The sequence below is a fragment of the Paroedura picta genome, chromosome 1 (genome assembly GCF_049243985.1).
Source record: "Paroedura picta isolate Pp20150507F chromosome 1, Ppicta_v3.0, whole genome shotgun sequence".
NCBI lineage: Eukaryota > Metazoa > Chordata > Lepidosauria > Squamata > Gekkonidae > Paroedura > Paroedura picta.
Genome location: NC_135369.1, coordinates 128,423,930 through 129,000,645, shown reverse-complemented (window position 1 = coordinate 129,000,645; position 576,716 = coordinate 128,423,930). Strand labels below are relative to the sequence as shown.

General features: G+C 42.6%; 2 protein-coding genes and 1 long non-coding RNA gene across 4 annotated transcripts; 1 reads left to right on the top strand and 2 right to left on the bottom strand.

The window, feature by feature from the left end:
- Positions 1 to 149,233: 149,233 nt before the first annotated feature.
- On the bottom strand, positions 149,234 to 243,981 carry SIM1 (SIM bHLH transcription factor 1). Its single transcript, XM_077303457.1, has 12 exons — positions 243,751 to 243,981; positions 241,832 to 242,529; positions 215,282 to 215,364; positions 214,387 to 214,476; positions 213,345 to 213,453; positions 213,156 to 213,241; positions 210,534 to 210,733; positions 210,146 to 210,252; positions 206,094 to 206,241; positions 175,960 to 176,125; positions 159,370 to 159,775; positions 149,234 to 157,978 (listed from the first exon to the last, which is right to left on the bottom strand). The coding sequence occupies exons 2-12, from the start codon at positions 242,004 to 242,006 to the stop codon at positions 157,248 to 157,250; spliced, it is 2,301 nt and encodes a 766-aa protein (XP_077159572.1). The 5' UTR covers positions 242,007 to 242,529; positions 243,751 to 243,981; the 3' UTR covers positions 149,234 to 157,247.
- A 27,142-nt stretch (positions 243,982 to 271,123) lies between these two features.
- On the bottom strand, positions 271,124 to 574,159 carry ASCC3 (activating signal cointegrator 1 complex subunit 3). Of its 2 annotated transcripts, XM_077303437.1 has the most exons (42): positions 574,009 to 574,159; positions 561,143 to 561,294; positions 556,036 to 556,186; positions 553,867 to 554,447; positions 530,489 to 530,609; positions 528,049 to 528,256; positions 522,371 to 522,512; positions 520,896 to 521,021; positions 487,502 to 487,702; positions 486,908 to 487,048; positions 460,280 to 460,444; positions 447,560 to 447,736; positions 445,779 to 445,850; positions 422,270 to 422,404; positions 406,535 to 406,726; positions 405,981 to 406,205; positions 390,873 to 390,992; positions 387,766 to 387,930; positions 387,089 to 387,175; positions 384,813 to 384,989; positions 382,983 to 383,208; positions 380,001 to 380,155; positions 379,345 to 379,443; positions 377,690 to 377,858; positions 366,724 to 366,944; positions 365,071 to 365,156; positions 364,132 to 364,298; positions 363,878 to 364,023; positions 363,647 to 363,767; positions 361,975 to 362,117; positions 345,906 to 346,043; positions 345,682 to 345,802; positions 344,394 to 344,526; positions 341,848 to 341,973; positions 333,373 to 333,484; positions 332,904 to 333,038; positions 296,140 to 296,364; positions 285,686 to 285,837; positions 283,017 to 283,158; positions 273,344 to 273,553; positions 272,073 to 272,248; positions 271,124 to 271,987 (listed from the first exon to the last, which is right to left on the bottom strand). In XM_077303437.1, the coding sequence occupies exons 2-42, from the start codon at positions 561,230 to 561,232 to the stop codon at positions 271,840 to 271,842; spliced, it is 6,627 nt and encodes a 2,208-aa protein (XP_077159552.1). In that variant the 5' UTR covers positions 561,233 to 561,294; positions 574,009 to 574,159; the 3' UTR covers positions 271,124 to 271,839. The 2 variants fall into 2 exon arrangements, with proteins under 2 accessions (XP_077159552.1, XP_077159545.1); XM_077303430.1 differs by lacking the exons at positions 271,124 to 271,987; positions 272,073 to 272,248; positions 273,344 to 273,553; ... (10 more) ...; positions 363,647 to 363,767; positions 574,009 to 574,159 and adding an exon at positions 573,929 to 573,997 and having other exon boundaries at positions 363,782 to 364,023.
- LOC143820515 (uncharacterized) lies at positions 552,087 to 567,518 on the top strand. The gene is made up of 3 exons (XR_013225381.1): positions 552,087 to 552,202; positions 555,033 to 555,145; positions 567,409 to 567,518. It is a non-coding gene; the product is annotated as an uncharacterized LOC143820515 (long non-coding RNA).
- Positions 574,160 to 576,716: the final 2,557 nt, after the last annotated feature.

Below are 576,716 nucleotides of genomic sequence, written 5' to 3'. Positions count from 1 at the left end.
TTTCCCAATAGTGAACTATCACGTGACAGGCATATACAACAGTTAACAGGCATACAAATGACAAACTTACCTTTAAAAATGTAAGGAGGAATGTTGTCACTTATAGAGTTAAATATGCACCTGCTTCTGCCATTCATTTCCTAATCAAGGTATATAAATTAATTCACCATGAAGAACTTTATTCATGTTTCTGTGGTGTGGAAATTGAAACAAAAACACTTAAAATTAATTACCTTTTCCAAAAGAGTGATTTTGGTTTATCACTCTCACCAAGGGCCTTTATTCACACATTGTAAAGCTTCCATGAAGTGATCATGAAATATGAGTTAGGAAAAAGGGGTTCTTGGGATGTGGGAAGCAAATTAACTGTGCGCCGCTTCAATCAACACAATCTTATGCAACTGAAACAGAGACTATTCCTACTCAAAATAGCCTGGCACTCATAGAAAAAGTCTGGGAGCGGTGCAATCCTTCATCTCTTGTTCAGTTTTCAAGCAAAACCCAACATCCAGCTGCAATTTATAAAGCATAAAGGTGTATTTCGTTTGCAAGTATAGGACATGCTGCAAACAAACGATTAAATGGACCCTTTTACCTTCCCAAGCTCACCCTGCAATGCTTGTTCTGCCTATAATCACTTCCTGCTCAACCTAGGGTGATTCAATTACAGTTCTGCATCCCAAGCTCTCAAGTCTTCAGGCCTTCTCACCTGCATGCTTCTCCTGTTATGCCCCCTGCTCAGGGCCCAAGTGATATCATAACGGGAAGAATGGCCCAGAGGGAATAGAAATTTTTACAAAATATGAGGTCAAAGGAAACTGCTGTCCTTTATCTTTACATTCTTTATAAACTGCCCTGAGCCTCAAGGGAGGGTGGTATATAAATCTAGATAGATAGATAGACAGACAGATGGGATTTTGGGCTTTATTAAAAGAAGTATAATGTCCAGATCATGCAAGGTAATATTAATGCTTTACTCTGTTCTGGTAAGACCTCACTTCGAATATTGTGTTTGGTTTTGGGACCACAACTGAAGAAAGATGTAGAGAAACTGAAGCATGCCCAGAGGAGGGCTACAAAGATGGTGAGGGGTTTGGAGACCAAGTCGTATGAGGAAGGGTTGAGGGAGCTTGGTCTGTTTAGCCTGGAGAGAAGGTGACTAAGAGGTGTTATGTTAACCATCTTCAAATACTTGAAGGGCTGTCATACTGAAGATCGAGCAGAGTTGTTTTCTGTTGCCCCAGATAGTTGGAGCAGAACCAGTGGGTTGAAATTAATTCAAATGAATTTTTGGCTAAATTTCCAAAAGACGTTCCTGACCATTAGAGCAGTTCCTCAGTGGAACAAGCATACTTCAGAGGTGGTGAGTTCTTCTTTGGAAGTTTTTAAGCAGAGGCTAGACATTCATCTGACAGAAATGTTGATGTTATTAATTTAGGCAGATTATGAGAGGGTGAGCAGGAAGGGATGTGCCAGTGTTTGTCTCTTGTGGCCCTTCCTTGCATACTCAGGGAATATCTAAATGCCACTGTGGGATGGTAGGTGAATTTCCTCCAGGCCAGGCTGGATTCTGGATGTGAAATTGTGGTTACTGTGCATGGGCAGGTAGTTGTGAGTTCCTACATTTTGTAAGGGGTTGGACTAGATGACTTTGGAGTTCCCTTCCAACTCTATGATTCTATGATAGGTAGATATATTCTTGCAATGTGTTTATTCATTTACCGGACTCTGGGGAATGGTAGAGGACAGGAAGGCCGGGAGGACCATTGTCCATGGGGTCGTGATGGGTCCAACATGACTTCGCACCTAACAACAATATGTTGATTTACAATATTACATTCCAAAATTAATTCAATTTTTTTACTTGAAGCTGATGCTTAGCCCTGGAAACAAGCTGATCAGTATGTAAAAAACTATGTCCCCAAGTATGTTCTAATTTTTCTTATAAGGGTTTATTGTACATACCAACATATTCTATGGTAAGATGTGTCATGATCCAAGGCTACTCTCTCAATAAGTATAAGAAAAGAGCTCAAAGTTGTTTGTTTATTATATTTATATACTGGCCTCCCTTTGGGCTCAGGATGGTTTACATAGAACCAGGTAGAACATAGGGTACATAGAACATGGGACATAGGGGAGGGTTCAATACAATTCAGCAACATTGGATAGGACAGTGGCTTCAAAACTTTCAAAAAACTGGTAGTTGCAATTAACCTTTTAACTATGAATTCCAAAGGTTGGTCAGTTCAGTTTCTGGGCAGCGGTTTAGGAGGCCCAGTGGATGTTCTTGGAACAGTTGATCTCAACCTCAACCTCAACCAGATGTCTGGCAGAGGAGCTCCATTTTGTAGGCCCTGTGGAATTGTGCTAGCTTCAGCAGGACCCTGATCTCTTCAGGAAGCTCATTCCACCAGGTGGGGGCCAGGACAGAGAAAACTCTCGCCCTGGTTGAGATCAGATGTGCTTCTCTGGGATCAGGGATCACCAGCCAGTTGGAAGTGGCAGAGCATAGAGCTCTTTGGGGGGGGGGGTATAGGCAGAGAGACATTCCCTCAGATACACTGGGCCCAGACTGCATATGGTCTACCAAAGCCTTAAGTCTGATCCAGAATTTGACTGGCAGCCAGTGCAGTTATTAGAGATCAGGCCACATGTGGGTCCTCCATGGTGTTTCTGTGAGGACTCTGGCCGCTGCATTCTGGATCAGTTGAAAAGCAGTTGTTCCAATCTCTCCCCTCACCTCAAATTCCCACATAAGAAATAATGGCAGACCAATGGAAAGGATTGGGGATGGGGATAAAAAGGAAGTCACTTTCATTTTGTGAAAAGTATACCACAACAAGGATGACAAATGTAGGGGTTTCAATGGAAATGTTAGATATTTTTGATGTGGAACATCTACTGGCACAGTCCCTATAACAGAAATGATACTGGACTAGAAATCCTTGTCCCGCCTTAGGGAGCTCTGGTGCCAGCACCGCTGCCAGTCTTCCAAGGTCTCTCCCGCCCTCTGAGGAGCAGGAATAGCCTCGGCTGTGCCGCCAGAGCAACAAGCAGGCCTCAGTGCTGGGGCTCTGTGCTCTGGTGCCACAGCTGCAAGTCTTCTGAAGCTGCTCTCAGCCTCCAGAGAGGAGCAGCAGCCTCGAAAGACTGGCAGAGGTGGCAGCGGCAAGCAGGCCTCAGTGCAGGCCCCATCCGTGGAGGCCAGGCTGGTCGTGGCGCCCAGGAGACACAAAAGTAAGGAGGGGAAGGGAGTGAGGAGTGGGGGGGAGTCTGGGTCTCCAAGAAGAGGAAGTAGGCAGGGGACAAGGATTCTTGACCGTTATGTAGATGTTCCACATAAGTTGCGAGAATCCTTGCTGGTAGATTTCTTTATTGTCAGACATTGTAAGAGCAGGAAAACGCAGGGTAAATTTTTTAATGCCTTGATCAGCTGGAGCTCTCCGACTAGGTTGCACTTGACCACCATTCAATCAGATAATAACCTAATTTGCTGTTCAGGGACATCTATAAGATCACATCCCTTTGTTCACTTTGTTTCAAAATTAGCGGATCTATAAATTACAAGGAACAATGTGTTCTTTGTAAATTTCTACCATTCCTTTCACAAAGCTGCTACAAACTTTCATATACATTCCTCATTCAAAACAATGGTACTGAGTTCTGGAACCACATGTTTTTGAGTTTGGAACTGGTAATACCCTAGCCCCCCAAAAATGAATGACAAAAAAAATCCCTTCTGAAGCCTAGGTCTGAAATTATAACCACTTTTTTCTTGGCACACATCCATAGTTCCAGTTAATTCAAATACAACCTTAAAAAATAAGAGGGCTTCCTGAAGTTTGCACATTAGAACTGTCTCTGTAACAATAAATCAGATGTCAACAAGATGTTTAGAAAGAATCCTGGGTTCCCCAAACCATATATTTTTCTTAGCATTAATACCAGATTGTGGTCACTTGCAGGAAAGAAATTATAATCTGGAGAAGAATGCTCACTTCTGTTTACCCACAAAACTAGTCAGCAGTTTTTCTTGTTCTCCCCATCTTGGTTTGAAACTGGAAGTAATCAGAGAGGGGGATAGGCTGAATATATAGGTATGGGACGGTTGGCTACCTTACTGATCCTCTCCTGTAAATTCTTTCTTTTTTCATATTTCAATTATGGGTGGTTCCATATTAGTCAAATGTCATAGAGTTACCAACATTTGCACACACATAGTCATATGGATGGTTCCAGATGACATCTGCTGTTCTCCTGTTCTTTCCCTGTTATAGTCCTGTTTTTCCTGAGATCTATTTAATTGTTATTTCCCCCCATTTTGTGCAGAATAGAAGTGCAACCTTGATGTTGTGTGGAATGCCCTACAATTTGGCCATGTTTTTAGGATGAAGTGTTTGGGCATATCAGAAAACAAGTGTTCAGCCTTCAAACAGTTTGCTGTGGTCACTATTTTAAAAACATTTTTAGTATTGTAACTATTAAAGGAGTTCAGTTAATGGGTGCCCAGACCTGGATGGCCCAGGCTAGCCTGATCTTGCAGGTAACATCAACCCTGGCTAGTATTTTTATGGGAGATTGTCAGGGAAGCCCAGGGTCATGACACAGAAACAGGCAATGGCAGATATTTTAAACTGGCAGTGGTCTATGCTGGGTACACTGAGTTGTATGCTAAGTTGAGTGCTTAATGCTAGATTTAAGTTCCTTAATTGTTTTTATATTCTGTAAGTAGTTTCAAGCAGGTTCCTGGAGATCCAGCATGATTTTTTTCCTAAACAAACAAATATTACATTATTGCAGCTGCTCCCATTTCAGTCCATTGTTAGGAAATACTCTTGTGTGACATCTGGTCAGGAGGTACTGAGCAAGGTTATGCTGTTTTCAGTCTCCTTGAGGTCTCACAAAGAGGTTTTCAGTCTCCTTGATTTTTGAGTTTTGGGATTAGTGGCATACTGATACACTGTCAGGATATGATAGCACTAATCAGCTCAAACAGAATTTTTTTGGAAGGGATAGCTCTCCCAATATCAGTGAATAAAAAATTGGCCCGTTCATGATCCTAATTTAACACAGTCACACAACATGGATATGGGAGATGAGTGGTTTTAGTTGTGCAATGTCTATAATGCATGTATTCAGTTTTGTTAATGATGGACCAACAGCAAAATGACTGCATAGAATCACCTAGCACAGTGGTTCTCAACCTTCCTAATGCCGCGACCATTTAATACAGTCCCTCATGCTGTGGTGACCCCCAACCATAAAATTATGCAAGTGTTCTTTCACAGAAATTAAACCAAAACTGACCAATGGCATGTTCATGATTGTATATCAATTGGTTATAAGTTGTATATAAATTGGCGGCCGCCTTCTGGAGGAGCAGCAACAGTGGTGGTGCCCCCCTGGCCAAGCTGCTTGCCCTTCTGCGGTCCCTGGGAAAGGTTTGTTTGACCTCCAAAGGTGTCCTGACCCCCAGGTTGAGAACCACTGAGATAGCATGAGCCACTCTCTCTTAGAAAAACATGAGTTTGGGAAATTGCATTCATCAGGATAATAGTTTATATCTTATGAATTATGGTTATTTGCACATTCAGTACAACTGGTAGTGAACAACTGGTACATTCTGTACAACTGGTACACATTCACTGGCAGTCTTCAAGCAAAGGTTGGATACACACTTTTCTTGGATACTTTAGGATGCTTTGGGCTGATCCTGCATTGAGCAGGGGGTTGGACTTGATGGCCTGTATGGCCCTTTCCAATTCTATGATTCTTTGATTCTATGATTCTATGGTGCACAATTAGGTTTCTGTAAATAAATTCCTCCCTCTTAACATGTAGAAACATAACATTTCTCTAATGCACTATGATCCATATAACCCAACTTTTAACAGTTATTCTGTTCTAGTCATGATGTTTGGAAATATAGCACCAGGCTGTGGACTCTTAGTTGTGGTGTCTCTGCCCCTTTCCCTCTGCTAGGAAAAAGGAACTTAGTGTATGCCCCCTGAAGTGTTTAGAGTGCTAAAATGCTGCAATAGTAGGAACCATATTGGCCAAAAAAGAAATCAATATATGCATCACAGTCAGTGCTGGCTCTTTAATTTAATAAGATAATAAACATTATTATTAAACATCCTCCCTCTCCCTGAAAAATTGTCATTTGTATATTACCTTAGTTTCATCAGCTTTATCAGCAGCTGACCTGTAGAGGGCTACAGTACCTTGAATATGTCATAGACAAATTAAGCAAATCAACTTCTTCCTTTCTGCAGACTGAGCCATGGGAGAAGTCATGCTTGCAGTATACCTATGGCCTTATTCAAATATTTGCCTGTGTAAAGTGATCTGGTTCCACACTGGTAATTCTTATAATGTGAAATTACATTAATTGGCGAATAAGTGATTACAGTGTTTCCTATTATGAAAGTTATTATGAAGTGGTAACTGTCAGCCATATGGCACCGAAAGTATTACAAATGTAATAAAATGTTCCTATCACAGATGGCATTTGGACTGGTTGTAGTATTGCCATAGTTATCCTATCAAGGCCTGGACATGAGAATCATACTTTTAGCTATGTTACACAATAGAAAGTTGTTTTTTGGAAGGAAGGAAGGAAGGAAGGAAGGAAGGAAGGAAGGAAGGAAGGAAGGAAGGAAGGAAGGAAGGAACGAACGAACGAACGAACGAACGAACGAACGAATGAACGAACGGGATACAACAAATGTTTATGTCATCATAAGGCTTTAATTTTGTGTTGAGTCATAGGTATTTTGCTTAAGAAATGGCTCAAGAGCATGTTTAATTGTGGTCTACATGTTATCATATAAACACTTGTGTCATCTTATTTAATTTATTTTGATTGCAGAAGGAGAAGAAGCATCTATAATTTCTGAAAGATATAATTAAGAATTGCAAATAGGGACATATAATGGATGTGATGAGACTTCCATCATTACTACAGAATCTTTGGTCTTCACTGAAAGTCTCTGATGCAGGTGGCAATCGGGTTGGCCATTCATTGTTACCCCATTGTTCCTCCAAGAGGCTCATGGTGGCAAACATGGATGGGAGGAACCTAATTTTTTCCCTGTTGTAATCCTGTTCAGTAGGTTGGGGTAGAATGCCCTGAGCACAGAATCATACAGTGAGTTTCATAGTTTGAAACAGATTAGAAACAGTCTCCCCAGTCCAAGTCCAACAGTTTAGCCACTAGATCATTGTAAACTTTATGTCAAAGTTATAGAATAAGGCATGTGGCTTTAATAATACATTTTATGCAGGAACCCTGCAGTGTATAGGAGCTGCAGTGGTTCTGTGATTCTCTTTATTTCCTGGGGGAATGAGATGTTCTGTGAATTTTCCAGCACTGATAATAGGCCTATGTTGAAGTCATTGATTTACAAGATAAGGTGTGAAAGGTTGCCTAGTTTGTCAATATTATTCCTTTCCTTGAAAAAAGAAAAGCAATAAGAGCAGGAATGTTTAGTGCAATCACCTATGGTGTGAACAAGTAGTAACCAGTGGCACAATATGCACACAGTGGGAAAAACACTTAATTGTTGCAAGCTCCTATTCATTCTTTACATTCTGTCTAGGACAGCAGATATACAGAGGGTCACTGATAAACAGAGGGTCACTGACAGTCTTCAAGCAATGACTGGACAGATACTTATCCTGGATGCTTTAGGGGGTTGGACTAGATGGTCTGATTCCATGGTCGGGAAAGTGTACATTTGCTCAGCAGAAGAATGTTTGAAACAGATGACTTTCTGTGAATCAGATTTGTTGAAGATAATAGAGCAATCACCGTTTGCTTCTTGCAAGTTAGCTGTGTAAAAGTATCACAACAAAATCAGAGTCCAGTGGCACCTTTAAGACCAACAAAGATTTATTCCAGGCGTTGGTCTTAAAGGTGTCACTGGACTCTGATTTTGTTGTGCTGCTTCAAACAGACCAACATGGCTACCCACTTGAGTGTAAAAGTATGAAACATTTCTGAGGGTTCTTTTATTTATTCTTTATTTATTATTGATCTTTTCATGGAATCTACGGCGGTGTTTTCCAAGTCATGTCTGAGACCAAACTTGTGTTCTGCAAGCAGATAAGTTCACCAGAGTGCCCATCATGATAGTCTCTTGGCACTGGCTCCTTGTGGCATTATCACTGTTCACTCCACTGGGCACAAAAATGTGGTTCATGGGAAGCAACACTGCATGACGTTGCAACATGGCTTCTAGTTAGGGTTGGGCACTTCGGCACCTGAAGCGGACATTTGCTCCCTATGTAGCCAGCGCCGCGCTGTGTGTGCGCCTGCCAGCGCGCCAACACCTGCACCCCCCCCCCTCGTGGCACGGCGCTGGCTACATTGGGAGCGAACGGCCGCTTTGGGCACCCAAGTGCCCAACCCTACTTCTAGTTGTAGCCAGAAGTGATGGCACGATACTCTAGAAATTCTCCAAATCACTTTGATAACTACCATAGAGATCACAGAGTTGCTGCAGTATTGTGACAGCATTTCCAGTTAAAATAGAAAGCTATGTTACAACTGCCCAATGTTGCTTTGTCTCTCATTTTTGCTACCAGTGCAGTAAAGAGGCCTGTTGGCAGCTGTACAGTGTATCATGAAGTGGATCATAAGGAAGATTATGCTTCCTACATTAAGAAACACGGGTACTGATAGAGATATCCAAACGTTTGACCTAACATATTGGGGTAATGGTGTGGGAGAAGGCCACAAACAAACAAACATACACACACACTATCAAGACATTGTCTTGATTCAAATCCAGCTCCTACATATTTGGAAAGTGACTGCATTCATTCATTCATTCATTCATTCATTCATTCATTCATTCATTCATTCATTCGTGCATTCATTCATTCATGCATTCGTGCATTCGTGCATTCATGCATTCATGCATTCATGCATTCATTCATTCACATTTCTTAGTTTTTCTAAAAAGACTAAAAGTGGATTTTGGATTTATCAAGTGCTATCAAGTTACTTCCAACTTTTGGTGACTTAATGGCTTGTGTGTGTATGTGTAAAGTGCCATACAGCTGACTTATGGTGACCCCAACAAATGAGAAGCAGAAGTGGTTTGCCATTGCCTTCCTCTGCAGTTTTCCTTGGACGTCTCCCATCCAAGTCTTAACCAGGGAGGGCCCTGCTTAGCTTCTGAGATTTAACAACAGTGTTCCCCAACCACCGGGCCGTTGCCTGGGACTGGGCTGTGGAAGCCTCGGTACCGGGCCACGGTGGGGGGGAGGGAGGCACAGGCATGCCTTCCTCCCCCCCTGCAGCATGCACATTTGGTAATAACCTTTATGTCCCTGCTTTTACAGGCTTGGTTAAAGCTTATCATTGCTGAGTGACCCAGAGCAATTTCGTGTTTAATTTCCATTCTCTGATCCATTTGTGATCCAAGAAAAATGAATTATTGAATCCATTTGATCTCTTCACCATCTATTATTATTGTGACATGTTTGTTTTTTGCAGTAGCCATTATTTTTGTCTTTTTAATGTTTAAGAAAAAGACAGGTTTCTTGCTTTCTTCACTGATTTTTGTATACCCAGGCTTGCTGGTCCCAAGTACAGATAAATGAGGAGGGTTAAGGAAAGATCTGGCAATGTATGTTGTAAAAATTTTGACAAGAAATCATATTGAACAGCTTTCAAACTATTACAATTTTTATACCCCCCTTAAGTCTACCGAGAATGTGCATCATACAGTATTGTTTATTTATTTATTGTATTTATATACCACCCTCCCTTGCAGCTCAGGGTGGTTTACATGAAACGTTGGGGTAAGTACAATTCAACAACTTCAAACAATAGAATAGTAATGATAGTCTCAACAATGAATAACAACAACACCTCAGTTCAATGATTCCAACATCAGCGGTGACAATGTTGTCAACTGGTCCCATTGGTTGGTCTATGTTTGGGAGCAGTGTGTACGTGTTGAGAAATGCTCCCAAGGGCTGTCCACCAGAGGTAAGTTTTTAATTGACAATTTATTATAACATTATAATGCTGTAACACAGTGGTCCCCAACCCCCGGTCCGGGGACCGGTACCGGTCCGTAGATCAGTCAGTACCGGTCCGTAGATCAGTCAGTACCAGGCCGCGGCTCCTCCTTGTCCTCCTTCCTAGCTGCTGCCTCAGGGGCTGCCCTGCCACTCAGCCACCGGCTCACCTTTGGTGCTCTCCAGCGGCCGCCATGGCTGGGGCTCCCCCTCGGTGTGGCACTGTGCAGCTGCTGCTGGCAGCACCCCCAGCGGGTGGCGGGAAGTCAGGGGCACTGGCGGGAAAGCAAGTGGAGCAGGGGCTCAGGTGGCAGTGGCAACGTCCCTCGGCAAAAGACTACCCCCCCCGGGCCTCAGTATAATTGTCAAGCATTGACCGGTCCACGGTGATAAAAAGGTTGGGGACCACTGCTGTAACAATTTGTGAATAAACATTTTTTTTAAATCACGAATAGCCCTCTTGTGGCAGGGGGAGTAGCTGCCACAGATGAGTGTAGCAGGGAAAATGGTTCCAATGTAACAGGAGTGAAAAAGATCTGGACTTCCCTAATCCCACAGCAGCCACCCCAGCTTTGCGGCAATAAAAAAATGGTAAAGGAAGTTTTGGAAATATTGAAGAAAAGCTAGGGAAAAGTTAGAAGGTGCATGAAAACACCAAAATGTTGTTTGGAAGAAGGGGGAAAAACAATTCCCATTTGCATATAAGAACCAACTCTTCTTCTTCTTCTTCTTCTTCTTCTTCTTCTTCTTCTTCTTCTTCTTCTTCTTCTTCTTCTTCTTCTTCTTCTTCTTCTTCTTCTTCTTCTACCAATGCAGTAATACAATGGATTTCTCTTACTGCCTTCCTGCTCGCTTATGATGAAGGCATTTGCAATTTTAATGTCGACAGTATAAAAATTACATTTCTTTTTAAAAGCTCTTAAAAATGATCTAAAAGTTTAAAGTAATTTAAAGAAAATCATGACCTTGAACAAATAGTAAAAGGCAGTATGTTTAGCGGAAAAAAATGTACTGGCTTTGTTGTGATCGCCATGCCTTCTCCCCTGTCCCCCAATTACATTTATTGTTTCCTCAGACTACCCTTGTTGACACTGTGAAAATAATCATTGGTTTCAAGGGGGAAGAAATTATTTCAGCAGGCCTAAGCGTACACAGATTTAACACAGTCCATTAACATGTTCACATCCTACAAAAATGCTGGTGATCCATCATGACACATCATCAACTTCTCCAGCCAAAGGATCCCCCACTACATGTGAAGGTTATCTCCTGATCAAAGCTTTGGTCTGCATAATAAAACATGACATGCAAGGAGGGAGTGAAAGGGCAGGAGAGGGGGAGGTGGGAGGCAAAGACAGATGCTGATGGGTAGCTCTTACCATACACTCCGTCATCTTTTAATTCTAACCATTCTGTTTAAAATAGACAACAGAACTCATTGCTATGGTTTTACTGATTAACCATTCTCTCTTGTTTTTGCTCCCAAAAGGGATCCTGGCAAAGTCTGCTTAGCAAATATTGACACCTGTAAACCAAGCTGCCTGGTGCCTTTGGCTCTCCGGCTCTCTTCCCATCTGTTGCCTGAGAATTTTAAGTAAACTATTGCTCTCTTTTCATTGAACACTGTAAAAAAAATCTATCCCCAAGCTAATCCGAGAGACACATGGCTCTAGAGTCAGAGGCCTCTAGTGACTGAAGGGAGACTGTCACACATGTAAAATGCATAGCCCACCAGCTTCTTCTGCCTGCTCTTCTTTTAGATAACAGAATGCCAGTGTAATCTGCTTAGCTACCAAGTAGAGATTTCTCTCCCCTTCCCCCATGAGATCACCCTGGCCACGATCAAAGTCCAAACACATTCCCAACTAACTCTATTGTTCCCAAGAGTGGGATTAATGACTAATTATGTCAGGTCACTCATCCAGATGGCCTCTCAGATGTTCCTTTGTCATTGCCTGACCTTCCATATGCCCCTTTGACCTTGAGGTTTATTGCTATGGCAACGCGAAGCCTCAGTTTCCTTGCTGAGAGTGCCAAGAAGTGGCCAAAAGGGGGATGGGAGATAATCTAGCCACACTTTGTATTCTGCTTCCATCTCACGCCTTGTTAAATCCAATGAATAGATAAAAATGCTATCTGATCCCAGCTGAGTGATGACCGTGGTCATGAGTCTATGTTACATGCTATGTTTTTTAAATTAGCAGGCAGCTTTGTACATGGAAATGCGCATTTAATTTGAAGAACATCAATCGCCATAATGTGATCTTTTTATCTCATTAATGTTAAGCAAGGGTAATAGAATGGAATTACAAAATATCACTGTGAAAGGAATACAATTCAGAGAATTAAAGATATCCCCCATTAAAGCCCTGGAGATGTTTAGATAAGTCTACTCCTTCAGTTTCATAAATTAAAGATTCCTTGCTACCTTTATTTAGAAGTTTAAATTCTAGCCTAAGATGCTGCTCTTATGCTGAAGAAGGATTTTAAGGTGGTTAATGCAATGAAGAAATGTCCTAGGATAACCAAATAAGTAAATCAAAATATAGAGGGAAAGTGACTTGGGAACTCAACTGAATAAAGAGGTCGACTCTTTATTTGCATGAGATGAATTGTGTTTTCCTTTTCATTTTCAAAGGAAATGCAGAACAGGACCTGAGTCCTCTCTGTGAGTGGCTGGCCAGAAACAGCAAACCAATTACCCTGGAGATGGTTTTGTCCATAGGGTGCAAGGAAATGCTTATTCTGCCAGTTTATATGGGTCCTTTAAATTTTGCTAAATCAGTTGGATAAATATTTATTGAAACCCTTCCTGTATACCAAGGCCTTTTTTCTGCAGCAATCTTTGACTGCTGCCTCCATTAATGAAAACAGGGCATGTGAAGCAATGAAAGGGAGATTTCACTATATGTTTGAAGGACATTAGGAGAGACAAATGCTGTTAATTTATTTGACCACAGAAAAATTTAAAAGCCACCTTGGTGAGCCTTCTTCAGTCAAAGGGCAGGGGAAGACATGAAGCTCCTAAAACATGAATAAAATGGAACAGTCATGGATGTTCTATTTACTATCATTCCTAAATGTAATTGCCTGAAAACATGTACTCTAGCCCACGGCCACTTCCATATAGCTGTAGTAAGCATGTATGAATGCTGAAGCCTATGAGGATAGTTGTTAGTCATGCCAGCCTCCACGTGGGATGTGGAGATCCTATGAAATTGGAGCTAATATCCAGACTACAGAAATCAGTTCTCCTGGAGGAAATGACAGCTTTGAAGAATGGATTCTACGGCATCATACCAAACTGAGGTCCCTGGCTGCAGTCCCAAATCTCCAGGCATTTCCCTTGCACCATCATCTGCTGAATGGCTATTGCTCTGGCAACACCAATCACCTGTTGAGCTCAAAACCAAAAGGGACATGGGTGTGTGTGTGTGTGTGTGGGGGGCTTATTTTGATCTTATTTACTGCTTCAGTACTATGTGCTACATAGAGAAAAAAAGTTACATTGTGGCTAATGGTAAAAACAACAACAACAAAATTATTCATGGGCCATGTCAAGAAATGTTTTCACAGGTGATATGAAATGGTCAGTGATGGTTTGGAAACATATGAAATAAAGTAAATTGAGAATTGCTGTTCACTGGCTTTTTGATTCCTGACTACTTGGCTCTGAACTGTCATCCGAAGCACATATGGCAGGGGTAGTCAAACTGCGGCCCTCCAGATGTCCATGGACTACAATTCCCAGGAGCCCCTGCCAGCAAATGCTGGCAGGGGCTTCTGGGAATTGTAGTCCATGGACATCTGGAGGGCCGCAGTTTGACTACCCCAGCCATATGGTCTCAACTGTATAAGAGTGCAATTGCTTCACAGTTGCAGGGACATAGACTTCTCAATTTCCTAGGGAAGGGAGCATGGGGCTGAACCTGGACCAGTCATATACTTTGTAATCTATATTAAATTATTTCAATATGAAATTATTTTTATTTCCGAAACCCATATGCCAGCAACAATTTATGACAGTTTTAAAAATATGTTTTTCACTCATAATAGTCTGAATGTCTAAGAAAGAGAACTCTGTAAGAGGAGATGAAAGATGTCATGAGACAATTTGAATAAATATTTCATTCATGTATGAAAGGAAATATTCTTACTCCTCTTTCTTTTCCTCATAACTTAGCCTGACTGTGTGACTGGCTGAAAGATACACAGTGTGCTTCATGGTTAAGTGAGGATCTGAACTCTACTCTCCCCAATCTTAGGCCAACATTCAAACAACTATACCCCTCAGATACTGGATACTCTATATGAATTTCCAAATGCCTCTTAGAATCCACAGTAGATACTGGCTTCTCAGAAACTCTGACCTGAAAATATGAAGCATGGTTGAAGTATGATGCAGAATAGCTGAATCCCCTTACTTTCCATATCAGGGGAACCAGCTTTACCTCCCCTGCCATGTATACACAGAGATGGTTGGGGGTGGGGAGGCCAAAGAAAGAAATACCATTTCCCCCCCTCTAAACCTGCAAGTCCCTGGATACCGAAATCACAGTAACATGAATATGTTGTCTGTTTCAATGAACCACAGTTGAGAGTAGGGGTTTTAGGCTGAACTTCCAAAGTTCCCAGGGAAAAAATCAGGTCAGGCAGTTGAAGGGTGCTCCCATGTGACAAATAAATATCCCAAAGTCACGGAGAAAGAAAAGCAGAAATGGCAGCCTCTGGGCAAGTGGAGAGGATGAAACGGCACAATTTTGGTTACCGTTTTGGTTAACGGAGCAATGATAACTATGGAAGTTAACATAAAAGAGTTTCAAAGAAATAAATCCAGGGATTCAGGGTGAGTCCAGGATGAGAATCTATAGAATTCCTTATTTTGATGGAGTAAAGTTCTGGAGCGGTTTCCCAGAAAGGTGACAAAATCAGATCACATCCATACAGTTAGACATAAGGCCTGTCCGAATGTAGCCCCCCCCCCCCCCCATATCTGAGGCAGCCTGGTAACATAGGAGACATTCAGAGAAGGTCAGCTGTAATGAGCAGCACCTCGACAATCATGTTCAAAGTGCTGAAGTAACAGCAACAGTAAGTGAATGATTTAAAATCTGCAGTAGGCAGAGAGAGCCAGAGCAGTGACAGGCTGCTCTGAGTGCCCCGATGGGCCAGCAACAGCTGAGATGGAATTGATATAGGAGCTGTATGCTGATGAGAGATCATTTTTGGATTCTGGTTCAAAGAGCAGGTTGTGCCTTAGCTGACCATTTGCTCTAGGAGAAACTTTAGTTAGAGAACTAAGTTTACTGAAAGCTGATCTATACAGGGTCTAGAGCTGATATTTGACAATGGGAATTTAGGCAGTAAGGTCTCCCAATTCAGGCCATATTGCTGCTGCTGCTGCTGCTGCTGCTGCTGCTGCTGCTGCTGCTGCTGCTGCTGCTGCTGCTGCTGCTGCTGCTGCTGCTGCTGCTGCTGCTGCTGCTGCTACTACTACTACTACTACTACACTGCAGCCCCTCTCTGACAACAGTCTTGGGGCAGCTAACAAAAAATTAAAAGTACATACAAAAGATAAAACCATATATATTTAAAACAACCAATTTACAAACAAAAACGTGCACCATCAATTAAAATCTGGGAAAAGACGGAATGACCTTCAATCCAGCCCTATATGGAGAAAAGAGGTGTGTGTGTGTAATAGAATCATAGGATAATAGAATTGGAAGGGACCTCTTGGGTCATCTAGTCCAACCCACTGCACTATGCAAGACACTCGCATCACAGTTGCTCATCTACTGTAACCTGCCACCCCTTTGCCTTCACAGAATCAGCCTCTCTGTCAAATGGCTATCTAGCCTGTATTTAAAAAATTCCAAAGACGGAGAACCCACCAACTCCTGAGGAAGCCTGTTCCACTGAGAAAAAACTCTAATTGTCAGGAACTAAACCGGCTCAATGCCTCATAAAAACATGTTAATTTGCTACAAAGACAAACAGGACTGAATTAACTTGGGAATCTGAAACGCCACAAGCTAAGTTTAGCTATTGTATGACCTTATACTCTGTCAAGAGATGTTGGTCCTTAAAGATAAAAACTGGCCCTTGAAAAAGCTGTAGGCGAAATGCGTTGGGACTTGAGTGAAATAAGAATTAAAGAATAACTGAAACTGAAGAGAGATGACTCTATATAAGTCCAATTTGGATAGTTTTTATTGCCATATTGGTTTCCCAGTGCGTCTGTACTATTCTACATTTGTCTTTTCACTGGGACCCACCCCTCCCAGTTCATTATTTTTGCTTCATGATGCTACTAGGCAGCCTGGGGTGTGGGCAAGGGGTATGTGCACAAAGAATTGCTCCTGCTGGGAAGCCCCAGATGTCCTGAAAGTCCTGGGAGGGTAAGTGGGGCTCAAGGCCAACCACCCGGATTTTCTGACCTGGGCAATACCATTGCTACAGGGCAAAACCCCATGGTAACATAGCCAAAATTGCTGCCAGGGGTGGGTGGGTGGGTGGGAGGAATGTTGGCAGTTCAGCAGGCCCTTACTGGACTGTCAATGCACCTCGGGCTTGGGGTGACTGGCAGCTGCCCCACTATGCTCTGTGAAATTGCTGGTGAAGCAACCATCGCTCCTGTTGCCTTCCAGGATCAGAGTTCTGTGGATGCAGCAGTTGCTGTTGTAGATAATGTTTCACATTTGACTTCTGATGGCAGGAGACCTCTAGCCAATTGCAGCCATTGCTTGCCAATGCTCAGCAGATTAAGCAGGCTGAAACAGGGGCTAAAGAGAGGCATGCAATTGTCCTGGGGAGAAAAGACTTTGTGTACTTACAGGAAGTTCAGCCCAAAAGGTAGTCTTACCATAGATTTTCTGGTGATTGCTAGAACCATCCTAGTCACTTCTGGTTAACTGTATGAATTGCCAGAAATTCGACAGTTAGAACTTCTAGTAAGTGCTCAAGGCCTTATTTTTCTTTTTAGTTTTTCTGCCTCACACATTTTCAACCCTCCAACCAGTTGTCAGGCTTCCTAAAATCAATAAGAGTCCTTTGGATGGCTGCTTTATATACCTTGGGAGGAGGTCCCCCAGAAAATGGACTCACCATGAGGGCAACTTCTGACTCTGCCAGGAATCCACAGGTATGGCTACAGTGAGCACAGCTCCTGTGCCAGTATGGCAAATGTTTCTATTGGCACCTGGAAAGATAGTGATTCCACAGGGAGGAGAATCTGGAGGATTATTGGTATAGTTCCTGCTAGTTTGCTTAGTTACTGGTTCCAATCTTGCTCCTCTAGCATGCTGAAAAGGGCAGCTGTCTAGAAGATATGGCCACCCCATAAACAGGCATATTGTATTTGGACTCTGCATGAGTACAATGTTAGCTCTGAGGTTTTTGTCTGCTTGGGGATCAAACCAAGAACCTTTGCCATTCTGCACCAGAACATTCCCATAGAGTTGTGCTTGCCTTGGCAGTGTCCTCTGCTTGGCCCCATGTGGCTGGTGATGTCATGGCTGCAGTGGAATGCCTAATGTCTGATGCATGCCTTTTTGGCCTAATGGTTAAGCTAGCAGTCTTGTGAGTCTGAGCCTGGCCTATGTTTTTTCTCCCCTTCCCCCTTTTAGTTTGTTAGAGGAACTGTGTTTGTGTGTGTTTGAACAGAGATGGTTGACTTGCAGGAGGGCATTTTGGGCTGGAATAAGATACAATACACAGTTATTGCCTATAAACATGGCCACAGATATATTACCACCACACGCGAGGGTTGGGCCCAGCATGGGAGAGGGAGCCTGACCGAACAGTCAGAGGACTGCACCAAAACCCACGGCTTCCAGAGGCGCCCAGGGGATCCGCACCATTCCCCACCGGGAGAGCAGATTCCCTTGCCTACTGAAGTCTGCCCTAGAGGGTGATCTATGCGGGGTGAGCCACCAGGCGCCCACCTGCTTTGGGTGCCCCCCAGGCCACCTGGCAACAAGCCCCTGGTCTCCCAGCAGGGTAAGCCATGCTCGTATACATGCCACCTCGTATTGAGGCCCTGAACCCCAGGCGGTCCGATTACCCACCAACCTCCCTGCCAACAGCCTCCATCCCATGTGATCCCCACAGCTGTGATGAAATATCAACCATGAAACATCCACCACAGACGCAGCCTAGAGGATGTTTACACATCACATAGGGTGGGAGGGAGGGAAGCTGGTCCGCGGCGAGCTGGGTGAAGAGGAGTGCATGGAACCTTTATAGGCTTCGTGGGTCCTGCCTGCCTCTTTACGCTGTGCATACTGCATAAATGCAGCATGCACCCTGCACCGGCCGGACTCCGGTTGCATCTGCCTCCAGCCTGCCCTCCGTCGCATCAACCAGCAGCACAGTTCCTTGCCATGCATTGTATGAGGGCACACACTCTTCATGGCGGCAGGGTGTGTGTCCTGTTCACTGCATGGGTGCCCTTCCCTGGTGAACTGGGAGGAAATTCTGCAGCCCTGTGTTTTTCTTAGGGCTTTGCTGTTGCTAGGTCTTTCTTTCCTCTCTCCTGGGCAACCATGGGAGGAGGGAGTGCTGTCAGACCAGAGGAATGGCATCAGGCACCACTTCCTGGTTGATGGGTATTACCTGGGTAACTATGGACTCTGGCATACTCACTATGTTGTCTATGCCTTAAGGAGTGCTGTATGTTCTTATTTCCCCCTGTAGAATGTGCATAGGGAATGAACCAATGGTACCACTTATAAGAGCCACAGCTTACCGCTGGGCTCCATTGCTGCCACAGAAGAGTGAGCCCGGCAGCAAAGAAAAGATGCATCTTTCATGACGCGCCTCTCAGGGCAGGCCTCTTTAGAGCTCCGTGAGGCACGTTGTGACTCGTTGGGCGGGGGGGAGGAGTTCCGTATCTGTTTCCCTCTGTTTTTGGGGGTCTCAGTAAGAGATTGGTGTGTATGCGAGCAGAATGCCAACCCAGCTGGCTAGGCAGGCTTGCATTGTCAGGTGATTTGGGGAGACAGACAGAGGCTTACGCCCATTGGATCCCTGTTAAGCCACCTTCCAGGGGTGGGTTTCAGATGGCAAGGAGTCCCATGCTATAGGCTGATGCCTAGGCTGGTTCTCCAGGGCACCATCTGAGACCTTGGATTATCTACGATCTGCTGACTGGTTCTTGGTTGGATTCTTCCTCATGCCATGCCAACTCTCCTTGCTAGGAGGGTAATAAAGCTCTGGCCTTATTGTTCCAAACATTCTTGCGTGGTGGCTTCTTCCTGCGGGCTACACCTCTGCCCTCCTGCCAGCCAATACACTGGTAGCTGGCCACCACTGTCACAGTGGCCCTCAGGACAGGATTGCTTGAGTTTAATTCAGATTGATAGCAGCCACCAATCTGTTTGGATCAGCAGCTTTTTTATGCAAGCATAGCTCTGTTAAAACTTGATGCAAACCTGTTTGGCGGATATTCAAACTGCTGAGGACTCAGCTGAACAGATCCAGTGATCATATCTTTTTGACTGTTGAACATATTTGCTGCAAAATTCCCAGCATCCCTAGACAACTAGCTACTATGCCAGCTGTAGTTCTTGTGGTCTTATGAAAGGTCTGCCTTTGCATTTTGTGTGGGTTTTAAAAATATTGTTTCCTTAGTGCCACTGATGTGACAGGGAGCTGGTGTAGTTTTTTAAAAAAGAGAGAAACATGCTGTTGTTTACCTTAATCTTTGATGCATATTCTTTGTTATATATAAGCCCTAAAAATGTAGATGTCAGTCTGGTTTATTTAATTTATTTAATTGAAACATTTTTCCTGTCTTGTTGTGCACTGTAGTCGTGTATATTTACTTGTAAGGAAGCTACATTAAATGTGAACATCCTTGTATGTAATTTTGCATGTAGGATCCAGCTGTTTATTTCTAAATGGAAATGCTAGAACTTTATTGAAAATTAGATACATTTTGCTTTTGATTTCCCTTGTTCTCAGAACACTAACCTCCTAAGTCACTGGTATAGGAGTGGCTTGTACCAATTTGAAAAGCACCTGTGCTTTTTATTGTGGCATAAATCAAAGTGAAAAGAAAAACTAGAACAAACTGTATTTTATCTTTAAAATCTGCCTATGATTTGAAAGTTAACTATGCATTAGACTGACTGAAGCATTGTTACTCCAGACTGTCAGTGCATTAAGGCATGCTTCCAAACGATTTGATCAAAGGACTGTGAAGTTTTATGTCAGCTGTTTTGAAGTATATGGTGTACATAACCTCTATCTATGATTTTTTTATGCACTTAACAATACTGGAAATTTGTTTGGCATGTTCATATAAGCTCTAAAGATCTCTGGCTAACACAGTGCATGGTCTTTGATGTCTGACAATCTCTATGATTTTTATTTTTTTATGAAGTACTAATTGAGAGGAATGGTACCTTTAAGTAGTACTTGCTCTAACCATTTCCAAACAGGTAACTTAAAGGGAGTAATGTCTCATATCCTACAAAAATCCTTATCCAACCTTTCCCAGAAGAAATATACGTAATTGGTTATTTGCATATAATTGTTTTAACTATATCTTTGGAAACGCCAAAATACCTATTACAGAGGTAGATTTAATTGATGGAACAAACTCATAAACCCCATTATTTAAGGCAGTGGTCCCCAACTCCACAGCCCTTGCAAGACCTGATAATGGCTGCTAACGAACAGATATTTTGGAGAATGTTAATTCATAGGGCTGCCATTAGTTGGAAGCAACGTAAGGGCACTTAAAACACCCACAAGATTATCTTAAAATATCATATTATGTTATTAAACAGATAAACAGATAAAAGAGAACTTTTCCTTATTTACTTTTTAGCTGCTATTGTATAAATGTATGTTAGCCAAATACCTGTGCAAAAATATAACAACTCTTTCATATGGACACATGTGAAGTATTATGGATCCAATCTGACTGGAACAATGCCCTTTCTCTGGCTTTTTTTTTTTTTTTTACTAAATCTGATTTCAACTGGCATTTCAAATTGCCACTCTAGGGTAATGTTTGAGGGGAAGGGAGAGAGGAAGGGAGGGAGATCTCTTCCTTAGAGAAATGTGGTCATCAGGTGTCATGTGTACAAGCTATACATTGGCTTGTTGAAGTGATTTGGCAACTGGAAAATCATTTGACTTTGCTGCTTCATCAAAGCCTGTTTCATTGCCTGATCTTCGAATTAGTCATATACATTGCCCAACAGAATGTAACACTTAAAACAACATCTGTACAATAAGATATAGAATAGAAGCTGCCACTTTTAACCACTAAACAAAGCTGACTGGGGGGGGGGTGTCCTTTGCTTTCCCACGACATCATGGTTCTTCTTTGCACTTCAAGAATATTCATTCACCTGTCCCATTATTTTTTGATGTGATGTTTTGAGAAAGAGCTCAGTAAAGCGAGGATGGCATCATGGATTTTCCCATTTCCTTCCTGCATCTATACTGTTTTCACTTCCCTAGTCTCCCACAGTACTCTTTTCTCTTTTCCACTTGAGGGCTTTTTATTTATTGAAATTATTTAAATTAGTAATTGACTATCAGTATAGCATGATAATGTTATAATGGTCTGTCTGTCAGGTTCTCTGAATTCCCAGCTTTCACTGAAAAGTCTTCAGCTGCTTTCTTTGCAGAGATATGCCTCATAATATATTTTTGCAATTAAAAAGACTAGAGCTTCTTTTAAAACATGAATGGTGGGAACTCAGACAGCCCAAATACCAGATCACTATAAGATTTGTAATGTTATAACCATATTTAATTGCTGATTTAAAAAAGAAAAACTCTGAATAAGTAGAGATATTTTGAGGAACAAAAATGAATGCATTCTCCATGGAGAGAAACCCAAATTAGCATTATATGTTTATTTGAAAAAGGTAAAGGTATCCCCTGTCCAAGCACCGAGTCATGTCTGACCCTTGGGGTGACGCCCTCTAGTGTTCTCATGGCAGACTCAATACAGGGTGGCCTTGCCAGTGCCTCCCCCAGTCATTACCGTTTTACCCCCCAGAAAGCTGGGTACTCATTTTACCGACCTCGGAAGGATGGCTGAGTCAGCCTTGAGCCAGCTGCTGGGATCGAACTCCCAACCTCATGGACAGACAGCTTCAGACAGCATTTCTGCCGCTTACCACTCTGTGCCACAAGAGGCTCTAAACCGGTAATGATTGGGGTATTGAGTTTGCCATGAAAACACTGGAGAGCGTCACCCCAAAGGTCAGACATGACTCGGTGCTTGCACAGGGGATACCTTTACCTTTTATGTTTATTTACTTCATTTATATTTCATCTTTCTTCCTAATGGGGACCAGAAGTGGCTTACTCCTCCAATTTATCCTCACAACAACTCTGTGAGGTAGGTTAGCCTAGGAGTGTATGATTGGCCCAATGTCACCCAGCAAGTTTCCATGATAAAACAGGGATTCATACCTGGAGTATCCCAATACTTTGCCAGGCACTGAAACCACAACACCACATTGTCTCCCAGTAATACCCTATAGCACAGTATACTTAGTGTAAATATTGTTAAAACCTTTATCAATATCAGGAAAAAGGAGAAAGTCCCAGCTCAGGAGCTACTGGTGAGTGCTGCTTTCTTTCTTACAATGTGTGAGGGTATATAGGTTGCAGGAGAGTGGGGGTTGTTTGAGTTATTTTTTTCTGTTCCTTGCCTGGGTGGTGGGGGACTGCAGCTAATTGCATTAGCTGATTTGCATTAATTGGCAGTTTTGCTTGGGGCTGACTGCTAGCTTCACTCTCTCCTGGGTGAGCCATTGTGCTATAAAAGGCTCTTGCATACCAGAGGCACGTGCCAAAGGGTGGGAGCTAAAGGACTCTTGGTTTGTGGATCAAGCTGGGGGACGCTGTAAGTGTTCTAGAGTTATCAGAAGGGGTCTGATTCTTCCCACAATGGATCCAAGTGCTGGTGATGGACTTGTAACATGCCTTGTCTGTGGTATGTTTGTATTTTTACCTCAGGGTAACTTTAAATGCACATACACCAAGTCCAAGTTAGTAGTGCTCCTGAAGAAGAATGTACAGAAGCTAGAAGAATGCCTGTCCATACTTTACTCTAGAAAAGGAGGGTGAAGAGTACTTGGAAGAAACTCATGGAGCACATTTTTGGAGGGCAATTGGGGGAGGTGGGAAAGGTGTATCACCAATTAAAGGGGAACCCAATACAAGAAGACAATGGATGGAAGAATGTTTTGTTATCCTCTCTGATTCTCAGAAATTGTTTCCAGGATCTGCCTGTAGATAGTGACTTTGGACCTCAGAAACAAGGGCTATTCCCCCAACTCCCCCGAAGCTCAGAAGATTATCCACAGGCTCCTGCAGATGAGAGGACTAGCTCTTCTGCTCCCCAATGTATTAGGATTAGGAGACGTGTGCTAGTAATTGGAGATTCCCTATTGAGAGGAGTAGAAGCCAAAGTGTGTTGATCAGACTTGTTGTCCCAGGAAATATGCTGTCTACCTGGTGTTTGTCATGGAAAGGGTGGAAAGACTTGTAAAGCCCAAGGACAGATATCCCTTCCTACTCATTCATGTGGGAACAAATGATAGTAATTGGTGCAGTGTGGAGCATATGAAACAAGACCACATGGCCTTAGGGGGAAAAGTGAAGGACTTGGGAGCACAGGTTGTGTTTTCATCGATTCTTCCTGTTGATGGCCAAGGCTTAGGAAGGGATAATGCAGATTAATGACTGGCTACGTCATTGGTGTCATCAGGAAAAGTTTAGTTTTTCGGACCATGGATTGCGCTACTGTGATGAGGCTCTTCTATCTGGAGATGGTTTGCACCTCACAAGACAGAAGACAGAATCAGAATACAAGATGATCTTGACAGGCTAGAAAACTGGGCTCAAATTAATTTCAATAGTGATAAATGTGAAGTTCTTAATTTAGGTTGGAAAAATCATATGCATCACTATAGGGTGGGTGAGCCTTCTCTTGGCAGTAGTATGTGTGAAAATGGTCTGGGGGTCTTAGTAGGCCAGACACTGAACATGAGTCAGCAGTGTGACTCAGTAGCTAAATAGGCAAATGGGATTTTGAGCTGTGTTAAAAGATGTATAGTGTTCAGATAACACAAGGTAATATTACTGCTTTACTCTGGTCTGGTAAGACTTCACTTGGAGTATTGTGTTTGGTTTTGGGAACCACAACTGAAGACAGATGTAGAGAAACTGGAGCATGTCCAGAAGAGGGCTACAAATATGGTGAGGGGTTTGGAGACAAAGTCATATGAGGAAGGGTTGAGGGAGCTTGGTCTGTTTAGCCTGGCAAGAAGATGACTAAGAGGTTTAAGGCTTAAGGGGGTGGCCGGTTACAGTGGATGAGCGATAGGGTTGTGAGTGTCCAGCATAGTGCAGGGAGTTGGACTAGATGAACCATGAGGTCCCTTCCAAATCTATTATTCTATGATTCTAGGTGAAATATGATAACCATTTCCAAATACTTGAAGGTCTGTCATATAGAAGATGGAGCAGAGTTGTTTTCTTTTATGCCAGAGGGTTGGAGCAGAACCAGTGTTGAAATTAATTCAAAATAATTTTCAGCTAAACATCCAGAAGACGTTCCTGACAGTTAGAGTGGTTCCTCAGTGGAACAGGCTTCCTCTGGAGGTGGTGGGTTCTCCTTCTTTGGACGTTTTTAAGCAGAGACTAGACATTCATCTGACAGAAATGCTGATTTTATGAACTTAGATTGTGAGTGGGTGGACAGGAAGGGATATGCCAGTGTTTGTCTTTTGTGGTTCTTCCTTGCATAGCCAGGGGATTGTAGATTGTGGGATGATAGGTGAATTTCCTCCAGGCCATGCTGGATAGTGAAGATTTTTGCTGGAGGTGGGTGGGTGGATCACTTGGACACGAAATTGGGGTTACCATGGGTAGGCAGGTAGTTGTGAGTGCCCTGCATTATCCTGGAGGTCCCTTCCAACTCTATGATTCAAAGTAGAGCTATGACAGTATAAAGGAGCCAATTCACACATCAAGAACCTGCATCTGTGCCTTTAGTGACCATCCCTTTGGCACAAGGTGCTCAAGCATTCTTTTTATCTCAGGAAGAGACACACACAAACACACATGCATAACTTGTACCAATCTTCCAGTTTATTAGACTAACTTTGGAAACACTAGGGCTAAACTGACACGTCCCTTCATCTGAAAAGGTCAGCAATAACTGACAAGCATCAATCAGAAGTGGAGTTGCTAAAAACAAACCCCTGTGATTATGTTTCACACTGTACATGTCCAAGTATTGATTGACAGTACTCCTTTCCCCGTTCATCTGGATTCCCAATGCAGTGGCCATGCCGATTGTTTTGTCAGCTGCTGCTTTCCCCTCTGCCAGGTCGTCAGGCTGCTGCTTGACAGTCTGAGCAGAGACGCCAGGCTCTGCAGGGATCCCTGCACAGGCCTTTTGCCTCGCAGGCTGCTGACATAGAGGTAGGACTCTGCTACTCTGTAGAGCAACAAGCATTCAGGACCCATGAGATCCCCCCTCCCTTACTCCCTCTCTCCTCCCACCTCCTGCAAATAACATCTGAGAATTCAGTGTGATCATTTTAGCTTCTCGCAGGAACAGGCGATGGAGGGGGCACAGAGGGGAAAGAGGAAAATGCGCTGTGCTTCACAAACAGAACAGCCTCCTGTTTCATTCTTAGTGAATGTCATTTGAAATTGGTTGTTTAAATTTCTGTCAGTTGTGAAGGGAAATAAATCACTCATCCAGCACAAATTGATCTGTGTTCCACTTAGTTTAAAGACAGATACCATGATACCATGATATCTCAGCAACTAATGTGATTTGCATATGTCTACCTAGTGAACGGGGAGTTTGAACCAGAAGTCCCTGGAAAATGCTGCACTACAATGGCTCTTTTAAAATGACTTTAAACATGTTGTAATTAGGGATGAGCATGGACCAGGAGAATGTGGTTCATTTTGGTTTATGGAACACATCACCATGAACTTTTAGAAGCCAAACAGGCAAGTTCAGTTAAAGTCCATGGAGTGATAGAACACACACATACACATGCTAGAGACACCAAATTCAAAGGAGATCTTTGGCTGACTGTCTTTTATCTCTCAACCAAGTCTGGTGTGGACTGGATTTACAGGATCCTAGTTACAGCTCCCTACATAAGGTGCCCCCAGAAAGCACAGGCAGTCATTTTGACAGGTGTAGATCCAGGAGATTCAGGAGTGTATAGAATGGATCCTGTGGAAGCTAGAGACATCGACCAGTATTTATAGTTCTATGGTTCTCATAACGTCATCTGTAATGTGTTAGATCTTTGGATTTGGTTGATAGCATTTTCCTGCAGCTCAAGGTATCTTTTGCCACCACAAGAGTCTCTTCTCCATCAGAAGAAAGCTAATTGCATCAAAGAAAATTACTGTCATTAGCAGAATGGGTTAATTTTTAGGAATATTATATTGGATAATAGTAGAACATTTAAAGTTGGTAGGTGACAAGGAAAATGAAAATCTTAATAGACAAAACAAGTTAATGGAATAATAAAATTCACTCAAGCAAAAAAGATGCCACCTCGCAGCATAGAATTGTCCTGAAAATAACAACTTTAAGCAAAGAACTAACGATATTACATTCTTTTTTATTAACTAATTTGAGCTCCTGTTACTATGCTATTGTTCTGTTGCTAGAAGACCCCTGACTAAATAGAAAAATATCCATTCAAAACATGAATGCACACACGTGGGGGAAAAAAAAACATCCTGCATTGAAATGGGGGATGGACAGCTGGATTCACAATTCAGAGCTACACTAGCACAATAGGGGTTTATTTGTGCCCTGCATAAGTAACAACCCATTGCTCCTGCACAGTGGAGGCATCCGTTAATCTGCATGGAGACTGCACATGTAAATCTGTTGTTCTCCTCTTGGCATTCCAAGCGCTCCTCACATCTGCAATGCTGTAGCTTTTTGCTGTTTCTTTCCCCCCATTCTATAGGCCAACACTGTAAAACCTGACAGCGGCTAGGTCCAGAGTAGTCTTTCACAACAGCTTGCTGCAGAGGTGTGTGTTTTAATATCCCTCCACCTAACAGTGCCTTAAGGTCTTTGTTTAGTTTTGGACCAGATATTGCCACTTCAAAACTAAACGGAATTTGGGGCACTGTTTCATAACGGAAATACCTGAATGCACATTGGCACAAAGTCACCCTAACCCAGAAGCCCCATACAGACAGCCTGTCTCTGTGTTGATTGATCCTGTTTGGAGGGACATAAGGCACGAGGGTCCTGGCCACGTTCCCCACCTCCGCATGATCACTGAATCTTCTGCTCAGAGCAAGTATGTGAATCAAACGTGTGCATGCATGCTTCCTTTCTTGTAATCATTTGGGAAGCAGTTTTCCAGGTTTCCCTGAATATACACTAGATACAATATACACTAGAATATACACTAGATACAATTACATATACTCTTATTTCTTTTAAGAATTTAATGTCAATGAAATTTGCTCTAAGATTGTAACCTAATTGCTCTATCATAGCTATATAATTGGGGTTCTGAAAATAAGATGCTTTGGAACACTGAATTAATTTTAAATGAATTTTAAATAGTATATAATTAATTCTGATCTGTTTATACACTGAGGCTTTTTAAAACTTATAGAATCAAAGGTCTCTCCTATATTAAGGTTTAAAATTATTGAACGTTATTAGATAAAAATGTTTAAATATTGATTATAGAAAATGTTGGAACTATGTAAAAAAGAAATCTAACCTATATATATATATATATTTGTATATTATCAAGCCCAGATATTTTTTAAAAAATCATCTGAGAAGAGAAGGAGCTTGTCTGAGCTGTTGTAACATATAAGAAGACAAAAACAAAAGGTGCCACTTAAAGTTCCAAAAGATAGCAGAGATGAAAGCAGTGGTGATATTGCAGTGGTCTTAAGAGCAATAAGCAAACTAAGTAAAGATCTAAGTATAGAAGAGATGAACTAGTTAAAGAAAGAAGGAAAGAAGTTAATACATGCAAGAAAGTTATCTGCAGATATAGCTGATCTGAAAAAAGCATGATGGAGAATGCTAAATAGATTGATGAAATACAGAAACAACTTGAAGAAACAAGAACTGAAGTTGAAGAGGTTAAACAGAAACAGGAAGACGCAGATTAAAAAATGGAGTCAACCCAGCTACTTGAAGTTGCATGTAGGGACCACAACCTAAGATTTCATGGAATTGCTGAAAAATTTACAGAATGCCAAAGTCACGGCAAGATCTAAGCAACTCAGAGACATCTTAGCAAGATTTAATAATAAAAAGTTTTGAAATGCCATCCTACATAAAAATAGAGAAGCACCAGTAACTTTTGAAGATCAGTAGGTGAAAGTCTTTCAAGACCTACAAGCAGACCTACTTTGGAAAAGAAGCGAGTTCCATTTCTTATGCCAGATCCCAATATAGAAGGAGATCAGATATTTTTGGAAGATTCCCTTTGCATTAGAAATGGTATTACTATCAGGTAGACAGTTGAAGAGGCTAAAATACTAGCTGCTCAGCTTGAAAAAGACAAGTCGATAGAAGACAAAGATAAGGAGTAAAATAGAAAACCTGGCAATAATCTCTCTAAACGTTAATAAATTAAATGCTCCAATGAAAAGATCTAAAATTTTCATGCAACTAAAGAAAATGAAAGTAGATATTATCTGTCTGCGAGAAACTCATATTAAGAAGAGCCATGAGCACCTTCTGGCGAAGAAATTAGGAAATTTATATATGGCTTCAGCGCCCTCAAAACATGGCCTTTTATTTTAAAGCTGACTGTGCAAGTCCAGTTTATTGACCCTCAAGGAAGATATTTGATTCTGAAAATAAAAGGGTGACCTTGGGCTCGCCACAGCACTGATAAAATTCTTCCTCTTCCTCTTCCTCTTCCTCCTCCTCCTCCTGAAGCACACCAAGATATTCTGAAGCAAAGGATTACAATTCAAGAGGTTAACAATGCAATCAACTCACTGAAAAGGAACAAAGCGCCTGGACCAGACAGATTTACCTCTGAATATTATAAGAAACTTATTCATATACTTACAATCCCTCTGCAACAGATAATGAATGATATATTCACCTTTGGGGAGGGTGGTATATAAATACAATAACTAAATATATTATTGGATCAGACAAAATCAAGCTATCCAAATTCCTGGTGTCAGGCATATATATCACTGATACACAAGGAGGAATCTTATCCATCTTTCCCACAGTCATATAGGCCCATCTCTTTAAATTGTGGATTATAAAACTTTTGGAACAATATTAGCAAGAAGACTAAAAATGTGTATACTGAATGTGATACATGAGGATCAAACTGGATTTATCCCAAAGTGATATATGAAGGAGAATATAAGATTGGTCCTGAGCGCGATGGGCTTTGTAAAAAATTCAGCAAAAGAGGCAGCCTTTTGTTTTTTAGACACCAAAAAAGCTTTTGATAATGTTTGTTGGAACTTTCTCCACTGTGTTCTGCAACAGATGGAATTTGGAGATAAATTTTTTAGATGGATATCAAAAAATCCACTCTTCCCAAGAAGCTCAAGTCATAGTAAATGGTATGGTCTCCCAAGAAATTATAGTAATTGCTAAGGGAACAAGACAAGGTTGTCCTATTTCAATCTGGTCCTTGAAGCAATGGCTAATAAAATTAGAATGGATTCAAGCATTTCTGGCTTACAATTTGAGGACCAAGAATATAAAATATACAGATATGTTGATGATATAGTTTTGGTGATGACAAATCCGAATTATCCATGCCAAAACTTTTAAATTGTTTGAATGAGTTTGGAGTAGCTTCTGGATACAAAATAAACTGTAAGAAGACAAAAATGATAATGTATGGGCAAGATAAAGAAAGAGATGCAACTAAGCACAGGATGTGAAGTAAACCTGGCAAAAAATCAATATCTAGGAGTATGTTTAGATATATATTTAAATAAGTTACTAAAAATAACTATGAGAAAACCTGGCAAAAGATAAAGAGATATCTAACTGGCTGGGATAAATTGAATCTATCATAGTCAGCAAGGATTACAACACCTCAGGTGATTTTTAAATGTCAAACAATGCCAATAGGGCTTAGTAAGATGATTTTAACAGGCAAAGACATATTAATAAATTTATATGGAATAATAGACTTTGAATTGCTTTTAAAGTATTACAAGATGAAAAAAAGAGAGGTGGTCTGGGAATTCCTAATATCAAATTTATTAATATGCAGCAGTTTTAACGTGGATTATGGACTGGATAAAAACTATTGACTTGTCAGCTTGACATCTGTAGCTGGCAAGATTTTGGAACATATCAAACAGTCGGTCCTTGAGCAGCTGGAACAGAGTGCTGTAATTTCTAAGACTCAACACAGGTTTCACAAGAACAAGTCATGTCAGACCAACCTTATCTCTTTTTTCAAGAAAGTAACTACCTTGCTGGATCAGGGGAATGCCGTGGACATAGTTTATCTGGATTTCAGTAAAACTTTTGATAAGGTTCCACATGATATTCTCGATGACAAGCTGGTAAAATGTGGTATGGATCCTAATTCTGTCAGGTGGCTTGATAATTGGTTGACAGATTGTATCCAAAGGGTACTTGTTAATGGTTCAGCATCCTCTTGGAGAAGAGGGACAAGTAGAGTGCTCTAGGGTAGCGATCCCCAACCTGTGGGCCGCGGACCTTTTCTTGCGGAAAAGGTATGAGTGAGTGAGAGTGAGGTAGAAGGATTTCTTTTCAATATTGTAACATGTTCCTGAAAAGCATGGCTACATTTTGGCCTAGCCCTATGAAGTTTCCTTATGGAAGTGAATAAACTATCAGGGAACCTGGCAGCATTGCAATATAATAATGGTTATTTCACTAATCTGTGTGTCAATGTTTAACCCAACATAACATAAGTTTTTCTCAAGCACATATTCTGTGTGTCTATTTAATTCCAGTCTCTTTCACTGAAGCAATCTGAGAAACCTATTGAAGCTCTATGACATCCTATTCTTTCTCCTTACATAGGAACAAATAAAGCGCCTTTAAGGTTTGGACAATGTTTTAGGATGAAATATAGTACAAGTTCTATTTCACAGACTATAGGTACCTCTGACCTCTTGATCTTTTATGTCTCTATTTTTTGGGTCTGACAGGCCACATGCCAATGTACAGACCAGAATTCCTCACTCTTGTGATTGATTGTTTACAGCTGTTCTGGTGTTTCAGACATGGCAGCTGCTTTTCAGATAGCTTCAAATTAGAAAGTCTTCAGAAGTATTCATTTCAATGTGAACCTGACTGCTGGGGGGGGGGGAGAGGAAAAAAGGAAGGAGTTGATGGAAAAAATCATCTGAATTCAGGTCTAAAAGCTCTCCATTGATCCTAGCCTTCAGGGCAAAGGAAAATGTTTGGCTTATTTCATAAGCTAATTAGGTGTGAGAAAACCTATTTGGCATTTGCTATTGACTGGACCTGAGCAAAAAAAAGTGATCATGGGCAGTGTGCTCAATAATGGATCAATAGGAAGCGTGTGATTGGATTAGTCACTTGATCAATGCATTGTGCTAATATATTAACAAGCAAATTACCAAGCAGTCCAAGGACCAGTCTGCTGACTGTAATTGCATTACAAACGGCTGTGATTTAATGACCCTTGAAGTGCAAAGGGTTATTTATACAGTCCAAAGAACAGAGGGAAATTGGTGTACTAAGCTGCTTTCTTAGTTCAAAAAGCAAATCCTTTTGCAAATGGCTGCCCTTATTTGGCAAAATGTTTAAAACTCTTGCATTCTGGGTTTCCAAACTCTTTCAAAAGCCTGGCTATTAGAACACCACAAATATGTCAAGTGTCTGCCAGCTTGGTGTTCTCCTTTCACATGTTTATTTGAACTAGAAAAAAATACCTTGGAAATGTTTTCACCTGCTCAAAATTCAGCACTGAATGACTGGTACACAAGTGCTTATATATCACTGCTGAACACTAGATTACACAGTGTTTTTGTGATTGTTAGTTAAATGTGTGAACTGGTTAGTCTTAAAGGTTAATTTCTGCCTGACTTTATAAAACATGAGGTAATATGGGGTGACTTCAAGAGATTGTAGTTTTGGCTTTGATGGCTCATTCACCACCTGCAAGCCAGTTTATTGAGGTTATTGATGCCATCTTGAAATAGTTAACACAGAAAGCATCCAGTTTACATGAATCATCATCTGTTTGGTACATTCAGTGTATAACTGGAACCTTTCATAAGGTTCAGCCTTCAATTGTACTGGACTCCATTTTGGATGACAGGAGTGACTAGGGAAATATTAGCTTAGGCCATTTTTGAAGTACATTAGATTAAGGTTTGTTAGGTAAATTTAGATGCTGTTCCTACTGTCTCCAATGACATTCTGAATATTCAGAAATACTACTTTTTAAAAAAGGAACAATTGGAAACCACATTCCAGATTATGAATTAGAATTCTATATCTGGATTTTGGTGCTAGATTACCTCCCTATTCCAAAGTGATGTCCACAACCAAGAAGTCTCCCTTCTTTTTCTTATAGATAAAAGATCTACAACAGTAATGTCCATGTAACAGCTTACAGACAAGATATAGTACACGAGTTGTCTGGTCCTGAAGGTTTTACCAAATTTCAAATCAAGACATGGTACTAAACAAATAAAAAAAATCTAGGATACTATGAGACTTGATATGAACATGATCCCCCTTCAAGGATCGCTGCCTTGTTGTGGCAAGGGGGCTTGCGTAGCTCAGTGAAGCTATGAGCTATGCCGTGCAGGGCCACCCAAGACGGACAGGTCATAGCTGAGAGCTCTGACAAAAGGTGATCCACTGGAGAAGGAAATGGCAAACCACTCCAGTATCTTTGCCATGAAAACTCTATGGACAGTTCCAAAAGGCAAAACGATATGACGCCGGAAGATGAGCCCCTCAGGTCGGAAGGTGTCCAATATGCTACTGCGGATGAGCAGATGGCTAGTACGAGTAGCGCCAGAATGAATGAAGCGGCTGGGCCAAAGCCGAAAGGACGCTCAGTTGTGGAAGTAACTGGTGGCGAAAAGACAGTCCGATGCTGTAAAGATTTTTATTCCATAGGAACCTGGAACGTCAGATCCATGAATCAAGGCAAGCTGGACGTGGTTAAACAAGAAATGAGAAGACTGAACATCGACATTTTAGGAATCAGTGAACTAAAATGGACAGGAATGGGTGAATTTAATTCAGATGACCATCAGGTATACTACTGTGGACACGAATTTCGTAGAAGAAATGGAGTAGCCTTCATAATCAATAAGAGAGTAGGAAAAGCAGTCTTGGGATACAATCCCCAAAATGACAGAATGATCTCAGTTCGAATCCAAGGCAAACCATTCAACATCACAGTGATCCAGGTCTATGCCCCAACCACTGCTGCTGAAGAGGATGAAATTGATCAGTTCTATGAAGCCCTACAACACCTTATAGAAGCAACGCCAAAAAGATGATGTGCTTATCATCATGGGGGATTGGAATGCTAAAGTAGGAAGCCAAAAGATAACAGGGATAACAGGCAAGTTTGGCCTTGGAGTACAAAATGAAGCAGGGCACAGGCTGGTAGAATTTTGTCAAGAGAATACAATGGTCATAGCAAACACTCTTTTCCAACAACCCAAGAGACTACTTTACACATGGACATCACCAGATGGTCAACACAGAAATCAGATTGACTATGTGCTCTGCAGCCAAAGATGGAAAAGTTCTATACAGGCAATAAAAACAAGACCAGGAGCTGATTGTGGTTCAGATCATGAGCTTCTTGTTGCAAAATTTAGGCTTAAATTGAAGAAAGTAGGGAAAACCACTAGGCCACTCAGGTATGAACTAAATCATATCCCCGACGAATATACAGTACAGGTGACAAATAGATTTAAGGAATTAGATCTGATAGACAGAGTGCCTGAAGAACTATGGACGGAGGTATCGACATTGTACAAGAGGTAGCAACTAAAACCATCCCAAAGAAAAAGAAATGCAAGAAATCAAAATGGCTGTCTGAGGAAGCTTTACAAATAGCTAAGGAGAGAAGGGAAGTGAAAGGCAAGGGAGAAAGAGAAAGATACACCCAATTGAATGCAGAATTCCAGAGAAAAGCTAGAAGAGATAAGAATGCCTTCTTAAATGAACAGTGCAAACAAATAGAAGAAAACAATAGAATGGGGAGGACCAGAGATCTTTTCAAGAAAATTGGAGATATGAAGAGAACGTTTCATGCAAAGATAGGTATGATAAGGGACCAAAATGGTAGGGACCTCACAGAAGCAGAAGACATTAAGCAAAGGTGGCAAAATTATACAGAAGAACTATACAAGAGTGAGCTTAACATCCCTGATGACCACAATGGGGTAGTTACTGACCTGGAGCCAGACATCCTGGAATGTGAAGTCAAATGGGCCTTAGGAAGTCTGAGCAACAATAAAGCTAGTGGTGGTGACAGCATTCCAGTTGAACTATTCAAAATCTTAAAGGACGATGCAGTAAAAGTGCTACACTCAATATGCCAGCAAATTTGGAAAACTCAGCACTGGCCACAGGATTGGAAAAGGTCAGTTTACATTCCAATCCCAAAGAAGGGCAATGCCAAAGAATGTTCAAACTACCGCACCATTGCACTCATTTCTCATGCTAGCAAAGTTATGCTCAAAATCCTACAAGCTAGGCTCCAGCAATATGTGGACCGAGAACTTCCAGAAGTACAGGCAGGATTTCGAAGAGGCAGAGGAACTAGAGATCAAATTGCCAACATACGCTGGATCATGGAAAAAGCTAGGGAGTTCCAGAAGAACATCTACTTCTGCTTCATTGACTATGCTAAAGCCTTTGATTGTGTGGAGCACAACAAATTGTGGCAAGTTCTTAAAGAGATGGGAATACCAGAGCATCTTATTTGTCTCTTGAGAAATTTATATGCAGGTCAAGAAGCAACAGTGAGAACTGAACATGGAATCACGGATTGGTTCAAAATTGAGAAAGGAGTTCGGCAAGGCTGTATACTGTCGCCTTGCCTATTTAACTTGTATGCGGAGCACATCATGAGAAAGGCGGGATTAGAGGAGTCACAAATTGGGATCAATTTTGCAGGGAGAAATATCAACAACCTCAGATATGCAGATGATACCACTCTAATGGCAGAAAGTGAAGAGGAACTAAAGAGCCTGTTGATGCGGGTGAAGGAGGAGAGTGCAAAAGTTGGCTTGAAACTCAACATCAAGAAAACAAAGATCATGGCATCCGGCCCTCTCATTTCCTGGCAAATAGATGGGGAAGAAATGGAGATAGTGACAGATTTTATTTTCCTGGGCTCCAAGATCACTGCAGATGGGGACTGCAGCAAAGAAATTAAAAGACGCTTGCTTCTAGGGAGGAAAGCTATGGCAAATCTAGACAGCATCCTAAAAAGCAGAGACATCACCCTGCCAACAAAAGTGCGTTTAGTCAAGGCTATGGTATTCCCAGTTGCAATGTATGGCTGCGAAAGTTGGACCATAAGGAAGGCCGAGCGTCAAAGAATTGAGGCTTTTGAACTCTAGTGCTGGAGAAGACTCTTGCGAGTTCCTTGGACTGCAAGGCGAACAAACTGGTCAGTCCTAGAGCATATCAGCCCTGACTGCTCTTTAGAAGGCCAGATCCTGAAGATGAAACTCAAATACTTTGGCCACCTCATGAGAAGGAAGGACTCCCTGGAGAAGAGCCTAATGCTGGGAGCAATCGAGGGCAAAAGAAGAAGGGGACGACAGAGAATGAGTTGGATGGATGGAGTCACTGAAGCAGTAGGTGCAAACTTAAAAGGACTCCAGGGAATGGTAGAGGACAGGAAGGCCTGGAGGATCATTGTCCATGGGGTCGCGATGGGTCGGACACGACTTCGCACATAACAACAATAACAACATGAACATGATCCATTCCTCCCACCTGCCAGGCCAGGACTTACCTTGCTCTGAGTCCTTGTCTATATGAGAGCTGAGCTGTCCCAGTAGATCACATCAATTTTGTTGTTCAGTGTTCCATTTTAACATTATGCTAACTAGCTTTGCACCTGAGCAGCTTGTGCGCTGTAGTGATAACCATATTGTGCTTTGGCCAACAAGCAGCGTTTGAAGCTTTTTTCTTGAGGCCATTTAACAGTTCTGTAGTCAATGAATGAAACCTTCTCGATCACTAGAGGATGGGAATATATTTCCCATAGTCAAGGTTGGATCATTAAAGTGACCTATCGGTTGATCACAGAATCTTAGCACTTGCACAGGTGGATATATTCTTTAGAGGACTGGTTATTAGATACATGACTTGTTTTTTGTGTCTGCATAGTCAGTGGCATCTATCATGACCATAAGAACCGACTCGAAGATTCATCATCCAAGATCAAGCATAGAGCAAGCACCTTTTTCATGATTAGTACAGTAACCAGCCAACCAGTCTGTCCACAATGTGATAAGGCTTGTTTCATTTTTATCCAAGCAAGACAGTTCTGTTCCCTTCCCTTTTAGCCATCCAAGTGCCTAGTGTATGCCAGAAACATTGCATCAGAACTGTCCCCAAGACACATCCCTTTTGAACTATGTAAAAGTTTTTAAAACTTTGGGAGGACATGACAGAAATCTACAATTCTATTGATTCCATGCAAAAAATGCACATGCATAAATTGATCCAAATAAATTGGTCCTTGACATTTAATTACATTGTTATAAGGTACACAGCAATACCAAAATAGTAAGTGTAATTCAAAATATTAAACATTTTCCCCTTCTAACTACATGCCTTTAAACCTGGAGATAAATAAAATGTGGCCACATGATAGGTTGATTAAACAAAAAATGAGTCCATGCAATGTAAATAAGAGCATTTGAGAGCATTTGCCTATCTGCAGATTGGTGGATGCAATATAATTTTATTTCTCCAGATGCAGTTTGACGAAAACAATATTTACTAGAAATGTTTGAGGACTAAGACTTAAGGAGGATTCATTCCCTAGACAACATTTTCCTTAAATTAAAGCAGAAGCTGTTTGATTATATTAGTAAAAATTCTTATTTACATGTTTTTCCTGACACAAACTCATCTTTTTTGTAGGGGAGCAGCAACTATGATAAACTAGCATTTGGTTATAACACACTAAACCTGCCGCACACTCTCAGCATAACCTACTTCACAGGATTGTTGTAAATGTAAAATGGAGGAGAGAGAATGTTGTCCACCACTCTGGGTCTCCATTGGTGAGCAAGGAGAATATAAATATAATAAAATATAAAAACAAAAGAATAGTCATCTTTTCCCTCATGACTGTTCATATTGCATGCAGTGCTATGCTATGGCTTTGTAATCACAAGTCCCTTATTACCAAATGGCACCGGCTTCGTTGTATATAGCTTGATTGTTAATGGGGGGCTAGATAGTATGGCAAAATACAATTCCCACAGAAAGGTGACTTATAGGAAACATTGAAAGGGCAAGAAATTGTGAATTATATGAATAAGGGTTACCTTTAGCAAGTACTTTGGAGACACAGCACAGAAATGTTCTGAATTTTAAAAATGAAATGTTCTATTCTATTTTCTCTCTCCTCAGACATCTTAGTCTACCTAGAAAGTCCCCAGCCATAGGAAGAGGATTTCAATATTTAAAATGGCTCTTTGAGTGATTCCAGGCCAGTAACTAGAACTATGTGTACTTAAGCCCCCCCCCCTTTAAAGCTGCTATCCAATTAAATAGCTGTTCAAGAGGAGGTATAGAGGTACTACCTTTAGTCTTCCCTATTCCTTCTTACCCATTTAACTGTTGAAAAGTAGGATTGTGTTTTTTCAGGCTATGCAAGTGTAATCTTAGCTGTTATGCATAGTCTCTATTGGATCAGGTCCAAAATCTTTTAAGATCATGCAGAAACAATAAACAGGAGCACAGGTCTAAATAATCGCTGCAGTTTAATGTAGAATTCTGCATGGGTTTGTTATCTGTTTCCTTCTATCATTTTTAGAATTTAAAAAAACCAAGAAAAATTACAAATCCTCATGCAGCTTAGCTCCCTTGTGGGAAAGAAAGACATTAGGCAAACTATCAAAGATGTATTCCTTGAGAGCCTAACATCCCTGGAATGTCAAGGAGATTTGAGAAAAATGATAATGCCAAATGCAGGCTCTTCTTTTTTTTATATGCTCTGACTGAAGGCCTGAGGAGGAAGCTGTGGCCATTCTCTTTTAAATGTTTTCTTTAATGTAAGTTTCAAAATAAGACATGCATGAATTTTCTGCAAATAAAGCTATTCTGTTCAACAGCAATTCAACAATGTAGATAGATGTGCAAATCTTTAAAACATAGCAACCAGTCTACAGAAGTCCAAAATGAAAATATAGTTTCTAGAGTACAATTGCATGCACTTTTCTTGTGTCTGCTCTGATTAAAAGTACCAGTATGATTGTCAGGCCAAGATAATTTCCAACCCCTGTTACCTGAGATCCTTTGAGAAGAAATGCTACCATATTGAATGCCAAATCTGTGCTTTACCACTAAGTTATGTTTTTGATGTTATGACTTCATATGTAGTGGAAGATCCAGGTATGAATCCCCATTCTACAATGGGAGGCTGCTAGGTGACCTTGGGCCCTCAGTAGGAGCTATTTGCTCAATAGGAAGAGGGCAATTCCCCACTCAGGGCCAATTGTGGCTCTTCCCCTCCTCTGTCTCCTCTTCCTTCCTGCCGCCACTGGAAATACCAGAAAGTGGGAGGAGACTGGCCCCACTTGAGACTCTGCTCCACAGAAAAATGCCCATCTTGGTTTGAAGCCAGTTCTCTCACCCCAAATCAGCCCTGAGCCATTAATGGTAAGGTGGGAGGGTGGGAGGAGGGTTGGCCCCAGTTGGACTGTTCCCTGATGCACTTTCTGTTTGGTCCTCGTCACACTACTGAGCCAGTTCTCTCAGCCCAATGCCAGAGATACCAAAGACTGAGAAGAGGCTGACCCCATTCTGTGGTGAAATGGGGGAGGGGGAGATTTTTTTTTCTACTTGAAGAGCATATAAATGATTAAGCGCCAGCTCCTACGACAGCAAAAAAGGTCGTTCTGAGACAATGAATGAACAAATATTCGTTGCAACTGGTCTTTGTGGGTTAAAAAAAAACAGATTTTGAAGGGAAAGGGGCTTTTCGGGAACACGAACACAACAGTTCATTGGCTGTTCTGTTGGATTGACGGCCAGGGGCAGGAAGAAGTGTGGAAAAATATTGCTTCCTTTATTGTGATTCCAGCGAGACCGGAAACCTGTGGGGAATGAATACAACGCTACTGAGACTTCAATATTCCACTAAAATTAAAGGTATGCGGAATGACGAAATTCCACTATTTAATATAGCATTTCTGCATACTGAAAACATTCAGCAAAATTAGTCTTTGTGTGGAAAGCCCCCAGGAGTAGTGTGTTGGAGTCAATGGCCTATCAGATCTTTTTTGATTCTATCTTTCCATATTCCTCCAGGAAAATTCTGTGTTATGTCCAGTAAAGACAAACTCTATTCAAAGATGTGGCATCAGATCCACAAAATTAAATACTGTACTAACTTACAGTGAGATCTTTATATATGCATGCTGCTCATGCAGTTATGGTGACTTTTTTCTATATAAAGTGCCCACACAGGTTTTACAATACACACTGTGGGCAAGTATGATTTGTACTATTGGTGTCTGCACTATGTCATAATCATTACTGGAATTGCACAACATTCTTGGATGACATTCTACCAAGCAAAAAAAAGGAACAAAATGACCCAACCTGTGTACACAAGCTACCAAGGGAAACCCAAGTGGTTACAGCACAAATGAGTCCATGATGAACAAGAGGCCACATTAAGATCCCCATGTTTATTTATTTATAATTGAATTTCAAATATAATATACAGTGGATAACTGAAGCAATTTTGATTACATATAGAACAACCCCAAATATTTTCAAGAATAATGGCATTTATAAAACTAAATGGCAAACTTCACAGGGGACGGACGATGTATAACTACAAAAATAAATACATAAATAAAGATAAAGATAAGTTGGTATATACCAGACACTTAGAGAACAATTATGTTTAATTATTTCAAATGTACCTTTTGTAGGAATGTTTAGGCTGACATTCAAGAGGACCATGGTGAAGATCTATGTGTAAAGGTGCAGGAATCATGGTAAAACATCCTTCCATAAACCACTAACTCCCAGGCACCTCTTTGAACTGAAATACTGAAGGAAACTGTATATCAAACAAGATTATAGGACAATAAATCTAAGAGTTGAGGTTGATAGGCTACCACAATAGAGGCACCCCAAGATCTGCAGTGCCTGTCACAAAACCGTTATAATTGTTTTTCAACAGGAAAAAATATAAGCCAAAGTCTAAAGGAGTCTTTTATATGTACACAAGGAGACCTCATGCCTAGCAAGGGCTTTCTTTGTGCTGCATTGATGACTCCCATATGAACATACAAAGTTGCCTTATTTTGAGTCAGTCCATCTATCTCAGTATTCTCGGCTATCACCAGCAGCATTTTTGCAGGTTCTCATAAAACAAGGATGTTTTCCAGGAATTGCTCTCTAAGATTTTTAAACTGGAAATGTCAATGATAGTTAATAGTCTTGTTGTTGTTGTTGGGCCTGCATCCATGAAAAACAGTGGTCCAATTGGATGGGACTGGCTAATGTATCATATTTACGTGTTGCTACAAAGACCAGCTTGCAATCTGGAGATTCCCTCTGTATTTTTATTGCTGAATGAAATTCACAGCAGTGATAGTTTCTTTCACCACCCTGTATACAGCAGCCTGTATCAGGCTTATCCACCCCCTTTTAGACGGGAGGCTACACCAAACAGAAGCGGATTGGACCAAAGAGCTTCTCATGGGTGAAGAGCCTCAAGTCTCTCTACAAACAGCAACATTTTGTGCCTATGCAATTCAAGCACACTGGAAGGAAACCAAACACCTTTATTTATTTTTTTCAGTGACTAATTTTATTCTCTACATCCCCCAACATGTTTTAAAATCTTAATGTTTTACTATGTCTAATTTTTATATCCTGGTCTGTCTGTCTGTCTGTCTGCATAAATAAATAAATAAATAAATAAATAAATAAATAAATAAATAAAGTTTCTTTCGCCTATTTCTTTTTCTTCTGGTCTTTTTCTCCACCTCTTCTAGGTTTGTCAAATTCCAATTGGGTCTGCAGATCTCCTGGAATTATAGTACATCTCCAGAAGACAGAGATCAGCTCCTTTGGAGAAAATGGCTCATCTGGAGGATGGTCTCTATGGCATTGTAGCTTGTTTAAGTCTCTTCCCTCCACAAACTATGCCTGCTCCAGGTTACCCCCTCCAAATATTCAATCATTTCCCAATCCAGATTTAGGAACCCTAGTCCCTTCCCTGCTTGCTATAGTGAGCAGAACAGGAGAGCTGTACAACTGGCAGCAGAGGTGAAATGCTTACAAAGAAGCAGCGGGAGAGGTGAAGAGAAAAGCCATCTGTGTTGGAATGCACTTTTAAAAGTGTAAATGAATAAAGGACTGTGAAGGGTTAATTCTTCATGGAGCCAGGGAGTCTTGAGTGAAAGGCTGTTCAGAGGGATCTGATTGCGTAGCATCAGCTGAACAGATATAACTTCTGAATTGGATGCAGAGTAGAACTCAGTCTCATTTCTGTCCTAGTTGAGAACTGTTGTGAGCCAAGAACTGACAGATATTGAATTCAGCCCTGACTCAGAACAGTTAACACAAACAGAAGTTGGCGAGGAAGCTTGGGAAGTAGGAAAAGTCTCCCATGCAGGCCAAGGAAAGAGAACAGATCTTCTAGAGAGAGAAGAAAATTCCCTACACAATCAAACAGGGAGTTAGCTCTGAAGAATGCAGAGAGTCCTGGTCTGGTGCAACCTCAAGAGTCAATTAAAAACCCAAGATGAGTACTAGAGTTTCTAGAGAAGGGATTCAGGTACTAGAAAGAGTGTACCAGCCTACTGGAAACCAAAAGAGTTATAGAATACTCAAAGTGTATTGAAATGTTTGGGGAAAACACTGGAACAAACAAAACCTCTCAACATAAGGATTCAAGTCACAATGAAAAGCTTAAGCTACTCTCATTAGTCTGAAGCATCAGAACGAATGAATTTCAGTCCTGGGTTTGATCTGATCTTTCATCACTATGTTAAATAAAATATTTTGTTATTTTTGAATTTACCCCATCACTCTCTTTCTGGCTGCCATCACTCTTCCACTCTCCTAACTGCCTCCCCCCCCCACCAGTGGTGGTAACAGTGCTCCCAGCTGCCCACCTGTTTCCTCCCTCCACACAGCAGTAATAATGGAATCACAATTGATCTCCCAACTACAAAAGTCAATTCAGCTTAAAGTTGCCAGCTACAGATTGGGAAATTCCTAGAGATTTGGGAGTAGAGTCTTAGGACAGTGAGGCAGGGGAGGAAAGCAACCTTAGCAGGATGTAGCCATCCTCCCCACTAGTCAGCCATTTTCACCAAGGGAACTGATTGCTAACATCTGGAGACCAATTTTAATTCTGGGTGATCTCTAGCCCTCATGTGGAAGCTGGTAATGGCAGTTTTTGTGGAAGAAATGGCTAGTTTGAAGAGTGGAATCTGTGATATAATTTCTGTCTGATGTCCCTCCCCTCCTCAAACCCACCATCCTCACGATCCACCCCCGAAACCTCCAGGAATTTCTCAACCTGGAGTTAGTGATCCTGTCTCCTTCTCACCCAACAGCTAATCTGCCTTTATCCGCCCCTCTGTCTTCTTCTTTTACCTGTGCAATAACCCTATGAGGTAGTTTGGGCTGAATTATGTGACTGGTCAAGAATCAAACAGTTAACTTACACAGGAACAGCTGGCCTATTAAAGCAGAGCTGGTCAAGAGGAAACCAGAGTCAGTGAGAACTGAGTCAGGCAAGGGCAGTCCAAGAGTCAAAGTCCAACAGTTCTGGTATGAGGTCAGAAGTTCCAGGAGTCAAGCAAGCTAGACATCAGAAATGCAACAATCACCATGCCTAGTTGCATCCATGTCAATCTGCCATCAAGACTTAGATAGCTGTTCATGCATATACCAGTTCTCATCCTAAGAAGATTCATCAATCTCAGGTAGACAGCGTCAAGCCAATAAATGTGTGCTGTGCCTTTTAGTTTGCAATTCACTTCTTAGATGCTGCCTGCATTGTTCTGCTGCTGACTCTGGTGAGCTAACAGCCTGAGTTCTTTCAGCTGGTCCTAGGCTGGGAGCCCAGGGCAGGCTGCAAGGCTGAGGTGCTTCCACAGACATTTCCAGCGATACGTTTTGAGAAGGAACCTGTTTGGCAGGAACCTGGGGAGATTCAGTGTTTGGCAGGAACCTGGGGAGATTCAGTGTTTGGCAGGAACCTGGGGAGATTCAGTGTTTGGCAGGAACCTGGGGAGATTCATCAGGAGAGCTTTAAACTAAAGCCACTAGGGGAAGGAGACGATCAACATAGGGAGTGTATGGAAGGAAAACTATCGGAGGCAGCCCAACCGGCAAGGCCAGCTCATAGGGAACCAAAAGTAAAAGGATTCAGATGTCTTTATACTAACGCCCGAAGCATGGGCAATAAAAAGGAAGAGCTGGAACTTCTCATGCTGATGGAAAGGTATGATCTAGTAGGCATCACAGAAACTTGGTGGAATGATTCTCATGACTGGAATGTAATGGTGGATGGATATGAACTGTTCAGAAAAAACAGAATAGATCGAAGAGGTGGAGGAGTGGCACTGTATGTGAGAAAAGGGCTTACCTGTCAGGAAATTCTAGTGAAGGAGAGCATATCTACAGTGGAAAGCATCTGGGTGAAAATAAGCGAGGGGAAAACAAACAGTGTGGTGGTTGGTGTCTGCTACCGACCGCCTGACCAACGAGAGGATGTGGATGCTGCACTTTGTGAGCAGCTTGAGAAAATATCCAAACGGCAGGACCTTGTCATCATGGGTGACTTCAATTTCCCAGATGTGTGCTGGGAAACAAACTCTGCGAAGCGTCCTCAGTCATGCAAGTTTCTGACCTGCCTGGCTGACAATTTCATTTATCAAATGGTAGATGAACCCACAAGAGGTTCAGCCATACTGGACTTAATACTGACCAACAGGCAAGAGTTGGTGGATGAGGTGAAGGAGGTGGGGACCCTAGGGGGAAGTGACCATGTCCTCATAGAATTCCTTTTGAGATGGGGAGCCAAGGAAGCTTGTAGCCAGACGCGGATGTTGGATTTTCGTAGGGCAAACTTTAATAAACTCAGAGACATGATGAGTGTCATACCATGGACGAGAATGCTGGAAGGGAAGGGAGCATGTGAAGGGTGGGCGCTACTCAAACAAGAGCTATTGCATGCTCAATCAATGACTATTCCAGAAAGACGAAAACACTGCAGGAGCTCTAAGAAGCCTATTTGGATGAACAGAGAACTTCAAGAGGAACTAAGAAAGAAAAGGAAAATGTTCAGGAAATGGAGGGAAGGACAGAGCTCTAAAGAAGAGTACCTACAGGTTACTAGGCACTGTAGATCACTGTAGGCCATCAGAAAGGCCAAAGCTGAGAGTGAGCTAAGATTGGCCAGGGAAGCCCATTGTAACAAGAAAAGATTTTTCAGTTACGTGAGGAGCAAACGTAAAGTAAAGGAGGCAATAGGCCCGCTGTTGGGTGCGGATGGACAAACTCTAACGAAAGATGCAGAGAAAGCAGAAAGGCTTAGTGCCTATTTTACATCTGTTTTTTCCCACAGGTCTAAGTGTTTAGGCACATCTAGAGATGGCTGTAGCCAAAGGATAGTGTCTGGGTGGCAGGTTAACATGGATAGAGAGGTGGTCGAGAGGCATTTAGCTGCACTGGATGAGTTCAAATCCCCTGGTCCAGATGAAATGCACCCGAGAGTACTCAAAGAACTTTCCAGAGACCTTGCACAGCCCTTGTCCATCATCTTCGGAACCTCTTTAAGGACTGGAGATGTCCCGGAGGACTGGAAAAGAGCAAACGTTATTCCGATCTTCAAAAAAGGGAGGAAGGATGACCCGGGAAACTACAGACCAGTGAGTCTGACCTCTGTTGTGGGGAAGATAATGGAGCAGATATTAAAGGGAGCGATCTGCAAACATCTGGAGGACAATTTGGTGATCCAAGGAAGTCAGCATGGATTTGTCTCCAACAGGTCCTGCCAGACCAACCTAGTTTCCTTTTTTGACCAAGTAACAGGTTTGCTGGATCGGGGAAATTTGGTTGATGTCATTTACTTGGATTTTAGTAAAGCTTTTGACAAGGTTCCCCATGATGTTCTGATGGATAAGTTGAAGGACTGCAATCTGGATTTTCAGATCGTTAGGTGGATAGGGAATTGGTTAGAGAACCGCACTCAAAGAGTTGTTGTCAATGGTGTTTCATCAGACTGGAGAGAGGTGAGTAGCGGGGTACCTCAGGGTTCGGTGCTCGGCCCGGTACTTTTTAACATATTTATTAATGATCTAGATGAGGGGGTGGAGGGACTACTCATCAAGTTTGCAGATGACACCAAATTGGGAGGACTGGCAAATACTCTGGAAGATAGAGACAGAGTTCAACGAGATCTGAACACAATGGAAAAATGGGCAAATGAGAACAAGATGCAATTTAATAAAGATAAGTGTAAAGTTCTGCATCTGGGTCAGAAAAATGAAAAGCATGCCTACTGGATGGGGGATACGCTTCTAGGTAGCACTGTGTGTGAACGAGACCTTGGGGTACTTGTGGATTGTAAACTAAACATGAGCAGGCAGTGTGATGCAGCGGTAAAAAAGGCAAATGCCATTTTGGGCTGTATCAACAGAGGCATCACATCAAAATCACAAGATGTCATAGTCCCATTGTATACGGCACTGGTCAGACCACACCTGGAGTACTGTGTGCAGTTCTGGAGGCCTCACTTCAAGAAGGACATAGATAAAATTGAAAGGGTACAGAGGAGAGCGACGAAGATGATCTGGGGCCAAGGGACCAAGCCCTATGAAGATAGGTTGAGGGACTTGGGAATGTTCAGCCTGGAGAAAAGGAGGTTGAGAGGGGACATGATAGCCCTCTTTAAGTATTTGAAAGGTTGTCACTTGGAGGAGGGCAGGATGCTGTTTCTGCTGGCTGCAGAGGAAAGGACACGCAGTAATGGGTTTAAACTTCAAGTACAACGATATAGGCTAGATATCAGGAAAAAGTTTTTCTCAGTCAGAGTCGTTCAGCAGTGGAATAGGCTGCCTAAGGAGGTGGTGAGTGCCCCCTCACTGGAAGTCTTCAAGCAAAGGTTGGATACACACTTTTCTTGGATGCTTTAGGATGCTTAGGGCTAATCCTGCGTTGAGCAGGGGGTTGGACTAGATGCCCTGTATGGCCCCTTCCAACTCTATGATTCTATGATTCTATGATTCTATAAGCTTGTCCTTCTGCCTCATCCTGTTGGGATTCTGCCTTCTTCTAAGAAGTTCCCACTGGTTTGAAGCTGACCCACAACAATGTGGAACCTGGAGGTTACCCAGAATTACAGCTGAACTCCAGGCAATAGTGATCTATGCCCTTGGAAAAAATGGCTGTTTTGGAGGGTAGATTCTGTGACCTTAGATCTGGCTGAGGACTGACCCCTCCCCAAACCTTGCCTTCGCCTGTACCACAAAATCTCTAGGAATTCCCCAACCAGAATTTAGCAGCCTTTGTCTGGTCAGGCCACAAGGATTCCTCATCACTCAAAGGCCAAACTAGGCCTCAAAGGCCAAAATAGGCCATCACTCAAAGGCCTCTGCCTTGACAGAACCTAGCTTGGAATACTATGGTGTTAGTAGCAACAGCTACTAAGTGAACACATTTATTAAAGCTACAGGCACTCCTTCTACCATTTTTGGGTTTTTTAAACCCCCTAATTTTTTTTTTGTTTTCACATTTACAGCTCCATTAATTGGATTTAAGTATCCAAAAATTTGGTGACTTGGTTATTAGAAGATGGGAATATGAGCCCAGGTCTAACAAATCCCAAGCTGATGGTCTATCAGTTATAGAACCCTGACTTTCAGAGATGTTTCTCTTATAAGAGCAGAAGTGGCTCCTTTAGACAATACGTGTACTCTTAAATTCCATACACAGCTTACCCCTCTTAATGTAGAAAATATATAACAAATAATCTGAATGTAAAAGATGAAAACAAAATGATAATAACAGGACCAATGTGTCTCTATGAATCAAAAAATGCATAAATTTCTCCACACTGTTCTGGTTTACTACTCAAGAAAAATCCAATCATATGGCTGATGTATTACAGCTCATGTTTGCACCAATAAATTTTGCAGTAAGATAAACAAATTGGACAATCTCCTAAGGAAAGGATAAAAGAAAACTCTAGGCATTTATGTACCAAAAAGTCATTTATCAGTAAAATAGTAACTTAAATACATAAATAATATGAATCAAGAGTAAATGAAGGCAGTGACTGATTAAGGAAATAGCACTATGTAATGATCTATTACGAGCTATAGTGAAAAACAATCCTGCCAAACACTGATTAAAACTGGTATGTGTCCCATGCCCAGTATGGCTTTAAAGCACACCTACAGAACTACATAATATTTTTATTTCAGAATCTTGTGATGCTTTAGGCCACTTACAGCTTGATGAATAATTGCAGTTATACTTGAAAGCAATATGAAACTTCCATCTAAAGGAAGAAAGCTGGAATTCTTGTGTCCATAGCATTTCAAAATAGTCACGGGTATATTCAATTATGTGTATGTTTACCATAAGTTAGTACATCTATTAGGGACCACCAGCACCCAAAATGAAAAAGTGCAGTCCTCAGTAGAGTTGCACCATTGTAAGGTCATTGACTTCAATGGACTAAGAAGGGTGCAACTTCTCTTAGGATTGATTTACAGATTGTTCACGGTACATGGTACAGTGGATTGTGTGCTGCTAATTAAATAAACAGGGCACATACAGAGTCCTTTCTTGTAAAAAAACATTCTAGACAGGATAGTGTAGAGAGAGGATTCTAATCTAGTCAGTTAGAATGGATGAAGCTTCAGAAAGCATGTCCTGGCCTATTTTCACCACAGTTTGCCAACCCTTTTAAATCGTCCTTAAAAAAATACCTTAAAACATTCCCATTTATGCATGAGCTGTGATACTCCCCCCCCCCCATGGTCACTGATCAGAGATAGAGGTTTGTAGTCTCAGGAGCATTCGTGGAAGGCTGTAGAGGAAATCCATACCACAGGGTAATTTCTACTAATTAACAGGGCAAATTGCTTGTTCATGCAATTGCTGACAAAGGCAGAGTATCAGCAGCAGGTGCTTGAGCTCCCATTGGTAGATGAGGGACTGTGAGCAGAAAAGGGGAGGAGACCAAAAACACACTGACATTTATGCATCAAGAAAGACTGTTCCCAGTGCTGTAACACAAGAAAAGTCACCATAAAACTAGTTTCAGAAGCCTAACTGATAAAATGCTGCCGGAACTGTGGCCAGCGTTTGCAGTGCAAAAATGAAAATAAAACAATAGGTTTCACACTGTGAAAACAGTGCCATGTTAAGAATTTTAAAAACGATGTCATTTTTGACAGCTTGTAACAAGATGGAGACGAGAGAGGGGAACGAAGAATTTAACTTGAAGGAAGGAGTCTTCCCTGAGAGTATCAATTTACATACAAAGAGACAGCAGCAGAGCAGTAGAAAGGAAGGAAGCACGGGGTCCTGACCTATCTATCACTCCAACTCTCCTTCTGAAATCTGAGGCTAAAAAACAGTGCAAAGTCCTTCATGGCCAACAAGGATTGCACTGAAATTGTCATGGGGAATATGGTCAGTATTTCAAAACAAGAGACTAACAAAGGCCTGCTGCACCAGAGGAGAAAAACTTATAGCAAACCAACTAGGTACTGATCTCTCATGGAAGGACTTGCCACCTATCACAAGTGGCAGCTAAAAGGATGTGATTTTCTTTCTTACTTTTTAATGTAGTATTCAGAATATAGTCAGTTTTGTTTAAAGTAAATATAAATGATTCCAAAAGTATTTTCGAGATATTTATTTATTCTGGTTCATTCTACTCTGATTATTTGTATTATTAGGGCTAACAAACAAAGGTAAACATGGTAATACAACGAAAATCTTGCTAGTTTGGTGCTTAAAGAAACAACATGGAAGTGAAATATGCTTTGCATTACTCAGGCTCTTCTGAAATAGAAGAATCCCAAACTGACCCAAGAAAAGCATTACTGAACTGGAACAGGAACAAAAAACATGCCTCCTGCTATCTTTTGCAAGCACCCTCTTCTACTTTAATAACAGTGGAGGGAAAGCAGAGGACAGTGGGTGGTTTGGAAACATCTCAAACTAGAGACCATAATTCATAATACAGTACCTTTGCTTTCATAATCTGAAGGAACCTGACAATTTCAGTTACAATGAACCTCTGCTGAATATCTTCTGCTGGGGTTTTTAAAAGGTACTGTCATTCTGTATGAACAGTGCCAGACTAGATATTCTGACTCCAATTAAAGGTGCTCATTCCTATCATAGAATCATAGAGTTGGAAGGGTCCTCCTGGGTCATCTAGTCCAACGCCCTGCACTATGCAAGACACTCACAACCCTATCGCTCATCCACTGTAACCTGCCACCCCTGCCGCGCCTCTGTTTAAAAATTTCCAAAGATGGAGAATCCCCCACCTCCCGAGGAAGCCTGTTCCACTGAGACACTGCTCTGACTGTCAGGAACTTCTTCCACATGTTTAGATGGAATTTCTTTTGAATTAATTTCATCCCATTGGTTCTGGTCCGTCCCTCCAGGGCAAGAGAGAACAACTTTGCTCTATCCTCTACATGGCAGCCTTTTAAATACTTGAAGATGGTTATCAAATCCCCTTTCAGTCATCTCCACTCCAGGCTAAACAGATCAGGCTCCCCCAGCCTTTCCCCATACGTCTTGGTCTCCATAAGTGCCCTGCAGCATGCCACTATTTAACAGTGCCCTGCAGCATGCCACTATTCAGCAAAACTAGTTAGAGCATTCTTTGGGCCAACTCATGAGAACCACTGGTGATGGAAAGTGCCATTGTATTAGTCAACTTATGGTCACCCTGTAGGGTTTTTCATGGTAAGAGATGAATAGAGGTGGTTTGCCATCACCTGCCTTTGCAGAACAACCCTGGACTTCCTTGGTAGTCTTCCACTCACATACTAACCAGGGTGGCCATGCTTAGCTTCTGAGAACTGACAAGATCAGGCAAGCCTGTCCATCCAGGTCAGGGTAGAGCCACTACAATCAGTATTTCTCCAGCAATGCTGCTGGTCTCCCTAGGGAACCTGGGATTCCAACAGGAGAAGAACACACAATTTTGCTTTCTGGGAATGGACCTATAGGAATGAATGCCATGAACATTATGGGGTTACTGGAGCAATTGCATCCCTGGCTGCTATGGATCACCTCAGTTACTTTAAACTGGAGATGAAGTGGTATGCAGGAATAATTTCTGTAGGAATTCCAAGGAAGGAGAGTGACACTGGAATATCCACTAGTCAAACATTTTTAATGTTGGGCAGAGATTAGAATAACAGCTCAATGACATAATAGTTTTCCAGGTTTCACGTCTCCATAATAATAAGCAGAAATTTTTGAGTGGGGAGATATGACAAAAAGAAGTTCAACTAAGGGACAGAGTCACCACGGCACATTCACCATCCTGTGCACTTTCTTATCATCACTGCCCAGTGCTTTTGTCCAGAACAGCTAACATTCCTTCCCTGTTAAAGAAGCCCTGTTATGCTTGATCTGCATTCTGCATTTAAAAATGACTGGTGGAGCATGGAGGAAATCAAATCAATCATGAGTTGCTCAGGCTCCAGGGTGGGTGCAGAAGTAGGGCATGAGGGAGAACAGAAGAGGAGGTCATGATGATGGTAAAACCAAGACCCAGGAAATTGCTTTTACTGCTCCCCACAAAAATCTGCCACCCAAATCCATGACTTGCCTCATAGATCTAGTCCGGTATATAACCATTTAGCAAAAGTGCACATAACCACTGAGACAATTGCTCTACTAAATGATGGAGACACTTCTAGAATTCTGCTGGTACTTCAGATTTCCAACCAGGTATAGAGATATAATTAAATATGCCCTAGCACTTGGCATTCAGTCAAGACAACCAATTATGAAGTGGTTACGTGTACGATATGACTATCGGTCATTTGATAAATAGATGTCTGTGTTCTCAAAGAATCAGAATTTCTGATAGTGAGAAGGCTGCTAATGATCCTAATGTTTTGGCTTCCCGTACCAAGAAAAGACATCTCACTGAAGGGACTGGTTCATGTTTTAAGAAAGATATACATCATGCAGAGATTTTCCCTTCAGGTAAAAGAAGAAACCAGTTGCTTTGTTTCCATTAGTCTATTTCCAAAGTAATTAGTTGATATCTTGAATATCCTGATAAATGGGTCATTCTGGTAGGTAATGAAAAACACTGGACAAAGATAATGGAGGCTGGATTTGTCAGCATGAGGGATTTCACTGCAGGAGATCTTTCTGTGGCTTTCATTATTCCGACAGCCAATGGCTGTTGCTATAGAAACTATATTGTTAGCAAAAGGGAGATGATAAATAAAGATAAACCTTGACGAGAAAAAAGAGAGCAGAAATGTATGGCTGTCATCATACTTAATTGCTGATCAGTGCTTGATTCTCATTCCATGCTTCTCCTTTTAATATTGCATGGATAATGAATCAGTAAAGCTAAAATAAGAACATTATACATTCACAGTGTTATTTAAAGACCCAATGGGTGGATATAATTAAAATAAAAAGGCTGAATTCTTGTCTATCATAATTTAAAAGCACAAGCATGGGCCATGGGCAGTTGCCACATAAAGGGCCATGCATGGCAGCTGTTATATGTGACAAGCTGTTTTATGTTTACCAGCTCACCACAGGGATTGGTTCCCAATGCACAGTTTGTATCTACACCACTGACACAGACAGATGGAAGCATGGGCATATAACACAATGGGGATGGAGCAGTTGATGTGTCCCTATCTTGAGAAATGGGACTTCACAGTAGATAAAAACACAGTGTTTATGAAGAAACAACCAAGGTATTTGTGGTACATACCTACTCACGCTACCTCGGAGACCACTCTCTTGGAAATTGTTCTCCCCCAGTGGATGAAGTCAAAGGATAGAACTCAAATCAGTCCCCATAAAAGCCTTCATATCAAGGTAGTTATTAGTAGAGGAAAACAACTTCTCAACACTCTCAGTCTATGAGACAGTCACAAAAAAAACTACCCAGCTCTATACAGTTGAATTTTATCCCATTAAACACTTAGAAACATTACACAACTTTCTTGTGCTATGTATTGTATCTGAATTCTAGTGTCTTCCCTAGAGGAAGGTTAACTTCAGGAAATCCTGGTAACCTCAGGTTTGGTTGGTTGGTAGAGACTAGTGTGAAGGGTTTCTTGACTGCTGCTCCTTGCTTGTACATTTTGAGTTCTCCATATTTGGCCATTATATTTTCATAAACCCAAAATATTTAGTATTGCCCATTTCTCTGGATAGGGAAACAACGCAGTACTGCTCTTTTGCATGGTATTATATGTTTGACCCAATGAAACACATATTATTTCAAGCAAATACAAATTACTTAAGACTCAGTTGTTGTGAAAAAAAAGCACACAGGGACATCACACAGGACTGATCATAAGATTACCCAACTATTGCATATGTTCTGTAACTCAGATGCTTTTGGTTGAAATTTTTTATTCTTTGCATACTGCAGAAAGAATATTTGGAAAATACTAATGTTTCAGGTGAAGATTTTTATAATTACAATAAGGTACTTGTCAGTTCTAAACTGGCTTTCAGGATGAACATAAGAATAAACGCAGAGGACAATGAACTTCATAGCTATAAACACATAACGACATTCGTCATCATATTTTCTCTTTGCTTTCTAGAGCAGGGTGTTATTTTGTCTTTTGGGGCGATGGTTGGTCATCAATTAGCTGTCATCAATTTTCTCATAGCCTTCATTCTGCTGTGGTGCTACAATACCATCAGTATCTGAATCAGCATAATTGCACCCTAGTGCTGTGTTTTCACATGGAACCTAAGTCCCAACAGGATTTATATATCCAGCCCCACAGGATTTGTAGCTTAACTTTTTTTATTTTTAAAAAATATACACATCTTGTGATACTTTTGCTACTAATCTCCAGAGATTATTTTGGCATGTCCAAAATCTCACCTTTGTTTTGGGAGAATCTAAGTGAAGATATATCTGGTACCCTATAAACTGTTACTGACAAGCAGAAGCTGAAGTCAAAAAAGATACAGTAATGTCCGCAATAACAAATGTGGACCTTATATGTTCTTTGATATGGTTTTAACAACCAAGGGCTGTGTTTTGACCAAATTTTGAGCCCTAAAAATGATTTTCATTTATTTACTTTGTGACCTTGCAAAAGTCAGTATTTCCTAATTTAAGTTTCCTTTCTGAAGAATGATTCTTTGCTGGTCTTCGTTGGAACAGTGAATAGAATAAAACATGATGCTCATATTATGTGGGCGTTTTACCAAACTGCATTAGTGAACCATGTGCTGATGCTTTACAAACAGAAAGCATTGAGACAGATTCACTGATGGTATGTTTGAAAGAAGAAGCTAAAATTGCATATTTGCTTCTATGGGATTTGACTTGACGAATGGCTGACTATATGAGTAATTTGCAACTCACAAATGGGAAAAAGAGCCCCAAGTTTGCACAACTGTCTTTCTGCTATTTTAAAACATTCCAATCCAAATTAAATATTTTCCCCATGATAAATTATTTCCTGCTCTAACAGAGTAAGTACAGGTATACCTGTGTTGCTCACTGATTAATAACAGATTCCGGTGGGTAGCCATGTCAGTCTGAAACAGAAGAATCAAGTTTGAGTCCAGTGGTACTAATAAAGTTTTATATAAGTTATCAGGTTTTGTGCGTATGTACACTTCTTCAGATGCAATGAAATGGAAATTACTAGTGCATACCTATAGGTAGAGGATGAGTATTAAATTAGCATACAGCATAATGAAGGAGGTCCTTGAATCTCTTAAACATCTTAACTTTGCTGTATGCTAATTTACTGCTCACCCTCTACTTGTAGGTATGGACTAGTAATTTCATTGTGTCTGAAGAAGTGTGTATGCACACAAAAGCTTCTACTTTGTATAAAACTTTGTTGGTCTTGAAGATGCCGCTGGACTCAAACTTAGTTCTGATTACTAATGGCGACTGCTTTTTCACTTTCTAAATATCGAGGAGATTTATTTCTAGATTGACAGATGGCTGATTTTTTTTCTAGAAAAAAATATTTTGAAGAGTTGTTTTTCTATCCTCCCCCCCCCCCCCAAATCACGAAGAAGACCCCTCTCCACTGGCTTGGCGCATTGTGATTTCCGTGGTTCTTTTTCTTCTGAGCTGTTCAATTAGTTGGAAATCTTTCTCTGATGGACTGAAGCAGCTTGAGTGAACGCCTGAGCGCACAACCAATTAGGCTCATTTGAAGTTGCAGAATTGCCTTCTTTGGTGTTAAAACCCCATGTCAAACACTGGGTCTAAGATCATTTGTACTACAAAATGAGATTGACAGAGCAGCTGCAACAGGGGGCATGCCTGCTGGACGACTTAATTGTGGAGACTGAAGGGCCATCATGAACTGTCGTGTGGAGACTGCAGCGCCACTGCTGCATTACAAATGCTCTTTATTAACAGCGATCTGTAATCAATGAGCTCAGGCTTTTTGCCAGAGCTTCCAAATCAGACAGGCACAAGGAGTAGGAGGAGCCACAAGACCTGGCTGCTGTGCTCAAAAATGAAGCTGTTTGATGGGTCTATATGGTATCCATCCCCTTTGTTGAGACTGCAAAGAGACTGTTGAGACTCTGTGAGGGAAAAATGATCACTGGATGGGGTCTTGAGACCATTTGAATATGCATTAGGTCAGGTGCCCACGTGCCACAGTAGCTGCAGCCATTTGGACACAGGCTTGTATAAAACATGTGCATTGCAACAAAACAGGAGATCAGTTAAGTCTATTTTGTACACATCACACAGCTAGGTTGAGATCTTAAGAGGAAGACAAAGACCAGCCCTTTTAGTGTTTTTCCTCTTTGAACAGCAGATTTGAACCACGTCACACACTTCTTGATTTCTGCTTCATTTCAAAATTTACCATCCAATGTCTGGTAAAGGGAGGCTGTCATTTGGCACACCTCCAGACCATTTCCCATATTTTATCAGTAATGGTGTAGGGTTTTTTTTTTAATGCTCTGTAATTTCCAGTTAACCAGAATTCTACCATTCAATTCATCTTTGATATGGTTCTTCTAAAAGAAACCTTAGAGCCTGAATAATGTTCTTGAAGCCTTTCTCAACTAATCTTTTACTAAATTAAATGCTTTTTTGGGATTTCTTTCTCATGATATATATTTCCTTTGACACCAGCACTGCACATGGGAGAAATTATCATAGCCATCTTAAGCAGATACACCCTTCTAATATCTCTCAGAAAGTAGCTCAGAGAGTGTAGGATGAAGGTGTCTCGATGCATCTCTGTACCAGTAAAAAGGAGCAGCTGCTGTATTTACCACTTGCGGGTGAAAATTAATATTGGTCCCATCACCACAAGTTGGACAGTTTGGGGTGTAGGGTGTATTTATAGTCTCCCAGGAACTGGTTGGACTCATAGCAGGACAAGCTGAGAATTGTAGTGTTCTACTTTAAAATAATAAGTAATAATAATATTACAATGTGGAAGAAATGCTGGACCCAGGCCATGGTGAACTATTTCATAATCCTCAGCCCCATTACACTACTAATAGGATGATTAAATGCATATTGCCATCTGCTTAGATTTGTCTTTTACCTATGATCGGGACTTGAGCCATTTTATCTAAGAAAACAATCTGTGGATAAGAGCTCCTTTGGTTACATTGACATAAATCATCAGTTTTGGTAATATTGATAATTTATTGTTAGATGGTAAGGTTTTGGTAAGCTGCCTTGGGCAGGTAACTAAAGAGGTTTAATATATATTCCATAAATAAAGCAAATAAATATATCTGGTTGTAATTTGGACAACACCCCAAAATAAAATGTATTGAACATTGCCAGACTTGCCTCTATGTTAGCATGTTGGTTTGCAAAATGTGCAGTAGTCTTCTGCTTTTTCTTTTGAACACTCTGCATTTTCTGTGAAGCAATATCATGTTAAGGCATCTATATTATATATTTCTTCTAACATAAATAATCGTTCGATCTTCAGACAGTCCTACTTTAAACCTTCTATCCTTCTACAATTAGACAACCATGTTTTCCTTTAACTACTCTGTCGCTCTTGTTTATAATGAGGAGTTGCTTGAGTATTTGGTTAAATTTGCTATAGAGGACTATTTTATCATCTCTAAGAATTTGCTTGAGTCTTTGGATACATTCATGTAGTACCTTGATGATTTTCAGTCACTGTGATCCTCAAGTCCACATAAGCAGCTAACAAGCTTGATAAGTTGATAATTTAACTGTAATCAAGATATTCAGGAAACAAGTCTGATAAAGACCTCGATCCAATTGTAAGTAAATGGATCCTTATTCTATGGATTCATCACATGTGTTTGAAAATTCCACTCTTTATTTGCTAGAACTAGTATTGTTTACACAGGCATTAACCAATAAAAGCAAGAAGCACATTGATACAATTCCCTAAGCCAATAAGATGCCAAATCAATACATATGTGATTAAAGTTAAATGGATGTGTGTTTGCCCATACTAATGTATACTGAAGGTAGCTATTATTTCAACTGCTAGATAGTATTTTTGATAACTGATTTTTGACCTACCTATGAGGAAAAATGCCTTTCCCACTTTCCTCCTTACAAAGTGTGTTTTGGTGCTTAAAAATAAATCAGACCCAAATAAGTTTCTGTTTTGATTTGGTTATCTCTTTTATTGCTATCAGCAAAGATTAACCTATCTAGTATCTCATGTTCCATACTTGATATGTAACTCCTTAAATATGAAAACTAATAATGGCAAGAATAGGGATCACTGAATTCAGGGCTAAATTTGTGTGCTTAGCCAAGTTGACAGGTTCAGGCAAGAAGAGAAGAATAAGAAGAGCTGGCATTTTGTAGCCCTCTTTTCTCCCTTGATATGTCCTACATCCTAGTTAAAGTTGGAATAGTTGTCACGTGATAAGAGTAATAATGCTTTTGAGCAATGTGCCTTGAGTCCAAAGAAAGCTTGGACAGATACATACCAACCTGGCACTGCTAGATAGACAGTAAGAAATGAAACAGGATGTGACAGCTTTGGAGGGTTGAATCTGGAGGACTCTGGGACATCAAACCAGTGCCTTCTGGACTAATGGAAGTTTCCAAAGGGGAAGCCACATGGGGAGTGAATTACATTAATCAAGCCTGGTGTTGACAAGAGGAAAGATCATTGTGGCCAGATAAAATTTTTCAAGGAATGAAGCATTACAAGCCATAAAAGGCAAGTGTCAAAGAAAACAAATGGTAGACTGTACTCTCCAAACAGCTTATCAACACCCTGAAATTATACTAACTGAAAATAACCAACAAGACTTTACTAAGATAGATTCAAATGGATAGCCATGTTAGTCTGAAGTAGTACAACAAAACTTGAGTCCAATGGCACCTTTAAGACCAACAAGGATTTATTAAAGGTGTGAACTTCCACGTGCAAGCACACAAAAGCTCACGCCTTGAATAAATCTTTGTTGGTCTTAAAGGTGCCATTGGACTCAAGTTTTGTTGCAAGACTTTACTAAATTGCTCTTGAAGCCTCTTAAACTAAATTGTCACTACTCTGGAGCTTAGGGCACACCAGATGCACATAATTTTATTTGTGAAATGTCTCACAAACTTGTCTCAGTGTGCTTCTGAAGCTTCTAGATTAGTGGTTCTCAACCTTCCTAATGCCACAGCCCTTTAATACAGTTCCTCATGACCCCCAACCATACAATTATGCCAGTGTTCTTTCACAGAAATTAAACCAAAACTGACCAATAGTGTGAAGATCCATTGTTCATGATTGTATATAAATTTTCTCCCCCCCCCGGGGGTTCTCAGTTCAGTTCTGCCTCTTGTCCCACCATGCTGATGTTGCTCTTTTCTGCTGCTCCAGACAGATGAACGCTCTACCTTGATCTACCCCACAAGGCTGTTGGGTGGATGGTGCCCCCCCCCGGCCATGCTGCTTGCCTTACTGCAATCCCTTTAAAAGTGTAATTTGACCCCCAAAGGTGTCCCAACCCCCAGGTTGAATTTGAATATCCAACAGTGCTGTAGCAATGTGAAATGCTGGTTTTTGTTTGCGTATAATAGTGTCCAATTCTCAACGTTAATTCTTGTGACATCCCTATAAAGTAATTCACTAGTATATCTTTTTAATGCAGATTTTGAAAAATAACATTTATGTGTTTACAACATAATGAACAGTTTCTTCAGCACTCAAATTTAGCACCGTATTCAATTTCTGTCTCATGAGAAATACTAAGAGCTAGATTAGATATTTCTAGCTCATTTCTATTGCACTCTATGATATTCTGAGTTCTTGGTCAGCTTCCAACAGAAGATTTATTCTTAGCTTTCTGCAAGCAGCAAAGGTGATGTGAAGTGGCCTGCTGTATTTGGAAATACATAGGAGCTGGAATAGCTAGGATTTGAAGTAGCATGTACTTAAGGAAACCAGCGGTTAGGAGAGAATAATTGGCAATGCAAAGGCAGAAAAGCCAAAGGAATAAAATTGATTCAGTAGTGGCTTCACTTCCCTTTACTGTTCAATGCTGAAAACAATTACTGTTTCTAGCTATACATGCATTTTTATTTAGGATAGGGGTCATATCATTGCCCCATGGCTATGCAAAATATGTGTCAAATATTTGTTGTTCTAGAACTAGTAGAGATAGTGCTACTCTCATTTTTAGAATTATTGCATTAACCTGGACCAGTTTGCTTTATCAACAGCTAAAAATTGTGTATATTCAGTACTGTCATTATTTAATATATGAATACAAACTGGGGAGTGTGCATGTACAATCAGCCCTTAGGATGATCCTCCCTAGAGGACTGTCTAAGGATTCTGCAAGCTCTTAAGTGAATTAATTTGCCAGGCAAACATTCCATGCTCAGCAGCCACAACTGCTCATAAGCCATTCCTTTGATGTCCTAACTTTGCCCCAATCTATCTCAAGCAACTGCAGAACTTTCCCACCTGTGCAGTACTAATGATATTTTATTTTCATTTGCTTCTGCCTTGCAAATTGCCTTTGCACACCTAAATATTTAATATCTATATGTGTCCTCTTGCTCAGTTGGTCTGGAGTTACGGGCTGGGATGTCACCGGTATACGGATGTCACCCAGCTCTATCTCCTGATGGATGGATGGCCAGATATCCCCCCAGAAACATTTACCAGTTGTTTGGAAGCCATAACTGGGTGGATCAGAAAGAGTCATCTGAAACTCAACCCTCCAAAATGGAGGTCCTGAGGCTGGGTTGGAATGGACAGGAACATCTTCCCTGCCTGGATGGGGTGCAACTGACATCTGTACCCCAAGCCAGGAATCTGGGGGGTGATTTTTGATGCCTTCCATTCTATGGAGGCTCAGGTCACTAAGGTAGCTTGGATGGCATTTTCTTCATCTGTGCCAAGCCTGGCTACTAGCGCTATACTTGTCCCCAGAACACTTGGCCACTGTGATCCATGCAATGTCACTTCCAGGTTAGACTTCTGTAACTCTCTCTATGCAGTCCTACCTTTATCCCTGACATGGAAATTGCAGCTGGTACAGAATGCGGCTGCACAGGTCCTCACCAAGTCTTCTTGGAGAGCCCACATTCAGCCTTTACTGAAACAACTTCCTTGGTTACCAGTTTGCTTCCAGATCAGGTTTAACGTATTGGTTTTAACCTTTAAGGCTTTATGCAGCTTGAGCCCTAACCTACGGAACTGCCTACATCCTTATGGCCTCCGCAGCTCTGTGGGTATGAATCTGCAGATGGTCCCAAGCCCCCGGAGGTACGCCTGGCCTCAACCAGGGCCAGGGCCTTTTCGGTCCTGACCCCTACCAGGTGGAAAGAGCTCCTGGACGAGCTGCAGGCCCAGTTGGGACTCTCTGAGTTCTGCAGGGCCAGCAGAATGGAACTCTTCCACGAGGCATTTGGTTGAGGCCAGGCGGAGAATTTCAGGTGATAAGATCAGGTCCCCCCCTTGGCCCTCAGGCGCTAGTGCACAGTACTAGATAGTTCCACGAGCCATTGGAGGACAGGCCCTGTTATTATTTAACTTAATTTTATTTAAGTTAATTTTATTTAAGCAGAGGAGAGGACACGCAATAATGGGTTTAAACTTCAAGTACAACGATTTAGGCTAGATATCAGGAAAAAGTTTTTCACAGTCAGAGTAGTTCAGCAGTGGAATAGGCTGCCTAAGGAGGTGGTGAGCTCCCCCTCACTGGAAGTCTTCAAGCAAAGGTTGGATACACACTTTTCTTGGATGCTTTAGGATGCTTAGGGCTAATCCTGCGTTGAGCAGGGGGTTGGACTAGATGGCCTGTATGGCCCCTTCCAACTCTATGGCCCCTTCCAACCCCTTCTATGATTCTATGATTAATATCTATATTGTTCTTTTGACCTATTCCAACAGTTCATTTGTGGAGAGAGATTTTATGTACCACCATTTTATTTGTTGTTGGGTGGGGGATTGCTAACTTTTATTAATCAAATTGTATAATTTTATATTGTATATTGTTGTTATGACACCATTGTAAACCGCTGTGAGCCAGTTCGCTGGGAGCAGAGGTATAAAAATCCCATAAATAAATAAGTAAATAAATAAATAAATAAATAAATAAATAGTAGGGAAGTATTTTTCCTTTCCTTTTCCTTTCTTAAGATTGTTGGTTGATTTGCATATTCAAAATATTTTTATTGTATGAAGTTCAATTTCATTTCTCAAGAATAGCCATCTGAAACTCAACTTCTCCAAGATGGAGGTCCTGTGAATGGAGAATGGAGCTGGAAGTGTGCTTACCAACCTTGGATGGAGTGCAACTAGAGATCTCGCACTCTACCAGGAATTTGGGGGTAATTCTGGACCCCTCCCTGTCATTGGAAGCCTAGGTCGCTAAGGTAGCCCAGTTGGCATTTTTCCATCTGTGCCAAGCATCACTACTAGCACCCTGTCTGTCCCAACAGCACCTTGCACAAATGAGCCTCAGTATTTAAATTCTTTTACTTGCTCAATTTGAGCTCCATTGAGGTATATATTAGTTGGTGATCCATCTGTGGTTATGACTTTGGTTTTGTCCACATTTATTTGTAAGCCATAAGATTGGGCGATACAGGCAATGTCATACAGGATGTTAGTAGCCTCTGCATCTGTAACAGCAAATATTGCACTATCATCTGCAAACATTAGATCTGTCACAAAGTTGTTTTGGCCATATTGAACTCCGTACCTATTCTTTTTTTTTTTTAACAACTGGTTTTTACCAGCATTTATTAGTTTTTAAAGAAAAGCAAGAAAAAGAGAAAGAAATCATATAGTAAGATTATACAAATCAAAAGCATGGCTGCTCTGCTAGCTTTATAATACAAATATAGCTACCTAGCTAAATACTGTGTAAAATATCTACAAATTCCTCTGCCGGTCTGCCATTCACTAAGTTAGTAAGCTTCACCATTTTTGTCAGTTCTCCCAACTTTTCAAACCAGTCCATTATTTCTGGAATGTCTTAACTCCACACCTATTTTTGAATACTATTCTCATAATAGCATCAATTATGATGTTAAAAATTAGGGGAGATGCCACATCTCCTTGGCACACTCCAGTCTGGATGGTGAACTCCTCTGATAGCTCATTTCAGATTTGCATGGCTTGTTGAACTATTATATGCTGTTTGGAGGAGTCTGATTATTTTCTGGGGCACATTTTCAGTTTCTAGTACCTTCCATAGAGAAGGCCAGTGGACACAATCAAAAGCAGATTTGAAGTCAATAAAGGCAACGGCAGTGCTCTTTCTGCACCCAATTCTTTCCTCTGCTAGTTGACGGATGGTGAACATTTGATCAATACAGCCCAGATGTGGCATAAATCCTGCTTGCTGTTCTCTATTAGTCAGTTTGCAATGTTCCCCTAGCCTTGACTATATGATCTTCACGAACACTTTGATAATAACTGAAAAGAGGCTGATGCCATGGTAATTCTTACATTCTTCGTTGCCACCTTTCTTCAGGATTGGAACTCTGATGGCTTTCTTCCCTGTTAATGGAATACGTTCTGAGTGCCATATGAGTGTTAGGAGGGTGTGGAGCTGCTGTAGCAGAATGTCTCCCTGAGCTGTAATCATTTAAGCAGTAACTTGGCCTGCTCCAGGTGCCTTTCCATTCTTCAATTATTTTATTACACTTTTTAGTTCATTGATACTTGGCTCACTGCTGATGACTATATTTTCTGACAAGTCAATAAGTGGTGGTTATGGTGGTTGTCCCTGAGGTACATCATGGTCGTATAGCTGATTAAAGAACTATTTCCATTGCTACACACATTCGGTAGTAGATCTCACAAAAGTACCATCTTCTTTCTTAATATTATCATTTGTTGACTTACTTTTACCACTTAGTTGTTTGAGGATCTGATATAGGGTTCTGTATTGATGCCTGGATGCAGCTTCTTCCAGGTCTGCTGCAGTATTGTTCCAGTGGGCTTCTTGCTCCCCTTTCATCTTCTGTCTGACCTCTTTGTTTAGACTTCGGTACTGCTCAAGGTAAAACATGTTTGGCTCATTTACTCCATGCATGAAAATCTTGGAAGTCAGGGGTCTCAGTCTTATTCCATCAGCCTAGTCAAAACATTTGGAGGATATGTTGACAACCGTAGTCTATAATACACACACTCATTTGCAAAGGAAGCATAATTAGTGGAAAATGCCATTCGTTATTTACTCATTCTAAATTTGTAACAAATGACTAAATATCAGCAGGAGCTATATTGTTTCTCTAATAGTCTCTGCAATCAATAACAGGAATGACAATAGAGGCTCACAAATGTGGAGTGTTACAAGGCTACTTGGTTTCAATGTATTATAACCTCTTATGTTCTCACAAGGCTCAGAACCCACAGTTAAATGGTAGTCACAGTTCTCCATTAGCTAATATGTATGCCATGAGGCTCTCCATCCTACAGATTAGAAATTCATAAAGTAGTGGGAATTGGGCAGGGTGGGCAGAAAAGCTATTATAAGAGATCATAGTAATATGGTTTGGAGCCTGTCTAGTAGGCTGCCATCTTGATGGCAGATGCCATCTCGATGTGAACGATAAATTGCTGACCAATGACTGACAAATACCAGGGGAACAATTTGCACAATGCTGCCATCGAGATGGCAACCTACTAGACAGGCTCCAAACCATATTACTATGATATCTTATAAATTATTGCAAACAGTATGTGGGTTTCTAAGCTACTAGATTTCTAGCATATTCCTACACTCTTTGTTTTTGATTAGCACACAGACCGAACAGGAAAATATATTGATCAAACAGCCAAGTGTCCACCTAAGAACATGAACATTACCTTGTTTTCAGACATATTGAAACCATCTTTCCATTTCAATTTTCTGCCATGAAGTAAAGAAGTGCTGGTATCAGCAGAGAGACATGTCCTTTCAACGGGACAAAACCAGCCTAATTACAGCTCACCCAATTGCTGCTAAGGAGTCATGATATATTTAATATGTGCACTTCAGAATGCCTTTGCAAATTCAACCATTCTGTTGATTTATGTGCACAGGTGCCTATTCAGATGCAAGACTTAGAGGATAGCCACAACTGTGCAACATGAAACCTAGATGGCAAAGCAAGACATAGAAAGACTTAGCAGCCTTGATTATTATTTACACAACCTATGAAAGTAATCACTCTGATCCTCTGTTTACATGTGTGTTTGTTTGGACATGTACCTGGTTGTACATATCCTTTATGTCACTGTCATACATTATGTATACAGAATTACATTACAGGTCATGAATTATTACTTTTCAGCATTTTGTCCTGGTCTATACATATGTAAGTATGGAAGCTCATCCCCTCCCCCCCCACACACACACACCAAATAGATAATTCACAGGAAATAATCAAATGGTACCTGCATTGACTGTCCCTTAAAGAAGGGGCAGCTGGCAAATTCAACAAGCAGATCAGCAGGTGCACAGCTCAGGGCTGATGTGCATAAAAGTCTTGATGGAGATACCACAGCTGTGGGCTGAGGAAGGTTTGTAGCTTGAAGCAGTTGCTGCAAGGAGAGAGAAGGAATCTGCTTCCTCTGCAGATTGCCCCAGTTTTATGGGTATGTGAGTGTGTGTGTGTATGGGTTTTTGTAAGCTTGTATGGTTGGTCTCTCTGGATGAATGATGCAAATATACAGAAAGTTTGTTGCAAACTTCTAACACATACCCTATAAACACACAAACTCCACAGCCCCTCAGCCCATTCATACAATTTCAGGAGCCATGAAATTACTGTTACATATTATACAGTTTTAAAAAATGCCCACCTTGGCCTGTCTGGGCTCCAGCAAAATATATCTTTCCACCCATGGGGGGAAGGGAAGGAAGAGGCTTGTTCTCAGAGTGAGTCCAGTGAGCAAAAGCTGCTCTTGCCCCATTCAGAAATTCTGAAACTAGCTTTTCTCCCTCCTTCTTCTACACTGCCTCCTCCTTTCTTCCTTCAGATATTGAAAAAGGCAAATCATAAAATAACTGGAAAGGTTGCAAAGAGGAAACAGCCCTGTTCCAGGCCACTTTCCACAGGTAAAATTGCATCTTTCTTCATAACGTACAAAGAGCTTTGGCTTCCAGTGGTGACAATTTGTAGGTATCACAGCATGCATCAGGTGTATTCTGTTTTAGGTTCCTTGTATGTATGTATGTGAGTTCTGAAGGAGTTGGATATTAATAGCTTGATTTTCTGAACTCATAGGTAAATGTTTCTGATTTGTTTATATAAAATTACATTAATAACAAACTGAGACACAAGGCAGTAATAAAAGGTAACTTAATGAGTGACATTTTTAAAGTATGAAAGATATCAAATGAACTGTGGAGGATAGGATTGCCAACTTTGGTTCAGGAATGGAGATTTGGGGGATGGGACCCATGGATAACAGAGTTTTCAGAAGGGTAAAATGCCAAACAATTTACAGTGCAAAGCAGCCTTTTTTCCAGGGAGCTGAAATCTGTCATCTAGAGATCTTGGAGGTTGGCAACCCTAATGGGAAGTGTTAGCGAGTGAAGCATTTACGGTGGGTTGTCTTGGTGATATACTTTTTGTATATTCCCTCTGAACTCATGCTTTTAGCTTTTCATGCTGTTGGTGTATATGTGTTCAAAATATGCTTGTTAACAGGCTTCCTCATCAACTGATGGCCATGCAAAATTTACAACTACATTTTATGCACATATGATTTCCATGCTAGTTATTCAACAGCCATTGTGGTTGTATAGATTTTGAATCATTAATGATTTAGATTAGATATGTCCCGATCAATTATACTTAGATTACAGAAGACAGAATGTGACATCTTTTCATGTCTGATCAATTGAATTTTTTAAAAAAAATAACTTTGATAAGGAAGAAATGTAAGCTAGGCTTGTAGCAAAGCCTAATAAATACCTCACACCAGTGTTTCAATCTAAAAAAAAATTACTTGGATAACAGTCCTATTGGTTCATGTCGGTTAAATGTTTTTAGACCATAAAACAGATTTGGAAACCAAAATATGAAGAGAAAAAAGTGAGCATGCATTTCATATTTATCCTACAAATATTTCTTGGTATAAGCCAGGGAGCACAGGCAGGGGGTATTTCTCTTTTGCCCTCAAAACAGCTCTTTTGGCTGTGAGAAAAACCTGTAGCTCATGTTGGCTTCTTGTTCCTGGATTTCCTACAGAAATTTGAGAGATTGTTGGTGCCAATTTTGTTATGATGATGGGAGATCTGACAGCAGCTCCTTTCCCCTGGAAAATCCCTCAGCCAGCATGAAGTCTACTTAGTACAATAAACAACACCGTGTGAACTATTTTTGCAGGTGAATTGTCCTGCTGGTGGCCCACCCATAAATCAAGGGCACTGCTCTAACAGCAAGAGAAATAGCTAGGGCCAGAAGAGGACGGGGGGAGATGAAGTGTTGCACAGAACCCCCCACTGGTAGAAGGTCATAAACCTGTGGAGGTTGACTATGTATTATAATTTATTAGCACGGCATTTCTTCCTCAAACCAGCAGGAACATCAGAATCCAAGCATATCAGTTCTGGGGAAGTGTTTCTTATTTTGTTTTTTAAAGAAGCAGCACAGTGAATTAATGAAAGAGATGTGTGAAAAAGCAAGCCAGTTGGGCTGGCTTTCTTTAGAGCAAAGTAAAACTACAATAATGAATGAGGAACTATATTATACTACTAGATCACTGCAAAATAACTTAAAAATGTACAAGTCAAGACATGATGTATCAAGTTAAATAAGATATCTTCACCTGGGGGGGGGGGGATTCATTTGTTATTTCTTCATTCACCCCGCTCAGTGGCCTCAAGTAATTTAAAATGTGAGGTAAGAAGTTTAGGGGTTCAACAAGGAGGTTGACAGAGCATGCTAGCACCTGTCAACAGATTCCTTACTGTACAGTCCACAAGCACCAATAATACACTTTTTATTAGGACCAGTACAATGACACAGAAAAATGTGCAAACTTTCAAGCTCACAAGAACTCTTATTCAGGCCAGATGTTATTTTAAAAAATTAAAAATGAGAGAAAGGGAAAAGTAAAATTTTAAGGTTATGTTCTTAAGACCTGGTCATTCCAGTATTTGGAGCAAATACCTTATCAGCTTGTAATTTTAAATTGGTTTTAGATCCTTACACTAAACCTTTCATCTCTTAAAATGGTGGGATAAGGTAAAGGTAAAGGTATCCCCTGTGCAAGTACTGGGTCATGTCTGACCCTTGGGGTGATGCCCTCTAACGTTTTCCTGGCAGACTCAATATGGGGTGGTTTGCCAGTGCCTTCCCCAGTCATTACTGTTTACCCCCCAGCAAGCTGGGTACTCATTTTACCAACCTCAGAAGGATAGAAGGTTGAGTCAACCTTGAGCCGGCTGCTGGGATTGAACTCCCAGCCTCATGAGCAGAGCTTTCAGACTGCATGTCTGCTGCCTTACCAGTCTGTGCCACATATTGTGCCACTAATTTCAAAAAGATATGGATTTACCTCAAATATTTGAGGTACTTTGTATGTGTGTGTGTAAAAATGCTGCCAAGTCACAAGAAATTTATGGTGACCCCATAGGGTTTTCAAGGCAAGGGGTTAAACAGATGATTTGCCATTCTATGCCACTGCAAAGTTTTCCTTGGGGATCCCCATCTAAGCACCTGCTTCATTTCTGAGATCCAATGAAACTGGGCTGTACTTTACCATTCCACATCCCTTATGTGTTTTAAGAAGCATATCAAATTATCAGGGAATTGTTCAACTCTGAACATGTTTACTAGAACATCCATTGATTCATTGACATTTTTTCATTTCAAGTATGCTTTGCAGTTTCAGTCTAAGCCTATTATTTCAACTGTTTTATATATTTAACTAGCCTGAAAGCCCGTTGCATCCAGGAATGCAACAGGCTCTAGTGGAGGGGCCCAACAGAGGGAGCCACTGCTGTTCTACCTGGAGTCCTGGCTCACAGGTGGGGCAAGGCATCAGGACACGGGTTGTGTGGCCCGCGGCGGTACAGCCGTGTGTAATACAGATGGGGGAGAGAGCAAGGCTGCTGGATGTCATTGCAGGCAGCAGTCCAGTCTGTTGGCCTGCTGGTGGCTGGGGTGATGTCCACAGAGGTGGCGGAGCCATTACCCGCTGGCAGATGTGGCGGTAGGGCAGGAGAGGAGTGGCATCCTCACCAGCCAGTAAGTATATGGCTGTGAGGCTTGGTGCGCGGCTCGCAGCCGGCTCCAGATTGGCCCACACAGGCGGAAGCACAGTCCAGACACCAGATGTGTCCCTGCACAGCACTCCACCACAGGGGCTTTTAGTAAATATTAATTGTAACCATGGTAAGGATTTCCAAATAAAATAAAATCAGTGACAATTCAAGTTCAGAATTGTTTATATTCATCATCAATGAATTCTGCTAGACCAGGGCTATAAATATCTAATCACATTGTAATGGACAACTATAAACTTTGTGCAAAAGGGACCCTTCAACGTTCCGCAGGGCCTGCAAGACGGAGCTCTTCCGCCAGGTCTATGGTTGAGGCTGGGGCTGCCGGGGTACATCGACTGCTCTTCCCCGGGCTTCTTGAACATCGTTGACCTCCTTCTCCTCCACCCCCCGTTTTTTTAGGAATGGGGGTAGGAAGGGGATCTTATTATTGTGCTGCCATGTTGTGACATTTTAAAGTCTTTTAATGGGAGTTTTAATGGGTTTTTTAAGACATTGTAACCCGCCGCGAGCCATTTGGGAGTGGCGGGAAATAAATCGAAATAATAATAATAATAATAATAATAATAATAATAATAATAACAACAACAACAACATCTCAAACAAGCTGCTTATTTCAGCTAGATTTAGATTCCCTTTAGGTACTATAGCCATACTATGCCTGTTAATTTGGTATGTCCCATGCTGTTGTTGTCAGCTGTGTGTTTGAGCCATATATTTATTTGTCTGAACTACTTGGTTAATTATTTAACCCATTGGTATTATAGACTAACACACTGTGATAAACAAGGTAGAACAACCATTGAGAGCTGATGGAATGTGAGAGAGATGGTTAGAGAAAAGCAGTTAAGAACAGTTGGGACTTAGTAGCTGGGGAGCTGAGAAGGGCAAAGAGTTTGACTGAGTGAAATTGTGCAGAAGAGCTACTTAGAGTGAGTGGAAAACAGTCAGTTTGCCACCCAAGGATCCCAGTTACAGGGATAGGACCACAGTTCTAAAGTTCAGTGGAAGCAAAACTTTGTAACTTCTACCCTATTTTCTTCAGTGTTATGTTCATCCCAGAAATATAAATTAACTTATTGTTTTGTTTATCCATACACACGCACATGCATGTGCATACACACACAAACACACTCTCTGAGATATTGTGTATGTTTCTTTCCCTTAGACACATAGTCCACAGAGTTAAACAAAACAATATAAAATAGGATATGAATAAACAGTGGCAACATGTGGATAGAACAGTGTTTTTGTCACAATCCAATAATTCAGTGTGAATGGAGGCCTGTCTGCTGATGTGTCTGCCGGTGAGAAAGGAGACCTGCATTGTGAAATGATCATGACTCTCTCTAAATTTAAAAAGAGATAAGAAGAGTGGTGAATGTGAAGTCCTGACCTACTTGTAACTCAGAACCTTAGTAAAAGGGATTGTAGCAGGTGGCAGCACTATATATGAATGGAGAAGGATCATCACACATACAGCAGCTCTGTGGGATGATGCCATTGGGAAGCAGCCCCAGTATTGCTGGATGTGTCTGAAAGAGACCTTTAAAAAAAACAGAGCATCCCTTCATATTCCATATATGAGTACTGGTGGAGCATAACAATCTGATCACATGGATCAGCCATAACCCCCCCCCCCCCAAAAAAAAATAATGCCAATTCCCATCCTAGAAATGTGAAGAGATCAGATACCATAAGAAAGCTCTCAGTAGAACAGAAAAAATGAATTTCATATTCAAACTCTGGAATGGTATGGGAACAGTTCAAAATGGGGGAATAATTTTGGAGGCATTTTCTTTATACCACTTGGTTGTAAATAAGCTAGGAAAGAATGGAAGCAGCTGCCCCAAATTAGTTGCCAGGAGAAAAGCCATGTTTTAATTTTGTTTATTGTTAAGTGCACCTAAAGATGGGTCTGCAAGCCTCTGGCCCCATGATCACATAATGTGTGTTTTTTTTCCTGTTTAAGATAAGAATTGCTTAGTTAAGATCAAAAGCAATTTGTGGTTTTATCAGCTATTCCCAGAGGCTTTAATTCAGAATATCAGTTTGAAACCTTAGTGAATGTATTTCTGCCTGATGCTTTCATTATATTTTCAAAGGAGGCCTCTTCTTTTAAATAGACATTTGTTATTTCTACTAATTTTAATAGCAATTTAAAAAAAAGTCTATATAACTAATGCTTCATTTAAAATACTTCATTGTAGACACCTCTGGTCAGTTTGATGTCAGGAATATATGAAAAGTAACATAGCCAAGGACCTAATCATTGTTTGGATCACAGTTCTGAAAAATCAACAATAATCAACAATTACTTTTGTTGATGCTTAAAGCCTATTTTGTCTTGCACTGAAAGGGGAAAGATTTTAGATTTCCATAAGCACTGAAAAGTCAACCAATTAATGAATCAAACTTATAACAGATATAAAATCTGACTTCAAAATGTTTATATTTAACCTAATTTATTCTTTAATACCCTTAGAAGCTAGTCCAACACTTAAATAAAACTTATTTCCAAGTAAGTGTTCTTAGGAATGAAGCCAGGCACCTAAGCCCTTTTGATCCTTGACAGCTGAGGTATCCTAAGTAGTGACCATGGTAGCTAATCCCTGGCACCAAAAACAAAATCATCTGCCAGAGAATCTTTTCACAAATGGTTACTACACTGGGCATGGGTGCCATTTGCTCATTCCCTGTTTGCAATAGCAAGTATCCATGTACCAAGTCACTAGTAGCAAGAAGTTATCCAGACAGCAGCATCCTTTGACAAGTCAATGCCACTGCTGGTGCTATTTAAAATACATATCCTTGAGAATGCTTTGAAAGATTCAGCTCTTATATGACATTATATGCTTATTTACTGGGTGATGTCAATTGTCAACATATCATCTATTTTTTTTTAATCTACAGTGGTGACCAGTTTATTTCTGGGATTAATTCAAAGTGCTGGTATTGACCTATAACAGTTTGGACTAGATAATTTAAAGGGCTGCCTTCATGAAAGTTCCCTTACTGAGAAAATGAGATTATTATTCTAGGCCCTTCTCCACATGAGAGAGAGCCAGAGCCTTCTTTGTGCTTTCTCCCTTTCTCTGGAATGCTCTTGCTTTGGAAGAGTGAATGTTCTTCTCCCTAAACTACTTTTTGGCAGCAGCTAAAGAACACCTATTTGGACAAAGAGCTGAGTATTCTCATTTTCTTTAGATTTGCATTTACTTGCTGATGACTGCAGTTTTATTGATGACATTTTATGATGAGCTGCCTCAAGCATATTATGGAGAGCAAAGATATTTACACTGCAAATGGAGAAGTATATCATAAATCAAAAGACACACCCTTTGGCAATACCTTTTTAAATAGCAACAGTTAAAATCACAGTATAAAATTAGCAATTTAATTCATAGTATTGTAATAGATCATAATTAGCTAGTAGCCAAATCAGCATCTATGACAAATAAATGTTAATAACTAACCTAGCAAGAAAAAAACACAGACTATTTCTGCACAAGGAATTTGCCCCTGCCCAGCCTCTCATTGTTCACGGGTTTTAATGCTGCTTCCACTTGACGTTGGAAGCAACCCATAGCTCTCCAGTGGGTGACACGAGTTTTCATCCTCTTTGCCACGTGACGAGGGAAAGTGGTAGAACCCGCTTCCCCCTTTCTGGTTGTGGTACAAACGTGGGCAAGCCTGTCTGGAAGGAGAAACACATGACAATCTCTGCAGCATTTTGCCTGCCCTTGTACCCACCCTCCCCTCTCCATTTCCGAATTGAATTTTTTTTAATGGTTGCTTCATGTTGCCTCAAGACCACAAAGCAATGTGCCCTCAAATAAATTAAAATGTTCTCTTCAGTGTACACAGTAATATTGGGATCGGGCAGCAACAGAAACAAATTCCTGTTCTTGTTTTCTGGCAGTGAGGTATGAATGGGGAAAGATGGGAAGGGGCATGTGATGAAGCAGCCCTCTCCCTATTAGCTTACAATCCCTGCTCTTTATTTTAAATCTTTATTGTGAACACACAATCATTGGGGTCCAATTACCATAGCTAGCCTATCACAAATCTACCTGAACATAAAGAGAGACTATTATACAAAGAATCCTAAAAAGAGATCTAAGGAAATGTTTTATTGTTATGGCATGAGCCCGTAGCAACATGGAAGTGTAAATTTTCTTTTAAAAACTGTTTTACTGTTTACTGTAGCAACACAGAAATGTATTTTTAAAAAATGGGACTTGGCGGGGAAGGAAGTTTGAATTCCCAAAACCACTGCTGTGAAACGACAACAAACTCAATAAAAAGTTGTTTTGTTCAGGAAGTGATGAAGGAAAGATGTGGACACAGGGAAGGGAAAGGTGCATAGTAAGAAAGCATCAGTAACACTTAACTGTGGGCTGGAGTGGTTCAGTTTTTTCAGCTGCTGAGTGTCACCAGTTCTGTGTGCAGGGAGCTTCTGGGAGTGATGCTACAGAATAAACTGGGATTTATGACTTTGGACATAAGGGAAAACCATAAATAGTACATGTCAGTAAACTACAATTAGAAAACCTGGTTTAGCACTCACAATCAAGCTACAGTTTGGTGGTTCACAAACAGATGTTGCAGCTTTCTGAAGTTTAATTAAACCCTGGGTTCTAAACTGTGTTTTATTGTGATGCATGAGTTTAGCCTCAATGACCAGAAATGCTTCAATTTGGCAACTGAGCATGTGGTATTTATACTGCATACATTACAGAGGAACAGTCTCTTCTGTTGGTTTGGTTCCATAAGGAGAATCCCAGCTCCTTCTGCTTATTAGTTGTAGACTGCATGAACTGACTTGTCTGGAAACCAGTTGTTTCTATCCCTTATCTTCTTGCTCATACATGGATCTAATTTTGAACACCATCTCTGCTGTGCTAACCTAAAAGCAGGAACCCTATTGCTGATTTGCAAGCAAAAGGGAACATCACAGAGCCTGTGGAAAGTTTCTTATAGCAGGAAGTAATTGTGTGTATTTCAGGAGATTAGACGCATATCGGTTGCGTCCCCTGGCCCATTGGTGCAGTTCCAAATGGAGTGAGACTGTGTGGCTGAACTTATACACTATGACTTGAAATAAAATTCCACTGAATTGAATTGGTCTGGCTGAATTCTTTCACGATGTCATTGGTCCTAGCTTTTTGGTTCCAAGATACACACATTACTAGAGAGATGTGAGAAGAAGTCTCCCTGGTGTGTGACTTGAGTCATTTTCAGGTAAATGGGTTTAGGACTACAATGTGGATGGGCTTATATTTTGCAGCTTAACTGAACCACGCTTCTAAAAAAGATAGGCTCCTGCTATGAAATTCTATCTTTCTGCTGATGTAAGCCTGTAATTTCCAGGTGGCAAAGTAACATAGAGATGATTCTAGGGCACATACCATTTCGGTCCAAGCAATAAGACAATTCAACACTGATTGCTGGAAGAGCCGGTGCACTTTAGTGAATATCTCTGGGCCATTGTTTCTTTTTATGCACTTTGACTCTTGCTATTTTAGTAATTTGGATCCACAGCCAGTAATAGTGTGCACTTTGGCAGGAAAAATGCTGGCAAGGTTTAGGGTAGAAAAGCTCTACAAATTGTGAGCTCACCTCTGAGCCTTTAGCATGGATTACAGGATCAAAAGTCATTAAAATTGAATGGTTTGTTTGCCATTACATGGATTGGGACTATGTTTACTGTGTCAAAGATGTGGTGGTTGGATTTCATGATGTGAGTGTGACATTTGTGTTGTTGAGTTTGGACTGCTTTGGAAATGCTGTGCCTTGTTTTTGTTTGTTTATTTAGCCACAATACATCTATCTGTCTGCCTATTTGGGTTAGAAATTAGTATGATAAGAAATGGTTCAATTACTTAAATATGGGGATTTTGGAGTATAGGAAGGTACATATATTTGCAAGGTTATATTAGACTCGAAAACTGTCCTGTTTGCATAACAATTTAAAAATGAAAATACATCATACCTCTATCTGTATAATTTACTGAAATATAAAGATAAGTTCATACCAAATCAAGCTAATTTTTCCAGTGTTGACCAATCCAACAATGGTTTCAATCTGCAAATCTGAAACACTTAGCTTTGGGTAGATCCACTCATAAATAGAGTGGATCTTATGTGTCATGGCATGAGAACAGACATTTATCAGGTAGGATTATGCTGGGGTTTCCTATCCCCCAGTAAGGGTGGGGACCCCCTCTTAGCTCCATTTTCCATAGCTGCTCAGAATGACAGCAGCAGAAAATAAATCTAAAAATGCCAGTAATACCTATGTTGTGAGTATGACATCATTTCTGGGACTTTCACACTAACAAATCCTATCACATTGTGTTGGATATTTAGCAGTGTTAATGAAGCTTAGTGGAATACTGTAGCACAAAAATGGGCATGTTTAAGTGCTCAGCAAAATATACCTTAAAATTAGAGGAAAGATTACGTGGCGGGGGGGAAACAGTCTAACTCACAGGTCCTGAGAGGACGACCTGGAGCTCCGCACATGCGTGGCAGCCCAGCACAAATGCACATGCATGGACCTGCCACACATGTGCGTTTGCGCTCCTGGCAGGGGCGCAAACGTGCATGCACAGTGGCTCTCCGCACGCATGCATGCATGCATGCATGCACAAAACTGCCATGTCTGTGCGTTTGCACCCCCATCGGGTGCAAACGCGCATGTGCAGCAGGTCCACACATGCGTGTTTGCGCTGCCGGCATGCTTAGGCAGCCAATTTGCTCATGGCCTGGTGAGCTTCTCACTGCGGGGGCAGGGAGAGGAAGCTGTTGCCCGCTGCCAAAACTCTCGAGCCGCGGACCGGAGGTTGGGGACCACTGGTCTAACTGACTTATCTTTCTAGTTTTGATCTATTCCATCTCATTTCTTTGTTCCCTCTGACCATACAAAGAAATAGAATTTCCCCCCCAAGGTTCAGCCCTTGTGCACATGCAAAATAACAGGACTATCTTCAATATACTGACTAGCCAATAGTCAATTTTAAAATCACCTTTTTAAGAATAAAACCTCCCACTTTTTGTTGGGGAATGGTCTACTTTACTCATTATTGGTTAAACTTGCTATTTTTAGCTTACAGAAATTTCATATTAACACTTTCATGACTATAGGGATGCTGTTTGCTAAACCTAACACAAAGACTTGCTGGAAGCATTCCCACCCATGTTCCTTCCCTCATGTCTTCAAGTTTACGGGAAGAAAAACTCATGTTCTTTCAATATTGTGGTGGGACCTAGGTCTGGTGTTATTACACTGAGACTGCCTTAAGACCTAAACTGTTATGGATCCAAATTGGATTTATTTATTATTTATCTCCAGCCATCTCCTTGAGGTAGCTGAGTATTAAGAACAAAGCCATTAACAACAAACCCTACAATTAATCCAAATTGGAATTCAATGAGAGAGCTCATTTGACCACAAGCTTAACAGGGAGTGGTAGTTTAGAACTCTAATTGTATCATCATCTTTTAATGTTTAATGTTAAAGTATTAAGAGGGTTTTAGGGGTTGAACTGTATTTTATTGTTTCATTGTAAACCACCACGAGACTAATTGAGAGCGGCAGTATATAAATCTAAAAATACATACATATTTTTACATTTAAAATAATATTAAAACATTTATCGGTTTCATGGCCATTCTGAACAATGCCTCAAACTCTTACTCTTAGACATAACACTTTCACCAAACCTTACCACTATGCAACCCAAACCTGAGCGGCTAAAGGGGGCAGTGGTTCGCCCTCTCCTAAAAAAATCAACGCTGGACCCGCAGGATCCTGGCAACTACCGCCCAGTATCGCATCTGGCGTTCCTGGGCAAGGTCGTGGAGAGGGCTGTGGCTGACCAGCTCTCGGCATCCTTGGAGGAAACTTCGGCACTCGATCCATATCAGTCAGGCTTCCGTCCTGGCCACGGGGTGGAGACGGTGTTGGTCGCCCTTTTGGATGATCTCCGTCGCCAGCTGCACAGAGGTGGGTCGGCCGTGTTGGTCCTTTTGGACCTATCGGCGGCCTTTGACATCGTGGATCACGACCTTCTGATCCATCGCCTCGCCAGCACGGGGATACGAAGCACAGCCTTGCGCTGGATACGCTCCTTTCTCCAGAACCGGACCCAGAGGGTTGCAGTGGGGGAAGAGTTCTCGCGTCCCTACGGACTCCCTTGTGGGGTACTGCAGGGCGCAGTCCTCTCCCCCACATTATTCAACATCTTTATGTGCCCTCTGGCCCAACTGGTACGGAGTTTGGGGCTGGGTTGCCACCAGTACGCTGATGACACCCAGCTCTATCTCCTCATGGACGGCCACCCAGACTCCCCCCTGGAACCATTCACCAGATGTTTGGAAGCAGTGACTGAATGGTTTGAGCAGAGTCGCCTGAAACTCAACCCCTCCAAGACGGAGGTCCTGTGGCTGGGAGGCAGAGGGCAGGACCAGGCAGAGCTCTTACCCACCCTGGCAGGAGCGCAACTTACCATCGCGCCCCAGGCCAGGAATCTGGGGGTGACTATCGACACCTCCCTGACTATGGAGGCTCAGGTCAAGAGAGTAGCGGGTCAGGCATTTTTCTATCTTCGCCAGGCCCAACTACTAGCGCCCTACCTGTCCCCTGACCACTTGGCTACAGTGATCCATGCGACAGTCACCTCCAGAATAGATTTCTATAACTAGCTCTACGCCAGCCTACCCTTGTCTCTGATCCGGAAACTCCAGCTAGTGCAAAATGCAGCTGCTCGGGTCCTCACTGGTACACCGTGGAGGGCCCATATCCAGCCTGTGCTGAGGCAGCTGCATTGGTTGCCAATTGCTGCCCGGATCAGGTTCAAGGTTCTGTTTTTGACCTTTAAGGATATATGCGGGTTGGGACCCACATACCTGAGGGACCGCCTACCAACCTATATCCCCCGCAGGGCTTTATGCTCAGCGCAGGGGAATCTCCTGATCGTTCCTGCCCTTAGAGAAGCATGCCTGGCCTTGACCAGGGCCCGGGCCTTTTCGGTCCTGGCCCCTAACTGGTGGAATGAGCTCCCGGGTGAGCTGCGGGCCCTGCAGAATTTACCAGCTTTCCGCAGGGCCTGCAAGACGGAGCTCTTCCTCCAGGTTTTTGGTTGAGGCCAGGGTCAGCGAATGGGTGCCAGCATTCCCCCCCCCAGACCTAGTAAGTTAGATCTCCTCCCCACCCTCCCTGCCGCTCTGATAGCAGGGGATAGAAATAATGAGAGCTTCCGTCATGTTGGGATTTTTTTAAAAGTCTTTTAATGGGTATTTTAATGGTGATAAGACTATTGTGACCCGCCACGAGCCTACGGGGAGTGGCGGGAAATAAATCTAATAAATAATAATAATAATAATAATAATAATAATAATAATAATAATAATAATAATAACAACATAGTGGGCAAAAATATTAATTTCATAGCCTTTCCTCACCATGTCTCTAACTCTTCCCTACCCCTAACACTCTGTCTAAACCCGACCACTCCCCAACCCATGCCAAACTTTTGCTAACCCTAACCCTAATTCTAAAATTAATCACAATAGGAATCCAGAATTTTTAACATATTTTTACATGCAAAATAATGTTAAAAATACATTGATCTCATGGACTTTCCTAAATATGTCTTTAACTCTTTCTTAGACACAATGCTTTGAGTAAACCTTACCAACTTGAACCATACCTAAGCCAATCCTTACCCTGAAATTAAATTATTTGTTCGTAACAGAGTATGATGGCTGTGCTGCCAGATGATCTATCTGCTACTGAAAGGCAAGATTGGTTCAGGTAAATTTACAGGCAGCAGCTGTGCCTCTGCCTCAATTGGACCCTGGTAGGGTCTACCCACATAGGGTTGTCAGGCAATCCCAGGAGTATTTGAGGGTGGGTCATGGGGAGGGGAAGCATTGCACAGTGCTATGGGAATTTCCCCACTCCCTATGGTAAATACTATAAAAATCTGGAAATCCCTAGAATGTTACTGATGAGGCACCTGGAAGTAATAATGTCTTTTCAGTGATATCACCCTCCTTCATTTTCTCCCGTTGCAGAAAATCTGGCAAGCCTTGTCCATAATCAGATCAGGGGACTCTGGTGTGGCATTCCTACAGTGTGTTCCTTCCTGTGTATGCAAGTAGCTCTTAAAGCTCCATCATAAATTTCATTAATACATACATAATAATGCAGTTATATTATCGTCTAATTCTGACATTGGGCTTGTTACACTGCTGCCAGCATGATATAGAAGTCAGGGTATGCTGATCATTATCGTTATTATTATTTAAACATTTATTCTGCCGTCTCTCAGCAGACCCAGGGTGGATCCCAACACAATTAAAATCCCATAGAATTCTTAGACCCATTCCACACAAGGATCAATGTGGCAAATTGCTTACGGAAAGAAAAAACGGAATTTAAAATAGTGGAATTCGGCATAACACATACCTGCCTTTGTAGTGGAATCCAGTTGCATTTCAATCGTTTCCCACAGGTTTCCGGTCTCGCCAAAAATTGCTAGAAAGGAAGCAATTTTTCCCGTGCTTTGTCCCGCCCCTGGCCGTCAATCAAACGAGCAGCCAATGGGCAGTTGTTACCATGCTCCAGAAAAGTCCCTTTCCCTTTAAGAACAGTTAAAAAGAAAAAGAAAAACACACGTTGCAATGAATATGCTTTGATTCCTTGATTCCTTGCTTCCTCCTAATGTAGAGACCCATCTAGCTGGCAGCTGGCGTGTGAGCTGCCGATTCATCGTTGCCATGCTCCCCCGAGTGAAAAAAAATCCCCCCCCCCGTGCACGGGCACAATTTTTGGCTGAAAATAAAGGGAACTTGCAAACGGGACTGTGTTGTGCTTGGTGACTTGAGGGGAGCTTTAAAGCAGCTCTGTGGAGGGACTGCAGCCAGAGAAGCCTCACTGGGTGAATGAAGGCTCGCAAGCTCGTTGCTCTTCGCTCACTCTGAGAAAAAAAAATGGTGATCGCTTCGCCGGACGTTCAGAGGAGAGAGCCAGGGGGAGGGACTTTGCTGAAACCGCAACAATAGTAACGCACAGAACTTTTTCAAAACTGTTCCAGATTGTTTGCAAGAGTGTAGCGCTTTCCAGAGGGTGAATGCACTTTTTGGGATTTCCCTGGAAGCGCTACAACGAAGCGCTTTTAGCGGGACTGTTTCAGGAGTGTGGCAGATTGTGTACGTCATGCATAACTGCATATTAGTAGCGATTACAATTTGCAACCCTTCTGCTACATTAAGCTTGTGCGGAATGGACCTTAGATACAGCATAAAATCTAATTTGAATTAAAATTTCCAGGGAAATTAAACTCTGGTATTGCCTATAAAAATTCCTATCATGGGATTGGAGAAGCATGATATAGACCTCCCTACGAAGTATAGTTTGGCAGATGCAGGCAGAGAGGCCTGTGAGATCCGATGTTAGTTATTAGGCTTTAACTATAGGCCTGGCAGAACAACTCTGTCTTACAAGCTCTTCCGAACTTATAAGATGCCACAAGGCTCTGATCTCATTTGGTAGAGTGTTCTACCAGGCTGAGGGCAATTTTATTTATTTTCTTTGAGGGACTTGGGAATGTTCAGCCTGGAGAAAAAGGAGGTTGAGAGGGGACATGATAGCCCTCTTTAAGTATTTGAAAGGTTGTCACTTGGAGGAGGGCAGGATGCTGTTTCTGCTGGCTGCAGAGGAGAGGACACACAATAATGGGTTTAAACTTCAAGTACAACGATATAGGCTAGATATCAGGAAAAAGTTTTTCACAGTCAGAGTAGTTCAGCAGTGGAATAGGCTGCCTAAGGACGTGGTGAGCTCCCCCTCACTGGCAGTCTTCAAGCAAAGGTTGGATACACACTTTTCTTGGATGCTTTAGGATGCTTAGGGCTAATCCTGCGTTGAGCAGGGGGTTGGACTAGATGGCCTGTATGGCCCCTTCCAACTCTATGATTCTATGATTCTATGATTCTATGATTTGTACCCTGCCCCTCCTGGCATCACTTTGGGGCTAGGGATCCTAAGTAGGTTTTGGTCACTAGACCTTAGTTTAGTGTCTTTTGTGGGGCATAATGGAAGAGGCTGCCCTGAAGGTGTGAGGGTCCCAGACTGTTTTAGGTTTTGAAGTTGAGAACCAAAGCCTTGAATATCATTTGGTCCTCAATCTGGTCCTCAATCTGGTCTACAGCTACTAATGCAGCTGAACAAGCACAGTGTGAGTGTGTGCCAGGGGCTCCCTCTGTTGGACAGTTCCCCCTCTGCCAAGTCCGAAGGAAGAAGGCTGCAATGCAGGCCTGGAGGTGATTTTCAGAGGTTTTCCTTTTATGGCAGGTTCAGATGACACAGGTAATATTCCTGTAGGTTTAATGCTATCACTCAAACTCCCTGAAGATGAGGAAGAAGGAGACTCATCTGAATCTTCTTCCTCCCTGGCTAAGGCAGGCTGGCTACGGGGTGCCCCCTCCACTTTGGCCACGGAGTAGGACCTGCTGTAAATTCCCTTGCTCTGTATATACCATCCTCTTCTACCTTCCACACCACTACCAGTTCTACCAATTATCCAGCCAGCCTTTGTTCCCTGTTTCCGCCCCCTTTTTATCCTCTTCCCTTTCCTTGTTTCTACCCCCACATTTTCCAAACAGAGGTTTCTTAAAGCCCACCCCTCTTCTTGACTGGCTTTCTCCCTCTCTCAATAGGTCTGCCTCTAGGCAGCTCTCCACCTGCTGCTGGCTACCCCCATGGTGTCTCCACTTTGAAGGCTACACTCAGGTAAGTACTTTTGAGGTTCTAGGGGTCCTCATGGGTGGGTGGGGGCTTCCCTCAGTTCCCTTCCTCTTCCCTTATTTCTCATGCCTTAGTCAAGCCCACATCCTGCCTTCCCCTTCAACCCCTATCTTTCCCCCATCCAACCTGGCTCTCTCCTCCCCTTGGCTGACTCTGAGAGGCTCTCAGCCCCCTTTAAGCTCAGGGGTTAGGCCAGGAACCAGGAAGGTGGCCCGTTTCTTGGACTGGCCTCTTTTTGGTCCTTTTCCTCTCCAGCATCATCTCTCTGCCCATTGCCTGTGACTGCCATGGTGGCTGCAGCCTCAGGCAGGGAGGCAGCTTTGGTGATGACATTGGCAGCCGCAACAGGGCTGGGAGCCTGCTCAGCATCCTCGGGCCTGAGTGCGTTTGCTTCGGCGGTGGGAACAGCTGGGACATTGTTCTGGCTTTGGGTGTGGGGTGAGTCGAGGGTGTTCCCCAGGAGGGCTTGGAGTCCTGGGAGACCCAGGAGTCGGTGACTCACCAGGATGTCCTGACACACAGGATGTTATGTGGGCACTCCATACAGTCCCAGAAAGGACCTGTGCAGCCAGTTGGAGTTTCTGCATCAGCTTCAAGAGTAACCCAGCATAAAGCAAGTTACAGTAATCCAGTATGAAGTGTTGTGTGAATCACATTTTCTGTGTTGGGTGCCAACTGATAGAGTTCTGGGTGCTGTAACTGGCAAAGATGGTAAAAAGCCTGGTGGGCAGTATTTGTGACCTGGGCATCCATCAATGAAGTGAAGCATCTAGTGAAACACCCAGACTCGTGCTGGTTGCTGAAGTTGTTAATTGGACTCTAACAAGAGATGGGAGTTGTGATGGCCCATTTGGGACACAATGACCCAGCCAGAGGACATCTGTCTTGGCTGAACTGGTGTATCCAGATTTGATAATCACCAGACTTTTGAAATGGCATCAACCATGCTCTTCCCCATCATACATTCAGAATTCTTTACAATGTTATCAGAACATTACTGCACAAGAAAAAAAAATTCCCCAAATCCTTTTGTAAAAGGGGTGCTGCAAAGTTGGAGCATTCATTGTGCGTTCAACTTGCCAGGAAACAGTGGCAACACTGAAGTGTGGGAAAGGTCTGGTTAATTAGCGGGGGTTTTGTTAATCATCTTTCAACTATTTTTAAAACAAAACATTTGTTTTTAAAAAGCCTTTTAAATGATGTATTATCACATTTAAAAAAAACTTTAGACACTGTAACTGCTGTGGTTGAAAAGCAAGTTCAGTTAAAAATATTGGAGTTTTATTTTACTGGTAGCGTTTGGAGACCAAGTTGTATGAGGAAAGGTTGAGGGAGCTTGGCCTGTTTAGCCTGCAGGGAAGGCGACTAAGAAGTGATATGATAGCCATCTTCAAATACTTGAAGGGCTGCCATATAGAGGATGGAGCAGAGTTGTTTTCTGTTGCCCCAGAACCAATAGGTAGAATTAAAAAAAAAATTTGGATAAACATCCGGAAGAAGTTCCTGACAGTGAGAACGGTTCCTCAGTAGAACAGGCCTCCTTGGCAGGTGGTGAGAGCTCCTTTTTTGGGAGTTTTTAAGCAGAGGCTAGATAGTCATCTGACAGAAATGCTGGTTTGATTAACTTATGCAAATAGTGAGTGGGTGGGAAGGAAGGGATGTTCCAGTGTTTGTCTCTTGTGGCCCTTCCTTGCATACTCAGGGAATTGCAGATTGCTACTGTGGGATGGCCTCTTGTGGCGCAGAGTGGTAAGGCAGCTGTCTGAAAGCTTTGCCCATGAGGCTGGGAGTTCAATCCCAGCAGCCGGCTCAAGGTTGACTCAGCCTTCCATCCTTCCGAGGTCGGTAAAATGAGTACCCAGCTTGCTGGGGGGTAAACGGTAATGACTGGGGAAGGCACTGGCAAACCACCCCGTATTGAGTCTGCCATGAAAACGCTGGAGGGCGTCACCCCAAGGGTCAGACATGACCCAGTGCTTGCACAGGGGATACCTTTACCTTTACCTTTACTGTGGGATGGTCGAGCCTCTTGTGGCGCAGAGTGGTAAGGCAGCCGTCTGACAGCTTTGCCCATGAGGCTGGGAGTTCAATCCCAGCAGCCGGCTCAAGGTTGACTCAGCCTTCCATCCTTCTGAGGTCGGTAAAATGAGTACCCAGCTTGCTGGGGGGTAAACGGTAATGACTGGGGAAGGCACTGGCAAACCACCCCGTATTGAGTCTGCCAAGAAAACGCTAGAGGGCGTCACCCCAAGGGTCAGACATGACTCGGTGCTTGCACAGGGGATACCTTTACCTTACTGTGGGATGGTAGGTGAATTCCCTCCAGGCCAGGCTGAATTCTGGAGGGGTTTTTTTTGGGGTGGGTGGGAATCACTTAGGCATGAAATTGGGGTTACTGTGGGTAGGCAGGTAGTTGTGAGTTCCTGCATTGTGCAGGGGGTTGGACTAGACGACCCAGGAGGTCTCTTCCAACTCTATGATTCTATTCTATAAAGTTCTGAGCATTTACCTTCTTTAAAGAGACACTGGAGTAAACATAAACATATCCAAATATATTAAAGAAGTTCTGTTTACCCAAATATTGGGCTGGAATTATGAAGTGGCCATGGTTTGTACATTAACATCTGGCCTTTGTCTTCCCAAGATTGGCCTGGTTTTCATGTTGCGTGACCTGTTTCTGACCTGTATTACCTTAGACAGGAATTGGGGGCTTCTATAATCGAATACTGCTCCATATAAACATCTCTGCCATATGGAAAACTGGAATCACATCACAGTGTCAAGGCCTCTGGTATGGCATTCTCCTAGACATTCCAGTTTTCAGGGAATTCTTTAGTATGCAGGAACATTCAGTAGCATATCAGACTTACCCAAAATGGATACATCACAGCCACAGATTTTTCATTTCAGATAAAACTAGAAACTTCACACTGCGAAGAAACAATTAGCTAGCCAAATCCAGAAGGCAAAAACCTTTCTTTCTGAAGGCAGGGAACTTATTGCATGTATAGAAAGTCTTCAAAAGGTGGTATATGATGGCTACTTGCCAGCAATAGAAAATTGCTTCCATTTATTGTCAAATTTCACTTTTATCTGCCATATTCTTCATTCAGCTGCTGCATGAGGAGAAACCAAAATTGTCATTTCCAGTTGAAATAACAGGCATTGCATTATTGATGCTTAGAACACTGTTCCCAGCAGAGGTTTCTTACCACATTTTGCAAGATCACTTGTCTGGTAAAATTACTCTTTCATGTACAGTGTCTGTAACTCATACTCTGGCCCTAAAAGGGTAAAGTTAAAAAGTCATACAAGGCTGCCCTGTGTAAACAGTTGTGTTTGCATATGTGACTCATTCAGATCCTTATATACACACATCTGTCTACAAGGTGTGGGTTCCCTGAGCCCGTCAACTGAGCAAGCAGGAGAAGCCAAAAGATCTTAAAAATGCTGCCGGAAGGAAGGGTTAGTGATCAGAAACATTCATTTCTATTGTTGTTGTTTTTAAATAACATCGGCATACATATTGATTATACTGATTTCATTTTATTTCCACATTTCTTCAATACTTCCAGTGTACAGAATGATTTCTCATTCTTAGTATGACACTTGCACTGCAACAAAGACTTCATAAAATAAATATTCAGCAACATCTCTGCTTGTAGACTTACAAATAAATCACTGTATTGTTATCCAAAGGGGGGTACATTAGGAGGGCGGCCTTTAAAAAACAGAATATTTTATTCCCCCCCCCCCCCCGCCACTCTAGGAGAGCAAGCTTGGCTTCCTTCTGCCTTCGTATCATTTTTTACTGATGTTACTATCGGGTGATCTAACACTGATTTAGTCACAGGACACACTTTTCTCCATGATTCAGGCTGGTTGTATTTGTTTTTACTTTTTAAAAGCACTACTTGTTAGTTAGTTCAGTACTTGAATTAAAAAACCATGTGCACATGCACTCAGCTTTCAAGAGTTGTGAAACAACTCTCATGAAAGAATGAGGTTCATGATTTCAAAATTCCCTAGGTAATCGGTGCGGTGCAGTGCACAGCCAGTTTCTCTGCCCCAGACAAGAATCACTTTTCAAATGAGGTACATTTGGATGTTTTTTTAGACCAGTGGTTCTCAACCTGGGGGTTGGGACCCCTTTGGGAGTCGAATTACACTTTCACATGGGTCACGGCAGGGTGAGCAGCTTTGGCGGGGGGGGGAGCACTGCCACTGTTGCCACTCATTCTGCAGGAGCCCGCACTCAGCTGCCAGCTGCTCCAGCAGTGCCTCCAGCGCAACGCAGTCTCCCGCCAGGTGGCGGTACTCCAGGTGGCGGTGCAGCTTGGCAGGACAAGAGGCCAAACTGAACTGAGAAACCCTGGGGGGAAAAGCAATTTATATACAACCATGAAGAGTGGGTTTTCACGCCATTGGTCAGTTTCGGTTTAATTTCTGTGAAAGAACACTTGCATAATTTTATGGTTGGGGGGTCACCACAACATGAGGAACTGTATTAAAGGGTCACGGCATTAGGAAGGTTGAGACCACTGGCTTAGACATACTGGCTTGCTTTTGCCCCTCCTCCAGTAAACATCTTGTCTGCCCAATCTCCTATGCCCAAAGCCAGTACTATACCATCCCCAAGGAAAAATATTAAAGAATGTGACTAAAGGCACACAGTTATACTCTGGCTTTCTTCTTTTCCCCCATTAAAAGCATATGAAGTAGAATTAGCCTTAACAACATGCAACCAAAATTAAAACTATCTCTTTTGCCAGCTCACCTGTAATCTTTGACATGTGCACATAGTGAACACAAGCTCAATGCCATGTGAGATATCTGTAACTGAGCTTTTGGCATCTTTAATTTTATTTAAATGCAGCCACTGGTGAATCCTTCCATTTCACTTGGGATGGCAGTGCTTTGTTAGGAGGACGCAAACTGCCCCTTCAGTGCCTTTCCAGGTGAATATTACCCTCCCCATCTTTTTTTCCCTCAAATAATATCTCAAAAGGCTTTTGGAATCTGGTGCACATCATGTTGCCTATGGAACCACACTAAGGACAAAATTGGGCCACTGAGCTATAAAGGAAAGAGGATCCAATCACACTACTTTGATGGTGGTGCTTCATTCTGAACCAAATGAGGAAACACTTTCTCCTATAGGAGAAAAATGAGTTCCATATGGTAGTAAAAAAAAAAAAAAGTAAAAGTGATCTCTACACCACTCTGGAACAATAAATAAAAGAGTTTGCTGAGCATCATAAAACTTTAGGAGAGTACTTCAAAAGACTCTGTTTGGGCTTTCTGTTCCATTTTGGAATATTTTCACAAATATATATTTGGATTGGGAAAATATCAGGTCTATGATGGAGTCATTTTATAGGAACAATTCAATTGTAGAAACAAGTCCAAATTTTTAAGTTAGTAGTGCAATTGATGATATGACACTTTGGCATTGATGATTTACTTCAATGGACCAATTAATCTTTCCCTCTGCTGAAGCAGCAGCTTATAACTACGCAAGCCTTCCATGAAAATCCCATTGAAAAAAACAGTGAAAGTATGAGAACAGTATTTGGCAGATGGCATACTTGCTCGTTTTCACATGTTGAAGAACTAGGAATCATCAGGTACAAATACAGCAAAAGAATAAATTTGTTGTTCAAAATACTGTTTGAAAAATATAAAAGCTGAAGTTCATGATAGCTACTAGGAATAAGAGCCTCTTGTGGCGCAGAGTGGTAAGGCAGCCGTCTGAAAGCTCTGCCCATGAGGCTGGGAGTTCAATCCCAGCAGCTGGCTCAGGTTGACTCAGCCTTCCATCCTTCCGAGGTCGGTAAAATGAGTACCCAGCTTGCTGGGGGGTAAACGGTCATGACTGGGGAAGGCACTGGCAAACCACCCCGTATTGAGTCTGCCATGAAAACGCTAGAGGGCGTCACCCCAAGGGTCAGACATGACTCGGTGCTGGCACAGGGGATACCTTTACCTTTACCTTACTAGGAATAAGATCTTCTCTCTGCATCTAACTACACATTATGTTTTTTGTTTTTTTACAGGATCTCCCGGGTCTAAACATATCATTGTCCTAATCCAAAGGGGGCTCATGAGAACTACAAAACACATTTGGTTCTGCAGTCTTGAGGAGCAACTGGGTAACAATATAACATGTACTTTACTGCTGCGGGATTGGCTTATCTATGACATTCCCTTCCCTTTCTGGTTATCAACAGGCACCTACTCAGATGATTTTCAGCTGCCAGGGGATTTTTTAAAATGGAATTTGGATTTTGTTTGTGATTAATCAGCAATCTTTGCTGTTTTTAATCTGCTGAAATCTGTTTTGTTTTTGTGTTTTATGACTTTTCATCTCTTTACATATGTTGAGAATTAGTAGTTAAGAATTAGAGCTAATAGTTGGCATATAAATATATTTTAAATAAAAAACAAAATATATTAGTTTGCTCTATTGTCTCTGGTCTGTTGGCTTTAATGCATAACAGTAATTGGCAGAACTTGTTTCCTATATATACGATGGGTATATACACAGGCCACAAATAGCAATACTCTTTGATACTACTGTCAGTGCCCTGAAGAAACTATTTGCTGTCCCCAATTATTTCTTTTGTGCTACTTGCTGCTGACATTGCCCCCATCCCAACCCTCATACTTCCTCTGTTTCATAGGTAGGAAGTGGCACCATGGCTCAGCGGTGAAGGAAAATCTCATGAAAGGGCTAAAGAGGAAGCAAAAGTGAAGCTTTGCACAGCCATTTTGTAGGTGTAGCTTAGTTCTATCCACTCGCTGGATTAGTTGTGGACTGAGTGTTCGCATGCTCCACCCACAGCTATCCCATAATCCCTCCTTTGTGCCTGATCAAAGGAGGTTTTCAGTCCTTGATCCTCATGAGGTGTCCTCAGAATGACTGAAATGTGTGGATGCACCCCTCCCCAATAGTGGGGGCATTCTACTCACCATACAGGGGGAAATCATTACATGTAAATAGCCTTAGAAATGATTTTGACTACAAGAATAGAGTATGTGCAACATACTATCATATGAAATCTCTGGATAAAGGCTAGTAATTCTTTCTGCTAGCACCACAGCGCTTGGTGCTCTCCCCCACGATCTTCAACATCTTCATGTGCCTCTAGCCCAGCTGGTGAGGAGTTACGGTTTGGGTTGTCATCAATATGCGAATGACACCCAGCTGTATCTCCTGATGGACGGTCACCCCCCCCCCGGATCCATTTGCCAGATGTTTGGAAGCCGTGGCTGAGTGGCTCGAGAAGAGTTGCCTGAAACTCAACCCTTCCAAGATGGAGGTCCTGTGGTTTGGTGGCAGAGGAGCAGTTCAGGAAGCGTGCTTTCCCACCATGGCTGGGACACAACTGGTGATTGCGGCCCAAACCAGGAATCTGGGAATGACCTTGGATGCCTCCCAAACTTTGGAGGCTCAGGTCAAGAAGGTAGCGGGCCCGGCTTTTTTCATCTTCGCCAGGCTTGGCTACTAGCGCCCTTTCTGTCTCCTGACCACTTGGCCACAGTGATCCATGTGACACTCACCTCCAGAATAGATTTCTGTAACTCACTCTACGTGGGCCTACCCTTGCGTCTGATCTGGAAACTGCAGCTGGTGCAAAATGCAGCTGCTAGGATCCTCACTAGGACATCTTGGAGGACCCATATCCAGCCTGTGCTGAGGCAGCTGCATTGGCTACCGATTGCTGGCTGGATTAGATTCAAGGTTTTGGTTTTAACCTTCAAGGCCCTCCACGGTCTGGGACCCACATACTTGAGGGACCTCCTCATGCCCTATGCCCCCTGCAGAGCCTTGCGCTCTGTGGGTACAAATTTGTTGGTTGTTCCTGGCCCCTGGGAGGTGCGTCTGGCCTCGACCAGGGCCAGGGCCTTTTCGGTCCTGGCCCCTGCCTGATGGAATGAGCTCCCGGAAGAGCTGTGGGCCCTGTGGGATTTACCAGCTTTCCACAGGGCCTGCAAAATGGAGCTCTTCCACCAGGCTTTTAGTTGAGGCCGGCGCCTCCATAGTAAATCGGACCCCCCCTTCCCTTTTGGGGTTATGATTACGGTGATTCTTACTCCCTCCTTGGGTTATGAGCTGGGTGGTATAATGTCACAGATTCTTGGATTGGTTGGGTTAGGTTGGGTTGTTCAGCTTTTTAAGAAGATTTCACTGTATTAGGGGGTTTTAGGGCATTTTAGGGGGGTTATATTGTTGTGACCCGCCATGAGCCTTGTGGGAGTGGCGGGCTATAAGTCGAATAAATAAATAAATAAATAAACAAATAAATAAATAAATAAATAAATAAGGTTAAACTTTGTGAAGTAGGATCCACTTCTAAACTTGCTGTATCTTCTCAGGAACCATTTACGAAGTAACTTTTCCCTTCCCCAAATTAAAATAAAAACTTCACATCAGTTCATACTTGAGAATTTTGAAATTTTTCATATTTCTTATTTACAGATATCACTGAACTATATAATGGGCATTTTGCACCTTAGAAAGAGGTAAATTCAAATTGCTATCAAGCCTGCTCTCTCCATTCATCCTGTTCCTCCTCCTTCCTAGCCTCATCATCTGACTGCAAAAGAACCGCAACTCACTTCTGGGTCTCAGCCCACAGCTGGAGAACCACCACACTGAATTTATTGAAGACCTCCTTTAATAGTGATGGAGACGCTCTTTCTTATTGTATATACACTCCTTCCTATAGATGTCAGTCGTTTCAGACACTGTCCATTCTACTCAAGTGAAGCAGTTGAAAGCCAATAATCAGCATTTAGCATTATGCGATGAACTCAGTTCATCCTATAGATGGTTGCTTGTTGTTATGCGTTCACCTCTTTATGACTCTCAGCTATATTAGAGGAAAGAAAGAAAGAAAGAAAGAAAGAAAGAAAGAAAGAAAGAAAGAAAGAAAGAAAGAAAGAAAGAAAGAAAGAAAGAAAGAAAGAAAGAAAGAAAGAAAGAAAGAAAGAAAGAAAGATTTATGTGCAGGAAATGTTGTCAAGGAATAAGGAAAGGCAACTGCAGGCCAATGAAACAAAATAGATTAGAACTAAATTGCGTTCCAAACTGGACACAAACTCTAGGGGACAATTAAAAGGATATTGCTACTCCTGGTATTTCCAGCTTGAATTTCAATACAGTCTTGAAATATGGGAATGACTGGATACCAATAGCAGAGTTATCTCAGACCGTGAAAGAGTAACATAAACGACAATATTGGGAAAAGTCCAAATCCTAAGAGAAACATGCTATTCTTCTTGAAAAAGTATCAGAAAAGACATTGCAATTGTGTTTAGTCCACTGTTATTTCAAGCTGAGGTTTCTCTGTTATATTTCCCCATGTATATAAGTAATATAGCCTCAAACATATAACTTGGATAAAACAGATATTACATAAAGCCAGGAAGGCAGTGTTGCTTCCCACCCCAACCCCTCAACTATGCATTAGAATGACCGTTTACGCATTGGGAACTTCACTGTCCCATCTTCCATGCAGGAATACAAATCAGGGGCAGATGAGGTGCACCGGGCCAAGTGCTCCCCCATGCGGGCTCAGGAAGAGGTGGGGCAACCTGCCATGACTAAAACTCCAGCCTGCAGCCCGGCATGAAACCTCCAGTGCATAAATGGTCAATGACACTCAAATGGATGTCACCACTTTAATTGTCACCACTGACCTGCTGATAGTCCAGCATATATTTACAGCTATTCTCACAAGATTTGCCTTGGGGATGCCTAGGGAACACTAGGCACTTATGGCAATGTTTATATTCGAACCTATGCATTCATGTGGGAGCTGAATACACAACAGCTGTAACTTTTGCTATCTTAGAAAGAAGCACTTGGTGAGTGGGTACTGCATTGATATAAATGGCAACATTCCCCATATGGAAGCAACACCTCTCCAAATGTTACCTCCACAGCAATACTGCCCACAGTCAGTGGCACTATCATGGTGTCAGCTGGTGGATTGATAGAAGAATGTCTGTTCACAAACCTGTGAAAGATCCAACAGTGTACAGGAAGAAAAAAATGGCTTTTGGTAGTTTCTGTCCATAGATGTGGTATTAGAAATAGCTGAGATGCTGAGTCAGTCTGCGATGTTTGCTTAGTACAAATCCTCTGAAACAGGCTGTACAGCTGAACTTTCCAGTACAGCCACTGATGGTAGAAGAAGAGCAGTTTTTTATACTCTGCTTTTCACTGCCTGAAAGAGTCTCAAAGAGGCTTACAATCACCCTCCCTTCTTCTCCCCACAACAGTCACCCTGTGAGGTAGGTGATGCTGCGAGAGCTCTGACTGGGCTGCTCTGTAGAGTGGTAGGCTGGCTCTGGTAGAGTGTATGATGATACTTCATATACAGCAATGCAATATGGTACAATAACATTTACTGTATGTAGCCAAAGGCCATTACAAAACACAATTAAAACAGTAGAATACAAATGCAAATAAATATTTCTCCAGTATAAATAAACCGTAAACAAGGGCTGCTGAGTCACTGTAAGATTTAAAAAAATGTGTCAAGGTGGAGACTCCTGTACAAATGATTTGGCTCAAATCTTCCTGCCCCACTTGCTTCCTTTTTGATAGAATGGAACTGTGATTGTGGTCTCCCAGTCCTTAAGGATTTAACCTGTTGAATCTATGAAGGTAAAGTGGCTAGGACAGGGGTCCACCATTCCATATTATGTTTCAAGAACTTGGGGGGGGGGATCCCAACCCACCTGGGGGCTTTGTGATTTTTAAGTTGGTCAATAAGAGAGTTGATCTCACCATGATAGACTGAGGGTTACTCCAGCAGGGTCTCAATAGTTGGTGGAGTGGGGAATCAAAGGGGATTCTCAAGAGGTTTTGGAAATAGGATACCCATTTATAAAGGGGTATGTGTGAGTCCAAAAGGGATACAGCACTGTGGGCTCAACAAGAGATCAATTTCCAAAAAAGGGACGTGTTTGTATCTTTAACTGATTGGAATAGACTTCTCCAAAGTTCTCTAGTGTGCTATTTCTTTTTAGAAGCTACAAGATCTGCACAGCATTTCTTTAAACTTGCAAATAGGGAGAAAGTAGTCTGTCTTTGTTCTCTACCTACATGGATATATGAATTGTAGGCAGAGGTCATAGCTGTTTTTGCTTGGTAGCAGTCCCTATCAAACCATGGCTTACTAAAGTTGCCATAGATCGCTTTGATTCAGCCTCTCAGAAAAGGTTTTAGGCTCTGTACAAAGGTATCATACAACAGAAAGGGCTCCTGTACAGAGTCGGTCTCCTGGAAAGTCAAACAAAATCTCTGTGGGTTCTGCTGTGCCAAAAATCCCTTTATGACCAAGTTGAGCTGGGGCTTGGCAACCTACTTGGATAGTTGGAGTTGTCTGGGATGGATACCCTATACTGAGTTGACTCCACTTGGACAGAAAAGGGAGCTGGAGTAGGAGGGGGAAATGATCCTCCTCTAAAAAACATAAAATCTGAAAGTTTTTGACGTGATGTAATAAAAAAAACATATACCTGTATATAATTTATTATGCTGGCTCTCAATCCTGTCATAAATGTGTATTCTCCTGGATGGTCTCCTCTAACTGACCCATTTAAAATGAAAAAGCTTAACTTAAACACAAACTTGGCTAATTGGGCTCTGGCAAAATTAGAATATTGATCCTTAAAAATGTAAAAAAGGGGGCCAAGGCTCCCGTCCTCTTTAAGTGTCTAGATGGTAAGTTATATTTGCCAGAGGGTGAAGAGTCATCTGGTCCTAAACGAGCATTAAAATAATGCATTATTAAGACTTTAGCATCAGGAAAATCTAGGGTAAGAGACAAAATATAATGTCCAAGGGCTAACCAAATGGATAAAATATCCTTTTTCTTTCACTGTACTGGGATTTGTTGGATTTTATCCTGTCCCACAGAGGAATGTTTTGTCTTCCTTTTTATCCCGATTTTATCTGTTTCTATGCTTTGTGTTTTACTAATTACCACTGTTCTGATCTATGATCATTTAAGTAAAGAATGGAACTGAATGCTTTAGGAACTTGGATGCTTTCGGATGCTTTGGTCTGATCCTGCGTTGAGCAGGGGGTTGGACTAGATGGCCTGCATGGCCCCTTCCAACTCTATGGTTCTATGATTCTATGATTCTATGAATGAATGAACAAACCAACCAACCAACCGACAAATCCTTATCCATTGTTGTTCTATATATTTGTGAAACAGCCTAGGGGATGGGAATTGTCCAGCTGTCCAAGTTAGAACAGGGCCAATCAGGGTGCAGCCAGCTTTGCCCTGATTGGCCCTGCCCCTACAGCTCCCATCCTATGTCCCTGGACTCTAGCCTCTTTGCTGTCAGATGCCTCAGTGCTGGGAGCCAGCAGCAGGTAAGAGGAGAGGGCCCTGAGCAAAGGGTCGTGGTGGAGGGCTTGCTAAGGAGGGCCTCTTGGCCTGCTAGGCTGGCCTTGCTAATGAGGGCCTGCCGACTGCCTGCTAAGAAGCTCTGTCCGGCCCTGCTAACAAGCTGCCCAGCCCACCCTGCCCCACTTGATCCTGCTACAGACTGCGGTCCAAAGCCACCTTAAGCTGCCTGGCCAGGGGAGGGGACCCTTTCAAGGCCCGTTCTTAGGAATGGGCTTTGAAGCTAGTAAATATATAAAAATTGTGGAGGCTCACTCAAATTGTGGAGGCTGTTGAGAAACAAGAGGAGGGACTGGCACTCACTGCTCCAGGCCCAGGTGCATCATGGTGAAGTCTAAGTGGCCTCTGGGAAGATGAGCAGATTGTTGAAGCTGGAAGGGGGGTGATGCAAGAGACAAACAGATGACAGAGCAGCACAGTGAGGTATAGAATCCGATCAAGGTTTCTAGGTAATTTTGTACATTTGCGTTTGAATGAGGGGAAATAATTATGCTTAAAGTTCATGAACAAGCAGCCATAGTCTTAGATATTTAAAAGCTGTGTGGCTAATATGCTCACAGATCTTCTTCTATAGGATTATATCAAATGGCTCTGGGTTCAACTTGCAACTGCTAATAATGACCAGGACTAAGCTCTGGGGTGTCTCGAGAGAAATCGAGCCCAGTATAAATCACTAATCAGTGCAGAAGAACGAGGATATGTGGCCTCCTGCTGGGCTGCTGCAGCCTGCATCACAGCACGCACAATTTGGCTGTGCGCCAAATCTCCATGTGTGCAGTGCTCTAGGCAGGCGATGATTCCAGAGAGTCAGCTGAATTTGTCTGTGGTGGCAGAATCAACAAAGAGCCCAGCAGTGCCATATTCCAACAAAAGCTCTTGTGAGTCACTGCTCACTTCATCAGGAGCATGAACAGTGCTTCTGCTGGGTAGACTGAAAGCTGGCATTTAGGCTGAAAGCTGGAAACAACAGAAAAATGGAAATGCTAAAGAAGAGGATGAAGAGCCTGGCAGCTGACAGGGTTGGAAAGGGAGAAGTCTACGCATTCTAGTTCAGGGACATCTCACTGACCTAGTTGGTCTTCCTATGAACACAAGTATTTGTAGCCCAGGCATGCTCAGAGCTCTAAGGCATGGCCCTCTTCGCCTGAGTGTTGTAGCCCAGAGCAGGAAGGAAGAAATGCCAAGAGAAATTCCAAACCCTTGGCTGGATGGCAGCCATGCTGCTGTCTTCTATAGCTGATATCACCAATGCTCAATGACCTCAAGAACACCTGAAATGAGATCAGATGTGAACTGGCACTAATGTATCATAAGCCAAAGGACAGTATCTTAAACATGTTAGTATATATGTGAGCTCCAGGAACCAAATAATAGGGATGAAGTATGTATACAGAGGCAGAGGAAGAGTCTGTTATGGACCCATTATGCACGGGGGTTTTAGCGCACATTCGGGGTGGAATGGCGGCGACTAAAATCACGGATAACGCACGGAGCCGGCTGCAACCGGCTGCAGCTTCGGTGCATGCCGCCGAAAAAGCCGCGTCAGTGAAACGTGGAAGAAAGCGCAGCTTCCGGGTGAGCGGGGCGCAACCAGAAGCGGCGCCCGGATCGGCGCGTGCATAATCGGTTACTCTGGGTTTTGCCGCCGTCGCGCCCCGCCCCGTGTATAACCGGTCTTCCCCCTCCGCGTTTTCCATGTGACCCGAAATCGCCGTTTCGGCGGCCGTGCATAATGGGCCATAGAGAGCTAAATACAGTTCTGGGCTCTTATCACTTTGTATGGGGGCTGTATTTCTTATGTCAAAGATAAAAGCTTGTGGTGCCCTGTTTATGCCTTTAAACAAGAGGGCTGCATTGAATGACTCCAGCAGTTGGTGAAGAAGAAAAGTTGGACTTTACTCACAACAAACTGAATTCAAAGACATTATCTTCTGAAAGTTTCTGTTCTCTGTTAAACCTACAAGTTTAGTTATACAAATCTTGTTGCATTGTTATTGAATATTGGAGAGTTTTGAGTTTATTTTTTTAATTAACTTACACTGTCTTGCAAGTTCTGTCCCTAATTTAGCCCCAAAGAACCCACACAGGAATAGGTTATTGCATTTAAACAACGCAACAAAGCACAAAGAAGTACAAAAACGAATGATAAAAACCTCATCAGGATATCCTTTTTTGTGTGATCCTTTGCACAAGCATTGTTTTTGCTATCGGCTGATGTTTTGATGTTGCTTTTTCTACCACTTTTCTAGCCTTTTTCTTGGGGCAGTCACCCAAGTGATTCTGGACTTCAGAGATCATAAGAAGAAGAGTTGGTGCTTATACGCAGCTTTTCTCTATCTGAAGGAGGCCCAAAGCAGCATACAGTCGCCTTCCCATTCCTCTCCCCACAACAGACACCCTGTGAGGTGGGTGAGGCTGAGAGAGCCCTGATATTACTGCTCGGTCAGAACAGCTTTATCAGTGCCGTGGCGAGCCCAAGGTTACCCAGGTGGCTGTATGTGGGGGAGTGCAGAATTGAACCCGGCATGCCAGATTAGAAGTCTGCACTCCTAACCACTACACCAAACTGGCTCTCTTTTACGGCTGGGCTTTTTTAAACCTGTTTTTTTAATGATTTCTAATAATTTTAATATTTGATGATTTTTAATGATTTTATTAAGTTTTACTTTCTGAGCTGCCTTAAGCAAGTCTCTGAAGAGGCAGCACAGCGATTCTCTAAATAACCAGGGTGATATCATAATGCTACATAGCCATTGAGATTTGGGTTTGTACTGATAACATAAGGGCAGAGGAGCACAACGATGTCTAGTCCAACATTCTTATTCACACAGATGCAAACCATTAGTCCTGGATGGCCATATAGGTGCAGAATACAGGTTGGAGATCCCCCCACTACTGTCTCTCAGCATTATTATTCAGAGGTTTGCTGCCTCTGTGTATGGAGGTTTGCTTTACTCACTATAACTAGAAGACATTGACAGATCTCTCAGCTATTAATCTGTCTTAATCCCCGTCTAAATCCATGTATGCTCCACTGGCAATGAGCTCTACAAGTTAGTTCCTCATTGAATAAAGAAGTATTTCCTTTTGCTATTCTAAACCTATTTCCCTATAACTGCACTGGGTACTGTTACCCAAACTGGACCCAAAAAAGGGTACATTAGCTAAAATAGGTACAGAAAGGAATAACGTAGGACTTTGTACTTCTGTGTATACTAGTGTGGGCTTTGGTAGTGGTACTCCAAAATAAAATTATGAAGAAAGAGAGTGAAAACATGATTGTGAGCACAAATAACTTTATTGTATACAACATAAAATAAAAAGAATTAAAAGGTAAACAATCAACACTTGGCACCTGAGAACTAATTCCCTATACAAACACACACACCAATAAGATAGCATGCTTATAAAGGTTATGGAGGAGGAAGTTGGGAAGGTTTAGGGAAGAGATATATAACCTGAAATCTTGGGCTGGAGGTCTGGAGAGGTCTGGCCCAAGGAGCAGAGTGAGGAGTCAGCTAAGCAAGAAAAAATGCAGCAGGGGTTCTCAGCAGGAAACAAGAGACCTGATAAGCAGGGTTTTGGACCAGGGACCTGAAGAACCATTTTCTATGACATGTGGTCCTTGTTTTAAGGATCAAAGATCCCCAGAGAAGGTGGGGTTTGAGCCATGCTGGTTTGAATTGGGACAGGACAAAAAGTTTGAATCTCACTGGCTGCTGTCAGATTTGGGTGGGAAAAGGTATCGATTGTGAGTCAAATCTGCATGGGCACAAAAAGCCTAGGTGAGGCAACATGATTAACATATTTGAATTGGGCTGAAGTGAGCTAGATCGACATTGAAACAAAAGTATGTGAGAGTCAGGATAGCATGCCCTTCTTGATTGACTAAAAACGATGGAAAAGATGAACCAGACATCAGTTAATGAAACAGCAACTTCCTTGAGTTGGGCAGACACTTCTGTAGTATGCCAGGATACCATTACTCTGAGCTGTGGGAGATAGCATTTGATCAGTTTCTAATGCCAGCGCACCCTTCTTCTTCCCTGGGATTTTCCAGCATCATGGCTATACTCAGGGGCCTTTATGAGACTCCCCAAGTTTCATGTCCCTTGGAACTTAGGCTGTAAACAGGGTGACTATTAAAACAACTAAGTCTAAAATAAGAGCCTCTTGTGGCGCAGAGTGGTAAGGCAGATGTCTGAAAGCTTTGCCCATGAGGCTGGGAGTTCAATCCCAGCAGCCGGCTCAAGGTTGACTCAGCCTTCCATCCTTCCGAGGTCGGTCAAATGAGTACCCAGCATGCTGGGGGGTAAACGGTAATGACTGGGGAAGGCACTGGCAAACCACCCCGTATTGAGTCTGCCAAGAAAACGCTAGAGGGCGTCACCCCAAGGGTCAGACATGACTCGGTGCTTGCACAGGGGATACCTTTACCTTTTAAGTCTAAAATAAGAGGGGGATGCCATTAACCAAGGTGGTCTTGGCTGGAGGAGGGAGTGGTATCCACAAATTGTAATATTGTGTCTATATACTGAGTCAACAAACTGATGTTTTAAAACAATCATTACAAAAGTGTTTTAAAACCATCACATCTTTTTGCCTAAGAAGTGCTCTCTTTTTTGGCTTAGCCTTTATTTTAATATTTATCGAACTTTTCCTCTTCAACCACTGTGTTGTTCTGACTTGTATCCTATTTGGTGTGGGTTTTTTTGTTTTGTCACAAGTCCCCTTTCTTCTTAAATATTTTGTCTTTTCTCAGCATTAAAGAAAACGCTACACAATAGAAAGACAAGAAGTGCCAGCTACAGTATGTAAAACAAACTTCACAATAAAAAATAACAGAATTCCTAAAGAAAAATATGTCTTATTTTGGGTTTTCGAAAAAGAGAAATTCCAGCCTTCATACTCATTGTTTTCTAAATACTGAAAGGCAAAAGATCTGGATTAATGAGAAAAGAGCAGTATTGGAAATAAAAGTTCCATGGTGGAGAAAAGCCAAAAAAAGAAAGACAATGGAATGGGTGAGAGCGATTCTTTACCAGCAGGGCAGAATGAATCCAGAGCAAACAAAACCTCAGGTTAGTTGAGGTTATTGGAGCTGAAATGCCTAATCAAAAAAGCAAACTAAACAGCGAACATTTGCATTTCAAAATACTGTTAGGTACCAGGCATAGTGTGTGTTTTACCGAACCCATTCAGAAAGAAAAACTGCAAATGGCATACTTGAGAGTCCCACTAAATCAAAATTCTTTCGGTGTTTGACTAAGAATGCATTTGAAAGTCTGAACACATTCTTTCCACAGATGTTTGTTTTTCTCCTTTTTTTACATTGTTTTCCTGCTGTGCCACGCTCTGGAGCTCCTTTATACTCTATCTTTTGGTATTAATGAGAGAGAGAGAGAAAGAGAGAGAGAGAGAGAGAGAGAGTGCGTGATAGGACTGACACCCTTTATTTTGACAAAATTCTTACATTTTTAATAGACAAATGGCAGTCCAAAATTCAGGGGCTTTTTGCACGCCTTCAAAATCGCACAATGGTTGCTAATTGAAAACGCTATTGATTTGCCATAACGCACGACGTCGTCGACAATCTGCCACACACCTGAAACCAATCTGCAAAAAGCGCTTCCTTGTAGCGCTTTCAAGGAAATCCCCAAAAGTGGATTCACCCTCCGGAAAGCGATACACTCCTGCAACCAATCTGCAACACTAGCGAAAAAGACCTGTGCGTTAACATTGTTGCGGTTTCTACAAAGTCCCTCCCCCTGGCTCTCTTCTCTGATCTTCCGGCAAAGCGATCGCCATTTTTTTTCTCCGAGTGAGCGGGGATAAACGCACCAGCGATCCTCTTTCTGTTTAGAGGCTTCCCTGGCTTCAGTCCTTCCCCTTTAGTCACTAAGCACAAACCACAGAAAAGCCCGTTTGCTGATGTATTTTCCCATTAATTTTTACACATTCATTCAGCCGAAAATCGGGCCCGTGAGAGGGGGGGGGGATTTTTTTTTTCACTCGGAGGCAGCGTGGCAACGATCAAACGATCAAACGACAGCTCAAACACATTAGGCAGCTGGATGGGTCTCTCCGTTGCAACGAATCTACACAGATTCGTTACAATGGGTCTGTTTTTTTTTTTTAAACCTTTCTTAAAGGGAAAGGGGCTGTTTGGGAGCATGCTAACGGCTGCCCATTGGCTGCTTGACGGCCAGGGGCGGGATGAGCTTGGCAATAGCGCTTCCTTTCTAGCGATTTCTGCCGAGACCGGAAGCCTGTGGGAAACGCTACAAAACGCAACTGGATTCCACTACAAAGGCAGGTATGCATAACGACGAATTCCACTATTTTAAATGGCGATTTTTCATTCAGTGACCAATTTGCTACAAAGATCCCGATGCGTAAAGCCCCTCAACAGAAGAAACATTTTCCAGCAAGGCGCTTTAATGGATGAATTATGCCACTTGAACTGTTAGAAGCTGAGATTCAGATATTGTATCTGAGGAAGTGTGCGTGCACATGAAAGCTCATACGAATAAAACTTGGTTGGTCTTAAAGGTGCCGCTGGACTCTAAATTTGTTCTGTTAGAACCTAAGGTCCCTGATTTAAAAAATAAACAAATTGGGGCTTCTAACAAATTTTGTTGTTGTTGTTAGGTGCGACATTGTGTCCGACCCATCGCGACCCCATGGACAATGATCCTCCAGGCCTTCCTGTCCTCTACCCGGACCGTACGTTTATGTTTCACGATACATGGCATTTTGTCATATGCTATTGAGGCTACATTTGTTTACTCGCAGTCTGCTCCACAACCCACTTAAACAGAAGTACCCATATCTAAAGCAACTGGCACCCTGATTCTAAATATATCTCCTGGAAGCTTGAAATCAATCATACTTCTTCATATTGCACTGCAGACAACACTATTAGCATTATTGACTTCAGTTAGATTTAATTGGTTTAAACCTAAAGTGGCTTCTAGACGATGCACAGATTTTAAAAAAAACAACACTAATCCTAAACAGATTATTCACAGTCCAGAAGCCTGCAAATTTGAAACATGTTCATTATTGGCTGCTGGAATGAAATAAATATTTCATAGCCAATAATAAGAAAGGCAAAATTGAGGATCGCTAGATGATAATGCCTACATGGAAGAAAATGTTACTGATTTTGGAATCTTCTTGACATGTTTGGCTGTGATCCTAAGCAGACATGCTTGGAAATGTATTTGTCTGAAATAAACACAAGCCAGCAGAGAACTATAGCAATGGGCCCATTTATATTTGATCATGTATATTCCAATAAGGGACTGCCAGATGCTTGAAGAGAAATGTCTTATCCCTTTAATAGAGACTTGGAACTATGTTATTTACTTCTGTATCTTGAAAAGTGACAGCTGCCCATTTCCCCAAATCAGTCCTCTATTGGGGCGCCAAATGGGTGTCACCCATGCATTTTAACCTCTATATGCGCCCTCTAGCACAGCTGGTTGGGGGCTTTGGACTGGGTTGTCATTAATATGCGGATGACCCAGCTCTATCTCCTGATGGATGGCCAGCCAGATTCATCCCCCCTGGAAACATTTGCCAGATGTTTGAAAGCAGTATCTGGATGGATCAGGAAGAGTCGCCTGAAACTCAATGCCTACAAGATGGAGGTCCTGTGGCTGGGTAGAAGGGGACAGGACCAGGAAGTGCGCCTCCCCAGCCTGGATGGGGTGCAGCTTATGGCTGTGCCTGAGGCAAGGAATTTGAGGGTGATCTTCAATGCCTCTTTATCTTTGGAGGCTCAGGTGATGAGAGTAGCTCAAGTGGCATTCTTCCATCTGCACTAAGTGAGACTACTAGTGCCCTACCTGTCCTCAGACCACCTGGCCATGGTGATCCATGCAACAGTCATTTCCAGACTAGACTTTTGTAACTCACTCTATGCTGGCTTTCCCTTGTCTCTGACCCAGAAATTACAAAATGTGGCTACCAGAGTCCTCACAAAGTCATATTGGAGGGCTCATGTCCAGCCTATGCTGAGATAGCTGTATTGGTTGCCAGTCGGTTTCCGGATCAGATTTAAAGTTTTGGTTTTTACCTTTAAGGCTTTTCACGGCTTGGGTTCCATTTATTTGAGGTACCACTTATCTCCTCATCCCCCCATTAGGGCTGGTTGTCCCAGGCCCCCGAGACCAAGGCCTTGACCAAGACCAGGGCTTTTTCGGTCCTGGCCCCATCCTGGTGGAATGAGCTCCTGGAAGAGCTAAGTACCCTGATGGCCTTATCGATGTTCTGTGGGGCCTGTAAAATGAAGCTCTTCCTCCAAGCATTTGGTTGAGGCTGATCCAGGAAGATAGGCTCCCTCCCTACCCAGGTCTCCAGAAAAGCTGTTGGCCCAGATATTCTCGGAAGCTTCTGCCTGGAGGGCGGAATGTTTGTGCTTGAGTGGGGGTGGGGGGTGGGAATGAAGGAGAATCCTGTAGATAGTGTTTTTCTGCCATCTACATTTTTAAGACTTGGTTGGGTATTGTTTTATGTGGGATTTTAAATCTATGTAAATCGCCATGAGCCAGCTGTGCCAGGAGTGGTGGTCAAGAATACCAGGGTATATTCTTAACATTTTGAGATCGAATAGAGGTATTGAAGTACCAGTTTTCTCACAAGTGAGAGGAACAACCACTGAGAATATTTCCCTTTGAAAACAGGAGATATCTGGAACCCATTCTGGTTGGATGCTACAATAAAACTACATAATAAGAAGAGACTTTTTACTTTTCTTTATCCTGTATTAGTTTTGTTAATATTGTTATTAGCCTTGGGATAGGGTTTTTTTCTCTTTTTGTGTAGACACTACAAACTGTCCCTTTTGTCTGTATTTGTGTGTTAGAAGTCACAAATACAAAAGTACAGGCAGTAGTAGGAAGCCAAGAGGCTGCTGTTCTACATTTTTTATTTGTGAATTGTAAAGAAAGCTTTTAAAGGTGGTAGGGTGGGGCCCTTCGGCCATGCTAATTATGACAAATTAGGCACATGTGCTCTGGAATATGCCCCTGAATCCAGCCTCAGATTCCTGTGATTCGTTCTTTAGTCAATCAGGAAAGCTCTTTACAAAACAGTCACAAATCAAGTAACCACCTTTGACAATAAAGAATTGCTTTCACTGAAGTTCTATTTGCAGTTGATGATAATTAAAAACAAAGCACTATTCCATCCCTAGGATACAGCTTTCTGCTGCCTTTCTCACCTTTTATTCCGCTTCTGGAAATTCAGAACATGTCCACAGGAACAGTCCCTTCTTTTGTTAGCTGCTTTTAAATAAGCCCACATAACATTCCAGTCCTTCTCATGTTGCTGCTTAGATGAGAATTTTCTGTGTGCAGAATATACACTTTGCCTGAATTGATAGTCTGAGCTTTTTGTTCTCATAGTGGGCTTTGTGGAAGTTATACATGCATCTTCTGTTTCATAGATCTGAAGCTGATGACAGTTTAGGCATAGATTTGGTGATCCTCTTGGAACAACACACAATAAATAGCCTGACAGCAATCATAAAGTAGGACATTTGTTACTGCACTACATGTCCTTCATTTGGCCTAATTGTGTGTCCACCAATCCTTGCAAAACATAAACATAACACTATTGTAATACTCTAGTAAGATTGTATCAAATAAAAAATGGTATCTGTTTGACAAGGAAATATGACCCAGCGCAGTGACAGTAGAATTTAAATGGGAGGTTTTATAGAAGAGACTTGTATGGTTTATCTCAAGTTTCATATAAATATATATTCATTGGTATACTACATTGATTCTGTACACTGCCTCTCATCAATGCTGTTGCACAGAATTTCCATCCATTTCAGATGTCTTTGGCTTCTCTCTCTTTTTTTGCCCTTTTAATTTTGAATCTATAACAACACTTAATGAACTAAGGCTCATTTTCTGACAAAATGTGATGCTTTAAATGGAAAGAAGTCAAATAGTAAATGTTTGGTTCTGCATGTCACAAACCTGTCCCAGTTTGTGACTGTGTGTTTGTGCCTGTTCTTCAACTGCTACCAACCCAAATTGAAAACTATCTTTTATGTTTACTGGATTCACTAGTAAACCACTTGGATTCTGTCCACAAGTAGAAGGTAGTTTCTCAACTACCACTTATTTTTCCTGTGTGCACATGTTCTATAGCTAGGCGAGTGGGGAGTTCTTCAAACATAGTCTGCTTTCTTAAACAGCTTAACAAATGGGAGCTCTTTAAAACACAAAATGACTTGTCATTTATATATTTATGTATTCATTCATTCATTCTTTAGACTTCCACTTCACCCTGTCTCTATCAACACACAACATGCTACAATATACAATATGTTACAGCAGATCGAAGAAATGAGAAGGGGAAAATTACATCTCTAGTCTAACTTTAATATTACAGTTGATTATGCTTTGAATGCATCATGAAGCATTTTATTAACATTAATGGGTTGTTCAAACATTTTAAATTCTCCTACCCTAGCTGGCTGAAAATTCCTTACCCAATCCAGAGAAGGAGTCTTTTCCCTTTCTGGAACCATAGGCCCCTACCTTCAATCACCATAGAGCTCACAGCATACACATTTAATTGCCCCACTCATATTTTGGTAAGTGCCATCTATCTTGCCCTTCTTGGCAGTTTGACCAAATGGTTATCTCTTCAAAGAAATGCATCCTTGCTTTGCTGACACTTTGCACATTGTTTGGCCAGTTTCCCTGTGAAAGATTGCTGATCCAAGATCTTTCAGGATCTTCAGAGCTCCTTGCATCTCCTGTCCATGCTACTACAAAGGTGAGATGCAAAGCCACCTGGGATTTTTCTTTTCAGATATTACCTCCACCATGTGAAATCCCACTATTCTGTGCCTTTTCTGCACCTACCACATGATGATGGTAGTCTAGGAATGATAATGTTGCTGAGTTTCAGGACTGGAGGTATTAGAAACAATCTTCTCCCATTTTAAAAGAGTTTTTCTCTGATCTGAACCTAAACCTTTTTGCATTTCAGTTTAGCTCAAATAAACACAAGGTATTCTGAGCTGGGTCATTTCTTTCCCTTTACTCAAAGCTTAACTTGCAGCAACGCCAACAGGGAGGAGAAAGAACAGAATGAAGAGCAGGCCTTCAATGTGCATGAAAAGCATTAGTGGGATGCTTCCACTGCAAAAAAATCTAGGAAATGTAGCTTGGTAGGCCTTCCAAAGTCTTTAGTAAATTTGATAAATGGCAATAATTAATGGCCCAGATTCAGAAACTGAAGATGAAGAAAATGCCGGCCATGATAATGGGAGAGAAAGATTATTTTAATGGTATAAAAGCAATGTCCAGTCATGAAACTTGTGGTGTCAAACTTTCAGTGTGCAAATTGAACAACAACATACAATGGATTGGATCACATGCAATATCAGTGGAAGGTTACTTTGGGGCTAGAATATTCCCATCATTACCCAGCAGCCACCATTGAATATTAAAAGGCAGTGTCAGGGGTTTGGAAACACCTGTGGAGTAAAAGTCTTCTAGAATGAATGGCTTTCAGGACCAGTATCAGTAATAGAGCATCCAGAGCAGCTGCCATAGGACCTGCAATGGGGAACACATGGGAGGGGGTGACAGCTGCCTCCCATTGGTGCCCTAGTGGCTAGAGCAATTAGCTTAGTAGCAGGGGCATGGGGCCATGCTCTTCCATCCAGTTATTCTGTGTCCTCATCAACATATATTTGTCTGGGGCCCCAGAATCATTAAGACTACTCCAATGAAGAAGCAGACCAAAAATTATGCTTCCTACTGCTGGCATCAACAAACTCAGCACTGTTGGTAAAAGGCTTCTCACATCAGTAGAAGGGAAGCTCAGAATCCAACCTTGCTTTTTATGAATTATGCCAATAGCCCCTATTCAACTTACATTAGTTTCAGTTAAGTCCACTGAAATTATTCAGATTTGAGTCAGTTAATAACATATTTTACTGATTTCCATAGGATTTAAGTGCAATGAACTAGAATTGAATTGCATCCAGAATGTTTAGAACACTCAATGATTCCCCATGTTGGTAAACTGACATCCCCGTGAGAACAAATTTGCTGGCTTGATACATGCAAATCTATAGAATGTTAGGAATCAGAAGCTGAACGTTTGCCAAACAGAGCTTTAATTCAAAAAAACTAATGTTAGAAATACAAGATGGTGTTAACATATTTACACTGAACGTGCTTCAAAATAAAGTAAGAGAATACTTAAGAGCTAAAAGTTATTTCCCACATTTTTGCAAGTATCCACTAACTCCATTTGAGGAGGAGGAGGAGGAGGAGTTGGTTCTTATGTGCCGCTTTTCTCTACCAGAAGGAGGCTCAAAGCGGCTTACAATTGCCTACCCGGCTCGTCAGATTAGAAGTCCACTCTCCTAACCACTACACCAAACTGGCTCTCTACTAATAACACCACTTTCTGCCAGAATAGGAAGAGCTGTTCTGGAATATTAAACTTTCCTATAAAGAACTTCTTCAAAACATATTACATATGTTCACATATGGGCCCATTATGCACGGCCGCCGAAACGGCGATTTCGGGTCACATGGAAAACGCGGAGGGGGAAGACGCGACGCATACCGGTTATACACGGGGCGGGGCGCGACGGCGGCAAAACCCAGAGTAACCGATTATGCACGCGCCGATCCGGGCGCCGCTTCTGGTTGCGCCCCGCTCACCCGGAAGCTGCGCTTTCTTCCGCGTTTCACTGACGCGGCTTTTTCGGCGGCATACACCGAAGCTGCGGCCGGTTGCAGCCGGCTCCGTGTGTTATCCGTGATTTTAGTCGCCGCCATTCCACCCCGAATGTGCGCTAAAACCCCCGTGCATAATGGGTCTAAGTGTGAAACCAGCCTCCATATAAATAAATGTTAAAACTCTCTGCCCTCTCAGAAAGCAAAAATCTATACAACCCTCCAGAGACAAGTTAACATTAAAAAATCAATAGAAACAATGATGCCAAATCTCAGCACCTTTCACTTGCCATCAGTTTCCATTGGAGAGAATTCATCACACAATCCACTTCCTCACATGGAATTCAGTACGACATTAACATTCTAAAGTGGCTGGGATCATATCTTAAGTCTGCCAGACCAAGCAGAAATAGAGATGGATTGAAGGATGTGAAAATGAGAAACATAAAACAATAAATAGTAACTCTGCATACCTGAAGATCAGCATAACAGCAAGATAAGGCACAAGAAGCAGCTGCTCCCTGTGCTATATTTTGCCTTGGGCTGTGGCTAGGGCTAACTTTTAATAAATGTATAGTATTCTCCTGTCAGTTTTTGAAGCAGCCCCTTTTGACTCTCTTTTTTGGATAAAATTACTCCCATTTACATTCTCCTACTAATATGTAACTCACACAAGCTCAACATTTCAGTCGCCTCTGGTTTTGGCTTCATAAATAATAGTCATTCCACAACAATTTCCAAGTAATTCCATAGCAGCAATTCCCTCAGTACTTGTCATGGCTGAATTTTTCAATCCGTTTGTCACAGTATCACCTTATACTGCTCCACCGAGGCTCTTAATTGCTTACTATATTTAAAGGGCTTCTTGAGAATTTGCCCAGAGACAATGCACAAGCATATTTCTGACTTTCACATAAAAGAAAAATAAGATAATATATGGATATGTGTGCTATTTTGAAAAAGTGGAAGTTCTTTGACTGGATTCTTTAAAGCTGCGCCAAATGGCTCATTGCCATATTTTAATATATCTTTTTTTGCCAGCATGGAAAACTGACCTTTTCAAAATTCCCTTATTTCTTTATTTTCCCAGGACAGAATTCTGCCAATGGTTTTGTGGTCAAGCTTCCAGCTCAGGTAAACAGGAACATGTATGAATTTCCTCCTTAAGGGATGAATCAATTATAATCTACATACAAGACATTTCAAAATTTAAGACAAGAATTTCAAAGGAACAAATTCCATTTTAAAACTTTTATTCCTATGCCAAGTTGAAATAAGTGCAGTCTTTTAAAATATATTTACCACTGAAAGCTTTCTCTTTAACTTGCAATATTTCACTGAATGGGAACTGTGAAACTGAAATACTAGGCATGGCATCAGTTAAGTTCCACAAATTTTAATAAGACCAGATCATTTGAAATTCAGTGACACTGGTCTGACATGGGTGTAGGGAAGTCTCAGAAAAAATGTATCAGATATAAATATTTAAATGTGTCAGATATAAAAAAGTAAATAACAATAAAATAAAATAAATTGTGGGTATAGAAAATAAAGCTAGCTGCAGTACACTACTTCCAAGAGACACTATGCAATAGGTACTCATGAATCATGCAACAACAATCTATACAATACTCACAATCAGAATGAAATCACTAACTGAAAACAAAATGCAATTAAAGAACTGGGATAATGTAATTTCAGTACAGCACTGCCTTGAAGGAAAGGGTTGAATAACTAACAAGTGCACAATTATTGCATGGGTGAAAAAGAATACCTAGAATAGCACTGGTCTTTCTTGAATGGCACTGAAAGTCCTAGTAGGCTGTCATTTTTTTTTTTTGCCTGCCAATAGGTACTGGTTCCCCTGTGGTCACAAAATAGATACCACCATAGTTACCTAAGATATATATTTCATACTTCCTAAGTAAAATGACAACATATTCCATATAATATTCTTGTTGACAAGTTGATAAAATGCTGTATGATATGTAATTCTGTCAGGTGGATCAATAACTGGTTGACAGATCATACCCAAAGGGGGCTTGTTAATGGTTCAGCATCCTCTTTGGAAAAGAGTGACAAGTGGAGTACCCCAGAGATCTGACCTGGGGGGCTGTGTTGTTCAACATATTTATAAATGATTTGAATGAAGGAAAAGAGGATGTGCTTATTAAATTTGATACTAAACTGGGAGGGGTAGCAAACACAACAGAAGACAGAATCAGAATACAGAATGATCTTGATAGGCTCAAGAAGTGGGCTAAACTGAATAAAATGAAGTTCAATAGGGCCAAATGTAAAGTTCTGCATTTAGGTGGAAAAAACCATCTACACCAATATAGGATGAGAGAGACTTGTGTTGGCAGTAGTATATGTGAAAAGGATCTAGGAGTCTTAGTAGACCATACACTGAACATGAGTCGGTAGCTAAAAAGACAAATGGGATTTTGGGCTGTATCAAATGGAGTATTGTGTCCAGATCACGGGAGGTGATGCTACCACTTTACTCTGCTCTGGTTTGGCCTCACTTGGAGTACTGTGTTCATTTTTGGGCACCACAGTTGAAGAGGGATATAGACAAACTAGAGCATGTCCAGAGGAGGGCAACAAAGATGGTGAGTGGTTTGGAGACCAAGATGTATGAAGAAAGGTTGGAGGAGCCTGGAGAGGAGATAACTGAGAGGTGATCTGATAACCATCTTCAAGTATTTAAAAGGCAACCATACAGAGGATGGAGCAGAGTTGTTCTCTCTTGCCCCAGAGGGATGGACCAGAACCAATGGGATGAAATTAATTCAAAAGAAATTCTGTCTCAACATCCAGAAGTTCCTGACAGAGCAGTTTCTCAGTGGAACAGGCTTTATTGGGAGGTAGTGGGTTCTCCATCTTTGGAAATTTTTAAACAGAGGCTGGATAGCCATCTGATGGAGAGGATGATTCTGTGAAGGTTCAAGGGGGTGGCAGGTTACAGTGGATGAGCGATAGGGTTGTGAGTGTCCTGCATTTTGTGGGGTGTTGGACTAGATGACCCAGAAGGTCCCTTCCAACTTTTTTATTCTATGACTCTATGATTCTATGCAGGTCTGCTTATAGTATCCCAAGACACAGGTTTTAGACCACAAAAACTTATGCTAGTTCATAAAGTATAGTTCATCATTAAGGTGCCACAAAACTCCTGTTTTTTTCTTGCTGCAACAGACTAGCACTCATCTGGAATGCTTCATTAATTGGAGATTAGAAGATCATTTGGGTGTACCATATCTCTGTGAGTCTGACACTAAATCTGCATACAACTGACAAGCAGACAAAATGAGGGACCTGAATACAATACCAAAGGAAGTTTGTAAAACTTCAACCCAATACTTATCTCACTGGCCATCATCAGTGACCACTGAGATAGCAAAAAGGCTGGGAAGAGAGGAGGAGGAATAGACGAAGAAGAGTTTATTCTTGTACCTTGCTCAAAGCAGCTTACAACCACCTTTCCTTCCTCTCTTTGTCTCCCCACAACAGGCAACCTGTGAGGTAGGAGGGGCTGAGAGAGCTCTGACAGGAATGTTCTGTGAGGACACCTCTAACAGGACTGTGATTAGCCCAAAGTCACCCAACTGGTTGTCTGTAGAGAAGTGGGGAATCAAACCCAGCCCTCCAGATTAGAAACCGCTGCTCTTAACCACTACACCAAGCTGGCTCCAAGAAGTCTCTTCAGCTGAGTAATCGCTGAAGGAGGAGCCTCATACCTTTACTCAAGAAAGTTGTGAAGGGTTGTGAGAGATAAGGGGTTTTTGCAATTATCATCATTCATCAGTGCTGCTTCTGGACCCTCTTAGCCATTAAGCTGTTTTGTAGTTGCATATTGCAAACTCCAGCTACCCTTGCCTTTTTGTCACTTTGTGTCTTCTACCATTAAGAGCATGACTATCCATGATCTTGGGTTGCCATTCAACAGTGGCAGTTTCTTCCTACCCCTTCCTGTCTATTACACTAGCTGAGTTGACATGTTTGGTGGACATTATACTATTAGTTCTGTTGATTGGAATAATGGGGACCTTTGTGTTCTACAGAAGAAATCATATGTAGTGGCCACTTAGGGGAGAGCATGGCCAGTCTTTGGGCTAATGCTGTATCACAACTGGGGAAGGATTATGTATGCCTTCCTCTTCTTTTCTATTTTACAAGCCTTAAATGCATTTGTGAAACAGCTTGATTTGGACTCTTCATCATCCCACTGACACAGAAGCAAGCAGGATTATTTTAACTTCATGCTGAACAATTCTTTAAAGTATCGACGATTTCATCCTCAACAAACCTATGCATTGTCCTGGTAATCAACCTCATGTTTTTGAGATAAGAAAAAAGACTGAGCTGATAGATGTACTCAAATGTGTAAGTGGTAAACTAATGTAAAGCACCTACAGTAGCCAAATATTGACGTTAGCAGCCAATTCTGTACTCCTTGAAGATAAGAAACCCAGCACCTGCAGAAAGTGGCATGGGAGGGTGTCTAAGATTGTTTCAGAAATGTCAGCAGTATCACTATCACAGCTAGATAAATACCACATGAGAAATACACAGCCGGCTGGAAGCTCTGGCAGATCTCAGTTTACAAAGATCTGAGAGAGGAAAACACACACAAAAGCAGTTATCTGAACTCTAAAAATGCCGCTACTTCGCATCCAGAAAGGAAATCAATAGAAGGCTTAGAAGCAAAAGAAAGAAACAGATTTTTGTTCAGAGCTCATGATAAGCGTAACCGGGCCATTTCAGAAACAATCCACATAGTGTGGGTTATTATTAAGACAACAAGCGGTAGATTTAAGTTCTGGGCTGAGGTGACTTTCCATAGCTTCTTGCTGGAAGCCTCAAGGGCTAGAAATGGAGCACTGTCACTTTATTATAATGGCTAGTAACATGAGATTTGCTCCGATGATCAGTTCTCTTGGGCAGCCCCTTTCTCTAATAAGCGATAATAAAAACTGAAACTTTTGTTGTACTGTTCTGAATCCTCACTAAAATATTACTTTTACGTTGAAGTTTTAAAATGTAACTTCTTTGGCATTTAAAGTAATATTAGCACAAAAAACATTATGGGGGAAATAAGGATATGCTACTCTCTACTTTCACTTACATTTTAACTTTTGAACTCCACCCTATTCATAATTTTATAAACTTCTATCATATCTTCCCTGTGATCACTTTTTTCTAAGCTTAAAAGTCCTCCACTATTTAGCTCAAACTCCTTAATCTTTTGGTTGCCCTGTTCTGCACTTTCCCTTTATTTCCATCTCTGTGATAACCCACTGTATGTATGAGAGAGGATAAAAGCAGTGTGCCTTGCCTTACAAATCTGCAGTGGATCCAGAAAAATGAAAGGAGTGTCCTGTGAGGGGCCTTTTAAACAGGCAGCTCCATGTGAGGTAGTAAAGAGCCTGCAGGAGTATAGTTGCCATTCTAGTTTACGTTGATTTGCCCTTCATCTCCGGTCTGTAACTATGTGAAACCCCCTAAACTGTGTGAACAGCTTAATTTCCAAACAGTTCTGCCTTCCGCAGAAATGGAAGTATTCCAATACTCCAGTACTGAGTCTTGAGAAGAGAGATTAGATGCCTTTAAACAATTTGAACAAGTTGGGAGGTACATCTGAATGTTAGCTTTCAAAGTTTGATTTTTTTTAAATGTTGGCACCTATTTGGGGTCCTGAATGTGTTATCAGAAAGGTGGGATATACAAAAAACCAAAATAAAAAAATAAAAAAATAAGTAACATACATGATACTACATAACATTACTGTTATCACTGAATGTTCTAAAGACAAAGAGAACCAGTGTTCAGCACAAGCTCTGTGAATTGGATTACAAACTGGCTTGGTTTGCTAAAGGGATCAAGTTACACGTCCTCAGGGAACAAGGTAGCAAAAGACAGTTACAAAAACAACAAGCCCAGGAAATATTAGGAAACAGGTCACAGCAAAGAAATGTATAAGTTGCTAAATTTTAAGGTCTTCCAGTAAACCATGAATAAAATAATAGTTTAAAATAGAAATGAAAGAAATAGAAATTACTAAGTAGCATGAAACAGAAAAAATGGCTGATCTAATCCAATATTGTCTACTAGGATGGTTACTTTCTACCCATGATCCTTTTAATGTAGAGATGCTCAGAATTCAAAAGCATATATCTTATGTCTCCTCCACAAAAATATAAGAATCCGTCTTTATTTAAAGTACTAGGAGAAAAGCTCATTTTAAAAATGGGTCCTAGAAAGGCAGAGTGAGGGCTGAAGGCAGGCTACCCAGGTGGGCTGCTCAGGCCAGCATGGCGGAGTGAGGGCGGACACTCCCTTCCAGCTCTCCCAGCATCCAGGAGGCTTGAAAGTGAGACATGGCAGTGGCACCATGTGCAGACGGTCTTCCTTATCCTCCTGGCAGCCAGGAGGGCAGGGGTGGCCATGGTAGAACACGCCTGGATGGGTATTCCCAACTCCCCGACTTGCTTCCTGTAGACTTTAGTTGTAAAAAACCCAAACCATAGTTAACATATAGAGTAAGTCTTCAACTAAAAGAGAGCAAGCTGAGTCACACAGGGAGTGCATCTAATGGAAGAAACTGAAGTGGTGACTCCATATGTTTCTGCTCAGAGACATTCTCCAAGGCTGGGGTTCTATGGTGTGTACACAGGTGGCTACCAGCAGCAGCGTGGGGGTTTGCCAGAGCAAATGTGTAATCATATAGCTGCACATTCTGTGGAGCCAGAAAGAAAAAGTGCAACAATCGGCAGCTGGTTGATTTGCTAAAAATGGTGATGACTGCAAATGTGCAGATTCAGCTCAATATAGATGAGATTATTGTGTGTGCAAATGAAGCTTGCTCATGCGTTTCAAATGAACAATGGCACACACACCACACAATCACTATACATCTCATGCCATTTTTAAATGCCAGCATAACTTCCCATTATTACTATTTTTTCTTAATAATATCCCTAAAGCACCTGCATGAACCATCTTATGGTAAGAAAGTCACAGGCTCTGTCATAGGTTTACAATCTAAGGGTCATCCTATGCTCATTTCTGCAGAAGTACATCCCACTGAATCCAATGGAATTTATTTGCGAGTGAATGTCCTTGGAACTGTAGCTGTGCACTGTTCTTTTTTACAGTCTGCTTCTTTATTATTTATTTTTAATTAATTTATTCTATTTATATACCAGCCTCCTTGGTGGCTCAGGGTGGTTTACATTGAAACTTCCATAATGTAGTACATTGTAACATTTTGATTTGAATACATAACACTTTTTAACAGTAAGGTAAAGGTAAAGGTAAAGGTATCCCCTGTGCAAGCACCGAGTCATGTCTGACCCTTGGGGTGACGCCCTCTAGCGTTTTCATGGCAGACTCAATACGGGGTGGTTTGCCAGTGCCTTCCCCAGTCATGACCGTTTACCCCCCAGCAAGCTGGGTACTCATTTTACCGACCTCGGAAGGATGGAAGGCTGAGTCAACCTTGAGCCGGCTGCTGGGATTGAACTCCCAACCTTATGGGCAAAGCTTTCAGACGGCTGCCTTACCACTCTGCGCCACAAGAGGCTCCTTTTTTTTTTAACAGTAAGAACAATTAATAGTAAGTACTCATAACACAATGTAATATAGAACAAGGAGTGTGCTCCCCCGAAAGTGTGCTTAAGCATGTAGATATATAATGTGTTAATTCAGATATAGATCACACACGGCCTATTTCCCTTGGGCCAATAAAACAGTTCTAGCAGAGAAAATGGGCATTCAGACAGACTTACAAATGTGGAATGTTATATGACTGAATCATCCAGTTGTGCAGTCACTTATTAAATGCTGCACACACAACTTGTAGCAAGGCATAAGGCCAGCAGCTGTGCAGAATGGGGCAGCAAGATGGTTGTAAAACTCCAGCTGACGAGTCTCACCATCACTCAGTGGCTATGAGCTCAGCTAGGCAGTTTTACCCCCTGTAGTATTTCAGTAATGACTGAAGAAAGGCACTAGAGAAATGTATTTTCCTTGCCACTCTCCTCATTGCTTTTAAACCTCATTGTTTGTTTCAGTCACTATATAATAGTATGGGGATCCTGATGAAATCCCAGGAACAAGTTATTGGGCTGCATCTGATTTAATTTATTGTCAGAAAGTTTAGACAGAGAGGAGAAGAATATTCTGGACTGAGTTGTCAAGAGGGTTCCCTTTCTACCAGTGAGAAGCCTCCTTACACGATCCCTTCCTCATAGGATCTGGGTTTTAAAAAATTACTTACTTACCATTCCCCCCCCTCCCCACTTGCTTTGGCTGTAGAGGAGACAAATGGCAGGAAATAAACCCCTCTTCAGCCTTGTGCTCCTTCAGTGCCAGCTGGAGCTTCCCTCCCCCCTCTTAGCTTCCCCAATCAAGCGGGAAGGAGAGAGCAGCCAGACAATTACGTGCAGAATGCAACATCTGTTTCAATTTGGGGAAAACAAAGGAGGAAGATCCGGGTTCAGATTGATCTGAATACAGCAGGATCATTAACAGGGAAAAAAAGTGAATGTAGAATCAGCCCAGGCTAAGGAACCCTTAGCCCTGTTGTACTAGTAGTTTAGGACCAGATGCCAAATATGTGCACTTAACTGAAGCATTCGAGTTGACACATCCTAAGAATATCTGCTGAAAGATTAATGCTATTAAACTTTTAATTACAATCTAGGGTTTGATTTTTTAAAAATCTTCATTGAAGGTTATTTGGTCTAGATTATGGCAGCACTCCTGTGTCTTGAAATATATATCCCCATAGTCTCATTCAGTGGAGTTCCCTATCTTCATCTCTTTGGTTTATGGATAAAGAAGGCCTACGGGAACCTCACAGAAACAATCCAGGCTACTGAAACAGAGCTGGCTGCCATTCCCTAATGTGGGGGAAGGGAAGCCCTGATTGGGATGGGACAGAAGAGACAGGAAGAACATTTGGAAAGCATTAAACTGTTGGGTGGGAGAGGTTTTAAAACCAAAGTTGCTTGCCAAACACTTCATGTTTGGTTGTTTTTTAAAAACCTGTGTTTGTCATAGAGGTTAATGTTATGATGTTTTCAATTAGTTTAAAAGCTTTTTTAATGGCCCATTTTCATTCTAATTGTTTGGCTATTTTGTAACTCCTATTTGGAATAACTCTCTAAATGCATTAGATAATTTGTAAAATGTTCTGTGTTCTTTTTAGATGTTGGAAATAGCGCATGTGAGGTTTTTACAGGGACTAGCAATTAAGGGTTTTTCAATGAAAGAAACATTTTAATCTTGAAACATGGCTTAAAAATTAAGGACATTCAGCACTTAGGAAAATTTGGTTTATTGATTTGGAGTGAGTCTCATCTCACCTATTCAACAATAAATTCCTTAAGTGAAGTTGGATTGGTTTAATTTGACTGTGGTAAATTTCTACAGAGTATTCATGATTTAGCTGTGAGCATATTACTTTAAACTGGTATAAGCCCTAGGTACACAGGTACTGATCATAGAGGTACAGTTTAGGTACAGTTCAGCACACAGGCCCCCTCCTCCTAAATTTCAATGTCTTAAAAGGACTTAAATCTGGAAAGGCCTGTAGCCACAGCCACAGCCATTTCACGCAAACTGTCATGGAATCCTATAGTGCTGCCAATAAAAATCCTATAGTGCTGCCAATAACAACAAAATGGAAGTTGTGCTAGACCTTTGGACAAGTCTAGATGGTTTGAAGAGTCAAGAACAATAACGAGTGGATTCAGAATTCTGCCAGTGTTCTCACCAGTTTCCTGCCACTCCCCCCCCCCACCCTGTCTATGGTCAGCTGAGTGGGGGCAGGGAAATCCCCAGTGGTGGCAAGGGATCACTCCGCCCACCCCCTCATTGAAGGAACAGCACCTCTATGCTTGCTGTTGCGGAACAGACAGTAATCTGCAGCCTGGGTGACCATCTGACACTTGGCAGCAGTGCTCTCAAGGGCACGAGTGGAAGGTAGTGGCTGTCTGGTGCCCAGTAACAATGCCTTCAAAGCTGCTGCTTACTATAGTGATATGATTTCCCTCCTCCAAAGCCTAGGGGCACAACCATATTGCCACACCTTTGTATCTGGGAGTGACTGTTATTCTAGCCAATAGTGCAAGGCAACTTAGTGGATAAGTCACCACAGTCCCATCTCATTCAATCTTGAGGCATGTCCCTTCCTTGTTACAGCTCAAATCCTACATGGCTTTTGTTAATGTAGTTTCTCTAATTCCTAGCATGGCCTTTGTGATGCTCAAATAATACTCCACCTCCCTTTATAACAATAGAAAAACTTGTGGATCTCCACCTCCATTTACACCAATGGAAACACTGGTTGGATCTATGCCCTGTGTTAATCATCAGCTGGTGTTTTAGTAGAGTTGCCAGCCCTGGGTTGGGAAATATCTGGATAATTTAGGGGTGGAGCAAGGAGTGAGTGGGATTTGGAGCAAGGAGGGACCTCAATGTAGTATAATGCTATAGAGTCCACCCTCCAAAGCAGCTATTGTGTCCAGGAAAACTGATCTCTGTAGTCTGAAGACGAGCTGTGATTCTGGGGGATCCCCAGATCCCACCTGGAAGCTGGCATCTCGAGTGGCATGCTAAATATCTTTAATCCAGTTTGCTGTAGGGAAGTGTATTCTGTATGCTGAATTTACAGTTATTTCTTTCCATCTTCAAACAACACAGTAAATATCAGGTAGACTGATATATTTCTTAAACTGAAGTTCTCTATTTAATAATGTATGCTTCCTTCCCCTATGTGGAGGCCATGAAAAAATTGTCTCAGCAAAGCAAAAGCCCACATAGGAATCCGAATGTTTTACGTCTGCTCACCATAGGAATATTTCTAAGTGTATAGAGCCTCCCTGTGAGTTCTAATGGCTGTCAAGAATTTCAGACAGTTTGAATATGTCCTTAGGATAACCACCTCCTAAGAATTAGCTTCCACATGGGGAAGAAACATTTGAGCGAAATTAAGATGGCAGCACATCTCATAACATCTCATAAGCTGAAAATAACTATAGACCTGGAAATTCAGAAACCTAGAAAGCTTTGCTTGAGTAGTCATATGAAACAGATCAGTATTAAACAGACTGCAATCCTATACAGAGTTGTATACTTCTAAACCCATTGATGTAGAAAGGTGTAACTCTGCTTACAAGTACATTGTTTTTGTTGCTCATGGAAGAAAGGGAGGGATAGAATTCATCCCATTCCCCCTCTTTCCACTGTTGCCCCCAGGTTATTTTGCAGTTATTCCACATGGTCTCGTGACTCCAGCAATCAACTATCACAGGTTAGGAAATGGCTGCTGGGGAGAGTGGAAAACCATAAAGAATGGGATCTTTGCATAGCCTTACAGGGTTCTTGCACCGGATCCAATCCAAAGCATGTGAAATTTCAGTGCAATACTCAAAGATGAGTTCAAAGAGTGTTTGTTCAGAACAATAGTAATTGGTGAAAAAAATCTTCCTAGATAATTTAGAACTTTTAAAAAACAGGTTACCGTTATCTTGACTAACTCCTGACTGAATCAAATCAAATTGTTGATAAATTCTAGATCAGCAATTTCCTCTTAAAGTTTCCCTTTGCTGAGAAGTGCTGGCTTTTAGGCCAGTATCACAGTGAGAGAAAACATTCTCCTGATTTCTTCTATGCAGAACAGAATATTCTGTTCAGAACACTGAAAGCACTCTCCAAATGTGTTTAAGAAGTACACAATAACTGGGGATCTTGAAACAGAAGACAACACAAAGAGTGACTCCCACTCCCCCCTTCCATCTGCTGAATGTGCCCCCTCCTTCACCCTACACAGTGGCTCAGGGGGATGCACTGGCAGTAGTTCCTACTTTTCTCACCTGCCTGCTGCACTAGCTCTACAAATGTGGCCAGTAGTTGGCCTTTCCTCCCTCAAAACGGCTGCAAATATCTCACAAGCATAGCACAATCTCAGGTTTTCCACCCTTAATTTTTTTTTTAAAGAAATTGGTTGGTTGTGCAAACCTAGAAGCAAACAATTCCCTACTTTTTTCATGACCCTTTTATGTGACTTTAATGATCTGCACACTAAGGATCTGCTTCAGAATTAAGTATAGGATATAGAAAATATTTCTTGAAACATAGGCAATTTTCTGCTGTATTTTAATGATATTAATATTGTATTAATAGTATGTAAAGGAACATTATTAGCCTGAAGAAGAATTGTATATATGTTTATAATGGAGAAGAAAGCTGTGCAATGTGAAAAATGTTGGATTTGTGCATAAAACAATAGAATATGCTAGAATTTTTTTTGCAGAGACAATTGATTGATGCTACCCTTCTACTACTTCAATGTTTTTATTAACATTGAACTTTGAAATCCTTTTTTGAATCTATTTGACATGAAGCAGGAAAGAAAAAAAGGGATTTCCCCTACATAAGCCCTACTGAAATTAATGAGAGTTTCATAGGTATAAAACACCAAAGGATGCTATACTCTATCAAGAACAAACCAATGATACTAATTTAATTGGATTTTTTAAAGAATTCAATTTTCTCAGGTAAAATGCGTCAGTAGCACAGGGAATCAGAAGTAGGAAAAATGAGTATTTCGTATCACTGTTCCTGTTTAATTTTTTTCTGATTTTCTTCCACAGAATAGAAAAATCAGATCACAAAGCAAAAGTTCCCAGAGAGCAAAAGAGAGGAAGAGAGAGAGGCCATTACTGAGGGAAACCATGTGTCATTAATTCAGTTATAAATTATTAGCTGAAAGCAGCCTCTCAGCATTTGTATTTGATGAACAAAAATTGATTTCTTCAAGGGCATTTCAATCCGTTTGATGTTACCATCTTTTAGTTCACCATGAATCTGAATCCTTAACAAAATGATTATAGCATTATAGTAATCCTAAGAGCCAATACTAAAGGATTTGGAAGAGCAACAGAGATCAATAGTTTGAAAAAAGAATGTCTTTTTGAGTTGACAGAGCTGTCTGGTCTGATAGTGAACCAGGAAAAATAAGTGAGGAGTAAAGTACACAAGCAATCATGCAGCCGGAGCTCAGACGAGGTGATGTCTATGCCACAGAGCTTGGAATATTTCCATGGGATTTAAGCAGAACTCAGGGCAACCAAAAGATATTTTGCCAACAATTGCCTGAAAAAATCTTTTCAGAAATATGTTTGGAGTGTTTTTCAAAGCTTGATGGGTTATTCTGAAGGTTGGGTTTTCTTCAGCAAGGTCAACATTTGTGTTTTGGCATCGAGGTTGAGATTATTTGAACTGGGATTTAAGGTAACATGATTGTCTTTCCTTTTAGCTCCTTTGAAATCCATTATCTGGGCCGTATTCCAACACTGAATCATGTGTGTGATAAATATATATATCAATAGACTGGGGGAAGGGAGCTGAGCATTGCTCCACAGTGTTCCCAAGAGTCAAAGGGAGTGGTTAGACACAGTCAATCATAGCCGATGGCCATAAGATATCCTAACTGAATGCCGAGGAAAAATGAATGCCTCTTCAGCAGCTAAAGGATTAGCATAAAATTATGCTTTGGAGGAGAAAAACAACCCCACAGTAACAGTGGAGCATTGTTAAAGAACTATCTCTGGATTAGAGCACGGGGGGGGGGGAATCCCTCCCAAACTATTTAAACAGAAAATGGTTAGCTCCTGTAAAGTTTAGCAGATCTTTAACAATTCCTTTGGTGTGCTAAACAACAGATTAACTTGGTAGTGTGCCAGTAAAAATTCAGAGAACTTCATATGCAACATCTGGAGAGCATCCGATGGCAAATGGTGAACGACTAAGTAATCTCTTTCTATGGCAAGACATGAAGTGATAATTTATAGTTTGTAACAAGAGCCGTGAACTGGTCCTTAATCCTAATATGAAACCTTCTTAAAAATTATACACAAGATAAATACGTACCTCTAAGTATTTACACTTCTTAAGAGGGAGGCATGCCACAAGTATATCCTGTGATGGAGGGGGAGTCTCCATAAACATTTTAAAAAGAGGTTTTGAGGTTCTGTATGATCGTTGGTAATCGGACCAGGGGGAAACACATTGTGCTCCTCTTAAACTGCTGCAGATGATTTTTTTTATGGACCGTGGCAGGGTTTGGAGGGTCTTTTTGCTGGGGGGGTTTTAGACCTTGGCTTAAGTTTTCACATCTCTTCTATCAGAAAGAGTGGCTCAAATTAAATGCACATTAAAGGCACAATTTCTGAATGTTGTGTCAGAACAGATTTAACCCATTTATTCTGAGGCTGTGCATGATCACATGTGATCTTGAAGCTTAACCTTTATCTCAAGCGATTTAAAACATTTTGTAGTGCATCTTGACCATGTGAATAAAAAGGAGGATAAGCAGGGGCCAGCATGAATAATCGGTGCCATAAACAGGCAGAGAAATGGATAGTTCTACAAATGGTAGCCATCTGTACCCCTAATCAAATAGAAAGAGCAAATATTCCTCAAGAGCAAATGGCAATCCAATGGCAAAGAACACAAACACCAAGGTGAGACATTCATAATAGCATAAATGACAACTGAGAAGTACAGCTGTATAGCAAAACCTTTTACATGCATTCAGCATACTGTAGTTACCAGAATGCTACTGTAAACCAGTTTTTGGATCCCCAGTCAACCATCCGCAGATTTTCTCTCCTTTTCCTGTGCCTAAGCTGTGCCTGGTTCATACTAATCATTAAGCCTAGCTTGCAAAGTTCAAGACTCCAGAGCTACTACTACAGAACAACAAAGCACTGGAAGAGCAATATGGTGTGCTTTTCCTCGTTGTACAGCGTTAGGATAGCTTGGAAGCAATCTAGAGTCTCTGGGTTGGTTTCAGTTTGGTTGAATTATTTGTTCCTACTAGTCAGCTTTCAACATGAATAAATAAAGTTCACTTTTAACATTTTCATCCAAAGTGTGCAATACAAAGCATAAAAATAAAATGAAGACCATTGGCAGCAATAAGAATGTTGTTAATTGTACCAACAGCTTATACAGAGTCGAAAAATCAAAGATTAAAAACATAATCAAACAGCAAGTGGTGTAAATGAATCAGCAGGTACACAAACACACACAAATACCCTTCAACAAATCTAAACTTTATACTGTTCACTAGCCCCATAAGAGTAACTCAAATAAAATTACATCTGCCACTGAAAATCACGTGTGAAAGTTCAGAAATTCTTGGTGTTTTGATGCTTCACTTGCTGAATTTTTATTTAACCAGGGTAAGGCAATGGGGGCATTAAGGGGAGGAGATTGACAGCAGGAAAATGGCAAGTCCACTAGAATATGCAAGATCTGTAGTGTGCATGACTCAAAAGCATATGAAGCATATTCAATGGGGTGCGTCAGAGGAGATGTGCAGTTAGCATAGTTATGAACTTCCTGATAGTTCATAGTCTCTTCTAGTATCCTGATTGGCTCTTTGGAGACTTCCTGCTCCATTGAGCATACTTTGTCCCAGCTTGCCTCCAGAACAGGCTGAATGAAGACAACAATACAGTACAGTTAGGTAGGACTCTCTCTCTCTCTCCCCCCCTCCCCCCCTCTCCCTCCTCTTTCTGTACAAAGTTTGGTTCTCTTCTAAATAAAACTATTTTAATCTTTTAAGCATCCTGGTGCTACGCACTCTATCAACACCTACATCACTCTCCTGCTGGAAAATGAGCACTCGTTACTCATCTGTTTCCAAACAGAAACTGAAGCACTAGTTCTAACCATTAAAGATAAATAAATGAATCCATACAGACTCATGGATTCATTTGTTTATCTACTACATTCCATGTACTCCTTTATTGGCTGCATCTAACCTTTAGAGATCTAGATGTCTTGGGACCAGGGTACTTGAGCAACCTCCTGAACTGTCCAGGTGACCAGTGAAGGTCCTTCTCACAAATTCTGTTCTCTGTGCCCCCATCCACAAAGGTAGGTGGTGACCAAAAACAGAACTTTTTTCAGGGGCCATCACTTGTTGGTGGAATGACCTTCCCCTTGAGACTTGCTTATCTCCCACTAGTCTTATTTAGGCTCCAAGCCAAAATATTTCTCTTTACCCAGGCTTTTATTTAGGGAGTTGGTTTTATAAATTATTTTTGCAATTATTTTAGCCTGTTAAATGTTTTATAATTTTTAATGCTATGCTTAGGTTTCTAATGGCTGCTGTGAGATGCCTATGCTTACAATTTTATAATGTTCTCATCTGAAAGCTGCTTTGAACATGTTCTCTGGAAAGGCAGCATATAAGTAAATTCATTAAATACTTGATAAGGTGTAAACTGTATCCTATTGTATTGGTTAGCAAGCCTTTTGTAGGTGGTGAGGCTGTGGCTCAGTGTTCGGTCCTCAGTTTTAGTTGCAGAAGATCCCAGGTTTAATTTCCAGCCTTTCCAATCAAAGGATCAGCTAGCAGGCAATGTTAGAGGCCTCATCCAGGGGCTCTGATGAAACACTGCCAAGTAGAGTAGACACCACTGACCAAGTGGTCTGACACAGTCTAAGGCAACGTCTTGTGTTGCCAGAAGCAATTTATGAGGATTATGTCTTTGTACATATTGTAAAAGATCCAGGTAGAAGAAAGATTAAATACAAAAATATTAAATAAAGTATGTTTGTTTCTTTAATCTTGAGATGGGTAGAACCTTCTGTACACTAAAACTGTACTACATGAACCAAAGACAAACGGAATTAATATTTCCACTTTTATAGTTTAAGGTCCAATGTCTTGAACATGTTTTCCTTTCCCTTTCAAACCTTCAATCTGATTTTCTACAAATCTGCTGATGACAATGTTAAAATTAGCAAGAATAATTTGATCCATTAGAACCATATGTGGTTTGAGTTACAGGTCACCATCTCCTAGGTTTAGTATGCACTTGGGTTGCTGTCAAAGATTTTTTCAAATGTAATTGCTCAAATATGAATGCCAAAGCAAGTTTTTAAAAGTCATTGGCTGAAAGGAAACATTCTGAAGTCACCAGAATGATTTGGTTATGAAGGCATAGACATCCTTTTTAGCGAAGTCTTTGATTGAACATATTGTATATATACTTGAGTATAAGCTGATTTTACCACAGAAAACTGGGAAAATTTATTGACATGGGTATAAGCTGAGGGTGGGAAATGCAGCAGCTATAAATAAAATAAAATAAAATTACATTGAGGCATCAGTAGCTTAAATGTTTTTGCTCTGTAAGTGCAAAAGAGGGTCAACAAGAACAATATGGTATCAACAATAACTTAAAAAGTGCAAAAACCTTAGCTCAATCAGCAACCAAGCTTAAACACAAGAGTTAAAATCCTTCAAAACTGGATTCCTCATCATCATCTGTATGTCCAAACAGAGCTTCAGCTGTAGCTGGTTTGAGGTTATCAGCATACACTGAGTTTGCAGCCATCACCATCACTGCTGTCGTTCTCACACAAAGCACTGTCTTTCACTGCCATCTGTAACATCAGAAAGCAAGGGCGGAGTGTCACATGGACACCTTCCTCCTCCTCAGCAGGATTATCATGTGAAGCAGCTCAGTGGAGGAGCTCAGGGTGGCCTAATGATGCTCCATCATCACAGGCTCTCCCATCCAGCCTCCACCCCAACAAATACAGAAAAGTCAAGAGGATTAATAATTGCTGGTTTTTGTATCCCGCTTTTCACTAACCAAGGAGTCTCAAAGCATCTTGCCTTCCCTTACTCTCTTCATGCCAGATACCCTGAAAGAGCTCTGACAGAGCTGCTCTGTGAGAACAGCTCTGGCAGGATAACCAAACAGTGCCCCCCAAGCCAGGAAACCAGAGCAGAACAACAGTACCTGGAGTTGGCAACCAACTACAACAACAGCTACCAAACTGGGAGAATGGACTACCCTAACTACAATTACAGTGCCCCCCCAGAACAAAACACTGAAAGAAAGAACTATAAAACTGAACACTGAAAAGAAAGAACTGTAACTTTTAAAAGGAACACAACCCCAAGAAGAAAAACCAAACAATGCTGCCCCTCAGATAAAAGAAGAAAGAAACACTAGGAGAAAGAAACAGTGAATCCAAAAGCACCCCCAAAACCCAACCCACCCCACCCACAGAAACCAAAAGAATAGTTTGGAAGAAGTGATTAAAAAGGGGGAAAATGAAGGCAAGAGGAAAAAAAGATCAGAGTCCCTCAGTCAAACCATTGATGTCTTCTCCAGCGAAGATCCTATAATGTTCAGCGCAGCAGCCAGCAGCACACTCTCTGGGAGTCAGACTGTAAAGTCTACAGACAGAGCAGCACATGCCAGGAGGCCAGCAACAGAAGGCAGGTAAGAAGATCCCCAGCCTTATATACTTTCCTGGCCAAACACAGAAGATTTTCAAAAGGGAAAAACCTTCTATGCTTGGCCAGGAAATGCTTTTTTCCCCAAAACATGCTTTCCTGTCAGCTAACTTCCCCAGCTTCCCACCCCCCTTGTCTTCCTTGAAGCAAGCTGGCATAGCAAGCTCAGCATGGCAATATATTTGCAAATGCAAAACCATTGGTCTATCCCTCACTCATCCCTTCCCTTTCTTCCAGGGCATGGGAAGCCTAAACGAAGAGGGGCAAAGTTGAAGTGTGAAAGGAGCCAGGCCAGTCAAGGTAAGTGGCAGCCATGCCTCGGGGAGGGGGGGGGTTGTCCCAGCTGAGCAGCACATGCCTAGTGGGACCCTCACTTGAGTATAAGCCGAAGGGGGCTTTTTCAGTGTAAAACAATGTGCTGAAAAACTCGGCTTATACTTAAGTATATATGGTACTTTGATGTGTTGTCAGGGATCTACAAAAATGAACGAATGGACAACCTGGACCATGTTAAAAGAAGCACCATATGCCATTACATCCCAACAAGGCAAAAATCATTTTGCAGGAAATGGGCTGTTTCTGTGTAAACTACTCAGATTTTGGGACACAGTGGGACAGCAATCTAATTAACTAATTAATTAACAAATTGTGCAGTGACATGTTACTGTTAATGACAGCACCACCAGTAGAATACTTACAGGCCTTCTGACCCCCAATTTAGTCCTGTTGTATAGATTGGCTGCTGATTTGGTAGAAAAATCTGATGCTGAGCTGGCCATGTGGCTTCCTGCTCAAGGTGTGAATGTTGTAATATATCCTGAGGCTTGAATGTTGTAATATATCCTGTGTGGGTCTGCCTTTAAAGACAATGCAGAAATTCCAGTTGGGAGAACACAAGAAGAAGAAGAAGAAGAAGAAGAAGAAGAAGAAGAAGAAGAAGAAGAAGAAGAAGAAGAAGAAGAAGAAGAAGAAGAAGAAGAAGGAGAAGAAGAAGAAGAAGAAGAAGAAGAAGAAGAAGAAGAAGAAGAAGAAGAAGAAGAAGAATTGGTTCTTATATGCTGCTTTTCCTTACCCGAAGGAGGCTCAAAGTGGCTTACAGTCGCCTTCCCATTCCTCTCCCACAACAGACACCCTGTGGGGTGGGTGAGGCTGAGAGAGCCCTGATATCACTGCTCGGTCAGAACAGTTTTATCAGTGCCTTGGCGAGCCCAAGGTCACCCAGCTGGCTGCATGTGGGGGAGCACAGAATCGAACCTGGCATGCCAGATTAGAAGTCCACACTCCTAACCACTACACCAAACCACTACACTACTAGGGACTAGGCAGAATCTGCACATTTCTCCTTGTCTTCAGATGCTCCATTGTTACAAGGTTCAGTTCTAGCTATTACCTACAAAGTTCCATGAGAAAGGTTCCTTTATATCTCCTTGTGTACATGACTGCTTTTCATACATGCCGTACATTAACTTCTGTCCCAGCCTCAGAATAGTTTCAGTATTTTTGACCTCTTCTAATAATATGAGTGGAAATTTTTTATTTGTACATTCTGTTGAACTTCTTTTTCCAGCACTGTCAATGAACAAACTTTCTTTTACTTTAATGGAAATGAAGATAAACCAATCCTTAATGTTGATGATGGAGTCTCATCTCAAGGCTTGTCAGAACCATAAGGAACATCTTGGCCTCCTAGGCTTAATTCATCATTAGTTTAAAGCAATTTGTGCTACTTCCTTTTTATATCAAGTCACTGAGCTGGATACAGATAAATTCTCATTTCCTCTGGTGTACTGAGAACTCGGTAATTTATAGCTGTTACACAGCTGCTAAAGAATATGTATCCTCATTCTGTTACACATAACTTACACAGTCTGTGGAAAATAAAAAGATAAGTGCAATCCATATTGCAAAAGCATAACTCCATGATGAATCTGCAGCATTTCTTCCAGGATATGCATCATGTTGTGGAATTTATATTGTTGTTGCAATAACATCTAGTGTACACCATGAATATTTTTGTGCTAATTACATTTAGATTCCAGAGCTGGAACTGTTTATGAAGACAACTTTATAGCACCCTTGATTACAGCACTAAAATAAATACTTTAAGTACAGAATCTGGTGGATGATAGTAAAAAATAACCTAAAGTGTTAAAGTAAGACTAAAGCTCTTTGCATCAAAATACATGCATAAAACTTTCCCAATTTCCTTCCTACAACCTCTTACAAGCCACATATTTTGGATCCAGTGGCAATAAATGTTAAGAAAATCAATGGAACGAAAAGGCAAAGCTGCCATAAACTGGCACAAACCCAGGAAAAACAAATGGGAAAATAATACCCTCAGTGTAATCTATGGAAGGCAGGTGTGGCAGACTGCACTTTTTAGAAGTTGTGAAGGGCTGTACAAAGAACTATGAAGGTTTAATTATTCAAATAAACAGAGAGCCTTGAGTGACAAGCTGCTCCAAGGAATATGATTAGGTAGCATCAGCTGATTGGAAAAAAACTTCTGAACTTCATGCTAAGGAAACTTCAATCTGATTTTATCCCTAGTTGAGAAGAATTGAATACTGAAAATTTTGGAATTCAGGCCTGACCGAGAACAATTTAACACAGACAGGAGAACTAGGGGAAAGTTGGCAAGGATATCAGGGAAGTAGGGGAATATTCCCATTCAGGTCATAAAGTGGAATAGATCCTCTGCAGTGATTCTCAACCTGGGGGTCGCAACCCTTTGGGGGTTGATTGATCCTTTTACGAGGGGTTGCCAAGCCCACCACCGCTGCCACTTCCTCTCTTTGCAGAGCAATCACTTCCTCTCCTTCCTCCTCCTCCCAGGGCCTGGCGCTTTGGAAGCTGCCGGGGGGTTGGTGCTTGTTTTCCTCTCTGGTCATAGTGGCACCGGTTTCAATGCCCACCTCAGCGATGGGAGGGGTGCGAACAGAGACCCCTCCAGGCCTCCACTCCTTTTCCTGAGACAGAGAAGTGTGGGAAGATGCATGGTGGGAAGGGGCAGTGATGGTGGGGGCAGGAGGAAACGTCCAGGGCTGTGGCTGCTGGAGGGGGGTTGCAGTCAGGCCATGCAGCTAATGCTCTCCTGATTTTCGCTACAGCCTTAAAATGAGGCAAAAGGAGATATCAGCTAGTGCTTCCCCTGCCACGCTTTGTGGGGGTTCAGTCTACAAGACACGGGCTGGTGCTCAATCTTCAGAGGTCTGCTGAATTGCGGCACAAGCTGCTGTTGCACCAGCAGCGGCAGCCTCGGAGACCCAAAGGGGGGTCACAGCATTAGAAAAGTTGAGAACCAAGAGTCTGAACATACTCAAAGAAACTGTACTGGAATGTCTGAAAAAAGACTGGAACAAAAGCCTCTCAACATAAAGATTTTAAATTAATGTGAATAGCTTAAGAAACTCTTGTAATAGAAACAGAAATGGAGGGAGGGAAGTGTGGGGGGGGCATTACAGGAGGTAATATCTCAGCCCAGTTACTCTAGGCACACATTAAAGAGTATGCATGTCTAAAAGAAACATAATCCCCCCTTTAAATAGCAGCATTCAGCATTGCACACTACGTTTGAAATTCCCTCAAGTGGGAAAGCATGACTGCAACTCGGTTGAGGCCATTGGGTAGGTAAACTTGAATTAGTTTAATGGTTGTAGTGACATCGAATCCAGGAAATTTGACTTCTTTCAGGAATCAAAGTCTTGTAAGGAAAAGTGAATACTTAAACAGAAATTGTGACAAGCACTGGACCCATGAGGAATCACAGATCAGTTTAGAAACCCCAACCCAATGGGGGGGGAAATGCCCATCCCAGGCTTCTAAATTCCCAGGAATTTGAGCAGTCTGCTCATTTCTACCCTCCTTTTTCTTTAACTGATACTCACCTGTTCTAAACTATCCATCTCTTTTGGAGCTTATTTAATATTCAGAGTGATTTTTGGTTAATTTCAAGGTCATATTTTCATACAGTCCCCAGGTATGTAGAGACACCTGTCTCATGTGTGGGTCACTGGGTTTGATTTCTTTCATCATCTTTTCAGTGAGCAACCACTTTATGTAGTACATAGTGCAAGGTGGAAGACCAAAGGATTCATGGAATGGGGAGACTATATGGAATCCCATTCCGCCTCCTAGGTCTCTTTATCTGGAATTCTTTTAAGTGTTCATGATCTGGAGAAGAATTGTGTCCTATCCCCCCTCCATCGACATTCAGCATTGTCATGGGGCTGAAGTCATCCCACGTCATGCTCCAACCAAAAGAGAAGATAACTATTACTCTACTGTGTCTCAACCAAAGAGGAATTTTAACAAATAGTAACATGTCACCAAAGCTCCCACAGAGACTGTTCATTCATGGGTTCTGGGGAAGGGAGGAGCCTGAAACTATGCATGTATAAAATCTAAATTTCCGTCAGGAAATGATAACTTAGTTGGTATGAAATCCCTCTAAATTTAAAATGTAAGTATACCTATATTTTGCTTCCTCAGTGATCCAGGTAAAACTAAGTTACAGGATGGTTCCTTCTGGTGACAGTACTATTGTAGGTAAAACATCTGAGTTGTGCGTAGGATGGTTGTTCAGATTTGTTTTCAATTTATTTAGTTCTTTAAAGGGAGTTCCTTTTTATTTCCATGATTACATGTGTTTTGTTTTCTTTATTCTCTTTGTTACTCATTGTCTTTGGTTGCAATGGGAAACACATTTCTGGCCATAACTTTCTGTTTTCTTTCCAATTGGGATGAGAGTTTTTACAGATTACAACCTTCAGTCAACCTTGGGAGCCTGGTATCCAAATTTCAGGCCAATAGGAGAAGGTTTTAGAAGCCAAAAGGGATCAATACATTGCCATTGCACACATACACTCTTACCGAATCAGTTGGGATGAAATTGTCAGAGCACATTGTCCCCCTTCTGTCATTTCAAACATGACAGTTGTCCCACCCTGGACACAGAGAGATTCTGGGCAGTCCCATGAAGCTGGTACAAAAGTGGAATGTGCAGAGGGAGACGTTTGGCACCACAGGGGAACACAGCAAACACAAAGGCTTTCACTTAGCAAACCAAGAAAACATGTAGAGAGTAAGTTAAGAAAGCAGAAACTGGGCACAGTGGGCATTGGAGAGGCCCAGGACAGGAACCCTTTCACATGCAGCCCCAAGCTTCTTTGCAGCAAATAATAACCTTCCAACCTTGAAAAGCAGAATTAGGCAAAACCTCCACCCTTAGTGCAGCTGTTTAGAAACACTGATTTATGCCTGCATGTACCAGAAGGCACACCAGCCAATAAAACTTTGTTCAGGCAAACTGGCCTGTCAAAGCCTGTGAGTAGCAATGGGTAAATGTGACCTCTATGTTCAGAAGCCATTAGTTCTGGATACCAATTGCTATAGGAGGCAAGAACAGGGGAAAGTTTAGCCTCCATGCCCTGCTTGGAAGCAAGGCCACTAACAGAATAGAACTAGGGGGGGGGACAAATGGGGGGGGAGTCAGCTGAAGGGTTCATAATGCAGCATCCAGCCAAACATCTTTCCCTTACTGGCTACAACCTCTAGGGGTGCAGAGAAGTAAAAGGAAAGGTTTCCAGTTTTGGGATGGGAAATACCTGGTGATTTTAGGGGTGGAGCCAGGAGTGAATGGGATTTGGGGAGAACAGGGATCTCCAAAGCAGCCATCCTTTTCCAGGGGAACTGACCTCTGTTGCCTGGTGATAAGCAGTAAAACCAGGGGATCCTCAGGTCCCACCTGGACACTGGCATCCTTAGTACAAGGCACTGTACTATCAGCTAGACTTGCCTTTCTCCAAGACGGAAGCAGACTAACCTTACAGATCATGCCAAGACCACCAACCAAGCCAGCATTGGAGCAAGACAAAACAACATGTTGATGGCTGAGACAGTATTTGCAGGTTATTTTCTCCAGTTGTCTAGCCTGTCTCTCAACCTTTTAACTACTGCCTTGCAGCCAGATCCTGCAAGGCAGTAGTTAGGGTGTTGCAACAAGATAAACAACCTTTCCCTCTCTTTTCCTTAATATCTCTCCCTCTTTTTCACTCTTTTCTCATTAATTTCTCTTTCTAGACACCTAATTTTTCTGCCTCCCCACCTTTATTTTCAAGCCTTGATCTCAAATCTTCCTCATCTGTCTTGTTCCCTGGGAAATAGGTGGGGCAAGTAAAGTCATTACTTACTTGGCACTGGGTTCTGGTGCCAGGCACAAGTTTGTTGGCACTGGGTTGTGCTGCTGGGCACTATTATACTGGTTCTGCTGTCCTTGCAATTCCCCTCCCCCGTTTTCAGACTGTGATTCTGTGCTTGACATCAGTCCTGTTGAAGTGGGCATTCATAAGTGGGTGCTGGGTTCTGCTGCTGGGCATTAGTACATTGCACTGGGCCTGCTGCCCTTGCAGAAATGCTCTCTCCCATTCAGTGTCTACTTTGGAGAGTCTCAGATTTGACCTTAGCCCTGCTGGACTTTGGCATTGCCACAGTGACACTGGTTCTTCTAGACATATTGCACTGGTGCTGCTGGCCTTGCAAAAATAACACACAGACATCCCTTATGTCACTTACTACTGCAGATTCTCGGGGACTTTATGTGAGCTTGTATTGCCTTGCTATCCCTCACCTCTGGAATCAATGGAGGATGCAGGACCTTCTTTGGGTGACCATAGAATTGGTCAAATCTTTTTAAAGGACAAGCTGCATCAGCTACATGGCAAATCTGGTGCCTCTAACTCAATCCCCTCAGACCACTGAATATACCACAGGATAGATTTGCTATTGATTGTAATGGTACTCATTGCGTAGGATATGATGAACCTGAAAAAATTGGAATTCCTGATTACCAATTCTAAATCCCATATCAAAATTGGGATTAAGGAATACTGGGAAATACCAATATTTTCTGGGTTCAATATACTCAAATTTTAAAAAACAACACTTTTTTTCTTGTACATCCCTACTTACCGATCACTAATTTTCTTAGTGTTTACAGTGGTACTGGACTGTTACTCTTTTCTTCCCTAACCTGCTTAGCAACAGAATATACTTAGTTGTACTGTAGCAAACCTTTGTTAATATTATGAACAGCATATGGGGTTAATTTTTCCCAATGATCTCCCCCCCCCCCACTTCTATCCTTTACATGCATGGTAATTGAAAATTAATTTGTTTTTAGTGGTAATACATGTGGAACAGAAGTTAGAACTCTAAGTTCAGGCACTGGGGTGTTATCATTATTCTTATGCTAATTGAAGATCAAATAGCCCTCTGTAAAGCTTCTTTGCTATATGATAAATGATATAATCTTTTACATATCACTAAAAATTAGATTTACAACAAATACGATACCCAGTCTTTTTCCCCAAATGAAACCCCAAGCTGAATTGTTCTTCTGTCCTCACAACAACCCTGTGAGGCAGGTCTGTTTGAGAGTGTGTCATCATTCTGGGAGTTGGTTTCAAACATGTAGCATTGTCTTCTGAGTTACGCCTGCCACAAACAGAGACCCTTTGCTTCCATTGCAAACAGCATGGTGTCTTGTCTCTCCCAGACCAGGCTTTTCCTAAATAGCTTCCCATTTTTGGCCCTGGAACTCCTGCAGTCATCCTGAAGCTGTTGGCCAATTCTGAGGCTCCTGGCGTTATTCTCTAAAGAGTTATGCCTGCCAGCTTGGTGTGGTGGTTAAAGTGCCAGATTAGGATCTGGAAAATCCCACTCTCCAAAGGCACCTGCTGGGTGACCTTATGCCATTCAGCTTAACAACACTCTCACAGGGTTGTTGCTAGAATAAAACAGAGAAGAAGAGAATGATGTAAGCTGATTTGGGTCCCCATTGGGGAAATAGGTGGGATATAGATAAATAGGGAAGCTGGACTGAGTTAGCAGGGCTATTCTGGTATGCAGGCCTTAACATGGAAGAAAAGAACCCATGCACACTAAGAACTCCCTAACAGCCAATAACATTCTTGTTTGTGCAACTAGTAAAAACAAGTGAATCTTCCAGTTTAACAATTCAGGCAGACGCTTGTTTCTGCTAATGTGCAGGAAGCTAATCATTTTAGCAGGTTTAAATGTATCCCTTCTCACTCACTCAGCCATCCACATACTGGACAAGGATTGCTTTGGAACTCTAATTTCTCACTCAACGCTTCATACCCAGAGAGAGAGATGCACATTCTATTTAAAACACAAACCATGCTGCACTTTTCTTCGCCTCATGTATCGCCTACAATTAAGTGAACTGCCACCTCTCTGAAAGCAGCATGATTGCCCAGGATTCTTTTTCCAAACTAAGTGCTGTATTATGCGTTGGGGGTTCTGTAAAAATAGAACTTAAGGCCTGCCAAAAAACATCTTGTGATACATCATAATGCCTTTGAAGATATTCTCTGCAGCCAGTAAGGACAAGGATCTTCCCTTCATCTTGTTCACTTACTGCTCATTTCTTAAGGATTTTGGTGCTGTGGAATGGACCCAAGAGAGAATCACTGCTTCTTTCCTTAAAGCACTCATGAATCCAGAGCAGTGCCTTAGAATGAGATCAGTGAAGGCCCTCGCAACCACTGCCTTGCTGCAGCACTCTAGCAGTTAGGAGACCGACATAAACTAGAAAGCTGCTCTCCAGATCTCTTCTCTGGCACAATTTCAGTAGGTGGCCAGGGGCAACCAGTTGTCTGTCATAATGTTTCTCTCCCTGCCCCACCCTGTAAAATGAGGATAATAAGAAGCCCATTGCATGCTCTGAAAACCATAAAGCTCCAGGATTGTCTCAAGAAATAGGTTCTTTCAAATTGTAGGCCTCACTGAATTGATTTCAGTCGGCAGATCTCCCTAAGAGTCTCATTTCAGAAATAATCTGGACACACGTCAGTCTTAGCTTTAGCGCAGGCTTATCCTTTCTATTTGAAATTATTTTGCTAAATGACATGAGATGGATTTGAACAGGCGTTCCTTTCTTCTGTATCTTTTTTTTTGTTCTTTCCTTTTAGATGAGAGTTGAGTATCTTCCCATCTATTTGCTCTTTTAGTGCCAAACAATACATTATTGTGGATCCATGGCTAGAATGCCTATTATTTTTTAAAAAATGCTAAAAGCCAGAGAGAGGATCTGGATAAGGACTGGGGAGGTTTATGCCCCATATTTCACTCTACTTAGCAAAAACAGAAGGCTTCCTCTTAACTTATGTGGCTCTTTCACCAGAGAAACAGCCATGTAAGTTGGAAGCAGGGTCGAGGAGAAACTACTGTCCTTGGGCAATGCATACAAACCCCTAGTAGCTAGATCTGACAGGATTACAATTTCCATTAACATTTAAAAATTAACTTAGTTGTGCTGTTATGTTTGGTGAAAACTGCTATGATTTTTCATTGATATCATAGTGTCTCGTTTTTATAATCATCCTTCAAAGTCTACTAATGTTGCTGTTCTGCTAAATTCAATGATAGAGGCTGAATGGTGACAACTGTGAAAAGTGATACAAACATTGCAAGCAGAACTATACCGAACATTCAATGTTCATCCTGGAAAGCACATCATTGCATTGCATAGTTGTATCAGCCACCCTAGCAGTCCCACTCATTCATCCTAAAGCAGATCAGGTTCTGCAGAGAGTTGGCAAAAGCCCTGGAAGTAATGTGAGATTTCATATTATTTCACGTAGAAATGCTGCTAAAATAATTATTAAGGTGGTACTAAATATTCACATTTTTGGATTGTGGGGAGCAGGACTCAAAATCCATCAATGCCCTCAAGGAAATGAAGAATTTATTTGACCTTCCTGGGTGTCCATCCCAACCTTTCTCCATCCACTCCTGGTATCTCATTCTCTCTCTCTCTCTCTCTCTCTCTCGCGCTAACTTTCACCACTACCAGCTGCTTAGTTATTAAGGCTCTTTCCTATTGAAGACAAGCACTCAGGAACAGGAATGTAAACTGAAAACAGCTGGTATTTTCAGATTTGGATGTATGCAAAAGGTTCTATTATATATTTGGAGCATTCAGATTCCTCTATACCATTCTGGCATTTGAATTCAGGATCTCCCCCCCCCCTCTCCCAAATTAAAAACAAATAGAGTCCATTATAGGAGCATGCTTTCTAGGGGACTGTAGTGGCTGTTTTCCCAAGCACATTACACCAAAATTGCTAGGAACTTAGTTCTGCCTATTCACTAAAGACCCCAAGTTTTAATTAGATCATGGTTCCCCCAGTCATCCTATTGTCTCCATTGTTTTCTATGAGGAAACTGTTCATGCTTTCTTCAGGGAACAGAATATATTCAACTGTGATGGACAATAAAAGGTTAATGCTGTAACCTGGTCTGAGAACTTTGATAGAGTATTCAAATTGAGTTCTTCATTTGAGAGTCAGTTACAACAGTTTACATGGAAGGAAGGCTAAGAGAGTGGGAGTATCAAGAAGGATCCCCATTCAAGCCTGAGGGAAATAGCTTTGTGTGTGTGTGTGATCTCTTTTAAGTGGTTAAGACAGGAAACTAATGTTGACAAATTATCTGTTGTTTATTTTTATACAAGAGAAGCTCATCACTATCACTAAACATAATAAAGCTCAAGTTGATAATTCACTCGTGACCTGATTGGCCCTCCCTGAGGGTGTGCATCTAGAGAGCACTTTGCCAATGAGGACCAATCAGTTCAAATTGCACTCTGCCAATGAGGGTCAATCAGGGTGTAAACTGCATGGAGCTTTAATTCCAACCCCAGATTGATCCAGTCCCTGCCCTCTACACAGAATGCGATTTCTGTTTGGATTTGGGGCAATTTAAAATTTCCTTCTGCAGCAAGAAGGATTGATCCAGAGTGATCCTACCTTTATTGTGCAATATCTTAGAGTGCTTTTAACCCTCAATATTTAAAGGCTGTTTTGAATCTGGGCTCTCCTCTGTGGTAGAGGACCCATGATTGGCCACAGATGGTCATGTGACAAACTTGCTTTAAAGGAGAAGCCCCTAATTTCTCTCAACTTCTGTCGGTCCTGGATTTTTTCTCCCTTTTCTGCCTTTTTCAATCATCTCCCCCCCCCTCCAAGGAAAGAAAGAGGCTCCCTGCTTGGCTCCTCTCCCCCCACCCTTCAAGAAAGGAAAGAAAGAGGCTTGGCTCCCCCCCCCCTTCTGAACTACCCTAACCACGTGCAGAAGCCTTTCCTGTTTCAATGGGGGGGGGGAGAGGAAGATCTGAGTTCAAAGCAATCTGAATTCAACAGGATTGACAATGGAATAAACAAAGTAAGTGCAGACTCTGCCTAGGTCAATTTGCATGCAGACAGCCAGAGAAAGCCTCAAACCTGGGAATGTTTATTCATGAGGAAACTCAGCCTTCAGCCAGGAATGGCCCACCTTGGTAGTTTAGCCCCCATCAGGAGGGGTTCTTACCCATGGAAGGCTAATAAGATATCAGCTCTCCACCTCCAACTCCCTGCCAGTTTCAGAAGTTTGCTGGGTGGAAGAGGAGTTGGCGTCAGAGCATGCCCTGGCATCCTGGTCTCTTTCAACTTGGAGGACATGGGGGGGGAGGGAACAAGAAGCTTCCTGGTGCAGCCTTCTCATGCCTTCTGGAAGGGGGGTTATGGGAGGTCCAGAAACATCCCCCTTTCCAAGACCATCACAACAAAGCAAATTTGAGACCAATGGCATAGGGAATCAAGTCCAGCTTACTACATTAGAAGCTGCTGCTCTTAACCACTACACTAGGGGGCGCCACCCTTTGGGCACATAGAGGCCACATTAGCATGCCCAGTACCTAAAGAGTTCCACATCTTAATCCACAATGTAACAAAATGATTAACCTACTTATTTAGATCAAAAGTAAACATTAAAAGGTATATGAATAAATATTAACTTTAATGCAATCCATTTTGGAACAATATATTAACGTGGAATCCTTTTATTTAACTACACATGCTTACCTAGTCAGTATGATTCTTGTGGCTGTTTTCTGTTGGCCAAGGCATTGATGTCTGAGTCAAGGTTTGTGACAAACACTCTTAAAATGTCATGTAAATGTTCATCTGTAAGCCTTGACCTACACTTTGATTTTACAATTTTCATCTTGGAAAAGGTTTGTTCACAGATGTATATGGTGCCAAAGACTGTGAACATGCCTGCAGCAAGTTTCTTTAGGTTGATAAACATATCAGGTAGACAAGAATGGATATCTCTGTAAATGTATCTGAGATTATCACTGGCTTGTAAATCAATTAGTTCCATCTGAAAAAAGTTACTTGCATCTTTGGGTGCTACTTCAAATGGATTCTGAAACATTCTTATTTCCTTTTCAAGCTTATGGCAATCAGTAAATCTGTTCTGAAATTCCATCTGCAATAGGTTCAGCGCTTTGATTTATCTCTCAACATTGAATTGTAAATTCCCATCCTTCTAAAATTTTAGTCCGTTGCAGCATGAGAAGTTTGAAAAATTCCCTTCACTAACTTCCTTCACAACATTTTTTAATTTTACTTCAAAAGCTTTCAATTCAGTATACATGACAAACACAACTTTCCCTTGCAACATTAGATTCAATGTGTTCAGATGCTTTATGATATCCGTTAAGAAAGCCAAATCAAAAATCCATTCAGATACAGAAAGTGCTTCTTGACCTTTTCCTTTCTCCCTAAGAAATTGATTTCATGATGAAGACTGAAAAAACTTTGTGGACTTGGCCTCTGCTAAGCCACCTGACTTCTGCATGATGCACTACGTCCCCATATTCTGCATTTATATCTGAGAGAAAATTTTGAAACTAATGATGACCAAGGCCATGATGCCTGATGTAATTAATGCTGGATACAACAATATGCATTATGCTTTCCCACTAAAGAATCTTACTACACAAGGCATGCTGATGGATTATGCAGTGAAATTGCTTGGTAAGTGTACCATTTAATTTCAACATCTCTTAATTGATTTTTTGCAACTATACCAGTTTTACTTCCCACCATATTTCTTGTACCATCAGTTGTGATGCTTTTCAGTTTCTCCCTACTCAGACCAAGATTTTCTACTAATTTACACACCTTCAAAAATACTGTATATACTCGCACATAAGCCGACCCGCATATAAGCCGAGGCACTTAATTTTACCACAAAATCTGGGCACACTTATTGACTCACGTATAAGCCAAGGGTGGGAAATGTAGCAGGCTACTGGTAAATTTACAGGGTGGCCTAAGTGCTTAATCCATCCTCAATCATCACAGGCTTTCCCATCCAGCCTCCCCCCAACAAATACAGAAAAGTCAAGAGGATGAATAGCTGCTGGTTTTTGTACTCTGCTTTTCACTAACCAAAGGAGTCTCAAAGCGGCTTACAATTGCCTTCCCTTCCTCTCTTGATGCCAGACACCCTGAGAGAGCTCTGACAACTGCTCTGTGAGAATAGCTCTGGTAGGAGAATCAAACAGTGCCCCCCAGGCCAGCAAACCAGGGCAGAACAGTAGTACCCAAACTTGGCAACCTACTACAACAAGTACAACAGCTAATAAACTTGGGGCTACTGTTCCCCCCCCCCCCAGAACAAAACACTGAAATAAAAAACTGTAAAACTGAAAACTGAAAGAAAGAACTGTAAAAATCAACTTTTAAAAGAAACACAGCCACAAGAAGAAAAGGCAAACAATGCTGACCCTCAGATAAAAGAAGAAAGAAACACTGAAGAAACAGTAAATCCCAAAGCAACCCCAAACCCCACCCCATCCCACCCACAGAAACCAAAAGAATAGTTTGGAAGAAGTGATTAGGAAAAGAAGAGGAAAAGTATCAGAATCCCTCAGTCAAACCATTGATGTCCTACAAGCTGCCAGAGTAGGCTCAGCTTTCAAAATATTTGCTAAGGCAATGGGTTAGCTGGGAGCAATTAGCTCACTTGCAAAGAGCTTAGTTTTTAAGATCTTTGCAGAAGGCAAAGTTTAACTAGCTCACTTGCAAAGAGCTCAGGTTGCAAATGCAATGCTGCGTTTGGCTGGCTGGAGGCAGGTTGTTAATCAATTACCCGCATATAAGCCGAAGAGGTCTTTTAAGTACTAAAAACTGTGCTGGAAAACTCGTCTTATATGTGAGTATATACGGTATGTTTTCTGCAGTTGTGGTGCCTTTCAAACTCTGCGGTGCACACAGAGTTTCAGTGTTATCCTTGAATAAATAAAATATAAATAGTACAATTTTAGGGCCTAACTCCTCCTGTTCCCATTAAATCCACTGTACTCTAGCTGCTATTATCTGGGGATTTTCAATTCGATCATGGCAAAGAGAAGAGACCCCTGCTCCCCACCCCCATTCACTACTGTTCTCAGCAGCACAGGGCTATATACACAGGGAACAATTTTCTAAAAAAATAGATTGTGAATCTGGCCTAGCAAATGGTAGAGTTGCAATCCTAAGTACATTGAATACTATGAGATTTATTTCATCATAAACACAGTCCCTTGAAGTTTAAATATACACCTACTAATATGTTTTAATTTTAGTATGTTAAAAATTAGGGGCCCTTCTAAAAAGGGCAAGAAGAGAGAGTGAATGAGCCTTCAATCTGGAACAGACGATATTTCTTTAAGTTGGCTTCAAATTATGTACAGGGTGCATATACACATCACTACCAGCCAAGCCTCAATCATGAGAAGTAAAATGGCAGCTAGAGGAAGGAGAACATTGTTGGAGGAAGATGTGAGAAGGGGAATGGCATAAGCTTCCCTGCTAAGAGAGTACTCAAGAAGTTATTCAGCAGGTCCTGCAATCACAGATGTATACGAAGACTCCTAGCTGGAGTGAAGAAGGGAGCAGAGGCAGAAGCAAGCTAGGCCAAAGTCAGAGCAACCAGCTCTTGTTGTGGAAGGAAGAATGCTTTTGCTTGCAGCAGCAACCTCACTAGTAACTTTGGAAGCCACTTGCTTTGATGGGAAGAGCCTCTAGAAATGTACCGTATGCAAAACACTTTGTATCCCTCTTTCCCAAAAAATACCAGGCCTTCTACTGTCCTTTTTCCACCTTTCTTTGCAAAAGTAGACCTGACATCTCCTGAACCCATTCACACAGCGACTTTACTTTCTTTATATACATGCATAGCTTCAACGTGGTAATTCACGGAGAGGGGGAGTTAAAAAGCTGAGTGGTATGGGTGCCTGAGCTTTGCTGGCTAGCAAAGCACCTAGAAGGGCCAAAATGCTATTATGGAGGATAAGAACAAGAGGGGGCTGCCAAAAGGAGCCATGGAGACCAAAACAAATAATGTTGTGATTGTCTTTTTTGCAAGGGAGGGACAGGATGAATGGCAGAAGATGGTACCTCTTTAGGCAGGAAGAACAGTATGGGTCTGAAGGAAATATCCTGAGGGTGATAGCAGCAGACAAGTAGTTTGGATGGAAACACAGAATGAGGTCAGGGGCTGCATGATGTTTGTGGTCCTCTGGTTGGGGACTCCTGCACTACACCAAGCTGTACAAATTGCCTTTGCCTTAAAGAGATGTAGCTAGAGCACAGGCAGAAGAAGCTGTTGCAGGAGGATGGTGTAAGTCTTTTCTGACTTGTTCATTGACTGTTAGGACTGGGATTCTTGTCCTTTAAATTTGGGCCCTCTGGCCAATGGCTTCTCAGAACAATCCAAGGAGGGAGACACTTAGGTATTTCCTACGTGGAAAGCTGATTATGTCATTAATAAGGTTCTCAGTTTGACAAGGGAGGAATGCTTTTTCTTTGTTCTTTGTGTGTATATGCGTGTTCATGCATGGAGGGGGGTGCTACATAGCCCTGTCCCATCCCAAGCAGCTCTATCCACCAGGGAAAGTGATCTTTGCAGTCTGCAGAGGAGCTGTCATTCCAGGGGATCCCCTAGTCACACCTGGAAGCAAAATTATTTAGGGTTTAACATGGTTTCAAAATTATTTAGGATTTAATAAATCTCAAGAAGACACAACCTTTTGCCTATTGGTTTTGTTTGCTTTGGGTGTATTTCTACAAGAAACCAACGGTGTTTCTTCATTTGGCCCACCTAGAGGCTGGCATTCCTGAACAGTGGTGGGGTTCTAGCCTCCAGCAGGAACCTGGAGATCCCACCTCTAAGGTTTCTCGAAGCCTGAAAAATATTTCAGAGGTTTCTCAATGGTTAAAAAACTGAGAAAAGCTGGCATCCAGGCAGTATCGAGAAACCCTCTGTAAGTTCTTTGCCAACCAATATTTTCATGTTTGATTGGAATATACAACTGTTTTTATTTACTGTGATATCGAACATAGATTAAAAGGTTTTCAGTTCTTCAAGCAAATTTTGCTATCAATTAAATATTTTCATTGAAGAAAAAATCTGTGAAGACAAGTTTATGAATTATTTAATGTTTATTGTTATTAAGAATTACTGCCACACAGCATTTCTCATTGTTTCCAACTGTAGCCTGGCATCCCAGCACCTCCATGGGATCCAAAACCAAAGGGTCCCCCCTCCCAAGTAGCCCTTTTCTCCAGGGGACTGACCTCCATTACCTGGAAATGACCTACAATTCCAGCAAATCCCAGGTCCCAGCTGGAGATTGCCATTCTGCAACCTCTCTGGGGCATGGTGCCACACAATTCTCCCCTCCCATGCAGGTCCTTTCATTTCCAGGAGCCTGGAGACAAGTGGTCATTGCAGAGTCCCCTCTCCAAGACAGCCATTTCCCCCTGGGGACCTGATATCTATAGTCTGCAGATAATCTCCAATTCCAGGAGATTTCCAGATCAGGAACGTTCCTTGAGGTTTGGAGGCAGGGCCTCAAATGTCCAGGGGTGGGGAGGAGCATTTGCTATGTAGCCAGCCCCAGGAAGTCCACAGTACAGGTGTGCATCCTAGTGCTCGTTGTTTCCCTGGGTGCAATGAACTTTGCGTCTAGTTCCTCATAATTATCAGATTCCTACCTGTTGATTTCCCATCAGCCTCTCATCTGCCATTATCAAATCAGAAACAATGAAGTAGTTTAGTCTTGCCCCTAGGTTTCTTATACTGGGTCAACGTGTGATATATATATATCACTGGATGGGGCAGCCAGAGAAAAACAAAGAATAAAAAGAAAAAAAAGGGCTGCTCAACAAAGAGCAGGATAAGGGAAATCCTATGAGGGAGGGCCAAATCATCATAGTAATCACCGGCCCAAAACCTATAATAGTAAATAGGATCAACAAAGTCAACAGAACCAACATAAAATGAGAAGATCCAAGTAGAACAATGGCCCAGTGTGGCTAGTCCAGCACAACTAATGTCAAACTAGGGGATCCAAGCCAAACCAACTGAAACAAGCTTTTAACAAAAAATAAAAATAAAAAAGAACACAAAGCTTTTCCACCCACTCAATTTGCTCTTGATTTCCACATACCTGCCCTCCGTCTTCATATTCACAATTGAGGAGTCAATTTTCTTCTGTATGTGCCTTAAACAGTTAGGGCCATTCCGCACAACCGCCAATGTAGCCAAATGTAAGCGCTATTGTAAAGTGCTACTATTAATAGCAGCAGGTCTTGACAACGCACACAGCCATTTCTAGCGGGAAAAAGGCTCTCCCAATAGCACAGTTTTTGTTACCCACAAGTTTCTGGTCTTGCCTGAATCGCTATACATTTGTGGCAGTTCTGCTGGCTTCTGGCTGTCAATCAAACTGAAGAGCCAATTAAATCGATATCCTAGTGCCATCAAAAACCCATTTTCCCTTTAATTTTTTTTTTAAACCTGAAAATACAAGTGGCAACAAATATGCGTTTACTCATTGCTCCATAGAGAGCTGTCTATCAGTTTCTATTCCGAAAACATTCCTTTATTGGACAAAACACACCACACTCACGTGTATTCATTGACACGTGTTTCCTTTTATTTAAAAACTTTTATTTTCAAGCAATGACTGTGGGTAACGGTGCTTGGATAGTTTTAATACATTTGAAGAAGGGTGCTTTCTGTTTGGCACTGCTGCATTAGTTGTCCAGGAACTTTGGTTAAAGAAGCCATGTGCTCACGTGTCCGTTGCTATCGGTGGCTTGAAGGGAAAAAAAGCCTTCCCCATCTCCCATAAGCTTGGGGGCACGGTTGAAGGAGGAACCTTCTTCCTACTACTATATTGAGAATGCACATGTCTTTTTCGGATGTGTTGAGGTTGTTCTCAGGAGTGAAGTGGGGTTTTTATTAAGGGGAATCCACTTTTTACGATTCCCCAGGAAGTGCTACATCGAAGCGATTTTTGCGGGAGTGTTGCAGCAGTGTTGCGGATTGTGTACAACATTGTGCATGATGTTAAAAGAATAGCGTTACATAACAGTTAAACTTCAGCAACATTAGTGCTGTGCGGAATGGCAATTAGAATTTTCAAAGAAAGGTGCTGTGTCATTGTTGACATAATTGGTGGCATTGCAGCATACACACACCCCTCCATGTGCATGTTTATCTTGCTATATCAAGATGGCTAATTTTTTTAAGGATTGAAAATGAATACATGTTTAAGGATGAAAAGAAAGTGCCTGAAATTCCATTGAAACACACAAGAGGGGTAGCATTTCTGGGGTGTGGGGTGCATTTGACTGTTGGGGAAGGTTGATGCAAGATCCCCCCCCCCATGCCTATTGATTTTTGCATGGGAAAGCCTAACGTGGGAACAACTCTTCTGTACATCCGTTTATGAATCATAGGTGAAATACTATGTTTATTTCAAGCCATGCCAGGTTTTTGGCACTGGAAATGGCCACTGCCTCCACCAGGGCTTTTGCATTAAAAAACAAAACAAAAAACAGCACTAATATGTTATAGCATTATACTGTAATCATAAGTTTAGCAGTTTCTCTGAAGTCCCAGCTTTCATTTTGTAAAAAAGTACAAGTTTCTGCCTCCTTCTTTCACAGATAGAAAAGGAAAAATATAACTCCAGATGGGAAGAAGCTAGCTACTTTTAGTTGGAAATTCAGAGAAACTGCTAAACATAAATGTGTCTATCTGTGCATGCTTAAATCAATATGTCAATGTAAGGATTGCATTTTTAAAAACTTGAAAATCATTCCAATCATGATCTGGGTGGACAGGGGAGAGAGGGAGTACTTTAACAATAACAACAGCCCTATCTTGTAAGAGCTGAAGATCAGTGGGAGTTGATGGGAATAAAAGAAACAAACAAAAATGACACAAATACTAAAGGCATAAAATGTGTGAAAGCCAGGAGACAAACCAAAGCAGTATGGAAACATTGACAGAAAGCCCCATACACAGTATGGAATGCGATTTTATGTAGTGCCAGTCAGACTTCTCTGTTGCGTCTTTCTACTTCTGAGATTTAAGTTTTAAGTTCAAAAAGAGTGTTTTTCCTCAGAATAAGAGGATGCAGGCATAAACACATGCCCATTCCGCTCTTCAGTTTGAGGGCTGGATGGTAGAAGAGTGACTTTCAACCATCCAGTATGGAGGTGTATGTAATCTATCTATCTATCTATCTATCTATCTATCTATCTATCTATCTATCTATCTATCTATCTATCTATCTACACCTCAAATTTATTTTTCCCCTCCAAACCTACAATGCCTGTGAATACATAAATTCATGAGGCTGCCTCAGGCCCTTGGTCCATCAGAGTCGGTACGGTCTTCTCAGACTCTCAGGCAGAGGTCTTTCACATCACCAATTACCTGATCCTTTTAACTGGAGATGCTGGGGATTGAACTTGAGACCTTCATATAGCAGATAGTCTACCACAGAACCACTGTCCTTCCCCAAGCAAAGCCTTTTTTCCTCCAAAATAGTCTTTCTGAAAAACCTGACTTCAATCCTTGGAAGATTAAAAGGTAAGTCTAACCACCAAATTCAGCATAATATATTTTTTTTATGTGAAGCCTATGCTCCAAAAAATCCTAATATTTTGGGAAGCCTAACTAAAGCCTGCCTGCCTGTCTTCCTTCCTTTCTTGAATACTGAACCTTACGCTGAAATGTATTGTTTTTGACATACCTAAACCCTCACGTACAGTTAGCAATTATTGAAGACTAACTAAAACATTTCTTCACAATGTAAAGCAATAACCAAGCATCTCAAAATAGAGCCTCTCTACAAAAAACATAATACAGAAAGACCTTTAAAACAGCTGTAATAGAACAACTGCAAACCAGAACCAGAAGAACAGCAAAAGATAAGGGCTAATTGGTGAGTATCTAATGCTGAAAAGGTTCTAAAAACAACTCATCATGGAGCAGCATGCTGGGGGAAGGCCATGTGACTTGGCATCTCTCAGTAGAATTAATATGCATGTTCTCATGAACAAATCTGGAGTAACACTGGCCCAGCCTGGCGCCAAGGCAGTGTGACCCAAACACTAGTACACTGTGGGCTGGCCTACTTGCAGCCTGCACTTACAAATGAGTGAATAGGTTGGTGATGGTGATCCATAATTTACTAAAAACTAGTTTAATCCATATATTTATGGGTCTTTATTTTGGGTTTCTGGTTACACTAAAGAAATCTCCTAGAAATCCTCAGAAATTGAGAATGAACTCTGGATTTTTGCAGCTTGCCAAGATCTGTTTTAAAGCTAATTTTGGAGTAGCCTCAAATCAAACTGCCATATGGAATTATTCCATTCACATCTTGGCCCAGGAACAAAACGATAAAACTGAGATTATTTATTAAATTCTGCAGTGATATGTGTCTTTTCCACATTGGTTGTATCAAATTCTAACAGCAGACATCATCCATACTCATTTCTAAAAGGAAATGATGAAATAACCAAGTAGTTGTGCTTGTGGGTTGACTATCTTGACAACACTACAAAGCAGAATGTATTTTGTTATTTGGACTCGGGCTTTTTCAGAGCTTGCTGGCACCTCCAGTTTGGCATAGTTACTGTCATCCTTCAGAAGATTGATCACAGGAAGCCAAGGATATTATTATGCTTTAAAAAATCAGATTCAGCTGTTTTTGAGGTGCATTCTGCCTAATAATAGTCCTCACCATAACCTAGCATTTCTTTTAATTCATCTGTGCAGGGTAGTATAGCTTAGCATCCCTAGTATCACAATGACCCATTATGCATGGGGCTGGAAATCGAGGATGGCGGCAGCAGGGCAGCCCCAATTATGCACCCCACTGACACCATCCCAGCCCTGGCCTGGCGCAGTGCCCTGGAAGACCTGAGACAAGGGAACACAGAATCTTCCACATTCCCTGGGATGCCACGGTGCCAGCGGGGGCTGGGTCAGGCCAGCCCTGTGCATGAGTGGAAGAGCCGGGCCTTTAGGCCTGGCCCTTCCCCCAGCCTACGGTGTCCTGGGAGGGACACTGCATGCCCCTGTCAGCTCCACGGAGCCACGGAGCTGGCAGGGGTGTCTCCCCACCCCCACCTTGATGGGAGAGCGGCATGCCGCTCCCTGCCATTGTGCAGTGGGGGCCCCATTCTCCTCACTCCCCCCACTCTCCCCCTCGCTGTTGCTGCCTCCCCCGTGAGTACACAGGAAGTGCCAGGGCATGCTGCCCCGGTGCAATGCCTGACGAACGCCCAGTGTGGCTGCTGCCATGCATAATGGGTCAATGAGTAGGCATCTTTGGATTAAGCAGTTAATTAGTTATCCTACAGATGTTTTCTTTAACAGCCTTATTTATGCAATGGTGCATCATAGATCATTTCAACCATACATTTAGGATTTACCAGCTTTTTACCTGCAGGATTTACCAGCTTTCTGCAGGGCCTGCAAGACAGAGCTCTTCCGCCAGGTTTTTGGTTGAGGCCGGGGTCAGTGAATGAGTGCCATTCCACCCCCCTGGACCTAGTAAGTTAGATCTCCTCCCCACCCTCCCTGCCGCTCTGATAGCAGGGATGGGAATAATAAGAACTTCCACCATGTTGGGATTGTTTTAAAGTCTTTTAATGGGTATTTTAATGGGGATAGGACTGTTGTGACCCGCTACGAGCCTACGGGGAGTGGCGGGAAATAAATCTAATTATTAATAAATAATAATAATAATAATAATAATAATAATAATAATAATAATAATAATAATAATAATAATAATAATAATAATAATACATGCAACATTACACCACCAGGGAGGCATGACATGAGCAGGCATTGTTCTATTGTGCTAGTGCTTCATGTATGGGGGATGGTTTAGGTGGGTGCATGAGATATCACACTAATGTAAATTTTATGCATGCTCAGCATCATGGTTACAATGGATCTGGTATCAAGAAGCCACTTTCTACTTTTTTCAGCTTACTCTGAGTCATATGCCCTGACTCACGGTTTGATAACTAACCACTTGGTCATTTATCACTAGATAGTTCACATCAGTAGCACACTGGGGTAATGGAAAGGGCTTAAAGGGTTTATTCAGACACATGCCATGTCTTTTCTTCCACTAAATGGCATGAGGTTAATATGCAGCTATGTTTATATTAGGATATCCTTGTGTTATCCATGTCCAGTTAACCAGTTAAATTGCTTCCTTTGCCCACAGCAGCTCCAAATTGTCTGGAATCACACCACTGTGTTGCTGCTAAGCAAATTTGCAGGACCAGCTCAGGTGAGACATTTTCGAAGCCTGAAGGAAGCCAAAAGTGTTTCAATACACTATTGGGGTGGGGGATCCCTACCTGAGTCTCTTTGGCCAAGTCATTTGAATAGCTGCCAGCCTAATGTTAAGAAAGGAGCCACCACATATGATGAAAATGTCTTGGGATCAAGTTCACACAGAATCAAGAAGCCAGACAGGGACTACATAATGGTAGTTGTATTTTTAAAGAAAAAAAATTCTTCACATAATAAATACATCTTATACACATTGACTTCCAATTTACTTCAGAAAACTATTTACAATATAAATAATTATAAATGGGAACAGTGTAAGATATTGTGGACATAGCTAAATTGAGTTTCCTACATTACATTCCAAAGGAAAACTTCAAATTACAGATGATATTCTACAATGTCACTAGAACCTGAACTGAGCAAGGTATGGAATTCATAGTGTTGGCAATCTTGCCCCTTTGCCATGTAGACATCTCATCCTTTTACATTCTCGAATCCTAAACACATTTGCCCCAGCCCCATAACTGTCTCGCTTTCACAGAAGCTTTGAGGTGTTTTCAGAGTTCCTGCAGAAGAATTGCCCCATTCCTTTCAATAGATGGGGCATATTTTCTATTTATACTCATAGACTGAAAGAAAGCCAATATCTGGAAGAGCTCCAGGCATGCATCGAAGCAGCCACAGCACTTTAGGATCAGAACCCTTGCTGAGAAGAAAGGCCTATTAACTTCTATTTCCAATTAAGTGCTTGATATACTGTTATCCTATGCACACTGTTAGGGGGGAAAATGCTGTTAAAATCAATAGAATCTGCTACAAAGTAAATTCATTTAGGAGAAGGCCAAGTACACATCAGACAAAAACAAACATGAAATGTATCATTACATTGGAAGTGCCCTTAACTACAGTCATATATTTTAGACCTTTGAAAAAAACTATCCCTTGTCCAATACTTAACAGAAAATATTTGTGGATAATTTGTTTTTTTTAATGTTATTTTGTAATGAGCTTAGGTGTTTTAGAAAATTTTTTCCATCTGAAAAATAAGCTACATGCATTAAAATAAATAATACAGATTATTTTTAAATAGTTTGAATGACTACAACAATAATTAGACATATTTGTTATCACTGTAAAGAGAGGATAATAGCAGTAAACAAACTGGACACTTTGAGCTGGATGCAAAGATTCCCTTACACTGATGGAAGCATTCTTTCATCAGAAGACCTTGGGATCCAACCCATAGATTTTCAACCCAATTTTATTCCAAGTTGGGAATGATTTCACCATTGAAATCAATGGGTTTGTGTAGAAAATCAGTTAGTTAATATGTAGCACAAATTTTGCTCTTTCCTTCCATGCAGCATTCAAGAGTAATCCATGAACCTTCTTTAATTAAAGGGAACAGTTGTCCCTTCTGGAGCCCTCCTCAACACATAAGCCTTCTGGGTATACATGAATGTCACTTTATTCAGAGGAGTCCCTTGGCAGTCTTCTTTGTAAATACATGAATTTGCTTTATTACACACACACAAATAATTGCATTACAAAATGCCCTTTCTGTAGGATTTTCTTTTCATGTTCTCTGTCCCCAAAATTTAAATTTCTGTGGGAATACACACAGGGCATAATATTTTGCTTACCCAAAGGCAAATCCTAAATACAAGAATTACCAGAAATGAATAACAGGTTCTATGTTTTGTGTGGGAAAGAATAACTTTGCTGTTTCAGCTACCCCATTAACAATATATATATATTTAGAAATAATTGGGGATCACATGAAGAAATAAGAAAATGTGTTAATAAAAATTAACTGATATTTATTTTCTACCAGAAACCAGCCAGTTCAAAATGAGACCTAATCTGGAGTTTGTGGGAACAGATTAACCCACAAAATGGTGTTGTATCCGGGGGGGAGGGACACCAAAATAGAGTCTGAGGGAAATTACCTCTGTATTTCTGAATGGCTGAAGGCTGAATTTCAAGAATACATATTTAACTTTAGGTATGATTCAGGCATTTGACATATAAGTCTTGCAATGATCAAACTATAATGAAAAACATTGATTTCAAATGAAGAAAGCAAGTATTGAAACTGAAATATCAATTTCTTCCTACACTTTATTCACCAACCACTTGCAAGGGCTACATTTTTGAATAATATGAAATAATATGAGGAAGAAAATTGTGGCAACATTTATTTTGTAAGATTTGTTAAGCTCATCAGTTACAAAACAAATCTGGGGAATTCTAATTCAAATACATTTTGAATGAGTGCAAAATTTTACATCAGCTGTAAAATAAAGTACAATACAATAAAACAAATTAAACCCCCTGAGACTGAGATCAAGAAAATCTCTTCATTGGACAGCCTACCTAATCAGTATTCCCTCATCTTTTATAACAGTGCAATTCACGTGACATGTATTTGGTATTCAGAATTTTTAGAATAGCAAAATTATTTAAGATTAAAGTTTGGTAATTGTCAGAATCAAGGAGAACATGAATATTGTGTTCTAACTGAGGTTTGTGTATAGTCAACCAACTTTAAACAGCTGCACAATATGGGATTACCTCTCCGGCATCATGCAGATCCTAAAGCACATTATCAAGGTTTACCAACTCTTAGCTCTTGAAGTTGTCTTATACTGATTCTGACCGCATCTATCAAGGTCACCATCATCTACTGTGACTGGCAGCCACTCCGCATGGTCTCAGGTAGAGAGGCCTTTCACATTATCTACTACCTGATCCTTTTAACCGAAGGTGCTGAGGATGGAGTCTGGGATATTCTGGACATGTGTTCTACCACTGAGCTATCTCCTCTTGTTAGGGCCGCATGGGATCTCATGTTTCATTCTGAAAACATCAAAACCTCAATCTTAAATACAGTTACCTAAAAGAAACAATGGATTAGATTTACCATATAAATCTAAGACAGCTGAGACATTTTGAAACACTCTACACAGACTATTTCTGTGGACACAGTTGAGTAGAAGAAGCAACCTTTGACCTGACATGCCCTCTTTGACATGTTCTACTATAAACATGGTGGATTTTTCTAAAAGGTACAATCAGATAACTTTTTAAAAGAAATTATCATCTGGAAATAGAATCTATAAGCATGGTAGCAGGAGGTCAGTGCTGACTTATTCTACCTGGTTGTGTCTACAGAAATGCTCTGCTTAGAGGTTTTAGAGTGTCTGTACAAAGTCCTTAGTCACAAACACAGGGGCAATGGGGTCCTTTCCTGGTTGGACTGTTGAGACAATTCAGTTGTTTATGGCAAACCACACAAAATAGGAAAAAGTATTATCTTTATGCCCTGACCTGGATAGCTCGGGCTAGCTCAGTCTCATCAGATCTTGGAAGCTACACAGGGTCAGCCTTGGTCAGTATTGAATGGGAAACCACCAAGGAATATGAGGGTCACAATGCAGAAGCAGGCAATAGCAAATAATCTGTGAACATCTTTTGTTTTCAAAACCCCACAGGGCTGTGCCCTGACAGCACAAAAAGGTTATCTTTATCCATGCAATAGCTGTGTGATTTCAGCACAGTGATTTCAGTACAGAGAAGCAGATATTTCATCCTTTGGGGTTGAAAATGAGGCAACCTCATGTGCTACAGATCCCAGAACCAGAAAGCAACAATCCATGGGTCTTCCTGAATTTTTAGTATTTGCTTATAAAGTCCTGGCTGTCAGTTTTGAATATGAATTGTGATTACATCAGCACCAGTAGCCTTGACGTTCTACTAGCTTGGCCAACTCAGCTAGTGAGAAGGAGCACATCACATTTCTCCGCATCTTAGAAATGATTATTCTCCATGTCAGTGCATGCATTTGGTGCAAGCATGTACACTTCAGCAACCATTGCAGATTTAAAAAAAACAATGTAAACCGTATGAAGACGATTACATTGTAAAGCCACAATCATTATTCAATGAGAATACTTTTTGGATAGGAATATATCAGATCTACTCTGAAAGCTAAAATTAAATTTTTGCAAGAATTTTAGAATTTAAATCCTTTGAATGTTTTACAGTTTTGTTTTTCCAAAAAAAACTTAAATTCGGATGTATTTTTAATCTTAAAATTTAATATCATGCATTTTAATGAAGTTGCATATCAGCTTGCTACATTCTGTATTTTTATACTATTTTCCCCTGTATTTTATTAAATCCTTGTTGAAGAACTTCAAATTAAATGTGAATTAAGAGGATATAAAGTCAAATATTTAAGCAAAAAGAATAATGCTGAAATTTCAAGCAAGGAGTGAGCCTCCTTGAACTCAGTGAGATTTACAAATAAACTCATGTAGGATTATGTTATTTATTTGGGAATTATTCTTTCTGAATTAATTTCAGCTGAAAAGGCACAGCTGAAAAATCCTTTGTGCATTATTGCAGGCTGCAATTGCTAGTATGATCACAGTGCTGGTACCAAAAATGCCAGGAGCACTGGAGTGGGTTTGTCACATATTAATCTTCTTCAAATGTGTATGTTTACAAACAGGTCCAGATTTTCCTATAGGGTAACTAGGCTTCAGCCTAGGGCCTCAAGATCAAGAGGGGCCTATATTCCACATTTTTTATAAAGGTTAGTACCAATCACAACATGTTTCATTTAACATATTGATATATATCACAATAATAATGTATTTTATTATCTCTCATGTAATTTACAAACTTAAAAATGGGAGGTGAAAGGGCCACATAAGTGGAATAGCCTAGGGCCTCTTTTCATGTAAATCTGGACCTGTTTACAACATAGCACTACTAGCATTGGAAGAAGGCTACATTGTACATTAATATTCCCATAAAAGATAGTCACCTTTAGAAAACCCTAAGAACTAGAATTCAATAGATTACATTTTAATAGACTCAACTATTCATCAAATTAATAGACTTATTATTAGCTGCCTCTCATCATATTCTACTAATGGAGATTTCACATGTACCAAGCTGGCCAGATCCATATTACTGATATGCATATTTGTCATCATTGGCGTGACTCTAAGCCAGGCTTTCTCAACCAGGGTTTCGTGAATCCCTGGGGTATCTTGAAGGCCTTGGAAGGGTTTCCTGAATGGGTGGGAGTTCATTCATGTTTAATATATTCTTAAAATTTGTTAAATATTTAACAGGTGATCAGGTGATATAGCCATATATGATCATGTCAACCTCCCTCCCCCTCCCAAATGGCCCATGATGGGCCTGGAGGGGGTTACAAGGGGAGGAGCCCCAGGTAGGCATGAATATGGTTATGCTTACCAATCATATTCTGCATGATCACACTACTTCTGGGGTTTCTCGAAGCCTGAAGAATGTTTCAGGGAGTTCTCAACAGTAAACAAAAGTTGAGAAAGGCTGCTCTATGCTATCCATCCCCTCAAGATCTCTCATTTGCAGTATGCATTCCTTATTTTCCTCTCCATGTGCTTTTTTTTGGGGGGTAGGGTATTGCACATCTTAAGGGACCATTTTTAGCAACATGCTGTGGAAAAAACAGCAGCTAAAAGCAATGTGTTGGATCCTTATATTCTATTCACTTGGTGTACTATGCATGTGAATGTGATATCAGTGCAATATAGAAAACACTGAAGTGTGCATAATGGAATATCTTTGTTGCTCCTGCAACACAAAGCATGAGTTTTCCTGGTAAATGTTCAAAGCCTCTGCTGTGCAATTACAGCTTTAAGCTAATATCATTTTACAAATAGTAACAGAAATAATTTCAAGTATCCCAAAATAGCTTATCTGTCACCAAAAAAAAACCCACCCCAGTTATAGTATCTGAAAGATGTTGAAAAGCTTTATAATAGATAATTCATTAAAATCAATTAAATATGGCATACAGAGAAAGGAAAAGATGTTACAAACAAGTAACATTGCTGTGCACATCATGTGCATTCCAAGGCTGCAGTCCTACATCTTTTTGTTTGAGCAAGTCTCTTTGCAATCAATGGAGCATACTTCTGAATAAACAATCAGAAAGCTCAACTATCCTCAGCCATTAGTAATGATGCATTGAGAACTGTGCAATGTTTCCTACCATCACAGGCTGCAAGGGAGCAAACATATTGGATGGCAACTTAATATTGTGTTGACTGAGTACAGGAAAAAGATTAAGCAGGGGCCAAAACATATAATGCATGCGGAATGTAGGCTTGGATCCCAAGCTCCATAGTTTAGCTTGGAAATGCAGCCAAGGGAGTGAGAGAACCGAATCAGGACGCAGCACTAAATATACTCTTTATAAACAAACTAAAAACCTCGACCTTCTCTGTACTGTTTCCCTGATCTCCTTTCCTCTATTCCTCTACTCTTAGCCTCAGTGGGTAAAAAAGATGGTCAAAGAGAAAATTTAGAACTGAATGAAAACAAAACCAGGACTCATACATTTGCTGATGCAGTGCTGACATACACTTCTCTGCTGAACTAACAAAGGGTCAATGAGATGGTGGGACTTAGATTGTGTCCAGAGTTCATGCTGGTTATAGACTCTGGGTCCTATACTTTGAAACCCCTTAAAGGCTTAAACTGGTTGAAAAGATTGAAGATAAAACATTAGTTCCACACCAACTATTCCTTGTGGAATTTCTGTGATTTATTCTTTTTTTCATATAATCCAGACAATATCATGATCAACCCACTACAATCCATGATTTTGTCAAAGGAGGGGAAATATGTCTGTGTTTTGTCAGATCTGATTTGTGACAATTTTTTTGGTCTTGAACTACAATGCCAGTCAATACTTTTGAGGTTTCATAAGACTAATTTCCCTCTAAAATTTTACCTAGTCTTCATCTTTACATGTTAGCTACTTCGTCTTCTTTGCTGGCTCAGTTTCTGTAATGACACTCATGAGTGAGTGATTTATTACCTATTCCTGCTGGGATGAGACTAAACAAATGGGGGGGGTGATTTACTTTGCAACAAGCCATTGCACATTTTTGGGATAATTTTTTTTAAATCATTGTTACGATAATAAAAAACTATAAGTTTAAAGAATCTGAACAATTATTGTGATGTCTGTAAGAAATGAAAGAAATAATGCAAGGAGAGTGGGATCTACTGTTGAAAAGTTTTACATTGGAGTAGACATATAGTAGATTTTTGCCCTTGAGGACAGGCTTTTAAGAGAACCATAAGTGTTGTGTGGAACTCTTGTTTCAATTTTACTTGCAACTTATTGTGGAAAAGAGATTCTTCAGCAATACGAGGTCCTCTTGTAGAAGCATCCTAAGTCAATTCTTAAAACATGGAACAAATCTTAAAATGCCAATTTTGCCATTTACATCTATAATAAGGGATCCTGATCTTGAGGAAATGGTTTTAGAAACATTAATTCAGATAAAATTTCTTTTTATCAATTCCATGTTTTATGAAGCAGTACTTGTAAAATTATGTGATTTACACCCAGACTTTTATCAATATTTCTAAGACCATAACATGGTTTGAACAGCTACACTTTTACTCTGCCATGTTTTTAGGGTTCCATGTTTAGATACAATTCTGTACTTTTTAAAAGCAGGCACAACAGAGACAAAAATTAAATTCTGTCAATATTCAGAATCCAAAAATCAGTCCTGTGCAAAAAGTTCTCATTTTCTAAGAAGCTAGGCAGTGGTTACTTGCCCTTAAATTATATTAATTTCAGCTTGTTGTATTCTTAAAACCTCACTTTCCTCAAGGTATAGATTTATTCAGATACATCTCACCAACTTCCTTTTTGCAAATTCTTAATGTCTGGTCCAGTCAAAAGCAAGCATTTTAGACCCCTGCTGGCTTCATTTAAAGCAACAGGACTTTCACGTACTAAAGCTTTGACTGCATTTGTTTTTAATGCCTCATATCTCCCCCGCCCCCCTACCAAACTTACACATATTTATCAAAACGTAAATTGTGACTTTTTTAATGCTATTTTTCTGAAGAATGGTTACTGTTTGCCAGGTCATTACATAGTGCTTATTTCATTGCATTACTTCAACTTACTATGTACGTATAAACACATTTATCAGTAGCCCCAGTGACAGCAGTGAGACTTGCTTACGTCTTAGTAGCCTAGAACAGTGGTCTCCAACCTCCGGTCCGGGGACCGGTACCGGTCCGAGAATCATTCGGTACCGGGCTCCGGCTCCTCCTCATCCTCCTCCCTGGCTGCTGCCTCAGGGGCTGCCCTGCCACTCTGCTGCCGGCTCACCTTTGGTGCTCTCCAGTGGCCGCCATAGCTGGGGCTCCCCCTTGGTGTGGCACTGTGCAGCTGCTGCTGGCAGCACCCCCTAGTGGATGGCGGGAAGTCAAGGGCGCCAGTGGGAAAGCAAGTGGAGCAGGGGCTCAGGTGGCGGCAAAATCCCTTGGCAAAAGACTACCCACTTCCCAGGCCTCAGTAAAATTGTCAAGCGTTGACCGGTCCCCGGTGATAAAAAGGTTGAGGACCACTGTCCTAGAACAATAACCATGTGGCTAGCTGTCCAAAAGGAGTTTCAAGTGGGTAGCTTCATGACATGCTCCCACATCCACTACTCATGATGTGCAAAGCCACCCACCACACTGCAATCTCTGTTATAATATTACACGTGAAGTTGTATAGACAAACCATTGGGAGTTGACCTAGTACACAAAAGAAGAGCTGTTTTTTGTACCCTACTTTTTACTATGTGAAGGAATCTCAAAATGGCTCCCCTTCCTCTCTTCACAGCAGACAGACTGTGAGGTAGGTGGAGCTGAGAGAGCTCTGCGAGGACTGTGACAGGGCCAAGGTCACCCAGCTGGCTGCATTTGGAGGAACAGGGAATCAAACCTGGTTCTCCACTTTAGAGGCTGCTGCTCTTAATCACACCAAGACAGTGATGTTTCCCATATACCCATGTTATATTAATCTGCCCCTCCTGTCTATATTTCTGCTACCAATATTTTTTTTCACTGAAAGTTCTTCTCTTTGGTATCTCTCGCCAGATCCTTAATGCAAAGTCACCTTTTGCCACAGGGTGTGTTCACTTTTAAACATATTCAATTGGCTTTGCCACTACAGCTATGTGCAAAGTAGCTCCAGCTTAGGGTTAGCCATGCAAGATCCCATCGCATAAACAGAACGAGCAGGTCACATAGAGACTGCTGTCCTTGTCTTGAGGCAGTAGCTTCCACAAAACAGGGCTAGGCTTGGGCAAATTGTTCTGACTTTAGACCTTCATCCCTACTGCTTCCATTGGCATGTTCCTTCTGATCTCTTTGGTGTTTCTTTTGAAGGCAAGCCCAGCAGCACTAGCGGCTTTTCATTCATAGAACTCTGTCTCATGTCCTTCCTACAAAATTTTTAATAATTTGCTGCCTATGGTTCTGTCCCTCCCTCCTGTATATATATATATATATATATTCTTAATTGGGTTTTTCCCAGTTGCCTATTTCACAAAATAGGCACTGTACCTTTCTTACAAAATTAGTTTAAATTGAGGGCAAGAGGTTTCTGCATGACCAGCTGTGGGACTGAATGTTCTTTTCTTGCTTGCTTCTGTTCCACTAGTTCCTTCTCAAGAAGGAAACTTTCTTTGATAACTGTGATCACAATTCAAGGTGCCCTGTTCTCTAAATCTATGCTCATACTCAAAGAAAGCTAAGAATTCCTCCAACCTTTCTGTTCTTTCCTTTGTAACATGGCCTAAGCAAGCAGTTACCAATCTGGTGGTGCCATTCTGCAGATATGTCTCCAGGTCAAGCACAAATACAATTAATTGCCAATATCGCAGCAGTTTTCATTGTTGGTCAACCACAGAATGACACAAGTTGGTTTTTTAATTTTTGCATATTTGAGGAATACCAAACTGGTTTTGTTTCTCTAGGATCTGAGAGTTGCAGGCATCTTTGAAAATCTGCCCTTAATCTACACAATGGACACAAATTGCTCACTTGGCACTGCCATAAATATTCCCAGCATAGTACTCCACAATGTGGTGCTACCCCTGTGACCAGCTTAGCTCTGATTACTGTAACCATATGCCAATGCATTTTTAATTGGTAGTTTGGGTAAACCAACAACCTTTCAGCACTTCACACATATTCTCTCTAGCATATTATACTTTATCATATGTTGGCAATAACAAGGGAGTAAAATGTGTTTGTGTGCTGTTATTACTGCAAAGATATTCTTTCCTAGCACAAACTTTTAAAAAAGAAAAGGAAAAAAAAACACCCATCAGCTTCCATTGGTTATTATAACGGAAGTCCCCTTGTGTCCTTGGGCAGGATCTTGCTGCATCCGTAGGTGAGAAGTCACATCAAAGTGTGATCCGTTGCAACCCAAAGAATAGTTTCTTATGGTTTCACTGTCATAAAGGTGCTCCAGAGCATATCCTGTTAATGTATATGCATGCTTATCAAAGTACTGCCTATGGGAACTGTAATAGTTTGGAGATCCCGCTGAGTTATCTCCTGGAGTTTGATGGGGGGACACTTCTGAATGCAGGTAGTCTTTTGCTAGTATCAAACTTGATTTAGAAATTCGGTCAGAATTGGGACTGCTTATTCTAGACAGCGTTGTGGGACTGTTGTCATAGTCATTGTCGTGAGGGCTTAATATCTTCCCATCTCGTTGCTGTGCATGTTCACAGGGGGATGTGTTGGCAACGCTAGGGACCCGGCAGATGTCTCCTCTCAGTGGCTGCTGGTGGTAGTTTCCAAAACAAACCGAGTGTTTTTTCCCCACTCCGTTAATGGAAACCAGCTGATCCGGAGTAGATTTACGTAACTGTAACCTGTTTTCTTCTTCTTTAATCATTTGCTGGGTTGCTCTTATTAGAGTTTCAATTTTGCTGGGCTCATGTGGACTGCCCTGATACTGCTCGGAGTGGTAACGGTCACCTGATTCACTAGCCGAACCTGGGTCCGGGGAACTAACAACACTGTCCTCGTCCCAGTGCCCTCTTCCTAGAAAAGAAATAAACAAAGGAAATCAGCATTCTTAGGGCTGCAGAATAACCAGGGCCTATTTGAAGTGGAAAGATTTTAATACCTAGATCAGGGTTAGTCAAACTGCGGCCCTCCAGATGTCCATGGACTACATTTCCCATGAGGCCCTGCAAGTGAACATTGGCAGGGGCTCATGGGAAATGTAGTCTATGGACATCTGGCGGGCCGGTTTGACTATCCCTGATGCCTACCACCAACATACAACAACAGTCATTTCAACCAGTACAATAAATGCTGGGTTAACAAAACAAGTAAAATGTGGATCAAAAACACAAGATAAAATGTTAAATTCATAAAATCACAATTTAAATAATGATCGATGAAAAGTTATAAGCATGCTAGGGGCCAAGCCATTGCATTCAGGAATACAATGGGTGCTAGATTGGGGGGGGGGGGGTTGGAAGAACTCTGCAGAAGGCCTCCCCCTCCCCCCAGGACCTGGAAAGGCTGTAGGCAGCTGTTAGGGAACTCACCAGCAGGGGCAGCTCTCATGCGGCAGGGATCTGCAGCCTCCAAGCCTCAGAGGGAAGTGGAAGGAGGAGGGGGTGGTCAGGAGTGAAGTACGGAAGGCAGTTGGCTGGCCACCAGACAGACAGGCAAGCCAATTGGAGGAGGAGGCACTCAGCGGTGGGATAGCCACCCTGAGCGGGAGTTAAGTGCTGAGTGGCACTTAAGCCATGAGACATACTCCTCCTCCAAGGCTTTATTATGTGGGACAGATGACTTATAAAAATGCAAAGTAATTCATTTTTCCATAAAAGTTTTGCACAATTTAATGGTGGTACCACCAGCATACTGTAAACCAACCCTTACTAGTCATTAGCCAGTTGCTCCCTTGAGCCTAAGCTATGTTTCACTGTCAGTAACCCTAAGCCCTTGAATTCCTTCTCTCACTGTAACATCCAAATATGTGCTTGAAACTGCTATTCAAGTAACTCCTAACAATTAATTATTGTTAATGGGTGAGAACCCCGATGGAACAACAGCAACTAAATAAAATATATATCTTTAAAGTAGGAAAGTGAATTAAAAATTAAATGGCTTTTTTGTTGTTGTTCTGGAACAATACATAAGGGATATCCTGCAAGAGCATTTGTGGTCTTGGAGAACAAATGAATGAACGGTTAATTCAGTGCTGGAAGTCCACTCTAAACATGTTAGTTCAATTTCCATTCAACATTCATTCAGACAATTTCAAAAGCCTTCTTTGTTGATAAGTTACTCTTGAAGGAACAAATATATCTCCTGACTTTACTGCGGGATAAACAAGCCAGTGGAGAATGTTCCAAACAAGCCTTTGAAACTCTGGTGCAGTTGTTCTGGCCAATTAAAACAACAACAACACTTACCATGAATCCGGTGAACGGAAGTTATATGAGGCATACTGTTTTCATAGGCTTCTCTGCTTTCAGGAGACGATTTGGTTAGAGGAAGGGCAGTTCGAGAACCCCACCATGTTTCCCTTCCAGGCTGTGGAGTGCCTAGGAAGTATCGGCCAGCCTCACACCTGCCACTTTCACAGGCCTGAGTATGGAAGTGTCTCTCCTCAGTCAACCTGGAATGGTCAAGTGCAAAACCATAGCAGAGGGAGGTGCGGTCTGAGTACTGTCTGTAGGCACAGGAGACATCATGATGTTGGGCATTTGGCCTTTCAGCAGGGTCCATTAATTGTGGAGAAGCTGTGTCAGTTAATGGACTTCCACCCCACTGGCTTTCATGGTCTGATTCAGATCTTTCTGTATGAAATCCAGAATACTGCAGGAACAAGAAGAGAAAACTAAAGAAATTAAGGGCAGGGTAAGGCCTCAGAGCAATTTAGTTCACTGAGAGCTGAGAGTTTCATTGCAGTCCTCAGGCCTCTGTCATGGGAAATGGGCTAAGGGGCCAAATTAGATTTGATGCCACCCATTTCAAAGGAATTTTGAAAGACTGTGTAGGATCAGGCTTGCAGTGCTACAGGGTGCAGTGTTCCCCCTGCCCCACATACCTTTTCATTCGTGTTTCATTTGACATTCCCTCAGTGATGCTAAGCAATGTTTTAATTGCTGTTTTTCATGCCTTTGCACATAATTTAATTCTGTTTTTAATTTGTTTTAAAGATGTATGTTGGGCTTATTTTAATGGCTTTAAAATATCATTTTATCGTGTATGTTTTAAATTGGTGGCCCTTGTGAGAGCAGAAAGGTGCGATAAAAATTCTGTAAATGTACAATAAATAAATAAATCTCATTTACATGGACTGTGGATCAGGCTGCTTACTTGATTGCTAGCCACTCATTCTATGTGTTGGGAGCCAACACCCAGCCCTGACTCCACCCACCCTGGCTGGCCAACCTTGCCCATGGATGCCAGGGGGTTGACTAACCATGTGAGGAGGCCCCAGAGAGGAACGTGGCAGGGACCCAGGCAAAACATTCCAACCTGTCCGACAATGCAGCAGCAGGGAGAAGCATGGCCACAAGGCAAGGCTGATCCTGGAGTCTGTCCTGAGCAGGGTGGAAGTGCAGACAGCAAGTAGAAGAGGCAGGAGAGGTTTCCCTTTCCTTTTATAGCCTCCCAGGTAGATCAAATGGAAATGGATTGGATGCAGGCCAGATTGGGGGGGGGGGCAGGGAGTTCCATAAAAGAGAAGGCACAACAGCTGACCAGGGAGGGAAGGGCAGACTGAGCTCAAAGAAATGAAGGCCAGAATGAGCCAGTCCAAGAAGGAAGAGGACCAGGGTGCTATAATATGATGGGAATAAAACTAAGAAGATACATTAATCTTTCTGTGGAGAGAGAAAAAAAGAACACCTGAGCCACAACCATCACTAGATTGGAAATAATCCAGATGATATTTTTGTTCAGGCCTTCAAAAATGTGTACTCAGTACCTGTATAGGAAGAAGTAGAATTGTACATAAAACCCTTCAAGGGGACATGTGTATACAAGCACATATCTGCAGTGCGCCTGATGTGCATAAAATTGGGTGCATATAGGCTTTGTATAAACAATATGGACCTTGCTTTTCGTAGCATCCCCAATTGTGTGTATCATCTGTATGTCCACAGGAATTACTGTAAATATGGAGATTTAACTGTACATGTGTATATCTATATAATTGTACATGGTTATCCAAAGCAATCCCACCCCCCTCTACATGAATAGTATATTAGCACTTTTAAATACCTGAACAGGGTTGTAATACTAGAAACCATAAAGTGGATTTTTTTAACAATTATTATCTTTCATTGTACATTACCTCACAGAGGGTTTTATGACAATAAAAGAGGGGACAATGGATTTTTCCCAGTTCTTGGAGTAAAAGCAGAATTAAATACAGGGAGGATGGTATATAAATATACTAAATAAATAAATAGGACTTGCTGTCTCAAGGCAGTGATCAACAGATTTGATTTACACAATCAATATAAGCAACCAGTAAAGAAATAGAACAAAATAATTAAAAACAGTAAATAATATTTAAAAAATTTAATTGTGGCAATTGTCACTTCTCAGCTCCTATTATGGATATTTTCTGGCTTCTCCATAATAGAATTTGGTGGTGGTGTTGGAGTGACATTTAACGGAATGACTGCAACCTTCCTATTGATTGAGCACCTCTTGGGAAAGTGTCTTATGATATTGCATGATGGATCCTTGAAAGAGGGAGGCCCTATCTCTGCCTGCTACTTCTCAAAAATTTCCAAGAGAGTTTAGAGATTAGGAAGGATGTTTATGTCAAAACTGGGTCATCAGTGGGGGTTGGGGGGGGAAGAAAGGGGGATTGATTTGCTGCTTTATGATATTTCCTGTCTGGCCTCAACCAAAGGCCTGGCAGAAGAGCTCCATCTTGCAGGACCTGTAGAACTTGGTAAGCTCGGTCAGGGTCCTGATCTCTCTCAGGAACTCATCCCACCAGGCAGGAGTCAGGGCTCAAAAGGCCACAGCTCTGGCTGAGGGCAGAAATATTTCTTTGGGGCCAAGGATCCTCAGCCAGTTGTTGTTTGCTGAACATAGTGCTCTCTGGGGAACATATTCAGGGTCCCTTAGTGACTAAATAATGCTACAAATGTCTCAGGTCATACAGAGCTCCTGTTTACTACCCACATGCAATATCATTACGAGGACAGAAATATATAGACATGCCACTGTCCCATTATAAAGAGTGAAATATTTCTTTCCTGCTTTTTAGACTCAGGATCCCACAAACATTTGAAATAAAGTTACCCAATTAAAATGCAACATAAATTGCAATAAATCAAATTTCATTCGTTCCCAGCTCATCACAACAAACAAACAAAATGAAATGATATAAACCAGCTGCATAAATGAGGAGAGGAACAAACAATGACAATGCAGCAGAGTTAAATATAATAACAATGGCATTCAGAAGAGTACTATGAGATTTAACTGAAATCAGATATTTGCTTTCTTTACTTTCTTTCTCTTTAATGGGGAGCAAAAGAAGCTTATGTCTACCTAAACAGAATGATTTTAACCAGTTTCCTAAATCTTAAAAGTTCTCAGGGGCTATATCACTGTGTAAGGAAAGCCTCGGCTTTGGCACCAGCTGCAAAGCCCCATCTCATATATCCTCCACCTACAGAACCTCTGTGGCTAAGAAGACAAACTTGTGCCAGAGGTTCCCTGGAGGTACCCATGCAAAACCATGAAGGCTTAAAGATCATAATCAGGCATTCAAACTGGATCCCAAAACATTTGTGAAGTTTACGAAAGCTGCTCCAGAAACAACGTCCCCTGGAGATGGTATTCAATTTGTTTTGGCTGGTTGGTTGGTTGGTTGGTTAGTTGTTTTTCTTTCCTTTGATCTGTTTGATTCCACTTTGTTCCCTATCCCTGTTTAACAATATGTAAAATCACTAGAGGTATGGACCACAGTGTTAGTAGTATGCAAATGACAGCCAGCACCAGCAGTCTTTTTTGGTCAGTTCCCAAAGAAGCAATAGACCAGTGGTTCTCAGCCTGGGGGTTGGGACACCTTTGGAGGTTGAACGACCCTTTCACAGGGGTTGTGGCAGAGCAAACAGTTTGGACGGGGGGGGGGGCACCATCCACACAACAGCTTTGCTGGGTAGATAGAGATAGAACGTTCGTCTGTCTGGAGCAGTGGAAAAAAGCGAGATCAGCATGGTGGAACAAGAGGCAGAACTGAACTGAGAAACCCTGGGGGAAAAAATTATATAAAATCATGAACAATGGATCTTCATGCCATTGGTCAGTTTCGGTTTAATTTCTGTGAAAGAACACATAATTTTATGGTTGGGGGTCACCACAACATTAGGAACTGTATTAAAGGGTCACGGCACTAGGAAGATTGAAAGCCACTGCAATAGACTTAATCAGTATCTAACAAAATGATGGGTGGGACAAGGGTCAGCAAGCATTAACCTTACATAAACATGACAGAAGTAATATTGGTTGGGGTGCAGCTGACCCCAGATATTGTTGTTGTTGTTGTTGACCTCAGAGATGGGAGCAAGAGCAGTCTCCCAGGACCACCTTCTAGATTCTACCTGGAAAAAAGATGGACTTTCTGCAATTTCTCCTCTTATAAAACAGGCAGCCAAGAAGGATATCATGATCAATGGTATCACGTTGTGGTAGCATGCCCTCCCTTTACTTTCCTTAAATATCTTTCCACTTTTAAGCAAACCAGAGCATTTCCCATATGAGGTGTGATCTGGTTGGTCTATCTAAGGCAGCCTTTCTTCAACCTTTTAACCATGTTTTTCAGGTGTCAGGGAACCGCAGAAGGGGCAACATGCCCCTTCAGAGAGGTGGGTGCAGATGCAGGAACCAACCAACCAATCAATCAATCAATCATTAGGCTTGTAGAGCAACAGGGGAAGTGGGCTCTAGTGATACCTAGTGATACCCAGCAGCCATCCAAACTTCCAGGAAAGGCCATGTAACTCCTGGGAACTCTTGCATACCCCCAGGGTTTCATATTCCTGGAACCCTGGTTGGGAATCTCTGATCTAAGGTAAAGAATGGAAACCGAGGAGAGCAAGGATTTCAACTGACATCAATCCCAAACCACTTGTTATTGCAAAAGAAAATCCCAGCACATATCTAATTTTTTAAGGTCTTCCAGCTTTGTCTATTGATGGCAATCTATAAGCTAGGTGACATAATGTCTGTTGTGTAAAACTAGGAGAAGGACAGATGCTGCAGTGCTGAAAGCTAAGACTTCCCTGCTAGATGTTCCTGGATATCAGATAGGGCAAGAAGAACCGAAAAACAAGCTAGAGAACTAACCAAAGTAAATAGTAGACGCCTCAGTTGATGAGCAGACACATTTTCACTACCCTGGGCCTCCCACCCAGCTTCCTATTCTTTGCCCTGACTAATGCAAGGATCAACACCAAAACTACTCTACTGCTGCTGTATGGCTGATATGTCTTTAGAAACATCTTGTTTCCAGATGTAAGTTACTGTTCTCTAAATTCAGAAGACTTGCCTGATCCCAAGATGTGATTTAGAAAGTGTGGAATTGTGCCATTTTTTCTCCAGCTTCTAAGAATCAAATTAGGTTACTGATGGGTACAATCCACTGGGATTTTCAGATCCACAAGGCCCAGTAAAATAAATGGTACGTACACAAGAACATGAAATAGTTGTGAGATTTGTGACACTTAATGTTAGATTGCCTTTCACCAAGAAAAAGGTGGAAAAGTTGTTATTAATTTAATGATTTTCAATAAAGAAAGGGAAAATATTGGTCTCTTGAAGTAAAGGTATGCTCATATGGCCAAGGAGTAAATACTCATATGTTACCAAACTGAGCTAAAATTGCCTTTTGGCAAATAGCAGTGAGGGAAGAGAAGAAAACAATTTCAACCATATTTGGATTTTTTTTTCTGCTCTTTGTCCATTTTAATGCTCACGACGAATTTTGTCCACTTTAATTATGAGAGAAAAGTTGAGATGAAGAGCTTCTTTGTCCTGGAGCCTTGCCTGAAATCAGTCATCACCTTCTGCAGCTAAAAGAACTACTGGCAGTAAAAGGGAAGCTGAGGATTCATAGGAGCTATTTCTAACCATCTCCATGTATCTAGTGCATCCTTATGGACTGCTAGATCCTAAACAATATGGACTGGCACTTCCTGGATGGGCTGACATCCAACCAGCTAATGCAGTATTCCAGTGAAAGGATAATAGATTGGGGGGGGGTCAGCACTGAAAACAGAAATGATTATGTGGGTCACTGATGTCTCTTTTGTCTCAGGAAAAATTTCAGATCACATTTATGTTAGGGGTAATCTGAAAGAAAACAGCTCAGACTGTTCTTTCCCCCATTGGTAATAGAAGTATAAAAGCTCACTCCTCAAATCGAGTCCATAAAAATTAATTAGTTCATGCAAACTGAGGAGCAGAGATAAAACTGCAGTTCACCAGCCATGGGGCCCAATCAACCAAGTACTTCTTCGGTCCATTTCAACAGGACCTGAACATAAAAAGAGAACCAACTGAGTATAAAGGCTTCAGTGAAATCACACCTGAATAAGTTTAGATTCACCCACCAGTCACTCTATTTGAGATAACTTTCTGAAGCCATCATACATGAACCCAACAAGTCTGGGTCTTTATAGTTGCTAGTAATAAAGACCATTGTGCAAAAAATGTGCTCTAGAAAACTATCATTGGTAAGGGCTGCCCAGAGACCATTGCCCAGGAGGACCATACCCATGCCACTCCACCCTCCACACGCCACTCTTAATCTCCACCATCACTGCTCATCTCCAGACTATAAAGATCTGCCCCAGGCAAAAATGGCTGTTTTGGAGGGGGGACTCTATGACATTGTACCCACTGAGGTGTATGGATGCCAGCATCCAGGTGGGATCTAGGGATCACCCAGAATTAAAGCTCATCTCCAGGAAACAGATCAGTTCCCTTGGAAAAAATGGCTACTTTGGAGGGTGGCCTCTGGGGTGTTGCAGCCTTTTGAGGATCCACTCCCAAATCACCTGCTTGGTGGAGTCTTTAAATGTTCCCCCCCCACACACCCCTTTGAAGCTACAGAGAAGAACATGCCTTCTGCCATGGCTCCCCCAAAGAAACTTCTGGCCTCGGCTAGGCATCCCGTAGAAGGCCCTTTTGGTAGCAAACAGTCTACCTTGCTTTCACTGGGCTCAGCTAGTATGGTCTGTTGCTTGGCTCCCCTTCAGAAGTCTGAGGCCTACTGCTGGCAACTGCAATTACTGTTATTATCTGCAAGGCCAAGTCATTGCCTAATAAAATTGGAGAACCTAGTTCTTCCCAGAGTCTCACTGTCCAGTTTGGTGTAGTGGTTAGGAGTGCGGATTTCTAATCTGGCGAGCTAGGTTTGATTCTGCACTCCCCCACATGCAACCAGCTGGGTGACCTTGGGCTCGCCACAGCACTGATAAAGCAGGTCTGACCAAGCAGTAATATCAGGGCTCTCTCAGCCTCACCTACCTCACAGGGGAGAGGTAGGGAAGGGAAGGAAAGGGAAGGTGATTGTAAGCCGCTTTGAGCCTCCTTCGGGTAGAGAAAAGCGGCATATAAGCACCAACTCTTCTTCTTCTTTCCTGGAAAGCCTTTATATTTGATTCAGCTAACTCCACTTGAAATTCTGGGCCACTGTACCTTTGATTTCATAGGACATTCCTGGCAAATACTGATATTTATTTACCAGGCCAGTTTTGAGCAAAGTCTCTCCAGCCAGTTACTTGTTCACCATTTAAAGTTACAGGTTCTAAATATTCCTTATGTAGATCTTCCTGGACTTCCCAGATTTGTAGAACGCTTGCTGGTCTGTCTGTTCATTCTTCCTGTGGTTCCGAGTCTGTCACTGGAGTTTTAATGACTGTTTCTGCCCTTTTAATTATTTTGACAGTTTTGAATGATATTTGTGTTTGTCCCCTCTCTAATTTTGAACAATAAGCCTTTACATGTCTCAGAGCATCAAGAACAGATGGTGGGAATACACAGAAGAACTGTACACATGCAGTACAGAAGTTTGCTCTCTTCAAAATGAAAAAGAAATAGAACTAAAACTTGAACCAACCATTCTTGAGGAAATCGAACAAGCCTTGAGTCAATTGCCAAACAACAAGGCCACAGGCATTGACATCATACCCATAGAACTGCTAAGATGTGTGCCAATCAAAACCATTACAGCTTTGTGCCAGAAAACCTGGGAAACTAATAACTGGCCAGAGGAGTGGAAATGACCTGTGTTCATTCCACTGCAAAAAAAGAGTTGACTCAAAAAACTGTCCGAATGATTGTACAATAGCAGTCCTCATTTCTCAAGCTGATAAGATCCTGCTCAAAATCATACAACAGTGCATAGCAATAATCATTGAAAGGGAATTACCAGATATTCAAGCTGGCTTTCGACAGGGGCATAGCATACCTGATCACATAACAATCCTGGATTTTGGAAAAGTCATGGGAATATCAGAAGGAAGTCTACATCTTCTTTATTGACTACAAGAAAGCTTTTGATTATGTGGATCACAATGAATTGTGGGAAGCCCTGCAAAATTTGAGGGTGCCAGTGTAGTTGATAAAACTGATTCAGTCGCTCTACGCAAACCAAGATGCTATTGTACATACATCATTTTGTGACACTGACTGGTTCAAAATAGAAAAAAGAGTGCACCAAGGTTGTATTCTTTCCCCCTTGCTGTTTATCTTGAATGCTGAGATCATTATGAGAGAGACTGAACTCAAAGAATCAAACACTGGAATTAAGATTGCAGGAAGGAATATAAATAATCTTTGGTATGTGGATGACACTGTCTTCCCCTCAGAAACTAAGGAAGGCCTAGAACAGCTGATTTCAAAGGTCAATGAAGCAAGTAAGAAATTTGGTCTTTTCTTAAACACTAAAAAGATAAAATTAATGACCACTGCAAAAAACAGACATGTCACAATAACAGTTGATGGTGAAGATATTGAATACATTCAAGAATTCATTTTTCTTGGATCACAAATTGATATGACTAGCAATTGCAGTATTGAAATAAAATGTCAAATTGCTGTAGGTCGCTCAACAATGATGAGATTGAACCAAACATGGAAAGCCAAGGACATAAACCTGACTACCAAATGTAGATTAGTTGGATCTATCATATTTCCAATAGCTACTTATGGCTGTGAAAGTTGGACGATGAAAGTTGGTCGAGGCTAGGCATGCTTCCCTGGGGCCAGGAACGACCAGAAGATTCTCACTCGCAGAGCGCAGAGCCCTGCGGGGGGCATAGGGCAGTAGGAGGTCCCTCAGGTATGTGGGTCCCAGCCCGTGTAAAGCCTTAAAGGTTAGAACCAAAACCTTGAACCGGATCCGGACGGCAATCGGTAACCAGTGCAGCTGCCTCAGCGCAGGCTGGATGTGGGCCCTTCAAGGTGTGTCGGTGAGGACCCTAGCAGCTGCATTTTGTACTAGCTGGAGTTTCCAGATCAGAGACAAGGGTAGGCCTGCGTAGAGCGAATTACAGAAATCTAATCTGGAGGTGACTGTTGCATGGATCACAGTGGCCAGGTGTTCGGGGGACAGGTAGAACGCTAGTAGCCGAGCTTGGCGAAGATGGAAAAATGCCTGGCCAGCTACTTTCCTGACCTGCGCCTCCATAGTCAGGGAGGCATCAATGGTCACACCCAAATTTCTGGCCTGGGACACGATGGTAAGATGTGCCCCTGCCAGGGTGGGTAAATGCACTTCCTGTTCCCGCCCCCTCATCATCATCAACATCAGCCTACTCCTTTTCCATCAGTACACCCTGAGGCATGGGATTCTGGGAAGTCTGTTGAACAGTGAGTGAGGAGGTCAGCTTTTTCATCACCATACTTTGTTTTACTGGGGGGGGGGGGTTGTGGGGTTTTACTATGTTACCCGCCACAAGCCAGCTTGCCTGGGAGAGGTGGGCTGTAAATTAAACAATAGACAAATAAACAATATACCACTTCATATCTCCCCTTCATGTCATCTTGCTAATCTCAACATCTATTCTACTGTAAAGAACAACAGCTGGCTTTATACTCGGTGCCAGCTGTTTTAACAATGTATGTTACTCTTATCTTTGTTTTGACATCATGATCAGAACATGTGAAGGAAAGCCATTTCTCCATAAAGTCTCCCGAGCTATCAAAAACTTCGGCTGCATTGAGCATTAGCATCTTTCCTCATGATTTGTGTTTTAAACATGAGGGAGATCTCAGATGCAGTCTGCATTGTACTGAGAACATATGCATGCTTTTAAATCACTTTTATCTTGCTTTTTACTAATGTAACCCTGAAATGTAAAATATGTTCTTTTTGCATTCACTCTTATGGGCAGAACAGATGGTGAAAGGCTTAGATTAAAGTAATACAGCATGACCATTAAAGTAACCTCTGTAGCTGGTAAGTCTATACCAGTTGAGGAATTACTTTTTGGAATGCAAAGGGATATATTTGAAAAGCTAAGCAAAGTTGCCAGTTCCTGCTGACATGAACACCAATATATTAAATATATATAGTAAATATATATATACTTACTAGTATATATAGTATATATAGTGTATATTAAATATACACTAGTATAATATATAGACGGAGGTCCTGTGGCTGGGTAAGAAGGGACCAAGTGAGGAAGCGCGCTTACATGACCTGGACAGAGTGCATCTAACAGTAGCCCACTCCACCAGAAACCTGGGGGTGATCCTCAATGCCTCCCTTTCCATGGAGGCACAGGTCACAAGAGTAGCACGGCAGGCCTTCTACCACCTACGCCAAGCCAAGCTACTAGCACCCTACTTGGCACCAGAACACCTAGCCACAGTGATCCATGTGATGGTCACCTCTAGACTGGACTTCTGCAACTGACTCTACACAAGCCTACCCTTATCCTTGATCTGGAAACGCAATTGGTGCAGAACGCAGTGGTTCTCACCAATACACCGTGGAGATCTCACATCCAGCCTATTTTTCAACAATTCAACTGGCTCCCAATTGAATTCCGGATCAGGCTTAAGGTTTTGGTTCTTACCTTCAAGGCCATATGCGGTCTGGGCCCAGTGTACCTAAGAGACCGTCTCTCTGCCTATACCACCACCAACGGGCTAGTGATCCCTGGCCCCAAAGAAGCACATCGGTCCTCAACGAGGGCCAGAGCTTTTTCTGTCCTGGCCCCCACCTGGTGGAACGAGCTCCCTGAAGAGATCAGGGCCATGTCCGAACTCCCAAAATTCCACAGGGCCTGCAGAAGGGAGCTCCTACACCAGGCACTTGCCTGAGACTGACAACAGGTCCCCCTCAGAATCCTCTCCATGGCCTGAACCAGTCTGTCCTCTTTAAGGGCCTTAGCTAAGTACCTGCCAGTGCTTTACATGCACACGTACATGGCTATTAAGTTAACATGATCACACAACACATAAACTATATACAATCACTAGATGGCCAAAAGCCCTAAGATAAAAATATACCCCCAAAATATAGGTGGAATAAGGGTCCAGAGGAGGTGTATTCAGAGCAGATGGTGTTAAATGTGCAAGGAACAAAGTCCTCCTTCTGTAAAAATCTCCCAAATCTTAGGGGAACTAAACAAATTGGTTACTATCCTTAGAAAAACCATGGCATTTTCCCCAGAGGCAAAATAGAGATGGCTAGTGGCATCTTGTTCAGGATCCATAAAATCTTGGAACCCAACAAATTTGGTACCATTTACTTTTAAAACATCTGGTTCAGACTCCTTCTTCCCCCATAAAAAACTATGGAACCATAAATACGCAACTCTGGAAAAAACATAAAAGTAAACCCAAAGTAAACCCCCAAAAATTTGATTATGGTATTAATCATCACATGGCCACAGGACTCCTTCATTCAAAATTCAATTTTTCAAAAAAAAAATTCAACTTTAGCAGACTACGGGTTCATGAGATGATGGATGAGATTGAAATCCTCAAGGTCCTCTATACTACTTCTTGCTTCCCTCTCTTCAAGTTAAGAGCTGAGATTGAAGACTTCCTGGTTTAGTATGACTTTCATCTAACTAGAATTTATCATAAATCTGAATTTGGAGAATTTAATAAAGTAGGATTCTAAACTATGATTTAACCCTAACTCAGAAACCTAATCTGTGAGCAAGAATCATACTCTAAGCCAAGAGTCCTCAACCTTTTCCTGGTTGAGGACCGCTTCCGGGGGTGGGGGAGAGCTGGCGGCCTGGGCACAGTGTGCGCGCACGACAGTGGCACGCATGCACAACAGTGCCACGCAAATGTGCATGCACATGCCGCTGCACATGTGCGTTTGTGCCCCACCGGCGGTTTCACACATGTGAAACCTCCATGCAAACGCGCATGCGCAGAGCTGCCATGCATTCGCGCTTGCATCCGCCGGGGGCGCGTTGTGTCTGCCGGCAGCCCAGTACCGAGGCCTTTGCGGTCCAGACCGGGGGTTGACGGCCCTCACTCTAAGTGATTAAATTGTCCATTTGGACAATTTGAAGTTACAGCAATTTGGAGTTACATCAGAGACTTCCTAATTTATGAATTCTTCAGTCTAGGCTCCACATATAGGCTGCATATGAGCCTGAGTATTGTGAATTGTGGAGGTCATGAAGGCTCCAACAGCACTATCATTCGGCAAAATGTGCAAAACAAAAATATTTAGGAGACCCTCTTGTAATGGAATGAGAACCAAAGAACGGTCCAGAAGGGTGCCTTCATATTGAAATGAGGATTGAGTTCTGATTGCCTAAACCTTTGTAACCCCATTTTAAAATGTGCTCTTCTTTTACAGGCAAAACTGCTTACCTTCATTTTGCAATACTTTGTATAGCTCAAGTTCCCAGAACAAAATGACAATGCAAATGAGAGGCAAATTAAAGGGTAGAGGTAAAGCAAATCCATCTGCTACAAGTTACTTAGGTTTCTGTAAGTAACCTTTCAGCAGAGCTTTCAGTTAGGAAAATAAGCAACCATAAAAGCAAGTTAAAAGGACTGTGAAGAATCGCTCTGATGTGAGGTATGCCCAACACATAAAATCTTTGCTTCCAGATAAGATGGAAACAGAAGTTAAAATTTAAAAAGGAGCAATACAGTTTGTTTTCAAACAACAGATTCTGCAGTTACGTCCTGTGTTGTACGTGATCTACTACTATAAGAGTTTAATAAAGGAACATTTAACTAACAGTGAGGATGGACAGAAATGGCATACAACAGGACACTTGCTATGCTATTTAGAATCATAGAATAATAGAGTTGGAAGGGTCCTCCTGGGTCCTCCAGCCCAACCCCCTGCACTATGCAGGAAAGGGCATAAATTAGAAAGGGCATAAATTTGGAAGGGCATAAATTAGAATTGCACTGGATATTCTCCTGCAGATATTTTCAAGACAAACATAATACTTCTTTACCTTCTTTTTTGGTGGGGGAGGGGGTAATAATCACGATCAGTAGTTAATCAATTTTGGTTATGTAATGAGGGTACAATGGGGGAGACCCCAATACAGTGTAAGGACCAACCTTCCTAAATCATACCCATTAACTTTGAAACAACAGGGCTCACACAAATACGATAATGTCATCATGCAGCCAATCAGAATTTGTTATACGATGGTATCACTGACAGCAAATAAAACCAATTCATCACTACAGTGTGTTGTTTCAACTATTGTGATTTTATTGGGTTTTTATATATCTATATCTATATCTATATCTATATCTATATCTATATCTATATCTATATCTATCTATCTATCTATCTATCTATCTATCTATCTATCTATCTATCTATCTATCTGTAAACCGCCCGTGGCGCCGCGGGCGCCACGGACTAAATAAAGCAGTAAGGGGTCCTGGGGCGGGATGAGTCCGGGATGAGGAAGGGTCCAGATTGGACCCTTCCTCATGACAGACAATCGGAGGGACCAATCGGCAGGCGCGAAGCGCCTGCCGATTGGTCCCTCCGATTCCCAGCCCCAGGAACTGCGAGCCGCGCGCAGCGCGGCTCGCAGTTGCTCCCGGCCTGACGCGGCGAGAGGCGCGAAGCGCCTCTTGCCGCGTCAGGCCACCGCCTGAGGGAGCCCCCGGCAGTCGCGCGGAGCGCGGCTGCCGGGGGCTCCCTGTCCGGCGGCCTGACGCGGCGAGAGGCGCGAAGCGCCTCCCGCCGCGTCAGGCCGCCGCCTGGGGGAACCCACCGATGCCTTGAAGAAAAAAAAAGACCTGCCGCTCGGACCGCGGCCTAGGGGAATCCCGGACTCAAAGAAAAAAAAAACCGCGAGAACCGCCGCTCGGCCCGCCGCAGGGGGACTCCCAGACTCAAAAACAACAAAAAAACGGGGAGAGAACCGCCGCTCGGCCCGCCGCAGGGGGACTCCCGGACACCGAGAAGACCAAAAACAGAGACGCGCCGCTCCGACCGCCGCCTGGGGGAACTCCCGGACTCAAAGAGAAAAAAAACAGCGAGAACCGCCGCTCGGCCCGCCGCAGGGGGACTCCCAGACTAAAAAAAAACACAAAAAACCGGGGAGAGAACCGCCGCGAAAAAGACGCCCTGCCCGCCGCAAAGGAGCCTCCGGAGCGCCCTCTCAAAGGTAAGCCATCCCCGCCTTTCCCACCCCCACCCCGCCCGTCCCTTTCCCCGGCCGAAACACACTCGCTCCGCCCGTCCTTACCTTCCTCCTGCCCCTCCAACGCCCTTTTCTGCCTTCCCGATAGCGCTGTGGCTAGGCCGCGCGTCCTTCACGGCCGCCGCCACAGCACTAGACTGAACCAGGCATGCGCGGACTCCGGCGCATGCCTGGTTTCCTTCCCCAACACAGCCCTGCCCCACCCCTCTAACACGCACGCGCGCCATCCCGCTACCGCGCCGCCCTCCCCGTCGCCTCGCTGCCCACCACCCCTCAGCCTCGCTACTGCCTCCCCCAGGCCCGCCATGGACACCGGGCCACACCCGACGACGAGACTTGCCCGCCTGCAATCGCGACTAGCCCGCCTGCCGCGCCGGCCTCAGCACCCTGGGTCCCTGCAAGGTCAGACGCTGCCGCCTTTCGCCTACCCATACTTACCAGGCCCGCCCAGACCACTCCCGCCAGGGTGCCTCTCATTGATCGGGATGGGTGGCTTCCTGTGCCCGCCTGTCTCCCTTGCCCATACTCCCCTTTCAAAGCCCATTTTTACAAATGGGCTTTTTTTACTAGTCTATCTATATTTTCTGTTCCCGGGGATTGCCTTGAACAGAATTCTATAAGGCAGGATATCCTTTTTCTAACACAGAAATAATCAATATTCTTCAGGATTTGAAAAACCCCAGAAGTGGAGCAATCATGCAGAATATAGTTGGGAAGCATAGCAGTATGCATGCCTACCCAGGGCCATCATTGGCCGTTTTGGGAGGGGTGAGAGGGTCAACATGACCGTATATGGACATATCACCAGTAAATGTTTAACAAATTTAAACCCTGGTTGAGAAGGCCTGGTTTATGCCTCTGAATACATAGAGAAGCATCATTTTCTTTATGAGCCCACCATCCTTTCTAATAGCCACTGAGGTCCTGGATGCTATTGTCCCTGCCCGTTCTGTTTTTAAATAAGTTACAGGACCTAATTGTCTTCAGCAGTTTGTGCCCACCCTATGGAAAGGGCCAAAAGGCAATGCATATGGGTGTGTTCCCACCCTTCCCACCCAGGCATTTTTCTGTATGCTGGCGACCAAACTACTTTCTCCTGGGCATCAAGGGATCAGCTGGTTGCTTCTGGGCCTGGACCAAGTAGTAATTTGGTGGGAGGATATCTATGATTGACTTGTTAGAGGACTCTTATATTTGTCCCATTTTGCCCAGGTACAAGTTGAAATAAAGAACTCTGATCAAACCTTGGTTAGGCCACAACTAGTTTGGCAAGAGCAGAGTGGGTTGTTCATAACAGGTAGGTCAAATTGGTGAGCACCATGACCCATCAGGCATGATGGAGGGTCATTCAAGAGAAGCTCATCATTTCCCCTATGGCAGAGTGGGCTGAGAGGGAATGCCAAAGATGCTGAAAAACATCAATCCAACCCAGTCATGCCTTTCCATAATAAGGCCTTCAAGGCAGTCTTGACCCTTTCCAAAGAGGGCCATCGCTGTATCTGTTTATAAAGACTGAGAGAGCAAGAAGCCTTTTTATTCATACTTTGAATATACTTTGAATATAAGTAGCTGAAATAATTGGGAGGAAATATTTTAGATATACTTTGAGGTATGGATGATAGATGCTTGCAAGTGTCTGCAAAATCTTATCTGTACACAATCTGAGAATTACCAATACAGAAATTAAAAATCTCTCCCCTTCCCTCTTTTTCAGGATCTTGGCAAGAATTTGTGAAAATTACTATTTCAATTACTATAAGGCATGCATTATTTTTAAAAAGTAGGATCAAATGACAGCTTCTGGCACCCAGACTCTTCTAACTAATGCCCTGATCCAAACAAAGCTCTTGGAATGTCTTCAGTATCAATGGATATGGCTTAGAATAATTGGGTAGCTCTAGAAAATACAAAAAGATTTCCCAAGGATTCTTTTTATACTTTATGTAAAATGTTTTTTAAAATACCGTGTATCTCCCCCTGTCTGACTTATGTGTGTTGGGCATCTGGAACGTACTTATCTCACCAGGGGCAAGATGTGGGAAATCTTCCTTCAAAAATTATTTGTAAGTAAGAAGAAGAAGAAGAAGAAGAAGAAGAGTTGGTTCTTACATGCTGCTTTTCTCTACCCAAAGGAGTCTCAAAGTGGCTTACATTCACCTTCCCTTTCCTCTCCTCTGTGAGGGGAGTGAGGCTGAGGTAGGAAGTACCAGTCATGCATTTTCTGTCAACAATTCTACATAACATTTTAAAGGGTCTCATAATTCCAGCCTTTACTACCTGGTTCATTTCCACTATTCAGTAAACAAACATTATGCAAACATAACTGAAAAATAAACTCATTGCTTGTACCTGTGGATAGGGTGATGTCCTAGGTTTTGACTTGGTGCTTGAAAGACGCGATTTACTTCCTTTTCTATTGTCAGTTATTGTTGGAGTAGAGTTTGCATATGGGAATGATGGCTTTGTTGCTGAAACTTGATCCAATGAGAGCTGTAATCCTTTGTATTCTGTATCCCTACATAAAAGGCAGAAGACGAAGATTTAAACTACATATAATGTCATCCCGGGAAACTAATGTTGACCATGAACTCATTACTTTTTATGCTAAGTCTTGAACTATTCTGTAAGAAATTGACTCATAAAATATATCAAGCTATAATAAACATGAATCTTTCTATGCTGCAACCAAATATAAATTCATAGTCAGGATCTTCATAGTCAGGATCTTCAAAAGTCATATAGTTTTATACTTTACAATATATGTAGCATTTGGGTTACATGCCGATGTTGTATTTACATAGAACAAAATTTTGGCTATATGCATTCAGAAAACATGTGGCAACTTGGTGACTGGATGATGAAGTAGATGAGTCTGTTTTGACCATCTGAAAAGATGGTAGTCAATAAAAAATAGTCACTGAAATTAGGACAATGAAAAGTACAATTGTTAGAGAAGCTATCAAAGCTCAGAGTTTAAATTCTGTTAATCCATCTAATTAATAAAAGAATATATAGACAATTCTCAAGAATGTCTCAAAGTCCTGAGGTTTCTTGCACACGGGGATGGATCCAAACAAATCTTCCCAGACAAATCTTTCACTCACAGCAGGAATGTTTCTGCTAATCAAAGGTTCTTCCATGAATAGAAGGCACCGGTGGACTGAGTTCACAATTATGGAAAAATTCTGAAATGCTAACATTTGGATCCTAGCTCCAACTTTGGATTTGCTCAAGTAAATCTGTGCCAAGAGGTTCGTGGTCTGTATATATAACACAATTAAGATAAATTAACCCTTAGTTTTCATTAGAGAACTTTAATCATACAGAATGGAAAAAAAACTTTGCCCATGATAAACTAGTAACATTATAACAAAATGACAAGCCAGGAACAGAGGTTGTTACATGGCCTTGAATAAATCCAGACTTCCTATATATGAGTCACATGTCTATATTGTGCAAGGTACAAAAACATTTATAACTGGAAATGCTATAAATCTGGTCCAAATGTTTGTTTGTACACCAGTACACTAATGAACCAAGTTTGAGTCCAATGGCATGTTTAAGACCAACTAAGTTTTATTCAGTGTATAAGCTTTCCCATGTACCCCCTTTTCTTCAGATACAATGAAATGGAAATTACCAGTCCATGCATACAGGAAGAAAGTGAACAATAAATTAGCATACAGGATAATGAAGATATTTAACAGTTTCAGTTCTTACTACTGTTCTCTTGCCTGGAGGCAGGTCTGTGAATGTCCATGTTTGGTCCTTAATCAAAGCTTCAATTCCCTTTTCTGTAGTCTTCTTCCATTCTTACGCTTGGTTGTTGGACAACTTCTCTATGTCTTCCCATGTGGAAGGATCTGCCAAAGCCTCTGATTTTGTTAGATAGGAAAGCCTTGGTGATACTCCCTTATTTGCTCTAGTTGACCTTCTGACTTCAGTGTCTACATCCCTTTCTGGTTCTTGAGGTTCTGCTGGTGCTTTATTTGCACAGTTCATGGCATTCAGTTTGATGGCTTTTGTACTCCATTTTCTTCCATTGTTATGGATTCTCTGATGGTCACTATTTCTGTGTTTGTAGGTGTGTTTTTTTTCCATCAATGTAGACTGTGATGCACATCTTTACACTTTCAGTTCTTGGATTAAAGATCCTGTATCCTTTATATCTTAAGACATAGCCTACAAAAGTCTGTTCTGGAGTGTATGGAACAGTGAGCTAATGTTCTATTCCTTCTTTAGTCAAGTAGTCCTTCATGTCTTGACTCATATATTCATCTACATTGTCTGTGCAAATGACCGGTAGTTTTCTTTGGAATCTGTTGCTTACCATTGCAACACATGCCTTGAGCTTTTCCAATACTTGGCTTTTCTTTATATAAATGATCTTATATTTTATCCATCCTGAGTCCATACTGAAATGAATTCAAAAAATCAACCATATAAAAATACCCAAGGCCATTCCGCACAATGGGCAAGGTTGCTAAATCTGAGCGCTATTAAAAAGCGCTGCAGTCAAAAGCTGCAGATCTCGGTAATGCACACAGCCGTTTCTATAGAAAAAAAGGCTCTCCCACTACCACTGTTTTTGTAATACACAAGTTTTCGGTCTCACCGAAATTGCAGCAAAGGAGGCAATATTTTTCCACGCTTCCTCCCGCCCCTGGCCATCAATCAAACAGAACAGCCAATTAACTGTTGTGTTCATGCTACCCTTTAAAAACACCAGTAGCAACGCATATTCACATATTCATTCATTCAATGTATCAGAAAGACATTTTTCACTGGCATGGGAACTGGAGCTTAATTATTTACACACTCTTAAAGTAAAAAGAAAAATCCCTCCCCCCCCCCCCCGTGCAATTTCTGGCTGAAATTACAGGCAGTATCGAACGGGGGGCTGTATTGTGCTTGGAAATTTTACAGACAATTGCTTGTGGTGGGATTTCAGCCAAAGAAGCATCACTTATTCATTGCTTTTGCCAATTTAAGGGGGGGGGAATGGCGATCGCGATGCCAGAAGTTTGGGTGTGATAGCTCAGGGAGGGACATGCTTGCTACCGCTATACTGAGAACGCACATGTCTTTTTTGGATGTGTTGCAGGTTGTTCTCAAGAGTCTAGCAGGTTTTTTTTAGGGGGAACTGCCAAACTTTTGTGGATTCCCCAAAAAGCGCTACAACTAAGTGATTTTTGCGGGAGTGTTGCAGGAGTGTTGCAGATTGTGTACGATGTCATGAATAACAAAAAATAAATAGCGTTACACAATGGTAACACTTCAGCAACGTTAAAGCTGTGCGGAATGGTGCACCCAGAGGTGCACCATCACTACCTGTATGAATACTTTGCAACCTGATTATCTGAGCTATCTTTATAATCCATAGAAGATTTATTTAGGCATGACCTCACAGTCTTTTATTTTATGGCATCTACTTGCTTTTTCTCAAAGGGGCATTTACATCCAGCTGCCCACTTCCCTTCGCCTGGTTATGTTCAGCCAAGAAGAGCAAAAGACAAGCATGCTGTTGACATCATCAGGTTGCAGTGCTAAAGTGGCTTTAACTGCAAATATCAGATATTTCCTGACCATTTTAGAGGCATGTCATTATTTGTTCACAATGAAATAGGAAAATAATTTCTGCTGCAACTGTTTTTATATAAATTCCTTTGACAATCAAGAACTGAAATAAACTTTAATAGATAAAAACAAAAGCCAGGTAATAGCTTTTCTGTGTAACATTCATCCCTCATCTGGAGCTGTGCCTGCCTACCCTGTTTTGAGGGTAACCATTCCTCCTTCCATATCCTTGAAGCAAGCTAGAAATGTATGGACTTCTTTGCCTTCCTCTTCCTGGAGGTTCATTCTAAAAATCTCTCCATATTGATAGCATGCATAGGAAGAAAGGGCAAACGATTTGTTCATCCCAGGAGAGATTGAAGTGGGAAAGTGAGTTAGTGAGCTCATCAACAAGGCACTCTGCAGATTTCTTTCTACCTTTCTTATATCTTTGATTGTACTTCCAGAAACACTGTTGTCTGCAGACTAGAAACTGAATTCATACCAAACCAATGCTGAGTAAATAAAAGGATTGTATTACTGGGCCACAGTTCAGTCATCTAGAGGAAACCTTGGCAGGATATGATGGTCATGAAAGGAGATAGTGACAAATGGAAATTTCAGGATTATAAAAGCCAGTTATGAAGTTATATATACATGGAGAAAGACACAAACCACAGAAGGCCTCTGTGAAATCCAACACAAAAATTAATGTTCTCGCTTTCTGAAAAACATGAGGGGCATGGCAGAACTGGCATGCTGCATCCTATACTGGCTTCACTTGAGCCTTTTTCAAAACAGCCCATAAATTAGATAAACTGAATATTTAAAAGCATGTCTGAACTCCATTTGTAGCAGCACCTTAATAAATATTTCATTTATATATCACCCCATCCATGACGGCTCGGAGTGGCTAACAACACAGTACAAAACAGGTAATAAAACAGCAAATTCTTCATAGCACTGCCTCCTATTGTTCATTTGCTGTCTGCTGATGGTTTGGAGGGGTTTATATCAGTGGATGTTTCCAGTTGGCATTTCGAGTGGGGAGGCCAGCATTTCCTGATGCTATTATCTGCCTTCAACCAGAGGCCTGGCAGGGTAGCTCGGTCTTACAAGCCCTCAGGAACTGCTTAAAGTCCCAGAGGGCCCTGATCGCTTCAGGAGGAGCATTACATCAGGCCAGTGCTGGCCTTGACTGAGGCCAGTTTTCTCTTCCTGGGGCTGGGGACCCTAAGCAGATTTAAGCTGCTTGATCTTATTATTTGGGGGCTGTAGGGAAGGGGGCATTTCCAAAGATACAGAGATCCAAGACCTTAAATAGTTGGGAATTTTTGAAAACTTATAGGGATGCAAGCCTCTTGTGGCGCAGGGTGGTAAGGCAGCGGTATGCTGTCTGAAGCTCTGCCCATGAGGCTGGGAGTTCAATCCCAGCAGCCGGCTCAAGGTTGACTCAGCCTTCCATCCTTCCGAGGTTGATGAGTACCCAGCTTGCTGGGGGGTAAAGCGGTAATGACTGGGGAAGGGAATGGCAAACCACCCTGTATTGAATCTGCCAAGAAAACGCTAGGGGGCATCACCCCCTGTGTCAGACATCTCGGTGCTTGCACAGGGGATATCTTTACCTTTACCTTATAAGAGAGGTATTGAATTAGATTCCGAGACTCATGTCTGCAGACAGAAGGATTTCCATCAGCAGACAGCAATTGCCTTTCCCCCTCCCCTACTGCAATCCAGCTGCTCCCCAGAATCGCAGCATTTCAGTGGGGGTGGGAGGTCTGGTGCTGCAACAAGAGAGGAGAGTGAGAAACTTACATTCTGCTGCCAGAAATCCTTCTGTCTGCACAAATACTGTATGCATTCAGTAGCCTGAGGAACTTCAGCAGAAATTCAGCTCGTGCACGATTACTCACATGGATTTCTCAGCCCATCACGTGGGATCCTCCTTCCATATGTGTTAAAGCTCTCGTTGGATCAGGGCAAATATATACAGTAAAGAATGTACAATTTGTTGCTCAAATGTGCACAACTGTGCTTGCTTCCATGGTGTGAATCTGAAGTTAATATGAAACGCAGTTTCCCACTTCTGCTCAGTGTACCTTCAAGCTCCTCACCCCAGCTTTTCTGCAATTGTGCCTAAAACTGCTTTACTGCAAAAAGATCACAGTAGATATGAGGTGGCTGCCATGTGGTCCAGATCCCTCCCAGTCTTATCCACATCTGCAATGTTTTCTCTGTCCCAGCCCATTTCTGTTTTAATTATTAATTGACAAATTTCCCAGGTGGGAGGGGGGAAAAAGTCATTACACAGGGCTTGGGGTCAGGGGAATGAGGGGCCACCACTGTACCAAATCAGAAGCTGCAGCCAAAACAAGAAAACTTGGCCATGTAGAGTTAGATAGCGATGAATGAGATAATACCACTAATGAAATTCCAATTGTGTTACAGGGAGATACTCCACCCAAGAGATAATCTACACATCACAGGACCAAAGGACTGTGGCAAGAAAGAACAGCATTTCTATGTCATATGTCCACATTTCCTTATGTGTAGTAAGATTTACATGATGGCAAGACATTGTGACATTAAGTGCTCAAAGAACTTTCCAGATAACTTGCACAACCCTTGTCCATCATCTTCGTGACCTCTTTAAGGACTGGAGATGTCCCGGAGGACTGGAAGAGAGCAAATGTTATTCCGATCTTCAAAAAAGGGAGGAAGGATGACCCGGGAAACTACAGACCAGTGAGTCTGACCTCTGTTGCAAGGAAGATAATGGAGCAGATATTAAAGGGAGCGATCTGCAAACATCTGGAGGACAATTTGGTGATCCAAGGAAGTCAGCATGGATTTGTCTCCAACAGGTCCTGTCAGACCAACCTGGTTTCCTTTTTTGACCAAGTAACAGGTTTGCTGGATCGTGGAAATTCGGTTGATGTCATTTACTTGGGTTTTAGTAAAGCTTTTGATAAGGTTCCCCATGATGCTCTGATGGATAAATTGAAGGACTGCAATCTGGATTTTCAGATAGTTAGGTGGATAGGGCATTGGTTAGAGAACCGCATTCAAAGAGTTGTTGTCAATGGTGTTTCATCAGACTGGAGGGAGGTGAGTAGCGGGGTACCTCAGGGCTCGGTGCTCAGTCCGGTACTTTTTAACATATTTATTAATGATCTAGATGAGGGGGTGGAGGGACTATTCATCAAGTTTGCAGATGACACCTAATTGGGAGGACTGGCAAATCAGAAGATAGAGACAGAGTTCAACGAGATCTGAACACAATGGAAAAATGGGCAAATGAGAACAAGATGCAATTTAATAAAGATAAGTGTAAAGTTCTGCATCTGGGTCAGAAAAATGAAAAGCATGCCTACTGGATGGGGGATACGCTTCTAGGTAACACTGTGTGTGAACGAGACCTTGGGGTACTTGTGGATTGTAACCTAAACATGAGCAGGCAGTGTGATGCAGCGGTAAAAAAGGCAAATGCCATTTTGGGCTGTATCAACAGGGGCATCACATCAAAATCACAAGATGTCATAGTCCCATTGTATACGGCACTGGTCAGACTACATCTGGAGTACTGTGTGCAGTTCTGGAGGCCTCACTTCAAGAAGGACGTAGATAAAATTGAAAGGGTACAGAGGAGAGCGACGAAGATGATCTGGGGCCAAGGGACCAAGCCCTATGAAGATAGGTTGCGGGACTTGGAAATGTTCAGCCTGGAGAAAAGGAGATTAAGAGGGGACATGATAGCCCTCTTTAAGTATTTGAAAGGTTGTAACTTGGAGGAGGGCAGGATGCTGTTTCTGTTGGCTGCAGAGGAAAGGAGGCGCAGTAAAGGGTTTAAACTACAACGATATAGGCTAGATATCAGGAAAAAGATTTTCACATTCAGAGTAGTTCAGCAGTGGAATAGGCTGCCTAAGGAGGTGGTGAGCTCCCCCTCACTGGCAGTCTTCAAGCAAAGGTTGGATGCACACTTTTCTTGGATGCTTTAGGATGCTTTGGGCTGATCCTGCGTTGAATAGGGGGTTGGACTAGATGGCCTGTATGGCCCCTTCCAACTCTATGATTCTATGATTAAGCATTTCATCCGCACACACAAATGAATACTATCATCATCCAATGATTTAGAATGAAGGTGCGGACATGTATAACATAATGCCAAGAGACATTTCTAAATTCTTTATTTCATGTTATGAGAGGAGACATGGTGACACAGGAGACCATTTTGGTGGCAACTCTGCGCCTCTCCTAACATCTGCCTCCATCCTCAGTTGCAAGGCATCAGAGTGCCAAATAATCAGAGCCCAGATTTCTCAACTACGTATTGCTGTGAGTTGGACTGGATTTGGGAAATAAAAGGTCATTAAAAGAACAATTCTAATTTCATAGTAGCATGTGTTCTATTATACAGTGTCTCAGCTTGGTCATCTTCCAGTACAGTGGGCCAAATCCATGCTTGCTATAAATGCAGTAACTATCAATAAACAGACAGTGTGCACTTGGCAAGAACTCACCAAGGCATTTAAATGCAAGACTTCACTCAATAATGAGAAAGTTGGCTAAGAGAGAAGCTTCCTGAAAAGTACCATGAGAACGCTCAACATCACCCTGGACAGACACCAAAGATATAAAGTGTGGAATTTTATTCTATGTACCATTTGAAATAATGCGACGTTTAGCAATACTGAATCCCATGGTGCAGTCCAGCAGTGTCAACACTGGGCATGTTAGTGTGTTGATTTATTTTCAATAGCATCATTTTCCATTACTTTAAATTCATGGATGCTTTCTAGCTGTATGTCTGCTGAGAATGGGCTGAAAGCCTATTAGATGAGAAGTAAAACAGCTTGGGAGGGTCCCCCCCTTTCAGAATGCTTCCTTTGCACTACATTTCCAATTTAATATCTGAGGATTTATGCATAAACAGTATCTCTTATTTGTATTAATGGCACAGAAATATAAATCCTCACACACCAGTATGAGAACATTCCCCATTATATGCAAAATTAATAGGGACCCCCAACTGTTTCCCAGACTGAACATATTCACCTTAGTCTTCAATGCAATCTTTTCTACATATGTGGGGGAGGGGGGGCTTAATACTGCTGATTCTAGATGAGCATCAAAAGATCTGAGCTCAATTTCTTATTCTCCAGCAATAAGCATCTTAAAGAATCTTGGGCTACTCATTCTGTGTGGGATTTTTAGAAGCACTTGATGTAGACCTAACCAGGGATACATAATAGTTGACGATTCCCACCCACTGGTAGGGATCTTGTCACTGCCCTTGATGTGAACAGAGTTGACCCAGTGCCCTAAAACATTTGCATTATCAAGTTAAATGATACATTGGAAGCTTCAACTAACCAGCAGCAGAGACTGAATTAATGAATGCTTTTGAATATTTCTAATCTTTCTATCCATTCAGTCCTTATCGCAATTGAACCAAAATGGTAGCATTTAAATCAGTTTGATCCCAAGTGGATTAATTTAGTATAAAACGAAAATATTTTAATGTAAGTGGCTCGATGCTAAGATTTTTAGCTTTATAACCCAATCAACAATCCCCTGGATCCAGAGTACTTAGATTTAAAGCAATATAGCATAATTCATAGAGTTTTCATGGCAAAGATACTGGAGTGGTTTGCCATTTCCTTCTCCAGTGAATCACATTTTGTCAGAGCTCTCAGCTATGACCTGCCCATCTGGGGTGGCCCTGCACAGCATAGCTCATAGCTTCAATGAATTACGCAAGCCCTTTCGCCACAACAAGGTAGCGATCAAACTGAAGAAAGTAGGAAAATTTAGATTCAAATTGAAGACAGTAGGGAAAAGCACTAGGCCACTCAGGTATGAACTAAATCACATCCCTAACAAATATACAGTAGAGGTAACAATTAGAATTAAGGAATTAGATCTGCTAGACAGAGTGCCTGAAGAACTATGGACGGAGGTTTGCAACATTGTACAAGAGGTAGCAACTAAAACCATCCCAAAGAAAAAGAAATGCAAGAAAGCAAAATGGCTGGAGGAAGCTTTAAAAATAGCTGATGAGAGAAGGTTTACATTCCAATCCCAAAGAAGGGCAATGCCAAAGAATGTTCAAACTACCGCACCATTTCACTCATTTCTCATGCTAGCAAAGTTATGCTCAAAATCCAAGCTAGGCTCCAGCAATGTGTGGACCGAGAAATTCCAGAAGTACAGGCAGGATTTCAAAGAGGCAGTGGAAATAGAGATCAAACTGCCAATATACACTGGATCATGGAGAAAGCTAGGGAGTTCCAGAAGAACATTTACTTCTGCTTCATTGACTATGCTAAAGCCCTTGATTGTGTGGAGCACAACAAATTGTGGCTAATCTTAAAGAGATGGGAATACCAGAGCATCTTATCTGTCTCTTGAGAAATCTATATGCTGGTCAAGAAGCAACAGTGAGAACATGGCATGAAATCACTGATTGGTTCAAAATTGAGAAAGGAGTTCGGCAAGGCTGTATACTGTCGCCTTGCCTATTTAACTTGTATGCGGAGCACATCATGAGAAAGGCGGGGTTACATGAGTCACAAATTGGGATCAAGATTGCAGGGAGAAATATCAACAACCTCAGATATGCAGATGATACCACTCTAATGGCAGAAAGTGAAGAGGAACTAAAGAGCCTGTTGATGCGGGTGCAGGAGGAGAGTGCAAAAGTTGGCTTGAAACTCAACATCAAGAAAACAAAGATCATGGCATCCGGCCCTCTCAATTCCTGGCAAATAGATGGGGAAGAAATGGAGATAGTGACAGATTTTATTTTCCTGGGCTCCAAGATCACTGCAGATGGAGACTGCAGCAAAGAAATTAAAAGACGCTTGCTCTTGGGGAGGAAAGCTATGGCAAATCTAGACAGCATCGTAAAAAGCAGAGACATCACCCTGCCAACAAAAGTGCGTCTAGTCAAGGCTGTGGTATTCCCAGTTGCAATGTATGGCTGCGAAAGTTGGACCATAAGGAAGGCCGAGCATCAAAGAATTGAGGCTTTTGAACTCTGGTGCTGGAGAAGACTCTTGCGAGTCCCTTGGACTGCAAGGCGAACAAACCGGTCAGTCCTAGAGGAGATCAGCCCTGACTGCTCCTTAGAAGGCCAGATCCTGAAGATGAGACTCAAATACTTTGGCCACCTCATGAGAAGGAAGGACTCCTTGGAGAAGAGCCTAATGCTGGGAGCGGTTGAGGGCAAAAGAAGAAGGGGACAACAGAGGTGGCTGGATGGAGTCACTGAAGTAGTGGGTGCAAACTTAAATGGACTTCAAGGAATGGTAGAGGACAGGAAGGTCTGGAGGATCATTGTCCATGGGGTCGCGATGGGTCGGACACGACTTCACACCTAACAACAGCCTAATTCATTTGGGATGAAATTTCCTTAAATCCAAATACTTTAAATGGATTGTATGCCATTTCAGCCCCCTTAGTCCCAAAATTAGTGACAGTTATCATCTCTTGCTTATAACCAGTTCTTGTTTATTTAGAAAGTTTCTATGTCACCAGAGTCTTGCCCAAGGTACTTTACAGTCTAGCGATCAGAGATGCATATTGCCTTGCAATGTTTTTCTTAGTTCTCATGCTTATTTGTCCTGTATAGAGAATCTCCATAAATTCACTGATTATTTTCTGTAATATTTGCATTAACAATATTTACATTAATGATAATCTGTGCATTATCTGTCACTTGACTGAATGTAGAATCAGTCTGAGGTGAGTACAAGCATCATGTGGTCTTGTAAGAATCAGATGCTTGGAATCAGGCGTAACACGTACCTGAGAATGAACAGTAATGATCATTGTAACAGTTTATCTGCTGCCTGAGATAGACCTCCTTTCCTTACCACCTCTTCCTTCCTTCCAGTATAGCACTGACTTCCCGCTGCGTGGAAAGGCAGCATGCAAGAAGCAGAAAGCCATAGCTCAGTGGAGCATAGGCTATTTTACAAACCTAAAAATCTAATGGTGAGGAGCAAGAATTGGAATGCCCCTAAAGCATGTCAAAATATTTCAGATCACCCAGAAGATTAAAAAAATAATAATACAGCTGACAACAGGTCCCCACTCAGACATGCTCTCCATGGCCTGAATTAGTCTGTCCTCTTTAAGGGCCTTATCTAAATTCTGTTCCTATTATATTGTTTAAGATCACTTAAATTGTGTTATTTAGATTATTGTTGTTGTATTTGTTTATGTTATACTAGTAAATAAGCCCGCTGCACTCAAAATGCAGCGGGCGCTAGCGGGGCACGCCATGAGGGCGGCGGGGCTCTGCGGCCTGGCTTGGCAAGGGCGGGGTTGTCCTGTGGGCCTGGCGCCTCGCGGCCTACCTGGTGTGTTGGCGAGCAGGAGGGCAGGAGGCAGTCGAGGGGCTGTGGCGGCTCGCAGTGGCTCTGCGAGTTTTGGCCGGTGGTGGCTGGCTGGGCGGTCTGGCGGTGTCCTGTGGCGACGGAGCATCCGGCGGTGGGTCAGCAGGCAGGAGCGACTGCGTGCGGCGCTGCTGGAGCTGGGTGGCTGGTGCTCCGTGGGGCGGGGCGTGGCTGCCGCCAGCGATCCCCAAGCTTCTTCCAGCGGCCGCTGCTGGCTGGCTGGGCCGGGGGCGATGTGTCGGCGGCGGCTGCCGCGATCAGCGCTGTTGGAAGTCTGGTAGGTAATGGTGGCGGCCAGCCGGCCGCGTCAGAGCTCAGAGGGGGGCCGATCGGGAGGTGCTTCGCAAAGCACCTGCCAATTGGGCCCTCCGATTGTCAGTCCGCAGGAAGGGGCCAACCGGCACCCTTCCTCATCCCGGACAGGGTCCGCCGACGGAGCCCTTACTGTTTTATTTTATCCGCTCCACGAGGAGCGGTTAAAGGTATTAATTTGTTCCATGTATCCCCCATGTTGTATGAAAACCAGCCTGAGTCATATGGAAGGGCAGTATAGAAATCAAATAAATAAATACCCATGCTGGAAAAATAACAGAAAAAGAAGTAATTCAATAGCTACAATTTTCTGGCACTGGTGTTCAAAATCTCTCTGATGTGGCAGTTTCACTGGTTCACCCATGATTAATAATGGATCAGGAGTTCAACTTGTAAATTAAAAATGCAGTGAGAAATTCTGAAGGAAATTGGTAGGAAATATAGCCTGATTCTATGTAGGAATGAAAACTGAGGCTGGTTTTGTGATAAATTAGAAGACCTCAGATCATGTGTAGTGTTAAGGTAAAGGTAAAGGTATCCCCTGTGCAAGCACTGGGTCATGTCTGACCCTTGGGGTGACGCCCTCCAGCGTTTTCATGGCAGACTCAATACGGGGTGGTTTGCCAGTGCCTTCCCCAGTCATTACCGTTTACCCCCCAGCAAGCTGGGTACTCAGTGTAGTACACTGGGTACTGGGTGTAGTGTTAGTGCTTGATTTTAGTTCATTGTTGTACAGTACTGATGACTTTTTGTTTTATTCTTGTGGGGTACTTCGAACCGGTCTGGAGAAGTAACATACAAATTTCCCCAAAATAAATCAATGTACTTTCTTTCCTTGCCTATTCCTTCTTCCCTTTGCTTACAGCACAGAAATTGAAGTTTGTTCCTGGAGTTTGTTACTACAAACTTTGGTTTCTTCTCTTGCTTACAAATCAGGATTGAAATATGTCTCAGAATCTGAATGTGCAGGCAAACGGCAAACGGCAAACCACATTTTGTACATAAACTTAATTCCCAGCAGACTGAGCCCGTTCTTTGCATGAATGACCACTCAATACAACCTAAACTCACTTCCAAACCTGTTTCCTTAATATTGCAACTAGCTGAAAAACAGGACAAACATAAAGATCTAAAGGTCTGCCTGAATTAAAATGAAGAATATATCTCTTAATATACTGATAACAATATAACAAGCAATGGTTAAGGTGTCTGAAAACTGTGTTTAAGAACCAGGAACAGAAAAACAGAAAAGCGTCAGTTCCAAAGAAAGTTGTAGGATTTTCTTTCTGGACATTTTAAAAATATGACTGGATAAACATCTGTTAGACTTCATTTGGCCTAGGATTCAGAATACCCAATGCCAGCAGTCCATTCTAGCCTATGAGTAACTAAATATCTGAATAGATTCAAATGGGTAGCCGTGTTGGTCTGAAGCAGCACAATAAAATCAGAGTCCAGGAGCAACAAAGATTTATTCAGGGCATGAGCTTCCGAGTGTAAGCACTTTTCCTCAGACTCAAAAGCTCACGCCTTGAATAAATCTTTGTTGGTCTTAAAGGTGCTACTGGACTCTGATTTTATTGTAAATATCTGTATATTAGAATATTAACTAACACAAATAAAATTTTAGTTATTATAACTAATCTGATTTGAAAAGTTAATGATAGCTGTTCATATTAACAGTGGTCAGCAACCCCCGGTCCGGAAACCAGGACCAGTCCGTGGATCAGTACTGGGCCGCGGCTCCTCCTCATCCTCCTCCCCAGCTGCTGCCTCAGGGGCTGTCCTGCCACCTTTGGTGCTCTCCAGCGGCTGCCATGGCAGGGGCTCCCCCTCAGCATGGCACTGTGCAGCTGCTGCTGGCAGCACCCCCAGTGGGCAGCGGGAAGTCAGGGGCGCCTGCGGGAAAGCAAGTGGAGCAGGGGCTCAGGCGGCGGCAGCGGTGACATCCCTCGGCAAAAGACTACCCCCCCCCAGGCCTCAGTAAAATTGTCAAACATTGACCAGTCCCCAGTGATAAAAAGGTTGGGGACCACAGCATATTAAGAACTAAGACTTAGCCATTATTTTGACAACAAAGTTTAGAGTTGTGGGGAGAGGGATGAGAGAATAATTTAGCAGATAGGTTATGGCAGAAACACCAATTAGATGTGCTGTGCTCAGATTTGGAGGGATAGACCATCCCCCCCATACTATTTCCTCAGTAAAAATCCTATGCCTTCCTGCTCTTAGCCCTGGTAGAGAAACAAGCATTTGCTGCTGAAAGCATTTTTCTACCAGCCTTCTCGGAGACACTTTCTCTTATCTTTCAGAAATGGGCTGAGGACAATGCCTTGAATGAGGGATACAATTCAGGGTAATTTTCCTCCAGTTAAATGGGGATAAGCTACAGATGGAAACTGCTTACCCACTGAGGCCCATGAAAACTGAAAATGAGCTAAAGGAAGCAAACTCATGCAGTACCATAAATAAAGGAGTAAAAAGAAGAAATGTTGCAGAACTAAACTGAACTGAAACAAATTTATGCACCTCCGTACAAGTAGCATTGTGGCTGCCAAGAGACAGTCATGAGCTATTTTATTGAGGTATGCACAAAATCTCTTTCTATTTAACCTAAATATTTTTTCTCCACCCTATATATTTTATCCTTGATTAAACCTCTCACGGGTTGCTAATCATTAATGGGTTCTTTATTGTCACTGTGCAAACAGTTCATTCATGCCGATGACCTATCAAATTTCACAGACATGGTCTTTAATTGGATTTGTTCATTTCTAATCTGCTTAAACCTGCAAGGCTGTAATGCTTGACTAAGTATACATTCAACACCCTTATTTAAACTGGTAAAATAAATTGGAGATTCAGTCTGTGAATACCAATACAAATCATGCCATTGTTATTATGTACCTTGCAGTGGAAACAAAGATTAAGAACAGCGTTTAAGGGTTAGCATTTGTTGTATTCTAGTAGGTGATTTTAGTATCTAGATTTTTAAGGCAAAAATTTCAAAGCAACTTAGTCTAAGCCTAAAACCTGCCAGCGTTTGCTGGCAGGGGCTCATGAGAATTGTAGTCCATGGACATCTGGAAGGCCGCAGTTTGACTACCCCTGAATTACATACTACAAGTGAGAAAAATAAGTCCCCACAATTAGGAAAATGCCACCCATCAGGCCCAATATGATGGGGGTTAGGAAAGTGCTGACAGTTCGCATCCAAATTATGCTGACCCCATAGAATGTTCAAGGCAAGAGAGAAACAGTGGTGTTTGCTATTGCCTGCCTCTGCTTGACAGTCATATAGCTGCTATGAGGGGTGTCCTTGATTATAATGTTTCAAGTGACAAAAGTGTTCTGTTTCCCTTGCTGAAAAGGACACAGGAAAGGATGTTACAGTTTACAGTTTCAATCACACAAGAAGAAAGGTTCCCACACTTCTATAGTTCTACAAACTATGCAAAATAGAGTCGGATGAGAGGACATAAATTACATAGTCTATGGCAGGGTACGTGCTGTCGTTATGTATTATATGTGCTATCACGCTCTTGTTATGGCAGTTTCTACTTTCTATAGAATTATAATTCTATTTTCTGCACAGGTTGACATAACATGCCTGAGAGTTTTTAGCACTTTTCTTTTTTCTCCTCTGCACTGCTATTGCATCGCCTTTTGGTGCTGTTTTGATGGTGCTACGCACCACGTCATCTACCTTGAGTCTCAGTGAGAAAGGCAGACTGGAAATAAAGTAAATAAACAATGATGGCCTGCCCATTGCTGAACTCAGTTTCCTTCTCTACCAAAAACATTCTGACTGTGGACCTGGATGTTATGCAGGGTAGCAATCTGCAAGCTCATATGCATTTCTACCAGGAAGCAACAGCCATAACCTGGGCCACATTGTTTTAAAGGTAATTTCTCCTCCATTCCCCCCTCCCATGGGTCATTCTGCCTATGAACATCTGTGCCAGTCTTGTGCTTTCAAGGATCCCATGAGTCTGGAACAGGCTTTGTCAACCAGGGTTTCATGAAATCCTAGGGTTTCTTGATGGTCCTGGAAGGCTTTCCCAAATGGATAGGAGTTCATTCATTTTTAATATATAAACATTTATCTGGTGATAGGACCATATGTGGTCATGTTGACCTTACCCCCCCCCTCCCAAAATGGCCAGTGATGGGCCTGGTGGGAAGGGGAGGGGCCCCAGGTGAGCATGTACACAGCTAGGCTTCCCAACCTTATTCTGCAGGAAACCTTTGGGTTTCTTGAAGCCAGGGGTTTCTCAATGGTGAAAAAGCTGAGAAAGGCTGGTCTGGAGTAAGCCTATTTATAGGTTGCCAACATAGTCACAGCTTGCCTTTGTCCCAGTCCACCAGACTCAAGGGAGCTCACCATGTGAAAACCAGCTGAAATCTCCAGGGAAACCAATTCAAATGGAAAGAACAGAGTGAGTGACTGGCTATCACACTGACTGATGTGTCGCAGCCTGAGGAACTCCCTCCACCGCTACCCTGCAGCTTTGGCTGACCGACAGAGAGCGAGCGAGCGCGCGCGCGCGCGGGAGGGGAGGCGGGCGGGATTAGGAGTCCTGGGGAGGGGCATTGCTGTCCAGTGATCGACCACAGTCGCCGGAGGTGTCCGGTACAATTCACAAGAGTAAAATCCCGATCTCGCCCAAGCCATGAGCCTTGTAGCCAGTATGCCCTATTCGGCTCCTGACCCCGCCCACCCACCCCAAAAAAGCTGGCGACTCCGTTTTCTTCCTCCGCCCGTTCCTGAGCTGGCGCCGAGTTCGACCGAACTGCTGGCTGACCTGGAGGAAAAGATCCTAATGGACATCCAGACGCAGCCCGGGAACGGCCGTAGATCGAAATACGGCGGCGGCGGCGGCGACTTTTTGTTCGCGCTTCGGGTCGAGACGGAGAGCGGCGGGGCGAAGGGCTGAGCGGCGCTGGAGAAGAGCGACGTCAAGAGCCTGACAGCCCCTGAAACATCAACTCCAGAGACCCCAAAGGTGTCGGGATACCCAACATGGGCAGTGCGCTGCGGGACTGAGCACAACATAAAGGGTGTCCTGCAGGGGGCATTGGAGGAGATGGAAATTTAGCATAGAGAGGCTAGGCACTTCCCGGTGATTTTCAAATGATCTCCTCCAGTGTCCTGATGGGCTCAACAAACGATTTTCTGCTTTTGGAGCACACTTTCTGCTCGCCTGCCTCCACAGCAGTTGCAGACAACAGTTAGACACACTCTCTCTCTCTCTCTCCCTCTCTCTCTCTCTCACACACACACACACACACGTGCGGGGGGGGGGCACATGCACGCACACAATGCATAGTTGTTTATCTTCTGAATAAAAACTGTTTCGTTCTTTAAGCAGCCTGATGCTTCGCTCTCTCTGAATATTGAATCTCTGCCAACAAAAGGCACCAAACAGGATGATACATTCAAGGGTAACACAGACAGGACAAGGATACCCGGTGGCAGACCACGCAAAGAGGCTCTGGGAAAGGAAAGGTGTATTTCTGTAGGGACAGGGTAAAAACCAGAACGGCTGGAAAGGGCATTAAATGCGCAATAGTGCCACAAAGAAACGGAGATGCATTAGAGACACCCAAGAGCAATGTATTAGAAAAGAGAATGCAGAATACTTTTATGAACCCTTTCCAGGCAAAAATGCCTCCTGAACACCTCAGAACAAGCCCAGATATGCAGTAAACAAACAATAGTACCAGCTGCCATCATCATTTATAATAATATCAGGGCTCCCTCAGCCTCACCCACCTCACAGGGTGTCTGTTGTGGGGAGAGGGAAGGGAAGGTGACTGTAAGCCACTTTGAGACTCCTGGTAGAGAAAAGTGGCATATAAGAACCAACTCTTCTTCTTATAGGTGTATCTGAATTTTGGTTTAAATAACCATAAAATAAAGATTGATTGATTGGAACAATAGTACCACGGAAAACAGTAGGATGCATTAAAGGCACTCCAGAACAGTATTTTGAAAATCCAAATGCAGAAATAGCATTAATGTATTAACCCTTTCCAGGCCAAAATGCCTCTGGAAAACCAGAGACCAGACTGAAACAGACATTAAACAAATTACAGCACTGCAATCTACAGCGAGGTGTATTAAACACATTCCAGAACAGTATTTCAGAAATATTGTGCACATTAACCCTTTCCTGGACCAAATGCCTCTGGAACAGGCCAGAAAGGGCATTAAACAAATAATAGTAGCTCCAGAAAACAGAATGCCTTATAGGCACTCCAGGACAATGTTTTGGGAAACAAAAGAGGCATATTTTATTACGCCTTTCCCTCTTCAAATACCAGTTCTTCATCTGTCTTTCCAATCAAATCAAAGTCAGTGTTTGCATCACAAGTTTTGTTCTCATTCATCCACTGTGCACAAGTGACATTAACCCTTTCATTTATTGTCCTCACCTTCATTTTGACCCACTCCCTGAATTAAGACAGCAAATTCCAGGTGGCCCCACAGAAGGTGTATAGAACAGCAGATGAAGATACCATAGAACGTTCAATCTTTATGTTCAGTTAAAGAAGAAAACATCTATGTTAGAAAATCTGAGACAATCACCACCAGTCTGAATAGATGTGTCCAGCTATGGGGAGCAACGAGCCTCAGGAGAGGGCAGTATATAAATATAATGAAATAAAACCATTTCGGTTGTTTATACACATTAATATGACATCTCTGATTGATTGTTAGTTGATTGCATAATGCACCAAGGCTTGTGGAACTCTAGCAAACTGATGGATGTGCAAGTGGGGGACCCACAGAAACCCGTGGGGAGACCTTCCACTGCCAGTCCTTGCCCTGTGCTGTGCAGCCTCCAACGAGCTGACCACTATTAGCTTTAGGCCATGTTGTTATGTGCGAAGTCGTGTCCGACCCATCGCGACCCCATGGACAATGATCCTCCAGGCCTTCCTGTCCTCTACCATTCCCCGGAGTCCATTTAAGTTTGCACCTACTGCTTCAGTGACTCCATCCATCCACCTCATTCTCTGTCGTCCCCTTCTTCTTTTGCCCTCGATCTCTCCCAGCATTAGGCTCTTCTCCAGGGAGTCCTTCCTTCTCATGAGGTGGCCAAAATATTTGAGTTTCATCTTCAGGATCTGGCCTTCTAAAGAGCAGTCAGGGCTGATCTCCTCGAGGACTGACCGGTTTGTTCGCCTTGCAGTCCAAGGGACTCGCAAGAGTCTTCTCCAGCACCAGAGTTCAAAAGCCTCAATTCTTTGACGCTCGGCCTTCCTTATGGTCCAACTTTCGCAGCCATACATTGCAACTGGGAAGACCATAGCCTTGACTAAACGCACTTTTGTTGGCAGGGTAATGTCTCTGCTTTTTAGGATGCTGTCTAGATTTGCCATAGCTTTCCTCCCCAGGAGCAAGCGTCTTTTAATTTCTTTGCTGCAGTCCCCATCTGCAGTGATCTTGGAGCCCAGGAAAATAAAATCTGTCACTATCTCCATTTCTTCCCCTTCTATTTGCCAGGAATTGAGAGGGCCGGATGCCATGATCTTTGTTTTCTTGATGTAGAGTTTCAAGCCAACTTTTGCACTCTCCTCCTTCACCCGCATCAACAGGCTCTTTAGTTCCTCTTCACTTTCTGCCATTAGAGTGGTATCATCTGCATATCTGAGGTTGTTGATATTTCTCCCTGCAATCTTGATCCCAATTTGTGACTCCTCTAATCCCGCATTTCTCATGATGTGCTCTGCATACAAGTTAAATAGGCAAGGCGACAGTATACAGCCTTGCCGAACTCCTTTCTCAATTTTGAACCAGTCAGTGATTCCATGTTCAGTTCTCACTGTTGCTTCTTGACCTGCATATAAATTTCTCAAGAGACAAATAAGATGCTCTGGTATTCCCATCTCTTTAAGAACTTGACACAATTTGTTGTGCTCCACACAATCAAAGGCTTTAGCATAGTCAATGAAGCAGAAATAGACGTTCTTCTGGTACTCCCTAGCTTTCTCCATGATCCAGCGTATGTTGGCAATTTGATCTCTAGTTCCTCTGCCTCTTCGAAATCCTGCCTGTACTTCTGGAAGTTCTCGGTCCACATATTGCTGGAGCCTAGCTTGTAGGATTTTGAGCATAACTTTGCTAGCATGAGAAATTAGTGCAATGGTGCGGTAGTTTGAACATTCTTTGGCATTGCCCTTCTTTGGGATTGGAATGTAAACTGACCTTTTCCAATCCTGTGGCCATTGTTGAGTTTTCCAAATTTGCTGGCATATTGAGTGTAGCACTTTTACTGCATCGTCCTTTAAGATTTTGAATAGTTCAACTGGAATGCTGTCACTACCACTAGCTTTATTGTTGCTCAGACTTCCTAAGGCCCATTTGACTTCACATTCCAGGATGTCTGGCTCCAGGTCAGTAACTACCCCATTGTGGTCATCAGGGATGTTAAGCTCGCTCTTGTATAGTTCTTCTGTATAATTTTGCCACCTTTGTTTGATCTCTTCTGCTTCTGTGAGGTCCCTACCATTTTGGTCCCTTATCATACCCATCTTTGCATGAAATGTTCTCTTCATATCTCCAATTTTCTTGAAAAGATCTCTGGTCCTCCCCATTCTATTGTTTTCTTCTATTTGCTTGCACTGTTCATTTAAGAAGGCATTCTTATCTCTTCTAGCTTTTCTCTGGAATTCTGCATTCAATTGGGTGTATCTTTCTCTTTCTCCCTTGCCTTTCACTTCCCTTCTCTCCTTAGCTATTTGTAAAGCTTCCTCAGACAGCCATTTTGATTTCTTGCATTTCTTTTTCTTTGGGATGGTTTTAGTTGCTACCTCTTGTACAATGTTGCGAACCTCCGTCCATAGTTCTTCAGGCACTCTGTCTATCAGATCTAATTCCTTAAATCTATTTGTCACCTCCACTGTGTATTCGTCGGGGATATGATTTATTTCATACCTGAGTGGCCTAGTGCTTTTCCCTACTTTCTTCAATTTAAGCCTAAATTTTGCAACAAGAAGCTCATGATCTGAACCACAATCAGCTCCTGGTCTTGTTTTTATTGACTGGATAGAACTTTTCCATCTTTGGCTGCAGAGCACATAGTCAATCTGATTTCTGTGTTGACCGTCTGGTGATGTCCATGTGTAGAGTCGTCTCTTGGGTTGCTGGAAAAGAGTGTTTGCTATGACCATTGTATTCTCTTGACAAAATTCTACCAGCCTGTGCCCTGCTTCATTTTGTACTCCAAGGCCAAACTTGCCTGTTATCCCGGTTATCTTTTGGCTTCCTACTTTAGCATTCCAATCCCCCATGATGATAAGCACATCATTTTTGGGCGTTGCTTCTAGAAGGTGTTGTAGGGCTTCATAGAACTGATCAACTTCATCCTCTTCAGCAGCAGTGGTTGGGGCGTAGACCTGGATCACTGTGATGTTGAATGGTTTGCCTTGGATTCGAACTGAGATCATTCTGTCATTTTGGGGATTGTATCCCAAGACTGCTTTTCCTACTCTCTTATTGATTATGAAGGCTACTCCATTTCTTCTGCGAGATTCTTGTCCACAGTAGTATACCTGATGGTCATCTGAATTAAATTCACCCATTCCTGTCCATTTTAGTTCACTGATTCCTAAAATGTCAATGTTCAGTCTTCTCATTTCTTGTTTAACCACGTCCAGCTTGCCTTGATTCATGGATCTGACGTTCCAGGTTCCTATGGAATAAAAATCTTTACAGCATCGGACTGTCTTTTCGCCACCAGTTACTTCCACAACTGAGCGTCCTTTCGGCTTTGGCCCAGCCGCTTCATTCATTCTGGCGCTACTCGTACTAGCCGTCTGCTCATCCCCAGTAGCATATTGGACACCTTCCGACCTGAGGGGCTCATCTTCCAGCGTCATATCGTTATGCCTATTGGAACTGTCCATAGAGTTTTCATGGCAAAGATACTGGAGTGGTTTGCCATTTCCTTCTCCAGTGGATCACCTTTTGTCAGAGCTCTCAGCTATGACCTGTCCGTCTTGGGTGGCCCTGCACGGCATAGCTCATAGCTTCACTGAACTACGCAAGCCCCCTTGCCACAACAAGGCAGCGATCCTTGAAGGGGGTATAGGCCATGATTTAAGGCCAAAGGTACAACCAGACAGTTCAGCGGGCTTGGAACTGAAAGTATACGCAGCCCTGACTCACCACAGACGACCCAGCTGCCTGTCACTCCCACCAAATACTGTACCAGCCTCCCTTCCTGTAATCTGGCCAACTGTACTTCCCACAGTTCTTCTGTAGGTCATCCCTACCTTTTCATGGGGATCTTTGGGTGCGAGGCAACCCAGCATTTCAGACAGTTTTGTGCAATGTCTGAGCAAGTGGAAACATTTCTAGCTAATATGAATGGATTGTATCCTCCCATTTTGGGGATGTTAGGTGGCATGGTATAGCAAAGGTATCCATCTCTGCTTCTTACTTGCTTTGAAAGCTCCTTGCTGGCATCTCCATGTTGGCTGTGCTGTGACACACAACTCCCATTTTTCATTCCACTTTTCAGTTTTATGCAATTCCTCATATTTGTAGAAACAGATCTCCTATCTTTCAGTGGCTCCTAGTGATGTTACAGATGTAACTCACCTCCATGCAATGTAAAGCTTCAACTGCCTGTTTCCTCAGTTAAAAGGACAAGACATTTTTCTGCAGACCTGCTGGTAACTATGCCATTTTATCATATGAACTCCCAGACAGTAGAATCATATCCACAACAGAGGCTGAGGGAGAAAATGCACAGAGATTTAGTGAAAGGCAAGATATGGAGTTTGTGACATTTCTGTGCAACATTCAGAATTGTATAGTATAATCAGAGTAATCACTGACAGCAAACTTAATATTAAGCAATTTTATGCCTTTTTTTTTTTGCTGCAACAGACTAGGTCGGCCCTCTGAGTAAAGAATAGCCTTTTGAATGATCCTATGTCTTTCAAATATATTTACATGCTACCAAAAATCCAATATGTGGCATATTAGTAGAAAGAAGTATGAACTTGCAATTCAACACACAAACTCATTCTTAGAAGGAAAGTCATCTTTAATATTTAGTATTATGATTAAATAGCAAAATAATTCCAAGGGCCACTAACTAAAATTTAAAGCCAGTAATAAAAATTAACCTTCAATGAAAAATCAGCTGACGTTATAGCTAAATGATCAAGTAATTAAAACTATTAGTGCAGGTAGCACTAATCTTTGCCTAAATTCATAACTGATGCAAGCAAGATGCAGTCCTATGAAATCCATAGCAGAAAGGCAAGGAAAGTGAACAGCTATCCAGAATCATTCCTGAAGCAAACAGGTAGGACTGAAATCACTCAATTGTGGGACACACACCCCCTGCTGCATTCTGAAGGCTTTTTTGCCTGGAAAGAACTAATAAGTGGAAAGTATGTCTGTTTTTAGATTTTCAGCATATTGTTCTGCAGTGCCTTTAACAAATCCCATTGCTTTTTTTGTGGTAGATTGATTTGTTTAAATGCCTGTTGTAGTCTGTTACATGGTGCTCTGGAGGCATTCTGGCCTGGAAAGAATTAATAAAAGCATGAGAGTTCTGCATTTTCTATTCTAAAGAATTGTTTTGGCCTGGAAAGGGTCAATAAATGTGTGAGAGATCTGCATTTTCATTTTAAAAATATTGTTCTCAAGTGCATCCCACTGTTTTTTGCTGTACTGTTTTGTTGTTGTTGTTGTTGTTTAATCCTTATTCTGGTCTCTTCCAGGATGTTCTGGAAATATTTTAGCTTGGAAAGGTTTAATACCAGTATAAGCTTTCTGCATTTTCTCTTTTAAAATACTGTTCAGGAGTTCACTGCTTTTTGCAGTTTGTTGTTTGTTTAATGTCCATTCCAACCTGTTCTGGTAGCATTTTGCCCTAAAAAGAGTCGATAAGCATGTGAGAGTTCTACATTTTCATTTCTAAAATACTGTTCTCAGGTTTCTTTAATGCATCCCACTCTTTCTTGTGGGCATTCTGTTTAATGCCCATCCTCACCTGTTCCATGGTGTTCCAGTGACATTTTGACCTGCATGAGTATTCTGCATTTTCTCTTCTAAAATATTGGTCTTGAGTATCTATAATGCATCTCCCTGGTTTTGGTGATACGGTTTGTTTAATGCCCATCCTGCCTTCTAGTTCATATCTTGCTTTTATTTTCTAAAATATTGGTTTGTACTGCATCCCACTATTTTGGGTGTGGCACTATTGATCATTCAATGCCCAATCCAGCCCATTCTGTGCTGTTCTGCTATTCTCCCATTTCTCTATGCATCTGAGGTACTGCTTCTGAGCCCTTAATGCCTGAAATGCTTGGGCTTAATGGCAGAAATGCACATCTGAATTGTGGAAAAGACTGTAGGTCTTTAGGGTAAACCACAGTAAATCCTGATACTGCTATTTGCTATCTAATACAGTACAGTAACAGTAAATAAGGAAACCAAAAGCGTTCAATAACTTAATTTTCTAGGAGGTGCGAGTTCTATATGTTTTATGGTAGAAAGTAGGATCATGTGCTTATAACTCGTCCTCTCCTTTCCCCACCCCTGGCTTCAAACTAGAGTACCAAGCTCTTTTTGCCCTCTTCAGAGCTGCTAAAGCAAATCAATAGGGGCAGATCTATTTAATTAAAGCAGCATAAAAACTAGCCTTCAGTTCACCAAACCCAGACACTTTTGATGCTGTTCTTGATCCATCATGGCAGCAACGTTATTACAGGCACAACAAGTGAGCCTGAGGAATGAGAACACACAATTCAGATAAATCAGTGTCAAATAACTACCAATCCCTTCTTCTCTAGGACATACACCTAGATAGATTAGAACCAATTATCAAAAGGATCAAAACAGTTTCATCCAGTTACTTCACTTGTATCTCAATTATTCTAACCGCAATGTTGTCATTCTAATTTATCATCCTAGAAACATGCTACCTGGCTGCCGCCACCCTGTGCTCTGACTGAGAGCCTCATCCCTCTCAAAAGAATTTGAATAGAACCATCTTCAGTGTGATGCAGTCTATGGCTATCAGTTGTGACATCAAAATACTGCTGTCCTGTCACAAACATCTTCTCCATATTGGTGTTCTCCATACTTAGTTATTGACCATTGCATAGCCAACCTTAGCAAACAGTTGTGGGAATTTGTACAAACACAAACAAGAGACAGACAGACAGACAGCATGACAGACAGAGAGCATGACATTCAGGAAAGGTTGGAATATCTCCCCATATATCTCCCTTAATTTGGTCAGGTCTAAGTGAGGGATTATTTTTCTGGGCTCCATACAGACATGCAACAAGGACCCTCATATGATCCCATCTCATAATTTCATGAGTCATGAAAGGGAAAGTGTGTGTTTTATTTGTGAAATTACAAGTGAGGTCATGGCTATGAGTTTTCAACCTAAACCCAGCAAACCAGGATCCAGGTTAAGTGTATCCATCCACCTTTCCCATGTTTGTGGCCTAGATGGAGCTGGCAAAATATACATGGCTGAGATTACCCCCCATTTTTTTTCACACAGCATAGAAATATTCTGTCACTTGTGTGATGTCCCATATAGTAGCAAATTTCACGGGGATGCCTGAAAACCCAGAGGGGACAATGCTGAGTGAGATGGACATAGTCTAACTCAGCACAAGGCAGCCACATTTGTTCATCAGGGGTACATTAGTTTTTAAAAAATCAGTCTAGGAATGAGTCCACATTTGCTTATAACTCCCAACACAGGCAGCCAGCACTAAAGAAGTCCATGGTTGTGTGAAACACCCAGCAGAAATCAAACTCTACAGTCAGAACTTACACACCACCTAATGCAGGGGTAGTCAAACTGCAGCCCTCCAGATGTCCATGGACTACAATTCCCATGGACCTACTGTCTCCATAGAAGCAGTTTATGCCTTCAGCCAGGTGGCATCTAGTTTTGCAGCACTTGCTGAAATACCTGCAGGTGTGAATCAGCCCAAATTGGCTCCAAAGAAGCTTACATCCTAGCCTACCTTCCTACAGTGGTGATGCAAGCAGCTTGCCTTGGACCAAGGATGATCTTTTATATTAGACCACCCACACACGTCCTTTATGCCACTGCTCTTAGAGCAAAGAACATCACACCCAGCACAGGCAGTCAATTACTCAGGGTACATGATCCATACTGATTTTATGCAAGCCAGCACTGTGGGGATAAAATGCACCAGAACTTGTATTGTAGACTGGTTTTTAAAATGAGCATTGAGTTCTCAGGCCTTATATTAGTCCCTGAAGGGTGATGAACACATCAAATTGCCTTAGACTCTTGGTCCCCCAAAGTCAGTGTGTTTATTCAGTCTGGCATGAGCTCTCCAGGGTTTCAGGCATTCACATTGCCCATTACTTCATCATTTCAACTGTAGGTGGTAGGGATTGAACCTGGAATCTTTCGTGTGCAAAGCAGTTGCCTTATCATTGATCCACAATCCCTCAGGCATAGGCAAATCTTTCAGCTTCAGCACTTTTTCTATCTCTAATATATGGGTAAAGATTACTGCAGATGTATGTGAAACACTGGAAATGTTATGCCTAGATGCTAACTATTGTCTGTTAATGGCAATGCTAGCAAGTTATGATGATCTCATCATGCATTTTAATAGGCTTCATTATGCTCTCCACTGGTGCTTGTGGGCCTATAGTCCATCCATACTGCTTTATGAACTAGGCTCTACTCACATGTTTCAGCATGTGACAGGTAAAGGAAACACCCTGCTCATGTTGTCTCCCAGTGGCTGGAAGCCCTGCCAAGCAGATCATGTGCATGAACTAGCTTACGTTGCAGTCATCTTTGAACATAGCAAAACTGTAAAAGTAGCACACATGCTAATGCATCAGGAGTTGAATCCTACATATAGTAGGGCATCCATACGACTGGCCTGGCATAGGCTGAAGTAGCTAGAATACAATTCAGGAATGTTCCCCCACGTACAGAGAGAGAGAGAGAGAGAGAGAGAGAGAGAGAGAGAGAGAGAGAGAACTAACATAACCATGTGAACAAACTCTAAATGATACCTTTCAAAACAGTAAGAAATTAAAACCTTTTCTACTCAAAAGCTCTAATCATACCACTGCATCTGATCGAGCTCACAGAAGATGATCAGAACAATAGAAGTAGCCTTTCAAATCCAAATAACTCAGGGATTAATACCACTTCTGGTATACAAGTACATTTCCTTTCACCTAACAAAAAGTTCAAAACCTTTAATCTCTCCTACATAAAAATATTGTGTAAATTCCATCTTTGGTCATACTCCAAGAAAAAACTTAAGTGGATGTCCTCCGGATATCATTAAATGATACTACTAATTCTATCCAATTAGTAATAATTTAGAGCAATATTTAAAACTGCATATTTTCCTATTATCTTTTCATGTATAAGCCCACACTTTCTTGTCCAACTGGTGACAAATCTTTTGTCCTTTTAGGGGGAAAGATACACTTCTATGAATGAAGGAGAACCGCCTGGCATAGTCTGACCTCTCCACGCTTGGAAGCTAAGCAAGATTGGAACTTGGAAAGGAGACCATCAAGGAAGGCAATGGCTTCTTACTTGCCTTGAAAGTCGGTTGGCTTTAACTATTGCTTCTTACATTCATAGTGGCTAGACAGAAGTTGTGGAGCTGATTATTCCCATTCCTTATGTGGGAGGCGAATCTGAATTTTGTGTGCAAACAGAACCAGGGAATGAGAATCAGTTCTGGTTGAAATGTTTATTGAGCATTCTAACCTCACTAATTCCAGCATAATGGATTTGCACCCATGTTCAGTTTACATAAGAATTTGTGGATTACAAGTCCTATTTCACCCATAGTTACAGATTTCAGTGGGCTAGCCATGTTAGTTCAAAAAGGAAGAAAGAAGTCTTTTGGCATGTTAAACTAATAGATTTGGGCTGCAATTCTAAAAGCATTTTCCTCAGAATCCACCCTGCTGAATAAAATGAGACATACTTCTGAGTAAACCTTGATCTCGTGCATAAACTTTAATGTACTATTAGATGTATGAAGTGGTATATAGATGTAGAAAGATTTATGTGTGTATACATGCTGGGGGGGGGACAAAACTCAGCAGTATACAAAATACAAGCATTGGCCATTCACAACAGCTGAAATCGGTAACAGCACAGTCTACTCATTTATATTAAGCAATTTCATACATGCAGAGGTGAAGAAATGGTTGAAATGGACATGAGACCTTTCTGGCTAAGTTATTGCAGTGGTTCCTTTTTAGTTTACCACTGAATTGCCAGGAACATCAGTCCTTCTAATAACGTCTCTCTATGACAGGACAAATTCAGCAAAGAGAGACAAAGAATAGTTTGTATTGTGCTAATGAGAACGGTGAGAGAATCCAAACAAAAAGGGTGTGATCTAGCATACATGGTACAGCACAATTTTATGAAACACTCTTTTATTCCAGATGGATGGATGGATTGGTTGCCCCCCCCAAAAAAACAAAAATCCTTTCTTGTTGCCTTCTTTTAAGTGTACCTGCTTCCCTCCTTTTTGTTGCTAAAAATAAAAACTGTTTTTTTGTTTTTGTTGTCTCCTGCTTTTCACTACCAGTTTGGTGTAGTGGTTAGGAGTGCAGACTTCTAATCTGGCAAGCCAGGTTTGATTCTGCACTCCCCCACATGCAGCCAGCTGGGTGACCTTGGGCTCGCCACAGCACTGATAAAACTTTTCTGACCGAGCAGTGATATCAGGGCTCTCTCAGCCTCACCCACCTCACAGGGAGTCTGTTGTGGGGAGAGGAAAGGGAAGGTGATTGTAAGCTGCTTTGAGACTCCTTCGGGTAGAGAAAAGCGGCATATAAGAACCAATTCTTCTTCTACCCAAAGGACTCTCAAAGTGGCTTACAACCCACCCTTCCTTTCCTTACAATAGACCTCCTGTGAGATAGGTAAGGCTAAAAGAGAGAGAACTGTGACTGGCCTAAGGCCAGCCAACTGGCTGCATATGGAGGAGCAGGGAATCAATGCTGGTTCTCCAGATTAGAAGCCACCACTCTTAACCACCACACCATGCTGACTCCCTAAAAACACTGCTTGTGTGGGTCACCTATCTTGCTACAAGTGCAGTCTGGTAACTAGGCAGGGGAGGAAGTTTGGGAAGAACACCTGTACCATACAGGTAATCCACACACTATGCTTCAGTGATACTGGGTGGCTTGGTGCTTACTACAGCCATCAGTATACTTTTTAATTAATTAAGCATCCGTCAAGAAACACGTATTAAAGAGGGGAAGGAAGTTACCTTCTTATAGTTTGATAGCCCTGATCATGGGGACAGAAAAGCAACTAGGCGGTCTTAAGAGGCACAAAGTCCAAGAGAAAGACCATCCAGGAATGCCTCAATATTAACAGTGATGGGATAAGGAGTGAGGGGCAAAAGTCCACATTTTCATCACTACCTTTCCCCCTATATTTTATGCTTTTGCTAACTGAACCCCTTCTGGTCACTCCAGTCCTCTCCCCGCACCCCTCCCTGGTTCTATGTAGGCTTCATCCCTTTGAACAAGAAAGAAATCATGGGGCTTTGATAGAGACTCTGGATAAAATTAAGAACTTCAAACTCTTAGGGCTTCCCCCCCCCCTTTTTTTTTGGAAGAAAAAGAAAAACAGATGTCCTGTTTGTTAAGTATAAATAACTCCGTACGTTGAAACCTTTCTTTTACGCTGCATTAAACTTTATTTAATGCAGGGTGCCCCCTTCAACTGTAAAAAGGCAGAGAGAGAGCAAAATCGTGGGGTGACAAAGCCCTAAATCTTGTTCTTTCCCCTCTAGGGAAACAGAAGAATATAGGAGGAAAAGGCTTTCAGGCAGATGAAAGAGCTCTGAATGATTCCTACCAATCCTTTGGGGGCGGGGAGGGGAATGGGCCCTGGCCCAAAGAAGCTTTTTTAAAAAAAATTTATTTCTTGGCAGGACTGAAATGTTGGCCATTTTTATGACCCCCACTTAAAGCACTTCCATGACAGGCCCAAGAGGAGAAGGGCACCTTTGATGCAATCCATCAAGCACTCCCCCCTGCCACTCCCCCACCCCCGTCAGTGCCCACTGGGACCTGTCCATTAGCAAAACCTGGGAGCAAGATGACGCAGCAATCCTTCACGCTGATGGATCCACGCGATTGGAATGACTTCCGGCACTGGGACTTACGTGAGCACGTAGTTGACGCTGACGATACAGTGAGGCCGTGAAGACCGGCTGTTGTGAACAATGGTGGCGTAGCTCTGCACCCAGACCCAGCCTCCCTGCTTGGCTAGGAAGCGGTAATATTTTGTGGTCACCTGACCTTTCACTAGCACTGAAAGAGAAAAAAAATTAAATGACAATTAGCTAGTAATGATCAACCCAGTTTGTACTCTTGGGAAAGACTGCCAGCAAAGCACTAGGGCATCTACAGTTTGCTTATTTCATTCCATCGATTGAATGCATATCCTGCTGCTTGAAAAGCTCAGGGTGGTTTAAGGGTTCCAGGTGGTCCGTCAACAACATATGCATGGGATCACCAACAAGGTTATTGCAGCAGGTGCACCTCACCATTCATTGGACCAAAGAAATGCTCTCAGGGTTCTGGCAAGAGACCCCAAGGCCACTTGGTTGGGTGACCGCACACTGCACCAACACCATGAAAATTTGGGTGAATAAATTGTGAAGACTAATCTGCTATTCAAAAGGCACAGCCACCCAAGACCATGCACCATACCTATTGCATAAGAAGTCACATGACTCCCTCTGTATCACTCTTACCATTATCATGACAGATGGCAGAAAAAAATAATACTCTTCAGAAAGGTCTATCAGGTATTCAATGCAAATGCAAAACCACTTCCTGCCTGGCCGCCAATCAATTTTCAAATCTATCTCTAGCACATGGTAAATTACATTACTGTAGATCACAAATGGCAATTGTTAGTTACAAAGAATCTATAAGCTTCCTGCAAAATTGTTCTTTCTTGGCAATAACTAGCGAGAATCAAAGATTTATGGGGGCTGTGCAACCAAGAGGTTCAATCATGGCTTCTTCACCCAGCCAACACGTACAAAGGGCCAGGGACCTATAGTCTGCTAAAGGGGTTAAGGCTTTCTCATAGCAAATTGCCAACACTGGCTCAAACTACAATTTCCAGTCCTCCTTGGGAGAAGGTTTAAGTAGGTTAACTATGTTCAAAACTGGCTTAAATGTGTAATGTAGATGTGAGCAACATACAGTGGTCCCAAAGCTAGTTAAAATGGAATTCTGAGATTTAAGCAGATAGGGACTAAAAGGGCTCAGTCAAAATAGTGCCGTTTCCAATCCACATTGTTTTTGCAGAAGTCTTATTGATTTCAGTGGAGCTGTTTTGCAAGTACATGTGCTTATGGCATAGATTTAAGTATATGAGCATCAATTAAATTAAACCTGGTGCTGAAAAACTGGGGGCCACAAACCAAACACTAGGGATTCATTGTTTTTTAGACTTTTAAAATGGAAATCTAAGCTTCGCCTTTGGAACTCTGTAGGCTGTCTTGGCTTTAGAAATTAGCAGTTGTGTTATAACGTTGTCTGCTTTTACAGCCAGGAGCCACAGAGAAAGGCCCATTGAATAAAAGGAAGGCAGGTCACTCAGTGCTTACTAGAATGGCTCATTTGAACTTCAGGCTGACAGAATGACACCCCTAAAATAAGCTAAGAAAATGGCAGGAGTTGCAATAAGTCACTGTTCTCCTAGCTGTCTTCACCCGTAGCAGCTCCGGGAGGTGGGCAATATAGCTGGAGGCCAAGTGCAGTGAGCATTTCCAGCTGGAAGAATTTGGAGTCTGGCAGGCCCCATCCAGGGCAAGCTGGTCTAGAGGTGTAAAAAACACCTTGGGCTTGTTTGTTCATATGGGCGCTTTGGCTCAGCTGCATTCTGTTTATGCTCCTCTAAGAAAAGCTGGCCAGCCAGCACCTGTCTGTTGCTTTGCCCCCACCATTGCCTTCACAGGTGCCGGGTGCTCTTGGAGCTCAACTCTTCTAATTAGTTGCACGCTGCTCTTGGCATGACTGATAAGGGGACCTCTTTCAAGATGGTTTGATGGGGCAGGGTACATTTGGGGTGGGGTGTTACCCTTGTCAGCTCCCCCCAATAGCTATGATTGTATTTGTATATGCATATCCATGTGTGTGTGTGTGGGGGGGGGGGTGATTTACAGATTACAGATGAATGATGCTTGGGCTGTGGACAGAGTTACTACTTTATTTTTCTGGCAGTAGACCTGCTATACTTTATAACAGGCAGAAATTACACCAATGTTTGATTTCCTACCAATGATATAAACCTAGCAGTCAACCAGTCTAAGAAGGTACTTTTCTACTGCTCTTTAAAAACAAAAACTAGCCAGATCAAGGATGGAGGGGAGCTTTTAGTAAGCCAAAGAACAGTGATAGTCCTACTGAAGTCTCTTGCAAAAGCTCCATGGGTTTTGCAATCCCAGGCATTTGGATGGGACCCAAGTACTTTGGTGTTCATTCCCACTGATATCAATCTTGGAAGGATATTCCACACCAGCCCCTTCCCAAATAATGCAATTTCTTTCATGCCAAATCCATCCCATCACTAGCTATTAACACATTGTTAAACAGTTAGGGAGGCCACATGTCACCCCAGCAATCTAAAAATAAACCTTTTAAGAAACAAAGTAAACTGTTTCCCCTATTTTTTATGTTTTAGTATGCCTTAACATTTCTTTTTAAATGTGTTAAGAAAACCTTGGCAACAAATGCACCTTGGCAACAAATATTTTGACAGAAATAATACTAATGACTGGAAAATCAAATCTTTAACAATAGCTCAGAGGGCCTCGCTTCTGAACTACAAACCCAATTATATGGTTTCAAGAAACCCACTCTAGATCTTCATTCTAGAATTCTTAGCCCTGCCCTGTATACACTGAGAACCAATCAGCTATATAATTAACTTTCAGATCAGTCTGTTTAGGGTCATGATTTATAGATAAATAAATAAAAATCTGGATAAAACCATAACTACTTAATACTCCTAATAAAGATGAATATTAGGAGGAATTGATTATTTATTAGAATTTACTATTATAGCCGCAGTATGTGGGTGACAATGAGTATTCGTGCCAGAAATTAAGTGTTAATAACAGAACTTTGTTTTTTGTGATGGTGGTCTTGCCATAGTATATATACTAAGTCAAATAATACTCAGACATTACCACCATTCTTAAAATGAATGGCAGGAAACTCATTCTTTTTACACCTCTCCCTCCATGCTGTGCTAGGACAGCTTCATGGATCTCAGTTGGGCCTCCTGCCAGTCCCACCTGCCAATGGGCAAGATCAACAGCTGACAATGGGCATGGATTCTCCATTGCGGCCTTCCCCTTGTGGAATGGCCTGCTTGAGCAGTCCAGGGAAGCTCCCACCCACTTGGCTTTCTGAGAACTATGCAAAACTGAACTATTCTAGAGGGCACTTTTATAAATGCAGCAGGGCTATAACAGAACAAATGGTCCAGGAAGGCGCTTTAAGAGAAGGGAGAGAGACCACCACCTGTACCACTGTGTCTTTTTCCATGTGCAATACTCTATTCTTGCTGCTTTGTTTTTATACTCAGAACATACCATTTATGGCATTGTTTAATCATACCATTTAACATTGTATGCCTTGGTCTAGATTACTGTAATCCTATAGCTACTGCATCAACCTGCACTGGGTAATCCACCTTCAGTTTCACTGAGAAAGATGGCCTATAAATAAGGCAAATGGTAACTGTTAATGGTTAACCATCCAAGGAGGGGTGTGTGATCAACAGGATCATAACCATGGGGCTCTCTGTAGACAATTCAGGAAAACATTCTGATCCCAAATGTGTCAAAAGCAGGATCAAATCCCGATGTCATCCATTCATCCCTGGACAAGGACAAAATGATGGTCTGGATAGGTTAGGGAGGATCGCTAGGGGCCATATATCTGCCTTCCATTTCTTCCCTCCTTGTCTTTCCCATCGACAGCCCTCTTTTGTGTTTTCTCTGCTTCCCAAGGCCCCTTTTCCAGTCCCATTTAACTCGGTGGGGGTTGCTTCCAACTCGTTTGCCTGGGATTGTGGTGGCCAGCTTGGAAATGCCCAAGCACACCGGTGCGGGCCTTCTTGGAGAGTCCGGCTCCAAGGAAGCCCGCACAAGCTCAAGCAGCAAAGGCCCGGGAAGAAGAGGTTCCTTACACAAGTGGTGCGCGCAGCGCAAGTGGAAGGTGTCGCAGCCATGGACGTGATGGTACAGCGTCTTCTCGATGAGGTCTTGGGGCTCATAGCCGGTGAGTTCAGCCACCCTGCCAAAGGAAGCGAGGGGGAGGCAGTCAGTGGCTGGGGGGGGGGCTGTTCTGCCAGAAGAGCATGCAGTGAAATTGCCTTGCGCCACATCAGAGCCGCTTGCTTGCCTCTATCCCTCCTCCGCAGGGCCAACCTAACGGCGTGCAGCCTTCTCCAACTAGCTGCGGCTCTCCAGCAGAGCACGGTCTCTGCTGAAAACCTCTGGCCCAAGTGCTGGACCGGGATATGCCAGGGACAGAACGGAGGGCCTCCCCCTATCCCCTCGCCAAGCCCCGCCTACCTGGAGTCCAGGAAGATGAGCTTCATATCCAGGCTGGCCCGGAACATGAACATATTGCTGTGGAGCTTGATCTCTGTCACGGCGCTGGGGGGCAGCGAATGGCCCACGGCCACCAAGCCGACGTTCTGGTAGCAGCCGTCGAAGGGGGACATGTCCAGGCTATACTGGCGGATCTTTAGGTAGCCACTGCAATGAATGACCTGGCATGAAATGGAGAACCGTTACAGTCAATAGGACTCGTCCCACACCACCGCCTCGTTAGCAGAAGTCCAGGGGGTGACATGGGTGAATGGGGCGTGAGCAGGCTCAACACTGAACTCTCCAGCGGGCTGAAGTCTCCAGCACTTCGCATGACATAAAGCTAGATAGCAGAGTCAGCAAAATGACACACACACCCTTTACCTAACGGTATGGTTGAGGAGACTCTGACGCCTTATATCTGAAGAAGTGTGCTTGCACACAAAAGGCTAGATCCTGAATAAAACTTGGTTGGCCTTAAAGGCGCCACTTCCTTCTACCCTCCCCTGCTGAACTGGAAGGCAGTACAAAGTTTGAGTCAAGCGGCACCTTTAAGACCATTAAAGTTTTATTCAAGGCATGAGCTTTCCTGTGCAGGAAAACTTCCTCAGTTACTGGACTTTACATTTATTCTGCTGCTTCAGACCCAGGTGTGCGGTACTCCAATACAGGGGAACTGTGTTGCGATTTCACCCCACCGAAAAGCATCATCTCACCTGGAAATAGTTGCCTTCCTGACTGATTTATTTGAAGGCTCGGTGGTTTTATCCTGTTAAGGGAGGTATGAACTGGCCCTCTGCACTGTGCGCCTCCTCTGCATTTCCAAAAGGATGAGTGCTTTATAGTGTATGGCCGCGATCCTCAAGCACGTTCAGCCAGATCACTTTGTGGTACACACCTGGGATAAACTACATGTATCTAATGGCCTAGGAAGTGTTTCAGGTGAGAAATTCTCGTTAACAATACTACAGAGGTATCCCATAGGCCAGGGGTAGTCAACCTGTGGTCCTCCAGATGTTCATGGACATCCAACAAACGCTGGAGCGGGATACACAAACTCTGACAGGGGCTCATGGGAATTGTAGTCCATGAACATCTGGAGGACCATAGGGCGACAACCTCTGCCATAGGAGATGCAAGAGATGTATTTGTTCTGGGGTTGTCATGTAACCTGCACATTCAGGGTGGCTTCCTAATCAAGCCAGCGGGCACGAAAGCCAAGGTGGCCACCTCGCCGTCCCCAGATCCTGTGGGCAGTTCCGCTGAAATAGGCGGACACGTACAGCCGAGCAAACACGAGCGGGATCGCGCTGGGGGGGGGGGGGGGCGGGGGAGATTGTTTACAAACCCATCCAAACCTAACTGCTGGGTTTACATTCCTTTCCGTCCTCGCCCGGGACCACTTTACGGCTTGGTCCGCAGAGAGCGAACCGCCTGTGCTTAGAAACGGGAGTCTTCCTCCGTCCCTGCCTAAACTTAAATGGCGCTCCCGCATGGAGGGGACTAAATTCTGTTGGCGCTGACTGAGTGCCGCCTAGATCCCCTTTGGACTCGGGTGTGAGAGGACTCGGCTCGAAGGCTCTCGCTGCCCTTCTTGGGACTCCCCCCCCCACCTCTCTCTTTTCAAAGCTCTCTCGGACAAGGCGCGGCGGAAGGCTTTCGGCTGCCATTCGCCATCCCAACCTCGGGGACGATTGCCGCTCGTGCCTGCCGTGGGGAGGGGAGTGGCCGGGGACCAACGTGGCCCTGGGGCCCTTCCTCGCTTCCCAAGGCCTCTTCGGGTGCGGCAGCGGCTCCAGGCGGGCAAGACACCGGGAGAAACAGCCCGCCCGCCTCCCCCCGGAACGGCTCCAAACAACGGCAGTGGCCAGCCAAGCCTCTCCCTTCCAGCGACCCCTAACCCTCGATCGAGCAAGTTCCTTGAGGATCGTGGCTGGGGAGCCTCGCGTCCCTCTCCCCGGGTGTTTAATTTACCACGGGGATGGGGGGGGAAGAGAGGGATAAAATGGGACGAGCGCCTGGAAGAACCCACGGGCTAAGCAGGGGAAAGAGCGCGGGAAATGTCTCCCGAGTAAGCACGGAAAGCAGAGAGGTCTTTGGTCTTCCTGTGCTGCTCTACATCAGGCGAGCATGGGGGGCTTAGATCAGCTTTCACAATTTGACTTGGGACTCGGCCCCACTGAATTCGCCGGAGCCGAATTCCACGTAGCGCTGCCTGGGCCAACAGCCTTCGGGTTTTGCCCATTCAGGATTAAAGCCATACAGGAAAATAAAACCCCATTACAATCGATACAGATTAAACGGCGTCGATTTGTTCAGGGATATCGCTTTATAGTCCGATCCTCGGCATGTTTACTCAGAAGTCACTCCTCCTCGAGCCTGGGGTTTTCTCCCCAGGAAAAGTGCCCACGGGGTCCCCATCCCGTTTGGCATTGCCTGGTTGTGCTGGGGGGGGCAGGGGGAATCAATCAGGATCCTTGAGGATAATGCGACGTCCTTCCCAGCCGCTAGAGCCGCTTCAGAAGACAAGACGTCTTTGTTCTTGGCCCCGAGAGGGCGCGGTTCTTGGACCGGCCACTAGTTGGCTCCATCGTGCCCCCCTACCTTGTAGCCTCCGCAGGTCAGCCCGGCATTCCTCTTGGCCAAGACGCATTTCATGCGCAGGAAAAAGGAGCGCTCGATCTCGTACTCTAGGAGACAAGGGGGCACAACACGCATGTCAGGGAAGAGGCTGCTCTTTGACGCCGGCCGCTGCCTTCTTTCCCACCCGCTGCTTTACCCGGTGACCTTTACCCTGTACGAAATGGGAATGGTAAGGCTGGTGAGCCGTGAGCACCGCGGTCATCTCATCGTGGTCGGCTGGGTGGATGTATTCGTAAATGCTGTTGCCAGTCAGCTCTACCTGCAAGAGAGGGATCGGAGGCGGAGAGAAAGGGCGCTGTATCTTTCCGTAGGCACCACATTCAGCGGAAGGCATTCACACATGGCAGAGGCATTTTAGAGGCTTGGATCTCTTTGGGGCAGTCCGCTTAGAGGCTGATCCACATTGCACTCCATCATGCGGATGGAAAGAAATGCGGTCGCCCAGTCCTTCCGTCCACCGCCAGCATCCCTGGGCCTTCCTTTAAGCAGGGCGGGCAGAAATCTGCACCCCGCGAAGGCTTCTCCGGTCTCCAGGTATGGGGAAAGCTGGTCCGCCTGCGGCCATTAAATGCGGTGGAGCTGAGCAAGGGGGGGGGGATAGCCTAAGTGGGAGAACTGGGAGTTTCTGCTCCAGGCATTGCAAGGGGAACTTGTCCTAGGTCACTCGCCTGCAGGCTGACACTGGGCATGTTTGTCCGAATCGAGGAAAGCCCCATCATGTACGCCAGCCGTCAAAAAAGCAAGAAAGCCCCCAGGCCTCTCCTCCAGTTGGCCTTGGGAAGGGCAAGAAACATTCCCGTGCCAGACGGCCCCATCGGCTTTCAGAAACGGGACAGCTAAGCGGCACGGTTCCCGAGGCCAAAGGAAGAGCCAGGGCCGACTTTACATGGAGGGGCTGGTGGTGGCCATAGGGGGAAGCCTCTGGCGTTTTACTGACTGCTGACAGGGCTCCTCTTGGGACAGAGGGAACTGCTGTTGGGAATGTTCTATGCGGTACTGAAAAGCAGAAGTATACGTAATTAATTAGCGACAATAGATTTATGGCTACCCCATTAGGACCTTTGGTTGGTTGCAAAGGGACTTGCAACACACATATTTACCCGAAGTTAAATATTGCCAGTCGCACACATTCCTAACTGTGAGCAGATCCTAAAAAATAGTCCTCTCTTCCGTCCATCCCGCCATGAAATACCTGTGACAAGCCCAAATGGACAGAGGCGGTCTCAGAGATGTACATGATCTTGCCGTCTGGAGCCACCACAAATATGAATCCGTCCAAAGTCTGCAAGGAGAGGAAACACAAAAGAACAGTAAATCATAGAGTTGGAAGGGGCCATACAGGCCATCTAGTCCAACCCCCTGCTCAACGCAGGATCAGCCCAAAGCATCCTAAAGCATCCAAGAAGGCTACCTGAGGGCGGCCATGGCTGACTTTTCCCCCAGATGCCTGAGCAAATGGGGCAGAAGAGAGTCTCTAGCAACATCTGGGGGGGAATAGGGTGGTAGAATGAGAAAGGCAAGAAACACCTGTTGCCTTTGATGTAATATTCCGCTTCCATCACAATTTAAAAGTCTCTGGAAGTGAACCTCCCTCCACCTGAGGTGAATTGAAACCATCTCTGGGATTGAGATTATTCCCTCTTATAAACAGGTTTAAATGGGTACCAGTTTGGAATTGAAAGGTAGGGATGTCTGTGGGTATCTCACCCTGGCTTTGCATAACTCTGCCTGCTTTAGTTCTATCATATTCAAGTGAAGGATCACAGATGGAAAGGACAACATGTGCTACCCACTTTTTGGCGGATCATCAGAGAATGATCCAAAATGATCCTCACATTCAGAAACAGGACTGCCTGCCTGCCTGCCTTCAATGGCCCTTGGACCAAGTTGAGGAGCAGAATCCATGGGTGGGGGCTGCAAACATGCAGCAGGGCCCATGGCATTTCATGGGGACCTGAGGAAGTGGGAACACATGGGACTCAGCAGATGTTTCCTATATGCCTCGAGAGCCTTGAATCCAGATCTTGCCCCTCAACTGGGTTGAGATCCGGCCTCCTTGTGTCAGTTCATATTTTCCAGGGCAATACCTGCAAGAGATGGGATCCCAGCTCCCGGCCAACGTTGTCCAAGGGGCTAGTGCGACTCGAGTGGCCCCAAGCTTCTCCAAGCCCTGTTGAGAGTGAGACACAGCAAGTTAAAGCGAGACCAGGGGGGTGGGGAAGGTTCCCTAAAAGATGGTTCCTGACGGGGCATAGAGTAGTTTATAGAAGCCACCCTGGTGAGGTTGTTAGAGTATTGGTTTAGGCTGGGGGGGGGGGCTGGGTTCAAATTTCCACCCTGCCATAGAGCTCACAGGGTGGCCTTGGGACTGTGCTGGTCTGAAGCAGCAGAACACAGTTTGAGTCCAGGGGAACCTTTAAGGCCAACAAAGTTTCCTATGCATACACACCTCTTCAGATACAGAATGAAACCAAGAAGGAACAACATCCACAGCTGAACATCATTGTCTTCCAGTTCCCGTAGCCTGGGTTTGCATGTGCAAGAACAAGCCGTATGTCCAAGACACTTGGGTGAATTTACAGCTTCAAACCTTGAGGTGGTAGATTTCCTTGTCCTTTAGTATTGTGTCATTTTTAAATATAAGAAATCCTATCAACTCAATATTATTCTCCCCAAGTCCCTACAAGTCAAGCTTCTCAGCTCGAGTTCTACTAAATTAACCCTCTTTCCAGTTTCTCAGTCAACAGAATCAATTTCCCTTCGACAATGGGTCTTGGCAAGAAATGATACCCCTCCCCCAAAGTTTTTCCATGGTAAATCTATTTAAATGTCAAGAAACCATTAAGAGGATGATCCCAAAAGCCAAACCTTCATCCTAGGATTGCCTGGATGATGTCCATTTAGTTATCAAAACAAAATAACAATGAGGGTGAATGGAATAAATCAAGGTAATGTTATAGTGCAGTAGGTCATTCAAAAATGTCTGCATGATTTCACATTTTGGTTTGGTGGTGGGGAATGGGGGGAAGAAATGGGGTGGAGGTTCTGCTCGCTTGCCTAGAAATAAATCCATCAACATGATGAATTTACTTCTGATCAGACTGCAAATCAACACAGTGGGACTGACGTCTGAAGGCTGCAAAGGACAGATGCATGTCATAGTTCTCTTCAAAAGGGGCACAATAAGAAGATGAGGAGGACGGAACTGGAGATGCAAGTGCCTTCCCCTCACTTCAGCAGGCTGCAGCTTCCACTGCATCACTTCCTCAATCCTGAAAAGTTCTTTCTGCCTCAGCTGGGATTTCAGGGGAACCTTCTTCTTTTCTAAAACAAAATCAGAGTCCAAGGGCACCTTTAAGACCAATAAAGATTTATTCAAGGTGTGAGCTTTTTGAGTGCAAGCACCATCATGACAGTGGGAATATAAAGTTAATTCTGTTAAATTAGTAAACTGAGGGGCAATCACATTTCCCTTTCCCAAGCACTGGGGGGGGGGGGGTAAACCTTTTCTTTCACACAGACAGCCCCCCAATCTCAAACAACTCCTCACCCACAACAATGTAGCATCGAATGTGAACATGGACACTGGTACTAGAGCTTGCAACAAACCCAGTTGCCAACTTTGCTGCCACATACACTCCAATGCCACAATTAATGGACCTAACAACGTCGCCTACACCATCAAAGGCTTATACACTTGCTCATCTTCTAACACTGTATATGCCATCAAATGCTAACAATGCCCCTCTGTTCTCTGCATAGGGCAAACAGGTCAAACCCTCCGCCAAAGGATTAATGGACACAGGTCTGACATCAAAAACCACAGAACTGAAAAACCTGTAGGGGAACCCTTCAGCCTCCCAGGACATTCAATAAGGGACCTGAAAGCTGTTTTATTACAAAGGAACTTCAAGAACCAGCTTGAAAGGGTGATTGCAGAAATGCAAGTTATTACACCAGTCAAAACAATGACATATCCTGGACTCAACAACATAGATTTTTTAATCTTACTATGCGTACTAAACTTGTTTAACTCATGTAAACAATTTATTTCAATTGGGACAATGTGACTGTAAGGTGATGTTAGTAATATATAATGTGATTTTGAATTTAACTCTCTGGTCTCAGGACAAGACAGTTGCCTGCTTAGATTCTACTTGCAGGAATGTTTCACACTTGGGTGGAAACAGATGGGGCAAGCCACAAATGGTAAAGTGCTAGTCACTAACATAGACAGTTTTATTTCTCCTGTGTTTTTGTGAACTACAACTGAATTTGAGGGGACTGATTGGCTGTTTTAGCAAAGAATTAACATATAGCTGTATTTGGATGTTGTGACACAGTTTACTAATTTAACAGAATTAATTTTATATTCCCACTGTCAAGATGGTAGTTCTTAGTCTGAGGAAGAGTGCTTGCACTCAAAAGCTCACACCTTGAATAAAACTTTGTTAGTCTTAAAGGTGCCACTGATTTTGTTTTGTTGTGCTGCTTCAGACCAACACGGCTACCCACTTGAAACTTCTTCTTTTCTGTTAAGCAAAGATTACTCCCTAGTGATGGGAACGGCCAATATTACAGGACAATGCGCCCTCCCAAGAGCTTAACAGAGATATTGATTTCTTATTTCACTACAAATGCTGGTCATTCCCTTCTCCCATCTGTTTGTAAACTCTTTTAATATGATACGTGTTAATTTGTTGCTATTCACGGGGCTTACCAATTGCCTTCATCCAATCCTAGCTACAGTTATTGCTCAGTTACTTATGCATCTTGAATCTAAAGCAGCACCCTCCCCACTTTCTACCTATCTGTAATGGCTGGTGACTTCCGTTTCTGTGTAACTGAAGAAGTGTGTATGCGCACAAAGGCTTATACCCAGTATGAAACTTTGTTGGTCTTAAAGATGCCACAAGATACGAACTTTGTTCTGCTGATTCAGATCAACAAGACTACCTATCTGAATTAATGTCCTAAAGCTAGTGAATGATCTTAGATCTGTAAGAGCACTGGCAAGGCAAGGAACAAAATGTTTCATCGGACAGAAAGGAGAATGAACTGCAGCTGGAACTGCAGATCATGATTTGTACCACTCTCAAAGCTTACACTACTCATTCCCAACCAGGGTTATGTGTAACTCCAGAGTTATTCCAGAGCCCCAGGGGACTTACTCTGGTAGAGGGTGATTTAATTGTATGCGTGTGTAAATTACTGGGTGGTTTCCTCCTTATGTGACCATGTCAACTTGCCCCCTCCCAAAGTCTTCAAAGCCCACTAAGGGAATATTTATCCATCCATTGATGCCTGAAAAATTCAAGCAGGAAAACCCCTAGTTAAAGAGTGTCTAGCCAAAAAATATGTCCCTTGCTTTAATGGGTGGTTCTCTCCTTACTTGGGCATGTTGACTTGCCCCCTCCTGGAGTGGCCAATGATGGGTGGGGTCTTTTGGGATTTCTGTTGTGGTCTTGTGGAATTTACATATAATGGGAAAAGAATTGGGGGAAGAGCAGACTGTGCTGCATTCCCCCTATTGGCTACACCCATTCTCTCCCCACCCACCCCCTACTCAGAACTTCTTCTCAGAGCCCCACCAACAGAAAATGGCTGGAGGAAGGCTATTGCAAGCATTCAAGCATGGGAGGACTGTTTCCAATGGCACAGAGTCTACCCTCCAAAGCAGCCATTTACTCCAGGGAAACTAATCTCTGCTGTCTGAAGATGTGCTGTAATTCCAGGGGATCCCCAGGTCCCACCTGGAGGCTGGCATCCCTAGCCATGAGCTGCTACACCTGGATCCAGTGTCAGGACTGTGCCCAGCCCACACAAGGATTTCTTTCTTCCCAGTTTCCCCTTGCCCTGGCAGCTATTTCTGACCCTGGGAAAATATTTTCTCAAGTCTTGCTAGGATAGCCAACCTGCTGGTGGTGCTTGAAGATCTCCCAAAGCTACAAGTGATCTTTCTGAGGAGCTCATTTTCCCTGAGGAGAATTGCTACTTTGCATCATGGGCTTTATGACACCTGAGATGAATGCCTCCTTGTTTTGCAAGGTACTGCACTGCACACACAAAAATAAAACTACTTATTTAACAAACATTTTATTTTATTGGTGATACCCTGCACACTGTAAATATGTGAGTTCTGGGGGATGGGGTGATGGGGACATGGCCAGCTGACATCACTTCTGGGGTTACTCAAAGCCTGAAGAAAATGTCAGGAGTTACTCCATCATCATAAGGAGGGGAAAGGCTGGTTTATATGCAGAAAGTCAACCATGCAAAGCAATGCAAACACAAAGATTACTCCAGGATATGGCACAGGCAATTGGGACACAGTTATGTGCTTTGCCAATCTGAAAGCCAGAATTTAAATGAATGCAAATGTCCTACTAAAGAAAGCTTTGTATGCTGTATTCAGGCAAAGGGGATGCCAACCTAGTTTTAACAAGATACATGGCACAAGCCAAATGCAGCTACCCCTAAAGCAGAAAAACAATGATATTTGTGGATAAATGAAAACTCAATCTTCTAGTGGGAATAAGTATGTGCTGTCTTTTACTGAAAATTACACAAGATTACGTGTGACCTACCTAATTAAAGGGGAAAGTCAAGAGAGGAAAAAAATTAAAGTGAATGTGGCAATGGCCAGTAATAGATTTCAAAGAAAGCCACTAGCAATCTGCACTTATAATGGAGAGGAATACGTGGGACATGAGATGAAGAATTGTTTAATTGAAGGAGAAACAGAGCATCAGCTTACAATTTCATACACTTCAGAGCAGAGTGGTATAGCAGGAAAAATCACTCTCTAACTTAAATGTCTTGAGTTAGAGCATCCCTTGTCAATTTTTTAACCATTGAGAACCCCCACAAGTGGTATGGTTGGGAAGCATAGCTGTATGCAAACCTACCTGAGGGCTCTCCCTTCCCCTCCAAGCCCATTATTGGCCATTCTGGGTGTAGGGGGCAGGTTGACATGCCCATATATGGTCATATCGTCTGATATATGTTTAACAAATTTCAAAAATATAGTAAAATTAATTAACTCCCACCCATTCAGGAAACCCTTCCAGGGCCATCAAGAAACCCCAGGGTTTCATGAAACCCAGGTTGATAAAGTCTGCATTAGAGCTACCTGAAATGTTCTGTGCAGATGAAATCTGCACTGCTACCATTTGAACTGTGGTATGAGCACAAACCTAGGCTGAATTATCTGACAGTGTTTGGATCAAAGACCTACATTTCTAAAGGAGAGCAAACCTAAATGGATCTTAGAGCAGAAGAAGGCATTTTTGTAGGTTATGCACTGAGTTGCAAAGGATGCAGAATCCTTAAACCAGAAACTAGGACAATCAAAATCTGCATTGTGGTCTACAATGATGCAAGGAACAAATCAAGCAACATAGAGAAAGTAGGTATGAACGGAGAAAAATTAAGCCCAACAAACAGAAACAATGCATCTGAGTACAATGGACATTATATATGATGCACTTGCAGAACTTAAGCAACCAGAAGGGTTTCCAGAACCAAGTATCAGACAGTTCAAACAAAGGAGTACCCTCAAGAAGACTTCTTATTTTGCAGAGGCAGAAGCTCTGCCTGAGCCTGCAAAAAAAGCAGAAAATGGGGAAAAGAATCTCTGATCAAGAACTAAATACAAACACTCTCAGAACTTCCTCTAGAGAAGAGGCCAGTAGAATGCAAATGGGTCTTCAAAACCAAGCATGATGCAGAAGAGGAAATACAAAGATACAGGACCAGACTGGTTGCTAAAGGATACTCTCAGAAAGATGGAGAAGACTTTGTTGAAACTTTCACAACATTAATGAGACATAATTCAATAAGAATGCTCTCGAGCATAGCAGCAGCTACAAAGATACACGTAGAGTAGCGATCCCCAACCTGTGGGCCACGGACCACATGTGGTCTGTCGACTAATTGGATGTGGGCCGCAAAGGATGCCTTCGCCCCCCCCCCCGGCCCTTTACAACACATTTCGAGTGTCATTGTCTCCCATCACTCCCAGATGGGACTATCTCGTTGCAGAGAAACAAGCTCAGGGTTCCCATTGATTTGTCATTGTCATGAGTTAAAATTTCCATGAAAATAAAATGTTCCTTATGTTCATTGTTGTGGCGTGTCTGTATCTTATTTTGAAGGGATGTTTAAACATTACCATAGCGATCAGAGAGCATTAGGGCAGTGGTTGAGAGTAAAGGAGTAAACTACCCCTCCCCCCATAGGCCTCAGTAAAATTGTCAAGCATTGAGTGGTCCCCAGTGATAAAAAGGTTGGGGACCACTGATGTAGAGCATCTGGACATAGACTCCTTTTCTACATGGAGAAATAAAGGAAGATGTTTACATGTAAACCACCAGGATTTGTACAATTGAAGGACAAGCAACTTGTGTGTAAACTGCAAAAGAGCATCTATGGGCTGAAACAGGTTGTGAGTTGCTGGAATGAGAAACTGCATTAAATGCAAACCAAAGAAGGATTTGCACAAAGCAAGGCAGAATGATTCCTATACTTGTGATATAGGGAGCTGTCGTACATTCTTATGCAAATGAGCTGATTTTATGCAATGAAGACAAGGACGACTGTGATGAAATAGTTCAGCATCTGAATCAAGATGTTAAACCAGGAGGAAATATCCACTACTATCTTGGAATACAAAATAAACAAGAAGAAGATGGAAGCTATCTTCTCAACCAGAAACTGAAAATCCTACATCTTATGGAGTACGTGAATGTAAAAAGAGCTAAACTTGCAAGCACTTGTACAGAATCAAACTACTTGAACCAGCAAGGAAATAGTGAACTTCTCCGTGGCAACAAGCAATACAGAGAAGCAATTGGAAAATTTCTGTCCATAAGCACATTGACCCATCCTGACATCAGAGCAGCTGTGGGCATGTTATGCAGGAAGATGGAAGCTCCAAGCAAAAGGGACTGGAATGCAGCCAGGAGATTTGCAAAGTACCTGTATGGCTCTGCCCATCTGCAACCACAGTTACCAACAAGTGACAATCTGAGTTAGTGGGATCCTTGGAGGCAGACTGGGCAGGAGACTACAGGCAGAAAGTCAATGAGTGGATGTTGGCGGAGCAGTCAACTGGAGCAGCAAGAAGCAAGAAATTGTAGCCGGGCTCTCAGTTGAAGCCGAGTATGTATCAGCAGCAGCAGAATCCTGCTGAGAACTGAAATGGGCACTACAAGTGATGGAAGACTTTGGGATAGAGGAGCCCAAATCAGTACAACCCTTGGAACACAACCAAGGGTGCATAAAACTGGCACAGAAGGAGATCAACTCAACAACTTAAATGTGAAGCATCAACCTAGCAAGAAATATGTAAGAAGAAGGGCATGTTGAGTTGGAATACTGCCCTACAGATGAAACAATTGCAGTCTGTGATGGAAACAGCTCTCTGTGCGATGTCTCCTGACTTGTGAGGCTATAAACAGGAACTCTCTCTACCACAGTTAGACAGGGACACTGACCACTCACCTTTGATCTCACTGACCTGTTCCTAGAAGGTAATTTCCTGTTCCCCCAGTCTCTTCCTCTTCGCCACATCTCTCAAGCCTGCAACATGATGGAAGGGAGATGCCTCCAGCATCTCTCTCCATCCAGCTATTTAGATTAGAATAGGAAACTTATCTTTACCTCTAAGTATGTAGTATTATGTTCTTTATTAAATAGTTCCTATATTAGTTAAGGACCATGTTGGTGAACATGTCTTTCTTTGTTTGTTGTTTTCTGACCACATGCACTCTGCCTCCCGCTGTGCTAATTGCATACCAAGGCATTCTGCTAACTTTCTGGATATTAACACTTTACCAATGCTTAATACCCTTCAGCCTATGCACTCATCAAGCTAGAAAAGTTTGAAAGTCTAGGTAAGAAGAAGAATCTTGTGGCCTTTGTGCCCTAGACCTTGAGAAGGGATGTTGAGGAAAGGCAATGCTTAGTGCACAAAGAAAAGAAGAAGAAAAGACCCTGCAGGAGGCAGCAAGAAGACAATTAGCTAGCATTGTGAGGCCAGCACCTTCTCTCCTGTTAAGAGAGCCAGTTTGGTGTAGCGGTAAGGAGTGCTGACTTCTAATCTGGCATGCCAGGTTTGATTCTGCACTCCCCCACATGCAGCCACCTGGGTGACCTTGGGTTCACCACAGCACTGATAAAGCTGTTCTGACTGAGCAGTGATATCAGCACTCTCTCAGCCTCACCTACCCCACAGGGTGTCGGTTGTGGGGAGAGGAAAGGGAAGGCGACTGTAAGCCGCTTTGAACCTCCTTCGGGTAGGGAAAAGCGGCATATAAGAACCAACTCTTCTTCTTCTTCTTCTAAGTGTCCCTCCCTGGCAGTTCTCAGATGGCTACTGTTAGGGAAATTTGCACCCTCTTCTGGGAAGTTCCACCCTTCGTCTTTCTCCCAGCTAGAGATGACGTTGGTACCTTTCTTCTGCCTCTCCTAGCTATTATCAAGTGTGTTTTCCCCACTTAGGAACCCTTCATCTACACGTAGAATGGTTTGTGTGCCCTTGCTGTGTTAAATACTTTGCTAACCCTTCGCAGGATTGGGTCTCTGATATCTCTCCCTACACACCCTCCCCCCAAATTCCCCGACTCCTTTCTGAGAAGGAGGCTTTTCTCTAGAGGGTATCACAGCCGCACTGAAATGCAAGTGAGTTGGACCGGAAATCGCTATGTCATCGAACAACTTACTTTCCTCATTGCAAAATAAGTCCCCCCCCCTGCCCTTTCTCTCCTGGGAAAGGGAATCGGCCTTGCTCTTCTGGGGCGACATCTCAGCCCAAGGATGGGCCAGGCGCTCAGTCTCCTGAACTTTCTGAATCTGCCCGTGTTTCTTGACTCAACGCCTTCCAGAACAGGCCTGAGCAGGTCGACCCAGAACTGGCTTCCTCGCCAGGCAGGGTAATTAGGGTGGCCTTCTGCTTTGGCTGCTATCCCGATGCCACTTCGGTCGAACTAGGAGGGGCAAACAAGGACTGGTTTTACTGCCTGAGCTGGGCCCTTAAAAGGCAAAAGCAGCGGCCCACAGGTTCGGATCCCCTCTCCCCCACGGAAGCTGGCTGGTCAACCTCAGCGGAGTGCAATGGAAGAAGCCCCCACTAGGAAGTGAATCAAATAGCCAGGGCTAGTCAAACCTCCTGGGTGCCTTTTCATCCCATCGCAGCTACGGGCGGAGGGCGCGAGAGACGCCGGGCTTTCTGACGACCCAGGCGGGGAATGGAAGACGCGAGCCTAGCGAGGGACGGCCAAGACGCGTGGGCGGTTTTCCTCGGAGCCCAGCCGCTCCCTCCTCCCGGACCCCCACCCTCCCCGTCGGAGATTGCCCTGGAGGGTCGCGCCCCTCCCCCAGCGGTTGTTGATTAATCCGAATCGAGAGCGGGGCTCCCTTTTGGTGGCCCTGGCCGGTTAATGAGCAGCTCCTCCGCCCGACCAGGCAGGAACCACCTTCGTTCATCTTTTGTGTCGCGCAGCTCGGTGGAAACGCTCCTCGGACCAAGCGGCTCGACCCGCGTTAATGTTTGCGAAATAAATGTTTCCTCGCGCCTTCCTAAAAGCCTCCGCCCCCATTTGCCGCCAGAGGAAACGAGACGAGCTTAGAACTCGCCAACTGTCCGCTCTTTGGTCAGCTCTTCTGATTGACTGCGGGCCCCCGTCCCAGACGGCCCTCTCCTGAATGCGGGGGGCTCCCCGGCAAACTAATCCCAATCCACGGAGCCTGGCGCCTCAGAGTGGCCGACTGCTTCCCAGCCACCGGAGTCGAAGCGCTTTTATGCCTCCATAAGGCCCACCGAATTCAACGCGGTGTGCTCCGGGGCAAGGGTGAACCCACCGCAGGCAGCGGAGTGGGCAGGGACCCCCATTCGGAGCGTCGTGACTTCGAGCAGAAGAGCGCTGGGCGGCATCCCCTCCCCCGAGCGACCTGCTGCCTGTTTCCTAGGGAGTGAGCCCCACTCACTGTGCTCCCGCAGGAAGCGCCTGCAGAATTGCAGTCCCGGGCATTCTTGTGGCTCCAGTTTCCCTGGGGTGTTTACTAACCGGCGCGCCCGTTTCTCGGCTTTCGTTTTAACCAGAGAGCCAAAGTGGCTTCTTTTCTTTTCTTTTCTCTCCCCCCCCTTTTTTTTTTTTTTTTTTTGCTCTTGACCTACCGCAGCCAATTTTTTGCAAATCCTCTAATTGCCTTAAAAAAAGAAAGAAAGAAACCCGAGGCACACATATCTCCCCTTCGCTTTGGGATTAGGAGATCTAAGGGCGTCTCTTGTAATTTGGAGAGGCCCAGAGAAGAAGGGGAAAGTGGGAAAGAAGAAGGGACCGGAGCGCCGGCCGGCTGAAAAGGGGATTTCCCCGGCTAAAGTGGTCGAAGTCAAAAGAGGAGGGGGCGGGGAGAGAGAAGGGAAAACCGCATCTCCTTTGGAAGCCTGCCAGGCTCGGCTACATTAACCCTCCCAAGATCAAAACGGTCCTCGCCGCGCCTCCAGCCTGGCTCGATCCTATTTACATAAGTCGCCCGAGAAGGGGATGTGTCTATTACGGATCTAAGGAGCGTCCGCCGGCTCATGTTGCGCGGGACCAGCCGGGCGAAGTTCCCCTCTTGCCTTGCTCCGCTTTTCCTTGCGAGGCTCCGCCCCCCGCCCCCCGCCCCCCGCCCCGCCGGATCACCTTCCCGGCCGGCCGGCTTTGTCGCCTCCTGAAAATGAGATTTCGATCTCTAAAACAAGAAACCAATTAGTAACCAAATGAGGCGGGGGAGGCCACTCCACTCGCCCCAATCCCACGGGCCCCGCCGGCTCGGCCGGGAGGATGCGCAGGAGCCGGCCGCCGCCGCCCTCTCTGGGCAAAAGAAGGGGCTCTGCCCGGCAGCTCCAAGGCGCCACGGAGAGGACCGTCGTGGGAGGCGGCACCTTGCTCGCTGCGGGGAAGGGAGCTCCTGCGCCCCGCGACGGATCCTGGGGCCACGAGGCCCCGCCGCTGCCTTCGTGCTCTGCGGAAACGGCCCGTCCAAACCCAAGCGGCAGGCAGGCAGGCAGGCCCCGTGGCAATCCCAACCGCTTTGGGCGGCAGCTTACTTACTGCGGGGCGTCTGTTTCGCCTGGCGCAGGACGGAGGCCGGTCGTCGTCTGGGCTGCCTTTTCTGCCCCCGAAGCCAGGTGTCCGAAACAGGTGCGCCGGGTCTGAAAGTCGGCTGTGCGGGTATGGGGGGGGGGGAGAACTAGGCTGGATCTGGTTTAGCCCGACTCCGCCTTCCCGTGTCTCTGTCGCCACCGGCAAATCCCCCTCCGAACCTTCACGCCTTCAGATATCCGGGCAGGAGGCGGCGGAGTGGCCTCCGGTCCCCCTCCCCGCCGCCCCGATCAGGCAATTTGCTCTCTGCTTCCCTCGCTCTCCTCCCTGAGATCGCCCCACCTTCAAGCGGCTTTAGTCTCGAGGGGAAACGTGTGTGTGAAATCCAAGCAGCAGGTTGGGGCGGCTTAGAAGAGTCAAGACAATCATGGGCCTCAGCGGCCTGGGAACGCCCTTCCTTCCTTCCTTCCTTCCTAAATGTCACCTTATCTGGAGAGTGTCCCCCTCTTCCGCTGGCTGTAATGTTTCCCTGCATGGCAAGGTAGGCAAGCACCACGAGCGAGGAAGCGCTTCCGCGGCTTGTGCTGGGGCACCCAGCGGGATCCCTGTCCGAGGAAACTGGGCTTGGCTCTAAGCAGGCCGGCCCCGTGGCCGTTTACCAAATCGTGACCCACGGAGTCCAGTCTGCATTATTCTCGCATGCTGTGTGCCCAGGACCACACTGCCACACGAATGGTGCCCGGGCGATGATAAGAGAAGCCGCATTTATTTCTTTATCGTTCGGCCAGCGTGCGTAATGTAGCCGGGAGATCCTAATTCGTTGCCTGACCCCTCCTCTCGACCCCGGCATTCCTCGGGGGCATTCCAGGGACGACCCTGCTTAGCCTCCCAGATCGGACGGGGCCGGCTTCGCCTGGGCTATCCTGGTCGGGGTAACAGAAGCAGACGGGAGGCTACTAACGTTCACAGCCGCGCACGGCACCCCTGGCAGGACGGATGTAGTCGTCTCCTAAGGCCACAGGAAACCGCTACCGCCGCAGGCCGGTGTCTGGGACCGCAGGCACCCGCACGGCCCCCTCCCCACGAGATGGGGCGCTGCGGGGATCGCTGCCTTCTCTCTCGCCCCCCAGGCCCGCCCGGAGAGGGGGGAGGGGGTCTGACTCCAGAGGCTAGCCACAGCCCTCCAGCCGCCTTCGCTCTGCCTCCTGCGCCCCCGGTTCCTCCCCCACCCCCCGCCGTGTCACTCAAGGCTCTCGGCCCAGGTTTCCATAACAAACTGATGTATTTGAACCCCCCACACACACAAATAAAAAAAGCAAGCAAACAGGGCATCGAAAAGACAGATTCACAGTCCTCCTGAACGTTCAGGTTGCAAGCTCATGTCCACATTATTCGGAATTAAATCCCATTCGAGACAATAAATTGTTTGAAGTCGAATACTTGGATCCGAATACGATTCTCCGGGGGTAGATCCTGTTGGGAGGCGGAGGGATAGGCCACAGCCTGTCTGAATCCGCGGGAGCCGAGCCGTGCAGTTCCCTCACCAATGGCAATGGGGGGGGGGGCAACATTTCGGCCTGGGCAGCAGCAGTCCCCGGGTTGTGGCCCAGCCAGCCCTCCCTCCCTCTCTCTCGAAGTCACCTCCTCGGCTGAAAACATGGGCCGGAAGGCAAGCCGGAGACGAAGACCCCGCACAGCTAGAAGGCGCCTTCTCAGGAGCCCCCCCCCCTCCCGCCGCCGTAGGATCTGCGCCCTCCGGCCGCCTGTTTTGAGCAGGCCCGGTTGGGTCTTAGCGGACGGCACTGTGGAGGAAAGTGCCTCGCAAGTAGCGGGGACAGAAGGGAGGGGGTGTCGTCGGTTGAAGCGCGAGATAATAACAGTGGTCAGACAACCCCACGCCAAGGCTTCAGATGACCGAAGCTCTACAACAGCCCTGCAGCGTAGGCCACCTCTTGCCCAGAAGACGCTGAAAGCGATTCCTATGCACGCACATCCGGAAACGAATCTTTCTGCGTTCGCTATTGCTCCGAGAGGTTTTTTCGTTTCGTCCGGTCACAGCTGCTTTCTGGCCACCGGTCGTGTTCCCGAGACAGGAGACTGCCCGGGGTGATTTGCCGTGGCCTGCCTCGGCGTGGATCCCAGCGACTTTCCTGGGGGTTCCTAACCAAACCCAAACCAGGATCGACTCTGCGTAGCTTTTGAATCCTGCCCAGATCGGGCTCGCTGGGGCCGCCCAGGGCCGGAGCCGACCCTGCCTAGCCGCTAGCCTTGCGCCCTTCGAGCCGACGCCGGGACGCTTCCGCGATCCTCCCTCGGCTGGCCCTAGCGCAGGAGAGAGCCGCTGCGTCTAACTGTCGGGCCGTGTCCCGAAGGGGCTCCCCCGTTAGGAGGCCTACCCAAGACTCGCCGGGCTCCAGGGAAGGACCCGCAGGACACGTGGCTGCTCGTGTGCGTCTCTGGGGGAGCCTCGGGGCAGCGGCCCATTCCCGCCGGCGCAGGCGGATCGTTTTCCAACCCAGGCGGGGGCGGGATCGGCCTGTCACTGCGAGCGGTCAGTGCCCGGGGCCCGGCAGCCCAGCCGCTTGAAGGTGTGTCCCAAAGCAGCGCTTCCTTCAGGGCTGGCGGCTCCAAGGCAGTTCAGATCCGCTCCTGAGGTGAAGGCTTCGCGGACCTCTTCAGCGCCAGTATTTACCCACCATGCAGTTCCAGAGAGATTGGGTCCCGTTAAAGTCCAGTGGCACCTTTAAGACCGACCAAGTTTTAGTCAAGGCTAAATTTCCATAATTTCCTATGCAAGCACACTTCTGCAGGGCGCTTTTCTTCTGAGGCCAAAGTGTTTATTTTGTGCCAGTGCGGGGTTTAGTCCCGCTTCACGATGTTTATTTTCTGGGATACACCAAAGCAACCTGGTTCACTTTTCCCAGAGATGCGAAGATGTGCAAATTCACCTGGTAAATGGGATTGGGCTGCCCCTCTGATTAAATAGCACAGCGCCTGGGCTAAAGAAAAGAATGCCTGCAGGACACCAGCAAGATTCTAGGCACTAACCAAATTTATTCGTGCATAAACTTTTCTGAGCCTTAATTCCAGCAACAGCAAACCTCCCACTGAAAACAGCAATTATGTTTCTTCTGCACTGATGGCATGGCTGAACAGAACTTGAAGGGATGATGTGGTTTTAATGGGTTTTAGTGTTTTAATGTTTATGTTTTAATATTAACTATTGTTGCACACTGCCATGAGCCTACACAGGAGTATGGTATGCAAATTAAATTATTATTATTATTAACAATGTTATTTTTGTGTTGCATTTGATTGAAATATGAATGTTCAATGTCAGGTATTTGCCTCTGGTTTTCTCAAATTGGAGAACTGGAAGCTAATTGACCCCTCTAGCAGGCTCAGATTAGAACATAGGTAAGGCTTGTGATATGCTTAGGTTTGATGACTTATGCACACTGCTTGATCCATGCCCCCTTCACTAACCATGGGAGGCAGCTATTGGATACCCAGACAAAGCATCTACTAAGAGACAGATCTGAAAAACTAGGAGAAAAGGCTAAACTTGAGAACTCTTGCATGTGACCATAATTCTGCATGCAAGAGGATCTGGGAGGGAAAGGGTTAAGAGAATTCTCTCTCTCTCTCTCTCTCTCTCTCTCTCTCTCATACAGTCGGCACCATCCTCTCATTGTTTAGATGTTGAGCCTCTTTGGCCTTTACCTGCCTTATGTTTCAGTCTTATATAATCTCTCTCTTCTCCCTTATCTGGGCTTAGAACTATAGGTTAACCTTTTTGAAGTTAACTGTTCAAAATAAGTTAACTGTAACCTAAATAAATATGTCATTTGATGTACTTTTATTTTTGTAAATAAAATGTCTTATTTTTCTTACCATTGGAGTCTGATTTACAGCATTTCCCCCTTAATAGGGAAGTGTGGAGAAGTGTACTGTGTAAAGCTTCTGTGTTTCCCAGACGTTAAGAAAAAAAAATTAAAACAATAGGTTATGGGTCCAGAGTCTATCAGAAGCTTAATTTAAGCTTAATGTTTTTAAAGGACTTAAAGTCTTTGATTAGCTGATCTCGTTATTTTTTGATCTTTACAAATTATCCATTGTTCTTCTCCATGCTGCTGTTATAAGGATGGCTGAATCAAGGAGATATTTGGAGATCCCAAAAGTTATTGCTGAGAGTTATAGTAGCTGGCTTAAAAGCTTTCACATACTCCTTGAAGCTGCTGGAATCCTAGAGGAAGAAAAAACAATAGAGAAAGGATGGGAAATGTATACTTGGATAATCAAAAATGGGACTGCCAAGAACATTATTATGGGATCATTGGATGACAGTGAGACTGTCATGTTTGAAAATTCCCAGACACCAAAATAAATGCTTAAGAGCCTAGAAGATACTTTTGGATTTACTAGTATTAAACCTCAAGGAGTACAGTTGGAAAAAAAAAACTTTATGAAATGAGATTGCATAACAGAGAAAACTATAAAAAATGTATCTGAACTGAGGCAGGTGTTTGCAAATCTAGCAATCTGTGGCTTTAATCCAACTGATGAACAAAAGGCAAAATTTATGCTTAGAACTTTGTGGGGAAATTTTTTTCTGTGTTTGAGAGTGTGCAGAATCAGAGCCAAAAAAAAAAAAAGATGAAAAAAACTTTCAATCAGGCACTAAAAGAACTGCAAGAGGAATGTTCAAAATGGCTTATTTAATTTAAATCACCAAATGACTCAAGTACATTTCTAGAAAGAACTATTCCCAACCAAAGAAAGGGAGAAAAACCAATTGCTGGGTTGCTTTAATTACAACCAAAGGGGCCACTTTGCAAAGGACTATAGAGAGCGGTCAGCCAACAGTAATTTAAGACACACAGGAACAGCACACAAACTGTAAACAAACAGAGAGGTAATTTTAAACATCAAAAGCATGATGGTCCTAATGCCCCAAAGGAGTTTCAAAAAAACCTAATTGACTAGAAAAGCATTATTTATGATGATGCTGAATCAGAATCAAAGGAAAATAAGCATCTTGTAGGCAGATTCAGACGGTTAGCTGTGTTGGGTTTGAAGCAACAGAACAGAGTTTGAATCTAGTGGAATCTTTAAGACCAATGTAGTTTAATTCAGAGTGTAAGATTTTGTGTGCATGCATGCTAGTAGGCAGTGGGGCATCTAGACACAGCACACACTGCAAATATTGTTTGATGAACTTGATTAAAGTGAGAAAGGAGAAATAAAAACTGCTAATGGGAAAGGCAAACAGATTCAAGGCATAGGTACTGGCACTTTATGCTGTAGAAAATCTCACTAAAATTTCCTAAACTTATTTGGAGATGTCCCGTACTTACCTGAATCAAACTGTAATTTATTTCATACATCTCCATTAGACAACAATGATGGAAATAGATATTTTAAAAATCTTTCTGGATGCTTTCCTGAGATTCTCTAGTTGCATATCTGCCAAGGCAAAAGAGTGCAGTTCACCCGTTCCTCAAGAGATCTGTCACTATGGTTTCTAGCCATTTTGGAAGAAGGCCTCAAATGCTACAGATGGATCATTGTGGTTAGTTGATATCACCTCACACACAAATCCCCATGGCAGAGGAAGACATCCTGCATGGGAAGTCATTGAGCTCTACACCTGAGCAGAAGGGCACTGCTGAAAGGGAACGGAGATCTTTACTGGAGAGAAGCAAATGCATGCCTCTGTATGCAGGCCTATCCAATAAATGGGCAAAGCAGTCCTGATCTCCAGAACTTATCTGGTGTCATTGCAGGGTGCCAGACAAAGGAGTATTTGGCAGCAAGGCCTTCACATTTGAACCCCAGGAGAAAAAGACAGAAACTAGATCCAAGAAACAAAGGAAGCATTTCTATGGGATATGATTGTGGACAGGTTATAGAGTGGCATACCTCAAAACAGTCTATGTCAGGCATGTGATTTACTGTGATGAAAGTAGAACCAGTAGAGAAGGAACTGCATCGTCAGAAAAGGCAAATGGTCAGTATCTGTTCTTGGACCTTGAACCAGTGCACCATGATGAGACATCAGAACAAGGCACACAACCTGAGAAGTCAGATTCTCAGAGCAGCACAAGTCAGGAATGAGGAAGCAGGTGAGAATGAGAAGTCAGATGGACAGGACACCTCCATGACTACCCACACCTCCAATGCGCATTGTGACCAAACAAAGGCCTACCAGCCTCATGCTTGTCTTACCCCACAGGGTTGGAGTTACCATCAGAACTTCCTTCCTGGAAGAAAATAGAATAGATGCTAGCAGCCAATGCCTGTGTGTGGGAGAAGGCAGCAAAAGAGGAGACTGATGCTCTACATATAAATAAAATGTGGACCACCAGGAAAGCATCTTATTGCTTGTAAGTCAATATTTAAGGTCAAACAAAAATGCAGATGGAAATGAAGAATGCTACAAAGCAAGATTATTTGCTAAAGGCTTTTCACAAAGATATGGTCAGGACTTTGGTTAGGCCTTTTCACTGGTAGTGAAACACAGTACAGTCGGATTACTCTTGAGCAAAGCAGCATCCAAAAGGTCAGACATCTAGATGTAAAGACAGCATTTCTTCACAAGGAAGTCCAAGAGTATGAGAACCAGCCTGAAGGTTTTATGGACCACAAAAAGCCAAATTTAGTTTGCAAACAGTAGAAGGACAGTAAATCCCTGGAACAAAACATTACACATAATGCTTGCAGCACAAAACTGCAAGTAAAGAGAAGCAGCTTCATGTTTATACACTAAAGACAAAACATGCATTGAGTATTTGATCCTGGGTTATGACCAGCAAATGGACTATAACAGTGTGGTAGAGTGCCTAAACAGAGAAGTAGAATTTAAGGAGCTGGAAGATGTTTCTTCTGGACCATATAGATTGAAAGGAAGGGAGATGGTTCATTCTGTTTAAACCAGGGACAGAAAATAATTGAACTCTTACAGATGCTAGGTCTAAAATGCCAACACTGTAGGCAACACCTAAGCACCACTAACCAAACCACTACTGCATTCTTAGCAGCAGTAGTAGAAGAGTTGGGTTTTGGACCCTGCTTTTGAGACAAGTGCATCTAGCAAGAAAGAGTAGATTGCAGTAAAAAGGGTGGGTAAATATCTGAAAGGAATTTTAGATTTGAAACTAACATTGCCACCACTAAGTGTGAAGGACTCAGCAATAATGGAAAAGGTAGCTAAGTCTTTGCTGGCAATTTTAAATAAAAACCTTTCCACTATGGATTCAGCAACTGTAATTACTGACATTTTAGTTTTATGACTTGCCTTTTTTCTGCCAAAAATTGACTCTCACTGTAACATTGTAATTTACTAGTCATCCAAAATTAGTTGATCATCAGCTTAGACGAGGATTCCTTGGTAGTCCTGGGAGGGTTTCCTGAATGGATGGGAGTTAATTAATTTTTAATTTTAAAAAGTTATACATTTATCCGGTGATATGACCAGATATGGTCATGTTGAGCCACCCCTTCCAAAATGGCCAATGATGGGCCTGGAGGTGGTGGAAAGGGGAGGGGCCCCATTTGGGCATGTACGCAGCTAGGCTTCCCAACCATATGATGCACCATCACACAACTTCTGGGGTTTCTCAAAGCCCGAAGGATGTTTCAGGGGGGTTACAATGGTGGTAAAAAAGAGGAAAAAAAGATTAGAACGGCTGACTTAGACTATAAACCACAAGTAGGTACTCGTTCCTGTACGAAGGTGGACCAATCTCCTGGGCCAGTAGAAAGCAAACTACTGTAAGAATGTCTTCCACCGAATCAGAATATTTAGCACCTGCTGGAGCATGTAGAGAACTGTTGTGGCTAGACCAGTTATTAAAGGACTTTGGAGTTGATAAGCAAAAGCCAATTCAACTGAAAGACGACAACCAACTGTATTAAGACAACTGTATTAAGGTTTCTCAATCAGGAAAGCAATGGCTAAACACACTAAGCACCTTGGTGTGAAGTTTCAATTCATGCATGACCTAACTGAGAAGGGCAAAACAGAGCTGGAATATCGTTCAGCAGATGATGGCCAACACCCTGACCAAGCATCGACCAAGAGACAGATCTGAAAAACTAGGAGATAAGCCTAAACTTGAGAACTCTTGCATGTGACCCTAAGAAGAGGTATTAGATATTATCATTCTGCATACACAAGGAGCTGGGTGGGAAAGGGTTAGGAGAATTCTCTCACCGAGGTACATTTGGCAGTCGGTCCCACCCGTTCATTTGTTGGATATTGAGCCTCTTTGGCGGCTACTTGCCTTCTGTTTCAATTTATATAATCCCTCTCTTCCATGTTTTATGTGGGCTTGGGGGTGTGGCAAGTTAACTTTTTTCAGCATTAATCCATTCACAATTAAATATGTCATGTAAAATGTGCTTCTATTTCTGTAAGTAAAATTTCTTCCTCTTTTTACCATTGAAGTAAGATCACCTTTGTAATTTGTTTGAACAGGATTTTCCCTCTTAACTGGGAAAGGAAAAGGATTGTGGGTACTATGAAAAAGCTTCTGTGCTTTCAAGGCAAATGATATATATATATATTTAACCCTAAACCCTGCCAGTCAAACTTGGTCTTCAAGTTCCTGTCAGGGAGGAGGGCTCTTAGGCTGCAAGCAAACAACCTATCAGTGCCCAGAGAGAAACAACCTCATCCCTTTGGATTCATTCTCATGGGACCCACCAGGAACCCAGAGCAGGAAAGCCAAGGCTTGAAGTCGAGGAGGCAAGCCCAAAGACCGATGACCAATCCAAAGACCAAGGAGAGGTCCGCACAGCTAGGCCAAATCACAGACACTCCGACTGTCTCTTTCCATTGAATGCTTATTGCAACGCTCGCCAGTCCCACCACATTTCATGTTCTGTTGAGAATCGGGGTATAAACTGGGAGATTTACTGTGAGCATTTTGCACTGCAAACCCAGCCAGGTGATTTGAAACAAGAGCATAATGGGGGCAACCCCTCCCCCCCCCGTTTCTGATCCCGTCGACATCAATGGGGTTAGAGGGGTGTAACTCTGCTTAGCGTGTCGGCGGCAGCCGCCGTGTACAGAAGAAGGTCCAAAGGGCTAGGCGGTTTCTTCTGGGCAGGCGCGGCTAGGTCTCAGAATCGCGCCCCCGTGGCCTGGTTTTACAGACACTCGTTACTACGGGCACATTTCAGGCCAGGAAAGAACAACGTAGAAAAATGCAGACTACTTCGACATATATATAAATATAAAAAAGAAATTAAAATGAAGAACACAGACGCAAATCCTGTTCAACGGCTCGCCTGGAAACCAAGACAACCCGAACGGGCGAACTGGCCACAGGGGCACCCCTCCCCCCCCCAAATCCTATTTCATGTTTCTGTAGCACCCCTTTGTCCGAATAAACAAGGCCGTGAGGCGAGAAGCCGGGATGGAGACCTCCGCGGAGAGGAGCGCCGGCTTTCCAGGGACCGGGCAAGCGGCGACTTCGCCGGCCTACAAAACGTTCCGCGGCTCTTCTCACCCCAACAGACGGGGGATTTCCGCGTTTGGCCCAGAAATCGGGCAGGAGGGCGGGGCGGGGCAGGATGAATGAACCCCCCCCCCCACACACACACACACACGTGCCCATTACTCCAATAATGAGGGAGACTCTAACGAGCCTCGTTGGGACCCCGTGGAGGCGGGCGGCGTTCTCCAGAGAAATTGCCGGGTTTGCCAATCAATCCGATCTCTCTCTCTCCCGCCATAAATCTGTTTTTGCAACAGTTAAGCGAGGGCTTTTGTTCTGCACTTCGCGTTTCAAGGCCACATCAAAACTGGAATTAAACAAGAGCAGGCAGCTTAAAGCCTCGCCAATGAGAAAACCGTCTGTAAGAAAACAAACACTGAAACCCAATGCTCAATCATTTCCCCCTAGCAGCTAGAAAAAACAGCATTAAATCACCGATCCACGTGGGAAACAGGTTTCTTCTCGTTCTCCTCCCCCTCCCCTGCGACTTCTGAAAATAAAACACAATTATGACTCCTGAAACGCTAAACGACCTACATTCACTCCGCCTCAGCGTAGGAACCTCGGCTTGGGTGCAAGAAGGGGGTACCAAACAGCCAGGGGAGAGATTTCGCCTTCAATGTGTATCTTTCCCAAATCTCCCACCCCACCCTTTTAGGTCAAGCAGACGAAGCCCCCGGCGCCTGTTTAAACGCTTTGGAGGAAGGCTGTGTGGATTTCAGGCGCGGCCCTTTCTTCTTTTCCCTTGACAAAGGGGCCAACCTGACCTGCAAGGAATCAGTCGGGTTTTCTTTTTTAAATATATCTTTTGCAACCATCGCTAGGAACGGAGCCTCAACCCCGTTCACTTCCGTGTGTGTTTTGAAAGAACTTGTATTTATGTGACGCATCAAAGTTATATCCATTTAAACAACGAACATCCCATAAGCGGCTTCAAGGATTGTAAATAGTTAACTTTTTGTCACAAATAAAACTTCAAACAGGACATGAGCGAGGAGTCCCCTTTAGTGAAAGACCTCCGCCGAGAAGTGTCGGCCACAGGAGTCCAGCGGCCGGAGAGTCCCCCCCTCCCCCGGAACAGGCCTCCGCAGAACGGCTTAAGATCGCGCTCCAAACCCGGTGCCCTCTAAGCTGTGCTTCTTTTTGGAGAGGGAGGGAGACGTGGGACGGAGGCGGGAATGAAGGGGGGGGGAGGGGGCTCCTTCGGCAGACCGCACTTTCTCAAATCCCTAGCTTTCCCGAAGCAGACTGGAAAGTGAAGACGCATCAGCCAGGCGGGTGGAAGCTGGATGCCTACGAACGGCCTTTCCCGCGATCCGCCCGGGAGTTTTTTCAAGAGGGAAGCCTACCTGCCCGGTCGCTCCTCTCCCCCCCTCCCCAGAACTCTTCGAAACAAAGGGAGAGAAAAAAAGCCCCACCCACTCCCCTCCGTCCAAACTCACACCGCACAATTCAGTTCCTTGTTAGGTCCTTAGAGGCTCGGCCATTGGATTATAACATTGCAAGCCTCTGGGAGGGTCGTGGGATTCGACGTTCAGGACAATGAAGGCGAGGAAATGTTCTTTCTTCGAGCCCGGCCAGGCTTTCCCGCGAGCCCCCCGCGCAAAGAATGGCCGCCCTCCCCCCTGTCCCTGGGCCCCGGAGCCCCACTCCTTGTCCCGCCCGCAGGCCCTGCAGCGGGGAACACGAGCACACGCCCAGCTTCCCACGGCCTCCGTTTCTATCTGCAGTCCTCAGAGTCAGTTCTGCGCGGCCATTTTTTTCGGGGTGGGGTGGGGGGAGCGGGGAGTCTCTGAACTCGGTGGCACTTGGTTCCGAGCAGACTCCGATCAAAACCTCTCCAGCCCACGGCCAGCCCAGGTGTGCTGACGCCTGACCCCCTGAGTCTAGGGCCTCCGAAAGTGAACAGGTGCAAGGGCCCCTGTGTGGACGGATCTCCACGGACCTCCCGTCCGGAAGACATCATGGCCATTTTGCGTTGGTGACGTCGTAGCGACCACAATGTTCGTTTGTTGCGGGGGGGGGGGGGTTCAAAAGGTAAACAAGGGGTGGGTTTGCAATGGAGTGTACTGTAAGGCTGTCTTTAAAAATCATAATTATGTTAAAAATAAGTTCCGCTGGACGCTCGGTTCGAAAGAGGGGAGAGTAAGGACGGGGATCATTCTCGACCCCCGGTTCCGTGTGGGTCGGGGCCCACCCGTGGCTTGCGCGCAACTGGATGCAACGCTTCTCGTGGCAAGCCCTCCGCTGCCGCTTCCTCGGCTCCCGGGCACGGGAGACAGGCCGGTGGTCGCCGAAGAGGTCGCTGACGTCGAAAGCCAAGCCTGGCGTCACTGTTGCGTCAGCTTCATGTTCCGCCCGTCAGTTCCATCCCCTCTTTCAGTCGTGGCCCACCCCAAAGGAGGCCGCGAGGTACAACTCATCCCCTTCAAGCGTACTGAGCCGCTCTCGGCACGGCGCCTCCTCCACCAACTAGCGCATCAAGTCGCCTTCCCTCAAGTCGCGGATTCGGAATCAGTTTAAGGCCTCTAGGGACGGGAGGGGGGCGGCAGAGTCAAGGGGTCTGGGATTCCATTGCTGGTGTGCCTGACCCTTCGCCAAACCCCTTCGGTCTCTCCGTGGGCAGCGAGGTCGGCCAGTCCATCTCTCTGGAAACAGCGGCGTCCAACTCCCACAGTTTGCCCTTGCCTGCCAACCAGCACACCCCAGGTCATAAAGGGATGCCGCCCGTTTCAGGTGAGCCTATTTTTGACTAGGGCTCTTTCAGGGCTAAGTATTTGGCTTGCCTTCAAGAACCCAACGGCCAAAAATCGTACCCACTAAGCCGCAGTTCCTTGCTTCTGAGTCAATTTTTAATTTTTTTTGCAAATTGAGGCGCTTGGAAACATCGATCCAGATAATCTCTCGAAAAGGAGAGAATGGCCTAACTGCACAGCGTTCATCCAGGCTGCTCTTGAGGGGTGGTTTAAGAATGGAGCTCAAACAGAAGATCTCCCCAAACCGATCTTTCGATCTCCCCAAACCTATTGAGCCCCGGGCCCTGAAACTGAAGCAGAATTTCTACCAGACCTGCTTAACTCAATTGCAACCTGGGGTTTCCCCTCCCCCTTTAAAGTGACACTGCAACAATTCCTAACACCCCCACCCGGGCAGATTCTCAGGTCGCTCCTTCCTTAGGTAAATAAACGAGCCCTCGGAACCACCGTGCCCAAGATCGTCCTTGGCAGATCGTCCCTGAGACTTCCTTCCAAGGCAACATAGCCAGGATCCCGTGGCGAGGTTCATATCCCCCCACCCATTTCCCTGGTAACGGCCCAGGGGTCTTAGGCCACGACACTGGCCGGCCAAAGGCCTTTAGGACTGCCGCCAAATTGTGTGTCGGGTTGTGCCCTCGCATTTGCCGCCAAACGAGAAGGGCAGGAACAAAAAGGAAAGCCTCGAGGGGGGGGGAGAGAGCAGGAGGACCAGCCGAGCCCCTCCTGAGCCATCCGTCGGCCAAGCCAAGAGCCTCCTGGCATCTGCGGCTGCCAGCGCCGCCGTTGCCCTTGGCCGCGCAATGCCACCCCCACCCCCGCGCTTCCTTTTTGCCACGGCCGCCTCAGCCGAGCCGCTGCTCAGGGCTCCCCCCTCCCCGGCGCGCCCGGTTCCCGCCGCGGCCGAGCAGCACCATCTGCTTCTCCGGCCCCGCCGCGCCCGCGACGGAGGCGCTTGGAATTGACCAGCCCCGCGGCCAAGCACGCCCGGAGGCGGCCCGCAGGCGCCGCGGCAGCAGCCGAAGCAGGGCCTCGCGGGTCTCAGGGCCTCCCGGGGAGAAGCCTTCACTCACGGCCACGACCACAGCCGAAGCCTCCAGAGGACGCCTGCCTCGCCTCGCTAGCCTCCCTGATCCTAAACAGCCGGAGCGCCGCGCGCGCTTCTCCGACGCCGACTTCAGCAGGAGGGCGAGGCCCCGGCTGCCTCTCCCTCCGAGGGAGCCCTGAAATCAAAGCGACTTCCTCCCACGCGGGCCTTCCCGGCAGATTGTACGGAGTTCGGTGGGTGGACCACAGCTGCAGTCCTAAGAACCCTTCCCCGGAAGTAGGCTCCGTGGAAGGCAATGGAAATTACACCTGAGTAGGGCTGTTTAGGCTAGAGATAGAAGGGGGGGGGAGCTGTCATTTACAAGTATGGGCACGATCCAGCCAAAGCGAGGCACAGAACGGAGGAATCCGATGCACTCTTGAGTAAGCTCAGTTGGCTGTTTTCCCGAGGACAGTTTAAGAGAGGTTTGGAGCTCTCACCGCTTTCAGTAATAAGAAGTATAAAAACACGAGCTCTCCTCCTCTCGCCCCCTCAAATCTACGGGATTTAAAGAATTCCAGGCGGATGATGCTAAGGCAGAGCCAGCTGCCTGTGATGGAATTGTATTGCAAAGCACTAACCACGTCGCAATAAAGAGCTGAGCTCCCAAAGCGTCTTTATTGAAGGGCACTTTTCTCGGCGGGGCCCGGCCTGCCTGCCTGCCTGCCTGCCTGCCTGCCTGCCCAAGGAGCGGACCTGCCGACTGGTTTGATAACACTCCCGTCCTTGGGAAGGCGAACGTGGGGGAGGGTCGGGAGACCCTGGAAAGCGGCCACGTAAGAAGTCATCGGCTGAACCTTTGACTAACAAACGGGCGGGGGGAGCTAAACCCCCCACCCCAAACCAAAATCAGCCTAGCGCTATTTCGATTCCTGTCTCCGTGGCTTCAACCATTAGGATGTTTTGCGCTTAATTCCGCTTTTATCCTTAAAGCTGCAGCTGCCCTAATGATTTGTTTTCCTTAATTCCCCCGGGATAATTTCTCTCTGCAAAATGCTTCCCAACCCCTCTTATTCTGAAATCCCCAGCTGGTTTTTAGCGACTCCTCCCACAGTGGGTTGTTGTTTGCTTGTTCTAAATTCACCGATCCTGTGACCTTTACCCAGGGCTCATTCTGCACATGGAAGATAATGCATTTTCAGTGTGCTTTTGCATCAGGATTTTCCTGTGAAGAACAGGACAATCTACTTCTAAGGTGCACTGAAGGTGCATTAACCCTTTGGTGCAGATTCACAGCAAATTCACAGCAGTGATATTTTTGGGGGGGGGCCTTCAATAGAATCTCATCGTCGTTCTGCGTCAAAGGCCATGCAAGGTTAGACACACAGGTAAGACACACGGACTTTAACAAGAAATAAACAAATAATTTCCTACGGAAATGTGTGCCGAAATGCGTCTCGGACTTGGTTAGGATTGGGTCCTCTGCCAAAAGACCCACCCTTACAAGAGATCAGACTACACCAATAGTTAATTATCGAAAAATGACAACACAGTCCTAAATCACAAGGCCCTTGCTTTGAAGGCCCGTCTCAGGTTGCCAGCCTCTTTGCTCTTACTCGGGCGTAAACCTCAGGGCACTCAGTGAGACTGGGCTTCCGAGCGAGCGCGGTTGAGCCTGCTCTGGGCAGTGTTGGAGGCGGGGTGTTTGTCTGGATCCCGCTCTGGCCGCCCTCGTCCGTCTCCCCTTTCCCCTTCCAGATAGCCAGCCGCTTCCTCTGGTCAGCTGGCTCCGCTGCCAAGGCAGGCCGTGTCTCCCTCGTTTCCGTTCATATCGGAAACTTCGGGTCGGGATGCGCAAGTTCATGCATATTGACGACCCGGCCTTCACTTCGGCTCCCCTGCCCCACCGGCCCCCATCCCAGAGCGCGCTGCTCCACGGGACTGAAGCCAGGCCTGCGCTTCGATCTAAGTCAATATTGAGCTTGGGATGACTCCCTTCCCCTCCCCCCCCCCCGTGGATATTAAATATGGGCGACTTGTCCTTTTGGGTCATGCACGTGGCGGGGCCAGGGATGCCCGGCTGTCTGCGGCGTAACCTTGTTTGCCTCCGCGGCCCAGGCAGCTGAGCTCCGCGCCTTGACGTGTTGACAAAGGCGCAGCCAAGCACAGCCTATGTACCGAAGGGGAAAGTGTTTTTTTTGGGGGGGGAGGGCGCCACCCCCCAGGAGCGCGGTGGACGGGGCCTCCGGCCGCCCTGACCTACCTTCCGGGAAGACCACTCGCATCTTCAGATAGCTGGTGGTGAGGCGGATGATGGAGGCCTTGTCCAGCTGCGAGGTGATGGCCGAGGGCAAGGGCAGCAGCTTGGCCAGTTCGTAGAACTCGCTGTTCTCTTTCTCCCGTCTCGTCCGGGCAGCATTTTTGGACTTCTCTTTCATGGTGGTTTCTTCCTCCTTCTAGCCGACAGCTTAAGCTCCACCGAAGCATCCAAAAGAGGCCAGCGAGGGTCAGTTCAAACAAACCATGGGGGTGGGGTGGGGGCGTTGTAGCAAACGAGCCGGCTACGAAGTCACTCAGGGGGGGGGGCTGGGGCGCTGGCTGGGAATCGCCAAGGGACCAAGCGCTCAAATCACGAACTGGTGAGCGCCAGAGCGAGGAAGCCCCTCGGGTTGGGTGTTGTTCATCAAGGAGCTGGCGAGACAGGAGCAGGGAAAGCGAGACTCCAGGGCAGACGGGCAGAGGGGACAGTTTCGACTCTGAACCGCATCTCAGACGGCCAACCAGGAGATGGTTCCTCGAGGGTCCCTGCCTCGCCCGGCTGCAAACGTAACTCCTTGGAAACGAGGCATCCTCCACGGCCTCACCGCCGCCGCCGCCGCCCGGGCCCCCTTCGGCTCATCCTCCTCGGGAGATCTCCAGGCGTTGTTCAGGGAGGGGCACGGGGAGGGGGGGGGGAGGCAACTGCGAAGACAAGAGCGCGGGCATGAGGAGAGGGAGACGCGACCCGGGGCGCCCTAGGCGGCTGGCATCCTCGGATGGAAGTCGCAGCACTTCCCAAAACAAACAGGGTCCGACTGAGCCACTACTCAGCAGACACGTCTGTCCACACACGCAGAGCCCGTCCTCCCCCTGTCCCCACCGCCCGCCCGAATCAGCGGGGGAGAAGGCATGCCGATAGGTCTCCCCGGGCAGGGGAATCCCGTCGTTCGCCTGCGGGAAAGTGGAGGAAGGCGCAGGGTTGCACTTGCAACCGCCCTCTCGAACTCCACCCAGGCCGCAGCGCCCATGCAGAGATCCACAGCGGACGGAAAATGACGCAGGAGGGGGGACCCAATCCACTCTGAGCAAAAAACGGTCCAGCGGCTCTCGTTCGTTTTCGAGGGGCTGCGCGCAGGAAGTCTTCCCCGAGGGTCCCACCTATGGTAATTGACACGTTTAAACTTCGTTGTTAGATTGTATTTGGGTCTCAGCTATCCCTCCGCTTCTTCCTCGCCGAAAGGTTCGGCCGGGAGAGGCGGATACACACAAGTGCGCGTTTTAACAAAGCGAAAGGGCGGCCAAAGTCTGCGCCCGATCCGGAGCGCCCACGTCGGCCGGCTTGTTTTGATTCGTGAGCGTTCCGGCTTGTTTCGAGTCCCGCTGAACCTTAGTTTTGAAAGACACGCGCTCTGGCTTAAGCGCCTTGAGGACGGCGACCCCTGTGGCCCAGTCCACCGACGGTCGCTTTTTCTGCCTCTGCTCTCGAGGGGGCGGGGAGAGGCGTGGGCGGCCTCCCTAACCTTCTACCCTGACACCGGGGTCCCGCCAAGGGGAGGGAGGGTCAGCCCATTCTCCCTAGGCCGCGTTCAGGGCCGGGCTCTGCCCACTCTGGCTGGGGCCCTTGCGGGCAATGCAAAGCGCAGCTCAGGTAGGCAGCTCGGCCCTGCACGACCTGGACCGATCGGGTGACATCGCAGGATGGGGGAGTCGCATTGGTCTGCCTGGAGCGGCGGAACAGAGCCAGGGGCCAGGAGCGCCTTAGAGACCACGGGCATTCGCTTCGCTTCCTTGGGCGGCTGGGCCGGGCGGGCGGGCGGCTGGGAGGGAGCCCCCCCGCGCCCTTTGGGAAGCCGGGAGGACCATCTGGCCGGCTCCAGGCCGAACCCTCCTCCCTCAGCCTGCGCAGGCCCTCCCGCCACCTACCTGCGTCCCAGGTGAGCCTCTTCAGGCCAAGGCGGGGGCTCCGCCCAAGGGGGGCCGTTCTCCCTGGCCCGTCCCCCCGCGGCCCCTCTGCAGCTGCCGGCCCATCCGGCCCCCGCCCCCTCCCGGGCCGACCGCCTGGCCCTGCCCTGCCTCTGCCGGGGAGCGAGCCCTACTGGCCGCCCGAGCGCCGCCGCGGAAACTTCTGGGCAGCCACAGGGGCTCCTGCGCGCAACTTCATGCCTCGGCCCCGCTTCCCTCCGGCGCGGCCTTAATGCCACTCACGCCGCCGCTCTCCCCCTATTGGGACGGGCCTCCGGAAGGGCAGCCGCTCACTGGCTGGGCGGAGGGCTGACGTCACCGCCTCCCCCCCGAGCGACACACCCCCTCCCCCCTCGGGGCGGGCCTGAGACCACGCGCCCCCCCCCCCCCGGCCAACCCCGGTCCCACCTAGACCCCGAGCCCAAAGGCGGCCGGCCCCAGGAAGGAGCCGCCCAATCCCTCGGCTGCCCCCGCGGTGCTCCGGGAGCCCTAACCGGGTGGCTTTCCGGCTAGGGAGGGCGCAGCGCGGTGTCTCCTGGCCCCTCCGGTCCCCCAAAGTCGGGAGCTTCAAAGGAAAGGCGAGCAAGGAGCGGCCAACAGCTCAACCCGGCCCTTGAAGCGCCAGCCTGGGCGGTGGTAGTATGGGGGAGGGGGGAGAGAGATAAATCGGTCACAGTCATTGGGTCTAATCCGCTGCCAGCCCGTAGGATCCGGGTGCCAACCCAGGGGACCGGCAGGGGCCAAAGGGCGGGGATCTTACCACGGGCTGTGCTGGCGAAGATCAGGCTGGAGTGGCTGCAGCCCGTGCTTAATGTCACCCGTCCAGTGCTCGGTGGTGGAACTAGACGCTTAAAGGTTCGCCAGTCCCGTCCGCCTCTTCAGAAACAAAGATCTGCGAAGTGATGTCCAGAGAAGTAACTTTCGCCGAGCCGCCGCTGCCTCCTCCTTGGGAGGCGAAGCAGAGAAAGGATATGTTTTGAGGATCCTTCCGCCGAGATGCTCCTAAACCCGCGTATTTGCAAGCCTATCCTGTCGATTTGAACGGAAGTGATTTTCAAGTCCAAGGGCTTAAATCCGCCGATCCAGACGATTGGGGGGGGGGTGGTGGGTGGAAATCCGCTCTGAATTCTCTGCCGAGCAGAAAGGGGGCTTCAGCATGGCACAACCTCTCGTGGGCTGCCCATTATGCAAGAGGATCAGCCCGGGAAGGGGAGGAAGCCGAGATTGCGATTCCAAACAGAAATCGGCGGCGGGGCTCAGCGCAGCCGGGCGGAATTACTGCTGGTGTTTACTCAGAGTCCAGCGGGATTTACTCCCTAGCAAGTGTGCTGAGGCTTTAAAGAGTTTCATTGGAGGGAGAAGGGAGAGATTAATGAATTGTCTTTTTGCTACCGTCTGCCAAACCAGGTTGGGGAGCGAGGGGTTTTCTAGTCCCCTCCCCCCAAATGCTGCCCTAAGGAGGAAAAAAACCCTCCGCGCTCACCTCCTCTAATTGAAAGCAACAAAATGTATCTATAATCTTCTTTATTTTACATCTAATAATCTGCTGGTGAGAACCTCTTGTTTAAAAGATAGCCCCACTGCTTGTCAGCGTCGCCTTGATTCATTTCCAGAGTCTAGGCTTGGTTCAACCCTGAAACCTTCACAAAAATTCATCTAAATGATGGTTTATTTTTATCTATCTGTTTCTACACCTCCTTTCTCCCCAAAGCGGTTTCCACCGGCCTCTCCCCCCCCCCACCACACACACACACACACACACACACACACACACTTTTATTCTCGCATTAGCGCTGCGGGGTAGATGACGCTGAATGCGGGCGACTGGCCCGAGGGCGCCCACCAAGTGCGGGATGCGAACCTGGGTCTCCTCAGTCCGCTCCTCACCTACTAACCGTGACGTCGCGCCGGGGCTGCCCGTGCTTGGCTCGCGAGTGGGCAGGTGCGCTCGCCCGCGTGTGAGTGGCCTTCCTGGCTCACCGCAATTGGAGCCCCTGACCAGTGGCCCCAGCGGGGCTCGTTTTCGACAAGGTCGCAGGCGGGGGTGGGCCCGGGGCCAGTGGGGAGAGATCCCCTTCGTGGGTGCCTCCCAACCGAGCTCTGGAGGTTCTCTCCCAGCATCTTGGCAACCCAGACCGGACACTGGGCCAGTGGGGGGGGGGGAGTGTCTGCGCTGGCTCTTCTTCACCCCCCCCCCAGCAAGGTGTCCTTTCAGGGGCTCCTTGAAACCCTCCCTTTCGGGTGCGACGCCCCGTTGCTCGCCGTCCCTGGTCCCGAGGCGGATCTCGAACCAAAGCGCAGCCGTCGGGACTCAAGAGGCTCCTGCCGCAACACGGCCCTTCCGCGCGCAGGGCGGCCAGCGGCGCCCGGGCTCGGCCTCTGCCCCGCTTCCTCTCCAACGGCGGAAGGGCGCCTGGGGCCGCCGTCTCGTCCGTCCATCCGTCCGTCCGGGAGGGCGGCCCGCTTGGAGGGGGGCGAGGGGAAGGGGGAGGGGGGGCGGCCTGATCCTGGCCCGGGGGTGGAGTGGAGGAGGCCGACCGCTTTCAGGGGCTCTGGCCAAGGCCCGTCAGGCCGAGGTCTGCCGGGCAGTGCCTTCACCCGGACCAAAGGCTGCGCCTCGACTTCCCCGGGCAGGCCGGCCAGGCCTTCGCGGATCCGGGCGGAGCGCCCCAAGCGGGCTTGGGTGACCTTGGGCAGGTCGCGGTGTCCCTCCAGGGCAGCGAGGAAACGCAACGCAAAGGACGGGCCAGTCCTCCGCCGCCCGCCTCCGGATGCGGAGTGCCGGGCCTCTTTCTCCCCGTGGCCGCCTCCGAAGGAAGTCCCGCTGAGTGGCCAGAGGATCGGGGCCTCCCGCTGCTTGGCACCCAGGGCCTCCTGGACACTCCGGTTGCGCCTCTACTTCCACCCAAGCGGATTAAGCAGGACCCTTTCGCCACGAATTGGATCTAGCTGAGAAGGGCGAAGACCTGGGGCAAGGGCCTGCTATTGGCTGGCGAAAGAACAGCGGTCGCTGCCTTCTCCTTCTCCCTCAGGCCCCGCAGACCCCGAACGATCGGCCCTCAGCCGCCCACGGGCAGTGCCGGCAACCATGCGCCTTGTAAGACCAGCACACCGCCACAGCCAGGGAACTCGGGGGTGGGGGTTCCCCAGCCGTCCCCCCCCAGCAGGCCTACTCAGAAGTAAGCCCAACTACCCTTACAAGGGCTCGCTCTCCATTTCCAAGGCCCAGCACTGCAGACAGAGGCTGCAATCCTAAATACGCTTTCCTGGGAGTAAGCCCCAAGTCTCACCATATAGGGCGGTTAAGCAATGGATCAGTCTTGGCTCAAATCGGTTTCTTGATGGGGCTTCATCCATCTGTCCCCTCCCCCTCCCCCATGGCCAGAGGAGCCTAGGCAGCATCTCAGGGCACTTCCTTTCCCTCAGGACCACTTTGGAGGTAGATGCAGGTGGGGACCCCCAGTGGTCTGAAGAAGCAGAACCTGGTGGGAGTCCAGGGGCACTTTTCAGACCAGCAATGTTGGATTCTCTGGATTCATGCACATGGACGCTTATACTCAAACAGTGTTGGTCAGAAAAGTGTTCTTGTGAGTTTGGGAGGGGGGGAGCGCAAGGGTGTCTGACCCTTAACCCAAGGCAGTCTTGGTGGTCCAGCTTCTTCCTCTCAGTCGGCCCGGGGAGCAGCAGAGTGCCTCGGTGGGTTCCCTGGTCACAGCCCCTCCGCTGTTCTCGCCACAACCGAGAATTTTCCCTGCTTCCCCATAGGAGGCCCGAACCGAGACACCCCCCCCCCTAGGTGGTTCAGATTGATTGATTGAAAGCCCTTGTTTGCCTCCCCTCCAGTGAGCTCCTTCAAGGCAGCTCAAAATAATAATTTTAAAAGCCCAGAATGCAACAAAAACAAATCATAGCAATCAAAACCTCATCAAAGAACCCGAGTCCTGCATAATTATCATCATAAAAACAACAACCTGCCAGTGAAAGTCACCACTCAGAGCAAGTTGAGGAACATCTATAACAACAGAGCGGTCTTAAAAACCTATTTAGAACAAAACGAAAACTGTCCTCACGCTGGGACCAGGAGATGGAGGCTGAGGCCAGGCTGGGAGATGCCCTCCAGGCCAAGTTTCCAGCCCAGCCCAGAGGGCTTCTCCTTAAGCAAGCCAGCACCCTGGCCCAAAACTCCCTCCAGGCCTCAGGACCTCGGCTCCAGCGGTGGCAAGAGAGAGCCTTGGATCCGAGCCTCGTGCCAATGACTATTGTTAGGGCATGGCATGCGGAGCGTTAGCCAGGTGATCCGGCATCCAGACAAGGGGCGTCGGGAGGTGGTTTTGCCTTCCTTCCCATCACGTTATTTGGAGGAACTACCACCTCAGTCTCCAAATGAGCCTGGGTTGTCCCTACTGAGCTTCTGAAATCTGTCAGGATCAGGTGAGCCTGAGCTATTCTGACCAGGGCAGCCTCTCATCAAATCCCTGCTAACTCTCTTCAGCCAGATCTGGCACCTGGCGCTCAGCACCAAGCAAAGGGCAGGTTTGCCAGCAGGGGGTACCTCTCCTTGCGAAACCTGAGCACTGACTCAGGGATGGCAGATCCCCAGGACTCAGTGAAGTTGACGCTGCTACCATGCGTCTTCTGTGGAAGTAAGCCCTATGGAAGGGGATGGCACTTACTTCCGAGGAAAGATGCAGAAGATCGGGCTGTGGGAGCGGAGCTTGACAAACTCACCCTGAGCATCTTTACTGGTCAGTAAGTAATTCCCAGGAGCACAGGATTGCAGCCTTCTTCCTCTCGTTACAACCAGTCCAGGGTTTAAGGGCTGCTATGCTTGGTTGCCTGGCCAAGGGTTTTGAGGAGGTTTCCCAAGGGGAGTTTTTTTGGGGAGGGACTCTTTTCTTTACATGGACTGGAGGATTGTCGAATGGGTTTAAGATTCCAGAGTGGTCTATGCAAACAGATCTCCAGCAACTTTCATTTGGGGCTCTGATCCCTCCCCCCCCAAAAGAAAACCTTCCACCCACCTGTCAGGGTTATTAGATCCGATCAAAAAACCCCTCCCCCCAACAGGATAACTTCCCAGGCCATGTCAGTCCCAAAGACCTCAGGGCCAGGCCTCTGGCAGTTCTCCCACCTACTTAGGAGGGAGCTCTGCGTTTGCTTCCATGGTCAGTTGGAGCCCTCTTTCCCACTGCTGGGTGGACTTGCCCCACATGACTCAGGAGAGACCTGCCAGGGAAGAGGGAAAAAAACCCTCAATCACCCCCCCCTTTTCTGCCTCCAGGGGTCCTTGGGCTAACCCCAGGGAGGCTTACTGCCAAGTAAAAGCGGCCAAGCAGGACATCCTGTGACCCCACGGAGACCACTGAGATTCGCCAGACTTTTCTCATTCTGATGTTCCGACCTTCATCTTGGCAAGGAGGTCCCATGGATTGAAGGAACTCACATCGAAGACCTCTCACCTGAGTTTCAACCCCATCAGAATCCAGGAGCCTGAAGATCTTTGGCCTGAAGAACACCTGAGGAGGACGGATCTTGGCTCCAGGCAGCAGGGCTTCCAGGATGCAGGAGTGGCCTAAAGCTGTTCTCCCTTACTGACCTTCAGGTTTGAAAAAGCTCTTGCCATGCCTTGTTGCTTGGTGGCTGCTGAGGCCTCCCTGACTAATCCCACAGCCTGATTTCAGGGGACTCCCCCGCCAGTCCTCTCATTTTCGGAGCCATTTCCCTGGTGTAGTCCAGATGCTAAGGAACATAATGGCCAGTCTCTGTGATGGTTTGTTTCATTAGCCGGTGTGGCCTCACTCTGCCTCCCTGACTTCGCTAGCCCAGGCAAGCCCGGTCCAGACAGATCTCAGAAGCTAAGCAGGGCCTACCCTGGCTAGTATTTGGATGGGAGACCTCCAGGGGTTTGGATGGAGCATGAGGCAGGCAAAGGCAAACCAGCTCTCAATGCCCCCTGTCCTGCTGGCGGACACACCTGAAGACAGTAGGGGGAAAGCAACAATTGGTTCTTGTAGGGGAAGAATTGTTTAATATTTATGAAACCCCAACATCATCATTATTATTATTATTATTATTATTATTATTATTATTATTATTATTATTATTATTATTATTTCGATTTATTTCCCGCCACTCCCAAATGGCTCGCGGCGGGTTACAATGTCTTAAAAAACCCATTAAAACTCCCATTAAAAGACTTTAAAATGTCACAACATGGCAGCACAATAATAAGATCCCCTTCCTACCCCCATTCCTAAAAAAGGGGGGGGTGGAGGAGAAGGAGGTCAACGATGTTCAAGAAGCCCGGGGGAGAGCAGTCGATGTACCCCGGCAGCTCCAGCCTCAACCATAGACCTGGCGGAAGAGCTCCGTCTTGCAAGCCCTGCGGAATGTTGAAGGGTCCCGCAGGGCCCGCAGCTCACCCGGGAGCTCATTCCACCAGGTGGAATGTTTCATGTCATGCTTCTTCAGGGGGACACCACTTCAAATACTTGGTAGAATTTTACTTTCCTTTCTTGTAGCCTGTGCCTTTTCAGATCCTGGGGCAGTGTGAGTCAAAGGGTCACCCAAGTGGACCTGTTAACCCACCCCCCATGACACCAACGTCTTCCTTCAGACAGACCTCCCCAAAGGTGGAGGGCATCTGCTACAATTGCATCTTCCAGACTGCACTGTTTGTGGACCGAGATGACTTGGGATGACAGGTTGTTTGCAGGTTACAGAGTTAAAACTTTTTCAGAGGGTTGCGTTCCTGAGCTGTTGAAGAACTGCCAGACCAGTCATGGCTAGGGTATCAGATGAGCATCTGAGAAACCCACTTTCAACTCCCCAGGCAGCCCGAAAGCTCACTTGGTGACCTTGGGCCACTGCCGAGGGGCTAGGATAAAAATGTACTCAATAAAGAGCAACAATTTGGTATGTAGCTGCCCTCAGCAGGACAAAGCAATGCTCAGCATCACGAGACATTGGTCACCTGCTTTCATATTTGCCAGGTAGGGGAGGTAGGGGAAGGTCTCGGTAGCATGTCACATTGCACTGTGATGAATCAGTGTTGACATGTGCAGTTCCTTTTCTCTGCTGAAATATTATGGGATATAGTTGTATTTATTTGAAACATTCTTATACTGCCTTCCTACCCACAGGACTGGTCTGTCATGAGGTTTAGTTACTTCATTTATAACCAGCTTTCAACTCAGTGGGGACACAAATTAGCTTATAAGAAGAAGAGCTGCTTTTCACTGCCTTAAGGAGTCTCAGAGTGGCTTACCATTCATTGCCTTCCCTTCATCTCCCCACAACAGACACCCTGTGAGGCAGGTAAGGCTAAGAGAGCTCTGAGAGAACTGTGACTAATCCAAGGTCACTTGGATGGCTGCATGTGGAGGAATCAAAGCCGGTTTCCCAGATGAGAGGCTGCTGCTCTTAACCGCGACGCCATAACATTATCCCCTTGTCCATTTTGGTGGTGGAAAGTGCCTTCAGGTCACGGCTGACATGGCAACCCAGTAGGGTTCTCTGTGTGAGAGTCATTCAGAGATGGTTTGCCATTGCCTGCCTCTTCCATTGATCTTCACAGCTGCCCATACATGAGGTTGGTGAGACAAAAAAGTCACACCCCTCACTTCCATGGCAGAGTTCGGAATTGTTCCTGGGTCTCCCAAACCCAAGTCTGAAGCTGGGACCTTGACACCATACTGGTGGTTGTGTGACCACACTGTTGCCCTTGGCTCTTTGAAGGGAAGAACAAAATTCATCTCAAAGGTTTACAATATTGATTTCTATTTCCTTCTTGAGGAAAAGAAACATCTAAACAAACAAAAGAAATGGAGCTAGAATATTAACAATAAATCAAAGATTTCCCCAGTGATCACTATTCTCTCCCCCCCCAAATTCCCACGGTTGCTACATGCATAACTCCCCCACAGACAATCCTCTTGTCTTTGTGGCACCCATCCTACAAAGGGAAGCAGACTGTTACAGGCAGGGCCACATTTGGGTGTTCTCTCATCTGGTGAACATGCCCAAAGATAAAAGTTTTCTGGAGATGATAAAGAAGATAGCCGGATGCCAGCTGTCAGAAGAATCTAGAGCGTCCCTATAAAATCCCTCCCCCCAAATGGCACTGAACAAAATGGACTGGGCGCAAGATGGGACACAAGGAGGCAAATGTTTCAGTCTTCAGCAACACTGGTACCTTCCTGGAAGCCTGGGTGGGCCGGAGAAAATGAGCTTTAAGGAAGAGATGGCCTCTGGACTCGACTCACCAAAGAGGAAAAGCGAGGGATCCTTTTGTTGGCTAGTCCTGCCCCTTAATCAAAGACCTCCTGGTTAGGGGAGGTTACAAACATTTGGAAGAACTGGAGGGGATTATTATGGGGCAGACCAGCGCTGGAGGGGTAGGTGGTCTTCCTTGTCCTGGGACAGATCCTTATCTTCCTGAAGTATGGCAATACTCAACTGCTGACTGGAAAAAAACAACACTGGAAAAATCCTAGGGCATGTGACACCAGTGATGGCTGCTTCTGAGGGACGGGAATGGGAAACTAGGGGGAAATCTGCCACGTGGGAGTCCCATTGTTGCTCTGCTCTCTTGCTGCTCTACCATATTGGCAGTGGTACCAAAACTGGGGAAACTGCATAAGCCTGTTGCTGTATGGGAAACATCTAAAGCAGGGGTAGTCAACCTGTGGTCCCCCAGATGTCCATGGACTACAATTCCCATGAGCCCCTGTCAGCATTTGCTGACAGGGGCTCATGGGAATTGTAGTCCATTGACATCTGGCGGACAACAGGTTGACTACCCCTGATCTAAAGTACACCTGCCATCATTTTAAGGTGTCTTACAACAACCATCTGTTCCACATAATATATTTCTGGTTAGAGCCTGGAGGAGGAGCGGGTCTCATGGCTTAAATGCCACACTCAACACCCACTCAGGGCAGCCTCACATAGACCCTTGTCTAGGGAATGTCACAGCTCACAAAGTCTCCCATGAGGAGGTTTCATACCAAGAGATGAGCTCTTTTAACTATGTCAGTCTCCCGATAGTGGAGGACTTTATAGGTAAGAACAGGCCTCTTGAATAGAGCCTGGAAGCAACATGCTGCCCAATTCCATGCCAACTGTAGCTTCTGAACTGTCCAAGGCCTGTCCCACACAGACACCACAGTAATCCAGTTTCCAAGTTCTTGATTGTCATGACCAGATTGAGTTAAGTAGGGAACTCAGTTTATGATACAGAAGGCACTTTTAAGTTGGCAGGTCAGTAGCATGATCTCCAAATAGTCACTCAAATTAAGACTCAAACTTAGATCCATGGGACTTGCAGGTGGCCTCTCAACTGTGCTTTTTGGTGTCAAGAGCTTCAGCAGAACTGGAATGATTTTACTCCTGAGGAAGGACCCGAAGGACCATGACGCTGTTCTACTGCTGCTCAGAGGAACAATGTGCCTGGAAGAGAATGCATGTGGGAAATGTGTGCTGCTCTTATGAGGCAGTCGAATGTAGTGGCGAAACCTCTGGACCTGTGGGGCATAAAGTTCTCCCACTGACCGTGATCTAGCCCACCATCACATGCTGTTGAGAGAATCAACTCATATAGATAGCTGTGCTGTGGTCCCTTTCCCAGGGGCTTCAACTTATCTTAGTTGAACTTATCCTCCTTAGTTCAGTAGCATCAGCTTGGGCTACAAGCAAAACAGAGGTAAGTGTTTGGGTCTGCCAGGCAACTCAGGCAGGGATGGAGATATTGTGGCAGCCCACCTGACTCCTTGAGGTGACTCCACCCTTGTATTCCACCCCCCTCGGGCACCCGAGACCATTCCCCTGCGAGACAGACTTGGGCTCGCTTCAGTGGGGGTGCTCCTTGAGGCGCTTGGTGCCCCGTGGCTTTGGGCAGCAGTTTCCCATTTGGCCCTTTATGGTGCCTCTCTGCAGGAACCAAGGAGGCCGTCCACCAGCATCACCTCTCCTTTATTTCCTGTTGGGAACTGAGGAATCAAAAACGTTGAAGGACTCCCCACTCCTTCCAAACAATCGCGTTCTTTTGACTTTGAGCAGAAAGCAGGTTTCGACCGTAGGCTTTCCATTTCTAGACTCATTTCAGACGTACCACAGTGTCCCTTGCCTCACAACAGCGTTTCTTCTAGTCATCTCCTTTGACAGAAATGATAATGAGAAAGGATTCCAGCAACATGGAGCAACACGGATTCCATGGCAACCCCTGACTCTGCATGACACCGAATAACAAGCTTTGAGACTGGAAATTGCCTGCATTATCTTCCTCCCCAGATCAGGTCTTCATGGAGGGGTTTCCTTGCTTTAAATCAGAGTTGCTAAGAATTTCATGTTAGGAGCATGGATAAGCACAAAGAGGGGGAGTGCTCACTTCTAGGGGACATGCAAACCTGCAGCAGCTGAGTTTGGGCTGGATTTCTATTTGATGCAGCGCTATGGGGGGGGGGAATACAGGCTGAGAAATGCACCAAGTTTAATCCCGATGAGGACATGCAGTTGTCTGGCAGCAGAAGACAGAAGGATGGAGGGAACTGCCCAAAATGAATACTGGATCAGATATTCGCATTTGGATTCAGTCAGCAAAAAGAGCATCAGAAAAGCTACGCCGCAGCAGGCCAGCAGCCTATCTCGGGCAAAGGATAAGGTAACCAGGGAATACTTCCATTGCAATAAATGGTCAGGATCCATCTGCTTTACTATTGAAGGGGGCAGTGAAATTCTGGAGATCTCTGAGTGGATGTTCTGTCTCTACGACAACCACAGACATTGCTGCAGGGGTGGGTGGAGCCAGGCAAACTGGGTCTTGACCACTGCACTGTGGAAGGAGCTTTGAATCACTGCACACTATTTTCTCAAGGCAAATTTCTCCCCCCCCCCCCCGGTGTTAATTGCCCTTCTATGGAACACATCCCAACAGTGGGAAACTGAAGAAAATTTAGATCATTACCTTGGTGTGTGTGTGGAACCTTGAACCTTACGGTGCCTCAGAGATGGAACAGTTCTTGCTGGTATGCAGAAGCCATTATTATTATTATTATTATTATTATTATTATTATTATTATTATTATTATTATTATTATTATTATTATTTGGATTTATATCCCGCCACTCCCCGTAGGCTCGTGGCGGGTCACAGGAGTCCTATCCCCATTAAAATACCCATTAAAAGACTTTAAAACAATCCCAACATGGCGGAACTTATTATTCCCACCCCTGCTATCAGAGCGGCAGGGAGGGTGGGGAGGAGATGCTAAGTCTGGGGGGGGGGGAATGTTGGCACTCATTCGCTGACCCCGGCCTCAACCAAAAACCTGGCGGAAGAGCTCCGTCTTGCAGGCCCTGCGGAAAGCTGGTAAATCCTGCAGGGCCCGCAGCTCACCCGGGAGCTCATTCCACCAGGTAGGGGCCAGGACCGAAAAGGCCCTGGCCCTGGTCGAGGCCAGGCGCGCTTCTCTAGGGCCAGGAACGATCAGGAGATTCTCCCCCGCTGAGCGTAAAGCCCTGCGGGGGATGTAGGGCGGTAGGCGGTCCCTCAGGTATGTGGGTCCCAACCCGCGTATAGCCTTAAAGGTCAAAACCAGAACCTTGAACCTGATCCGGGCAGCAATTGGCAACCAATGCAGCTGCTTCAGCACAGGCTGGATATTGGCCCTCCAAGGTGTGCCAGTGAGGACCCGAGCAGCTGCGTTTTGCACTAGCTGGAGTTTCCGGATCAGAGACAAGGGTAGGCCGGCGTAGAGCGAGTTACAGAAATCTATTCTGGAGGTGACTGTCGCATGGATCACTGTAGCCAAGTGGTCAGGGGACAGGTAGGGCGCTAGTAGTCGGGCCTGGCGGAGATAGAAAAACGCCTGACCCGCTACTCTCTTGACCTGAGCCTCCATAGTCAGGGAGGTATCAATGGTCACCCCCAAATTCCTGGCCTGGGGCGCGATAGTAAGTTGAGGTGGGTTCCTGCCAGAGTGGGTAAGCGCGCTGCCTGGTCCTGCCGTCTGCCTCCCAGCCACAGGACCTCCGTCTTGGAGGGGTTGAGTTTCAGGCGACTCTGCTCAAACCATTCAGTCACTGCTTCCAAACATCTGGTGAATGGTTCCGGGGGGGAGTCTGGGTGGCCGTCCATGAGGAGATAGAGCTGGGTGTCATCAGCGTACTGGTGGCAACCCAGCCCAAAGCTCCGTACGAGCTGGGCCAGAGGGCGTAGAAAGATGTTGAATAACGTGGGGGAGAGGACTGTGCCCTGCGGTACCAAACAGGGGAGTACGTAGGGACGCGAGAACTCTTCCCCCACCGCAACCCTCTGGGTCCGGTTCTGGAGAAAGGAGCGTATCCAGCGCAAGGCTGTGCTCCGTATCCCCGTGCCGGCGAGGCGGTGGATCAGAAGGTCGTGATCCACGATGTCAAAGGCCGCCGATAGATCCAAAAGGACCAACACGGCCGACCCGCCTCTGTCCAGCTGGCGACGGAGATCATCCAAAAGGGCGACCAACACCGTCTCCACCCCGTGGCCAGGACGGAAGCCCGACTGATATGGATCGAGTGCCGAAGTTTCCTCCAAGAATGCCGAGAGCTGGTCAGCCGCAGCCCTCTCCACCACCTTGCCCAGGAACGCCAGATGCGATACTGGGCGGTAGTTGGCAGGGTCCTGCGGGTCCAGCGTTGATTTTTTTAGGAGAGGGCGAACCACTGCCCCCTTTAGCCGCTCAGGAAACTCCCCTGAACTTAGGGAGGAGTTGATGATGTCTCTGAGCTATCCCCTGGCCGCCTCCCTTGAGGAGCCAGGAAGGGCAGGGATCAAGGGGGCAAGTGGTCGCCCTGACCGAACTCAGCAACGTGTCCACTTCGGGAAGACAGAGCAGCCTGAAACCATCAAACCTCACTACCAAAGGCGGCCAACAGGTCTCCAGTTCATTTACTGTATTAATTGTGGCGGGAAGGTCGCGACGGAGTGACAAGACTTTATCCGCAAAATGGCTCGCAAATGCCTCGCAGCCAAGTGCCAGTTGTCTAGTATTTTGGCGCCCCTCAAGGGCGGTGAGTGATCTAACTACCCTGAATAATTGGGCCGGGCGAGAGCTTGCGGACGCGATTTCCGTGGCAAAAAACTCTCGTTTAGCCACTTTCACCGCCATCTCATACGCCCTCATAAGCGTGCGATAAGATGTTCTTGTAACCTCATCACGAGTCTTCCGCCACACTCGCTCCAGTCGTCTCACTTCCCTTTTCTTCTCCCGGAGCGCCCCTGTGTACCAGGGGGCCCGTTTGAGTCGAGGGCAGAGAGGACGTTTAGGGGCGATCTCATCTATGGCAGCCGTCAGGCGGGACTGCCAGTCCTCCACCATAGCCGCTAGTGAGTCGCCAGGAGGCATCGGGTCCCGCAGAGCATTCCGGAATCCAATCGGATCCATAAGTCTCCGCGGGCGGGCAAAAATCCGCCCGCCGCCCAACTGGGGAGGGGGTGGTATCCTGAGCCGAGCCCGCAGGGTGTAGTGGTCTGACCACGGCACAGCCAAGGCTGCATCCAGAACCACCTCTATCCCAGCACCAAAAATCAGATCGAGTGTGTGGCCGGCGTGATGGGTAGGGCCGGTAACAAATTGCGAGAGCCCCAGCGTTGCCATGGAAGACACCAGGTCTCCGCCAAGTCCTGAGGACGGCGCATCCGCATGAACATTGAAGTCACCCAGGATTAAAAGCCTGGGAAAATGCAGCGCCCAGGCGGCCGCCGCCTCCAGCAGGCGGGGCAGGGCATCTGGCTGGGCGTTGGGCGGACGGTATACGAGCCAGATAGCCAAGCTCTCGACCAAGCCCAACTCAATACCGACACACTCCACTCCCCCGATTTCCGGCCCCGGGAGAGCCCTGTAGGCGAAAGCCTCCCGGACCAGGATTGCCTCCCCTCTTGTGGGTCCGAGATTGGTGGAGGACTGAGTAGCCTGGGGGTGCCAGATCTCTCAAGGCCACCAACTCTCCTTCCTTCACCCAGGTCTCAGTCAGGCACACAAGGTCCACCTTCGACTCAGCGAAGAAGTGTTGCAAAGTTGCAACTTTGTTCTTAATTGACCTTGCGTTGCACAAGACCAATGTCGGACCCTTTTCTCCCCTAGCCTCCACCCTCACATCTCTGGGGATGGGACGGAGGTTAGAAGGGAATTGAGCGCACCCAGAGCGCCGGCCGTGTCTCCACGGCCGGGCCCTAAATGGGACACCAGCGCTCCCAACCCTTCTCTTGTCCAACCTTGTCCCCCAGCCATAACGCCCTTGGCCCATGATCGTTGCGATCCTGGCCCCAGTTTGGGCCCCCCCCAGGAAAATACTCCCCATCCATAGCCCCACTCTCCGCTCCCCGAGAGAGGATCCTACTACTCCTAAGCTAGCTTCTCCTTCCCTAGCTGCACTTCACCCGCCCTAACCCACCCGTCCCACTCTAATCTAGTCCCTCCCAACCCCCCCTCCCCTCCCTGCCTCCCCTAGCAGCTAGTGAGGTGGGTTTAGCCACCCAGCGAGATCCCGCCTGAAACAGGGGTTCTCTCTGCCTGGTGGGTCAACCTCCCCAACTCAGCTGAGCCTGATTCTATCCCATCACACAGGGAGGATGCATGAGTCCCCCAAAAGCTCCAACCCAACCATTTCATCCTCTAAAATGATCTCTCAGCAGCAGTTCTCTTCTCAGCTTCAAAGTTTCTCTGGTCCTTTATATTCAGGCAGAGCAAATCAGTTTCAGCTGCCCTGGAAACAGACATGTTTCACAGTCGCATTTCTCTATCACTACTAAATATAGATTTGGGTGGGTAGCCATGTGGATCTGAAGTCACAGAACAAAAGTTGAGTCCAGTGGAACCTTTAAGACCAAGAAAGGTTAAAAGTGCCACTGCACTCAAATGTTGTTCAGCTACAAATATTATGATGATGATATTAACAGGACTAGGTGACTCCAGCACTGTCAGATTTACATAGTGTATATTTTAGTGCACATTGTCTGAAAACAGAGAAATTATATTTGTAAACAAGAAGCCATTTCCCATGTGGTCAGACCATTTGTTTAATTAGTTTAGTGATGTCCACGGCTTTCCAAGGGTTCAGGTAAAGCTCTGACATCCTCCCCTTGTTTTAACTGGAGAGAGCAGCTAATACAACATTTTAAAACTAGATTGAACCTGAAAACTGCAAGGCATATAATATACCACTAAACAGTAATCTCAAGTAGTATGAATTGGAGTTATGGGTTTTAGAAAGACACTTCGAGAAATGTATTTTGCTGAACACTTGGAATAAGATTCAAGAGTGAAATACTTCTATAAGAAGGTACTCTTCTATACACACACACATCTTATTCTGAATCACTGCGTATGTCTTCCTACACACAATTTTCAGTATATAAAGTGTAACCATTTAGCTGCAAAAAGACATAAATGAACATTTCCCAGGCATTGCCGGTAGCTGCACTATTGCATGGAATAATTAGTCCCTGATGAGGTAAGTTTGCTGACAAATAAATACAATTCTGTGGGGGGGAAAACCCCTCTATCACCTTCCTTCAAGTGTTGTTGGCATCAGAAACCTGTTCAAAATGGAAGAGCTTAGTACTGACTCTTGGGAGAAAATGCTGCGATAAGCACCGTGTGAAAGCACCTCCCCCCACAGATGAGCAGGGAGCAGCAATTAAAGGTTGCATTTCTGCTTAAAGGTGTGAAAACTGCAGGGACTGAGCAACACAGCCTTTAAAAGCGATTTCTCATATCTTAACAAGAGAGAAGGAAAACTAGGACTTCACAAGCCCACACTTCAATTCTAAGTGTATATAGTGACAATGACACATTAAATACCTTTATATACACTACCTAGAATATGTATACATGTTCATGATAATCTTGGCACTCAAACTGTAATTGACACTCAGATTTCCCAGGTTTCCCAGGTTAAAATGTTTCATAGATTTGGAAAAGAATCATGCAGCCATTTAAAACAAAATAACTTAGATTAACATCTGCATCTGTTAGAACCCTCCAAAATTATAAGTCCAGAATAGAAAACAATAGCTGACTGCTCATTTTGCCAGTGCTGGTATGGTAAAAAGGCCGTTAGAAATGGATAGAGTCCTTCTCTGGGGCTGGGGAAAGAAGAAACGTACTTTATGCTTTGAGAGAAGAACAGAAGAACTGATTGGATCAGACCTACGTAAATTCCATCTCACCAGTATCCTGAAACTGTTAAGCAAGGCCAAAAAGACCAGCTAGTGGAGGTGACACCATTCCAGTTGAACTAGTCAAAATCTTAAAAGATGATGCAATAAAGGTGTCAGCAAGTTTGGAAAACTCAACAGTGGCCACAGGATTGGAAAAGGTCAGTTTACATTCCAATCCCAAAGAAGGGCAATGCCAAAGAATGTTCAAACTACTGCACCATTGCACTCATTTCTCATGCTAGCAAAGTTATGCTCAAAATCCTACAAGCTAGGCTCCAGCAATATCTGGACTGAGAAATTCCAGAAGTACAGACAGGATTTCGAAGAGGCAGAGGAACTAGAGATCAAATTCCCAACATATGCTGGATCATGGAGAAAGCTAGGGAGTTCCAGAAAAACATCTACTTCTGCTTCACTGACTATGCTAAAGCCTTTGACTGTGTGGAACACAACAAATTGTGGCAAGTTCTTAAAGAGATGGGCCAGATCCTGAAGATGAAACTCAAATACTTTGGCCACCTCATGAGAAGGAAGGACTCCATGGAGAAGAGCCTAATGCTGGGAGCGATTGAGGGCAAAAGAAGAAGGGGAAGACAGAGAATGAGGTGGCTGGATGGAGTCACTGAAGTAGTGGGTGCAAACTTAAATGGACTCCGGGGAATGGTAGAGGACAGGAAGGCCTGGAGGATCATTGTCCATGGGGTCGCGATGGGTTGGACACAACTTTGCACATAACAACAACAACGATGATGAAATTAGGAAACTGGGTTGTGCTAACCACATTCTGTGATCTATCAAAATATTCCAAACCCCAGTTTTTAAAAACAAATCAACCCCATTGCAGTGTCTAACTGGTCATCTGAAACCATACCCACTCAGGGAAAAGAAAGTTAAATCTCAATTATGTACATCAAGATCGACCAGATGAAATACATGGGACTGGAATGCTTATAAACACCCAAACAGGATTTCAGTTGTGTTGCTAAATTTATTCTAAATTATAAGAATATTTACTAAATCTAAGTTGCAGATTGACAAATGAGAAGAGTTTTGCAGTTAAACGGTGCTTTGGCAAGATATGTTTCAGTGCACATTTGTGTATTTTATAAAGAACAGAACTAAACCTAAATGAAAACGACTAGGCTATATGAACTGTAAAAAGAGGCTTGAACTTTCTTAAGCTGCCAAGAGCAGAGAAGATTGCAATTTTCCAGGTATACACAATCAGAGAAATGGCTCATTAGGAGGACTCATCATCTTGGAGAATATTAGATTCACATTTCAATGGGAAGTCTGGAGTTTTGTTAGGTGATATGAGCCCAAACTCTTAGGAGCACAGTTAATTGTTATGCAATGTAATCACCATGGACAATCTTCCTGGTAAGGGATTATTTCTCCTCTCTAGTAAGGAACCCTCTATAAAACAATTGACATACAGATATAAGTGACAGATTTTCTAGAAATCCTTCTCAAAATAATTTTTGGTGTGGAAATTATACTACCGCTCTCAAATGCACAATTGTTGAACCTTAAAGTGCTATCAGCTTTCCTTTGGGGTTTGCATAGTCCCTCGTGCAAAATTGTGGACAATCAACTTAGACCCATCAGTCAGGGGCAGTGCTGTGTCACAGCTGAAGAAGACAGATTAACATGTACATCCTAATTCAGTAAATTTGAGTGCCAAACAGTCAGATGCTGCTGAGAATAGACAACATAAATGTAATCAAATAACCACTGTCAGTTCATTCTTGCAGTTTAGGAAAGCAAATCCACCCATCTCTTTTCCACAATGATCTCCTATCCTCCACTATCTTCCCACTGAAGAAATGGATTTGACATGGACAACGATATTCCACATAAAAACAAGAGATGTTCTCTAACTCAGACATTTGTTGTCCTCAAATGATGGTGATACATTGGGAACATGCAAGCCTTGCTTCCTTTGGTTTCTGGGAGGATGGAAATCCCTATGGCCATTTCTGCTTGGCTGCCTCTTTTGCTTTATTCCAGGGATACTACCCTCTGGCTAGTAACTGCTCCCACTAGGCAAATCTGGGACTGATTGTGCAGTTATTATTTGCTGGGGTATTTTTACCACATTGGATTCTAAATGTATTTGTGCTTGGCATTCTGCATCTGTGTTTTTTTCCTGTCACTGGTCAGGAGAATTCATTGGGAGAATGAGCAGACCCTCCTTTTGGCATGCCTCCCCCTGTTTTGGTCTGAGAATGCACAATAATGCACTCACACCATAAGACAATCATTTTCAAAAAATCACTCCCCCATCCCTTGATTCTTGTGGCATTTGAATCAATGAAGTGAGGGAGGGATTTATTTTGATGTGTGCTCATGCACAAAGTCAAAACACATCAGCCACTATTACATAATGGTTTACATGCGTGAAAGTTATCAAGTGCCTCATTGCACCTTAAATCATGAAAGTAAAGTGTCTTTAGGCATTGGAGGGGGAGACTGGGGAGGCAGGAGGAGGAATGCAGAGTCCTAGTTTTTGATTTATGTTAACTTTCTGGAGTGTTCCCAGAAAGAGGGTGCTGTTGTCATTGCAAAGTTGTGTTGTAATGTGGTCATGTTTAAATTTTAAAAAAAATGGAGGAAAGAGGGGGACGGAGGGAGGAGAGGCAGATAGTAGTCAGAGTTGATACGTATCTATGATGACATCACTTGATGTGGGAATGGAGGAGGAAGCAGACTGGAATCCCGAGCTGCCTCATTGGATAACTGCAAATTGCCTGCGTAAAAGGTTTGTTATTCCACAGGAGTTTGGGAAGGCCACTGTGGCATTTCTTGCGACTGCAGACACTGTACGAGGATCTCGTACTAGACAGATTTGTGCACCTAGTACTCGGTACCTTCGTTTCTGTTTATAAGCTCTACCTGTCATTTCTCCCATTTTGCATGCATGAGCTAGTGCACATTTTACAATATAGAGCTATTGCATTCAAGTGATGGTGAGTTTACCCACTGCTGCTCCCATTTACTGCACTTTGGTGAGAAAGCCTGAGTCAGCACAGTGCTTTTACAGATAACAGGCCTAGAGCATTCAAAGGATAATAAAGTTTAATAAACAAACAATAACTTATTCTGTTCTGGAGTTTGGCTAGACAAAGAAAGGGTGAAAACTGTGAGCTTAACCATAGCTCTGTACCTATTCTAGCAATGTTATTAGAATAGGCTAGTAAAACATGAAGTCACAGCCTTTTAAAGTCCGTCTTTATTTTCTGGCCACATAAACCAGATAGAATCGCTAAGTCAGGATTTTTCAACCAGGGTTTTGTGAAACTCAGGAGTTTCTTGACAACCCTGAAAGGATTTCCTGAATAGGTGGGACAGAAATGGGTACAGACATCACCCCAGGGACTGGGTCGACTGTTGCCACTGTCAAGATGAGGAGAGTGGGAAGGGGGAGGGAGCAGGGAGTCTGGGTGGTGTGGAGGCCTCTGGGAGCTGGGGTGGAGCCACAATGCTCCTGGGGGTGCAGCGGATGCCTTCCCGGCTGGAGGAGGCTGGGGCCCTCCTGGGAGAACAGGTAAGGAGGGAGGTGGGAAGACTCTTTGTGTGTGTTTGTGTGTCTAGTGGGGGGAGAGACTGGGGAGTATGTTGGGGAAGGAAGAGGGAAGGAAAGAGAGGGGAGGAGGAAGTGGGTAGGGAAGGGATTTGCATGTGTGTTTCAGAGAGAGAGAGGGGGGGGGAGGGAGGGAGGGAAGGGGGATGGATTAAAGAGCTCCTGTGCAGGTATGTGTCCGTGTGAGAACCTGTGAAAGCCTGAGTGTCACTATTTGTATATATTTTTAAAAATTTGTTAAACATTTATTGAGCAATATGACCCTAAATGATCATGTTCAACTCGCCCCCTCTCTCATAATGGCCTATGATGGGCCTGGAAGGGGTGAGAAGTGAAGGGGCTGCAGCTATGCTTCCTAACCATATTCTGTATGATTGTGCCACTCTGGAAGCCTGAAGAATGTTTCAGGAGTTTATCAATGGTAAGAAAGTTAAGAAAGGCTGCCCTTAGTACAGAGTTAGTCCTTCACAGCATGTGCCTCCCTGACCCCAAGATGCCCTGAGAATGTATAATCTCCCCTTTGGGACTGGAGTCTGTTCTCCCCTCTGGGGTTGTTATGAGCTTCCTTCCTCAAGACAAAGATAATATCTAGCTACATGGTCCTTTTATGTGTAACATCCCAGCAAGATTTGAGATAAATCTTTTGTTGTACTAAGATCTGGAGAGCTCTGTGCTCTTTTGTAGCCTTCTTTCTGCCAGCTAAGAATGTGCAACCAGGTTTCATCCCACAGAGAGTACAGTCCTAATATTTGAATTACTGGGGTGAATTTTAGGGGGGGGGCAGTTTTCATAACATGTTTTTAGTTTATATGGAATTCAGTTCTAAGCCTTCATCTCTCATTATTCTACACCGTGGACCTATTAAGATATGGGTATAGACCCTATATAGTAAGAGCGAATAACTTACAGTAGTGAACTTTCTCCCCCTCTCTTGCTACAGCTTACTGTGCCAATTCTCCAAAATGTGGATTCCTGGAGAAAGCATGAGGCCAAGTGGGACTCAGAGTGGGAGGGGTTGGGGGAAATAATTCTTTTTCTGCTCAAGAATGTATTCCAGTGGAAAACATAGTTTGTATAGTGTTTAAAAAAAGTTAAACCACTACTTAGGATGTGCACCTGAGATCAAAAGGTATATGGATGTACTTTCCATAAGTATGGTCTTAATCAGAGTCATCAGGGTTGAATATGTGTGGATATTTTGCATTAGTATTGCAAGACTCAGAGCACTATTCTCAGTGTCTGGAAACAACTGGAGAGAGTTATCACCATCATGCTTTGTTTTTATTTTTCCAGGGGCATCTGTCACTGGCAGTTCTTAAACTCCCATAAAAATCATTGTGTTGAATCCACATCTCTGTACTGCTCAGTGGACTTTGATTTTATTTATTTATTTATTATATTTATATACCGCCATCCCTGGAGGCTCAGGGCGGTTTACATAGAACATATGAACAATACATGAAACTATCTGTATTAATAATCATACAATAATATTCATAACAATTGCTGTAACAGTAATACATATAACAATATAATGGTACAAACAATGCAACAGTGCAACAGCGCAACAGGTCCAGAGCGCTCTGGTGGAGTTCTGGAAGGGAGGGGGAGCAGGGCTCCTTCAGTCGCTGTTGGTTATGCCTGGCGGAAGACCTCCTTTTTGCAGGCCATTGAGTCCTACTGCATTATTTAGATCTAATCCAGTTTCATTCTGAGTTAATTAGTAGAAATTAAAATGGTATGAGCTGTGTCATAGAATTAGAATCCAAGGACTAGAATGGAAAGGGTCATTTGCCACATAAAGGTACTCTTGTATTGTCAGCCATCTCACAAAATGCTAAATAACATATCTGGCCCAGAATCAGTCCATTATCACATTTTGTCTCAAAAACACTACTGTGATGATCCATACATTACTCTTTCACTTCAAAATGCTGATTGAGAGTTCCCCCAAAGAATATCAACTGAGGCTGTATAACTGTAACTGTTGTTACTATAAGAATTAGTACTCATGCGGTGAAAACACATGAGGAAACATCTTCACACCAGCATGTGATATTCCTTATAGTACAAAACCATACTTGAGAAGTTCTTAGAAACTAACTTATCTTCTGATATTCCCTTTTCTTAGTGGTATTAAAATGATAACATCTCAGTGACATTTTCTAGTACATGGGGATTGCCTTTCAGTTGTATAATGGCTTTCCAAACATGTTTGGTTTTGCTCCCTCTTTTTTGTATCCAAGTGGCGTCTGGGCTTTTGGCTGAACGTTGCGTAAGATGTCAGTTCCCAAGAACTCTAAACCATTTTGTCTCCATGATCATCGATGATTACATGATAAGTTATTGTCTTGTGTCCCTAGGTATACTAAATGTGATCTACGCTCATAATTTTGTTAAAAATGCCTGTTCTGTGATATGCAGTTGCTATTTCCCATAGTCTCTGGACCATCTTTAACTGGGAACAGTTACAGAACTGCATCATACCTATAGCAATTAAATAACCACCATGTTAAAAGGGTGGTACATATTCAGGCCCTTCTTTCATTTATAATTCTTCTCATTTTATTGAGGGTGTCCATTCTGACCAGTTTTCTGGAATACATAAAAGTTTGCCTAGAAACTTTTAAAGAAAAAAGACACCACACTCAGTCTGCTGCAGTCCCTTCTCTATTACCCAGAATATACATTTTTATACAAACACATTATTTTTTTTGCAAAGAACTCCCAAGTGTATTTCAGCTGTATTGTTAGGGAATCAGTTTGATTCTCTTTAAATCATTAAAGCAGCAGGAAAACAACTCAGTGATGAAACTGAGATCAGAGAGATTGCAGAGCTATTTAGTGTGATGACTTCCACACAGTTGGAAGAACAGCTTCATATTCAAAAATCACATACCCATGGACATATATGTGAATAGGCTGACTGCCTCTGAACATGAAGGTTCCCTTTGGTCACCAGAGTTAGTAGCCACTAATAGCTCTTTCCTCCATGAATCTGTCTAATCTGCTTTTAATGCTGTCTGTGCTTGTAGTCATCACATTTTTTATTTTGTCTGCCCTTAATCTACTGTCTAGCAGCTTCATTGGATGCCCTTGAGTTTTACTATTTTGGGAGAGGAAGTTTTCTTTGTAAAATTTGGCTAATGTCCCCCCTAAACAGTCTCTTTTCTGAATGGAAAAATCCCTGATATTCCACCCCGTAATTATCTAGGTTGCCCCCTTCTGGACTTTTTCCAGCTCTGCAATATCCTTTTTGAGATATAGTAACCAGAACTGTATATGCTATTCCAAATGAGGTTGTATCATAGATCTATTTGGGAGCATTTTAATACTAGCCATTTTATTTTTAATCCCTTTCCTAATAATCCCTAAAATAGATTTTGCCTTTTTCACTGCTGCAGCATACTTGGGATGACAATTCCATTGAGCTATCCACTACAACCCTGTGATCTTTTTCTCTCTCAGCTTCCGCAGATTTAGACCTAAATGTGCACATTATCTAAATTAACCCCCCCCAGCCAAAGACCATTAGACCAGTGGTCCCCAACCTGCGGTCTGTGGCCCGGTGCTGGGCCGCGAAGGCCAGGGCGCCGGGCCGCGGTTCTCTCTCCCTGCCCCCCCCGCAGTAAAAAACTTTCCAGGCCGCAAGCTTGCGGCCCGGGAAGCTTCTTACTGTGGGAGGGGGGGAGAGGGAATCAGGGCCACACATGCGTGATGCATGGCCACGCATGTGTGCTGCGCGGGCATGGCCATCGCCCTGCCGGTCCCCAGCCCAAAAAAGGTTGGGGACCACTGCATTAGACTATCTGCAGGAAAGGAATATCCCTTCCAAGTACTAACTCTAACTTCATCTCTTTGGTCCATTGCAATTTCTGCCTAGCAGTATCTCTTACCCCCAAATGTCTCCCATTGGACTCCCCCAGTCCTTCCTGATTAAACAAGACAGGGCCATTAGCAATACATTAAACCTAGCCAAGGTATTCTACTTGATAAGATTACTACTTGATAAGGTTACTTCATACCTCCCGCTCCTGCCCTCATATGCCAACCACCCTATCAGATTCATACATAACCCGCAACCACTCATCAATCACATACCTCCTAGTGGAGTGGCCCCCAACCTTTTTTCGGCTGGGTACCGGCAGGGCGACGGCCACGCCCATTCAGCGTGCATGCGTGGCCGTGCCCGTGCAGCGCGCATGTGCGGCTGAATCGCGCATGTGCGGCATTTTCTCGTATGTGCGCATGCACAAAAGTGCTGCACATGTGCAATTTTGGCTGCACAGCGCGCATGTGCGCATGCGCGGCCCTGATTCCCTCTCCCCCCCTCCTGCAGTAAGAAGCTTCCCGGGCCGCAATCTTGCGGCCTGGGAGGTTTTTTACTGCGGGGCGGGGAGAGGGAACCGCGGCCCGGACCGCAGGTTGGGGACCACTGTCCTAGTGGGCAGTCACTGGGGCTGCCCCGAGAATTTCAAACATTATATCAAGTCTTGTGCACACCCAAATGTGTCTCTGTGTTGTGCTCATCCCTCCACACCCAGCATCCTGTCCACCCCCTGATGTCATCAATCCTGTGTCTTGGCTGCTTGGATCCAAGAAAGGTGCAGTATCTTGAACATGTTCCCCTGCAGAGCTTAGTGTATGTATGTTTTTGTTTCTGTAGGTGTTTTGAATGTACTGTGATATTTTCCTCAAATAAATCCCCTGAGCTTGTCTTCTTCATTTAAGAAGGGTTTCTTCCAGGAAACATACCCGTAAAAATTGGTAGAAAAGATCCTGCGTTACCCAGCCTATTGCTATATTTATGATTCCCCAGCAATTTGGGTAACACTGCATCTTTCCCACCCCTTCACCCACATCTCCAAGGCCAAGTTGGGTGGGGAAAGCCACAAGGGAGCTGCCTCTTTCCCACCTTCCCCCACCTCTCCCAAAGGTTGGGCTGCTCAGTGAAGACTAAAAGGGTTGGGTCCTTTCCACCCACCCCATATCTCCGAAGGGCTAAGCCAGGCAGGAAAGGCCATGGGGGAAGCTGCCTCCTTCCCATCCACTCCTCTTCTCCCAAAGCCCAAGCCTGGTGGGAAAGGCCATTGTTTCTTGGGGTAGGCCATGGGCTGCCTCCTTCCCAACCCCATCTCACAAAGAACAGGCCAGGCAGGGAAGGCCTTGGCGGGTGGGTTGCCTCCTTCTCATCCCCCCACGTTTCCTAAAGGCCAGGCCTGGCAGGGAAGGTTGGGGGTGTGGGACAGCTGCTTCTTTCCCAACCCCCCACATCTCCCAAGGGTCAGGCTGGAAGGTTGCTGGATTCCCCCAGACCCTCTAAGGAGAGAGAGGGTGGGAGAGAGCAAAGAGTGCTCTGATGACCAGCTGCAGAGCCATGGGGAGGTGTTGTGTGCCCAGGTCCTGTTAGGGAGGACTTCTTGGAGGAAAAGCCTTGCTAGGAGCTCCCAGCTTCACCAGAGCCTCATCTGGATGAGAGCTTAGCCCAGCCATATGTTCAACAGGCAGACAGCCCTGACTAGCAGGAGGGAATGGATCTGCTGGGATTGGATTCCAAAGTTGTTGCAAGAGCTCCTCATTCTGCAGGAAAGTGGTTACAGGAGCTCCTCTGCCCACCCTCCAGCTGCAACTCTCTGCCTTGTCACCTCACCTGGATCAGCCAATCAAGCAATGCTAGCGATGCGCTGGAAGAGAGCTCCAGTATAAAAGGTAACATACCATATTAGCAAGACAGTTGCTGACTGCAGAAGCCTGAAAGTAGTTACAGAGTGAGGACTGAGAGGCTCCTGACAGCCTATATTAACTTGAGGCTGGGGGCTGGGTTGTGGACACAACCTGTGACTTTCTCCTTCTGCTGATGACTTTGGACTGCCTGCAGGAACCCTGATTCACTGGACTGAGTTAAGACATTCATTGCATTGTCTGTCCCTTGGCATTCTGTTTTTGAAATACTGATTCTGTCTGCCTCCCCAGCAGCTCATCTGTGCTTCTTTCCAGCAGAGAGGCGAAACCTAAGACCAATGCAGAAGCTAAAGGAAGCAGCTGGCTTCCCTCCCTTGACTGGGGAAATGGGAAGATGCTGAGGCAACTTACCAGCAGCAGGGCCTTTCAAACAGGCCAGCGACTCTTTCACCTGGCAAGCAGCAATAAGAGGAAGAAGAGAACAAATAAGCCCCATTATTGGCCCTCATTGGAACAGTGCTTTCTCCCTATTGGTGACACGCCCCAGGGAGGGTCAAATCTGGCAGGGAATGAGTTGTCTGCATGCAATTTGAACTGATTGGCCCTCAATGGCAGAGTGCTCTCTCCCTATTGGTGCCACAACCCCAGGAAGGGCCGATCAGGTAAGGAGTGAATTTTCTGCATGCAACTTCAACTTTATAATGTTTAGTGATAGTGATGGGGAATTTCTTGAGCAATATCTTGTACAGCAGGGGTAGTCAACCTGTGGTCCTCCAGATGTTCATAGACTACAATTCCAATTGTAGTCCATGGACATCTGGAGGACCACAGGTTGACTACCCCTGCTGTACAGCACTTTATACTAGTGGAAGGACAATGTAAACACAATTAGCTTTTTGTAGGTCAATTCTCCTACACTAAGTTAAAACCTACCCTTTTCTAGTGAAGAACCACTCCAACTGAAAGGCACTGCAGGAAGTAACCCAGTATTTTTATTCAATGGCATAAAGAGATCTATCTTTGCATATTATAAAGATTTCACCAAGCACACTGGGCAAAATTAGCTTTCTGCTATTACAGACAGTACTAGAGGAGAGACGAGCAGCACTGGCGTGTCACTCTAAACCTCTATTTATTAACTGTGTATTATAAAATACATCATCATGACAAAGCATGATATGTAAGACTGAAAAAATGTAGGAGACGACAAGGAGGGATCTGATAACCATCTTCAAGTACTTAAAAGGCTGCTATGTAGAGGATGGAGCAGAGTTGTTCTCTCTTGCCCCGGAGGGACAGACCAGAACCAATGGGATGAAATTAATTCAAAAGAAATCCTGTCTAAAAATCTGGAAGAAGTTCCCGACAGAGTGGTTTCTCAGTGGAATAGGCTTCCTCGGGAGGTGGTGGGTTCTCCATCTTTGGAAATTTTTAAACAGAGGCTGGATGGCCATCTGATGGAGAGGCTGATTCTGTGAAGGTTCTAGGAGGTGTCAGGCTACAGTAGGTGAGCGATAGGGTTGTGAGTATCCTGCATAGTGCAGGGGTTGGACTAGATGACCAGGATGTCCCTTCCAACTCTATTATTCTATGAATGATAACAATGGAAAACATTAGTATCAGTCTTATGATCATGTTTGCACTGTGGTTTCACTCTAATGGGCAAATCACAACTTCATTTCAATACCAGTGCCACCACTGCACTATTTGGTTCATCCTTCTACAAAAACTGAATGTAGATCACTCCCTAAAGTTCCAAATATCAGCCTGGACCATTTTTATTTAACTTTATAGGCACAACAGATTAAATAAATAGGAAATACTCAAATTCTTCACAAGGCCCAGGGGGAAAATGACCTCTCAAACAAATGTTCTGCTTAAAAGTTGAACTTTTATTACTATATCATCATATACATTTCACATAGAAAATTCTGAAGTGATAAATTTGCTGAAGGCATTTGTCTTAAATACAAAACCTTGCAATGCCCCTCAGCAGCAAGTTTTTGATGCTAGCATCAATAGTAAATTTCCATAAATTAAAAGGAAAAAACAAGACCATGTAGTCAATTTTACACACAGTGGCCATGATTCAAAGGCAGCCTCAATGCACAGGTAAGACAACTAAGTCCATGCAACTGCAGTGTTATTCTAAACCACAGCTCCCCTCATTCAGAAACAGAAAGTGCTACGGAGAAGTCTTCAGGTGTGTGTAGTGTCCTTATTTATACATCGATGCCTTTGAATCACAGAATGTGGCTGCAAAAGTGATTTCATGTAAGATAATGAGAAATGTAACTCTTACAGATTAAAGTATCCATTCCTTCATCTGCCCAAACCAACTGTGCCACGTAAAGTGACTGGAAAAACAGAGTCATTTAATTTGAGTCTTACAAAATGAACTGTAAAAATTAAAAGCAATCCTTTTTCAGGTAAAAGGCCATTGTGGCTAATTTTTTGTTATCAGAATCAATACAACAGTCATTTTCCATTTCTTGGGCCCTGAAGCTCAATGCTGATGGCACTAAGGCAAACAATGTTTCCCTTTCCTTGAATGAACATCCTGGCACAAGAGACTACACAGGCCATGTTATTTGAGAGCCAGGTCACTTAAGGCATCAGAGATCTCTGTGTTGACCTGTGCTGAGGTGTTGGGTGGAAGAATGTTCAGATAGATGTCATACTGTTGATCCATTCCAAGGTAACTGTCACTCATAAGATACAGTGTGTAGATATACCTGTAAAAGAAAAAGCCTTTAGTTTGTTTCCCCACAAAAGCTTCACTTCAAGAATAAATGAAGTTTTCATTCTGCATCATCTTACTTTCCAGGAGCTTCTGGGGTATAAAATGCAACTGAGATGGAACTCCGACTTCGGACATATCCTACTCTTTTCAGAGCAATAAGTTCTTTCTTGTCTACTTCTCCCAGGATCAAGAACCACCCTTCATCTTTGCTTTTTGGAAATCGGGGTGCAATTGCTTTACTGTCTTGCTTGGTCTAGAAGAAAGAAAAACACAAGCCAACATTGTGATTTGTACACAATCCTTCATTTTACCATACCAAATATGAAATCATTGGGCATTTATTTCTGTACAAGGGGAAAGGATCCAAATAGTTAAGAGAACTGAATGAAAAAAATGTAGATAAAGCTAAAATGCTGAAGATTAACAGACAGATGAGAAATAGTTTCTTTATTTCATGACAGAAACATAAACTGAAAAAAAATATTTCACTGGTTCTTTAGGAACCATTTTATATGTTACCTTTCCCCTGATACAGATATTGCATTGGAAATGTGCTCTAAAATAAGAAACTAAGTATTAAAATGTACACATAATCCACAAATCCGTAAACAGGCTACCACATGCAAAGCATTCGACTGCCAGATTATCACTTTTATAAACTTTTACAGTGCTGATCCCCTGCTTCCTTCCCCTATTCCCTAAGAAAGTGATCAGTGTTGCCATGTTCTGTCTTGTGCTCTTTGTGACATGAACATTCTGGTGAGGAATACAGGATCTTTCTTCACTCAGCACATATACAGGGTCACAATTAGATTTTATTGTGGATTAAAAGACGTATACATCTTTCCCTTATGGATTTAGAACAAAACATACTATTGTTAACTCAGCACACTGCAGAAAAGTAACATAGATTGGATTCAACTAGCTATTCTGCAGATGAAAAAGGGAAGGGGGTGTCCCCTTGACCACCACAAAGGCTATGCTGTCATGGGACTTGCATGGATAAAGGTTATGTGAGATGAGGCTCCATTAAGGAAGGCAATTAAGTGAGACTGAGGGGAAAAAAACTAGCTTATTTTCATTGCATACCAGGGGAAGGGAGATCTTGGCCACGGGTATGGCTGCTGTGACTGTCTACACAGGGTTAGGAAAAATGAGTTCACAACATGGTAAATACCAGCTCTCACCATGCAGGGTTTCTAGCAACCTAGCAATTAAATCCTGCCGTGATACAATCAACTCATGGTGACTTTATCATACTCAGAAATAAGACGGGGAAAGGGGTCTCTTGAAGAACAATCTGAGGAACTGGGGGGAGAAAAATCCTGGACAATTATGAATATTCTACCTTAGTAAGTCCGAAATGCAACCTCTGCAAGTTTACTAGGAGGACGTATTCTTGATCAGCATGTAACTTGATCCACTTTTTTTCATCTCGTATGCCTGTTGCAAATTGTGGGACAAATACTTCTTTCTGTTCTTGAACTGCATCATCCCAACACCCTTTAATAATCATATTCACTTCTATAACTGGCAAATGGGACACGAAGTGCCAAGCCTGTGTGAGAGAGACAAACATACACAAACTGACACGATCCCCAATTCTATACAAACAGCAAAATATTGAAAAAGTATCATTTTAGAAATTTTGATTCCGTATATTCAGAATATATCGTGATCTTCTAGTCTTTGCATTATCAGCTTTAGGACTGTTCATAATTGGCTAAAGTTGAGATATCTAATCCTAAACATCGATGTTTTTGACAAAATAAAAGTATACTAATAAATTTAAAAGTAAAGATTGCAACTGAGAGCAGAAGTGGATTTTCAAACAATATTTACATGTGAGCAGCCAAGCTCTAATTTCTAATTTCTGTTGGCCATGCTCATTTGTGAGTGTTTCATTTGCAACACAGTTTGGATCATCCAGCAACTGCCTGAAAAATTCAGATTGACAGTTTTCTACTTCACTGTTAAAAGCACCAATCCATATTGGAATGACAAAGAGAATTTGGGAAATTACTTTAGCTCCATAGATTTAATGGTAGCAGGAAGGTGGAAAAAATTTGCCAGTAAAACAAATTGTCCCTTCAAAGTTTTCTAACGTTCTCCCTATGGTGTATGCATTTATTATTATAGCTAACATTTATACAAAGATATTTAAAACAGTTAACTTGTTCCATTTGATTACCTTTCACCTGCCAATGATATCAGAGAATTCCAATAGGAGAGGGGTCATGCTGCATTTCCACACATCGGCAAAAATAGCATTACGCCAGCTGAATGACGTAGTGCTAAACATTATCATGCCTCCCAGCCCCTCATCACCTTTTTGTTGTCTTGCTCTACTCTACTTCCTTTTCGCGCTTCTCACCCTCCACATTGCCTGCTGGAAATGACTGAAGAGAGCAACGTGCTTTACATGCGACTCTCTTCCTCCTGTCAATCAAGCTAGGCAGCCAATCCCCTTTCTCCATGTTTTAAAGGTCCCGCAATCTCCGCTAATTTTTTTAAATTCATAGTTCTCAGGTTAAATGCCTATGCATCTAATCATAGATGCTTTAAAATGGAGGATGTAGCTGGCCGGTTACTGCCCAGATGCTAGATGTTGGTGACGTCATATGGAATATAATGACTAAGCATTTCACTATATTTAACGGGTGCAGAAATGTCCATGGAATTCTCAGTTCTAAGATGAGTTTCACAGGCTGCTGATTAAGCAATCTTGATTTAAAAGACAGAAACATATACAGTCACTAAACCAGCTTGCCACACATATTCTATTACTCTTCAAGAATTCAATGACAGTACTTTGTAGAACATATTAGTTGGTGTCCACCATCCTGAAAATTCACAGATCAATGATTCAGCAACTTCCCCTCCAAAGAGTTCACATTGGTTTGTTGCAGAGAAAGATGAGACTTTTATGCTATATAAGCTATAAGCCATGGCGATAATCAACAAGAAAACAAATATGGCTATACAGTAGCCTTGTGCTTGTAAACTATCAGTGTAGCTCTCCAGTGTTTAACGGTGGGATCACCACACATTTCAATAAGATTCCATGAGTCTTGATTATGTTTTTATATAATTGCCAGAATTGTTACCATAAATATCTTAGCCCTTAGCCTCTTATTTAACTACTTCCACACAAATAAAGCAAATATAAACCTCTTAAGAGTACTACAAATGCTTTTCGAAGATTACTGTATGTCCAAATTAAAAAAGCCTTACCCTTACTGATTAAAGTATTCTTCTATAAGCCACTGAAAACTACTTATAATTACATTCTGAATTAAATCTTCCCAACGTAATCCATAATGAGTGAGTCACTGAAGTGCTAATTAGTGATAAGGCAAACCACAGAGAGTTCAGAGGATCAGTTCAGATAATTACCCAAAAGTTCAAATTCTTATGTAAAGTTATCCACAGTTCTAAGTTGCTTATTGCACCCAAGTGGTGTACTCTTTCATGTCTTTAAAATAGCTTCCAACTGCCATGGTAGTTTTTCACAGTTTGAAGAAGGGTTTTTATACCCTGCTTTTCACTACTTGAAGGAGTCTCAACAACTGTCTTCCCTTTCTCTCCCCACAACAGATGAGGTAGGTGGGGCTGAGAGAGCCCTGATGGAACTGCTCTGTGAGAACAACTCTAACAGGACTGTGACTAGCCCAGAGGTCACCCAGCTGGCTGAATGTGGAGGAGTGGGGAATCAAACCTGGCTCACCAAATTAAAGGTGCCGCTTTTAACCACTGACTATTCAACCTGTTCCACAATTCTTTTTACTCTCTGATCAGCAATTGAACTGGGCCTCTATTTTTCACTGCTCATTGACTGAATGACTTAGCAACTTTGTTTTTGCCTACTGACTTATTTCCACATTGGGCCACTTAAATACCTTCCCATTTCAATGAATCTGGCAGAAGTATTTTAGTCAGAATTATTTCCTGTGCACCTCAAAGCTATGAACCTGCCTGTAAGGAAAGAACTCTTTTAGAATCCCATGCTTCTCTTCTTATTTGGGGTAGAGAACAGCAAAGTAGCCATTTACCCATAATCCTGTACATAACAGCTTCTCTGTGCACTGACTGAATTCATGGAGAGGAGAGCTGGCAGGAGCACAGTGATCCTCTCAATGGTGTGTGATTGTTGGCTTGTATGTATGGTGTAATAATGAGAATCTTCCAGATCCAAATCCAACACTCTAACCGCCACACAATTCTGGCTCTGTGCATGTTTTTTTCCCCATAACTTTATACCAGCCTTTCTCAACCAGGGTTTCATGAAATTTTGGGGGTTTTTTTTGACAGTTCTTGGTTTCCCAAATGGGTGGGAGTTAATTAATTTTTATATATTTAAAATTTGTTAAACAATTATTGAGTGATATCTGTTCCACTTAATATTTATGGTAAGGGCTTGGAAGAGGAGGAGCGTGGTCTAATGGCTTAAGTGCCACTCAGTGCTTAACGCCCACTCAGGGCGGCTGTCCCGCCTGAGTGCCTCCTCCTCCAACCAGCTTGCCTGTCTGTCCAGTGGCTAGCCAATCGCTTTCCGTACCCCACCCCTGACCACCCCCTCCTCCCTCCACTTCCTTCCAAGGCTCAGAGGCTGCAGATCCCTGCCACATGAGAGCTGACCCTGCTGGTCAGTTCCCTGCCTGGGGGCCTCCAGCCCCCAGGCCTTAGGGCTCCCTGGGAGGGCACCTTGCCCCTAGACAACTGAGCCAGCTGGACATGGCCTCAGGCGGGAACATGCTGCTCTAACAGCTGCCTACAGCCTTTCCAAGTCTTTGGGGGAGGGAGAAGCCATCTGGAAAACAGCCATCTGCCATCTTTCCAGGTCCTGGGGGGAGGGGGAGGCTGTCTGCAGAGTTCTTTTACGACTCCTCCCCAATCTAGCAAGCCGTTGTAATCCTGAATGCTACAGGCTTTGCCCAAGGTAACTGTATATGGTCATGTTGACCTATCCCCCCTCTTCAATGACCAGTGATAGGCCTGGAGGGGGAGGGAAGGGAAGGTACCCGGGGGGGGGCATATATACAGTTATGTTTCCCAACCATATTCTGAATGATGGTGTCACTTTTGTGGTTTCTGGAAGCCTGAAAAGTGTTTCAGGGGTTTCTCAATGGTAAAAAAGTTGAGAAAGGCTGCTGTATACTAACAAAAACATTCTTGCAACATGTAGGAATCCTATATTGGCATACTATGCCTCACACACGTTTTTCAGAACTTGACCAGCTATCTCAATTATTTAAGTTTATATCCAGGAAATTTGTTATGCACACCCTCTGCGTGGAAGATTCTAAAAGGGCTTTCAACTACCTGTTTTTGTATACAGGAATGTGTGCAGTCAGTGATATGGGAGAGCACAAGGAATGGGAGGTTTGGGCAGCCTCTGGATGACATGATAGAGGCGTGTATTGTTCCATTACACCCTTATCAGAATCTTTTGTAGTTGCTGTGCCCACAATGTAAGACAATCATGCCCACTGATATTAGGTTCAGTTTTACAGGTGATTCACATTTATTTTGTGTGTGTCTTCTTTAATGAATTTGGTGGTAAATGTTGAAAGAAACAATGAAATAAATCTAATTCATCTTTATAATGTTCTTCATGAAAATTATGTGGTAGGTAAAAAACATGTAGCATTGTTAAAAAAGATTTACGAGATATTTTTTATTCTGTACATTCATGATTCCCCTCAAAATGAGTGACGTAGCCATCAGAAACTCAACTGAGATTTTTCTTTAAAATTACAGTATAACATATTTTATATTTGCTTACATACATACACTGTAGTCTGATGCTTATGTTACTGAGACATTAAACACACACACATGCTAAAAGATATAGATGCATCACATACACAAAAGCTATTTTTGAAGAAACTGCTAAAACATTTCAGTACCAGCCAAACATATTTATCTGAGGATTAATCTTCATCTATTGAATCAGACGAGAACACTGCCATGCATACAATTATTTAATTAGCAGCCAAATCCTCTGCCAGTCAGCTACCGTTCTAGGCATACTGATGGGGAAGTAGATGCAAATCTCACAGTAGTACTGCTTTTTCTCATTACTACTGCAATTAGCACTTAAATTGATGCTTTAAACATACTAATTTCTGGAATAATTCAGGATTTGTATGTTACCTGGGATCGCCTCACTGCAGAGGCGACACCAGATTGCTACGCAAATTGAAGCACTTTTGAGCCAAATAACCATCATCGTATCAGATGGAGCCAATTTGCATTTGGTTTTAAAGATAACAGAACGGCAATTTATGCAAATAAATTAAGTTAGTTTACTTCTGAGTTCTCCCTGAACTAATTACAACAATGTTCTAATTTTTCAACGCATCTATAGCTTGGACTGAAGTCAACATGTATTACGATTGAAATATGTTGTTAAAGATCTTGTTTTAATTTAAAATTCTTTCATAAAAATTTGATATTTTATATAATCATATGGATGTCAGTCATGGGCATTAAAGTGGTCATCTCTTGTCACATTTTAGTTTATCAGAATGGATAAGATAAGCAAGGACATTTCATTTTATCCTTAGGTTGTTCATCAAGAACTGCATAAGGAACCTGGATTTTAACTCAATATTTTTCAGCCCCCCAAATCTCTCAGTTTATTACAATACTTTGTGTTTGTTTGTTTGACTTCTATACCGTCCCTCACTTGACATGTCAGCATTATATAATAACTAGATATTAAGCCCGCTGTGGCCAAAATACAGCGGGCCCTAGCATGGTGGGTGGGTGAAGGGATGGGGCGAAGGAAGGAGGAAAGGAAGAAAGAGAGACAAAGAGAAAGACAGAAAGAAAGGGAGGAAGATAGACACAGAAGAAGAGGGAGAGAAACAGGTAGCCAGAAAGAGGCAGATGGAAGAGAGGGAGGAAGGGACAAAGGGAAAAACAAAGGGAATGCTGGGAGGAAGGGAAGGATAAAGGGAATGCTGGGAGGAAGGGAGGAAAAGAGTAAGGTAGGTGGCCTTGGGACCTTCTGCCGGGCCCAGGGGCAGGCTTGGCTGCCCCAGGGCCTGGCAGAAGGCTCTGGATGGGGGCGGGGAGCTCTGCGGTCTAGTGCCGGGCCCAGGGGCAGGCGAGGCTGCTCCAGGGCCCGGTAGAAGGCTCGGGAAGGTGGCGGCAGGCTTTGCGGCCTACTCCCAGGCCCAGGGATTGGCGAGGCTGCCCCAGGGCCCAGCAGAAGGCTCAGGAAGGCGGCGGCAGGCTTGGCTGCCCCAGGGCCTGGCAGAAGGCTTGGGAAGGCGGCGGCAGGTTGTGCGGCCTACTGCCTGGCCCAGGGGCAGGCTCGGCTGCCCCAGGGCCTGGCAGAAGGCTTGGGAAGGCGGCGGCAGGCTTTGCGGCCTACTGCCAGGCCCAGGGGCAGGCTCGGCTGCCCCAGGGCCCGGCAGAAGGCTTGGGAAGGTGGCGGCAGGCTTTCCGGCCTATTGCCGGGCCCAGGGGCAGGCTCGGCTGCCCCAGGGGCCAGCAGAAGGCTCGGGACGGCGGGAGCGGGCTTTGTGGCCTTCTGCCAGGCCCAAGGGCAGGCGAGGCTGTCCCAGGGCCCGGCAGAAGGCTCCCTGGGAGAGGTGAAGCTGGCTGGAGGACTTACCGCTGGGGAAGGCTTCTTGCTATGAGCGGCGACTCCCCATTGGCTGCTTGGCCCTTGAGTGACACTCGGAGGGCCCAATCAGGAGCCGTGAAGCCCTCTGAGTTTTTATCCCGGACAGAGCCCGCTCTATCTCCTCCCCTTTAGCCCTTACTCCTTCATTTAATCCGCTCTGCATGAGCGTTTAAAGACTAGGGGCAAAGCCCGTTGTATCCAAGAATACAATGGGCGCTAGAGCTTGGCAGTGGGCAGAGGAAGGGGAGGAGTTATCCAGTCTGTAAGGGCATGGGGTTGAATGTGTGTGTTGTGTGGGAGGTTGTGGTGGTGTAGTGGCAAGTGAGGGCATGGGTGTGGAGATATGGTTGTCAAGAACCTGTGGTTTGGAATGTTCGTTGAGTGTGGGAGAAGACTGACCTTTGGGAATTGTGGCATAGTGGTTACAGATGAGCTTTCCAGAGCCATCTCTTCAGATATGTGAAGGTAAAATCAGACTGGAGACTCTTCTTAGGGGAAGATTACATGGCAACCAATTCCCCCAGTTCTGTGTCATTTCCCTTCTTGTGGGAATTAGGCCACAGAAACCGAAATGCCCCTCTGCCCTAATACACATGGGGTAGTCACAGAACACAGGTGTCCACCCTGTTCCTTCTTCTCCATTTTTTTCACTGTTGATAAAATGTTATGTGCCCACATGCTTCTTTCATGGTTGCTCCTTACAAGAAGAATGGATTTTTGTACCCTGTTGTTTACTACCCAAAGGAGTCTCAAAGCAGTTTACAAACACCTTTTCCATTCGTCTCCCCACAATAGTCAATCTGTGAGGTATGTGGGGCTGTGAGAGGTCTGAGAGAACTGGGAATGGGCCGCAGTGACCCAGCAGGCCTAAGGTGTCTCAAAGCATTTCCCAATCATCTTCCCTTCCTCTCCCTCTCACTATTTACAATTTCAGGCTGTAACTATTTATTTAGATCTTCCTGCACTTTCTAGACTCATAGGACTGATGCTGGTCTGCCTGTCTGCGCCCCAGAATACAAACAGTTGCTGGTAAGGGCTGGCCATAGCCCATAGGCCAGGAGGGACACACCTGCACCACTCCCTCCCAACTGCAGGCAAAAATGGCTCCTTTGAAGGCTGGACTCTGAGGCATTGTACGATTTTGAAGTCCCACCTCCAAACCTCCAGGAATATTTCCAACCCAGGGGTAGCCAACCTCCAGGTGGAGCCTGGAGAGCTCCTGGAATTACATCTCACCTGCAGAGTATAAAGATCAGCTGCCCAGGCAGAAAGGACTACTTAGGAGAGGGTTGTGGTAGAGAAGAAACATTTAAGGCCTCCCACACAGGTTGTTGTTGTTGAATTGAAAGAATTGAGGCCTACTGCACAGGGTTGTTGTGCAGATGAAACAGGAGACAAAAAAACCAGTTTCATCCACAGAATAACGCAGTGGCCTCAATCTGCAGAGAGTTGCCAAGAAGAAAGACACATGGCTTGGCTGTGTCTAACCCCCCGGCCAGAGCAGTATTTTAAGTGAGAAGGGGCTTTTCTGTGGCCTCCCTGTCTGCCAACTGTTTGGCAGAAGGGGAAAGTTCCCCCCCCCCTCAAAAGGAAGGCCCTCAGGCTCCCCTGCGTTGCTCTTGGAAAGACCTCCCTCCCCTCAGTCAGGGCCTGTCAGAGGCTCCTTCGCAAAGGCCTGAAGGGGGGGAGGGGGAGCACTCTCCAGCCTCCTGCCAGCTCTGTCAGGGTTCTGAGGCCATTTGCAGTTGGACATGGCAGTTAGGACAGCCTTGGGGCGAAAAGGGCTGGCGCAGCCTGTCCAAGCCTCTGTTCTCATCCCCCTTGGCAGCCCTACTGACCTCCTCTCCCTTTGGTGGTCAGGAGCAGACTGGCAGCCATTTCTCCAGATTGCCCCTGGCTGGATGGAATTTTGGTCTGTCCTGGTAAGGGGTCAATCGGAAGGCGCTTCGTGCCTTCCGATTGGCCCCTCCACTTGTCAGTCCAGGGCCACGGGACCAATTGTTGCCCTTCCTCATCACGGACTGAGCCCACCCCAACACCCCTTACTGTTTTATTAAGAGGGAAAAGATGATGATGATAATATCTTTCATAGCCTGTCCTTCCCTGTTGGCTCAAGGTGAGTAACAACAGAATAAAATATACAAAATAATATGATATACATAAATAAACTTAAGATAGAATTACATTTCCTCGATGTTATTTTCCTGGCCTCAGCTATAGGCCTGGTGTAACAGCTCTGTTTATAGGCCCTCCAGAACTGTTGAAGGTCACAGAGTGCTCTGAGCTCACTACTGTAATATTACTCTCATCTAAAAAATAAAAAAACATGCAGATTTCTCCAATTTGATGGTAAACACAAACTCAATCCAGCATGTCAGAAAGGTGCTTGATTGGTATTTATAATTTTTTTAGACATGAGTAATATTAGACATCTCAAACTAAGCTGTGAGAATTCTTTTATATTAGAACATACATGAATTTTAATATAAACTATGTTCAGACACACCTGCAAAAGGTACAAATGCACATACACATTCAAGTTCAGCCTCTTCATCCCCACTATGGGTGTGAGTCATTTTTGTATACTGGCTACTGTGAAACCAAACCAAATTGCATAAACCACATTGGAATTCACCAGTATCACCTTGAAAACAACAGTGAACCTCGTACAAGCTAACATCTGTAGTCAAGAACATAGTAGGCTATTCATACTTTAATTCTTACTATATTCATTCATTTATTTACAGTCACTGACCCGCCTCAAAACTTACATAACATGAATTCCTACTGTATTTGTTCTTGTTACACTTAGCACAATAGATTTAAAAAGTAATAGACCACAGTCTTAATTCAATATTACAGAATGAGAAAGTGGAAACCAAATAGGTGTAAAACCCAGCTGGAAATCAAATGGGAATATAGTTCCAGGTCAAACCCTAGGTGAGATGTACCTGTGTGGCATATTGCAACATGGGTGTCTCCTCAGAGAAGAGAGAAATTATTGGAGGTTATATAATACATGGAATACATGTTCCACACAAGTGGCTCATGGACACCAGCAGCTTTTGGAACAAAAATAAGTTGTGTTGGGGAAAGCCAATCCATTTGGAATGCATGAGAACTTGCTGCCTAATACAATTATGGCTGGCTTTGACAACTAGGTTTTGGCTCCAGGGCTGAGTTAATGGTCAAAATTATGCAAAATGTGGGAATTTAGACTGTGCAACAGTGCTGGAATGAACTAGTACTTTTCCTGCCAATGATCAAATGAGTGTGTGTGTGCGTATAAAAGAAATAAAAATAAATGGAAATGACAAATAGACTTGTTCTATATACTTTGCCATCTAATCATATTATAAAGACAAGAAGACAGAAATATTACCTGTTTAATATGTGCAGCATGCAGATCATGATCTACAATGGAAGCAAAACTATTTTCTTTCCCGTCACATGCAGCTATCAATTCAGGAAGAGACTCAATAGGCCCTTGGTAACTGCTCTTCCTTTTCCCTTGGCTCCATTTCCTGGTAAAACAATGAACATGTCCAATGAACATATGAAACTCAGGAAAACAAAAAGAGTAAAGAGGAAGGAAAAATAAGAAGGTGAAAGTAAAAAAGCACTTTAAAAAGGGAAATCTTAACCCATTTTAAAAGGAACTTTCTTTTGGAAGGTCACATCAATAGTTTTTAGATTGTTTTAGTTTCGTTATTTTAAAACTTGCCATACTGCCAAGTTTTGGGATCAATTATGAGACTATTTGCACCACAATCCTAGATCATTAAGTTAACCCTCTTGCTTTAAACTGGTTTAATAAGAGAAAGACTTTTACTATGTAGATTAATGTTATTGATTTCAGTTCAAAATTTACAGTTAAGGACAACCTTCTGCACGAATCCTTAAATATTCGTAACCAAGATGACAGCAGTGGTCTATTTACTTTAATTAGCCCCTTTCTCTGAAGACCACAATTCAAATATTGCAATGTATATATTGGCAAACAATTTAGAAATTATATGGGAAGGGGAAGACTACCTCCCTTTCTTCCCCATCCCATATAATTTCTAAAACAATTTAGAAATTATATGGGATGGAGAAGAAATGGAAGTAGTGACAGATTTTATTTTCCTGGGCTACAAGATCACTGCAGATGGGGACTGCAGCAAAAAATTAAAAGACGCTTGCTCCTGGGGAGGAAAGCTATGGCAAATTAGACAGCATCCTAAAAAGCAGAGACATCACCCTGCCAACGAAAGTGCGTCTAGTCAAGGCTATGGTCTTCCCAGTTGCAATGTATGGCTGTGAAAGTTGTACCATAAGGAAGGCCGAGCGTCAAAGAATTGAGGCTTTTGAACTCTGGTGCTGCAGAAGACTCTTGCGAGTCCCTTGGGCTACAAGGCGAACAAACCGGTCATTCCTAGAGGAGATCAGCTCTGACTGCTCCTTAGAAGGCCAGATCCTGAAGATGAAACTCAACTACTTTGGCCACCTCATGAGAAGGAAGAACTCCCTGGAGAAGAGCCTAATGCTGGGAGCGATCGAGGGCAAAAGAAGAAGGGGACGACAGAGAATGAGGTGGCTGAATGGACTCACTGAAGCAGTAGGTGCAAACTTAAATGGACTTTGAGGAATGGTAGAGGACAGGAAGGCCCGGAGGATCATTGTCCATGGGGTAGCGATGTGTCGGACATGACTTGGCACCTTACAACAACAACAATGGGAAGGTATTTTCATAACATGATTATTTATTTTGAAGATTTGTATGCTATGTCTCCAGAATCTTGCTTGAGGTGGAAAAAGTGCTCAGAACTTTTTGTCCAAATGTAGGAGTACTGCACTTGGATACCAATCTTTATGTTATAGAATGATGAAGATGATTATTCTCAAAAATTATATAAACAACAGCAACATCCTGAAGCAATATAAATCAGTTTATTTGTAGGATTTTTAGTCAGATCCAATAATGTCCCAAGAGTGTGGTAGAGAGCTCATATTAAACTATGAGAGAGCATATTAAAATTTCTGCTTAGCCATAAAACTCAAGATTAAGTAACAAGTTATCACAATCAAGGGTATATAATGTGCTTTTGGTTTACATTGTATGTGTGGTGGGAGGGAAGGCTAGTGAAGCATCTTCCATTATATGAGGCATGTAATTTGGGCTTTATTTATTACACCCTTTTATTAATTCTCTCCAACTTCTTATCCTGCAATTCCCACGGAAAAGAATAAGTTTATAACTTATCACATTCTTATTGTGACTAGTAATCAAGCCCGCTGTATGAGTAATACAGCGGGCGCTAGGCACTTACTTGATCGTGGGTGCTGCGTGGCGGCGGGCTGTTGGCGGGGGCTCCCTCGTGCGGCGGGGCCTCCCCCGGGCGGCGGTGTTTCGGCGGCGGCGGCCTGACGCGGCAAGAGGCGCTTCGTGCCTCTCGCCGTGTCAGGCTGCCGCGCAACTGCCGGGGGCTCCCTCGGGCGGCGGCCTGTTGCGGCGGGGCCTCCCCGGGCTGTGGCCTTTCGTCGGCCTGATGCGGCGGGGCCGCCCCTGGGCGGCGGTCTTTCGTTCGTCGTTGTCGGCCTGACGCGGCAAGAGGCGCTTTGCACCTCTCACCGTGTCAGGCCGCTGGGCAGGAAGCCCCTGGCAGTCGTGCGGAGCGGCGGCCTGATGCAGCGAGAGGCACGGAGCGCGGCTGCCGGGGGCTCCCTTGTGGGTGGCCTGACGTGTCGGAGGCGCGTGGCTCGCAGTTGCTGAGGCTGGGAATCAGAGGGACACATCCCGCCCCAGAACTCCTTACTGAATTATTTAGTCCGCGGCACCACGGATTATTTAGTCCGCGGCAGTGTTGTGATAGGAGGACAGTCTTGAATTAGCTTATACATTTTAAAGTATCATTCCTGTAAGACAAGATTTCTAAGTATCTGAGTACCTGGTAAATTTTAACATTATTTAAAAGTTAGCACACAAAGCACAAAAGATAGAATCTTTGCCATTTACTATTCTAATTGCATGTGACTATCAACACTCTCAACGTAAGAGGAGATATATACCTGAAAAGATAAAGATGATGGTGTTCCACATTGGGTATGGTAAGCAAAGTTGATTCATGATTCCATTGTCCCTGAATCAGCATCTGTATCAAACTGGTAATATTTAGAGCAGTCACCAGCCAGCCCTGGTTGGCTGCAACGTCCAGCATTGCCTAAATAAAAAAAAGACCATTTTAATTACTTCCTTTAAATTTCTCACATAAATGCAAAGTATGTACTTTTACTACTTTAGCTGCACTGATTCCAGTTACTATGAATGGGAATTGCCTGGTTTGACCAGACTTTTGTAAACATGTTTAAATAAAGTTTATCTAAAGTTTGGATTGATTTACACGTCAAAGAGCCAGTGAGAAAAAAAATATTCACTATAAAGTTACAACATCAGCTCATTTTCTGTGTTGGCTTTTGAATGACAAACCAGATGATATTGTTCCAAATTCTAGAGTACAGCAACTTAAGCTCTGAATCTCTTGTACTAAAAGCCAGTCTTGTAAACAGCTACAAGGAGGGTGTGTTGACCGTAAAAAGATCCAAATTACCTCTTCTGCAAATAAAAGAGGTCTTCCACACTTGCAAGAGGGAGGAGCAATAACTGTTTCCGCTTCATTCCCCTGCAGATCCCCACACTATATCACTTTCCATTTCTGAAAACCCTTCAACCCTGAAAAATGGTTTTCTATGGAGTACCATTTAAATCAGGCCTATATTTGTAATTCTTCGGTGTACCCACTGGGATTAGACATTTACATTTCTTTTAAAATGAAATGGAGATGGAGTGTTCAAATCTCCAGGAATTTCCCAACCCACAGTTAGCAGCCCTGCAAGCAGTGCTATGCTGAAGTACAGGGACTCCCTACAATGCTTGTTTCAAAAATGTTACCACTGAACCACCTGCAAATTGTTTTAAAGGTAAGACTGTTGACCTTTCATTAATGTATCTCCAAAGCTATTTAGACACTGAATGCACTGAGAATAGATACTTTATATTTCAAATAAAGTATCAAATGGTAAAAAAACCCTATAGTTTTGTTTTAAATTGAGAGCATCAAGGGTCTGTGTTTTGATGCTGGAATGTGTACAGTTCAGACTTTTTTTTTACAGCCCACTAGAGGAATGCTAAGCTGTCTATATTAACCTGTACATTTAATCAAATGTTTTACAGACAAACAAAAGGCAGCATTTACTTAAGGCAAACTAAACAGTGGAATCTTCTTTCAACAAAGGAGTTGTTTACACATGCAGAGCTATTTCAATTAAATTACACTGATCCTGGAGAAATGTTGAGTTTAAAGGCACACAAAGCTGGTGGCGGGATGAGGAAAGAGCTTAAACTAATAGTTTTGCTTTCATTTCAACAGGTTTCATTTATTAACATGGAACAAACTCTACTGATGTTCAAAAATATTTTAAAATATTGCCTTCTTATTTATGACAGGAACAATTAAGTGAAAACAGTCACCACCGACAACATAACTTTGGTTTTTGGATGATGGCAAGGAAACAAAAATGGAGAAGTAATATGTAACATTCTTTCAGAGTGATTCTAGCCTCAGTCTTTTCTCCACATGTATCAAGCAAAACACTTTGCCCACAACTACTTGTGAATATTAAAGGTCATAGCTGGTAACAACTGAACAGTGAATAGGCCACTGGGTGAGCACATTATGATGCTCCAGTCTCTGGCCTGCCTTCCTATAGCATATGGATCCCTGGCTCTTTCAGCCTAAATTCCTTAAGATGGTTTCCTTTCCTGTAACTCACATGGTCACTGCATCTGATCACATGTGTACAGCACATGCTGATCCTCTTCCTGTCTTCACAGCGGGAACCAATGCAGAACCAGTACGGATGTGAATTCTACTAGTGCCACATTCTCAGGCTGCGAAATCTGGGCATTTTTCTTTTTAAGAGATACTACTTAATTTCCAATTGTGCACTTGCAGTATCAGGCTGGAAATATGAATAGTTGCCACGTAAACATGCTTTAGTTTAACTCTTACAAGTCTGCAGAATAACCAGAAAACCAATCCTTTGACAAACTATTGTCATAAATTAGTCCTCTAGACCAGGGGTCATCAACCCCCGGTCCACGGCCCGGTGGCGGGCCGCAAAGGCCACGGTACCGGGCCGCCGCCAGCCACACCTGCCTTCCCCGCCGGCAGCAAGAAGGGAAGAGGCAGGCACAGCTGCTGGCATGGCCGCGCATGCGCGTTAGCGCCCCCTAGTAGCGAAAACGCACACGCGCAGTTCTTCCCTCACTCCGGAGGCGGTCCCTGACCTGAGAAAGGTTGGGGACCGCTACTCTAGACATCCTTTCAAGATTCAATTTGCTTTCTTTACTTTTTATTGTTTTTCATAATCTCCTTTCATTTGTCTTTCGATTCTTGTTTTGATTGGCTCTTACAAATTAACTATTGCCTTACCCATCACTTTAACTGAAATGTATACACAGTGCAGTCTGCAATGACAATACAATTATACACTCTGATAGCAAAGTTAGGATATCTCTGGATACTTAGATTCTGTGGCTGGAGCTGTGAGCAGGCAAGATCTTTCTATAAAACTGGAAAGGGACCTTGAGATTGAGTTAAATGTGAAATCTTCAAAATAAATAAAATACCCTGGGCAGCTTTAAAAAACCAAAAATGATAAAAAGGAGTATCTGTAGCTTTAAACAATTGATTCCCTCAGTGGCTATTGCTAGGCAACCATAGTAATCCAAGCTGGGTTCTGCCAGTAAAAGTCAAGGGGAGAAAGCAAGACTCTTTCCAGGTTTATTTTAATCTTTGCTGTAGGGATTGTTGGGGCCAGGCCTGACAAGGGTTGCCAGCTCCAGTTTTGGAAAATTCTTAGAGATTTTGTGGCAGAATCTGAGGAGGGAAGAATTTGAGGAAGGCAGAGGCCCCAGCTGGATATAATGTTTCAGAATCCACACTCCACAGCAGCAATTTGCTGCAGGGAGACAGATCTCTCTTGTCTAGAGTTCAGTTGTAACTCTGTGGGGTTGGGCAAGAGTAAGGTAGCCAGATTTTAACATTAGTAAAGTGGGACACCATTGACCGGGGAGGTTCTTGGTTAAAAATTGGGTCTATATGGAGCAACAAAAATTTTCATAGAATGCATAGAACACAAAAATAGTATTGTAATATATATATTTTTTACTTGCAACATAAGTACAATTTGCCAGGTGCCCCCAGATGTCATTCCAAAAGTGGGGAAATCTGGTCACCTTAGGCAAGAGGGTCTCCAGATCCCACCTGGAGGTTGGCAACCCAAGGCACTCTGAGTGATTTGATATGACTTGCGTGACTCCACTAGGCCTGGCTGGTGTTCAACAGCAGCCACCTTAAGAAAGCCAGTGTGGTGCAGCAGATAGAGCTTTAGAAAGTGATTTTGGACCAGTCTCATATTTTCAGCCTAACCTACCTCAAAGGGTTGTTGTGCAAATAAAAAGAGGAGAGAATAATGTAAGATGTTTTAGTTCCAAGAGTACAGAAATACCATTTGTTTTTAAGTAATGATAACTTGTAGTTTAATTTTTTCATTTATTATACTGTTTTACCTACCTTGTATTTTTAACTTTTGTGAGCTACCCTGAGCCATAGGAGAAAGGTGGCAGGTAAACACAAAATTAAATAAATAAATGTGGAGTTGCCAGCCCTAAGGGGAACTGCTTTCTATAGCTGGGGATCCATTTTGATTCCTGCAGTGCTGCCACCACCACTCCTGCTGTTGTGTGGGGTGGGGGAGGCAGGACGTGGGAGAGTGATAGGGCAGAGAGAATGATGAGTTGGGGAGGCAGAAAAACAGCGTGATGATAGGGCAGAAAGAGGAAGTGACTTGTACTGAGGGAAGAGAGAAAGAAAAGGGGTGGCAGAAGAGGGAGAGTGACAGAAGAGGGAAGGAAGCAAACATAAGGGGGCTGGTAATCAGACAGCTGCCCAGCAAGTTTCTTGTGGGTCCCCCACTTGTGGATTATAATTTCAGTAAATGAAAGACAGACAATTGTACAAGGCATTGTATTGGTATGCCTTTATTTGTGTCTCCTCAATGAAGCAGATTTTCGAACACAGGAACTTATAAAGCAAACAATCTGTCAACTACTGAAGTTTGTTGTAGGCTCTTTTGCCATGCAGAGGTTCACAGAAAGTGACAGCAGTTTATTCATATCCCACAGGGAATAGCAAAATCCTGCGTGCCTGATTGTGTGGGGGTGTCTGCACTGCGCCTAAGAGCCCACAAGGCAAATCCTCTTTCCCCCTGTATTTTGTGCTCTCTCACCCATAATATTTATTCATAGCATCTTTATCCTGGTGTGAAATCCACGACAGTGACATTGTAAAGAAATCAGAGCCATGGCAAGATTGGCATATTCCACTTGCTGCTTGGAAATCTACTCACATTTTCATTCATTAATTAAGTGCAAAATGTACAAACGCTTGACACATCAATGGGAATTGAAATTCCTGCAAATACTCAATGTAACAAATTGAGTCATTCCTCTTTCTTTCTCTCCAAGTCAGCCATATGTATACTGGAACCACTACGTAGAGAACACATTTAACAGGCCTGCTCCATTCCAGAATTCCTGGTGTTGCAAATGCAGTCACTGCCATAACAAGGTCAACTGGCTATTAGATTGGACGTATCAGAATCCTTCCTCAACACCAGTGGGTGTTTTAATATCTCACAATTCCTTCCCCATTATCACACATTTATATTGTTTAATAATAATAATAATAGGCTAGAGAGTGGCCAGAGAAATTGTGATCCTGTGCAGAAATACCTTTATTAATTGCATATCACATCCAGCAATCTATCAGAATATTAAAGGCTGCCTCCTGACAAAATAATTATTTTTCATGATTTCCATTGAGCTGCATTAAAGTGGCAAGTAAAATTTAATTAAGTAAAAAAACCTAGCAATTAGAATTTATTACACAAAGTGACATATTTTGAAAATACATATTTCTCTTGTCACAACATGTTTCAAACCGATCACTGAGCAATTGATTAAATAGTCATATTAACAGTAGTCGGTGAATTAACTAATTATTTTAAGTAACATTTTAAAAGGTACCTAATGGCCTACTTCTGCTACTCCAGGTATCAGTCAATTATTTGCAGATAAGAAAGAAAGAGGAGCCTCTTGTGGGAGGAGCCTCTTGTGGCACAGGGTGGTAAAGCAGCTGACATGCTGTCTGAAGCTTTGCCCATGAGGCTGGGAGTTCGATCCCAGCAGCCGGCTCAAGGTTGACTCAGCCTTCCATCCTTCCAAGGTTGGTAAAATGAGTACCCAGCTTGCTGGGGGGTAAAACGGTAATGACTGGGGAAGGGAATGGCAAACCACCCTGTATTGAGTCTGCCAAGAAAACACTAGAGGGCGTCACCCCAAGGGTCAGACATGAGTCAGTGCTTGTACAGGGGATACCTTTACCTTTAAGAAAGAAAACATGCAAGCAGAAGTCAAACGGGACACCCAAATATTCTGTAACAGGGATGTGGTTGATAGTATTGATACTACAATTCTATGCAGATTTGTCTAAAGCCCTTGAAATTAAAGGGCTTAGACTTGAGTACCTTCGCACAGGATTTCACTGAGAGTCCCAGAAATGTACAATTCACCCCAGTGCAGTGAGGGTGAGGGGAGGGGAACAGGGCTTTTTAAAACCATATGCAGATCCTTTCATGTATAGGTGTCTCAGTTTGAATAGTTTGACTCTTGTGCTCAGTTTGACTCTTGTGCTAAATGTTTACACTGATACCTATTTTATGACTGAAATACAACAGTGTCCCTCCACAGACAAAATGTAGTCCTGTAATGGTTAAGCAAAGGGTGAATTAATACATGCAAAGATGTAACTGCATACAAAATTCTAACCTTCTAACCAGTTTCCAAGACCACGCCACAACACATTCAATGCAAAAGAAAACCAAACCAAACCTTACAGCACTTTTCTTCTATTCAATCTATTATTCTTTGGGGTTCAGGCCAATTTCCTCCTAATATTCAATATTTTGTAAATAATTAAATATTTGAAGCACATTTCTGAGAATTCTTTTCAACTGCAACAGTTGTTCCCAGCAACTTTCTCCTGAACTTTTAGCCCCATAAGGTTAGCATTCAGGAAGCTCAGCTGCTATCTAACAAACTTAATTAATCAAAAAGTCATTTCCGAGCAGTAACTATGAGTAAAAGTGCTTCAAGTGTGCTAGCAAGCCTACAAGTTAATCAAAATGCTAATGCAGTACAAATTAAAGTTGTGATTAACATTTCACAGTAGCTGCTTAAGTGAATTGATCACACAAATGGGTTAAGCATTAGTCATTTCCTCCAGCGCCAACTGGGAAAAGAATTGTCATGCTTTTTTTTTTTTTTGAGGGGGGGGGAATTGTCCAAAAAGGAACCCACATTATTGTTCAAATACAGAGCCATGCAACGGTTCATACAGCTACCTAGATGGTTCAAAAACAAACACATAAAAATCACAAATCTTCACAACAAATTATTTCTCTGAAAACAGATGGCAACTAACTCTGCATGGACAACTAGTACCTACCGGAAGCATTTTTGAATAATCTGCACATTTGTATCTATTAGCTATGCACCAGAGGCCTACAACAAATCCTTACATTTGTACTCTTCCCCCAAGGAACTTTCAAAAAAGACTGGGATATAAGAATACTAAGCAACTTTTTATACAAATGTTTGAATCTCCAAGGGCAATTAAGTATGCATGGGTTAAAGGAAAAGGAAGCAGCAAGGCAACAAAGGTACATTTTCTCATCAAAATTTCCTGTGCTTCAGCAAGATTTTCAGGCACTAAACCAAACCCAAAGAATTGGACTTAAGAGAGTTAACCAGGTCTGAACAAATATATCAGACATGGTCTGTTCTTCATAATAACATACAAATTAGCCACAAATATATCATTGTAGAAGAGGTGGATCATTTCCTGCTTTCCCCCATTCCCAGCAGCCTCCTTTAATCCTCAAAGAGGCACTGTTTGGACGTGTGTAGGTGCCCTGCAGACAAAAAAGTCATGCAGGGTGGGTGTGTGGGAGCTGCAGTGAAGAGGGTGATTGGGACATCTACCACATGGAGGATCTTATGCCATGCTGCCCTCTGAGTTTTGGCTTGGGGATAGTTGCCCCAATTTTCCCCACTACCACATAAGAAGCCCTTGTCACACCCCCATGTTTGCCCCCAGGAGTTGTGTACAAGGGACAGGAAGTCAAAACTTCCCGTTTGTTTTATGTGTCAATCATTGTTACGTAGGGAAAACTACCAATCTTCTTCCGGCGGCATTTTGTTACATTTGAGCACCCAGCCCTTCCAAGGCTGAAATCGTTTTTTTTTTTTTTTAAGTGTAATGAAATTGTCATCGTTCCCCCTCCCTCCCCAACCAGACTGGAAAAAAAAACTAATGAAGGCACGCTGTGCAGGTGAGCCCTGGCACCAAGAGCCTCCTTGCTGATGTGAGGCTGCACAGTGTGCTGACATGAGGCTACCAATGCTCTTTTAGGGTGGGATTTTTATGGGGATTTTTATTCTTTGTAACCCACCTTGACTCCAAGCAGGAAGACAGGATATAAAGGTAAAAGGTAAAGGTATCCCCTGTTCAAGCACCGGGTTATGTCTGACCCTTGGGGTGATGCCCTCTAGCGTTTTCATGGCAGACTCAATACGGGGTGGTTTGCCAGTGCCTTCCCCAGTCATTACCGTTTACCCCCCAACAAGCTGGGTACTCATTTTACCAACCTCGGAAGGATGGAAGGCTGAGTCAACCTTGAGCCGGCTGCTGGGATTGAACTCCCAGCCTCATGGGCAGACAGCTTCAGACAGCATTTCTGCTGCCTCACCACCCTGCGCCACAAGAGGCTCTAGACAGGATATACATTATATAAATAAATAAATAGACTCAGAAAACCTTTATTGGCATACAAAATAAATAAGTAAGTAAGTTAGGGGCATTTAGATTTGGGATGGATAATGTTTTAATTTATTTTTATATGATGTTTTTATGAAAGCTGTTATCCCGAGGATTTCTGGAAAGGTGGGCTAAAAATAAAATTTTATTATTCTGAACATTCAAGGCATAATTAAAATTACTCATTTTATTAAATATTTATACCCTGTCTTTTCTTGTGGCTTACCTGTTACAGTTAAAACATTACAACTGAAAGCCATTAAAATAAGACCCCAGTCTACCCACTCCCTGCACACACAGATGCCTGTAGTTTGTATCTCATTAACTATCCCAATGCAATGTGGCAAAACTAAAGTCACTTCCAGAAGGAGGGCAGACAATAAATAAAGCATATAAAATCAATCAATTCATAAATCTGAATATCAGGTACATTGTACCCGAATCCTGTGAGCCAAGCAGGGGTGCATCAATCACTAAGTCTCACAAATGTGAACAGAAGTCTAGTATGGTCAGTGGTAAAATTTTGTTGCACAAAGTATCATATTATTCTATAAAGCTTTCACTTACTATTTAGCAAAACTACTCAGATAACAGAATTCTTTCACCTCTCCCTTTCTGCTGTAGCCTTCTGAGTTCTCCAGGGAAAGGGCAGAGGTGATAGATTGCTGAGAAGTGTGTCCATGCAGTGCAGAGATCTATAATGGGAAGGGGGACGGGGAAAATTGACTACTTTCTGTATGCTTTTCCACTTGTAGAAAACAATTTAGGATTCAGCACACTACGTCCAAAGGTGCCACTTGTACATAGTCTTAAAACTGACTTCTCAATACATATGATATCCTCGAGCAGACATATGCATGTAGGTGCACATTAACAACTGTTTCTCTTTAATACATAAATGTGGCAAGCAGGAAAGAACTAAGACCTCACTTTCATTTATCATTAGGAGAATCATAGCTATTTGTACATGCACCTTTCACAACTAATTGTGTTTGCTTCAAGTGAGAAGCTGCCCTGTCTTTGCGTATATAGAAGGGATGCACAAGCCATTAAAGTATGGATAAGGGATGCACAAGCCATTAAAAAGAACAAGGAATGGAGCAGTCAAATTTACATGGTTACTGAATAGAGCCATGAACACATTACTCACTGTAACCCAAAGGAAATGTGATTCTAACATTGGAAGCCTGACTCATCACTCAGTGTACAGGTACCCCACTGAGATGTGCTTAACACATCCATAGGCAAACACTCCGCAAAGGTTAAGGCTGAGCATCATGGCAGACCTAAAATATTTTATCAACTGTTCTACAAGTGGAGACTCATGGCCAATCAAAATGCAAAATTGCCAACTGTCAGATTATTCCTCAGAAAGAGTGATTGCCCTTCTGAATACGAGATGGAAGATATTACTACTTCAATTACCTATTTCAATTAATATAGATTCAGTAGGCAAACCGCACAATGAAAACTGATAGGTGAACTTGCAGTCAAGAGATACAGATCTTGAATAGGAAAGATTTATTCGTGTGTTCTTAAATTAGAAATAGGGTAAAGATTAAAACTTGTATTATACTAATAACATGCTATTCTAACAAAACTTGAGCTAATATTTAAACAACTGTTAGTATCCTATTAAAATGATTCAGTGGGATACCTGAAAAAGTTACAAAAGGAGACAAGCAGATACTCAGCAATATCCACGAGAACCCATATTCTCTTCTTAAGGCAACAAGGAAGAAAAATATATGTAAAATACTGACTTTGTATTGGAGACACTGTCTTGAGTAAGCCCCAGGTTTTAGCTGGCTATTCACTTCAGCTGCATAAGGCCTATTTCTTGCTTTTTTAAATGTATGGTCTTTTATATTATATTTCTATATTTATATGAGTTTTTATATTCACGTGTACAAGGTCACACAAAAGAGAACTCTTGTCTGGACTGAACACATAATGCTTTGTCAGCGGACATGGATAATGACTTGGCATTTAGAGTTCCATGAAGCTCTAATGGAGCTAAACAAACCTCATTATCTGCTCAGCCATCCCCCCTCTAAAAACTTGATAATTAATTCCATTTTCTGACCAGGATCATGTCAACCATAAGATTCTGGATACCAAGGGATTTAATCCACTTAGTTTAACATTTTTCTGGATGTGCTGCTGTACCATGGAATTAGATTCAAATTTCAGCTTCACATATTAGATGATTCTTCTACTCCAATTTCTCTGTAAAATAGAAATATTAAGGTCGGCCTGCCTTACAGGAATGGTATGAAGACGAATAAGGAACAGAAGCATGCTGGGAGCGGCAGGTAAAAAAAAATTAATAATAATTTTGAAAAGTGTTATTAAATTATGAATAATGAACAAGAATGACACATTCTTGTAATCTCTGAACAATTAAAGAAGATACTCTTCATTATGATGACAACTGTGGCATTCTCAGTAATTCTCAATCAGAAAATTATGGAAGTCATCCACATCAAACAAATTCACTCATTCTGAACAGCATAATCATACCTGGCATATTCGGATTGACTGGTCCAGCACTGTCTTCGTATCAGTGACATAATCTGGGCAGGGCAACATGACATGCCCAAAATGGGCTTGCATCAGAAGATGGGCTTTTGTGTGTGAACTGTCAAAAGAATGAGGATTGACTTCAATGGCAACACATTTGGCCAGTTCACTGTTCATCTGATCCTCATTATGCCGTACTGGGAGGTCTGCATACTCCTCAGCATCCTGGAGGGGGGGGGGGGAGAGAGAGAGAGAGAGAGAGAGAGAGAGAGAGTTTAGTGCAGAAAGCATAACTGAGATACCAGGCTGCTACCTCAGATTTTTATGGGTTCCACTTCTATACAACAGCTACCACAATCACCAAAAAGACATCCATCATGGAGAGCAAAACTCTCTGGAATGGTATTCAATGAGTTATAAGAAACAGCACCTGGAAGGTATAGTTCAATGTGTATGTCTGAGTTGAGGGCAAAAAGATTCAGTGCCTCTTGGAGAGCTAGTGTAGTTAAGAGTGGCAAACTCTAATATGGAGCCTGCTGGGTGACCTTGGACCAGTCATAGTTCTCTCAGAGCTTTCTCAGCCTCACTTATCTCACAAGACGACTGTTATGGGGAGATGAAAGGAAGGTAAGCCACTTTGAGACTCCTTTGAGACAGAATAAAACCCAGCTCTTCTTCCTCTGGATGTACACCATAATGTGGTGAAGGGCTTGTGTGTATTAGTCAAGCAGACAGCTATACACTAAGGATTTCAGACTTGGTCAAGAGGCTAAACACATAGCAGAGTCATTCAGGGCAGAATGGCTATAGCTGAGGTACCAGACAAAGGTGCATCCCAACCCCTACAAGGCTACATCAGCAGATGATTTGTTTTTTTTATCAAAAGGCATGTGTGTAATGTAGCCAAACAAATGTAGCTAGGAACTCCTATGACTGTCTGGCTGCCCGGCAAGAGACATCTGGAGGTGGTTCGCCATTGCTTGTCCCTAGGTCATGATCCTGCCATTATTTGGAGGTCATCCTTCCAAGTCCTAGCCAGAACCGACCCTGCTTAGCTTCCGAGATCTAATGGGGTTGGGCTGCCTGGGATACCCAGGTCAGGGGCATCGGCAGAACAGAACCAACAGTTCCAGGGCTGATAGGGGTAGAAGAATCCTTGAATGGTAGCTACTGGGAAGCAGCAATTGTTGAAGGTGACACTGGTGGAGAATCTGTCATAGACAATGGAAGTGAATTCTGCAAAAATTCTGTATTTCCTGCAGATCATGAAACATTTATAGACACATGCTTTTCAAGCAGTAGCTGTAAATAAAGTTCTATATTTTAGTAAGTTTAGATATCTTAGCAGAAATACAAAGGATGGAACATTATTTTTCTAAGAGCCCATAGAACTTCATGATTGCAGAAACTATGAGGAAAAGTGTTTGACCTGTATCCACGCTATAAATAAATACAAATTTTATTTCAAATTGAACATAGCACAGCAATTCTACTAAAAACTTCCAAACAACACTTGAAGACTAATGAGAAATCAAAATCCAGTTTAAATTTATTTCATGCTCTCTGAGCAGATTTTCTCTCTCAAAAACCTAAGACTGACTGAAGATGACTGCTAACTAATCCTTGATGTCTCTGCCAGATCTCTTGTGAACACTGTGGTCATTTATTTTCTGAACTGAGAGGTCACCCCCATTTTAAGCCCTATAGAATTCTGCATGTTTGTCTCACTTTTATTTAACTCGCATCCTTTTAAAGGATATTTTCAGGCATATTTACCAAGGAGATTTTTTTTAACCTCCTGCTCAATGCAGCCTAGCAGCTACAACAAGCAGACAGACGGGAGTGAGGCTGGAGGTCAAATGAGTAGCTGCAGCTCAACTGGCATTTTTTTTGGGGGGGGGGAAACCCCAGCTGTACATTCTCACCCCTCCCCCAAGCACAACCTGTTTTATTTACTTCCAAAACACTCCTCTTGTTTCAAACAACTCGCTTACTTCATTTCCTGTGTGTGATCGATGATTGTAAGTGAAGTTCATTTTCTTATCTGCATCATGTAAGTAATTAAAGGAAATTGAGAATGGGCAGTGAAGCTTTTATGCAACGGGGAATGAAGCTGAATGGAGGGCACTAAGGTCAGAAGAGTCCATTATATTTTTATGTGAGAGGCCGGTCTGTCTGCCCTGTCCCTGTTTGTTTAGTGTAGGCAGGACAGACTACTAACTGCAAATCTGTGCCTCTGATTTGCCCAGCTGTCCTTGAATAAAGACATCATCCATTGCAAATGTTAAATGACAGTGATTGACAATCCTATGATGAACTCTGCTTGTAACCCCCTGCTACTGTTTTCAGATTGCACAAGGCAAGACAGAATAAAGAAACATCCTTCATAATCAAATCAAATAGGCCCTGCTGTTCACTCAATATTTTCCATTTTAGTTTCCCTTTTCAGTACAAACCCCAATCTGTTCAACAAATGCTGTGGACTCCAGAACATCAAATTATGTTCCACATGTTTATTTGCATGCTGTATTTAATTCAGAAAAATATTGTTACGTAACTCTATCGCACCATCATCATTATCAATATTTTTTATTCTTTAGAAAACTGTAGAGTGAAATTTACAATCTAGCATGTGTATGTGTGGTGTGTTGAACAATTTTGCTTTCTCAAATGTTGGTTTATGCCCTGGGATGTTTTTTTATTTATGGAAACTTCAAGCAAAAGGAGCCCAACAAGCCTCAACATTAAACACTAGCTGAACAAATCAAGCCTACTGTTTTATGAGGTCCTAAGCAGGTATGAAGTGCTTGTAAGTTCTGTCACACTTCTTTTGGCATGGCATAAAAAAAGACCTCTTCAGTTTTTCTATTTGGTCAGTAGCAAAAGATGTTACCTGGAAGCTAATTAGCTGGTGAAAAATTTCTTCTGATGTGGGTGTCTTGAGCTAATGCTCCTTCAGGATCCTCACTCACTCTGTACTCTTTGACATGATGTCTACATTTGCAGAGCCATTCATCATGAGAAGGCTGCCAAAAAATTACAGTGTAGGAAATCTAACTATTTTAGGACAGTTATATGAAGCACCCAGGACACATAATCCACCACCCCTCTTCCCCAGATTCCTACATGCATGTATAACATGCGGTTCAGAATCAAGAAAGTATCAAGTGAGTGCCTCTCTAGATGTCTAGGAATGGACATTATACTGTACTAAACCACCATCTTGCATCAGTGGCAGGCAGATTCTAACTTCCATTGCTTATTTAGGTGCTTCTTGACTGCTTGTATAAGAACCTTTTCTGTTTTCTCCAGAAGTCAATATTTTTCCTTTGCTTTCCACCATCATTCCTAGTTGTATAGAACCAATCTCTCAAACCAACCTTCATCTATTTATGGGAATATGAATACAGGAAACCTAGAAATATGTATTTTTAAATGAAACAAAGTTGAGAGGGTGAAATATATTTGCTTTCTTTGCTACTAAGGTTACTAATACCTCATCTAAACATACTGAATAGCATAGGCTAGGCTGATTTTGTCAGATTTCTTAAGCAAACAATGGTTGGCCATGATTAGTGTTTGGATTGGAAATCACCAAGGAATAACAGGGTTGTGACACAGAAGCAGGTAATGGAAAACCACCTTTGAACATCAAAATACAAGAAAGAAAGAAAGAAAGAAAGAAAGAAAGAAAGAAAGAAAGAAAGAAGGAAGGAAAGGAAGGAAGGAAGGAAGGAAGGAAGGAAGGAAGGAAGGAAGGAAGGAAGGAAGGATGGCGAGGGGAAGAAAAGAAAGAAAAAGAATTATTAGTGTCATGTGTCTTATGTATTTCACCAAGACTATTCTTCTATCAAGATTTTATAAGGCACAGTAGTCTCCAAATAATCAGCTAGTATTTAAGCAATACAACACTTAACCACATTTAGTTGACTAAGATTGCTCTCCTACGTGCAGTAATGATGGAGTAAGTGGGACTTACTCCTGAGCAAACATATATAGGCTGCAAACAAAAGATGTAGCGTAGCTTGAACAGGGAGAGTGACAAAAGGTAGCCTTACTTATGTTAAAATTAAGTTCAATCATGGGAACCAGCAAAGCCTTTAAAGTTAATGAATCCTAGACTTCTAGTACCAACCAGATTAATTTGTAACACTAACAGTTAAGCCAAAGCTTATTAGCCTCTCTCATTCCTGGGGCTCGTTTTCACTACTGAAGGTGCAAGTGTTTTCTTTCCAAGTGATATCACTTAGAGATGTAATATCAGCACTGATCAATAGCTGGACATACATCAAAGATATATTGATGATGTATGGAACTCAAACTGTATCTTTTGAACACATATTTTTATAAATTGTTTATTAATTTTCATCATCATAGATTATAATAGAAAAGCAAAAGAAGAAAGTATTCTAAAACAAGTTACATCATATATCAGGATTACCTTTCTTGCCCAGTATCACTCATAACGGATTAATCAAATATCCATATATCTACATTTTACATATTATTAAAATTCAGGTAATAGTTCCAGCGTAGTTCGAACTCTCCAAGTGGTCTTCTATTGACTAGATTAGTTAATTTTGCTATTTTACACAGTTCTCCCAGCTTGTCCAACCATGTCAACATGGATTCTGACTTTTCCAACCTTGTGCAATCAACAATCTTGTGGCCATCGTGGCATGGAAAAAAGTTCTTTGGCGTCTTTAGGAACTGAGTCAGTATTGTACTCAATAACATGAATTCTGAATGCAATGGGAATTTACAATTCAACATTTTTTCAATCAACATATATATATTAATCCAATATTTTTTAAATCATCTCACAACTGTACCACATATGATGAAATGCTCAATACATCTTTACACATCCAACATCTTCCACCATGCTTATTTGACATTTTAGAAAATACCTTTGAAGTGATATACGACCTACAAAACATTTTATACCAATTTTCTCTCAAGGTCTGATATTTTGTTAATTTAACATTTTAAGACCATAACCATTCCCATTCATTCAGATCTATTTTTGATTAAAATTTGATCATAATGTTCTTAATCTATTCAGACTCTGTTTCACATTTAACCAATAGTTTATAAATCTGACCTTGCAGATATTATTTCTCTTGATCTATTATCTATGTGATCTATGATCTATATGTGTTAGAGCCACACAATCTTCAACTTAAGCTTAGCTACTATTTGCAAATATTTGAACCATTTGATATTTATATCCTCCCTCATTAGCTGATCCCAACTTTTTATTTGAGCTCCATTGGTTAGCATATCCTTATATCCTATTTCATGTATTCTTTTTTGTTCCATCTTACTCAAGTAGTCTTTGATTATATCAGTGAAGCATAAAAATAAAAAAAACAATTTTAAAAACTGAACACATCTTTTTGGCATATTATTCATAATAATATTCTAATTTAAATAATTGTTATTTTTTTCTTCTCTCTCCAGAACAATTACACCTCGAAGTTTAAGAATTGACTGTATTATTGTAATTTATTTATTATATTTCTTACCCGCCACTCTCATTCTTACCCACCGGACCCATTCTGAAACAATATAGTTTGACCTCTGAAGAGTGCCAATAGTCCATATGAATTTAGTCATAATCAATAATGGTCCATCTTTGGGATTAATGTATGATTTTATTCTGAATTGACCTTATAATTGTTTTTATTGAATTTGCAACACATGCATGTATTTTTTTTTAGTGCAGAAAAAAAAACCTGGAGAAAACCTCAAGGTATATTGCTGCTCATGAAAAAGTACACTATTGTTAGTACCTTCCCCCCAGAGAATCACATAATGAGGAGAAAAATGTAAGCCCCTTTGGGTTCCCATTGGAATGAAAGGAGTTTAACTTAAGTAAATAAATCAAGGTTAGAGATGTGATGAACAGCAGCTCAAGTTGTTTACTTTTGGAATGCAGATTTAGCCTGGAGCAATCAGGTACATCAGAAAGATTGCCTAGGATACTGGAGCTGGAGGGGAATCCAAAGGCCCTGATGCAAAACAGACTGTGCACAGTGTAGGGCCAGGCCACCCTTCTCAGGACATTAGGATGGGTTGCAGAGAGCCATCCCTGCACATCACACCTAATTGGACTTCCCCTTTTGCTGGGATTGGCAGCAGTCCAGATGATGAGGCACTCCAGCTGGCACTTCCACAATGGTGTACAGATTGCAACTCTTCCAGTTGGGTGATAATTAGTCCAAGTGTAAAGAGAAAGTGTGCGCTGGACATGCCCTGGATTAAAGACTGTGTTTGGAATCATTACTAAATGGGGTGTCCTGTCTCAAATGTCTTATGGGAGGGGAAGGAATGTATGGCACTTGGCTGTGGCTTCCAATGGGTGAGCTGAAACTCAGCCAGTATTAAACCATGTTGTAAAATACTAAAGTAACTTTACATTCCCAGGCACAAGCAGAGGCACTGAAAAAAGGAGACAGGCATGAGATTTGCTTTGGGATTATTCTCTTTCCTTGTGTTGGCAAACAGAAAAAGGGAGGGGGGAGAGAGACATGACTACCTCTGTGAAAGCTTCATTTCACTGCTGCAGAATGAGCACGCTTTCCTTTGCTTCTATTCCTGTGACTCAAAATCCCAATCCAGCACTGACTTCTGCTCCTTCCTCTGTACATCCAGGTATTCCTTTTTAAAATCAAGTGACACATTCCACATAAAAGGCCTGGCAGCTGGTGCGGCCTGGCGCTGAGAACCGTTCACTGCACCGCCTCCACTGCCTGTCTTCTGAGGCCTTCCCTGCACTCCCCCTCAGTGCTAGGCTTTGCCAGCTGCCTCTGCCATCCATCTTCTCAGGCCATCCCTGCACTCCTTTATATATATATATGTGCCCAATCCAGTGTGGGAAAATATTGCATTACATGAGACATTTTATTATTTTTTTAATTTCTAGACTGCCCCTCTCCAGGGAAGGTCTCAGGGTATCTTACAACAGAAGGATAGATTTCATAAACTAAAACGTTAAACATTAGAATCCTAAAAGTTAATCTCGATAAAAATACTCCATGACTGAAAAATGTCCCCTGGGGCCTGGTGTAATAGTGTTTTAAGGTACAGATCATTGGCCTGACCTAGAGGGGGGAGAATGGCTGGGGCAAAACATGGGTGAGGAATTAGGCAGGGGTTTAGACCAGGGGTAGTCAAACTGCGGCCCTCTAAATGTCCATGGACTACAATTCCCATGAGCCCCTGCCATCATTTGTTGGCAGGGGCTCCTGGGAATTGTAGTCCACTGACATCTGGAGGGCCGCAGTTTGACTACCCCTGATTGAGACGGTTAGAGTACGATCTAGGCCTCATCCCAGTGCCTGGTGGAAGAGTGCCGCTTTACAGGCCCTTTGAAATTTTGGAACTTCCACAAGGGCCTGTGTCTCAATTGGTAGCTTGTTCCACCAGGCTGGAAAATTTTAAAAACATTTTTTAACAAAGATGGATGTTTTAATGGGATTAAGAATATCAACGTGTTTGATGAACATTTCTACTCAGATTTCAGGGTGGGATGAAAATTTATACGTACTTAGAAATATTTACATTCATTTATTTAGATATTTGTTATCTGCTTCTCTCCTTAACAAGGGCTAAGGTAGTCTGCAACATCATTCATCCTGCCTGTGCTGGGAGGCAACATTAGGCCTTGGCATCCATGCCCTTTGACTCAGCAACTGGTTGGCCACTGTGTGAAACAGGATGCTGGACTTGAAGGACTACAGAAGGTGAGCAAGAGAAAGTTGAGGAAGGTTTTAGATCATGTGAGAATAGGCAGATATTATAAGGGCTAGAGTGAGGGAATATCTGACCATAGTTCTGAACATAGTTCTAAATCAGTACTCCATGTAAATGAAAGGCAACATGTAAATGATATAAAGGGAGACTATTTGTATTGCTCCGAGATCTGTGGAAAGGTAAATATGTCAAGCTTCCCAAGAAGCATCTGGCTGTCTACATTTTTGTCTAGAGCAGTGGTCCCCAACCTTTTTCAGGCTGGGGACCGGCGGCAGCGGGGAGGGCGATTGCGCGGCCATGCATGCACATGCGTGGCCGAGCTGTGCATGCGCACATGCGCCATGCTTGGCCGAAAACGTGCATGCACATTGCACGTACGCGGTCCTGCTTCCCTACCCCCCCCTCCCACAGTAAGAAGCTTGCCGGGCCGCAAGCTTGTGGCCTGGGAAGTTTCTTACTGTAGGGGGGGGGGTGGCGGGGAGAGGGAGCCACCGGTCTAGAGGACCCTTGGTCTGATCTAGCATGGACAGCTCTGACCCAGCATGGAGATAACAATGGACATCTTAGGAGTCTCATATATCTATAGCCAATTAAGTAAATTTCACTTGTTCTTTGGCAAATCACAATGGCAATACACAGCATGCCTTGTTTGCCAAGGCTATTTTTTAATGCCAACCACATAGATTTCTAATTTTGCTCTTTCCATTATTATTGCCAGACTTTTAAACATCCAACACAAGCTCCAATTCAAGAAGAACACATTCATATTATTAACCAATGCTATATTGTCAAGTTTTGGACAGTATATTAAGTGACAGCCTGATTTATAAGCCTATGCATATGTGTACTAGCAAGCAGATGTAGTTAAATTGAGCACATATTTATGAGCAGAAAACAAACCATGAAGAAATGACTTCATTAGTGGCGCCTATCAGTGTTGTTAAAATTAGGTCTCTATTAGTTTTTCTTTATTCAGCTTTCTATTTATAGGAGTTTATTTCTAGTTCATAAAAAACCCTGCTTTCCAAGTCTCAGCTTTCTAGAATACATGGTCTTTTAAATAAGTTTGTTTGTTCTGACAGATATATGAGCACAGCAAGCTGAGATGTGACTGTGCCCTACCATTTGTAAGGCTTTTTAGAGCACATACAAATAGAGCAAATGTTGTATGTTCCATTCAATTTTAAATATAAGATAACTAGAACTAAAGCCCATTTTAAATGTTGATAAAATGGGTGCTAGGGACCGCAGCCCAAGGAAGCCTTCGTAGGGTGAAGGCTTCCCGGGGCCTGGCGCGGCGGAGGCAGGTAGCAGCGATCTGGGGCCAGGGACAGGCTCGCCATGTCAGGGATGCAGCGAACCTGTTCTGGGGGTGGGGAGAAGGCCGCCAGGCATGGAGGCAGAAGTGGGCGACAGTGGGCGTTCTCCTGGCCCCAGGAACAGCGTTGGTGCGGTGGCGAGGCAGCAAGGCTGTTCTGGGGCAGGGAGAAAGGCAGTGAGCAGGCCTCGAGGCGGCGGCGAGGTGGGGCAACTTACCATCTTTCCAAGCAAGGCAGGCCGTCTTTGCAGGCGCAGCTGGGGCTGGGGGAGTGGGGCGAGGGGCAGGGCCGCATCGGGTGTCGGGCAGGGCAACCAGGCATGCGCGGAAGTCCACGCATGCCTAGTTCATTCCAGCGTCGGCAGGGAGCCGGCGCGGGCCGTGCTGCGTGGGCGAGGCACCGCGTCAAGCAGATGACAGGGGCGGCGAAGCGGAGGATGGCGTGATGGTGAGTACGGTAGTGTAGACGGTGTGTGGGAAGGGATGTTCGCGGTGGGGGTGGGCAGGGGTGGGAGGGCGGCGGTTTTAGAGGCGGCCGGGGGTGCAGAAAGTTTGGGGGGATCAAGGGGGTAGTTGGCGGTGGGTGGGTGCCTTTGGGGGGGGAAGCAGCGTCAGCGCGTAAGAAGCGAGGGGCGGTTAGTTGGGAGTAGGGGGGGGGGCTGGAAAGGAACAGGGATGCCGCATCCCTGACGCGGTGTCCCTGCTCCTTTCTCAATGGGAGGATCAGTCGGCAGGAGGACTCACCAGGTCGGAGGTCTGTTCCGTCTTTGCGGTGAGTCCCTGCGTGGCTCCCTATTGGCGGCTTGGCCCAGGATGGACACTTCGCGGCTCCTGATTGGGCCCTCCGAGTTTTTATCCCGGACAGGGCCCACCCTAACTCCTCCCCAACACCCTTTTATTTAATCCGTTCCGCAGGAGCGGTTTAAAGATGTGCTGACTGTGTATTTAGGGGTTACTATGGGGTCTTTTGAGCCTCTTGTGGTGCAGAGTGGTAAGGCAGCCATCTGAAAGCTTTGCCCATGAGGCTGGGAGTTCAATCCCAGCAGCCGGCTCAAGGCTCAGCCTTCCATCCTTCCGAGGTCGGTAAAATGAGTACCCAGCTTGCTGCTGGGGGGTAAATGGTAATGACTGGGGAAGGCACTGGCAAACCACCCTGTATGGAGTCTGCCATGAAAATGCTGGAGGGCGTCACCCCAAGGATCAGACATGACTCGGTGCTTGCACAGGGGATACCTTTATGGGGTCTTTAATCTAATTGATGAAAGCATACCCAACTCATATGAGAACCTTTCCAAATATCACTTTTTTTGGGGGGGGGGGAGAGGTCAGCTCAGTATATCATCCCCCCTGCCCACAGCACAGAGAAGATAAACCAAGCTGTGATACATTTATTTGAATGCATTATTGCCCCCTCCACCCAAAACTGTTGCAATTTCTAGGCACAGTTGCAGCAGATACAGAGACACCATGATCAAATCAAAGAGGTATACTCTTATTCATTAGTTACTTTCCATAAGAAGTCCTCATTGCCACTAGCTACTCTTAAAACAAATATTCATGACCAAGTGAGAATAAATAGATCGGAGCTGGGCAAGCATAAGATGAGCTGAATGTTATAAAAACAGTCGAGGACAAGGTTATCCCCCAACCTCTATAGAGGCCAGAGATTTAGAGCTGAAAGGAAATAGAAAAACTTGAACCCATCCAAAATTAGGAACATCTTGGGATTGCCACAGGGTACACCGGTTGCTGGTCTAAGAACTGAAGTGGGTCTTCTGTCCATTACATCTAGAATGCATTTGAAACTCATCTAGTTAAGCACAATTTTCAGTTCTTTTCAGAAAGAAATTGTTGGTCAGTCCTGTTCCCCCCCAACCCATTTTGCAATTATACGACTATGTTTAACCTTTAGTCCAGTCTCATATTCCCTAAGCCCTCCATGCTTTGGAGGTGGTAAGAAACCATTTTCTTTGCCAGATAAAAAGTAGTGCTCAGAATTAGAGTAAGAAAGATGAAATAGTGCTTTAGTATCATTTAGCTTCTGGCCTTCAATAGTTCATTAGTAGAATGACTTAAAGGTAAAGGTATCCCCTGTGCAAGCACCGGGTCATGTCTGACCCTCCAGCGTTTTCATGGCAGACTCAATACAGGGTGGCCTTGCCAGTGCCTTCCCCAGTCATGACTTAGAGAATGCAAACTGATTAAATGCATTAATTTGAGAGGCAAGTGGCTGAAAATAGATTATGCAATGATCCATTTAAAATCAATTAAATGTACTGGGTTTTTATTGAATGTATGAATCATTATTCTTTTTAAAAATTGCACCAAATCTGTTCCCACACTTTGCAAAAAACCCTACAACTTGTTACGTCTGTGGAACACTCTCCTTCCCCAGTGTACAAAAACAAGCCCGACAGCAGTAGGGCTGCTTTCCAGTTGGACTGCATTCCTCTGTATGTTGCCAGAAACCTCTGTGCCATATGACCACATGGCAAGATGCACTAAGCATATTCAGCCTCTTATAAATAAGCATATTAGATACATGTTTTAACACCATCATTCCATTAAGGAAGATAAAAATTTTGAGTACGTTTGTGCATTACAACACAAATCAACATCTGCTTAAAAGCCATAGAGGTTTATTTAGCTTCCAGCTTTACTTTTTAACTAAAATGTGCATACCATAGATGGCATTTGTAATTCTCAAGGGATCAGTAATCTAAATGACCTTTCCCACTGTGAAAGAGCACTGGAAGGTCGGACTTAGTTAAAAGAAGGGCAGACTGACCAAAAACTCAGTTTTGAAGTGTGAGCTTAAATTGAAATAAACATTACAGTGTAGCAAAACCAGCTACACTTAGAAATGAGCTTTGAGTGATTGGGGAAGAGGAGTAGGTAAAATAAAAATAAGCATTTAATGGAGAATTAGCCACAGAATCTGGTGTCAGTTCCTTTGTTCACATGCAATTCATATCAAATAATTTTGTTGTCATAATAAAACAAACTGAACAGATAAAGGCAATTCTCTCACTTGCATTAGAGATGAATCCTGTAACAGAACAGAAAACTATAGATTTAAAATTTTTTTTTAGAATACAGTGTAAATAATCCCTATGAAAATGAACTTGGCAGAATGAAATGGGGAACAGTTAATTGTTTGTACTCCCTTCCCCAGAATCCCTCAGCAAGTTTCTGAAAAACTATCATGTATATTGTAATAGTATTAATTCCTCTCATACAATTAAAATTTTTCAAGAAGAAGAAGAAGAGTTGGTTCTTATATGCTGCTTTTCTCTACCTGAAGGAGGCTCAAAGTGGTTTACAGTCGCCTTCCCTTTCCTCTCCCTGCAACACCCACCTGTGAGGTGGGTGAGGCTGAGAGAGCCCTGATATCACTGCTCAGTCAGAACAGCTTTATCAGTGCCATGGCGAGCCCAAGGTCACCCAGCTGGCTGCATGTGGGAGAGTGCAGAATCGAACACGGCATGCCCGATTAGAAGTCTGCACTCCTAACTACCACGTCAAGTTGGCCAATCAAAGCCCTACAACTGACCTATTAGCCACTGTTGTATCAGGTAATAGTTTAAATTTTATATATCTATTAGCTATTAAGGACTTTATAATATATATAATTATTATAATACAATCATTATAAATAGTTAAAAGTCCTGCAGTGATTTTGAATCCAGGGTGCAATCCTGGTACTGTACAACAACAAAGCTTAGGCAAGACTTAGCATCTTTGATACTATGAATGATGAGCATCTTAATTCAAGTTTCTTAGTAAGTGGCAACAAAAAGATCTATGGTGACTGAAGAGAACTTCAGTGCAGAGGCAGCACTGTACTGTTTGATAGGGACAGAGAGCACGAGATCCAGAGCTTTCTCACTGACTCTTTACATCATCATCATCTCAATTTATTTCCCGCCACTCCCTAAACGGCTCGTGGCGGGTCACAATGTCTTAAAAACGCATTAAAACTCCCATTAAAAGACTTAAAATCCATCCCCACATGGCGGAAAAATCCCCTTCCTACCCCCTATTACTAAGGAGGGTGGAAAAGGAGATCCAACGATGTTCACTCCAAAAGCCTGCGGAAGGCTGGAAGATCCCGCAGGGTCCACAGCTCCCCTGGGAGCTCGTTCCACCAGGCAGGGGCCAGGACCTAAAAAGCCCTGGCCCTGGTTGAGGCTAGGCACACTTCCCTAAGGCTGGGAATGACCAGTTGATTCTCACCTGCAGAGCGCAAAGCCCTGCGAGGGGCATAGGGCAATAAGCGGTCCCTAAAGTCATAAAGAAAGAGACTGGAGCATAGGTCTCATGCAGTTATAGAACCTATATTAAGTTATTGAGCATTTGTACAGTGCCATGTATCAATTTCAGTTATTCATATGCAGTATGGAAAATCCCTGTACTGCAATCACGCATTAGGTACAAAATATCTAGTTTCAAAAGATCATCCTGACACAAATCACATTCAATTCAATTTTATTGAGAGAATGCTTCTTTGCAGTGCTGATGTATCTTTAGCTACATCATTTAGCAGAAAATATCTCTGATGCAAAACAATATGAGATTGGGAGTATGAATACTAAAATCAGCATAGCATAGAACTGACATTATTGGAAAGGAAAGCTGCCATGCTTACAAAAAAAAGAAAAAAGAAAAAAAGAAAAGAAAAGCAAAACCCCAAAAGAGCAGCAAGAGGGAAAAATGAACTGGAAGACTATTTAGAGAAGTGTAGAGAATGGGGTGGCCAAACTGTGGCTCTCCAGATGTCCATGGACTTCAATTCTCTAGATGCCGGCAGGAGCTCCTGGTAACCAATTATAACCCCCCCCCCATCACCACAACCATCACAATGACATCAATAACAGAAGAGCAAAAGTTAATAAAACAAAATATTACATGATAAAATATTTAAACTTTGCCTCCTTTACAATGTCAGCTGTCAAGTTTCAAATGCAGTTTTTCACATGTGTGGGAAGGCTGCGGTTTAAGGGAAAAAAACATCCTAGAGTCCTGTTGGGGCTCATGGAATTAATTGCAGAATCTTTTGGATTTCAGATCCAAATTTCCCCCAATATACAAAGTTGCTAAATATCAAATGTAAGGAACTGAAAAAATAATCTGATTTTATCAGACTAACTGTGCAGTCTTGCTCAGTTACTTCAGTGTAAACTCACTGATTGATATTGACTTCATTTTACAAAATAATACAAATTAAAACCAGACCAAAATTTGGACAATTGGTTTGATGCTTATAAATTTTGCCAGTATGTTAGACATGAAATTAAACAAGTAAAAAAAAAATCATTAACTAATTACCTTGAATTAGGCATTTGTACTGCTAGAAGTACAATAAGCTCCCACAGATATGTGGTATGTTAGAGGAATGTGATGCATTTGATCCCATGAAAAGAGTGGAAACTGAAAAAAAAATAAGTTGCCATTTTTTGTTGCAATGATCACATTAGAAGGCACCTGTAACCTCTGTGTTTCTACTCTGCTTAAGTTACTATGTGCTACTTGGGAAAAAAATCAAGCTATTAAGACATGATCTGCCAAGAATGATACTAGAAGCTAATTGAAGTAAGAGAGCTACTTTTGCTCTGATTCAAACTTGCAAGAACTTCTATTAAAAACAACAAAGGAAAATAGAGATTTTCAGTACCAGATGTCTGGGAAGATCCCATTTGGATTTGAGCTACTTAAATTTGCAATCATGTATTTATACATCTAACAGAGCTTCTGTTTCCCCTAGAATCTGAAAATTAACTAGCTTTGTAGCATCTTCCTTGATCTGCCACCCGTGCCCTGAGGATTAGCAACTCCACCTGAGCTTGTTTTACAAGCATAAGAGAAAAAATTAATCTCTGCTGGCAGTGATCCCACTGGGATACTGTTGAATAATGATATTCCTCTCTTGCTGCCCTCTCAGTCCACTAGAAAAGCCACTCTAACCCAGCAACGTGGAAAACGCTGAAACCATTCCAGCTGTGGATTAGCAGGCAGTCAAGCATCCATCTGCTCTGTGTGAATCATGCATGCATTCTGGCTAACACAGCATTCGCTGCTATCATCTTTTAAACGTACACTTAGGCTCTTTCAATAAAGAAAGAACCAAAGCTATTCCCCATACTAGGAAACTATGCACAATACTTTTGGTCTATGATGGCCATCAGACAAAGATCAGGAAGGAAAAGCACTACTTTTCCTAGTCCCAGGCAGAACAGCATGTAGAGTGCTTGCATCCTGGGCAACACATCAACCACCAGAAACAGAGATGGCAACAGGGCAGCAATTAAGTCAGTGACATCTAAGGTGTCTCAGATTTTATTTGTTTAAAGAAACTTATTATAAACAGTGTTTGTGATGGCTACATGCCTGTTTTATATTGAGAGAAATGCAGGCATCAGAATCCGAGACTTAGAAAATATCCAAGAGCATAGTTCAGTTTATGGTATCTCCTGTTAATATTTGTAATGTGTCAGTTGTCTAACCGTATTTTCAAACTACTGAAACATCTTTTCCCAACTCAAACTGAAATGAATTTATTTTTATTATTTATTAAGCATTTGTCATACTCTTAAGGATCAGTACAGCAATTAGAAGAAATAGATCTCTGCCCTGAAGGCTTACAACCTAATATGCACGGTGTAAAAGCAAAGAAGACAGTGGAAAGAAATCAGTACTAATTCCTACACAATGCATCAGGGACCAGGTGGTCTGCCCATCTTCTGGCTCAAGAAATTGAGAGCCAGAACCTGAAATGTAATTGCTTATAAGGATATATTCTGTGAGCAGGAAGTTTGATTTATACATCTGTTACTAATTGTCTAATAAACATTTTTATGTTTATTGACACAATCTGTTTAATCTCTAAATTGACTCATCTAAGCAAGTAATTTGGGAAGACTGATGAAATTAATATATTTTATATTCAGAAGGAATACATTTTATATAATGAAGCAATCTGAGTTTGATAAGAGGGATTTGAAAAATGGCTTTATGATGTTGCAAAACTTTAAAAAAATTATGTATGTGCAATTTTCAGTGCCTTTATATTTATTTATTAATTAAATGTCTATGCTGCCAGACCCAGCCAGCTAGCTTGCAGCAGTTCACAACTACGGTTAAAATGCAATAAGATCAATACATGTTACCAAGTGTCTAATAAATATTTTACAATAACATACAATTGGATCAACAAGACATAACTAACCAACCAAGAAGATCCCTCCCTCCAAACCGCACCCCACCAAGCCTCCAACCAATTGCTATTGCTATTTGTAACCAGGTATGATGGAACTGGTTATCAGAGCACCAGGGGGGGGGGGGGAGGAGATCTTTCTTGGCCTGGCCTCAAAACGCCTGGTGGAAGAGCTCCATCTTGCAAGTCCTATGGAACTGTGATAGATCTGCCAGGGCCCTCAGCTTGTCTAGGAGCTCATTCCACCAGGCAGAGACCAGGGAAGAAAAAGCCCTTGCACTGGTTAAGGCCAGGTGTACCTCATGAGGGCCAGGGGTCACCAACCTATTTGTCCCCGCAGAGTGTATTGCCCTGCAAGGGGCCTAGAAGGTTAAACAGTCCCGCAAATACACTGGGCCCAGACAGTGAATGGCTTTAAAGGTAATGACCAAAACCTTGAACTTGATACGGTATTTAACTAGTAACTAATGCAGCTGCCTTAGCACCTGCTGAATATGGCCTCTCAATGGTGTTCCAATGAGAACCCTAGCAGCTGCATTTTGCACCAGCTGCAATTTTCATATCAAGGACAAGGAAAGGCCCGTGTAAAGCGAATTACAGAAATCTAGTCTGGAGGTGACTGTTGCATGGATCACTGTGGCCAGGCATAGATGGAGAAATGTGAGCTAGGCTACTCTAGTGATCTGGTCCTCCATAGACAAGGAGGCATCCAGAACCACTCCGAAATTCCTGGTGGTGTGCAATTGTATTCCATCCAGGGTTGATAAGCCTGATCCATTTCTTTCCTACCAAACCACAGGACCTCCATTATGGAAGGGATGAGTTTCAGCTGACTTTGCTTAAGCCAAACTGTCACTGCTTTCAAACAACCTGCAAATCTTTATGGGGGGGGGGGATCAGGGAAGTCGGCCATCAAGAGATAGAGATGGGTATCATCACATACTGATGACAACCAGGCCCAAAACTCCAGACCAGTTGGGCCAGAGGGCACATGAAGATGTTAACAATGTGGGGAAAAGAATTGTGCCCTGAGGTACTCCACAAGGAAGTAGATAAGAACACAATTGTTCCCCTTCCCTTCTGCCTTCTTTTTGGTGTAAATAGAGTTACACAAAAAGATCTTGGGTAGCTGACCATTCTTTACTTAAGGAAGTGCCACTGCAGTCAGTCAGACCAGTGGCTTTACTTGGTCTGAGGAAGCTTGATATGCATGAGACACATCTGAGGTGACAGATCTTAACATGGTGTTATTATTATGCTCTGATAATGCTCCACATTTTCTGGAAGCAGCTGAAGTTCAGTTATTGCATCAGATACCTACCTATCACTTCAGAGAATGTAGCGACAGAGATTTTGTGAAAATCAATGAAAAGCAGTGAGGTGGAACCAGAAACAATGAATGGTTTTCACTGGATACCAAGAGAGGAATTCGCTGAGCCAGGGGTCTCCTCACACAGCCCTTTTCAAGTATGTTGCAGACCATTTGTCACCAGCATGTTTGCATGCTGATACATATACCTGATTTCCATCAGAGTAGAAGGCTCTTGGTTCAACAGGAGTTATTTTTGCTTCTTTCTGACCTACCTCAAGGATCATTACTGGGAAAGTCCTGATCCACATCTTTAATTCTGCAACTGCTTAATTCCCCCCCCCCCCCCCAATTATTTTCTAACCAGAATAACAAACCAACTCACTACTTTTCAAATAAAAGTAGAACACTGATGGTGGCATGGTATGTACATTCATATGAGTGATTTCTACTCCAATCAAAATAAATGTGCTTTTCCCCATCAATTTCAATTACACTCAAGCACAATTCAATCAGAATCTGAATCACATGCTCTGGAACTCATATATAAGGCCAAGCTAGAAAAAGAAAGAGACTGGAGGAAGAGAAAGAAAGATTCAGAGGTCATCACTGGCAATCCCAGTGATGGATAGCAAATGAGAAAATTAGGTACATAGAAAAGGAAAAGTCTCTTAATAATGTATGCACATATCCCTCATATTCATGATTCTTGTGTCCTGGTTCCAAGAGGGTTTTAGTGGTAAGTAAAGGCAGAGAGAAATTCATTAGATGGGTCCCCCCAGTATAATGCTTCAGACTAAAACAAAAGCATATACCTGGCTATCCAGGCATCTAAGATTTTGACACTGGCCTTTAAGGGAGCATAAATGATTTCAAAATTCTGTATAAGGCTTGGCTCCAAAAAATGGGGCTGACATTCATAGAGATTTTAGATTGTTGCAACTGGTACCCAGTGAGGTAAGAGAAACTCATTTCTCAGTACACATGCCTACCACTGGGTAGCTAGTTGACTAGGCATGGTAAGATCAGAGTAATAGCCTGTTCCACTTAATATGGTAAGGGCTTGGAGGCGGAGCTGGTCTCATGGCTTAAGTGCTACTCAGTGCTTAATACCCACTCAAGGCAGCTGGTCCTGCCCCTGACTGCCTCCTCCTCAAACCAGCTTGCCTGTCTGTCCCGCAGCTAGCCAATTGCCTTCTGCTCCCCACCTCTGACCACCCCCTCCTCTTTCCACTTCTCTCTCAGGCTCAGAGGCTGCAGAACCCTGCTGCATGAAAGCTGCCCCTGCTGGTGAGTTCCCTGCCTGGGGGCCTCTAGCTTGCAGCCTTTCCAGATCCTGGAGGCAGGGAGAGGCCATCCATAGAGTTTTTCCACTCCACCCCTCCAATCTAGCATCATTATTTTCCTGAATGCAACGGGCTTTGCCGCTAGTATACTATAAAAGTAATAAAATCACAGCTTATTTCCATTTTTCTTTTCCAGTATGAGGGAGTTACTCCTGGTCATATTATAGTTAAGTGAGGCATGAAAAGCAACCCAAAACAGTAATACCCATTCTAGATCCCAGTTTCTAGAAAATATAAAATAGATGGTCCAAATCTTTTTCTGTACTATGGATTTGCTTTTAACTTTGTCCAAGGTTTTATTACCTAGATTTTTTATGAACAAGTTTTAAGAGAAGAGGGATTAGACTAGGCTTTCTCAACAAGGGATTCGTGAAACCCTGGGGTTTCCTGACTGCCCTAGACCCATTATGCACGGGCCGGAATGCCCATGCTGGCAGCGGCAGGGCATTGGGGAAAATCCCCGATTATGAATGCCCCTGCCGCCAGCGCAGGCGTGGCCCAGTCCAGGGCCACGGAAGGCCCACGTTGTGCAAACATGGGAACTTCCGCAGACGCTGGGACACTGCGGGCGCCAGCAGCAATTGGGGCAGGCTGGCGCTGCTCATAATTGACAGCGTCGGGTCTTTTGGCCCCAACCTACAGTGGCCCTTGTAGGGACACCGCACGCCCCTGCAAGCTCTGCAGAGCCGGCAGGGGAGTCCCCCTGCCCCTGCTGTAGCGAGCCATAGCGCCCCGGCCCCTCTCCACTCCCCCTGGCCGCTGCCACTTATACTGCCTGGCAGCGTCCTGAGCTTCTTGGCACTGGCGCACAGTGCATGTGTGCGTAGTACGCCGGGGCAATCCTGTACATTGGGGCAGTGGTCCCCAACCTTTTTATCACTGGGGACCAGTCAACGCTTGACAATTTTACTGAGGCCCGGGGCGGGGGTAGTCTTTTGCCAAGGGACGTCGTGATGCTTGAGCTCCTGCTCCACTTTCCCGCTGGAGCCCCTGACTTCCAAATGCCTGCTGGGTCTTCGCAGTGCCACACCGAGGGGGAGCCCCAACTATGGCGGCTGCCGGAGAGCACCAAAGGTGAGCCGGCAGAGTGGTAGGGCAGCCCCCAAGGCAGCAGCTGAGGAGGAGCATGAGGATTCACGGACCAGTACACGGACTGATTTACGGACCAGCACCGGTCCCCGGACCGGGGGTTTCTGACCACTGCACTGGGGGAGCCCTGACCCCTTGCATACATGGGAAATGGTAGGGCATTCTGCTCTGCCGCAAGGGCATGGCGGCTGCCCAGTGTAGCAGCTGCCGGGCATAATGGGTCCTAGAACGGTTTCTAAGATGGGTCGGAGTTAATTTTTAATGTATTTTAAAAATTTGTTACATTTATTGGGTGTTGACAATATATGGTCATGTTGACCTGACCTCCCTCCCAAATGGCCCATTATAGACCTGAAGGGGGTGGGAAGGGGAGGGACCTGGGCTAGCATGTACAGAATTATGCTTTCCAATCATTCTGGATGATCATGCCACTTCTGGGGTTTCTCAAAGCCTGAATAATGTTTCAGGGGGTTCTCAGGTATAAAAAAGTTGAGAAATGCTAGATTAGACCATTGCAAAATAATATACAAATCTAAGTAATGTTTTTACCATAGAGGTAAAAGACATACAAGAGTGCTGTTTTTCAAATATCAGCCCATTGCACTTTTGAACTTTGTTCTCCTCCCCCCCCATTGTGCACAGTGTGAAAAATATAATATGCCACATTCAGTCAGCAATGAGTGGTGGGCATTGTCATCTTGATTTACCTACTGATTGTGCTAAACTGGGAAGGCTGAGAGCACCAGGTGTTTTTGGTTTAACGTTAGCTTTAGAACTGAAAGAAACCCCCAAATAATGATGGAATTACTTGTGCCTGGGGAAACACAGAAAATCAATGTCTCAGGAACATGGAATGCTTGCAATGAAAAACTGACTATACTATAATATTCCAGAAAATAATACCATGTAGTTTCACCCCAAAATTAAAAATAAATTTATTTCTGCAGCCATAATATCTAAATACTTTTAAAAGTTTCAAATACCATTTGGTTAAATTCTATATTATTCCAATATGAACTAACACATGGAAGTCAATTGAATAGGTTTTACCAGGTCTATTTCTGTGGTGGCAGTGTCTCAAAAATTGTTGTGAAGTAGTCTTACCAGCAACTAATGCCCAGCAGGCTGGAAACTGCAGTTCCTGAATCTTAAGGTTAAATAAATTCTACGCTGATACAGCCTGGCTTGAAGGGGCCAGAAGGCCTTTTGGATTACACATTAGAACAAAGTGACGTTTGTTGTTATTGAGACTAATCTGGTTACTGTAGTGGATCCCACACATTTTGCTGGTATAACTGCCTTCGGAGTACCAAAGTTGCTCACAAAATAATTTCCAGTATTATATTACGTGGCAAGTCTTCAGACTTTTCTTATGTACTTCTCTATGAGGGGAAAAAGGGGAGGGAGGAAGTGTACAGTATTGTACAGTAGTGTACAGTATTGACTTAGATCCATAGCTACAAATAAAAACTTAGTACTGGATAGCCTAAGAGAATAATAGACATGGGATAGGCAAGTTTGTCACTTTAACAGAAAGTTAAAAATTATGGGAAATGAAGTCATGAGAAAAAGGACAGTTTTGGGTAATGATATCTAGTTTCTTATCAGATCTAGGCTTACTTGGGAGTTTCACGAATATACAGCAAACTGCCCTGAGATTTAAGGGAGAGCAGTATACAAATTTTATTTGTGATTTAGAGGCCAGCTTGGCATAGTGGTTAAGAACGGCAGCTTCTAGTCTGGAAAGCCAGGTTTGATTCCCTGCTTCTCCATATTCAGCCAGCTGGGTGACTTTGGGCTAGTCACAATCATGTTATAGCTGTTCTCACAGACAGTTCTGTTAGAACTCTCTCAGCCCCAGCTACCTCACAGGATTTGTTGTGGGGAAAGGAAGGGAAGGAGATCATAAGCTATTTTTATATTCATTCACGTAGTGAAATGCAAGATATAAAAACCAACCTTCTTCTTTTAGAAGGATGAAAGCCTTAGATTTATTCAACCAATAATTATAAATATAACATAAAGAGCATCTGAGAGTTGGATATTTGAATATATTGAAGAATTTATAAGAATTGTAATTAACTGATCATGTGGGTTATCTTACACAGCTAACACACTATTATTGCAAAGTATTTTGGCAGAGAAAGGAATAGCTAAACTATTTCAACCCCCTGCATTAAAAAGTATATTACTAATTTTTCTAATTATTTAATCAGAATTATTTTCAGTTTTCTCCAATGAAAAAAAATGGGAAGGTTCTTAAGGGAAGAAAGGACAATCCCCCTCTTCCGCTTTAGTCCCCCCCCCGAGCTTCCCATTTCTCACAGAGGACAAGAGTAGGAAAAAGCACATACTAAGGATATTATATTATTATATTGGACTGGATTTGTTTCCTGCCACTCTTGGCACGCCAGCTCATGGCAGGTTGCAGAATAAAACCCCGCAATACAATAAAAATCCCATTAAAACCAATTAACAAATACATACACACATGGCAATAAAACAAACCTTCCCCCACAGCAGGAAAATTCCAGGGTGGGAGGGGAACATCTGCTGACCATCAGTAATGTAACAGAATGTGGCAGAGTGTCTTCCTTAGGGGGCCAATCAGATCTTCTCCCTGCACTGACCTCAACCATAGACCTGGCGGAAGAGCTCCGTCTTGCAGGCCCTGTAGAATGCCAAAAGCTACCATAGGGCCCATAGCTCTTCTGGGAGCTCACTCCAACAGGTAGGTGCCAGGACCAAAAAGGCTCTGGCCAAGGCCAGGCAAGCTTCTCTGGGGCTGGGAATGACCAACAAGTTGGTACCAACAGAGCGACAGGTGGTCCTGCAGATATATTGGTCCCAGACCATGTAAGGCCTTAAAGGTCAAAACCAAAACCTTGAACCTGATCTGGGCTGCAACCGGCAATCAATGCAGCTGCCTCAGCACAGCTGTAGACCCTCCAAGGTGTTCCTGTGGGGACCTTAGCAGTCGCATTTTGCACTAGCTGCAATTTCTGGGTCAGAGACAAGGGCAGGCCCACATAGAACGAGTTACAGAATTCAATATTCAACCAAAGGACACGTTTTCTCTGAGAAGTAGGTTTTTAGCATGAACTAAATGCTCATCTATTTGCAAAGCTTTAAGAAATTGTTTTTCATCAAACTATTCAAATAGAAGGAGAAAAAAACACTCTTGTGTTTAAAGCTTTATATGCAATCTTCGGTCAAATGGATTCTGTTTATTTTGATAGGGTAGCTAATAGCAGGGAGATCACATAAATCTTTAACCGCTCCTCATGGAATGGATAAAATAAAGCTGTAAGGGCTCTGTCAGAAGGCCCTGTCTGGGATGAGGAAGGGTGCCGATAGGTCCCTTCCCCCGGACTGACAATCGGAGGGCCCAATTGGCAGGCGTGAAGGGGGGGGGCAGACTAACCACTAGCACCCGCTGTATTTAGATTACAGCGGGCTTATTTTCTAGTAAATATATATTCCCTTAGATAGCAGAGACAAAAATTCTGCTTTGGATTACTAGTATACGCAGAACTTGTAGAAGCCAGTCCTACCAGATGGTTTGTTTCTAACAAAATGTCATTATTTGTCCTTGCAGCAAAGAAAATAAGGGCCAGAGTGGTGCTGCAGAGAGCAAGTACCTAGAGGAGCTTTAGGATAGGTGGACATATGTAGTCTGGAAATGTTTTTATGATGTTAAGTGATTGTTGTCTGAGATTGCACATTCTTTTTATTACTGATTTGAAATGTTTTAAATCCTTTTATATTTTCCTTTTGTATTGTAATGGCCTATGGCTACATGCAATAAAATCTGACTTGACTTGACCATGTCTCCTTCATTTCCCCCTTGACATGACTCTTGAGCCAAATCTCAGACTGCTTTTCCAGGCAAATTTAAAGTGCTGCTTGAGGATTCTCCAGGAGGGCAGCTTCTGTATGGAAAAAGCCTGAGAAATATATGGATGGTGTCCACATGTTCCCCTGGACTGTGGGAAGGTACTCAAGGAGAGAAGGGAAAACCAAGCTGCTGCCAAACAGAAAATTTATAGAACTGAATAAAGACAGAATGTTTCAACTGTATTATTCATAAAACACAATTCCATACATTTTTAAATTTCAACAAAGTGCTTTCTCAAAGTTTTGGTTCTCAAAAGGATAGTCTTTTCCAAAATGCACCTGAATTTTTCTCCAGGGTGCCATCTAAGAATAAAGTTGTTCTTATCATTATTATTTAATAAAATATCTATTTATCACCATCAACACTTACATCTCCCCTTTCTTGCCAATTGTGATGCTGCAATTTTCCTTTTTTTTTTGCTTTTCCAGGATTGCTGCTTTAAAGGGTAATCAAACATGATGGAAACAGCTCTGAGTGCTTAAATACAGCTCTGCTCCAGGAACACAGAAGGGTCTGGGATCCAGGGGAACATGGGTGAAGAATGTAGAATCCTCCTGGCCACAGCTTACTTCCCAGTGCAATTTCCATCTCTTTTCCCACCTTAATTGTGACTAGAGGCATCAGCTGAACTCTGAGACCAGATGTGTGCATGGGTTGGAAAAAAACATCTGGAAAGAACAGCAGCCTGGCAGTATCAAGTGGGAGAGTTGTGCTCTATTCACCTCTGTGCCCCTTTTCAGTGGAACAGGTCTCTGTCTGCTTTCCCATATGCAACTGGGTGAGATATTGCTTAACATTTACATCTCCATTGACCGTTACACTAAACTGAGATGAAGATAGTCCATCAGGGAATCAGGTAAAAATCACCTTGAGAGTGCATGAACTCCAGTATGACTTCTAGTTTCTTAACTATGGTGTTATATCTTAACCAGGCCAATAGTAGATACTGTTACATTGCTATTAATTTTTATTCTGCCAAGAAAAGTTCAAAAGCTTATTAAGAAACTAGAAATCAAGCCCGCTGTGCACCATATACAGCAGGCAACCCAAAGCCTCCCACTGCTCGACTCCGGGGCTTCGGGGTGGGCAAAGGGACAGCCCTGCCACGTCGCAGACGCAGCAGGGCTGTCCCTTTGCCTGCCCCGAAGCCTCCTCCCCCGACCACCGGGCGGCTGCCTACCTGGTGTGTTGGCGGGCAGCGGCGTAATGCTGGCAGTGGGCCGAAGGCAGCCCACGTTGGGCGGTAGGTAGGTTGGGAGGCATTTTGCGCCTCCCAACTCACCAGGCCAGGGTCAAGGGGCCAATTGGCAGCCGGCCCTGGACTGACAAGCGGAGGTCCCAATCGGCAGGCACTTTGCGCCTGCCCATTGGGCCCTCTATTTGTCAGTCCACGCGAAGGGGCCAATGGGCGCTGTTCCCCATCCTGGACTGAGCCCAACCCCACACCCCTTAGCGTTTTATTTATACCACTCCTGGAGCGGTTTACAGATGTGCAGCTATATTCTTTGCCATAAATCTGTAGGACACTGTTTCTCAAAATGTGGTCTGTGGACACCTGATGGTGCTCGAGGGTACTTTAGTAGGTTTGTGAGCCCTCTGGATGGACAGAGTTCTTGAATCTACCAGGCTGATGTGAAATCCGGTTATCACTCTGTGATCAAATACAAACGATTTCAGCATAGAAAAATGCCACTATGTATCCACAGAGAATAGCAGCCAGTTGTGTTTTCAATTGAATACAAGAAATTTTGGTTGTGACTCTGGTCTTCTGTTTTCAATATACACTATAAACACCCCCCCTTCTCATCACTGGTAAGCTATCCCTTAGATATAAGTTATTAACTGAAAAGGAACTTCTTGGTGTCTCTGGCACAAAATCAAATTGGAATTTATGAGAACTTGGGTTAGGGCCTTTTGAGCCGTGGCTCTATTGAATCAGTTATCCTCTGAGACCTGTTGGTTATGTACAGACAATACAAATATTGTGCTTGGACTTGTTTTTTAAAGGGTAGTTAGCATGGTTTTCATTATATTATTTTGAGGACATAAGAGGACAGAGGCCTCCATGGGAAAGCATAGATGGCCATGGCAAAGTGTGTGTTTAATGCATGAACAGCATCAGTGAAGGAGAGAGATTGTGGGGTGAGGGTCTTTGAAAAATGTTTTTTTTTAATAATTTCAAATTTTATTTATTTTATTTATAATCCATTACAAAAAAATACATTTGGCCATCTCCAAAATTACATGTTAATAGATTATATTACATTTACAAATAATAACTTCCAACTATTTGTTGAAGAATATACGAAAAAAACATTAATTCTCCTGTTCAAAATTTCAATCCATTCTCATTTCCCCTTATAAATTATAAATCATAACCAATAGTCATAAATCCACAACTATACTTTTTTCTAATATACTCTATCCTGCTATTTGTTTATCTTCGACTTAAGTTGTCAATTTTGCCATCTGAGCGATTTCCAATGTTTTCAACTGCCAATCAAATATGGTGGGCGTCTCTTTTAACTTCCATTTTTTTGCCCAGACTATCCTTGCCGCCGTTGTCAAATATCTAAATAACTCTCCATATTTTTTATCTTTTTCATTTACCAGAAAATCTAAAAGATAAGCTTCAGGATTTAGAGCTATGGAGTCCTTAAAGATTTTTGAGATTTCTTTGTGGATATCCTGCCAAAAGTGTCTTGCTCTTTTGCAGGTCCACCACATATGAAACATTGTCCCTCTCACTTCCCCGCATTTCCAACATTTGTCTGAGAGGCTTTTATTCATTTTTGATAATTTGTGTGGAGTCATGTACCAATAATAATGCATTTTGTAATAGTTTTCCTTACTATAATAACTATTCGTAAATTTCAGATCTTTACTCCACATTTTTTGCCAGGTTTCCAATGGAATGTTATGACCAAGATTCCTTGCCCAAACAGTCATAAAATCTTTGACCACCTCATCCTCCGTATACAGTAATAAACATAATTCATACATCTTCTTGATTAAATGATTATCATCTTTACATAAATATAACTCTAATTGTGATTTTTCTACTTCAAATTCCCACAGCTTCCTATCCCTTTCATATCTGTCCTTAATCTGTCTATATAGCCACCAGTCTACATATTTATATTCCTGCACTAATTTCTTGTGAGATTTAATTCTAAACTGCATTATCCTTTCTTGGGTAAAAAGGTAAAGGTAAAGGTATCCCCTGTGCAAGCACCGAGTCATGTCTGACCCTTGGGGTGATGCCCTCCAGCGTTTTCATGGCAGATTCAATACGGGGTGGTTTGCCAGTGCCTTCCCCAGTCATTACCGTTTACCCCCCAGTTTGCTGGGTTCTCATTTTACCGACCTCGGAAGGATGGAAGGCTGAGTCAACCTTGAGCCGGCCTGGCTCTTTTAGGTTATTCTCAAGTTCTCATTTAGTGTCACCTGTTGATTAGTGACATTAGTCTTTAAACCGTCCCGCGGCGCGGGACGCCATGGACTAAATAATTGACTAAGGGCTGTTGGGGAGGAGCTGGGTGGGACCTGTCCGGGATAAAAACTCGGAGAGTGCCACTCAGGGGCCAAGTGGCCAATTGGGAGGCGCACGAAGCACGCCTCCCTATTGGCCACTTGGCCTGTCTCCCGGAGGCCTCGCCGCAGACTCTGCAATCCTCCCGAGCCGCCATCCTTGCCGGATGGCTGCCGGAGAGGACCCTGCCCCCATGCCGCTGGGCTCCAGGAAGACAACGCTCCCACCGCCCAGAGACTGCCCTCCAACGCCTGATGCACTCACTGTCGCCCCACCACCCCTCCCCGAATCCCACCACCTGAAAAGCTCCTGAGTCCCCACCACCCCCCGCCCCTGCCTAAGCGACCGCGTACCCTTCCCGCCCCACCAACAAACGTCCGAATGTAGCCGCCGCCCGACCCTTCCCACGCCTTTGCCGCTTCCCCTGCTTTCCGCGGCCTTCGCGCTGCTTCCCTCGCTCTCACTGCTGCGCTGCCAAATGCCTGCCTCCAGCTGCGAGGCCGAAGAAAGGACTACAGCGCCGCGCCTGGCCCGCCGCCCCAAGCAGCGCACTGGGCCACAGCCACCGCGCCAAAGACAGGACTACAGTGCCGCGCCTGGGCCGCCGCCCCAAGTGGCGCGCCGAGGCTGCAGCTGCCGCGCCGCTCTATGTGGCCGCCTGCCTCTGAGCCGCCCGCCATCCTACCCCACGCTACGGAGCCGCCGGCCCACACAGACGGTAGGGAGCCTTTCTCACTTCCACCCCAGCTCATGTAGAAGCCTTTGAGCTTTGGTGGGGGAGGGGAATACCCTTCTAGCGCCCATTTTATTGCAAGATAAAATGGGCTTTTCATCTAGCATAGAATAATAATAATAATAATAATAATAATGATAATAATAATAATATTTATTACCCGCCACTCCCTTGCGGCTCGTGGCGGGTTACAACAGTATAAAACCCCATAAAATCCATTAAAATCCAATTGACACATCTGCAATTAATAAGCTACCTGGCAAGAGCGGCTAATCGACTACCCATTCCCCCACTAGCAGGTGGAGAAGGGATATTGATGGTACCCGTCTCTAATCCCAATCCTCAGGTCCCGGGGGGGCATAGATGTTAAGCCTGGTCTCAGCCGTAAACCTGGCGGAAGAGTTCCGTCTTGCAGGCCCTGCGGAACGATGGAAGGTCCCGCAGCTCTCCCGGGAGCTCATTCTACCAGGCGGGGGCCAGGACCGAAAAGGCCCTGGCCCTGGTCGAGGCCAGGCGTGCTTCCCTAGGGCCGGGAACGACCAACAGATTTTCTCCCGCAGAACGTAAAGCTCTGCCGGGGGCATAGGGCGATAAGCGGTCCCTCAGGTATGTGGGTCCCAACTCGCGTAAAGCCTTGAAGGTTAAAACCAAAACCCTGAACCGGATCTGGGTTGCTAAATCCAATTTAGCAACTGTTCCTTGAAATTAGGTACAACCAATGTAATGTAAAATGCTGCTATTCATGTAAAATGCTGCTATTATTTATCACTGTACCATCATATTTATCACTGTACCACCATCAGACTTGGCATTAACATCAAACAGATAAAATGAAGGCTCTGGAGCTGACATGAAGTGTTTTCTGAAGCTCTACCATTTCTCCCATGATTTTAAGAATGTTAAGTTCTTCATATTAAATTAGAACATAGCAAATGTTGTGGCCTAGGATCACTCTAGGGGTAGTCCATAAACACCTAGTTTCTTTAAACAAAACCAAATCCTCTGTGACATATGAATTGTATCCAAGGGTACTAAAAGAACTTGTAGATGTAATTTCTGAGCATCTGTCCATTATTTTTGACATGTTTTGGGGGAACAGGTGCCAGGCAAATGTCCCCATATTCAAGAAGGGGAAAGAGGAGGATCCGGGTAACTACCAATTCCTCAGCTTGACATCTATAGTGGGCAAAATTTTAGAACAAATAATCAGACAGTTGGTCCTTGAGCAGCTAGAGGGGATGGCTATAATTACTAAGAGTCAGCATGGCTTTCCCAAGAACAAGTCATGTCAGACTAACAGACTAACTATCTCTTTTTTTGAGAAAGTTACTAACTTGCTAGATCATGGGAATGTTGTGGACATGGTTTACTTTGATTTTAAGGTTCTGCATATTATTCTTATTGACAAGTTGGTAAAATGCAGTATGGATCCTATTACTGTTAGGTGGATGGAGAACTGGGTGACAGATCGCATCCCAAGGGTGCTTGTAAATGGTTCGTCATCTTCTTGGAAAGGAGTGATGAGTAGAGCGCCTCAGGGCTCTGTCCTGAGACCTGTGTTGTTCAACATATTCATAAATGATTTGGATGAAGGAATAGGGGGGATGCTTATTAAATTTGAAGATGACACTAAAGTGGGAGAAGCAGCAAACATACAGGATGATCCTGACAGGCTAGAAAATTGGGCTAAAATGAACTTAAACAGTGAAAATGTATAGGTCTGCAGTTAGGTAGGAAAAATCAAATGCATCACTATAGGATGGGTGAGACTTGTCTTGGTAGTAGTATGTGTGAAAAGGATCTGGGGTTCTTAGTAGATCATACACTGCACATGAGTCAGCGGTGGGACTTGGTGACTAAAAAGGCAAACCAGATTTTGGGCTGTATTAAAAGAAGTATAGTGTCCAGATCATGATGTTAAAACTTTACTCCACTCTAGTAAGACCTCACTTGGAGTACTGTGTTTAGTTTTTGGCACCACAACTGAAGAAAGATGTAGAGAAACTGGAGTGTGTCCAGAGGAGGGCTACGAGGATGGTGGGGGGTTTGGAAACCGTCATATGAGGAAAGTTGAGGGAGCTTGTTCTGTTTAGCTTGGAGAGAAGACAACTAAGAGGTGATATGATAACCATCCTCAAATACTTGAGTAGAGTTGTTTTCTGTTGCCCCAGAAGGTTGAAATGAGTTGAAATTAATTCAAAAACCTTTTTGGCTAAACATCTGGAAGAAGTTCCTGACAGTTAGAGCGGTTTCTCGGTGGGATAGGATTCCTCCGAAGGTGGTGAGTTCTCCTTCTTTGGAAGTTTTAAAGCAGAGGCTAGATAGTCATGCGACATAAATGCTGATTTTAGGAATTTAGGCAGATTGTGAGTGTGTGGCCAGGAATGGATGTTCCAGTGTTTGTCTCTTGTGGCCTTTCCTTGCATACCGAGGCTAATAGGTGAATTTCCTCCAGGCCAGGCTGGATTCTGGAGATTTTTGGTGGATGGATCACTTGGGCATAAAATTGGGGTTACTGGAGGCGGGTAGGTAGTTGTGAGCTTCTGCATTGTGCAGGGGGTTAGAATAGATGACCCTGGAGGTACCTTCCAACACTATGATTCCATGAATTATTTTTTATTTTTCATTTAGTGAAGTGTAACTAGCCACCACGAGCCAGGAGGAAATATGGGGAAAATATTTAATGAATATATAATAAAAATTACATTAAATATATTTATTTTTACTTTTATTTTATAATCTTGATATGAATAGCTTTCATTTGACCACTTTTCCTTAACATAGGCCCATAGCTAAAACTTGCTGTGAGGAAGGCTCTGCATATCAAATAGCTGCATCCATTTAGGAGAAAAGTCAGACTCAGATGGTCCTACTTTTTTGGGTAATGTCTCTAATACTGGTAGAGATCTTCATTTGTTTGAGTGACCCACCCCCTCCACATGCAGATCTGCTGGCAGTGGGTTATTTGCTGCTAACAGAAAAATTCTTTATAATAAATTTCAGTCTTGAAAGGTCATCAAATGAAAAGACCAACAGTCACAACTCCAAGCAAAAAACAGTTGCACACTTAAAAACAAATCTTTCATATGCAAAATAATTACAAGACCACTGCACGACTATGCGAGCAACAATGTTTTGCAATGTTGACAAGTCTTTCTTTTCGCTGTGGCCTACAGTTTTCAGTGCCAGCATCATTATGAGATTCTTTAAATTACTTCTAAAATATTCATCTCCCCAAGGATTTTCACTTGCATCTAATTAGACTACTTACCCCATGTCATGTAATTCCCTGTTGCCAAAACTGTTAAATGCTTCAATAAGTAAGAGAGAAGGGCATCAATGGGGCAAGACAGATGCAATGCCATTGGTTAACAATAGAGGTGTGAAATGAGACGCTTAATTATGAAGCTCATTAATACATGGTGTTTAAAGGGGAAAAAAACTTGGGTGAGAATTCTGCTAAAATGCCTAGTCCCTTCAACGGAACGTGGGATTGCAGAAAACTTACAATTTACACCTTTAATAAGTAAAACGGGAAGAGTATTTTAACTAATAATTATAAAAACCAACATCTGCAAAAAAAAATTCAGCCTGAAAGACAGATCATTAGCACGAGAAGCCTTCACACAACCTTGTTGCATTTATAAAAGCCAAATACATAGATGTTTTAAATTTTGTGTAATGTATATAGACATGGTAAATACACAATTCATAAGGAAAGGGGGGGAGGCTTTTATGAAGCACCACAAACCTTGCAACTAGCTTGCATGTGTTTTGCTAAAGATGTAAGTGTTAAAATATGACAAGAGGAGTTGGTTCTTATATGTCGTTTATCTCTTCCAGAAGGAGTCTCAAAGCGGTTTACAATTGTCTTCCCTTTCCTCTCTCCACAACAGACACCCTCTGAGGTAGGTGAGGCTGAGAGAGCCCTGAAATTAGTGCTAGGTCAGAACAGCATTATCAGTGCCGAGGTGAGCCTAAGGTCACCCAGCTGGCTGCATGTGGGGGAGTGGGGAATCAAACCCGGCTCGCCAGATTAGAAGTCCGCATGTCTAACCACTACACCAAGTTGCTACTTTTAGAATATAAACCAGGGCTTCCCAAACCAGGGTGACCCCTTTGGGAAAAATGCCCATAGCTGCTTCTTCCTTTTCTCCCTGAAGCTTCCAAATTGCCTGCCCAATCTCAACTGTCTTCACAGCTGGAGGTGAGGCACCCCTAGTTATCTGGGGCCTCTTAACCTTACAGGAACTGAAAAGAGGAAACATTTCTAATAAACATGTGGGGGAAGGGGTAAACTGGATGGGACAGCTGGAGGGAAGCACTTCCAGGAGGTCTCTATTCCTCATCTGGAATTGGCAACTCGGGGGGGGGGATTGGGTTGGCCTCTCTTACTGTCTCCTTTATAAAGAAAATTCCTCTAGCAAAATACTTTTGGCTACAGGACTGGGATGTCATGGTAGTAGGTAAGGGGCTTTGTATGGCCCTTGCACAGACTGTTTTTGTATTTAACTTACATACACACACACAGCCAAGCCCATTGCATTCAGGAATACAATGGGTGCTAGATTAGGGGGGTGGAATCGAAGAACTCTGTGAACGGCCTCTCACTCCCCCAGGACCTGGAAAGACTGCAGGCAGATGTTATGGCATTTCCCGGCATGGGCAGCTCTCACACAGCAGGGATCATTAGCTTTCAAGCCTCAGAGGGAAGTGGAAGGAGGAGGGGTGGTCAGGCATGGGGGAGAGAAGGCAATTGGCTGGTTGCTGGACAGACAGGCAAGCCGGTTGGAGGAGGAGGCACTCGGGGCGGGAGTGGCACTTAAGCACTGAGTGGCACTTAAGCCATGAGACAAGCTCCTCTTCCAAGCCCTTACATATATACATATATACATACATACATACATACATACACACACACACACACACACACACACACACACACACACACACACACACACACATTTCTGGAAGAAAAATGCCATAGTTATATTGTTGACTGAAATTCTGTATCACAATTTGGTGGGGGTGGGGGTAACTTGTAGCATTTGATACCTGAAGTGCTATTGCTTGAATTCAAATCCTTGATACTAATTTTTGTGTGTATCTCAGTGTTGAATGAAGATCTGAATACCATATTTACCATGTAATATGCTTTTATCGGTAAGTAAAAGAAAACAGAAAATAGCTATTTAGAATGGCTTTGTGATAATAAACAAACACTTTAAAGTGCTATATAAACACTGAGTGTTAGTTTTGTTGTTTTTGGTTTCTCAGGGCTGCCCTCTCAGAGTTGCCATCACAGAACTATGAGTCATCACAGAACTGGAGTCAATGGAAGGAGTAGAACAATACTGGTTAGGTCTGAAAATATCTTACTGAACTAGCATGTAGATTAGGGTTGTATATATAATCATATAGTTATATTTTGAAGGGTTTTTTTTAAAGCTAGATGTCTTTTTTTCTCAATTTCATTTCATTTCCTTTGATGTAGCAGTGGGAGTGGTGTGGTCATATCTGGTGGGAGCGTCTGGGTGATGTCACTTCTAGTGTGGGTGTGGCAGGGAAGGGAGGCATGGCCAGCTGACATCACTTCTGTGGTACGTCAAAGCCTGAAAAATATTTCAGGGGTATCTCAATGGTAAAAAAAAATTGAAAAAGGTTGATATAAACCATTGGGTCCACTTTTAAACAATGTATTATGAAGCAGTTTTGAAACATTCAGTGCTGGAACCTGACATCAGTCAGCCTTCCAGAAACATGAAGAAAGGCAATTTAGTGACTAGTTACATGGACATGTTATTTTATTTACCATACCCTGGCAAAGCTTGTTAAAAAATGGTTGACTGCTATGCAGATTTACTGGGACAATTACAACATTTTTATCAAATGTATTTTATTGTCTCACAGCTTTTTCTAATATATTTAGGCTGAATGTTTTTTTCTATTATGGCCACAGATTAAATGTTTTATCAACTGATTTCTTAAAAGCAGGATCCACAACTTTTATCCAGCCTTGGAAGCAGCTGTTCTGGACCAACTCTCAACCAAATCCTCTACCACATGCAGAGGGGTCACAGGAAAGGAGGGATTTACCTTTTTCATACAGTATCAGAGTTCTCTACAATGCATACAGAACCCAGAAGTCTATAAATATGATTGCTAAGAAGAGTCCCCCAAAGATACCATGTGACAATATTTGTGGAGCTCTGGATTTAAATTATATAAAGCCTTTAAATAATTAAAGTGTTGCAGATGAGAATGTTACTAAGCATTTATATCCTTGCTGTTTAATGGAGATCATGTATTATGTATAGTATATCATCTCTGTATATGATATTTTACAGGATGGTGGACCCTAACACCAACAGAATAGAATCACACAACCACAATGGCTAAAAAGCTAATTCAATGCTTCCTCAGAGTTATCGATTTATCAGTTTGCCAAAGAGCAAACCACATAATCTAGAAGAAGAAGAGGTGGTTCTTATATGCCTCTTTTCTCTCCCCGAAGGAGTCTCAAAGCGGCCTTCGCTATCCTCTCACCACAACAGACACCCTGTGAGGTAGGTGAGGCTAACAGGGCCCTGATATTACTACCCGGTCAGAACAACTTTATCAGTGCTGTGGCGAGCCCAAGGTCACCCAGCTGGCTGCATGTGGGGGAGCGCAGAATCAAACCCGACTCACCAGATTAGAAGTCCGCACTCCTAACCACTACACCAAGCTTGCTCTAGAACTTTGGCAGATTGTAAATGGGTGGGCAGAAGGGATTGTGTCAGTGCTTGGCTCTTGTGGCTCTTTCTTGCATGCCCAGGGAAATGCTGATTGCCACTTTGGGATCGGGAGATTAATTTCTTCTGGGCCAGACTGGCCTGGGATTCTGGTTTTCTTTTTTTTGGGGGGGGAAACATCTGGGATCACTGTGGGTGGGCAAGTAGTTGTGAGTTTCCTGAATTCTGCAGGGGGTTAGACTATGTGACCCTGGAGGTCCCTTCCAAGTCATGATTCTATGAAAGTGTTCTTCACACAATTAGTGCAAGAGATCATATTCATGCACGGTGGGGTGGATTAGGGAAGATGACTATGAAAAAAAAAGGCCTCCTTGAATCTCTTCTCAATTACATAAATCCAAATGACTGAAAAAGAAGGTCTATGTACCAGGTTTACACACCCGCTTCTCATACCACATGCCAAACTTATTTTAAAACTAAAGGGCTTTCAAAAGTGGCTTGTGCTACAGAATGGGCTTCTGATCTTTGTGAGAAAAAAAGTCAGAATGTCACCTGGGCATACCCAAAGAAACTCTTTAGATCCCAACCAATGTGCTTCAATCCTTTTTTATAATAGAAAGTTATGCTACTGTATGGCACATACTTCATCTGCCACAGCAGCTATATCTTGGCTGCCAGACAATACATGACACTGGCATATAAAATTAAAACAATAAAAGCACCTTCCGTTCTTACTGCAAAATTATCAAATATATTCAAAGTGTACAATATTTCTTTAAAATTAAGGATGTTTCAAGACTATTTCTGAGAGAAAATAATATATAACTTTCAACAACTGTGCATTTATGTAATCAGTGCTTTCACTGGCATTGATATCACCTATGTAAAGGAATCACTAATTTAGTTCGGGATCCATTTATTTATTTATTTATTTATTTATTTATTTATTTATTTATTTATTTATTTATTTATTTATTTATTTATTTATTTATTTATTTATTTATTTATTTAATATCTCTTATATTTCCATACTGCCCTCCCCTGACCATCAGGGTGGTTTACACAAAGGGAAATTACAGTTCATTACAGAATTAATTATAGAATTAATTCATAGTATAACATTGTAAACATCAGAACAACAGTAACAGTGAAAACCAGAACTGAAGACAACAAGAATTACACTTCACAATAACAACATTAACTTCTAACCATGATCTCATAGGTGGTCAATTTGAGTTCAGATCATGGGAGGGGTTTCTGGTGGGGGCCTGGAGGATGCTGTTGGATCGATCAGCCTCAACCAAATGCCTGCTGGAGGAGCTTCCTTTTGCAGGCCCTGTAGAACTGTGGGAGTTCAGGAAGGGCCCTGATCTCTTCAGGGAGCTCATTCCACAATGTGGGGGCCAGGACAGAGAAGGCTATGCCCCTTCTTGAGGTCCATGCTTCTTTGGGGCCAGGGATCACCGGCCAGTTGCATGTGGCAGAGCATAAGGCTCTTTGGGGGGGGGGTGTAGGCAGAGAGGCGGTCTCTCAGGTACACTGGGCCCAGACCATGTATGGCCTTGAAGGCCTTAAGTCTGACACAGAATTCAACTGGTATGTTAAAAAGTATGTTTTGTGGCTCATCTGTGGGTCCAGTTTACAAACAAAATGATCTATGGATACAAAATTTGTTATGCTATCCCATATTCATTAGCAAATTTAAAGATGTTAAGGACATTACTAGAGACAATATCCATCTCAAGTTTATGAAAGCCATAGTACTCCATAGTACTCTAAACTAAAAAATAATACTCTGGATTAAAACTTAAATAAATAAAAAAATACAACTTACTGTAAGAACTGAGAGAAGTTCTTCTACATTACATTCAGGTTTTAAACATTCCTTGAACATTCTTACTGTTGGATGCTTCAAATAGTAATATGAAGCAATGCGACCTAGAGTGAGAGGGTCAATGCTGTGGCCGTCCTATACAAAATGAAAAAAGCAGTTATTTTATATATTTTATATAAATGTAATGCAACATGCTGCTGTTAACCACATTTGTACAGTATTCTAATCTAATGGGGGTGTTTATCTGTGTATTAAATTAAACAAAAATGATAAAAAGACTTAATTGTGTTTTTAAATGTTAAAGTAACTGGTTCAAATGTCAAAGTAACTGAAAAATACCAATAGTTGTAAAAGAAGGTAGCATACACATATTTAATTGTACAAGAAATTTCAGCACAAAGGGTAATCCTTCATAAAGATGATCTAGTTCTTATTTCCTGATGCTTAATGAAGTGTAAAATAACTGTACCTCTCCAATTTGAATGCAGTAAGAGTATTCCAGCTCGATGAGAGACTTCTCAACAAGGTTTGAAAGGAACTTGTTAATGTTGTCATGGCCCACATCATCTAAGTTATAGTAACTGCATAAATAAATAAAAATGCAACAGAAGTTTTCCAATACCGCTGATGTGTGAGTAAGGACATCAGATGCTAACATAGTACAGACTGTGATTCCAGTAAGAATTACATATGCTTTAAATGGAAACAATGGTACCTACAAATGAAAATCTTCCCTGGTAAGGTTACAGAACATAAACATAACCTCTCCTGAAATGGGACATTCTGATATCTTCCAGCTAGCACCTTAAATGGGACAACATTCATCCTAGCCCTCATGAAATCTCTGTGCTGGCAAGATTATAGAAATAGTGGGCCATCCTCCCATAATGAATTTGTAAGCCAAGGCCGATACAGCATATATGAGGTTGAACAGGAAAAAAACCCAAGTATACAAAATCTAATAATCTCTGTTTTAAAGCACAAAATATGGCTAATTCATGTGAAAGTAGGAAAAATTGAGATCAGGGCCCTGTGGGACCTGAAACAGTTCCACAGGGCCTGCAAGACGGAGCTGTTCTGCCAGGCCTATGGTTGAGGTCTTGAATTAACATTACACTAGTTGCCCTTCCTGCCCTAAATCTACTTGATCAACCATTGAGAGATATTATTATTATTATTGTTGTTATTAGATTTGTTTCCCGCCACTCCCTTACGGCTCATGGCCCCACACATGCCCCAACTTTTTCCTGTTAAAAAGCGGTGGCTTTCAGATAAGCTAGTCTTGTTAATTTTTTAATTTTAAAATTATTTAATTTTATTTTTAAAACGTTTACCTTTTAATATATTTATTGAATCTGTACTTTTGTTTGATGTGATCTTACCTGAGCATCCGGGGAAGGGCAGAATGCAAATGTAAAAAATAAATAAAATTAAAAAAAAATGCAGGGAGTTTTTATTTCTTTGGTATGCTAGAACACTGGAAATATCAGTAATTCATGACATTTCTCTGTCTCTGTCTCTCTCTCACACACACACATGCCCTCTCTCTCCCTCCCCCCCTCCATCTATGCCTAAGGAGTTTGAGTAAGAAGAATGAGGCTTACTTCATGCATTATGTATATGCATTTTTCTGTGTCAACTGCCATGTAACACAACCACATATCATTAAAAGGTAAGCTAGCTTTAAGGAACATTAACACAACTTATTAAAACTCTATGTCTAACTTTAATTAAGATTTGACAATGTGGTCTATTATTTCAGTAATCCTAGTAAAGAATAACTTTAACTATGAATTCAGTATGAATACTGACATGTTTTCTCTCTCTCAATAGATCTCACACGTTAGTTGGACGATAAAAGCCAGGTACTGACAGAGGTACACCCAATCATTTGGGCATGATCAATAGATTTTTTCTTTCCCCTCCTCTCTTTTTTAAAAATGTAGAACCAAATGCCATATCTCAATCTTCTTTAAAAACTCTCATCAGTTATAAAGGGGATAGGAAGCACTGACTGCTATTTAAGAATTCAAAGTTTACTTGGACACATTTAAAAAGTCACATGGTTCTTTGGATCTAAGGATACTTAGTTGGGTTTACTACTGTAACCTGCCACACCCTTAAGTTTTCACAGAAACAGCTTCTCCATCAGATGGTTATCCTGCCTCTGCTTAAAGATTTCCAAAGATGGAGAACCCACCACCTCCCGAGGAAGCCTGTTCCACTGAGAAACCGCTCTAACTGTTGGGAATTTCTTTCTGATGTTTAGACGGAATTTCTTTTGAATTAATTTCATCCCATTGGTTTTGATCCATCCTTCCGGGGCATCAATTAAAACATCTACTTTTGCAATATCATGTTTATTTTTAGCCACTCTAATTTATCTTAAAGTAGAACGTTCACATTAAAAAAATATTCATTGTAAGATTTCTCATCTTAACTTTTTATTTAAGTAATGACACTTTAAAAAATGAGTTGTACTCCAAAGTAATGTAATACTGAAAATATAATTTTCATACTGTATGAAGAAGTATAATTTAGGAAATAATTTGTGAACACTTTCCTTTTGTTGTAATATTCTTGTACAATTTTAAAAATAGTCATTTAATAAGAATGCAATTAGATTGTCATCCAGGAGTTAACTTTTCTTTTTAAAAGGCTGCATATGCCTACATATCATCACCATTATACTTAATACCATCAATAAGAATTTAAAACATGGTATCAGTATCAACACTGTGCTAGAACACAATCTTATTTGGCATAGTGACGGAACACTAACACCTAAATTAGCCTTTCTGGCTAATCACTAACACAGAACACTAACACCTAAATTAGCCTTTCTGGTTTGAAAAGGAAAACTGAATGCAATGGGTTCCAAATTAATCATATAGTTCCTAGAAATCTTAGAAGACTAATGAAACAGCATTTTTATTTTTTGTTTGTACTTATTCACACATACATATATTACACATACCAGCATAAATAGCACTTCAAAGTCCTAAGAATGTGGTCTTAAGCATGATACCCAGCTAAAAAGATTATTTTTTTAGTTTAAAAGGTGGTACGTGCAAAATGCACAAACCCACACTATATATCAGCCACCACCTTCTAGGTAACTATATTATCTAACTATTTAATTGCAGATAAAAGAATAGAAAACAGTGCCGTTTCATGGGCACTGCATTGAATCATCTAGCCATTATTTTCCCTCTGCTACAAACAGACAACCCACTTTTTTTGTCAGTACACCATTTCATTTATTTCTCAGTGAAACCTAGTTTCACAATAATTGACTTGTCAGAAGCTCTAATTTATGAGGCTGGGCTCGGTAAGACTTCTCCTATATTGGGCTCAACCTGCACACAAGCAAGGTTGAATATTTACAATGCTGTTAACAGGTGCTGAGTTGTTTAATGATTCTAATAGCCAGAAGCGTACTGAGAAAGCCAGCGGGATCACAATTACAGGCTGTTTGAACACAACAATTACTCGTCCCTTGAGAGGTGTGAAAGTCAAAGGCAGTTTTATACTAACAGCATCTAGCACATGGGGTAGACAGGCTAACTTCCATTAGTAGCCCATTGGGAAAAATGCAATAACAAACCCCTAGGCACCATAAAAATTTACAAAGTACATAAAATTTGAACAAACACTGAAGGAACTAACTTTTAAAACTGGCTTTTAAATAATACATGACACCCTTACTTCCCACAAAGCCAACTGAACATATCCACACTATAACAAGAAACATGAACTTATTTTTCTAATCTAAGCAAGTGTGGAATTTCATCAATTGAGAAAGAAAAAGACGTGCAGAGACATCAAATGCAGATGAAGTTACACAGACCATTTTGGGTTTAATGTAGATGGTGGTGGCGATTGCTTCCTGTTTAGTTTATGTAAACCTGACTGAAGATCTCCCTGGGAAATTTTTCATCAGCCTTGAAATGGCGCTGCTATAACTGTCAGGTCTGTGGAGTCATTTGTTACAAACACCATGTTTTTTATGTTCAGATTATACGGTGGTAGTAATGACACAGATAATGAAACTGGTTCCAGGGACGGCTGAAAAATACTACAAGGAAAACTCTTGGTTACAAGAGCTTAACTCATAAGTATTTTTTCTTTCAGCCTGCTTGTTTTGAAGAAAAGCTTCATTTAAAACATAAGGCAGACATAAGTAGTTATACTCAAAGGATATTTCATTTAGTCATTTTGTGACACACTGTAATAGAGGTGATTTTTCTTGATGTTAATTTTTCTAACAGCATACCCCTGATAGATGAAACATTGGAGAGATGATCCAATAACTGCAGTCTCTGGTCCTGTTCCAACATTAATGGATCAATGTACATCAAAGGGAAGAAAATCAGATATTCCCATGAGAGCCAGAACAGTTGCAAGAGAAAGGAGATTTCTGTCACTGAGGAATGAAGCAACTGACCAGTATTATCATTTTGGACTGGAAGCAAAGGGAACCAGATTTATTATTAAAATGGCTTGCAAACTAGACTCAGAAGTGCTATACTTCGCAGTGAAATATGAATATACTAACTAAGGGTGTGTACCCAACTGGTATTTTTCAGGTATTAATTCAGACAGATTACATTTTTAGCCATTTTTTGACTATCTGAAATGTCCAAGCCTGAAAAATCCTGAAATTAGTTTGGGACAAAATTAAATGCTTTTAAAGGGCTCCCAATCTCTTTAAATGCCTTCTGAATGAACTCTCAGATTGCATAAGTCATTTAAAGGCACTGTGAGCCCTTTAAATGCCCTTGGAGTTCACTTGTGCTACACCACAGTTAACAGAAGGCATTTAAATGTTAAAGGAACTGTGTTCCCTGTATAGTTTAAATGCCTTTCCCCCCTTAATGTGAAAAAATGGACAAAGGGGGCAACTTTTTTGGAAGCCCATAGAATTGAACCTTTTTCAAACTTGGGTCATCTGTTTTTTTGAGGAGAGGAACTAGTAGCTATGCTGCAAATTTTGTATCTCTACCTCAAAAAACAGCCCCGCAGAACCCCGCAGATAAATTCTCCACTGTAGCCTATGGTGACCATAAACTATAATGGTCCCCATAGGCTATAATTGAGCCGGAAAAAATGGTCATTCTTGAATATTTACCAAATCTGAATACCGTATCATTATTTTTTGGGTTCAATATACCAAAATATATCATTTTTTTTGGCACATTGTTACACACTGAAAACAATGGAATACCCAGGACTCAACAAGGATACTGGTTTCTTATGTCGCTATGTATGCTAACCTCATTCAACTCTTATATCCACATTCCTTACAATCCCCTCTTCTTTTATTTGGAACAATGTGACTGTAATGTGATGTAAGTAGTACGCAATATAATTTAGAATCTAACTTTCTAGTCTCAGGACAAGATAATATCTCAGCAAGGCTTGTCACTTGTGGGGATGCCTCCATGCTTGGGTGGAGACGGATGGGGCAAGGGACTAGTCTCTTTTAATTATTTTTTTTTCACAACTGCAAAAGTTTCTGCCATTAATTACTAATCTTGACATTTTTATTTATCCAATGTTTTTGTGAACTGCAACTGAATCCAAATAACTGATTAGGATTTTTCGCAAAAAATGATCATACTGCATAATTTGGATATTATGACACAATTCACTAATTTGTTACTAATGTACTCTGTCCTTATATATAAACTCTTACGACCCTTGTTCCATTGTCTGAGGAAGAGTGTGTACATTCGAAAGCTCATGCCTTGAATAAATCTTTGTTGGTCTTAAAGGTGCTATTTTGTTGTAATAAATAACACATACATTTAAGCAACACTAAAATAATCAATACTGAAATAATATTAAGAGCCACAAAGTATTTCCCCCCTTTTTTTGTCCAAACTTCTACTATGGCCAAGATTTTTTATATGAAATAACTCCCCCTCCCCCCCCTCAAAAAAAAAAGTTTGGGTAACTGGTAAAACAAATTAACTTGCACTTAAATTGTATATGGGATGGATAACCAATTACTACACAATTAACTAACTATTGAATATGCAAAGGATTTTTCCAGTAACTGACACTAATATAATAACGGCTTGATGTTATTTTAATGTGGATCTCTTCCTTCTCACCAGATAATGATGTGAGATGGGGGTGGAGAATTGTAATGAATTATATTATCACGAGGAAAATAGAAGAAAATGGATATATTTTCATAAATACTAAGGATACTCTCACTATACCTAATATCATTAAAACAATAACAGGGCTTGGAGAGAGCTCAAGGGCTTTTATCTTGCTATTATATCAACAAATTTGATCCACACACAGAAGCAAGGATTTTCATAATGACTAGGGATAAATCAAAGAACTTGATGTACTGATGGAATTCAGGTTGCTGGCAAGAAGCAACATATATACAAGCTCTGAATCATGTTGTTAATCACTACCCCTATTTCCATGATCATGGAAATGATGACAGCCACAACAGGCAAAAGAACAAATTTTGCCATGCCCCCCAAGTCACAGGGACTGAGAAATTCATGGGTGCACTGAATACATGCTGCCATCAAATGAAGCATGCAGGTGAAAACTCCTAATGAGGAATGGTATGGGAATGGAAATTTATCTGAAGGGAAATAAATGGCTTATTTCTTAATTTTTTCAGAATATATGCCTTTGAGTGCATTATGTGAACCAAACTTACCCCTCCCAATAGTACTTTAAACCAAGGACGAAATCTATCTCCTTATTCACCAGGGAATAGCATTTTTGAGTTGGTTGAGACAGGGTGGAATAGAAGTCCAAATAAATAAATAATAATCACCCAAGAACATATTCCATTAAAATAATTAAATATTCTACATACTTTGTATGGCAATCCTTCCAAAAAGTCCCACCTCTCCTCCATGGCTCTGAACCAATTATTTGGTGTCATGCAAATCCAAGTGACTGTCAGCCCATCAGAGCCCATGGAATTCCACAGGATGGGGGGGGGGGGGGGGAAGGGTATCCATCAGCTTTAGAAAGGGAAGAATTCCACCCCCTCAAATGGGAGATTATGTGGCTCTGGATAAAAGTGGCAGCTTAGCTTGGCTTTTAGGTAAGGTTTGGGGTTGACTTAGGGAAATCGGTTGTTTTAGGAAGATAAACATTCTATTAAGGGCCTGACATTTGTGACTTATGTATACAGGTTCTGTAATCATAAGACTTTATTGTTTCCAGCCATAGGCCATTACAATGCAATGCAATCAATATATCAGTTGATATAAAAACAGTAATCGGAATCTTTCTGTGTTAAAAAAGCAACCCTGAATCTGAAGAGGATGCTGTCTGCATGCAAACATCTTCTATTGAAACCATGTAAGCACTGGTAACATGTCTGGATAAAAAGGAATCAAATCTCCTCTCAGGGTTTGTTTACATTAATTGAGGCTCAGCTACAAAGTGGTTATTTTCACTGGGGAAAGCTTCTAACCCACTGGGATGAAGTTGAGAAATAGTTCACTTTATATACGGAAAAATTTCCACATAAGAGCTTTACTCTGTTAAAGGCCTTATACTCTGTTAAATGAACCTTTATTGTTCATCTCCATCTGTCTCTTCTATGTTCAATCAAATATCTCTCTAAAAAACAATTTCTACTTACTTCATAATAAATACGATCTTGGTGTAGCAGGGTCCCAAATAGGAGACCTTTAGGGAGTACTACTTTAGGGAGCACTACACACTACCAAGCCTTTAATCAAAGCTTGTGTCCCCCATGTTACCTGATTGTGGGAGAATGGGGTTTAAAGAATCCAGAGGAGAGGCCAGAATGGGGAATAGACATTCTGTGGGCAGTTTTCTGAGAGTCTTGCCTCATTATCACCACCCATAACTGCTATACTTGGACATGAATTCAATTTAGGCTCATAGGTCTTGATTCAGCAAATAACACAGAAGGCTGCTTCCATGTGTAAATCGCTTCAGTTGGATTAAGCAAGCGTGAATAGAACAGTTGAGGATAAAAAGTAAGAATCAGTTCTCTCCATTTGGTCTCTTGTTTAATAAACAAAAAAATTAAATAAGGTAAAGGTAAAGGTATCCCATGTGCAAGCACTGGGTCATGTTTTAGCGTTTTCATGGCAGACTCAATACAGGGTGGTTTGCCAGTGCCTTCCCCAGTCATTACCGTTTACCCCCCAGCAAGCTGGGTACTCATTTTACCGACCTAGGAAGGATGGAAGGCTGAGTCAACATGGGGCCGGCGGCTGGGATTGAACTCCCAGCCTCAAGGGCAGAGCTTCATACTACATGTCAGCTGCCTTACCACTCTGCGCCACAAGAGGCTCCTTAGAGTAAAATACACAAACTAAAATATTTTGAGGATCTATTCTTCATTTCTATAGATATACAAAGTAAGTTACAGCCACCAATTATTAATTAATTAATTATATTTATACACCATCCTCCCCTGAGGTTCAGGATGATTCACATGCAACACAGAGGAACAGGAACAATACAGAAAAAGTCAGTGACCATAAAAAACAATAGAACAGTCATAAACAGTGAGAATAGTAAATTCATAACTGCAGCATACTGATGGTCACATAATTGGTCGGCTCAGAACGTTTGACATTCATGGGAGGGAGGCTTGGTGGCCCAGTAGAAGATGTTAGTTTCCGTCAACCTCAACCAAATGCCTGGCAGAATAGCTTCTTTTGGAGGCCCTGCAGAACTGTTCTAGGTCCGTTAGGGCCCTGATCTCCTCCGGGAGCTCATTCCACCAAGTGGGGGCCAGGACGGAGAAAGCTCTAGCTCAGGTTGAGGTAAATTCTAACAAGTTCCTTTTTATATATGGGGTCACAGGGGAGGGGAGACTTTTGGCTAGCATGTATGTAGCTAGGCAGGGATTTGGATTAAAGTCCTCAAGGATCACTTCTCCGTCAATTACAACAATATTCAAACAACTCACCTAGGATTCATGATAAGGCGACGGAAGAAGTAGGTCCATGTGATGTAATCCATTGCATCTTGTTTTGAAGATATAGTTCCAGCTGCAATTTCAGCATTTAAGTGATCTGATAGAACTTCCAGTAAACTAAAAAGAAGTAAAAAAAGGAAATTGTACCAGTTGACTTACAATAAATTGCATTAAATGTGTGATCCTATTAATTACACAAAGCTTTAAATTTGAGATAAGAGATAATTATACTTTGCCACAGATAATTATACCTTGCCACAGATATTGCAATTGATTCCACAGAACACTAAAGCTTCTAAAAAAAGGGGGGGTGTCGTTTGGGAGGCTTTATCACTTCCTACAAGTTACTGTACCTGCAGATACAACAACAACCAATTCCACTTCCCATGGCAACAACGTAGCCATTGCCATGGTTTCTTAAGAGACCAATGTAAAAAGTAGCCCCAATTTAAACGCTGCTGAAGGCCCAGAAGAAAGGAAAGGAAGAAACCACTAAAATACCCAGATAAAGTAATACAAAAAGTTGATTGGGAATAACATTATTTTTTGCTGAATGAAGTTTGAGTTCAGTGCAGCAAACTTTGTTGTTCTTAAAGGTGCCACTGGACTCAATCTTTGTTCTGCTGATTCAGATCAACACGACTACCTGCTTGAATGTTTTTTTGGCTGCTATTGGTCCTTTTACTCTCCTGCCTACTAGAGTCCAAGACTTCTTTGGGCACTGGGAATGGGAAAGGGGGCTAAGTTCTCACATCAAATAAAACTTATCCCCACTACATACATGTATATCAGGTTTTTATAGGATTTATTTAGTAGTATAATTTATTTAGTAGTATAATATAGGAATATAAACTGATAATTTGGAAGTTCCTTTAGAGACAGGAAGATGGAATGGAAGGTGCAACCTGAAATCTGTTGTCTGTGCTTTCAGAACTTGCAGCACATTCTGTTCCTTTTCAAGGTTAGATCCTGGCAGACAAGCACCTTTCCCATTATTGGGAAGAGAACATCCTGTGCCACTGAGGCCCACAGGCTAAGCCATGATAGATGCGCTAGTTTTAAAGGTACCACAGGAATCTGTTCTTTTTTTTTTTCCTACTGAAGACGTAATATATCACAGCCATCCCTCCAAAAATGTGGCAGGATAAGTAAACTAAGGTAGCCAATCTCCAGATGGAGGCCTGGAGATCTCTCAGAACTACTACTGATCTTCAGGTTAGACAGATCAGTTCTTCTGGAGGAAGTGCTTGCTTTGGAAGGTGAACTGTGCAGCATTCTGTCCCACTGTCTGAGGTACCTGCCCTCTAAACTCAATCATCTCCAGACTCTATCCCTAAACCTTCAAGAATCTCCCAACCCAGAGTTGGCAAGGCTAAGGTAAACAGAGGCCAGCCCTGATCTGGAGGACCAATTGGCATTTACTGTGGGCAGTTTCCACCAGGGGAAAAGCTGGCTGGATGCAACCCAAGATCAGTTGCCTGTGCTTTCAAGGATTGCAACACATTTATATCCAGTGGCATTTTCAAGGGATTGCAGCTGGGGGTGAGGGGGCAAGTTTTGTGTTGATCAAAAACAACACGAAGGCCACTGAGGCAGGAGTCATTTATAAAACTCCCAACATTGAATCTTTAATTAATCTCATTCATCTGGCAGCTTTGTGAGTCTATGATGTGGTGAAAACTGCAAGACACTCCTTCACAAGCAAAATATTTCTCATGTGGCAGGGGAATGGACTGTATTCTGGTGCATATAAATTGTTGGCAGGCACTGTGAGAAGAGCTGTTTTGTCCAGCACACCTGGACAGAAATGGAGGGTAAAGGTTGTCTGAATAATCCTTAGGTGACCTTCTTTGCCTGCCAATCAAGATGCCGCTCTGAAGGAAAAATCGGGGCAGTAGTGTTTTGAGCTGGACTAGGATCTGGGGGCACCAAGTTTGCAGCCCCACTCTGCCTTTGAAGCTTGTTGGGTTAACCTGCCTCATAGTGTTCTGAGAATACCAAGCAGGAGGTGAGAATACTTTTGCTAGCTGTTTTGCATCCCCACTGTGGAGAACTTTCTCCATCCTGGCCCTCACCTGGCATAACGAGCTCCCAGAGGAGATCGGGGCCCTAACGGATCTAAAACAATTCTGCAGGGCCTGCAAAAGGGATTTCCGCCAGGCATTTTGTTGAGGTCGACCAGATCCAACAGCTTCCACCGGGCCCCCAAGTCTCCTTCCCATGAATTTCAATGTCCACGAGATTAATTGTTTTGAACTGACCAACTACAGGTGCATTGTATGTTAAGGTTATGAACTGACTATTCTCACTGTTTATTATTGTCCTACTGTTATACATGGTTATTGATTTCTCTGTATTGTTTATCTTCCAGCATCATGTAAACTACCCTGAACCTCTGGGGGAATAAACAAACAAACAAACAAACAAATATGAAGACAGTTAATGATTTAGTTTTTGGCACTTCAAAAGAATGTGGTGCCTTAGTGAATGATGCATGTTTGCAATGATCAAAATAGTTATTTTTTCCTTTCTTTTACCTTGATTCAACTGGGAAAGGTTCATAAAGAAATTTCTTGTAAAAATCTTTCTTGATATCATGAACTAGAATCACTGCTTTGCCTTGGTCATCAAATTGAGGTCTTCCAGCACGCCCCATCATTTGAAGAACATCTACAGAAGTCAATTGATTACACTGTAAAGTGTGCCGCAGCTCCAATTAGTCAACTATTAATCAAAGATCCAGGTATAGGAAGCATTCTTCTTACTGGCCAGAGATATTGACTAAGATCCTATACTTCAAACATGAACCTGAGTGAATAAAGCTCAGCAAAACATAGACAAGGAGAAGTATTGTTTTAATGGTCCTGAATGTCCCAGGTTGGAGCTACTTCAACAAGTTGCTTTAGTTCATATTGCCCTTTTGCACTCCTCATAGCTAATGTGGAATGAAATAGGACTCATATAGCACACGAAGCTCCTTTGTACTAAGCCAGACCATTGTCCATAGAGCCCAGTACAATTTACTGTGCAGTACACATAGAAGGTTCCTCATGCTCATTTTAGTATGGTCTCTTGGACACCCTCTCCATGAAACATATCACATTCTCAGCCTTGGAACACTCTATAATTATATGATTCATATACAACAATATCACAACTGAACAACAATTTATTTTAAATAAACTAAAGTTATAAAGGCAGGTGAGAACATAAATATGAAAAAATACATTATTGAAAGCTTCAAGTTACACATTAAACTTTTGTGAAAAACTAATTTATATTACCTAGGAAACAACAAAGCTTACTGTGGGATCTTGAGCACAAAGACAAAATGGGGGAACTATGCACCCTAAGATCTCTGATAGAAATATGCCTTTTGCCTATGATAATAAATAAACCTCAGAGTCTCATTTGGTTACAAACTAGTCTATAACTAGCTATATATTAGTTAGTAAGGATTTTAGTACACAAGTACCTACCTTTAGTACAGAACACCCTCTCTCTACTATAACTTAGTTACCTCATTAACTATGTATCTTGACTCCAGCTTGCCTTTCCTGGCATTTAAACTCCCTACCTCTCTATCTTTATATAAGGGTTGAGGCAATTCTGTTTCATTGTATCTGAAGAAGTGTGCATGCACACGAAAGCTTATACCTTGTGGGTCTAAAGATTCAACCACTTAGTTACCACTTAAGATATCTGAACAAAATGTGAAACTCAACTTTTTTCCCTTTCATACATAGGAGTATTTAAAAATATCTTTTGAGTTGCAGAGGTGCCATATGTATTCCCTTAACACAGATCTATGATTTGTGCCAATACCTGTAATTGGATAATCCACATATCGCCTTGTTTTCCCGTCGTAATATTCTGTTCCTTTTACAATCACTAAATGTGCTGGAAAATTGACACCCCAAGCTAATGTGCTAGTTGCAATAAGAACCTGGAGAAAACAAACAATCAATAGATGACAGAGTAGTTATGGCTCAAGCTGAACTTCAGAAAATAAACAAAGTTTCAGTTTGATATGAACAGAATAAGCATACTTGAATTTTGCAGTTCACAAACAACTCCTCAATGGTTTTTCTGTCTCGCTCATGCAGCCCTGCATGGTGGATGCCTATTCCAAAGGCCAGCGTTAGTTTGAGATTAGACTCCCTTACTGTTGCTATGATGTCATCCATCTGTCACATAAAAAGAGTGCAAGAAAATGGATTTTAAAATCCTTCAGAATATTTCCAGTAACGCAAGCATGTAATTTTTAAAAAATACTATTACTCATCCACAAAATACCAGGCATCTTTTATTATGCCCAAAAGAAAAGAACACAACAAGAAAGGAAATTAAAAAGCATATGGGGAAATATGAATGTCCAAACAAATATAAGTACCTTTATGACACATCTGTATGTTATTCAAACTGAAAACGCAAATTAATCTCTATTGTGGTTTGTATCTTAAAAACTTAAGAGAGCCAGTTTGGTGTAGTGGTTAGGAGTGCGAACTTCTAATCTGGCATGCCGGGTTTGATTCTGCACTCCCCCACATGCAGCCAGCTGGGTGACCTTGGGCTTGCCATGATAAAACTGTTCTGACCTAGCAGTGATATCAGGGCTCTCTCAGCCTCACCTTCCCCACAGGGTGTCTGTTGTGGGGAGAGGAAAGGGAAGACGACTGTAAGCTGCTTTGAGACTCCTTCCCGTAGAGAAAAGCGACATAGAAAAACCAACTCTTCTTCTTCTCTTCTTTTCTTAAAAAAACATGTTTAATATCTCATGTCAATGTTTTAAAAGCATTTTCAGACTAGCTACTTTCCTGCTGTGGACCTGACCCCAAACTGTATATACAGGTCAATGTGCTCAGAGGCTTGTACACTGCTTCCTTCTGAAAACCACCACCCATCTCAATGCTATATGAAAAGCTTCTAAAACTTAGGAAACCTTTGAAATATTGTCCAGTAAAGCACAAGGAACTGCTGTCCAGGAAATGAGTGAAAAGTGTACACGGAGATATTGGGGAAATGCTCTGAGAAAAACATAATTTTGAATGCAGAAGGAAAACTTTTATCATGATCACTGATTTGGGGTAGGCTATTATCAGTTTGAGATTCTGAGGAAGGTGATTGAAAGGGTAACTGCAGGGCAATTGCTAGCATTGCTGGAGGAAGTATTGGTCCTGGATTCTTTCCAGTCAGGCTTCCATCCTGGTCATGAGGTTGAGACAGCTTTGGTCACCATAATAGATGATCTCCAGTGATAGCTGGACCAAGGCAGATTAGTGCTGCTGATCGAACTCACAGCAGCATTTGAAGTGGTAGACCACGAGCTTCTTGCTCTTTGCCTTGTCGACATGGGGTTCTGAGGAACTGCCCTTCAGTGGGTTACCTCCTTTTTCCACGGTTGAGGTCAGATACTCGCAATCAGGGAGGATCAATCCCGCCATTGCCAACTCCCTTGTGGAGTTTCACAGGATGTGATCCTCTAGTCTATCTGACATTATTTAACATCTTCATGAATCTTCTTTCTTAGCTAATCTGAAACGTTAGGCTTGGGTGCCACCAGTATGCTGACACCCAGCTCTATCTCCTGATGGATGGTTGGTCAGACGTTCCTGTGAGCGCATTGGTCCAGTGTCTGGAGGCAGTGGTAGAATAGCTCAAAGCACATTGCCTTATACTGAACCCTTCACAGATGGAGGGACCAGATCAGGCACTCCTTCCCATGCTGGATGGGGTACAACTTACAGTGTCACAATCAGCCAGAATCCTGGGAGTGATGGAGGCTCAGATCATGAAAATAGTACAGCTGGAGTTTTTCCATCTGCACCAAACAAAGCTACTAGTGCCCAATCTGGCCCTGGAACACCTGGCCACTGTGATCTAAGCCCCCTTCACCTCCAGACTTGATTTCTGTGGCTTACTCTACGTGGGCCTACCCTGCTCTGGAAATTACAGCTGGTGCAAAAGACAGCTGCCAGGTTCTCACAGGTATACCATGGAGAGCCCACATACAACCAGTTGTGCGGCAGCTGAATTGTTTTCTAGTGAGTTCCAGATATGGTACAAGGTTCTGGCACTCATCTTTAAGGCCTTACGTGGTCCAGGCATATATGTAGGACTACCTTTCTGAATACGTTCCCCAGAAAACATTGTGGTCAAGTAATATCAGTAATATCAACCAGCTGAGGATCCTTGGCCCCAAACAAATATGATTGGCCTTTTAGACCTTGAATCCTGTCTGATAGAACGAGCTCTCCAAGAACATCAGGGCACTGATGAAACTTTCTACATTCCACAGGGCTTGAAAGATGGAGCACTTCTGCTTCAACTATGGTTGAGGCCAACCAGAATGAGAACTACGATGATCAGGCCTCCTTCCTCTTGTCCCTGCCTCCCTTCTCTCCAACCCCTCCAGCTGTTTTTTGTTATTAAGTGAGTCATTTAAGACCAATCGATCAGCTGTCGACAATTTTTTTAACTTTTAAAATTAATTATTAATTGATTTTATGATGTTTATGTATTTTACCATTCAAATGTTATGCAGTTTGCTGTTAACTGCCCTGAGACAGCCAGTCCAAGAGGCCTGGTATATAAATCAAACTATGAATAAATAAATACATACCATGTTTGTTTGTTTGTTTTTTGAAGTTTTAAATTTTTTGGGAGACCATTACATTCAATGGAACCAATCTGAAGATCAGGGGCATCCTTAAACATAATGGCACCAAATCTGCACAGAATATAGCCCTCCATCTAGTCTAAAGACCTCCTAAATTCTAAGCAGAAAGAACAAAGGGGTTTTATTTTACAGAACCACCCCCAAAGTAGGTTCCTTTCAGTGCAGGAACACTTCTCTCCACTGATTCCTGGGGGGAGGGGTGGCTTGGCAGAAACGCATGCCACCAGCATTTAGAAATTGTGACCCAGTAGACATTATATACAAGGATTTTTAAAAGGCCTTTGACAAGGTATCTCACCAAAGGCTCCTTTGCAGTCATGGGATAAGAGGAAGGTTGTCTTATGGATTAAATACTGACAGGAAGCAAAGAGCTGGAATAAAATGGATAGTTCTTCCAATGGAAAGAAATAAGCAGTGGGTTCCCACAAGGGTCAGTAATGGATCTTGGGACTGTTTCATTCATCCATAAATGATCTCAAACTAGGGATCAGTAGTGTAGTGGCCAAGATTGCAGATAACACAACATTATTCATGATTGTGAAAACCAAGGCTGACTGTGAAAAGCTCCAAGAGGACCTCCCCAAACTCGGTGAGGGGGTGACAATACAGCAAGTGTAACGTGATGCTCACTGGGTCAAAAAAAAAAATATCAGCTCCAAGGATAGGTTAATGTAACCTGAACTTGATGAGACTGAGAGGGAGGAAAATCTTGCGATCATACTGGATAGCTCAATGAAAGTGTCAACCTAGTGTACTGCAGCCATGAAAAAAGAATACTCTATGTAAGGGATTATTTGGAGAGGGATTGAGAATAAAATGACTGATATTGTAATACTCTGTATAGATCTATGGTGCAGTCTCATTCAGAATAGTATGTACAGTTCTGGTCACCATATCTCCAAAAGGACATTGCAGAAAACATCCTGGAAAATGTACAGAGGAGGGCAACCAAGATGATTGGAGCACCTTCGCTATGAGGAGAGGCTGAAGAGTCTGGGACTTTCCAGTTTAGAAAAGAGATGGGACATGATTGAGGTTTATAAAACGATGCAAGGGGTGAAGATAATTGACAAACAAAACTTTTTCTCCTTCTCTTGGAACTTGAGGGCACCCAATAAAGGTGATGCACAGTAGGTTTTGGATGAACAAAAGGAAATACTAGTGTGGTGTAGCACTTAAAGTGTGGCAGACTCTAATCTGGAGAACTGGGTTCAATCCCCTACTTTCCCACATGCAGCCAGTTGGGTGACTTTGAGCTAGTCACAGTTCTCTTAGACCAGTTCTGTTAGGCGTCTCTCAGCCACATCTACCTCACAGGGTGTCTGTTGTGGGGAGAAGAAGAGAAAAGTGTTTGTAAGCCACTTCGGGATTCCTTTGGGCAGTGAAAAGTGTGGCATGAAAAACAGCTTTTCTTCTTCTACTACTTTACACAGAGAGTGATTAAGATATGAAATTTGCTGCCAGAGGATGTAGTACTAGTTACAGAAAAGAACAGAATTAAAAGGAATTAGATTTATGGAGAATAAATCTAACAATGGTTACTAGCCACGGCGACTGAGGGGAACATCCACAATCAGATTCTGAATCCTTCTGAATCCCAGATCCAGGAAGCAACATCAGGGGAAAGCCTCAACCTCTGTGCACTGTTGTTGGCCCTCCAGAGGAGATGTATGAGACAGGATGTTGGATTATTATCATTGTCATCGTCGTCATCATCATCATCACATCATCATCATTATCCGCCACTCCTGGCAAGCCAGTTTGTGGCAAGTTAAAACAGTGCAATATCATAACAGTCCCCAATTAAAACCCTATTACAATCACCATTATAAGAATTTAAAAAACACACAACACAACAAGATGGCGGTAAATACTATCCCTCCCAACATGGAAGGGCTTCCAGCTAGGGCAACAGAAGGTATGACAACTAGCCACATCCATGCTGGAACGGGTGTTAGATCAGATCTTACGAGGGGGGGGGGGATGGCGTCTGCTCTTCCTCTAGCACTGGCCTCAACTGTAAACCTGGCAGAAGAGTTCCACTTTGCAGGCCCTGTGGAATGCTGAAAGCTCTCCCGGGGCCCGCAGCTCCTCCAGGAGCTCATTCCATCAGGAGGGGGCCAGGACTGAAAAGGCCCTGCCCTTGTTGAGGCCAAGCGTACTTTTCTGGGGCTGGAAATGACCAACTAGTTGGTACCTGTAGAGCGCAAGGTACCAAATAGGGCAATAAGTGGTCCCTCAGATACATGGGTCCCAGACCGCAAAGGGGCTTAATGGTCAAAACCAGAACCTTGAACCGGATGCAGGCCACAATCAGCAACCAATGCAGCTGCCTCAGCACAGGCTGGATATGGACCATTGGTCTGATCCACAAGCCTCTTATGTTCATCCATTTTTAATGGAATCTTAAAATGTGACAATTTCACCCCTTTCTGCTGAAAGTTCTGTACGTGCAACACTTTCTTGTTTTTACTTTCACAAAGTAAAGTAATCCTCCTTTGCAAAAAATGTTCCCTACAATTTTTGAATACAGTTCAAATTTTACCCCCAAATAAGAATAAAAACCATGTATGTGTGATTGCATATGATCATCCAATTGCATACTCATCATCCAATTGCTAAAAGATACATGCTTTCACTCTATAGCTATATATTAATTAGTAACTGGTATTAGTAACTATATCTTATTTAGTAACTGATACTATTATTTAAGAAATTCATGGAGGAAGAGATGGTGGCAAAGGGATGAGTCACAGAGATCTAAAGACCAAACTCCATGATATATTTGTTTTTGAGCTGGCTCTAGGTTCATTGCTTTAAAGGAAGTCATTACTTTAAAAGCCACAGAAGCTGATTTTGCTGATGAGGGGTAGAATAGGGGGCTCCTGCTCCCCTCAGACTTTTCCCTATTCCTATGGAATTGCCAGTGAGAAGTTATTTGCATAATTTTGGAGCTGCGAGTAGGTTAGTTCCAGCACTCAACTTCTCTAGAGTTTGGTTGGGCCCAAGTGATTGGTTGGGCCCACTCATTTCCTGATCCTTGCTAAGATGTGAATGGAAGGAAGGAATGCCATTTTCTGGGAAAACAAGACAATAAAAGAAAAACAAAATGCCTGTTGCTGAGGGTAAGCACTTGAATATGAAAAACTCTATTGATTTTTCTCCTCATAATGCCTAATTTAAATTACCACGCTATAAAATTATGGTAACGAATCAAAACAGAGATTGTATATATTTTTGACTCAGGGGTTTCAAAATATCCTGATATATTCAAAGAATACCAACATATATGTTTGGTGAGATATTAGAGAATCAGTCCACTAACAACAGTGCTTTCTGCCAATTCCAGGAGTCTTCTGTTGACATTATATAGAAAAGCACTACTGTAATGGAATACAACCACAAGTTCCCATATACAACAAGAAACCTACACGGATCTTTTAAAAATGTGACCAAAATCTGAAAAATTATATCTCGCATCTTGCCAAGAAATATTAGATCTGGATCGTACTACTCTTAAATTTGCAAATGAAAGAAAAATATATTGTTTAACATATGATACTCAAGAAAATATCATTTGATAATATATCCCTTATTCAAATTTAGACTTGTTCTCAATTCAACATTATTATATCCCATAAGAATCACACGGTAATGACAACAAATAGAAGCACAATTCAGTTTGCTTAAGTCCTGCTGAGGATGTGGTGAGGTTCAGTTTATATGATCTAAGGGAGGCCTCTAGATTTAGTCCTCTCTCAGGACAAAGATAAACGCTGCTACCCAAATGTTCATGACAGGTATCGTAAATTAACGGGAGGGGGAGATGCTAAGCACGCACCAGAATTTAGATTGAAAGCATAAGGAAACTGTATACTTAACAGAAATGTATTACTGTGAAAGAAAAGAACAACAAAAAAGGAATAAAGAGGAACTATAAAAATGTTTCTTCCTTAATACAATCATGTGATGATATCCTTTTCCTTCATACATAGAATTTATAATTGAGTTTTCACATGTCAATTTATGAAGAAGTTTGAATGAAAATCAGCTACATGAGTGTAATTTTCTTTTAAAAATTAAATCATTTGTAGTTTAAAATTCTGATTAAATGCCCACTGTTTTAAAAATTAGATGAAAAGCAAAGCCTGTTGTGTTACATTGGCAATGGGATGGTCTGATAACGAACTCTAATTTTCAAACAATCTTTTAAGCCAGGAAGAATCATCACTAATGAAAGCACTGAGGCATATGAACTGTCATATTTTGTTCTGTTACTAAATAAAATGCATATTTCTTCAGGGAAGGATACATTATGTATATATTGTTATTGTAGTATATTAACCATTATAATATTATCTTAACTGTGATTATAATGCACATTACTGATGCACTAAAATTTCTTTCCCCTTGTTACTTTACATTGCACAATCTGTGGGAGTGCAGTGAAATAATGCTGTTTATTCAATCCTTAACACCAGTGAAATGTGCTGGTCTTAAGTCTCAGTGAAAAAGACATGCTATAAATGAAGTGTGTATGTACACACACATTTTCTTTTATAAAATAACTGAGATTAAATTAGGTGTCTACATAGTTTAAAGCCAGTCCGGATGCTTGTTTTGCACTAGTGCCTTTCTAATGCTGAGTATTCTCTTTGTTACCAAATTTCTGACACACACGTACAAAAAAAGACTGCTCGGCATTTATTCAGAAAGGATGTTCTTAATGTTTACTGTGATAGTGTTATTATCCCTGCACCCATCTGTCCACTGCCTTGTACTACAACAGTGTCCCGTGGAGATGTTAGTCATACCTGCAAAGCTGTGTAATTTAACACAGTAAAACTAAAGGACCCTTAGCAGGAGAGCTGGCGTATGCACTGCTATCCTGTCATTCTAGCAGCAGGGAATCATAGCAGTTTCTAGAAGACCCTCCTCACTTTCACATAAATTAATGCAATAAAACAGAAATTATTTTACCCAGAAGCATATTCCGGGCTTCCAAAGTTTTTTTTTTTTAACTATTCCTTTGACCATATTTTAAACAAATTTTACCAGCAGTTTTTAAAACCAGATAAAAATAAGAAGTTGCCTAAAGGAGGATTTTTTTGGGTAATTCCACTAAAATCAAGAGGAAAATACTAGCATAAGATGTTTGTAAGCTACACACCTCAAGTATGAAGAACAATTTAACAATGATCTAGGCTCACTTAGGAAAACAATGGCAAGATCAAGGCAATGTACCTATATTAGCATGCCCACTTATTAGGTCTTTTAAAAGCATTGAAAATATTGCTAAGAAGAGTCTGGCCCACCATAAATAAACTTATTTAACCTGTTGAGTTTATATGTGCAGTAGAAGCTTCATTTTCGCATGTAGCTTTAATTATGTGCATATTTTATAACAGATATATGTTTGAAAGCTGAACCTAGGAGATTAAATAAAATAGAAACAATGTCAAAAACTGAAAAGAATTGTATGGGACAGAAATGTAACAAAACAAGACATGTTTTTAGAAACTAGTTAGTAGCCATTTCCCAGTGCTCTTTTGCACATATACAATTTTCATTAATTTAACATTAATACAATTGTTTTGTTGTATTCAAAAATTTATTATACCTAAAAAGCTTTTGTAGAAAGATAGAATTCCATTTAAGAAGATACATGACCCTGTGTCTGAAATTCATTCCAGTCAGAGTATAATTCAGCAAGCTGATGACAACGCTGGCTCCAAAAGAAAGGAGGAGACCAGATTGGACAAGAATGAGCTAACAGATTGTGCAGCCCAATTCTGTCCCTTTGAGTGTGATATATTGTTTCAAGATGCTAAAACCTCATACTTTCTCAAAGCATATCTGCTGCACTGGTTTTCCCATTTTCGCAGAATCCTCATTATTAGTACTCTGTACCCTTTTTCAAAGCACATCAGACTCAGACCATATGCCACTGCATAACGCTCAGTGATTGTCTGAAATGCCCAGTGAAGAAAGATGTGCTGAACAAAAGAATCACAAAAGTTATGAAGCCTTAAAACAAAATATAATTACGTAGCTCACATCTGGTACAGATGTTAAGTGAAGTTAAAATGCTGCTGTGTTAAGGTGGAAATGGCTTTTTTAATAACAAAAAACAACATTACAGACGGAAGCTGTACTGCAAATCCTGACAAAGAACCTTTCTCCCAATCCAGTCCCCACATAATGAATTGGCATGGTTCTTTGTATGCCTCATTCAAAGCTTTTAGAGTGAGTGTTGAACTTAATGGAAGACTTGGATTCAAAGACTGCTTACGTGAGAAGCTCACTGGGTGACCCAGGACCAGTTGCTGTTTCTCAGTCTAACCTCACATGGTTCTTATGAGGATAAATGGGGGAGAAAGCTATGTTAAAGATTTTTGGAAGAAGGGTATGATAAATAAAGCAGTAATATGTTAACAGGTAAGTATAACAAATGAAACTAATAAAGCAGGCAGAAAATGTATACGTTTAAAATGAAAGTACATTTATTCCATTACCTGAAAAGAACAAAATAAAGAAAATATGGCAACAATACACTGAAGAACTATAACAGAAGGAATGAAAGGATGACAGATTCTTTCAAAGAATCTTATGAAGAAGAACCTAAGGTTTTAGGAAGTAAATCAAAGCTCCACTGACAGCAACTGGGATAAGGAGACTTAGAAGGGCAACCATGAAGGAACAAGAAAAGATTCTTAAGAGTAAGGACGTGTCAGAATCACAAGACCTTTACTGGCATATAAAGGATGTGTCACTGGGAATCATGATCAAGATAATTCATATCATAGTATGTTGCCATGACTTTCCAGAGTGACTTTGGGGGGAGCACAAGGGACTAAGCAGCAATAGGTATATAATAGCAAAATTATACTTGCTAATAGATTATTGGGACCATGACACCTTTGTTACAATGACTTGCCAATAAGGATGCAGAAAATTTGTCACAAATCTTTCAAACAGAGAAAAGGGGAATGTGATTGTTGTTTTACAAAGGGGGGAGGGGGGGAGGAGAACCAAAATTTATTTATTCATTTCACTTCTATTCCATCTTTATCCCCAGTGGGGATCCAAAGTGGCTTATATCATTCTCCTTTCCTCCATTTTATCCTCATAAACATCCTGTGAGGCAGGTTAGGCTGAGAAAGTGTGACTGGCTCAAGATCACCCTGCAAGCTTCCAGGGAAGCGCACCTAGCCACAACCAGGGCCTACCTGGTGGAAAGAGCTCCTGGGTGAGCTGTGGGCCCTGCGGGATCTTTCAGCATTCCGCAGGGACTGTAAGACGGAGCTCTTCCGCCAGGTCTATGGTTGAGGCCGGGGTTGGCGAAGTAGATCGACGCACCCCCGGGTTTGAGTAGTACAGGGGTAGTCAAACTGCGGCCCTCCAGATGTCCATGGACTACAATCCCAGGAGCCCCTGCCAGCGAATGCTGGCAGGGGCTCCTGGGGATTGTAATCCATGGACATCTGGAGGGCCGCAGTTTGACTACCCCTGGAGTAGTACATCATTAGACCTCCTTCTCCGTCCCACTAGTAGTGGGGGTTGGGAATGGGTTTCCCGTCATGTTGGTTTTTTGTTTTAAATGGGTGTTTTAATGGGGATTTCATAGGATGCTGTAACCCGCCACGAGCCGGTCAGGGAGTGGCGGGGAATAAATCAAATAATAATAATAATAATAATAATAATAATAATAATAATAATAATAATGGTACAAGTAGCGATTTATTTCATTTATATATATTGCCCTACACAGCAAGCTGGCTCAGGGCTGTGTACATCACATGACAACATCAACAATAATTAGGTACCACTGCCTCATTTAGCTCCTCCAGGAATTCTCAAAATAGATATGCTTAAAATCTAATACAGCATCTGGTGTTAAGAACAAAGTAGCAGCAGCATCAGTCTAAATTTGCCTTCTGATCTTCCAGGGCTACAGCATGGTTTGGGGGCCTCTTTTTGACAGGAAGGGCTCAGTAGATGGGTCTTCTACATACCAGTCTGACACTCTTAACCACTACACTGCCCTGGCTCTTGAAAAAAAGAATATGGCAGTGCAACCTTAGGCAGTTGCACTCTTTGAAGTCCATCGATTTCAGTGGGCCTAGAACATTTGTTTAGAATTTCACTCTAAGTTATTAAACAGCATCTCCTTATGACTGTTTTGCTGCACTTACTTTTAATAGGTGTGAACTGTAAAGCTAAATTTTATTGCTCAAAATGGGGATATTATCAGTATGTGCAACTGTTAATACAGCAAGCCATAACCTTAGATAGCAAGGCAATATTACTATTATAATTTTACGCCATCCTTCTTCAAGGATTTTGGGATACTCTACATGATTCTCCAACACTCCATTTTATTCACAACCCTGTGATGCAGATTAGGCTGAGAAAGAATGATTATTCATGGCTGAAGGGGATTTGAACCTGGGTATACTGTGATCACTTAAACCACACTGGCTGTTTTCCTGATTTGGCTGATCATGTACATGAAGAAGAAGAAGCGCAGATTCAAACCCAGCTCGCCAGATTAGAAGTCCGCACTCCTAACTACTACACCATATCTACTTATGGGGAAAAGGTAAGGAAATGGATCAGCTAGCATTTAATAAAGGTAAAGGTATCCCCTGTGCAAGCACCGGGTCATGTCTGACCTTTGGGGTGATGCCCTTTAGCGTTTTCATGTCAGACTCAATATGGGGTGGTTTGCCAGTGCCTTCCCCAGTCATTACCATTTACCCTCCAAGCAAGCTGGGTACTGATTTTACCGACCTCGGAAGGATGGAAGGCTGAGTCAGCCAGCTGCTGGGATTGAACTCCCAGCCTCATGTGCAGAGCTTCAGACTGCATGTCTGCTGCCTTAACACTCTGCGCCACAAGAGACTCTAGCATCTAATACCATGCAGTAATGAGAAAATATGTATGCAGAGGATATTAATATGAAATTGTAAAAATGAAATAAATTACAATAATGAACTGCTTCTTTAACCGAATCTTTACCCAATAAATTTCTTCAATAATGTCTGTTACCATCTGTGGACTTGAGAAAATTTAAATAAGAAAAGATGGATAGCATTCAGTCTACTTTATCTAATATAGGTGGACTTTCTCAAAAAATTGATAAGAACTAAATGTAATATTATTGCAATTACATTTAAAAACAACTTGACAATTCCAAGAAAGGAGAAAAACAAATTCAGTAAATAGGAAGTCAAGGAAGCTTACAGTTATAAAGTTTAAGGCCTGGGAACATGGAAATAAAAGGAGGGCGGTGAGCAGTGTTTTGGGTCCTTATATGTAGGACTTGTTTGGCTAAATCTGATGATATAGGTAGGGGTCTCCTCTGAGATCCAGACTTGGGAAGGGATTTTTAAAACTAACTCCTTCCTTCCTTCCTTCCTTCCTTCCTTCCTTCCTTCCTTCCTTCCTTCCTTTAGAGTTTATTTATTTTTAAAAGAAGGGCATACTGCCACATGCAGCGCCTCATTTGGATGTGTCTGGAGTCTTGGAAGCTTGACTACCCTATGTTCTCCTACAAATGGACTTTGAGCTTGGTTGGAGGTTCTAGGAGGGGAACGCAGCTATCGTATACCCTTGACCGAAGAACGGTACACTCCTATCTGGGATGGTCGTTCTCTTCCACTGAGCGCGCAGCTTCGGGAGGGATGCACATGGAGCGGTGAGGAAGGTAGGGGACACCCGCCTAGCCAGCCAGATCAGCCGAATCAACCCTGGCGATCAGTGGGGTGACAGATGTCGCAGCCAAATCGCACTCACATCCTATAGTTGCATTTATTGACCACCATTCCTGGACCCTGGCGGCTCATGGCAGTTTACAGAAAATTTTATAGTCACATAAAAATACAATTACAAAGTTATACAACCCAACATGATTGCTTTTACTAGGGGGTAGGACATTACGGATATGAGATTCAAGTTTGCATGTTTTTTCAGATTCTGACATTCAGGACCACTATGTTCAATGGGGATTGTATATGAAGGTCTGTTTATAAAGATAAATGGCATCAAAATTGTACAGACAATCCTTCCTCTAATCCAGTGGTTCTCAACCTTCCTAATGCCATGATCCTTTAATACAATTCCTCATGTTGTGGTGAACCCCAACCATAACATTATGCAAGTGTTCTTTCACAGAAATTAAACTGAAACTGGCCAATGGCGTGAAGATCCATGGTTTATGTTTGTAGATAAATTGTTTTTTCCCAAGTTTTCTCAGTTCAGTTCTGCCTCTTGTTCCACCATGCTGATCTCGCTCTTTTCCGCTGCTCCAGAAAGACAAATGCTCTATCTCGATCTACCCCACAAGGCTGTTGCGTGGATGGTGCTCCCTCCGCCAAGTTGCTTGGTCTGCTGTGACCCCTGTTAAAGGATTGTCTGACCCCTAAAGGGGTCCCGACCCCCAGGTTGAGAATCACTGTAGATTAGATTAAAGTCCTCCTAACTCTGCAGCAGATTGAACACAGGAGTTTGATTTTACAGACTCCCCAGATAGGTTATTTCCCACACACCTGCACTTCTACTGATTCCTAAAATAGCAATTAAGCATCAGCCTAACAGAAGAGATCTGACTAGGTGTGGCATTAAAACTGCATTTATTTCATTTCATAATGACTGACTAACAACATGAATATTTTTTACCTTTCCAGTGAAATTTACACATATTATTTTTCTTACTGTGGTCTGTTCCCTTTCCATCAGTCTGTCAGTATTCCTTATAGATGTATTTTAGAGAAATGGGAATAGTTGTTTTAAACCAAATGATACTGAAATTGGAGTGAGTGCTGCCTATTTACCAAAGAATGACCAAGTTTCTAGTGAATTGGTCCCACGGGTTGAATTATATGGGTCCCTGAACAAGGTGTCTCAGCTCTCAATTTTACCAGCGAAGAACTTGGAAAGAACAAAGAGTTCTGCCTCCACAAAGAAGAGAAGGAAAAGGAACTATGGCTCTCTGTGGCTCATCTTCAAAGATTATTGGCTAGAAGCGTTCTGGGCTCCTCTCTTGCAAAGATGCAATCAGGCAAAATGATGCTGAATAGGAAATCAGACGGAATCAAAGAAACATATACGTTCATACTGTAGCCAGCCATCAGTACACAAAGATGAAAGATGGATGGTTCTTGGAGAAGGGCTTCGTTATATCTTAAGAACCATGGATCTGTGTTTCCTTTCTGGAAAATCACACTAATGTCCTGATTTCTGTGTGTATCCTCAGCTTGGGAGTTTCAATATACACATCCCTAGCCATAGGTGAGAATACAAGTAATGGGCTTAGATCAGGTGGTGTCACACTGAATGGCAATATTAAGGGCCATTCCGCACAAGGACCAATGTTGCTAAATGTTTGCAGTATGCAGAAATGCTATATTTAATAGTGGAATTTTGTCATTCCGTACACCTTCAATTCTAGCAAAATATTGAAGTCCCAGTAGCGGTCTATTCATCCCCCACCAAAGCGTTATAAAATTCCAATTGTTGCTGGAGTTGGGCGGGAGCTTTGCAGTTTGTTTATGACGTCATGCGGAATGTTAAATTAATAGCATTTACAAAAGGTAAGACTTCAGCTACATTTACGTTGTGAGGAATGGCCCTAATAATACACCATAAAGTATGCATCTCGTATGTGTAGATAGTAACAATAAATCTTCAAAATGATAGGCTACTTAGCAGACTAAAAAGAAGGAAATTAACAATGAACTAACTATAAATTACTATCAATAAACAAAAACAAATAAATAAATAAATCCTAAATCTGGCATAGCACCAGTAATCCAGAGAAAATCTACTTGTAATTTATAATCATATCATGAGTCTTTTGTTAATGTAAACAGCATATTCAGATATTCTGAAAGCAGCCTTTTTCAATCTTTTGAGCCTCTGAAATAATTTTTCAGGGTTTGAGGAGCTCTGGAAGTAAAAAAGGGGGGAGAGATGACCTGGGAAACTATAGGCCAGTAATTCTGACCTCAGTTGCATGTCAGATAATTGATTGGTGTAGTGTTTAGAGGTGTGGATTTCTAATCTGGTGAGCTGGGTTTGATTCCTTGCTCCTCCTCCACATGCAACCAGCTGGGTGACCTTGGGCTCGCCACAGCACTGATAAAGCTGTTCTGACCGAACTGTAATATCAGGGCTCTCTCAGCCTCACCTACCTCACAGGGAACGATTATGCACAGGGCTAGAAATCCGGGATGGCAGTAGCAGGGCAGCCCTAATTATGCAGCCTGCTACTGCCATCCCAGCCCTGGCCCGATGCAGCGCCCCGGAAGACCTGTGACACGGGAATGTGGAATCTTCCGCGTTCCCTTGGATGCTGCAGGTGCCAGCAGAGGCTGGGTTGGGCCTTTTGGCCTGGCCCTTCCCTCAACCTATGGTATCCCTAGAGGGACACTGCATGCCCCTGTCAGCTCCACGGGGATGCGGAGCCAACAGGGGAGTCCCCCCCACCCCCACCTTGGTGGGAGAGCGGCATGCTGCTCCCCACCATTGTGTGGTGGGGGCCCCATTCCCCTCACACCTCCTCGCCGCTGCTGCCTTCAGGCACTGAGTCGGGCTTTCCAGCCCTGGCGTTGTGCACGTGCGTACGTGCCCTCGCGCTACGCCGGGGCACCCCGCATACTCCAGGGAATTCCTCCCATGTGGCTGTCATAGTCCCACTGTAAATCAATGTTCTGTGTTCAGTTCTGGAGGGCTCTGGAACCCTCACTTCAAAAAGGACGTGGACAAAATTGAGAAGGTTGTTGAAGAGAGCGACAAGGATGATCTGGGTTGAATGATTTTGCTTTCCACTGACTGACTGTGGGATGCAATCCATATTTGTTGTATATAACATGAGCATATACACCCAATACCTAGCTACTTATTAGCCAGTGTCTAAGTCCTGGAGCAGCAGCAAGTGCACACTAAAAATGTGGCATTCAGCAAGTTTTGTCAGGATGTGATGAGATAAGGGGAGTTACAAATCCCTCTCTCTCTCTCTCTCTAGATATAGATAGATAGATAGATAGATAGATAGATAGATAGATAGATAGATAGATAGATAGATAGATAGATAGATAGATAGATAGATAGATAGATAAGGGGAGTTATATATATATATATATAAATAAAATGCTGTAGACTTGGACCTAGAATGCACGTCATCACATGCAAATATGTGCAGATAGCAAGAAAATACATCTTTCTGAACATCATTACCTTCCTTAGTTTTCAAATCAGTCCAAATAAAACTGGCTCCACATGAAGCAAATATGCCTATACTGTTTTTCTCATTTGAGTGTCTATTATGAAGCTACCAAGTCTTAGAATTATGTTTTTTAAGACTCATCTCTAATACCATTATATGTTAATAATTCATCTAATTAACCCAATTCATAATACAAAAGGTATGAACTTACTTCTCTTTCATCCATATTCAGCCATTGTTTTGGATCATCTTCAGTAGCCAGAAAAGCAATCAACTCCAAAGCAGTGAGTCTAGTTTGACGTCTGGATGATACAAAGATAAGAACAGGCTTGGCTGGAGAATGGCTCCTAATAGCTGTTGAAAAGAAAAAAAATCTATAAACCAGAACTACCCTGTGTATCCTCCTTGTGTCAGCATTGGAATTACTTGAATGAAAAGTGTTGATGGTGCAGTTTTAATATCCAATTTCTCTTTGACATAAGGGAATTTTCACAAGTGAGCTTTTGCAGCAAAATATAGGTATAACAATGGGCTGAGGGGTTTCTGTTGTCAAGCCAAGCATGCTTTTGTGCTATGCTTTTTTTTAAAAAGTTTTTCTTGCTGAGTATGAAAAATTTCAGCTTGCAGCAAAATTTTATGAGGTAAGAATGGACTTTATAAAGTGAACTGTTGACATATTAATGACCACATTCTATCAAAGAAGTGAGGAAAAGAATGTCTGCAAATCATATTTCTTTATCAATCTAACCATAGTAACAGTATTAACACAATCAGACTACTGTTTAAATGGACAGTCTTAGTATTTACTTACTTCTAACATAATGTCAATGCTTTATGAATGTTTTGTATATTAATGCCTTGACAATTTCAATATATTTGAGTAATTTTACTAAATTTTAGCAATTTTATTATAAACCATCACAATACACATTGTAAATGGGAGACATGTATAGGACAGATGAGTGCTAATACTGTCCAAGCCTGGTTGTAGACTAACAAATTTATTTAGGCATAAGCTTTCGTGAGCTGGAGCCCAGTTCCTCTGTTAGTTAATACTGCATCTTCTTCATACAGATATCAATATATCTATTTCCTAACGGAAACCTGACAGCTAATGAATTTTTGTTGCTTCAGGAACAGGTGTGGCAGAACAGTTCTGGACAGATTTATTGTTCATTAGTGTTTTTCTACAATGCTTCTCTTTGAGGTGTAAATAATCTGAACTGCCAAGATTGGTCTCTAGTTTCCAATCAATACTTTGCTTCTGTCATAAGGCTAATTAGATCAGCTAAAAAGTCACCTCACAACTGTCGTCTTACAATCAACAGCAGTTCATATCACAAAATTTATTTGGGGATTTCTTTTTAATTGATATAATAAATATTCCTTATGGAATCCACATAGAACATGTTTCTGTAAAATATGAGGGTGGTTCCTAAATCTATCCTTTTAGCCAGTTTAAGAATAAAAAATTGAAAACAGAGACATACTGAAAATTCTGAAGTTTATGGTTATTGTCTTGAAATCAGAATTATATAAGCCTAGCTTGACATGCAACTTATGTTTACAGTTTTTTAAAACTTCCAAGAGGAAGAAATCCCTTTCTGAATTAATACCAAGAAAAATTTTATAGGTTTGTAAATCTTAAAATATTAACATGAAAGCAGTTTCATAGTGTCAAATATGAACAGCAATTTAAATTATTCTATTTGAAATATGTTTGGGTTCCATTGACATGTCTTATGTTAGCAGCCTAATGCACAAGGTCATGTTGTTAAAAGACATTCATCTTAAAACCACCCAAGAAAGCACACAATAACGTATGATATAAATCTGTCTTATGCAGATAAAAAAAGAAAAGAAAATCAAATATATCGACATACCTTGAAATGCTGGCTTGTTCATACTGGCCATCCGAGGACAATAATGCTGGCCAGGGAAGCCTTGAATGTGTACTTCCAGTGGAACCGGACGCACTGATGGCCTGAAATTGAACAGTCCTACCTAAAGAGGAAATACAAATAATTGGTTGTTCATGTATTAGGTTGTTTTTGTTCAAATAGCCCTGGATTGCTATTTTGAAAACAAACAAATGTTTTAAGTTCTCTACTGGCCTGATTGATATTTAGCCAATCCGCAAGGTCTCTGGCATTAGCTAACGCAGTGGACAGACCTACAACTCTGACAGCCTTTTCTGTGTGTGATGAAATGAAGTTAGTGCGAGACACAATCACTTCTAGCACAGGGCCTCTTTCATCTCCTAGAAAAGAAGGAGAAAGGAACACAACATCAATATTTTTAAAGTCTAGCGAGCAATGCCAGAGCACACCTCAATTCCAGCAATAATAACAATGAGGACGATGCTCACCTAGCAGATGAATCTCATCTATGATGAGAATGGAAACTTTCTGAACATAGCTTCTATTCTGCCAGCTTCTGCTGACCCCATCCCATTTCTCTGGAGTAGTCACAATAAGGTCTGCTTGGGCAATTGATCTCATATCAGGAGTCACATCCCCTGTCAATTCCACAACCCTGTAAAGTGAGTCAAGTGGTCATTGTGAAGCAATATGGCACAAATTTCTATTTATTTTGGAATAGACTGTAGATCTAGAACAACAACAAAAATATGATAAATAAAACAATCCTGTCTGAATACACATGGTGAATGTAAGGTCCAGGACATGGCTCAACCTTCTATTCATGTCCTTCACAGAAAAAGCTAAGCAATATATGACAACTACATCAGTTCCTTTTTGAGGAGTCAAAGGCAACACAGAGATCCCATTGAGCAGAAAACACTCATATTAAGATCTTGCCAGTCATAGCCTCTTAACAAATAAGATCTCAGCCAATTTTCTACTCAGCTAGGCAAAGGTTCATCTAAAATATGTACTACTATTAACATAATTTTGTACATTTTTTGTCCAATCTGCACAACTATTTCATAAATACATTATTTCTTAGTTAAAGTTAGAGATGCTACAGGTACTGTTAAATCTGTGCGTGACTTTTCTTAACAGGCACAAATGTTACCATGCAATCTTATGCAGTTATGCAAGGCTAAGCCCACTAAAATCAAGGAGCTTAGACTGGGAAAATTCCACATAGGATGTATTATGAAGAATGTAGTCAACATTTACTTGCCATTCCAGATTAATTCTGCTACAGGTTTCCTTGCTGCCAACAATCCTTTGCAAGTACAAGAACTTGCCATAAGCTTTTACCTGCATGATAACTATTATTGGGCTTTAAAGGAAAGTTTCTTATTTTTTATCCAACTTGATTGAAATGAGAGAACACTTACTTCTTGCCAAGCTTTTCCTCAATTCTAATTTTCCAATCCTCAATTCTCTCCCGCACTAGTGCCTTCAGAGGAGCAATATACACTGCCTGCAATTCACAGGTCAACAGAAGCATTAAAAATAATAATAAAATAATTGATGCATAATAGCCTTTTGTAGGTTCTTTTATAGAGTTAGCTCAAAGCTGACAGTTATGGGGTACTTTTAAATATTTTGTTTAGTCACTTGCAGAAGGTTTCCAATTGTGGTTAAATGGTTTTACAGTCCATTTTTTTAAAGTCTTTGAACCAATCACAGATGTTTGTGCATGTACTGAATACTAACATCATTAGGCATGTAAAAAGTGTAAAAAAAAACTAGACAAAAGGAAAATGAATATTTGTTATTTCAATATCTTTGTACAATAGCAACCTACTATCTAGAAGATAGCAATGCCAGAACTATATACAAATCTGCTGGATATCACTGATGGAATGCCACTGACAATGAAAATCTGTCCAATAAAGGATATGGCAACATTTGATTATGTATTTAAAATATGTATACCTTATAGTTCAAACAGCTGTTCCTCTGTCTTTTAAAAAAATTAGGTAGTGACTGGGAGGGGGGAGGTGACTAGCTCCACCATCAAAACTGCTACAGTCACAACCATACTGGCTCTTTTCTCCTAAAATCAGGGTTTCCTAAAATCAGAGGACAAAGATGTCCTCAGGGTCTCATCTCACACTGCCCTAAGTGAAGCCCAACAGCATAAGAAAACAAATCAAGTGTGACTAGAACCCTTTGAACTTTACCCTGTAGCAAACCTGGTTGAGGCCAAAGCAAAGCCTAACTGTATAACCTGGTTTATGGCAATCTGAGACAGTATCTCCTTCCTGCTCTGCTGCAATTGCTGGCATGACTTGCATTCTCTAACATACTGCTGGAACAAGGCATTCTAGGGATTTGCTATACTTTGTCAATGGCTTGCCCTGGAGAAAAGACCTGGCTGTAAGCAGCTACATTATTTTTCTTGCCTTGCAGTGAGTGAATATGAGAACAAGTCTAGACATGTGGGGAGACAGGAGATTTGAAAAATAAAAATATAGCCATTTTCTTCAGCAAGATTAGGGAGTCCTTTCTCATAAATAAATTGACATAGCTTAGACTTATTGGTTGACTTACAGATTAAACACAGAGAATGCCCTCCAAAAGTAAGGGAAACAGTGTAACACGTATAAAAATTAAACACTGCCAGTTTTGCTAAGTACAAAGCCTACATCTGATTGGGTCGGCTTCCCCTATCCAATGCCTATGAATATGAAAGAATGTCCCCCAGTAAATTACTTTATTAGAAGGAATGATGGGCTAATATTTTAATAGATGCTCATATTTGGTTGCAGTCAAACCTTTTCAGTGTTAGTAGGAAAAGTACAACTTTGAAATCATCATTAGATTATGTTGAGGATGTAGATATGACTATCTGCAACAAATTTTCTTAGCACCACACAAGTATAATATTTATATACACCTGTGATGTCAATCAAGCAAAACATGGTGAAGAACCATTTAAATGTCTACAGCAAAAACATTGCTGTCCACTCTTCTGGCTAGTTCAGGACTAGTGGAAAAAAGCAGAGAAAGGGATCATGCCTCAGAATAATAAATTTACAAACCTTAGACATGGGATAGTTGTTGAAAACTCTAAAGATGGCTAACTCTGCTGCAACTGTCTTCCCAGAGCCAGTGGGAGCACCAAGGAGAACATTGCAATCTGTGTGGTACAGTGTATGGAATATCTGGGTCTGAACGGGGTTAAAATGAGAAAATTTGTACAGAGCTTCATACTCGGGTTTTCCCAAAGCTGTGATGGGTAAAGGCTGGAGATCCAGTAGTTCTGAAAATTGAGTAATAATTAGAAACATATGTTTAAATATGCAGTCAGGTACAATAGGTATTTCTTACAGTTAAAATCGGAACCCATAGCTAAAATATTGTTATTAATACCATACATGAACTCATCTAAAAGAGAACATGAGCTCAAATGAAAACTAAACAAAGCTGGTTTTATAGGTCTATGTTGTAAACCAGCACAGCTAAACCCACTAAGGCCCATTATGCATGGCCGCCGAAACGGCGATTTCGGGTCACATGGAAAACGCGGAGGGGGAAGACGCGACGCACACCGGTTATGCACGGGGCGGGGCGTGACGGCGGCAAAACCCAGAGTAACCGATTATGCATGCGGCGATCCGGGCGCCGCTTCTGGTTGCGCCCCGGTCAACCGGAAGCTGCGTTTTCTTCCGCGTTTCGCGAACGCGGCTTTTTTGGCTGCATGCACCGAAGCTGCGGCCAGTTGCAGCCGGCACCGTGCGTTATCGGTGATTTTAGTCGCCGCCATTCCACCCCGAATGTGCATTAAAACCCCCGTGCATAATGGGTCTAAAAGCTGTTCTGATGTCTTATATTTACATATAGGTGGGTAGCCATATTGGTCTGAAGCAACAGAACAAAATTCAAGGTCCCAGTGGCAACTTTAAGACCAACCAAGTTTTATTTAAGGTACTAGCAAGAAAGCCCATTGCAAACAGGAATGAAATGGACGCTAGGACCCAGGGGACACCGGGAGGTGCAATCTCTCTCTCTGTGTCTCTCTCTCCCTCACGTTGCGTGTCTCTCGGTGTGCCTCGCAGCAGAAGGCATAGTAGGTAATCAGGGCTGGTTTGTAGGAGGAAAGGAGGGCTGGTATGCAGTTTGGGGCAGCTCTCTCTGTTTATGCACTGGAGGTTTCATGCCATGCTGCAGGCTAGAGTTTTAGTGGTGGCAGGTTGGCCTCCTCTTCCTGCATGCACATGGGGGAGCATTTGGCCCAGTGTGCCTCATCCACCCATGATTTGTGCTCCTGCATGGGAGTTGAGGCAGTGAAGTCATAGAATCATAGAGTTGGAAGGGGCCATACAGGCCATCTAGTCCAACCCCCTACTCAACGCAGATCAGCCCAAAGCATCCTAAGACAAAGTCCCCAGTGCATAAACTGTCTCTGTCTGTCTCTCTCTCCATCCGTCGCAGCAGGGGCAGCTCTCCCTGTGTCTCTGTCTGCCTCCCTCACAGCAGAAGTGATAGGAGGGAATGAAGGCTCATGTTGGGCCTGGCAGGGCTCTGTGTGTCTCTGGCGCCTCTGAGAGGAATGTGGCTAGCCTCCAGGGAGGGAGGGCGGGAGCTGTAGCGTCAGGGCCAACACGGACAGCCAACTATTCCAACTCAGACAGCCGGACACATCCCACCCCCCAGGCTGTTTCACAAATATATAGAGGAACCATGGATAAGGATAAGCTTTCATGTGCATGCACACTTCTTCAGATACAATGAAATGGAAGGTATCAATCCAATCATATAGGTAGAGGGTGAGCAGAAATTCTTACAACATCATGAAGATTATTACTCTCAGCACCCCACAATTAAGAAGAGTTTACGCCTCAATCTCCAACTTTGATATATTTATTTACTATGTTTTCCGAACAAATGTTATTAAATCCGAACAAATGGTGACCATATAAACTAAGCTTCTTATTACTATTTGGTCCTTAGCATCTGCTTAGCATCATCATTATGCTGTAGGAACCTGCATGAATAGACTAGTAACTACCACTACACTGTATCTGAAGAAGCATGCATGCTCATGAAAGCATATGCCTTAAATAAAACTTGGTTGGTCTTAAAGATGCCACTGAACTTGAATTTTTGTTCTGAAATTTGCACAAATAGACCTTTATACAAAAGGCCGTTGTCTTTTCAAATCTACTGTAACGACATCTAAATTTACCATACCGAAGCAAATATGCCCCATAATTTAGGAGGACAAACAAACTAACTCAGAGAACATCATGGCCTAAGACGAGGATTTTCAAAGGCTTGAAAAACAAGGACATGATTATTTAGTAATAATTATACTGAGGGAGAATGCTGCAAATACAACCAAAGGCCAGTCTCTGAACAGATTATGTTATTGACAACAACTTTTTTGTAGCATTTTTCTAACAGTGCTCTGCTCAGAACCCTTACAGGCATTTCAACTGAAGACACAAACAGCAAATGGGAGTCTCTACTCTTCCAACTGGGGATGCAAGAACAAAGTACTCCACACATGTAAGCAAGAGAGATTTGTCTTGTGCCCTGAACTAGGACTACTGCCACTGTTCCCATACCCACTGGACCTCCAACCATTTCTTCTCCCATCTAATGCTAACAGTAGGTATGCATGGTATAGAAAAGGTACTGGTTTGCAGATATGCTGGCAGGATAGCACTGCACTATTGGTATTGTGTCATGCTGGTGATACTGCCCCTTCAAATAGGGGAATGCAGGAAGCATAATCACAGCCCTGGATGACCACCTGGTATGTCACTCCCTTGCTTAAGCATGGGAGAGGAATGGTTTCGGGGCTACATGGACACTGGATCACTGCTGACATCTTATGAGCCATGCATTCTGTATAAAAGGGGGCAGAGGATGGATGATGTGCAAAGGCTGCTGGAATTAATATAAGTAGATTCCAGCAATAAATTTCCTAAGCAGGAGTGGAGGGCTGCATGGCAAATCTGATCAGAATTACTGACATATGGGGCAGTTAATCAGCATGCTTAGCATGTTGCCGGCCTAAAGATAAGACTGCCTTCATGCCAGTATTTGCCTTGCCATGATTTGAACCAGCTGCCTCTCATGAGGCCCTTGGCTGCTGTTGCCTAGTAAGCTGCTGATGGGTTGATAGAGCTGCTTTCTGTGATGGTGCACTTGTTTGTCCTCTTGTTGCTGTCTTTGTGCCTCCATTTCCCTCACATGTCAAGTTTTCCAGCTCTAAGACCTTCCTGTGCACAAATAGCCTTTGGAGTCCTATCAAGGCTGCTTCTACTGTACAGGCAACAAAGGGATGCAGGTTATGTGGCTAAAATGGCTCTCTGTGTGTATGCCAGTGGCGGGGGACACATGATTGAAGAGGAGATTCAAATATGCATCTGCAGAGCTCCATGGCATATATTCACTCTGGGGCTCCTATGAACTGGCACAATTTCCCTTTCAGTAGAGGGTGCTGTATTGTAAGCTAATGACTTGGGGCCTTTTCGCACAGGGATCTTTGTTGCAAATTGTTTGCAGAATGAAAAATCGCCATTTAAAATAGTGGAATTCGTCGTTATGCATACCTGCCTTTGTAGTGGAATCAGTTGCGTTTTTTAGCGTTTCCCACAGGCTTCCGGTCTCGGCAGAAATCGCTAGAAAGGAAGCGCTATTGCCAAGCTCGTCCCGCCCCTGGCCGTCAAGCAGCCAATGGGCAGCCGTTAGCATGCTCCCAAACAGCCCCTTTCCCTTTAAGAAAGGTTTTTTTTAAAAAAAAACGACCCATAGCAACGAATCTAGGTAGATTCGTTGCTACGGAGAGACCCATCCAGCTGCCTAATGTGAGCTGTCGTTTGATTGTATGATCGTTTGCACGCTGCCTCGAGTGATAAACCCCCCCCCCTCTCACGGTCCCGATTTTCGGCTGAATTTATTTGTAAAAAATAAAGGGACTTTATTTCAGCAAACGGGCTTTTCAGTGGTTTGTGCTTAGTGACTAAAGGTGAAGGACTGAAGCCAGGGAAGCCTCTAAACAGAAAGAGGCTCGCCGGTGCGTTTATCCCCGCTCGCTCGGAGAAAAAAAAATGGCGATCGCTTCGCCGGAAGTTTGGAGGAGAGAGCCAGGGGGAGGGACTTTGAAGAACCAGCAACAATGGTAACGCACAGGTCTTTAGCGCTACTGTTGCAGATTGGTTGCAGGAGTGTATCGCTATCCGGAGGGTGAATCCACTTTTCTGGATTCCCCTGAAAGCGCCACAACGAAGCGCTTTTTGCTGATTGGTTTCAGGATTGTTGCAGATTGTCTACGACGTCGTGGGTTATGGCAAATTAGTAGCGTTTCCAAATAGCAACCATTCTGCTACTTTGAAGCCGTGCGAAATGGCCCTTACAATCGTCCCTATGCCCACCCCCCGTCGGGGAAAACTATGAAATTTTATTTTTGTGCTGTATTCATCTTGAATTGTGGTTAATGGGGTTTTAGTTTTAAGGGGTATTTTACTAGGGGTTTTAAGTCTATTGTATATTGTTATTGTGTTGTGACCGCCCTGAGCCCCCGGGGAGGGGTAGGATATAAATCAAATAAATAAACAAACAAATATTTCCTTTGTTACTTTTCTCCTTCTAGGGTCACCAAGCTCCATACAAAGTCTGTAGATCTCCTGGAATCACAATGGTCCTCCCATCTAGATATCAGTTCCTCCTTAAGGTTGCCATTCCTGGAGAGTGGGAACCTTGGGAGGGAGAAGTGACCTCAACAGGGTACAATGCCACAGAGTCCACCTTCTAAAGTAGCCATTTTCTCCTGAGCTACTCAGGAATTTCAGATGTACGTATGTGTGAAGTGTCAAGTAATTTCTGACTCAAAGCAACCCTATGGATTAAGGACCTCCAAAATATTAACAGGCTTGTTCAGGTGGAGATCACTTGGGATTACAACTGCTCTTCATATAACAGAGATCCCTGGAGAAAATAATAATTATAACGATTTCTTAAGAATGGAGCCTAATAACTACTTCTTTAAAACAGATTGTAAACAAAGGAATAAAGATTATATCCTGGATTGTTGTTGTTGTGGCACTCTCATTTCTTTTAAAAACAAACACTGCTTTTCATGATCCACACAATCAAAAGAGAACCTGAATATGCAACATGCTCTCTAGTGCTGCTTCCTCTTCTGAAGCCACCTTGAACATCTGGCATTTCTTGTTCCATATATTGGAAAAGTCTTTGTTGTGAGAGTTCCCATCTTTTAAAAAACGTTGTCTTGTTTGGTTAATATTTTTCTGTGTTGAGATTTCTGCATGCCTAACTATGCTTTCAATTATTTTTTGATTTCTTGGATCTTGTGGGAATACAACTCTTGTTATTACTTTTTTTGTTTTCTTCTATTTCTTTATGCTGGTTATTTCATTTGTTCTCTCTATGTCTCAGGAATCTCATGTGAAAAACTAGTAATCAGTATAGCATCCAGGTCACCTTCTATATGGGAAATTTTCTTCAAAATGTTTGCAAAAAGACATAACAGGTTACTTGTGGTTCCAAACCTTACAGGATGAATTAACCTCCTAGCCAATCTTTGCAACCATATAAAAAGTGGTTCATGCTTGTGAAAATGTGAAAGAAAAACAGAATAAGTCAAGAATATATCTAACCAGTGAGATGTACAAAATTTTCTCCTAACCCCCATATTGGCTGAAGTAAAGATAAGATTTTGACTTTCTTTCCTTTTCTATAAAATTTGACTGCAAGCCATTAGACCGCAGTTCTATTAAAGGCCTGCTGGTGACAGTAAAATAAACCCTAAAGACCAACAATGGTGTATTCAAGATATAAGCCTACCTGCGCATGCACTTTGTCAGAAATCTGAATTTGACAAAGTGTGCAACACACAAAACATAAAGGTGCCACTGGATTCAAACTTTGTTCTCTTGCTTTAGACCAACACAGGTACCCACCTGAATCTGTAAAAGGATATGAGTAGGACCGAGTTGGTATTTCTGTGGTATTGTTGCTTACAACCTGGGCCAGCTAAGTACATATCTCATTCTCTGTGGTAAAAACAGGGCCTTGATGTATTATTTTACTACAGACATTGCACTGGCAAATAATTTATGAAGTCCCTGCAAAACTATGGGATACACTCTAAATAGGTGTTGTAACCACTGCTCTGAGTGTTTCCAGGAACTCCCTAAAAAGGTCAAACAACATGTATGAACAGGGAGAGGACTTTTACAAGCAATTACAGGAATGGCCTGGTTCAGTTCCTCACTCTAGCAATCTAGGAGAATCCCAACAAAAGATGCTTTCAAATCATTCATCAGCTGCCAAGCGATTGCTGGAAAGCCTTAGGCACTAGAAATTTTCAAGGGCACACCACTTTACCCTGCAGAGGTACTACAACTTTAATTCCTATCAATTAATGATTTGCCTATGACAAGGGCCCTGTCAAAGTCCATCTACAGATCGTCCAAATTTAGGACAAAGTAGACTTATGATCTGAAGAATGTGTAGGACATTAAATACACTGAAACAGTCTCACTGTTCTCACATCAAGTGACAAAGGTGAAAACTGCTCCAGATATGGATGCTGAAATTCTCTAGAGCACTGGGCTTTCCAACACCAAACCCAGGATCACCTCCATAAGTACAGCTGGGGTCCATTCCTGGAAGCCAGCGCCAGGTACATACACTCTATAAAGGCTGGCTGAAGCTTGACTGACATGACACATTTAACATGCGATTAAACAAAGAAAGATCCTTCCTTGTTAGTAGATTAATAGTAGATTGCATTGCTTAATATAGCTAAATAAATATATAAAATCTTGATCTGAGTTATATATTATAGACAGTCTTTACTTGCTCTGTCTTCTAGTGATATCTTGAATATATTCCAGTCTTCCAGACTGTTGATTAATGTCAATGTTAATCATAATCAGTGTAAAAATAAATGGTGATGATTTTGATGGTTAAAAAATTGACTGAGTAGAAATGGTATTATAATATTTCAATATAGGATCATTTCTCAGTAAAGTAAAATAAATGCAATTTTAAAATTAGTTTAAATCCTTATATATGATTTTTGTGTCAGCATAAATAATGATTAGATATATTGAAGTGAATTGTCTTAGGGGGGTATAACTGTTTAGGATAGCACTGACATTTGTATTACTCATATGATCCAAAACCTACTCCAGGAAGATGAATGGTTCCATTTGGAATTGTTTCTGGTTATAAAAAACAATGAACCATGATCAGATATACTGAACTTACAGCAGGAAATAAAATAAATGTAGGTGCTAAGGACAGAAATGTTAAATCTCCCAGGTCAAAGAAATCTGCATACATTGATAGAGAATTTAAATTAACAATGAAGATTTAAATAGAAAGAGTGCTATAAAGCTGTCCTGAATTGGTAAACTCTCAGTCATACAAAATACATTTCTAGTGTTATTCCAAAAAGAATAATAAACAGCCAATTGTTTATAATAAATGTGTGCTTTTTATAATGGCTATTAATTAACTATTTTGAAATAAGTTGTAGATTAAACACACTGTTCTGCAAACAGTCTGATTCCAGGCAGGTGTGGCTTTATGCAATTTGCTCTGCTATGAACTGAAATTGTAGAATGGTTTCAAGTGGATAAAAATTAAATATGAGTAGAACTTGAACAATCATTAAAATACAGCACTTCTAGCCCACATGTGGATAGAAAGGACATACCAACTTGGGACAAGGAAGAAGGAAAAAAACCTTATTTGTTTAGGAATATATTTAAAAGGCAATTAACCTCTTTGTGCTTTCTTTTAATGTCAATATTGTATCATCTAGAATATAAATAGATAAGCAATTTTGATCACAGAGGAAGAACTAAGTTGATGAATTCAAGGAACTCTGACGCTAATCAGGAATTTATTGCTTACGAAATACTAAAGAAAACTTGCTTTATAAATGACAATAGGGGGCCATGCCAAAACCTCCTGGGGCTCAGGTGTTGGGTTTGGTACTCATGCCAGTGTATGATGCTTCAAATCCAATTTACACTTTTCCTTGCAAATAGCCACATTATGGCTCTCTTCCATGCAGAACAGGCAGAGCTCATGCTTGTCTATCTGCATCATCTTTTCTCCACAATGGCCCATTATGCACGGGCCATAAGGCCCGCACTCGCGGCAGCAGCGCTTTGGTTATAATCACTGAGAATGCACGCTGCCGCTGCGAGTGCAGGCACCTCCTGGCCCCGGAAGACCCGTGTTAAACGAGTGCGGGATCTTCCGGAGCTTCCCGGGTAAGCTGGGGCTGCGGTGGCCTGGCGCTGTGCATAATTGGCAGCGCCGGGCTTGTTGGGCCACCCAGCCTTGACCTGCAGTGTCCCTTAAGGGACACCGCTCGCCCCTGCGGGCTCTGTGGCAGCATGGAGCTGGCAGGGTGACCCCCTGCCACCCCCCACTCCCTCCCCACCTCCCCGCCCACGCTGCTGCACTTAACTCGGCCGGGCCTCCTAGCCTCAGCATAGAGCGCGCACATGCACGCTACGCCGGGGCAACTCAGCATGCCCCGCACCCATGCGTTCATGAGAAATGGCGGGGCATTGTGCTCCGCCACAACGGCACAGCGCCAGCGCGTGGAATCTGGCGCCGTGCATAAAGGGCCAAGGGGTGTATTTCTTAAACAAAATTCTCTGGGCTATGCTGGGCTTAGAGGCTGGTAGCCAGTGTGGTATAGTGGTCAAGAGCAGCGGAGAACTGAGCTTGATTCCCCACTCCTCCATATGCAGCCAACTGGGTGACCTTGGGGTACTCCCAGTTCTAGAGCTGATTCTGCAGAGCAGTTCTCTTAGAGCTTTCTCAACCCCACCTACTTTACAGGATGTCTGTTGTGGGGAGAGTAAGGGAAAGATGTTTGTAAATCACGTTGGGACTCCTTAGAGTAGTGAAAAGTGGGGTACAAAAATCAGCTCTTCTTTCTATAGCCACCCAACACACACAATAGTAGTGCAGAAACAAGCATAGAGGTAGGCAGAAGTTCCATGCTGAGAATTCACTCATGAAGATCTGAAGAAAATGAATAGAAGATGACTTGAAGATGAAGCAGATGCTACAACTCTCTTCTTCAGCAGTAAAGAAAGCTGAGGGTAAGGGCACTGGTGCATGGGAGCACATGATCAATTGGGTAGATTAGCTTGTTCCAGCTCTGATATGCTGCACTCCGTAGAGACTTTTAGCTTGAAAAACCACTCGTGTTCATGTGTAGTCCCCTCATGTGGGACTGCACAGAAGATCAACAAAAATACTGGCAGAGAAACCAAGTTTCACATCCCAGTTCAAGGGCCAAATGATCTGGAATGTAGAGAGACACCACCATCCCCAAAGCTCTGCTTAGCACATCTGGCAAAAGATATGCTTCTACGTGCTTCTACCGACCATGACACTGTGTGCCTGTGGCTAAAATTTATATCAACAGATACTGATGAGCCTTTGATAAGTAGATCTTTGTGAGACAACTGCTTGAATTATCACTATTAGCAATTTATTCCACTGACAAGCTGGTTTTGCAGGTTCAGTGCCTGTTATTATCACAACTCTAACAGGATGTAACTGCCCATGGGAGAACATCCCTTTTGGAGGGGTGTCCCACAGGAGACTCCAATGGCTGAGTAGTTTGTTAGCCATGCTATAATAGGGAAAATAAATATCACTACAAGAAATTGTACAGCTCACTGGGGCATGCAAGTGAGATTACTGTGAGTGGGCAGATAGTTGTGAGTTCTTGCAATGTGCAGAGGTTTGGACTAGAAGACCCTGGAGGTCCCTTCTAACGCTATCATTCGATATTTCTATGCTCCTTGACTTACATGCAACAATTTCTGTCTAACGTTAAAAACACTTTAATACAAAAATCATATTTTAGAAGCATCTGATTGCTAAACAATAATGAGCTTTAAGAAACTGGTATATGCACATAACATGAAATGATTAGAATCCAACCAAATTAGTAGGAATTTGCATTGATTCTGTTACACAGATGCTTTCTTTGAAGTTATGTTTGGCTCACGATTCCTGTGCCCCTTTTAGGATTCTTTTCAGTAAGGTAGGTCTGGAGAGCTATAAAATGTGTTGAGGCTTCAAGGCTTACTATTCTTAACATATTTTTTGTAGATACTTCAAAATGCTTTCATCATCCCCGCTAATGTTGTGATTTCTTGGGATCTGTCAAAGGGAAAAAGGCCTTTTCTTGATCTTTGTCTAGCGGGACCTCTGTACACTTCATTGTTTCAGAGGAACCAGATGGGAATGGCAGTCCATTACCATAAATCCTAGAGGTTCCATAACTGGTGATGTGTAAATATCTTTTTGTTTCTTCTGAATACTATTCATTGATCAGTCAATTAGATAAATAGGGTACATATGTTTAGCCAGACAATTTTGGTACAGCAGAACAATGGCCAAAAACACCATACTCAAGTGTGAATTTATACATGAACAAGGGACATACAGGTCAGACATTTTTGAATGCATTCAGTATGCTGACTTTTAAAAGAGACAGGCACAATAGGAGTCTGCACAATGGCGTTAGACACACTGTTCTATACTACACTGATATGGCCGGAAGAAATGAACAAGATTATGTACCAACAGTTTTCATATTCATGATTTGATAATGTGAAGATTGCAAAAAAATATGGAAGGGGAAAACAGACAGAACAAATACATAACACAGTTATTAAAATATTTTCTAATTTGCCATACAAATGTTATTATTGAGAATTCTACCGCTTTAGTCAGCACAGTGCATTTATTTTAGGAAGAATAATAAGTACTAAGATACCATTTGCTGTCACAAAGAGAGGTCACAAAACTTCCTTTTAAAAATAGTTCACAGCTTTTGCATTGTTGTTGCTTCCTTTTCTTCAACAGATTACAAAACAGAGAAGGGAATCAACACTGCAAAACTGATACACTTCAGCACACAGTTTCCCTAGAAATCAACATACATGAATCGTGCAGGATTGCAGCTCTGGACATTGTTACCTGTATGAGGTGGATGTCTCTCAGGTAGAATTAGCTGCTGAAAATTGATAATACATACAGCCTCAGCTCCTAACCACCTATCAGACACAGCCCGGATATAGTACTGAGATGGCAGCGGTTCAAAGATTGGAATAGTGAACACCAACAGCTGAGCTTCTTTTGCAATGACCTATAGTAAACAACAAACAGAACTGTATTAGTTTTCAGATGGCCAAAATTAGGTAACCCTAGTCTTCTCATATGACATGAAATACATAAAAGCACAGAAACATACATTTATAAAATATTTAAAATATAGTGTAAATGGAAGAGAAGATCTAATTTTATTTAAAAATCTTTCTTGTGCTTTACAATAGGGCAAGAACTGGTTCACGAAAGAAAATTTGGCACAAAATTGGTCTGGTTCTGAGTCCCTGCATATTTACCAGATTTTTGTCTGGTTTGGCTGTTCAACCCATTTAAACCTAACAGCTGAGCAGCATGGGTCTACAACTGACCTGTTGGATTTAAATGGCTGCAAGCCATCAACTTAGCTTTGCCGTGCTTCAAAGCTGAAATGGCTGCCAGTCATTTCAACCTAATAGCTGATAGGTAAACCGGCCCTGAAGTTAAGCTGAAATGTCTATAAGGCATTTCACAGGTTAGTTTTGCTTCCCTCTGCTATAAAGTGAGGAGAAATAAAATGGTCCAATGAAATGTCTCTCAGCCTTATAGTTAAAGGATGCACCCATCCAGCACTTAGGCTGAAATGGTTGCACGCCATTTCACTATTTGGTTGTTTCCCTTGCCTACAACAACAACAACAACAACAAAAATGAGACAAGTGAAATGGCAGCCAACCATTTCAGACTGCCAGTTGATAGGCGCACCTGCCCTACCTACCAATAGGCTGAAATGGCTATGAGCCACTACAGTGGTCTCTTTAATTTCTGCAGCTTGAAAGTTCTTCTTGGTTTGAGTTATCTGAGACTGCCTTTTTCTTATTGTCACTTGAAAGTGAGGGGAAGCAAAATCAACTGGTGTAATTGTTGCCAGCCATATAAACTCACCTGTTTCGCTCCCCTCACTTTAAAGCTGGGAGAAGTGAAATGGGCAGGTTAATATGGCTACCAGCCATTTAACCCCGGACAATCCCCTTCTTCCAGCTGCAGTTTGCTGTGGATGGGAGAAAGGCGGATCCAAATTGGCCTGTTTGTTTCAGGTCATTTTTGGCTAAGTTTGGAAGCTGTACTGAACCAGAATTTTTATGTCCATGCCCATCCCTACTTTATGGATAGACTGTATTCTAACTGGCTTAAGCTTTACAATTAGTCCTTGCTTATTACATTTCTTTTGATGAAACTGTTGCTAGTAATAATCTGTATTGACAAGCGTAATAGAAGGAAGCATCACATATTTGATTTTTCATCTTAAAGTAATTGTACTTTCAGACACATTAGAGGAACAATTTTTTTATTAGATTTTGTTTTTGAAGAGATGCCAGGGAATGACCAAACAGCAAGCCAATTTTAACATGCAAATCTGAAAGCAATAGCTAGAAATATCATGTTACAATATTTTAAATTAATGTTAATTAGAACTTTATTCCATTTGTTCAGTGTTATAGGCATTTTACACTATGGTGTGAGATATAATTGTATGTTTTATTTATTTACCTGCTTTTTTTGAATAATAAAATATTCAGAATGGTAAATGTGATCATTGGTGGGGTCTTCTACCCAAATCCACCAGGGCTCCCCACCTGTGCCATGGACCTAGGACACAAATAACATGGTTACATATCCTAGATACTACGTTCTAAAGTAAACTGGAGACCACATTACTTCAAATGAAAAACGAAAATGAAGATGGGATAATGATGTAGTAAAATGCATCATATCTATATCACACAATAGCAACATTAGCAAAACATATTGAATTTATTCTGTGAGGAAAGCATGGGCTCAGTGTACTACTTATATTCAATATTATATTCATTTTACTTACATTCAAATCCTGGAAAAAGTGTTAAAACTCTAAGGGTCAGAGGAAATGTTAATATAATAGTATACCTTAAGATTAATTAAGCTTAAAGATCAGCTAGGTGTTGTTTTTTACCCCTGGGACCTTATTGTGGTTCAGTGGCATATGAACTAAAACCTAAAATTTCCAATAATCACTTCATTTGGCATGACTGTGGTTCCTTCAAGCCAGCACAGGTGGTACAGGAGTTCCTAAGCTAATGATTTGTGAGCTATCCGGCTGTACTAGTGACCTTGAGCCCAAATTATTCACCATATTTTCCTGGCTTCACTTTTCAAGGCGTTTTTACCTGATCATTCCACTTGAAATCAGAAGTGATGTTCAACCTTACTCTGAGCACAGTACGCGTAATTGGCTGGACAGTAGCTTCCATTGTGATGGAGGGAATTTGATGGACACACTGTTTGACCTTTAATCCAATATTCACATGATGCAGCATGTGACCTGCAAAGCAAGCACAACTTGATATGCATTTGCATTCGCTAGAATTGGGGAGGGGTGAGTGGGGAATCACACATCAGACTTTTAAAAGGGCCTTTGGAGAAGAATATTACGCCTGATTGTTTGTTGTTTCAGGGTAAATTAACTGACTCCCTTGACCTAGCACGCTTGAATATTTAACTTGAATTAGTTATTGCAGTTCAGAAACCTATCTTTAATACTCCATCTAGGTGTTACTAATGGGTTAAATAACTGTTAGGAAGTTACACCACGGCATATAGTTTCAAGCCAGCTCCTTTCCCCCCCTGACTTTTTGACCTAGCACTTTAAATCCATGATGTACCTTCAATAAACACAAAAACTGACCTTATTTAATGCAGGACACATTTTTGTACTTTTTACAATCTAAATACACAGAACAATGCAGACTGGAGAGAATAGAATGAACCACTTCCAAAAGTTATACTTTCTGTGAAGAGTATCTCTTATAGAAATTATCACGGGACATGTATTGACAAATGCTTTAATACATAAAATTTCATGCAATCATAATAGCCACTGAGACAAGAACATAGGTATGTGAGTCAACTCAAAATGATGGGAAGCTGCCAGGATGGAATAGGTAGATATTAACTGCAATAAGGTAGGGGTGGCAATAGTAGATTCAGTTCAGCACCAGCACACGTATTCTGTAGTTCTGGTACAACCTTGCAACTACCTTATCCCCACAATTCCATACTTTACTTACTCTCACTAATCATAAAAAAGGTATTTTTGAAATTATAACAATATATTATATCATGGTAATTGACTTGCCGTATGGGCTCCACTGAGGATAATGTACTGTTCATATTCTCTCCTTGTTTGGTTAAGAAAGGCGTAGAACATATAGGGCCATTCCGCACGACTTTAATGTAGCAGAAGGCTTGCAAATTGTAAATGCAAAACGTTGCACACAATCTGCCACACTCCTGAAACAGTCCCGCAAAAAGCGATTCGTTGTAGCACTTAAAGGGAAATCGGGAAAAGTGGATTCACCCTTTGAAAAGCATTACACTCTTGCAAACAATCTGCAACAGTAGCGAAAAAGACCTGTGCGTTCCCATTGTTGCGGTTCCACTGGCTCTCTCCTCCAAACTTCCAGCGAAGCGATCTCCATTTTTTTTTTCTCGGAGCGAGCAGAAAGCAATGAACCAGCAAGCCTTCATTCACCCAGCGAGGCTTCTCCGGCTACAGTCCCTCCACAAACTGCTTTAAAGCTTCCCTAAGTCCCCAAGCACAACACAGCCCCGTTTGCAAGTTCCCTTTATTTTCGGCCGAAAATTGCGCCCGTTCGGGGGGGGGATTTTTCTTTTCACTTGGGGGAGCATGGTAACGATGACTCGCCAGCTCACACGCCGGCTGCCAGCTAGATGGGACTCTACCTTAGGAAGAATCAAGGCATATTCATTGCAACGTGTGTTTTTTTTTTAAACCTGTTCTTAAAGGGAAAGGGGCCTTCCTGGGGCATGATAACAACCGCCCATTGGCTGTACGTTTGATTGACGGCCAGGGGCGGGACAAAGCACAGAAAAAAATTGCTTCCTGTCTAGCGATTTTTGCGAGACCAGAAACCTGTGGGAAACAAATGAAATGCTACTGAATTCCACTAAAAAAGCAGGTATGCGTAACGCTGAGATTGCACTTTTAAAAATAGTGTTTCCACTTTGCGGGACCAATTGGCAACATTGGTCCTTGTGCAGAAACACCCATAATATTTTTGGATCTGGGCAAAATGTAGCTTGGGACCAGCATACTGAAGAACTTCCTACTCCTGTAAGAACCTACCTGAGTCCTATGGACATAGGCCCTGATGTTGGTACCCCCACTTTCTGAGATTAGGCAGGTGAGGTACCTTCTGAGTTGTGGTATCTAACTATAGAACTTTCTTCTCAGGGCTATTCTTCAGTCATCTAATTTTACTGCCTTCCCTCAGGGACCCCTACTTCCTGCGTAAGTTTTAACTATTGCTTTTCATTTATAATATGCATTTTGGTTTTAGTTCTTTGTATGATGTATTTTTAGAATGCCTATTTTAACTTAGCTGCCTTGGTGGCTCAAATGGGGCAGAAGGAAGGGGCATATTGTTACTGGGAAAACAGATGTACTCCCTTTGTCTGCATATTGGTAAACAGGCCTCAAACATATCAGTAAAAACATGTGGGTTAAGGTTAGGCTAAATGACAACATCCAGTACTGAAACTGTTTCTGATAGTAGCTGATCCTTAGCTAATAAGGATATGTAGGATGACTTGAAATAAGCTTCTGTCAGGTAAGGAGGGAACATCCTCTGTCCGGGTTCGATTCTGCACTCCCCTACATGCAGCCAGCTGGGTGACCTTGGGCTTGCCACGGTGCTGATAAAGCTGTTCTGACTGAGCAGTAATATCAGGGCTCTGTCAGCCTCACCCACCTCACAGGGTGTCTGTTGTGGGCTGTTTTACAATTGGCTGTGAACAGTCAATGATGAAAAGGGGCCTTAAACCACTTAACATTATTTGGGTGCACTGTAACCTCTTCAAATACAGGATTACAGAGAAAAGTGTGGCCCAGTTCCACTTACAGACATTCTGCCACCATGGATCAGGTGGTCTCTCCCTGAAATAGAGGAGTGGCCTAACAATGAAAACATGGTCCTCCCTTAATTTACAGACAGGGATAAAAAATGGATAGACATTTTTAAAAGTACTGAATATGTGGCAGGGCTAGTGATAGAAATAAAATGAAAAATAAAGTTAGACGAAAAAGAGCTCACATGTTTGAGATGAAGCAATTTACCCCTACATCGTACCTATTTCATCTTTCCTCATGTCCTTCAGCTTATCGATAGTGAGTTGCTTTTGTTCCAGTTTTGTAAGTACTGGTGGTGGCAGGACTGAAAACTGCCGCAGAGGACTGACCCAACCCCACAATCGCTTGTCAATAATCTTGCTGAGGTTTAGTAGCCGGTAAGTCATTGCAGGCCATCGTTTACGGAGGGCAATTTCAAAAAGGGCTCGGACAATACGTGCCGCATTCTGCAGAACAAAAGCAAAGAGAACTGCATAAATGCACTGCACACGGGACTCAAAATTATAATGACATTTTTTCTGTGGTGCGCATATTATGAAACTCACTCCCAATTAGCATCACTGAAGCTTCTGCCACTACCTGAAGAATGTATTCTGTTAGCCATTGCCTGTGTTTAAAATATTTCTTAGTGCAGCTACATCTCTGCATAATTGCATTATGGCACATTTCCTTTTGTTTATAAGTTTATTTTTAACTTTGCTGATGGCCACCTCAGGAGCTGAATTGTCTTCTAAAAGAAAAGCGGTTCATAAATGCCACTAAGAGTCAAACAATAGGACAAATTTTGGTTTTAGTTCTTTGTACGATGTATTTTTAGAATGGCTATTTTAACTTAGCTGCCTTGGTAGCTCAAATGGGGCAGAAGGTGGCTCAAATGGGGCAGTATAGAAGTGTTAGAATGACAACATATTTTGGATACATAGCAAGAATTTCAGTCTTTCTTTAGCAGAACTGCTCGCTTACATCATCATTTTGCCAAACTATAAGTAGACAGAGTGGAGAACTGAGTGTAAAGTCTGACAGCCCTTCTAAACCAAGACTACACACTGGAGAACATGTTCTGACATCAAGAATCACAAAACTTGAGAAAGGAGTGGAACATTTCAACCCTCCAGGGCGCTCAATGGGGGACCTCAATGTAGCCGTTGTATTGCAAAGGAATTTCAGAAACAGACAGGATGGGAGATTGCTAAATTAAAAGTTATTACAACACTCAGGACAATGGAACTCCCTGGCTTTAACAGCCTATTACCTCACTATACATACTAACTCATTCAGTTCTCACTTATACCCAGAAATTAAACTTGTGGGTCTTTTTGGTGTGGGGGTGGGGGCGCTGGACTCTAACTCAGTTCTCACATTTGTTCTTAATTCCTTAATCATCTCTGCCAATTTGCTGCTACTTACCTGTCATACGAAACATGCTATTCTAATCTTAGCTGTTTATATTGCTCACTTATTTATGCATCTTTACTCTAATTAGCCCTTCCTGGCAATTAACTCCCCTACGACCTATATGTAACATTTAAGGAGATTTGTTTCAATGTAACTGAAGGAGCATGTATCTGTATATGATAAGTCTCTCAGTTCTTGCTTGTACCCAGAGCTGACCTTCATTGACTTTGGGCTGCCTCTGGACTCAAACTTTACTCTTGTTTCTGTCTGTTGTATCTGTATGCTGATTTACTACCATTCACAGATCTTGACAACTGCCTTAATTCAATCTCAGCTATAATTGTCCCATTAGCTATGCATCTTGACTCTAACTAGCCCTTCCTGGCAAGTAATTCCCCCCAATATGTAAGGGTTGAAGAAATTATGTTTTACTATATGTGATATGCTTGCCCACAAAAACTTATGCCTTGAATAACACTTTGTTGGTTCTAAAGGTGCCACTGGACTCAAACTTGATTCTGCTGATTCAGATCAACATGGTGACCCACCAGAATCTGGATCAAACTTGCATGGAAACTGCATAGGGGATTGAATATGCAGATCTGTCTTTGTAGTATTAGCACTGAGAAAGAAAGTTTTTCTTTTGCTTTTTTACCTGTGCAACATAAGCTGAATCTGAAATGAGAGAAAAACTATCCATCTCTCCTCGGCTGACATAGGTCTGTAGAAGGATGTTTATTTTCCCATAACTGTTCTCCACACCACCAGGAGTGGGAAGTTCACAGAATTCACACAGTAAGGCTTCAAGTTCCTCTATTTCTTCTTCTCTCACCTGAAATACAAATTAATAGACTATGAAAAGACTGGTGCATCTTGTTAAGACTGCAACATTAAAATTAAATGGTAATTATCTCTCAATAACTGTGTTTTTAAACAGTCTACAGTTTCTGAAAAAATAAAAAACAATTCTTCCAACACTGTAGTTAATCGAACCTTAATTGAAAATGTCTTAATAATGACACAATTGCATTTCATTATGCATCACCTTTTACTAAGGTTGCCATTGACATACAAAAAAGTGTTACGCCTTGAAAATTAAATCTTCTGACTGTACCATCTTCCACCTGATGAGATTTCCTTTTTTATTTGACCAGAGTATGACCTCTGTCCTTCTGGATTAGGGAAAATTTGAATTAGCATTAAATGCATTCATTAAAGTCATACAGTTTGCATGTGGCATATGATGTCCTTAGCTCCAAACTCTGAAGTACTATGATTCATGGTATTAAGGTTTTCACTGTTAATAAGATTAAGTCTTAATACAAGTGAAGAAATATTCATATCTAAAGTTTGAATAATGCATAATATTTTACATTCTGATTCCTACTTGCAAAACACAGCATAAATTTACATATCTTTTGATTTGCCCAAAGTCTATTAGTCTAAAACTTATTTAAAGAGGATAAATGTTTGGCAGTGCAGGGAACCACATGGAGGCCATTTCCATCGGATGCCGATCAACCCATTTTTATGAAGTCAGAGCTGAAAAGCTACAACTATCACTTGAACTATTTGAGGGACTTTTCAATCACTTCCCAATTATCTCATTTCAAGAGGACGCATCTCTGCTAACTGCTGAACAGTTTGTTAACATCAGACCTCTTGTTACACTAGCACTTGTACATAGCTCTTGTATGAATAAAGGCACCAGTAGCTAATGTTTCTGTTAAAATGACACAACAACCTAATATCTACCACAATGTCAATTTTTATCTATTAGCAGAAGGAATCTTCCTGCCATTTGTTTAGGACTCATTTATCTAATTTCATAGTGTGTTTCTAAAACATGATAGGATAATTTTCCACAGCACAATAATTAATTATGGGAAAGCAAAACAAACAATAAAACCTTGAATCTGTATCTCAGGAAACCAATCTAATGCAAGGAGCCCCAGTTATCACATACATGTGTGCATGAGCACATACACATTGGAACTCTCATGTATAAAGGAACAGACTGTGAAAGAGTCTACAGCTGAACTTTAGAGTCAAACTAAAATTTAACATAATGGCTCAGAGAGTACCTGGCATTCTACCATCTTCACCAGGTGCAACAGCTAGCACCTTATCTATAATGTCTGACCGAGCCACTGTGATCCATGCAACAGTCACCTCCAGACTAGATTATTGCAACTTGCTCTGCACAGGGCTACCCTTGAAACTGTTCCATAAACTCCAATGGGCCCAGAATGTGGCCACATGAGTCCTTGCAGGGGGACTGTGGAGGGTACATATACAACCTGTGCTCTCTCAGCCACAGTAGATCCAGATGGGAGACCAAATCAAATTCAAGGTTTTGGTATGACCTGTAAAGCCCTATGTGACTAATGTACCTGCAGACAGTCTCTTCCCAAAGGGCATTAAGATCAAGCCAGCAGAATTTGCTTAGGGAAATGAAACTGGCTTCAACCTTTTCGGCTCTGGCTTTGACCTGGTGGCATGCACTCCCAAATGAGATCAGACCTCTGTAGGACGTTGAATGGCTCCGCAGGGCTTGTAAAATGTAGCTGTTCCACCAGGTCTATGGTTGAGGCCCAATAAACATCAACAAATAAAACTGTCCTCCCTATTGAAAGCACACTTATCCTTCTGGGGCTGTTAAAATCTTCCTGCCCTCTTCCCCTGTCTGCTGCTGAAAAGAATAGGCATTGAAGGGAAGAACTGTTTTATTTATTAAGATTTTAATTATTTATTCTATATTATATTTTTGTATTTTATATTTTTATTCTGTCACATTGTTTGATGTAGCGCCCCCCCCCCCCCAAGTCTGTAGAGAAAGAACAGGTAACAAATACAATAGTAATAGTAATAATAATAAAAATAAACAATATTGGAGGGTTTTTCTTTTCACAGTTTATTGTGCACTCTTACCTTAATCTGTTCAAACTCCTCTGCTTTAGACACCATAGCAAGAATGTCACCTTCTGTTTTATGAGCATCAAACAGTTCATTGAAAGTCTGCAAAAAGAAGGAACTTGGGTTTGCTGTTTAAATTATTTTGCAATAGCTACAATTTTGACAGTACACAAGACTAATTAATGAACTAAATACACAAGCCTATTGTTATAGCAGCTCAATATATATTGAATATATTGAAATATAAGCTCCTATATTTAACAATGTTAGATGCATTTACAATAATCAAAACGGGAAGGAGGATTCAAAGAGGAAACCCATAATAGCTAAGTCCTTCAGAACACATCTTCAAAATACAGAGCAATGGATGCCAAAATTTTAAAAAGTACATTCATACTTCTGTACATCTGCACATCTCTGTGTGCATAAGAATTTTAATACCTGCCTTCTGACACTACAGAAGTTGCAACTGCTGAACAAGATCACAAAGTCATTGCTATTTATAAACTTCTGGTATCTTAATCATACTTTACAGGATGAGAATGCACACCAGCATTTTCCCCTATTGCATTTAAAAGCCTGTAATTTTGGCAAAACATTGAAACTAATTACTTTGTGACAATAAAATACTGTAAAATACAGTGTCAGGATTTTATATTTTAAATGAGGTATCTACGAAAGCTGCATAATACCTCAATAGTATTGTATTTAATGTAATAGTGGCTGGCAATTCTGCCTAAATCTGTTGAAGAAAAAAATCCAGTTCTCTCTTCAAAGCGAATCATCCGGGCTTTGTCTAACTTTCGGCCAACTTCAATCACTAGCTGTTCTCTGTGCTTCTCTAAAGTTGGATCCATCTAAAAAGAATTGACAAAATACAACTATGGTTATTAAGGAACTGTTTGAAGCATTGTTTCTTATATTACTTTTTCATATCTTTTTAGTTTTTTCCTGTGTCAGATTTATATTTGTAGGTATGTTCCCTCCCTCCCCACCCAACAAATATGAATCTAAGCAATCTTTTTCCTTGTAATTTAAAGAAACAGGAAACTCTGTGTATGCCATTATTTATTTATTTTATTTATTTTAGTGGCTCATGGTGGTTTACAGTGAAAATTGTTCATGGTATAGTACAAGGAACAGCGTCATTGGGAACATTAGTATTTAAAACAGTAGAATTTGTAAAAATAAAATATTTAAACTATAACACTTGGAATTAGAACATTTCAGCTCCACAACTCAGCAGTTGTACATTGTTTGCTGCACTGTGAATGGGTGGGCAAAAGGTATTATGTTGGTGCTTGGCTCTTCTGGCCCTTTCTTGCATGCCCAGTAAAATGCAAATTGCCACTTTGAGATCAGGAGGCATATTTCTTCCAGGCCAGACTAGTTAGGGATTCTGGTTTTTTTTTAAATGGGAGGGGGGCTCATCTGGGCATATATAGGGGTCACTGTGGGTGGGCAGGGAGTTGTGAATGTTTTGCATTGTGCAGGGGGTTGGACTAGATAACTCTGGAGGTCCTTCCTAACTCTATGATTCTATGACTGTATGATTCCTAGAATGTTTAAGATTTTATTTTAAAAAAGCAGTGTATTGTGAGATAATTTGTTGTAGTTGTTGGATTGGATCCTACAATGCATAAATGCAAAGGATTTGTAGACATGGACACATGCTGCCTACATTTCCTACAACCCCAAGGGATACAAAAAGTTGATATTAGGGGTCACAGACAAAATGCTATTTAGCACAGGGAGCTGCATTTAGCAGGGAGGCTTGGCAAAACTGTTTTCACCTTACCAACAGAGCCCCTTGAGTTAATTGAAATGCCACTGTTAGGTGTAGAAGATGGACTTGTTTGGCCCAGTTCCACCTCCTCACTGCAGTCTCCTAGACCACTCATAGAAATTACTAGTTATTTATATCCCCGATGAGCATTTGGATGGGAGACCTCCAAGGAATACCTGGGTTGTGGTGGGGAGGCAGGCTATTGCAAACTGCCTCTGAACCTTTCCTGTCTTGAAAACCCCACAGTGTTGTCATAAGTCAGCTGTGACTTTCAGCAGCCCACAAAAACTCTTGTGGTCACTGTTCATAGGATTAAACCAATTGAGTTTTATAAAGATGAACCACTGTCTTTATATATCTAGAATAACATAAAACATTCTTAAATAATAATGTATCACCTGCCCTCTTAAGCAGCACTCAAATTGTCATTAAGCATATCACTAAAACTGAAACAGTGATGCAAAATGTTGACACAGAAGTGACAGAATACTGATTTCTGAAAACATAACATTAGTTTTTCTCCCTGTATCTCACACACAAAGACAAAGAGTCATTATATTTAGTACTCTTTGTCATTCTGGGTTTCTAAAAGTTACATGACTCTATGACAGGATATTAAGTTCTTTCTTGAAGATAAACATTTTAAAATTCAAATCAAGATAAATCAATTCAAAAACAATTGTGGGAACGGATCTATTTATTTTTAGCTGATGTTTCACCATTAAATAAGTATAGTATACAGCACACTGTCTTTTTGTTTTGTGAAAGCAGTCAAAAAATTTCTTATAGCTATTTGTTAACCACAGGTATATTTTTCTTTCTCAAAAAAATCAGTAATGAAAAGAAAACCCTCGATTTCTCCAGGGCTTATTGGGGTACAGTACTGGATTGGGCACATTCTCAGGCTGTGCCTGATGCTGTTAGGCCAAGATACTCCCCCCTCCAATCTTTTAAAGCTCTCAACACATACATGAGAAAACTCCAGAATATGATACCAAGTGTTTTTTTTTTAAGTGAAGACTGAAAAGTGCCAATTATATTAGTCTGTTAAATTAATGTACAATAATTTATGAAGTATTTTGGACAGAATTTAACATAATAAAGATTCCTAGCATCTATACAATGGTTTTGAGTATTCTGAGCACTTCACATACACTGTGTTACCATTGTCAAAATAACTTTTGTAAAGAAGGTTGCATTATTGTTTCCATACTGCATATGTGGCATTAATTCTGAGAGTAGCTTATTTAAGGTCATCTATGCAATTTCACAGCTATGGTAAAATTTAAACTGGGGACTTTGAGCTGAAGCTAGGGTAAAGATACCTTTTATGTGACAGATTATCACTGGATCTTTTTTCCTTCTTTAAAAACTAAGAAGTAGCCCAAAGCGGCACCCTTTGAATCAGGGTGAAGGAGGGACCACTGCTAAGAAAAGAAGACAAGTACTCACATGGTAACTATTATATTGCACACAGTGCTAGGAGAGCAGTCATAACTGCTTCAAGTTCAAAGTGGGATATTTCCTATGGTTGCTTTTTAATGTCCAGTGATGGATCTCCTACATAACATATTTTAGTCCTCCATCTCTGAGCCATTATGTTAAATTAACTTGTTCTCACACATTCCTGCAAGCATTCTAAAAACTTCAGGAGCATTTGACTGTATCAGTTGCATTTAGCCTGCAAGGTTTATACTTAGCACTGAAATATTGACAGAAACTGATATGCAAAAACAAATTTGATAAGCATGCATGGTACATAATAAAGGCTAATTTGATTGTGTTCCATTCTTTCTCCAAAAGATGATGTTTTCAACCATCTGAGGGTGACTCAGGAAAGATAATGCAGAAGGTTCCCCGGCTACATTTTGTATTTCAGAACATTTTCCATATTTTAAAAGCACTTAAAAAGAGTTGCTGATGTCAGGAAAGGTAGCAACAGCAAATATTTAATCTCCCATCAAGAAAGGATTATAGAACCTGGAAAAAAGGTTCCTTTCACGCATTTTCTACCTGATAAGCCTTGTGACTGATGCCATATACTAATGGGTTTGCTCTCATCCGTACATAAAGGTAAGTATAACTTATCCACTTTACTGCTTCCTCGACATTTGTAACTGTCCCAAGAGCAATCTGCAAGTAGGAAGATACAAAATTGAATTTATTTGTTAGGAATTATAATGATACAAAAGCTGTTCATATACAGTGTGTTGTGTGGGCAGATCCTGCCTAAACCAAAGTAATTTTTACAGTGAAACATTCAGGAATTCAATAATAATTAAGCAAACAAAAGCATAAATATGCATCACATATTCAGAAATTGATAAATTAAATGGCAGCACTTTAGCCAGTTAAAGAATGGACAAAGTCTATCCTGTGTTTCACTTACTTATACTCTACCGTTTTCCTTGCAACATCCAGAAGTTACATGCCTTATAATTTGATTTCCCCCCCTCCCAGTAGTACTTATCCAGCTATGTTTGTTTATTTCCGAGTGAGAATTACTAGCAAGGCTAATCCTCAACTGTAAAGTCTATATATTTTTTAAATCTTTTGTTTAGATTTATCTTATTTATTTCCATCATTTTGTGGAAGCTATGAATTTTCCTCCCTCTACAGGTATTCAGGAGAATTCCTCTAACAAGATAACCAGCACTCTCTTTCACTGTATGGTCGTTATTTGTTTATTACATTTTTCTTGTTGCTCCAAAAGGTCTCCAAAACATTTGTGTTCTCTAGAAATAAATTAAATTATTGGAGAGAAATGCAATAATTATTGGGGGGAAATTCCAAAAATCAAATACCATGAGAATACAGAAAAAGAAGTTTCCAATAGCAACAATACATTAAAAAGTTCATGAAATGAATTCTGAAATTCCAGATTTTCCCTTAAACTCTGACGTTTTTTTCACTTCTTTTAAAAATGGTCAGTCAGTTTTAAATCAGAAACTACATTAAATTGGAAATAAATGCCATTGATATATTTATTTGGTATGCTGAGACAGGGTGGAATAAAAGTTCAAGGATTAGTAAACAAAACATTCAGGCATATTTTCTACCCTATCTTGCAAAACCATGTGCCTGTATCTTTAAACAGCCCTGTGGCGCGGAGCGCCACGGACTGAATAAAGCAGTAAGGGCAGTGTGGGAGGAGTTAGGACGGGCCCTGTCCGGGATAAAAACTCGGAGGGGCCAATCAGGAGCCGCGAAGTGGCTCCTGATTGGCCCCTCTGAGTGTCCACCCAGCCCCAAGCAGCCAATGGGGAGCAGCTCCCCAATGGCTGCTTCACCCGCCCAGACAGCCACGGATGAGGGGTGAGCCGCACTGCCTTCTCCCGGCCAGCAGAGCGGCCTCGCCGCGTCATAGACGCAGCGAGGCTGCTCTGCGGGCCGGGAAAGGCTCGAGAGAGCCTCGGGTGGGGGGTGGCCCTTGCAGCCTTCTCCCGGCCGCCGGAGCGGCGCGGCTCACCCCTCATCCGTGGCTGTCTGGGCAGACGCGGCGAGGCTGCTCCGCCAGCCGGGAGAAGGCTCAAGAGAGCCTCGGGTGGGGGGTGGACCTGCTCTCAGGCCATCTAGGGCCCATTTCATTACAAAGTGAAATGGGCTTTAGATCTAGTTATACCATATGTCAACAATATATCCTTGTTACAAAAATTCACAAATAATTCACAGAGAATTCTCAATTCACATCTTACTCTGACATACTAAGTTTCCACATTATCCTAGTCAAAATGTTTTATTATTTGATCTTATTATTTCACAGTTCACTCCCTACAAACCATATAAGAATGCTTCCACATGCAAGTCTTTATATTTTTAATGCATACCTAATGCATTATCCTATCCTATCCTATCCTATCCTATCCGGAACAGCCTCACAGTAAACAGCCTCACAGTAAACAGCCTCACAGTAAACAGCTAAATAAACAGCTAAGGTGTAGGTGGGTGTAGAGTGGGCGGGGCCAGTCTGCTCTTTGGACCAACTGGAAGACTTGGGACCAATAGGGAGGCAACACAGCTGCCCCACAGCCCACCAGTCTGCCCCTAACCACTGCAGGGAGAGGAGGTTGGTACGGTTGCCAAGGGAGGTGAGAATGAAGGCTTGGACAGGCCGTGCCAGCAGTTTTAATCCCAGGGCTGTCCTAACTGTCATGTCCAACAACTTCCTTCACTTTGCCTCAGAACACTGACAAAGCTGGCAGGTGGCGGGTGAGTGCTCTCCCTCCCCCCCCCTTCAGGCCTCCTGTGAAGGAACCTCTGACAGCCCCTGACTGAGGGGAGGGAGGTATTTCCAAGAGCAATTAACAGAAGTCTGTGGGGGTACTTATGCTTTCCTTTTTTTGGGGGGAAAGCTTTCCCCTTTTGCCAAACAACTGGCTGTCATGGAGGCCGCAGAAAAGCCCCTTCTCACTTAAAATACTGCTCTGGTCGGCCGTGCTGCTGCAGGGAAGAGGTAGCCAAGCAAGTCTCTGCAGATTTGAGGCATACTGCACAGGGTTCTTGCGCAGATGGAACTGGATGCTGTTGCAGAGCATCCAGTTCCATCTGCGCAAGAACCCTGTGCAGTATGCCTCAAATCTGCAGAGACTTGCTTGGCTACCTCGGCTACCTTCTTTTGTCTCCTGTTTCATCTGCACAACAACCCTCTGCAGTAGGTCTCAAGTGTTTCAACTCAACAACAACCTGTGTGGGAGGCCTTAATTGTTTCTCCTCCACAACCCTGTCCAATTTCCAAAGCAGCCCTTTCTGCCTGCGGAGCTGATCTTTACACACTGCACAGCCCCACATTCCCTTACAGGTTGTCTATTGTAGGGAGACAAAGGGAAAAGGTGTTTGTAAACCGCTTTGAGATTCCTTTGGCTAGTAAACAGCAGGGTACAAAGATCCAGCTCTTTTTCTATTTGAGCAACCGTGAAAGAAGCATGTGGACACATAACATTTCATCAACAGTGAAAAAATGGAGACAGAAGGAGCAGGGCGGACACCTGTGTACATTGACTACCTAATGTGGATTAGGGCAGGGGGACATTTCTGTGTCTGTGGCCTAATTGAATGTAGAACTGGGGGGAATTGGTTGCCATGTAATGTCCCCCTAAGAAGAGTCTCCAGTCTGATTTTCCCTTCACATATCTGAGGACATGGCTCTGGAAAGCTCATCTGTAACCACTATGCCACAATTCCCAAAGGTCAGTCTTCTCCCACACTCAACGAACATTCCAAACCACCCATGCCATCATTTGTCACCATGCCACCACAACCTCCCATTCAACTCCATGTCCTTAAAGACTGGCCAACTCCTCCTCTTCCTCTTCCCACCACCCTCTAGCATCCGTTGTATGATACCCGAACTAAATTCTGCATTTGGGTTCTTACCATGATTCATGAAAGTACTTATACCAACTTGAAATAGCAGATGATGGCATTTCATCATAGACTACATATTATCAATGTATTTAGAAAAGTGTAACTGTGCTTAAGATGGTTGTAGAAGACTACTGAAGTTCCAAAACTCAGAAAGGCAGCATGTTTCTTTCTGAGCATCCTCCCTGCCCTATCACTTCTAAAACTAAATCAAACTGCCCCAAAAGTTCTTTGTATCCTAACTGCTGCATTCAACTTGTGTTTCTTTTATTGTTCTGTACTAGAGAACAGTACAATAAAACAGGAAATCCGTATGATAGCTATTTGCAAAGTATATACATATTCATAACCATCCTCAAATTATTTAACTTTGATGTTAACCTATTTACAGTCAACAGAACTACTATAGGGATGCTACCAGAACAAATGGTCTGAAAAGACTTTGTCACAAAGAATACTATTCTAGAATACATTGAATGTTGCCTGCACACGCCCATTCAGATATGACTTTTGACGATCTGCTGCCACCTGGTGTCCATTTCCATGTCCTGTGTGAGATTTTGTACAGATAATAATAATAGAAGATATTATACACACACACACACACACACCACAAAACAGCATAACTGACTTTGGCTTACATTACCAAGTATCACTTTAGTTTTTTATGATTTTTAACATTCCTCCCAATAGCACACATATACTTACTTGCTCTCTGTCTCTTTGTGCTATACAGTAAGATAAGGTCAAAGTACTCAAAATAGCTGTGGAAAATCCTGAAATCTTGGGGTGGCTTTTTGGGGAAGGGGTTCTTTACATTTATACAACACAAAACCCGCATGTTTCAATAAAGTAAAACAAAGTAAAAGCAAGATTACAAATCCTACTATTCCATTCCAAAAAATCCTGAATCACATTCAATTTTCCCCATGTATTAACTTGGCAACCCTCCTTTACCTGGAAGTAAGAGGTAATCTTACTCACTAAAGCTAAATACCAAATTTCAACATACCATCATAATAAACTAAGGGACATCTGATCTACAAGGGGGAGGGGAGAGATTAGGATTGGTCACACTAGCAAATACTTTTGACAGAATATTTGTCAGCAAGATCTAGACTTTCTCTAGTGCAAATTTACAAAGCAGAGCACGGAACTGTATCCTACAACTCTGTATCATAGATAGCAAAACTTACTGATGGTGGAAGAGATACTTGTACTACTGGAACGCTACCCTGCCAGCAGAATAATGAAGCAGATTTTATTTCTTTATAATATTTATATACCACCCTCCCCAATGGCTCAGGGCAGTTTATACAGAACGTAGAAACTATACAAGAAACCAACTTCCATAACAAATTGGGAATGGTTTTACTAGTCGGTATTTGTGAACAGGTAAAGAGAAAAGTGTCTCCTGTTTTGCAAGAAGCCTGTGGTTGGCTCCAAGGCTGCATAATTTCCTGGAGCTTCATATTTTAGCTATAAGAGGGGCTGTCCAACTCCACCAGAACTGTAACTAGTATTCAGGATCTGTATACACAGAAGAGAAACACATTTGATTTTCATGCAAATTATTTAACTGTTCAGCAAAAGTTCACCCATGATTAAGCATACAACTTTTGATCACAACAAAAAAGTAAATTTCAAGAATTCAAGTTTATCTCCAAGAAAAACCTAATTACATTACACTCTTTGGTGGAAATGGATGGGGCAAGTGACTAGTCTCTTTTAATTATTTTTTTTCACAACTGGAAAAGTGTCTGCCATCAATTACAAACATAGATGCTTTATTTCTCTGAAGTTTTTGTAAACTATAACTGAACTCCAAAGGACTGATTAGCTGTTTTAGCAAAGAATTATCATATGGCATAATTTGGATACTATGACAAAGTTTACTAATTTTCCTTGCATAAATCTTTGTTGGTCTTAAAGATGCTATTGGACTCAATTTCTGTTATGCTACATCAGACCAACACGGCCACCCACTTGAATCTGTACAATCTTTACTTAAGCTTTTTAGAAAGGCGTGATACTGTTCAGAATTGCAGTTACGAGCATTAGAAAATATTTTTCTGATGAATTAATAAACTTAATCAAAACAAACAAACAAAACCCCACACTATATTACAGGCTAGTAAAAGCATAAGGTGGAAGTACAAACCTCTACACCCCTCCGCAAGTTTTACTAAATTAGTAACTATACAAGAATTTATCTACCAAATTACAAAAACCTTGGATAAGCTGTACAGATTCACAGCCATATTACAATTTCTGTCTATCACACTGGAGGCAAAACTGCTGCAATACAACTGTCCCTGAAAAGTATGTAAAACTATTTTCAATAAAACCCACTGAAAGTAATGTACCGTATCTGCCGGCGTATGAGATGATTGGGTGTATAAGATGACCCCCCAACGTTTCCACTCAAAATATAGAGTTTGTTACATTACATTACAGTACTATGGGCAGGTATATCTATCCCAGCTGAAGTGCACCAGGCGTACAGGACGACCTCACCACTTGGAGGCATGTTTTTCAGGGGGGAAAAGTAGTCTTATACGCCAGCAAATACTGTATGTAAAATTAACTCCTTCCCTAACAAGTTAGCAGCTGTGAAAAAAGGAGTGGGACCCTACATTCTACTGGCACCTACGCATTCTTTCCAGTGCAAGAAGCTCTTGCTGTGGCTCCTGCTTTTCCATCAGCAGAAGGCTACATGCCACAAAGGAACACCTAGGTACCAGGAGAATGTAGTAGGAGAATTCAATTCACAGATTTTTTTTTAAAGGAAGTATTTTATGTAATATAATAATAATTGTTGGTTCTAGTTTCCAAAAAACAAACAGATTTTGCAATGTGAATTATGATTTCATCTATGTTTTGTTTTACATCCTTATATCATGCTTGCATATTAGCAGCAGATATCTGTCAACAAGAATGACCTAGCCCAAGATAAGCTTAGAGGACACAAAAGAAAGATCCAAAAAGCAGCGAGATGTAACAAACTTTTAATGAACTATATAAAAGTTACTAGGTAAATGAAGTATTTAACATTAGCATATAATTAAACCAATTTTTTTCAAGAAAAAGATACTGTGTGTTTAGTAGCTAAAATATTTGCTTTTAAACTGGCACAGCATGAATTCTTCTCTCAAGTGTCCCATCAGCATTTTTAGTCTTCCCCGTGTGCTTGTTTTGGAAAAGCTGCCATATTCTGAACGGCCATCTATTATCTACAGCACATATATGCCCAATCTTTAATATTTCATGCACTGAGTGAGCAGCCTCTTATTCCATTGTCATTTTGGGGTGTGCATTCGACTAATCTGAGCCATATCAGTATTTTTCCGGTATTAATTCAGCCGTGAGTGTGTGTGAGTGCATAGCTATTTGTTGGCTATCCAAAATGGTGACCCTGAAAACTCTCAAAAATAGGGGGGGGGGGGGGTTAGGACCATTGGATAGCTGCAGCTGAAGTGCATTTAAGGGGCTCTCAGTCCCTTTAAATGCCTTCAGAGTTCACTTGTGCTGCTGGGGGTTTCAAAAGGTATTTACATTTTAAAGTAAACACATTATCTTTAAAGTTTAAATGTCTCTTGGGGGGCACCTTCTTTGACCCCCCCCCCATAAAATTGGATCCCCTGTTCCAATCTTCTTCAAACTGGTGAGGGGTTTGAGGAGAGGCACCAGCAGTTGTGCTGCATATCTGATGTGCATACCTCAAAAAACAGCCCCTCTTCAGAGCCCCAGATACCCTTGGATCAATTCTCCATTATAGCCTATAGGGGCCATTAACTATAATGGTCCCCATAAGCTATAGTGAAGCTGAAAACATTCAGCATTCCTGAATATTTACCGAATCTGAATACTATACCAGTACTAAGATTCAGGAATATTGGGAGAGGCATTTTTTCAGGTTTTATATTTCAAAATCAAAAATTACTAGTTCTTTTTTATGACAAACCCCTAGTTAAAGCAATTGTTTTTGTATGTTATTAAATATATATATGAGACAGCAGAATACATGTGTCACAATATTTTAAAACTTAAGATGGCCAGTTTTACAGACATAACAATCTGCTTTCCCATATATTTCCTCCTCAAAATATTACCAGCTGGAAACACAAACCATGCAATCTTGTGCAAAATTATTCCAGTCTAACCTATTTGATTTCAGTGAGTTTAGACTAGGCTAACTCTGTACAAGACTGCAGTCTTCAACCTTGCACTCTGTTCACAGGGATAGCATGGTACATAACTTTGCACAAGATGTCAGTGAACCTTCTCCGCCTCTATCATGTCATTTCTGAGACGTGTACAGTGATGCTAGCATGGTGTATGTCACCACTACTAGTGGATGCTCAGGCACCCTCCAGTATGGCTCATGCTCTACTTTCCTGTGGTGAGCAGAGAGCAGATTTTGCATCCAGAATTCTAACTGTTTGTGCTCAGGTTCATTCAGCCAGTTAATTTTTACACATTTAAATAGTACAGTACAGGAGAACTGGCAGCATTTTACATGTGCACATTCACATGCAGACAGATATGGTTGTGAGGATAAAATGGGAGGGAAAAAATACGAGCTCCATGGAGGAAAAGGAGGATAGAAATCTGCAAACCTCAGCAAGCAATATGGGACCCACTTTTATTTGGGTAATAAGTATGTCCATTTGTCTTGTTCTTCCGTGTTCTGTATTTTATTTCTTTTTCCTTCCTTCCTACCATATACCTTTTTCTTCCTCCTCCCCAAAAGGGGGGGAGGGGGAAAGCTACTGTTGCTGATGCTATAATCTAATAAAGCCCGTGTTTCATCTCAGTAGTGGGTCACACCCAGAAATGGGCTAAAAACAATAATCTTTCATCTTTTAATGTGTTTTTCTGTTAAACCAGCAGAATTCACACTTCTGATAGATAGTAGAACTGGAGTTATCACACTGGAGTTATCACATAATTCACCAGAAGCAAACCTGACTTCCTGACAAAGCATATCATTGTAAATTCATAGGAAACTGTGTTTTAAAACAACTGATTAGGACCATATTTAAAACTCTTTCAAATGATGAGTGAATATAATGTACAAGTGCTGATCAAGAGATTGATCCTTGGCAATAGTTTTTGGCACTGACTAATAAAATATTATTAAGCTTTTAAAAAAATGTAAAGCATAAATTTTACATAAAATAGACTCAACCAATCTCGGTATTCAAAAGAGTCAATTTAGTTCATCCAAAAATAACTGTTCAACTTCCCCAAGTGTTGCTACATAAAGAATAATTCTTTATCTAGGTTTTCCATGATGACTTCCAAGCATTTTCCCCTCAGATTACTGCACAAACTAGTTACAGGAGCAGAAAATATATTTCTATGACTAACTGAACCAAAAGAGACAGATGACTGAGTTACAATCAAGAGAAATGAAAGACTTTTGTAATTGGCCTGACTTATAATTGATTTTCTGTAATCAAGCCAGTACTGATCTTTACTGGCTTGTCATGTCAGCAGGAAAAGTCATGTCCAGTTTTCCAGAGTACATAAAAAATGAAGGTTTCATGGCCCTGTCAGTACTCCATGCTTCTGCTTCTCAGCATTTTCAGTTATACCAGCTGAGATGCATTGCTATTTTCACTAACATAAGTTTATTAGAAATCATTAACACACTTCAGCATTGACCCTCAGTTGTCGGAAACTGGCACAGCTCCTGACCACTGAAGATTAATTTTATGCTTACTGTGCACTAGTTCTTTCAAAGCATAATTAAACTTTTTTAGAAAGACAAAATTACGTTCTACTTTTCCATCTGGAATTGGCTAAATAAAAAGTTCTCTCCAACTTTTGTTCTGCAGTTTTTGCAGTTATTAAACTAGATTCCTCCTGTGGACACTAGTCCAAAACTATTCAAAAGGAAGTGCATACAGCACCTTTCCCAGATGAAAAACAAAGCAAGGCTAAAGACCAACATAATGTCTCTTGCACTTTTTTTTCCTCTTTCTTATGTCAAAATTCAACATGGCTCTAGGAGATGAGAAGCCTTGGAAGAGACTACAGAGGTGGTCACCATCTCAAAGCACAATTTGCACAACTATTATTCAGAGGAAAATTCAAAATTAGGAGAGGAATTGTTTAATTGGTTGATCTGTGTATGTTCTGTCCACAGTTATTGTGAGTCTTGGTTGGTAAAAATACATTTAACAAACATGGGTTTGGATCCAATCAGCTTTTCCTTTAAATCTCACCCAATTCCCCTATCTGCAGCCCTCACACCCAAAGGCTTTTTAACATGCTGTCCCCATGCTCATCAATGGGGAACCCTTCATTCTTTTTTCACCAGCAGAAAACTTGTTTCCAATACATGATCTTACTGTCCACATTTGCTGACATAATGCACAAAAGTTCATGATATGAGAAAGAGGAAAAAAGAACTGATGACTCTTTCAAATTTCATTGTCACCTCAACCAATTTTCTTGCAGCTGATTGCTTACATCTGTTCTAGGAATCCAATTAAAGAGGGGCATCAGTTAAAAAGTCAACAGTATGTAGAATATATTCTGTCAGGGATAGCGTAACTCATACTAAGAATGGACATAAGACGTTTTAGTAAATATACTTGCCAAGCTAATGAAATAATTTAGTTTTAATTCAATTTCAATTACAAATGGCAACTTAAAAAATACAGACGGTAACACTGCACCTTCAGAATAAGGCAGGCTATAAATTGAATACATAAATAAATAAAACTACTAGAACACTTCTAGAACACACTGTATTGGCAACCATGGATACAGAAGCTTTAAGAACTAACATCCTACACAAATACGGTATTAGAACTGCATTGGATAAGAGCAAATATAAGGAAATTTAATCCAGATAAACTGGATTTGGCTTGGTGGCATTTCTCCTGTTCTGGACAGGTCTACAATTTTTCTTCCCCCTTCAAGGATCGCTGCCTTGTTGTGGCAAGGGGGCTTGCGTAGCTCAGTGAAGCTATGAGCTATGCCGTGCAGGGCCACCCAAGATGGACAGGTCATAGCTGAGAGCTCTGACAAAAGGTGATCCACTGGATAAGGAAATGGCTAACCACTCCACTATCTTTGCCATGAAAACCCAATGGACAAGTTCAAAAGGCAAAACGATATGACGCTGGAAGATGAGCCCCTCAGGTCGGAAGGTGTCCAATATGTCACTGGGGATGAGCAGACGGCTAGTACGAGTAGCGCCAGAATGAATGAAGTGACTGGGCCAAAGACGAAAGGACGCTCAGTTGTGGAAGTAACTGGTTGCGAAAAGACAGTCTGATGCTGTAAAGATTTTTATTCCATAGGAACTTGGAACGTCAGAACCATGAATCAAGGCAAGCTGGATGTGGTTAAACAAGAGATGACAAGACTGAACATCGACATTTTAGGAATCAGTGAACTAAAATGAACAGGAATGGGTGAATTTAATTCAGATGACAAACAGGACAAGAATCTCGCAGAAGAAATGGAGTAGCCTTCATAATCAATAAGAGAGTAGGAAAAGCAGTCTTGGGATACAATCCCCAAAATGACAGAATAATCTCAGTTAGAATCCAAGGCAAACCTTTCAACATCACAGTAATCCAGGTCTATGCCTCAACCACTGCTGCTGAAGAGGATGAAGTTGACCAGTTCTATGAAGCCCTACAACACCTTCTAGAAGCAACTAAATCATATTCCCGACGAATATACAATAGAGGTGATGAATAAATTTAAGGAATTAGATCTGATAGAGTGCCTGAAGAACTATAGACGGAGGTTTGCAACATTGTACAAGAGGTAGCAACTAAAACCAACCCAAAGAAAAAGAAATGCAAGAAATCAAAATGGCTATCTGAGGAAGCTTTACAAATAGCTGAGGAAAGAAGGGAAGGCAAGGGAGAAAGAGAAAGATACACCCAACTGAATGCAGAATTCCAGAGAAAAGCTAGAAGAGATAAGAATGCCTTCTTAAATGAACAGTGCAAACAAATAGAAGTAAACAATAGAATGGGGAGGACCAGAGATCTTTTCAATAAAATTGGAGATATGAAGATAACGTTTCATGCAAAGATGGGTATGATAAAGGACCAAAATGGTAGGGACCTCACAGAAGCAGAAGAAATTTAAAAAGGTGGCAAAATTGTACAGAAGAACTATACAAGAGCGAGCTTAACATCCCTGATAACAACAATGGGGTAGTTACTGACCTGGAGCCAGATATCCTGGAATGTGAAGTCAAATGGGCTTTAGGAAGTCTGAGCAACAATAAAGCTAGTGGTGGTGAGTTGAACTATTCAAAATCTTAAAAGACGATGAAGTAAAAGTGCTACACTCAATATGGCAGCAAATTTGGAAAACTCAACAATGGCCACAAGATTGGAAAAGGTCAGTTTACATTCCAATCCCAAAGAATGGCAATGCCAAAGAATGCTCAGACTACCACACCATTGCACTCATTTCTCATGCTAGCAAAGTTATGCTCAAAATACTACAAGCTAGGCTCCAGCAATATGTGGACCAAGAACTTCCAGAAGTACAGGCAGGATTTCAAAGAGGCAGAGGAACTAGAGATCAAATTGCCAACATACGCTGGATCATGGAGAAAGCTAGGGAGTTCCAGAAGAACATCTACTTCTGCTTCATTGACTATGCTAATGCCTTTCATTGTGTGGAGCACAACAAATTGTGGCAAGTTCTTAAAGAGATGGGTATACCAGAGCATCTTATTTGTCTCTTGAGAACCCTATATGCAGGTCAAGAAGCAACAGTGAGAACCGGGCATGGAATCACTGATTGGTTCAAAATTGAGAAAGGAGTTCAGCAAGGCTGTATACTGTCGCCTTGCCTATTTAACTTGTATGCGGAGCACATCATGAGAAAGGCGGGATTAGAGGAGTCACAAATTGGGATCAGAATTGCAGGGAGAAATATCAACAACCTCAGATATGCAGATGATACCACTCTAATGGCAGAAAGTGAAGAGGAACTAAAGAGCCTGTTGATGCGGGTGAAGGAGGAGAGTGCAAAAATTGGCTTGAAACTCAACATCAAGAAAACAAAGATCATGGCATCCGGCCCTCTCAATTCCTGGCAAATAGATGAGGAAGAAATGGAGATAGTGACAGATTTTATTTTCCTGGGCTACAAGATCACTGCAGATGGGGACTGCAGCATAGAAATTAAAAGACGCTTGCTCCTGGGGAGGAAAGCTATGGCAAATCTAGACAGCATCCTAAAAAGCAGAGACATCACCCTGGCAACAAAAGGGCGTTTAGTCAAGGCTATGGTATTCCCAGTTGCAATGTATGGCTGCGAAAGTTGGACCATAAGGAAGGCCGAGCGTCAAAGAATTGAGGCTTTTGAACTCTGGTGCTGGAGAAGACTCTTGCGAGTCCCTTGGACCGCAAGGCGAACAAACCGGTCAGTCCTAGAGGGGATCAGCCCTGACTGCTCCTTAGAAGGCCAGATCGTGAAGATGAAACTCAAATACTTTGGCCACCTCATGAGAAGGAAGGACTCCCTGGAGAAGAGCCTAATGCTGGGAGCGATCGAGGGCAAAAGAAGAAGGGGACGACAGAGAATGACGTGGCTAGATGGAGTCACTGAAGCAGTAGGTGCAAATTTAAATGGACTCCAGGGAATGGTAGAGGACAGGAAGGCCTGGAGAATCATTGTCCATGGGGTCGCGATGGGTCGGACACGACTTCGCAGCTAACAACAACACAATTTTTCTTAAAGAATAGAAATACAACTTGGGGATAATTTTAAATCCAGCTTTAGTACTGGATGATTCGATAACGTCAATTACATAACATGACTTTCTGTTGTTGTCAATTGTGATCCTTATTCTATAGAAATGAGCTTATCATCATCCATAGTGTGGTTATAACCAGGCTTGTAGATGGAGCTATGACTGAGAACAGCTGTTTCAGAATGCAGCAGACTTTTAACCATAACTACTTATAAGGAGCCTATTTCCATTGCATTAAAAGGTTTTCCCTAGTTTCTGGTTTGTTTATGTTTACAACCTCATTTATGTTTACAACCATACAACTGTGGTTTACAACCACAGTGACATATAAAGCTCCATATTATCTGGATTCAAGATATTTGACTTTTTTCTATATTGAACTATTTTCCTGCTATTGAACGAAGTTCTTTATTAGAAGATTTTCTTAGAATACCTTGCCTCTAGAGTCTAGGCAGATGATTACTTGAAAGATAGCCTTTTCAATGGTGGTTCCTTTGGATGAAGAATTTATTCATCTGGCACTTTCAGGAATATGTCACAAACTGAAGAACTAGCGGTAATTTGTGTACTGTGTTCAGTTATTTAACACTATGTATATATGGAGTATTAGTGGAGTAACAACACTGAAGCTCTTGGACACACTGCAACTTATTATGCAATCATTTTTACTCTGAAATTGTTATGCTCAATGTGAGTAGCCAGATTCAGCCCTTAAAAACTCTTGAGTATCAAAAAGATAACACTTTGAAACTTCTCATAAAAACAGATCAGGAGATCTGTGTAGGTTCTGTGCTCCATAACCTCAGCAGCACAATACAGTGTGACTGAAGAAAGAAGCTGATGTGGCTCACGTCAGAAGAAGAATTATTGTGTGCAGTTAATACAAATATATATACCAAGCCAGAACACGTCCCAGTGGATATCTCATTTTCAGAGATGAGTATCTTCCTCAATAGCTAAATATTGTATATTCTTGTATACACTGTAAATACTTGAAGATAATTATGATACTCTTTCAGTGTACCTTCTAGTATCACTCTTTTGAGACATGTGGAGGAGAAATGTGGTCACTTCCTACTAAGTAGTTCCATACCAATTAGTAGGCAGTGGGGCTGGAGTGCCACCTTTCTGCTCCCTCATTTCCAAAGTCTAGGCCATGCAGGGAAAGTTGTATGTGTTTGTGGGGGGGGGGTCTCTTTCCCCCGTTCACATATTCCAAAGGAAAGGCTGGACAGGTAAGGCTGTGTGTGGCGCGGAGGGGGGGGGCTGCCTTCTCATCACCCCCATCTCCCAAGTTGAAAGAAACCTGTTCAGGCAAGATTAATGAGGCATAGGATAATCCTTTGAGGTAATATGCAGTTTTGGGCTTGGGTGCAGTGCAACATTTCCACAACATGTCTATGGAGTGCAATTCTTGCTGTGACCCTTTCTGTGGCGATTTAAAATGCTCCCTGGACCCCTGCACCTGGGGAAGAGGGGAGCCTCAGGGGCATCTTAGGCTGTTGTGGGAGTGGGAAAGCTACTAAAGTTATACTTTGTAGGCAGAAATGTTTGCACCCACAGATATAATGTTTCAATCTTTCATGTCATTGGTCTAAGAGTCAATCTCCTCCAACAATACGATGGACTAAGAAAAATCTTTACATCTTTGGTGGGTTTGAGGACCTTTTAAATGCTACTGAGTGCAGTTTAACTGGCTTTTCCTTTTAAAAGTTTTACTCCTAAAACAGTAGCTGCTGGGGAAAAAATTAACATAGTATGTATTTTATTTAGAAAAAATAATTTACAAACCTGAAGATTTTAAAAATAAACTAATCTAAGGCCCCCGAAACATTGCATTCAAGAAGGCTTTGCTACAATTGCATAATATTTTGTAGTGTCACAATCCCCATAAACTACTAAAATAAAACTGCTAGATTTTAGAGATCTGAATGTGGACTTCCTCTGTTCTTGCTAATATTATTACCCCAAGCTTTGTATGCATTAGCTATGGTGAATTTCTTAAACAGTACCTCTGCGTTCAAATTGTCTGCAAGGCTTTCAAGAAACTGGCTCTCGATTGGGTTCTGCTGAGTTAGCAGAGTCAGGTAATGGCTGAGTTTGTCATGTGTTGTAATGATGACGCCTTCTCCAAATTTGTCAAACTGAGGCCGTCCAGCTCGCCCAAATATCTGCATGACATCTAAAATTCCAAGGTCAACAAAGGAGCCTCTTTTTGCAGCATAGATCTGTGTTCCCTGGTTGAGGAAAAGTTAATAAAAATTAACATAAACACACAAGAATAAAAGCCAGATAAGCTGAAGATGAAAATTAGACAAATACAGCAGGATTTCAGAAGTGTACTTTAGCTAATCCTTTCATAATCTATGGTATATTTAAATCTTTACTATAAAACTCGACTCCCAAAAGAGAGAATCAGTTTAACAAGCTAAATAAAATCTAGATAATTAACAGCAACCACCATCCCCTGCATACATGTTTCCTTTTGAAAACTACAGCAAATATCTTGTTACATGAAGCTTTACAGATTCTCTCTGTCTTATAAAGAGAGCTGGTATGCTCCTACCTTAATGATAACGGCATGGGCTGGAAGATTGACACCCCAGGCTAATGTAGCTGTACAAACCAAGACTTTGATATAACCACGAGAAAACAAACTCTCCACCAAGTTTCTATCTTGACGCAGCATCCCGGCATGATGAATACTGAACCCATCTGGAAACATTTCACGCAGCTGTTTGTTTCTGGACTTTTGTACCTTTTTATGGGCAAGGGGAATAAAAGATAAAATCAATGTAACATTAATTTAGCACACAAACATAACTAAATACAGATACTTACCACATAATTCAATGACATGTTAAGAATAACAATATATTTCAAGTGGATATTGTAATTCAGATTGATAACTGTCAGCAATGCTAAAGGCCCTGAAGCATAAATGGTCTGAGAGACTATCTGGAGGTTTTCATGGCATGCTTTGGTCAGCAGGTGGGAATCTTGGTGTGGAACTTGCAAGTGAGCAGTACTGTAGTTTCTACATGCACGTCAATATATAAGTAAAGTGTTTGCTGCTTTATTGTACATATCCTACTGACTCATGGACATACGAAACAGACCACTGTAATAAGAAGGTCAATACTTTCTACCCTGCCAGCAGCTCTCCAGGATCTGAGGTAGAGGCCTTTTCCATTACCTTTTACAAATCAAGCAGGCTATATCACAGAGAAGACACAGGCAGTATCACTGGTGTCTTGTTGATACTCACTTTGAAGCTGACATGACTGAATGGATGACATCATCATCGGTTATCACTCTTTTCATTTGGTGTTTGTTAAATATAAATAATAGTGTCTTAGCAAAATTACTTTTTTCCTTATGTTAACGGACCATCTGGTCCCATGTATTATTAAACACTGCAGATTCTAATGCTATAATTTTAAGGAAAACAACAGGTGGAGAGTCTCTGTAGCACGGTACTTGGAACACAGCTTCAAAGTGAGTATCAACAACACACCCAACCCATGTGAAGGTTTAACATTTAATTTAGCATCTGAAACTTTTTTAGCTCTCTTGAAGATGATTGAGCCACACACTTCTCAAGAAACTCTTTGAAAAAGGAGGCTTCTGCCTAGGAAAAAATGATCAGATCAGATCTGGTCTACCTTGGGGAATCCATATGAAGAGGAGAGTATGGTTACTTACTGCTAATTAAAACAGCAGCATTATTGTGTTCTAACACCCATAGTAGTCTGTATATAGAAACTGACTGCATTCCACCTATATTTCCAAATGCTTCTCTCTGTTATGAAAAAAGATTAATAATGATATTTGTGTATTCACCTGCTCACATTACTGAACTGAGAAGAGCAGTACAGGAAATGAGAAGATTTCTGAATATAGAGCAGGTTACTGGAGTACAAAGAAATTGATGGCAGCAGTCAAACTTCTGAATAATGGCCCAGGTACATATGGATTGTTAAAGTGTCTAAGACCCTATGCCAAGTCTGGGGCTAACCCTCCACAGGTGAGCAATTTTCATGACAACTTCCTTCTCAGATGAGGAAGTCACTTTCACTTTTCCATTCCACCCATATTGTGCAAATCTGACCGAGGCAAACAAGACCAATGGCAACTTCACTTTCCCTCTCTACTCTTTCTCTCAACATATCTTCCCAATAAGCGGCTTTTAGGGCACTTCTAGAAGAAGAAGAAAAAGAAGAGTTGGTTCTTATATGCAGCTTTCCGATCCCCACTCTCAAAACAGCCTTCCCTTTCCTCTCCCCACAACAGACACCCTGTGAGGTAGGTGAGGCTGAAACAGCCCTGATATTACTGCTTTGTCAGAACAGCTTTATCAGTGCTGTGGCCAAGGTCACCCAGCTAGCTACATGTGGAGGAGGAGTGGGGAATGAAACCTGGCTCCACACTCTTAACCACTCCTAATCACTACCCCAAGCTGGCTATTCTAGAAAGCTTTGTTCCCATCCTCCTTCTCTCCTTCTCTCCTTCAGGTGGGCTTCAGGTGGAAGCTTCTTCTCTCCTGGATTCTGTGTTGCTTTCTCCCCCATCCCATTTTATCTAGTTTAAAAGTCAAATACAGTTTAGAAATTCTTTGGAATCTCTGCAAATGCCACTAACCTGATACACTACAGTGTGATTCATTGGGGAATGTGAATGGATGTCAGTAAACATACCTATATATGTCTCCCATTAAAAGTTTTGTTGCCTAACTTAATACTCCTTGTTGCCCCTTAAACTGTTTCACTCCCAGAAACACACACACTTCATAAATTCCCTTATGGTAACTGATTATTTGCCTTCAGGTCCAAGATTATTTTCAATTCTTTTGGAGCATCCACAGATCTTTTAATTGAGTAGGGTGATCCATTTTCTCTTACATCTGTATACCGAGCTCTGCAGTATAAATAAAAGGCTAAGGGGGGTGGGGGTGGGCCGAGTCAGGGATTGAAATCTGCAGATTGGACCCTTGCCTCAGGACTGACAAGCGGAGGGGCCAATCAGAAGGTGCGAAGGTGTCAGTCCAGGGGCAAGGGGCCAATTGGAAGACGCGCGCAGCGCAACTTCCGACTGGCTGCTTGCCATAGGACTGACAACAAAGGGGCCAATCGGAAGGTGTGAAGCGCCTTCTGAATTGCCCGTCTGCTGTCAGTCTGGGGCCAACGGGCAATTTGGGAGGCGCACGAACCACACCTTCTGATTGACTGGCTGCTTGCCCTGGGACTTACTGTTCCATGCTGCCCACAGTGCGGGGCAGGAGGCGGGGCAGCCAGCCTTCTGCTGATCCTGCTGCTGCTGCGGCGGCCTACCATCTTGGCCTGGCCGTGATCCAGGGTGCTGCCAAGGACGACGCCTCGCCCAGAGGCAGAAGGCACAGGTGGCTGAGACGGCAGCGGTAAGGCAGCTGTTGGGCCCGCCTCGAAATGCCACGGAAGAAACCTCACTGGCTACCCCAACGGCGTGCATCTGTGCAAACGGCCAGAGCAGCCCCTCTCTCCCCCTGCCAAACCAGCACTCCGCCGCCACTTCTTACCCCTCCATGTCTACACGCAACTCTTTCCCCGCCGCCCCCCTAACCTGCCCCCCCATCAAAAGACCTATGGGCCCTCTGCCTCGCCCCCCTTCCCTCCTTCCCTTTCAAAGCCCTCACATGCCGTCCATCGTTTGCTCCTCCTGCTGCTTCACCGGTCAACCAGCTTGGCTGAGAAGTTAGGAGAGCAGACTTCTAATCTGTCAAGCCGGGTTCAATTCTGCACTCCCCCACATGCAGCCAGCTGGGTGACCTTGGGCTCGCCACAGCACTGATAAAACTGTTCTGACTGAGCAGTGATATCAGGAATCTCTCAGCCTCACCCACCCCACAGGGTGTTTGTTGTGGGGAAAGGAATGGGAAGGCGACTGTAAACTGCTTTGAGCCTCCTTCGGGTAGGGAAAAGCAGCATATAAGATCCAACTCTTTGTCTTCTTCTTCTAGTCTCTTATGTAAGCACAAGAAGAGACCTTCCAGATCAGACCAATGATTCATTATCTAACTTCCTGTGGCCAACCATTTCTCTGGAGGTCCACCAACAGGACATAGAGGATGAGGTCTTCCCCTGATGTTAGCTACTGGCACTGGTACTCAGAGGTTTACTGCCTATGAATCTGGAGATTCTGTTTATTCTCCATGGTTAGTAGCCACTGATGATCTTACTGTTTGCTTCTAGTAATCATTGTATCCACTGGCAGCAAATTCTATAGTTTAATGACTCATTCTGTAAAGTAGTTATTTCCTTTTGTCCTTACCATATTAGCTTAAAATTGCTTTTGCAATTTTCCTGTATACAAATTTCCTGTATAGGTACTACTTTTGGAAAGAAGGAACCTCTAATTTTAGCTTAAAAGATCACAACTATATAAAAAGGTAAAGGTATCCCATGTGCAAGCACTAGGTCATGTCTGATCCTTGGGGTGACGCCCTCTAGCGTTTTCATGGCAGACTCAATATGGGGTGATTTGCCGGTGCCTTCCCCAGTCATTACCGTTTACCCCCCAGCAAACTGGGTACTCATTTTAGCGACCTCAGAAGGACGGAAGGCTGAGTCAACCTTGAACTGGCTGCTGGGATTGAACTCCCAGACTCATGGGCAGAGCTTTCAGACTGCATGTCTGCTGCCTTACCACTCTGCGCCACAAGAGGCTATATCACAACTATATACACAGAGGCAATTTCACAAACCTGTAAATATACAAGACTACTTCAACAAGGCATGGTTTGGAACAGATACTCCTAAGTAAGAGAAAAGAAATGCTGTCTTTTCCTTCCAAGCAATACCAGGTACCAAGGAAGTCATTCACCTTGAGAACTTTTAGATGGATAGTTAAACTTACAAAGATCTGATCTAACAGTAGGACATAGAACTCAACACTTTCATGAAGTTATGGAATAAAAATTTGAAATTTAGTTTAATTTAGCTCAAAAGCAAGAGAGTAATATTTGTGCTAATGACTTTAGAACAGCCAAACCCTACGCTCAATTTATAACTTGGTCTCAATTTCTTATTTCCTTTGGCGGCAGTTTGTAAAGCATGAATATAAAAAATTACTTTTGGAAGCAAAAAAAAAAAAAAGAAAAGAAAAAAAAAAGAAATTTAAGATTCCTCTCAGGATACCACATATAGTCTTTAGCCCTAGATAACATAGCTATCTGGATTTATATTTATGCAGCCTTGTACAAATAAGCCTGTTATAAATAAACTAGAAATAAAGCCCATTTTATTTTGAAATAAAATGGGTGCTAGGGGCCAGTCCCTGGGGAAGCCTTTGCAGGCTGAAGGCTTCCCGAGAGTCTGGGACGCGGGGGCGAGTGGGCCGCAACCTGGGGTGTTCTCCTGGCCGCAGGCTGGTCTCCTAAGGCGAGCCACCCCCCCACCCCGCAGCGTCCCGGGGCCTTCTCCCGGCCCCAGGAGCGGCCTCGCCACTGATGCGGCGAGGCTGTCCCTTGGGCCGGGAGAAGGCCCCCACCGTCGGTGCCCCCCCATGGGCAGGGTTCCCGGGGCAGGAACCTTTCTCCACCTTTCTGAAGGTGGAGGAGGAGCCGAGCCCTGCGGGCTGCCAGCTCAATCTGTGAGATGTGGCCACACAAACAAAAACAGTTACCCTTAACTCTGTCTGCTCTTTTCCTGAGCTAGACCTGAGCTCTCTCTACTCTCTCCCTGAGACAGAGCTGAAATGAACTCCTGCTACATTTCCTTCCAACATGCCATCCCTTCTCTCAGGTTGGATGTTGGAGTCACACTTCCATTTTCCTCTTTAAGGATAGGTCAGCCTTCTGTCCATCACAGGGATCTCTGAATGACCAGCCTCTCTGCAGCCCCTTCCTTTTAAACATACAGTGCAGAACAAATTGGAGACAGCGATCATCAGGTCTGCTGGTCCCGCCCAACCTTTCCAAGCTATGAAACTGGCCAACAGTTGCAGTGGTATTGAATCACTTGGTAGAAAACCAAAGCAAGAGAGTCCTTCTGTTTGTGCCTCCCCCACCTTTGTACAATAGACACTCCAGTTTATTGCTGTTTCTTTGCATGTCAAATTCAAACAACCAAGAATAGCTTTTCTGAAACCTCTAAAGCCATCTAAGATACATTGGCTCACACTAGGTGTTATTTATCTTACATTAAAAAAACAGGGCTGCTATGCAAGGTTACTGGATAGGTGAAGGTAAGCATGTCAGCATATAAATCAGAGGACTGTACATCTTCACATAGTTTGGGTTGGCGTGTATGTATAGCTGACCATGAATACACAATTGCCTAAAGTTATCAAAGTCCTGACAAGGCTAAGAGAAAAAGAAAAGTTCTTGTTAAAAAAATTCAACAATGAGAAGATAATAGGATGTGATAATTAGTGATAACATTTGAGGATGAAAGTTTACCCTGTGGTACCTCCCCAAAATAGATTGTAATAAACTACCATGGAACTCTGAGGCATGACCTTGGGCAGGTCACATACTCTGAGCCTAACCTACCTCACAGAATTGTGAGAATAAAATACTAAAAGTCATTCTGGGCTCCCACTGGGGAAAAAAAACAGGCTATATATGAAGTTAATAAACTAAAAAGACAAAGGCACATCAAAGAATTCCTTGAATACTACCAACATGCACATTTCCAGTGGGATTATAAAATTTTCATACTGTTTTCATGAAAGTTCCATTGTAAACTGCTGTGAGCCACAAGGGAGAGTGAAATATAAAAAAATATAATATAATAAAATACAATGAAATAAATTAATACTTTATTAATGCTTTCTTTGTATAATTCCACTGTTAATAATATAATATGTACTATCAATCATCAATCAATATGTTATAAAATATAATCATGACTATGTAATGGAAAAGAAGAAAATATACTGTGAACAAAAAATGCCTTGCAAATCACTAAAAACAGAGTTAATATGCTTATACTTTGATGTAAAATGGTTCAAAACAGCAGCACCCAGGTTCCTATATGGAAGACACAACATTACAATCTGCAATAACAGAAAATCCACAAGGTGGCTCCCAATACTCAACATTAAGCATATATTACATCCACATCTTTTATAGAGCTACACTGAAAATAATATTGAATGTTAAGAATTTTCAGCATTCAGAATTTAATAGAAATCGTTCTGTAGAATGGACATAAGGCAGACAATGGGTCTCTCCTTCCTTTCAGCCCTTGGCAGTGCATATTATTTATTTCTAATTTATAACCCACCACTCCCTTGACCAGCTCATGGTGGTTAACAATAATATAAACCCACAATAAAATCCCATAAAAACATAAAAAACACAGAAAAACAGTACCATATTCTGGCAGTGGACTAACCCCCCCATCCCATGCCCACTCACAGAAGATGTATAATGCCTTGGGGGGGGTATATAGGGAGTAGCATAAATCTTATTCGCTTGAGGGAGAGCCCAGATTTTAACAGGCCTGGCCTCAAGAGCAGGGCCTATAAGATGCAGAAGAGCTCCATCTTATAGGCCCTCGTGGAACTGCGTGAGTTCCGTCAGGGCCCTCAGTCCCAGGGCCCTCTGGGAGCTCATTCCACTAGGTTGGGGCCAGAACCGAAAAGGCCTTGACCTGGATATAGGCCAGGCAAACTTCCCCCAGGCTAGGGATCTACAATAAGTTTGCATCCACAGAACAAAGTGTTCTACAGGAGGCAAGCAGGTAAGTGGCCCCTCACTTAAGTGGTGCTCTGGCCACAGACAGCCTTAAAGATTAATACCAAAACCTTGAACTTAATCCAGGCTGCAGCTGGCAACCAATGCAGCTATCTCAGCACAGGTTGGATATGGGCCCCTCAAGATGTACCTGTGAGGACCCTAGCAGCTGCATACATACATATGAACATACACAGAGGGGTGAAAATGAAAATAATAATTCATTAGCATATCTTCTGCAGATGAAGTTTTGTAGATTGTTTTGTAGTAAACAGTTTTAGGACTTCTTGTGATCAAGGTCAGAAAATAAGCATTAACAGAAGAATGCATCTTTTGTTTTCATTGTTTAACAACCAACATATAAATTGTATTCTCAATATTGTTTCCTAGCATCATTTTCTAAGTGGCTTTCAAAACAAATTTAGTTTTGTTCTCATGCTACACAATGAACAGAGAGTCTTTCAACACAACAGCTTTCATTCTACATGGAATAATATTTTGACAAAAGGAAGGTCTAGTGGATTTTTTAAGACCCTGACTGAAGATAACCTACCCTTTCAATTTTAAAATAAAATCCCCTACTGGAATTAATAAACATGTATAACTGATAAGTAATAGAAACACACTCTCGGGAGGGGGGGGGCTTTATAAAGAAATTATCCTCAAAGTATAATTTAACCATTTTAAGGTTTTCTCTACATTCAGGATTTGAAAAGTTGAAGTAATTTGAAGAAAAAAATAGGGCCATGGGAGAAATTTGAAGAACCCATGAATCTGAACAAACAAGAAACACTATCCTGAGGTCCAATGTGTCGCAAATTTATTTAGAGGTGTCAAAATCCAGTACGAGAGCCAGTTTGGTGTTGTGGTTAGGAGTGCGGACTTCTAATCTGGCATGCCGGGTTCAATTCTGCGCTCCCCCACATGCAACCAGCTGGGTGACCTTGGGCTCGCCACGGCACTGATAAAACTGTTCTGACCGGGCAGTGATATCAGGGCTCTCTCAGCCTCACCCACCTCACAGGGTGTCTGTTGTGGGGAGAGGAATGGGAAGGCGACTGTAAGCCGCTTTGAGCCTTCTTCGGGTAGGGAAAAGCGGCATATAAGAACCAACTCTTCTTCTTCTACCCTAGATAAGGTAGTTTATTAGTAAAAAAAGATGAACTAACATTCCCTAAACATACCGTATTTGCCGGCGTATAAGGCGACTGGGCGTATAAGACGACCCCCCAACATTTTCACTCAAAATATGGAGTGAGCCCAGTGGGGGGGAGCTGCTCGCCGCCGCTCGCCCAGTGTGGGGGGGAGCTACCACCGCCGCCGCTCGCCCAGTGGGGGGGGATCTACCGCCGCCGCTGCTCGCCAGCGCTGCTCGCCCAGTGGGGGGGAGCCGCTCGCCGCTCGCCGCCGCCCGCCGCCGCTCGCCGCCACTGTGAGCCCAGTGGGGGAGAGCTGCCGCCGCCGCCGCTCGCCACCGCCGCTCGCCCAGTGGGGGGGGGAGCTACCGCCGCCGCCGCTCGCCGCCGTGAGCTCAGTGTCGGGGGGGGAGCCGCCCGCCGCCCGCCGCCCGCCGCATCCAGACTGGTGCACCCGGCGTATAAGACGGCCCCCCCACTTGGAGGCATGTTTTTGAGAGGAAAAAAGCCGTCTTATACGCCGGCAAATACGGTAATTAAGTTTGATCCTGATAGAGCAGTCAGGAGCATGCTACATGGTTATATGCTCCCTCCCCTGAAATATTTCCCACTTGAAATGTAAATGCCTACTAGCTGCTTTAAGAATGCATGCTGATACAGACAACAACTGCTAACAAAGAGTTGTAAATGGGACTCTGAGCTGGATTATAATCTTGGTTAAGTAGGTATTAGGGATGGGCATGAACTGGTTCATGAGGCCCAGTTCATAATCCTAGAATTGATATTTGGGGAAGGTGCCTTCCTTACACATTTCCTGGACTTTTGTTAGTTCAGTTGTTTGTGCCATTTAAATCCAACAGCTGAGCAAGGTGGTCCACCCATCAACTGTTAGGTTTAAATCATGGCAAGCTATTTAACCCTTCCCAGGTGATTTCTCCCCCTTTCTCCTGGCTGTGGCTTACTAAGGTCAGGAGAATGGTGGTCTGAACTGTCCGGTTTGGTCCAGGGCATGTTTGTTTCGTTCAGTTTGGAGTTTGACTTGGGACTACCTCAAATCAGATTTTTGTTTGTTTGTGCCCACCCCTAGTTAGTATTTATGGGTTAATGTTTCTCCTGAAGTAATTCTTACTTGCAACATAACCAGCCTCCTCACACTCGCTTGCCTCCTTCATATGAAAAGAATAATAAACATCTAGAACCAAGTCTACCAACTGGTCTAGCCTATGAGACCTGGCATATAGTTATGGTACCATTAATCATGTATAGTTGATTTTAATTGTTTTAATTAATTAATTATGTTTATGTAGCACCCTCCCCGAAGGCTTAGGGAGGCTCACATAAAACAGAAACTATACAGATGACCTAATTTAACAATAATAAAGTGATAACAACAAGCAACGTAGAACAGTAGAAAAATATGGAAAACAACTGTATTTTATGAATGCTGTAAACTGCCCCAAAACAACAGGATCGATAGGGGCGATCTATAAATGTAAACAATAAATAAATAAATATTATATTCAATAGATTCATAGGATGGTTTGTATTCATGGCCAATAGCAATGAGTTACATTTCAGATTTCTTGAAGCTTACCGTATTTGCCGGCCTATAAGACGAATGGGCGTATAAGACAACCCCCCAACATTTCCATTCAAAATATAGAGTTTGTTACATTACATAACAGTACCTGTCCTTGTCACCATTGTACAGCCGCAGTGCAACCGCAGCGCCTCCGGCCTGCCCCTGCATCTCTGTAACCGGCACTACTGCGCAAGTGTGCATGTGCGAGCTCTGCGTAGACAAGGGGCGAGCTGGAGTGCCGCTGCTTCCCACTGAGCAGAACGGGACGGTCATGCCGAAAATGCTGGCACCCCTATCTCACTGCTGATGCTCGCCGCAGCCATGCTGGATACCGCGCGATACTGGATGGCATGCAGAATGAGGTGGACGGGCACCAAGAGGCCACTATGGGCACTGGGCGGGCATCAGGAGGCCACTGTGGGCAGCTATGTCTATCCCCCCCCCCACTTGGAGGCATGTTTTTCAAGGGGAAAAAGTAGTCTTATACATCAGCAAATACTGTAATTATCAATGAGCATAGTGTTGGAATGCTGATCAGATAGTTCTGTTTAAGTCAGATTTGATTTTTATACTGCCCTCCTAGCAAGACGACTTCAATATGTTTCATTCAGGTACTAACTAAGCAAATTATCCTACAATCTTTAAATTAAACGTTAAGGTGATCCTTTCAACACTCAAAACATTAGAGGAACCCACAAACCTGGTTAGCCTAACATTTAGGAGGATATAAGAGAAAGAGGTACTAACCACCTGGACTTTCCCCCAACAGCATTGAAGTATCATAACCTATTTCTTAATTTGAGTAAGTTCCGGCTAGGATGTTACAGAACACCATGGTACAGATGTTTACCTATTAAGTTTTCCCTACTGGAGCCATTAGCACCATGTTGTTATGGAAATTCACCCCATTATCTCAGTGGTGTCAGACAACTCCTTTATAGCATCTGCAGTACCTTCTATATCTCTGAAAAGATACATTTGTTTTGCACCATAAACAGGCTGATAAAACTACTCCAAGCAGCATAAGTGGATGGGAATATTGTTTTACATTATTCCACAGCAATTATTACAGTCACAATATATTGTGTGGGGATATGTTGCATTGCGGCAATATACAACAGTTTGTAAGTTTTATCTAAACATTCATGAATGTAAACAAATCTTTTCAATTTCCCCCCAAAACTCAATGTTGCAGGCCCTTCAGAAAGAAAAGTCTATACACCATACAGAGTTGTAAGAAGAATGTTGAGTTGGGTTAAGTAGACTCATTCTTTTCTTATGACAGTTACTTGAGCATTTCAAGAGAGGGCAGTTTTACTCAATTTTCCCTTTCCATGCAGCCTCCTGTTATATGTTTGGCATGTCTTGAGTGCATACCTTGTATTAATTTATTTTGTGAGTTTGTGAAAGGAACCTCAAAGGCCGTTTATATTTTGGCAGGAAGACCTAATAATAAAAAAGCCACTGACTTCTATTTGAGTAGTGCCTTACTTTAGTTATGGAATGTTGTGGGTATAAGTCTCTATTAACTATACATACCACACTACTATTTACTATACATACCACACCACCAGCTACATGAACATAATGGAGTAGCTAGAGATGTGTTTGGTAAATCACACATCTGTGAGGTAAATTATGCTACTGTTAAGAGCTATGCTTCTACCTGCCTCTGGTGAGCTGTAGAGACACTCCTGATTCTTCATCGCCCTGGTATTTAATTCTAATTTGTCCATTTGAAGGTATCAAGAAAGAAATTAGATATAAACAAAACTAGACTTTTATTTATTTCCCTGAAGCGAAATAAAGGTTTTGGTGTTCATTAAATGACTGCCACATGAGGTGGGGCCAGCCAAAAAATGGCAACTGCAGTTTTCCATCAGTCAAACAGTAAAGATCCTTGCTGCTGTCTAAGCAATGCTTTCTGCACAGCCAGCTAAATCTTCAGTAGCCAGTCATAAGCCTTGCTGGGCAAAAGTTCCATCTGCCCCCACTTACTTTCTAAAAATATTTGGTGGGTGCCAAGAAAGGTATCAGCAGGTGCCATAGTGTTGGTGACCATTGAACTACAGAACGTAACATTATGGAAAGAAAGATTCAGACAGAAACTGTCAGGCTACCATATGACAGACACCCACAACATTTAGAGAAAAACAGTTTTTGACCGTCAAAGCTCCCTTAGCCAGATATACGTAGGACTGGAGATCACTATCTCCAAGTCTCTTATCCCAGTATGAAGAACTGTTTTGTTTGTACCCCACTTCTCTCTACCCAAAGGAGTCTCAAAGTGGCTTGCAATCACGTTCCCTTCCTCTCCCACACCAGTCACCCTGTAAGGTAGGTGAGGCTGAGAGTTCTGAGAACGGTAACTGGCCCAAGGTCACCCAGCTGGCTGCATGTGGAGGATTGGGAACTTGAGCCTGTCTCTCCAGATTACAGGCTACGACGATTAACCACTGCACAAAGAATGCAACTCCCCCTTGTACCTTCAGACTGGAATGTAATGACTCAAGGATTCACATTCCTACTTGTCTCTTATGAAGAGAGCTTTGATTTTTGAAAGTTAGAATCATAGAGTTGGAAGGTACCTCATGGGTCATCTGGTTCAACCCCTCGCACTATGCAGGACAGTCACAACCCTATCGCTCATCTACTGTAACCTGCCACCCCCATGAACCTTCACAGAATCAGGCTCTCCATTAGATGGCTATCCAGCCTCTGTTTAAAAATTTCCAAAGATGTCAGGAACTTCTTCCGGATGTTTAGGCAGAATTTCTTTTGAATTAATTTCATCCCATTGGTTCTGGACTATCCCTCCGGGGCAAGAGAGAACAACTCTGCTCCATCCTCTAAATGGCAGCCTATATGCCATCCTCCCTGCCGCTCTGATAGCAGGGGTGGGAATAATGAGAGTTTCCGCCATGTTGGGATTGTTTTAAAGTCTTTTAATGGGTATTTTAATGGGGACAAGACTACTGTGACCCGCCACGAGCCTACGGGGAATGGCAGGAAATAAATAAATAAATAAATAATAATAATAATAAAGTTCATACCACCAAACTCTTATTGGTCTCTAGGATATTACGAGACTAGAATCTAGGTGTTGTACTGCAAACCAACACAGGTACCTGCTGAAACTAAGCACATTAAAAGATCATTTGAGCTCTCCACCACCATAGGGCTTAGCTTCTCACTGGTGCTAGCTAACCAACGTTGTGCCTTTGCTGTCCGGTCTGGTCTGATTCTCTCTGAAGACTGCTATTCCAGCCATAAATGTAGAACCCCTTAGCCCTGAGAGATATTATCTCCTACGTGTACATTTATTGAAGTCTTCATTCCCTTTGGAAAATTAAACAATACTGCATTATTGCAGCACTCTACGATTTTTTAAACTAGTGCAGAGTTTTGTTACAGCTTTCTTATAGAAACTCAACTTGTCCCGTCCCCCGAATGTATTGGTATCTTTCTCAGAAACCAAATGAGATAATCTTTATTTTTTTCTTCTTACTCATTCACAGACAGAGCATTTTAAAATAAGCAGGCAGGAGAAGAAATCGTTACAAGATTGCAACCTACAGAGGCTTAAGAATTTAAAGTACAAAATTCAGAGGGCATGGAAAATGAAGAAAAAAGCTGTTAAAAGTAGTAAACTGCTGAACTTTTAAACAAGGTTATATTTGAACCAAGTATTTGATATGCTGTGCTGTGCACAAGTTGTTATGATAAATGTTTTGCATAACTGAGCCATAATTTTGACAGGAACTACAAATGAATCTTTCCTGCAAACATCAGCAGATGAAAACATCTTTTTTTGTTCTTGTGTCTCACAGGGCAGTGAAATAGCTCCATTAATTATCACTAATGAGAGAGCAACCTATGGGTTTTAGCAACAAACTGTCACTTATGGAAAATAATATTAATGTTTTGGTAATGTGTAAATGTTTCTTAACAGATGGGTTTTAATTAGTGTGACATGTCATGAAGTACCGACAAAAAGAAAATAGTGAATACAATTAAATCCCTTGTTGGAATATCATCATCATGTATTGGATTTTATTCTGCTTCCATAAATTCATGATGGATAAATTACGTGCCCACAGTGAGAATGTGAGAAACAAACAATTAGGCCAACATACAAAGTTGAGTGAATGAATAGGCCATCATTGTTTTAGCCCTGGTTCCATTTTGGTTTCATATGTAGGCCCCAACTTGCTCAGTCCTACTGCTGAAATGCAGCTTGCACACCAGTCCAGCCTTACTAAACCTGGGAAGCATAATGTCAGCAAACAGGGCTCCAGTGTGTGTAAGTGATAGAATCATAGAATAATAGTGAAAGGGACCCTTTGGGTCATCTAGTCCAACACCTTGTACTATGCAGGACACTCACAACTCTATTGCTCATCCACTGTAATCTGCCACACTCTTGAGCCTTCACAGAATCAGCTTCTCTGTCAGATGGCTATCCAAGCTTCCTTTTAGAAATTTCCAAAGATGGAGAACCCACCACTATGTCCCCATGCTATACTCCACTGGGGATAGATCTGAAGCTTGTAGCACTTGCTAGAATGGTTAAAGTCTCTTTTCAGCAATTATTTGCAGGATGCCAAAGAATGAGTCCCTGCCTTAAGCAAATCACCATTGTGGATGCAAATATCAACAACATCAAAAAAGAATCCCAACAAACATGAAGGGGGATGGGGAAGAGAAGGCAAAGTATCTAAGAGAAAGACAGGAGTACATGGAATTGAGAGAGGAACAGCAGAATGGGCAAGGCTCAGCTGTTCTAAGGGCAGGCATTTAGATTGTGATTTTACCTACCTGCTGGGCACTTCTATTTTGATGTACAGGTTTTATATCTGAATTTACTGTATTCTGCAATTTGTAACATGGACAAATGTCTTTACTGAGTAACAATTCAGTAAATGAACAATACTAGGTTGGTCTGCCTTCTGTAAATCAAAGGACACCTTTGGCTCCAACTCCATTGTCTGGACCCAACCCAGTTAAAAAAAAAAACATTAGCAATAATCCAGGATATATAGAATACTTTTAAGGGTGCATATTAGTAAAACTAGTTTTCTTAGTTTTTGGTAAATCTGATTTGTATTAATGTATGCCATATTGCAGTCTGAAGAGCTAATTAAGCCACATAATTGGTTTTATATTATGTTTTACTGTCTTTCAAGCTGTATTTTAACTGTGTTGTTAACTGTCCCAAGTGCAAGGTGGGATAAAAATTATTATTATTAACAACAACAACAACAACAAGGACTTAGATATACATAACAGGACCCAAATTTTACTAGGAACAGCAATCCATCATGACATGCTACAAAATCCTGTTAAATCCTTTTTTAATTCCGTTCACCACTGGATTTCAAGGGTGATTCACAATACAAAATTTGGTGGGGAAAAATAGTCAAAATAGCCTGTGTGAGGAGTTTGATACAAATGCTTTAAACTAGCAAATAACAAAATAACAATAGCAGCACTTTCTAATTATTTCTCATTATAAAAATATCTTATGATAAATCAATATTTTAAAATACAGGCTTCAATCCATTAGCATTTTCCAGCGATAGAAGTTGGTTCCCCTGTATTGTGGTAGCCTCAAATGCCTCCCATAATGCCAGACAAGGCACCCCCACAAACAGGATGGGAGGAGAATTTCAGGTTTGCAGCAACAGGAAGAAACTGGTGAAAATCACTTCTCTTTAAATTGGGGACTCCTGAGATTGAACCTAGGACATTCAGCATGCCAAGCAGATGTTCTATCACAACCTTCACAGAAGTCTTCTATAAAATCCAAGCCACAGACTCAAGGATTTATCTCTACATGTATAATCAGCAATAAAGTTAGTCACTTACTTGTTTTTCAGATTGTCCATAATCTGGGCCCTGAGATGGCAAAAAGTAGCAAATGTGGCCATTATTTTTGGCTTTTTCACGAAGAGCCATAGCAGTTCGGACAGTGGCATTTCGAGCATGAACAAAAACCATCACCTTAAAATAAAAAGAAAAGATTTTATAAGTCTGTTAAAATACAAAGGGGTTAAATAAAACACCTACTCAATTAAAGGTTTGGACTTAACCATGATACTAATTCAGAGCTGAAGTGTGCTCATTTCCTGGGCAGAAGATCTTTCACGCTCACCAACTTGAAGGCAAGAGTACCTTTCTGCAGCTACTTTGACTAGGCAGCATGGATGTGCCACTGCTGAAATGGCTGAGGCAAAAATCCTTAGATGAGGAAATACATTAGAATTTGTATGTCTGCAGCATACCAATGAACTGCATGAGTTTCACTGATACCAAAATCTGCTTACCTTTTCCTACATTGTGCAATACAGCTACAATCAATCAATATAAAGTACATATTTCAAAAGGAACATACTACTGGAGCAGCCTTCCTTGTCTTGCTGTTTAAAATTCTAAGGATATTATAAAACAGCAAACTGAACTGATACATACATATTTAAATTTTATGCACACTGAACATTAAAAAGCCAGTGTATTACAATAGCTAGAGCATCAGAATAGGATTTGGAAGACTCAGGTCTGGGATCCCAGTCTAATATGGAAGCTTGCTTGGTGATCTTGGGCCAATCAAGCAACTCTGCTGATTGTTGTGAGGATGAAATGGAGGAGCAGGATGCAAATCACTCTGGGTCTGGGATATAAGTAAATAAAAAAATAAAATGTGCCAAATTCTGTTTTATATAGTTGTAATGGTTCATCTTTCTTCAGTTTCTTTTGGGGGGGATGGCCCAGTACAACTGTCCTGGTACCTTGATAAGCAACACTGATTTGGGGAAAACATTTTATTATGAAATTCATTAGAAATACAAAAATGAAAGTGCATTTAATTGAACAGGAAAAACCTAAACAAAAAAATCACCCAAAACAGCACTTGTTGGTGGATGTTCCCAAACATAAATAAAATTACATCCATGAAACTTCTCTAAGCAGTGAAAATAATTCTTTTGAAACCTCTGATATTATGTCAATTTTATTAGTAGCACAACATGGCAAATGAGAATAATTCGGGTGCTACTAGACAAGGATTCCATCTTTTCAAGTTTGTGGCTATTGCCACCTTTTCAGCTGTAAGATCAAAACCAGCACAATACTTTAAGGGGCTACATATTCTTTTATATAACCCACTAAGGCAACAGTTGGTTTTAGAGGAATGTTTCCCCTGTCCAACATCTCACTGATCAACCTTTCAGCACTATACAACTCATTCTGGTAGTGTCCCGAAGAAAAGCATTTAACATTTTTGAATATTTCTATATATAACTGCCAATCTAAGAGGAATTAAATATGCCAAATATCCAGAAGGTATTATCATTAAAAGTCCATAAATTAATTAATATACTATAACTGGATTTTTATCTCCCACTGCCCTGGTAAACAGTAATGTGATTTTTTTTCACAGAAGTTTTAGGAATCAGATGCACACAAATCTAAAAATACACTTGAATAAATGTTTAATCAATACTAGATCTTTCCTGTACATTCTGGATCAACTTAATTTGGTGCGCCTGATTATTTTGTGATGTTGTTTACACTGGTCGTTATATTGCATTTTATATTATTTTAAAAATTATGTAAAAACTCTTCAGGATACTTTTGCAAGCTGGCAGCATAAAATTTTAAAATAAATAAATGGATTCAACTTTTTATGCTTTGCAATGAACCATTCACTTTTTCAAACTGGCAATATATAACTTTAAAATATAGACATATTCACACTGGTTATTCTTCACAATGTACCACACACTTTCACAGGAGCAAAACAGCTTCATCTATGCAAATATGGTAGTAAATCTGTGTCTGAAATTGATCATATCAGACTGAAGCAGAGAGCTCCTATGATGAAATGGCCCCCCAAGGCAAAAAAATAAAAAATACAAATCCCATACACAGAAAATTAGCACATGAAACTATGTACATCCTTACAAACTGTATGAGGTAGTATAATCTGGAATCAGTTTTTACAACCTCATCTGCTGTTTGTGTGAACTAAGCCTAAATCTTGGTAATTTAGTACCGAAGACGGAACAAGGCAGTTGATGTAAAAGAGAGGTATAAGAACACACTGGTATAAACCAGTAGTTTGGGGAAAATTTTAAATTACATAACCTTGTAAAACATAACCCTCATCACTTAAATAATTGCATCCTGGATGCAGCTGAAAATTGCTTTTGAGAGTAGAGTATGAGAAGGGCAGGGCATGGAGAGGGAAGGGCCTTCAGTGGGGTATAATCTACCTAGCAAAGCATTCATTTTATTTCCCACAAGTGTGCCTATTTATGGATATTAAAATCTGCAGATTGGAGCCACATGTAGTGAAAACAGGGTTTTTGCAAACATGGATGATCCCCTAGGTTTGTAGAAAAATCTGTAAAGTAAAACAAAAACACTGGGGGGGGGGAGTTAAACCCCCTCCAGTAATGAAAAGTATTGTTTATACTTTCTCTTTGGGGGTCAGTATCCAGAAAGATGACTCAGCCTAGTTGTGGCACCACTGGCAATTGGAAGGCTCTCTGGGCCTGAAACAGCTACCAGATGCTAAAGGAAGCCATTGTGTGTGTGTGTGTGGGGGGGGGGGGGTGAGGCATGCATGTTGGGAGCTCAGCAACAGGAGACTAGTCTGAGTATTAGAACAGTTTCCCACCCTGCAGCTGTTGCAATGGGTAACGCAAGGAAGGAGAAGAGTGGTTGATAGATCGAAATATAAGGGGATGGAGAAAAAGCAGGAGGGGGATAATAGGGGTTAGGTAGACAGGTTGGAATGAAGAATGGGAGCAAAAGAGATGGCGTAGGTTGACAGATCAGGGAAGGGATGGACTGATGGAGAATGGTTTGGCGGCAATAGAGATGGGTAAGTTGACTGATGAGGGAAGAGGGTGAGAAAGAAGAGTAAGATCATTGGAGTAGATGGACACAAGGGGGGGGGAGGAATGCACCCTTGCCACAAGTTTCTTGTAGGTCCCTCTATATCCTATTGGCATATATGGCTGTGATCTGCAGATAGATAAATCCATAGATTGCAGTCATACAGAGGCTAAGTAGATTTTTCTGCACACTTGTTTGTCTCTCCAGGTGTGCAGAAAAATCTTATATAAAAATATGTATTGTCTATGCATGTACAGAAAATGCACTTCAGGAAAGTACTACAGGAGGGCATCACAGCAGATTAGGATGACAGGTCATCCTGGCAACATCTGCAGGCCTGGTGATGGAGGATGCTAGAAGTCACTCCAGGCCCAACCAAAGGAGATGATGCCAGCCGCTGCTTTGGGCCCAAGTGCGCTGGGACAAACAGAAGCAGCCGACCTGGGCCCAGGATTGACAGATAAGGAGGTAGGGAAGCTCAGTATTAGGTGGTATGCCCTGTTGCTTCACTGGCTCAGAAGTAGAGAGGGGGGATATGAGATCCCTCCATAAATCTTGCAGGCCTCCCACTTAAAATGACTACAAATGGAGAGCAGATTTCCAGACCAATTCCACACAAGGAATTTGCCCCTAAACAGTCTCTCATTGCTTGTGGGTTTTAGTGCTGCTTCCTCATGACGTTGGCAGCAACCTGGAGCTCTCCAGTTGGTGGCATGAGTTTTCCTCCAATTTGGTCCAAGATGAGGGAAATCGCCAAAACCAAATTTGCCACTTCTTGTTGTGCTGCTATCTGGAGAGCAAGTAGGGGCAAGCTTGTGTGAAGGGAGAAATGCATGACAGTCTCTGTAGTGTTTTGCCCGCCCTTGCAGCCGCCTTCCCCTCTCCATTTCCAGATTTTTTCTAAATGGTGTGTTCTGCGTTCTGGTGGGCCTGCAAAGCTTCATACCCTCCATAAAAATAAAATATTCTCCTCATTGTGCTCCATAATTTTGTAATTGGGCAGCCAAAACACATTCCCATGTGTGTTTTTTGGCGGTGGGGTATGAACGGGGAAAGGGGAGGGCTTGTGATGAAGCTGCCCTCTCCCTATTAGCTTGGTGTCCATGCTCTATGAACATACAATCAGGGTCCAATTATCATGGCCAGCATATAAAAAATAAAGAGACCATCATGAGAATCCCAAAAAGAGATTTAAGGGGAAATGTTTCATTGTTGTGACATGATCAGGTGGCAATGTGGAAATTTTATTTTAAAAAAAATGTCTTGGTGTTGTGGTGTTTCCCCATAGCAACATGGAAATGCACTTTAAAAAAAAGGGGAGCTGGGGGGGGGATGGACGTTTGAGTCCACAAAACAACATCTGTGATGGGACTGGTGGCTTGCGGTGATTAACAAACCAAGGATTGGGGAAAGTAGTTTGGGTTGTTTTCCCTGGCCACCTAGCTGGGAAGAAAAAAGCTGCAACGAGGCAGGGGTCTCCCAGCAGGAAGCTTGCAAACGTACGGTTTACAACCACAGGTTTGCAAGCAGGAAGTAGTGTGAGTTTTATACCTCCATGCAGAATCGGTCCAAATGTAGGACTGATTTGTCTGATTGGCAGCAACTGTATAATGTCAGCAGACTGAATGCTAGTACTAATTTAACAAATTTTTATTCCCATCTTTCTCCAGAAAAACCCCTCAAGATAGGTGACAATGATTTCTAAGCACATTTCAAACAAGATTAAAGAGTTAAAACATGCATAACATATTAAAAGATATTCAAATGGTCAGAGATAATTTGTTATGTGCCAAAACTAAGCCCTCAGAATAACCATTTATCTACTAAGAAGAAGATTCACCTGATAGTAGCTCCACTTTCTCTTCAAAAATGGATGTAGAGAGAGGAGACAGGACTAACTGCATTCAGAAATACAGGCTTCTGCTTACTGAATGTAAACTTAATTCATTATTACTTCATGGATGTGATTAAAAAGATACATGTAAATCGCACTGTTTTAAGGCCTCAAAATATGGAACTTCCAAAACATATCCTTTTCTTTCAGTCACTTGGGTAAGCACATAAAATATCACCACAGACTTAAGAGGGTTAACTTAGCCTGTCCTAACTATGTCAAGTGAATTTTTATTTCAGTGGCTAACCTCTATGCATTACATTATGCAAATAAGTTGGGAAAAGCAATTTGGAAAAGAGAAAAGTGGTTCCACAGCTACAAGCTGTGTAATTAGATCTGTACTCTGAAGTTCAAAGCTAGCTCTGGTGTCTCAAGAGCTGAGAGCTTGTGTAGCTTTTCTCAGAAAAAGTAAGCTTTCAAATGACAAAATATGCAAGCAAAGCACAAAGCAAATGTCTCCAGGTTAACGGTACAGAATTTTATGAATATCTGAAAAAAATTAACAATTGGTAGCCGAAAGAGTTTTTACTATTCAAAGTGTGTATCATAAAGGTATAAAGAACCACATCACAATGATTCTTCCAGGGAGAGGAGCCAGTTTTTAACTAAAGTTTCAAATAATGTTTAACTATTATATGTCAGAGGCCAACAGTGGATTTGATTGCTACTACACACAAGCCTACTTATACTGCATTGTGCACCGGGTGGGAATCAGCTTTACAACTACTTGGAGGAAATAAATCAGTGAAACACTACCATGGTTTTAAAATTAATCTTTATTTCAGCCAAGGGCAAGACTATGGATATCCAAATGATATTTCTTAAGTGGCCATCAGTTCATCCGAAAATAACCTGAAGTATAGGAAGCTTTATCTTTGGATCACTTTGAATCTGTTTTGAAGCATGAATACCATTGTGAGTTGACCCCTCTAACTAATACAGCTGTAAAGAGACAGGGTGTTTTTTATTTTATGTTTTAAAGACAGAATAATTAAATGCGCCCATTAGAAATACATGAACGAGACTGTTCGCTGTTATAACATTGCTTTTCTTTTAAGTTACTGACCAATTTCCAGCCAGTTAAATGCATGTCTTTAAAATGTGCTCTTGGCTCAAGTATTTGTTTAGGATCAGTGTGGGGAATCTTTTTATATCAATGGACAGCCTTAATTATATATATATTTACCAATATAATTCTAAACACTGTGTAACTCTTACATGGCTCTACTTGTTTCTGTCAGGCAGATTCTGGCAATTGTTTTTGTTTCATCATGGAATCTTCCCAGTGCATAGTTCAATCTATTCTCCTACTATTCAATGCTTCTACAAGGCCATAGAGCAGGATTATCAGAAAACTGCTATTACTGTAAAGGTCTGAAAGCAAAAATTGCAAACTTTATTAATCACACAATCACTTCTCCATGTAGGAAATACCTGAGTGTCTCCCTCCTTGGAGTGCTCTGAAAAGCCATATTTAAAGGAAAAGAATACCACAACAGTCAATGAGCAAGGCTTATACCATCCTCCTGCAACAGCTTCTTCTGCCTGTGCTCTAGTTATATCTCTTTAAGGCAATGGCAATTTGTACAGCTTGGTGTAGTGGTTAAGAGCAGCGGCATCTAATGTGGCAAGCTGGATTTGATTCCCTGCTCCTCCACATGATGGGTGACCTTGGGCTACTCATTGGCAGAATGCTCTCTCCCTATTAGCAGCACACCTCCATGGATGAGCCAATCAGGGAGTGATTTGCCTGCATGCAATTTGAACTGGTTGGCCCTCATTGGCAAAGTGCTCTTTCTCTATTGGTGGCACACCCCAAGGGATGGCCAATCAGTTAGGGAATGAACTGTCTACTTGAGCTTTATTATGTTTAGTGGTTACAGTCTTTTAGTAGCTCATCTATGGAAAGCCTAGTGTTTTGAACAGGAATAAGCACCTCTACATGTGGAGATGTGTGTGTAAAACAACTTGCAGTAAGACAGTATAGCTGGAGGACAACATGAAATTTATCACTGTAGGATAAGGAAAAAGTTATCTGTTCCCTTGAAATATTGTCAGTTAAGAAAAAAAGAGCAGCATTCTGGAGGACAGAATATTTATCTCTCTATGCCCTACTTGCTCTTCAATAGAATGGCCATCTTGCTAACAAATCTTTTTGGAGCCTGATTTCACTTTGAACCTTCTTACATCCAATACTGTACAACTTCCATACATACCCCAAAATTCTGTTACCATGGACATCCTTAACCCCCTTTTGAAACTTTCTTCCAACCATATATATTTGGTTATCCACAGCAAGCTACTTACAAGTTACTACCCAATTTCATTTCAGATCTATAAAATAGCAGCTGATAACAAGGAAGCAAGACATCTTTATTTCCCTTTCTGTATAAAGTTTCATTCCCACAGTCCAGATTTACAGAACTGCTCTTGTCCCTTCAACATCCTTTGAAAGGCGGTGTTAAACTGCAGTACGCCACACTACACATCTGTCTTTGTACTGCTTGCTATGCCTGCCAGATATCAACAATACCCTACAGATCTCAAAGCTTATTTACCACAATGAAATGAACTTATGTTCTAAACGGTTTCATTTAAAGTGCTACTCTTTGTCACTTCATAAAAGCTTTCTGGAAAAGATTTCAGAATTCTTAGAAAAGCTGGCCAATACTAAGTTTGTATTTCACCAACAGGATGCCAAAACACTTTCTACGAGCTAAGCTTTGCAAGACATCAGCTGCTGATCAACTGAGAAGTTGCAATCGGAGCAGAATCAGTATATTCTACTACATTCTCCTGTTGTGAATGGAAATTTGAAATGCTAATGCTTTTTCATAAAACCTCTGGCAATAATTAAAAGATTAGAACAACTTTTATGCCAGTAAGGGTCACGGCAGTGGGGAGTTCTAGATCAGAAGAAACCCTTAGATTACGTTCAAGCATCTATATACAACAGATTGTCTATCATAACTTGACTATGCAAAACGTATTTCACAGCTGAATATGTGAACTAACTTCAATGAAGAACTTTGCAAGGGTTTTTTTTTGTAGTATCTGGCTTCTGATTATTATTTATATACAAGTAATTATTTAATGCTAATTTAGATCAAGTTGCATAATGCACCAAACTTCAGACTTTAACTTTTATTCTAACCTTTCTGGAAAACAGACTCAAGGTGTGGTACAATGATACTAAAAACAAGTGAACCCTATAAAATTAAACGTGTAATTACGAATTGGATAACAGCATCCAAAGCTTTTCTGAATACTGTCACCTTGCAAATCTACCAGAATCACCTCAAAGGGGCTGAGAAGCTGAGCTGTCACATGGTTTATCAAATAAAGACGCACAATTCCCATCAGTTCCCTCTGAGATTCTGCTGAGTTTTAACACAGTTATGTTTATTAGGAAAGGATTTTATTTTGCATACAGGTAAGAGAGAGGCAGATGTATTCAACATGCATGAACATAGATTTCGACAGTCTTCAAGTAAAAATGTGAACATTAAAATGCTGACTTTCTGAACAACCTCTTTATTGTCATGCCTTTATTGAAATGCCTTCACAGACCATTTCTGGAAAATGCTCTTCAATCTAAACTTGATCCACAAACAAGAAAATAATATTATCTGGATTTTTCTACAGGCAGTTAAGTAACAATTGATCAAATCAGTTAGTGCTAAACTGTGAAGAGGCAGGATTAACTGAAGGGGGGCACTGCTTAAGTCTGCTTCCATGATTTAATGTCCTGGAAGTAGATCAACATTAGGAAGATAACTTGCACAAAAGAAATCAAAGGTGCCCCATTCATTTTCACACAGACAGCAAGCACACCTTCATAGAAGTCATTTAATGAGTCATTCACACAAGAAAATTACCATGATGATGCAGTGGATGATACCTGTACATTCTCCCTGAGAGAAATAAATGAGGGTGGTAGTGAATTAATATCAATAATAGACAGCAGAAGCAAAGTGTTAAAGCGCACTGACCCCATACTTTGGCCTGTGTATCTGCAACTTAAATTTTTAGTAACTGCTGTGCCCCCATTCACAGATTTCTTGCTGTCACATTTAGTTTGGCCCCAGTATATGGTTACCTTACCTCCCACTGGCCAATGAATGAAAAACAAATGGTCAAGGGGCAGAGAACAGTCTGCCGCTCCATAAGGAAGCATACCTTATACTCCAAGAGCTATTGATGTAGACCAATGCAATTCATTAGCTATGGAATTACTCCATTAATCTATGAGAGAAAGTATAATAAGGAATGCAAGCATATGGTATACAAACATCGCATCTGCATTCTTTGTAAATTTACTTCAGAATTGAATCAAGCTTTCCAGTTAAAGTAAATCATGAAAGCTGATTAAAATTGAAACATGTGTGCAAGGGACAGAAAAAAAGATCTCACATCATCTATTATTTGTGCTAGAACTTAAATGTTTATGCCTCTCTAATTTAATTCTTGTTATTTTATTCTCATTATTCAATTTCTGCTTAATTCTAAGACTAAAATAGAGCTACCTAAATAAATCTTTAAATTTACTTCATGGGGGAAAGCCAAAATCCAAATGCCAAAGCTCTTAATTTACAGAGCAACTTGTGCAGTTCTAAAGCATGTTGTGTAATTTGAATGTCATGCTACTTTTTTTAATGTGAAGAATTTTGGAGTGCTAGCAGGCATGACCAGTGGCTGAGAAAGAAAGAGCTTGATGGCTCTTTGTCAACATTGGGGAGAATGTATTGGGGATACCTCAAACCAGCTATGCACTCACAGCTTGTGGTGTTCCTTGACTCTTACCAAGGCCATCCCAAGTGATTTGGTGCTACAACTCTGGATGTTTCACTCGTAATCCCTGAACATATTATAGGAAATCTTACATGTCGACAATCCCACTACTGATCCTTGCTCGGTAGTTCCTATTCATTGCTTTCCTTTGTTAAAGAAAAAAATGCAGGATGCAAATGTAATGAACAAATAAGTTTCTGACCTGTTGTATTATCTTTAGCAGCTAGATTTTTACTTAGAAGACTGGTATTTTCAAAGTCCAAATATAAACACCTTGAAGGTTTACAAGAGGAGGAAGATCTTCATTATGAGTCTAGAGGCCAAGCTTGCATTCAGGAATACAACAGGTACTAGATTGGGGGTGGGTAGAAGAACTCTGTGTATAGCCTCTCCCTCCCCCCAGGACCTGGAAAGGCCGCAGGCAGCTGCTAGAGAATTCCCTGGTAGGGGCAGCTCTCACACAGCAGGAATCTGCGGACTCTGAGCCTCAGAGGGAAGTGGAAGGACGAAGGGGTGGTCAGGGGTGGGGGATGGAATGTGATTGGCTGGCTGATGGACAGACAGGCAAGCCAGTTGGAGGAGGTGGCACTCAGGGGTGGGACAGCTGCCCTGAGTGGGTGTTAAGTGGCACTTAAGTCATGAGACACGCTCCTCCTCCAAGGCCTTACCAGAAATATATTATGTGGAACAGATAAGTGATTACTTAATACATTACTGACTGCCACTGGTACATAAAAAGTATTCAGAATTGCTACTGACCACAAAGAAATAGCTGTTCCAAAATTAAGCAAAAATTGGCACCTGCAACTGCCAATAGGCTTGGGAAATAGTTATTCAACAGAAATAATTTCTAAAATAAAAATTTGCTTTGCATTTTCCTTCTTACAATACGCACCCCTAATTCACACAGTTAAGACAACAAACAAATCTTGCCCCATTTTTATTTATATGTGGGGACAAAGAAGAAAATCTGTTTTAAGACTAAGCAGGACTAAGGGGAAAGTTCCATAGTATGCATCTTTCATATCAGAATACATTATCTTCTCCAATGAATAATATCAATTATGACACTAATTCAGTGGATGAGTTTGTTAGTATATCTTTCAAAGGTTATCAGCTGAAAGGTTACAGAATACCGACACTGCACTAAATAGAATTATTTAAGAGATGCAATGCTAAATCCCAACTGTGATGGACTGAATACTTATTTAAATCTAACACTGTCACACTGTATTTTGGCAGCAGTTCAAATCTTCAAAAAGAAGCTAGTCACCCTATTTGATTAGAGTACAGAAGATGACAAAGACTTGCTCATCTGAATCCTTTCATGGGCTGGACACTACATAGGAGTTGTCCATGCTAATACCATATTCCTATTGCCCTTTCCAACCGTTGGGCCCAAGCTAGAACTGAATGGCAATATTTATGATACTATAGAGACATGTCAACATGCCACCTGGCTAATATTTATGAAGAATATGAAAATTAGAATACAATGGCTTTAAAAAGAGAAAGTGGGAGGAAGGGAGAGGGGGGGGAAAGAAAAATGAACTCTTCATGTGTCTGACAAAGTGGGTTCTGATTCTCAAAAGCGTATGTTTCAACAATTTCTTTAATTGTTAAGATATCCCAGGTTACTTTTTCCAAATGAAATGGCAACATTAGAACATCTGAGCAGAAACTTGCTTACAGGAAATGTGATTGAATCAAAACAGATCTTTTATTTTAAAATCTTAGATCTCCTTACTAATAAAACAAAACAACTTTTTTGAAGATTTCTAGAAAAATATCATTTATAAAGAGACTTCTAATCATAAAGTGTTGCCTGTATTGCTTTCAGTAAATAAAAAATAATAAAAACTCCTATCTACCTAATGATCATGAGCCCATGTAATAATTGGAAACTAGACACAATTGAATTTTAATATGACTTCCTTACAGCTGAAGTCAGTTATCTGTTCAATTCATTTTGGCAATCCAATATACTACAGTATTAACTTAGGCTGGACCTCCCTATACCTGTTCACTCAAATCCTGTATTCCAGCAGATAAGAAACAAGCAAACACATAAACCATTTGGGAATACAATCAAATTCAAATCATTAAACAATTTTACATATTAACGGAACAGAACATGAATCGAAAAATATTGCCTTCCCTGCTCCCCCTCCCCACAATGACCTGCCTGTCTCAATGTGTAATGATATATACAAATAACAACAGGGTCGATATGCTTATACTCCCTCAACTTGAAGGGAAAAAAATCTAACACTGCAATCTTCAATCTCATTTGAAATATATTAATCTAGTTTCTATTATTCAAATTATTGTAAGATACAGCTAAGAACAAACTAAATATAGATGCTATCAACAATGGCATCTACGCTGCATTTCTGTGAACACAGTGGATTTAGGAGAGGTTCCTGTCAGTCTTTCAGGCTGTTCATGCCAAACAACAGAAGGAACAGAGTTTGGCCTGGAGAAATGGCCTACCCATTTTACTGGCTTCTATCCTCCAGCTAAAAGGACTTAGTCATAGAATCATAGTGTTGGAAAGGGCCATACAGGCCATCTAGGCCAACCCCCTGATCAATGCAGGATCAGCCTAAAGCATCCAGGATATCTGCTGCTTGAAGACTACCAGTGAGAGGGGGCATTCACAACAGCCAATTTCACTGCTGAACTACTGGGTTTAACAATACTGGCTAGATATTGGGAACATTTCATAGTCAAATTTCCCCCGATATCTAGCCAGTATTGTTAAATCCGCTACTGCTGCCAACAGCAACCTTTTCCTACCCTCCTCTAAGTCACACCTATCCAATCTGTATATGAGTGGAAAGAATATAATGTGCTGAGAAAGAAATCGTGAAATTATATGTTATCAATTAGATATGGAAAAGCGAGCAACAAAATGTATTGGTAAATTTCCGTACACCAGTCCTCCTTCATACTATTCCCAATGCTAAAGGGAAAGTTATTAAAGAATCTAACTTGTCTTGTAGAATGAGCTCCCAGGATAGATCAGGGCCCTGTCAGAACTCTCTGAGTTCTGCAGGGTCTGTAAGATCTCTTCCATCAGGGCTGTGATTGAGGCCAGCTGGACAATAGCAACAATTACTTCCAAATCTTGGGCCTCCCTCCAGCCCCCTCTGTCCTCCTTTCCTTCCTGATTCCTCCTAACCCTAACACTTGGGTAGCTACAAATTATTATATACTAGCAAGAACGCCCATTGCAGCCAGGATGCAAAGGGCGCTAGGAACCAGGGGACACCAGGAGGTGCAGATCTCTCTCTCTCTGCCCTTCTCGCTGGGTATATCTCCGTGTGCCTCACAGCAGGATGCATAGCAGGTAATTAGGGCTCATTCTTAGGAGGGAAGCAGGCCTGGTCAGCAGCTTAGGGCAGCTCTGCCTGTGCCTCTCTGTGCCAGTTTAGTGTAGTGGTTAGGAGTATGGATTTCTGGCAGGCTAGGTTTGATTCTGCACTCCCCCACATGCAGTCAGCTGGGTGACCTTGGGCTCATCACAGCACTGATTAAGCTGTTCTGACTGAGCAGTAATGTCAGGGCTCTCTCAGCCTCACCTACCCCATAGGGTGTCTGTTGTGGGGAGAGGAAAGGGAAGGCGATTGTAAGCCGCTTTGAGCCTCCTTCGGGTAGAGAAAAGCAGCATATAAGAACCAGCTCTTCTTCCCTCGCAGCAGGAGCAATAGGTGGGAATGAGGGCTCATGTTCAGTCTAGCAGGGCTCTGTGTGTCTCTCTCTGTCTCTGGCATGGCTGAGAGGAATGTGACTAGCATCCAGGGAGGGAAGGCTGGAGCTATAGGGACAGGGCCAATCAGCACTCCTGATTCCTCCTAACCCTAACACTTGGGTGGCTGCACCCTGATTGGCCCCATTCCAACTTGGACAGCTGGACACGTTTCACCCCCCTGGCTGTTTCACAAATATATAGAGGAACCATGGATAAGGATTATTGGCTAATGCAACAGTGATTAAACGTGGCTGCCATTTTAAAGTGGCCACAGATTATGGTTGCGGGAGCCTCTGGGATAAGAGAGCTCCATGTGGCTAGAGGAGCCTCTGGAGGAGGGCTGTTCCAGCCGAGCAATTTTCTGTTGCTCCAGCCTCTTTCCTTACCCATACAGCAACAATTCTACCCAACCCTCCCTTATCCAAATTTTGTACAGCTCTGTATTTATTTGACTGTTATATTTTCTTTTTAAAGTGGTTTGTATATGTCATAGCTTGTGGTTTGTTCATGGGAGAGGATCTATTGGAGCGAGGTTATGCTCGTGCACCAACCTCCTCCATTTTAGGGGGCATCCTTAAGGGGCTGCGCAATGCGGAGCCATGGTGCCTTCCCCCCGGGAGGCCATCTGGCTTGTATACCCAGGTAATAAGATTGGCCTGGTAGAGGTGGATGCCAGCAGGTGCCTGAATTGACTGTCACTTCCTGGGTACCCATCATGCATGACAAACCAAATCATGCATGGTGTCGAGTATACTGAGGCAGTTTGGCTGGTGGTACTTCCTTGTGGTCTACTGGCTGCAAGATGGTGGGATCGGCCCTTGATGGCACCTTTGCTCAATTTGTAACAATAACACGGTAGCCATTATCTTGCCAAACTTTGGGCATTCTGAGTTTTCTTTCTGGCCCCTGCTCTAGAAACTCAGTTAACCAGTTTTAGACAGTGTAAACTATCTCGAGACAGTATGTCCGAGAGGGGTGGTATACAAATCAATCAATCAGTCAATCAATCACCACTAGCTAGATCCAAAATCACATAAACAAACATCTTTGTTTCAGCAATGAAAGCTACCTATTAAGGAAACATGAAATAATGACTTCAATTTATTCTCTGGAGGGGAAAAATTTGTATTTGTAAAGAGTATATATCATGTACTGTGAAAGAAACTGTGAAAAATAAGTTATCAGTAAGATATGGCAAAGGAAGCAACAAAACACATTGGTGAATTTCTCTATATCAATCCTCCTTCAGACTATTCCCAATGCTAAAGGGAAAGTCATTGAAAAACCTAAGCTGTCTTGTTGACAAGAACCAATTCTAGCTGAGTGATTCTGAATACACTGCCCCAGAATATGAACAACCAGCCTCCTCTTGCATCAAAATATGCCTTAACACCATTACCCTCAAATTGGGAGTGCATGCTTTGCAGTTTGTAAATCAGGAGACATCCATGTGTGAAATTGGAAGAAGTTGCAAGCAGGTCAAAACTAAAACGTAATAATTAGCCCAGTAGACTCTACTCAGCATTATCACTGTGATCCATTCCTAAAATTTATGTCTATAAAATATACTGTAATGTGCACAGTAACCAATGCACAACATGCTTAAAAGCAGCTCTTGCTTCAGCAGCACTGTAAAACCATAATGGTGAAATAATTACAAAATACTAAGAGTTAAAGATGCACATAGACTCAGACTGAGTATGCTAGGAAGTATATGAAGTATCATACATTACACATTTTATTTTTATTTCGGAATTTGAATTTCACTTTCCTTTGTAAAGAGATACACAGCAGCTAACAGAAGAACGAACAGTACAATGTTCAAGAAGTGGGCCTGAAAAAGATAATTGCCAAAGGGATTCCTCAGCTATCACATAAAAAGTTTAAATAAATGCCCCCCCCCCATGTTTTTCAATATCTACATGAAACTATTGGCGAGAGGATACCTTATTTATTTATTATTTATTACATTTATATACCACCCTCCCCGAAGGCTAAGGGCGGTTTACATCAAACAGAGATAACTGTACAAATAACTCAGTATACAATAACATAATAATAACTATAACATTATGAACAATAGAACATTGGGGAGAACAATAACTCAATGCTTACTGATGGCCCAGTGGGTTGGATGAGCCTGCAATGCTGGTTGGAGGAGGGAGGCTTAGGGGGGCCGATTGGAAGCGGTACTCCTGGTTGACCTCAACCAAATGCCTGGTGCAGGAGCTCCCTTTTGCAGGCCCTGTGGAATTGTTTGTGCTCTGTCAGGGCCCCGATCTCCTCTGGGAGATCACCTTGTTCTACCACGAGGGCCAGAATGGAGAAACTCTGGCCCTGGTTGAGGTCAAGCGGGCTTCCTTGGGTCCAGGGATCACCAGGAGCTTGGAGCTGGTGGAGCGTAAAGCTCTTGGAGGGGTATAGGCAGAGAGGCGATCCCTTAGGTACACTGGGCCCAGACCGCATATGGCCTTAAAGGTGATGACCAAAAGCTTAAGCCTGATCCACAATTCAAATGGAAGCCAGCACAGCTGCTGGAGGATGGGCTGCATGTGGGACCTCCTTGGTGTTGCTGTGAGGACCCTGGCAGCTGCATTCTGGACCAGTTGCAGTTTCCGGATCAAGGATAAGCGTAGGCCAGTGTAGAGCGAGTTGCAGAAGTCCAATCTAGAGGTGACTGTCGCATGGATCACTGTGGCTAGGTGTTCTGGGACCAAGTAGGGCGCTAGTAGTTTGGCTTGGCTGAGGTGGTAAAATGCCAGCCGTGCTACCATCGTGATCTGAGCCTCTATAGAGAGGGAGGCATCAAGAATCACTCCCAAATTCCTAGTGGAGTCAGCCACTGATAGTCAAACTCCGTCCAGGTTGGGTAGGCACGCTTCCTCGCTTGGGCCTTTCCTCCCCAGCCACAGGACCTCCATCTTTGAAGGGTTGAGCTTCAGACCTATAGATCTGAGTTGGGTTGTCATCCATTCCTCAACTTTGACACAGAACGATTCCCATCTTCCTGTGCCCTACATCTGAAGCCAGCCACAGTTACTGATGAAATTTCAGAGACTAAAATTATCAGACTATGGCCACATAGCCCAGGAAATAGCCACAATAGCCAGATACTCAATTTTTTCTTGTACTTTCAGCATATCCCAGGGACGAAGGAGGAAAGTGTACCAGAACCTGGAGGTAGTTTTAAGATGGATGGGGCTTAATAAGTTTAAATTTCAGTAAACTGCTAATAAGTTTAAATTTCATCCTGACAAAGTAGAGTTACTACTGATGGGCACTCTCCCCCAAAGGATCATAATAGTAACTTGGGGGTGTTCCTAGGTCCAGGTCTCCTGTTGGATAAGCAGACAGCAGTGGTTGGGCAGATGTGTTTTTTACCAGTTTCAGCTGGTAAGGAGCTGTGGACTTTCCAGGGCAAAAAGATCTTAACACTGTGGTAATATTTCATCCTGTTAACTACTGGATTACATTACTACAATGCATAGTACATAGGGTTGCCCTTGAAGATACAGTTGGTAGATATTACTGTAACTCACTCTATGGGCGCCTGCTTCAGGAATTACAATTGGTGTAAATTGCAGCTGCCTGGGTACTCACTCGAACACTGTGGAGAGCCGACATACCTGCGCTACAGTAGTTGCATTGACTCCCAGCTGAGTTCCAGGTTCACTTCAAGGTTTTGGTCTTAACCTTTAAGAACTTATGCAGTCTGAGCCAAGCGTATCTGAGGGACTGTCAATCTGAATATGTTCTCCAGATCACACTTCATTCTAGCAACACCAACCAGCTAAGCATCCCTAGTCCTAAAGAAATATGCTTGGCCCTGGCTCCTGCCTGGTGGAACAAGGTCTCTGAGGAGATCAGGGCCCTGTGGGAATTTGCTTAGCTCTGCAAGACAAAGCCTTTCCACCTGGCTTACAGTTGATTTGAGTTGAATAGTCATCATCATCTACATCAATAAATTGGGCCTCCTTCTCCATCCCCTGTCCCCACCCCCTCTTGACTCCTACCGCTTAGTAACAGCTACGTTGGCAATATTACCATCTATTGTAATTGCTGCAATCAACTACCAGTGCTGAAGCTGCTAATGTATTGTTTTAATGTTTGCAGATATAGTTTTACTGTTTTACTTATAATTCAACTTTTTATTTTTTTTAATTTATTTTTTATTTGATTTGATTTCTATACCGCCCTTCCATATGGCTCAGAGCGGTTTACATACAACATCATAGGGGATACATGGAACGAGTCAACATACAACATAGTCAGTATACAACAATAACAATCCAACAGTGGTTCTAAACAAAACCATTTCAGTGATCCCAACAATAACAACATAACAAGCTAAACAGTGTAATTTTATTTTTTTATTGTTATTGTATATTCAATTATGTTGTTCACTGTCTTGAGACAGCCAGTTCAAGAAGAGCAGTACACAAATCAATTAAACAAATAATTGATTAATTAAATATATGAATAGATAAATAGATAAGAAAGAATGCTGAGTAGAGTAGGTCACCCACCGGAAATTCTGTTTTGTTCCACTTACATTGGCAGCAGCCCCCAGTTTCCTTCTGAGGACAGTTCAAGATGCTAATAGTGATCTTTAAAGTACTGTGCAGCTGAGGACCAAGAATAACTTAAGGACTGCTTGCTTCCATATGAACCTGTGGTCATCTACAGTAGCGATCCCCAACTCGTGGGCCGCGGACCACATGTGGTCCTTTGACTAATTGGAGGTGGGCCCCGAAGGACGCCTTCTTCCCCCCCCCGGCCCTTTATTTCATTTCCCCCCCAGCCCTTTACAACAGTGGTCCCCAACCTTTATTAGGCTGGGGACCGGCAGGGCATCGGGCCGCGCCCGCAGGGCCAGCGGCCACACCCACGCTTTGGGCCACGGCCGCGCCCGGCCGCGCCCGTGGGCCGCGCCCGCGGATCGGGCCGCGCCCGCGAGCCGCGCCCGGCCGCGCCCGTGGGCCGCACCCGCGGATCGGGCCGCGCCCGCGAGCCGCGCCCGGCCGCGCCCACGGGCCGCGCCCGTGGATCGGGCCGCGCCCGCGAGCCGCGCCCGGCCGCGCCCGTGGGCCGCACCCGCGGATCGGGCCGCGCCCGCGAGCCGCGCCCGGCCGCGCCCACGGGCCGCGCCCGTGGATCGGGCCGCACCCGCGGACCGCGCGGGTGCGGCCTGCACGGGCGCAGCCGGCCCTGATTCCCTCTCCCCGCCCTCCCGCAGTAAGTAGCTTCCCGGGTTTTTTACTGCGGGGTTTTTTTACTGCGGGGGGGGGGCGGGGAGAGGGAGCCACGGCCCGGCGCCTTGGCCTTTGCGGCCCAGCCCCGGGCCGCGGCCCGCAGGTTGGGGACCACTGCTTTACAACACACTTCATTGTTGTGGCGTGTATGTATCTTATTTTGAAGGGATGTTTAAGCATTACCATAGCGATCAGAGAGCTCTAGGGCAGTGGTTGAGAGTAGAGGAGTAAACTACCCCCCACCGGGCCTCAGTAAAAGGCGTTGATAAAAAGGTTGGGGACCACTGATCTACAGGATGCCCTCCTTTGGATGCTCTCACCAACTGGTAGATTGGTGGTATCCCAAAAAAGAGTTTGATTGTTCATGGCACCAAAGTTATGGAATTCCCTTCCCAGGGAGAACTATCTCATTATTGTCCACCAGCAATTGAAACCTTATCAGTTTCGACCAGCATTACCTTTTCTGTGTATTCTCTTTAAGTGGGTATGAATTTTGATTATTGCTTTTTATGCGAAAGGGCTAGAACAACTGCCCATCTAGGCTGGGCAAAAAGCATTTCCTGATCTGGCCCTTTCCTACCGAGCTACAGGACCTTCATTTTGTAGTGGTTGAGTTTCAGCCAGCTTTGCCTGAGCCATACCATCACTTCTTCCAAATATCTGGCAAATGTTTCGGGAGGGGGGGAGGGGAGTCAGGGCAGCCATCCATCAAGAGAAAGAGCTGGGTGTCATCAGCATACTGATGACAACCCAGTCTAAAACTCCAAACCAGCTGGCTCAGAGGGACAGTTAGAAGCAGACTGAAATGGCTAGCCATTTATCCCTTTCAGTGCAATTCCTCCCCCTCCCCTCACTGCCATGGCTTGCTGATTCAGGAAAAATCCAGTTGAGTTTGGGGTTCAGTACTGAGGATGCCCCAAACTCAAAGTTTTAGGCTTGCGTCTATCCTCACTTGCATATACTAGTTGGAGAATATAATTATAAAGAAATATTTGTAATATCATGGTAAAGGAGACTAGGATTTTTAAGCAGTAAATGCCACATTTGCCTCCCAATTAGTCTCCCCCTTCTCCATGACTTATCCACTAATTATCAATTTGCCTCCCAATTAGTCTACCCCTTCTCCATGACTTATCCACTAATCATAAATCCTCACATTATGTATGTCAAGTTTTCCAAAACCCTTCCCTGACAATTTAGTAAACTGACTCCTACAGGACTCCAAGTAGTTCCCCGAAGCTGGCAACCCTTTATTTTACTTATTTATTTCTACCTGGATCTCTATATCCACCCCTCCTTGGGGCGGTTCACAACATGATTGATAAGAGTTCCATAAAACATTTCAAATCATAAAAAAACAATATTAGTCAATAATCATAATCCACTGTTACAGTTAGCTACAATTACTTAGCCTGTTGTAGTCTCTTCTCCCATTCAGGGGGAGAATTTTCAGAGGAGGGCCCATTCCATGATGATACTATGGTCCCAACCAAACGACTGGCAGAAGGGCTCTATTTTGTAGGCCCTTTGGAAGTCCAAGAGGCCCTGTAAGGCCCACAAATCTTTTAGGACCTCATTCCACCAGGTTGGGGCCAGAAGCGAAAAGACCCTGGCCATAGCTGAGGCCAGACATACATCTCTATGGCTGGGGATCATTGGTCTGTTCATATTGGTGGAGCAGAGTGCTCTTGGGGAGCACTGTCAGATAGGCGGTCTCTTTAGGCTAGGCCTAATGTGGTCCTTCGACTAATTGGAGGTGGGCCCCGAAGGATGTCTTCTCCCCTCCCCCCGGCCCTTTACTTCATCCCTCCCGGCCCTTTACAACACACCTTGGGTGTCATTGTCTCCCATCACTCCCAGATGGAACTATCTCGTTGCAAAGAAACAAGCTCAGGGTTCCCATTGATTTGTCATTGTCATGAGTTAAAATTTCCATGAAAATAAAATGTTCCTTATGTTCATTGTTGTGGCGTGTCTGTATCTTATTTTGAAGGGATGTTTAAACATTACCATAGCGATCAGAGAGCGTTAGGGCAGTGGTTGAGAGTAGAGGAGTAAACTACCCCCCCTACCGGGCCTCAGTAAAAGGCGTTGAGTGGTCCCCGGTGAGTGGTCCCCGGTGATAAAAAGGTTGGGGACCACTGGCCTAGACCACAAATGACCTTGAATGTCAATACCTAAACCTTGAACATGATCTGAAATTCAGCTGGGAGCCAGTGCAGTTATCTGAGAACCGGACAGATATGGGCCCTCCAATATGTCCTAGTGAGTCCCCGTGCCGCTGTGTTCTGGAATAGTAGCAGTTTCTGGGTCACAGTCAAGGGCAGGCTTGCACAGAGTGAGTTACAGTAATTTAGGGAGGACCTAACATTAAGGGGAAACAGCAAATTTCAAACATGTATATATTCTGCTGGAAGTTAAATAGCCCTTCTTTTGTCCTTGCCAAATGGCAGGAAAAGGAGATAAAAATGAACATTGAGGGGAGAATTAACTGTCTGGAAACAAAAAACCACAACAGGAATTTCCACCACCAACTTCATGCATTGTACATTTTTTGAGATTTCTATTAAAGCAGTTGAAATAAACTTTTGAATCCTATTGGAAAAGAAATACTCTAAATATAAAACTTGTCTTAGAAACCTACACCTTTAGAAAAAGCTGCAGGAAAAGCAAGTTGACTTCGTAAGCAACAGAAAGCTTTTTGCATGCATTCTGACTTGTGTTCCATAAAAACAAAAAAAACATTGACATCTAATATTATCCCCTTTAGTAAGTAACACAAGAGGAAGGGACTAAGGGAAAAATGCTATCATCATACTTGCATTGACTAATTCAAAGTGAAGCCTACAAACGAGACAACTCATTAAATTGAACAGATGGATAAAAATTAAAGGCTGATCCACCAACTTTTAATTTCCCAGTAGCCAAAAAGAGCGTGGAGTCTTGCGGAGTAGGAGAGTCGAAAAATCAACATGAAAAGATTTTCCTCCATCTGTTGCAACCACATGCCTGTGCAGAATACCCATTGCCCCTATTCTTTAATAATAATAATCCAGATAGTATCCATTAAAACACTACCAACCTATACTTCGATTGAATATCACATTACAATCTGTATTACAATAATGTGACTCGGTCTAACCAGCATGAATTTAGGGGTGTGCATTTGGATCTACCTGGAATGAATATCTACCAAAAAATACCGAGATTTTCCAGGTAGGTTTCGGCATTCTAAATATATCCAGGTTTTATCAGGAAAACCAGAAAAAAATAATGAAAATATCCTGAATATATTGAAGAATTACTATAGAGATAAGTGAAGAGGTGGGAGCAATCTTGTTGGGCTTCTACTGCAGTCCCATTGAAGCTTAAAGAAACTGCAAAAGTCAGCTTGAAGACCACCAATGTCGGTCGGGAGCAGACTGTTCCTGTCAACATGACTTGGACTGGCTTCTCATGCAGCCTGGTTTAAACTAGGCTGTAGAAAAAGCCAGTCCCAGGATATGCTGTGCTGCCCAGAGCAGGTTGCTCTCTGCAGACTGGGCCTTCCACTGGTTTCTACTGCAGTTTGGTTTAAACTGCACTGTAGGAAAAGCCATCCCAGCCAGGATCCCCTGTGCTGCATAGAATAGCACTTCTTAAAACAGAAGTCACCTTCCACATGCAGAAGGATAACTTTGAACAAGTACATTAAGACCAACCTTGATTTCCACCCTTGATATTTCAAACTAGGTACATAGATGGACTATGCAAGATAGCTATTATTGGATACTCTTAGAGACAGAGATAGTTCAAAGCTAATGAATGTTGTGGCTTGGTCCCTGAAGACCTAACTGAAAGTCACTCCATTTCCCCCCATCTTTAGGAACAGAGCTATCACACTCTGAATTCAACTACACATATCCTTATCTATGGTTCCTCTATATATTTGAGAAACAGCCTGGGGGGTGGGAGGTGTCCAGTTGTCCAAGTTGGCCCTATTCCTAAGGCTCCCACCCTCCCTCCCTGGACACTAACCACATTCCTCTCAGACATGCCAGAGACAGAGAGAGACACACAGAGCCCTGCCAGACTGAACATGAGCCCTCATTCCCTCCTATCACTCCTGCTGCAAGGGAGGCAGAGACAGACACAGAGAGAGCTGCCCCTGCTGCGATGGAGGGAGAGAGTGACAGAGAGAGCTGCCCCAAACTGCACACCAGCCCTTCTTCCCTCCTAAGAACAAGCCCTAATTACCTGCTAGGCCTCCTGCTGCGAAGCACACTGAGACACATGGGGAGATGGAGAGAGAGAAAGACAGAGAGATCTGCACCTCCTGGTGTCCCCTGGGTCCTAGCGCCCATTGTATTCCCGCTTGCAATGGGCTTCCTTGCTATTCAGGTATTATAAAAAAGAAAGATGGTTCAAAAGAAAAGATAAATGTTTCACTTCTGCAGTTTAAGTCCTATGTTAGCTAGCAGTTCTAAAACCACTGCAAAATCCTGCAAAACCTTAGAAATTTCTATGTGGCAAATGATAAATAAATAACCAATCACATGTGGGAATGGTATTCCATATACTCCCAATGTTGAACTGCTACAGCTTTTGACTTTGCAAGTCTCCTTCTGTAAAACTTTCATTTAAAAATATTTTCATTATATCCAAAGACCTCAGAAGGCTGTGTCAGCTGGCTCAGAGGAAACAGAAGGAAATCAAAGTGTTTATGCATAAAAAAAATAAATCCTTGTTCATATTATTCACAAATAAAAAGTCTCACAATTAAAAAGCCAGTAAAGCTAAACATACCTGATGTCCGGCAGTTACTTGCTTCAAAACGTTTTCATAACAAACTTCATCCATATTATTCAGTTGCTGCACCTAGCAACATGATAAAGATACCTTATTGTAGTATCTCAAATGTGAAAGTCATTTTTTAAAAAATATTGCCCTAACATTTTGAACGTGGAAATCCATTTCCAAATGCGTTACTAATGCTCAATAATGCAGGTACACTTTGCACAGCAATTAGACACTGAGATGCTATGGTAATGTACGGCATTGGACCTATCTTAATTTTCAACTCAGGCTTATTTAATAGCATAACCTATTTGGTTGAAAAACAAGAAGAGAAAAAGTGTGTGCTGGGGAACATGGAGAATCCCAGTCCTCTGGCCTCTGCTTTCTTTCTTCTTGCCTACCTTGCCACCATTTCTTGCTCTCCTCCTTACCCTGTCTTCCATCCTGTCATACCTTTCTGCTCCCCACAGCCCCCCAATGATGCTTCCTCATTCCCATTCCTTGTCAGTCATTGGTTCCTCCTTCAGCTCTTGCTTTTTTATAGATATAAAAATTCATTGGGAACCCTATTTAGACACAAAGCAGCACAGAAATGTTTTAAATAAATAAAATAAATTCATTTGTACTTGAAATCTTGTTTTTATGTTGTGATTGTAAGCCCCTTGTGGACCCTACCCTGGGCAGAAATACAATTCTTTTAAATAAATAAAACATCTATGTGGAATTCTTACCCGCCTCTTGGTGCATTTAGCAGTACTAATCAGAGAACTTTGAAAAGAAGAAATTTCAAGTAACTGCAACTACTTCTGTAATTATGTTAACAATTGTAGAACAACATAATTCCTGCAAACATTGAATCCATCTGAGTTCTGAAAGGAGGATAATCAGTAACCAGACAGAATAAAATCAGGGCATTCAGAGCCAGATACTCTGGCTCATTCATTAGAAAAAAAGGATAGTTGATTATAAGGGATAAATAACTCACTGACAAATCAGTAAGAACTGTCCTCTCGAGTACAGTGACAAAATATGCAATAGTGAAAGAGAACATATACTCCAAAATCCAGACAATGGAGACCTTTTTTTTGACCAGGTTAATCAGTAAGGGGAAGTGACTGTGAATTTTTTTTCTGGCACAGATACTTCTAGGTTGGTTGTAGTATCATGTCTGGAAGCATATTCAGAAATTATGGTGGTGGAAAGTGCCATCATGTCACAGCCAAATTATGGAGACCCTATAGGGTTTTCAAGGATAGACAGAAACTGAGGCAGTTTACTACTGCTGGCCTCTGTGCAGCAACTATGGACTTCCTCAGTGGTTTCCCAGCCATATACTAACAAAGGTTGACCATGTGTAGCTTTGGAGGACTGATAAGACTAGGCTAGCCTGGGCCAACCAGGTCAAGGCAAATTATACTAAACCCAAAAAGAGAATGTATAAAAAATAACTATGTCTTATTTCTTTGATGTTGGGTAATATCCAAAGCAGCAAATTTATACATCTGCCCTGTGGAACAAATTTTGGTTAAACATTTAGTATTTTTAACCTAATTATTGAATTAGGTATGGCTTTTAGGCTATTAAACCTTAATGTTGAATTGAAACTGGGAAGGCAGACTTCAAATCCCCACTCAACCACTAAACTCACTGGGGTGGTTTTTGACCTAACACACACAATACTAGGACAACTAAATGGCAGTCATGGATAAAATCAGCCAGTATGGTGTAGTTCCAAGCACTGAACTAGGAACTCGAAACATCTTCTTTCAACTCTTTTACAATAAATTTACCTTATTGGTTGTCTTGATCCCTATAAATGTCTGCCCAAGTGGAACAGGTCGAAAACGGCCATCAAAATAAAATAGTCCAATATAGGGATTAACATGCAAAAATGTAGCAACATCTAGGTAATTAGGTAGAGTAGCTGAAAGGCCCAAAATCCTTATCATGCTTTGTGTAGATTCAACCTGTAATAAAAGACATTTTATCAATCAGAGATGTAATGACTACATACTACTTTAGCAGCATATTAAAAACCAATGATTTTTAAAAAAGCATAAATACACAATAGGAGACACCTAAAAATAATTTTGTTCCACAGTGTCTAACACAAGCATTTAAACAGGAGACATTAAGAATTTTTCCTTATTTGAGTAAGGTTATGGGTCACGGAAGAGATTTCTTAATCAAAAACAGAGTACTGAGTTCAAGACAAACACTGTGATACAAAAGAGAGGTAGTACAGGACAGAGTCAGCACAAGGTGGTTTTTTAATCAGATCAAAATAAGCTGATTTAATTTCCTGGATTGTGCTCAACTTCCTATTTATTCACTGTCTTAACCCAAGCAAAGAATTGCTTCAAGAATGCCAGGAGAAAAATAGCCTCATGGGGGTATTAATATTATTGCCTGAAGCATTAAGAACTGCTTTTGATTAAAAGGGAACAATTTTCATACATAAACCAAGTTGTCTTACGGCAAGACTTTTTCACATTAATACAGTAACTAAATTGATTTAAGTCAAAGTATTTCCAGTAATGAATCATAGGTATATCTAATTGACAAGTTACTGTAATAGTGTAAGGAAATATGGACACCATCACATTTCTCATTTATTGAAACTAGTGCATGCTAAAAAAAAGAAAAGGAATGTAGGCAGGTTTTATGGCTAGAGCCATAAAAATACATTTACATTTTCCTTACTACTACAACAGGGTGAAGATGTTATACCTACTAAAACAGAGGGGTGACCTTTGTGAACATGAAGACAATGCTTCTCTGTTGAAGTTGCTGTACAGATGAGGTGCTGGATCTAGGCTGGGCCACCAACTGCACTGCTCTCTACTGCACTGCTGGTCCCATGCAGACCAAATTGGACTGGCCACGGTCAGACACTCACAAGGAGGCAAGCCCACCTTCCTTGGGGATGGGGGGAAGGCAGAGCTTTGAAGTTTAGGAGATGGATAGAGCACCAAAGGTGTGTGGTTAGAGAAACAGGAATGAGGGCATAGTGGCATAGAGGGTAGGGAGGAAAAGTGAGAGGAGGAAGGACCAATTGGGAGGGTTGGGTGGGTAGGTATGCAGAGCAGAAAGGATGGGGTGGGATGAGGGGTGTAGGAAGTAAAGGTGGGGGAATGGATACCTCCTGCCTGCAAGTTCCCTCTAGTTCTCTGCTTGTGCATCTTCTTAAACTATATTTTGTCATGCCATACATACAACCTGTGATGTTTCAAAAACCTGAAAAAGAGCACTGGTAAACATTATTTGTTTGCCCAAAGGCTTGCTGGGTGGCAAAAGTCTGTTTGGTGTAATGTTTCTAACGTGTCTGATTTGGAGCCTACCATCTAAAATATGTATTGTTTTTTACACACATGGAAATGCATTCTTGATGTACAGTTAGGCAAAAGCTGAGAGTGGTGGCCTCAGACAATATGTATTTTAGAAGGTGGGCTACAAATCAGAAATTTCAGAAACACTAGTTGGAGCTACACCTAACAGATTTTTCTTTGCCACCCACCAAGCCTTTAGATTTTGATCTTATACAAGAGAGCATTTCACCTAATAAATTGACCACTGAGAAAGACCCCTGTGGGTCGAAATGCTTTTTGTCTATTGTGTCATATGCAGTTAGATATGTGCTGTTTTAACTTTGTTTTTGATATATTATTGGTGCACTTTAATAAATATTGGTGCACTTTAATAAATAAATATATTATTGGTGCACTTTAATAAATATTGTTTTGCAGCCCAACTTTTGGGTTCCTGAGCACATAAAGAAAAACAGCAAAGTTTCTTGAAAATTTGATTATTTTCATTATGTACTGAAGTGACAAATACCTTTGTGTTAATCTGCTTAATATGTTCTCCGCAGTAAAATGAAATAATTTAAACTCAAAATATATCAAAAGGCTTCATGCTATTTCTCCCGTCCTTCTCTGCTTTCAGAGAGATTTATATCTTCCTTAAGGTAGAATCATTAATTGCCTGGAAAAGGAGCCAGACACTGAAACAGAATGAAGAAACACTAGCCAGACTCTAAAATTCTGAATACTTGTTTCCCTTTGCAAGTCCATCCTCCCCACCTAATTCCAGAAAGTCATATTTCTGACCTGCGAATAATATTGGGCATTCCACCCCCAAACAGAGGATACATGTGCACTCCTACAAGTGAAGATTATATGTTGCATAATCAACTATCTGCAAAGCAGGCTGGCTGAAGTGGACTGAACATCTACAGTTTTGCAGCAGCAGGATTCTCTACAGACAAACCTTTCCCAGACAACCTACTTAATTCCTTTGCCTAAAAACATGTAACTCAAATGATTATGTTTGAGAACATGTACTAAGATACCGTCTCACAAATTTCCATGGGACTAGGCATATATGCATTTCTACAATTACAAATCTTGGTTATTTAATAATTGGTTATTGAGATGTCATTAAAAACGAAAATGTAACCATGAAGTATAATTAGCACAGAATCCATGCACAGAAACAAGCCTAAAAGTATATGTGCCTAAACTATTCAGAACAAAATGCATTTGTTACTAAGCAACTACCCAACTAATGCTATAAATGAGTTAATTCTGCAACAAATGAACGAACCCTGATGCTTAAAGTACTCTAGCTGCTCAAGACTCCATTAATAGTACTCTTAAATCAAACAATCTGGGAGAGAGGGGAAACACAGCAACAGCAAGATACACAGAACAATAGCCTGGATCCCATTCTTTTTCTGTTGACAGAAGGGAGGAGAACTTTCACTAAATCTCCTTTTCTCTGAAGCCACTTTGCCATTAATTTGAACCCTCTAGATGTTCTTGGGTGCCCACTGGACCATGGGGACACAATTATAGCGGAAAAAGGACTGTAGCTAACAGAGATAGGGGGAAAGTCTCCATTTATACCATAACCAGCAGAACTCTGCTGCATGGGATCCAAAGCAAGCAAAGAATTGAAATTATGTACAACAGTATATACCCCTCCCTCCAGTTTTTTAAAGTTATCATCACAGCTGGCAGCTAAAAAAAAAACACATTTTTTCAACCTCTACCATATGTGCCCAGGTCAAATGTGAGCCAAGTAATCCAAATGTCCTGGCTTGTCAACAGAAGGTTTTAGATTTGCCTTGTCAACCAATTAGTAAGTCTGAGGAAGAGTGCTTGCACGGAAGCTCATGCCTTGAATAAATCTTTGTTGGTCTTAAAGGTGCCACTGGACTCTGTGCTACTTCAGACCAACACAGCTACCCACTTGAACCAATTTAAAATAGATTTGACTTCTTAAATGAAGACAAAAATCTAAAATGTGTTTAGCATTTAGTGAAGCTGTTAACTGAATCCTACCAATAAATTTGTGAAATCAGTTAACTGTGATGGATTGTACTTTTAAAAGCTTAAAATTGCTGTACATACAGGTAAAGGACTGTGAAGAGTTAATTCTTCACAGCATCAGAGAGCCTTGATTGACAAGCTGCTCCAAGAGATCTCATTAGTTATATCTGGTGAGCACAGAAATACTTCTGAACTGAATAATAAGGGCCATTCCGCACAATAGCCAATGTTGCTAAATCTGCACACTATTGAAAAGCGCTGCAAGCAAAAGCGGCAGGTCTCGGTAACGCACACAGCCAGTTCTATATATAAAAAAGGCTCTCCCAGTAGCGCCGTTCTCCTAATGCGCAAGTTTCCAGTCTCGCCGAAATCGCAACAAAGGAGGCGATATTTTTCCGTGCTTCCTCCCGCCCCGGCCATCAATCAAACAGAGCAGCCAATGAACTGTTGTTTTCGTGCTTCCCTTTAAACCCTGTTTTTAAGCCCCTCCCCCCAGTGATATTTCTGGCTGAAATTATGGGCAGTGTTGAATGGGGGGCTGTATTGTGCTTGGAAACTTTACAGACTTGTGGAGGGATTTCAGCCAAAGAAGCATCGCTTATTCATTGGTTGAAGGCCAAAAAAATGGCGATCGCGACACCGGAAACTCAGGTGCGAGAGCTTAGGGAGGGACATGCTTGCTACCGCTATACTGAGAATGCACATGTCTTTTTCGGATGTGTTGCAGGTTATTCTCAAGAGTCAAGCATTTTTTTTAGGGAGAATCCACTTGTGGATAAAGTTGTGGATCCACTTGTGGATTTCCCGAAAATCACTACAACAAAGCGATTTTTGCGGGAGTGTTGCAGGAGTGTTGCAGATTGTGTACGACGTCGTGAATAACAAAAAATAAATAGCGTTACACAATGGTAACACTTCAGTAACGTTAACGCTGTGCAGAATGGCCCTAAAAATTTATTCTGAATACAGCCCTGACTGATAGCAGTTTAACACAGAGGGAGAAATTGTGGGAAGTTGGCATGAAGAATAGGTAGAATGAAGAAGACTCCCATTCAGGCCAGAAAAGCTGATGCATCTTCTTGTGAAAGAAGAATTTCCCTACTCAGTCAAAACAGCTCTAAAGAGTAGAGAGTTCTCTAGTTTCTTGGAGCAGTTTGTCACTCAAGGCTCTCTAGCTCTGGGAAGAATTAACATTTCACAGTCCATTAATGGTTACAAGGTAAAAAGTGCAGTACATCACAGGGACTGGTGTACTTAGAAACAGCCTTGTGAAACCTTTATAGTTAGACTCAATTTAGAAGAGTTTGGATACTGAATCCCAACTGCATCCCAACATTCTGGAACCCAAAGAGTCAGTGAATATTTAGAGAAAGCTTATTGGAGTGTTTGGGAATACTAGAACAAAATCCTTTCCAGTTAAAGGGAAGGGTAGGCTACAAAAATAAAGTTGTTGTTGTTGTTGTTAAAGATCCTAAGTCACTGGGACTAGCTTATAAAACTCTCAACAGCCTGAAACATATCAGCTAAAATCTGTACATATACTGATTTACTTCAGAGTTCTATACTGAGTTATCTCAGAAATTTTGCCCCAGATTTCATTTGATCTTTCCCCTCTGTGATGAATTTTTGTTAATTTGGAATTTCAAAATGCCTCAAATGGTATTTAAGTTAAAGGGAGTTTGCAATCCTTCACTCAGGTTCCTGGGCTGAGCCAACAGCCAAAATATTATACTGTGAACAGGTGTGACAGCCAGAATTCAGTCACAAAAAATAAAAACAAAACGGAGGAAAAATCATGCCTCTGAGAGAGGGAAGTGGATGAGGTGTCATACTCCATATGTTCAGTGAAAGCAGTGACATCTGCAGAGTCATAATTCCATATCATACCTCAATGGGGCAAGCTGGCCAATTTTGACAATCCCTCTATATGGCAAACAGTGCATCCTTCTACACATTTACATGTCTGTCTGCAGTGCTGCTCAATGGTGAGCTCATAACGTAAGTTAAAGGGTGGGGGGAAGAAAGGTAATAAATAAATCACAAAGATAGGAGGGTTAGGAGATGGGAGATGCCTCTTCCATTCTGGCTTGCACTCTACTTATGTGTTCCTTTAACTTAATAAAGCCAGTCCTAATTTTTCATGACTTCTTACATTTGGGTCTGGCAACATCCCAAACTCACAACTTCTCAAAAGAAAAAGGCCTGTAATGGTGGCAGCAGAAGAATGATCAGCGGGATTGAGGAAGGAAGAACAAACAGAAGTGGTATAGTCTATCAAAACATTGGTCTTACCTGAAGGTTTCTTCTCTTCAGTGGGGCAAAGTCATCCACAGATGGTTAGGCCATGACTCTACTCACTCAGGTAGGGCTATTCTTATTAACATTATTTTGAGTAGCCTTAATGGGTGACCATGGGCCTTCCAGTTTTTTAGTAGCTCCTCCATATAGATCTGTCTTCATATTTTGCCTTGCAATCCAAAGTGTTTTTGTTGTTGTTGTTATTGTTTTTGGGTGGGAAGTGGATGACTTTGCTCCATTGAAAAGAAGAAACCTTCAGGTAAGACCAATGTTTTGTTCTACTTCAGTGGGAAAGTTATCCACAGATGGTTAGCTATACCCAACTATGGTCTCTAGGGTGGGAAAACAAACAGAACCATCTGATATCCTGCCACCTGTTTGAGCATTCTTCTGCCAACCGCCACTTCCTCCAAGGTGGTCTGGTTTATCTTAGAATGTCTAGCAAGAGTCAAAAAGGACCACCATGTTGCAGCTCATATGCCTTGTATATGTACTGTTTCAGCCAGAACACGATGGTAGATAGGACACTGGCCTCCCCAAGTTCTGGGTCCTATGGGAAATGAATAGGACACCCTAAGAGATGCTATCCTCTTCAGGTATACATGTAGATCCTAGCACACTTCTAAGTTCTGCTATTCCTTCTCCTCCCATTCCTTTGGTTTGGGACAGAAGGTGGGACATACCAGACTCTGGGTCCTGCGGAACACCGAGTTCCCTTTGAGGATGAAAGAAAAACACATACATAGTGTCACAAAGTATTTTCAGATGATGCACAGTTCCTTTCATGAGGACAGTGTTGCAATCTCTGACATTCCTTACCAAGGTCACTGCCACTAGGAAGGTCACCTTCAGAAACAGACCCTTTAGTTCAGCTGCTCTTAGAGATTCAAACGGTGAATGTGGCAGTGCTGTCAAGATTGCAGAGAGTTTCCAGGAGGGGAAACAGTGCTTCACTGGGGAAGCCTTTTGTGTCAAACCCTTGATGACTTTCTTAATGCATTTGCTTGAGCTCAAACTTCTGCACCTACTGTGACCTAGAGTCTCATTAATCACAGCGACCTGTCCTTCCAACATGTTCAGTTTTGGACCTCTCTTACATCCATTGAACAAGCCATGAACCTCTTCTGTCACCTCTGGTCCCAGTGGGTTCAGCTTACAGTCTACTGTCCACTACCTCGAAGTTTGCCCGATGTGTCAACTCCTCAGGTGTGTTGAAAAGTCTGCAGGGCTCTCAAGCTGTTCTTTAAGCCAGCTTCAGTGGTGCTCAGCCTCAGCTGAAGTCCACTATCCCTGCACAATGTGGCCTTTGCAGTGTGCCCCCCAGCCGCTCTTGCTGGTGTCTATTTGATTAACTTCTGGGGATGTAGAAGGAACAATGTTCCCTGGCCAGGTTTCTGGGGAGCATCCATCATTGCAGTTGTCTTTGGGACACTTGAAGTCCTTCTTTGTTGTCTTCAGGGCTGTTGTGCTGGATCTGTGAGTAGGCACAGCCCTTGGTGTTTTTCCTTTGCTTATCTTGTGATTCAATAGTAAGAAAATTTTTCTCACTGGTGGGTGAGTGGAGCTAGCCATGAATCTGCTACCTGAGCAGAGTGCTATTTGAAAGCTGGAAGGCCAACCCTTGGTCACCCATTAAAGCCACTCAAAATAATTTGAATAAGAATAGCCCTACCTGAGCAAGCATAGGCCTAATCTAACCATCTGTGGATGACTTCCCCCACTGAAGTAGAAGTGCAGATGCAAACTCAGATTTATAGCAAACAAACTAGCAATAGAAAACACCAGTGCAATTTTAACCTTTTTGAACTCCCTCTTAGTTTTTTCAGTTTAAATTAAGAACAAAACTCTTTCAACAATGGGATGAAAAAGTTCTAGACATATTATGCCCTGAATAAGGCTGTTTAAAACAAGGCTTCCATTTTCCTAAAATCCAAAACAAAAACACCCTTCTCAGCTAATCCCTCCCCCTCGGGGTTCAGCTGTTGCCTACTCTTCAAGCAACAGAACAAAACATTTCTTTTCACTCAGGTTTTTAACTAAGGGGTTCCATCTCTTTGGCTGTTTTTATAAACTGTTATGTTAATATAATTTTAGGCTGCTGGATGTCATTTTATGCTATTATTAGGCCTCTAGCTTTTCAATATCTTGTTATTATGGGTAATTCTTGTACTGCTGTTTTCAGGATTTCATCATATTATTTTACTTTGTCAGCACACATATAAATCTTGTAAATAAACAGATTCCACTACCACAGAATGCCCCAGCATAACAAACATTTGACATAACCAATTCCTTTGAAAAACTGAGCTAACCTTGGCCTGAATACTGCATCTGTCCCACCTCCCTCCCTTTGGGGAAAATACACATCTCTTTATTAGAGAAAATTATGTGGAAAATTATGTCCCTTATTCTGCTTCCTGACATATTGAGAGAACAGCCACTAAACAATCAGCATTTGTACAGGTATGCTAAGAAGGATCCTCATTATCCATCTAAAAGAAGCATCCTTAGGCATCATTAACCACTCAATTTTCATTCAGTGAATCTACAAATCATTTAGTTCTTCAGCCTAGCACACATGAAGTGTTCCGGGGTTCTTCCATTCCCTAGGACTAAATTCTCTTCTTAGTGCAGATTACTGTCTGTTCAGTACATAAGTCTCATTAGACTCTTCTACAGACCAACTGCAAAATTTCAAAAGTAATCTGATCCTCTAATCCTTCTGACTATTACTAAAGACCTTTAACAAGTGAATATAAAACTTCTCTGTAAGGAAAAAGAGTAGCCTGAACCTAGTCATTTATGGTTTAAGTGCTTGCTACTTAACCTCTAGGCTAGAACTGGATGCAATACATTTCTGGACCTTGAGGCAGCAGCCACTAAGGTCAATGAACAGGCAGTCTGCCAACTCTTATAACTGGAAAGTCCATTGCCTGAAGGAACCTACAGGATTATTTCTATTTGTTCTTCTGAATCAGTTCTAGCATACCAAAGAGGATAGAGAACAGAGAGGAAGGCATAAAACGGGGGTTCCCAGCCTTTCGGAGCCTACAGGTGCCTTTGGAATTCTGAAACAAAATGATGGGCACAACCACAAAATGGCTGCTGCAGAAGGCAAAGTCAAAAATAAAATATCAGGGAATAAATTTATACATAACTCCAATTGTAACTTTTTAGGCAGAAGCTCTGTTTAACAGGATGCCTTTTAAAATGAACATATTTTTAAATGTTCTCTTGCATACAAACAGCAAAGATCCTTGTGCTGTGGTGGCAGCTGCTGATAACGAACTATCTGAAAAAATCTGCAGTGCCAATCAGATCTCCAATTGTCAATCAAAAGCCTCACTCAGCAGGTCGTCTACCTTGGCCCACCCCTTTATAAAAAACACTGGGCAAGTGCTGCCAGAAGAGGTGCTTAAGCAAGGGTAGTCAACCTGTGGCCCTCCCGATGTTCAGATGGCAGGGGCTCATGGGAATTGTCGTCCATGGACATCTGGAGGACCACAGGTTGACTACCCCTGTGCTAAAGGACATTAAGTGTAGAAAATTAGTTCTTCTGGCCAGGTGGCTGTAGGATTGTGTTGATTCATCCAGTGCACAGTAACAACCCCACTACAAAGCATGCAATGCTTCAAAAATTTCTCACAATTTACAAGAATCATGAAGATGTAACATTCAACCAAGCTGACAGCTGCATTTTGTTTCTGATCCTGTCCTCAAAAGCCAGAACGGCCAGTACGATTGGCCTCAGCTCCAGCTTGTGATGGTTCAATATCTTTTATTCAATTAACGCTTGTGTTATCACAGGGTGCTTCCCATTTTCTTCTACAACTCTCTGAGAAAAGGAAAGTAATCCTGATGGCTCTGAGCGTCTAGTCCTTCAAAGGTCTAAAAGGTCTGTTAAACTCTGTGGAAGACAGACTTCTAAGATGTTCTGCCTAAACCCTTTTTCTTGACCAAACAAGCATCTGCTGAATGTGGTTCCATGCCTGATAAACAACAGAAATCTCATCCTGTCTTGCAAGGAAGAAGTGACAGTATTCTAGATAAAAAGATAGCTGGGCACCTGGCAGAGGAATAATTATGTTTCCTAGGGAAACTTTTATAGTAGTGATTGTTCTGAAATTTCTATGTGATAGGGTAGTTCAGAAATGAATACATCAAGCTGTAACCTTCCCTAATGCTTAGCTTATAATGCTTGGTACATGATTTCCCATTACTGGATCAACCCTTTCACAACACTTACCTTTGAAAAGGGACAGGGACAATGACCGCTGGGAGAGTTTGCAGCAGTTGTGAAGGCCTCGTCTTTAAATTTGTGTGAGTTTCACTAAGGCAACTCAGCATGCCTGGACACTGGAGGGGGGGCTATATTGCCCTAGATGTGTGTATGTGTTATCTTCTTGCTGCTTCTCTTTGTGCATTCTCTTTCATGCATTAGCACCAAAGAACAAAGGGAATTTTGTTCAGAATCATCCATTGCCTTAAAGTTAAGGGACTAATTCCCAGGCCCTAAATAGGGAGCTTCTGCCTCTGCTACCAATATCAACCTCAATCTACCTTTTTGGATGCCATCCCTTCACTTTCAAAAGGATAAGTTTTGGCAAGGAGGGATCACTAAAAAAGGGTTAATAGGAAGCCTCTCTAATTTTCTTTTGTCCCAGAAAATGCCAGCCCCTCCCCAAGATTCCTCCCACAAAGCCTGGAAAGACAGAGTTCAAGCTGAGATAGGGGAACTCTAAATCGCCAGTTTATGTATGGATGTTAAGAGCTGTCAAACTGCTTCCAATTAATGGTAATCATATTAATAATTAATATTCTCCAAAATGGGCTGTTATTATGAGGCTTGCTCAAGTCTTGCAAACCGAGGGCTGTGGCTTCCTTGATTAAGCCAATCCATCTAATGTGGGTTTTCCTCTTTTCCTGCTGGCTTCAATTTTCCTAGCATTATTGTCTTTTTTGTCTTCTTACAATGTGACCAACATATGACAACACCAATTTAGTCATTTCAGCTTCTACGGAGAGTTCAGGATTGATTTGATCGAGAACCGATTCATTTTTAGGTGAACCAGGTGAACAAAGACCAACACTCACTGCAGTATTTCTCATTAGACCAAAAAAGAAGAAAAAAAGAAAGAAAAAAATATTTCACCTAATTTGCTAAGTAGGTGCTGTCAAGCTGTAGGGTTTTTCTTCTATTTAAAATATTTAAGCATTTTTCATTTTACATTCATGTTATTTTCAGGAATGCACAACATTTAAACATCAAAAGCTATAAATTAGTTTCAGAGAAGTCTTTTGATGTAGTATCCACAGCATATGAGCAAAGCTCAAAGCCTTTTTCCATTATGGAGTTTAGTCAATTCAATTTAAAATAACTTGTAAAGGCAACCTTTATAATTGACAAAGTGCATAAAATGTGCATTTGTATTTTTCATACTTTTAGTTCGGCTTCATCAGCAGGTCTGGATAGGTGGACTAAATATTTCCTAAATAAGCAAACATTTAAACACAAAACATTTGCCCTGAAAGAGATTTATAACATTATTCTTACATTGACAAAGATTATAAGAAAGCACTCTCAAAGACAAATGTCAGGCCTACAAATCTGTGTGGATTCGATCTCACATCCCATACCCCAAAAAGCCATCTCATGTATCCTTCTCACAGTCTGCAAAATTTACCCCAGAATTCCACCTTCAGCATTTCAAGAAACAGCTTTTACATTCTTTTTTTAGATTAACTTATGTTGCTTAAATTACAGCTACTTTAGTAAGCTTTATTTTGGTAATAATATCTCTCTTGACTCTAGTTTTTTATCATTTTCAAACTTGTGTTGTGTCTCATGTATAATTACTTTCAGCTCTCTTTTAATTAGCTTGTTAAAATTCTAAAAGTACCAATCACTTTCTAAGGGTTCTACTTATTGAGAAGCGTTCCTTTTCAAGTAAGAAATCATACAACTTAAAACACAAAATTAATACACCTGGAATGCATAATGCTTGTACACTATTTTTGGCCACAAATTAAGAGAAGAGGCAAGAGAAGTGGAGACATAATAGTTTATAAAATTATGAATAGAGGGAAGAGAGATGACAAAAAGAAATTTTTCTCCCTCTCCCAAAATAATGGATTTCCAGGGCATCCAAAGAAGCTGATAGGCGATAGATTCAGGACAGATAAATGGAAATACTTCTTTACACAGAGAATAATTTGGCATTCATTGCCAGAGGATGCAATGTTAGTGTCAAAAGGGGATTATAGACATTTCCGAAAGTGCTTACTAGTCATAGTGACTGAGAGGAACCTCTGTATTCAGAGGCAGTTAACCTCTGAATCCCAGTGCCAGGAGGCTACATCAGGGGGAAGCTCAGCCTCTATACCCTCTTGTTGGCCTTCCAGAGGAACTGGCTGGCCATTGTGTTACATAGGATGCTGAACTAGAAGGACTGCTGCTCTGATCCAGCAGGACTTTTATGTTCTTTGTAGTTAAAAATATTTGGTTAATACTAAAATAAAATAGCAAACCCCGACCCCTAAAGTAACTGCCATTCAAACCCATTAAAAAGCCTTGACAAACAAGCAGGACTTCCAGTGCCTCCTGAATATCTTGGAGGTGGGGTTCACCCGTTCAGAGAGTCCATTCCACAAGCCACAATGGAAAAGCCTCTGGTTGATCCAGACAGGCCACTCTACATGGTGAAATAACCAATATATGGTTGTCTGATGACTGTAGATGATGCAAAGAGTACTTTGGAAGGAGACGTAAAACACAACAGAGAGATATATAAACCAACTAATAACTTGCTTTATTTACCACTGGTGGTTCCTTGTTTTTTATTTGTTAAGATAGTCAGCTCCAAAGAGTCTTGCACATACCTGACGTAAGGTGCGTGCCACTAAACTCTCTAGCACAGGACCTCTATCTTCATGTAGTAGGTGTACTTCATCAAGAATAAGGAGCTTCACAAGTTGGGAGAGGGCTACATCTCCAACACTCTTTCTTGTTACTACGTCCCATTTCTCTGGAGTGGTCACAAGCATCTGAAAAAAAAAGCAAACAGAACAAGGTCTTTCGTTTTCTTTTAAAACATATAATGACATCAAAAGTAAGATTACACACATCATTTCAAGGGTAAAGCCATTGTGATATAGTAGAACATATGGACTGCAAACCCCCTAGATTCAAAACGCGGCTCAGTTGTGGAGTTCATGGCATGATCGTGGGACAGTCTCTATTTCACCATTAACCGTCTTTCTGTTGTTGTGAAGACAAAGTGGGATGGTGACAGGGATACAGACCTGACTCCCTGAGTGAAAAATGGTATAAAAATATAATAAGCATACATACACAGAGAACTGCCTAGTTGGAAATTAGGTAAAGGTATCCCCTGTCCAAGCACCGGGTCATGTCTGACCCTTGGGGTGACACCCTCTAGAGTTTACATGGCAGACTCAATATGGGGTGGTTTGCCAGTGCCTTCCCCAGTCATTACCATTTACCCCCCAGCAAGCTGGGTACTCATTTTAGCGACCTCAGAAGGATGGAAGGCTGAGTCAACCTTGAGCCGGCTGCTGGGATTGAACTCCCAGCCTCATAGGCAGAGCTTTCAGACTGCATGTCTGCTGCCTTACCACTCTGCTCCACGAGAGGCTCTAGTTGGAAATTAGCTTAACTTAAATTAGCCTCCTGCTCAGCTGTTGACCACACAGAATTAGGTTCCCTGCCATCTCCACCAGAGCCTCTAGAACAGGGGTAGTCAAACTGTGGCCCTCCAGATGTCCATAGACTACAATTCCCATGATCAAATGCTGGCAGGGCCTCATGGGAATTGTAGTCCATGGACATCTGGAGGGCTGCAGTTTGACTACCCCGCTTTAGAATCTACAAGTCAAGATTTTGTGGATTAATAGGTCCACATAAAACAATGAAGTCAGCAAACTGCCGCCTCTCATTCCCGGAATACCCTCACACTTCTTTGCTTATGGGGATTGAAAGAATTAAGAGCAGATGCCCACCAATGTTCTAAAATGCTGATATTTCTGCATCACCACCACAGAACTGAATCATATATACCATAAATCTACAGTACCCTCTTAGATGCTTATTATTTGGCTTTGAAATTTCAGAAGAAAAGTAATTTGCTTGTTATTTCCTGCCCTGTAGTGCATAAGATAAATCACTGTCATGAAAGTCATAAATTTGAGGTTTCAAGGATATGTAAAAACCATACCTTCCTCTTTCTATACATGGAAAAAGCCAACTACACATTAAAATAGGGGTTTACCATATAACTCCCATTTCAAGAGCTACCCTATAAACAGTACAGTTAAAAAAATGTAGTTTTGGTACTTTACAGATGCTGAAAATTTAGATGTGAAAATGCAGGGACCTTTTTTGCAAAGGAAAGTAGGGAAAGTTCATTTTAGATTACACTAGTGGGAACCCAAAAGGAATTGCATTTCCTTCTCCCACACTACTTCCTCTTTCCTTTCCCTGAAAGCCCCTACAACTTCTCTCCTTTTCCTACTTCCTTCTTTCCTTCCCACCCAATTCTCAAGTTACCCTTAAATGTTCCCTCATCTTCAGTTATTCCTTTCCCCCTACCTCTGGAAACAAATTACCCAGGAAAACAATGGGCCAGCTGAATTGAACTAGTAGCCAGCTAAAGTTGCTCAACGGGGAACCTGTCCCCATCACTGCATCCAGGCTCAGCGCAGCCCCCAGCTTCTGCTACCAGGTCCACCAAGCCTTCCCCCACCAAGGATAATAGCAGTGAGTCCAGGGTGGCTTCTGGCAGCCAGGTCCTAAAAAAACTTTCCCGATCACCCCCTAGAATGCTGGCAAGCCTTGCGTGGGTCCTGGCCTTCGCTGCTAGTTCACTGAAACTTTCCCCTCATCCCCACACCATCAAGGAGGAAGACAGTGCAGCTCCTAGCTGCCAAGTATGCTGATACTTGTCTTGCCCTGCTGATACTGTCAAAGCCCCACATGTGTCCCAGCCTCCATTGCCACACCCACTGAAGCTTCTCACCCCACACCATCAAGGAAGACAGCAGCAAGTCTGGTCCCACTGTGACTTGTTCCCCACCACCACTGACAGTGCCAGAGTTTACCTGCCTAGCCACCATCCAACAGAGAAAGTAGGTTCATTGTCTGCACACATGCAGACAACAAATGTATTGGGGGGGATTTAAACCCCCAATAGATTTTTAAAAGCTTTTAGAATTCTCTGTTTGCAGAACTAACTGTTTTGGGTAAGCGTGGACCCATCTACGAAAAATCTATTCTCAGATGCGCCCATACTTCATATCATATCCTTATCCATTGTTGTTCCTCTATATATTTCTGAAACAGCCTAGGGGGTGGGACGTGTCCAGCTATCCAAGTTGGAATAGGGCCAATCAGGGTGCAGCTAGCTTTGCTCTGATTGGCCCTGCCCCTGTGGCTCCTGCCCTCCGGCCCTGGACTCTAGCCTCTTTGCTCTCAGACACCTCAGTGCCTGGAGCCAGCAGCAGGTGAGAAGGCCCTGGGCAAAGGGACGTGGTGGAAGGCTAGCTAATGAGGGCCTCCTGGCCTGCTAGGCTGGGTCTGCTGACTGCATGCTAGGGAGCTCTGTCTCGCCCCTGCTAACAAGCTGCCCAGCCCCCCTCGCCCCACTTGACTTGGCTGCGAGCTGTGGCTCAAAGCCACCTTAAGCTGCCTGGCCTGGGGCCAGGGGAGGGGACCCTTTCAGGGCCCGTTCTTAGGAACGGGCTTTGAAGCTAGTTAGAATATAAGAAGATGAAGAAACTCATAGAACTGGTTCTGTCTTACCAATCTCAATTCCTGTGCTCCTTAATGTTAACTTTTTGATAGATGTACAGCCCGGGACTTCGTTTCCAACTGTGACCAGTTAGATGTCCCAGAGAATATCACACATAAAACATGTGAATGGAATCAATGCTCTGCATCCACAACATCAAATTAATCCACAATACCAGGCCAATGAATAACTAGACCACGACCATCATAATGCCACATTTAAGACATACAAATAGTGTCAGGGCATGAACCATGGTCTTTAAAGAACCCACTCAAAGTCTCAATAGCAACCAATTCCAATCAGAATTTAGGTAGGAAAAATCAAATCGGCCATCCTGAAGAAGTTCCTGACAGTTAGGGCGGTTCCTCAGTGGAACAGGCTTCCTCGGGAGGTGGTGAGTTCTTCTTTGGAAGTTTTTAAGCAGAGGCTGGATAGTCATCTAACAGAAATGCTGATTTTCTGAAATTGGGCAGACTGTGAGTGGGTGGGCAGGTAGTTGTGAGTTCCTGCACTGTGCAGGGGTTTGGACTAGATGACCATGGTGGTCCCTTCCAACTCTATGATTCTATTCTATGGTTCTATGAATTTATAACTGTTGATACACCACTACAGATGCTACTTATTATCATTCTGAAATGAACCATGTCAGCCACAAAAATTAGCAGCTGTAATTTTCATAGAACATTAATTAGCAAACTGTGATGAAATATATTTAGCAATGCATATTAAGATTTTAAAGGTGTGAAATGCTACAAATGCAAGCTACTTAGTTAATTTGCTAAAGCTAAACTGGTACTGCTGTGATCACACTCACTCTTGTGCCACAGCCATGCTGTCATAATTTCAAATATAAACAGATGTGTGGTTTCTCCACTGGTGTTTACAATGTTTAGACATATTCTATGTTAACCATTGTGCTCTTTTATAGAAGCATGTTGTAATTAAAACTTTCCAATGGCATTCTAGGTATATACGAGATTATACCTAATAGGGTGTATTTACTGAGCACACTGCCAAGCAATCACTAGCCTTAAATTGGACACAATAATTATTTAAATATTGTCAAAAACAAAATTACAGAGCCACAAAAGACCATCCAGACTTCCACCTTCTCAGGGACATAAAAAGCACACACTCCTGACAGTTGAACATCCAATTTCCTCCTAAAAACTCCCAGAAACTTCAAACAAAGGAGTCTTCACCACGCTCTGAGGCAGCATATTCCAGCTACAAATTGCCTTCACCATCAAAAAATGCCTTCTAATGCCTTTCCAGTCATTTGAACCCATTGCTCCTAGTTCTTGTGTCTAAAGCTGCAATAAATAAGTTGGCCTCAATTTTTTTTAGGATAGACTATACCAGAATTGTAAAGACTGAGCCAGAAGGTAGAAGATGAGCAAATATCTTGCCAAGCAGAAATGATTTCCATACCAGAAAGGAATCAATATAAAATGATATTTAGGAGAATAAAAAAAAGTTAACAAACGTTCAGCATCAGTCTTCCATGAATACATTAAAACATACAATGGCCACAGTCCAACCGTAGATACCAGCAACCATCTCATTATAACAAATTAATACCAAGATGGGGTTATATTTCTTCATTTGCACAGGAGATGCATCCAGGCAATTCAATACAGACAAATGAGCACTGTATGCAGATGGTGATGTCTATGTGCATTGTCTACTTACAAGTCTGCCTGCACACACACTGTGTGCTCTAGTGGAGAGATTTACAGCTAGTTGTACTAGGCTGTCCTTCTTATAATTCAGCAAATACAACTGCCATGCAGTTATGATCGCCTCATTTTCTTGCTTGAAAAGCATCTTCAAATATCTTTCTACAGTTATGCTTCCTTTGAGTTCAGTTACCAACACTGCAAAATGTTTTCATTTATCTCACTATTATACCACTTCGTTTCCCTCTGCACAAAACCGGCCAGAAAATAAAGTGTCACATTTGGTTAATAAGTGGAAACTTGTGCCAGACATTTCAATCTGGATTTCATATTAGGGCATCATCAAACAGAAATGGGTTAACTTTCAATATTTTGACTGTCAACTTAGATTTTTCTCTTCCTGTGTTACTCTCCTACCCACAGCAGTGCCTAGATTATTAAAAACTACTTAAGAATTAGTCTCGCCTCTAGGGGGGGAAAGCTACCAATATACCAAAAGTTTACAGAAAGCTGCTGCTTGTCAAGTTGAAAAGAGTTTGCAAATCTAAAATTAACACTGGAGAACAAAGGACAAATATCAGCAGGGTTATATCTTTTAGAAGATAAACGTCAGCATTGCCTGACTACTGAGATGGAGACTCACAGTTCAACTGATAAGATGTCTTTGGCATCAAATTAGATGCATGAAGAAGAGTGAAAATAGTCATACGGAAACTACTGCAACATAATTATAGACACACTAGAAAATAAGCCCGCTGCAGGCAAAATGCAGCGGGCGCTACGAGGGCACGCGATGAGGGCGTCAGGGCTGTGCGGCGGGGCTTTGGAAGTCCGGGAGGGGTGGGATCTCGCGGCCTACTTGGTTTCCTGGGGTGCGAGCGGCGGGCAAGCTGGAGGGCAGTAGGAAGTGGACGGGCTGCGGCTGGGAAGGTGGCTGGGCACTCACCGGGAAGCTGGCTGGGCAGACTGTGAGTGGCTGGATGTAGAAGCGCTGGAGGTGGGAAGCTTGGGCCGCGTGGTCGAGTGCGCTGCCGGCGGCGCTGGGTGGGCCGAAGTCTCCCCCACCGGCTGCTGTCGGTGGGCGGGTCCGGTGGGCGATTAGTGATGGGCGGCAGCGGGGCGTCCTGCGCGTGCGCGGGCGTCGGGAGCAGCCTCAGCCGGCGTCATGGGAGCTGGGCGGCTGGCGCTCCGTGGTGGGTCCGATCAGTGCCAGCGGCGGTCCCGAAGCATCCCCCGCCGGCCGCTGCTCGCTGCCTGGGCCGGGGGGCGATGTATTGTTAGTGGCAGCGGCGACCTGCAGCCTTGCAAGGCTTGGAGGTAATGGCGGCGGGCGGACGGCCGTGACGGAGCGCAGAGGGGGGCGGATCGGGAGGCGCTTTGTGGGCGGAGAGGATCGCTCACCAAAGCCGGGCCGGAGGGTCCCCGGGGAAGTGAGCCGCGCCACGCTCAGCCAGACGGCCGTCCCTGTGGGCTCCGATGCAGCTTGTCTCCCCGCCTGTCTGCGTCCTTTGACGGCAGCGGCTCCCAGCGGCTTCCTTTACTGCCTGTGGATACTGGTGGCGCTGGAGCTCTCCGCGTCGAAGCGGCCAGGCAGAGCGGCACATAGGCTGCAAGTGAGCCAGGCCGCCACCGCCACACGTGGGCCAAGAGGGCAGCGGGGGAGGAAAGGAGGGAGGCCGCGGCGGTTCCCTTTTGCAGGCGGCGCGGGATGGCGCTGTCGCTCGGGGGAGGTCCCGGGCTCGGTCAGTCGACAGCGTGAGACGGCGAGCTGCGTCAGGCCGGCCGTAAGGGAGCCCCCGGCAGCCGCGCTGTGCGCGGCTGCCGGGGACTCCCTTGCGGCCGGCCTGACACGTCGGAGGCGCTTTGCGCCTCCGACGCGCCAGGCCACCGGCAAAGGGAGCAAGTGCGAGCCGCGCTGCGCGCGGCTCACAATTGCTGGGGCTGGGAATCATAGGGACCAATCGGCAGGCGCTGCGCGCCTGCCAATTGGTCCCTCCGATTGTCTGTCTGGAGGAAGGGTCCAATCCGGACCCTTCCTCATCACGGACACATCCCGCCCTAGAACCCCTTAGCCTTTTATATAGTCCGTGGCGCCCGCGGCGCCACGGGCGGTTTAAAGATGAGGAAAATAACCTCAATTTGAAATGCCTGAAAACAAGGTGCTGCCAGGAATCCTTCAGGCCAAGTATTTTCTGCATGATCAAATTTGAAAAGCAGTCAATTGTGACTTCAGCAGTTTTATAGGTTTCATTTATTTATATTAGTTATGATCAACCTTTCTCAAAGGGGTGAAAGGCAGATTACACATAGTGGGTCAGTACAATAAACAAAATGGGACTTTTAATAACCAATGCATCAGACGTTTAGAAGTCTAAATCCATCAGTACAAACAAAAGTGTGCACAAGTATTGACATGACACATTAAGTTGTACAAAACAATTACATAATATGTACTTGCAATAAGCTATACAAAACTGTTCAGATCAGTCTGTGAACCATTTTGTACAATGTAACCCTTTCCTCACTTCCTCAGGCAGGCTACACCATAAGGTGAGAGACACAACAGTAAGTTGTTGATTTTGCCCAATTGCAGGCTGGCACCCACAGAAGCCCCTGCTGACATTAGCAAAGTTGTGATGGAGTACAGGGGGAGAGGCATCCTCCTTCCTGAAAATAATTAGTTCAGTATAGATAGGGAAAATGTATCCAGCTGTTTATGGATAAGTCTGACTATTTAAATATTATTGGCAATAATCACTACAATGAACTTTATTTAGTTGAACTTAGGAATTCTCTCAATAATACAGTGGTTCTCAACCTTCCTAATACCATGACTCTTTAATACAGTTCCTCATGTTGTAGTGACCCCAACCATAAAATTATGCAAGTGTTCTTTCACAGAAATTAAAGTAAAACCAACCAATGGTGTGAAGATCCATTATTCATGATTGTATATAAATTGTTTTTTTTCTGGGGTTTCTCAGTTCAGTTCTGCCTCTTGTCTCACCATGCCGATCTTGCTCTTTTCTACTGCTCCAGACAGATGAACACTCTATCTCCATCTACCCCGCAAGGTTGTTGTGTAGATGGTGCCCCCCAGCCAAGCTGCTTGCCCTGTCGTGACCTCTGTGAAAGGGTTGTTCGACCCCCAAAGGGGTCCCGACCCCCAGGTTGAGAACCACTGCAATAATACATTCACAAAACAGTAATGTAATTTAGATATCTTTTCAATGAAAGAGTTGACACTTCATCCAAGTAAGCTGATCTCTATAATAATCGGACTGATTTCTGGTCTAAAGAGGAGCTTATCTATAGAGTAAATGTCTCAGTAAATAAAAATCAACATTAAGGCAATTATTTTCTGGTGATAACAAAACTTTTTCCCCATAGTTATCTCTACCCATGAAGGCAACATGGAAGCTTTCTTGCAGATAAGAGCTACATATCTCATTTAGTAAAACCCTAGAGACCAATCAACAAGATTTTCAGAATATAAGATTTTGAGAGTCAATGCTCCCTTTGTCAGATACATATCTGACAAAGGGAGCTTTGAATCTCAAAAGCTCATACCCTCCAAATTTTGTTGGTCTCTAAGGTTTTGCTGGACTTGAATCTAGCTGTTTTACTGCAGACTGCCATAGCTCCTCTCTGAAAATATCCCAATTTGTAACACATAGACACTAGCACTAACACTTACTTTACTGCATCTGTAACTACATAGATTTTTTCCCCTTGAGAGATTAATCCCTTGTTTCAGTCCTTATTTTGACAGACAACTTCTGCCAGTAGTGTTACCTTTGCCTTTTAGAAGCTCATCTATCATTCTTCTGCTATGCAAGTTATGGCTAGCCCATTTATACTGCTGATCTGCTAGAAAAGGTTACAGAGAAGAAGAGTAATGATGAAGCAGGTGGATGAGGCAGAAACCTAACATTTTTCTGACCCTTCACAAAATGCACAAGATTTAAGGACACAATTGACTGATTTGAATTGGGTTTAAATTAAAGTCCTACTTATTAGTGTGTTCAAACAAACATATTCACATATTCTGAACATAAAGGAGTGGGAAGGAGACAGACCACTCAATGGGGTTATGAAATCCTATAAAGGTACAGAAAGAAAGAAGTCTTCAAAATGGTCCACACTAGGGACTGTACTAAAAATAAAGAGCATAAAAATCCACTCTATGTACTTCTGTTTTAAAAAGTCTGCCTAGAGTCTATGAAAAGCGATTTTTAACAGCTAGAATTATAGCTTTTGTGAAATTCAGTTCATAGTGTAAAGCAGTAGTCCCCAACCCCCCGGTCCGGGGACCAGTCCCAGTCCATGGATTACTCGGTACCGGGCCGCGGCTACTCCTTGTCCTCTCTGGCTGTTGCCTCGGGGGCTGCCCTGCCACTCTGCCGTCGGCTCACCTTTGGTGCTCTCCGGCGGCCGCCATGGCTGGGGCTCCCCCTCAATGTGGCACTGCACAGTTGCTGCTGGCAGCGCCCCCCAGTGGGCAGCGGGAAGTCAGAAGCACCGGTGGGAAAACAAGTGGAGCAGGGGCTCAGGCGGCAGCGCCCTCCCCCCCCCCCCGGCCTCAGTAAAATTGTCAAGCGTTGACCGGTCCCCGGTGATAAAAAGGTTGGGGACCACTGGTGTAAAGGATATAGCTAGATTCTCAAGACAGTAAGATTAAATCATTATCCAAATGTCTTAAACAGAAGAGCAATTCTCCTGTTTAAAAAGACTTTATTCACCTTTTTGGTCGTAATGGCTTTACTAATCAGGGTTATACTAACTTTTGATATTGTACTGTCAGCTTTGATCAATGCCAATAGTCCCCTTAATCAGATATGACAACTTTCAACTACTATTCTTCCACCCTAGAAACTAATTTGTTCATATTTTGTCCTTTTGGAGGAAATTCATTTTACTTTGGATTATACAAAACCTTCACCAATTGTCAATTGCTTTCCAGTGTCAACCAACTATATTTTAGAAATGATAAAGGCCTCCCTGTCCAGAGATAGCAAAGTTGTCAGCTCATCCTTCCAGAAGATGACAACAAGCAGGTGACAGAGTCTTGGGAGGTTGCTAGAAGGTACCTTCCTGGAGATTTCAGGAAGGGCTTCTTAGACTCACAGATGGGTAGGAAATCAGTGATAATAAAATCCCTTGGCATGGAGGAAGAAGGGCTTTTTGGCTGATTCTGTCTGAGAAGCAAGTCTCATACCTGAAGACTTCCATTGCATATGGAGGGATGCTAGCCTAAGCAAAGACATCATGGCATTAGGAAGTTTTTAGAACACTAATCAGTACGTTAAACACACTGCCATAGAATAAGAGCAGTTAGGGCATGTGCAGAGTGAGGAACTGCACATTTATATCTTTCTTTTGGATTGCCTGCTAAATGTGTTGCTGTGCTGAAAATATGTTCTGGACATTTCTTCTCAATAATTGCTTTATAATTTTGAAATTATTCTCTGTACCACACAGATCTCGAATACTTTATTTAAAACATGTACCACCAGGAGAATGATCAGTTGGCAAATTGTTAATGCTCAAGTGGTATGCATATCCAGTATGCTGTCCCTCTGGTAACCAGTCATTGGGTAGTGAGACACAGAAATCAAGCAGGGTCTTAAAAAATCAACACAGGGAATAGAAGCTGGTCTTCTCAATGAGTAATTCCTACAAAGGTAGCAGTAGTAATGTACTGAAACCCAGTGTAAAGAGTGCTAAATGTGCACAAGTGTTAAATGTAAGGTAAAGGTAAAGGTATCCCCTGTGCAAGCACCGAGTCATGTCTGACCCTTGGGGTGACGCCTCTAGCGTTTTCATGGCAGACTCAATATGGGGTGGTTTGCCAGTGCCTTCCCCAGTCATTACCGTTTTACCCCCCAGCAGCAAGCTGGGTACTCATTTTACCGACCTCGGAAGGATGGAAGGCTGAGTCAACCTTGAGCCGGCTGCTGGGATCGAACTCCCAGCCTCATGGGCAAAGCTTTCAGATGGCTGCTTACCACTCTGCGCCACAAGAGGCTCATGCATATCCAGTATGCTGTCCCTCTGGTAACCAGTCATTGGGTAGTGAGACACAGAAATCAAGCAGGGTCTTAAAAAATCAACACAGGGAATAGAAGCTGGTCTTCTCAATGAGTAATTCCTACAAAGGTAGCAGTAGTAATGTACTGAAACCCAGTGTAAACAGTGCTAAATGTGCACAAGTGTTAACTGTACTTATTTCTAATACTGGAATTAACAGACTTTTGATATTTCATAATAATTTATTATTATTAGAAAAGTATTAATTTCTAACTATAAAATGGGAAAATTACTGGAAGTTTTAAAAGTGTCGTGTGAGTTTTATTTCTCTGAATCCTTTGTAGATCTTTGATTATTTTTAGTAAGAGTCAAAGATCTAACACCTTATTATCGAGAAGTCTTTCTTCACTGAAGACTCTTCTCTCCTTTCAGAGATATATTCTGGCTTTCCATTATGGAAACTTGTTTGCAAATGTGTGGTATAACAGAGCAGTTTGTCCCTCATTCACAAGGGATTAATGAAGGACAATAATTCATTCTATGAACTGTTCGCTTTTAGTTTATACACAGTTAGAAATACATGTTGGGAGACAAACATGCTTTTTGATTTTATTTTTTGCTTTGCAATTCTATTACTGAGATTATGCTCCTTCATCAGGGACTCGTCTGCTTATATTCTGGAAATACTGTGTGCGCTGGTGCCAACTGTATTAACAGTAATAGGGAGCATTTACAGGAGGAAAAAAGGCAGCTAGGATGAAAATGCTTAACCTCAGTAGATTATTTAGCCTCCCCCCCCCCCCCCCAACATTACAAGATGTTTGCTCTGGCACATATTTGCAGGGGAGACTTGGCAAATGCAACCACTAATTCTTCCAGACAGCTATCACTACCCCACCCCATGTTCATATTAGTTCGGGTGAGTGAGATATGCCAATTCTCCTTCACATGAAGCAGTAAATTATGGGAAAACATTCAAATGTGCATCTAATTCTCCTACTTCCATGTACAACATATGAACCAGCACAGTTCAACTTTCCAAAATACCATTTCATTTTCCAGTGTAAAATTAAGGTACCAGCCCTTTATTTGTCAAAAAGACATATAGCATGGATGCTAGAATCAGAATCAATACAAGAAAAAGATTTCTACCCAAAGTCACAAACATAGGCTGTTACAGCAATCCCAAAAGAAATGCACTGTAAATCCAAGACAAAGCAAGCTGCTCTGAATATTTTCCTTCATGTTTGCTGAAATATATTCACTGTAAAGTCATCTAGGGCCTAGATTCTAGGCCACCCTCATCTAACAAAAAGAAAGGAACTAGAATGCTGCACTCTTATAAATGAGATATGTTTGCATGCTTCAATGCCATTCCTTAACCAACATCATAGAAGCATACAACCCACAAAATCCTATCACATGGAAGGGCAGATTTGTTTTAGAGAAGTTTAAAATGGGAAACATTACTTTGCCGCTCATCTTTGCTTCCATTTCACTATCCCTCCCCCACTCTTCCCAAATCCATTTCTCTGCAGACAAATATTCACGCAACAAGCACAGCTGTTATTCTGAAATTTTTACAGCTAAATCAAAGATAATTGGACTTTGGAGTACCTTTAAATTGTAGTATAAGAAAAGAGACTAGCTTAATGTATCATTTGCATTAACTATAAAGACTGCATTTTTACCATTTAAAATGTATTGTACTTTATGCAGTCTTTGGAGGAGGGGAGAACACAAAAGAGTTATATAGTAGTTTCACAGATGTGTGGATTTCTTTGCACAAAGCATTTTCCGAGAAGCTATTAAATTGGGCAAAAGTAAAAGAAAATCAATAGCCAGCCCTAGGGATTCTACAGTGTTCCAAGTTATTAATACAAGTAATGAAATATCTCTCATAAGAGGAATCCTGTTTGTTTTATCAATAGTAGACTGTCAAAGTCACATTTACACTGAATAAAGCCCTTTATTTAGTGAGATTAGCCAGATAAAGTATAATACATCATTAACATGCAGGTTTAAAGGGTAACTACATGAAGATAATCTAGTAAATTCAGTATCTAACAGTCTGATCGGAAAACCATTTCCCCAGAGCTTACCAGATAACATAATGGAGCAGTTCTGACAGCCATGGCACAGAAGTGAGTACACCAAATTTAAATGTTTAACTCACTGGCATTGTAAGTCCAGATTTTAGTTTCCCCTACTTTCCTTGGTTAACAATACTAGTAACTAGTGAAATAACAGTAATATTATCCATTGTGACAGGGCAAGCCAGTGAATTTAACATCATTTGGACAGGGGATTCTGCATCAGTCCTCTATCTAGTACTGAACATCAGCCTTCAAAATTGTACCAAAACCTATAATCAGTAGATAACAAACTGTCAAGAAAAGGGTTGTTCTCTCTCCCTTATATTTATTACTTTCCTATAGTTCTATCAGTTCTAGATTCTTCTACAACAACAATAATCCCCTAAATGTGCTAAGTTTCCATTCACTACTTAATATTTAAACCATTAAAATCTAGTCTTTCCACCTTAAAAATCTCCAGTGCAGTATTTAAAAAATCTGTGGTATATAAGTGTCAGTAGAGGCCACATGAGACCCAACCTACTGCGCCAAAAGCAGTAGCTACTTCAGGGCAGGGCAGGGCAGGGCAGGACATTACCTGGGCTGGCAATAGCATAATGACTGCTCAAGTCAGGTGTACAGGTGGGCCACTTACCACAAATCAGCTGTTGAACACAACAGTTGGTGAAGTATTTTGCCAGCCCAAAGTTGACATTTATTTATTTATTTGTTTGTTTGTTTGTTTGTTTATTACCTGCCACTCAGCATGCTGACTCATGTTGGGTTACAGTATAAGCCTCCCCCCACAACAATAAAACCCCATTAACACAAATAATACAAAACCCCAACATGGTGGAAAACAATCCTTCCTCATAATGGAATGCGTGTCACTTGGCGGCAGGGGGCTATGTCAAACAATCAACACCAAAGATGTTCAAAGGATGGCATAGTTCTTGGGGGGAGCGGTACATCCTACTATGGAGGATTTGCCATCCCTCTACACTGAGGCAGGGCCACAAAATTCAATTAATTTTTTAAAATGCACACAAACACAATGAAATAATAATCTTAGATATACATATCTGAAGTAAAATTAAGTTATTTTAAAAAATAACAGAGTGATGAAGCAGTTATTATTAGAACTATTGTTATTATTAGAGTTATTGTTAGAGATCTCCCAGCCCCACCTTCCTCACCGGGTGTCTGTTGTGAGGAGACAAAGGGAAAGGTATTTGTAAGCCACTTTGGGACTTCTGCATGTAGTGAAAAGCAGAGTATAAAACAACAGCTCTTCTTCTTCTTATCAACCGTTTACACACTGGGAACTTCACTGCCCCAGCTCCCGTGCAGGAGCACAAATCGGGGGCAGATGAGGCACACTGGGCCAAATGCTCTCCCGTGTAGGTGCAGGAAGAGGTAGGGTAACCTGCCACGATTAAAATTCCAGCCTGAAGCCCAGCATGAAACCTCCAGTGCCTAAATGGTTATTCAGATGCTTTGGCCAACAGAAAATACTCTGCCTTAAAATGATACAAGTTAGCACCATTTTCTCTGGGAATGGTATTCCATAACTAGATGTCATCACTAAAAAGGTTCTTTCCCATTTGAAATCCATGCAGTCTCAGCAGGCATGAATATCTGGACTTAGAATATTAACTTAACATTTTAAGTCTTATATATCTATTAATGGGGCATTTTTTTCTTTTTAAAATAACAACACTTATTGTACTTCCAACACTAAATTTTCACAAGCAACCAGTGAAAGCTAGATCTGGCATTGAGAATACAGGACAGGAATGTTGCTAGCTGCCCCACTAACTGCTATGAATAGAGGATAAGAAAAAAAGATAACCAGAACATGTACTCCCCTTCCCTTTTAGCTCACATTTTAAAAACCTTATAGAATATAGAATACTGCATATGTTTTTGTGCTGTGTTATGGCCTATTTGCTAATTACCCCCCACATCCACTCTAGTTTTTTCAATCTGGTCCATTTTATTCATTTTCCACCATCTTAGGTAGAGAGGCTTCAGGGTTAAGAACATCTTAACATTTTGTGAAGCAATATATTTGCTAAATGGCTTATTACATGATATCTGCAGTCTCAATATTTTGATGCAAAAGGCAAAAATGAACCACCACATTCATTTCCAAACTTTAGTACAATTGTATGCATCAATGCCAAGCAGGCATTCAATTGAGGCCGACCGACTCAGAGCACCTGCTGGTCCCCCCAGAGGCCCCCCATGACTGAAAGACTTAACCTCCCAATGTTACTGTTAATTGCTGTTATATTATATGGTTTTGTAATCTTTTTGATGCTTTATGAAAGTTGTTTTGATGTTACAGTCTGTATAATGTTCCATGTAATTTATATAATGTTCAATGTAAACCGCCCAAATATAAATAAATAAATAAATAAATAAATAAATAAATAAATAAAATGAAAAAGAACATTTATAAAACTACAATATACTCAATAATTTATGTATATGTTTGTGCAGCATCTTGTTACATGTTCCCTTTAAACATTAATTCTATTTTAACAGGCGAGTAAATGCAGCCATAAAATGATGTTTGCTCATTTATATTTTTAAATAGTGCTGAGATCCCATAATTGATTTGTGCAAATATTCTACAAGATCTATTTCCAAATCCCAATAATGCTAAGAAGATTTTAGAAGAAAATGTGAAGTGTTAAAATTAGTTACCTCAATTTTGTGCTATATTCCTTAAGTTCTATTCATTCAATAAGCAAACTAGTATCACCATAAGAATTATAGCAAGAAATGAAAGTAGGAAGGGCAGAGTGGAGTACCTTCACTTAGCCTACACGGAATTCACCATAAAAGAGTTCACAGGTCTTCTACACTACAGCATATTCTCTTGGGTTAACAGCAGCAAGGATTAAAAACACATCCTGTTCACCTGCAGGTGACACTGTTGGACCAGTACATGCAAACACAAAGGCATCAAGCTGTAAATATTTCGCTTCAGCATGTTCAACTGTTTTGGATCAATGATGGATCCAAAACACAATTATTTTCATGCCTCTATGTTAGCCCTTTAAAGTTGCTCTGCAATATCAATCCTCAGCGAAGTGATTAATTGAGCTTCTTCAAGGTTAGCTATTTCAAAAGCAAATTTATTCAGATAGCAAATAAAAAGAACAGAAGATGGTATGCACTTATTAGCCTTCCTGCATATATATTCTAAGTGTATACCATGAAGGGGACTTCATACTTTTTATTATGGGAAAAAGCTGAGGAGATTTATAATAAATTAAAGTGCAGGGCAAAAAAGAATACTTTCTTGGAAGGAAATAAGTAGCCCAGCTTCTTAAAAGCCTAAGGGAGCTCATGGCCATGATAACAAGCCTTTATTTTATTCTTCTGGAATATTCAAAACCTCTTTGCCTATGTTACTTTAGTAACCTTAAAACAGCTCTGTAAGGAGGCCAGTATTAGAATTCCATTTATACAGATGGACTGAAACATAGTGATTTTCTTAAAGCCATCTAGTGAGGTTGTGATACCATAAAGAAGTCGTTGTCACCAAAATCTTACAAATGCTTTTACAGAGTTTGTTACCTGAAACAAGTTCCTGAGTGTCTTTATTAATTAAATGGCTTCAGTAAGATTCCAAGAGATTTTAAAAACAAAAGTATTCTGTGAATGCAAGGGTTTCTGCATTTTATTTGACAAGCCAAAACAATATAACTGCCAATGCTTATATTTTATCATAATCCATAGACTGCCTTTCTCGTGTATGCAGACACACCTGTTTTAGGCAACAGAATCAGTATAAGTACCGTTTGTAGTACCAAGAGATTTTTCAAAGTAATATGCTAACTAGACTGACCCAGGATGTCAGTGTCCTAAAGAAGAATCACATTTCCCATATCCAGGAATTTCTGAAAGGAGAAGTACTTTTAATGAGGAGGCTCTGCAGTCCAAATTTTCCGGACTGGCAGAAATGACCTGCTGATAAAAATAAAATGTGGCATGTGTTCAGCTCATTTTTAAATCCTGTGGTTTGAGGCAGAATATCAAAAAACATTTTCCAGCCAAACTACCCACAGAAGAGTCATATAAAAACTTCTCTACTAAAAGACATTTTGGAGGGAGCAAAAGGAATAGATTTACAAACATGGAGTTCTGTCTTAAAGGCCAGATTTACAATGAAGCAGGAAGTAATATTTTGTTCCGTCCCATATTTTAACTACTCTGCTACAAAGAAAAAATCCATAAGGGGAAAACAGAGTATGATATAAGGAAGTGTTCAGTTTATAGAAATAATTGCATATGAAAAGAAAACTTGGATCCCTAAAGAGAGCTACACATTTTCTAAGTATCTTCAACCGTGAACATTAGTATCAACCTCTTGGGTATATTGTGCTACATCTGAAAAAAGACAGACATTTTAATACTTCCATTTGTAGTTCATTTAAGGGGGGAAAGAATCTAGTTTTGAATAGGGCATACCTTTATGCCTTCTGAATAAAAGAAATTACTTTCACTATAGCCATGCTAGTGAGAAATGCTGGAAGCGATTTCCCAGCAAAGAAAAGGAAGAATCCTTACTCTTTATAGGTAACAGAACCTTGATGTCTGTGGGTATTGTTATAGATCCTTGCCCAAATGTCGATCAAAAGCACACATTCTGAACCTGAAGCTCTGTGGGTGGGCAAGCATTAAACTTTTTTTCCATCTAGGGATGAAGGAAGAAAATACAAGTATTGTCAAAACTGTTTTTTTCTTTTCTCATGTGTCAATTTTAATAGGGGACTTCTCTTGCTAATGTCATGGTTTTCATTTGTTATAACCTGACTTGTCTTCAGAGAACTTGACAGGATCAGGATAGCATCACAAATCCTTGCTTTCAGCTGCTCCTATTCATGTCCAAAAGTTTTTTTTTTAAGTATAATTCTGAAAAATCAGCTGGAAACAACAAATAAAATAAACATGAACAAGTCAGGCCCCTAAGCAGCAACGAGTTCCCATGTGACCATATTTATCTCTTATTATTTATCTGCCTTTTCAGACAAAAGCAGTCTACTAATGTTGATCATACTAATTGAAATCCTACACATTGTGTTCACAGCAGCTACTGTTCATAAATTAAAACAAAGCACAGACCCTGCTGCCCTCTGGCTTGCACAGTTAAAAGGCTGCACACATAAGTAAAAGTCAAAAAAAGTAGGGATGAGAGATCAGTGCAACAATACCAGAAATAAATAATAAGTTATTAACAGGAATCTATATCCTGCTGAGGACATGCTGTTCTTCAATTGCCATGCAATTACTGCAGTGTTATACTGAGCTTCTAGAGGTTGTACCTCTTTTTCATCCTAGCATTTAAGATGAAGTAACACTTTTAAAGCTAGAAGTTTCTACCTGTAGCATGTAGACAAAAGCCCACGGTACCAATGAAGACCTGAATGTATTTCCTGGTTTCCACAACATCTCCGCTATTCCAGGCATGCTGATCTACTTTGAGGGCCAAGTGGGAGATGGTAATAAAATATATGCAAGCTTAAATGGACTCCAGGGGATGGTAGAGGAAAGAAGGCCTGGAGGATCATTGTCCATGGGGTCGCAATGGGTTGGACACGACTTCGCAACTAACAATAAAATGTAAATATTATTATTATTATTATTATTTATTTGATTTGTATGACCGCCGCTCTCGGAAACCGGCTCGCGGCGGTTCACAACATTTTAATACAAATACAATATATTAACCATTAAAATTCCCCATTAAAACCCCATTAAAACCCCATTAAAACAATGACTAAGTCACAATGATGGCGATTAAAACTATTCCCGTACAGGCCCACTGGATGAACAGAAGGGAACGGAGGATAATTGGGCATAGGATGGAACACTCTGGGGAACCAGGTCAGTTTAGTACTGGCCTCCCCCCTCCGGGGAGAGGGGTCCGATCTTAGCCCTGGGCCATCACCCGGCCTTAGACAAACGCCTGGCAGAAGAGCTCCGTTTTGCAGGCTCTGCGGAACTCAGAGAGCTCCGACAGGGCCCGCAGCTCTTCAGGGAGCTCATTCCACCAGGTAGGGGCCAGGACCAAAAAGGCCCTGGCCCTTGTCGAGGCCAGGCGTGCCTCCCGGGGTCCTGGGATCATCAGCAGATTCTTACCCGCAGAGCGAAGTGCCCTGCGGGGGGCATAAGGAGATAGGCGGTCCCTCAAGTATGCAGGACCCAAGCCGCGTATAGTCTTAAAGGTTAGTACCAAAACCTTGAACCTGATCCGGAAACAAACTGGCAACCAGTGCAGCTGCTTCAGCAGAGGCTGAACATGGGACCTCCAAGATGATTTAGTGAGGACCCGTGCAGCTGCATTCTGTACCAGCTGTAACTTCCGGGTTAGAGACAAGGGTAGGCCCGCGTAGAGCGAGTTACAGAAGTCTAATCTAGAAGTAACCGTTGCATGGATCACAGTGGCCAGGTGTTCCGGGGGCAGGTAGGGCGCTAGTAGCCGAGCTTGGCGTAGATGGAGAAACGCCGTCCGGGCTACCTTAGTGACCTGGGCCTCCATGGAAAGTGAGGCATCCAGAATCACTCCCAAATTCCTGGCTTGGGGCACAGATGACAATTGTACCCCGTCCAGGCAGGGAAGACGCGCTTCCTGTTCCTGCTCCCTTCGGCTTAGCCAAAGGACCTCCGTCTTAGAGGGGTTGAGTCTCAGGCGGCTCTTCCTGATCCATCCAGCCACTGCTTCCAAACAACTGGCGAATTTTTCTGGGGGGAGATCTGGCCGGCCATCCATCAAGAGATAGAGCTGGGTATCATCAGCGTACTGGTGACACCCAAGCCCATAACTCCGTACCAGCTGAGCCAGGGGACGCAAATAATTGAACACAGTAATCAGTTCATAAGAAGGGATACAGATTCCTGTTATTTTAGGGCATTCCTGGACTGATAATTTCCCTTTAAAGTCAACAATGGGGCAGGGGAGAGAAAAGCTGTATTCCTTTTTGTATCAGTATGAAATTCCATGGAGAAGTCAGTCACTGTGGATTTCATTTCTGAAGTCTATCAACTCACTTGAAGTGCTCATCTATTGAACAGAAAAGGTCCTGATGTAGTTTGCCACCCTAAGCACCACTCACCCAATCCTGCACTAACATTCTTATGATGATCTGTGCTTCACTTCTTCCTTCAGCAGAGCCATCAAAAGAGCAATCAATCATGTAAGCCTTCAGATGACAGAATCTATTCAGCCTTCCAAGCTATTTCCTCTGTTCAAGAAAAGCAACACTGCACCAGCAACACGCACACTACAGTGATATTGTAGTTCGCATAAATAGGCCACATTTTGCAAAATACTAATGTAATTTATACGCAGAAGCTGACTCTCATTAGAGATTTATGAATGTCTCCAGCTCCAGCTCTCAATGATATTGCAGCATAATAAGCTGTATCAACATCTGTCTTGCAACTGTACTTAGGAACTGTACACAGGAACTTTACAAAGCTATTTTAACTATTTTAGCATTTTGAGAGAAAATACATGAGGAGGTAGCTGTGGCAGAGTTTTGTTATGCACACACACAAAAATCAATGAACACAGGCCGCTCCATTTATGTAATGTTAGTTTAACCTAATAAGGCATTCTGTATCACAAGCTGCTTTTTTCAAATTCTTCCACACATTGGAATGGGGCACCTCCTGCTCACACATGATCTGATCACATCCTTGCAAATGATCCCAGATTTTCTGGGTCATAGCTAGTTTACTTGGTAACAGCAGCAACTTTAGCATTATATAGTACTTCCAAGGAATGACAAAGCTGCACAAGGACTAAAGATTCAGCCCGTCATTGAGAAGGTTGTAATCTCTCTGAAGGAATAGGTTCATAAATTCAGGTTACTGCTGGATCCTGGCTTACGTATCTCCTGTGTGGCACAGAGTCTAATAAAGTAGCCATGACTACTCTTTAAAAACCATGATCTGGCCATGGGGATCCATGCTGTGATTACATCCAAGTTAGATGACTGCAATGTACTTTACATGCAGTTGCCTTGGAAAATCTCTACAAAATTCATGTCTTCTAAAATGCAGCATTCATACTATTGTCAGGGGCAGGATACAGGGATCATATCACCCCAGAGCTTAAAGATTTGCAATGACTGCCTATTTGTTTCCAGGCACAACTGAAAGTACTGGTTCTTACCTTTAATGTCCTAGGGTAACCTTTAAAGGCTTGGGGAACAAACTCTAAATCCGGCACATCAGTCTTTGTAATAATCAGGTTCCCCCTTTTTTGTGTGACTGATCTTACGAACTGGAACTAAACTTAGGAACTTGAACGGAATTCTTTATAAAACTATGCAGTAGGAAATACTAGTAGGAAGGCTCAATCACACACAATTCCCTTGAGAAGAAAAGATGGAAGGAGCCTAAGGAAGCCAAAGTGGCTCCATAAGCAAATGTCAAATGATCTGAGGAATAAAAAAGAGTCATTTAGGAAATGGAAGGAAAGCCTTATTACCAAGGATGAATATAAACAAATCTTAACACAGCCCGCGGCGCCACGGGCACCGCAGACTAAATAAAGCTGTAAGGGCTGTGTTAGGGCGGGCTCGGTCCGAGATGAGGAAGGGTGCCGATTGGCCCCTTCCTCTGGACAGACCATCGGCTTCGCGCCTGCTGATTGGCTTGGCCGATTCCCACCCTACTCACAAGGAAGCAACTGCGAGCCGCGCTTTGCGCGGCTCGCAGTTGCTTCCTTGCCGGCGGCCAGGGAGCCCCCGGCAGCCTGGGGCTGGGGAGCTTTTTTCCGCAACGGGGGGGAAGGAAAAAGGCTCCTCAGGCCCCGGGGAAGGCGCTCCGCGGCTCACAGAGCCGCGAAGCGCCTTCCCCGGGGCCTGAGGAGCTTTTTTCCAAATGGGGGGGGGGAGAAAACAGCTCCCCAGGCCCCTAGCGCCCCGGCATCGGACTACACGCCGCCTCCGTTAAGAAAATGGCCGCCAGCCAGAAGACGCCGCGAGGGAGCCCTCCCGCTCAACGGTAAGCCACCTTTGACTCTGCCCCCGTCTGCTAGCGCCCATTGTATTTTGGATACAATGGGCTTTTTTACTAGTAACCAATAATTGTAGTGACAGTGTTAGAGAAGCTAAAGCTCAGTGTGAGCTTAGACTTGAAAAAAATACTAAGCATTGCAAAAAAGGGTCCTTTAGTTATATTTCAAGTAAGAAAAAGAATAGGGACACCGTAGGACCATTGCGAGGACAAGAAAGTGAAATTATAACAGATGATGAAGAGAGGGCTGAACTGCTTAATTCCTATTTCTTCTCAGTCTTCTCTTGTGAGGGAAATAGTGCTCAATGTGGCAAAAACGTAACATATCATGGAGGATGGGAATGGTGGCCTAGGATCACTGTTGGAGCAGACCACAAACACCTAGTTTCTTTAAATGAAACAAAGTCTTCTGGGCCAGATGAATTGCATCCCAGGGTACTAAAAGAACTTGCAGATGTAATCGCTGAACCTCTGTCCGTTATTTTTGACACTTCTTGGAGAACAGGTGAGGTGCCAGATGATTGGAAGCGGGCAAATGTTGACCTCATCTTCAAGAAAGGGAAAAAGGAAGATCCGGGTAACGATTGACCCATCAGCTTGACATCTGTAGCTGGCAAAAGTTTGGAACCAATAATCAAACACTTGGCCTTTGAGCAGCTGTGATTTCTAAGACTCAGCATGAGTTTCACAAGAACAAGTCATGTCAGACCAACCTTATCTCTTTCTTCGAGAAAGTGACTACTTTGCTGGATCAGGGGAATGCCGTGGACATAGTTTATCTGGATTTCAGTAAAGCTTTTGATAAGGTTCCACATGATATTCTTGTTGACAAGTTGGTAAAATGCGGTATGGATCCTAATTCTGTCAGGTAGATCAATAACTGGTTGACAGATCGTATTCAGAAGGTACTAGTTAATGGTTCAGCATCTTCTTGGAAAAGAGTGACACAAGTGGAGTACCCCAAGGATCTGTCCTGGGGCCTGTGTTGTTCAACATATTTAGAAATGGATGAGGGATTAGAGGGAATACTTATTAAATTTGCAGATAATAATAACTGGTAGGGGTAGCAAACACAACAGAAGACAGAATCAGAATACAGGATGACCTTGATGGGCTTGAGAAATGGGCTAAACAGAATAAAATGAAGTTCAATAGGGACAAATGTAAAATTCTGCATTTAGGTAGGAAAAACCAAATACACCAATATAGGATGGGGGAGACTTGTCTTGGCAGTAGTATGTGTGAAAAGGATCTGGGAGTCTTAGTAGACCATACATTGAACATGAGTCAGCAATGTGACTCGGTAGCTAAGAAGGCAAATGGGATTTTGGGCTGTATCAAACAGATCATGGGAGGTGATGGTACCGTTTTACTGTGCTCTGGTTCAGCCTCACTTGGAAGTACTATGTTCAGTTTTGGGGACCCCAGTTGAAGAGGGATGTATTCTTAGGAAATTTTTAAACAGAGTCTATATAGCCATCTGATGCAGAGGCTGATTCTGTGAAGGCTCAAGGGGGTGGCAGGTTAGAGCAGATGAGCAATAGGGATGTGAGTGTCCTTCATAGTGCAGGGGGTTGGACTAGATGACCTATGAGGTACCTTCCATGATTCTATGATGCTATGATTCTACGAAAATTTCCCATGTATAATAGTAAAATCATTAGGCTAGATCCAGAGATGCTTGAGTAGAGGGTTTTTGGTTTTTTTTAATTCACATCGTGTCAAACAGGGATGGAATAATGTGCAGGGGGAGGAAGGCCTGCAATTTCCTATTAAGCTCCACAATGTCTCTAAAGGTTTCCTGACCCTCATAAAAAGATATCAGTGGTTCATGAGACTGAAAGGCATACAAAAGATCTGTTTCATTGGTAGAGATCTGCACATGGTCTTTTAGAATCAACTAACTGCTTCAAGCTAACCTCAAATACTGCAGATCTTTATTTTGCTCAGTTTTCAAAGAAGAAAGTATTTTTATACCCTGCTTCACTGCCCCAAAGAGTCTCAAAGCAGCTTACAATTTCAACTACATGTATATACCTAGTTCAGAGTGGGACTACAATATACAAGGACAAAGAGCTTCAGACTCCTAACACAAATGACATTTTCTGGATCTGAAAGGCTCAGAGGGGTGCAATAGTTCTTGATGTGGGTTGTACTTATAGGGTCACCAGGTTTCCCCAATGGGCCATCACATGCCAGGAAACCAAGTTTCCCACATGGAATTTCATACACACATTTGACTGCACAGGATTGGGCAAACTACAATGTGTGTTTGAGCCCAAAGATGCACCCACCTTTGGCTTCATTTTCTTAGGACAGAAACAGGAGGCTTACAAAATGGCTGGTAAGTCAGCATGCATCTTATGTGAGCAGAGAGCAATAGCTGGTTTATGGATCACTAGCTGTGTAGTTCTAGTCTACCACCCTAACTCAGATCTGGATTGTCATGGAAATGGACAGTAAATTCCTCAGTGATGTTTCCAGGTATGGCACTTGCCTTCATATCTGCAGCTTTTACCCTCACAGATGATGGATTGGCTGCTCAAGAGATAACACTGTTTCAATCAAATCTCAGGGCACCTTTACATTTTATTTCTGTTTATTAGGGTATCACAGAACCTGTATCATGCCTAGAAAAATCTATCTATATGGCACAAAGAAAGCCTTCCTTGTTAATGGAATCTGCAACCCAAACATGGAAAATATAGTGGGATTAGGATAAATGTATCCAAAACAATATCTTCACCCTGGAACAGCTATTTTTGGAGGTCTAGTATGTCTTTTCATTAATCCTGTAAGGTTATAGCTTCATGCCATAAACAGAGGTAAGTCATCTGCTTATAATTACAAGCCAGGCCAATATATGCAGTATCATTAAAAGTATTATACTTTACAGCATAGTGATTGTAACATGAACACTTGCTGGTATTCATCTTGCTGGTATTCAACTGGGAGCCAGTTTGGTACAGTGGTTAGGAGTGCGGACTTCTAATCTGGCATGCTGGGTTCGATTCTGCATTCCCCCACATGCAGCCAGCTGGGTGACCTTGGGCTCGCCACAGCACTGATAAAACTGTTCAGACCGAGCAGTGATATCAGGGCTCCCTCAGCCTCACCCACCTGACAGGGTGTCTGTTGTGGGGAGAGGAAAGGGAAGATGACTGTAAGCTGCTTTGAGACTTCTTTGAGTAGAGAAAAGTGGCATATAAGAACGAACTCTTCTTCTTCTTCTTCTTTCTATCTTCCCTCATACTTTGTAATACATGTATATATTGTAAAATAATGGAAAGAATTTCAGACTTTTCTTAGATTAAGGTTTTTTAGACTATGTATATTGCAGGTGGCTTAAGCATACAGTGTCTTTTACTGATCTAATAACTTCCATATTTGAACATATGGAACTATCTACAGGGCAAAAAGCACCATCCTGAACACGCAGAAACTCAGGAATCTCCCCCATCACATGACACAAAAGATTAAATTTAGTACATCATAACCAATTAAAACATGATTGAGTACATTGTGCAATAAAATACAAAATTAAAAATTAAATAATAATAATAATAAAAATATTCTCTTCAGTTTGTATGAAAACAGTGCTTAAATGCCAAGACTGGGGAAAATAATGGTAAATTCATATTTTCTGATTGTTAGTATATAGTTTGAAGATGTACTCCCAGTGTTTTGCTTCTAATAATTTCAGTTTTGAAGTTAGACAAAAATTAGCACGTCAGAAATGTGTATCATTATGTACTTCAGAATGTTTAGAGAATCAGCAAGGTTGGAATATCCTGGGTTGCTGAATACACCATATTTTTATCATAATACAACAGAAGGTCTCTCTAAGACTCTCCTATTATATTTTGAATTTTAAAGTGAGGAAAGGTCTTACTTATACATCAAAAAAGATGAGGAGGAGACAAAGAAACAAAAAAGATGATGAGGAGACAAAGAAACACATGTTTGTTTAAATCCATTTTTGATACATGCTAAATGAAACATACAAAATATCCTTGAAAAAAAGTTTACAAAACTGAGATATTTTAGGCTATTTAGGAAAATAATACAATTAAAATGAACTTTAAGAGGTTATAAAATTATTAATGGATATGAACACAGTGAAGTGAAAGACAAAACAAAAAAGAATGCATAGTCATTCATTATCAGTAGGCTCAAGATAAAGAAAAGGGCAGTTATGATGCATAACTGACTGATAGAATGGCTTTAAAACAAAAACTAATTATATTGCAGAATACAAGGATATCAATGACTATTACTACGACAGCTGAATGATGTTTCACAATATTTAAACTCAGTATTTCTTTAATTACTCAACACTGGAGACAAACAAGGAAATGGCTTTTCACAGATATCCTATTTGCCCCTATTGTACATTGCCAAACGATAGGGTTAATCCATTAAGGTGGTTTTCAATACCAAGTGAATATGAATAAAAATGAATAAGGATTCTGGATATCTTCCACTCTCCTTAATAAGATGATCAGTAATAATGAAACGAGAATCTCCAGAAAACATTTTCCCTGTGATTACTTGTATTTTTCTGAAACACTGAGTTATGTATCAAGAGCACAACATACATCCCTAGGATACTATTTATATTCATAGGGGACAATGTTGAGGTTCAACAGTCCTGTCTAGAGTACCTCAGAATATCTTCCATAACTTTCTGCAATAATCAGAAGCAGAAATGTCAATATGGAGTTACCATAAAAAGATGGAAAAGCCATATCTTTAAAAGATTGAAAAACAAGGATATGAACTACTTTAGAGAAAAATAATGATACCATTTTAATCACATCTCTCTGCAGCACTTCTTCCTCATTTGCATATATTTATACCTCTGACATAGTATACCTGTGTTCGTAGAATTTCACTTTTCGATAACTGCATATCTCCCGTCAGCTCTTTCACCGTGATGCCTAGTGGCTCCAAACGCTTGCTGAAGTAATTTGTCATTTCAGCTGCCAATGCCTTCATTGGAGCAACATAAACAATCTGTACCAAAAAAGGACACCAGCATGATATATGAGCAAAGAGGACAACATTGTTGGTTCCCCAGCAAGTGATACAAATCACAGTTTATTGTGAAATATGATCCTAACACTTACAGAACACACATACATTATCCTAACAGTGGGATACGGAGAGAAGTTATCTGCACAGGGTAAGCATGTAGCTGTTTAAAAGACAATAGATTTTGTTTATACAGGCTTACTGTTCTGAAAATCAAAGCTTAATATATTTTCAAAGTTTTCCACATGGGTTATACGATTTTCAGAATTGAAAACAGAATTTCAGACCAGCAATGAACTAAATCAACAGGTTCTCTCCCAACATAACTTGTCCTTGAAAACTTCTTGAATCCATATCAATGGGTATAACTCTATAACGGGTTATATCGTCATCATAAAAGTTATAAAGATGTCATTCGGTTCATTAAATTCCTACCTTAAACTCGTCCTTTTTGATAACACCTTGCTGAACATGCTGACGAATTTCATGTAAGACAGTTAACATTGCAATGTTAGTCTTTCCCGCTCCAGTGGGTGCACAAATTAGCATGTTTTCATTCGTGTTGTAGGCAGTCTCGAAAACTATAGACTGGATTCGATTTAATCTTTTCATGCCTTTAAAAGCAAGTTGCCCAATCTGTATTGAAAGTCCAGAAAAGCAGCATTTAAACAGTAAAACAGTTACTGTTGACAAGGAACATAACATCACTGTATGAGAGGAAAATGTTTTACTACCCAAAGAAGTCACAGAAAGGAAAATGTTTTAACAAGTCAACAACTTTAAAAAAACATATTTTCTCACTATCATCAAAGTTCTTAATCACTAGTCAAAGTGGTAAATCTTGAAAAAATATTAATAATAATATTAACAAAGCCAATCATTATCTTACATTCCATCTAATCTTTCTAAATGCTCCTTGGCCTTCCTAGAGAAATTCTTGAAATCCCACTCATCTATACAGTACCCCTCGTTTAGTCCATCATTTCAATATTGATAATATCATCGCTCCTATTGTATGTGAAATGCTTACCACTACTATCCCATCTTTTTCTCATTAGGCTCACTCAGTTGCCCTCATTAGTCAATTTGCTTTCACATACAAAGGCTGAGAGCCAGCAGAAAAGGTGCAGGTCTGGGCATATCTCCATATAATCTATTAGTGCAGCCACAGAGAGAAACAACAAATTTGATCAATCTGGACTGGAACCTCTTAATGAAAAACACTGGTCTCAGCTTTAGTCCTTTCTAAGGTTTAAATACTAAAGTGGCCATATTCTGGGTACTAAAGTAACTGAGATGAGCTAAAGGTCCTAAATTATGGTCTGAAGGCTAGGTATCTCATGGTGGAGTTTTTAAATATTGATGTTCATTCTTACTGCATGGTTAATAATTAATAATTATTAATTAGCACTGTCTGTGCTAATTATTCTCTTCAAAGTATCTGTAATTTCAACACATTCTAGATCATAAAGCACAAATTGCAACATATGTTGGCCACTGGCTAGACTGGGTGAATAAGAAGGCAGCCAAGTAACTAAAAGCGAGGCATGGAAAAAGTAAAGTTTTGTTTGTTACACTCAAGGTTATTCTAGTATGAATCTGAGTCCAATTGGAAAGTGGGTATTTGAGCCTTCGGAGAGGGCGGTATATAAATTAAATATAATAAAGCTACATTTGTATATGGTCCTGACCATATTAGTCATTCCGCCCAGATGAAAAGCAACAGATTAAGAATTGTGGAATCTATTGCTACTGAACAGTGAGGTCTATTACTTTAAAAATCCTGCCATTACCTCAAAAAAACACAGAATGGTGTATATATTTCACCCTTACTGTTTCATCTTCAACAAGCCTGAGACGTAGGGTGGGGATGAGAGAGATTCACTGGCCCAATGTTACCTAGTATAGCGCATAGCTGAACAAATAAATTACAAACTGAATCTTCCCAGTCATAATCTGACACACTTTAACCCATTATACTATACTGCCTTTCACCCTGAGATGCTGCTAGGACTTTTTGCAAGATAAATGTACAGATCAGAATGATCCTCCAATAACTACTACAATTTTGACTACCAAATGATACGGACCAACAGGAGATAGGTAATATCCTCACATCCTATTTATAAGCACTCCTGGACCATCTGGCAGATCACAGATAGCTGCAGTGGATGAATTAACTTGGCTGAGCCAGTCAAGGAGGTTATGTGTAAATACAAATGTCACCTCTCATTAAACTTAAAGAGTTTTTTTCACAACATATTTCATAACAGTATTTTACACAGTGGCATTAAATAACCAAAGTTGAGACTGAGGAAAAAGTGCTCACTTTATTTTTAGTTTCATTCTTAGAAGTACACCTTGATGCGGGTCAAAGCAGTAATTCAAGCACAAAGATTTCAGTTTCAAGTGTGATCAATTCTTAAGCATAAAAGGAGAAAAACAGAAGGGTAGAAACGGTTTTCAGGAAAAGAATGGCTGGCGTTGACATGCTTTGAATAAAAAAAGAATGGTCACACCAGGCATCGGAAAGAAGGTAGCAGCAGTGAGCAATTGTGGATTTTTTTCAAGATGAGCTGGCAGTCTGTCAAGTAGCTACTCCTAAGAGACAGTGAGAACAAGGAATCAAAAGTCCAGGTATAATGAAGAGATCTAAGAGTTTTCCAATAGCTATTTCTAAGACACAGTGACATGAAGAAGGAACCTCAAATTATTTGAGCAACTACACATTCAGTGGCAGACCAAGACCTGGAAATCCAGGCCTGATGTTTTATTCTAAAGCAGTAATACAGAGGAGGGGAATGTTTAACCCTCTTTCTCCTCAGTATCTCCTTCCCTAGTCTGTGAGGCAAATATACATATACAGTCCTGAACAGAAAAGCAGTTTAGTGAGAGAAAATTCTGTGTATAAATGCTCTGCTACACATGCCCATTAAACCAACCTTATGACAGCTGTTTTGGTTTAGACCCAAAATACAATCCCTTCTATGCTTCCCTGCCCCACCAGCTGTTTGTATGGTGAAACAATTTCACACAGATGAATAATGGCTCTTGTTCAAATTATTCATGGTTATTCAAAATTGCAGAGGGGGAAAAACCCAACTTATCTGCCATTCATAAAAGTAATTAAATTGCTCTGCCAAACAGGGGGGCGGGGGACAACGGAAATCAAGCAGCATACAAGTATTTCTTCTGCCAAACAAGATGGACCAAGGCAGTCAGAGATAAGGCATGAGATAACAAGGCCAGATCACCTCAGACCACGCTTCACAATCCTGACAGTGCCAATGAATGTGACGTGATCATATTCCCTGTTATTTAGATGAGTATTTAAAAGAAAGGCAATTTTATAGAGCCAGAGTGTCATCACTGAGCTTTCGGGGAGGGCAGTATATAAATGAAATAAATAAATCATAATCTATAAGCTTACCATGCTTTTGACAACATGCCAGGCCACTGATTGGCCCTCAGTGGGAGGGCCCTCCCACACGGAGGGTCAATCAGAGGCTCTTCCCTGCCCCTTCTTCAAAGACTGTGCCAGTCTTTGGGATGCCATCTACCCTGTCCATCACCATAACTGTCACATTAATGCTGCCATCTGTCCCTCATCTCACAAAGCACCTTTTAAGTAACGACAACAATCTACAAAAAAAAAATCACTTGAATGAGAAATATGCCAAATAAAATAATACTATACATACATTTTAATGTTTTATATTTGTTAATTGTACGTAATTGTTAATTGTTGAAATTTTAAAAAATTACAATACTATTTTTGCGTTCTATGAGAAATTTTGTTGCTCCATATAGAAACCCCCCCCCCAGGTCAATGGTGTCCCTCTTTAGCAATCTTAAAATCTGGTCACCTTATTTATCACCCACCTGCATTCCGCTCATCTGTGGCCTACACTTTGGTTGGGAGAGGGCAGCTGTGCCTGCTCCCATCTGATCATCTGTTCTATTCCCTGATATTTGCCCCCAATGAGTGACATAGGAAGATAATGGCAGCTCCTGAACCCAACATCTACCTGCCTGCCTGAAGCAGGGAGTAGGCAAGAATAGCTCCTTTTCCTCCCTGTCACATGAGGGTTCCTATTCTTCCCTCCTCATCTTCTGGTCTACAGAAAAGTGGAAGTGGGCCGAGAAAAATTCTGGCAGTGTTCCTGACTGTTCTTCCCCTCCCCATTAAACTAAGTTGACTTTGTCAGGGCTTGCACAGACAATTTATTCCTTTGTTAAGGAAGTTATCCACCCCTTTCAATTTTTTTTCAGATTTTCCTGCAAAAATGATTCCCTTTTTAACCCGAACCCATTTGTTCTAGCTCGATCTGCATGGTGGATAGGAGAGAAGGAAGTAAAGAGGAATATTTGGGTTACCAGAAGGAGGGAAACAGAAAACAGTGTGGGGATAGAACATAAAGGAAAAAGAAGTGCTCTACAGAAGTCTCTGCAAGTTTCCCACTGCACAATGGAATCTGGCCACATGACCAACACTGTGTAACTGGGCCATAATTAGATGCCTCACTAACTATGGAGGCACAGGTCAAGAAAGTAGCCCACCAGGCATTTCTCCACCTTTGCCAGGCCAGGCTACTAGCACCCTATCTGAGCACCTAGCTATGGTGATCCATGCGACAGTCACCTCCAAAATTAATTTCTGTAACTCGCTCTATGCAGGCCTGCCCTTGTCCCTGAACCAGAAATTGCAGCTGGTGCAAAATGTAGCTGCTAGGGTCCTCATTGGGACACCTTGGAGGGCCCATATTCAGCCAGTGCTGAGGCAGCTGCAATGGCTGCCAGTTGCTGCCTGGATCAGGTTCAAGGTTTTGGTTTTGACCTTTAAGCCCTTCATGGTCTGGGATCCCCATATCTGAGGGATTGCCTGTCACCCTATGCCCCCCACAGGGCCTTGCGCTCTGTGGGTACCAACTTGTTGGTTTTTCCTGGCCCCAGGGAAATTCGCCTGGTCTCGACCAGGGCCAGGGTGTTTTTGGTCCTGGCCCCCACCTGGTGGAATGAGCTCCCAGAAGAGCTGCAGGTGCTGCTGGAACTTGCAGCGTTCCGCAGGGCCTATAAGACGGAGCTCTTCTGCCAGGTTTATGGTTGAGGTCAGTGCAGTTAGAAGACTAGATGCCCCACCCCCCAGGAAGATCCACCACCATATTAAGCAACATTGGTGTGACCAGCAGAGGTTGTCCCCCTGATGCTTGGCTGGCAGTCGGGCTGTTGTGGGAGGACGGTTGAATTTTTTACCATCATGTATCATATATTGTTATATATTGTTTTAATGGGACTTTTATTGGAGTTTTTATTGTATTTAAGGATCAATATTGTAACATGCCATGAGCCACTTGTCAGGAATAGCGGGAAATTAAAAAATTAATTTAAATAAATAGAATAACAACAACACTAATTTATTCCTTTTACTTATGGTCCACTTGCAATAATTAGGGTAATTTTAATGGAACATTTATGGATATAAATTTTGAGTCTTTATGAAATTTAAAACATAATGTATAAGAATTATGATATATCTACGTAGCCAAAGACTGGAACCTCTCTTCCTGCAAACCTAAAATAGGTCTAGATTAGCAGAGAATTTAGAAATTTAGAAAACAACCACACACACATAAGCTGGAGAGTTGAAACCCCTTCCCCAAATTAAAAAATCTCTAACTTTAAGAAACGAATGCCTTTAATCATGGTTGCTAAGCAACCACAACAGTATTGCCAGTTTTCTAGCCTTGCTTTCTGTGAGTAAAAGGTAGTAAAGAGGGAACAGGACTGTTTGAGAGAATACTTATTGGAGCCAGGCCCAACATCAAATACCACCAACTTGATACCATACAATTTTTGCTATTCATTCAGGCTCAGCTGTTTAACAGCAGGCCACCCCACTGCCCCCAAAAGAAGCCTGTATGCTGTAGTGATTACAACCATACTAGATCTAGGAGATCCAGATTTGAATCACCACTCTATTGTGGAAGCTCACTGGGGAGTTTTCCGCAGTTTGGAGGAAACCAACATGACTTCTGAGTAGGGTTGTGCGATTCGGCTGCCGAAGCGGCCGTTCCGTCCGGGCGCAGCCAGCGCCGTGCCGCGGGGGGGGGGGGGAGGGCGATGCCGGCAGCGGCGCGGCGCTGGCTGCGCCCGGACGGAACGGCCGCTTCGGCAGCCGAATCGCACAACCCTACTTCTGAGTTCCACTTTAGATTACTGCAGATTCCCTTCCAGGAAGGAAACTCCTGTAAGTTTTTAGTCATTGCAGAAATGGCCTGGGTGACTCTGGACTAGTTAAAGTCTAATCTACCTTGTGAGGATAAAACAGAGGAGTGGAGAATGATGTACGATACTTTAGATCCCTGTTGTGGAAAGTTGGGAGATCAACATTGTGAGATCTTGATGGTTCACAACCACCATTGCTGAGGATTTCAAAGCTCAGTTAGCATCAGGATGGAGGCGGGAAAGAATAAGATAGAAAAACTAAAATATATGTGGGAGGATTGTGGCAAAGCTCAATGTTGGGGGACCAGAAAATAATTTAAAATGGAAAGCTGAAGATGGAGGAGGGGGCTAGAAAAAGGTAGGTGAGTAGGTGAGTGAGTGGGGCAGAGGCTACCTCAAGGGAGCAATATTAAAAGGTAAGTGGGTGGGAAAGAATCAAAAGTGAGAGACTGCAAGTACTTTCAGGAGAGAGAAAGCGAAAGAGAGAGAGAGAGAGAGAGAGAGAGAGAGAGAGAGAGAGAGAGAGAGAGAGAGAGAGAGAGAGAGAGAGAGAGAGAGAGAGAGGGGGGGAAATACAGACATGAAACTCCCATCCTCTTAGTCCTTATGGGTTCCACACTTGTAAGCTTTTAAAGGTCTTCCAGAAATTTGTGTTTAAGATGGAAGTGTTAATATGAAACACTGTTTCTGTTTCAGAAAGCTAACATGTTGGCACTAATGAACCTTCCAAGAAATCAGCTTTCTGCCTTTTGTCCTCCCACCCTTTTCTCTTTGGCTTCCACTGACAGGAATTTCTAAACCTGCCTAAGCCTACCTAGAAATATTTTCAAAGAGACCAATGCCTAAAACAATACAATCTGACTAGTTGGCATGGAACTCAAATAAATTGGGTTCAATACATTTAAATACATTTAAATAGGAGCCTCTTGTGGCGCAGAGTGGTAAGGCAGCCATCTGAAAGCTTTGCCCATGAGGCTGGGAGTTCAATCCCAGCAGCCGGCTCAAGGTTGACTCAGCCTTCCATCCTTCCGAGGTCGGTAAAATGAGTACCCAGCTTGCTGCTGGGGGGTAAATGGTAATGACTGGGGAAGGCACTGGCAAACCACCCCGTATTGAGTCTGCCATGAAAACGCTAGAGGGCGTCACCCCAAGGGTCAGACATGACCCGGTGCTTGCACAGGGGATACCTTTACCTTTACCTTTTACATTTAAATAGGTGAAGAGATTATGTTAAATTACTGAGCATCTGAACGTGTACCCGTTATTTTCCACTGTCCAGATTTCTGCACTGAAATTCAAATGTGTGACTGGAAGGGATGTATACAATTTGGTATGAACTATCCTGCAGTGCTCATTAAAACACATTACTGAAACTATTCTAAGAAGATGCTACACAGAATTAGCTACATTGATTTTTACTCTTGCTCTAATTTTTAAGAAAGTTAGATGATAAGAACTGACCATATCCTGGCCAGCAAAACACAATTAAACTTTCAAAGATTTTCCTAAAATATGAAAGGACTGAAAGCATGTATTCAAATGAAAAAAACAAACATGTCTCCCCTTACTAAAAAAAAAAAAAAAATTCATAACTTTCAAGGCAAACCACAATTTAGTTCTGTATGTTTATGATTGTGGCTTAGAAATATCACCAAGAATATGCTGACCATCCTGCTTGAAAGTCCACCCCATAGCACTGTATTAGTTTATTTATTATTTAGATATATAGGCTGCCCCTTTTGAGCCTGTCATCTCGAGGTGACATACAGCATTATAAATAGAGACAATAAAATAATCAATACAATAAAATACAGTAAAAACTACTAAAGCTAACAATAAATATCCTGCACTGAGTCACTGATTATTGAATTCCCCATAAGAGTATGGATGTAGGAGAAGACACCAAATTGGTAGGGGAAGCCCATATGATGTTTTGATTAGGGTTGTGTGCGGCAGCATCCAAATCAGCTGTTCCAGGCTGACGCAGCCAGCGCTGCACCATGTGGGGGGGGTGGAGGAAGGACGGGTGTGTAACTTGGCGCGCACACACAGGCTGCGTCAGCCTGGAATGGGTGATTTTGACAACGACGCATACAACCCTGGTTTTGATCTTCCAGGTGTGAGCTTCACCACATGCCTGGCAGAAGAGCTCAGTCTTGCAGGCCCTGCAGAACCTTGCTAGCTACATCAGGGCCCCAATGTTCACCAGAAACCCATTCTACCAGGCGAGGTTTACATTCAAAAATAAATAAAATGTGACTAATCTATAATTAAAAAAAAAAAAGAACTTACTGTCAGTTCATCTTTCCAAGGACTTTCCAGTTATTTCTTCACCATGTTCAAGGTCATAAAATAATATATATTAATTGTCATGGTGAAACAAATCTGGAGAGCTTAATGCCTGCTATGATTCTGAGTAGAGTGAATCAGCACTTGGTACATTTGCAGTTGATAGAGCCACATGCACGCTCTTTTGCTGAATCAATTATGCTCTTTCTGCAACTGACCTGCTCTGTGGGTATGAACTTGCTGATGGTCTTGGGGCCCTAGGAAACATGCCTGGCCTTTTTAGCCTTAAGCCCCAACCTGGTGGAATGAGCTCCCAGAAGAACTGTGAGCCCTACTGGAATTCTCCAGGTTCTGCAGGGACTGCAAGACAAAGCTCTTCTGCCAGGCTTTTGGCTTAGGCCAGGAGCAATGAGTACCAGGGAATAAGATCAGCTCCCCCCCCCCCAAGTTTCCAGATTTAGGTATTAGACTGGGCTGGACCCATTGATTGATCCACCCCTTGGTTGCTTTCATTTCTTTTTTCCATCTCCAGTTTCTCCCAGCCCACACTAACTACATTAGATGTTGGAGGGAGTTTTTATATCTATACGCCATCTTGATTTTTATCTCTTTTGAGGATTATTGTTGTAATGTCACAAACCGTAGGCAGGTCCGGCTGACCAGAAGAGACCCCTTCTAATCGAACTGCCCCATACACATGTGGTGCCAAAGAAGTCATTCTTTATTGAAGGGTTCCATAAGGCTTAAGCAGGACCAAGCATGGCAAGAAACATTGACAGAGACAAGCACAGATGGTCTCCACAGGTCTATATATAGGGGTTAGTTTAAGCATGAGAAGTAGTTCTCATGAGAGTGTGGCTTTGATCTAAAGGGTGCAAATTCAGGAGACATCCTCTCTGCCATCCCTGGCAGTAAATTTCCACCCTACTATGTGAACCAAGGACGAAGGAAGATAAGGAAGAACGCTGGGGGAGATAGTTTCTACCAGACATAAACCATGGGATGGAGGAGGGGAGGGGAGGTACAGAAGAAATGCAAGGAATCTTGGGGTTAGGGAGGGGTGAAGGGCCCGCAGGCCAATTGAACCTCTAAGTTAATACTCCCAACAAGATTAGAAGTGCGATCATGAGAAATGTTAAGATATTTTAAATGACTGATGTTTTCGGATCAGATGTTTTATTATGTATACTAGTAAAAAAGCCCATTGTATAAAGAATACAATGGGCGCTAGCAGGCGGGGGCCAGAGCGAGGTACAGGCGAGGGTCGGAAGGCTACCTGAAAGAGGAGGCGGGCGGCGGCTCCTCGGCAGGTTGTGTTTGTCGGCGGCCATTAGGCAATGGAGCACCCGGCAGCTGCGCTGTGTGCGGCTGCCGCGGGCTACCAGGGCGGCGGCCAGACGCAGCGAGAGGCACTTCGAGTGGCGCGCTGGGCTGCGGCGGCTCCTCCGCGGCTTCTGACGGCTACTCCTCAGCGGCTCCTGACGTGGATCCTCGGCAGCTTTTTGGTTTCCGGCGGCTCCTCGGCGGTTCGTAGTGTTCTGCGGCCATGAGGGCAGGGAGCCCCCAGGCCGGCAGCTTGATGCGGCGAGAGGCGCTTCGCGCCTCTCGGCGCATCAGGCCACCGGCCAGGGAGCCCCCGGCAGCCACGCTGCGCCTGCCGATTGGTCCCTCCTATTGTCTGTCCGGAGGAAGGGTCCAATCCGGACCCTTCCTCATCCCAGACACATCCCGCCTCAGAACGCCTTACCGTTTTATTTAGTCCATGGCGCCTGTGGCGCCACGGGCGGTGTTAAGATATGTTGTGAACCGCTGCGAACCAGCAACACTGGCAGTATATAAATTCAATTATAAATAGACAAACAAGACAGACAGAGACATAATAACAGCATAGAAAAACAGTTGATCTGTGAAACCATTGTTACTTGTTTACCTGTGTGTTCTGAAGAAAGTCCCATATTAACAACTGTCATGTTTCTGACTTTATGATGTGCAGCAGTCAAAATTTCTTATTTTAAAAGCATGTCTATATGAGAATATCAACTTTCAAACTGAGACAAAGAGACTCCAAAAGGAACAACTGAATAGCAGGAGAATTTGAAATTCTCCATTTCCAGGAAACTATGCTATTAAATTTTTTAGACATGCTAATTTCTTCTCCTGCCTTTCTTTCCCGTTAACTGACATTCAGCCATGAGTTCCATCATCTGGTTATTTCGGAGGTTATTTTATAAGTTCTTTACTTCTGTTATCCACAAAACAGCCAGTCAATTTACCGTTAGACAGAGTGACTGGATGAATGCTTGGACATCACTGACTCATTCACTCAAATATCAAAATAATTTACACATCCTTTTCTACAAATCAGAAAAGTGTTTCAAAATATTGTTATATCTGTGCAAAGCTTGAGAAGCTTAAGAATAGGACACGAGAACAAGGGGCATTAAAACCCACTATCTCCTGAGGAAGCCTGTTCAGGAGAGGGTGGGTTTTCATTTTTAAGTATAGGCTAGATCGTCATCGACAAAAATGCTGATTTTATGAACTTGGGCAGATAGTGAGTGGGTGGGCAGGAAGGGATGTGCCAGTATTTGTCTCTTGCGGCACTTCCTTGCATACCAAGGGAATTGCTGATTGCCACTGTGGGATGGTAGGTGAATTTCCTCCAGGCCAGGCTGAATTCTGGAGATTTTTGGTAGGAGGGGGGTCACTTGGGCATGCAACTGGGCTCACTGTGGGATGGCAAATAGTTGTGAGTTCCTGCATTGTGCAGGGGCTTAGACTAGATTAATTCTATGAAAACCAGTATTCATTTTCTCGAAAAGCTTTTAACCCAAACACCTGAAGTGGTGGTGGTTATACTCTTTTGAATTACCTGATACAAAAAGCTATACTGCTCTGAAAATAGATGTTTCAATTAGATATCATATCCAATGGCTGTCAACCAATCTGCACTGTGATTTTGTGTCTAAAAACTAAGAGGTGCCTCGCTGGTCATACCAGACCCTATCCGTTCCAGAACTGCAAAGCTGAGTAGGAATTGAAATTTTAATCCTCTCTCACCAAAGTGAACCCTCTGGTCAATGCACTGCACTGGGATGCAGTGCTTATTCCTGTAATGCTTCTGTTAGTTTAGAATCTTTTAACAACCAAAAGAGTATTTCCTTCAAACAACATATCCATCATTAACATCTAACATACAATGCCCAACAGAATACAGCTGTCTGCTTAATTCCGCTGTTGATTCTGGCAGCCACATGACATTATATTTTCAATAAGGAGGCTTGACTGGTGAGCAGTTGCACTTATGGATCATGATGGGATGCAGAAAAAACCAATTAGCCACCCTCCAGCTGATCCTGTGCCTACAGCCAAGATGTCAGGTGACATTATTTTAGATGAGAACAGGTTTGCTGTTTTCAGTTTAAAAATGAGCTACTGGAAATAGAAACAATGTAGAAGCACCTATGAGAGGAATATAGAGCAAAGCCAACCAACTAACATTCCAAAATAACAAAATTAACTTAGCTTTTAAACAAATATTTAAAACTCACCTATTTGTACACACCCCTGTTCTTTCTTCTTCCTTCAGCAACTCTTATTTTTCACCTTCCCTTTATATCAATGCAGAATCCATTTTAAGTACCTTGAGCAAGACTCATGAGGAAGGGTAGGTAGGTAGGTAGGTAGGTAGGTAGGTAAATGATAGATGATAGATAGATAGAAATGGAATTTTTAAAATTGATTCCCTTCACCTTCAGACCTCCAACTCTTCCTCTTTTCTGTCCCCGCAAGTAGCCAAGGTTGGTAGCCAAAGAGAATCAGAGGGACCAGGGAGATACCAGCTCAGCAGAAACACCCACCAACAATGAACAATCTGCACCAGAGCCCACTCTGGTTAAGTCTGTCTGTCTGTCTGTCTTTATTTATTTATTTATCACATTTATATACCACCCTCCCCAAATGCTCAGGGCGGTTTATATGGAACTGAAGAAACTATACATGAAACATTACATATAACTAATTATAACATTAATATTATTGACTGATAATAACGAAGAAACTGTATAACATTAAACAATAATATTACAACAGGTCCAGGAGTCTTGGTGGATTTCCGGGGGGGGGGGGAGAGCTAGAGGGAGGCAGGCGCCCTGCTGATGTTGTTGATCGATTGTGCCTGGCCTCAGCCGAATGCCTGGTGGAGGAGCTCCCTTTAGCAGGCCCTGCGGAACTGCTTTAGCTCCATCAGGGCCCTGATCTCATCTGGGAGCTCATTCCACCAGGTGGGGACCAGGACAGAGAAGGCTCTGATCCTGGGCAAGGCCAGGCGGACTTCTTTAGGGCCAGGGACCATCAGCCGGTTGGTGGTGACGGAGCGTAGAGGTCTTTTGGGGGCATAGGCAGGGAGGCAGTTACATCCTCGTTTCATTTAGATTAATTACAACTATATGCTATATGTGGGGCTACCCATGAAAAGTATTTGGAAAGCTCAACTGTACAGAATGCTGCAGCCTGGATTGGAATATGTCATAGGGATCATATTACTCAAATCTTGGGCCATCTATACTGTCTACCAGTTTTTTTCCAGTCACAATTCAAGCTGCTGGCACTAACCTTCAAAGTCCTATATGATTTGGGATAAATACACCTAAAGGACCACCTACTCAACCCAGCCAACCTTTATGGTCAGCATTTCCAATGCCCTCTCAGTCTGAGATTAAGCAGGTGGTAACATGGGAAATGGTCTTCTCAGCCATGGGGGGGGGGGGGAGGCATAAGGAGACAAGCAGATACACAGGGCCAAGGCCATGGATGGCCTTAAAGGTAAGAACCAAAACATTAAACCTGATGTTCCTGAAGCCAACTGGTAAAGAGTGCAGCTGCCTCAGCAATGGCCTTTTTATTACTACCCTTTTATTACTACCACTCCGCAGGAGCGGTTACAGATAAATCATAAATGAAATAATGACTTCTCAGCCTCTCTAGGACTGTGAGGACAGATTTGCTGGGTCAGAAAGTTCACTAACCGCAAACCTTTCCACACTCCAGCTCTGCACCCTTCCCCAAGTTGCTGCTCTAGGATCCAAGCCTTATCAGTCCAGGCTTGAATGTCCAATTTCAGAGGAAACCCAACAGGGCCTGATTACAGAGCATGTGACAGCAGAATTTTGAAGGGCAATTTGTGCTACAACAAGCAGGAAGTTGTGAGGAAAATCTAATGTGGGGTAGTGTTAGGAGCACAGGCTTCTAATCTGGCAAGCCGGGCTTGATTCCCCGCTCCTCCTCCACATGCAGCAAGCTGGGTGACCTTGGGCTCGCCACAGCACTGATAAATCTGTTCTGACCAAGCAGTAATATCAGGGTTCTCTTAGCCCCACCTGCCTCACAGGGTGTCTGCTGTGGGGAGAGGAAAGGGAAGGCGAATGAAAGCCGCTTTGAGACTCTTGGTTGAGAAAAGCTGCATTTAAGAACCATTTATTCTTCTTGTAATGTGCTGATAGAAATGATCTAAGTCACTGCTATGTTTCCATTCATGTAAGACTTCAACTGACTCTCTGTCCTACTTATAGGCCCCCATCCTGAGTCCACCACTCTCCTGCAGCAGGATCTCAGGACTCAGTGCCGGCTGCAGCAGGAAGGGAAGCTAAAGAAATTGCATTTCATGAGCAGAATTGCACTTAGGGTCCAGCCCAAAGTGCTCAACAGTACATATGTTGGTAGGAAGATCTTGTGTGCAAAACTGTGCATTTACTGTGTAAAAATCTGGTTATGTAGAAAGGTCCTACATAAAATCTCATTATATACAGGCAAGAACTAATGGCGCAACTTCCAGCTGTTCAAGCATGAGTCACAATTAAAGGTTTTAACAATCTTATCGTTTTAGAGATCTCCCCATGCACTGAATAATGATTTTCAGAGTACATATTTAACTTGCCTTTTCTCCTATGATGTGAGATAAACCACCTCCTTTGAGCTTGCTGTTACAATATCTATTTAACAGAAATGGGAAGAACTAACACAGACAACTTTAAAAGGTAATTATAGCTGACAGAGGTAATAAATGTTAACCCATCAAGTAGGAGTGAGACAACTGTGAATGTAAAGAGCATTCCTCAGGGAATAAATACTCATACACTGGCATATAATTTTTTTGTGCTGCTTATTTTTCTCTAGTTCTAGTGCTTATTTTTATGTCTCTCCTTTGCTGCCCCCCCCAAATAAATTCCCCTAACATAGAGATTTTCTTTATAAAAGTAATTTGAAGAATGTGATCAACATTCTCCTTCTGGACCTTTCCAATAATAGTCAATAAAATGCTCTCTTAAACGCTGTGTGCATTCAGACACTGTAATGAACTATGATTAGTTGCAGAATCCCTGATTGGTCTATGAGGCATATGTATCAACCTGCAGTTCTTTTGCAAATCCCAATTAGTATGTTACATTGGTTCCTTTCCTGCCTTCAGGAAGAATCCCCAGATGCTATCCCAAACTCCCTGACATCACTAGGCTCTTGGAAAGTCCATACTAAGTATGACCTTGAACAAAGAAGCCATTTACTGGTCCTCTATGCCATTCACTGGTTCTCCAGAACAACAGATTGGTTCTATGAAACAGAACGAAGGATCATACAGACCACTTGTCTCATGCAGCAGGGAATCTCTTATAACTCTGTGTTCTTAACCTGCTTGCCACTGTTGTTTACAATTCATGGAAATGGGAGGAGTACAAACAAAGGGCCAAACTACAAGTTACAGCAGGCACTGGTCCATCCTGTAGCTACCATCACCATTTAAAAAGCAACTCAATTTCTTTTAAAAAAATGGCTTGAGGGCCTAATCTGGATGGGATGTGTGATAGCCACTGAAACTCTTGCCTCCCCAGCCCTTTTTCAAGTATCAAAACAGCTGTTGTTGCACTGGAAAAGGAGCACATGTAAAAGAAGAACTCTTGGAGTCGTCACACCATGCATCAGATAGATTTAAAGAACTACAGATGTCTTTTAAATATCATAGGTGGTCACAGGATGGACCCATACCACCATCAATTATAGTTTGACTCTAATCCTTCTCCTTTTCTCTTTTGGCTCTCCATCCCACTCCTCCTTGGTCAAAACTAAATAAATCTCATGGCCCTTTCCCCATCTTTATCTCTTGTACATCACAGACAACCCTCCCTCTTTACGTATCCTGTAATCTAGCGATCCCCAACCTGTGGGCCGCGGACCACATGTGGTCCTTCGACTAATTGGAGGTGGGCCCCAAAGGACACCTTCCCCCCCCCCCCTCGGCCCTTTACTTCATCCCCCCCGGCCCTTTACAACACACTTCGGGTCTCATTGTCTCCCATCACTCCCAGATGGGACTATCTCGTTGCAGAGAAACAAGCTCAGGGTTCCCATTGATTTGTCATTGTCATGAGTTAAAATTTCCATGAAAATAAAATGTTACTTATGTTCATTGTTGTGGCGTGTCTGTATATTATTTGAAGGGATGTTTAAACATTACCATAGCGATCAGAGAGCGTTAGGGCAGTGGTTGAGAGTAGAGGAGTAAACTACCCCCCTCCCACCGGGCCTCAGTAAAAGGCGTTGAGTGGTGCCCGGCGTTGAGTGGTCCCCGGTGATAAAAAGGTTGGGGACCACTGCTGTAATCTGAAACAAAATTTTCTTTTGCCCGTTCACTCCCTTTTATAATTTCTCCTCAGGAGTTGCTGAAGTTTCTGAAGCACATCCCTACTTGCCAAGTCATCTCTACCGGGGTAAATTACCATAGAAAGAAAGCAGGAAGTGGGTAAGATTTTCACTGGAAAACACCACAGTTGGATGCAGCTGAAGTAACAGGGATTTCTACTTACTATATTAAGTAAAGAGGGGCATAGTACTGGCCAAACTGAAACTTCTGCAGTCATATGTTAACACAAACCACAGTTAGTACAAGCCACTTAACAACACAGGTGTCAACTATGGCTTACAGTCTCCATTTAGCACAAATAATTTCATTAGACAGCTTGCACATGGATACTATACAACACCAGAGTTTAATCAAGCCATGGTTTCTAAACTAAGGGTCACTGAGATGTCAGAAAGCAGTCTGTATATGACACAAAAACAACCAGTTCTATGGTTTAGTTCTGCTAATATTCTAGCCTAGCAACATGGACCAAAATCTTCCCATGCTATCAATCACCAATCATTTCAACTTTAGTAATCTTTAAATAGTTCAGAAGAACAGAATGGCAGACCAGATCTCACTCCATGTGTGCCACTGCTAGAATCTAGATATGCCTATTCTAGTCCAACATTCTAACCGCTGGTTCTTGTTAGCGTTGAGAAATTCTGTTAAAGCAGCAGCAACATGACTCCCAGCTTAAGTGAGAGTCATGTGGTCAAATTGCTGAACATGCATTCATGCTAAAACTGCAACAATCAATTATTTCAAGTCAACAATTCAGGTGGAGGATTCATCACTTTGATTTCACAACTGATTTATGGGCAATCACATTTTGTGGAGACCTGGCTGATATTTGAAGCTACAAGAAGAATTACACATCTATATTGGAGCTACATAAGGATAGAAATGTATCCAGCTTCTTTCACTTCAGCAAATCCTGAGGGCTTATCTATTTTTGTTGAATACACAATCTACTATCAGTTTCTCATCCCCACACTGTTCTCCATGTTCCCCAAAATAAGTGCTGATATTTTTCATTCCATTTCCATCTTCAGTTTAAGAATAGGCACCTGTATCATAATTCTGGAAACATAATTTCAGGTTATACTAACTTTTAAAATGTCTTTTGTACCTTCCAAAAGCACTCAGTTACATGTCTGTACATAGATATGGATTGCTCATCAAGTTGCCTGACAGAACAGATTTAGAATGATGACATATTGGTGTACGAAGCCTTTGACTCACAGCTTGTGTGTGTCAGGTTGCCCTTTTAAGCAATGAGAGATTTTCCCATTACATCTTGTAAGCATTCCAGAAGTGGAGCATGTAAGCAATCTTATAAGAACCTCTAAGGTTATCCATGCCAGATGATACCCTGTCAACGTACATAGGGATACAGTAATTGGGTACATCTGTTAACAAATACAGGCAATCTAGCAAACAGAAAACCCCCAGCTGCCCCCATCTTATAGTAGATGCAAATTCTACACAATTAGTAGCTCTCACAATAAATACATTTCTGTTACTCTATGAAAGTACCATGAAACTAACCAGTCAAGTAATTCTGGGGTAGTTTATAAGTCTATATTCTACTGAAGCCACAAATGCTTGTAATAACTACGTATCCTGCCAGAGTATTGTAAAACTTAAAAAAAAAACTAAAACTCTCCTATCAGGGTTCAGATTGCAAACCCATCTTTTAATATCCTACAGTTTAATCTTCTGATATTGTGAGTCTATTTCTATAATCGTGTAACTATTACAGGTAATCAATTTTAATAGTGAAAAATGTCAAATTCTGCATCTAGGTAGGAAAAAATCAAATTCTGTTTTAGAAAAATACATAGAATTCTAACATATCAGTCAAAGAAATGACTTTGCTGGCACTCAAGGAAATGTTTCCCTGTTATGGAAACCTCAGCTAGCTGACAATGTGCTAAGTTTCCAGCACCATCGAAATATCTCGCTGTTTACCTTCATATTCTGTTGATTATATGATTGAATATGTAATTTTTAAGCTGGTATTTTTAAGTGTATACTGCTTTGACTATCATGAACAAGTAAAGCAGAATAAACAATGAGAGCCTTACCTGAAAATATTGGGTGGGAAGTGAATGTCAATGTAAGTCAATTTCCCTATGAAACAGGAAGTGATCTTATGAACAATTGTTAGTGAAATTATGAAAGAAGGAGTATCATCTGAACTAGAAAGGGATGTAAACCCTAACCTAAGAATAATTTCAAAACATATAACCTAGCTTCCCAAATATAACTGTATATCCTATAGAAACTACAAGTAGATAAATGATCAGTGGTAGAAGAGGGGAAGTTATTTATTTGGCCCTTGACCAAATTGACCAGTCCCTTGACCAGTCTGGCTTCCGATCTGGCCACGGGGTGGAGTCAATGCTGGTCGCCTTGACGGATGATATCCGGCGCCAACTGGATCAAGGTGGTTCAGCCATTCTCATGCTTTTAGATCTGTCGGCTGCATTTGATGTGGTCAACCACGAGATTTTTGCCCACAGCCTTGTCGGGGCTGGGATTAGGAGGACCGCACTAAAGTGGCTAGTCTCCTTTCTCCAGAACAGGACAACAACACAGGGCCTGTGTTGTTCAACATATTTATAGATGATTTGGATGAGTGACTAGAGGGGATACTTATTAAATTAGCAGTTGATACTAAACTGGGAGGGGTAGCAAACACAACTGAAGACAGCAACAGAATACAGGATGATCTTGATAGGCTCGAGAAGTGGGCTAAACTGAATAAAATGAAGTTCAATAGGGACAAATGTAAAGTTCTGCATTTAGGTAGGAAAAACCAAATATACCAATATAAGATGGGGGAGACTTGTCTTGACAGTAGCATGTGCGAAAAGGATCTAGGAGTCTTAGTAGACCATACACTGAACATGAGTCAGCAGTGTGACTCAGTGGCTAAAAAGGCAAATGGGATTTTGGGCTGTATCAAACAGAATATCTTGTCCAGATCACAGGAGGTGATGGTACTGCTTTACTCTGCTCTGGTTCGGCCTCACTTAGAGTACTGTGTTCAGTTTTGGTCACCCCAACTGAAGAGGGATGTTGACAAACTAGAACGTGTCCAGAGGAGGGCAACAAAGATGGTAAGGGGTTTGGAGACCAAGATATATGAAGAAAGGTTGGGGGAGCTTAGTCTGTTTAGCCTAGAAAGGAGATGACTGAGAGGGGATCTGATAACCATCTTCAAGTATTTAAAAGGGTGCCATATAGAGGATGGAGCAGAATTGTTCTCTCTTGCCGCAGAGGGACATACCAGAACAAATAGGATGAAATTAATTCAAAAGAAAATCCATCTAAACATCCTGAAGAAGTTCCTGACAGTTAGAGTGGTTTCTCAGTGGAACAGGCTTCCTCGGGAGGTGGTGGGTTCACCATCTTTGGAAATTTTTAAACAGAGGCTAGATAGCCTTCTGACGGAGAGGTTGATTCTGTGAAGGCAAAGGGGTGGCTGGTTACAGTAGATGAGCGATTGGGATGTGAGTGTCCTGCATAGTGCAGGGGGTTGGATTAGATGACCCATGAGGTCCCTTCCAACTCTATTATTCTATGATTCTAGGACACAGAGGGTTGCAATGGGGGAAGAGCTGTTGGCCTCTTCCAGGTTCCCATGTGGAGTATCTCAGGGGGCGATACTCTCCCTACACTTTTTAACATCTACATGCGCCCACTAGCCCAGCCACTCCATATGCAGGTGACACCAAGCTCTACTTCCTAATGTACGGCCGACCGGAGTCCCCCCCCCCCTCCAGATACATTTGCCAGATGTTTAGAAGCAGTGGCTTGATGGCTCAGCCAGCAATGCCTGAAACTCAACCCCTCCAAGGAGGTCCTGTGACTGAGTAGAAAGGGAAGCGTGTCTCCAATGTCTGGATGGGGTGCAATTAACACTGGCACCAGTAGCCAGGAACTTCGATGCCTCCCTTTCCATGGAGGCTCAGGGTACAAAAGTAGCCTGAACGGTGTTTTTCATCAGCGCCAAGCGTGGCTACTAGGACCGTATCTGCCCTCTGAACACTTGGCAAGAGTGATCCATGCAATGGTCATTTCCAGACTAGACTACTGTAACTTGCCCTACATGGGCCTACCCTTGGATTTGACCCAGAAATTGCAGCTGATACGGAACACAGCTGCAAGGGTCCTCACTGGAACACCGCAGAGGGCCCATATTCAGCCGGTGCTACACCAACTGCACTGGTTACCAGTCTGCTTCCGGATCAAGTTTAAGGTTCTGGTTCTAACCTTTAAGGCCTGGGTCCTACTTATCTGCAGGACCACTTATCTGCTTATGCCCCCCCCCCATAGGACTCTTCGCTCTGCGTGTATGAATTTACTGGTTGTCCCGGGCCCTCGAGACATAAGCCTAACCTTGACCAGGGCTAGGGCTTTTTCAGCCCTGGCCCCAACCTGGTGGAATGTGCTCCCAAAGAGCTACAGGCCCTGTGGCATTTGTCAGCTTTCTGCAGGGCTTGCAAGATGGAGCTCTTCTGCCAGGCATATGGTTGAGGCCAGAGCGGTTCCCGGCGTTGTCAGCTGTGGATCTCTAGCTGAAACCAACTAAGTTCCTTAGTCCCAGACAGTGATATGCCCATGCTGAACAGGGGGAGGGTAGTGGGTTATATATTTTATTATGTGCCATCTTGGTATTATGTTCTAATTATCTTTTAACAGGTCAGTTTAGGGGATTTATTGTATTCATGGATTTTGTAAACCACCCCAAGATATTTGAGAGCAGTGGTATATTAATTAATTAACTAGTTAATGTTAATTAATCAATCTAACTGGCCTCACTTTAAAAGTGCTATGTTTTATGCTTTGTAACATTCCAAGACATAAATTCCCAAAAGTTCTTGAACCTTATCAGACAAACTATTTATTTATTTATTTATTTATTTATTTATTTATTTATTTTTATATACCGCCCTCCCCAGAGGCTCAGGGCAGTTTACATAAAACATAAACAATATAAGAAACAATCCATAACATATAAATAACCATCATATTCATACTAATATTCATTATTTTACAGTACAAACAATGCAAACAATTTAAATAGTGCAACAGTGCAAACAGTCCAGGAGCAGAGCGTACTGATGGAGTTCTGGGAGGGAGGGATCAGGGGCCCTTCAGATGTTGTTGGTTATGTCTGGTCTCAACAAATGCCTGGTGAAACAGCTCCCTTTTGCAAGCCCTGTGGAACTTTTTTAGTTCCATCAGGGCCCTGATCTCCTCCGGGAGCCCATTCAACCAGGTGGGGGCCAGGACAGAGAATGCTCTGGCCCTGGTTAAGGCCAGGTGGGCTTCTTTAGGGCCAGGGACCATCAGCCGGTTGGTGGTGGAGGAGCGTAGAGCTCTTTGAGGGGCATAGGCAGGAAGGCAGTCCCTCAGGTACACTGGGCCTTGACTGCATATGGCCTTTAAGGTAATTACCACAACCATTAGCCTAGCAATTTCCTAGCAATTATTGCCTAAAATTTCTAAACTAAAAAGTATATTTTTCTGATAACATCTAAATCTGTAACAAAAGGATAGTATTTCATTATTCCTTTTACAACTGACTTTTATTGTATAAAACTTTAGAAGTAATTAGAATATCGCTAATGTTTGCTTAGTTTTAACAAGGCATGCTAGAAGCAAACCTTAAGTCCTGTTAATAATAGTGCTCAAACACTTGTCTTCTTCTAAGTAATTACATGGAGAAAAACATTCCCAAGCTTCCTGAAACAGAAGTTATACAATACTTGCATTGTGAAAGAGTTTGTTAGTTTTATGCCTTAGCTCTGTAACATTATCTGTACACCGCCCGTGGCGCCACGGGCGCCACGGACTAAATAAAGGAGTAAGGCGTTCTGAGGCGGGATGTGTCTGGGATGAGGAAGGGTCCGGATTGGACCCTTCCTCATGACAGACAATCAGAGGGAACAATCAGCAGGCGCGAAGCGCCTGCCGATTGTTCCCTCTGATTCCCAGCCCCAGGAACTGTGAGCCGCGCGTAGCGTGGCTCGCAGTTGCTCCCGGCCCGATGAGGTGAGAGGCGCGAAGCGCCTCTCGCCGCATGAGGCCGCCGCCTGAGGAAGCCCCGCGTGGCTGCCGGGGGCTCCCTGCCCGGCGGCCTGATGCGGCGAGAGGCGCGAAGCGCCTCTCGCCGCGTCAGCCCGCCGCCGCCGCAAGACCAGGACTCGAACAAGGACTCACCAGGACAAGAACAGGACTCGCCAGCCTCCCACCGCCTCCTGCAACATGAACGCACAGCCCTGCAACCCACCGCCAAGCCGCTGGCCGCACTCACCTACCTCCACCTTCTCTAACATTGCCACGGAGCCCCGCAGCCCGCCGCCAAAATCTCGGATTTACAGCTGGGTCCTCTTTGTGTTTCCTCGGCGAGAGGCGCGAAATGCCTCTCGCCGTCTCAGCCCGCTTCCGCCGAAAGAACAGGACTTGAACAAGGACTGCGGCCGATCGCCAGCCGCTCGCCAGCCTCCCGCCGCCTCCTGTAACATCAACGCACAGCCCTGCAGCCCTGCCATGAGGAGCCGTGGACAGAGCGGAAAAGCCTCCCTGGCGGGGTCATCGGCCGAGCCCCAGCCTCAGATCCCCGCCCAGCGGCAGGAAACACAGCAGCGGAAGGAGCCAGCGCGTCAGCGGCCGATTTCCAGCCCACGCTGAGAGGCCCGGCCGCCGGCACGAAAAGCAGCAGCAGCGCAAGGAGCAGCGGCCTGGCGCAGGGGCCTGCGCCGGACACGCCATGAGTAGCTGCGGACCCATCGGAAAAGCCTCCCCGGCGGAGGACCGCGGCGCCGAGGCGACGGAGCCCGCCGCGTCAGCCCGCCACCCAAAGGTGTCCTCGCCAGGTCACTGCCCAGTGGACCAACGAGTGCCGGCGGCCGCCCCACGCTTGGAGCCGGAGCCGCGCCTGCGATCACACATGGAGCCGCCAGCGCCGCTGAACCTGCGCCAACAATGATGACCTGCGCTGGGCGGCGCCAGCCCCACGCTCAGAGCCGGAGCCGCGGCCGACTGAGGAGCCGCCAGCACAGATGGACCTGCCCTCAAACTTTCCATGCCTAGCCCGCTCCCACGGCTGCAAGAAGCCTCAAGATCCCTGCCGTTGGTGGAGGGGGGGGCTCAACCATCTCGCCGCCCCGGGGGAAAACAACGAGACCGTGCCTTTGCCAACTCCCTGGTCCCAGGAGGTATGTCCATCCTTTTCGCTTTACAACGCTGACAAGTGTCTTATGTTCCTGTGCTGGTACAGTTGAGGGACTCTGCACATGCTGCAGGCCTCAGAAAAACATCAGCGTTTCTGGTTCTGGAGTGCAACTCATTTTAGAGAAAAACAACCTGCCAGGGGCTCCCTGCAGGGAAAGCCTAGCGCCCATTGTATTTAGACATACAATGGGCTTTTTTTACTAGTTTAAGCATATTGTGACAAGAGGATTCTATTTTGTGCAACAAAAAGCAAAGTCTTCCTCCACCCTCAGTGCTGGTTTGCCTACCACCTGTAGCTCTGGTCCCCTTTCACTCCTGCTTTCAGTTTGCCCTCCCCTTTCAGCTTGGCTCTAACTTCTTCCTCCCATTCTCATTGCTGGTGGCAGCCCCTCCCCCCCGCCCGAGTGGTAGCAACTGTGGGAATAGCAGGTACTATTCTGTGTTGCTCTGCTGATGTTTGTGCCAATAGTACGGGGGAGGGAGAAGGATTTCCTGAAAATCTCCAGGTCTGTAGATCCCTAAATGTTAACCAGGCTGCCTGTTGTGCAGATTTGCCTAACCAGCTTCTGGCTATTAGATAGATACTTTTCTTCTTTTATAATGCTAAATTTGAAATCCAATTAAATAACTTATCTGAAGACAAAACATACAGGCACAGTCCAAAGCAGCAGTTGTATATCATCATCATCATCATCATCATCATCGGGAATCCTTTACACACCAACAGAGATTCCACACTGTGTTCCCATCCTTACAAGATAAGCTCTCCCATTCATAGCATGTGCCCTATGTAGTTCATGAATTCACTGAACCTGCTAAATAACAAAGGTATACGCTTTAATGAGACTAATATAAGACTAATATAAGAGAAAGACTTCTTATCTGCAACTTCCACATAATTTCTCAGATCACATGAACTGAGCACATGTGTTATTCACTTTTATTCTCAGAAAACTGGCAAGTAGAAGCAAGAGACACTTTAGATCAGGGGTAGTCAAACTGCGGCCCTCCAGATGTCCATGGACTACAATTCCCATGAGAATTGGAAATTGTAGTCCATGGAATTGGAGGGCCGCAGTTTGACTACCCCTGCTTTAGATCATAGGCAAGAGAAAATATGAATCCAAATTTCTATTTGGCTCCATCTGGCAATCTCATAAAATTGGTGTTACAGCTACATCAGAGTTCTGAGAATGCTGTTCTGAATTTATAACTGTTTTCATTCCACATACAATAGGAGAAATGAAAGTTACTGGTGTGGAAAAATCTACTGGTCTTCAGAAATGACAAGAGATTCTAGAGTAGTTCTCAGTACTTCAAAAAATTACTCTGGTATTTGATATCTAAAAAGACCCTGAATGTAAACATTTTGCCATGAGGTACTGGTCCTGAACTGGGGCCTGTGACATGCAAGCCTAGGCTTGTTTACTCAGAAGTAAAATCCACTGAGCTCATTGGGGACCACATATCAAAATGTCACAGGATTATAGCCTCAGTTCTATACTGTGCTGTTACAACTTACTAGGCTAATAGTTAAAATGAAGTTTCTAGCTACACAGTTCCACATCACTCCAGGACTCTACCCCATGCCCGAGCTGCCATGGACACATGATAATTCAGTTATGACACTGCATCATGCCTTCCAGCTGCTGCCCTAAATTACCACATCTTACACCAGTCTTTTTCAATCTTTTGACCATGGATGAACCCTTGAAATATTTTTCAGGTTTTAAGGGACCCTGGAAGTGGTGGTCACAGCCCTTAAGAGAAGTGGACACGGAAATGAGATGTGGAAGCCAGCCAATCAATCATTTACCGTTTTCATTGTGGAGACTAGCCTGTAGAGCAGGAATGGAAGTGGGGTCTTAGATCACTAATCACTGTCAGCAGCCATCCAAACTTCTGGAAAGGCCATATAACCCTTGAGGAGCAATTGTGCAACCCCAGATTTCTCTGGAACACACTATATTTTCTCTGTATGTGTTTGAACCATGTAGATCTTAGTGAGCCGCAACACCTTCTCTCAGCTGGCAAGTTTTTAAAGCATTTAGCTTTACTGTCCTGTTATAGCATTCTATGTTAAAACAGAATACTTGTTCAGCAGAACAACAGATCATGGAATGCAAATCTTGCAATAAAAATGAAGTTACAATAGAAGAAGATAAATAAAAAACAATAATTTAAATATAGATTGTTTATACAATAGTATCAAAAAGAATCAGGTGTTTTGTGGGAAAGACCTGGTCCTTGCACCACAAAGCTACAATTAAAACAAGGAATAAACTGCTTCTTGTATATAATGAACACATAAGGAACTATGGGCCAGAAATGAACTCTCACAAAATTATTTCAACACTCACTGCAATACATGCACTAATAAGTTACAAAACCATTGACGTTTTTGGCAGGCTTTGGAAGAGAGTTAATGGCTGATAAATAGATATCTTGATTCATTGATAGATTTTGGTACTTTACAGCTCTAACTTTGGTGCTTTTATTGGCTGCTATACTTGTAATGAATGGGTGTGTTATAACCAGACCTCTGAAAAAGGCCCTACACGGGTCAAAACATGTTAGGTCTATTGGCTCATATAGTGCACAGCACACTATTTTGCAATAGCCTATGGGCTGTATATATGTTTTAACATTTTAAAAAGTTTTTAAAATTGTGCACAATAAAAGTTATATAATTTTAACATTAATACAGACATTCAACCTTTGAAGGTCCTGACTGTTATCAGTTGGGTTTTTATGGTTCCAGTTTCAGTTTTTTCCCCTCTTTTGGTTTTGGTTTTTCCACCTATGCCCAGAACACCTAGCCACAGTGATCCAGGCAATTGTCACCTCTAGGCTGGATTTCTGCAACTTGCTCTATCCAGGTCTACCCTTATCCTTGAACCTCCAACTGGTATAGAATGAGGCAGCCAGGATTCTTATGGCAACAACTTGGAGGGCCCATATTTGGCCCGCACTCTAACAGCTGCACTGGCTACCTGTTGACTATCAGATTAGGTTTAAGGTTTGGTAGTCAAGGCCATATACAATCTGGGCCCTATCTGAGAAACTGCCTCTCTATCTATGTCCCCCAAAGAGCTTTACACTCCTCAACCACTAACAAACCGGCAATCCCTGGCCCCAGGGAAGCTAATTTGTCAACAACTAAAGCTAGGGTATTCTCAGTTTCGCCCCTCTCCTGGTGGAATGAGCTCCCAGAGGACATCAGGGCCCTGTCAGAACGAAAACAATTCCACAGGGCTTGCAAAAAGGAGCTCGCCCACCAGTCTTTAGCAACTGAATCAGCACTGGCATCCACTTATCTCTTTCTTAAAGGTAAAAGAAAAAGAACGTCAGCAAGAACTTGATTGGGGTGGCTATCCTAAAAAAAAAAAAAAAAAGACTTAACAAGAATGCATACAAAGATGATTTCTAAAAGGATTCCAGTAGATGGTGTAAATATGTTGAGACACTTTGGGAACCAAACTGACTAAGCAGCAGGTAAAAATACAATAAATAAATAGCTAGAGGAGATATCGTACAGTTTTAAATCAGAAAGATAAATAGTGTATTACGTCAGAATATATGGGCAAAATGATTAATGTTGCATTTTATGCAGTCCAAACAGCTATTAAAAATATAATAATAACACTTCCGTTTCTTTCTCACTTGTTTGACTGTGAGCAGCTATACAATTGCTACTAATCCATCCACCTCAGACATCACCTGGAAACACCTTTATGTATAAATTTGCCAAATATTGCAATACAATTCCAGAGAGGCTAAATATTTAATGAAGCATTTTCCAATTACCACCAGACACACTGGATAGCCCTTCCTTTGACCAGGAAAATGTCCTAAAGGTTTACAGCTTTAAAAAATATTTGATTTTTTCTTTGCCTCTTTTTTTGCTGAAGAATGTTGCCATAGCCACAGTCACACATTGATAAAGCTTTCATAAAGTGACTAAAAACCTTCAAATACAGCCTTAAACTGAACATAGTCAAATACATTCTAAAGCAGGCCAGAAGAAAAATTAGTCCATTAATATGATCACCTTCAATCAACCTTGCTTACTAAGTAAAACTATAAAAGCAACTAAACATTAGAGAAAGAAAATGGATATATTGATTTTGTAATTATTACTAACCATTATGCAAGGAAAAACATGTACTTTTTTATTTGGGCCATTAATTAATTCCAGTGTGTAAAAGAAAATGGAAACAGGACAAAAAAAGAAATAAATCTACAGTGACTACCCACTTTAGGTAAAAAGTTAGAACTATTTATCACCAACATTGATATGTTAACTACATCTCTTTTAACCTTATGAAAAGGGCACTTGTTTCACCTAGCAAATAGTGTCACAGTTACTCCCATTCTGCCCCGCACGCACTGTGATATGCTGATCTATCAGCCAGGACCCCTCCCCAGAACTACTGCAGCACCATATTTCGCAAAAAGAAAGCACAGAGCCTGGTTGTCAACATTTCTGCACCAGGACAAATCAGCTGCAAAAGCAGATTGAAAGTGCATTCTGCCTGTGCAGAATAGGCAGACACAACAGTCCTTCCAAGACAGAAAGCTAGATGGAAAGTTTTTTTTTTTTTAGGGGGTGCTTGTACATCCATTTGCCCCTCTACAACAGTTCCTTTCTCTCTTCCATCGATTTTCTTCTGCCTTCAATCTCATTCCCTTCTTCCTCATCTACCAAGATGTGGCTACAATGCAGGGACCAAACTGTGACTCTGTCACGTTTTTTTCCTAGCTCCATTGTTGTTGTTGTTGTTGTTATTTGATTTATTTCCCGCCACTCCCTAGATAGGCTCGTGGTGGGTAACAGCAGTCTTAAAAACCCGATTAAAACACCCTAAAAGAAATTAAAAATTCCCTACATGGCGGCAACAAATCCCAATCCCCACCCACCTACCAAGGCAATAGAGAATGGAGGGAGTGGTGTCCACTTCGGACCATCTCCCCAGGGGGGTACGCTCTACCTCGCCGACCCCAGCCTCAACCATAGACCTGGTGGAAGAGCTCCGTTTTACAGGCCCTGTGGAAAGCTGACAAATCCCACAGGGCCCGCAGCTCACCTGGGAGCTCATTCCACCAGGTGGAGGCCAGGACAGAAAAAGCCCTGGCCCTGGTTGGGGCTAGGTGCACTTCCTCTATTGGTGCCTATAATCTAAAAGTAACTAGAAATGCTTTGACGTGAGGAAACAGTATAGCTCCAGTCTCTTGCATTCCCTCTCTTTCCCCTGCCCCAAACACATCCCTCCAAGATATGTTCCTAGTAGAAAATGGAGACTGGGCCAGCACACCCAATCAGAATGGGTCCTCAGCCAAGCCATGCGCATTAGCAGGTGCTCACCCATACCAACCTAGTGAAGAGAAATTCAGAGATATTTTTCTTGAGTTCGGAAACAGCAACTCTCTAGGCCTTCCCTGGCTTTAATAAACTAAAAAGAAGGCAACAGTACTTTTTCTTCTAATTTAAAATTTGCTCCTAGATAAATATCCTATCCAGAAATAAAGGTTTTTATTCTGGGAAAGGAGTGTTAAAGGACTGCTTCTATTTATAGTGGAAGAATAAAGATCAGGTTTTGCTATTCATCAGCTCATAGGAAAACTGCTATGCACTCAGAATATGGAAGTTATAACTCTGTTATTACAGTTAATATGTACTTTTAAAAAAGTAACACATGTATATTAATACAATATGAGTGTGTGAGGCAATAAGCTTCCATATCCCCCACAGAAATATTAATAGCACACATTCACTACATTGAGCAGTTAGGATACCTTATATGACAAATTTTCTTTATGTGCCAGCCAAACAAATGAAGTGGGGAGTCTAATCTGCCCCAGAATTAATTTACAACTGGGGCTGCAAGACTAGTCAATTGGTCCAACATTCCATGAATTACATGTGTGCATGGCAGCTTACTTTTATTTATTTTATTGTGATGCTGCTAGCAACAACTGTCCTTTAAAACTAACATTTTTTTAGCTATTTAATTCTATTTTAATTTTCTTTTTTTTTAAATAACCAAGGTAACTAAATGCTTTATGTTTCTGGATAAAAACCAAAGGAAAAAACCTGAGAATATATTTAACCTCAACAGTTGACTCACTGAGACTAAAAGAGGTTTTCCTTTGGCCAGATATTTTTATTAGGGACTCTGGAAAGGAACCAGGAGCTCAGCAGTCTTATTCATGTATTTTATATTTCGATTTCTAGGCTGCCCCTCCCCACAAGCAGACTCAGGGAGGCTCACAACACACAGTAACATTAAAATCATCTTAAAATGCAAAATAATTTAAAATTCATTTCTATGAGCCAAGGATCCAGGTTATTAAACTTTTGGGGACTATGTGTGTTAAATCCTCCATCTTGCCTATTAAAAGTTACGTTACTATTATATTTTAAAGTTATTTGCATTGTTCTACAATTAACAGTTATCTAGTTTGTATTTCTAATTAGCATAAACATCAAATACGTTGATAAAGTATCCTTTTGTTTTAATAAAATCAACATTTTCATATTTATCAACAAGCAACAAAATCTTTTTTAACTGACTAAAATGCCAAATCATAAGGATCTCACTGCAACGACAGCAGCAAAAAAAACACACATACACTGTGCTTGGGTTGCTAGCCTGAAGTGTGACCTATATGCAGAAACACTTCACTGAATTGGTATTGTTTTGGCAGGATCAAGACCCAAGAGCTTTAATGCATCATTGGTAAATTGCGCCCTCCCCTTTAGTGTAGAAGATAAATAGTACAATTCCCACCACTATAGCCATCTGTTTACCAAATGTACAGAAATGTTTTACACCCGATTTTTCTTCTAAAATGATTTCTAAAATTCTTCCCAAATCCTTATACTTGCAGAAATATTATTACACATACTGCACCATCCATAGGATGGTACACTCCATGCCCTACCCCCAACCTCAGATTACTTCTACAAAACAAAAACATCACGCATGAAGCAGTTTACAGAAGACCAAATAAGAGTTAGCCAAACAGCAAGCATCAGAGACAGGGCACCAGAGAGCCTAATGTTAGCTTGGTGTTTTAAAAGTTCTCCTTCAAAGATAGCTGAAATTAAAACCAGAGCATCTTTTATAATCTTACCCAACATAAAATTGCCATATTTATGAAGCATCTGACTGCTCAGACAAAAATTGAGCAACAACCTCCTCATGACATACCATTTTAATATAGGTTTTCAATCCAACTTTTTGAAATGAAGGGGGAAATTGATTTTCAAGGGCACAGAATGGAAACCGTTTTTTTAAGAATATGAAATTATTGTAGAAAAATTAAATATTATGAAGAATATATTGTTAGGTAAAATATTTGCTTAACATCACTGGGCTTTGTACCAGCCCATAATGTATACATCTCAAAGTACAGGTACCTAAAGTTCCAAGGAAATTGAAATCAGAGCTGCCTTCTTGGCAAACACCTCAACCATTAATATTAATCTTTTCCCAGTTATACTTGCTGATGTTCGAAAGGTCCATTAGAATTATACATTGTCAGCCAACATGGTTGCCATCACAAAGTATTATCAGCAATTGACAATTTCAATATGCACAAAAAATAGGGAACCACACTAGAACCACATTAGCACCAAGAGATTATTGTTACACTTCACCTTACACCCATTACTGTTTAACACACCACACACTCCATTATACAACCAGTGCCAAAATCTGTTACAAATGACTTTCTCATGGTCTGTCACAAATAAGCCTTTCTCAACTTTTTTACCCTTGAGAAACACCAGAAATATTCTCCAGGCTTCAAGAAACCCCACAAGTGGTGCAATTGTGCAGAATATGGTTGGGAAGCATAGCAGTGTGTAGGCCCATCTGGGCCCCTCCTTTCCCACTCCTTCCAGGCCCATCATTGGCCATGGGGAGAGGGTCAACATGGCTATATATGGCCATATCACCTGATAAATGTTTAACAAATTTTAAAGGTATATAAAAAAATTAATGAACTCACATGTATTTGGGAAACCCTTTCAGGGCCACCAAGAAACCCAAGGGTTTCACAAACCCCTGGTTGATGAAGCCTAGTCTAAACCAGCAAACACTTTTACTATTACACAGGTAAAAATCAGTGTCTGCCCTTTCAAAATGATATATATACTTCCACATTAAATCCTGTATATATATGCGGGTGATGGAGGAGTGCAATAGTTGGCTTGAAACTCAACATCAAGACAACTCTGATCATGGCATCCAACCCTTTCAATTCCTGGCAAATAGATGGGGAAGAAATGGAGGTAGTGACAGATTTTATTTTCTTGGGCTCCATGATCACTGCAGATGGGGACTGCAGCAAAGAAATTAAAAGATGCTTGCTCCTGGGGAGGAAAGCTATGGCAAATCTAGATAGCATCCTAAAAAGCAGAGACATCGCCCTGCCAACAAAAGTGTGTCTAGTCAAAGCTATGGTTTTCCCAATTGCAATGTATGGCTGTGAAAGTTGGACTATAAGAAAGGCCAAGCGTCAAAGAACCAAGGCTTTTGAACTCTGGTGCTGGAGAAGACTTCGTTTCTTTTTACAATTTTCAAGCACACTAACAGCATTTTTGGTGTTTGAAAAAATAATTAACAGAAACCTCAATTTACATATATTAAGCAATGAAGAAAGAACAAGTTTCCATGCCAACATCTTGTCTGTTATCGAAACAAAGGTAACAAAGCAGGCTTTATCACCATACAAAATCATTATCTGTGGTTCAGCATGTTGTGGTTATACAGTGAAAGGATTAATTTCTTCAGGTGCTTGGTACAGATAAATATCCTTTACATTTTCAAGACTAATTACTGCAATTACATATGTTCATTGAATGAGGTTTCATGGACATCTCTGGGGAATAAGAAGTTTTAAGTTTTGTAATATGTAGAATATTTTCAAGCTTTCAATTTTAAAAAATTGCTAAAATTCAGGTAATAAAAATGAGTTTGTTTCTTTCAGTGTGGCTATGACGCCAAAGAAGTATATTGGTCCTCAACAAGGGCCAGAACTTTTTTCTGTCCTGACCCCCACCTGGTGGAAGGAACTCCCTGAAGAGATCAGGGCCCTGCCTGAATTCCCACAATTCTGCAGGGCCTGCAAAAGGGAGCTCCTCCACCAGGTATTTCCCTGAGAGTGACCAACCCATTAACATCTACAGGTCCCCTCTTAGACACCTCCTCCATGGCCTAGTCTGACCTCTCTGGGGGTTCATCTAAGTTGTTGTTCCCATTATATTATTGTTGATCAAAATCATTGATATTATGTTAATTTAAACCACTGTTGGATTGTTGATGTTATTTCTATGTTTTATGCTTAGGTCATTCCATGTATTACCCCACAATGTTGTATGTAAACCACCTGAGCCATATGGGAGGGCGGTATAAAAATCTTAATTAATTAATTAATTAATGCAGTTACTACGGCTTTTTCCATCAACCCCTGTTAAAATGTATATTCCAGTATTACTGAAGCAGTATTCCCTGCTTCCTTTTTTGTTCATGTTGCAGTTTAAAGTGTCATGAACTACACTATGCATTGTTCTAAATATACAATTAGTATAACTAAACAAAATAGAATTTGCTTTTTTGCTCGCAAATATTGATGATGATAACAATGATGACATTAGCCATTCATAGAATCATAGAATAATAGAGCTGGAAGGGTTAGCCATTCATAGAATCATAGAATAATAGAGTTGGAAGGGACCTCTTGGGTCATCTAGTCCAACCCCCTGCACTATGCAGGACACTCACAAATTCATCCAACTCTTAGCGATCCTAGGGCACAACTGCCACCACGATTTTGGATCTTGCATCACTTGTTTTAGCTGTGTAATCTTCTGACCAGTATCCATTTTGATTGTATCTAATAACTGTATTCTTTGTCGGGGGGGTTAACATTACCCCCTCCCAAAAGCATAATTGCTTGATTCTTCTGCAGGATACTGCTGTTAACATTATTTTACATTTTTTTCTTTCCCCCTCTTTTTTTACTCTTTTCTTCTTTTTCCTCTAGGACTTTATTTTACTGTTTTATTAATGGAAATCCTTCATTAAAATGTATATATATAAAAGGAAATATTATAGATATAACTAATCTACATTTAATAGTCAGGCTTATTTTCCATTTTTGGTTCAAGCTCATCATTTGACATTTTATTTCCATACAGCGATTGCCACTCACATCAATATGTGATTAAAAAAATGAATTCTTGATGCACCATCAACTGTTATTCACAAATATTAGTATATCTCAATATTCATACTAAAAACACGGTTGGCATCCCCCCCCCCCAAAAAAAAAGCCTCTAAATAAGATTCTATTCATGTTATGGCACGTTGCTCTATTCCTCACCTCATCCAAGTCCTGAATGTAAACTGGTTTTTCCTCTAAACCAATAGGCATCGGTTCACTATGAGGAATCTTTACTTCTTCGTACATTTTATTATTTTCTCTTTCAATAGCTTCTGGCAAAATCATCTGTAAGGGGAGAAAAGATTAAAATAATGATTTGAACAAAAAGTAGTTCAGAGCATAATTACATAAACAAAATTTGAAATAGAATTAAAATCTCTAACAATAAGTTAGCTCGCATGTAATTTGTATGCATAAAGCTAAGACTGGGCAAAACAAGTCTCTAAAATAGAAGGGCCAGTTTCTTTTCACTCCATATCTTTGTGAATGCTTTGTGAAGAATAAGTTGGGGATTCTTCTAATTGCAGGTTTTATGTAAATGGAGAAGACTCTGGCTCTAGGAATGGGGTGCAGAATTAATAAGAGGAAATCTTCCATTGGAACAATAAGTAATTTCAAATATGTCGCTGCAAGCACCAAAGAATTCTTCATCCACAGTGTATCTTCAAAGCATACAAGAAGCAGCAAGGTAAGGAAAAGGGGGATGTTATCCCACAACCATGTTCCAACATCCTAAGATGACAAGAAATACAATAGTCATTCTGATTTAGCAAAAGGAACTCTAATTGGCCCCTTTTTAGGAAATAAAATGGATATCTCTTTCCAAATTATCGTTAATTAGCTGTGAAGCCTGGGTTCAATGATTCACCGATATTACCTATAACCAGTGAGGCAAACCCCATTCTCAAACAGTGTGAAGCTTTGAAATTAGAATGCCTTTCCTAAGTAGGGAACGGATCCTCTCGACACAAATTAACACAGCTCCCACAATTACTCTCAATGAGGCAATAGCTCATGTCACAGAAAGCCTGCAAATTTCAAAGGTAAACAGAAGTGTGTTTTCAACAATAAGTCCGTTTATCTCAGTATTGCACATCACAAAGCCAACATGCAGGATCGGGTGACATGGAATTTTAATTCCAAATGTTGGATGATTGAATTTACAATTGTTTTAGTTGGTAAACCACTATCTTTTGTAACCTGAGACACAGAATATAGATAATCTCTAGTCAGGAACAATCTGAATTTGAATCTACATCTCAAAATTCTGCAGCAACATATTCAAGATACTGATGATACTAAAATGATTTAAGTCCACCAACCATTTTAGGAGGAGTTGCATTTTCAGTATTTCAGGAACAACAGTTAAATATAGAATAGGCTGCCAAAGCCTCAAACAGTTTCACTGATATTAATGGTAATGAATTCAGTGAAATCTTTCTGGAGTAAATGATTGATGACTGTTACTTACATCATGAAACATGCAAGTATTCATTGACTGGAAAAAATATTGTTAAATCAATGGTAAGAAAAATTACTGCCTCTTAACAGTGAAAGAAGTATTTGAAAACACTCCTGAACAAAATCCATGCTAGCCCAAATATATTATTCAAAAACCAATACCAAAAACATACCTTTGCTCCACCAATAAATGCTGATGTTCTTCTGGCCTCAGCTTGTGAATCATAAACATGTGGGTAATGAATTTTTTCAAAGTCTGAATCTCTCTGTCTGCCAAGGACCGGCATTGTGCGAGCATTCAACAGTGCTTGTTCTCTATGACCACAAACCAAAAATCAGTGACAGAGAGGACCAGAACACACAATCTCAATAAAACATGCAGTTATATCCTGAACTGAGCAAATATACATTATAAAATTAGAAAGCATCTGAATCCAGGCACACAAAAACCTCTCAGCAAGATCCAAAAGTGATTGCATGAGCACAACTTCTGTTTGTGGAAGGTGGACCTTTATGACCAAACTAGACTTCCATGTAACACATTATCATCATAAGGACTGGTAGCCATACAGCAGCTATGCGTTCCCTGTGAGGACTTCAGAATTAAGTGTTGTAGTCACTACAATGTAGTGGACCAACTGAGGTTACAACTGCAGCAAGGGAACATTATATGCAAGCATTCAGGGCAAAAAAATCCCCCAATAATACTTCTAGGAGTGTTAGGAAAGGCAAGGTAATCAGACCTTATTTCAATACCTCAACAATTTTAGCAGAGGGTTCTTTTTAGTGAACTTCAGTTTCACTAAGAGAAATAAGCCGGAGAGCAAAGTTGCAGCTTCAGGAATACAATGCATTCCCAAAGCTATATTCTCATATGTTCCAAAGTTTCTCAAACTTGGGATCATCAGAACTGATAGTTAAGGAAAAATCTAGCAAAGAAGATTTTTGCCCTGCCTCTCACAACCCTGATCTTTGTACTAACTTCTCACTGGGTCTTGCAGGCACTGCTGCAGGCATGTCACTGCTCCTTGGGGCAGCCACAAGGACTTATGACATCCTCTCTCACCCTTTAGCTTCTGCAATATTATTTCTTCCTGAGAACAGTGCTGACATACAAATTCTTATCACTACTTCTCTTTTTCTATGTCTTCTTCCACCCTGTGCAGTACCATCCCTGGGCTGAGCCCCATTAACTAATTTGCAGGTGCCTTTTTCTCTTGTCCTTGCCTATTTGCTGGTAGTCACCCATTGCTGGGCCTTATGTCCCCCTGTCCATGTTCTTTTCCCAAGCAGGCTTTCCTAGGGCAAGGTGATTGATTTATGAGTTACAATTTTGCCAAAGCAGCAGTAATTGCCTGTAACACATCTTTCACAGTGATCATTTGGCACAAATCCCAGATGTTGCAGATATCCCTCCCCTAACAGACCCATCTGTTGCTCTTGTTGTCAGATGGCCCATGTGTCTCTTTTAGTACTTTCACTTGACAATTCTGCCAGAATGGCAAGTTTGGCTTCATGTAGAAGAGATATATGATTTATGAGGTTAAAGGCCTTTAGTCAAAATCATCATACAACAAAAAAGGATCCCTAGATATTTTTCCTATCTATCACCCCATGGGGCATATAAACCACCCCTATGCCAATTATTTGTCATGAACCCCTGGTTCTTGCCCCGATTCCTGTATTCTTCTCCCTGATACTTCCTGGGACTCCCGTCCAACTCTGGCATCTCCGAGGGAGCTTGAAGCGTCACCCCTTCCTCTCCTCGCTTCTATCTAACATATCAAAGGTTCCTTCAGTGCCTTACTATCAGTCCTTCCCAAGGTTGCCGGCTCTGGAGCCCACAACAACAGATGGGGGAAATTGCCTTACCACTATTCCATATCAAAGGGCTATGTGCTCTCGCTTTCCTGTGTGAATGCCCAGTTCCCACCTTGCCTGGTTTCCCACCTTGTCCCTTTCTTACGGCCGAGCTATATAGGCTCCCCCATTCCCTGCAATGGTGTTTCTGTCAAAATCTGTGTTCTGTATGTGAGCATGTGCAAAATGTGGACTCTACTCTGCTGACTTTCCAAATAAAGACTTCTCACTTAAAGCTTCCACTCCAAACTCCATGGTGTTCTCTGTGGTGTGAGTTGGCTGGGTCACAAGTGCTTGGTTCCTGACACTATTATTCATCAGAAAATGGGTAGTGGTAGGATGAAGCACCCCCTACCTCTCTGCTGCAGGCCCTTTCATCACTTTAGAATTAGAAGAAGAGTTGGTTCTTATATGCCGCTTTTCTCTACCCAAAGGAGTTTCAAAGTGGCTTACAGTCGCCTTCCCATTCCTCTCTGCACAACAGACACCCTGTGAGGTTGAGAGAGCTCTAATATAACTGCTTGATCAGAAAAACTTTATCAGTGCTGTGGCGAGCCCAAGGTCACCCAGCTGGCTGCATGTTGGGGAGCGCAGAATCAAACCCAGCTCGCCAGATGAGAAGTCTGCACTCCTAACCACTCCACCAAGCTGGCTTTCTACACCAAGCTAGCTCTCTTAAGTCTGCACCCTGCTGCAATTCCCTGTAGCAATCATGTATCCCTTCTCAAGATGCATCCCTTTTGTTACATCACTCAGTTTTTAAGGTTCTTTGAGTAGTTTGTGAGTGATGTGGGAAGGGCCTGCATAAAACAATGGTAGGTGGGAAAAGCCTTTTCATGAATAGGGAAGAACCTATTCATGATTCTTATGTTGTAAAATAAAGCAGAATTTCAGTGGCATCTTAAAGCTACGATACGATAACATTTATTGTATATAGCCAAAGGCCATTAAAAATATAATTAAAAACAATATGGTACAAATACGAATAAAACAATATTTCTCTAATATTACGTACATAAAATTGTAAACGAGAGCTACTGAGTTACAATAAGAAAAATATGGTATATCTAAGGTAGGAACTCCTGTAAAAAAGCTTTGGCTCTGATCTTCCTGGTGGCCAGAGCAAAAGGTGCCACCCTATATGAAATATAAGGGGTCAACATCTGATAACAGATAGGTGACTTTGTAAAAATCAGAAGTGGGGTATGAATTTGGTAGTAACTTGGCAAGGAATCTGCCCCTGGGTTCGGAGTACAGGAGACAAGCCAAAACATAGTGGGGCAGGTCCTCCATAGATGAATTTCCACATATACACAGGCGTTGGGCTGTGGGTATTTGGAGATATCGCCCAGAGAGCATGGCTGATGGCATTATTTCAAACCGCAAAGCTGTTAGGGCCATTCTAAGATTGTGTGTTGTTATGTTTACTAAATATGATGTTCTAGAGTGAACATCTTGTAAGGGAAACCAGGACCATGTCATCTGCATAAAGCAGAATAGAAACCTTTTGTTGACCAACAGAAGGGGTACAAATTCTGGGCCCAATAGTCTTTGCACTATATCATTGATGTAAATATTGAAAAGCAGAGGGGCTAATACACACCCCTGCTTTACCCCTTTCTTTACTGCAATTTCTTTAGAGAGCCTGTATCACCTACCCTAATTCTGGTGTGGGTGCCTGAGTGCAGTTCATGCATTAGAAACAGTAGGCGTTTATCTATGTTAGTTTCCCTCAACTTTGACCAGAGTCTGTCTCTGTCGATGGAGTGAAAAGCTGTGGCTAAATCAATAAAAGGTGCGTATAGAGCTCTCGTAGGGCCTTCTATCCTGGAATAAGCTAAGTAATGGAGGGTTTGACAGTGGTCCATGGTAGAATGGCCTCTTCTAAATCCTGCTTGGTGTGGGTGTAAGATATGGTTGTCAGCAGCCCAGTCCTCTAGTTTATGTAGGAGGAATTTTCCATAGAGTTTAGATGCAATATTTAGTAAACTAATGGGGCGGTAGTTTTGTAGGTCGATCTTGTTGCCTTTTTTGTGGACAGGAACCACTATGCTCATCTTCCAGCCCTTGGGGAAAATGCCCGATTCATTTATCTGAGTAAAAACCCTGGCCAAGACTGGGGCCCACCAGTTAGAGAATGTTTTGAATAAATCAAGTGGAATCAGGTCTTCTCCAGGTGATTTATTGGAAGCTAAGGATGTAATAAGGCCTCTTACTTCAGCCTCTGTGACTGGGGGCCAAGCTGGTAAATTTAGAGAATCAATGGAAATAGCCTGGGTATTTGATTCTGTGGATGGAGAAAGTGACCAGGCTCCAAAAGTTTTTGAAAAGTGTTTAAACCAAGTGTTTCCAGATATTTGGGCTTCAACATGTTGGGGTGATTTTGAAAGCCCGAAAGAAACAAGATGGCATCTTAAAGACCAAAGGCTCTTTGCATTCTTGTTCTGATAGTATTTCCTTGCACTACAAGGGTTGAAGAATCTCAAAGAAATTAAGGGATATGGCACTGGGACTAGAGCAGATGGGCATTTCAGCAAAAAGAAAAATTATCACACCCCCACCCTCTTGCACTGAACGATGCTCTGTAAAGAAAATGCAATGTCAAGAAAGAACCATTAAAAAACACCTATGGCAGCGACAATACCAAATTACATAGTGTTAGCTATTAACAGGTCTCAAAGGAGACCCCGAGTGACAACCCATCTCCAACCATCCAGCTACAGCTTCTAAACATCTTGTGAATGGATCCAGGAGGGGATCCCGGTCGGCCATCCATGAGGAGATAATGCTGGGTGCTAACCCAGCCCAAAACTCTGTACCAGCTGGGCCAGAGGGCACATAATATGTTAAACATAGTGGGGGAGAGCACTAGCCCCTGTGGGACCCCCAACAATGGAGCTGACAAGGATGCGATAGTTCATCCCCCACTACCACCCACTAGATCTGGTTCTAGAGAAAGGAGTGCAGCCACTGAAGGACTGTACACCGAATCCCCACCCCAGTGTGGCGGTGCGTAAACAAGGATGGCTGAACTGCCCTGATCAAACTAGTAATGGAGATTATCCAAGAGATGACCAGCACTGTCTCTACCTTGTGGCCAGGGCAGAAGCCCAACTGGTATGTCAAGCACAGAAGTGTCCTCCAAATATGTCAGGAGCTGATCCACGGCAGCCCTTTCAAACACCTTACCCAGAAACACCAAATGCAAGACCGGGCAGTAGCTGGCTGGGTAGCATAGGTCCAGAGATGGTTTCTTAAGAAGAGAACGAACCACTACCTCCTTCAGCCGCTCTGGGAACTCCCCATTAGTCAGGGAGAGGTTGATAATATCCCAGAACTGGCCTCCTATCTACTGGCCACCCCCTTTTGCAGACACAATTTCCACAGTGAAAAAATCCCATTTCGACACTTTCACTACCATCTTATACACCCTAAGCATGTGATAAAATGTTCTTGCCCCTTCATTACGAGTTTTCTGCCTCACTCACTCTCACTCCCCTTTTCACTGGGTCACTGTGGGTGGGCAGGTAGTTGTGAAATCCCTGCATTCAGTAGGGGGTTGGACTAGATGGCCCAGGAGGTCCCTACCAACTCTATGATTCTGTGATTCTAAACCATATGGCCTCAATATTTTTTCATTAGCATCCAAATTTTGCTTCACAATAGAAAGAAGGAAAAATAGCTAATTTCAGCATGTTTATCATAGACTTCATAAATTTTAAACTGTGGTAAATGCCCATCATCACCTTTTTCATCTGCATCTTTAACCCATGTGGGTTAGAACATGAAGAATCTAATTAAGCAGGTGACTGCTTTGTTATCATAGAAAATTTTGTTTTCGCAGTAAAAGATGTTCTGTAGTTGTAATAAATCACAACTTGAAGACAACACTACCTAAGCTCTAAAGCTGAACTAACAGAAAATTAATGTTTCTGATAAATTAAGTTAGCTTGCATGGCACAAACTTTTGTAAGTTGATGGCATTTATTACCTTTGCATCCGTAGTTCCTTGGGATCAAAGCTCAATAAACCATCTCCAAAAATTTCCCCATCATCCCCAATCCGTTTCTCTCGTCTGGCATTTCGTTTTTCTTCCCGACGACAGAGTTTCATTAACTGCTTCTCTTGTTCAGACTGGATTGTGATTTGACAACCATAGTTGGGTTTAGTGTTTTCTCCAGTAAACATCTTGCACTGCTCTATAAGATGGAAACAAGTAGAACTATCAGTATAGCACTATGATCTGCAAGTGCTTCTTACATTTATTTATTAACCTATTTCATATCTGTTTGGGAGAAGTGATGTTTGCCAATACCCCTCTTTTTGAGCAAACACACACACACACACGCTATTCTCTGGGGTATTTCCATTCCACAGGAACAGCATTGGAGGTGGACATTTCAGACTGCTATAGGAGGGGAACCTATGCTTGTACATGGGATTCAAGCCAAAGGGAACAACCCTCCTGTGTTTATCCCTAGAAATAAAGAATTCAGAAGCTCATTTAGTTCCAGGCTCATGGTGCCTAACAGACCACCTGTTCTCATATGAACCTTGCTTGATTGATTAGATCATACTTGAAGCCCTGCAGTGTATTCCACTTTCAGGGGTCATGTTTATGTCACTGCCCCAAGATGCAACTGACTTTCTTAAAAGGAGAGGAGGAAAAAATAAGTTAATAGTTATTGTTCCAGAAATAGTATAGGAACGATGCTGTATTTTTATTTTTTATCTTTCTGAACTTAGAATTCCAATCAGCTTTATCACTCAGTCTCAGTCAATTCCTCTACAGTCCCCATCCAACAAGGCTTTTGTCCATCCCGGCAAGATCCACAACAAGCAGCATCTCCAACCCAATTGTCAGACTATTACTATAGGTGTTGTTCAAAAACACATAATGCACATTTCTTTTGTTTGCTGGTTTAATTCAGATTATCATAAAGATGGATAGGAAAAATGTTGAATACAAACAATCCACATGAATTTCCATCTGTATACGTACATGCGTCCTCCTAACGTACATGCGTGGGACAGATTAGTTACCACATCTCCCTAAGAGCAACCAAAAGGGGGCTAATACAATGTTAGTTAGGAGGACAGTAGACGACAGCAGTTAAGAGAGTTGAAAACAGCAATAAGACAGCTGACAATGAGTCTGGCAATGTTAAGCTATGGATAGAAGCACCTTAAAGCTGACTGGAAAAGGTCAGTTAAGAATGAAGTATTCCAAATACTTGAATACGGAATGTTCAAAAGTTCAATTGAAAATAAACTTCAGGTAACCACAACATGATCTACTCCGACGTTATATTCAAATCATAACCAAAAGTTAACTCTTTGTTCAATCCTCTGTTCAATTCTCTGGTTGCCTCAGGGAAAGAAACACATAAGTAAATATCTTGGTTTATAAATATTTTAGGTTATGTTTGAAGAGTATTTGAGTCCCCAACCCATTAATGCAGTGCAGTGTCTGAGTGAGTGGCAATTATTAAAGGGGACTAGGCTACCTTCTCTGGTGAGGTACATGTGAGTAAGAGAGAGGACCTGGGACATGAAATGGTCATGGTCTGTAACATACTTTAAAAGAGGTGATATGACTGTGTCACTGCCTAACTTATCTGTAACCCTAAACCTGTGTGAGAGAGATTGTGGAAGGCGGTAGGCACTTTGTATGAGTGAGAAAGATCATCACATTAGGGCAGTCAGTTCTCAAAGAAACAAAGAATTAATCCATCCATAGATCCCTGACCACGTACCATATATACTTGCATATAAGCCAACCCACATATAAGCCGAGGCACCTAATTTCACCACAAAATGCTGGAAAACCTTATTGACTCGCATATAAGCCGAGGCTGGTGTTTGGATAGTGGCTTCCCTTCCCTTTTTGGCAGGATCTTTTTTTTCCTTTTCTTCCCACCCTCCTCCTCCCTCTTTCCCCTCCTCCTCCCCTCAGACCCCTCTTGCCTTTTTATATCCAACCCCTCTTCTTATCACATTCGCTTCTTCTTAGTCGGGTGTTCTGTTCCCTCCACTTTCCATTCCTTCCTTTAGGGGCATTTCCTCCTTCTTCTCTCTGCTCTCCATCTGAGACAGAGGCTTCAGAGCTTCCTGCAGCAGCAGCACATGCTAGCCTTGTTAAGGCAATGAGGGGGGGGGGGTGAGACTGCTCTTCCCTCCCCTCCCATTGTCCCTCCCAGGCTTGCTGTGTCTCTTCCTGCCTCTGCTTCTTCAGTTAAGTATATTTGTCTCCCACTCCCACCCTCATGTCTAGTTTGGCAGCTTTTTTTTTTTTTAAACCTGCATAAAAGCCGAGGGAGACTTTTTCAGCTTTAAAAAAGGGCTGAAAAACTCGGCTTATATGCGAGTATATATGGAAACTGGTTTATTAATAACAATCAATACCCATGCAATTTTATAAAACTCTTTACCTTGAAGAGACTGCAGTTTATAATCATTTGGCCCAGAGAAATATCTCTCCACAATTGTAGATCTGTTTTGTAGGAGCTTCTCTATAAGTTCAAATCCTTCAGGTCCCAGCAGCTCAAACAACTAAAGGAAGAAAAAAGAATGAATAACTGCTTATGCATTCTCTATAAAATAAACAAGTACACCTCCCAATCTGATACAATATTAACAAAAGGTTGCTGCTACAAAAACTAGATGGGTTACAGAGTGGTTGGGTGGGGAGGTGAAGTTTATTGTTGCTAAAATACTTGGATTTGATTGCTTTTGGGTTTTAATGGATTTTAATGGGGGTTTTACTGGGGAATTATGACTGCTATGACAGTGGTCTGCAACCTTCTTGAGGCTGCGGACTGGCGGCAGCGGGGAGGGTGATTGCCCGGCTGCACATGCATGTTTGCGGCCGCGCATGGCGCAAACGCACATGCGTGACACTCCCACGCATGTGCATTGCGCATGCACGACCCTGCTTCCCTCTCCCCCTCCCTCCCACAGAAAGAAGCTTGCCGGACCGCAAGCTAATCGGCTGCTTTTGCAGCCGATTTGCTTGTGGCCTGGGAAGTTTCTTACGGGGGGGGGGGGGGAGAGGGAGCCGCGGCCAGGCACCAGGCTGCAGCCTGGTGGTTGGGGACCACTGTGCTATGACACACCATGAGCTATTCGTGGGAGTGGAGGGATAGACATTAATCAACCAACTGGGGAATGTTCCAGTTGATGGCTATATTACGTAGTTCAAAGTACACAAAATACAGCATGCCTCCACAGTTAAGCTTTGGGGACACCCTGCAGAAGCAAACAAGCATTTTATACATATACCAATGAAGCTTAGCTCATTCATTTTCATGTATAGATTCAGTGCATCAGTTAGTAGCATACATGCTCTATGTATGGTCTTGGTGCTATTTGTGTAACAGTTGTGCATATGGAAAATCTAATCAAGAATATGATCTATATGGTAATCTGAATTCACATCATTTTTTCTGATATTCAGAAAAGATTCTCTGGTATCCATCTAGTCATTTTTTGGAAAATATTCTGTGTACTTACAATGAACCAGATGAACAATTAAAATAGTAACTTATAACGAGCCAGGGCCGGATTTACATGAAAAGAGGCACTAGGCTATTCCACTTATGTGGCCCTTTCACCTCCCATTTTTAAATTTGTAAATTACATGAGAGATAATAAAATACATCATTACTGTGATATATATCAATATGTTAAATGAAACATGTTTTGATTGGTACTAACCTTTATTAAAAATGTGGAATATAGGCCCCTCTTGATCTTGAGGCCCTAGGCGGAAGCCTAGTTAGCCTATAGGAAAATCCGGCCCTGACAACAACCAACCCTTTGACATACAACTGAGAATGTAATCTTGGATAACCCTTCAAGAAAAACACTACAATATACTCAACCATTACCTCTAACTGAAGGTCCTTGCATACATCCAATACAGAGATCCAGCCACCTTATGCATATAAACTAGCCATGCTCAGAGACTATTTGCTGAACTTATAGAGTAACAGCTAAATTGTTCCATGTAAAGTATGCATAGCTCTCCCATTCTGGCCAGTGGCACTGTAGCATATCAGAGGATCAGAGGAAGAGAGACTGTATTGGGTTCCCATAACTTGAGGAGTGGGATGCTATATATATATATATATATATATCATTCATCCATCCATTATTTTTATCTATCTATCTATCTATCTATCTATCTATCTATCTATCTATCTATCTATCTATCTATCTATCTATCTATCTATCTATCTATCTATCTATCTATCTATCTATCTATCTATCTATCTATCTATCTATCTATCTATCTATCTATTCTGCTAACTTCAGCAGGCCCCTGATGTGCTCCAGGAGTTTATTCCACCATAAAATGTCTGGGCCCTAGTTAAGGCCAGATGCACCTCCTTGGGGGCCAGGGACCAAAAACTGGTTGGTATTATTACAAAACGCACTTTACAGAATTACATAAACAAAAGATATTTTAGTTCAATGGAGATCACAATCTACAGCAGGTAAGAGGTCATAAAAATGACAACAAAGAAAAAGGTGAGGCCTAAGTAACAAGCTATGAATGTAAGCAAATGAATTCCTATGTACTTATTCTTCATTGCAACTGGGGATGAGGATTTCTCAGAAGGTAAATATATAGACAATCTTAGACTATTTCAAACATTAGTTGCTGTTAAGAGAACAGACTGGATGTTAAAGTAGGAATGAATGTTATTAAATCTGAACTCTGATTCCACACAAAATAATTTTCCATGGGAGGGGGAGAAGAAATATAGTTACTTCTTTAAATTTTGGTAGAGAAGACAATGAATTCACTTTCTCTTCTTTGCAAGTCGACTAAGCTGGGCTTTACTTGTACTCTTAACTACTTGTGCATCTGAACTCCTGCAGTCAGAGGAGAATGGCAGGAAAGTTCCATTTTGTTACTGAAAAGTTTAGTCTGAATCAAGCCCTTCTTCAAGCAGAGCACACCTCTTCCACACTGGTGTTTATGAGACTTTCTTGTGAGTCATTGCTGAAATTCAATATACAGATTCTTAGCAAACAGCATGGTGGAGCAATAATCCATTCTTCTGAGCTATAGGCTTCTAATTTACATCATGTTTTTCTCAATTAGAGTTCTCCAAATGCAACAAAACCAGATTACAGTACCTTTCTTTTCACCTGTCTTCAACACAGCTACTTCCAGTGCTGTTAAAAATTGTTTATCAATAATGTTTTAAACTGACAACACTGTCACTAAAGAGCATAATATTATAGCATTTATTATGTAAATTAGCACCTTGGCTTACTTCCATTCAAACAGGATGTAATACCCAGCGTCTATAAGCCTCTTATTTTCCACTCCAGTAAATCCAAATGATATTCATGTATTTTCTAAATACGCTAACAGCCATATCTTTAAATCACACATATGGTTCAAAGACCAGCCTGACAACCCAGCATGTTGCAACCCTCAATACAGTTGCGATGTCTCTGTCATAAGGCAACTGAAATTTGATTTCTTTCTTAGGTGAACTAAGAGCCATTTAACATATTAGTCAAGACAAAAGAGGGGGTTGTGACCAATTGTATACTCCAAGAGGAAGCTACAGGCTAATACTAAGGAGGCCTCACCGCTAGCAGAGGTCAATATCTGTAGCCGCAGGCTCCACTCCACAGCTCATTTCTAGCAGAGGGCTTTTTCCTCCAGCATAGCTGGAGGCTCTGAGGAAACAAGGGAACAACGGCATAAAACAGCGAGAGGGCTGGGGAAAGAACAGACTATCAAATCCCTACTGCGGTTTTATGATCTAGATTTTGTAATTCTGAATTACAGTATGTAAAAAGTCAAACATTTCCCTGACAAACCTATCTAGATGACATGCAAATCTGGCGTTTTGAGACCACATTTTTTAAAAAACATAGTATCTAAAGGGGTCCCCATAGATTGTTCATTATTTTTCCAACACTGGTATGAATGCAAAAATTATATTTTGAAGTAGGACTGTATGCATGTCCACACAGATGATACATGAAAATATCATGGATTCAAGCATATCAAACAACAAAAGAGGGAACACAGTAACCCAACCTGTGTGCACAAGTTAGGAACCTAAAAGGTTGAGCAGCAGCAGAATAGGTATAACATATGAAAATGCAAATGTTTAATACAATACATGTGCACATATAAAACTTTAAAAGATCAATGTATATCACACTCTATTTCACAAATGCAAAGCAATTTGATACAAGGATAAGTGACTAAATAAGCAAACGTGTTTTAGCCTCCTTGGGGTCTTCTTCAGTTGTCCAATATTTAAATGCACTCATGCGATGTAATGGGGACTATAAGGTGGTAAACCATATGAATGGAGAGGCTCCCAAACTAATGAAAAGTATCCAAATATATCCTTTGGAGCCCTCCAATTAAAGCATTTATCCTCCAAAATGCCACCCTTGTAGAAGCCTTCTTTGCGCCTGAGTGTATTTTCACGTGTCTCGTGGAACGCAGGCACAGGAATCTTTTGCTCTAAATATTGGAGGTATTCAGTTAGAATGATTTAAGACTGAAAGGAACTGGGAATTGTGGCTGAGCATCTGTCTTGGCTGATTTCACAGAAAATTTAAACCAGGCTTGTCCAAAGGGGGCAAAGCCAAAGGATTCTGTGTTTTTGACTTATAACTTGCAGACAGTGCTGTGATAACCATGCTGATATTACCAGCATCAGCATGGGATGATTTTATATACTCACGTCATGAATCTTGCGATGGCCTAGTGCAATAAAGTTTGACTTGACTACTCATGTCATGGAAGAACGTAACAACACTGTGTATCAATTTTTTGTAGTTGTGTCTTTTTAAAAAGAATTCCCTGTAGAATGCATCTATCAGTACTCAACCAAATCATTAGCTACCAAACTTTTGAAAATGATTTAACCTATACAGCATCACTAACTATCACAGCTACAGCCTGATGTAGGTTTGATAAGCTTATTATCAAGGCCGGGTCCAGGTTTAGGGAGGCCTTGAGCACAGAGTATTCAAGTGCCTTCCTGCCCACACACACTTTACCTACTACCAGGCCCTCTGTCCATGCCTCCCTCCTCTCCCTCCTCTCATATGCCCTATCTCCTCCTGCATTTGAGCCCTCCCATTGTCTGCATGCCCATTTCTGATGCCACTGAGAGTTACACACAGCTAAGAGCATAGGTACAACAGCAGCAGATGGGGAAAAGGCAGACAGATGTAGGGTTAGAATCAGTAGATCCTACCAGAAACATGGAATACCAGCACCATTGTTACATTACTGCACTTACATTCATTTGATGTTGTTAGAGACTTTTCATAGCACATTCCTTCTTTGAAGAAGAGCTGTTTTTTATAACCTGTTGTCTACTGCACGAGGGAGTACCAAAGCAGTTTACAAATGCCTTTCCCTTCCTCTCCCCACAACAGGCACTGTGAGAGAGCTCTAACAAAACTGCTCTACAAGAACAACCCTAAGAGAACTGTGACTACCCCAATGTCACCCAGTTGGCTACATGTGGAGGAGTAAGGACTCAACCCCGGTTCTCCAGATTAGAGTCACCTGCTCTTAACCACTATACCACACTGGGTCTCAAATATGGCTGTGAGCAAAGGTCTATAATTGTCTTTTGCACTTTAATAGGTTGGAATTATACGCATTTCTCAACAACATTACTAAAAGCACTGAACTAAGAAACCACATTTACTTCCTAGTAGTGTAACTGTTATGGCTATGGTAAGCACAATAAATGGGAATTCATGTGTTGTTCCAAGTAGTTAATGAAAATTAGCTAAATCACAACAGGATCTTTCCAGTGACAATCATCCAATGGTAAGAAAAAGAAATAGAATAGTTAGGAAACACTACACAATAGACAAGGTATAGAAAAGATTTCAGAGTAAGATGTCAACATGTGGCACAACATTCTTTATTTCAAACGGAATGTCCAAGATAAGTTTTAAAGCACTGCGAATGGTAAGCATATTTCAAGAGGCTTTTTAAAGATATGATTATTTGTCAGGTTTCTTGACTACTATTTCAGACAGTAGTTATGACAAAGAGAGATGGGGCATTCCATTGATCACTTTTAGCTTAGATTAAGGAGCTGTTGTTCTCTAGCATAAGGTCTGTGCTTACATACTCATTTCCATGATGTCTGGATGAGATTCTCAGAATTTCAAAGGTCCCCAGAAACTAAAGTCTTAGAGAGTTAAGGGATGGCTGAACCCATGCCAGCCTAGTTTTCATCTCGATGAGAAGTTTGCAGCTGAGGCACTTTTAAACAAGGAACATGTTTAAGAGGGAAATCCTCAGACCTCCTTGAATGTGCCAGTTAATATGGGTAGTAATGTCACTACCAGTGACATGTCACTTCTGGGGTGTATGGAAGGGAGGCATGACCAGCTAGCATTACTTCCAGGGCTCCTTGAAGCCTGAAAGATTATTTCAGGGGCTCCTCCATGGTTGGAAGGTTGAAAAAGGATGAGCTATACCAATCTGATGTCCATTTTGTTCCCTGCTCCACAAATACACTTCCAAGCAGGAGTCAGCAAAAGAGATTACTGAAATGGCTGCAGGTCTTTAAACCTAGCATCAGTCAGCTGTTAAACTTAAATGGTCAGCAACCATTTACCCTCCCTTTCATTCCCCCCTTCAAAGCACAGGGAAGTGAAAGAGACTGCTGTTTGGAAGGAGGAAATCAAAATTAATCCCTGAAATGGCTGCTGGCTATTTAAAATGAACCGCTTAATAGGCCTGAGAGTCAGTTGTTAAATTTAAATTATCAGCAGACATTTAAGCCCTTACTTTATTTCCTCCCTTCCAAAGGAAGGAAAGCAAAAGGGTTGCTAAAATGGTTGCCAGTTGGGGGGCTCTCCAAACCAGGCCCCCTGCAGACTCCAAACTAAGCCTGTGCAAAGAGTTCTCTCTGCAGGATCAGCTGTTTAGGGCTCTGTGGGGGACAATTAAAATTGGGCCACCCAGCAGGCCACAAATGGAGCCCTCCACAGATCCCAAGCCCATCACGTGGAGAGAACTCTAATCCACAGGATCAGCTGTGGCCAGAAAAAAAAATCAGCTTTCCTGAACATTTTCTGATTTGGGAATACTGGAGGCCATTCCACACCCAGAAAATGTAGTGAAAGGGTTACCTCTTACTCATAGAATCATAGAGTTGGAAGGTACCTCCTGGATCATCTAATCCAACCCCCTGCACTTTGCAGGACACTCACAACCCTATATCTCATCCACTGTAACCTGCCAATTGATTGAATCTTCACAGAATTGGCCTCTCTGTCAGATGGCTATCCAGCCTCTGTTTAAGAATTTCCAAAGATGGAGAACCCACCACCTCCCGAGGAAGCCTGTTCCACTGAGAAACCACTTGCAGTTGCTTCTTTTTAAAAATGCTTTACACGGTGTCGTCAGCACCTAGTGTTCCAGCAGCAAACTGGCAGCTACATCCTCCATTTTAAAGTGGATCGCATAAAGTGTATTCCCCCAACTATGTTGCACGAGCGGGAGGAGACCAACCAGCAACCACTAGTGAAATAGCTGTGCGTAACCAAAGTGGCCAAAAGTAGCGTGATCTCCATCTCCAGCACCAGCCCTTGTGCCCACCTCCCTTTCTCTTCTCCCTGGAACAGGGCTTTTTAATTAATTTATGTTGTAGCAAGCTGCCTGGAGCAACGAATATGTGTTGCTTGATCCAGGCAAAGAAAAAAAATTCCACCCACTAGTTGGCACACAAAGCATGCCTCTCAACCTCCCCACCCAAAATAATCAGGAAAATAATCACTTTTGTTGATCTTCATCAGGTATAATAATTCAAAAACGGGGTGGCATTAAACTATGCACTATGCATCTATGATTATATGCATAAGTATAGCAATGGAGAAGTTTTAATTTTTAAAAAAGATTGCTTGCCCTATAAAGCTGGGAGAAAGGTGATTGGCTGGCTGCCATGATTGGAAAGCAGGGGGAGATTTGCAGGTATAGCAAGTCCCTCTCCTCTGCCATTTTATTCAGCCGTGTGGAGTGCCAGGAAGTGTAAAAAAGTGTGAGAAGAAAGCAAGAATGCAAGGTGGTGAAAATGGAGGGGGCTGCTTTTTAATAGTATTGAGCAATTACATTGGCTTAACGCTATGTTCTTAGATGTGTGGAATGGCCCTGGAAAACACTAATATTTTTCAGGTCCAATATAATGAACCCCAAAAATTTCACTGTGGTAGCTTTTAAGGTTTATAGCTAGACTGAATTGTACATGCTGTTAACGGCATACTTGAAGTAAAATCTAACATTAGGGTATGGGCAAAGAATTTTCTTTTTTGGAAAAAAAAATAAAAAATTATTAATCACAATTTTTTCTTAACTGACATTTCAAAATAAACCAATTGATTATATAGTTGATCAATGGTTGGGAGGAAAGCTGTGATTTTAGTGCTCTGAGAATCTTTTGGTTCTGTTTCAACCAGGAAGAAAAGCAGCAGCTGGAAAGCATCTGGGAGTCCTGGATGCAGATTCATCTAGAGAGAGAGAGAGAGAGAGAGAGAGAGAGAGAGAGAAAGGGCAGCAGCTAATATTGAGAAACTAATCCCTGGATGTTGTTTTAGAGTAGCATGCCAGCAGGGAGCATGGGTAGGCTGAAGAGTAAGATTTGGAAGCATCTGGTCTGTGACAATTAAAAGCCAATCTTTCCGCTACTGTAAACAATGGCACACGCAAGATTTTCATATATTTTGTGTGCTGCAATATAAAGAACCATGAAAATCTGGTACCTTTTTATTTCCTTGTGAAAGACATTTCTCAAAACAAAAAATGCTTTACATTAAAATTGAAAGATGAATTCTTATACAGATATTTCTTTAATATAGAAAGCAATTTGGTGTAGTGGTTAGGAGTGCGGACTTCTAATGTGGTGAGTCAGGTTCAATTCTGCACTCCCCCACATGTAGCCAGTTGGGTGACCTTGGGCTTTCCATGGCACTGATAAAACTGTTCTAACCGAGCAGTAATATCAGGGCTCTCTCAGCCTCACCCACCTCAAAGGGTGTCTGTTGTGGAGAGAGGAAAGGGAAGGCAACTGTAAGCCGCTTTGAGACTCCTTTGGGGTAGAGAAAAGCGGCATATAAAAACCAACTCTTCTTATTATTATTTTTATAAAATAGTTTTCGAAGTGCTGATTAAAGTAGATTTACCTTTAAAAGTTAAAATAGATACATATAAATATTAATAACTCTACAGAATTCATCTCCCTGTTCCTCTCAAGCTGCCACCCACCCGCTCCCAACTACTTGATTATTGCCTAGATAATTATTGTGCATATTCTCTATTTATTAGTTATTAGTTAGTTTGAAAGTGCATGTCTGTTCATTCCCCTGAATTTCTTGGCACCTTTTACTACCATCAGCCATGATACCCTTCTAGAAACGCTGGCTAAATTGGGAGCAGGGGGCACCATGTTTCAGTGGTTCTACTTCTATAAGACAGGGTTTTTTTCAAAAGGTTGTGCTGAAAGACAGCTGTGTAGCATTCTAGCATTTATGCTACAGGGTCTGACAGTGCTCTGCTCTGAATCCCATGCTGTTTAACACTTGCACAAAGCCACAAGGAGTGATTGTCTGGGAGCCTGGAGTGAGGCACCATCAATATGCAAATGTCACCCAGTTCTATTTCTCCCTAACAACTTAGGTTTTTTCACACAGGCTCTTTAAGCTCACTTGGACTTCTGAAGAGAAGCAGTTTAAAAAAAAAAAAAGATTTCACACATCGAAACGATAAAGCACAACAAAAATACTGGATCAAAACAGAAAAACTTCAATTAAGTCTTCACTGGCTGCATTTCATCCTTAAGAAGCATAAAACCTTTTTAAAATCTTTCAGATGTCAAAGTGGGTTAAAGAACTCATATGAAAGCACCCTATATGTTACGTATTTTGAGGGATATCACAAAGGTAAAGTGATTGATGAAAACTGAAAAGACTAGATAACAACACTCCAGTAGAATTTATTGAAACAAAGTACACCCATTGCTCCCTTACTTGGAACAGATTTCTGTTTCATTTCAACAGCAGGAGTCTGTTCCCTCAATTGAAATAACAGGCATTTAAGAGAGTCATGCATATATCAGTTGTACACAGATCTTTAGGTTTCCACCATTAGGATGTACACTGTTAACCATCAGTCCAATTTGCGAATCACTAGATTGCACTGGTTCTCAAGATATCAGCCATACAACCCTTTCTTAAGATTAGCCTAAAACAGTGGTCCCCAATCTTTTTATCACCGGGGACCGGTCAACGCTTGACAATTTTACTGAGGCCCGGGGGGGGGGGTAGTCTTTTGCCAAGGGACATCGCCACCGCTGCCTGAGCCCCTGCTCCACTTGCTTTCCTACTGGTGCCCCTGACCTAAAATATACGCTAACCTTAACTACTGTAGCCACACTGATGTAATGTAATGCTCAGGAACATATCCTTGAGATCAAATCTAGATCTTTTCCAATAATACAGTAAAACAGAGGGAATTCATCTCAATAAGCCAAAGGGATTCATGAATGTAGAATCCTTCCTCCAACTGATTGCACAAACTTCTGTTTCTCAGTTTCACTTTTTCTCTTAGTCCTCCTGAAAGTCAGCCCACTTGAAGAAAAGTACTAGTGGGGAAGGGCTGCAGGGTACTAAGTAGCAGATACAGGAAGGCCCGTAGAAGCCTGACAATTACCACCCTGTCTCGCACTTAGCATTCTGGGGAAGTTAGTTGAAAGGGCTGCACTGGACCAAATATCAGCATTCCTGGAAGAAACTTCATCCCTTGACTCATTTCCGGCCTGGCTATGGGCTAGAAACAGCACTAGTCACCCTGACAGATGACCTCCGTCACCAGCTATACCAAGGCGGGTCAGCACGCTTATACTATTAGATCTGTCATCAGCATTTGACACTGTAGATCATGAGCTCCTAGCTCACTGCCTTGCCGATGCCGGCAAGGACAGCTCTCAAATGGCTTATGTCCTTCCTCCAAGGTCATAGACAAAGGGTTGAAATATGAGAGAAAGTATACAACCATCATCAGCTCACATGTGGAGTCCCACAGGGAGAAGTCCTCTCTCCTATTTTATTTAACATCTTCATGCACCCTCTTGCTCAGCTGGTATGGAGGTTTGAGCTAGGTTGCCACCAATATGCAGTTGATACCCAGCTCTTCCTCCTGATGGATGACCGCCCCCTCAGAAACCTTAGCCAGCTGCCTGGAAGAAGTGACAAAATGGCTCAAACAGAGTTATCTGAAGCTCAACCCTTCAAAGATGGAGGTCTTGTGGCTGGGTAAGAAGGGACCAAGCGAAGAAGCGTGCCTCCCCAACCTGGATGGAGTGCGTCTAGCAGTAGCCCAGTCCATCAGAACCCTGGGTGTAATCCTCAATGCCTTCCTCTCCATGGAGGCGTAGGTCACAAGAGTAGCACGGCAGGCCTTCTACCACCTATGCAAAGCCAAGCTACTAGCACCCTACTTGGCACCAGAACACCTAGCCACAATGATCCATGCAATGGTCACCTCTAGACTGGACTTCTGCAACTCGCTCTATGCAGGCCTACTGTTATCCTTGACCCAAAAACTGCAATTGGTGCAGAACGCAGTGGCCAGGGTTCTCACCAATACACCGTGGAGATCTCAAATCCAGCTTGTACTTCAACAACTCAATTGGCTCCCAATTAAATTCTGGATAACGCTTAAGGTTTTGGTTGTTACCTTCAAGGCCATACACGGTCTGGGCCCAGTGTACCTAAGAGACCATCTCTCCGCCTATCCCCCAAAAGAGCATTACACTCCATCACTGCCAACCGACTGGTGATCCCTGGCCCCAAAGAAGTATATTGGTCCTCAACGAGGGCCAGAGCCTTTTCTGTCCTGGCCATTACCTGGTAGAACAAGCTCCCTAAAGAGATCAGGGCCCTACCTGAACTTCCACATGGCCTGCAAAAGGGAGCTCCTCCACCAGGCATTTGCCTGAGACTGACCACAGGTCCCCCTCAGACATCCCCTCCATGCCCTGATCCAGTCTGACCTCTCCAAGGGCCTTAGCTAAGTTCCTGTTCCTGTTATATTGTTGTTTAAGATTACTGAAATTGTGTTATTTAGAACTACTATTGTTGTATTTGACTATGTTATATGTTTGTTCCATGTATCCCCTTCTTGATGCTGTATGTAAATCGCCCTGAGCCATATGGAACGGCGTTATAGAAATCAGATAATAAAATAAGGTTTCCATTCCTCTCACCCCCATATTCACTTCACACATTATATCAGACTCTTGTCTACCAAATTTCTATAGGTCTGCTTTAAGCCTAAGTCAATGCTGCCCTGACTTACAAGAAACTTTCCATGTGAGACTCCTATGTTTTGTCAGAAAATGCCTTTTATTTTATTTAGTGGATCAGTTCAGCAAAGCTGAATCTCAAACCCTTTGCAGACTAAGTGTAGAATGATTTTTATATCTGGAGAAGGAATACTTCATGTTTGGGGAATGACTTGATTTTTTTTAAGAGCCTTGGGAGCTACCCATCATAAAATGGCAGCTAGGTGGGAGCCAGTCCTAAAATGGCAACTGGAACTGAAGTACAGCATTTCCAAGCATGTGTACATTGCTCAAGTGGGAAAACCTTTCCCCAGCTATTTTCCAAAAGCAAACCCAACCCTAACCACTTCAAATTGTAGATTGGACTACAGAGGAAAAATATATAGTTGCTTCTGTGTTTTCCCCAGAAGAGACCCATAGCAATGCTGATATCAGAATGGGTCTTCTTATTTATAATTTAAATTTATAGGATACCCCTCTTGGGCCCAGCATCATGGAGGACAGATAGGAAGTGACTTTTAATTGCTTGGAGAATAACTGGTCACTCCTAAATGAATTTCTATTCACTTCTCCTACATGGTGTAACTAGTAAGATCAGCAACACAAAGGGTTAAAGCTTATCTCCTTCCTCCAAGGCATATGATATACTTAACTGGTAAATGTTAGATTCTGAACTCCTTGTTCTAATTGGCTTTAAAAATGCACAGAGAGAATGTTTGTCCTAAATCTAATCCTGCTTTGTTTACTGTATTTCACCAAAATAACTTCTGAAAAGAAGACACGTATTTGTCCACCTGGCACTATCTGTTCAACAATATTTCTGGTAAGGCCTTGGAGGAGGAGTGTGTCTCATGGCTTAATAACCACTTGGGGTGGCTGTCCCGCCCTGAGTGCTGCCTCCTCCAACTGGCTTGCCTGTCTAGTCCAACAGCCAGCCAATCACATTCTGCCCTCCACCCCTGACCACCACCACCCCCTCCTTCCACTTCCCTCTGAGGCTTGGAGGCTGCAGATCCCTGCCACTTGAAAGCTATCTCTGCTGGTGAGTTCCTTAACAGCTGCCTGCAGATTTCCCAGGTCCTGGGGGGGAGGAAGAGGCCGTCCACAGAGTTCTTCCACATCACCACCCTAATGCCCATTGTATTCCTGAATGCAACAGGCTTGGCCCCTGGTAAATATATATTTCCAAACAAGAATTCATATCCTCATATTTTGAGTTCCTGCAAATCATGGTTTGCAAATTGAGACTGCTGCCTCAGAATTTTCCCTCTTGACTCTCAGGATGCATTTCTATCTTCACTGTTACTTGCCTTAATCACAGTTTAATAGCTCAGTTGGATATCCAACTAAACCTGGCAGTTTGCCACACATTAGTGTAGCCTCCAGGTCCCTTGATGCTCATAAAGGAATGTCCTGAGGGTTCAACGCATTTAGTTAGGGGAAAATGTCTAGAATAGGCCAGCCAAAAAAGTATTCCAGCCATGAATAATGGAACTCCAGTTCTCTTGTATTGCTTTTTGCACTGGGGTCATGATTAAGAGAGACTGCTGGGTATGGTTTTTGTGACACTAAAAGTGAAGTTCTTGGACTGGCAGTAAGATTAACCTGAGCAAACACATTTGCCCAGATTGTATTAATCAATCAAGACTAAAAGTTGGAGATTTACAAGTGATCAGATAGTCATTGTTCTAATTACAAATTATGCTGACTAGCAATCTGATGGTATTATTTCCATGAGGCACTGAACAGTTTCCAAGAAGCCACAGTTTATAGGTTCAGGGTTAGAATCTAATTTTCTTTGCAAAGCTGAGTTAAAGGAATTGATGGGGAGGCATCATCAGGAGTAGATACTGCCATTCAATTTCAGTCAACACAAGATGGCTTAGCCAAGTTGAGACACAGAAAGGTCTGACAGCTTGATAGCTCTTTCTCAAATCTGTCTATGGTGGTAAAAGGCTGTTTTTGGTTGGCGGAGTGATTGTCTGATTGTTTCTTATAAAGGAAAAAGAGTGTCAAGTAATTATACTGTTCTGAAGCAGTTAAAGTTCAACTTCAACTGACAAATAACATTCAGCCACACTAGATTAAGCGGTATCATACCTGTGATGTCGTCAGGTGTCAGGCTGAACCCTTGTTCTGAGGCTATAATACCTCTTAAACAGGGATTGAGAAACCACTGGTTTAAAACTATGTATTCAACCAGAATGTAATGCAAGCAGCATCTGTATTTCATTGTTTTAATCACATGTAAGACACATTGTCACACATGTACTCTAAAGCCAATACCAGTAATTATGTTAGCAAAGCCAATACTGGGTGTAAATAAGACACAGTGATTTTGATAGGGGATGGGCTGTGTATTCATTTTTATTAGTGACTTAACAAGGACTTACTATTCAGAATGCTGACTAGTGGAGCCTCAAACCTATAGGGCAGGACTTCAATTCTCTAGACAATGTACAGATTTGTAACAGAGATGTTCTCTGCCAAATGAAGCTTACAATTACTATAAACAAAGAACATGCAGAAACAGCAGGATGCAAAAGTTAAATTGAGGAGAAACAATTAAACATCACTCAGCAGTGAAAAATACAGTAGTCACAAAACCTCAGCTTTCTTATTCTAATAAAAAATTTGATATATTGATGACATTATAGTAAGTGAAGTTCTTAGAGCATGTTGACTCCCAGCATGAGGGAGCTAGTACCACTTGAGACACAACTAGAAAGGAAAGGGAAGCCAAGACCAGGCTCCAAAGACTTTGTGTGTGACTCTGTCAAGAATCTGAAACCAACTAAGGCATTAAAGAGTTTGCAGTATGAAATTGTCATAATCAATTATTTTGAAGGAGCACTAAAATGGGATTATCCGGTGCTTGTCTATAATTGCTGAACACAACTGCTTTTCCAGTGAAAAAGCAAGGGCTGAACTATGTAAGTGACTCACATATAGTTCTATCATGAGAGAATTCAGCCACAAAAGCTGCCTTACAATAAGAACACAAGAGCCCCTTTTACATCACTCCAGTGGTCCATTTAGTCCAGCACAGTGTTTCACACAGCTGCCAGAATAGTTGCCTATATTCAACTATTTATGAAGTGTAGCTGAGTGGTTAAATGGGATCTGTAAATTATGGCTCCAACCAATATATATACATTTTATACTTTTTGGAGACCCCCCTCCTACAATATGTATCTAAGGTCACCACTCTTCCCTATTATTTAATTCTGTGCTGAGAGTGTATCTCATGTGCATCAGAAAAAAGCTATATTCATCTTAAAGCCATCTATGCATGTAGTCATCACTACATCTCTTGACAGTGAACACCACAACTACTCAACAATTAATTGAGTAAAGAAGTATTTCCTTATTCTGTCATTAATCTGATACCACAAGAACAAAGTAGGATGGTCTACATTAGTACCAAGAGAAGAAACAGACCTATCCTGATGGCAATCCACAATAAAGAATATTTCACTAAAATAGTGTCCTTTCTTTATGTTGGTTTTATTCAGCAGGACTTCTGCCGAAATGGTTTCCAGGTAATACCATTTTCAGTAGATAATCCTTCCTCAGTATCAAGTCTTGAACATTAAATGAAAATTATTAATACAGTGCATTACAACTTTTCACTTAGTTATACAAATATAAAAAGTACAATTTTGAAACGTAATAAAGCAAAGCCACCATACTTTATGTTTTTCAACAATTCTTTGTGTATGTATCTAAGTAACAGCAAATTGCACAACCTACAAATATAATATGAACTATAAATTTACAAGCACTTGTATTAAATTATTATATTTTAAAATGTTTTTGATAATAATCCATTACCTTCTAAATAGTATCAATATAACATTTATTTATTAATACATACATACTTGGATTTATAGCCTGCCTCACGACTTTTGTCACCTCAAGGTGACTAACAATTAAAACCATAAACAATCACCCCATAAAACCCCCATTAAAACAGTAACAATACATATAGTAACCCACAAGATGGCGGAAAGAAACTGCCCCAATATAATCTACTAAATCCAGCCAAATAAGTCAGCACTAGTTGCTATTACATTACAGGGATGATCAGCTAGGGTGGGTCCCCTGATCAAATTCTGGTCAACACCCCCCTTCCGGCCTCAAGCAAATGCCTGGTGGAAAGCTCCATCTTGCAGGCCTTGTACAACTTACACAACTCCATCAGGGCCCTTAGCTTTTCCAGGAGCTCGTTTCACCTGTCAGGTGCCAAGGCCAAAAAGGCCCTGGCCCTGATCCAGGCCAGGCAGATTTTCCAGGTGCCCGGGATAACCAAAAGATTCCTACCCACAGAGCGGAGACCCCTGCAATGGGCATAAGCAGACAAACGGTCCCTCAGATAGGTAGGACTCAGGCCGTGTATAGCCTTGAAGGTTAAAACCAAAACCTTGAACTTGATCCAGAAGCAGACTGGTAGCCAGTGCAATTGTTTCAATACTGGCTAAATGTGAGCCCTCTAAGGAGTCCTAGTAAGGACCCTGGCAGCCACATTCTGAACCAGCTGAAGTTTCTGGGTCAAAGCCAAGGGTGCGCTCGCATAGAGTGAATTACAGAAGTCGAGTCTGGAAGTGACCGTTGCATGGATCACAGTGGCCAGGTGGTCTGAGGACAGTTGGGCTCTAGTAGCCGAACTTGGCCAAGATGGAAAAACGCTGTATGGGCTACCTTCGTGATCTGAACCTCCATGGTATGGGAGGCATCAAAGATCACCCCCAAATTCCTAGCGATTGGTGCAGGTGTTAACTGTACCCCATCCAAGCAAGGGAAATATGCTGCTTGATCCTGTCCCCTTCCCCCCAGACACAGAACCTCCATCTTGGAGGGGGTATTGGGTGACTCTGCCTGAGCCATTCAGCCACTACTTCCAAACAATTGGCAAATTTTACTGGGAGGGGAGTCCGGCCGGCCATCCATCAGGAGATAGAGCTGGGTGTCATCCACATATTGATGACACCTTGGACCATGGCTCATTCTGGTATGGGGATCCTGGTCTGTAATGACACATTCCCACTAGATTGTTACAGCTTCTTATTTAAGGGGTGAGAGGTTATATCTTGAGAGAAAGATCTATGAAAATCATGGACAACTCTTGCAGCGACAAAAATGTCTTCAGTTCATACAAATGCACCCTCAGATCTAACCAACCAAGCACTTTCTTTCTCCCCTGCAAGGATTTTTAAAATCAAAACTACTGAAGAATGTCAGAAGAGGGAGCTACAGTAACATATGTATACTTCAGAAATCCATAGAGAGATAGGAAGGAATAAACTGGTAAACTGCCTGTGTGCTTTACGGATGCACAAAAAGATGCACCTGAAATAGATTCACATATAGTGTGACTGGCTCTCCTGCAGGACTTCACAGGATGCCCCAGCACTTTAATAAACATGGGACAATCAAAGATCAATGCCTTACCAGCCCACAGCATTTTATTTTCATCCCATACCAAGAAGGAAAGGGCATGTTAAAATATGTTTCTTCCCCCTACCCCCTCCCCACATAAATCTCTCTGGAGTTGAAAAATGAACAAGCTCTAACACTCCTCCTTTTTATTCTTGTACTGGGGCAAATACAGAATACAACGGGAGCTAGGATCACCAGGTGGTGGAGGGAGGGAGGGAGGAAAGAAAAGGGGTAAAGAAGGGAGAAAGGAAGAGGAGGCTTGAAGGCGATATGGGCAACACTGGGTCAGTTTCCCCCCTCCGCCCACCCATGCAGCCACCTGAGCAGGAGGCTTAAAGGCAGTGCAGGAAAGCCCTGGGTGCTACCCCCCCCCCAAAAAAAAATAAACTCCCACTTGCTGGCACATCTGCCCTCCTGCCAGCAGGCCCAGCTAGCCTGTGCAGCTGCCTGAGTGCAAGGCTTGGAGTTGGGAGCAGCTAGTTGTTAGGCCTCTCATAATGGGTCCCCCTCTCCCCCAGGCCATCTTCCCTGCCTCCCCAAGGTGGAGGGGCCTAGGCTGGGGCTCACCTCCCCTTCCCTCCCAGCTCCCAGACCTCCCAACCTGGCCCCCCACATGTGATGGCGAGCCAAAGGATAGGTCCCCCTCCCTCCCAGGCCCCAGTCACTGGCTGGGCGACTGCCCTTCCCCTGAGCATGATCCCAGGGCCCCATCCTTCACTCCCAGCTAGCTCATTGCCTGGTTCACCTCTGGGCATCAGCGCAGTAGAGAGGGCTTGCACTTCTTCCATGTGTATGAAGTTGGAGGGGGATGCGGGTAGGGGCGGGACATCCCTCCTGATTGGCCATTCATTGGATCAGGGGTGGGACAGCCGTGGCAGCCTCCCTGGTTTGTGATTAGGCGATAAGTACCTGCTCCTCCCAGCACCCTCTTACCATTTATTAAGAGGAACAGATAAGCTTTATATTCTATATATTCTATATTCTATATATATGAAAGATAAATGAAACCTCTGGTGTGAGACTGCACAATACCATGTTCTCAACACAGCTCAACAAATTAAAAGCAACTGTTGAGGAATGTCTCCTGCTCAGTCCATTTTACTATTTGGCATAAAGCCTAACTCATGATGAACATTGAAATCAGCCACAGATGAGACCTGCTTTAGAGCTTGTGGCTTTTTCACCAGAACTGTAATAAACTTTGTAAATAATAGTGTCACAATGTGGGGAAGACAAATCATTCCTTGTTCCCCTTTCCCTTCTCACCATCACCACTACCGGATAAAATTCAGACATTCTCTCTCATTGGATTGCCCAATTTTGATGCCACGGGGGGGGGGGGGATAGCCATGTCAGGTGGGTAAGGAATGAGCAGACTCTCTCTAATGAAACAATAATTTCTACAAGGCACAAACTCAGCACTGCAAGTGAGATATAGGTGAACTAAGCAAAATAAAGGTACTTACAATCTTGTCTAGTCTTTGCAACGTCCCCCATCTAGAACATCTACAAACAATTTTAGCATTATCCCCACCTATCACCCTTCACTGCCAACACACATAGGCAAGATAGCTCCAAAATGACCAACCAACAACTCTACCACCAAACCAAGGAAAGGCTCGCCTTTTCGGGCCCCTCCCCACAAATCAGTATATGAAAATAGGCCTCTGACAGATCTACTGAAGCTAAGAAGCCCTTTTTCTGAATAGCTGAGACAGTTTTAAGGCACCAATATCCAGCAGATTTTGAATCTCCTTAAGAAGCATATGTGTTTATTGAAAATCACATGAATGAATCTGCTGCAGGGAAAGGTTTACAATTCCAAAGAGTAGCTATGTGAAATTGTGTCCAGAACCCATTAATTGTTGAGCAATAACTTCCACTGATCTGCAAAAAACTGAAAACCCCCCAAAATTTGTTGCAACTAAACAGCCAGAAGATTCATGCAGAAGAGACTGGCCAATCTGTGAAAGACATGGTTGGGCTGCCAGCAACTTGGTAAAAAACTGGTGTTCTGATTGGAGGGAATAGTTTGAGGACTCAGAGTCATCAGAACGCTAACCCATTAGAGCAGGGGTAGTCAACCTGTGGTCCCCCAGATGTCCATGAACTACAATTCCCATGAGCCCCTGCCAGGGTTTGCTGGCAGGGGCTCATGGAAACTGTAGTCCATGAACATCTGGAGGACCACAGGTTGACTACCCCTGCATTAGAGGACTACAGTCACTGGAGACATAATCAGTAGATGGAACCTGCTTACATCTCTTAGAGTGACAGGGAGAATGAGATTGGCTTTCCCCTCTTTGTCTCAGGACCAGAGCCAGAAGTGAGCATTTGCTGACCCTGTTGTGTGCCCTAGAATAATTCAAAAGACTGGAAAAGGCTTCCAATCTCTCTTTGCATCTACGCTTTAATCCAAGCCAGTAGATTAGCCTGAACATTAGCTCCCAAGAGATAAGAAGTAGGGGCTTCGGTGACCTTTGAATCATGGGCTGAAAGGGAGGGAGGAAGGAAGGCCAGAGGCCTGCTCCTCAGGGGAAGCCTACTCTGAGAAGCCTGACCACATCACCATTTCCCTGCCTTTTAAAAAATCCAAATGGGAAGGAAAAGAGGGGCATACCACACCCCACTTGCCCTTTTGTGAGGTTCACTAACTTTACTTGGAAGCTTCCCTAGAGAAAGCTGTTGTTGCTGCTGCTGCCGCCTTACCACAAGGCAATTTGGTACATACCAGGAGCCTGAGGGAGAAGGAAAAAAAATTTCCTCTGCAGCAGCCATCAATGCTCCACAGACCTTTGGAGCGAATGGTGAACCTACTGGCCCACAGGCTACAGTCACTGTAGCTGTCCCTTTCACTCCAAGGCATGAAGTGGGGGGGGGGGGTGAGGGATAGATCCCTTTCAGGAAATCTCCCCTGCTGCCCTGCTTCAAGTCCCATCATCCCAAACCAGAATAGCAGGGGTGGGGGTGGGGGTGGGGGAAGAACACAGAAATAAAAAACAATAATGAAAAAGGAAATAAGAGACGCTGTTGGAATGGAACAAGGCCAAGACTGGGAGCTTGAAAAGAAGCTCCTCCCTCACAGTATCTAAATCGTCAGTGACTCTGCCTGCCTCCAGGAAGAAGCTACTTCCCTTATATCAGTGGTTCTCAACCTGGGGGTCGGGGCCACTGTGGGGTTCGAACGACCCTTTCACAAGGGTCACAGCAGGGCAAGAAGCTTGGCCGGAGGGCGCCATCCATACAATCGCCTTGCAGGGTAGATCTCGATAGAGCATTTGTCTGTCTGGAGCAGCAGAAAAGAACGAGATTGGCATGGTGGGACAAGAGGCAGAGCTGAACTGAGAAACTCCGGAAAAAAAACAATTTACATACAATCATGAACCATGGATCTTCATGCCATTGGTCAGTTTTGGTTTAATTTCTGTGAAAGAACACTTGCATAATGTTATGGTTGGGGGGCACCACAACATGTGGAACTGTACTAAAGAGTTGTGGCATTAGGAAGGTTGAAAACCACTGCCTTACTTGGAAACTGCCCCATTCTGGACCACCAGGGAATGATCAGGTAGGTATCAGGAACAGGCAACAAGAATAACGTTACTTTGTATAACTAGATAGTTTGTCACAATCCCACAGTCATACTGACAAGACTTTAAAGTTGTTGAGAGATCTCTTAGCACTCACTGCTTAAATCAGTTTTGACAGTGGAGGAAACCCTGAAATATTTTTCAGGCTTCGAGGAACCTCGGGCATGATGACATGACCCTTCAGAGAAGTGGGTGCAGGAAGTAAGATGCAGGTGGCAGCCAATCAACCAATCATTTACCATTTCAAATGCAGAGAAACACATTAGGCCTGTAGAGCAACAGGGGAAATGGGCTTCATTAATGTCTAGAGATGTCAGGGGCCATCTGAACTTCTAGGAAAGGCTACGTAACTCCTGGGGTGCTCTTGCTTTACCCTGGTTTAAATAAAACAAACTTAATTGTCTTTGTCTCAGAAACACTGATGCTTTTCCAATTTTCTTTCTTAGCCACTTGATAGGGATAACCCCTTTACAAGGAGCCATTTTCCTCAGGAAATGGCTACTGATCTCACTTCCCTAATTCAGGATCCTCCTTGGTCCTCTCAGTCTGCTTAACTCCCCTTCACTCTTTTAACTTCACTCTCAACTGTCATTCTTAACTGCCACTCTCAACAGTAGAATTCCATTTTAATCCCCTGTTACTCAGCGTTCTCAGACGGTACTAAAGCATCAACCATTTACTTGATTAACTTACCAATATATTGTAGATTTCTCTCAAGAGGAGGCTAAAATGAAATCAAGGGAAGGACTAACAAAAGGTGATTTTATACATCATTTTAAAAACATATTAATTATTTATTGTCCCTTACAGTGGGCAACTTTAAAATAGTGCAACAAACTCATGTCAAAAACAGAAACATGCAAGACTGTGGAGAAAAAGGAAACAACTAACAGGCCAAGGAAACAAGAGATTTTGGCATTTTGCATGTAAATTTCACTTGTACTGCATTGATATATCATAATAATAATGGGCTGGGAAGCAACCTGAAAGTAATAGAATGTAAGAGCAAAAACAATATAAATTACATGAACTCGACTAGAGGACTGCCATTACAACATCTGAAGAAATGTTGAGTGCAGAATGCAGCAGCCAAGATTCTTTGATCGGCTTTTCTATTAACGTTTCCATTTAAAAATTGCTAAAATGAAGTGGAAATCCCTCCGTTAATTAAAAAAAATATCAATCTCATTCCTTACTAGAAACTTACTAGTGGGGTGTTACAGGACTGCGCTGGATTCTTGCTTTTGGTCAGTATGGGTCAGTATCTGAAGATGAGTACAGTGTCTTCTCCCACATTACCTGAAGCAGTGTGGTAACATATATCACAGTAGATGATTAAGAAATGATAAGTGCTAATTCTGTGACTGAACTGGGGAAAGATTCCCAACTGACACTTTTACCACTTTAATATGTATGGATAATTCAGCCTTTAGTTCATGAATACGTGAAAATGGAAGAGCTCCCCTGGTGCCTGACAGTTTAATTCTAAAGACAGTTACTACACTCTTGGAAGTAGGGTTGGGTGCTTCGGCATCCGAAATGGCCGTTCGCACCCAAAGCGGCCAGCGCCCCAATGTGGGGGGCAGGCGCAGAGCTGGCGCACAAACGCAGGCACAGAGTTCTACACCTGTGTACAGGCGCCAGGTTGTGTGTTCCCACCGGTGCCTCCCCCCCCCCCCCCGGCACTGCAAGACTGGCTGCTTCGGGCATGAATGGCTGCTTCAGATGCCAAAGCGCCCAACCCTACTTGGAAATAAAGAGTATAGCTCTGCTTAGGATGACACCATAAAGTACTTTCACCAATTTATTTTTATCCTACATATAGCAGTCTTCTGACCACTGTCTCTGAAATAGTTCATACTATAAAACTCATTGATTTACCTTGGAACTCTCTTAACCGAATCTATTGTTTAACATTTTAATATCTTCCATCATTTGGGAAGAAGTAGACCATTTATTTTTTCAATCCTAAATCTGACTTCCATTTCTAGTTTCCTTTGAACTAAATATTACTTGCTTTCCTTCTTGCTTCCTTTTAAGCATGGCATCAAGTGACCAGATTTATGGTCTGCCATATCTCAGTAAAAAAACTTACATGACCCAGAATGCACAATAATGAGTAGCTAGCCAAGTGGTAGTTACAACATACTCAAGATCACAGGTGATATGGAACTCCCCTTACTATATTTCAACATCTTATCAGAATCCTGAGCATTACTCTCAGCTGCAATAAACTAAATAGAAAATATTTAATCCTTTAACCAATTACTGTTTCTGGGACAAACTAAAACATAGACACACAGTAACTGGTAAATACTGACCTCCATGAATAACCTTATGGTTTTTCTCGTATCATTTGAAGTTGATTGCAAAAGAAACAACACTTGCCTATATTAATCCTATGAACAGTAGTAAGCTTACCTCATTCTGAAGTTCATCACCACTTTTAGTTGAAGCAAGTATCTCATACAAAGTGCAGCAAAGATGTTCCATTGTTGGGTCTCCAGGTGTCCCTTTTAGTGATTCATTCAGATATTTCCCAACCTCACACAACAGAAAAGAATCATCCACCTTTTCTGATGGCTTCATAAAGCTTTCATCATAGCCATTTGGGAAGTGTTCTAAACTGCTGTTCAGAAATTTCTTGTAATCCAAACTGATAAATTTTTGTCCATCCATTTCGCCATTTGCTGGCAGTTCTTCAGAATGGTCCAAATCATGCATGTCAAATGAAAACATGATGTTTCTACCAAAACACTGTTGTGGGTCACCATGCTGCTGTTCTGCTGAGTGCAGTAGGGCAGTGAGCTGCTCTTCGGTGAAATGAGATGCAATCCGAGATGCAGCATTGCAGGCTGCAGTAGCTGCAGATGAAGGAAAGGGGCCAAACATCTGCTTAATGGCTTTGGTCTCTTCATGGCCAACATACTCTTTCATGTAAAGTGTTTTAAACAGGAAAACTGAGCCACTTTCAATAGTTTCTTGTCCATTCTCACTTCCCACTGTTCACAGAAACAAAAATCAGAAGAAGGCCACAACCTACAGGTTAAACCAATATCTAAAACTAACAACAAATCAGATAAGTACTGAAGTCATAGACATAAGAATAAATGGTATTCAGTGAAGTTCCCGGGAATTAGGGATACACAATCCTCCCCTCATTCACAGGCTGAACAGCAACCCACCAGGCCATTTTGCTTGGCACACTCAAGACAAGATGCTTATGAACAAGCAGTGTTGCTGGGGCTCAGATTGTTCCCAGTGAGTCTAACCAAGTATCTCCCCCTGCCCCACTCCATTCTGTTTGCCAGCACAGCAACACTTTCACAGGTAGATGTTGCCTACCATGTGACAGAACATGTCACAGAACAGAGTCTTAGAGGCAAAGGACATACTATGCAGGATGGTGTGGTTTGCTATGATAAGAGCCTGTACTGTACCATTTCAAAATTCAGGTTGGGTGGGGTGATATTTTTGCACATTTTCCCACAATTAAAAAAAAGCTTTCTGTACATAGTTAACAAGCATTTTACTATTATTATTATATTTTGCTGTCAAGCTGAAATTGATTTATGCCAACCCTGTAGGTTTTCAAGGCAAGACATTAGCAGAGGTAGTTGGTCATTTCCTATTTCAGCATATGGCTGATCCTGCTAAGCTTCTGAGGACTGATAAGGCTGAGCTATCCTGAGCTATTCAGGTAAGGTGCTACTAGACTCCAGTTAATTTGGATCACTCTATAATCATTTACTGAAGCAAAGCCAATAAAAACTTCAAATCCTCAATTTCTAATGGATCTGTAGTCTGAACAGTTACTACAAACAAAACAGACTAGGAGTATCACATGACTGAATGTAACTTGCCTTTAAAAGAACCATTCAGGATTCAACTGAGCAGGACCAGTTATAAGCAAGTTTTTGGAGATTATTTTACTTTTGCACTGTAGCGTAGCCAGTGAGGTCATGAATGGGCCATACCCTGGTTCAAAGGAAGTGCATACTGGACATATAATATAGCTTTGTCAAAGTATACTAGACTACAATATGTAGGAAGCTTTGTTGATGAGACAACGCTCTGTGGCAAAGCACAGGTTTAGAAAAACACATGCAAATACAGATGGCTGCAGGTTCAGTCCATTACATCTGCCTTTAAAGATGTAATGAAGCAGATACTAGGGGAAACTTTGGGACCCAGGACAGCTGCTACCAGCCACAGAAGACAATACTGAACTAGGTAGAATGTAATTTGTAGTTACGCTAACTTTTTAAAAATGCACCAAAGATTTTCCATTCTGTAATCAAAAAAGAACTGGATTTTTAACCTGAAACATTTGTTTTCCTAAACAGCAAATTTAAAATTTACATACAGCAGGTTCATAACACATCTATAGTCTAATAACTGCTGCAAACAAATGTGCAAGTGTGACCAAATTGCATTATGCCACGGACATGCCACAAACAAGTGAGCATAGGTATGTGTAGGCAGGTGGACTCATAAAAATGTACGGGAGCTGGCAACTTTTATGGACCTTAGCAAAAAAGAAAGCAATATGCCCTACAATTATTAGGCTAACTGTAAATTACCACTCACCTATTTGTTTGGCAGCTTGAAATATTGTCCTTAAATCACCATGTAGAGATTTCTGGATTCCCTTATCTGAATTTTCATCAATAAATTTCAATATTTCCTTCCAGTTTAGTTCAGAATACAATAACTGCTCTTGTAAGTGTGATCTTTTGTCCTGAACACAAACAATATCAGTAGTTAAAGCATTTCTCGGAATAAAGATTTTCTAAAATGTTAGGAGCAATGTGTTTTCAAATCTTCCAAACAGTGCAATACCTTTTATTTATTAGAATTAAACAAATTAATGATAATAGCAAACATTCACTTGCTAAAAATGCATGGATTAACCAGGAGTGACTTTTATGAAATGTTTATTTTAATATTTTACCTAAAAATCCAACAAATTCATTAATTTTGAATAAATTATTTGGGTTGTATCCAAGGACAGAGTTTGCCATAAGCAACAATGCTGAATATATAGTACTAAATGTTGCATAAGAACAAGGAATTAGCAGAAATTGCTCCTCCACATATGAAGCATAAAGTCATACAAGGAAGAAATTTCACCAATTGCCCCACTCATCCAAAATGTCTGTACCACACAATATATACTGCTCCCAAGTTTTCCCAGCTTTCAAGAGCAGGGTTTTTTATAGCGATCACACAGAGATAGAGAAAGAAAGTAGCAAGGACTGTTACCCTGGCAAGGGCTCCCTAATATAAGGTGGTATCTGAGAAATCACCTCCACACTGTGCAGTGTAGTACACATAGGAACCAGACTGGCAGTTGCTTGATATAGAAAGTCATTGGAAGCACTCCTTGGACTAGAAGTCCAGGCTGGATCACCATCTTGTCTGGGGTTGTTAGAACAAGACAGGAAAATTCCTTTCTCCTCCATTTCCTGTAGGACATTCCAACAGACTTAAGCTAAATGGGCAATTATGGGAGCAAACAATAAAGCCCATTGCCCCTCCCCTCCAAAACCTTCAGACTATCCGTGGAAAGGAATGGCTCCAGCGGAACAAACCAAATGTTCTTCTGACAATCTCAAATCCTGTCTCCCTCCTCCATATGATCCTCATTGTCTCTTTCCAGATTTCCTACCAGGTAGCCTATATGAGTCATTGATATCTGGAAGATAAGCGCTAATCCCATCAGGAGGTATTGTCCATCCTCTTCATATCATTCTTTCTGACTGTGAGTCATACCCTGAACCTCCTACCTCAGTGACGTCATACGTCAGATACCGTAGCAGGTTCACCTGTGGCTGTTGGCTAATCACTACTCACCTACATCCCACAGTACTGCCCCACAGGCCAGTCTATAGGCTGGTCCAGGAATTTCATAATCTATATCTGTCAGAGTCTCGGCTCTGATGTGTTATATTTTTTCCACACCCAATGTCACTTTCCGGAGGAGACGCTGGCCGTCAACTTTACCTCTTTGCTTTCTGGGACCCATAACATCTTTAGGACAGGTGCAGTATATTTTCCAATACTCCACCTAGTTAACTTTCCCCCCTTTAGAATGTAGTGTGTGTGTTTGCTTTGTGTATCTTTCCACCTTCATATTTCGCTAAGGGTAAGTGGGTGGAAAGTGGGTGGGGCCAGTACGGGTGAGGAGCCAATCGGAAGGCGCGAAGCACCTTCCAATTGGCCCATCACCAGGACAGACAGCAGTTCTAGCCAACTGGGTGAGAGCACAATCTAGGCCCTCACCAGGACAGGACAGAAAGGCTTCTAGACCCTCACCAGAACAGGCTTCCAGGCCCTCACCAGGACAGGCCAGAAAGCAACGGGGAAGTGGCAGGGCACCGTGAGTAAAGAAGGAGGCCTTCCCCTCGGGCCTGGAAGCACACTCTTTGAGGCCCCGGGTGTGCTTCTAGGCCCGAGGGGAAGGCCCCACCACTGTCAGGAAGGAGGGGGGGAAGGCTGCCCACCGGGCCCAGAAACGCCGCACCTGGGGGCAATGCCACCTCTATGTGTCTGCTGGGCGGCCACAGCGGGGGGGGGGGGAGGCTTTCAAAGCTTTGAATCTAGTTTTTTATTAAAATACAAAATCCTTTGGAAAACAAATCAGTCTGCTTGTCTCAAGGTGTTCCTATAGTGTTCCTATATACACATGGTAAAAGATCTCAGCCTTCCTCTCACTAAGCTAATTTCCCCCACAAATTACAGTATTTGCTGGCGTATAAGACTACTTTCCCCCCCTGAAAAACATGACTCCAAGTGGGGGGGTCGTCTTATACACCGGGTGCACTTCACTTGGGATAGACATAGCTGCCCATAGTGGCCCATAGTACTGTATTTTGAGTGGAAATGTTGGGGGGTCGTCTTATACGCCCAGTCGTCTTATATGCCGGCAAATACGGTAATATTAATAAGCATTTTGGGTAACAGGGTACCCTTTGTAATCTCTACTTATAGAAGTTTGTATTCAGCCCACTTAATCCAATCCAAACCTCCAAGTATGTTCCGTAATAGAATTTTCTCCAAAGTAATTTATTCACTGATTTAAGAGGTGGAAACAGGTGATGTTTAAAATCAACTCACACCATTTTTCTCATGCTGGCAGGCTATGTATTCATTACATTACTTGACCCAAACTGATGGTGACTATCTATAACTTCAAGAGCTATTAGGGCCATCTCACACATTACATAAGACAAATTGCCACACTTAACAGATGCCCATTGCATTCACTAACAGTGTAATCCCATGCAGAGTTACTCAATCTGTCACTGAGTTACTCTTCATAAGACTGTACTATTATACACCTTAGATAAATATCTTCAATGGAATTATGTGAAAAGATTGTCAAGACACAATCTGTTTTGCAATAACTTTAACTCTCTGTACTTATATATTAGAAGACCCATATGCATGAAATGTTGCCAATGAAGAGCATGTATAAAAATAATAAATTAGAAAAGATTTATGTATTTATGGTGCCTGTTGCTATGCAATAATTCAGAAAGAGTTGGTTTTATATCCTGCTTTTCACTACCTAAAGGAGTCTCAAAGCAGCCTACAATCGCCTCCCCTTTGTCTCCTCACAACAGACACCCTATGAGGTAGGTGGGGCCAAGAAAGCTCTGATAGAACTACTCTGTAAAAACAACTCTAACAGGACTGTGATGAGCTCAAAATCATCCAGCTGGCTGCATGTGGAGGAGTGGGAAATCAAACCCAAGTCTCCATATTAGAGGCTGCCACTCGTAATTAGTACATCAAGTAGTACAACTGGACAGCAAGAAACAGAACAGGAGTCCTGTTGCACCATATAGACTAACAGATATATTATGGCATTAACGTTTTGTGGACCACAGACCACTTAATCAGATGTGCTTGATGAAGTGATTTGATTCATGAACGCTTATGCCACAGTAAACCTGTTAAACCTGTTAAGTCTTTAACAACCCTCTTGTTAACCCCTCTTGACTGTTTTTTTTACTGTTTTTCCTGCAACTGACTGATATAGCTGCCCCCCTCAGGAATTTGATGCCATAGAGTCAGTCCTTACAGACTACAGTAGGTAGTTTATATCTTTAAAAAACATGATATCCCTACAACTGTGATTAAAAAGCTTAGGCTTGGACACAAATTCAGTATCTACCATCCAATCCCTGACCATCCATTTTCTAAAGTCTATGCAACAATTACTTTCATAAGCTATTAGCCATGGTCTATTTTTTTTTTAATTTCAAGAAACACATTCCCTTTTTCCCTGCCCATCTCCCATTTCCACAGTCCCTTCCTCAAAACTATCTCTCTGCTATGGGAAAAGGCAGGAAGAAACATCTGAAATTATATCTATCCTCTTTTTGCCCTAAATTTATAAATCCAAAATGCCTTTTAAAGAATAATCCTTTGTCACAAATACCACTCTTCATTTCACCAGTCAATAATCCTTCCTGGTATCCTTCCTATTTTCTCACTTTTCAGAAAGATGCAGTAATCAAGAAAACCAGATATTAACATAATCTCAACGCATGTCCAATTTCCTTTTTTGTATTTTTCCTACCATGCTGACTCTAGTTAGCTGGAAGACCCCTTTGACTGGATTATTATTAAATGTATCTAGTATTCAGGCTCATCTTTGATATACACCAGGAGAGACTGTTTCAGAAAAATGCACTAAGTGCTGTAGCAGTATGTTCCTTCAATTTGTGCTATATTAGTTGTTGCCAATGTGCATTTCAGTGAACAGATTCTATTTTAATAGTTCATTTTGTTACAGCACTATTTCATACGTCATGAGAAAAGGGAGCCCAACTCCTGTTCTAGTAACGATTATGAAAAGCTGGAATGAAGGATAATCAGAACGGTTACTCAGGGTTTATACTGACATGCGAGAAATCAGAATCAGTCCTGAAGTGCTTGGGTAGGTGTAGGCGGAGATGGCATCTCAGTATTAAATTTTCCGGTGTCAATTTGTTTCCTTTCAATTTACTCTGTACAAAAATGTGATTAGCAACAAAGGCTGATTTTTCTTAAAAGTTGCACAATTTGTTCTACAAATGTCTGCTATTGGTTAACAGTTCAGGCTTACATATACAAAGAAGATTCGGAGCTTGGCCTTTACATCAATCAAAACCAAAAAATAATCAGTTGGGAACCCATTTTCTCACTTGTCCTGGGGGGAAAATATTCGATTATTATACAGTGCATAGTGAATAATAGTGAGCTAAAGGACTGATCTACCAACACCAACCTGCATCAGCAATCTGTGCTAAAGCAATAAAATTAACTCTGCATACAGGGTATTGATACAACAAAAATCACTTAAAGGAGATGCCAACTTCTCCACACCATTGCAGTAGGCCAGACTGTAGGCCAGACCCAATCAGCAGAATATCATTGTTTGTCCTGCTGTATCATGAAACAAGAGAGGAAAACTTAGGTGCCACAATTTTTAATGACAAATACTCAAAATGCCTTTTGAATTAAGGGGAGCTCAAAGCACCATAGCCTCCCTTCTTTATGGTAATAAAATCTCCAGTGTGAACCTTCAAAAACATTAAAATATGTAAGAAACGCATAGCTTGTAACAAATTGTTTTGCATTCTTTAAGTAGATAAATCAAAACATAATATTTCCCAATATGTTCATTTTATTAAAGATTAATTACCGTTAAGTCGGCAGATTCTTCACTATAATCATCTTGTTTAGTGACATTTGAAAAGGAGCGCAGCGCTCCAGTTAGGCGAGGAAGGGCCATTTGTTACCCATTCAGTGATCCATACGATGCAACATTAACTCTGATCTCCAACATGCAAATTCCTAAAGAAAATAACAAAATCAAAATGAAACTTCACTATTTCTCTAGAAACTTGCAGATTAAAAAGATATCGTTTAGCCAACCAGTTGGGGATAAGACATTGAGATTTAGTAAACCAAGATAATCTTCTGTTCGTTGAAAATTTATAATACAGATTTTTTAAAAAGCAGAAGCAAAAAAATTGCTGTAGTAAAGCATATTACTCATTTTATAATGTTCCCCTTTCTTCACCTCTATATAAACTAATATGGCTAACAAACAGATTTTAGATTCCTAGACACCAGATCAGTTCTAAGATAAACAATGAATTTCCAGCTATGACAAGCAGAAGGAGAAAGACAAGAAATATGAACAGGGGGAGAGGGCAAGAAGCAGCTTTTCTATAAGTCCTTCCAACTGTCTCCCCAGTATAAAGTCAGAAATTTGGGGGAACTTCAAATCTACACCCTGTCTGTTGGCCTTCCAGAGCAATTGCTTAAAACAAGATAATAGACTAGCTGATCTGTCAAATATTCTGGAACAAGCTAGAAGCTTTCAATATAAAGTTCTTACTAAAAATGAACAGTATATCACACAAGGTTTTATGTATTATTATATTGGATGTTTTCTCTGTCACTTTCAGCAAAGCCATCTTGTGGCAGGTTACATAAAGATAAAACCCCACATACATAAAATTAAAAATTAAAAACCCCCAATATAAGAGTAGCCCGGCAGGAAAAAAAGATCCCACCCCCAAGTTCAAACAGCCCCTCTCTGTGCCTCAGGGGAAGAGGTCAGAGGGATGTCATCTATCCAACTGCATAGATGACTAATCTAACCTGGAGGGGCCCCTCTGATCTTCCATGCCATGGCCTATCTTTAGCAATACAACTATTCTGTATGTACTAGACATATGCAGCAATTTTTTAAAACAACTTTGCTGTTTAAATGAGATTACATTTGCTTAGCATTAGTATCAAATCTCTGGTGTATGACAATAAAATGTTCAGAAAAATACATCTTGTTAAAATCAGTTCCAAGTCTGTAAATAATGTGTAATATATATGAGTGCATAAAAGACTATTTCTCAGCCTAAATAATCCATTCTTGTATTGACTATTAAAAAGTATTATTTCAATTATCTTCTCCCCTATCCCCATGTTTCAGGTGTGTGCCATAGGGATCAATAATTTGCAGCTGCTTGTCATTTTATGTATAGTGAATTGAGATTAGGTATACTTGAATTTTGAGCAAAATGAACAGTACAGTCCTAAGTAGAGTTATACCTTTCTAAAGCTATTGACTTCAATGGACTGACAAGGATAAGCTTCTGCTGAGCTGCCCAAAATGTTTAAACTGCATAACTATGCCAAATAATAACCAAAACCTCTGCAATCATAGTCATCTTGTAGCAATCTCATAGAGTTTTCAAGGCCTGAGGGGGGGGAAGAGCTGGATTGATATTACCTACCTCTGTCTAGCAATCCTAGATTCTCTTGGTGGTCTCTCATCCAAGTAGTACCCAGAACCAACTCAGGTTAGCTTCCGAAATCTGATAACACTGGGCTAGCCCAGACCACCCAAAGCAGGGAAACTATGACCAATAGCACAAATATATATGAATAAATGAAAATGATTCATTTCATCTTCAGTAGTCAAATAAGTTACTTGAAAGGTTTTAGGCCCATATGGATATAGAAGTGACATCTAGCCACCACAGAATTACGTAGTATGGCACAGCTTTTCTCAACTTTTTTACTATTGAGAACCCCTGAGACATTCTTCAGACTTTGAAAAACTCCGTAAGTGGTACAATCATGCAGCATACAGTAGGGAAGCATAGCTGTACACATGCCCACCAGGGGTCCCTCCCCTTCCCACCCCCTCCAGGCCCAACATTGGCCATTTTGGGAGGGTTTGTGGGTCGACATGACCATATAATACTCTTTATCTACTGGCACCCTAAATAGCAAACCAATTCCAGATTCAATCGCCCTGATATGCCATCACAGGCAATCGGGGCCATCTCTCTGGAAATTAACCCACCTGAAACTGCCAAAGCCAAACCAAACAAACCAACCAAAAACAAACCAACCAAACAAGAACCAGGGCACAAAAAGCCCTAGAAAACAAGCAGTTGACAAGCCCAAGGAGAAAACACATCAGTCATGGGCAGTCCTCAATCATCTGACCCAATTAAAGATACAGCAACAACAAGGGCGGACCCAATGGGGTCAGAGATCCCAATAATAATGGGAAGAGGCAGAGACAGCGATGGGAGGAGGTTGGACTTGAGATACAATTATGCTCGAACCCCTTCTAACCTCTGCCCCATCTCTCAGGCCATTAGGGTGGAGGCAAAGGAGAACAACCCACCTGCAAGCATATTTCGCAGAGCATGGGGGAGACCTGGTGTGCGTGATGGAAACTTGGTCCAGGGATGGTGAAACAGTCACCCTTAAAGAGCTAGCCCCTACTGGGTTCTCCGTACACCATCAGTCATGGACCGTGGGATGGGGAGGGGGAATGGCAATCTTGATCCGTGATAATATCTCCTTCAGAGCTCTCCCTGTGCTGACAATCCCAGGAATTGATTGTTCGCCTCGAGTAGTACACAACCGAGTGTGTGGCCCTCTGGCTGGTGTACTGCATGACCAATGTACCTCCAGATGCCCTGCCTGCCCTGCTAGAGGCAGCAATTCCCTAGACAAGCGATCCCCAACCTGTGGGCCGCAGACCACATGTGGTCCTTCGACTAATTGGAGGTGGGCCCCGAAGGACACCTTCTCCCCCCCGTCATGAGTTAAACTGTCAGTTTAACTGTCATGAGTTAAAATTTCCATGAAAATAAAATGTTCCTTATGTTCATTGTTGTGGCGTGTCTGTATCTTATTTTGAAGGGATGTTTAAACATTACCATAGCGATCAGAGAGCGTTAGGGCAGTGGTTGAGAGTAGAGGAGTAAACTACCCCCCCCCCACCGGGCCTCAGTAAAAGGCGTTGAATGGTCCCCGGTGAGTGGTCCCCGGTGATAAAAAGGTTGGGGGCCACTGCCCTAGACTATTAATTCTGGGGGACTTTAATGTCCATGCGATTTTGCTGTCCTATGGCAATGGGCTGGACCTGGTGTTGGACCACAACAAGCGTGCTGGGCCAGAGCCTTCTCAGTTCTGGCCCCCACCTGGTGGAATGAGCTCCCTGAAGAGACCAGGGCCCTGTCTGAACTATCACAATTTCACAGGGCCTTCAAATGAGAGCTCCTTCACCAGGCATTTGCTTGAGGCCGACCAGCCCCAAAACACCCACTGCCCCCCCCAGAAACCCCCTCCAATGACCAAAGAATCTGACCAACCCAAAGCTGTGTCACTGTTCCTCTTTAAATATTGTTCTGGTTGACATGTTAGGTAATGATTGTTATATTTATTGCAATATTTTATGTAATTACCCCATGATGTTATGTAAACTGTCCAGAGCCATATGGAAGGGCGGTATAAAAATCTAAAATAAATAAATAAATATCACACGATAAATGTTTATCAATTTTTTAATGTATAAAAAATTAATTAACTCCTACCTATTGAGGAAACCCTTCCAGGATCATCTAGGAACCCCAGGGTTTCACAAAACCCTGAGGAAGCCTGATATAGCACTTTATTCAGCACACACACACCCATATTTGAGAAAGCTCCTAGGCTTTTAAATAATATTTGTAACATAAATTGGTTTTAATAATTTTTAATGTTTAACTGAATGGTATTATGTTTTAACTGAATGTATTAACATATTATCATGTTGTAAACTGCCCTGAGCCCGTGGGAAAGGGTGTTTTGGAATTTAATAAATAAATAACTGGAGAAGTAGCTTATAAATCTGCCATTTATAATTAACAATGTTTTTGAAAATTAAAGTTTTTTTGGTGAAAGGTGCTCTTACTTCCTTGTTCCCTTTTTGGGACATGCATCTTGCCAGTTAACTTTATAAATATAGTTCATACAACTCTACACAAAAGAAAAATGATGTGTGCATAATAAACATGCTTTGGAAGGAACCTCTTAATTCACACAGCAATTAAATCAGTTATAATTGTAGGCTCCTAGTTTGTTCCACTATATATTTCTGGTAAGGCCTTGAAGGAGGAGCGTGTCTTATGGCTAACACCCACTCAGGGAGGCTGTCCCACCCCTGAATGCCTCCTCCTCCAACCAGCTTGCCTGTCTGTCCAGCGGCCAGCCAATTGCCTTCTGTCCCCCATCACTGCCCACCCGCTTCTCCTTCCGATTCCCTCTGAAGCTTGGAGGCTGTAGATCCCTGCTGCATGAGAGCTGCCCCTGCCGGTGAGTTACATAATAGCTGCCTGCAACCTTTCCAGGTCCTGGTGGGAGGGGGAGGCCATCCACAGAGTTCTTCCATTCCACCCCCCTAATTGAGTGCCTGTTGTATTCCTGAATGCAACAAGCTTGGCCCCTAGTCATCAATATTTGAGTATTGCACTTGTCTTCCTGCTGGCTGACCAACAAGTTTTTGAGCAACACTTAGAAAACAATCTCAATACAAAGTCAGAAGTTTTCAAGGGGGAAGAATTTATCCATGAACCCCCAGAGACCTTTAGGATTGCTTCAAAAATGAATGGGAAAAAAATAAAAATGGAAAGGCTTTTTTCTCCCAGAGTTTCACTAGTAAATGACAAAACTACTGGGAATGGGGAGATAAAGCCATTTCTCTTGGCTGCTTTAAGACACCAAATGTCATTTCTAGAACAGTTAATCCCAGAAAGCTCAATGCAGCTTTTCAGTCAAAGCTGTAGGATTTTAGGATTGCATCTTGAAAGAGAAAATACAATTCTACAAATGAAAGAAATCATAACTTTATACAACATTTATTAATAGCACCATTATTTGCATGTTTACTTACCAATAAATTTAATTGATATTATTGTAATAGGTATACATTTATTGCCACTGATATTCATCAATGGACATGGTACGCATCAAGTTTAGTGTCAATTTGTCAAAATATGGCATTACAACACAGACATTCCAGAACTGTCTTTTCCAAGGTTCCTTTAGCAGGGCTTGCCCTGGGGAAAGAACCTCAGAAATGGGGGGGGGGCGTTATAGTACTCTCTCCCATGGTCCATCCTCACTAGCTCTCCCAGGGTGCACTTTTTAAAAGACTACCTGTAGGTGGGACAACTCCAGTCTCACTCAGTCTATCTATGGTGGGGGATGGGTTTATAAGAGTAGTAGGTCCTAGGCCCAAGTGGTAGCTATCTGCCTGGGAGCCCATTAACCCACAGGAAGCCTTATAAGACAACTTCGCTGCTCTTGCAGGCCTAAGAAGTCTTTTCCTGTGCCATCCTCCCAAAGACACCTTCCCGGTTCACACAACAGATGCATTAAAAACCCTTATTTGTGGTGGGTTCTGTTAATCTTCTGCTGCTCCTGTAGCCTTCTCCGCCAAGCTCTAGGAGTTGCCTGCTGGCAGCCCCTGGTCTACCTAGCATTTCTAAGCATTATGGTGAGCTGGGAAGCCAATCCTGTGGCATCACATTGGGCTTCTACAGCCCTCCCTGGACAGTTCCCTTAACATGGTTGGGTAGCTTCTGTTCTGTTCTGTTCAGGAGTGGGAGATCCGATTCTGGACAACTATAAAGATATTCTAAACTTGAAACTATACACAGACTTTGAAATCTTTGGCACTTCTGAATAATCATCTCGCATTTATATATGATTATTATTTTCTCTAAGGAACTGACAGTGTATTAAGTCTATTGGTAGATAATTGTAGGGGTTTTATAGTACAACAGTAATTAGACCATATTGCACCAGACAGTAAAACGAATGCCTTACACTAAGAATGTAATGCACAAGCATTAACATTAAAGTTAAAAAAAATACTACCTGTGTCCTGCAGATAACAACCCTAACTGAAATGCCATGCTCACACTTCACAAGGATAATCAGTTTACAATTAACACTCTCCTAAGTTAAAATGGAATGGACAGAACAGCCTTCAATATTTCTGTAAGCAATGTTTCGAAGCCTGACCTCACAAAGCATTCAGCATATTACATAATAAGTACCGCCAACTTAAAGCAGTACAGTTCTTATTTTTAAAAAGGACTTTTTCTTTTACAGGAACATGCAGTATTGTTGCAGTTTGATGAAGGCAATTCCAAGTGGAGGGCAAAACGTGCATTTATAATAACCGGCACTTCATAGCTGCTTTATCACAGCAACCTTGTACAGTGTGCGGCTTGAAATAAACTGCTCTTTGGCTTCTCTTCTGTTACTGTTATATCTGTGCTGCTTGTAAGATATGGAATGTTGTGAATTTTTGGTCTTTGTATGACTGTAACTGCAAATGTATTTTGGATTTATAAATCCTTATCCATGGTTCCTCTATTTGTGAAACAGCCTGGGGGGTGGGACGTGTTCGGCTGTCCGAGTTGAAATAGGGTCAAATAGGGATTGTGCCTGAACCTACAGCTCCCACCCTCCCTCCCTGGATGCTAGCCACAATCCTCTCAGACGCCAGAAACAGAGAGAGAGACACAGAGCCCTGGTTGCAATGGGCTTTCTTGCTAGTAACTATATAACTCCATTTTAAAAATATTTAAACTTTATAATAACATCCTGGACATGACTATGAACAAACAGATTTTACAAGTTTTCATTTGTCTATGCTATGCAGTTTAGCCTTGCTTGTTTTATTTTTCTGGATATGACCTCTGGCAAGAGCCAAAGATCTGCTGCCCTTCAGCACACAGCCAAGCACCTGTCAATTAGGTCAGCCAAGGATATGTTAAGAGCATCTTGTGGCGCAGAGTGGTAAGGCAGCCGTCTGAAAGCTTTGCCCATGAGGCTGGGAGTTCAATCCCAGCAGCCGGCTCAAGGTTGACTCAGCCTTCCATCCTTCCGAGGTCGGTAAAATGAGTACCCAGCTTGCTGGGGGGTAAACGGTAATGACTGGGGAAGGCACTGGCAAACCACCCCGTATTGAGTCTGCCATGAAAACGTTAGAGGGCGTCATCCCAAGGGTCAGACATGACTCGGTGCTTGCACAGGGGATACCTTTACCTTAAGGATATGTTGCTTCATTGTAGTATTTCTTTAAGTAAACTGTATTTTGGTATAGCAAAAATTGAGTCCAATTGCACCTTTAAGAGCAACAAAGATTTATTCAAGGGATGAGGTTTTGTGTGCAGGCATACTTCCTCAGACAAAATGGAACAAGAATAACGAGAGTACATATAGAAAAGGTAAATTAGTGGCAAATTAGTGAACTGTGTCATAGTGTGTGTATGTGTGTGTGTGTGTGTGTGTGTGTGTGTGTGTGTGTGTGTGTGTGTGTATATATATATATATATATATATATATATATATATATATATATATATATATATATATATAAAATGGCATAATTTTGATACTATATAATCCTAACTCCGCCCGTGGCGACTAAATAAAGCCGTAAGGGCTTATGGGGAGGAGATAGGGCGGGCTCTGTCCGGGATGAGGAAGGGTGCCGTTTGGCCCCTTCCTCTGGACAGACCATCGGCGGGGCCAATCGGCAGGCGCAAAGCGCCTGCCGATTGGCCTCTCCGATTCCTGCCCTGCTGACAAGGGAGCAACTGCGAGCTGCGCATAGCGCGGCTCGCAGTTGCTCCCTTGCCGGCGGCCTGATGCGTCGGAGGCGCGAAGCGCCTCTCGCCGCATCAGGCCGCCAGCCGGGGGCTCCCTTGCCTAGCGCCCGCTGTATTGTGAGTACAGCGGGCTTGATTATTAGTATATACTATATTGTATACTATATATAGGTAAAGTAAAGGTATCCCCTGTGCAAGCACCGAGTCATGTCTGACCCTTGGGGTGACGCCCTCTAGCGTTTTCATGGCAGACTCAATACGGGGTGGTTTGCCAGTGCCTTCCCCAGTCATGACCGTTTACCCCCCAGCAGCAAGCTGGGTACTCATTTTACCGACCTTGGAAGGATGGAAGGCTGAGTCAACCTTGAGCCGGCTGCTGGGATCGAACTCCCAACCTCATGAGCAAAGCTTTCAGGCGGCTGCCTTACCACTCTGCGCCACAAGAGGCTCTTTTATACTATATACTAGTAATCAAGCCCATTGCAGTTCAAAATGCAATGGGCGCTAGCAGTGAGAGTGGTTTTGGGTGGGGGGGGACTACCTGCAGCCTTTGGGCGGGCTTTGAAAGGGGAGAAGGGGGAAGGGTAAGGGACACGCTCCCCCCCCCCGAAAAGCGGTGCCGCGGTCCTCCCTCCCAAGGCGAGTCAGAACCCCAGGTCCACTCATCGCCCTCGCGCTGGTCCTGGCTGGTCTCTGCTGTTTGTCTTCGGCCATCGCACTTGCTGGTTCGTGGGGCTCCGTTGGGTGGCGGGGCCTCCCTCGAGCAGTGGTTCTTTTCCCCTTCCCAGCCCTGGACGGACTTCCCTCCCGCATTGCTTCATCCACCCACAGGTGGACTAAGAAGCGCGCAGGCCGGGCTACCCCATTGCAGGCAGCTGCTGTAGCGAGACTTTTGTTTTGGCGCAGGGGAGTGACGTCAACCTGTCATGGCTGCCCCCGTGCGACTCCCATGTGGCCCAGTCATCCAGGAAGCGGCGGCAGCTGAGCCTGGTGCGCCAGCAGAGGTCGGTGTCTTCGCAGGGGGAGGTTTCGGTGGGTTCCAGCGCGGCTTGACGGGTGTTTTAGTCTCACTTCGGCGGCGGTTGTTTTTTTTTTTTGCTTGGAGGAGTCCGGGAGTTCCCCAAGGCAGCGGCCCGAGCAGCGGGTTTTTTTTTTTTTGCTTGGAGGAGTCTGGGGGTTCCCCGAGGCGGTGGCCCGAGCAGCGGTTGTTGTTGTTGTTTTTTTTTTGCTTGGAGTCCGGGGGTTCGCCCAGGCGGCGGCCCGAGCGGCGGGTCTATTTTTTTTGCTTGGAGGAGTCCGGGGGTTCGCCCAGGCGGCGGCCCGAGCGGCGGGTCTTTTTTTTTGCTTGGAGGAGTCCGGGGGTTCCCCCAGGCGGCGGCCCGAGCGGCGGGTCTTTTTTTTTTTTGCTTGGAGGAGTCCGGGGGTTCCCCGAGGCGGCGGCCCGAGCAGCGGTTGTTGTTGTTGTTGTTTTTTTTTGCTTGGAGGAGTCTGGGGGTTCCCCGAGGCGGCGGCCCGAGCAGCGGTTGTTGTTGTTGTTTTTTTTTTTGCTTGGAGTCCGGGGGTTCGCCCAGGCGGCGGCCCGAGCGGCGGGTCTTTTTTGTTTGCTTGGAGGAGTCCGGGGGTTCGCCCAGGCGGCGGCCCGAGCGGCGGGTCTATTTTTTTTGCTTGGAGGAGTCCGGGGGTTCGCCCAGGCGGCGGCCCGAGCGGCGGGTCTTTTTTTTTGCTTGGAGGAGTCCGGGGGTTCCCCCAGGCGGCGGCCCGAGCGGCGGGTCTTTTTTTTTTTTGCTTGGAGGAGTCCGGGGGTTCCCCGAGGCGGCAGCCCGAGCAGCGGTTGTTTTTTTTTGCTTGGAGGAGTCTGGGGGTTCCCCGAGGCGGCGGCCCGAGCAGCGGTTGTTGTTGTTGTTGTTTTTTTTTGCTTGGAGGAGTCTGGGGGTTTCCCGAGGCGGCGGCCCGAGCAGCGGTTGTTGTTGTTGTTTTTTTTTTTGCTTGGAGTCCGGGGGTTCGCCCAGGCGGCGGCCCGAGCGGCGGGTCTTTTTTGTTTGCTTCGAGGAGTCCGGGGGTTCCCCCAGGCGGTGGCCCGAGTGGCGGGTCTTTTTTTTTTTGCTTCGAGGAGTCCGGGGGTTCCCCCAGGCGGCGGCCTGATGCAGCGAGAGGCGCTTTGCGCCTCTCGCCGCGTCAGGCTGCCGGGGGCTCCCTCAGGCGGTGGCCTGACGTGGCGAGAGGCGCTTCGCGTCAGGCCGGGAGCAACTGCGAGCCGCGCTGTGCGCGGCTCGCAGTTCCTGGGGCTGGGAATCGGAGGGACCAATTGGCAGGCGCGAAGCGCCTGCCGATTGGTCCCTCCGATTGTCTGTCATGAGGAAGGGTCCAATCTGGACCCTTCCTCATCCCGGACTCATCCCGCCCCAGGACCCCTTACTGTTTTATTTAGTCCGTGGCGCCCGCGGCGCCACGGGCGGTTTACAGATAATATGGCATAATTTGGATACTATGACACAGTTTACTAATTTGCCACTAATTTATCTTTTCTGTATATCTGTGTTTTCATTATTCTTGTTCCATTTTGTCCAAGGGGGTGTGTGCCACACAAAAGATCAAACCTTGAATAAATCTCTGTTGGTCTTAAAGGTACAACTGGACTCAATTTTTCTTGTGCTACTTCTGACCTACACAGCTACCCACCTGAATCTGTATTTTGATATTTTTCTGTGAGTTGCTTTAGGTCCCCTTGTGAGAAAAGAGGCATATATGTGAATAAAAAGCTGTGGTAGTGTAGTGGCTTTAATGTATACAGTTGAGCCCATTAACAAGCAGGACCTAAGCTTTGTATACTTTACCAGGTATGTCTCAGCAATTGCTATTGCTGACTGACAAGCTCTTCTCTGGCTACAGACTGTGGGATATATGAGCAACTGACATTGTTTATTGCCTTTTTTTGCCCCATCTGGTTATTAAAAATCTCCCTATACAAGGAGAGTTATACTTTGTATTTGGAGAAAACACCTTCTCTAAGATCACAACACCATAATAAATCTTTTATGTTGTACAAATAGTGAATAAACCTACTTTGGAATGATAAGTTTTCTTGTCCATATGATGCAGTTATCCCTAAAAAATATCCCTATTTGAAACACCCTGGGAAATCTGGAAACCAGATTATAAAAATGTTTTCCTTCCAAATCTTAAAGCAAATATGTAGTGGAATACAAAATAATGTGAGGAAATGATATTATAGCATCACAGTCTTTTTTGGAATACAAAAAAACTACTCTTTGTATATTTATATTATTTCATACTTCCTTTATTACTATTTTCACACAAATAGTATGCACACATAAACATTACTATGCTTATTTTTCCATTAAGTAATCAGTTCTGCATATGATAGCATAGATCCTGTAATTAAAACACTGAGGACAAATTACCAAAACACATTGTATGAATAACAAATTACTATATTTACTTAGTTTTCATGAATCTACAGGTCTCTTCACTTTATGAGATTAGCTAGGTGGCAGCCCTCAAAAGGATCTTCTTAATCATGGTACCAAAATTCTCTCCCCAGAGAATTCTACAACTGTTTGTTCCCCTTTCTCTCATTGTCAAGATTGCTCTGTTGTGTTTGGCATTTCCTCACAGACCATCCTTCCTGTTTGTGTGTCTTATTACTTCTTGTGTTGATTGACATACACACATTTTAAAAGTTATTTTTAAAAATGCTTTAACTTATTCACTATGTTAAGTTGAATGGAAATATGTCAAACATGTTTTGAATAAATACAGGACAAAACATTTATCTTCAAGTATCTCACCAAGACTCTTCCCATAAACAGGGTTGCCTAGTCTTCCCTGCCCAGAGGCTGGGGATGGCATGGTAGAGTTGCCAGATCACGCTGGGAAACTCCTGGAGATTTGGGGATGTAGCCTGGGGAGGACAGGTACCTCAATGGAGTACAATGCCATAAAGTCCATCCTCCAAAGCATCGGTTTTCTCTGGGGGATTTGATCTTTGTAGCTTGGAAAGAAGCTGTAATTCCAGGGGATCCCCCAGGTCTAACCTGGAGGCTGACATCCCTATTAAAAAGGGTAAGTAGGATGAGGATCAATGCTAAGAAATGGCAATATGCCTGGAAATAACTTCTTTAACCCTGTGTATTTCTGGCGATCTGGTTAGAATTCTTTCCTGCAGAGACATATGCACAGCACAGTGCACATTCTTTAATCCATTCTGCAAGGGAGTCCTGACAACTAAAAACTACACACTGCTGAACCCTGGCCGTATTAAGAACAAGAACTAGAGTTGGTTCTTATATGCTACTTTTTTCTACCTGAAGGAGTCTCAAAGTGGCTTATATTCACCTTTCCTTTCCTCTCCCCACAACAGACCCCCTGTGAAGTGGGTGAGGCTGAGAGAGTCCTGATATTACTAATCGGGCAGAACAGCTTTATCAGTGCTGTTGCAAGCCCAAGGTCACCCAGCTGGTTGCATGTGGAGAAGCGGGGAATGAAACCCAGCTGCCAGATTAGAAGTCCGAACCCCTAACCACTACACCAAGCTGGCTCCTTGACCCAAGCTATGCACTTACTTCGGACAGCCAGAATTGAAATCAATGCGCCTCCCTCCCGAGCAAGGCTAAAGAGGACCACGTTTGACAACTACGATCCCCAGATAGCAATTTCCTTTTGACCCCGGGAGAAGACAAGAATTGGGCCACGAGCCTGAAATCCTATCAAGCGTTCCTTGGAAAGAAGTCCAGCCGGACTCGCCCCCGACCTGAGGAATGGCAGGCTCCCTGGCCTGAGTTCCCTCAAACTCCGTGGGACCTGCTTCCGAGGAAACGTGGGGGAGGAGGAAAGGAAAGCGAGGCGGGCCAGCAAGCAGAGGCTGCAGCTGTGCAGCCACAGTCCTGTGCGCGCTTACTCGGAAGGAAGCCCCACTGAAGTCAGGGCTCGGGACTAGGTGGGCCTGCTTCGCCCCTGCTCAGACCCACGGCGGCTCTCCCTCCGTCCCTTACCTGCCAGTCTTCCCCGCCGGTTCCGGCCACGCTGACGGCCCCCTCCCCCACCCACCCGCGCCTTCTGGCCCTGCGCTTACTATTGCCAGGCAGCCGCTTCCGGGTTCCTTTCCTCGCGCAGGCGCCTTTCATGCCTTCCGCTCGCGTTTGCCGGCTCGCCTGTGCGGGCGGGGCTGCTGCTCTGCGGGCGCGCCGGCGTCTGGAGGAGAGCAGGGCGGAAAGTGACGTCCGCTCGCAGTGAAGTGCCACGCCTCCGAAGCCTCCCGCGCCTTCCGACTTTCTGTTTCGTTTCTCGGATGCTCCCGCGGAAAGGTCCGTGGGAGTTTTCTCCTTTCACGCCCCTCGCTTGTTTCATGTGGACGCGCAGGCGCAAAATAACGTCGCGTCTACTAATGTTGTCTGTTTCGCAGTTATTCAGTACGGACGAGATCTTTGGAAAGCACCTTATATGTTCGTACAGTTGATGCACAATAAACTCTTTACCAACTGCGCAGAAATTAGGTGGCCATTCGGATCAAAAGAAAGATTGCGATTCTGTAAAAGTAAACGGGATCGAACATGCAGTAGAAATGCGTTCAAGACTCACTCGGGAGTAAATTTTAGGTTTATAGGGCTGAAGTGGGCAAACACTTCAAGGATGCGTCATACTTTTTTTGCTTTCAAGTAATTGTTACAAGTCAAGCAATAGGAGATCACGAATTATTATTTATTTAATATTAAATTTTATGCCACCCATCTCAAAAGATTGCTGTCTTGGGGCAGTGAGTAACATGCCCAGCATTGAGGGCAGTAAAATTCAAAAATAACAATAAAATTAACAAACAACAATTTCCAAGTTTGAAATCTGAATTTACAGCAGTCAACTAGTTGCGGAGGGGGAGGGAAGGAGGGGGGAATGCAAGTGGAAGGCTCTTGGGATGGCTCGCAGTGCAATGAGGAAGAAGTAAATTACTGCAAAACTATACAGCTATGGTGTGGGTTTACAAAGGAAGGATGAAACTAATTGCCTTTGGTCACATCTCCTGCAGCAACCATTTTTGGTTTAGCTTTGCCTCTTGCTGAAGCCATCTCAAAATTCCAAAGGTTGGTGATCCCGTTATGGACATGAAGTGAAAGAAACAAAGCACAAGCCACAGAGATGCAGCTAGCAGCAAGCAGTTTTATTTAGAATACATGTCTGCAGGCATGGAAAGAAAGCACCTGGGGTGTGATCAACAAAGTCTGGGTCACATTTTTTTGTGTGCAACATTGTTTTTATGAGACCTGGCAGTAAGATAGTCATGAGCCCCTTTTTTTGCCAAGAAAATGGATTAGATTTTAAGCTGGAGCAGAGACACTGCTGAAAGAAAACCCTCCAAATACCGGATAAAAGAGTGAGCTGAATTTTGCAAAAGGAACATGGTGGGTGGGTGTGTTGGGAAATCTCTGGGAACTTTGGAACTAAGCCAGTAGCCAAACCAAGATGGGAGAGAATGTGTCAACTTCTACAGGAAACAGGAATTGAATGATTCAATTCCTAAATTAACTCCTGCTGCAATGCAATCTCTTCCCAATTTAAGTAATTCTGATTACATCAGGTGGAAATTTAAAGTCCTAAACGTATTGAGAATGCAAGGTCTAAATCACACCTTAAAGAATGATTTCCCAGATGTGACAGCCCAAGAATATAAGCAGTTTAAAATGGATAATTATGCGGCTCTCCACTTAATAGCTTCAAGATTCTGAGACGAGGCTGTACTTAACTCTGAAAGCAGTGAAAGAATTGTGTAAAAAGTTAGAAGAAAGATATCAAAGTAATTCTTTAAAGTCTCAGAGACTTCTCCATGTAAAGTACTTGACCACAAGGCTTGGAGAGGGACAAGACTTACGTAAACATTTAAACCTGCTTTTTGAATATGCAAACCGACTTAAGGAAAATGGATGTGATCTTAAAGATGAATTCATAATAAATGTTATATTTGCCTCTCTACTCAAGAGTTATGCATGTGCACAATTTAATGTGCATAGAGAAACTCACAATGCAGTATAATTTTTAATATCTTCTGAAAAGTGATTTAAAATATGATGAGGAAACTCAGTCGTTTAAAAACATGTATGTCTTGCAGCTAAATAAGAAAGAGATTGCTTGTTACCATTGTAAGAAACCGGGTCACAAGCAAAATGTCTGCAGGAGTTATTTAAAAACATAAGAGCAATCAGACTCTAATGGTCAAGGCAACCCTTCTGAGCATAAAATGCTGAAAGCTGACAAGAACAAAGAGAGAAAAGGGCATGTGTTAACTCTGTCTTTGAATCAGTCGTGTGGAACTGAAAGGAACAGTTCTGTTTGTGAAACTGGATTAAGTTGGTGTTTGGATTCTGTATCAGAAATTGTGATGGCAAATGACAAAAGACTGTTTAGTTAATTTGAGGAATGCTTTGAATCTCTGTATTCTGTGGATGATTGGAAAATAAACACTAAAGGGAAAGGAACTGTAGTTTTTCAAGCCAAAGGAATCAGTGGCAATATTGTGGATTATAGTATATCCGATGTATTCTTTGTACCCTCAGAAAAGCTCACTGTGGTCTCTGTATCAAGGCTTGCAAGAAAGGGATTTGAATTTCAAATAAAAGGAGATGAATGGCTGATCTATGATTCTACGGTGAGTGAGACATTTAAAGCTAAAGAAAATAAAGATCCTTATTTTCACACGGCTGAGAGGAAAAGCTGTGATCAGCCAATGCTGCTTAATGTAAGCAAGGGTGATCACAAGCATAGAGACTGTGTTTATGGATTTCATAGAAGAAT

Coding starts and splice junctions, on each gene's coding strand:
- SIM1 (XM_077303457.1), bottom strand. CDS start 242,006: ATGAAAGAGAAGTCCAAAAATGCTGCCCGGACGAGACGGGAGAAAGAG. Junction 210,253..210,533: donor CTCATCTTCCTGGACTCCAG/GTAGGCGGGGCT, acceptor TTCCTTTGGCAG/GGTGGCTGAACTCACCGGCT. Junction 159,776..175,959: donor GGACATCACCCTATCCACAG/GTACAAGCAATG, acceptor TTGTTCCTGCAG/TATTCTGGATTTCATACAGA.
- ASCC3 (XM_077303437.1), bottom strand. CDS start 561,232: ATGGCCCTTCCTCGCCTAACTGGAGCGCTGCGCTCCTTTTCAAATGTC. Junction 445,851..447,559: donor GGATCAAGACAACCAATAAG/GTAAATTTATTG, acceptor TCATGTTGCTAG/GTGCAGCAACTGAATAATAT. Junction 273,554..283,016: donor ATGCTGCACATATTAAACAG/GTAATATTTCTG, acceptor TCTCTCACACAG/GCTTGGCACTTCGTGTCCCA.